This window comes from Anas platyrhynchos, chromosome 2, assembly GCF_047663525.1.
Source record: "Anas platyrhynchos isolate ZD024472 breed Pekin duck chromosome 2, IASCAAS_PekinDuck_T2T, whole genome shotgun sequence".
NCBI classification, from domain to species: Eukaryota; Metazoa; Chordata; class Aves; order Anseriformes; family Anatidae; genus Anas; species Anas platyrhynchos.
Genome location: NC_092588.1, coordinates 4,301,645 through 4,811,042, shown reverse-complemented (window position 1 = coordinate 4,811,042; position 509,398 = coordinate 4,301,645). Strand labels below are relative to the sequence as shown.

The 509,398-nt window shown below is 40.6% G+C and overlaps 1 protein-coding gene across 4 annotated transcripts; it reads right to left on the bottom strand.

Annotated features, from left to right (window-relative positions):
- Positions 1 to 47,847: 47,847 nt before the first annotated feature.
- On the bottom strand, positions 47,848 to 508,192 carry TRAPPC9 (trafficking protein particle complex subunit 9). 4 transcript variants are annotated; one of them, XM_038173943.2, is made up of 23 exons: positions 508,061 to 508,192; positions 506,644 to 507,244; positions 498,277 to 498,422; positions 496,901 to 497,029; positions 494,346 to 494,372; positions 492,817 to 492,938; positions 490,498 to 490,623; positions 485,008 to 485,224; positions 482,347 to 482,490; positions 468,751 to 468,877; positions 463,794 to 463,939; positions 459,360 to 459,445; positions 451,632 to 451,758; positions 449,830 to 449,962; positions 446,135 to 446,298; positions 426,439 to 426,591; positions 415,911 to 416,035; positions 354,414 to 354,556; positions 343,445 to 343,555; positions 296,996 to 297,149; positions 286,430 to 286,520; positions 58,096 to 58,319; positions 47,848 to 51,096 (listed from the first exon to the last, which is right to left on the bottom strand). In XM_038173943.2, the coding sequence occupies exons 2-23, from the start codon at positions 507,225 to 507,227 to the stop codon at positions 50,917 to 50,919; spliced, it is 3,459 nt and encodes a 1,152-aa protein (XP_038029871.2). In that variant the 5' UTR covers positions 507,228 to 507,244; positions 508,061 to 508,192; the 3' UTR covers positions 47,848 to 50,916. The 4 variants fall into 4 exon arrangements, with proteins under 4 accessions (XP_038029871.2, XP_038029872.2, XP_038029875.2 ...); XM_038173944.2 differs by lacking the exon at positions 508,061 to 508,192 and adding an exon at positions 507,846 to 508,002; XM_038173947.2 differs by lacking the exon at positions 508,061 to 508,192 and adding an exon at positions 507,870 to 507,888.
- Positions 508,193 to 509,398: the final 1,206 nt, after the last annotated feature.

Here is a 509,398-nt window from a genome sequence, read left to right as displayed (position 1 = left end):
GAATTTATATATAGGCACAAAGCTTTCATTAAACATGAGCAGCTAAGGGGACAGCATCACTCACTGACAGTAATGTATGCCAGTCTTGTAGGCACACTGCAAGAGAAACAGGCTGCCTCGGAGAAATTAATACGGCAAAGGTGTTGATTATTGATCATTTGTTGCAGAATTGACTCCGTTTCCTGAGCCAATGTGACTTCCCGAGCTATTTGTAGCTTCCTGAATGCTCGCAGTGTGACTGGCACTTTTGCATTTGCTGCAGCTGACGCCTCAATATAGTATTTGATGCATACTTTAGATGACTGCCTTGCATACTGAAACTGCCGCGGAACAAGAACGACTCTTTGAGGACAGCCCTGGAAAATAGGAAAAAAAAAAAAAAAAAAAAGATCCCTGTACTGGTATGGGCTTGTCCATCACCACCAGTGACACCTGACCTGCAAAGAGCTGGAGTGCTAGGAGAGACAGCAGCCTTCCCGTGGCAATGGCTACTATAATTTGATGCAGCAACTTCTGAATGAACTTGTGGAAGTGAGCACTGCATTAAAGTCACAGCTGAAGGAGATGTAAATTGCTTTGGGGGCTTCCTGGCTGGTGAAATAAGCTGCAACTATTACTGTACCACTGCAAAAGGAAAATTGGGACTCATTATCAGAAATAGTTGTTGTGGAATAGTCTTCTCCAGAAGAAAATACCCAATACTGCCTAAAATGTTTAAAATAAGGGTGAATAAAATGCTGATTTACCTTACTGGCTGCTCTGTGTTGACTGCTTGAACTGCAGGATCTAACTCTTATCTCCTTTGAGTAAATAGTAGATGTATATACATCCTTTTTATTTAGAAGAGATTGAGTGGGCTCTTCCACACATCGTTCTATTTTTTTTTTCCTATTTTGAAGACACATGAATGCACTCACACTTCATATACCTCCATACTTCTTAGAGTGTATTTTTTTTTTCTGGTATTTATTTCCAGCCTCTATTCCCATCATTTAGGACCTGACCACCTCCTAGTAAACAAAAAAAATATTTTCCAGCCAACATTTTCCTCCTGCACATCCCATTTTTTTTAGGTAGGGAACAGACAGATTTACTAAAAGAGAAAGCCTGTGGCAGGTAAGGTGTCCAGCTGCAGCTCTAGCCTTACCATTAGCCTAGATCCTTCACAAAAGAAGATGGGCATCCTGCACTATTGCATCTCTTGCAGACCTGTCTCAGTGGTCCAAGGCTTGAATATTCCTATGTGATCCCTGAATACTCTGACTGTGGGTGCAATTTCAGAGTCCACCTAGGACAGACCAGGGCCAAGCAAGCCAATTTTCCACTGAACACATAGAAAAACAGCATCTTTCCTCTTCTCCATTCACATGTTGGAAGTGTCAGCTTTATCTCACCGAACTCAGGCACTAGCTGGACCAACGAGTAATTAAGAATTTGGTGCTAAACATCATTATTATTATATCTGAAAGTGCTGAAATGGAACTAAGAGCATAGCAGTAGCCTCAACCTCTGCTAATTCAATTACATTTAGCTGTGCCAGAGTCTCTTACAGCTATTTTCCTAAATAAATTCCAACCTGTATATACACACAAGGCTAAACGGCTTCTTTGAAAGGAAGATTATAGTTTTACTTGTAGAGATCAAGCGGGATATACAGTATAGTGAAAACCTTCCCCGAGAAACTCAGAGAGTCAGGGCAAAGGCAGCACCGTCTCATGGAGAGAATTTCCCACCACCTCATATTAGCGCTTATTTAGAAACTGGAGGAGGGAGGGAAAATGAACCTTTAATAACTGCCCAGCTCTAAAATCAATTTCAGTGCTCAAGACAGCTTGTAAATACACGATATGCTTTAAAAAAGGATTGATGCTGGGGAAAAGTGAGGGGCACATTTTCCTGCTGTTGAAGTCAAATGCAGCTTTTAAATAGCTTTCTTTTTACAGGGTGTGTAAGTAGCTACAGTATTAAGAGCCTTCCTCTGGCTGAAGACAAGGGGTTGGATTCTCATCTCTGTTACACACATTCAAATCAGGAGTAACCCACTGAGAATTGACCCAGAGTACATTTGTTTTAAGAAAAAAAAAAAAAAAAAAAAAAAAAAAAAAAAAAGGATAAAGGCTTGTATAAAAAAATCCTAACAAGGACATAAATTATGAAGATTTACACTTTTGGGCCAGGAGCTGAGATTCCTTTTAAAACCACAGTTGATTGATGAAGCCTCACAACATCCCTGTGATTCAGTATTACAGCCAGGGTGCAGACGGTTGCTCTGAAGCAGGGCATGGTTATAGGGTTACAAGCCTAACAAAGGCAGACGGTGAACCAAATTTTGGTTGCCATATCCTAACTATCATACAGCAGTGCTTTGGGGACAGCATTTCTTCCTCATGGTTGCTCAACACAGGCCAGTCTGACTGCATGAATAAGGCTGCAATAATAACTAAAGACTTCTGCAGTTTCTCCTCGTTTGGCTACCAAAAATAACGACTTAGCATTCTCATGGTGCCGGGTGGTGTGACATCTCCTCACTCTGAGACCAATGGATCTGCTTAGCAATCCACGCCCCAGCCAGCTCGCTGAGCTGGGATTTATAAAAGGATGCATAGAGCAGGCTTGGAGATGCTGGCATCAGGCTCAGTAAGTCCGTTTTGAGGGACCAGCCAAGACTGATGGCTCATGATCTGCATGTGCAAGGCACAAAACTAGTGGTAGGGACAGGCTGTGCAGCGTGAGTGAAGAGTGTGATAGTGTTGGTGATCTGTAGGGTTTATCAAGCAGGGAATCTAACCTAGATGGGGAAAAAAACAGAAGGGAAAGAAGGTGTGGGAGAGTGAGGAAGGCAGAGGATGGAGAAATGGTGCAGCTGCATACTGAAGCTGAGGGAAAGGGGCCTGGAGGGAGGTGGTTGGTGCAATGAGCTATTTGGCACTGGACAGGCAAAAAATTGCCGTCAGAACTGCAGAAAATGTTTGTCAATGTCCACTTCAGCTGTGTCTGCAGCTTTTCCAGCTGTCTGGAGACTCTGGCTGAATACTCTTGGCATTTTTTCTCGAAGGCAACGAAGAAAAGGAGGAAACAGCTAGCACCCGAATTTCAGTTCTCCCGGAGGGCCAGATAGTCAAGCGGTGTTCAAAATCTAGGGGATTCTTGGGAAAGGCACATTATGTTCAGTGAAGTTAGCACTGTACTGGCAGGGTAGAGTGGGCTCTCAGACACGAATTGTGTTTCCAAGAGGCATCAAGCCTTGAAGATTTCTGAGCACATATCTTGCTAAGGCTTTTTTCTTGCATGGATGTCACACCGCAGAGACTTCTGCTTGTGCTTCTGTGTCAAGCTGATTGTTAGAGGGGAGGAAAAAATAAAAAGAGCCAGGATTCTTGCAACTCCTTGTATTTCTGATCCCAGCCTCCCTAAGCACAGCTGGAGAATCCTTGTGTGCGCTGAGATAGCTGGGGGCCATTAGCCCTAATGCATCTCCTAAACAACCCTACCCTCCTTTCTCCTGAGCAGGCAGCTCAGGACACATTGTTCAGGAGGGAAATTTGCAGCCTAAATAGACTTTCTCCATGATTAAATTTATGTCTACAGTAGATGCATTTCCCTCCTGCTAAACTACAGTGGCAAAGCATCTTTGCATACATACGCAGACTCCTGCCTACAAAGCAGAGCTTTGCACAAGCTTGGTAGCTTTTCCCCGTTAGCAAAGCAAGCTGTAGCTCTCAGCTTTATAATCGTGCCGTTTTTAGGACTGTGTGCCAGCATGGCTAGGCAGTGAGGGTTCACACCTCCTCACACCCCCAGGCAATGTCACCAGGCCAGCAAAAGTTCGTGGTTAGCTCCGGCTGGGCAGCGAGGCTGGAGCTGGCGTGTGCTCCGGGGGCTGCTGAGCTCTTGCTCGCTGAACCTGGACTAAAGCCACATGAAATAACAGCCACAAGTTACATGACAAAAGCCTATGAGGAAACGGCAAACTGTGTCCCTGGCCTGCTGAATCAGCGACAGAGATGGGGAAGGAGGAGACTGGGTCTTTTTTGATTTTCCCTGAAGATCATGTCTGGGCAAGGATAATATTTTTTGGCAGATCGAAAAGCCCTGTTGGGAAAATTAGAAAGTCCTGAAAAGGCCGGTTTGGGGCAGATTGAACAGTCAGGAAGATGAGCCCTGAATATGAAACTGCTTGATAGCTTCATAAGACCACTTACTATCAATCTCATCCTCTTAGTAACTGTACAAACAGCGGGGCACATGATTGAATGTTTTCCATATAAATATAGTGAAATAAACTGCACTCCATTTCCTGCTGCAGGCTTCCTTCAACTGTAAATGTCAGGTGTACAAGATAAAACAGGGGCTGAGATCTGCTCCAGACCGTGGCATCTCCTGCATTTCAAATGCACACAGAACTGCATTTCCACAAGCTACACGAGATTGAATCCATGGCACTTTCCAGCACACTGCTAAGTAAAACAGAAGACTGATATACTACTAATAGTCGAGGCTTCTTATAGCAGCCTCATCTGTTATCACATCCTCCGCCACCGTCCAACTTCTACTCCCACCTCGCAGTTACTCTGGCCCTCGTGCTCTGTTTGTCTTGTTCTTCCTCTTCTGACTCTGTACCTGTTTCCATGCCTCTCACGTTCACTTCAGTTCACCTGCTGACCCCCGTGTGCCACCAGCTCATGCCAGTCCTGCCCTAAAAATCACTTCTGCCATGACACATGCCCAAATCTCCTGGCACCCTCCGTAGGATGCCGCCCTAGGTCTGTGTTCCTGGCTCTGCACAGGGTAGAAAAGAAGGACCTATAAGCTGATGCCATACCCAAATCTCACATAAGGGAGATGTTTGCTTCTCGGAGTGTTTTGAGATCTAGTAAATCAAAAGCCTGGGTTTGGTGGAAATGGCTGGTTTCACTGGGAGTTTGCATGAGTGGAGGCTGAGGCTGAATGAAAAGACATTTAGAATTTAGTGCAAAGCATTTATTATGACAGTATCATTAAATCAGCCCTAGAAAAACTTGTGTCCTTAAGGATTGGGATGGGAACTCCAGGCTGACCTGGAGCTGAGTCTGAGGAGCCTGAGGAGAGCGGGACGATTTAATCCTACACGAGATCACTATTAACTGCCACGCTGTCATGATGCTTTAGAGCAAAGGAGAAGGGATGATTACAGAGGGAGAGCAGCAGCCACAAAACAGCACTTTTATTTTTCAAAATCTTCCCATATCCTAGCAGAGCAAATGACAAGCGAAGTTAAAACAGCACTTTTCAATTTTCTATCCTTTATTTTCACACGATTCTTCTCTGGAACTGCAATTAGAATATTTATTTCACCGCCTTGTGCTTTTTCAACACAGAACATCAAATGGTTTGGTAGCAGTTAGAAAAACATGGCTCTTATCTCCATATAAATATGAGTGCATCCCTCTGCAGGACTAGACCTAGGTATTTGCGATGCTCATAGCCACCATTACTCTATTACCTAAATGACTTGCATTAATGGATTTCTCCTTGCGTGACTCGAGTGAGGAGAAATTCAATGCTGTATTACTACCCACATCTTACAGACAGAGAACTGCATCTTAGAGAAATTACAGCATTGACCGGGAGCACGGAGGAAATCAGTGCAGATCAGAAATGTCAGTCAGAAGCGATGCAGACATGAAGGCTACAAATAGGACCCAAATCTGCCTCCCTGTCTACCTATGGGGACCAGATTTTCCCAGGACACACAAACGAGATTTCAAACCACGGCGTGCTAACCTCAGAGCCACATGGGCTGAAATCTGTAGCTGACAGAAACTGGAGGAAATGCACAGTTGCAAAGCTGCCAACAATGTCAATTTACACCTGCTGAGAATTTGGCCTAATCCATTTGCTGCATCCAATTACACAGACGATAAACCACTGAAATTGTCAGATATTGTATATCTTTAATGTAAGATCAAAGAAGGCTTCTAGCCTATAAGATCTTAGGGAAATTCTCTCTACTGAATTGGTAAGAAAAAAAATTATGTGAGACAAGGATTCTCTTTTTACAGTATTGCTGCTAAAGTTACTAGAAATGGGGAATTTCCTGTGTGAAGAAACTTGTTCTCAGGAGAAACTACTTACGAAGCAACTTCCCCTGTGGCTCTGTATTCCCATCAGTTATCATTCAGGTTCTCCTGGTGTATTTAACAGCAGCTTACCCAGACCCATGTAAAGTCTGGCTGGGGAAAGACGGTAGGGAAAATCACCAGACCCAAAGGTGATTTTGATCTCCCAGCTTTTGAGCAAAGGTGTTGACATAGCAAACAGCAATTATTCAGGTCATAGATTTTCTCCTTGATAAAGACAAAACGGATTTCCAAACCTTGGAAAACCTAGCTCCAGCATAATGTTCATGAAGCAGGAGTCGATCAACCTTCAAAGGTAGCCAGCCTTCCCATAGCACCATGCCCACCCAAGTGCAAAACGAGCACCAATTGGTGACTCAAGTCCCTGCCAAGTCAGTAAATATTCTCACATTCCCTTCTCAAAACTATACACCAGGATTTTGGCCCCCAGTGATAAAATCCTCATCGATTCCAGCAGGGGCACAAGTTCACGTAGGGACGTTACATGATTCATAGTCCACACACCCAGTCAATGGCTAAAGCAAAAGCAGAAGACAGCCTCTGCAGCAGGAGGTGCTTTGGTGCTGGAATGGTTTGCAAATTGCAGCGCTTCAGTAATTCTGCTCTGCTTCTGGTATTGAAGTAATTGTGTAATCCCATTTTTCTTTCTGTCTTAGAAACCTGTTTTCTGTTAACATCGCTGTTAGCCTGTTGTAGCTGTTAGTCTCTTGCAATAAAAGTATGGTTTTATTTTCAGGGGGATGGGGGAGTGGGGAAGAGTCTGTGTGCCTGTTTTTCTTCCTATGGGAATCTGATCAAATTTGGCTTTACAAATGCAGAAATAATTCCCCTCAGAAGAGAATCCAGAGACATTATTGTGTGTGTGATATCCAAAGCTTTGATTCAGAGCTGCAGGAAACAGAGGCTCCATTTTCCAGCACTGAGCCTCTTCCTCCCTAACTAAAGAAACACATGAAACCTTTTCACAAAACTTCTCATCTTGTCCCTGCCTGAAGGCTTTTCCAGCCTTCTCTGGCTCCAGGTCATGTCCTTCTAGTGTCTTGTCAGCTTTCAGATTGTCTCACCTTTTCATTCCTATTTTCCTTTTCACTTGCTCATTATCTCTCTCCTTCATTCTCAGCAATCTAGTCCTTGGTTTAAGTAAATGTCAAATTTTCTCTCTAATGGCACAAAATGATATTTTAACATTTATGCTCTTGTTTTGCCTCAGCTTATAATTAAAATGATCAAATTAGCTATTTCATTAAAGTCAATGGACATACTGCTAACAGAACCCCCTTTTAGAATAATTTAACATCAGCATACAATACAATGAAGGTGTCCAGCACTTAACCAACATCGTTTGGGAAAGAAACTGGTTAGCTCTCAACCTAACTGAAATGAGTTGATACAATTGAGCTCTGAAATTAAGTTTTGCACCAATTGCTGTAATTTAAGTACCTTGGAGCAAGTATTCCAGTGCCTCCACTCAACAATATCACACAACTTGTTGTTGTTTCTGTTCCAGACACCTGCATTCAGCACAACAGCCATCTGCTATGAATTGAGATTGCTTTAACCTACCTTCGTACCCTCATGGACCTAGTGATGGCCCTTCGTCCTGCTGCTCATGGTGTTAGTTGGAAGAGTCTTGAGATTATCAATAGCCATCCTGCTGGCCACGAATAGCCAGCAAGCAGCAATGACCTTCTTCTTGTCCATGAGACCTATCGCTGGCCTCTAATAGGACAGCTGGATAGCCCAGTTCGTATAAAATTACTGTATTGACTCAATGCCTCGGAGAGATACATGAGGGTTATGGACAGGCACTAAAAACAGCTGTGCTGTAATGAGAATGGGTCTGGCTAGCGACACACATGCTGAAAATTTCCTTGAATGGCTGGGTTAGCACACACAGGAGAATAAGGGTTTTGGTATTTAACTGTTGTGTTTTTCTTTGCCTTCTCAAAAACGAACCACCTGATACCGATATATTCTTTGCCTTTTCAGAAATGAACCACTCAGTTCTGATATCAGTAACTGAACCAAGCTTGTTTTCTGAGGGATTTGATATCCTTTTATATCTAAATGTGCCCCATAACAAGTAAAGCTAGGTTTACACAGACAAATCTGAATATCGGTGACCATACTGGGGTCTTGATGTTCCACTGTTGTAAAGGGTTGTTGGGACAGAGAGCTGAGAAACCCCCTAGAAATCCAAACATGGTGTTGACACGGCCTTCAGGGGATGGAAAACCATCACCCACATGCCCTAACCCCATCTTTAAGCCACAGTAGCAAACCTTGTACCTCGGGGCTCCAGCATCAGAAGCACGGAGTGTGCAATGCTCTGTGCCACTGGTAATATTAAAGGCCATGATACTGAAGCTGTATATCCCAAGTGTCTATGCTGATCTGATCTGAAAAGTCCTCCTTGGCAATTACAGCCATTTCAGTGACTAGTGCAAACCACTGTGAATCCATCCTTCCGTGACACTGCATGTACCTGCGGAGCAGATTTACCTCCCACAGAACAAACACACTACAGCTCCAATGGGTTGTGGTAGGATTTCTTCCTTTCCTGCCATGTTCTGTGTGGGACTTTTTTAATGCCATGAAAGTACTGGAAAATTGCAGAGACACACACCAATTTGTGACAGGTTATATGAGCACTGCACACAAACACACAAAAGAGGCAGTCAGGGCGAGGTCTGGGTGTTTTGGAAGAGACAAGCAGAGCCCTGCTGTAATGAGAAACAAATTCATTAAATATGTTTCTATTTAATTTCTTTACTTTTATGTTTTCCTGTGTTGTATCTCAGTGACATCTGTGCTCATGAATCTTGCCATTAGAAGCAAGGGTAATATCACAATTATTTGCTTTATGAGAAGCTCACATTTGGACACAACCTTCTGCAGGCAGGTATTGACTCCAGCGATCCAGATTTGCCCTTACTAAAGCTGAAGACTGCATTAAGTGCCTAAAAAGTACTTATAGATGTGATGGTGCCAGGTTCTTTTTGGAGAAGCACAGTGAAAGGACAGGAATCGATGGACTCAAGTTGCAGTGAAGCAAATTTCAGTTATTTGCAGGAAAACATTTTTCACCTTGGGGATGACTAAGCAGTGGGACAGGTTACCCAGAGGGGCTGTGGAATCTCCACCCTTAGAGATATTGAAATCATCTGGACAAGACCTCAAGCAACCTGACACAACTTTGAACTGAGCCCTTTGAGCAGAAGGTGGAACTAGAGACCCCCAGAGGGCCTTTCCAATCTATAGTAATCTTTGATTCTCAAATATATTTGTAAGACAATTTTATTGTCCAGGGTCCTGAGGCAAAGAGCAATGCTCTTCATTTTACACAGACTGAAAGTTGGACCTGGAGGCTTCTAGACTTAAGCTCACAAGTTTCTTCAGCTTTTGAGTTGAAGAGCTATCAGTTTCTTGGTGAATGACAGCCTTTGGAAGGGAAAATGTAATGCACTTCAAAAAGCTTAAAAGAACAGCAAAATATAACTGAATCAATCAGCAAGCAGACTCAGGATTTGTTTTTACAGCTGTTTTTCCAGAAGGCTTTACTCTGAGATTTGCTGCCATCCAATAAAGGAAAAGAAACAGTCCATGTAACATATGTGTAGCCAAAGCCTCTTGACCTTTGTCAATCACACATTCAGAGAAAAAAGTTCACGATAGATGGAGACACAGTGGCAGAAATTGTTCAGCACATAATTCCAAGCATAGCCTACTCATGAACAGTTTGTGAACAGAAGTAAAAATAAATAAATAAATAAAAGCAACATTTATCAGAGGAATTATTGATGGCAAATTACTCTCCCAGCTCCTACTGCCTGTTCCCTATACTCCATTAATGTTACCTTACCTCACAGCTTGAAGGAAGGAAGGCTAATACATCAGCCAGGCAACTATATTAACTGTCACTCAACAAATGAGCAAATCACTGTATTTGCAAACTCTGCAAGCTGATCATTGTAAGCAAGCTTCAGGAACATGCACATTGACTTTACTTTCATGTAATCCTTGGCATATCTGCACTATTGAACTTAGAAGCTTGATTTTGCATCACATTTGTTACAGTGGGCACATGTTCCTTTTTTTTTTAAAAAAAAAAAAAAAAGTTAAATTCTTTTAATTTAGCTGAAATCTGCGCAAGTATCTTTAATGGTGTTGTTACACCATTAAGACCCACAGAATAAGTAAGTTCAGACCAAAGCCATAAACAAGTTTTGTTTTTATTTCAGATGTGTCGTGATTACATGAGGACTTTCAGAGCTAAAAATACTCTTACTCAGTCCTCCCCAAAACTTATTTTAGAGTGCCAAAGAGCATGAAGTTGTACTTTGGGACACACAGGGTGCACTGTGATATAAGAGCTGAAAACAAAAAAAGAAGCTCGAGATTTTTTTTCATTGAATAAACTGTCCAGACAAACATCTACTTGTGAAACTGTTTAAATTGGATTTACTCACAGGATCCCGTTTGTTTATGGGCTTGAGTACAGTATTGAACAGTGGTAGGACTAGCCACCATCTAAACATTGGTCTACTTGAAGATGTCTCAAACTGAGCTCCAAAAATTGTAGTAAAGCATGATCTATTGACCTGAGTATTCACAACATTAAAAAGAATCCAGAAGGGCTCCCAGTGCAGTTGGGGTTATGATTTTGAACTCAAACAGAAATAAATAATACTCTGAGACCCTACCTGGTCCTCCTGAACTGCATTTCTTACCAGTTGACCATCACCACCCTCTATTAGTTTCTTCTGTTCCACGTTCAGATTCTCTTTCTCACAGCCCAATCCCTGCACAAGTCCACTTCTTTTCACATGGCAACAGCTTTTCCAGGTGGGGAAAGTTTCCTATAGCTCATTTTGCCATCCCTGGCATTGGCTCGAGGTGGATTCCTAGAAAAGAGAAAGAATGGGGTCAGCATGTGCTGGCATTTCCCCAGTGTCTGCAAACTATCATCTAGGAATTTCTGACCCAGGTGTTGCGTCTTTGTATTTAACAGTTCTTAGCAGATATTTTCTTCTCTGAATCTGCTTAGTCACCTCCTGAACCCACGTAAACTTTTAGCGTCTACAGCATCCCACGGGAGTAAATTTAATAGCTTAATTATACCCTATACAAGGGACTGTACTTTCCAATTTGCTCAGGACCTGTGACCTGCCACCTGCTAGTTTTACTGTCATCCCCTTGACCTTGCATTGAAAGAGGACAAGAAGAAAACTCTCCTCCTTCCCTTTCTCCACACCACTCAGGTTTTAAAGGCCTCTTTAAAATTCCTCCTCTGCTGTTCCCTTTTGCGGGAGAAGAGTCTCAGTCTTTTAATCATCTCTCACACAGTTATCCCCCATTGTGTCACCCTGTTTATGCCTTTTTCAGTTCTGCTGTGCCTTTCAGACACCGACAGGACACAACTCCTTACATTCACCAGGATGAGGGCACAGTGTGGAATTACACAAGTATGATGAAGTTCTCTCTTGCGCTGTCAACATCTTTTCCAACATCTGATTTGTATTTTTGACCCCTAATGTAGTTATATTTTAACATGAAGCATTTATTCTAGCCTCAAAACCTTGCTTCTAAGTGATAATAAACAACTGTTCTGCCTATGCTCAAACATCTCAATCTCCACAGGCTAAGCATCTCCTGTCTAAGCCCCAGAAAGGTTCAGGAATGAAAAGTTCCTTAATTTAGCTCAACTAATCTTGACCCAGTGGTTATTCTTGCATGTTGATCCTACAAAATCTGGTACTTTATTTGATACTTCTGTATCTAATGGAACATTTTGTTTGCATAGAAAAGATCTGAGAGTCTCTGGAGGGGCTTAATCCTACTGGCATGCTGTACTGGAAAGGATGAAGCACCACCTGCAAAACCCACACCGAAGAGTTCACCTGTGTAAAGCAAAAACTTTCACAATTGCTTTCTATTGAACATGTATATAAATAAGGTTATTACACACCTTCCCACACACAGACATGCACTTCTGAGAAGTGCAATTGCAAGATCTGAAATGAAATGAAATGTGGATTAGTGATTCAGGCTCTGGAAAAAATATGCATGGTTCATAATAGACAGAGCACAGGCCAGCACCATCAGCGAATTTGTCAGGAAAGCAGCAGATGTGCAAGTTAAGCACCCAGCCAGAAGCACGTCTGGGTCAAGTTTGCTTCTCGGATGATGTTCTTGCCCACTGGTGGCAGTGAGAATAAGAATATAGATGAAAATTCAAAAGTGGATGCTTTTTGGGAGAAGAATGTGACCTCGACCCAGCCATAAGACCATGCAGACTGAGTGAGCAGGATGGAGCCCTGGGTATGCTTGCACTGAGCTACATCTCCTGTCATTTTCTTCAGCTGCTCTGTTCAGTTCACAGTGATGTTTTTGTGAAATGTTGTTAAAAAGAGTGTGTGGTATAAGCAGTGAAGGATTCACTGAACCACAAGGCAGGGTGACCACCTGAGAGCCTCTCCAGCTGCATGATGATTGTTAATGTGGTATTATTCTAGTAGTCTTCTTTAGATGGGTGCCACCACCTTCTTCACAGCTTCTCTGAGCCCTGAAGTCTATGGAAAACAATATTTATATCATATTATAAGGACAGAACCCCTGAAAGCTTTCAGCTTAGGCTTATATCCAGGCAGACTTCTCAATGTTTTGCAAAGCTGTGGTACATATAAGACTCATCTACCCTGAGTCCTATACATAAAACAGAGTGAAGCTTGACCCAAGATTAATCTCAAATGGACAGACCAGAAGTGAAGCAAGAAATCTTTCTGATCTCCTGGAATACCTTTATGTCCCATTCTTCAAATCCAGTTTATGGTGGAGCATGCAGAGCTCATGACATAGCAGCCATTCTGGATACAATTTAGCCTAAAAAGGCTGGCCACAGACCATGATAAGTGTGGCCATTCTGCAGATGGCTACAGCCTAGGCTGTGATGATTTATGCTGGCACTGATCAGAAAACAGCCAAAGCCAAATCTCCAAATGTACATTTGCTAAATTAAGGGATGATTTTACTCCAGACATTTTTGCAATACTTTCTTTAGATCGTGATTATCGATATCAATGGGAGGACTGTCAAGTGGTGTCAGAGAGGTTGCAGAGCAACCTTCTAGTCCTTTCAACAGGGAGGCTCATCTTCTTTCAGAACGCCTCAGATCCATACATTTTTTTTCAAAATGCTAGGCATTTCTGTCTACATCTGCTGAATGGATAAATAAACTTGGTGAGTTCAGAGGATACTGGGGGAAAGTAGGTGTCTGACAAACAACTGAGCTGTCAAAGATTTTGCTGAGGACTTCAGCAACTTGCAGCTGCCAAAGGCCTGTTATTTATCTAATTTACTGACAACAGTGTTGTGCTATTTTCTTTCTTCAGGCATCAGGCTGAAAGATATCATAATGTACTTGGACTGTGGACCCATAAAAGAGAGTAAAAACTTGATTTGCTCCTCATGTCTTCCCCAAAAATCTTGACAAGAGCCTTCCACTTGCCTTAAAATCAAATAGTTCTGCTGGATATAAATACAAACTTAGCTGGTTTATTTTGCACCTCTAAGGCTCCTTCACAGGTCATACTGGACAGCGTGTCTTTGGGATTCCCAATGTGATCTTCCAAGTAAAAGTATTTTAGAAATTCTGGATTCTGTGAACTAAGTTTAGCTGGATACTATCCAATGAGTCAGAAGAAATTGAAGTCCTGGAAAGTCCAAGCAAATATCTCATTCAGCTGTTCAGAGTGTTTACTGAAGGCTGGAAGTCTGCATTAATTTCTCTTTGAGTCTGAGAAGAAGGGCACTAGAGCCCACATCTGCTATCCGTAAAAGCACATTTTTGGCTTCCAAGCTTTGGGCAAGGTGAGGGAGCAGCTCCATCCATCGCCTCTGTTGAAGCTGTTCCACTTTGCAGTGCAAAAAAAAGGGGGGAGAAAAAAAAAAAAAAAAAAAAAGGAACAAGATTCACTCACCAAAGAGACAAGAATGAAAATGAACTACCAATTGAGTGATGAGTGATGATTGTATTCTGTTGGGAGGAAAGAGTTCAAGACTCTATCTCCTCTTAGAAGACTGTTTTATATATTTGTGTGATGAGCACTTTATCTCACATCCCAAGACTTTCACCGCTCTAACACCAAACCAGTTACCTGCCAGTCAGACTATCAGATTAGTAAACCCACTTTTTTTGGATACTACCTCTGGTTTCCATAGAAACTGTTTCAAGCCTCATCCTCTCTCAATTAGAACTTTTTATAATTTCTCCACCCTTATGAGATCATTTGTGGTTCCCATGGTAATCACTAAAAATTTTTTATCTCTCAAGTACTGCTTCTTAATCAGAGGCTTCACCAATAACAATGTCCTGCTGGAGCAGTAAGAGGCACGAGAAGGATCTACTACTCTTTGAGAGCATAGTGTGTCCTTGATTCATCATGCCATGTGCCACAAATCCATACTGAGCATTCTAATGCTGTACTCAAGGTTTTGGTCACTGTGGCTTTCATTATATTCACAGAGCACTCCACAATGTCTCCATTTTATTGACTGCAAAATTAAGGCACACAGATTTGCACTGATTTTGCCAAAGATGTTTCCATAGGTCAACTTATGTCAACAAAGCTTGTAGAGAAATTCAGATCTCTTACTGATTCTTCTTGTCCAGGTTCTTTTTCACTGTATCACAGTTATCATAGTACTATACACCTTCATACTGGTATCAATGGCCCAAAGGCCCCTTGTACTATATATTGTATGTTCAGGTGTTTAAAATACCAAGTACCGTGGAAACAAATTTTATACACGCACACACACACATACTACACTGACATAATATTTTATACACTTTCCTTCAAGCCTAGATTGTCATCTACTGTCTTGTGCATCCCTGTGTGTGCAAGTCTCTTCTGCTCTCTCTACACTATAAAGCATCCCACTGAGATTTAGAACATTTTTAGGATGAATCTTACTGTGTCTTTCAAATATGGATTTTTTTTTTCTCAAAGTGACCTTAATCCAAGGTCTGGGCTGGTGGGATATGGTCCTGAACATGACTAAATGAATATCATTATGCACTGAAATTTATGTGTGTGTTGGGACCTCTCCTCTAAAAAAGGGGAATGTCATGTGCAGCACTGCAAAAGAGGTTCACTGATGGAGAAAATAATAGATAGTTAACAGAAACTACATGCATAATTGCTCCATTTGTTCACCAGGAAAGGTTATCTCCCATGCCCATAGCAACCCAAAGTCCATAATCTGTTCATATCCCAGTCTAGGACCTGCCTCTTAAACTTCACAAGAGGGTAAATTTTCAAGTGGGGCTTCTAGCTGTGTACCAGAAAGCTTCTACAGCAGTTTTTTCTCTCCATGGTTGGCTACAGTCAGAAATTTCTGACTATATTAATCAAAGGCTGTTGAGGTGATCTCATTTTATACAGCTTGTACACTTTAGGACCTGCTTAATATCATTAGTAATAAGTAGGGTGTCGTTTTATTTCATAGTCATATATATCATTTAAAACAACAGCATCCTAGAGTTGTAAAGACATTTCAGAATTTAAGGCAAGTTTCATAGATTTTATTGAAAATAAGAAAGCATCTTGGAAACATTGACATTTTTGTGTGTCAAAAAGGTTAAATGAGTACTTGATAATTATGTAACTGAACACTGACATCCATTTGATATCCAAGTAAAGGTATTTAGAACCTATAGCAGATCAAAGCGCAGCAAAAACATTTCCTTCGTATGTTGAAATGCCAATGTGATGCCACACTCTTCAAGGGCTTTGCGAACAAGGCATCAGAAGGAAACAAATTGCCACAGATGCTTGTTAGCAGCTTTATTAGACACAGACAGTAACCCCAGCTTTGAGAGAAAATAAGAATAATAAATGAAGCAGCATTAGTTCAGTACTGCTCCAGAAACTCGGTAACTCATCACAAAGAAAAATTATTTTTTCACAAAACATTGAATCTGCAAGTCATTTTCAGCTGAGTCCAATGTCTCCCCACAAACAAAATGGAAAAGAGCACACCTCTTAAAAAGAGGAATTAAATGTCAGATCTCTCAAGCATTTTAAAGGCTTCCAAGGTCACACTATCAGAAAGAAAAGAGTTTTAATGCATCTATTGGTATTCTGCCCCTTGGAGATGGGCAAGTGCTCTTACATGCTGTATGTTTGTGCATGTGTATTGTTCACAGAAAATGATATGAAACCAGAAGTACCTTGGCCAGGGCTCTACGGAAAGCTTGGCGTGGATCAAGCCTTTGCACCCAATTTTCACATCTCAGGTACAGCTCTTGGAAAATTCCTGTTAAGATGGACTGTTTACGCAAAGGGAGCCATTGGATGCACACCTTTGTGCAATGTGCCTAGCTTACTTCCAACAGCACAGCGGTCCTGCTTCCATCTCCCTCTGCACTACTTTTTTTCCACTTCACCCAACCTCAGCTTTACCCCCCTGAAATTACTGCCCACCCTGATGCAAACAGGAGAAGAAAAAAAAAAAAAAAAAAAAAAAAAGAGGCAGCTGGAGATCATGAAAAGAACCTTTTAATTAACATCTCAAATTCCAATTGTGTGTTAGTTTCTTAAATTGCCTGTGTTTAACAGAGTAAGCACTTTCTGGTCCCCCAGCAAGGTTTGGAAATAAGAGCTGACAGAGGTGAATAGGTAGTAGAATATACACCTCATTGACATGGAAAAGGATATTGCAGCTATTGTTTACCTAGAGGTAAGCTTCTCCAAGGCTGAATTAACAAAACAACAGCACTCTGATTAGATTACCCTGTTTGTTTTGCACTGAGCTCACCTGTGGATCCTGAGCTTTTTCTATGGGAAGAGGTAGGTACCATAATAGCTGTCTGATACGCAGGATGCCAGGCACCCAGGTCCAGGACCCAGCACTTGGTGCTTACTCCCTGTAGCAATGCTTAGGGAGACTGCATCCTTTTCTCATCCTTCCTTCACCCATTCCTTCCTTCACCCTTCTTTCTCAGAGTTGAAAATATGGAAGCCCCTCCACCTTCCCTGAAGAGATATCATGGGTCCATCCTCCAAAAGACATGAGCAGAGGTGGTCTCCTTGTGTCAAAAGAAGAAAGGAGCAAAACCTTCACTGACCCACAGGGCAGAAGCACAAGACGGCCGCAGTCTGCTCTTGGCAGCACTTCCTAGGGAAAGGGGAGGCCTGCATTCCTCTCACTGCTTCTGTGGTTGTTAAATGTACGGTGTGTGACCAGTCCTTGGAGGAAAATCAGAAAGCAGGTCTTCTTTTTCCTACATGAGTCAAGAAAAGTGGACCTTTATCTGGATCCCAGAGGGCTTCAGTGCAGATTCCAGCAGCAGAGACCATGAGCACAGTAGAACTTCAAGAACGTGGAAAACATTGATATCAAATCACAAGGATGCTCAGAGGGCTGGAGCACCTCTCCTATGAAGACAGGCTGAGGTTAGCTGGGGTTGTTCAGCCTGGAGAAGAGAAGGCTTCAGGGAAACCTTACAGTGGCCTTCCCGTACCTACAGGAAAGCTGGGGAGGGACTCTTTGTCAGGGAGTGGAGTGATAGGGCAAGGGGGGATGGCTTTAAACTAAAACAAGTTAGGTTTGGATTAGATATAAGGAGGAAATTCTTCACTCAGAGGGCAGTGAGGCCCTGGCACAGGCTGCCCAGAGAAGCTGTGGATGCCCCATCCCTGGAGGTGCTCAGGGCCAGGCTGGATGGGGCTTTGGGCAACCTGGGCTGGTGGGAGGTGTCCCTGCCCATGGCAGGGGGGTTGGAATTAGGTGATCTTTAAGGTCTCTTCCAACCTAACCCATTCTGTGATCCTCTGATTTTATGAAATAAGCAGACACTGACAGATGAATGTTTCTAGTGTATGACAAGCACAGGGTTTTAAGCTTGTGGTTTTGGGCTTGTGCGTTTTGATTCTTGCTTTTCATCTTTATATTCTTACTGAAAGAGCTAACTCCTGCTCTTTTCACTCTCCAGTAATATCTTCTGAAGTCAGTGGGTCTGCTGAAAAAGCAGGTAACCTTTCATCCAGATCAACATCTGACCTGGGTCACTATGCAGCACCCGTGTAAAAGAAAAGGTTCCAACCACCAGTCTGAAATCGGCTGGGGCTTCACAAGTCCTGTGAATTTCCCTGGTAGAAAACCCCTCTTCACCAGCTGCACTGTCTCAGCTGCAGTCGTAGCTAAAATCCCCATATCACAAAGTCTGGGTTTAATTCTACTTCCAAAAATAAATAAAGTACGTACATACTTCTGTATAGCATGAGTCTGCTCAGCATTGCACAGGTGACTTTATTTACATCTGTGTCAGTGAGGTCAGAATCTCATACAAAATGTTCAGCTTTTTGTGTTTGGCTTGCAAAAATGTTCACACTCTAACTAAATCTGTCTTATAAATCACCTTGACAGTTCTCATAATTCAACATAATAGGGTTCTTTGCAGAAAGAATTGTCTCTCAACTGCTGCAAGGGGATGGACAAGATAACCTAAGAGGGTTTTATGTCTGTGAAAAATTCAGTTCTTGACCCTTTTCTTATTCCTCTGCAACTCCACCCATTCAGGAGCTGTTATATCCTGAGCATTAAGGAGATTTCTCTCTATTAGGTCCCCAGATCTCTTTGCTAGTCAGTATGCTGCAGCATCTTCCTAGTTAGCATATTCTCTCTTTTTATTCTTTGCTCCAAGACTCATTATTCTACAGTTATCTGCACCAAACTGAATTTGTCATCTTTTTGCCCAATTACTTAAATGATCTAAGACCTTTTGTGTCTAACTGCATTGTTCTTCATTATTTACCTTACCTCACCATTTGCTGTCACACAGAAATCTTGCTTTCAATACTACCCCAGTCATGTCTATAAATAATAAAGCATTTAAAGAACCATGGTATAACACTCATAGAAAAATGCCTTCTCAGCTGAGACACGGAAAATGAACACTGTTTCTGTGTGTTTTACACATCTCACTCTGATGCCTTCCTGTCACTCTCTGCTACCTGCAGCCCCCAGATGCAAGAGGCCCATATGGACGCTGCCGACACAAACATTAATTTATGAACTGACTATCTCAGAGACATAAATGAAGAGAGGGAATATTTTGTACCTAACAGGACTCCCTAGGTTGGAAAATAATCTGATGAGTACATTGATGGCTGTGAGACTCAGCAATTATGCAGATACTTTCTGCCTACACCATTGGCAGGGAACAGAGATGTGGTGACTTTCTTCAGAACTACAATTTCCCACGTAGCTGGAGAGAACCTCCTTCTCCTCACTCCTATGGTATATTTTGGGATAAAGCCATGCTGGTCAGGTCAAGCTCTTCCTCTTTCTTAGGTAACGTCTCTGTGTAAAGCTTCTAAGAGATGCTTTTGATTGCACCAAGAGCCAGAAAGAAATATAAACTTTTCCAAAAACCTGATCAATATTACTGGTCTGGACTGCACTAATTGGACTATATTTAGCTACTTACCACCACCAGATCAGTGCAGAATCACTGCCCTGATCTTTAAGGGTATAAAGAAACTAGCACAAACTTGGACAAACTCAGTAAGCCACAAGAAAAGCTGATCAAATAAAAACATCTGCTGTTATATCCTGGCTTCTTAGGTTCCCCTCTTACCCTGCTCTATAGACATTCAATATGGAAAAATCCTTAACATGTTCATTCCTAATTTCATGCTCCAAAAATATCTTTTCACATGTGGGTCAGTGGGTAGACAAGTCAGTGTGTACAGCTACATCTGAAGGACTGAGTGCCCAGTTCTGGATCCTGGTCCTTAAGTTGTTCTCATGGCAAAAACAGTTCACTCCAAGTGACAGAGGAGGAGTGCTAGATCATGTCTTCTCTTGCTTTATTCCTTTCCTCCTTTCAGAAAAGCAGAAGGTAGCTATGGAAAAGCTGAGAGCTCAGCTCCTTTCCTTGGTAGCTCTGTTTGGCTGCTTCTGCCCTAGTAAGCAAGTGGGATGTAAACTCCACCTGCTCCAGGTTATAGTTCACAACAAGGCTGGATCTCCTCCTTGACCTGAAGACTCTAGTCTCATAAAGACCTAATGAATCACAGAATATTCATCTTAACTGGAAAACATTGTTTCTGGATGGGAACAAAATCCATCAGGCCACAAGGCACCTGAATTTGAACACAGAAGACATACCTTGCTGATGTCTTTTCAAGAGAACATGATTTACAGTCTTGAAACATACAGCAGCTAGTTCCAGCTCCCTACAACATCAAGACTGACCTATGATAAATTTTCCGGTGCCTTTTGTGGTACAGTTTTTAGTGGTTCCCAGAGCCAAGTGGAAACTATCACCTTCCTACTAGAGTAGTTGAGATGGACATGCTGGATTTGTCTACATTACAGTTTTAGTTTAGATCAGAGTTTGTTTTGGAAGCGAATTTCTCAGTTATACTTGCTGCACTTTCCTTCATAGCATGGAATGGCACATGAAATTGATTTCATTTTGGATTAAACTGAGCCAAAATATGTTCTCTGGGAATGCATCTAAGGCACTTGAGCCACTAATGAGCACTCGAGCCATAAGATCAGGATAAGCTCCACACTTAGACTGTGTGGATGTTAGGTCCTTAGGTCAGGTGCTCATTATTTTATTGCTATGCTAGCAATTTAGAGGTGATTTCTTATTGCATATCCCACAAAAGCACAACTTCTTACAACTCTGAGGTGGTTGTCACCTTTAGCAGGTTTGCATATTGACATGTAAGAAAAGATCAGAGAGGACACATCGATGCAAGGTCTGTGAAGAGTCTTGTGAACTTTGTGAAAGGCATACAAGAAGAATTGGGGAAAAGGGTTCCTACCGGTCAAAATAATAATAATAATAATAATAATAATAATAATAATAATAATAATAATAATAATAATAATAATAACAACAACAACAACAACAACAACAACAACAACAACAATAACAATAACAATAACAATAATAACAAATTATAGGGAAATCAGAGAGACACTGAAGGAATTAAGAAAATTTTGGATGCATGAAGGAGTCTGAAAGAGAGGAAAATAGTAGCAAGAGCTACAGAAAAGATCAGATGGCAGGCAGGGGAGCAAAAGCAAAGTCTTCTTTTAGCAGCCAGAGAAGAGGTTGCATTTCAAGGCAATTTACATTTGTTTCAACGGACAAAAGTTCTTTTTACTTTCAAGTGCACTGCCTTTTACTTTCAAATGCACACCTCTCCCGTTTTGAAAGACAAGAAGCGTATAGCTGTCTTAGTTAGGCAGACTAATTATTTTTGAATGCCTGTTACAAGGATGGAAAAGAGCCACAACACACACACATGCACGTACCAGAGTAACTCACCACAAACTCTGGCCACTGTGGCCCTCGGCCTTAGTTCTCCTGTTCTTTGCTCTACTCAAACTGAGCATCATATTTAAATCAGGTTGTAAGGCCTTCCAGTATAGTAGCCATATCACGACTACTTCTTCTCCTGAAACACGTCGGCACATTTTTTTTGCAAATTTATAAATAAAATAGTCTTCATCTGTACCTGTGAAAGCCGAGAGCAGGCAACAACTGCAGTAGGGAAGTGCAGATGTTGGAGGCAAATCCTTCTCTTGTGGTGACCAGTGAGATCTTTCACTGTGCTCAGCGATCCGCTTCAGTCTTGATTCCTCTGCAAGCTTCCAGGTATATGGTGCCACCAGTGAAGGGTGCCTTCAAGCAATGTGCATCAGCAGATGCTTTCCATTCCTTGCTTGACACGCTGCACAAACTCATCAAAGCCATGACAATCACGTCATTATTAGTAGCGATATTAGAATGCCGAACATTATTTTAAGTTACTGATTAATCTGTTTAAGTTGCTGGAACAGCAGTGCCTAGAAATGGACGGCACTGAGTCATCAAGCTTGTTACAGGCATTTTATAACTTCTTCCATGGGTATTTTTAGGGCGAGGTGTGGAGACACTGAAGAGACTGGCAGACCCCAGCATCCCCACGCAGCATCACATTCACTGTTTCCCTCCCAGTGTCCCTAATGGAAAAGGGAAGCAGGAGCAAAGCCTTACCCCTTTCTCTCCCCCCTCCCCTTCACCGTTAGGGCTGGAAGAACACACAGCGGAGACATGCTGTATCCCATTAAGGGTTGTAGCGGTAAACAGGCTCTTCAGCAACACCAGGAACTGTCATGATCTCAAGTGCAGGAGCTAACAAACAGCCGAGAAGTTTCTGGATGAGCAGTTCAGAGAGGCTGCAACAGAGGCTACTGATCTGGTCAGGCTTCCCACCGTCTGTCACCATGGATTGCTCCTCCGAGGCGCTTGCTACATTGCCGACACTGCTAGTTGAGAGTCCAGCTCCTAAAAACGCAGACAGATCACCATGAAGAGAACAGAAGAGCACAAAGCACCTATCAGGAGACCACGGAATTTGCTGGTTGTGCGTCTACATCCTCAATCTCAACAAATTACAGGACTGCCCATTCTTTGCTGTCATCCTTAGCTGGTCTTTAGGAAGTATCTCTGTGGAGGGATTGTCCTTTCCTCTTTGTCTGCCTCTTAGAGATGAGTGTCCAACACCAGCTATTTCTTCTGCTGGGGGCATAGATGGCCACTTCTGTTGGGACAGCTACAAACACATCTCAGTTGTGCTTTTGCACTGAAGACAATTTCCTCAGCCACTTCTTCAGTTTTTGCTTTTCCTGACAGTTGAAGAAGAGAGGAGTGACTACATGCTTTTCTCCTTCTGCAACTCATACAGGGGTCAGAAGTTAAATTAATTTATCAGGTTTGGGAGGATAGAGGATGTAGGGCCTTGAGGCACGGTGCTTCACCAGTTTCTTACGGTGTGCCACCCTAGCTTCTTGAATTCTAGGCAATGCCCATCCTGAAAGCAAGTGGGCGAGGGATGCCTAGTACTTATGCAGAGAGTGACACAAGCAGGCTTTGCCTCTGCTGATCAGACATATGCAGGCTATTTTAGCCAGCCTGAGAGACCAGAGCATCAGCAGAATTTGAGCCTAGGAAGTCCAGAGTCACAATATAAACTGATACTTGAATTAGGTTGTCATACTAGTACCCTGACACCTGTTAGACAGATATTTTAATGGTAGGCAATCCTGTTTGAGGTTATGTCAGTGCAGGTCTCCCATTACTTTCTAGAATTAATTTCTAGAATTATCTTCCAAATATTTAAACTCGTCCTTTTTTTTTTTTTTTCCTTGTTTTTTTTTTTTTCTTTTTTCTTTTTATTACATGCGTTTGTGTGGGGGTGATTCTTCTATTTGAGAAATATTAGTCCTTGTGAAAAATATCAGTTTAGATAGCATTGATCATTTTGCTCTTTATCCTTGCACAGCAAAAATTTCCACTGGTATCTCTGCTCCTGGTTAACTTGTCCTTGCACAGCAAAAATTTCCACTGGTATCTCTGCTCCTGGTTAACTTGATACTTTCACAGGTTTGCATTTTTTTCTTCTTCTCCTTCTCATTCTATTAGAGGAGTTGGAATGGGCCTGAAATCCCTAGTAGCTCGAGTTAATTTGGGAAGAAATAGTGTCAAAATTTCCACCCAGAAATGATGCTAAACAAATGTTGAAGGCAACTGTAATTTCTCCCTCTAAATATTTCATTATGGCAGATTCCCAGGACATGTTACCACTCAATCCCTACAGTACAGGACTAATCAGCTACTTCAGGCAAAATTAATCTCAACTGACTTTACCTGTCTGTAGCACAAAAGTCTGGACCTGAGCCTTAACCTCTCATGCAGAGCTAGTGGTGTTCCCATGGAAAGCTCGGGGTTCGGGATAGATCTGACCAAAGGTGGGGTGAAATGAAGCATGTCTGGAGCTCCACTGACCAGACTGTCTGGCTCTGCACTATCTATAAAGGAAGTGCAGCTTTCTTAGGTGGACGTGGAAATGAGTGCATTGTAGATAAACACATTTAAGCATATGTATTTTAGAGAGCTGTACGCCCAGTCCTGCCCACAGGGAGGTATAGTAAGGGAGTAGAGCACACGGGGTGGGTGGCATCTTAGCAAACTGTAGCATGCAGACTCCAGTATATCCCTACCGAGTATGTGCAAACAGATATTTCAGCAGCTCATAACCAAGATTAATGGGCATGAATTTTAATAGGAGAGGCAGAAGGCAATCCCTGGCACAAGGGAGATGTCATGTCTGCTCTGGACCATGTGAACACTTGACTTCCCACAAGTCTTGGGACTTGGGTAAAAGATGCAGTTTTTCCATTTCCTTGTTGCATCTTTCAGCCAAATATATTTTTTTTTCTGAAATTAAAGCATACTATTTTTTGAAATAAAATATTAAAAATACAAGCTGAACAAAAACTGTTCATAGCAGAACAATACAAAACAAAACAAAACAAAACAAAGCAAAAGAAGAAAAAAAAGCAAAGAGAAAAGGAAAAGAAAGAAAAAAAGAAAAGAAAGAAATAAGTAGCTCAGAAGTAGGCAGCCAGAATACTTTAACCAAAATAGTTGAACTTATTCCATGATTGCATGAAAGTCTGGTAGAACTTTTGAAAAGAGAGGTCAGATAGAAGTGAAAGTGTTATGCAACTTTAGAGGCTGCACGGTCAGCTCTGACTGTGCTTGTTCCCAAATAAAGACCCAGCTAAGATTTAAAGCCTAGCATTAAAACTACTTTCATTTACTCCTTCATTTTGAGAGCGGCTTTTCCATAGACAAGAGGTTAATAATAAGATACTGAAAAGCGTGCAGAAGGTGATTGCATAGCTTAGATTAAAGTGAGATTCACTGGTACACAATCATTTGCTCCTGTAATTGCATTCAAGTATATCTATATGTGATTGCCCGGGTCTTCCTTTGAAGCACCTTCAAAATGTTCTTTCACTACCTGTGGTGAAGGTATCTATGAAAAGAATGGGACTTCATATTTTAAAACGCAGTTTACTGAGCAAGCTGCTAACAAGCCAGATGTAATACTGTTTTATGATGTGCTCAATGGGATGAGGATCATCACGGGCTATCATAATTAGGGTGTTTTCTTAGGCTGAAAGAACAGTTTTGTAAAAAATAGGGTTTACTATGGTAAAGCCAGCTTTTAGAAAATGTGTGGGAGACCTTACTTACAATTGAACCCACTTAGGGAACACTTTAGTTTTATTTAGCCCTGAAACAGCTTTTAATTTCAGGATAGGTAGGCAGCTGCTTTTTTCCAGATGCAGGGATTTGATCACTTCCATGGAATTTGCTTTTTTAGCCCCTGAAGAAACATCTTTCAAGGTTTAGCTGTTCCCTGAAATGCCTTCATTCAGGACTTTCTGAGTTCTTGCTCCTACTGTTACCAGGGGATGTGTCCACACACATTATGTACACATCAGCTGGTGTCAGTAGACCTTGCATACAGGTCTTTGATGTGAGTGTACAGGAACAGTGGGGGCATGTATAGAAAATGCATCCAAATATGTGGGTGATCATAGTAAACTTTCACTGCCAGAGGAACAGAAGGGGTCAGCTCCTTTTCTTTGAATCAATGCTTCATTGACCATGAATTTCATCACCTCCATGTCTTCAATTTAGCCCCATTCACCGCCTCACTGACCTTGATGCTGAAAATGTTGGTAAGCATTTATGAGCCACAAGACCCGAAGTCCTAACTAGTGTCCTGGACACATTCCTTTGCTGAGGGCATCGCTGGGATCAAAATGCATAGGACTGCAGGGATCCTGATTCCTCCCTGATGCTCTGTGTGGCATTTAGTTGCACAGATTCATCCTTCATTGCATGTGAAGACAGATATGCCAGATTCAGTTGGCATTAAACTCAGAAATTGCATGTTTTGTGTCTTTCATTTACGGGGATGTTGTTCTTTTACTGGAATCAGTCAGGAGTTTGCTGTCAGAAGTGGTCAAGGACCCCTCGCAAGATCTGGGTGAGGTCCTGCCTTTTCAGATGGCTCTGTGATCTGGAAAGCTACAGAGGGAGCAAAAAACTGCAGATGACATGAAATTATTTATTCAATAGCAGAGGGTTAAATGAATGGGCAACAGCAAGCAAAATACTGCCTGAATAGATAAAAGGTAACAGATGATGGAGGTGAACCTTCACTTTAAAAAGTTTAGCCTGAAGTCTGTCTTTGACTCTGTCAAAGACATTTTCAGAGCTTCACAGAGCCAGAAGTATTTTTTACCTTTAACATTTTTCTTTTAGCTAAAATTTTACTGCTACTGTGTTATTATTTTATCACAATTGCATTTTTCTCTTTCCCTCTCTCTCCCATTCTCTCTCTCCTAGACAAATACACAAAATCAATAGAAGGAAATATTGAAAATGCCCTATTTTCCCTTTTCTATTATAAAAAGACTTTTGAGGCAGCCAGAGGTTGTGGGTTTTATGAACAAGTGACACTGCTAATTGGACCTAAACAGATAGGAACGTGAAGCACAACAAAAGGTTGAAAATTATAACAACATTTAGGGCTGTCTGAGCCCTAATTTTTCAATTCTGAACCCTTTTTTGAGCCTCTCATGGCCAGTGAAACTAGTTAATGGGGCTAGAAAATGAAAAGCCATTTTTCTGTTTTGTATTTTAATAATTTAAGGCCACCTCCAACAACCAAAACAAATATATTTATCATCGCACACAAAGCCTTTAGGCATGAACTCTAAAGAGGCACATTAGTGTGAATGCATCTGGCGCACTGTCACTTCCCAGTTTAGCTTAACGCTTGCTTCTCCATTTCATCCTAACGTTGTATCACAGAAGATGCTTTCTGTTGCTGCCTCTTTTCAGAAAAAAAGAAAAGAAAAGAAAAAAAAAGTAAAAAGTAAGATAAAATATACATTGATGCAGAAGTCTCTTGGTAGAATTCAATAGTCTGGCTATGCAGAAGATCAGGCTCAACAATTATAATGGATCCACTTGATCTAAGACCTATGAAATAACCATGCCCTCTCACTACTCAGAAGTCTATTTGTATGTGGGCAGGATGTTTTCATTCACTGTAAAGCAAAAAATGATACAGATGCATAACACAATTCCCCTTGAAGGAATTTTCTCAGATTAAGTGAATGTAATACATGAAGGATTAGACCAGCAGCCGTGCTATAGACAACGGGACTGCAAGCTTTAAGCCGGAAGGAGTGAGAAGATGCAGCAATGCACAAGTCTCCCTGTGTTTGATATCTCTTCAGAAGTCATATTTCATGGTGGAATTATATTATGGGGATCAGCTTGGGGCAATGTTTCCTTAGTGTCATTACATCCAACAGCCCACTGCAGCTCATGAAGCAAGACAAGTAAGCAGTAAACTGGAAAAATGACCACCCTGCATGTTAGTAAACAGTTTTGGAAAGGTGGATTGCTGAGGATTCATAAACCCATTTTTACAGATGGGAAAATAAAGGCAGAGCATCCGGGACAAGGTCATGCGGTAAGTCTGTGCCCAAGGCAGGGAGAGATGTCAGCGCTTTTGGGTCCCAGAGCTGTGCTTTGGCTGGTGAACCAAGCCCTCCCATTCAGCAAGAAGCGAAATGTTCCCGTCTCAAGAATGAGGGGAGTTTGCCTTGGTACATCAGAAACACAGGAGGTTAATCAGGGTAAAATCAGCCATAAGCCAAGAGAGGTTTGGTTGTAACTGCAGTCTTACCACCGTCCAAAATACAAGCTGATCTGCAGGGCAAAGCGATCATGCCAAGCACATGCCTTTTTTTAATCCAATAGATGTTTGTGAGCAAAGTCAGCACAGTGCAGTCGGGGAGCCAGAACGTGCCTAGGAGGACTGATTTTGCTGTCTTTAACCATAATTTCGATAGTCAGTTCCCTTGGCTTCAGTGGCATCAGCCATTATTTACCTTACTGTGAAAGCAGAAGCTACACAGAGGTTTTCTGTTTCCCACTGGGGCTCTTTCCTGGACACCATCTTGCAGCCAGGCAGAACAATAAATCTCTTCTCCCAAAAGCTCTCTTCTCAGGGCTGGAAATCCTGAGATGCTGAAGGTCAGGAGGTGTAAGGTACATTGGCACAACTCTATATCTCCAGCTTGCATTATTCTGGGTGTGGGCCAATGCTATCAGTCTCTTGCCAAAAAGGAATAGCTATTATGGCATTGATTTTCTGCCACAAGGAAAAAAAAAATACAGGGAGAGTGACTTCTAGTTAAATACAACAGTAGAAAGTGCTCCAGCCTTTTACTGCAAAAAAGGCTGTGTCTTGCTCTGTGATGGCTGAGACCTGCACTAAAGCTCTTCCAATACCAGTTTTCCACAAAAGAATTGGAAAGAACCTGTAGAAATAACTAGTATGCAAAGAACAGATTTTAGAAATAGTTACAGGCTCATCTCAATTACCAGGGGCTTCCGGGGATAACAAAAATAGCTAGAAAGCCTGTAAATTGTGTTGGAATCCTAAAACTGAACAGTGGGTTCAGATCTGTAGTTAACATCATCATAGATAGCTAGAGTCATACCACAGCAGGTTTTTTTTGTTTGTTTTGTTTTGTTTTGTTTTGTTTTGTTTTTTAAATATATCTCTCTGCTGGGAGAGAGAGACATTTATTACAAAAATATGTCCAGTACAGGCTGTCCCAAATTCTACACCTTTAGAATAAACTAACAAACAAAATAAAACAAAGCAAATAGGGAGAGTAAACATCAGACACCAAGTAATTCCTAGGTTTTGTTAAATTTCCAGATCACTTGGTTTCTGAGGACATATTTTCTTATTAGATTTCCATTACTCCCACTTTGTTTTGGGTAAGAATGGATACAATCCAAGATTTAGTTTTTCTTTTGGCATTTATTTTTCTTCCCAGGCCTCACCAGAGCACAAGTGAAGGAAAAAATAAGGAGATGGAAAGGCAGAGACTTGTGAGTTGTCAGTACGATGGAGGAGCTATCTAACCAGTTCCAAACCTTAAATAATCAGCTATTTCAATTCAGTCTGAGCCACTGGAGAAGTGAAGGGTCGCATTTTATTCTTATTTCCACAGATTCAAAGTCAAAGATAGCTTAAGCTCACATTCTTCAAGCTGAAATTAGTTATATATTTGTTGCTGATCCAGCTGCTGGAGCAGAGGGTTTCCAGCATCACTGAGCTGGGCCAGCTGGGGACCAGTAGCCACATCTCCACACATTAAAACCCATCTACAGGGAACAAGGTGTAGGTGCTGAGCTCTTCCTAACAGAGCAGTAAGAGCGTGCTGCCAAATGCCAGCTTAACCCCAGCCTTCCCCAGGTCATACCCTTCTCCCTAGGGCCACCACAGTGGATCCAGATGGTTTGTAGAGGTAACATCAGCAGAAGGCTTGGCAAAGTTTTCCAACAGCACTGCTGTCTACTACTGAATCTCTGTAGGGTGTTTTTGACCAGGTTAAACACAGTAACACTCTCAGTCGCTGTATTTTCATACAGGTTCCTTCAGCATCCCTGGTGGTACTGGCTGTATTAGCACTGGAAGTTGCATTTGAGTGCCAAGGCAGAGGCTAACCCTTGTGAACAAGTGTCTGAAACTGAAGATACACCTTTAAACCTTCTCACACACCTTATTTCAACCATACTCATCTTTCCCAGAGAGCCTGATAGAGGATGGGTGGAAACAGTGCCCCAGCCCTTGAGCCCCCACTCTCATGTATTGGCAGGTCTCAGTGGGTGGAAGATAGCCAAAACTCTCCTTTGGGAGACAGAAGCAGGATGAGGATGAGACCACCATCCAGCTCCACACGTGTCCTTCATCCACAGAAGATGTGCTCAGCCCCAGCCACAAAGGTTGAGTCCCGAGCTCAGCCCATGGGAGTGACTCATGGTCTTAGCTCTAGAGGCTTTTAATTCAATCTCAGGTGTGCTAACCACTGGACATCATCACCCATAGATGCGAAACTGGGCCGTATTAATCTAGTTACAGCATACAAAGGTAGAACAGAGTCACTTCTCAGTAATGAATCACAGTCATGGAGGTTTAAACATGGGGGTTGGAAAGGAAATGAAAGTAAGGTTCCCTGTATGGCTCATTCTCCAGCCTAGCGTAGAGTCATCCAGGGGAGAGGTTTAATTTCATTCATTAATAGCCAGGGCAGACAAAGCATCCCTTCCCATTGTATCCCTGCTCAGATGGCAACAACTGCACTAGGTGGTTCAGGATTGGTGTTGGAAGCTCCCTGGTTGCTGATCTGCAGAGCCTACAGCAGCGGGGTGTCTTGTGGTACACACATGAAGCATCTCTGACTGTCCCCAGAAGTAATTAGGCACGAAACCTAAGGGCTCTGGTGAACTAAAGGCTTTCATTACAAAAAAAAAAAAAAAAAAAAAAAAAAAAAAGCAACTCTGAGAAGGAAGTTTGCAAACTAAACATCATGGGTCCAGTCTGGTCATCATAAAGAAGGGTCTTCAGGAGTCCCGATGCAGGAGGAGGCAGAATACACCCAAGCAACTAGTTACACTTATAAGAACATTACAATTTAATACATTTCCTAGACCTCTGAATAATGAGCAACACAGTAATCTTATTAAAAAGGACTTTAAGGGCATGACCAGCTGCCTTCAGTGTCAAGCATGACAGCCCTTGGAAGTGCTTAGTCACACTTTAACTCCCGTTATTATTTTCCAAGCCTGTATTTGAGTCAGACAGAAATGTGGCTTTTCATCACCTTGCACTACAAGCCAGCACGTTTAACCATAACCATCCCACAAAAGCAGAAGGGCAGCCAGTACCTCTCCTTTTCAAGACACAGCACTGACTTAGTTTTCTCAAGGTTTAAGAGTCGTTTTTTTTTTTTTTTTTTCTTTTAAACATGTATTCCCAGGGCCAGCTTTTGCACTGATGTCCCTCTGGTGCGTTAGGTGGAGAACTATCTTTTAAAGGTTGCTTTTATTAACTACCAGGGGACTCTGGAACTGGGGGAAAAATAAAGCAGAAAGATATCCAGGGAGTAAATGCAGGGTGAAGGCACAGGAGACAGAAACTCTTGAACATGCCACTGAAGGGTGACAATTTCTTGGGTAGATAGTGTCACTCAGTCTCAGCCAAGGACTATTCTTTTTAATCTTATGTGGTTGAAGAGGCTATCAGACATGGGAAATTTTAGTCTGAGAAAGGGAGAAGAAGATAGAGGATTAAGACACCCCAAGTGGAGTGTACAAATTGAAAGGGCTTGTGTTGTATGCATAAGAAACAGGCAAAACTTTGGTGTTTCCATATGTTTGGGGTAAATCCCCTCTGCTCTGAAGGTTTTAGTTGCTTTAGCATGTAAAGGGATGGAAGGGTGGGGGGAAGAGATGGTAGGGGAACAGAAAGAAGGGGGAGGTGGGTGAGATAGAAATAGATGATATGAAAGGCTTCCCAGAAAACTAGACAAGGGGAAATGGAAACTGAATGAACTACTGGAGTTTTGAAAAAAGATATATATATATATAAATATATATATATATATAAATAAATATGGCAGCAAGTTCTCAAAAATATCAGAAATAATAGCTTTCAAATTAGAGTTTTCACAGCTGCAGGCTACAGAGTTTATTGCTTGCAGTATGAAATCTAATGATGTGATGAAAAGAAATCTGAGATCTCTTCCACCCAGCCCTAGACAGACTGACAGCCCTAGAGATCAATGTCCATTATTAACTTGCTGACTTCATGCACAGCAAGGCAGAGCATGAACTTCTCTGGTTCTCTTCAAATTTGGTTTAATTGGATCACCTACAGGATGAGAGGATAATTTAGCATGCAGTTCCAGCCACATCTTCATTGCACCCTTGAGTCTAGAACAAAGGCTCTGATTAGGAGGAAGTGGACATCTAAGCAGTGAGATGCTACGAGACTATCTGTCCATGTCTTAAACCCCTCTGATCACACAGCAGAGGGCAAGTGATCCAGTCACTGCTGATCCAAACTGTCTCCAAGACTGTGGCTTAAAAGTGACAAGCCCATGTCAGACTCTTTTTGAAGGAACCCTAGCAAGACATCAAAGAGAAGGGGCCACGTGGGCTACATTGCTGCCTCCAAACCATTCTCCTTGGGGATTTAATCTAACCCTACTGAAAGCGATGGGAATTTTCCATGATTTCACTTGCTGCAGTATCAAATGTGCACGCGCTGAGATGGGGTGGGCTTAGAGACCACAGCGGATGCATTTCTCCCCCTGGTCATCACTCAGAAACCTCGTCCTTACACAGGCACATCCTCCACCAAAGTTTCCCTCTAGAAATATTAACAAAAAGGCCTCGGTTGTTCTTAAACAAATTGATCTTTAAAAAGAATTTGAGCTCTCATCTGAAATTTCACAGAATGCATTTCAATGAAGTAACTAGAAGAGCTAAGAAGCTTTTCAACCACCGTTTACGGGAGATAGGGCTATTTCATGGCTTAGAAGCTGGTTTCTCAAAGGAGGAAAGATGCAGCTTTATAACCGCAGCAGTGAGAGACCCAGGGGCACATTTATCTCTTGGCTGAACCCAGTCTCTGGTTTTGGTCCCCAGCTGCCCCACAAATCTACAACAGAAGGCTCCAGGTGGCATCAGTCAGCAGTCCTGCATCAGTCGGTCCCTGCAGACCCCTGGTCCCATCTCTGCCGACTGCTTGTTTGAACCTATTGAGCGTCGTGTCAGAGTAATGAGGCAGGAGTTGTCCGAACTGCCGCTGACTCCCTTATCTCGCACAGCATCAGGAGTGAAAAAATGGCTGCTGGCTTCTTTATAGTCTGGCAGAAGCCTTGTCGATAACAATTCTTTACTTGGGTTTGCTGGAAATTACAGCTATCTCTGTTCAACTCCATTTCTCAGCCTCTTGCAATTCTACGGGAAATAGTTTTGAAACAGCTTCTCCGGCTTTAGGAGAAAAGAATAATGAAAAAAAAAAAGCAAACTTGTCAGTGTTGAACATGCCTTTCTCTCTCAAGAAGCAATAAATGAGACTCTCTGGTTTCTTATCTCTCACTCTCCTGCGTTAATATTTAGGAGTCGGCACTAGCGAGATGGTCTCTGGTTCTCAGTTATGGCTTTGGATTTATTTTACTGATCCCAGCACACTTCTGGATCCCTGACAGCCACTACCTTACCCATGTCTCATCAGCGCCCTGTGAGACGGGGTAATCTCAAAGAAACGAGCAGCTGAAGTCCTGCTTCTGACACGTCTCCACCGAGACGAAGGCGGTGTGGAGTCAGCACGTCCTGTTCCCTGCGGTACCTTCCCCAGGTCCCACGCTGGGCCACGCGATGCTCCAGCCGCCTCTTGATCTCGAGCAAGATGCAATAATTGCCTGAAATCCCCTGCTGTAGGTGAGTCTGTGCTGGGCTCCTTCTCTGCTGCAAGCCAGTGTTACTGAAGAGTTTTCTATGTCAGCGTTAGCAGATTTTTTTCCAATTTTATGCTGTTCTTAAAAAAATAAATAAAATAACAGAGACCCTGCCTGTGAACCTCTGGTTTGTTTAGTGCAACACCAGTCTCAGCTGAAGCTCATACAAGCTCTTTTGGGTGCCAGAGACTCAGATGATGTGAATCTGAATTCCTTTGACTTCAGTGGACCCATGCCTTACTGCACCAAGTGCAGCTCATCTCTTGATATTTAACACATTTCTTGGATGTTGGGCTGACCATCCCCTGAGAGGAGACTCTTCTTGCAAAATGTTATTTTCTTTGTGCTACAGGGAGAAATAACCTCTGCTCTCTGTTATTTTGATGGCATTCAAAACTATTCTGGGTACCTCCCAATGCAGAGGAAAAGAGATGGACTCTCTCACACCTTAAAAGCTTTGGGTAGGCAGTAAAGAATATGTTTGCTGGCCACAAACATCACATGAGTGTGGTGGCCTGGTTATTTCATAGAAGGAAGCTAAGGGTGAGGGAATATAGTACACATGTTCTGGGGTTAAGTGGTGTGAAGTACAGTGCTGCTTTTGTCCTGAGAAAAGACAAGAAGTCCTGCATCATCCCTCTCAGCCATCGGAGCAGCATGAGATGTTCTAGAGAAGATCAAGAAGGAGCAAAGAAGCAGGAGGAACAGTCTGAGAGTGGAGTGCCTATGAGATGTCCACCTAGAAATGTTAATGCCATCCATAGGATCCAGTGGAGTCACTGACTGGGCTTACTTCAAGATGAATTTCTGTGAAGAAAGACAGTGGGACAATGAGTTGTGGTGGGATGGCCAGGAAAGGCAGGAGAGAAATGGGAGAGCAGTTTCTTGGGGAAGAGCTGTGGATGAGGAGTATGGAACACATTAAAAAAGCTACTTGGAGAGGCATTGCATTGCAAAGGTTCTTCAACTGGGGAGAAGCACTGACGTGGTGACAACAAGAGCAGAAGGCCTCTGGAAGAGGGCAAGGAAACAGTGATGGGGAAGAAAGCACAAGATATTTGTTCAGTGAAAAAAAATTCAGCCAATACTTAAAAAAAATGAGGAAACACCTCCAGGAGAACATACGGTCTAGAAAACAACAGCTCCCCCAAATCAAATAGCTTCCCTAAAGACCGTGAGTGACACGACTCAACAAAAGGTTGAGCCTTGTATGAATAAGTTCACTGCGTGCTGAGCTCCCACCAGGAACACCAGGTACTTCCAAGGCTGTCAGCCCCGCTCATGTCCTCCGGCTAGCAGGCTGAACACAAAGCACTTGAATGTCATCTTAGCCCACACAAAGCCAAAAAGTGCCAAGGACCATTTACTGTCTGGGGACCTCTGAACATTAACCGCTTTTTAAGCCTGACACCGTCATTCTCTATAATTTTAAAACTAGTTGCTTCGTAGCTGAGAAAAGTTAAGAATTCTTTTATCCTCTCTTTCATCCCGAGCTTCTTCCTTAGACAGGAACAAGCACCTTGCAGATGAAGGGTCCCATCAGCTTCCAGGCATTATCTTCCGGATTCCAGTTCTTTTCTTAACAGGGTTAAACTCAAACCATTATTAGCCAAACAGAATGCAACATGCACATGTTGCCAGACAAATTGAATTTGCTTTCATTGAGTTAATTAGGATAAGCTTCCATTCTCACATCAACTGTTTTGAATTCATATGCAGGCATGGTCTCTTCTTCTGCTTCCTGCAATTGCCAGCATGAGGCCAGCAGATTTTCAGACATAAGCCTTGTGGCTTTTCCATGGCTGACTCTAACCCACCTCCTGATTTATACAAGGCTCTCTTTCTAGACTTTGATATTTAACACCTGCCAGAGAGGTCAGCTCATTTATCATTGTCACATTCAGCCCTTCCAAGAAAAAAAAAAAAAAAGGAAAAAAAAAAAAAAAAAAGAGGAAGGAAGACAGCAGAAAGTCACTGAAGGAGAAAACATCTTGCTTTTATCACCTTGTCCCAACCAAACGGATAGCTTTGACCCTCTTGTAGGGCAGCAGAGGTGAGGTCGGGAAATCAGAATCTAATGGGGTAGGGAGCATCCATCCCAGGACTTGGTGGTGCTGTGGTTGCATGCAAATCAGAAGACAAAGCTCTTCTGTGCTCTTGTCCCCCCATCTCAGTAGCAGGGTTAGTCACACATACTTGTCCTTTAATGTGCTTCATTAGATGCTGATGCAAAGAGCCATATAATCTTTATTATTTTGCTATTATTATTATCCAAGAGTTTCTGTTTGCCAGGTGTGATGAGATCCCAAGGCCAGAGGCAAGGAGTTGTTGTTCAAAGAGGGCAGCTGAGCTGAATACAAACACCTTTCTTTTTCAAATTTTAAACATCATATCACATCTTCACTTTTTTTTTTCTTCCTCCCCATTCTCCCCTACAGTGTCTGTAGACTTGAAGCTCGATATTTTTTCAGCAGCACAAAAGGCTGCAGAATAAGGCCATATTCCCTCATCTACCTTCATCAACTTAGCCCACTTCATTTAAGATAGATGCAAACACACAGGAGCCTAAAGCACTGCAAAAGCTGGATCTCAATCAGAGATATTTGGTTATACCAAGGCCCCAAGAACATCCTTACCTAGCGGCAACCATTGTCTTTCAACTCCTCTTCCATGCGTTTTCCTTTGAATCCGTTAAGTCCATGCAGCTTCTTAATCAAATCACCAAAAATGTGTTGAGCAAAATAATCAGCTTGTGATTACATTTTAAGGGATAAATAGCACACGACCAGCATTAATCACTCACAACACCCTGGGTGGGTGGCTGATTCCCAAGGACTTTTGATAAAATCTAGAAAGTGCTATATTTTTCCTTGAATGCAATAGCCTTCAACTGAATCAAACTGATTATTTTTTTCTTACATCTAATTTGTTTACACTGCAGATCTCAGAATAGAGTTGACAATGCTACTAATAACAACATTTTAAAGTTATTACCCTCACTGAAGTCCTATAGGATTTTATTACAGCTAATGCAATTCCCCCGGACTCTAATGATAAAAATGCACTTTTCAAATCATCTTACAGGCATATCATTACCATTTCTGTACTTATTGGTTTCCCTAAATACCAAAATACATCAAGGAGGAAAGAGAGAGAGAGATTGTTTTAGCAGTTACATTTCCCATGAAATATTGTATTAACCATGCTCTAACATACCTGTGGCATTGATGGGCTTAAATCTGGGGAGACAAAAAAGGGAAGGGTTGAGGATGGGGAAGGGGATATTTCAAACTATTTACTGATCAATAATGGCCAAACACACCGCTTTTTAGTTCATATACTGCAAAAAATCCCAGCCCCCATTGCATTTTGTTGTGTTATGCTCACCGCTCGTCCCATTATGCAATGTAGTTTTAAGTGCACCCTACAGATTGTGACTGCTTTACTAATATTCTCATGCGAGCCAAAGTGTTCAGTTGTTGCAGCACAGTGGGTGGAGGGGGGGGATATAATCTTTAAAAATAGATCCTCAATTCTTTTCTTAGATCTCAAAAAAAAAAAAACCCTTAAAAATAAAATAAAATAAAATCCAAGCTACCACACACTCCCCCGTTAGTCTGAAAGTGATTTGTTGGCAAGAATAGAAGTTTGGTTTCCAAGGTACAGCGAAAGAGCATAGAGACGGCCTGAGGTATGGGATAAATATGCCATATTTCTCAGTTACACAAGGTGCTGTAGCTAAGGGGAGATGTGTGGGGGGGAGGACCAGGATGAAATCGCTTGCCAAAAACGCCCGAGAGCATTTGTATGTAGTGCCTTGTGTTCCAGAGCAGCGTGCAGGTGTGACTCACCCTGCCGGGAGAGGTGCACACAGCTGAGATGCTGCAAGGATAAGAGGTCTTTAGTGGCTTCCTCGGACAAAAATCCCCATGCCAGCTGCCCCTCACAGAGGGATGAGCCTCCTCTGGCTTTTGTGCAGGAACCCAGTGGTGCTTGCGTGCTTGTGGACCTTCAGTTGGCACAAAGGCTGCAGGAGTTTCAGGTAGCTCTGGTGCTCTTGCTGCAAAAAAATAAAAATAGAAAAAAATCAGTGTTCAGGGACCTTCAGTGCTGCAAGGTCCTTTCACGGGAAATCTTTCCTCACTGCCTGCAGAAATGCAGCCAAGTATGCCAAGGGACAGCCCTTGGCAGGGAGAGCTGCCTTGTGAACCTGGGGCTGGCGGGGACGGGGAAAATTTTCGTATGGGTGATTGAAACTCAGAGCCCTGGGGTGGCTGTACCCTACAGAGCCCCTTGCAGGAGAAAGTGGATTTAATCTCACTTTGTGGAGGCCAAATATGATGAACTTGAGGTTTCTACTAAGCCTGGGGCAAAGCATTAGAGATTGTAAGAGAAGAGTTTGGATCTGCAGCTGTTCTCCATACTGAGATGCTTTACAGTGTCACCTCCTCCTTGTGTCAATGCTCCAGCTGTCCCATGGCACCCAACTGCAAAGGGGATATTGTCACTCCGGATGGCAGGTGGAGGTAAAAAAGGCTGTGAACAAGCCAGAAAGGATGAGTGAAGAAACAGTGCAAGGGTTGGAGAAGAGATCGCAGTGTCCTCCAGGCTGCTGTGCCCAAAGTAGCCCTGGGAGGGCTCCAGCAGGTGGCCATCAGCTTTTGCCTTGGGGGTGAACTGAAGTCCAACCTGGTTGTGTGGATCTTTATTTCATGTTGCATGGAGGTGTTCAGCTTGTGACCCTTTATTTTTTTGCCAAGTCCTTTCTCCTGACACTGCTTTTAGCATGAAATAATTGCATCATCTATCAATCAGCTTTAGGGATGTTGAACCCTCACCCTTACTGGGATATTACCAGCAAACCAATATACAATCGCGTTTCACCTGAACTTTTCAGCTTCACAAAGAAGAGATCTCAACTCTCCCTTGTCTGAAGAATCCCTATCCCACATCTCCCATGACAGGTGAGCTTTTTCTTGAGCTGGGATGATGTAAAGGCCAGCCAAGGGCAAGAAGAAGCTCCGGATACGCCATAGAGAAAGCATCCAGAAGACACTTGCATATACATATTTCCTTCCCTTGTGATAGCCAAAAGTACCTTTGCATTCCTATTTCACCTCATAAAAACTTCCAGCCTTGGGCCCTTTGCTTTTTTCCAGGTGGGCCCAACTGGAAACATCCACAACCTTCTGTGGACTGGGACTTCTGTCCTGCAACTCTGGGGCTGCTTCTAACCCAGCATTTAAACCCTGGTTGAAGCACCTGGAGCTTTGGGCCTGGGCTACCTGCTATGCCTTAGGTCTCTCGTGAGACACTTAAGCTCGCCACATCCCACTAAGGCCCACATCTCTCCACATCCCATGCAGATGATGTTTTATTAGAACCTCTTTCCCGACCTCTCTTTCTGGCTCCTTATTTCAAAGTATGTTAATATATTTCACCCATTCATCCCCCTCCTGTCAGCAGTGCCGTAGGGCTTGCCATCTGATGCTTACCCATGCTAAGGCCACGAAGGGCACAAGAAGCCTCAGCCACAAGGTGAGGGGACACATTAAGCAATGCATCTATGGTACATTTAGCCCTAAAAGCCCCCAGTTGTCCCCAGAGGTCACCGTGCCATTACGTGATACTCCCTACAGAGCAGAGTGCAACAGAGACCAGCACTATGGGTCCTCCATTGAAGCTGAGCTGGAAATGCACATGATTCACAACCCCGATAACATCTAACAGTTCGGTTATTTTCCTTTAATAAACTTTTCCTGAACTGAACTATTTTTCCTTTCTGTGTCCCCACCCCTCATCCTGCTTCCACAAACACAGGCATTTCCTACTGCAGCCACGGGAACACTCCAGCACCGCACCGAAATTTCCTACAGCCTTCCTGGCGTGTGTCCTCCGAAACTGCCTGCACGCGTATGAATGCTTTCATAAAGCTGAATCACTCACAGAAAAACTAGGAGCAGACCTCAGCAAGCTGTTGTAAAGTCAACCAGCGCGTAGCTGGGCCGGCTTCTCTCCTCATTCACTAGTTACACGTGGTGTAACCTCGGCACAGCACAGCCTGGGGGGCATAGGGGGGAAGGGGAGCATGGTCATTTTAAATGAGGGGTCTGTCTCCCACTTCTCAGCAATCACAAGTCTCATCAGTTATTGCATCTTGTGTGAAAGCCCTGCTTTCTCTTACATGCTTATTGATTTGTGCTGCGAATGTGCTGGGTAGGTCAACTACCAGTTTATTAATTTTCAGGAGATTTACATTGCATCCTGATAATGGAATTTATTTATGTATGTATGTATTTATGTATGTATTTATTTATATATTTTTGTCACAGAATTATATTAGGGCTAGGTATTAAGCTCTGTTCATTCTTTCTTTCTTTCTTTTCTTTCTTTCTTTCTTTCTTTCTTTCTTTCTTTCTTTCTTTCTTTCTTTCTTTCTTTCTTTCTTTCTTTCTTTCTTTCTTTCTTTCTTTCTTTCTTTCTTTCTTTCTCTTTTTCTATCTCTCTCTTTCTCTATCTCTCTCTTCCTCTTTCTCTCTTTCTTTCTCCCTTTCTCTCTCAATAGGTAGGAACGTGGGGTATTCCTGGGTGGAAGGACACTATTACTGCCAGCCTGGGCTGTGCCTGCCATCTCATGAGGAGCACAGGACAAAAATGCAGCCCTGGTGACATGATAGGCACTGTCACTTGTGCTTCACTGCTGGGAAGATCACATCCAAGCCCCATCTGCAGTCAGCAAGCTGGAAAGAGGTATGGGGGCAAAGGATGATGCAGGGTGTTCTAGCACCCCTCAACCATTAACCAAGCTGGGCCATTTTGAGTGCAGAAAAGGCTGTTCAACATCCATTTTGCACAGCAGGAGGTACCACTGATGGCCAAAGTGACAGCTGGTGGCTCATCTAATGGGCTACCCAGGCTCTGCCTGGCTAATCCATCCCTGTTCCTCCCAGGTCCGAGCCCAGTCCTCATCCCCAGGCCACTTCCCCACTGGGTCTGGATGGAGGGATGCTCACAGCAGGCTTACAGGCTCGGGGGGAGGCAGCAGCACTGCACTTCAGCAAGGTTTATTTTTTATTATTTGATTTGACTTCTTCCTCCCTATAAAAGATTGCTGCAAACACTGAGCTTTTAAATTAAAGGGAGTTAATGAAAGTATACCTGTGATAACTATTACTGGATCCCTTGTACATTCAACAGTCGCATTAAGATGATTTCTTATTATCTCTAAATCCATTCCAAAGGCATGTTCTCACTGTTACAGCCCTCCTGTGCACCATTGCAGGTGTGGGTTTGCTGCCCAGTGTGGCAGAAAAAAAAAAAAATAAAAAATAAAGCCGACTGTGTTGCAACAGCCCTGACTTTTTTTTTTTTTTTTTTTTTCCAAGACAGATGAGCTGAGGCTTACAAGGAACCCTGCTCAACGCTTCCCTCGGATAAAGCATGGTCATGCCTCCATATCCCGTGGGCATTCTTAATGCAAATGGAGGCTTCACCTAAAACAAGAGGAGCTATTCTTTTGTTACAAGAATAGCAATGCAGCTTTCAGTTGAGAGTGTGCTGCCTTGTACAGAACTCTATCAAACACAACAAAAATGGAATAGTGTGTGTTGGTGTAGCCAAGGCTGCTGCAGCCACCTTCATCTCCAAAGTCAATTAGACAGAGTCTACTACCAAAGCAGACCGTCCAAAATGTATTTGGTGCATTGTCAGTAATCCATGAAATGCGCATTTTCATACAGCAGCCACTGCATTTTGATTGAACCACGCATTCATTCTTGAACACTTCTCCCTGATACAGCCAGGGGGTTTGCTGCTGTTTTGGTGTATTTATCTCACACATCCAGTTCCTGGCATCAAGGTGGGTCACAAGGCAGAGGCCAGATCCATGTCTCCCAGCTTTGCTTTGTTGTACTGGCAAACGAGCAGCCACTAATTGCTCCTACCAGAGATGAGATGCTGGGGAAGCAAGGAAAACCCTCTTGCCTTCTCACTGCCACCATCCACAGCGGAGCATCAGCCTGATTTCTATTCATCAGTGGCTGACAATTCATATTGCCTGGTTTTGGGGTGGGGGGGTGGGGGGGGGTGGGATTTGTTTTTGTTGTATTCACTCCAGAGAAGAAGGAGGAGGTGGACAAAGCCAGGGTGGGTGCCTAGCTGGTTGGGATTGGTGCAGGCTGCACTTGGTGCCATAGGATTGGGACATCTGTAGCCCCAGGGCCTTCTTTCTTGCTGTTACTGTGTCACCAAGGCAGAGGCTTGAAAACAGGTAGGAGTCAGCTATATATCTTCAGGTGGAAAAGAGAGTTACAGCTGCTGAAGAGTTTTCCTCGGAAAAAAACTGTGGTTTGTAACTATAGATTGAGCCACTGGAGGTCATTGTGCCCACCTGGGCCAGGCTCTGCAGGCCGCATGGGGGACGTTGTCCTCCCACACTGTCAGAGCCTGCCCCAAGGCCTCACCCACTTTACACCACCAATATGGGGGCACTTGGGATGTCTCAAACACAGCAGAGGCCCTAAGCCCACCTCCACTGGTTCGGCAAAATGTCATGGAGCTGTGGGCAGGCCCGTGTCCCCCGTGGTGCAGGGCCTGCCATGCTTGGACGAGGAGCAGGGAGATGGGGCATGTAGGAGCACTCAACTTTTGCCATATTTGTGCTTCACATTTGGTGTTTCACACACAGCACTGGGATGGCTTACCAAGATGTTGTCACTAAGCAACAAAACGAGGGTTTTGTAGGAGATGGTAAGGTGATACCAAACATCTTTTCTTCCTCCTTTCCTCCCCAATGCACCTTGGAGTGCACAAACCTTGGAAAGGGAGGAGGAAAGGGGATGTAAAAACCACCGGGGATTTAGGGGGTATTTAGAGACTGGGAGCACCCATAAATCAGGAAAGAAAGGACAATCATATTGTGGGATAATTCAGACCAGATGTGTCAGATCTGAATGGGGAGGCCAGCCAGGCAGGGCTCGTGTTGTCCTCTCCATGCCTGCACCTTGAATAAGGTAGGCAGCATGCAGGACACACGTGGACAAGCCTTGAGCAGGTGAAGGATGCACTTGAAGATGAGGACTTCCTGCACTCTTCATCACGAAGAAGAGGACTTCATGGACTCTGGGACTCTCTCTGACTGCTCCAAGCCCAGAACCAAGGGTTAGGTCAAATGGGCAAAATGATGTGGTCCAGCTGCAGAAAAGCCACACAAAGAAGCATGAAGGATTACAACACAAATAGACCCGACATCAGGGAAAAAAATAAATAAAAAATCCCTAAAGGCTGTGTACCGGTGTCACTGCAAGCAGCTGCTCTCCGTGTTGCCACCAACAGACCCAGCTGATATCACCAGCACGAGCTAAACCCCAGCGAGGATGGTGGGTGGCACATTTCCATTAGCATCCTATATGTGCAAACAGATAGCACGTTGCCTCCCAGCTGCCAAAACACTGCCGCCTTATCTACGGCACAGCAAGAGGCGTGGGGAAAAGGGAGAGGGAAAAATATGACTGTGGTCATTCGGTCACAGCCCGGCTCCTCCCAGCCAAGGGGCTCGTTGGAGCAGATTTGCACAAAGCCAATGTAAAGCTGCGGCAGGTTTCCCCCTTCCCCTGGACATTTCACACCGATGGGCCCCAGGGGAGCTGTATTTCCCCGTCATGTGGCTCCTCGCTGACATGCCGCGTGATGCCTGGAAGGTCACTGAGCACCTGGCCGATGGTGCACATAGCGAGAAGGAAAAGTACTGGGCACGAGCCGCTGTCCTGTTATTCATAGCACAGCAGTGCTGGAGGGCAGGGGCATCTATCGCACCTCAATGCAGCACTCTGGTAAGCTCCATCCCATCCCAGCTTCTCATCTTGACCTCTCTTTATAGCCACTGGCAAAGAATTGGCCCTTTGGGGTGCAAGCATGACTCGTTCGATGAAGGGTAGGTGTTTGCGTAAGGATGGCTGGATTTCTTCCTCGTAGAGTCCCTTCCTCTCAGTGGATGAATGCTCTGTAAATCACAACAGCCCATCACGTGGCTCTTGTTCCTATCCAGTGGTTTTAAATAAAGAGGGTTGTGTTGATAACATCATTGATCCCTTCTGCTCTTTCTTCCAAATGAGCTCGTGTGACCCCCAAGCCCCCACTATGGATGGACCACAAGCTCTAGAGAAGATGATTTTATACTGAAACTAAAAGCAGGAATGTTTGGAGTGATATACAAAAGGGAAAATCTGGTCGATCTACTCAGTATTTATACACAAAAATATCCCAAAGCATTTGGTTGTATTTTTTCATATTTTTCATGCTGCAGCCCTGGGCCAGGTTCCCACAATGCCCTCCTGAAGAGACTTGTAAAGGGTTTTAGCCAGGTGTAGAAAGGCAGAAGCAGCTTTTTTCTCCTCCATTAATATGAGGAGGCCTGTGGGACTCAGCAGCCAAAGTGAACAAGAGCTGGGATGGGCCTTACCATTTCCTCCAGGTTTCTACATAGCAGACACCACGGTAGGGAAGGAAACCTCTTGCTGAATCTGCCTTGTCCCCAGTCTGTGGTATTGGCATCTTCCATCTATGGGCCAGTAAATGCCCACAGATCTGGCTGCAGGTTTATTGTCATGAATTAAATTATCCTGTCCAAGTCTCATTTCATGTCTCTCCTGCTCTGCTCTTTACTTATTTTACACTCACATTACTTTTGCACTGTGCTTCCCCCAGGGATCTGCAGACATGCAACTGAGCAAGGCCAAAGGCTGGCAAGGTGACATCCTTCCCAGGTGACATCCCTCTGCATCCCTGGAGCCCAAACCCCCAGCCTACAGAAGACATTTGCTGGCAGAGGGGAGCACATCCACATGCTGCACTCATTCCCCTGAACCATTTCTAATATTCAGGAGGCAATAACCTGGATCAAGGCAGAGGTGGAGGAAAACATAATCATTATTAAAAGGGCGATTTGAGAGATTTCAAAATTTTTGAGGAAAAAAAAATATATGTATATATAAAGGAAAAAGGCAAAGTTCCCTGTTCCATACTTCTTAAGGTCACACTTCGTATTAAGACTCCATTTATAAAGAACACATAAATGCTTAATACATGTTTAAGTGATTGATGAATCATTTATTGTATATTGCTATTGAACCGTTGGTCTCTAGAGCAGTGACTTAACCATCTATAACACCTGCTGCTGCCGTATGTACAGCCATCGATAATGTTGGAACATGAAGTATTTGTGTGCATAACGTGCTTACCACATCTAACATTTATGAACACTTTATAAACAATTTATAAATGAAATCTTAATATACAGCATAACCTATTTTTAATGTTGTGGCAGTTGCATAATCCATTTGGCCTTGATTCATCTCGGCTAACTTCGGGCACCTCGTGGAGGTGTCTGTGGCTGAAGCCCTCTTCCATTTCTCTCTGAAATTTCTCCTCTCCCAGCCTCCCACTCCTTCTTTACCCCACTGCTGCCCAAAGAGCACTGCATACATGTCTGTAAGGGATGCTGTGCCCTCAAAAGTTTCCACAGTCTGTGCAACGATCAAGTTGCACACCAGTAACCCTTGCACACATACACACACTACAATGAGAATGGTCTTCTGCCTTTTCTTTCCCCTTTCCAAACAAAATCATTTCAGGGGTTTGGTCTGGTGCAGCCACACAGAGAGGAAAATCTGGCAAAGGGATTGAGGGGAGCGGAAAACCTTTATAGGGTCTAGAGATAGAAGGAGTGGCCTCAAGTTGTGGCAGGGGAGGTTCAGGTTGGAAATGAGGAGACATTTCTTCTCAGAAAGAGCAGTCAGACATTGGGATGGGTTGCCCAAGGAGGTGGTGGAGTCACCGTCCCTGGGGGTGTTCAAGAAAAGGTTGGACGTGGTGGTTAGGGGCATGGTTTAGTGGGTGATGGTGGTGGTAGGGGACGGTTGGCCCAGATGGTCTTGGAGGTCTTTTCCAACCTTAATGATTCTGTAAGTCTATGACCACACACCTGATAGAAAAGCAACATGAGTGGCATCCTGAATTAGGAATGTGTCCAAAATACGCTCCTGTAGAGGGTGATGCAGATCTTGGCTCGGTCCCAGAGATGTTTAACTCCCCACAGCCTCAAGCAGCTACAGCCCCAACTCAGGTCCTCACTGGAAATGCCTCACTTAGAGGGGCTACAACATGGCATCCATGCTCTGGATGTGATCTTTTGGGAAAGGAGCTGTGAGGCAGACACCTACACCAACGCATCATTAGTATGGCATGACTTCAGCCACAGGCCTGGACCGCTCTGTAAGAACGTGGGCAGACGCTGGGTGGCCCAGGGGCCCTGCCTCTGACACAGATGAGTGATGGCATCCTCACAGCCATTGCAAGATCCTCATTGTTAAACCATTTCAATAGCTGCCCTAGTTTCTTTCTGGCATTGTTGTTTTGTTCAAATCAACCACGTGCTGAAAAGGGGCTGAAATTGCCCTAATTCTCTCCTGAGATCAGAGAACATGGGGCTGTAAGGAATCTTTCTCTTCAGAGGACCCAGCACTCCCTCTTAGCTGTGTGTCCTCACTGTTAGCATATACCTGCCCCTCTGCAAAGTGGCTTCTGAACAGGGAAAGATTTCCTGTGGATGCAGAGATGGAGAGGCAGAGAGGATGTGGACTCAGCCTGGGTTGGTATCAGCCCCTGGGAGAGGAGCCCTTGGACGCACAACTGTAAGCAGGAGGTTGAGGAGCACTCTTCCCTACTACAACTATGCAGCTCCTGGGCACAGGATTTGGGTATAATACGATTCCCCAAAGCAAAAGGTTCATATGATGAATGCTTTAAAGGCTCCTTACTGTCTTTGGTGTAGGTATGCATTGAACACGTACAATCTCAGAAGTTTCTTCCGCATTCCCAGACTCATTGTATATACCTAGCATTAACGTGATGGTGCCCTATTTTGATATCTTCTCTACGGACCACAGTTTCTGGGAGCCAGTGGTGCCACAAGAATATGATGGTCTGTACAACATAATGAAACAGAGGCCTTAATCTCAAATGTACAGGTTCAGATACAGATTGTGCATCTGGGCACAGGTTTAGCAAGTTCTCCAGGCAGATGTGTGACTCTGAATTAGCTGCAATCAGTGGGTCTATTCATGTACTTCAAATTAAGCACATGTTTAAATGTCTTGCTGACTCAGGAACATAGAGACAAAATGAGTGTATGTTAAATGACGTCTCACCTACATACAGCACGGGTTCCATTGGTGTTACGGAACTGATGCATCATGAGAGTAGTAACCTAAGTATAACTCCAACAAGCAACCAGATGGTTATAAAATAGATAAGGTCCCATTCAAATGAAGGATCTCAAGATGCTTTAACACAGAATGTGAGAGCCAAACTCCAGTTTAACAACTAAAATATGGTTTGAAGGGAAAAAGAAAAAAAAAAAACAGCCTGAAAATGATCCAAGTGTTAGGTGGGGTCTGATGGGAATGTAGCAGAAGGAGAGAGAAAAAGAAAAGGATATGTGAATCTCTTCTGTTGGGACCAAATGAAAGAAAGCAGAAAAGCAGTGACTAGAGGATTTGGTGGGAAGGATGAGGTGAGAGAGACGAGAAACCAAGAACTAAAATACAAAGATGTTGGACAACCCAAGGACCTTGAGCTAAGCCCCAGAATGGTCTAAACCAAAGAGGTAAATGTGTCAGTGAACACTGAACATAAAAACTGTCCACATCTGTGTTTTTTTCTGCACCAAGTAAAGAGCACTAGTGCTATCCATAGGTTCATGCAGCAAAGCATGTTTCTCTAGGAAAGACCTCAAATCCCAGCCCAGCCCAAAGAGCTGAACTGCAAGCCCAGAGCACTACAGGGCACGCTTAACATCCTGGGGCCTGGCAGATAGCACTGCTCTGCTGTGTTGTGCAAGTAGGATAGGTGCACAGTCTCTTTTTTGTAAGTAAGAGACAGAAAGGGAACCAGAGGAAGAGTGCACCTCACTTTTGCTAAGGAAAGCTTAAGAGCTTCTAGGTCAGGAACCCAGAAAATTGAAGCCTCAGGACCAGTGGCAGAATGAACTCAAATAGGGCTGGATATCTAACTGTGTGCACAAAACAAGTGCTTCCAAACAGTCTTCCTAAACATACTACCTCCATAGCTGGTCCTCTGTCCTGCCTTTGTGCTGTTTCTGTGGAGGATGGAAGGATGTTGAGGCATAAGGAATTTTTCATGTGAGTGCACCCCTTTCCCCTCAGTTGACAGTCAGTGGAGACTGACCCAGGACAGGACACAGGAGCCACACTATACAGCATTTATCTTTCATCAGCTCTGAGCTCATTTAGGAAGAGAAAATTTGAACAAAGCTGAAGCTTCAGTGCCACAAATACATTCTCCTTTCAGAGACAGAATGCAGCGTCGAGGGACACATTATTATTACCAGTAAAAACACACAGCACTGTCACAAATCGTAGGCAGAAGAGACAGGCAGAGGTGTAAATAACAGAGGATAAGTATTTATTCAGATAGTTAAATTTACACAACTTATGTTTCTCCAATGCATACATATATTGGACCAACTTCTGCTCTCAGCAACGGTGATTTAAATTAGGAATGATTTAATTCAACCAAGTGGGATCATATCAGATTTACAGCTGTGTTACAATGCACAGTTTGGCTCTTCATGTTCAAAATAATAGCTGGGTGGTTTGGAAAGAGAAAAACAAGTTTTCAGTTCCAGAAAAGGAGAGCAGATCAGAAAAGTATCATCCTTTATTCAAGCCATTGCAAGGACCAAAGCTGACAGCAATTCCAGTGAAAGCTTCCATTAAAAAGAAAACCAAAAGTGATGCAGTGTTCTCATTTCAAGTGCCATCCCCTCCCCCTTTGCCAAATTACACTGACACTTAAACATTCTCCTTCTGGACATGTCACAAATGATCCCCAGAAGGAAGAATTTCTTGTGTTCCATCTCTCTCTCCAAGACAAGTAGAAGTGTAAGAAAATTGGGAAAGGTACCATAAATGCCAAAAGCAACTAAGCATCAAAGTTGACAAGGGACAGAGTGGTATACTGTATAATGAACAGATAGACCATTAAGGGTCAGATCACACATAAAACTTATATTTATGAGCACATATGGCAGATTTATAATGGCATATTGGAAACCTAGGAAATATGCAGCTATCTTTTGCTCTAATAAAACCTGTTCCCATTCCAGCAGCTTCAGCAGGCTAGGAATCGCCCCCTTTGTAAGTGAAGGGCAGAGCTGCACCTCAGCATAGGCTTCACAGGAACCATTCCCTCTGTTCTCAGAGAATACTCTCAAACCCATCCTAGGAAACGATCCCGTAGCCAGGTAAGCTGAAGGATCCTCACTACAACAGCATCTGCTTCACAATATTTTTGTTTCGGATGCAGTGTGGTCCCTACAAAGCCTTAGCTGCATGCCTCGCATCTGCAGATTACCTGCTGGGAATACTGAATGAAACCCAATTTGGATTTTGCTGCAACAGTGTTGTGTAACACAGTACAGAGACACATGTCAAAAGCAAGCTTTTATGGAGAAGATTAACTGGTTTAATTCCTGCTCTCCTGGGATCTTATTTTTCTGTGTATATGTCTATCTAGTGACGGAGAATTCAGCCTTATAGCACAGAACCGGCCTCCAGTGACACAAAAAACATGCCCAGCTCGGCTGCTTTCACCCCTCTTTCCAAGGGTGCCTCTGGCCTAGAGCCACTGTGCAATCAAAGGAGCACTTTTGTTAGTGGACATTGTGTGCTGGCAGCTGGCAGAGCAGTACATCACTGCAAGTAAATCTTCAGTCAGTCTCAGATTTCCACCACGTTACGTCTGAAGACTTCCACTCTGTGTGGAAGCTGGCGTACAGAGACACAGCCCCAGAACAAACACTGATAGCATTACCACAATAGGGTTTTAGAGATAATACCCTGGATATGCTGGAAATACAGTTATCATGCTATAGCTATAGGTCTCCTAAATTTAAAGATAACATATTTAGGATGAATACATCACAGTAATTTCCGAGCATGCAATGGATTCAGTTTCGAGCAGTGTCACATTCCTAAGGAAAACACCAGTCACATCTAAAAGTATAAATGAGCACAGTGCAGAGAGCCAGAATGAGTGGGTATCCAGCCTAATGCTCCACAGCATGAGCAGGATGGACCAGGGCAAGTGCATCCACTTTTGGATGAACCCTAAACAACAAAAAATCTGCAAAGAGGTTGTGCATGTAGGTTTAGCACATATAGAGCTAACTTGAGCACCCCTACTGCATCTTGGTGTATGCATCCCTGCAATTATTCTACCATAAACTTGAAGAGCTGCAGGCTGTAAATTTCAGAAAAGATTCAGACAGGTTTGAAACCTGTATTAATCATGCATGTCAGACATCTCCCTGCTTTACATGGGGTAGATTTGTGTTTCTTTATGCAAAAAACATTTTTTCTGAAAGACAAGAGGTTAAATTTCCAATATGTTCATCAGGTATTTTATGGTTGGGAATTCCATGCTCTTAATTGCCTAATAATTAAGCTTACTCATTCCAACAAAACAAACCAAAAAATATAAAGAAACAAAAAAAGAGAGGAAAGAACAAAACAACCACATAATCAAACCCAGTCTATTAGCATGAAAAACCTGATGAGAAGAGCTTGCAAAAACTGATGCAAAGTGATAATAATGGCCAGCTGATTAATTCTGGTGGCTCTTTAAGTGTCTGCAAACATTTCAATCGGTTGTGATTGTATTAAAGAGAACTACGAAAGCCCAAATTCACGGGCAAGCCCCAGGCAACCCAAAAGTTGACTTATTTCCCTTCTCAAGGACAAAACTCTTTAAGCTTTTCATTGCCTTTTTTCATTTGTTCGCAGATCTACCAAAGTAAAGGCAGTGTGACTCCACCAGGAGCATGTGGCACTGGACTGAGGGGAAGAACAGAATAACTGGAGAGGCACATTTGCTATTCTTACCTTCAGTAACACTAGGAAAAGCATCTCTACTGCTATTTACCACCAAAGACACCAAATACTCAGCAAACAAGTGAAAAAGACCAAGCCTGGGAACAATTCTAACAGAGAACCTACACCTCGAGGCTACATGCCACAGGTCCAGCCTAAGCCAGGAGGAATTTCATTCAGAAATTTCAACTTGCATTGAAATGCTAAAAAGAAACTGTTTGAGTTGGAACTGAGACCTTCAAACATGTGGTTAAGTTCAGCCCCCTTAAATTCAGCCCTCGAGTCCCTTTCAAATCCACTGGTATCAATGGGGTGTATGAAAGTATGATGCATATATTAGCGGTTTCAAAGGTTTTTTGGAAACAGAGGAAAACTCGAGCATAGTTATAATCTGTCTCTCTCTCTGAAATTAGCTAAAGCAGCTGCCCAAATGACTATCAGCCAATTCAGAGAGCGTTCAGCTGTTCCTCCAAAGTAGGGACTGTGGCCTGGGGTTGGACAGAAACAAGCTGGGGTCAAGCAGAGGATGTGCCAAGCATTTTTGTGCACTGTTGTTAATCAAATAGCGCACTGTGCATTTACAGCTTAGTTCCAGCCACAGGCTCCATAGCACGGATGTGGACACTGGGAAGGCAGAACCAGGAGAGAGGCAGCTCCCTGCTGCAGTTGTCTTCATGGAATTTGATATTCAGATAGAAATCGCCCGTGTAGAGGAAAAGAAGTGCTCCAAAGTACACAGAGTCTTTGGTCGGCTTCACCTGCAAAAGAGAACGTGAAAATCAGTAAAATTAAACAAGCAACAAAACAAAATAATTGCACTTTGCAATTCAGTAGCTCCTTGAAATGATCTCAAAGTACTCTAGAAATATTCAGAAATTAAACATCTCAATATTACCTTCCCATAAGAAGAAGTAAATTTCTTGTCCCTATTCTAGCAGTGGTAAAATGGGAGCACTGAAAATGAAATTCTGTGTTATTCTGTCATGCAGCAAAGCCATGGCAAAGCTCAAACCAGAAGACAAATCTGCAGCCATCACTGATTTCAGAACAGATTTGGTTTAAGGCAAAAGTCCCCCACGATGTCCTGAATAACCAGGAACATCTTCCCTTAGACTGCATTTATCAACATCTTTATTAAAGGTCTAAATCATGGCTGTGAACTCTTGTTAAACGCATGGTTGAACACCATTTAACAACTTCGCAATAACTAAATTCATCCCCACTTATTATTCAGACACAGTCTGACTGCAAATTCTAATCAGGAATCTTTAATATTCACTCTCATTGAAATAATTAAATTTAGCAAGAAACTACTCATGAAAAGTGGGATTTAACCTGTCCAAATTAAACACAGAATTTGCATTGTTTCTACATTTATATATCTCCCTTCATCACTGAACCATTTATGATCTATATCTTTACAACAAATATCTTGCTCCGCCATTTCAGCGAGACACTTGAGTAATTTTTAACTTCAACAGTCTTATCACTATTCAACATGTGCTAATGTTTGAATAAATGTCTGCTTCCACAAGATGATAAATCCATTTCTACAGTGACTACATCTGGGTTAAACTCACTGCAGATGCAAAATACTGAATCAGCACAAAGCCATTGGATGGAATTTATTTGAAAAATCAAGAAGAGGCAACTTCAGTCCCAGAACAGACCCAACAAAGGGCACCTGATGCTCTTCAGTACGTCTTCCTTCCAGCAAGACCATCTTACCAGTTCCTTTCTGCTCCCTGGAGACCCTGAAATCATCTTCTCAAGGTATTTTCATGGGGCCATCCCTACTCTCACAGGTAGGCTTGTGTTTTATTTTTTACTTAACATTCATTGTAATGGGCCTTTTCTTGGTCATCCCCAAACACCTCAGTGTCCATCACGGTACAGAGCCCAGAGCTGATGCCAAACGACAGCAAGACACAGCACTGGTCACCAGGCTGAGACCGAAACATAACCACAAAGGAAACTCTGGTGTTACAACCAGAGGCACCAAGATGCCCGAATGTACAGGACTTGATTGGATTTGGGGGAAGAAAAATGTTTGCAAGGGGCATCCCTGGGAAATGATGGGACATTACCAACGGGACAGTGAAGGGATGAGGTTAAGGCTCTGATATGGGTTACAAACACGGTCAAGGACCAGGAGGATTCTTGCCTGCTACGAGGAATTTGGTCATATGGCAAACCAGGACATCAACAACTGTGGGTTAACTGGGGAAGTGCTCTGGACACCCCTTGCTGAAAGGGCACCGTGCTTTTACTTTTAGGAAGATAGGAACAAGCATGATGACTAGCCCATGGCAGGGGCGAGTGGGGAGGTGAAACACTGGAAAAGGTTTGCAGGAGTGTACAGCACCTCAGGAATATGCCAAAAAGCTGAAAATTGCCTGAGCTGCCACCACCTCTGGTGAGGAAAGCTGTCTGTACCTGTCAGATGTGAGGGGAATGAGCTGTTTGTTTCTGTTTTCTCCTATTCCAGGTGGTGTTTTTTTGGACTTTCACTGCTGGGTCCTGTAGCCAGCAGGCACACACCTCTTAGAGCCCTTGGAGGTACCAGGTTTCTTTGCTGAACCTGCCTGAATTGCTGCTCCTGCACAGGAGCCTGGCTTTTCACAAGCAGCAACATCACCAGGGCTGGCAGAGCCCAGGCTCCCTTTGGCTTTGGTGCTGATCACTTCTGCTGACCTCCAGCAAACTTGTGGCAGCATCGTGTCATCCACGTGAGCGCTCAGAGCGGTCACAGCTGTTCTCCTGACCCGTGTCCTTGGCATCTCCCCTCCTCGCTGGGTACAAGTTCCTGCCCTCCGGCTCTGCGTCTGGACATGCAGAACAACATCAAGCAGCCTCCCCGCTCGCTTCCTTCCCCCCCTCCCTGGGCTGCTTGCCTTATTTTTGCCTAACTCCAACCAAGGCACACTTGCATCCACAGAAAGACAGAGGCAAGCACTAATGCAAGTGAGGGGTGGAGGTGAGCAGCAAATGTAGCCCCCAGTCCATTTCATTGCAAGTGGCCCTGCAAAAGTTAGAAGTTGTTTCTTCCAAAGCAATGACTGACTGCAGAGCATGGCATTTCCAGAAGACCACGACATCAGCAGAAGTCAGATCAGTAGAGAGCCAGATCCAAACCAATTGGTATACCAGGCACAGGACTCATTTTGAGGTTAAACAACCTACTTTTAGGTCTTTCTACACACTCGGTACCCAAGCTCCTCTTACAGTAAGCAGACCTAGTCAATGCAGTGGAGCTAACAAAATGATCTACATGGCCGGCCTCCTGAGGCAGGACACAGCTGTCTAACCACAGGCATCTCGTGAGATTTGGGATGACCTGAGGCACTGAGACATCTACACAGGGCTGACAGATGCGGCACAGGATTTACAGGAGGATTTCTGAAGCAATAGCTGGAGGGATACATTTAGGCAACTGGATCTCATCTCTGGTGTCTATGTTAGGGTGAGTCAGGCCCCAAGGGCAGCAGGCTACATCTCCGTTGTCTCACAAGAGCTTAGCTGGCCAGCATCAATGGAGACACCTACTCGTTCACATGTCTCAATCTGGAACTGTATCAACCCAAATCTCTGTAAAGAGGGTGTCCACACCTGAGCCAGCTGTTCAACAAAAGCATTTATCTGATCAAATGGAGGTGTCGAATGGAGAATGAAGCAAAATATTCCTTAAACTCTATCAGCCCTGATGACTCACTCTTCACTGGCTGTGAAGGGAACGCAGGATGACTTGTTCAGATGTGGATACAAGTCAGATGTACCCCACCGTACCTGGCTTATGCCATCCCAGTGACTGCAATACATGATCCAGCTAATCTGAAAAAGAACATGAAGATAAACATGAAATCCAACTCTTTAGGAGTTGGATTCGATGATCCTTGTGGGTCCCTTCCAGCTGGGGATATTCTATGGTTCTGTGACCTACTCATGCCTGATCCAGACCAAATTTGTACTGTCCTTTGATCTACCACCAAACAGGTCTGGTAGTCTGACTGCCCAGATGCATGCTTGTTGGTTGTCCCAATCTGAAATGGTGTTGCACACATGTAGCTCAGTCTAGCTACAGAGTTGGAAGAGATTTTACTAAAATCACACCAGGTCCTTTGCATGGAGACCAAAGGCAGGAAGCTTCCACCCCAGGAAAACAAGACTGAAGAATCAAGGAAAAAAAATGCCCACATTACTCCTCCATTCCTCCGAGAGAGAAGAAAAATTAAGTTTCTAGCTTCATCCTAATCCTTCCCTGATTCAAGCTACCACGTGGGACTGCGAATTCCTGAGAACTAATTACTACTTATTTATACTGCTGTAGTACTTAGGGAGCTCAGTCAGAGATTAGGGCTAGTGCCAGCTACTGTACGCTGCCCCAAAGAGTTTACAGTGCGAGTACAAGTGCCAAGAAAACTAATTTGTTCCAGATGGGCCACAGAGGACCTGCCAGAAGTGAGCAAATGTTCATCATCGCTTCTGGGCTGATTCAAAATGACCATCTCCTAATGAATTTCACCTCATCTTCCGCTACCAATCATTTGAGCTAGTGAGTGATAACACACCCAGGAAAAAGAAAAACCTGCTTGAGAATAGTAATGGCAAAAGCAAGAACAACAAGGAACGATGAATTGTTGATAGTTACAGGAATCTCCATAGCAGATAATTTTTTGTTTTTAATGTGGCTAGAAGCAGCGCTGTCTGATCAACTAATTAGTCAAAACACTGGTAAGAACTAGGAATCTTTAATAATATGATTAAAGCTAAACTTCAGGTTGTGAAGTGAGATAAGAAATAAATGCAAAGGTATTTTAATTGGTAGGGGTCCACCAGGTTATCTCATGTTTCAAAACCCCACACTTTTATCTTCTATCTAAATGATAACCGAGGAAGTCGCTTTTTCTGTTAACTATTGGCATAGAAAGGTAAGGTTAATCAAATTAAAAGTTAATCTTAAAAATAAAGGCCTTACATAATTTAAAGTGTATGGAAATATCTCATTATCCTCTAAAATGTTCAGTAAAAAATGTTGCTTTTAAAGGTAGTACATCCCAGCAGAGATCTTTGGACACAAATCCAGAAAGGTGCACTGAATTGAAAGGGGAGCACAGAAAGGTGAATAAGATCTTGTTCTGTTACCTCCAAGACAAATCATCTAACTTTGATTTCAAGCCATAAGAAAGAGAAAAACAAAAGCCTACAACTTTTACCCTTTAAACATTTTTGCTCATTCTGTGAAGCTGTGTGTGCGTGCTGAAAACTCCTGTATATATTCCATGTCTTCCAGATAGATGCAGAAACTGATTTGAAACTTTGTTGTCTGAAATGAAATAATTGTGATTTGCTAAGCATTTACTCATCAGGTTTAATAAGAAGTTAATGATTAAGAAAGCCAAGGGTTGTTTTGGTTTGGTTTTCCAGAGAGATCATATTCAACTGAGCACAAGTAATGTAGCATCATCGCGACAACAGACCAGATTTCCAGGGCATGAGAAGCATCTTTTCGTGCTGTAGCACCTGATGCTCCCACTTGTTCTTGACCATCCACTACTGCTACGCCAAACCATGCACTAGTTCTCCGTCCTCCCTCCCACCCAGCTCAGTGGTGCAATAAATCATGTCACCACCTCCTTGCTAGTGTCAGTGTAATGTCAGCCCAATTAGCTCAAAGTGCTGACGAACGTGGTTTGAGCGAAACTGGCCAACTTTGCACAGAAACAAATACTCACGCCATCTCTCCTGCATGGTCTGCTGCTATAGAGGGGAGCATCTTTCTGCAGAGGGGCAGAAACAAGCAACTGCAAAACGGCAGCATCTCAAGGCACCTCCATTAAACAAGAGAAATAATTGTGTGCCCGTGACCTCAGTTTATAAAAATAATGAACACATGTTTAATAGCTTCGAGAGAGCAGCACGGAGCTACACCAGCTGGGAATCCCGTCCAGTGTCTCAGCTTTAATTTATAAAAAATAGACACTATGAATCTCTTTCATCACACCCAACCGTGAGCTTCTTCAGTTTCTTAACCAGCGTCTGTTGTTTCTGCCAAACTCGGAGCATGAACACAATTCTGAGTATGTTCGTTCCTCCCCGAAGCATCAACTGCACAAACCAGGACTTTATTCTTGTCCCCAAAACAGGTGCTGCTTTCTGAAATCATTTTCCATTACTGAATTAGTTATTACGTGGGATGAAAGGGCCTCTGACAGCATTAGACACACTGTTTGAAGAATTTTCTTCCATGATCAGGGCTCTATGCCTCAAAGAAAAATGACTAAGCATTTTCTCCGGGAGCTTGTGTAGGACATGTATCAATGCTACATATTGTGAAAAACAGCACTTCTTGTCTAGGAGCAAACTTGTTTTGTTTTTTTTTTTCATTTCACCCTTTTGGATAAAAAGGAGGACAAAATATCAGAAAACAACTCTATTTTTAACTTCTGGAGGACTGCGTTTTCAGGAAAAATGGCTAAATACTGAATAACGGGGCAAAAGCAGAGACTGTCATGTATGAGAAGGCTGCCCAGGCAGGCACAAGAGATGTGACCTCCTGACTTCTTGCCCCATAGGAGACTCAATCAGAAGGTACGAATACATCACGCTGTCATCTCCCTTTTCCCTCATTAGCCTGAAGGGTCAGCCCTTTGGCAGTTGGGTATCTGAACACCGCCACTCACATTAAAAAATCCACATTGTCAGGAAGGGATTCAAAGAAAGCCGTCTCCCGATTATTTCTGTTGACATATCTAAATTATTCAGCTCAGAATATAGTTAGTACCCATTAAAATTCAAGCCGATGGTTTATTGCGTGCTCATTATCTTTTGGAAATATTTTCTTCCTATGATGCGCAATTGAAAAATATGCATGGTGACTGTCCCTGTGGTTAACCTTTAATTTCTTTCTTACTGAAGTTCACTTAAATATTCAGTTTTGACAGGTACATTTTATTATCTGTCTGAAGAGCTGACCTAAGCAAAGGTCCTAGGCGCTATCCCAAACATTCATCCTCTTCTTCATGTTTATTTTATAAGTTACCAGAAATACTGTCTATTCCACTCGGCAACATTGTCCATATGTTTTTCATTCCTCTGATTTTTCGTTGTTGCTCTTTTTCACGGAAGGATGTGGGAGAGAGTAGTTATATTCAGGAAGTCTTTCCAGTGCCTGCTTTAGAAGTAAAAAGCTCTTGGACTTGAAACTTCTAAAAAATGATTTGAGGCAAAATTTGAAAATTCAGTTATTCTAAAAGGGACTTCTTTGTCCTATTTTAAGCAGGGTTTTTATCTTTCTATTTTTCTTTATTTTTATAACAGCATGCTAAGCAACTAGGAAATGAACCAGATCATCATATTGGTCATTAATGTTTAGCATTTCCTTTTGTCTTTCCTCAGGATCTAACTAAAACTGATTTGCTGAGTTCCTTGGCTCAGCCTGGGGAATATTTCTCATGCACTAAAGAGAAGAAGTTACTTAAAATCCATTCCTGCAGACTGAACCGGATGGCTCAAGGGATTGGCAATATGGTGTTCAACATTATATCTAGGTTACTCATTCACGTGTCATCAGATCTGGAGTGACCAAAAGTTACTGGCTGCAAGAATTTGCTAGTGGCTTACATTACAGGAAATTATAGTTGTCATAATCATAGCATTTTCCAAAAACTAATCTGCCTTAAAACGCACAATTGAAAAATGAACCCCTTCTCTGGAAACACACATCATCCAGCTGTGACGCATTAGATAGAAAAGCTTACGGAATCGATGTAGAAGGTGTTGGATCCCACAAAAGTGATAGCGTCTTGCAGCTCATAGTTGTGCACCCCGTTTTGGTAATCCTGGTAGGGCGTCACGGTGAGGGCAAAGGGCCCCACGCTGTGCTTGCTCCAGTTGGTCAGCTTCACCTCCAGCGGGACGGGGTCACCCACTTGGCAGTCCACCACGACATCACAGTCGCAAAGCTTGCCGTCGACGAGGATATCTGCAAAGCAAGAAAATCATTCCACATTATGTTGGGCTTCTACTTAAAAAACTCTATTAATCCCGGTTTAAAAAAAATAAAATAAAAAATGTATTAATCCTGATTATTAGGAAACAGTTCATGAAGGTCCGATATCTGTCCACGGCTGTTGAGAGAGCTATGAAAAAAATGTCTGTGCTCTACACACAGGCACCAGAACATATCTTTTTAACCAGATAGCTCCTTTTAATCTCTTCCTTGGCAGGCCAAAGCCACAGACGCCTTCTCTTGCTTCTCCTGCACATCAGCAGCATCAGGTGAAGGGAACTCCAAAGTTGTGGCTGGAGAGATTTGGGACTGGATGTCCATATTCACACAGGAGAGATTTGGGACTGGATGCCCATATTCACACGGGAGAGATTTGGGGCTGGATGCCCACATTCACGTGTTACAGCCAGAAATAAATCCTCCCATATAAAGGTGACCTTTCAAAGCAGGACAGACACTGCCAGACTATGCAATGTAATACACATAGAATGGCCCAGCTAATAAGGAAAAAAGGGATTTTAAAACTATACAGCAGTGCTACAAGCATGTTCACTCTTTGTGCTTTAATTCATTCTGAGATTTCTATTTTTAACTTTCTACTTTTCTTTCTCTTACTGGGATAGCAGAAACATGTAAAGCTCTAAATTGGTTACTGCTGGGACAATGACAGCCGGAGTAATGCGTCCACTAACCTTGCCCATTTGCTCATACAGAACCAAAATGTTTCATTACTAACACACTATGAAATTGCTAGTCCAATTCCCTGCTCTGAAAGGGCTCCCAGTTGTGCAGTATTACTGTATTTTTCAGATGAGGGTTATCTCCAACGCACTATTAATACAGGAACATTTCTATTTCGCTGTGGGTTCATGTTCAGAGATAAGAGAAAGCCCTGGGCACGTGTAAGAAAGAGTCCTCTGTGTGAATACCTATCCCTGCAATCTCACGTGCCCATGAGACATTTCGATCACTCCAGCCCCTCCTCGGTCACTTGCCTTACGATGCACAGCACATTATTCCTCTGCCAAGAGCACCACATTTACATTAGGAATATCCCCCTTTCAGGAAAAGATGCTCTTTTTACACTTCAGGAACTTTCAGAGGCAAAAATACACCAAGGTGATTATTATTATTTTTTAACTTGTTTTTAGTTTGTTGCTTCAGAAGAAAAGCTACAAAATGATGCATGTTAGCCTGATGCCCTTTAGCCTGGCGAACAGAACAAGCCTCGGTGCAGCATCTAAAAAAAAGTAAAAATAAATAGCTAGAGCCAAAGAAGAAAACTAGTTCAGAAAGGGATATTAATTCCAGAGGTGGGGAGCTGCAAAGCTGAGCTCCCCAGCTGAAAATCCCTCCTCGATCAAAGCCACCCCAATGCAGCAGCATGTCCTGGATTCAAGGGGTTCGGCAGAGGGAGCACAAGGAAACCCTACAAAGCTCAAGCTGCAGTCATCCAAAACTCATGCTGGCATCCCAGTTGGAACAGTATCCATGCCAAAACTTTCCCTTTTCCAAAGGAGATGCCCAGTTTATGATGACAAGAAGGAAGGGAAGTTTGGGTTTGTTTTGCAACAGCACACCCTAATGCTGTGGGCTGTCCTGCCCAACATGAGCAAACTGCTTCTTGCAGGATTGCCCTAGGTTCAAGTAGATGAGATAGTGCCTATGATGGTATCCCATTAACTGGGGAATGCATGAAACTTGACAAAATCGAATGTTTTTAAACACAAAAATGTATATATGTGTTTATATGATCTATGCTTCCCAGCATCCTGCCCCAGCAGCAAAGTCCAGTTGCTTCTTTCAAAAATAATTCATTTATATCAGTTTCCAAGCTTAGATTAGTTTATATTTTCAAGCTTCTCCCTGCAAAGTAAGTGCTTTCATTCAAGAATACGTCTCTTTTTTTCTGGTTCCTCCAGCCAGCAGGTCTTACAGCTGCGAGAACGGTTAGCTCCCAGGACCAGCATGAGCCTTCAGAAATACTCAGTGAGCTAAGTGGATGAATCTGTGTTCTCAAGCTGCTCATCAACTCGCCTTTTAGCTTTAAAATTCAATGCTCTGCTGTAGGAATTATAAATGAACCCTTTGCCCTCTGTCTGCACCTTTGTGTCTAATAATAGCTCAGAGCATCGCTTCCCAACATGTTCGTGCAAAAATAGGAAATCCAAACAAAAGGGAAGCAATTAAGCCTGACTCAACCAGATTAATTTTCTATCATATTCCTTAAAAAAAAATCAATTCATTTAGGATTGATTTAAGGGTATGTGCGCACAGGCGCTTGTGTACATATTGCGAGGTTGCTTCCCTCCCTCCCAGCGCACCCTTCCCTCTTGCAGTACCGCAGCCAAGGATCTCAATGAGATGTCAGATGAGAAAACACACATGGCTGGCGTGCAAAATACTATGGAAAGGAGTGTTTAAAAACAGTCTCCTTTCATCAGAGCGAACAGCTTGGTTTGACAGGCAGCTTTACTCCCTTCCTGACACAGAAAACATCTCATGGACCATACGGATTTGCTTTAATATTTTCATCCATGAACAGAGGAAAAGCCATGTGCACAGGGTCCCATTTCTGCAGATTCAGCTCAGTAACACAGATGGCATGTAAAAGCTGAGACTGCTCACACCACTGCTGTGAGAGTGAATCATTATTGGCTTCACTATACAGTAGCTCTGAAGCAGAAGATACAGTCGCTAGCACAGGAGACAGTGGTGGCCGTATCCCTGCCTTTCCCGGATTCAGACACAAAGATAAACACTAGTTCAGAAAATTAGGAGGCTCAATTGTACTGCAAACAGCATAAATAAACTGCATAAAAAAGGTGGAAGCTGAAACTCTGGTAATCCCAGAAAAAAAAAAGAAAGAAAAGGAAAAAAAAGAAAAAAAAAGACCGAGCAATCTCCTTCAACCTCCTTCTAATTAAAAGCTAAGTCCTTTTAAGTATTTTAATAAGCCAACACAATGCTGCTGCTTTCTTCCTCTTCCTCTCTTTTCTCTCTCCTGCCTATTTACCTACATATGTCCCCTATGGGAAGCATCCTTGGGTGCCAACATCACCCTGCGATGCCTGAAAGCCACTGAAGAAAGGAAAGCCTTCACCAAGACTTTTAAGATCTCTGTGAACTCACCTTTCTGTTGGAAAAACTATTTCATGGCCCACCTGATAGACAATGCTTATTGGCCTCACAGGAAGGCTGGAAGACAGCTGTGTGAAAATAATGCATCAGAATTTATATTACATCTTTCCTTCAGGACCTCAAAACTCTCAGGAAAAGGGCATGAATGCTCCTAAAGGGAAGACAGCCACTATTCCACAAGAAAAACATCATTTAGCATCACCTGTCAGGCGCGTTTCTGTCTGCATCACCCAAAGGAGCAGCTTGGAAATAAATAACAACCATTATTAACATTTTGCTTTATTTGCTCCGCTCATTTTAACACACAGTAAGTTGTTCTCGCAACTCGGTTCAGTTTCCATGTGAGCACCCGCACACATTGGCCCACCTGTACGTGAAGAGTCCTGAGTCAGAGCTAATTGCATTTCCACACCCAATTCCCCATCTGACACTCTGAAAGTTTAATTTTGGAAAGCCGCATATAAATACGTGCCTAATCTCAGCGGAAACACATATTCCAGCAGTGCTTATGCTCCTCACTCAAGTTTGAGTTGATTCTAAGAAAACAGGCTGCAGAGGTGTCTGCGCTCACCTTTAGAGAAAGAAATTCCTGTTCAATGCTTGCTTTTCAACAGGATGCTGAATCCCCAGCTGGTGCAGAGGCACCGGCCTCTCCCCTTCACTGCAGCTGGGAACCTGGCTCACGGCTTCCTGCAAACACCTTGCAGAGGCACGGCTTCACCCAAACAACTCAGTGAGCAAAACTCAAGGCAAGAGATGCCAAAACGAGTAAATAAATCTCATACGAGTGGTAAAAGAGATCTTCGAGCCCAGCAAAGCAAGCATTGCTCAGCCATACTGCAAGAGTTTGGGGAATTTCAGTCAATTGGGCATTTTTTATGCTGTTAGAAGTGCTCCAAACTACCAATTTTACTCAGCCTGGTCAGTGTACTGGGAGAGAGAGACGTGGTTTAAGGAGGGGAGATGAACAGCAGCAACGCTGATGTCTCTAGAAATTGTCCATCAGACACTTTGATGGAGGAAAGCCAAAGTCCACAAGCCCAAGCCAGAGCTGCTGCAGGGAAAGTCTCGCAGAGTGATTCACTTATTCTGTGTTCACCAAACCTAAAGTGCTGATTAAAATGTCTGCCCAGGCCAGCTTTGCTTCCAATTGTCCTGAAAGAGCAATGAAAGGGCCTGCGATGATGTCTGGAGCTTCTTCTTTCTTTATTCTGTCCTCTTCTGCAAGCACGTTTGCTCAGGAGTTTGCAAGGAATGTAAAAATGCAAAGAGGAATTAAAATAAATATAAAATCATTTATTTAAAAAATAGCTTGAACAACTTCGTGCATTTCTGTTTTTTTATATTATATAGATGGAAGAAAAATCAGAATGGGGTAAAAAACCTGTACGACAGGCCAAATCTGCGTACAGAGCAAGCTGATCCTGCCCTTTTCCAAACCATTTGTACCTCCTCTCATGTGCTTATCAGGGCAGCAGCACTTTTGGCAGCCTTTTATTTGGGGTTCAGTCAGCTGCTCACAGGAGCTGGCAGACAACATGTGGCATTCTTTTAAGACAACAGGCTCCTTGATTATTTTGTTAACGTATCTCCTCCAATAAATGAGCCTAAATTCTGTTTCTGTTTCCCCTGTTCCCATTTGTTCTCTGTCACGTAGACCAGTTCCCTTTCATTTTCCAAACCATTCATGCAAATTATTTACACACAGAGATATAGCATTGGTTACATTTGCTTGTCCGTTACGAGGTCCTGCTGTATTTTCAGGGCTGAATACATCCATATAAACGATATTTCTATGAATATAAAAACCGTGTTCCCTGTGACTCTCATCATGAAAAAGCTGAATGGTTACTCAATAACACGAGAGCCTTTTAGCTATTTGCATAAAATCTTCTGGATGTGGTTTGGATCTGCTCCTCGCACCAGACCTCAGCATCTTTGCTTGGAATAGCAGCCTCATGTTCATTCATTGTTATTCTGACACGATGCGGAGCCAAATCCATCCCCTCCGTAATTTCATAGCAGTCAAAAGCAAGAGAGCACGGAGGTATACAGATGTTTGTGTTGTAACAGGTTCAAATAACACAAATATTTCACCCTGTCTACCACTGCTAGTCCCGTCCTGGAAAGTGCCCAGTGAACTCAGAGCCTGCTGATTCAAACCCCCCACAGACCTGAAGAGTTCAGCTCCAATTTGGGTCAAGATCCTTGGACGGGGATGAATAAAAATAAAGGAAAGCATATGCATAAACTAGGGCAACTCCCTGCAAGTCCCAACAAGGCAGAGACTCACACCTAACACAGGGGCACGGACCTGAAAACAGGAAAGTTGGCAGAGGATGGGACGGCTGAACATGAATACAGGCTACTGAAAGAGGCAATTGCTTTCGCAAGACCTCTGAGCTGCTCAATTCCTGGCAGGCTTCCCATTCCCAAACATTTCACAATTGAATTAAGGACACTTTATTCGCTCCAAAAGCAATTAAAAAGAAAAACACATTTAAAATATAGTTCTAGCAACAATAAGCAATTAGTCTTAGATAATTGTCTGTGTCTTCCTATTTAATCACTCTTTTGCAGTGGCCAGTATGCTGATGACAGATCCCGACTGGTCCGAGGACCGTTCTTGCCAAATCGTTTCGAGTTTGTGTCTGCTCTTAACTCTGTGATGACAACGGAGTGAGGATGCTGCAGCATCCCCTAGGAATGGAGGGCAAAAGGATTTTTTCAACCTTGTTCATCTGGAGTGAGTAAGCTTTCTTCCTCCAAATCAGTGCAGTGTTTATGTCCAATTTTAATCCCCAAATCTGTCCTCGGCAGGTATGTGATCAGCATTCAGTTTTGGTGCTACTCGATCTCAGCTGTAAACATTCAGATGTAGTACAATCTTCTTCAATTAACTCTAAATAGCAGGGTCGCACTCACTGAAATGAGACGCACTAACACGACTGGTGCTCTGGGGTTTGGCTGCCTCCAACTTTTGCTTGGGATCTTAAAACAGTAAATCTGGATGCCCATTAAACACAGATTTAGTTAAGAAATGAGTTGTTCAGTTTAACCTCCCTGGTGGTGGTGGGAGTTATTTTACTCTGCACTTGCCTTTTACAATAGACTTTTCTCCTGCCCTGTGAAATTGCTGGCACGTGGACTGCACCTGCTTGTCTCACTTCTCCTCTGGCAGCCAAGATAATTCATCATTTGGTCATCTGCCCAAATTGCTATCAAAGTGAAATTCACTTCAGCATTTGTATTGCTCATGTCCGGTCCTCATCTAAATACTCAAAGGCAGGCCCCTGAAATTTTGAAATTCTCAGAGCTTTGTGCTTTCCAGTGGCGCCTGAGCTCCTTTTGACTTATTTGAAAATGCTCCATGACGTAGCCCCAGTTCACTTAAATAGTCTCATTTCTGAATGTGGGCCAACCCCTTTTTATCTATTCATCACAAGCCGGCTTGCAGAAGACTTCTTTTGATTATCTGCTACACCGCCAGAAGGTCAGGCTGGCATACGCTGTATGCCTGTATTTTGAAAATTCACTACCCCAGGATTTGCATGTTATTTTTGGTTATTAAAAACTTTATTTCTACAGCTTGTTTGTGGCAGGACTCAGAGCATTCTTGCCCTGCTTTGCCAAAAAAACAAAGAACAGAACAAAGGGAAGAAAACTCCTATACTATCTTTAAAGAAAACCAATCCCTATCAGGATATATCACATTACACTATTTTTGTATATTAGCAGCTTTGTGCAAAACTGCTGCAGGTAATGAATAACATGTGGCTTAACCTACAGCTTACTGAAAGAAAATCACCTTATTCCTCACTGGTTGCATAATGAGACTTAAAATTTCCTCTTCTTTCTGGCACCCTGCAATGATGGATGGGAGACAAACCTCTCTGCAGAGGGGATTTTTAAAGGTCTCCAGCCATCTTTGTGAGAGTTTCTGACTTGCTGCTGAAAAGCTAATGGTAAAAAAAAAAAAAAAAAAAAAGTCCTGAGGCCTCGTCTGCTGGTATGGGAGCCTGTCTGATCTCATAGTAAGTTTGGTGTTTGACTCAAAGTCAGATATGTAGATTCCACCATCTACTTGCCCAAACTCTCACTGAATATGGCAATATCAAGTAGAAGAAGCATTTTCTGCATTATCTGGTCAACAGGCATGTAACGGTGTTCTAGACTCATCTGTAGGGAGATCATACCTATATATATCCCATGTAAGGGATCATACCTAACTATTTTTTCATATATCTTGCTATTTTTTCAATTCTTAGTTAAATTATTCCTACGTGAAATATAACTGTCATATTTGAGTATTTGGGGCTCCTGTAGGATGAAATATGCTGTGTGCTGTCTGAAGCAAGAAGGAATTCAAAGAAAGAGGAGAAGAGAGGCAAGACAGCAGGTATCTCCATGCCCACATGTATAGAGACCTAGGGGCAAAATGCTTTAAGAAAGAAAAGTTAAAAAAAAAAAAAAAAGATACTCATTATTTAAAGAAAAATGATGGGTACATGACCCATTTTCCATGCTTGTCTTAAAAAGGAACCATGAAATATTCGAGGAGATGTCCAGGCCATAAGAGTTGTATATCCTTGTAGAGCAGCCAAAGCCTGGTACAAGATAATATATAACCCCCTATTAACAGGCAGGTAGATGATTTACCACGTTTCAGTCACTGTGTAAATACAAGCACTAGGACACTGAGCCTCATGGGCCTCCTTCAGCCCAACCACGATTGAAACGCAATGAGCTGAGCTAAATATGAGATATTAAACAACTGCAGGTACAAACGCTGTCTCGCAGCACTTTATGTACAGGGAAGATGTGACGTGTGGTTACTAGACTACATGTGGCTAATGTCTACAGACCACAGTTGCTCAAAAGCAGAGGAGGAGCACGTTAAAATGGACGTAGTCTTAATGAAGTTTCTTTGAATTTCAGTCACAGCATATTTCGGTCTAATGAGTCTAAGTTGTTTTAATTGCCAGTGGATTGAGTTAAACTTTTACTAATTCCTCTGGGTATGGTTACTTCATTCTGTCACTTGTGCACTAAGACATGAAACCGTAATTTAGGTAGATATGACTTGGAAACTATCAAGCCCTACCGTGGTGTTGCAACATCTTAACTCTGATCACATCCTTCTTCTGCATCACGGCCTGTCTCAAAATCCAGTTTAAGTCCTTTAATAAGAAACACACTAATAGATATATGTATTTGGAGGTTTTGAGACACCCTCTGTGACACAAATCCATATTCTTTCTGGTTAGGCAGAACACACAAGGACAATCAAATGTGCAGGAAACAAGAAATTTTTAAGCCTAGTCATCAACCTCCCAAAATTTTGGCCTCTCTCAGACCTTTCTCTTAGTAATCTACCATCTGCTAAAACTTACCATGCTCAAAGCCAAGCTCCTGAATTTTTCCAGAAGCCCTTTCCTTTCCTTACCTATCTTAACTTCAGAAATAAATCGAGAACCTTTCCTGCCAGTCTCAGCTTCCTCTTTGACTTGCTTTCCTCTCATGACTCACACCTCTGGTCTGTGATTAAATCCTGATGCCACTTCCTACAAAACTTCTTCAAATTTGACCTTTTTGTGCTGCCCACATTGCCAAAGCCCTGCCTCAGATCTAATTAAACTGTGAGCATTAACAATTAAAATCTCTTCCCTGCTTTTGACACACCTCCGAACTACTGCCTTCTCATCTACTGAGCTCCTTGCTTAAAAAAAACGTATCTACAGCCTGGTTATGTCCATAGGGCACCTTGAATGGCTCGCCTTCTCTGTAGCTACAGCAGCAGAGCTCTGCCCAGGCTAAATCCCCATGTCCTGGGCAACTTGAACCTAACCAGAGCTCTGCTCCTGAGGTCAGGCCTTGCTTAAGTTCCGCTGCTGTACAAAAGGCCTGCTGTAGACATCTTTTCTCTCTCCAAGTTCTCCACATTCTAATTTCTTGTTCTGATCTTGAATCCCTTCTACGGCTTAGCCCTCTCATGACTAAATCCCATATATCCTATGCCAGCCAACAAAGGCAGTCTTCAAGTCTTTTCTTCTCAGCAAGAGCAGTCAGGCACTGGAACAGGCTGCCCAGGGAGGTGGTGGTGTCAGCATCCCTGGGGCTGTTCAAGGAAAGGTTGGATGTGGTGCTTGGGGACATGATTTAGTGTGTGACATTGGTAGTAGGGTGATGGTTACAACAGATGATCTTGAAGGTCTCTTCCAACCTCAATGATTCTGTGATTCTATGAAAGGCCACCAGGCCAACATCGTCCACATCCAGATCACAGTTTTCCCGCACTGGGCTCCTCCTGTGGTAGGACCTATAGAGCTTCACCTTGCCCTTCCTCAGCTCCTTCACCACAACATGACAGCACTAGTGCTAATTAGCACAGTCCTAATTTGCTAATTGCTACATGGGTGGCAAGTTACGCCCACCGCTTCTTACAGGCTACAACTTGCAGGCAGAACTACTGCTCTCCTGTTATACAGTCACACTATTTTCCCCATTCTTCTTCCCTGCTAACCTTTTTTAATATAATTTTATGTATGTATGTATGTGAGCAGAGCAACAGTTTTCCAGACAGGACACTGGGACATTTTAGGAATAAGTTAACCTGTGAGGAGTAGTCGGGAGTTTTTACGTAGCAGATAAAAGCATGAGCTACCCAGCAAGAGCAAGAGGGGAAGGTGATTTCCAGAGGACAGAGGAAAAAAATCTGAATTGTAAGCTTTCAAAACCCCTGTGCTGGCTCATCGGGATGTGTTTTGGTCCAACAACTCCTTACAGGAACGAGTCTTAACACTAAACTGAAGGTAAAACCTGAGGATTTGTAGGACACGGAGGAAGGAAGAGGCTAAAAGACAGACATAAGAAAAAAAATAAAGAGAAGTAGTGCTACTTAAAGAAGAACTCTTTGATAAGAGAGTTAAAGTAAGAGCCTAGAAACCCTTTCTTCCCCATCACTGTATTTTGAAGGAATGGAGACATCCGATATCACCACAGTGAAATGCAAAGATGAAAATCTGGGTTTAAATAAAACTAAAAATGAAATATATCAGAATGGAAAAAAAAAAAAAAAGAAGAAAAGGAACATTGAGCTCAGCTAGAGAGACTGAAAAATTAAATCTTCCCCACACCCGAGGCTGCAAGCTATGCCTTGAGCTTCACCTGTCAAGTGGTGCAAAGCATTCCTGCAAACCCCCCTCCTTTTAATTGGCTATTTGGGTGGCAAAACCATTCCTTGCTCAAAACTTGCAACCCTGTTCCAGCCTGCAGAGCTGCTGGAAAAATGAGCAATGAGCAGGTGTCAAATTCTGTCCTTTTATCTTCAGCTTTTAAAAGACAGATACAATTATGTGCAAATCAGTGTAGTGTGGCAGCTGATTAGGTCTCTTTTCTAAGAATTATTTGCACAAGGCTCTGCGAGCAGACGGGCCAGAGCTATCAGCTCATCTACAGAAACAGTATTGTGCCTGCTCTACCTTCTAGAGACCTGCAGACGCATAAGCAGAGAAGAGCTATTATTAACTCCTCATCCACCACAGCAGCCAAAGCAACAAGGTCTGACAAGGTCGGACTGGTGCAACCTTTCACTGGTTTATGTAGTTTGAGATTTTGTGTTTGACATACGGCAGTGGAACTGCTGGGAAATTAAGAGAGGTTGTAAAGCATAGGAAGTTGACAAACTTGAAGAAAATAGAAGCTAAAAATCTTCAAAACCCAATGGAACAACTGCATGTCTTCCTTAGTCATGACAGTTAAGTAGTTAATGACATTAATAATGTCATTTTGTGGATTTACATGTGAAGTGATGCTGACTGCATCTTGTTCCCTCTTACAATACACAGAGAAATCCTCCCTGTCCCCACCACCTTTGTATCTGCAGGAACCAGATATTTAACTTTGTAAAAATCTGTGGATTTACATTATCTAAAGATCTGGCAAAAGGTTTATCATGGAGGTTTTTATTTGGTGGACCATGGACATGAGGTGGGTTTTTTTGTTTTTTTGTTTTTTTTTAAAAAAAAAGATTCAAAGAAGAAAAACAGCTTTTGCTGTCTTGAACTTGTCCCCTGCTGCCATCTAAATTGTTCCTGCTGTCTAGATGAGTACAGCCTCCAAACTGTGGATGCAGGGTATGTCCCTTAACGCTAATTTATCATCCTTACATCCAGACTCAGAGAGGTTTTGTATGTTGCCTCATCACGTAAAACAGGAAGAGAGAGGATCATTTTGTCTTGATCCTTTCTAAGCTCCTGAAAAAGTAAAAGAAGCTTTCAGTGCAAGGGATTTTTTTTTTCCAGAAATGTTTAGGTCCTTAGCAAGAGTTTGGGCTATGCTTTTCCATAAATATTTCTGAAGAAAGAGAATGAAGCTGGTTGGGAAATATATAAAGCAAACAGTGACATATAATGGAAAGTATCCCCAAGAGCATTTGCAATCTCAGCAAGCGCAAGACATTGAGAGTTAACCGCTGTATTATGTGGTTTGTCTTTTCCAACATTAATTTGTGAAAAAGTCTATCTTTTAAGCATTTGCAATCCAAACAAAAGAACAAATTAAAAGAACTAAGCACACAAACCATGCTGGGCAATGGAGCATCACAGCCAAACACTGCCAGTAATCTATATTCACGTTGTATTACATGAACTGACCCAGAAGTAACTATGGCTGCCCTCTCCTGGAAAACTCTCTAAAACAAATGAAGTTCTCTTTCATCCATTTCCATTAATGACATTAGTGGCAAGACCGCGGGAGGACATGACAACTGGATAAACAGCTATGAGGAAGCAGTTACGAGTGACAATAGAATTGAACTATTTTTCCATAAAGGTCCTGAACAGATTTTATAGTCCCCCTTGTAAAGCAGGGCATACAATTCAGCTCACTTGGAGAACAGAGATGACGTTGTTCTGGCTTACATTGTTGGAATGAATGGCAAATGTCAGGATGGGAGGAAGAAGAAAAGAACTTGCAGTCATTTCCTAGATCTTCATGTTCAAGTAGAGCAGAGATGAGCTTTAAGGAACTTCAGTCACATATCTTATTTCCCCTGAGGTTCACTGGCCAAGCACTTGTGACACAAGCCCATGTGAGAGGGGACCCAACGCTGGCACCAGGCTCAGCAGGTCATGGTGCAAGAGCCTGCCGGTGTGTGTTTGCATCCAGAGCACTCTTACTTTAGTCCCCAAAGAAAGATGCTATTCCCAGATGGTCTGAGAAGAAAAGACATCCATCCTGCCTAAATAAGGATGGGACAAGAAGGAGACATCCCCTCTAACTGTTGGAGTCAAGGGGGGGTTGGAACTCGATGATCTTCAAGGTCCCTTCCAACATGAGCCATTTTACCATTCTATGACTCTAACTACGTTCGTGGGTAAAAACAGGACATCCAGCCTTATCCCGCACAGGAAAGTCAGAGAAGAAATGCTTTTAAAGAAGGGAAGAAGTGTATCCAACCTTCATAGATGTTAGTAGGAGTCTACAAAATGTCCTGATCCGTAGTGTCAGATGTTATCAACATAATACAGTATCAGTGCAGGTGTACTCAGCCTATTGTCCATAGCTACATCATGACCTGCATCAGTATTCATACACATTTTTTTTTAACAGATTTCTGGCTTGAGCCTACTCAATAAGAATCTCTCAAAATCCTTTCTTCAGCAATGATGGGCAGCATAAGATTGTAATATGGAAAGATCACTGGCCAAATCCAAGTTATTACTTCTTCCATAAAGGTATCACTGAGTTCCTGAGTCACATCTAGAGATAAGAGCACATAGGAACAGTCTAATATTGCAGAAACATGATGAGATTTAATGAGATTTAGATACCAAATTGGTCAATAGAGTACCCATGATCAAAACAAACAGAACAAAACAAAAATCAGGGGTAAAACATTACCCAGCTTCATGGAAGGACTGACATTGGAAGTTTTCTAAAAATAGCATCAGTCTTGGACCTCTATCACAGTAGGATCTGTTAATGTGAAGCACCTCATTCAAAACTATAAAAATATTCGCAATCTATAAAGTTAAGTTTTAACCATTTTTAGAAAGTCATTAGTATCTTCAGATGCAGCAGAACGCTCTTTTCTTCACTGCTGTCCTCTCTACCCATGGTTTTCCTGACCATTTTTTCTCACATTTGCATTTACTCCTGACAGTGATACACCAGGCACTGTATGAACACAAAACCAGGCAAAATCTCTGTCCTTAAGCAATCACTTTGTCATGTAATGACCAGTGAAATCTACACATATCCAAAGAGCCTTTTCAGCTGCCAGGCTCAATTTGCCTCAATTAAAAGTATCTGTAATACAAAACAGATGTTCCAGGAGTTTACCAGCTGTTGAAGTGATATGCAGATGTTGGGCACACCAAACTCCATACAGTTGACCTTTCAGTAAAAACGGAATTTGCAGCTCCCTGTCTTAAAAATGCTGAGCCAAGATCTTTGTTACTGTAAATTGCAGCAGAATTAATAGTGTTCTCCAGTTTCTTATACAAGTACAGAAGCAACAAACCCACAGAGCATCAAAAAAATCCTAGAAAAAATAGTGGAGAATTGTCTGACAGGCAAGATTAATTCCAGCTGTCCTTAATAACCTGAATCATACAAAACCCAACAGTAGCATCCATCCCGTTGTTTTCCAAATTTTATTTATAACTTTTTTTTTTTCCATTTTGGCGCATGGCAGCCTCATGGAAAACTCCTTTGTAAGATCAAGGTCCATTTGCTCTGACACTTTTCTTTGAGATCTGGTTTAAATAAATACCTCTTAAGTGTGTTCTCTAAAAATTACAATAAAAAAAAAAAATGTTAATTACTTGAAAACTACACGATCTTGACATACTCTTACTTAAAATGTTTATCTAAGTAAAGAAGTCAGTATTAGCTAAGTATGCCAAACTTGTTATTAAAATCAATCTGAAAATTGACTTGCTGACAGGGGATACTAGCTCTCTGACATCAAAGAACTACTAGGCTAACTGGAGATCTATTGGCGTAGTTTTATTTATTTTTTAACTTCTCAAAGTCGTTCTGCAGAATGGACTGCTGTCTTTACCATCCCAAAGCACCTCATTAAACTAGTGAGTTAATCAAGTATATTCTGCTAATGAGAAAACATGATTAAAAAGTTCAGAGAAGGGAGAATGAGGAAAAATTTAACGGAGCAGTCAACCTCTTTCCAACCTAGGAACTTGCCAGTGGTTCGTAAAATGTAAGCTGTAGTTTGGTTAATAAAATATAAGCTGTAGTTATGTCTTCTGTGAGCAAACAGTAATTAACTTGGTCAAAAATTCATGGAGATACTTTCTGATGGGGATCCACAGGGATAATTTCTAATGTATTTCTGTCCTGCCTACAGTCCAATGGTCTAGAATGTAAGCCTGTTCCAGCTTTATGAGACACAACATACTGCAATTAATATATATGACCTGTATACTCTTTCTGTATTGTTTTGGCATTCAGGCCTCCTGCACTTAAATAAATTTGGTATTAAGCGCTTGCTAAACTCATGATATGTATCTTTATCCATGCATACATCTCTGGGTTTATAGACAAATATATGTAAGTGCTTACTCCAGGTACCATAGAACAGGTTGGTAAAACTATTACTTGTTAGCATCTATCTATACATACAGCTACATGATACATTTTTTATCATGTCAGCTTCCTTTGCCCAACTGAGAGTCATTACAACATCTCAAATCCTGTGCACTTTCATATATCCCTTGTCCATCCCTGTCCACAACTCACTAAGTATAGAATTTTCTCCCAAATCATGCCTGTCCAAAAAGACACCATCCTCTGCCAGCAACAGCTTTTCTATGCCCAAAAGTATGAAGGCTAGTTATATCTGGAACATTTCTATTTGACATTGAGATGGAAAAAAGCCTATATTTGCTCAGTCAGCCTTTCCCCAGCAAACACAGGAATATTTCATGCACGTATTTTCTTGTGCATTGCGAATCCATGGAGTCACAATAACCCCAACAATAAATCTAAGTATTTGAAAGACATCGTGGCAGAATCACTTTGTAAAATCCATCTGAGATTAGTGGGAGGTTCACTTCCTTGCAATCCACTGAAATATTTACAAGGATCTTTGTTCCGTGATCTGTGCTGCCTGCTAATGTTAATAATATTGAGAAACAATTTACCTTACCTAGACTTTTCATCCTATCAAAACAATCCAAAGTATTTGAATTCTGTATGAGAATATGTATTGTCTGGGACTGGGATCTTCTCTTGGATCATCTGCAGGCGAGGCTCTTTATTACTTGGCCATAGTGTGAATTGCCATCGAAGCCAGCAAACACCATTTCCCTGACTACCCACTCGCCGAGCCCTGGGAAGAATAAAAGTATGACACAGACTTTATTGAGAGCCCTGATAAACCACCTGCCATCTTTGGCTCCGACAGCTGAGCAATTTCTGCTGGGCAGCCCCATGAATGGCCTTTCTGTTGGGAGTTTCAAGGGAGAACAATGCAGCTGTTAATTAATAAAATAGCTCAAGTTTGTCTGCAGGTTGTTTATACTAATGAGCAGAGCTGGTATTACGGTTGTCACTTTTCAAGTTACCGCAGCGCCGAGCAGAAAGAGACCTGTAGCAAAGGAGATAACAGTGATTATAGGAAATGAGTCCTAATAGTTCCGAAATTGGTATTATTCACAAAGATCTCTTGAGCTGGGGGGGACTCAAACAACTCCCTTCCAAAAACTCAAAAAATTGAAAATTTGTTTACTTGTCTGTCTGGTTTCTCTTATATTTCCCTCCTTTATCTTCAGTAGCTCGCTGCCACGCTTCTGTTAAATTGGCAGATGCCTCAGAAATGGTTTTCCTACTTTAAGCTGACACCCTTTATCTAACGTACCAAAAATCAGTGATCACTGCACAGGCTAGACAGTTAATAGGCTCAAAGAGAAAGATTCTGAAGTGCTTATCCAAAGTGACAAAATAGCCTGGCTTTATTTCCTGGGCCATCGTTTGGTCGTATTACACTTTCTTTGGATCCCACTCCTGGCTGCATAATCTCCACTGCAAAAGAAGTTCCAGCTGCTACTTCTGGTGGCCCTTTGAGCTGTGTCTCCATCTCCACTCATGATCACAGCCTTGATCTTTCATCTCCAGCCTTTTCCTAAAATGCCAATCGACGACGTGATGGTGTCTCCAAATGAGACCTCTGGGTAGCAGCATGACCTTACTTCCCATGGGGTTTCCAGCACAGAACTTTTGGGGATGCTAGTAGGAGATAGTGGCTTGAGAGATGACCAGAAGAAATGACTACTATTTGGCCTTTGCAGGCACTTTCATACTAGAGTGGCTCAGATGCCACCACAGCCACATGCCACTGCATCACACTTTCATCTTGCTAATCCAAGTTTGCAGTGAGAATTCAACCCAGCACTTCAGAAACGCACATCTCTGCAATAAACTATCAAAATTCACTTTCACCGTATTATTGATGCCATCATAGGCATTCAAGGAAGAGATCTTTTGTTCTGCATTCTGAATTTTTCACTTCAAAAAATATTAAGAATGCAAACTAGTCTTAACAGGTCCTTGCAAAGAACAGCCACAGCAGTCCTCTCACCAGTAGGTAGAAACAGAAAAAAAATCAGTTTTGCCGGCTCCTTGGTTGCACTGGAAAAGGCTCCTTCCACTACAGCTGTCTCATACTGTATAGCTTTCTCAGGTAATCTTATACTCAAATACAGAATACTTTCTTATGCTAAAGCTCTTTCCTCAAGGAGCAAGAAAAAACAAAGGAGGAGAAATAACCCAAAATTTAGACTGAAAAGAGGGTTAATCTATAAGTCTAAGATTGCTCCATGCATAGTAAATCTCCTAATTTATCCAGTCCGGTTGCAACTGTTCAAAATGATGAGGCTTTAACCGTATCCTTTAGGAAATAACTCCACAGTTCAATAGATCTTACTGTCAAGGCTCCTTAAGTCTCAGTCTAAATGTTCCCATCTTGATTTTATCCCATTACTCTTAGCTATAGCCTTTATTCTAGCCTTGAAATAATTCCACTCCCACTTGGGGTTGGTATCCTTCTAAAACTTCTAGCTTCCACTACCCTTGGAAGACATTAGAAAAATATACTAGAATAAATTAAAATTGTCAGGAAAAAAAAATGAATGCCAGATCATTTAAAAATAAATACAATTAGAGTAGTTAAAAATGGAGAAGGCCTATTAGATTACTGAATGAGTCCCTGAATGCAGGATGTCTTAAATTAATCTGATATTAAATGTGATCTAAGCCAAAAGGTCACGAAGAATCTTGCATATCTTCTTTAATTTATAATTTCTTGGCCTTTATACAATGTGTCTCAAAGTGCTAATGCAGCAGCACCTTGAGGTGTGCTAATTTTTATTTTTCAAAAAATCCAACTCATTTCTTTCTCTGAAGAAAATGATGGCCTTCATCTTACAGCACACTTATCCCCAGTGTGAAAACCTTGGACAGGACATAACTCAAGTTGCCTGTCAAGACTGTGCCTTCTTCAAACTGAGTGCAAAGGGAAAAATTGCTGTGCCTGTCTGCAGTCAGGTAGAGCTGCTGCATCCAACCTCATTTGAGCTGCAGTTTCAACAAACACACATGGGAATGCAGTACTGGAAGAATATTTGATTGTGTTTGTTTACCAACAGTGTTGATGCCAAGCAGCTTTGCCTGGAAAAAAAAATAAAAAAAAAAAAAAAGATGAAATTTGATTTTTAATAATACCACGACTCTGATAGGAACTGTGTTACACAAAATACCATTTCAGGGTATCAGAAGACAGATGGTCTAAATGAAACAGCAATACATCAAAATCTCAAACCTGGAAGTCTTGGGAAAGTTATTTTAAAGGGAATATAAACTTAAATATATGCTGCAGAAGTCAGAACATGCGGTGTTACCATGATCACCAGGCCCTACTTCAGTTATGTTTTCTTTCTGTTTTCTTTGTGAGTAGGCCTGAACTAGCTCAAGACACAAGTCATTTAACTGCTCAAAGAGAAGACCCTCAAGGAAGGAGCAAAATAAAGTTGTTCCAAAACTTTTCTAAACAATAAACTCTGGTTAATCCCCAAAATATCTTCACTTTGTTACAATCTGCACATACACATTTGGCCTAAGGACTGATGAGTGGTTCTGCAAATATCAGGCATCTTGGTCTAGAATAAACTTTATTTCTTTGAATCCCCTTGATTCAAGTATCTAAATTGAAGAAAGCATTTCCTTGCAACAAAACTCCTCCTTGTTGGGTCAATTAAAAATAGATTCACGGGGAAATAAAGTTCCTTAGCAACTCATGTAAAGTAGGAAAAACTACAGCCATTGCTAACCACTAGGGGAAAACCAATGTACCTTGTCTCTTTGCTATATTACTTTGCTTTATTTTATTACCAGCCTCTTCAGACCTGTTATATCAGAGACGTTTGCTGACATATGTAAATGGTTCCAGTAAGGATGCTTTCATTTTGTTCACAAGGCACAAAGGAAACCAGGCTGAGTTCAGGTCTTCCCGTTTGCCTTGTCTCTGGAAAACGTGAGGCACAACGGGCTTTGAGCTCCAAGTTGGACCTTATATCCTTCCCGTGTCCAACTCAGACATTCCAGTTTCATTTTCTAAATGCTCAAAATGTGTAATATAATGGCTTTACCTGTTCTTAAAGACTAGAGAACGACCCACATCTGAACCACAATATCTACAGCCTAGGGAAAAGATCAGAGAATCAAAGACAAAATCAGGTTGGAGGGGACCACAGAGGGCATCTGGTCCAACCTCTCATGGTAAAATCAGGGCCTAGACAAGGTTGTTTAGACATTACATTTTGCTTTGTGCTTCCTCAGCACCTGCTTTAAGGTGGTCGTTTCTTTGGCATTTGGTTTTAGGATGCCATGAGCAGCAAGCACTTGAATAACAATGTTCTGCTTTTTATGAAGAACTAGTGTCTACTGCAGCAATTACGACAGCCTCTGCTCGGAGATGGCAATGAAAGAGATATAATGGATTCTGAATAAAGAAAAATCCTTTTATTCATGATGATAGAAGCCTAGAGTGTCCAGAATATCTATTTTTTTTAAAACAAGTTCTTTATTTCAAGGTAGATCTGACAGACCATGGCTGGAAGCATATGTCCCAAACATGGGTTCAGATGCTCACCGATCTTTGGAAACACAAAGGGATCGGTTCTGCTTTCTGAATTTTAATGTGGGACAATTATTTTTTCGCAACAAACCCTTAAAACAGGTCCGACTGGCATAATTTCGAAGGCAATTTCAACTCTTTTGATTCCGATTTTGCAAACAGCATCCTGAGTCATGGGCTGTGTTTATAAAGCTGTATTCAGTGTTGCCACACACTGCAGGGACACATCCTAAAGCTGAGTTTTTTTTTTGTCACTCCTAGTTAAGTGATTGCTATCTTCATATCAAGGTGAGAACTTAAAAGCCTCGAACATGCGCATGATATTACAGCCACTGGGGAGAATCTAATTGGCAAAAACAGTTGGGAATGGCAAAGAGGCCACAAAACATTGGGAAGAATCCAGCCCCGAGTCTGTTTTATAACAATACATTTTAAAACCTGGCAAATATTTATCTTCTCTTCTGCTGGACGGCCAGGTTGAACCAGGTTTTGTATTGTTGAATTATTTATGTGAATTCTATCTGGGGAAAATAATAATAATAATAATAAAAGCCCTGCTAATACGCAGAAATTCTGCCATCCTATATATCACCGGGGCTTCTGCCTGTGAGATGTAGCATGTTTCTTGAATTCCTTCCTAATCTTTCTTGGGATGACTGAATCGCATTGCCAACAGACCAAAGCAGAATGGTGCTGCTGATACATGTCTCTTCCTTGCATAGCGTGCAACAGCTTTCCTCCTTTATTGTATTGTATCCGCAGCATCAGGCTGAAATTTTGGTAAACATAATGAATCCACTAAGCCCTGGAAATGACAGCAACATTTTCTGTTACCTGCTGGATAAAGCAAAGGTTCCTTTGCTTCTGTCTCCTTCAGCAGCATTTTCTATCATTAAACATTAGACCACGGGTACTGATAGGAGAGAAGCAGATGGTCCGTGCCTTTTTACTACCTTTTTGCCTCTATTTCTAGGAGATGGTTACATTTTCTTCCTCTTTCGCAGAATAACTGGCCCTGCTCTGGCTGCCTGACAGTCATTTTCTGATGTTACATGCAAGCATTTCCACTAAGTAGCTAATCAGAAGAGGGGTTTAATATCCATGATGAGCAAGGTATCTAGCCATCACTCCAGACTTGGCCATTCTTTGTCATTGCTTTTTGCTGTTTGATGTTTTTTGCTTTGTTTTTGTCTTTTTATCATTAAAGCAGAAAAGTATAATCTTGCATAACTATTATTAAACACAGCTATTAACATAAAACTTCCTGCCTAACCTTTCCTCCAGCATTTTACCTGCCAGCAAACAAACCCCACAACGCACTTCATACTCCTGGTTTAAGTGAGTGACTCTGTTGGTTTTTAACCCTCTCTTCTATGCAGTAAATTAATTTTTAGCCTGGGGGAGTTGAAAGCTCTGTCAGAGTCACAAGACAGCCCTCTCTGGCCAGCATTCAATGGGAAAAGCTTGGAGAAGCATCATGCTACAGGCACAGAGGTGCCTTTTTTCCCCAAAAATGCCTGGGCACAGTGTCCCTGCAGGTTTTACGTGCGAGACATGAATCCAGGATGCTGATTGCAATTGTTTTCCAGAACCTAATATTAAAAGCACAATTTTCAAGGGAAATATAGAGCTGAGGGGTGGTGGGAGATCTGTCTACCTCTACCTGGAGCCTCCCACTTGGCTTTGTGGTGATGCTCGTCCAGTGAATGATTCAATCCAGCAGCCCATGGGCCGAAATGGCAGGGGAAATGCACAGCAGTGGTCACAGGAAGGACCAAATCCCAGCCCCTCAATGCCCCATGGGTTTATTTCTGTATAAATCACCCCATTCCCAGCGTGGGATAAATGCCCTGTTCCTCTCTGTTAAACAAAATTGGGAAGGGAGGTGCTCTTAACGCAAAGGGGAGGGCAAAGGGAATGGTCCTCCCCACTGGGGAGGGCATTTCCCCATCGCTCCCACTGCTTCTGGCATTTACCTTGAACTTAAATCCTGCCAGTGGCATATCCTCTCTGCAGGTCCTCCCAAATGCTGACCACCTTTTTGTTCATTTTGACTAATGAATAAGAAAGAAAGCAGCACAGTGAACATATCCTGCATTTCTGGACCACTCAGGAAGTCCTCCAAATTAACATCTCATCTACAGCACAATGATCTACTACCTTCCAGCCCTCTAACAGCAAAATAAGGCACTATTCGGAACATTTTGCAAAATTATTTAGCATCAAAAGGACTGTGCATTTGAAAAATAGCTTTTCAAGTTTTATCTATCAGGCTCAACAACGCAAAATCTACTTTTTTAGCAGATCCCCTCCTATACCAAAGTATTTTAGCCCCAGTTTGCTATATGTAACATGTAAATGCGATGAGACATAATCCTCTACTTTTCCATGCTAAGGAGTATTTAAAGAAAGGGGGAAAAAAATCCCAGCATTTTACTTCCCTGAGGAAGCTCTTTTTTTTGCTCTTTCTCTTTAAATAACGCTATTCCCAGCCCTCTGGTGTGCTTGGGCTGCACCAGCACGGGCTGTACAACTCAATTACCCAGATCTGAAGGAAACTCACGTCCTCGGACAGCATCTCTGAGGTTTTCACCGTGAGCGCTGCCTGATCTAATTAGGAACCACTCAGCATCTTTGTGGCAATTACTAAAGAAAATAATTATGACGTGACCACTGTCTTCCTTCAGATGGAAAAGCAGCAGAAAATGACAGGAAACAGAAGTCAGCCGGGAGTTAATAAAACAGCCTTTGGCAAGAGGGGAGAGAAAGGCTGCTTCCAGGAGAGGAAGGTACAATTCTCTTGACTGGAAAATGAGGCAAAAGTAGCACATCGCAAGCAAAGGACCAAGCGAAGGGATTTAGTCATCCTGTCATAAATGAGCCATAGCCCCACCACAACAAAGCACAGCTTCTGCTCATCTGTTAGAGTTTATTATGGGAAAAGAGCTCCTAATGGGTGCCACGGGATGCCTTGTGGCTGCCCCACTGTCAGACGTTTGCCCTCCAGAGATGCCAAGCGACAAGGCGTTAACAACCCTACACCTATTCCTGCCACGAATTAAAGCCCTTCCAACACGGCAAGCGATTTAAATCGCCGCAAATCCTCCCGAATCCCTGTAGGAGTAAGCCTGGTGGTGACACCAGGGAAGTGCAAAACGAACCTCCTCCCTTAATTGCAGCCCCCACCTCACCCACCGATGTGCTGCCAGAACTTCATCGTTTAATTTTAAGGATTTCACCTCTCTGCCTCAATTTAACCATGGGTAAGCTGAAGCCATCAGAAGGTGGCTGCGGAGCGATGGAGACACGGCATTGCCTTCACCAAACCACGACGGAGACGGGCACAGAGGTGCGAGTCCTAATTCCCGCTCCCAAAGTCCCTGAAGAACCTGGGAGATGTGGTGCCGAGGGAATACAACACATCGCTGCATTTATTTTGCAAAGAGGTGTGAATACGCGATCCCGTTTTCATTACCCACGCAGATTTGCAGGGAGGGTTGGAGGACAAAAGAAATTAAACTTTTTGACGCTTTCTCCGCGGTGCAGCTTCGTTATCTGAGCGGTGTATCACATGTACGGGATTTAATAACTCGCTCTTAAGATCAACAATGAAATCATACCCGAGCCTTTGCTATCTTCAAGCAGTGCATAAGCAAAAGGCTGTGTGTGACAAAAGTGTTTTAGAAGTTGGGATCGGGATGTGGATATTATAGCACCACACAATCTGAGTGCTTTCAGAGCATTCATTTACAATTGCAGCTGTAATTTCCCCTGTATTTTGATTATCTTGACATTTTCTAATCATGAGAGTTATAAATTTTAAAATGATATGGCAGGCTTGATAGGCTGTGGGTTCACCCCCCCTGAGTCAAGTTACTTTTTTTATTAAATGCTAAATTGCTTTTCTCCAAAAGGAGAATGATATTTTGGTTAATTTTTGCTTTCTGAATGCTGCCACAGATTTCTTCTGATAATACAGTGGTCTGAGTGACAGCCGAGAGCTTTCTTTTCAATATTCCTGGATAAATATTGACCAAAGATGCCAGTTCTGTCTTTCACCATTGAGATGAATTAGTTCGGGCACAATTACAGCAGGTTTTTTTTTAGCGTAGCTTCTAGTATGACTCAAAAGTTTCTAATATCAGCTTAGAATTTGCACAGCTTCTTTTTTTTTTTTTTTTTTTCCTGAGCAGCTCCAGCATTTTCAGGCATTATATATAGCTAGGGTCTGTAATTTGGCTGGGGAGGTGCAGTTGCCTGCATGTTAAGCATGATACTTTTGCTGCTCAACCCAAATTCATGCAAATTATAAGCTTTGCAAAATAACGCCTGTGCATTTGTAGTCAAGACTTTTATTCAGGCTCCCCCTGTGTTCCCTTCACTGAGCAGTCCCATTTCCAGCCTTGCAAGGTACGGAGGGTTTCTCCCCTAAATACTGTGTCTCAGGACTCAGGACTCCACCAGCTACCCCCAAAGACACATGATAATCCTTCAATTAAAAGAGCCATAAGGCAAGGGATGCATTTTTCAATCCCACTTTTCCTAATTTTGAAACCTCAATATGCCAGTTGTGATCGGCTTTTGACAATTGTACCTGCTTAAGCTGCAAAAATTACATTTTCCGGAAGAAATCCAGCAACAAGATCACGAGGGCTGTCCAGCCCACGACAAGAAGAGACACTGACACTTCCCTGCTTGACAAAGGACACGTGTACACTTTCCAGCTACTTTATCTCATCTCTGACGGATGCAACCCAATGTAAGAAGCAGCTCTGCAACTTCTTTGCTTCCAGACAGATTTATAATATGACCAAAAGCAATTAGCATGACTAGACTACAAATCTCCTAACCTTCTCTCTCTTTCCCAAACTGCCCCCTATTTGACCAATAATAGTGATCCATCACACACTTCATGGTAAGAATTTTAACTTTTATTTTACCTGTTGAAGAGAGGGGGCCACTGGGAAAGCATCAACCCTCACTTCTTCAGAAGTGCCATTTGAAATACCTTTTTTTTTATATGTATTTCATTGATTACTGTGTAAACATAAAGGATTAAAACAACAAACAAACAACCAAAAAACATTATTGCATGCCCTAGCAAAGAATCATCCCAATGGGAGATTGCAGAGACCTTCAATTCATGCCTTGAACAATCGTGTAAAGGACTTCTCTGTTTTGGCAGATAAAATTTGAAGATGAAAACACATCCCAAGGTGCTTTTTCAAATTACAGATGAGTTTTTGATATGAATCCCTTAATGACTATTGTCTGCATCAGAAGGAGGAAGGTGATCACTATTAGCCCTACTTAGATTTGAAGCTCACATTAGCTCTCAGAAGGGTGCATTTGTGTATACTGAAGTCTTACTCTCGCTGCTAAAATGACAACCAAAGAGGGTGTAGACGTCAGGTGGATAACCAGGAGAGAAATTTTCAACCATTATTCAGAAGACAACACATAGCATATCTGCACTGAATATGAATTAATAGCTTAAGCAACGATTGACAGCTGATGTCAGTACACAGGCCTTTTTTTTCAGTAAAATCACCTGAAATATTCTTCCTTGCCACTAGATCCTTCCTTTTTCAAGACCCCAGGCTTAGTCAGGCTGACCTACAGCCCCTCCAGAAAGTCAACGTATTGAGAAGCATTTACGTCTTCCCACCATTTATCTCCCCGAGGACTGTCTCAAAAGAAAGAAGTCATGTTGAGAAGTCTTCCTTCCTTGCAGATCTGATTCTTCCTGCATACATTCACCGTGACCAGGCCTTTTGTTTAGAAACATACAGAATCTCTCCCAAAATACAGTTAGCTCAGAAAGCAAACAGTAAGGCAAAAAAGGGAAATAGTCAATGCTGTCGCTGCAGCAGAGCTGCTCTGAATGAATTCCCTAAAATAGTTAACCCAGGGATAAAAGCTCTGATGGCAACATCTTTACAAGACCTGCAGAGAGACCAACGTGTGATGACCAAATGGTTATGAACACAAGGAGCTCGCAGCTAGACTGCCTTTGAAGTAATCGGATCGCATCACTCTGTACTGTAATACAAATACAATGCCTTGGAGAAATAAAGAGAGCATGTTTCATTATTTTTGGCTGATGCTGTAGTGTCCCAGTAACAGAACCATATTCCTTAAACTAACTGAAAAGCTCACGGCGGTGAAGCCTCTCAAAGCCACTGCAACTCCACGTTTTACGGCATAGCAGAAATATCCTCCTCATTTCAGATTCTGTACAAAGGGGAAGGTGGTTTAGAAATACATCCATTTATGTACTCATTTCTATTCTTGGCAATTCAAAAAGCTCTAAGCAGAGAAAGAAGGATGTTAGGTAATAGAAGAAATATCCTCTTATGCATACGAACAACCAGCAATGTAAAACACAAACATACATTGGGCACCGAACTCTAGTTTGTTTGGATTCCTAGTCCTAATACTACAAGCGTAATGCTTCACACTGATCTTGGATTTACAGACATCTCCCCTAAATTTTGAAAGAAGCCTTCAAGATATTTTCCTGTGTAATACAGCAACGCTACATACCTTTCATAGGTTGGCTCTCCCCTGTCAGCCAGAAATCACTTTACAAAGACAGTGAGCATCATTAGCCCTATTTAATAGTGAGAAACGGGCACAGAGAGGTGAAACACCTTGCTCACAATTATACTATATGCCAGAGACAGAGGTGGGAACAGGACCTTGAACTCCTCAGCCCTGCTCACAGCGATGAAGTCTCTAGAAATGAATTCATTTCCATGACATGTAAGAAAAAACTGTTTCCAAATTTCACAAAAGCAAAGGAATCATTTCACTTGCAGCTGGGCACAGCAATTTTATTTGGTTTTCTGCAGGCAAATGTCACCTTTCCAGGTTTGTTTTCATTTTGTTCACTGCAACCAACAGACTCATCACTCCTTTGAAGTTGCTTGCTTTCTCCCGCGCTGGCAGTAGGTACACAGAAAATTCTCCTCTCCCCTTCAATAGGGAAGGGTGAATTGTAATAGAGGTGTTTGGCATAGGTTTAGGATATTATTTGCTATGCGCCTGCAAAGAGCTGCAGTTTCGTAGTGTATCTATTTTTACGACTAACTTTCAAAGCAACACAATAATAAATATGAATGGATTTTCTAGGAATCGACAAAGTGGAGGGAAGGAAATGCATCCCTGCGCAAAGCAGACTTCATGAAATGAGGCTGACAAAAAGAAAAAGAGAAGGAGATGAAATCTTGACATCAAGGTGAAGAGAAGGAGCAGAGAAGGTGCAAGACCCTGAAATTACCTTGCAAATGTGGGCCAAAGAGGCAGGTATGGAGAGCAGAGGGAAAAAGTAAGTGATGCACCTCTGCCAGTGACACAGCAGTGGAGGAATGAAAAATAAGCAAGGAAGGAGACCTTGCCCATCTTTACCTCAACACCAGCTAGATCTTGCATGCTGGAGAAACAAGAGGTAGGATAGAGGCTATAGAGACGAGTCACGATTTACACAGCAGCAATTTGCACTATGTGCACCGCAGGAGGAGGGCACAGACTGGCGTGCTGGACAGTGCTAGCTAGAGCTTTGTTGCAGGCTGGACAAATGCTAACAGCACCCGCCAGGGCTGCAATACACAATTTCATATCACTTCTCCGCTGCTGGTGATCCAGAGCCCCAAGGCAGAACATGGGAACGGACCTCCTCCTTTGGCACAGCAGCAGGGAACTGACCTTATTTATCTGTAGGGCAGCTTTGAAGCACTTGGCAAACACTTTTTCTATTACAGCTGCTCTGGCCAAGTCTTTGGCCACCTAATCTACCAGGCAGCATGCTTCTGACTGACTGCAGGTAGGTTGGCTGAATTTCTGGATCTAAAGAGGCTCTGCTTCCAGGACACCTTCAGTCCAAAACATGCCTCCCCTCAGTTGACCAAGTTTACTCTGCAACACGCTGACTTTCCCTTTGTTACCATTTCTGCTCTACCCAGACAACTTCTTTTCCTACTTTACTTGAGTGGTCTCTGTGCTAAATCTACCTGTCGTTAGCGATATTTAATCACTCACAATGTATGAATTACTGGAATCGAGCACTTAGCAAATGACGTATATTGAATATCATTTGCTATTGAAAGACACGAATTTGTTATTCATTTTATGCTGCTCTTTTCAGAAGAGATGTTCAAGATCTCTTCACAGTGTTGTGCTATGAGTAACACCAGCTATTCTCCGACTGTGAGCCTGTGAAATCTTTTCCCTTGTCCAGCTTGAGCAGAAATCCTGACGTTTACCATTCAGCATCTGCCTGGTCATTCTCTTCTGGCTTTCATTCCTCCAACCTACAAGGACATCACGTCACTTCATCTCTACCAACTCTACCAAAATCCCGTATGGCCTATTTCTTCTCTGGAAAATTTCCAGTTCTTTCAGAAAGCAGATTGTAGTGTACCACTAATTGCAGTTAAAGAGAGTAGATGGCTCAAGTAGCTGTTATTTATTCATTTGACATTCTTAAACATACACTCGGAATACCTACAGAGTTCCAACAAAGCTTCGCTGAAGTCTAAACCTGCACTTAGTTTTTTAGCCCTGTAATTTGCAGGTCAGCCTTGTGGTTTCTTTTATTGCCGATAATTAAGCAATTCAAGGTGAATTATTTCACTCATGAAAATTTGCATTGCTCTAAGCAAATACACCCCGAGGAAGCTGTGCTGCCAACCATTCCCACTTGTTGTCTTTTTCAGCAAACTCCAAGCACATACCCAGAAATCAGGCCCCTTATTCTCACTGCTACAGGCTGCTCTGACGTAAAGGAGAAGAATGAAGGTGGTTCCTTAGGGCTGCAGAATCACTGAGGCTGGCAAGAGCCTCTGAGGATCACCTGCTCCAACCCCTGCTCAAAGCAGGGGTCTTGGGGCCACATCTAGCTTGGTGTGAATACCTTCAGGGGTGGAGATGCTGTTCCAGCCTTCAGACACTCTCAGAGGAGAAGAAGAAAAAAAAAAAAAAAAAAAAGCTTTCTTATGTTTAAATGACATTTCCCATATTTCAATTTGTGTCCATTGCCTCTTGGCCTTTTGCTGGATACTACTGAGAAGTGAGTTCTATCATCACAACTTCCCCTTGGATATTTGCACCCATGGATAAAGTCCTCCTGAGATCACAGAATCACAGAATTGAAGGGGTTGGGAGGGACCTCAAGAGATCATCGGGTCCAACCCCCCTGCCAAAGCAGGTTCCTCAGAGCAGGCTGCCCAGGTAGGCATCCAGACGGGCCTTGAATATCTCCAGAGAAGGAGACTCCACAACCTCCCTGGGCAGCCTGGCCCAGTGCTCCGTCACCCTCACCGTGAAGAAGTTCTTTCACATGTTGGTGCAGAACAGCCTGGGCTCCATTTTGTGGCCACTGCCCCTTGTCCTGTCCTCACAAACCACTGAAAAGAGGTTGGCCAAATCCCTCTGTCTCCCACACTGAAAATATTTGTAAACATTCATAATATCCCCTCTCAGTCTTCTCTTCTCAAGGCTTAACAGACCCGGGTCTCTCAGCCTTTCCTCAGGGGAGATGTCTCTTCTCCATGCTGGTTTCTTCTAGCTGCCTGAAGGAGGCCTCACTTACTTCTTCATCACCTGGCCATCTACACCAGACACCCACCACCACGTTGCTCCCAATGGTGGCCTGCTAGAGCTTGCTGGGGCCTCCTGAAGCTGTCTTCAGGAGGCACCCTGGCCTTCTTCAAGGAGTTGCCAGGAGTCCTCCACCAGCCCCAGAAATGCCAAGATCTCAAAGCAAAGCACAGAAACGGCCAGCCTGCTGGCTGCCTCTGTTAGCTGCTCTCACTTTGACAATTTACTACGGGCCTGATGAATGCTGTGAACCATGTCAGCTCGTGTTCACAGCTTCTTTTTTTGTGGAAGTACACAGAAGAGCACAACTTCATGGATAAAAAATACACGAGCTATCAAGTGGAACTTCTTAGGTTGCAATGAGATACTAAATCCTCAATACAATGAGATGCTAAATCCTAGCCTCTCACTGGCTGAAATGATGTACATTGACATTTACTGGTAAATACTGCAAATCTCTGAATTCCTTTTACATGATTCTGTTTTCTTGATGCCTTGGTTTTCTTGTGTTACTGACAGCCATTACAGTTCCTTATGGAAAAATGAAATGGAAATGTTTTAGTGATTTTTTTTGAAAGGCAAAGGGGGGAAATAGCAAAACAATGTTTGTAATTTTGAACTTATTTAAAACCCAGGTATTAAGTGCAAACTAGAAAACATTAAGGGAGCACTAGGGTAGACCAATGAGGCATTACATTAATTCTGTAAATGAGGTACTGATTTGAAACCACACGAGAGAGGAGTGTCTGAACTTTTCATGAAATACATAATGCTGGCAGACAGACAATTGATTGCAGTTCTTTAATGTTGACATAACATAAGATACTTTATCATTTGTTTAGAGAGAAAACACTCATAAGTGTTCTTGCAGCAATAGCTGTTATTCTTCAAAGACTATAGGAAGAAGCAGAGATCAATACATTGCAGGGCTGCATTTATACATTTCTGTAGGAAGTGCAGAAACATCTAATTCCCATCAGTTCATCTTATTTATAAAATGAAAAGTAATTCTACATCAGCTTGTTTGATTTTGTAAAGAGCAGACTAGGGGGGAACCTAGTCTCAGTCTACCTCTATCTGAACGGGAGTTGTAAAGATGATGGAGCCAAACACTTCTCAATCTTGAAAAGGGTAGGTGGCCCCAAGTTCAGACAGGACATTAGGAAAAGATTCTTCACTTGCAGAGTAGTAACACAGTGGATATGGTCGTCCAGGGTGGTTGTTAAGGTATTTCAGGTTGTTGAAATACATCTTCCATCCTTAGAGGCATTTGAGACTCAGCAAAGTCTCAATTTTTTATTTATTCTTTTAAAAATTTAAGACCAAAGCAAAGCTGCCCTGATGTAGTTTGGTCCCTTCAGCAGGAGGCATCCAGCAGCTCCTGCCCAGGGCCATTTCCAGCTTCTGTGATATGGATTTGATGGTGCCTGAAAAAGCCTGTGCCCAGACTGCAGTCTGCTTTTTAGTGCCTTTCCCTTATTTAAAGTATCTTTAAAAAGTTCAAGAAGTGTTTGTATAATGCTCTCAGACACACGGTCTGATTTTTGGGGACCCAGGAGTTGGAATCAATGATCCTTCTGGATCCCTTCCAACTCAGGATGATTCTGTGATCTTTCCTTTCTGCTGTATTTTAACGAATTCACAGGAATTCACAAAGCTCTTTATCAAATTGCATAAAATATTGGTGAGTAAATTCAAAAGAATTGAGGGAAATGCAGGGAGAAAAGACAGACACAAAGTCAGAGATGCAAACACACTCTCTCTTTTTCTCTTTCCACGGAGGAGTGATCACACACTTTTTTAAAAATGGGAAAGCAGAGTAAAAAGAGTAAGAAGTATTTCTGGTTTCGCTCTCACAAAGTTATGCCCCAGGGAAGATCATCATAGCCCTGTGCACGCAGGAATTCCTGTCCTTTTCAGGATGTCCTTAACCCAGAGATAGGAAGGCATAAAACCACCATCCATCTTCCCAACAACTCACGTAGGGGCTGATTTTTCCAGCACGCTCCTTTTCCCGAGGCACACGGTGCCAACTCTGCCAGCGTTAATCCCAGACGAGGCAGACAAGTGCTCTGCCCTGGTACTGTAATTCCTGCGCTCTGGCTCCCACGTAACGTTTCTGTCCATGACCTGATTTGCAAATCCAGCTGAGGATATAGGCCAGGACAGAGCAGATGGAACAGTGCGTTATGACCTCTGAGTGGTATTTCTCCTAATGCATTGACTGAGCTGAGAAAGCCAGTTACGATGTCAGGCTCTCCAAGACGCCAACACTGAAATCCAAGTTAGCAGAGTAGCGAGGGGCAGACGTTACCGAGCATCCCAAATACCAGCATCTTCAGCCAGTGAGTTCAGCTGCCCATGTTGGGAAGTTAACGAGAGAATCTGAAAGTCTTTCTTATCACCTCACATATTTAAGTGTTCATTTCCAACTCACACAACGCGCACCTACACCCTGAAGTAACAGCTGTTACACCCAGTGCCTACAACAAGATGGTTTTGGCTTGCCTGGAGGAGATCAGCTGTCCATTTTACACTCCCAGACAGGGATGCTGGCTCAGAGGGCAAGGAAAAGAAGGCAAACAGGACCCTGGTGAGTCTTCTGAGCTCTTGCTCCATCTATCATAAAATGCATTTTATTTTATTTACTACCACCCTTTACCAAAAACTTCCCAAACCTTTCATGTAAAACAAATACCTGAAGTCCTTAGGGTTTCTTGACAGCAATCTCTTTCAACTCAAAATGAAAAAAAAAAAAAGAAAAAAAAAGAAAAAAAAAACTTTTAATTTGAGCTTTTGTCCATTTACTCTTTTGATCTTTTGATCTTCTTTGGTTTTGCTACTTGACACAATTGTTTTTTTCTTTCTACCTGGAAAGGGAGAGCAGCAGCACTGTGAGTGCTGTTCATATATTTCCTTGTTTCAAAAGAAGTTCAGCACAATTTCCTAGCAATGATCAAGGCTCGGATACACACCATGCGCCTGGGGGCTTGTTCCAGAGGTTCTCGACTGTCTCAAATCCCTCACCCAGAGCCAAGTGTGGCCGGGGCTTTTTGATCCACCCCACTCCTTCCACTTACAGCACAGAGAACCAGAAGGAGTCTCATTAGGTTACATCATTAAAAATCAGGCAGATCTTTTGCATCTATCTGAAGCAACATGAGATCAAGAGATGGGCAGCATTCATTTTCTTGACCTCAGGTGCCCCACTCAAGAAAAAAAAGTAATAAAATGAGATGGTTTTCTCTGCATTTAAGACAAGCCTGGGGCTCAGACGTAGCCCCCCAACATCAAGCTAAGCAAATGCCATCCTAACCATGGCTAATTCCCAGGCACATGTCAGGTCCTCTCTGACAGACAGCACCAGTGCTTTGCTCACATTTTTGAAGACTGAGAGTATTAGTCAGCCAAAACCCACTGAGCCATTAGAAAAGCCACCCACTGACTTCCATTTTTTTCTTATTATTTTTAAACGAGGAGGCTAATACTATCTTTGTCAGAGGTAGGTAAGAGGATTGTGTAATATAAGCTTTCTTCTACAATTTTCTTGTATTTTCCTACACTTCTGAGTTGAAGTATCCTCATTTTCCCCCTTTTCTCTATTCCGTGTCTCCTCCTCTCATTTGCATGAGTTGCTTTTTGTTGTGTTTTTTTTTTTTTTTTAAACCATGAAATTCATTAGGCATTATTGTACACAACTCTAAGCACACCATACCAAATAAATCAGGAAGAAAAAAAAAAAAAAAACAACAACAACAAGGAAAAGTAAGCATAATGGACCCACATGGGACAACTAAAATCTGTCTGTAATTATTATTAGTGCTAAAACTTTACAACATGCCAATGAGTTAAATCCAAATTGGGGCTCCAAAAAGCAAAACAATGCCAAAGCACCTTGAAAATGAGCAACCATATTAAAAAGATAAAGAGCAACATTGAATATGTGGCTCCTGATAAATATATTTGCTGGAACCTCCAAATCAGCTACGCACAAACCTACTTGCAATTACACGTGTTTGTGTTTTTTTATGCTAAAGGCTGCTGTGCTGCCCTGTTCATTCATTGCACTTCTTCCATTTTAAGGTTCCTCACTGAATACCTAAAATTTTCCCATTCTGCACTACTTTCAAAACCTAAAGGGGCACTGAAGAAACCAATGTTATTTTCTCCTCCCACTCCCCTAAGTTTTACCTTAAAATAAACTGGAATTTCAGTATTCCTCCACAGTTATAAAATCAGGAAATCAGAGCCAAGTGATACAGACACTTTTGTCCTATTGGGTCCCCAGTTGCTTCAACAGCTATCTTTAGCTAAACATTACAAAAACTTACTTCCACTCCTAAATTCAGGGGTGTATTCAGAATAATCTGCTCCCAGCAGCTAATTTAGGTATCACGGCTGCTTTCCTCCACTGACGGTGCAGACAGCCGGGTCTGGCAGCACTGGATTGTAGGTGGCCTGAATCACTGATCACTTTCTCAAATTCAGATGCTAAAGATAGGTTTCGGTAGAAAAACAGTCTGAATGTGGCCCTGCAGCTCTGCCAATTTTTCTCCTATGATTTGTGTTTGCCCAGCTCTGAACCTCTCAAAATCTCATCAAGGATGCTGCAAGAGAAGCTCAGCACTTCAGCCTCGCTGCAAAGACTCTTTCCTGTAATCCGTACCATCACCACGCCTCTGCCTCACAATTTCTTTCCCTCGTTATTAGTACTTCTCTTAATTTGCATTACATAATCCTTTTTAGGAAATCATTTGTAGATCTTGTTTATATTCTGCTTAATAAAATTTACGGACTACTGCGTAGAACAGGGCTGGTGTTGCTGAATTCCTGACCGTGTAATCCAAGTGCCCTCCAACACGACAGCTACAGCCTCTCATTCAAATCATGTTCTCTACTTGCCTGAGACTTTTTTTTTTTTCCTTTTTAAACATCCCTTTAACCTTTCCTGTTTTAGTTGAGTTCACTATTAATTCATTTGTCTGCTTTCTATTTACCAGGCTTCGCTGAAGTCAAAGCAAACGCAGTCAGCTGACTGACACGAAATTTGGTCTGAAATACAAATGGCTGGGAGAATTTTAGGGCTTGATCCTGCCAGCCTCTATTCTTAGAAGTAATCCTTATTCATAAAAGGGTCACCTTTGAATGAGTAGCAACAGCGTTGATAAGCATCTGCAGGGCTGAACTTAATAAATGTAATTTTTTCCAGGTTATTTAGAGAGAACAAAACAAGCAGACCATCAGATTTAGACATCTGCTTTAAAGGCAACGCTGCAAATTGTCTGGAGACCAAAATAGATCATTAGCAGGAAATGGAGTTTTCTTAATATTGAATCTGATCCTGCCCTACTGAAAATCAATGGAATTTTGTCCGGGACTTTCATGGGAGAGGGACATAGCACACCTACACACCCAAAGACCTGGCAGTGCATACAAGAGCCAAGCTATGACAACTGTAAAGAAGAAAGCTCAATCTGGACGAACCTTGAATTTCAATACAAAAATGTCCATGCTGGAGAAAGGAAGAGAAACGGAGAGAGACCTGAACATTAGATTCACGTGCCACTGAACGTCACTGCTAAATGCACTGGTGGAAACACTCAGCTTTTTGCACAATTCGTGAAGCATAAAAAATAAGGGAAAGCAAGAAAATCCGAAAGATTTAAGTCCACAGGAATATGGTTCTGTGCAGAAATGTTCACATGAGAAGATTTGGTGTCGCTGCTAGCAATACTATTTTCATTTTAGCATCCTCAAACAAATATATCAGAATATTTTACCAACGTCAATTAAGACTCAGAATGCTTCTGGGACACACATCCTTATTACACCCATTTTTACAGGCTGGAATGACACAGAGTTTGACTCATTAAAGGCCAGAAAATGAGTCAGCAAAGCAAAAGAACCCCAAAGCCCCAATCATCCATCGGCTGTGATAACCACTGAATAACCTCTCTTTCCTCCGTCATTAGTCAGCCTTGGGAATAAAGTCACTTATCTGAAACATAAAACTATTCCATACTTGATGTTTGCCTTTTTTGTATGTTTGTTTTTCACTGTGATTGCCTCCTAACATTTCCCAGCCTCGCACACAGACTGATGCACTTAATTTTGACAGACACAAAATCCCTCTTAAATCTGCTGCAGTGTTTATGCTGGGATGTATAAAAATGACTTCGTGAAACAGAGTCTTGAAATAGAAAACGAGATTAAAAATATTTTGCACACGAAGACTTCTCTAGGCTATGAGAGAAAGAGAGGAATATTACAAACCTTATTCTATTTCTCCTGATTGCCTAAAGGGGCCCCTACAGCAAAACTATTATCTTTAATCTTATGTTCTCTTTTCAGCGTGTATTTTATTTTCTCCTCTCTGCTAACAATACCCTGGCCTCCTAATAGCTCCTGAGTTCACCTGCTAAAAAGATATTCCAGGATAAGACTTCTCTGTATTAGATTTGCAAAGGTTGAGAAACAGCTCGGGCTCTCTCTGTGCTAACAAACACTTAGCGGTAAATGCCTCCTCAAAGCGAGGAGTGCAGCAGTGATTTGGTCAGTGTATGAGCCAGTTTGCTTAACAAGCATGAACTTCCCCGGCCTGCCAGTATTACCACAAAATAGAATCATTTTCCTAAATGGTTTCATTAAAGGGACATTGTGAGGCTGAATAGCAGATATTGAATGAAAATGGACAGAGTGGGTTTTCAGTCATGCCAAACCAGTCTGTGGCATCAGTCACAAAGGTTTCCCTGAAAAAAAAAAAAAAAAGCCTCTGTCGCTTTATTCAGAGCTGAACACATTTGCAATGATTCTGAAAGATTCGCTGCCACAGCCACTGTGGCTATACAGTGCTCATCAGCCATGATCGAGCCAATTTATCAGAAGAACCCAGGATGAGTTATTGTCTGACAATGCCAAGACTTACATTCGCTGTGGAAAATCATAATCATCCGTTGCTTCAAACAACTCCAGTTGAATTGCCTCCCCGACTTATTCATCCCATACAAGGCATGCTAGGAATACCAAGAAGGACGCGGGAGACACAGAACAACCGCAGATTCTCCTCGAAGGGGCGTCGCAGAGAGCAGCTTGGAAGGCAACAACAAGCTCTGCATTTGAACAGCAAACACGAGGCAGAGGGGCAGGAGGGCACCGCGTGAGACAGCTATTGCTATTTTTAAAATACAGCGATGCTGGAGCAGAGACTGAATGAGCCATCCATTGGGATTTTTTGGCTTTCTCTGCAAGGCAGGGCATGGAGCACCTACAGGGTCTTCTGATGGAACCACATGTACGCAGTGATTCAACGTGGGCCAAGGGCAGTAGGATTTTTCTCGCTTCTTTTCCTGCCTGAAACCCACAACTGAATTTTTAGAAGACTGAAACGTACGTCCCTAATGTCTCTGGGCTGGTAATGGTGTAGTTGAATGGCAGTTAATGGCCTGTGACAAAAAGAGTCAATGATCTGTCCTTAATTTCTATTGAACCTGTATCTGCATTTCTACACGGAAGAGTTCTTTAATCGGGTACAATATACTTCTTCCTCATACCTGCCCCACAGAACAAGTACTGTTACAGTGTCCCCTACACGAGGCATCACACGGCATTAACACAGCGATTCCCATCAACAAGGATTCACCTCCTCAAACCAGAGATATGAAAGCAAGATCCTCTCTAAGCTCATGGAGAAAAATAAACCTCCAAAGGTGAACAAGATCCTCCTGTCTTGGACAGGTCGTGTAGGGCAGGGAGAATTGTACTGGGACTACTCATCCCTGCTGATGGCGGACACAGCCAGGACTTTGAGGCAACTCAAGTTAAGGGAGACAAATATCACCTATAGTACACAAGAGAGATAATTATGCACTAACTCCTACAGTCACAACTTTGCAGCGATTCAGTGGGATGCCTTTCTATTGTTATCAATATTTTGAAGGCACATTTGTAATGCCAAATCCACTTTCAGATAGCACGGGCATAAAAACAGTTGGGAAACATGTAGGTGTTGCAAGCGTAGGTGGCGTTTCTGTAATTCATCTTGTTTCACATCCACTGTAAAGATAAATACCAATTCATGGAGATACTACTGGAAGTTGTTTATCTTGCTGCTGATTTATGGTCCATTGGTCATTAAAATAAATCAATGACATAAAGTTAAACTTCTGTATAAGTAGTCAGCAACGCAGGAAAAATAATGAGGACAAGCAGATCTAACCTTTGTCACTCAAAGGACCTATGGAAAGTGAGTAGTTTAGCAAGTACCTGATGTTATACATTCACGCCTTAAAAAAATAATAATAAAAGAAGAAGAAGAAAAAGAGAAAGAGAGTGAAAAGGCTGTCCTATTTCCCTAAACTCTCAGCCACCTCTCCTTTCAGCTTTCTCCATATTACAGGTCCAACATGCATCTCTGTCAAGCCAGCCCACTTGGTTGTTCTGTAAGCTGCTGTCTCTGAGCTGGGGCCTGAAACAAAACTGAGAGACCCATAAATCACGCCACAAAAGACAATCTCAAAGACCACATAGTGGGCTCTTTTTTTTTTTTTCTTCTTTTGATTTCTTCGAGCCTTTTTTTTCGTGTGTGTGTGTGTGTGCTTCTTGTGATGTTTCTTGCAAAGGCATTTTGCAGATCAAAAAAGCTCATGGACAAAGACAATTAATGCTCAACGTCCTCAGTGTGACTTGTACGAACCAATTAAATTTTCTTTAAGAAAGAGGCTAGGATCAAACCCTGAGATGAGAAAGGGACTGAACTTTCAAGAAGTTCATATGTAGTGAATTTTCCTGGTACTAAATGACCTCAGATACCTATTGATGGAATCGACTAATTGCATACAGTGGCTGAATCCTCCAATTACTGAGGGAGGGATGGCTTTCATAGAGGCTTGGGTCCTGATGTACTTGTGCAACTTCTTCACACCCGTGTAGTCAATGAATTAACAGGGCTGAATCAGGCCTCTCATTCACCGTGCCTGCCCATCCAGGGACCAAACTGGGTGACAGGCTGGGCTCTCAGCAAAAGGATGAGCATTTTGAGGAGGATGTGGAGCTGGGGGTGGGTATATTATGGGGGAAAAATCAGAGAGAAGCTGACAAGTGACTACAACATAGTCGGTGGTGTAAGGACTGGTCCTCGGAGAGGATTTTAGCTGAGCAGTGCAAGAACCTTTAGCTACATACACAATGTATTCATAAGGTATAGAAATCCCAGCTGGCTTTCTGCTCCGTGCAGCTTCTCTCCAAGAAATAAAAAGGAAGAAGTTAATACCTTGTGAAAATAAAAAACATGTTGGTATATCCTACCGATGTTTCACTTCTGTTCTTAACAGATAACGATCAATGCTAAAAATATATCAGAGAAAAGGCACTCTTGGTACTCAAAGGTTTCTCACTCATTTCTATAGAAAATCTTGGAGTCTCATTGCTGTGACGACGATCACATCTATAGAGGAATTTAATCTCCAGGGTTTTCAAGGAGACCAAATTTCTTACCGCCATGGCAATGGCAAACCCACAAATTTATCTCTGGGCAAATATTCAAAGCTTTTAGCTGTGACTTTTTATATATATTTATATGTCAAATGAGCTTTTTTGAGTGGTTGCTCAGTGCAGACAGCACTGCACTCCTTATTCCCAGTCCTGCGCTGCCAAATTTTAGATGCAATCACTCCAGTCTGCATACTGGAAGTGAGAGAAAACTCGGACAGAAAATCTCAGTGAAAACAAACTCAAAAGTGGGTGGTATTTGTAGGAAAAAAAATAATAATTTGACAAACACATGCGGTTCCGAGGCAATTTCACACACTGCTGTTCAGGATCCCAGGGTCTCTGTACCATGTATTATGAAACTGCAGCTGAATGTCTTTTGTTCAGTTTGAACTACCCAATTTAGTTCAAATGAGTTAGTTTGCCTCCTATATCAGTACCTGCCAATGTTGTCACACAAAAAGAAATGAAGATATTAGTACTTGTTCTTCCAATGGTGTCTGGTTGGCTATTGTGAAAATACTAGGGCAGTTGTTCACATCCATTTTGCATTTAGTCTAAATTAGCCTTTTAGATTTAAAAATACCTTAGATTTCCCTCGTCTATCATTTTCTCCTTTGATACTATTTCTGAGCTGATGGAAGTTTCAATCAGAATGCTGTTAACCTCCAACAAATTAAATATTGGGAGAGTATATTAAGCAGAGCACAAAAACTAAATAGATTTTAGGAGTGATATAAAAGGCAAGAAGCAAACTGGAATGAAAGATAGTTGGAAGAAGGAACAAGATTGATATGTAAGATTCAAATCTGATTTAAGTCCAGCACTTACTGGAAAAGCATGCAGAAACTAGATCTTGCAGTGCAACAAAAAAGGTACTGCTTGACATTAAAATGATAGTTTCCATTTCAACTTGCATAGGCACAATGAAATTCAAAAAATGCTGTGCCTTCCCAGTGGTGAATTAGTGCATTTGGCCCACACAACCCCCTTTTTTTTTAAAAAAAAAAAAAAATTAAAAAATAAATAAATATATATATATATATATATTGATCCAGAACACAATTTCCCCTTTGCAATGCCGAGCCACTGAGCCGGCTCTGATGCTCTCAAGCTCTTGATTTGGCTGTGTTTATACCCCAGAATGAAATCACATCATCTGTTTTCACTTTCTTACACCCAGCTTTAAAATATATACTACCCCAGGGTTTTGATATTGTCACAGACACACAATTTTTGTGGGTCAGCTTCTCTTAAATTATTGCTCTGAGCCCAAAGGCTGGCTACAAAATAGGGTTGAACCAGAAGATACTTACTGATAATCCCAGAGTTTCCTGGTTCCAGCTGGGATAGAAGAACAGCAGTGACAGCCTTTTCCATACCAACTCATTCTCTACCTTTCCATTTGAGGCCTAAAACTGTCTGTGGCGGATGTGATTCAAAGATCATTGGAAATCTGTATTCAGAGAGGTTGATCATTGATAACCTGGTATCTTTTGCCAAAAATCACAGAGTCACACAGTTGTAGGGGTTGGAAGGGACCTCCAGAGATCATCAGGTCCAACCCCCAAAGAGTATTTCAAAGACATCTCCCATGAGGGTCAGTCTGAACGTCCAGCCCCTATTTTCACTGACAATAAAATTTCATGAAAAAAAAAATATTAGAAAGTAAAGGAAAATAATTCAAGCTAGAAGAAACTACTGATGATTTGGATCTTGCAACATAAAATTGCTCCATTGCATTGAGCAACATTCAGCACCAACAGCAGGTGTGGTTTGGGCCCGAACTTCAAGACTCAGCACAGGCCAACTGGTCCAAAAAAAAAAAGAAGGTCAGACGATGGTAGGAAGAAAGATACAGGGGCTTCCACCTTACCAATGAAAAACCTGCAGGGAGTGGGTTTATTTATGTCAGAAAATATAAAAAGGCTGTGAGCGAGAAGTGTGGTAACCGACTACTACATAGGAACATTTTTAGGCAGGATGGGATTGGAAAACTCAACAGGGCACGTACATTCAACGTGAATCTCGTGTTTATTACATTCTGAATGTCTGTTTCAGGTAGACTGTATTTAAATTTAAGTTCCCAGAGAGACATAAATTCCTGTTTCTCGTATAAATTTTTAATGCATTTCCATTATTAATCCAAATTTTATTCCAAGGAGCTTTGCCTCTGAAATTAATCAAAAGACTTTTGTCGTACTCCAGATGAAGCGAGCACAGAATTCCGGGATCCTAACAGAGAAATCAGACTAAAAATAGCCTGAGGAGTGTGCCTGAGGACCCTGAAAACTCTGGGAACCTGGTTTGTGAAGTGGGTAGGTCACACACCGCAGTTCTCCTCGCTGATCAGCATCGCCCAGGTGTGGTTTGAGCAGCCCAAGAGGGAAAGCAAAAGGTTTCAACACCGAGCTCAGGGACATGCACCGACAGGACAAGAGAGGGCAGAAACTCCAAGAAATATTGTGGTATCTCTATACATTTGAAAGTGGAGCTTGAGGTTGTTATTTTTTTTCTTGCCTGTTCATCACTCCGCATCCAAATGCTAAAAATAAAACTTGCTGGTTAGATGTGGGAGTCGGATCTCCATCCAAAACAAAAATACACCCTGCAACATCTGTCTCGGTCGTCCTGATTTTGGCAAATTCATTCCTGCCAACAGCACGGATATTTTGCATGAGCTGCAGGCACTACTGCCGGGACCATAAAACCTAACAGCCCATGCCTGAGGTCTCCTCTCTGTGCAATGCTCAACAGAAGACCATGGAAGGGGCTCTCCAGTTTTGGAGATCCAGCTTCCGGGCACAGATGTACAGCGTGGTGGCACACGGATGCTTTGGCATGAGTTGCTGTAGAGATACATCATTTTGGGGAGGTAACAGCAGGGCACAAAGTGTTTGCAGATACAGATTGGCCATGTACCCATTCCTCCTTAGCATTTGTGGGGTTACATAGACCCACTGCTCATGTTTGTGAGTCTCACACTACCAATTTCACTGATGACACGTTTAAAAATGCCATCCCAAACCTCTTTAGCGATGCCTCTTTTGGTATGTGACAAATAGTGCTGAAATACCTAAATAAAGAGCAAGATACCTTTAGTGAGATCATCTCTCTCCCTGAGAGGGAAAAAGGAATTCAGTCCAAAAATCAATCTTCTTGTTAATAATTTGTACTAACAGAAATGCTGACACATCAAACACTTCCAGTGGCTTCTTATATATTACCCTCAGGTGACAGCCTACAGCACAGCGCCCAGCAGAGTGCTTCAAGCTTTCAAAAGAGGGGATCAAAGGCATCTTTTGGGAACCTGTCCCCAAGTCTACAGGGATGTAGCAGCTCCAGACACCTGGCATTCAACCACTGGGCTTCATCTACTTCTCTTGTGTTCATTTCCTTCAACCACGCACTCGAAAAGGGCAGAGTCATCCTTCAACATGCTACTTCAGAAATGGAAAGAGAGAAAGAAAAAGCCATACACAACCTTCGCATTGAAGGTTTGTTCCACAAATGCTTTTCTGTGAGATGTTTGCTGAACAGGAGTAGAAGGGAGGGTAAAAACATCCAGAGCAGCTACTTTAGTTTTATACCAGGAATATATAACACCCTCTGTCTGACTCCATTTTGGCTAGACGAGGCAAGCTTTCCTCAATGTACGAGACAGTATGGGAGTTAGATCACGTGCCTGGTTCGGTGCCAGCTTTAATCCAAAGTTGCTCTTGACACAAAACCGGAGAAAACTTGGCAGCGTTGTCTCCCGAACTTGGGTTCGGTCCCGAGCAAAATTCCAAATGAAACACAAGGTCCCAAATCTGCATGGAGCAAACCAAAGAAAACGCTGGCACCAACGCCAGCAAAGCAAGCGGCCAAGTTTTACTGATATACACACGGCTTTCAGCTGCCCACAAAGAGCTAATGCTGCCTTGTGCAGGCTCTTTGCCCTATACTTGGTGCCTAAAACCAGCGAGAGGGGATATGAAGGAAGGGAAAACTGCTAGCAGTGCTGGTGGCAGAGGTGTCCGTGGGCCATCGCCCCCAAGCCACATGTGGAAGACTCTGGAGCAAAACTGTGCGGGGCACTGCTGAGAATCCCAATAATGAGAACAAAAGCAACACTTCAAGCCTGAGTAAATAGTTTATCACTCCAAAGGAAACAGCTGAATTTCAGCTCGTGAGGAGGGGAGAGATCACTTCTGCTGTTGTCTCTCTTTATGACACAGGCTCGGGGGCTACTCTTTGCCGAAGATTTCCTGTGTGATTACGCTACGATCGCTAAACCCGTGACATCTTTGCTCACATCAACTAATACGTTTATGCACAGTGGGACTGTGCAGAGATTGAAGCAATGCTCTGAATGAGTAAGGATGCCAGAATTGCCTCTTGACGCTTTCTGTGATTCAGCCCTCGCTCCTCCCCGAGACGTACAGCAGGACCGGTACCCAACGAAGTCGAGACAGAGCCTTGCATGCCTTCAAAGTGCCACGAAACCTTTGCACGGGTAACGCTGTACAACTGCAAAATAAGCATATGGCAAGTTTTCTCCTCAAATGCACATGCATTTTCATTAGCCTAAACTAAATGGTGACCAGAGGACGGAGACAGACCTCGGCGGACAAGCACTTAGGAGGGGGATGCTGTCAGCGCATTGCCTCACAGACTGGGAGGAAATTTTTCATTCCCTCGAAGTGGGCAGAGAATCAATAGCTCATTTTTCATGTTATGGTTATTATGCCCAGTGCTCCCCGGGTATTGTGTTATATACAGCCTCTATAGCAACGGCTCAGATTCCTTGCTCCTGTTTGCTCTGTCAGTAGCAATAATTGCAAAAATCCCCAGGGCTCAGGAGTGTTTAGCTCCAATTGGGAAATACAATAGTGGACCCAGTAAAAGTAAAATAATAGCCAAAGAGAGCAGCCCATAAATATGAAAATAACTGCAGCACAACACCTTTCCGGTTCCGCTACAGTGATTATCCCAGTGGCAACCCTAAAAAAAGCACGTGGAAAAAAAAATATTTTTTTATTAAAAGTGCCTTTCACCATCCACAAGAAATGCTGGTGAGCATTGTGGTAACATCATAATAGTGCATGTATTGCTAGGCTCTGCTTGGAAATGGACCCCCACACATTGAGCAGCAGGTCTGGAAGAGGTGACGAGGACTTGGAGCATGATTTCCCCCTCCCAAAGTCACCTGCAAGATAGGGCAGGGAAAACTCACCTCTGTCACACAGTTTTGAACACATTAAAGCTTAAACATATTGCTGTCTACCTGAAGTAAAGCACTGGGCATTAAAATCTGGCACAATTAAAATCAGGCTCCAAATGTGTGGTGATGACGTGGAAATTGTAAGGTACAGGAAAGTATTGGGAAAAACGTCTTGCGCAGAGACCACCTGACAAACACAGCATCAGCACCAATATTAAAAATAATAATAGTATTGGTAATGGGAAACCTAATATAGAGCTATAGTGAAAAGCAATATCGGAAGGCTTGCGGCTGTGAGAACAAATATAATCCAATGATACACCAACCTATGGATCACGCAGACCACAGTATGTAACAGAAAATTCATTCATTTTTAGTTTGTGTAAAGCCAGAATCGCAGAAATGACAGCTAAGAGAAGCATAGAGCAACATCAGAGCAGAAAGTAGGCAGACAAATGCCCCGTGCACTGGGTTTGTCTTTCAGACGTGTGAATGGGGCACTGAGTGTAAAATGGCTCTTTGGTGGCAAAGTCTTCAAGCCAGCTTGAGAATAAACAAGGTGATTGAGGAAATACAGCTCAGCTTTCCTTGTCTACAACTACTGACTGCCAGCCTCTGCTCAGGACTGATTTTCCTAGGGGAATAGAGGGGGATATAAAGAGGAGCATCCTTTCATAAGGGATGCCCTCCACAGACAATAACAGGACGTACTAAGAAAGGATAACTCCTTATCTTCCATTTCTAGCCTACATACAAGTTCCTTTGACAGCTTGTGTAGCAAATACTAGTTGTTACACCCTAAATTAGCAACTGTAAAATTCCAACATTTCACGGAATCACAAAATGGTTTAAAAAAACACCAGAGAGCAAACTGACTGTCACCTTTGGTCAAACAGCTGGACCAGTGGTCTACCACCATTAAACTCTAGTTGCATTATTCGTCCTTCCTCTGCTACAAACATTTTGCTTTGGCCATCACTGGACCAATACCAATTTGGTCTTAAAAAGATGTTGTCATGTTTGCACTACACACCGTGACTTCAAAAGGGGTGTGCGTATAAATGAAGTATATTAGAGAAAAGTTTTGCAGGCTCAGGAGCTGAGTGGCCAGATTTACCACCAGCCTGTGCTGAAGAGGTTACACATATGCTCGACCAGGTTGTGCTGCTGCACTGTGTGTGGCAGGCAGTGAAGGGGGCTGAAATGCCAAATATCATTAAGATGCTCTAGCAGCTGCTGTAAAAGGAATTAGCATGAGAAGCAGAGCACAAAGCTATCAGAAGAAGGCTGCACAAGTGAATAGAAATTGAAGAAAAATGAGCTCCTTGTGAAATATTGCAATCACTTCTTTAAGCAATAAAGAGATGGTTTGTTAAATAATAGACTAGAACAACTTCAATAAAATAAAAACTGTCAAAGTACGCTTTTTAAAGTTGCTACACAATCTTCCAATTTTGCCTTCATTACTAAACAGTAACAGATGATCAGATTTTATCATCATCTTGTCTGGACAATATCTTACCAGCATTTGAATACATTAGAAAATGAAAGAATACCGGAAGAAGAAAATTTAATATAATTACCACTTTCTGAAAATAGCTTGTGCATAGCATTCACTTAATATAGCTCAAATAAAGTGAGAAAGAAATCAAGGATGGAGAAACTGTTTCCTATTTAAAGCCAGATACAAACAGCTTGTCCTAACCGTCTCTTTGGCGCTCGCTTCCATTCCCTGCGTGTGGAACCAAACGAGCAAAAATAATTGTGCCAAAAGAAACCACACATCACTGCCTGACCAGGGGCCTCAGCCTTCGTTAGCCCTAGGATGATCTGGCTTCATCAGCTACAAATCTTGCATTAAACAAATCCTTTGCTGCAAACACTTTTTTCCTTCAGAAAATGAAAGGAATCAACAGCAAAACAAAAATTTGAACCGAATTTTACATTGTGTCCTATTGCCACGTAGGCTGAAGGGCTTAAATCTTTCTGCCCCACCACGCCCCAGCCAACAAGCCTGCCACAACCTCTTCAAAACCACAGGATGTGGTCGGGAAATTCACCCTTCTCGCTCCCTGTGCAGTGACCCCAACACAATGTGCAGCTGCAGCCTTTCCTTGCACGATGCCCGCCCATGTGTACACAAAAAGTAGCTTTTCCCGTAAGCAGCAGAAGAAAAAAAAGGCCAATTTCCTGCAAAAGCTGTGCTCACCGTCCCATGTCCCACACCATCGCCCCAGATCCTGCTCTGTCTCTTGAGATCCCTGAAGGGACAAAAAGCCATCTCTGTCCGATCCTTTGAGATCTTCACCTGAGCTGACGTGTAGGATTGAATTTTGCAGCTTTCTGTCCTATTTCAAATTCTGTTGAAATTGGCCACCATCTCGTACAATTACAGGGGGTGGGAAGATGTGCAGAAGTATAGCAGAAACCCAATTTTCTTGAAGCTAGGAAGTAGCTTCCTGCCCAAATTGCCAGACAGAAGTCCCCTTTCCTAACTCCCCACACCTCATGAGCAGAACACAGGTATTTAACCTCAGCTCTCTAGCTCTATCTACAGCAATCCTAATTTGTGCCTGAGCTATAGAAACTAGTCAAAGCCTCAATCACATCAATCCTTACCATAACAGCGGCTGATAGCATCAGTGCAAAACATCCGCTTTTTCTACGTGTCGTTAGGACTGCAAATATCCTTCAGCCTTTTTTTAATCCTCAAATCAGCACAGAAAGAAGTCACATTTTTGAGGAAAGGTTCAGTACACGGGGGCAGAGAAGACACTTTCTCAAAGTCTTCTAACACTGAAAACGTAAAAGGGTTGTGTCCTTATCTCCACTGTTCTTGGGCACTGAGCACGAACTGAAAAGCAGAAAAAAATGAAGCACCACCTGGGTCACCAGATCCGCTCAGAGAACCAATATTGGAGGCTACTTTAATTTATTTGATACTGGAAGGTGTTCCACTCCAGCAAAGGCAGAATGACATCCAGTGGTGGAGGTTAAACCTACAGAAATTAGAATGGGAAATAAAAAAAAAATGGATCATAGGGCTGGTTGATTTTTAAAGAATGTGGAAAATTCAAAGATTAATCTTATAACTTTCTGAAAATCCCGTAATTCTTCAACTGGGATTTACAGGGATCAGTGCAGAAATTAAGAAGTGAAGTCCTAGCATCTGTGATAATTCATGATAGGATGACCACAGCAATTCTCCTTCAGACCTTTCAGTCACAAGCTCTGTGAAAAGAAGGGAGGGAAGAGAAATGGGATGCCGTAAAGGTGAGAGTTATTCTGGTGAAAGACTCTGGCACCAGGTTGTCCAAAGAGATTTCCAGTATTTCCTTGATGCTTGTTCAAAACAGTAGATGACCAATTGCAGATTTCCCTTGTCCCCCTGCATGCAAAGCAGGGATGCTGTTGAGCAGACAGCATTGGAGCAGGATTAGGACACCTGCGTTTGGATCAGTGCCATGCCACTGGCATGCTCAGAAAACCAGTGGCTCACTCGGTGCCTTGGTTTCCCCATCCATAGAGTGCAAATAAGGACCCTGATGTCTTTGGTTTCATTCTCTACTTCAAGATCTGCTGCTGAAGAATGTTCTACTAAAGTGATGCTATTATTAACCCAGGAAACTTTTTCATCGGTTAATTGTAAATCTTCCATATAAAAGATAACACTGTCATTTTTCTAAAATAATAGGCTCACATTATAACAAGTATCTGCTTTAAAAATGAAATACCTTACTCAAGTGAAGGCAAAACCCTTTGAAATGAGAACAAAAAGCTCACTTTTCTGACTGCCAAATTTGTTCAATGCTTTTCTTTTACTCCTCTAATGAAATCCAGAATTTAAAAAAAAAAATCTAAATTGTCTATCTCCAGTTTTATCAATGGGAGCTTTGGATTTTTCTTTGAAAGGTTGGTTACTTGCCACCCTCTGCTCCAAAGAGAATATAAAATACTTTTGTTGCATTGATGTCAATTGTTAGGAATAAATTTAAGGGACGGTTAGATGGCACATAACTTAAGGGGAACCATTCTGCAGGATTGCAGGCAAGGTCACAGCGATGCCCTTTCAACAGGACAAATAATACATCCATTCACTATGAGCCAATCCTGTCATGTTACCTTGTTTTAATCAGCCCTTTTATAATATAATATTCATGTGGAAATCAGGCTAAAAATACCCCCTGCCAAGGTGACTGAAGACATAAAATTGAAAACTTTATTTTGCATATTTTAAGTTCAGGTATTATCCTGAAATAATGTAGCGTATTAATTGAGCTTCATATTGGGAAGAGCGAATGAAAGCAAGGGAAGGAAGGAGAAGACAGGTGAGGAACTATTGCCTTTCCATCAATGATTAACCAGCCTGGGCTAAAGCTAACATGATCTCCGGGCACTCCTCAGAGGCGAAGCACTGTTATTTAGCACCTTCATTTGCATTATAAAAAAATATAAAAAAGCCACATGTTGGGCTTAGACGCTGGAACCCAACTGCGCAGCAGCATCCACAGAAATCCAGGCAGCCAATTCCCTCCTTGAATCAAGTCCCAGGAGGGGAGCTGGACAGACAGACGTGCTTACCCCAGAGAAGATGGTATCGCTTGTGGGGATGGACATGGGGAGGAGGATTTTCTCTGGATATAACCCTCACCAAACAGTGCTGCTCCTGGGAAAAGTCCACCATTTGGGGAGGTGGCATTAGGGAGGAGAAAAAGTCAACTTGGGTCTACTTGGAAAAGCTTTTTATAAAGGAAAGGGAGAAGCACTCTCATTGCATATCAAAGCCATGAATAGCCATGGCATTACGTGGCTTCAGAGACCCAACGGGTCTCATCCTCGGCTTGCTCAGTTTACAGATCAAAACAAGGTATTTCAGGTAGCTCAGCCTGCACCAAAAAATCAGCCAGAGACCTCTTCCCTGCCAGCATCCAGCCTCATCCCGCACCGAGGAGCCCAGGAACACAACTGCCACAGGAAGCAGAGCAGGCACACAGCTCGATGCTTCGCTCTCATATTGGCTATGCTGTGCTGACAGCAACAGAAATTTGTACCTGTCAGTTTATTACACTGATGTAAGTGAAAAAAAAAAATCACAGGGAACCGAGACCGTGATGGTGTGAGGGCTGTTTTCCAGACTGCAAGCGCATGCTGAAGAAGCCCCCCTTATTTTTCCCCAAAAAAGCTTCAACTCAGTGCACGTAACCTTTCGGCAGCCAAACTCATCGGAGGTTCAGCACACTCATCTTCCACAGGCATAGGGATACATCAATATTATGCAGAGCAGGAGGGGAATTGGCAGTTCCGTACCACTGGTTATGGGGAGTTATAGGCTGGTTTTCAAAAGGGCACATTGTCTAGAATATCTGCAGCAGGGGCTTTGACTTTTTGCAGCTGAACTGAAATAGATGAGGGGCAACAGTAAGCCTATTAGGACAAAATTGAATGTTACATCGCATACAAAAATAATACAAGAATGATCCTTTTCTGATATTTTAATGTACTAATTCCGTCCTACTACATTGCCATAAAAAGCAGCGAAAAATGTTCTAATTCAAAGAGAAAACTGACATTAAGAATCCGTCTTCCTTATTTCAAAGGAAAAAGAGCTCCTGCTTGCTATAGCCATTTTCTTTTGCTGTGCATAAAATATATATATATATTTGACTGTAGCCAAAAAGTACTAGTACTGAGCTCGAACGTTTCAGAAGAGGTTACCAGGGATGTTTCTCAGGGGCCAGGACTGGAGCTGGTATTATTTCCCATCTTGACCTGGCCGATGGGATGCAATGTGCTCTCGACAGATTTGTAGATGACCTCAAATCAGGGAGGGAGAGCTGTCAAGATGCTTTTCTGCATGTCAGGATGCTGAGTTTGGCTGGTCAGAGCCACATCCAGGAACTGGAGGCTGCCAGAAAATGCACAAAGTCCTGTACTCGGTACAGAGCAACCTCAGCAGAGGCACCTGGAAGTGACTCTTCCCCTCTGCACTCGGGGCACTGTGTCCAGTTTTGGGAAGCTCCCAGTACAGGGAGATGTTGACAAACAAGAATGAATTCGCATGGTTTGGGGCTGGAGCACATAATACACGTGGAAAGACTAAAAGTGGGAGAGGAGGCTCGGGCCTTCTCATTTCCAGCATCCCTTCATGAAGAGAGCTTACAGAGAAGACAGGGCCAGATGTTTTTTGGAGGTGCATAGCAAAAGGACAAGAGGCAATGGTTACAAACTGTAGTGAGGGAGATCCTGTTCAGAGACAAGGGAAAAATATCCACAGTAGGAGAAACTGTGGACTCTCCATCCATCCCCTCATGACTTGCTGGAGGCAGCTCTGAGTGATCCAACCTAACCTGGTGGTCAGCCTTCATGTGAGAAGGACGTGGGACTAGATGGCTTCCAGAAGCCCCTTCCAACCAGAAATGTTGTGTGTACTGCAGCACTTACTTATTTATTTATTTATTTACCTATTTATTTATTTGTGATAGCTGTTATAGGAAACAGCAGAGAAAGGAGTCAGCCGTCCATCATTACGTTTCAAGGAGAGTGAAGACAGGGGTACATCTTACATTTGGCACCAGTTATCCACACCTTGAACCACGCCAGAGCTGGAAGCTGGGAGGAAACCCAAAATTGACTGTGCATTAGAGAAGAGATAAGGCAGCTTCCCTGTTTCTGCTGGACTTAAAGAAGAAAGTTTGTCCTCAGCTTCCATGCAGCCAGAGGATCTCAGGGTGACCAAAATCAGCTCATCTGTAGTGGCTCGGTTGCCAGCTTCTGCTTTGGGGGAAATTAAGAAAATACAGAGGGCAATATTCTCAAGCAAGCACAGGGAGAATGGTAAGCCTCCTGTTCTTCATAACAGCAACCATGTCTCTATTTCACCCTCATGCTTAGATCATTTTGGAAACTAGCACCCCTGCTATGCATCCTGCTGCACTCTGTAAGCTCAGCATACAGCAATCTCAGTTTAACAGCCAAACAGATCTAGAAAATCACTCCTGCTTTTCAAGTTGAAGAAATACAGAACTTTTTTTTTTTTCTAGGTAATGGTGACAGATTCCAGGACTTACGACTAATGACAGAAGGTGTTATGAAGTACAGGGACCTAAACCTGATCACAAATACAAAGCAGTACAGTTAAGTTATTCCAGATGAACAATTTCACTACAGGCTAGGCTGGGGAAAAACAGCTCTAAACTGTACTACAGGTGAGACAAGATTTCCTATATTGTACTTTTAAATTTAATTAATTCAGCATCTGCAGAAGTACAAGCTTTGCTGAGTCAACAACCTTTTGACAAAGAAGAAGATTTACTCTAATAGCAGTAGAACATGAAAAGGAAAAATGTTTTCATGAGTATTTTCAATATTCTGTCTCAGTAATATTCATATCTTAATGACCTCAACAAAGTCTTAGCAGAGAACTTATACATAGCAAAATGATAAAGTTGTCCTGAATTTAGACTATCTGGAGCTAGATTAATCCCTTTAAAAACAAAACAAAACACAAGAACAGCAAAGCTGCTGTGGAAATTGCCACCGAGCAGTGGGAAGTAGTATATGTTGATCAAGAAAATGGAGTAACAAAGGAAACATAGCTCTGTAAGTATTTGTGCACCTTGTCCTAACACTACTTATTGGACAATAATTTTGGGTAGCAAAAATATAATTTCCTTTTCTTTGTTTCATCAGACCGCGACTATGTACCATAGGAACAGCACATCTCATTTTATTCTGGGCTTTGAAGAAGTTCCTGAGGCATTAATGTGATCTATGAATGCCAATTCAGAAAAGGAAAATAAAATAAAAACACCAGTTTTAGTACCTTGCAGCATCCATCCTTAAAACTTGAAGTGAAGTAAGAAGCAGCTGAATTAAGAGTTGGTCATTTCTTTGTAATATCTTTCATGCTGGGATCATGAAACATGTCCCATTTTTATGAAAGATAGACCTTTAGCAGAGATGTGGACCTGAAAGTGTTTATTTTTGGATACAAATTTAGCAGCTGGAACCTTTACTGAATTTTGGCCATAAAGCATCACATATACAGGTCTTCCACGCACAAATGTCTAGTAAAAAACTCCTGAAGAGGCAAGCTGAAAACAGCAATAAGGACACAAGCACAACTTCTTCATAATAACAGAGCACTTCAATAGCACCCCAAGGAATGCTATTTCTATACAGGTAACAGAAAACAGAAAGAAAAATCAAAGTGTAAAAATGAAATGAAAAGCTTCCTTTTTTTTATTACTGTATATACACAATCTACGATAACTCCTTTACTAATTTTAAGTGGTGAGTCAGAGAAGTGTCATTGTTTGATTGACTAATCTGCTTGGACCATCAAAAAAGCTTAATTTCCGTTTCTCACTTTTTTTTGGTAAATGATGTATTAACTCCTCTATTGAATATCTCCCCTGCACTCTTCCCCTCATTTTCTGAGGAACCCAAGGACCCAAAACCTTCATTCAGACCAAAAAAAATCTGCAATTTTTCACCCGTGGAAAGACATTTCCAGTAACTCACCTCCCTAATAGGACTCAGTAATATCAAAGAGAGATGGAAATTTAGGAAGAAAGATAACATGAACATTTTCAGTGACCTCTAAAACTTTTAGACTAAAATTAGACATGCAGTTCTGAACCAACATAGCACCAATAATATCTTTAAAATGCTTTGTTGAACCAAAGCAATTAAAAAAGCCCGAAGGCACAGATGTGATTCTTTCTCCTGTGCACTGTTTTCTTTCCTCTACCAATATACAAAGAAGTCTGATGGATTTCCTTTAAATTGAAGGATTAACACCACCATGGAACAAGTATTCGTTCCTAAGAAGAAAGGATTTGTGAGGGCAAACAAGCCACCATTAATCTTAATACTCCAGCCGATGCCAGTTACACATGCAGTCCTTGTTGACACTCCTTTATTTGTGAGTTAGAAAGACTCATCCTCTTCCTGACACAATCAGACAGGACAGTTTATTTCAAAGCTATAAAAAGTAATGACATTTCAAGAAAACAGAGCCCTATTAATTTTTCCACAAGCTAAAACAGGCCTTTCAAGTACAACACAACAGCAGATGCACTGGGCAAAACTTTAATCCATAATGCTCTGGGCCCTTACAAAGTATCCACAACATTAAGAAAAGTATCCTAAAATATTAAGACCAGAGCAACTGCTAAGCTATGCGAGGGGAAAAACTGACAGTGCTAGGTTGAAAAAAAAAAAAAAAAAATCAGCAAAAAGTAAAAGCTCTTATTCCTGAAATGAAATTTTAGAAAGCGATTTTTTCTCTTCTGTATTTCTTGCAGATTTAGCTCTTCTATGGCCATCTTCTTGCTCTTTGGGTGACCTTTCAGCTGTTACATTTCACTGCCTTCCCTCAAGGATATCTTTTTAATATCTTGCTAAATGGGAAGGGAAACGTGCGATGAGCAAAACTGTCCAAAATGGAGGCACTTCTGCTTCTGTACATACTTTGAGGATATATAAGCTGCAGAAAAGGGTCTCTTATTTCCAAAGGCCACAGATATTTATAGAGTCCTTTCTACCAGTGCTTCAGGAAACTGGCTCTTACATGGTAAAAGAAAACAAAACAAGCGTGGATTTCTTTGAGTACTGCACACTTTGTCAAAGAGAAAGTCATTATTAATATAAGCTAGAATTTAAATAGGGATTCCTGAATGAAATGGGAGAAGCTCCATGACTGAGCATTAAATTTGACAATAGGTTGGGAACATCTTTTAATATCACTGTGAAGGAATATGCTGATCCTATCCACCTCTAATGAAAAAAGATCTTTTTCAAAAAATAAAAAAATAGAAGAGATGGTACTATTTTCTTTCTTGTCCTCATTTTTCCTCAAGTGAGAATTTGGATATGCTCTTTCTCACCTAACAATGGTTCCGTCCTTCCTGCAGGACACAGCAGATTTGAAAGTCCTGTTCATCTACAAATTTTGTGCTGCCATTTGCAAAAGACACCAAATTAATTATATTCAATCAGGCTGCATTTCTGGTGTATCTTTACTTCTGACGAAGACCCTTACAAAGATTAAGAGACAAGCAGAACACTGCTTACTATTTTTAAAGCATGTTAAAGGGGAAAAAATAAGACTTTGACATTGGAACACTGCTTTAGTCAGAGACTTTATATAAAAAATAAATCATGTGGAAAAACAACAATGCAAAACCCCAAGGTCTTTAACATACAAGATTTCTAACTCCCTCCTTTCATCTTTTCTGATCTGTTGGGTAGTAGCAAGTGCCTTGTGTGGTCCCTTCTGCTCAAGTGTGCTTGACAGGAAGACTGTCAAGTTAAAAATGACTTTTTTAAAAGATAACTTAAAAAATAATTAATTCCCACAAATCACTGGGACAGCCAGGGGAAGAGAAGCAAGAAAGGAAATGGGGAGAATTTACCACCCTGCGTGCTCATAAAATGGATCCGTGGAAACAGCAGGATGGTAAATTTCTCCAATTTCTTTGCTCGTGTTTTTCCGTAGTGCAGGAGCACCGGGCTCGGGAAGAAAACAAGAGTTATGAACCCCGAGGCTGCTGCGGTTCCCTGCAGCACAGCTTGCCTGGCAACACGGCTCCTCTCATCCGAGTGCGTTGGAAGGGTAAAGCATCGCGTGGTGCAATGGGTACTGCCCAGCCAGCCTGATGATACAGTCCCTACAAACCCAGATTCCTCATCAGATTGCCAAAGGGATGGCTGAGGAGAGGCAATAGGCATAGGAAAAGGTCATCTTCCTCTTCCTCATGCTCTTACACACTCAGTGAACATTTGGTAGAGTGTTAGTTCTCAACTCATTAGAATTTTTACAATTTTTTTGTTTCAAACAACTTTTTTTCTCCTTATTTTAGATATGTCTTTCCAATACAGCTTTATATTCTACCTAACAAATGGTGGGATATAATGAGTGAATTTTCATTCTCATTATCGGTATAAGCTTTAGATCTCAACCTTTTGACCAGACTGTAAAATAAACTTGAAGAAGATTATGTCAGGCCCCTTTAAATCAGCACTGGAATAAAAACTGTGTGAATGCACCTTCTGACAGGATGTGCCCATAACAGCTCTCTCTCTATGTAATTGAACACAGATATAGTGGCAATTTCAGCAAAAATCACTTACTAAATTCTTCAATTAGCATTATTTTCACAGACTGGTTGAGGTGGGAAGGGAACTCTGGATCCATCTGGTCCAGCCCCTGCTCAAGCAGGGCCACCTCCAGCAGGGTGCGCAGGCCCATGCCCTGGTGGCTTTTGAAGGTCTGCAAGGAAGAGACTCCACAACCCTCTCTGGGCAACCCGTGCCAGTGCTCAGCCACCCACACAGCACAGAAGTGATGCCTGATGTTCAGAGGGAACCTCCTGAACTCCAGTTTGTGCCCAATGCCTCTTGTCCTGGCACTGGGCACCGCTGCTAAGAGCCTGGCTCTATCCTCTCTGCTGCCTCCCTTCAGGTGTTTGTGCACATTGATGGGATCTTCCTGAGCCTCCTCTTCTCCAGGCTGAACAATCCCAGCTCTCTCAGCCTTTTCTTACTGGAGAGCTGCTCCAGCCCCTTGATCATCTCGGTAGCCCTACGCTGGACTCTCTCCAGTAGGTCCAGGCCTCTTATACTGGGGAGCCCAGAATTGGACCCAGCACTCCAGGTGCAGCCTCACCAATGCTGAGTAGAGGGGAAAGAGCACCTCTCTCAACCAGAGGGTGACGCTTTACCTAATGCAGCCAAGAATACCATTGGCCTTTGTGGCAAGTGCACCTTGCTGGCTCACATCCAGCTTGGTGCCCAACACTCCTGCAGCACTGCTTCCCAGCTGGGTGGCCCCCAGCACGTCCTGGTGCCTAGGGTTGTTCCCCACCACGTGCAGGACTTCACTCTTCTCCTTGTTGAACGTGAGATTCTCATCAGCCCACCTCTCCGGCCTGTTGAGGTCCCTCTGGATGGCAGCACGGCCCTCTGGTGTGTCAGCCACTCCACCCAGTTTGTGTTAACTGAGAATTTACTGAGGGTGCACTCTACCCCTCATCCATGTCATTAACGATGTCATAAAAATATTACACAGGACTGGAGCCAGTACTGACCCCTAGGGTACTCTGACCCCAGCTGATCAGCCAGTTTTTGATCTACGTCACTGTTCATCCAGCCCATGCTTCAACAGCTTCCCCATGAAAATCTTATGTGGGACAGTGTCAAAGATCTTACTGGAAGGCCTTTGAAGAAGCCCAAGAAGACAACATCCACTGCTCTCCCCTCATCCATTAGGCTGGGAATTTCATTTATTATTTATTATTCAACTTTATATCAGTGTAGCTGAGAATAGTTTACTGACAGACATTAAAAGCCATGAGATAAATGATCCTGTGAGCAACGCGCCCATCCTATACAAGAGTTATGCAAGGATTTGTACCGCTCAACAAATGAGTGACCTGGATCACTCTGCTGTGAGGTCCACACGTCATATGCTTAATTGACAGGTCAAGCATACTGGAGCAAAATAAGGCAATATATTGTTATTCTTATCAAAATTCTACAACGTTAGCCATGATGCAATTCTGATATGAATGCATAAATGTGGGTTTGAAATACAGAACAGCCCGAAAGAGCTCAAATTTGCAGGAAATAAAACTAAATGATATATGACAAATGCTAGCACTTAAAAGTGCTCTTATACTCACAAAATGAAGTCATCTCCCAGACAGATGAAAAGTAGAGTTCTTAATGCTCTCTCTGTTTATAGGGGGACATGCTAGTCCCATGCAGAAGATTAATTTCTTCCATAAAAAAAGCAATCCCAGGTAGGAAATTTTGAATCCCTTTAAATGTCAGACTGATGATTTGGGGCAAGAGACTCAAAAGAAGGGCCCTTCAGCCATTTTATGAAAGAGAGCTCTGAGTTAAGGCGGTGCATAAGAGTATGTTTGCAGTATAACTCCTGTTATTAGATTACATTATGATAATGAAAGAGCAATAAAGGTAGTGAGAACAAAAGTGTAATTGCTCGAGTCATGATGCTAAGTAGTATTTAACTATTTACTTATTCTTTAAGATCTTTGTAAGAAGTCTCCAACAATAAAGATTACAATAGTGCCTCTACTGACCTATGCAATCTTCCCAATGACAAAAATGATAATGCCAATGTGAGGTTGTTTCTTGAATATCCCATCTGATTCAGTAAAACCAAGATTCAGTCAAAATACCTGCTGAATGCCTGTACATTATTTGTACTGTACCTTTATGTTAACATTGTCACAGAACCTATATCCCTTTTGATAATAAAACCAACTTCAGATTCTGTTATAGCTCTCTGCATCTATGTGATTTTGTAAACAACAGTCAAAAGTTTGAACTTAGGCAACACATTTTAAGGTTTTCAATCTATGACCTAATGTGATTAATAAAATCTACACTTTTTCTGTTACCCTTGTTTCAAACACATACTGTACTTAAAACCCTTGATGCACTTACCGCAAAGCAAAAGCAAGATTTTTAGCACTTAGGAGAATACACTCTTAATACAAAGATATTTCCTTGCATTAAGAAATGTTCTAGTGTAAATTAAACAGCTTTTGAAGAATTACACAGTTTAGGTTTCTAGCAAAACATAAGGCTCAGCTTTGCTCTCTGTGACATAAGTGCTGTTCCACTAGATTTTGCTTCTGTATTATATTTTGAAAGGAATGTCACCCTGCACCTACAATATGAATTATATGGCCTTGTTTTTCGATGTGCATCTTGAAATCAGAAATCAGAAAGAACTGCGCATCTTTCTCGATGTGCAGTTCTGGCTGATGGACTGGCTGGTGCTCTGCTCCAGAGTCCTGGTCCCCAAAAACCCCAACCAGAGTCCTGTGAGCACACCATAGCTCCCTCTCTTTTTGCAAGTTAATTGTATTCCTGAGAAACTTAGATTACAGCTTTATGACAGTCATGATATTTTAACTCTTGATTAGTCGGGAAGCATTTTAAAAGGTGAAATTTTAAGGCATAAATGTACATACAGATTGCCAGAGAAGAGCTGGGTATCTGGAAGCTTATGATAATAAGCAGACTTCGGTCTTTAAATGACCAACTTTAAAACACTGTCAGGCAACTCCAGGACCCAGTGTGAAAATACTGAGGATGTTTTCATGCTGTTCCACATGAACCACTATAGAAACTCTCCTTACATAAAACCCCTTCAGTATTACCTCAGCAGATGTGAAGATTCAACAACCCAGGACAGGGATCATGGTGATTTCTTGGCTGTCTGGGTCAGGAGGTCCTATCTGTGGCCTAAACCTGTGCTGTTAAATTTCTTTTACCTTCACTCTTTCCATAATCCTGGATTCGGACCGAATGAAAACAACAATGATGATGTTATAACAGAAGAAGAACACAAAGAACATGCACTTCCCCTACAACGCTGCAGGACTACCAGAAACTATTCACCGCATGTTTAGGTTGTACATCTCCACAGTTCAGATCTTTAAAGCCCCATCTGGACAGTTTATTTTATCTCCATTTTTACTGCAGGATAAAACACAGTAAAAAGCAATCCCCAGAACGGGGACCCCAAGGAAGCAACACAAACCGCCCGTGGATAACAAGACTTATTGTTTAGACTACGGAAAAAGGACATAAATGGAAAACCATAAAAGTGATCCATGAGATTAAGGCTCCAAAAAACAATGCATTCCTACAGAAAACCAGACTTTCTTCTCATGCAATATACTTCAATACGTGTAATACCATTCTGAAAAAAAAAAAGGGCTATGCTCTCGAGCAACTCTAAGATGATTTTTGGGGTGTAAAGTTGCATGTAATGCCTGTTCATCATCTAGACGTTGAAAACACAACTGGAGCCTACACAATGTGTTAAAATGTCAGTTTTACTCTGGAATTGATCCCCATCAGACAAAGACAACTGCCACACAAATACACCTCACCAGTGAGGAGGCCTGGAAAGAGACGCCAGATTTTTTAAAGAGCTCTTGACAACATACTAACTTCTCCTCTCCCAAAAGGACCACTGCTCTACTAGACACAGGAAACCTGACAATTACAGTATACCTAAAGGAACAAAAAATCTTGGTTTTATTATTTGAGACCACCAGCCTAACTTAAAGCACATTAAGGGAAATGCAACATGCCATAGGAATAACTGAATGTGCAAAATACGCTCCCATGATTTACTGGAGAAACTTTTGCCTTCCCTTCCCCAAAACAGTACCCACTATTAAAAATAAATAAATGAGTAAATAAATAGACATTTTAATGAAGAAAAAGAATGTACCATTCTTTCTACCTGGGGATATTTCAACATTAAGTTAAATGAATTGAGTTATGTGCAGAAAGCTGGAATGCAAAGGAGTCTGCAGAACCCAGTTCAGAAATGAATGAGGAACATTACTTCAATTTTCATTGATGTGCTGGGGTTTAGTTAGAGTCTGTCTCTTTGGGTAGTCATAGACATCACGTTTTCGTTCTTCTGACTTAAGTAAATTTTGCCGCTATCAGTTTTCCATTGCTTTCCTTTCAGACATGTTCTTAAAGCCCATCAATACAGTCACATTCTGGCAAAATCAGACCAAGATTAAAGAAGAAGACTATATGTTTAACCCATATAGTCCACACAATCCAAATTTATCCTCCCAGTGACAGTATCAAATCATCACAAAGAGAGGCAGGAGTTTGGTGAGAGAACAGGATGTCACAGGGGGATTTTAATTAGTCCACTGGGAAATTCATTCCCAAATGGTTACAGAAAAGTGGAAAGATAATAGATATAAGACACCGGAGACAGACTATATCATCTTTTTAAGAAATTCATTCATATTTCAGTTCCTCTTTGAATTAAAAGTAAGCAGTCTTGCAAACCTGTACTGTGACAGCTGTCCCCATTGACAGCAGTAGTCGCAGAGATTTCTCACCCAAATGCCCGTGCCAGGCCATGAGCACACAGCAAAAGAGCAGATTATGCTCATCTTTGTCATCTCCCCTCTCTGCTTTATTTTAACCAACTGGAGTCTCTTTTTGGTATTTAGATGATAGGCTCACTGTGTCTGCTCTGTTACACACGTACGCTGTGTCTACTGCAATGTGGCTGGGAGCTCTACAGTAATAACACCAGAAAACTTGTTTGAACGTGACAATTGGATTAAAACTGACACTAAACAATGCACAATAGCCCATAATTACTGCTAGCATAGGAGTTTGGGTATACAAAACCAGCTGGCACCGGGTTACCAAAGTCATTCAGAAGTGGTAGATGTATATCAGTTAGATATTCTTCCACTACGTAAATTACCTCCCATAGATTATAGAGTATTGAGAAGGAGAAATAAGTATTTACATAACGGATTCCATTTAGGAGGGAAATAGATTCACTGAGCACGGGGCACAAGTTAGTTCATCACCTGCACGAATGGACAGATGACTTCAGCTTCCTGACCTGTACGTGCAACTGCCCTTATTTGCTGCTATGAAAGTTTTATTCGGATACAATTCAGACTTCCACTAAAATTCAACCAATCTTGGCACTGAACACAACTGTCTGAATTTACACAGATGCCTAAAGGAACAGATAAAGGCTAAAAAAGGCTTATCTCCTCCAGTATTAGAAAACAATGGTCTGTCAGAGTCAATTCACAAGTCTATCTCATAAAAAGTTCATCCCTTTGAAAAGGGCAGCTTGGCATGTGGAGGGAGCAGAGGAAAAGAAACAACTCAATGTAAGAGGCCAACATAATTGACTCAGAAAATCTAAAGAGGAAAGAAAGTAGGATTCTTCTTGTCCCCTCCAATGCATAAGCAATGGTTTACAGGAATACTGTCACAGACCAGGGGTGCAGCAGGGATTTACAGTAAGAGGAATCTTTCCACATTAGACGTTATCCCTGTGGAAGTGCAGAATAAACAGCAAAGTCTGTCACGGTTCACCACATCACTCATATTGACATATCTCTTCCTCCAAAACTTCTTACCTCTTACAGGACGAGGAAGAAAGTAAGCTGTAGGCCTCCTGGGAAGTCAAGAAGTTCATTACTCTAAGGAGAATTGATATAGACCCCTTAATCTATTATATATATAGTTCCCATTCACATGCCACCACCCCAAAATCTGGCTGCTCTTTATAAGATATGCTTGTGGTTACCATTTCTTGAAGGTTTTAATGAAGACAGAAGTTTAACAGAAGGCACTGCGGAGCAAATGTGATATTAGGGGAAAAAATAAGACTGCCTCTGTTCTCAGCCTCTCAGAATATTTTTATATTAAAGACTTAAATGCAACAAGGGCAATTGCTTTGGCTGTGCAGAGAAATTATTACACTTTTGCAAAACGAAACAAAATTCTGATTGGTAGGAAAAGGAAGACAAGGCTACAAATGCCGCCCTAATGCCAAGTACTCAGGGATGGTAATGAAGAAGAAGTGGTCTCTAAGCATGTTGAGACACAGATTGCCTTGCCCAAAGTTCACCATTTGGAAATGTGCACCCAGCAGCCCTCCAGCACTGTGGAGAGCACCTTTTTTCTCACAGCTGCCTCTGAAATGCATCTTCCCATAAGCAGAGAAATATGATCAGCTCTCCGTGACTTACAGACTTTCAGTATAAAATGATTGTTCTGGGATTTTTAACTACACCTCAGCACCTTTCATTATAGAAGCTTGCAGCCAGTTGCTCAAATAACATCCACAGATGGCAACCAGTAGCCCCCTGGAGAAAGACAGGTTGGAGAACTTCAGAAGACAAAACTATTCTTCAAACTGGATCATATATCTGCAACTTGGACCCAAACATGGAATAAAAGGATCAGAAGAAACCTGCTACAGGAAGGGCCCACCACGACAGACAAAGGTATCAAACTATGAATTCACATCTAAACTGAAAGAAGTTTCTGAAGTTGATGTATCCCAGGGAGAACAGGAAGAACCGAAGTGTTGAAGCTTCCTGAAAAACATAGCAACTAAGATAAGATTGACAACATCTTACCCCTTTGGAGGTATGAAAGCATGCAGTCAAGCACAGCTCTCCAAGTGCCCTTTATCATCCTTGTGCATCTTTCAAGGTACACGCTACCTGGCAGTGATGGAAGGAGAGAGGGATGCCAAGTGAGCTCCTGGACGGGGAGCCTTGTTATGCAAAACCAAATCCTGCTATTCCCTTGTTCTGTCAGGAGCCTTGGAGCGAGAGGAGAAGGCGTCTTTGAGCTTGGACAGCTTCCAGTCAGCCAGGAGAGATTACAGAGGCAGATCTGTGCATCTGCCCAGCCCAATTGTATCACCACGCAGCCAGATCTGGGGCTTTCTATCCATCCATCCAGTTGAGGGTGATGCGAGAAGCCCAAGCTGCCTGCCTAGAGCTGAAAGCAAACACCAGACTGGCTGAGATGCAGAAGCCATTTGCCCATGGAGAGCGAGCAGCCTGGCAGAAAGCAAACCCAGGGAACCAACGACTTGCCCTGCTGCCTTGGAAGCGACAGCACAGGGAAGCCCTTTGGCTGAGACTATAAAAGTAAATAAGAACTGAAAGGTCATCGCCTACCTGTTGTTTCCTCAGCTGGACACCTTTCCACCACAGGAACAGGGTATCTGAAGATTTTTTTGTCTTGCTACTAAAAAAGCCTCTACCTCTTCAACAGCCTGTACCCAAACTGGCAAGCAGACCACGACCGAGCTGCAGGTGCAGGCTCCTGACGTGACAGATTATTAGGTTTCCTCCTGTTTGTTTTCCATCTCAGCACTTTGTAATGCTACCAATTAAGGGCTAAATTTATAACGGATGCGTTTTTTCTGAAATGAATTTACTCAACACTTCTCACTTGTAATGCGATTATTTTTTTCTTACGGTGTCCTAAAGTGTTTTACGAAATTAAAAATTACAGCTAGCTCTAAGACAGCCACAAAATATTGAAACCTATTCTAAGCAGCATGGTATGAACCACCAAATACCATAAAAAAATATTTATTTAATATGTCAAAGCTAATTGTGGTAGCCCACCCAGCACTTCCAAATAATTAACGGCTGAATTTAGGAGCATGAGGTAATCAATTTCCCTGCTGCTTATGAAATGCCTATGAAATGTTTAAAAACTATATTGGTATTATTTCAAAAGAAGGGAGCCTTTGCATAAGGAGCATGCTATTTCTGAGAGTATGAATGTGTATGGATGTGACAGGAAAGGAAAAGATGGAAAAATAATATTTCATCACTTATTTTCAGCCCTAATTTATAGAAATTGAAACAGAGAGCTTGCACAATGAGTATTCTGCTGCTTTTCCCTTCCCCTGGTAAAAGAGAAGTACAGGACCTAAGAGAAAAGTGGAAGAACAGTCTGAGTCCCTCGTACTACACTGATATGCATCTAGTTGCACAAAGGAACTTGAAAATACTCCCTGCGTGGTTCTATGCAGAAAACATTTTATGCTGTGAATAGTTAACCATGAATTCAATTCTCACATCATATATTTTTGCCGTGGAGTATCACTCACACAAGTCTTTTCTCATTCTCAAATTGGCATATGATTTTGGATCAACAGACTAATTTTGGATCAACAGACCAATTGTTTTTCCCAACAACTCAAATCATTCTAAAAAGGTGTTATTTCGTTGTGCAGAGAAGTGAAATCATCTTCTCAATACCACAACAAAAGTCACTACGTGAGATAGTAATGGTATTGAGTCCCGTGATCCATCCGGACCTCCCATCTTCCTTATAGATTCATAAAATTATGCTGATGTAGCCCATGGTTAAGTGATGTTTTATAGAGTACGCAGTCCTTAGATATACGGTTCTGCAAATCCTGAGAGGTTTGTAAGTAAATACAGATCCGATGTGACTGCTGAAATACCAAGATTTGTGGCTTCACTCACGTCACCATCCCTGATAGTACTGCTAAACCTTTTTCTCCCCCACATATCTGCCACAAGTATCTGAGAGAGTCATCTTTTCTCTGGCAGGGAGCTATGGTCAGGGCCTAGACACATTTTAAGCATATTGCAGGGATTGCTCCAAGCTTTTACATATGTTTCTTCCCATTTTTTGTACAGGTTCTCATTAGAGGCATCTAGTCCTATCTGCATCCGTAGCATAGCAAGAGGCAAACAGCATGGAGCCTACATTATACTTTGGTAAAATCCCTGTTCCACTTCTCACAGGTATTTAAGCTAAAAGTCCATTTAAGTATGCCTTCATTGCTTCTGGATAGCTTCTGGATAATGTAAATCCTGAAACTGTCCCAAGAGCACTGAATTACCAGCCGTCCTCTGAATGGACGAGCTGGTTGAGAAGTGATATGGTTCTAATATGGTTCCTAAATGCACTATTTTTAAAGATAAAATCCCCAGAACCACGAATAACATCATAATTTGTGAGAATAAAGTCCATTAGAAACAGCTGGGAAAAGGCGGCTACCATTAGGCATGACTAACTCCTGTGAGTATCTGAAAAGACACCTGAAGTATTTTTAATGCTTTTTATTATTTTTACACAGAAATTGTTGTCATTAGCGGGTCAGGATGTTGCCTCTTCAAGACTGCAAAAACCTGCTTCTCTCCAAATCTTTCCTCTAATGTCCCCATCTAATTTCTTGGGAAGCTGAATTAAACGTTACCATCTGAGCACTTTTTAAAAGACCACTGTGAAGCAGTTACCCATTATTTCCTAATGCTCCTAGCTTCATCAGATTTTTGTTGTTGTTGTTGTTGTAGTAGAGTATCGGACTGAAGTAACCTGATTTTCACTGCAAGACTCTTTTAGGGCTATGAAAAAGCAGGTTGGTTTCTTTCAAATTAGCATCAGCATAATTTAAAAAAGAAGAAAAAAACTTTTATGCAATGCTGTTGGCTTGGAAGACTAAGCATATGGAACAGGCTACTCATTCGGGAGGTTGTCTTTGTGCCAGTGTATGACGCAGGCAAGAACAGACAAGATTTGCTTTTCTTTTTTTTTTTTTTGACAGTAAATTCATATCTGATCCTCTCCATACAAGTCAGCATTTGCAAAGATTCATGCTACTGACTAGCTGCTCTTACCATGTAAAAGTGAATCCTCGATATTTTATATGAATAAGAATGCATTTTAAGAATGCAAAAGAAAAAAAAAATGCAGCAATAGCACATCAGGGAGTTAAGTTTACCCAAAGCCTTACAGAGTTACATTAACAGTTTCCTAATCAGCTTCCCCAGAACAGAATTAATAGTTTTAAAGTATTAGGTATAGTAAACCTTCACAGTAAAAACCTGAAAGTAAACTCATCTCAAAAAAATCACAAATAGATCAATGTTCTTTGGCAATTCCTGTGTAAGTATCTAAGATTGCAAGCTGGAATTAATTAGGTGCCATTACTTTTACTGAGCTACGGTTACTGTCAACCTGTCTTGGAAAAATAATATAAAAAAGACCAAATGTCAGAGATTTAAAAGGAGGTTCACAAAGGAAATATTAAACAGAAATAACAGTATACCCCTTCTACTTCTTAGCAAACTGACGTAACAATAAATTACGAAGGCCAGGGAACTGCTAAGGACATTGCAGACCACAGAGATGAGCTCTTCCCAACAGCACATATTTTCATTAGAATACATACAAATGAATGCATCTTTATTTATTCAAGTAACAAAGGTTATTCTTAGAGAGTGGAAGACCTGTCAAGAAAATCAGTAGTTTAGAAACTGATGTAGGAGGGTTATGATAGAGATCTATAAAATCATGAGTGACATGGAGTAGGTGAACAGGGAACGACTGTTCACCAGCTCTTCTATCAGAAGCCATGGAGAAAGTCAAACAAAAGTAGCAGATGGCACACTGAAAACAAAGAAAGGATATGCCTCGCCACACAAGCGCAGTTAAGCCAAGATAAGTTATCAATGCAAAAGGTTTCCTTGAGTTCAAAAAAAGTGATTGGGCAAAAGGATTGGAAGAGAGGTTCAGCGAGGTCTATTAAATACGGCACTGCTCATCCTTGGGTGAGCTATCAACTGCTATGACAATTGCTAAGAAGTGCTGTGCTCACTTGATTCGTGTACCATTCCCCAGGGTCTACTGCTGAGCACTGTCAGAGACAAAATCCTGGACCAGAGGGATCGTTAATCTAACCCTGAAATGGCCTTTGTATGTCCTTCGTGATAAATGACACAAAAGACAATAAACTCTTGCTTCTACTGACATGTTGCATTAAAAAATTTGCAACCACAAAAGCTGGCACAAAGAAATAAAAAAAAAATCCTTTTGTATTTGCCATTGGTAAATCTAACCTTGTAACCAGTATGCAGTTCTGGTGTCCCTTTCTGAGAGGTAATGCAGAACGATGGGGTTGTAGAAAAGGTGGAAAAATAACGGAAGGCTCAACTAAATGTTTTTCAGTGACAAACTTAAAAAGCTTGATCTGTTTGGCTTATAAAAAGATTGAAAAATTACTTGATTAGTGTGTAAGTATCTCTATGGAGTGAAAATGAAGAGCAATAAAGGACTCTTTAATTTAGTGGAGAAACACATTAGTTAAAGTAACAAAGACTGGAAGCTGGAGCAGGAGAAGTTCAGATTAGGAACAAAGATGGGAGAGTGGGTCAAGCACTGCCACAGACCAGGCAGAGAAGAGGGGGATTACTCTTATCTGAGCTCTTCATGTAAAGACTGGTGCCTTGCTGTAATCAAAATCAAGTTGCTGAGCACAATGTTTGAGCAAGGAGTGACATGGGAGTTTCCAGAGATCAGGCTAAGTGGTATCTTTTCACTAAAGATGTTCATAAATCCTGTGGACTCACAGATATCTGCTTGCAGTGGTTAGTGGAAGAGAAGCTGGGAAGGACGAGAGCGACTTTCACTGGTGTGGCTCAGGTAAACCACGGAATACGAGGAATCAGCCCCTGGCTTGAGGTATGGCTTCAATCCCTCGTGGCATTCGGTGCTTTCCTACTCCTCAGTCACCTTCTGCAGATAAACGGCAGGGGAGGACAGGAGCCTGGGATAACACACACTCATAAAGATGTCCACGGAAGACAGGGAAGACAAAGACAAAACATTAAGCATAAAACAAGAACAGAAATTATAGCTTTTCTAGATATCATAGATATAAAATAGATGACAACTGAGTTGTTTTGGAAAAGCAGGAAGTCTCTGGCAGGGATCTAATTTTATTCGGTCAAAATAGCCATTAACAAAGAGTTGTCTACAGAAAAGGAGATCATTTCCCAAAGATTTTGCTTCAATGTATGGCTTTATAAGGAGACACCACATATATATATTTGCTTGTATTTAATATAAAAGGGAGGAGAGATCGAATCAGATGTCTGCAAGAACTAGGAATTTTTCCATTTTCTCAGACTCGGAGGTTTTCATAAAACTGATTCACTGCTCACTATCTCACATATTTACTCATTTGGCAGACTAGTTTCCCCAAAAGGCTATTTCAATTCAACAATGCCTGTATAGCAGAGACAAAAGCTGGTAAACAGGGAACGATGGATGTTCGCTCGTATAAGACAGTGAGAGAATGGAATGGCAAACACCTCATCTAGACTTCTTCAAAACAAATAGAAGAATACAAAAATATTCATTACCAAGAAAGAAGGCAGCATAGAAAAACAAATGGGAGTTGTAGAAAGGAGGGGGGACAGGATGAAGACAGAGCTGATGTGGAAGCCGGGATGGATATGACTACTCTGAACTTGTGCTACAGAACAGAGGTGCTTTCTCTCGGAAGGAAAAAGCAGTACGCTCATCTCTAGTTCATGCAGGAGGCAAAAGTCGAAAACAGTTTGTGCCTCTTGCAAGCAGAGCATGGGTCTGAAGGCAGTGCTGCTGCCACTGCTAAGTGAAACTTAAATTACATCCTCTTATTCCATTACCATGCTATGTTTCCAATATTGCTTTTTGTCATCTTAAATAACTACATCCAGTGCATCTCCCGGCAGGCTGGTCTGTGGACCAGGAGATTTCACTATCAGCTATTTCCTTCATTTTCCTTTTCCCAGTGCAGTTATATTGTGTGGAGTTACAGCTGCCCATGTACCTTTGATGAATTTCTGAACAGCTTCTGAACAGCTCAGCAGTGAGCTGGGGTAACTGGATAACACACAAGCTTCTCTGGGCAACCTGTCCCAGTGGTCAACCATCCTGAGTGAAAAAGCGCTGGTTTCCGTCCAGATGGAACTTCACGTTTCACTCTGTGCTCACTGCTGCTTGTCCTGTCAGCGGGCCCCACCAAGCAGTCTAGCTCCATCTTCTTTAGTCCCACTTCTCCAGGTATCTACAAGCATGGACAAGATCCCCTGAACCTCCTCCCTGGGGTGAACAGTCCCAGCTCACTCCCTAAGTCCACATCTCTCTCATCCCAGGGAGGCCAGAACTAGGCCCAGCGCCCCAGATGGGTCTCCCCAGTGGGGAGCAGAGGGGAAGGAGCACCTCCTTCTGCTGGGAATGCTCTGCCCAAAGCAGCCCAGGACACCGCTGGTCATCTTTGCCACAAGGGCATGTTGCCAGCAGGATCCTAAGGTCCCTCTCTGCAAAGATGCTTTCCAGCCAGCTGGCTGCAGGCCTGTGCTGGTCTATGGGATTACTACTCCCCAGAGGCAGGACTTCACGCTTCCCTTTGTTGAAATTCAGGAAGCTTTTGTCACCCTGTCAAGATAAACTTTGATGCCAGACACTCCTCCCAGTTTCACATAAACTGCGAAGTTATGGAGGGTGCATCCATCCCATCACCCAGGTCACTACTGCAGAGGTAAAGCAGTGTTGGCCACGGGATCAATCCCTGAAGTAAACTACCAGTGCCTGGCTTCCACCTGGATTTTGTGCCACTGATCACAATCACTCAAGCTTGGTATTTCTGACAGTTTCCAGCCCACCTCACTTTCCATTTCTCCAACCAGACTTCATCAGGTTGTCTATGGGAATGTTACGGAAATGGTGCCAAAAATGTTCTCATGAAATTCAGGGTAGTGATCCTATTGCTTCTCTCACCTCCTCAGGATCTGAACTCCATCATCCCATGGTCACTGCAGCCAAGGCTGACCCCGATCTTAACATCCCTGTCCAGCTCTTCCTTGTTTCAGGTGTTGGGTCCGAGCAGATTACATCCTCCTCAATCACCTATGTCTGAAAGCTGTTCTGAATGCACTCCAGAAGCTTCCTGAATTTCTTGTGTCTAATTGTTCTTCCAGTAGTTATTGAGGTGGTTAAAGTCCCCCATGAGGACCAACACCTACAAATGTGAGGCTTCTTACAGCTTTCTGAAGACGGTCTTATCTATTTCTTCCTAAACTGTAATCTAGTAGGGGGAATTCCACCACATCATTGACTGCATTGGTCTGCCCTCTGACCCTGACCCATCAGCTCCCAGCTGCCTCATTGTTATTTCATATCCTTCTGTCTGAAGCTTTTGCACTGCTTATGTGTTTGTTCTATGTTTTATATTAAAATAAGTGACAAAGTGTTCTGGTTTATCTTCCCTATTCACTCTCCTCCTCCCAACTACCTTTCCAGGCACCATGCTCAACTTACATAAGCTTCAAATTGAAAACAAAAATTAGAGCAGAAAAGACTTCATTAATAAAATATTAAGGAAATATTTAGTTAGGAGTCACAGCTGGAAAGGTTTGCTGGCCATTGATATTTTGGAGTTTCCCTGATCCTATTATAATTCCTCCCCTTCTCCCACTGTGAAATCAGCACATTTTAGATTTGCACTACTTAAGCTAAAAGCATGTTCAAGAACTTCTTTATTTTCCATTGGTTTGGGAAAATCTGCAAATAAAGTGTTGTTTTAACAGTTTGCATGAAAACATAACAGTGACTAAGATCTATTACACTCCATTTCCAGCCCAGACACCTAGAGAATTAGCTAAATGTGCACAATTTACCTCCTACGTAAATGAAGATTATGGTTAACTCTGTTGAAGTCAATGTAGTTAAGGCAGTGGAACATAAAATAAACTGGAATAAAGTCTAAAGCACTCATTTAAAACATAGGTGATACATAAAATGGAAGTAAACAGACCACAGGCTTTATGCTGGAGGGCATTATCAATTACTTAGATGAAGAAAAGTGGAGTAGATGTGTGCTGATTATTATTAAGAATAGTTAGAATCTGGTCTAAAACAAATACTTTTATATATGAAAATTTAAGTATTGAAATATATATCATAAATTTATGTCATTTTTATTACATCATTGAAAATAAAGGTCACACACCTGCCGTTATTCCTGTAGGTAAATCTTCTGCTTGCAGGAAATAGAAGTTCAAAATTAAACAATGGTGAGGTTGCCTTTAAGGCTCTAATTTCAACACTTGGTATCCTAAAAGCCGCAAAAAGATCAAAGGTTTATCTGAAATAAGAGACTGCTGGACCTTGCTCATCTTTTCTAAGGTATCTTCTCTTAAACAAAGGAAATTGAACAAAATAAGCCATTTCTTTCTCAGATATCAGTGTGCGTGAAAAAGGCTAGGAGGAGCTCTGAAAGTCTCACATCGCCAAACGAAGGCAGGGCAGGTAGGAAGTGGTGGGAAGGGCTGAAGGACAGAAGGAAGAACTGAGGTGAACGGATGAGCTGAGGGAGCAGCAGCCGGACAGAGCTGGAGTGGAGGCGGCACGATGTGACAAGGGTGGCCTGCGAGCAGTGCCAATTAAAAGAGATGAACTCCCGGAAAAAGAATCAGTCGTTCATTTAGAAAGCCTGCCCGTGAAGTGAGCACACCCTGAGCTAGGAATGAAACTATGTCTGTGGTTAATAGAATACACCATAAATCTTATTAAGCAGGAAGTCTAAAGAGGCTTTTCTCTCGTTTTGTACCTAAGAGTCTGAAAATCATTGTGTTATTAGATTAGCTTACAGAAAGGTAGTCATTCAATATCCCAACCTTATCCATGGGGAAAAAATTGTTGAAGGAGATGATTTATAAAAACCACCAAAGCCAAGGCCTATAATTGGAGAAAAGGGATAGTTTAGCCTAGTGTTGGGCTAACAGATGTTAGCCCAGGGAACTCAGACACTGAGTTCAATGGGGATTATAAAGCTTAAGAAAAAGCAGTACCAGCCAGCCATAGCTCAATTCCTTCCAGCGTGGAGACAAGAGTGGTTTCAAGTGCTGGCTGCAATTGTTCATACTCGCCATAGACTTCCAGCTTGCCCTTAATCACTCAGAGTAGAGGAGTAAAAGCTCATACCTAAAATCAGTTCTCATTCCTTGGTCCAAGTGGGACTGAGCGGCTGCGTGAAAAGAAATGAATCAAGAAGGCAGTTCGCAGTTTCAAGATTTAATGACTTTGCTGTAGTCAAGGACCTGGGAGAGCCAGGCTTCATTCCCTGCTCTGCCACAGTACTCTTGCACACCTTGAGACACGCCATGAATTGTCTCCCCTTGCTCCTCAGCTGCACAGCAGAGATAAAAGTCCCTCGCTAATTTAGGAGAGCACTGCCAGCCAAAAAATCAGGGCTGTTCAGACATAACCACGCTCTAAAAAGTCAAATCTTAAAAGTGTAAATTCAGTTTGTAATTAAAACAATGCTTAAATATGTGCTAAAAGTAGAGATTAGTTAAATCACTATGAAATCATAAAAATCTAGGGGCACTTAGATTTCAGCACATTCTCATGAACTGTCCTAAATACAGATAAACTTCTTGAATACAGCCAAACATGCTCATTAATTCCTGAAGATGCTCAATTACCAAAGGAAAAACTGGCAGAGAGGAGTCCAGGAAAGACAAGCTGAACTTCCAAACTAATCTGATTTATTTAGCACAAAAGAAACAAGAACTTAAGAGAGGGTAAAAATAACCGCAATGATTTCATACAGTTTTGGTACCAAAATTCACATTGTTCTCTAAACTATAAATCATTTTCCCACCTAAGTGTAACGCAAGCTATCTCAGTATTTCATACCTAAAGCAAACCAAGTGTAATCTCAACTCTTCTGTGACTCACTTGGATGAAACAGGGAAAAAAAAAGATCACAAATTACATTTTCTAAACCATCAATATATCATAACCAATCTGCTTTTTTTTTTTTTTTTTTTTTCAATTGCTGAAGGATAGCCCCAGCAACCGGAGATCAAAACGGAGGGACAGGTAAATATTTTTATATCTGCTCTTCACCGTTGAAATTTAATCTCATACGCTACATGCCAGCCGTGAAGGTATTGGAGTGTTTTTGTGTCCTTCACTTTTTAATCACATGCCTGTTGGACTTTTAACCTTCTGTAGTCAAAAACAAACATGGAATTTGTCTTAGCAATGATGTTTGGGGGCTTTTTTTTTTTATTTCTTTTTGGCTATTTTATATATATCTGTAAACAATCTCTGCCGGAGTGTTTGTCTGATAGCCCTGATATCTTAACAGTTGTTACATTCTTTTCAATGTAGGATTTGCTTTTGGTTAGCAGTAGCTAGAGTAGGTTAGCTCTGTAGAATCACACATACACAAGATGGGAAAAAAACACATTTCATCAATGATAAGCTAGCAAAGAAACCTTAGGCACACTGTCAGGCTGCTTGAGGCTGGGAGAAGGGTTCACAGATTTTTAACTCACTCTCACAACATAAACACTGCCCCATATCCTACATGCAGGCAGTGCCTGCTAGCAGAGCCATATAACCATTTATGATACAACATTTTTAATTAACTACAAAAGACGCCAGTTCAAATGCAGGATGTAATATTTTGGATCAGTCCCAGTGGGGTTTTCTCTTGAAGGCATGGATACAGCCACTGTTAAATCAGAGGAGACCATCACCTTGTGATGCTATCTGGGTGGCATTTGCTCAGCAAGCTCCTGTAGTGTCAGAATATGGAGCAGTGCCATGGTTTGGGTATTTGAATATAAAACATCTTTCTCTAAATATGTAAAGAACAGAAAAAAAGGCCAATCTATAATTCCCCTCTGGTAGTACCACCCCTTCTAAACAAAAAATCATACATGCTAAGTTGAGAAGTAGTAATGAGTTTTTGTTGTCTCCAATTTCTCTTCAAGTTCCTCTTCTTTTTCATTACCCAGCCTTTGATGATATTATACTTACCGTGATTGATACAGCATAATAGGTTTCCTGCCAGCTCTGGTGAATTATCGGCACGCATGAAAAATTTCTCTGTACCATTAATGTCACAGACACTTGATTACAATTATTATGTTTTAAAGGAGGAATGATAAGCTGTTGGACAAAGAGTCCCTACATTGCATAACTTCATGTTGTGGAAAACACTGGGGGGGTGGGGGGGATTGATTGCTTTCTATATGTTCCAAGAGGCTGATTTTCCTCTACTGTGTCATTTTCAACGTTTAAGACCGGAGATTCTCCCATTATTAACAAAACTTCTGAATCATCTGACTGACTGAATAGTCCTGAAACCTCGCAAGAGATTTTGTGACGATCCATCCGGTTTCTATTTGTAAATCACAAATGCTGTTTTTCTAGGAACTTATCCCTGAAATAAAAATGACAATTATGAAACAAGTTTTAATATACTACCTTGGGATACGTGGGAAGCCTTCCGGTACACCCTGAAGAGAAATTCCCTGAATCAAGAAGGGGAATGCCTTGGTAATGGCAGCTAGAGAGCATTTTCCCACATGAATCTATGAAATTACTAGTCTTCCTTCAGCCATCATTAATGTCTTTGTAGTGCCTATGCTGCATTTCTTTATTTTGTTTATCCTCCTTGTAGAGAGAGACGCAGACTGAAACTATTCAAGGTACCAGGCGAGAAGTTATTTTCTAAGATCAGTCTCAAAGGGAAGGAAAACTTGGAGGGGAAAAAAAAAAAGCCCTGTTGTACAATTCACTGAGTGAAACCAAAATAAGAAAAACAACAAAATGTTATGACCTGCTCATTCGTAATACACATGGCTTTTTTCTAGAGCACAGCTTTTCCCAATAAACTTTTGCACCTTCACAATGTGAAGAAGAAAAATGCTGCCTTGTGCAGATGCGATGGTCACTTCCAACCTCCGTTCCCCTTCCGTCCCAAATAGTTCTTGTTTTTGCATGCTTTCCTTCAAATGCATTGCCTAACATCCAACCCCAAGCTGCTCAGAGATGTATGTCAACATATTCTCCTGGAATTCACTTAAAGGCATAAAATTCTTCAAAGTTGGAGAAAAATATCCTAGCACCGATGGTGAGCAGCTCTGTAGCATGGCCAATTGGCCCATTAGTGCATCCCACACAGAACCGTGTGGCATGTCAACAAGACTTCTCTCCCACAATTTTATTTCTATGACTACCAAACCTGCAGTTAACCCTTTCAGTCGTTTGCTCAAAGTGATTATTTAGCACTCATTTTCACTTCCTTAATATTAAGTCAACTCTGTGTTGGCTGTGTGAAATCAATTTTGCAGACAAATTGATTCACTCAGCTACACAATTGATTACTTCCAACTGGAAGGAGATCGCTGTTGCCATGCAAGTCAGCAGGAACCTCGAATTCTCTTGCTCCTCTCTTTTTCACAAGCTCAAGCAGAAGGGAAGTACGCCGATTTTTGTTTGTTAAGATGACTTTGGGAGGGATAAAAGCAATTAGGAGACCTACACAGCATCTCCACAGCACAAATACACAAATAAATAGGTCAATCCCATGCACTGCTTTGGGAAGTGAAAATATTTCACATCCAAACCCTCCCTTCAGGACCAAATCTGTGGTGTGTGCATTACAAAAGGGAAAAGGACGCTTGTAGACAAGGTCTCAGCAATGTCAGAAGAGTGGAAAGAAAGCAGGATGACTGTCAGGCATGTCCATTCCTCTTTTATGTGCTTTCCCACACTTACACACACAATTAGTCACAGGTAAGGATGCCCAGGAGCCCTTGTCAGTCTCACACCGAGTGGTTTTCAACATAAAGTCAACATCTGAAGGAATGAAAGAGAACCAAGGACATCACAAGCAAAACATGTCATGCTATGTAAAGTTTATTAGGGAGTTGAAAAAAAAAAAAAAAAAAGCACCATGCCAGGTAATGGTTTTGCTGAGCTTTTTTACAGATGACCTCCACAGTTCCTGCCTGTAAAGGAGTTTGAAAGTGTGAAATAATAAGAATTATTATGAAGCAATGGCACGCTGCATGTTCATACTTTAAGCCCTTGAATAATTGGGGCCTGTGAAAGGTTTGAATGTCCATCACGATTCAAAGTCACAGAAGAAGCCTTAATTTTTACGTTTCCTATCTCCTTGAGGATTTGACTCTGCAATTCAGTCTTAACTTTCCTGACGTAAGATTCTTTCGGCGTCTTGTCAGAAATTATAGGACTACACACTGAATCCAGCAACAAACTGGCTTCTGGGTGTCATCACCAACACGTTTTAACAATGCTCCAAAGATAATCTGACCATGAAACTCTCACAGATCTGGCCTCACCTTGAATGTGTCTGAAATATAAGAAACTGAAACACTTTCCATCTGCAGAAAGGGATGAGGTCCCATTATAGCTGAGGATCCACTGAAGAGAATTAAGACTTCTCAGCTATGCTTAAGTGAAACACAGTTTTAGGCTGCTTTGGTACATTTAATGACTAAGAAAAACTACTAAAGAGAGTTCCTGAGTACTAATGCAATTTAGTAGACTAATATTCACTTTTACTTGAAAAGAAAGCCATTGAATTATGTCAGAATAAAAGATGTTGAAGAGATATTTATGATTTATGTACACAAGCAACTGCACAAACATGTTAAAGCAAGACTGCAATCGGAGGAGGTAGTGTTTGGGTTTCTTTTCAGACAAAATATATCGTATGTGCTCAACATACAAATAGAGAGACTTTTGGTGGTAGTGGGAACAGAAGACAAGGATGTCTATTGACTACAGTCATTAGTATTTTGTGACAGCCTCTCTCAAAGCTCTGACATGTCTAAGATGGGAGCCCATACTTTCTAATACTTCCTTCACCTCTCAGATTTGCAGTGATATAAATCTTTCTTAACTGCTTTCTAATTAAACCAGGATGCTATTTTTCCTACTTTTGCTCTGATTTAAATATTTGGTTAAATACTTTTCAATTAAGCCAGGATATAATTCATACGAGAAGCTTGATACTTCATTAATCAAGTAAAGGAGAAAGCTGCTTTTCTTTCCTACGAAGTAGTCTCAGATCATAAGATTTTAAAAATCCTAACTTAAAATCTGAAAATCTGAGGTTTCTCCCCTCCATTGACCTTAATGAATAAAAACTGAGTATGAATTTTAAAATTTGGCGTCTGGAGTGAAGTCATCTTTTTTTCTTTGGAATACTCGCTTTTTTTTTTTTTTTCATGGATTAGCTCTAAGTATTTCTAAAACATCAATGTATTAATTTTCCAGCAATCAAGACACACTGAAAATAGCAATTAAAATTGACATTTGACAACAGTATCAACATCACATTATTTAGTGCTGACATTAAGCAAGTAATATCTTTTGCTGCCACTGCACAGCCTTGTATTGTACCTATCAAGAACTTTTCAGGTTCCCTACGCAGTCGAAATGCTGATCAAGCCAAACATCCTGATTTAATGTTTGCTTTGATTTCAGTATCTAGAAGCTCCACGTTTGGATACTAGAACTGAGCTTCAAAGTACTACATGTTCTCCTCTCAAATGAGAGGAGGACAGAGGCCGTGAGAGCCCAGTATCATAAAAATGAAGGATCAGCTAGCAAGGTTCTAAAATTGAGCTCATTTGCACCTGAGCTGAAGATAAAACCCAGAGATGAGAGATGAATGCTAGCCCACACAGACATGTTTGGACTTAGCACTTGCAAGATCAAATAAAAAGGTAATGAAATAACTTTTTTTTTTCCCCTGCACAGACTAAGTCAGCCTCTACTCTCTGACTACCACTATTATGCTACATTAATATGCAATGCAATACTTTTTCACCATTTTGAAGACTGCAGGAGTCTGCTGGTAAATTTTTCATTTTCTAGAAGGCAACACCGAGAAAGGGATGGCAAGGAACGCGCTCTAGACCATACAATAAGACAGAAGCATCTATTAAAGTAATTGCTTCATCCTCAGGATGTTACAGCATGTTAATGCTTTCCAACGAAAATTCAAAGTCTCAGCCCAAATGAAACACAAAAATACGGTGCACAGCCCTTGCTGCTCAGCAAACAGCACAAAGAATATTCTGCTTCGGTACGGCAGAAACTGCTGAAAATCCAGAGTGGCCAGCAATACCTTTCCAGTTAAACATCACATTTCTGTAGACTTGCTCTGGAGACAACAGCAAGAATCTGCAGTACAGTGAGCAATTAGCACCTCTGCTATAGCCACTCACTGATAAAACCTGGCCCAGAACAGCTCTTTGAGGTTGTAAAAGAAATTCCTTCAGCTGGAGAGGTCTGTCTGCTCCTGCAGCCAAATATTTGGCCACCCGGACTGTCAAACTCTATACCTCACGCTGGGGAAAGCCAGGGCTATCCAGCAGCTCCTATAAGGATCTCCATTTATTTTATGACTAATTTCCGTGTTCCCCATTAAGAAGGAACACCTTGCTTTCAGTTGTAACTGTTTGCCTGCTGATCTTAAAATGGTTTCGAAGTGTGGGTGTAAGAGGAGTCCTGTAAAGAACCAGAGTAAAACTCATCCTGTATCAGAGGAATTATCCGGGAGGAAGATCTTGCACTTGGTCTAAGCATCTCTTTTCCTTTAATCGGTGTTCACGTAGAGAAAACAGTCATACATTGAAGACAAGCGTGTCTAAATATTTCAGGTAATCTGACATATAAAGTATTACCAGTGTTTCTTCAGTAGGCTTCAAATAAAAAAGGCAGCTTGAAGCCAGAGACATGTTAATTAAGGTACTTAATGAAGACTGAAGAAGGGAAAATGCTACCACGTGCCTCCTACTGCCACAGAGTAGACCACTGCTCTGCCACTAGAAAGGAGGAAATAAAATCTCTGTATTGCCCAGTGGACGAAGCTAAGGCTCTGACTGAGGGTGGGATAAAGGATGAGCCGTACTTTGTTGAAATGTGTAGATGGCAGGGAAAATCCATCCTGAACAGAGAAAATGAGGTGACACCTTATAACCTAAGAGAAATAGGGAAAAGCTTTGAAAAGCTCTCAGACCTTTGGCAGGGAAGAGGAGAGCCCTGGGACCTCCTGTAGCAGTGGATAGACACAAATGCCCACATTTATTAAGATGAGAAATTCAAGTCCAACTCATTAAACTGATTCGCCTCAGGCCATTCAGAAGTTTCACAACGTTTGGAAATCCATGCAGAGACCTCTGCCAAAAGCCAACCTCTGCATGGAGAACTGCTTTTTTGGGTCTCAGCCTTGGACCCCAAATGGAAGATCAGTGTAGGAACAAGGAGGTTTTCTGCTCCTCGCCCAGCTCCCCACGTACCCACCAGGACAACTCTACATGTGAAACGATCGATGTCTATGATGTCTTGGTTTATGGTTTTTGTAGCTACTCTGCACCTCTGCACTCCACTAATCATCTCAATTCCTTTTCTTTAGGAAAGAAAAATGCAATGAGTTTAAAATTGTGATGCCACCACTGTATCACTTTCAGTTAGATTAAGACTTTATCCGGGATGTATTCCCCAAATATTATAGTCAGAAGAACCTTCCACTGGAATATGGGAGGTCACACATGGTCTTGTTAATAACTATGGAATAAACATATTAAATAATAATAAAATTAAAAAAAAAAAAAAAGTACAGAAAAAGTTCTCTTCTTACCAGATCCATTGTCACCTTCCAGAGATATAAATACAGAGGGGAAGGGCATTTTCTCCAAAAGCAAAGAATAAGGGACTTTTTTTTATTATTTTGCATAGAACTCAAAATTACAAATCAGTGGCTCATTTTTGAACCGTGCAGTCATGACATCCTTTCCTTTCCTGATATTTTCAGAATACATTAGCTCAGCAGTATCTGTAGTTTACAGTAGCAATTAGCATCCTGGGGAGTCAGCCGCAAATAACAAATTCATAAACAAAATAGAATTAATCAAGTGTAAAATTAAAAATAAGGTGGAGCTTGCATAATCTTAGAATGTCAGAACAGCTAAGAGAAGCCCTTGCTCCAGGCAAGGATTAGTCTGTCAAAATAATGGTCAAATATTTAAGCACGCTTTTTTTTTTTTCTTTAATGGTTTAAAAAATTAATGAAATTTAATTATATAATTAAATAATAGCAACATTATGGCCTGTCTAGCAATTAAATTGGAACCATAATCACCTCACTGAACTTCAAGACGTCCTTGCAAGGTCTCCATTTCAGTAAGACAAAGTACAGGAGAGACACATTTAGCCAGAAATGTGCAGGCAGACCAAATAGTGGACAACAGCATATGTTTTCTGTGAACAAAATCCCAAAGTCAAAATGTGGTAGGAAAGTCTTCTGACATTACACTATGTTATAGTGGTTGCTTGTGTTTTTGAGAAGCATCCCCATACCTTATGTAACTAAGTACTTTAATGACCATATATATATATATATATATATATGTATGTATGGAAAAAAACATTCAGAAGTCTACTGGGTCCAGGAAGTGTACTGGAAGACTTGCTGTGGTAAGTCTAATTTACCCAGGAAGTCCTGAAATATTGATAAAAAAAAGAGAGAAACTTAAATTAAAAATGAAACCAAAACACACCAATAACAGATCAGACAGAATCATCAAAGTTTGTCAGAAAGGCAGGTGACATTGTCCTGGAAACAACTCTACTCAAGCATCCCTTGCAAACTTATAGGAAAACTCACAAGTGCCAAGTTATTCATGTCCTTAATCAGTTATTGAAGTCCTATGACTTGCTTTGCATTTCTATTTAAAATAGTTTCTCTTTAGAATATACTACTGAAAGGAAGCAAAGAGCTCTGAACCATTATTTTCCATACATTAGTGAGAAAAACCCTTTGTACCTCAAGCTGGTCAAGAACCACGGTATTACAGAATGGCAAAGCCCTGTTGGATTACCAGTCTCATACCTGAAAGCACTCATAACAATTCCACAATAGCAGATTTAATAGATACAGCCTTAAAAGAGAAAAATCAAAGCGGAGTTTGTACGTTTTTTTTTCCCCATTGAACACTAAAACACTCCCTAATTAGAGTCGTAACACTCCTCCTGGCTAGGTAACAATTATCACTGCCATTTTACAGGTGGCAATTCCCAACTGCTAATTGGGAAGATTCTCCCACTTATTCGAAGTGAAAGGATCTCTATCACGTCGCACCACGACTCAAAAGGACAGACGCCACTGGAAAGTGAAGTGCCTCATTGCATCGGGTGGCAAGAGACGGTGCAATTAGTTATGCATTTACTCTGATCAAAGACAGAATTTTCTAACAGACTGCCCTGCTATGGCTTGATGTGCTGCTATTTTCCCTCTTTGTACCATAGCAAAATTGCAGTGAAAAGAAAAGAAACAATTTTTCACAAAGCAAGCCCTAAACACAGCAGCGCAGAAGCTTTTTTTTTTTTTGCAGCTATCGCTCAACGCCTCGCACCACCTCTTTATTCTTAAGGCAAAGGGTACGGATTTCATCAACTGCAAGCTGGGAAGTGGATCCGTGTACGAAATGAAGAGAGCTCACGCCTTAACATACAGCGACGCAGATGAGTCATTTTAAAGTCTAATCAATGGTAACAACAACCTGATAGCCGAGTCCTGAAAACTGACGAGGTATTTCCAAAGGGCTTTCATAAATTTTCATAAGGGGCCTTTCTGCCGCTTACACTAATACATACCAAGGGATCAATATTACAAGAGTTTCTATATTTGATGAGGAAGATATAAAAATTTGCTTCTGGATTTCTCTTCAACCTATTTATATTCTCTTGGTTGCCACTGTCCTTCAGCAATGCAGAGCAATTGAACGAAGAAGCTCTAATTTATCTACATATTTGACATATTTCATTATTTGCCCAATTTTATTCAAAGTAGGTGTCTTCGTAAGTGTTTTTATAGAATATATTTATAAGCTAAAACAGAACTGATGGAAAGCTATAAATCCACGTCAGTCACAAAGAGGTGTTTTAATTTCCCAGAGATTTGGACTGACCAGGCCTGGCTTGCCAGGAAAACTCAGTGCTGAGCAGGTGCTTCATTTCTTGGCTACAAAAAAACCTCATCTTTCTTCTCCTCACATTTCTTTTAGCCTTCATTCTCAATCTGCAAAATCTTCAGAAAGCAAACTCGTGATGATGGTCAAATTGCAAGCCGCAAAGATTCAGGAATATGCTGTCACTGGATACAGCATAAAATCTCGTGTTAAAACAACAACTTTTTGCCACAGACTGCTCCATTCAGCTTGTGGTTTGCACATCGTTTGGGACGGGACCCAAAAAGCCAGCTGGAGCATCTCAGCGGCAGCAGGGAGCTCGCCAGTGCGAGGCACAGATTCGGCCTTTCAGTTCGAGTGCCCCTGCTTCAGTTTGTCATCTTCTGGCCAAGACTCCGATGCTCTGATAAACAAGGAGACAGATTATAAGCTAATTTGATATATTGTAGTGATGGGAATGGCATACATGACAACACATTTGTTCTCCTTTGCCTATGTCTTCTAATTTTTCTACCTTCCCCCTATCACATGTTGTTTTTTTTTTCTATTTATTCTCCTCCGTATGTTTCTATATAATAGAGAAAGTACAAATAAAATAAGAAGTACAAAAGAGAAAAGAGACACCTCTAATTCTAAATTTTGTTGTGCGATGCTTTCATTCTGGTAAGCATTTGGGGAAACAGATTTTACGAACAGGTTCCATTAACAATAATGGGACAAGTTTCAAAAGTAATACAAGCTGGTGTACTTCAGAAGTGCAAAGGCTTCAATTACAGGCTTCAGGCGTTTTTTCTTTGCTCTGCAATAACTAAAACCACTGATCTAAAGAATAAAATCCACAGCCTTCCAGCTTGCTTCCTTGTGTAATATAGTGGCCTTTGCCTACTTCCAAAGTGATGAGTGCCTACGCCGTAAATCTCTGCCCAGGCACATTGATGACAGTGTCTCAGGGAACAAATATACCATACTGCTTCCTAGGCACTCTCAGTTCTTTTGTCTCTTACGCTGCTGGTTCATTACCTCTGTACTGTGCTCACTGAAGTCTCCAGAGTAGGCAAAACTACCTAGGAGAAGTTAACCTACGTCAAAAAGCACTTTTCATTTGGTATACGGAACACAAGAGGGGGCATGCCAACTCTGAGCACACCCCAGCTCAGTTAGTCATTTCCATAGTATGAAACAATAGATTGCCAGTCATAGGTTTTAGCTTGATTCTCATTAGGGAATTATTTCAGATCCCATGAATGCCTCATGAAGGAGTAGGTAGGCATCTGTGAGCACTGGGGTTCCTCAAGCCAACAGAAAAGGCACCCCAGAGGTGATCACACATCTGGGATCCCCTGGGGATGCTGCAAGCTCCTCAGTGTACTACTTACAAAAAATATACAATAGCAACCCAAAATTATTACAATATTTCTTTTATAATATTATTAATAATAATTTATTTTAAACATGAGGTCTGAAGAAGTTCTCTCCAATACATGATCCAAGAGTAGAAAGGTACTGATAGTTTTTAGCTAATAGAATTAAAGACGTCATTCTAATCCCAGTTTGAAGTTATGGGGTATTAAGACATCATGTTTTGATCTGGGACCAAGCATCTGACTTCAACTGAATTGACCCCATTAGGGAGCTGAGCAAGAGGAGCTGAAGGATGCCCCCTGAAAACTGCCTGATGAACTCTCACCAACCCTGGGACTATGAAAACACCCTTCTACAAAATACTCATCAAAATGCCATCAATGGTGTGAATTTTCCCATAATTAGGGGTAGGGGTGAAAGGTTCTCATTATTTAACATCTATTTGCACAAGGAAGCAGACGACTTCTGCTGGGTCAAAACAAGCCAACCTATTGCAAATGAAGTGCACTCTTCAAACCTTCTCTGTGTCAGACAGCCAGGACAACTTTGGCATTTTACTTTTTTACTTTTCCTTCAGAATTGCTCAGAAATTTGATCCTGCCCTCAAAATCCTGCCCTCGAAACCCATCACACCTCGCCCATTTGTCTCCACAGTGCACAGATTTATAGCGTGGCATTCACCTACCTCCGCTTCAACTCACCATGACCAGCATTTTGTTTTCCTGTCCAATTAGACTGATGATCTTTTTCATTTAAGAACTAGCAACCAGACTCTACTACATGTACAGAAGGGACTACCAAACACGTATTTTTCACAACTTAGCTAGAAATTTTTTTTTCAACTATTTGGAGCACGCAAATTTACTGAATTTTGCATTAGCTGGTAGACCATGCCTCTGCTTTACAAACACACATCTCTAATTCTCTTTTTTTCCCCTAGTACTTCAAAGAATTTCATATATGAGATTAGAAGGTGCTGATTTGCTTTAATTGTTAGAACCTATTTAAGAACCCCCAACACATTCTGATTATATCGAATGAGACCAGTAGAAGCATCTCAGCAACAGGCATCACTGCTGTATCTCTCTCTTAGCAGGCAGAGAGAAGTTTTTGACCATATACTAAGGATGAAGTAGATACTACTTTTGAAAAAAAAAAAAAAGGCTATGCATAGGTCTGCTCAGTAAATTTCAGAAAGATAATCGCTAAAAATAAAAATTAAATTTCAGTTGCTTGGGCTGTAGACTCTGCTTCAAGAGTTTTTAAATGCACGGGTCTGATTTACATAAAATTTCTACATTTTTGCTTAAGGATGTTCCTGTATGATTGCCAAGTTTTTCTTTAAACTATTCTCTCCTCCTTTCTCTTCCACCCTTGTATTTGTCATTACTGCACTTATTTATTTTTAAAGGTTGTTTTTCTTCACAAGAGCTAAATAGGAAAAAATCTGAAAGGTTGAACCACGGCAGATAATATAAATTTGGCAAACAATTTCCTTCCCCGTCCGTATCTGCCAAAACTCAAAATACATCCTCTCTTTAAGATTTCATGTGCTATTGCTGATTTAGAAGAAGTGAAGTAATAATTTGTTCACTTGCATTTTAACAAACATGAGGAATGGGACATTGGCGTGCGTGCCTCCTTTTAGCAGCAATCACCAGTCATCTCGCCTGGCCAAACGTGCTTTTTCCTCCTTATGTGGAAACAAAGAGAAATCTCCTTGCTGGCCCCTTTTCTGCAGAGCAAAGCACTACAAATTCAGATGAATCCTGTAACTTGCAAGCATTTTGTCAATTTTGAGCACCCTGCCAGTGATCAAACCCAAATGGTTTCCTATTAGAAATCCCAGCTGCTGCTGCTCTAAGTACCTACCCCCGTTCTGTGCTGCAATGATGCGGTGTATTTATTATGACACATAACAGAACAAAATCCTAAAACAAGCCCCTCTCTGTGTTCCCCTAAGGTGGCACTTTAATGCAGGTAAAACAGGCTGACTAATCTCAGCTCACTAGTTCAAACCGAAAAGCTTTCCTTGCCTGACTTTGCAAAGATTTCAGCATGATTAGAAAGCATTTTGGTCAAAGAAAGCTTAAGTTTGAACAACAAAGGAGAAAAACACACGAGCGTTAGCCACGGGGAAGCTTTCCCACTTGTTGTCCCCTAATGCACTGATAGCCATCATGAAAGAAAATTATACAGATTAATAATTTCCCAACGGTAAGTGTTTTCACAGAAGCAATTTTATATCATGAATCATTTTCTTTTAGAGCACTTTCACTCTATAACACTTCAAGGATGTCTGAGACAGAGCAGGGATGGGTTGGGAGAGCGGGAGAGCTGGAATGCTTTTGCTGCAACAGGACTAAAAGGTTGCCTTCTAGTTATTATGTTGTGGGCTACAGGACTATCAATGACATTATTTTTTACTAAGTTGCAGCTAAACTACTGCAAGTTTTACCCCAAAGCCTTTTTCTTTCACATGCAGTCAAAGTTTAGATAATACATAGTTAAAAATGTGTATGCTTTCTCTTTTGCCATCAGCAAACTTTCTTTAGGGGAACTGCAAAAGCTGCAATGAGGAGCAGCTACCATAACACCATGGGTAAATTGTTCAGACCTGAATTACACCATTAAAGACTCCGAAAGTATTCAAGCTCTTGGTGTTGGATATGAACTGAGCTGCAAGATTCATTTGCTTTTGCTTAATAAGAACATTTCTGTCTACCTTTCTGTTCAAGAGCAGATGAACAACTTTTGCTTAAAGTTCAGAAAACATATACTAGTCTTCAGGCAGAAATCAGGAAGGAAAAAAAAACTCTCCTCGGAGGAAAAAATCGGAAAGGTTTATACTGCAGACAAGGAATTTGGATGAGAACATTCACGCAAGCTTAAATGTGAAGATTTTTGTACCGCTTTTTGTAATCAGTGTGGATGTATTTAGGTAAAATCTAATTTTCCAGGGAAATCATAAATGCCTCATTTTCATAAGAAGCCTGAGGGAAGCTATATGTACTAGAGATAACAGAGATTACATTGGGCAGAGAAGGCAGTATCAGTGGATATAAATAACACGAGGAAGTACAGATGCAATTCCATCAAATACCAAATACCACCTCCCTAGACTACAGAAAGACTCACCTCACGCTCGAGATACGTTGAGCATCTCTCTGGTACGTACAGAAGGCTCTCATTACAGCAGGATTCAAAACTGTCCCAACTGACATGCTTTAAGACGTGGTTCTCACCTGGAAGGAGGCGATGTGCTTTCCCTGGCCGGGCTCGGGCAGTCCCATAAACTGCTTTGCAAAATAGGACATATTGCCGGTAGGATATAAAGTGCTTTACAGCACAACTTGGGAACTACGCTTTATAGCTTGGTCCATCTCCGGAGCTAGCTACGAGGCTGAATGCTTTAGTGCTTGGCTAGGAGGAACATGAGTACCCGCAGCTTTTCCTAATGTGGTTTTATTTCTCTCAAGGGAGGACCAAAAAAAAACATTCACGGTAACTGAAGGGCCATTGCCAAATGCTGTTCAGTCCAAAGTTTACACAAATTACAAGAGAAATCTAAATATTTTCCTGTTTTATGAATTCTAAAATGAACAGTCATCAACGGAGTGCAAATATGGATATTTTACCATCATTAATGGGGACATTCTCCATTATTTCAAATAAAATATTGATCATTTCCTCACTCTTTCCTTTCGTGGGTATTTTCTAGCCCAGCTGCTTTAAAAATTCATTCTTTCTTTTTTTTCAGAACCTCTGTGATTAACATTGAAACTTTAGCTATAACTTGAATTAAATACATGGAAGAATGGGAAGGTTACAAGTACTGTTCCAGGTCCTGGCAAACATATCTTGAAAATAAGAGAGCATCCCCAAAAGTATCAGCTGAGGAAGTGGTAGAAATCCAGTTGCTGGACCACAGGAGCACATTAAAAATAAATACTGAGAAAGAAGTCAGCTCTCCACAGAGGGCCTGGAAAATGGCCTATTTTTGCTTCAGAGTCTCAAAATTTCAGTTGTCAAAAATTAATAGATCACCAAATATAATTACGTTCCTTAATATCCACTCCCTATCCACACAAATTTGGGATTTCCATGACTCTTCCAGTTTCCACAAGGCTGTCAGAGGCAAGTATTAATAAAAATCATCTTCAGTTACAATTCATATAGAATTTTTCTACTTGAAACATTAGTTTTTCACACGAAGCCTCCCCAGCCTTACTGTCTGGTATGTCTGGCTTTTCCCACCTTTCTGCCTCCTCCAGCAAATGTTCAACAGGCTTGGTGAAAACACAAATGGAATAATGTCACCTCCTGGTTCCTCAGGAGAGGGTTTCTGTTGAGATGATCAAGGTGGACTCTCCAAGGAGCCGGAGACAAGCCTGCAGGTCTGGGTGCACACCACCTGCCCTCTCTCCAGCCTTCTCAGGAGACCTGTGGAGGTGCCCAGCCTCCAGCACTGCTGACACGAGGCTTTGCTCATTCCCAAGGTTACGGTCTGAAACATCAACCTACCAAGTGGCAACGTATCGTGGTATTGCTCCAGAGCATTTAGAAAGGAAGATGAGATGGAAGGCTAGGACCAACGTTTGGGGTTGAGGAGAGCCTGTCATTACGCTGCCATCAGCAGACACAGCAACCAAAATGCATAAGGGTGATAAAAGAGCTGGTTTATCTTTTAATTCTGGCCCTTGCAAGTATCTTGCAAGGATAGGGATGTGGTTTAGTGGTGATATTGGTTGGACTAGATGATCTTGAAGGTCTTTCCCAACCTTAATGATTCTATGATTCTAACTGGAGACAAAGGTGCACAGCCATGACAGTTTGTAGAAGTGATCCCTAAACGTTTCCAACCACAAATTCACTTCTCTGAGCAATAAACCCACTTTCATTTACACTGCCAGGCTCTTTCCTCAATTCTGAGAAACACCAGCCTGTAGTGACAATACAACCCATCACACTCAGCTCACCTCCGTGGTGCTGTGCCACCGATGGGTTCCCACCAGGAACAGGACAATTCCCCTGGGCTTGACCTCACCGGTTCTCCAGAGGTTAAGGAGCAGAAACATAACCTAAATCAAATTCCCCAAACTGATGGATGTGCCCTGCCTCAGGACAGAAATTATCAGCAGAAAGTGTGCGGGTGTGTGGGAGAGCAGCACAAATAGTCATTTGTGTGCCTTTCTTTCTCCTTCTCTCTCAAATCCTTTTAGTGGGCTTTGCCCTCCCCTCAACCTCCCACTTGCCATTTAAGTTAGTCTGCTATGAGGGCTGGATAGCACACTTGAAAGTTAAAAGCTGATCATTAAAGTAATTAAAATAAGTTCAAGCGTACAGTGGCCTCTGCCTTTTCTGCAGCCATTCAGCAACCATGCTGGATTTCAAAAGAAATCTCAAAATTCCAAATGCAAATTTTACGCAGACGAAAACAGCCGATGTTGATACCAATTATCTGACTGGTATTTTAGATGGTGTAAAATCAAAAGGCAAATTCATCTAAATATTTAAACTCGTTTCTCCAAAGCACAAATAAGGCCAATAGCTCAGCGAGATGTTATAAAAGATTCCCTTCCCCACCAAAGCAATACATTTTATGGAAATCAATAAAGACGTGGCAGAGATGTACATTTTCATCTTATGGGGAACAGGTGAGGCTGTGGGAGGGTTACAAAGACTTCTTGTCTCTTGGCGAGCACTTGCTGAAACGCCTGCTCTCAGAGGTCCAGTCATCTTTGCCCAAAGTACCTGGGACAGCCTGGTCCTGGAGAAGAACAGTGGGTGGCAAGGACCACGAGTCTGAGCTGGTGAGACAGATTTTTTTGTTGTTCCTGTTTTATTAGGCAGCCATCTACTGTCAAGCAGATCTGCTAATGAGAAGACAGAACAAACCAGAGGAGACAACAACCAAATTTTATGCAAGTTTATTGCCTAAATATTACTTTTGAGTTTTGTGCTAACAGGCACTACAATAATGGGGTGTGCTTATTTATGGAGGGGAGACCGTGCTCAGTTCAGCTCTACAATAAACCGAGAGACATTGAAGTGATAAATCAGGAAGGCTTGGTAGACACAAAAATTAAAAGTAAGCCTCACTAAATCTTAAAAATGGGATGGCTACATAAACAACTTGATGTATAGTTTCTATTGTTGTTTACAGATAATAGAGTTATCTATTTTCTCTGGCTATGAAGTGCTTTCTGTATTAAAGTACTACTGCCATCATAAAACACTTGTGAAAATTAACAGCCAACTTCTCTTCGGTGCTGAATATTAATTTCTATACGGACACTTCTTGCCACACAGCCTTCAAAACATCCTCTCCCCCAGGGTATTTCATTTCATGCAGAAAGCAATTTTGATGAACCTACCCGAGTTAGTGAATGGAGAGCATTCACCACCGCACTTCGCATGCGCTGCATCCGACTGAGTGAACTCCAGGAAAGCACTCACCGCTGCCACTTGCTAGACCCAAAATGAAACATTTATTCCATTTTTTATTTATCAACAGAAATCGTCCAAGGGCAGATAAGAAATGGTGATGGTAGGTGGCAGTGGGCTGTTGAATGAAAACGACGGCTGTCAGGCAAATGCTGGACCTGGATTTAGTTAAAATGAGACAGCCTTATATATGTCATTAGTGCACGCTGGCAATACTGTCAAAATGAAAGAGGTTAAAATGCGGGTATGAATATAGTGGGGTTGGAATTAGAAATACAGCAAGTATTACATATTGGGGGGGAATAACAGCAAACAGATATTTGAGGGGAGAGGAGAGAAAAGCCTTGAAAGCAGCAACACCAGAGAGCCCCCAGAGAAGCAACAGACGGTAACTGAGACACGGGCTTACGGCTGGCCAAGACAGCAAGGTCAGCTGGTTGCTTACAGGATATAAATATATATATTAGCCTACTCCAGACACGAGTTAGTTATTCCTGTGCAGCGCAGTGCAGTTCACATCAAACCCAGCCCGTACACTTCAACCCAGCTCAGCGCTGGAAAGGTTCGGTGAGATTTCTGAGCACAGGCTACATTAATCATTCAAAAGCTGGAGTGCCTAAATTAGTATGAAAGATACTGCAGTGAGCGCAGCTTGGCCAAATAATAACTAAATGACTACTGGAAAAAAAAAAAGACAAGACAAAACAGACTGCTTTGTTTGGGGGGGCCTCCAGGAACCAGCAGAAGTGCCTCTAGCTGCTGGCTCCCCTCTTCTGCTGCACATTTCTGTGCTGGCAACGGGGTGAACTAAAAGCTCCGCTAATTCTTTTCTCCTTCTAGGCCCTAGCCCTGGAAACATTTATAAACCACACCAGCTCTCTGCTTATACACATCCTAGTTAAGGTTTCTGAGAAAAATGCTTCCAGGATCCTGACTCTGATCTCTTCATCTCTGCTGAAAAAATGTAAGGGATTTCTAAAGGTGCTCATAAAACACAAACTAGGGACACATACCTTATTTCCCTAGCAAAAGTAACTGAAATGATGTTTTATGCCTTAAAATAATTTAGTTGTTGGTTTCCTTTCACTTGAGTCAAATATTCAAACCTCTGTTATATTATTCTCATTTCCTTTCCACTTTGAACTGACATCAGATAGCCCAGAAAAGAGAAAAAAAAGCACTTCTTGCACAAAATTATATTGGTCCAAATCTTTAAGAAAGAAAAAAGAACAAGATACCTGCTTTCTAATGCTTCTGCCTATAAAACCTCTCTCGTTCTTGATATTATGCTCATAAATGATTAAAATATATGAACGGCAATAATATCAAAATAATTTCCTTATTAGGCTTGAACTCCACTTTCTAAATACATTACAACTGTGATGAGCCTCTATTTATCTTGCCTGTGGTAGTACTTTACAATGATTACATAAAGAGGTCTATTTTGGGAAGGTTATATCTTTGATCTCTTTTTATATACATAGAAATCATTTGCAACTGACAGATCTATTACACTTGCACATGATATTCTTCATCTGCAAATAAAATACTCTATATAAACAACTTAAAGAATCATTTTGTTTCCTTTAGAAAAGTGCATTCCTGCTTCCCTCAGCACATATAAATTGAATCCATACTGTGAGAATCAAGGAGGGTATCGATTCCTTAGGCAAGCACGGAGAATTCATCACACAGTAACTCTGTTACTGGGATTTTTTTATTTTTTTTTAATCAACCGCCACATAAACGCATCTATTTATAAACCCTGCCCGCAAACAACGAGGCGTTTCTAAGACAGGTACTCGGCGTGAAGTTTCCAGAAAGCAGAGAGAGTTAAGAAGATGAAGGAGGCTATTTTGGCTGCCCTGATGGAGTGAGCACACGGCCAAGTGCTTTGAAGCACGGTAGCGCTGAACCTGCCTGGCTTCCTCCCGCCGTGCCCTCCAGCCCCTCTCTGCAGCCTTCCCTTGCAGTCACTTTATTTTCTTGGTGTTGTCAGTCCTGCAAAAGCTCAGCCAACACCCTGAGAGTGTAAATTTCCACGTGCTCTTTCTTTACTGTCTTTGGTAACCGCCTTAAATAGCTCGTGTTTCTCCAGCTTCGTTATGTGCTTCACCTGATCATACTCAGAGAAGCAGTTACTAGACCACTGAGAAGACTGATGGGGACAAAGCCAGGACCATCTCCTCCATCAAAAATAACCAACATATCTCCAAAGGAGGACAAAGGACAAGAGCACTGGGGAAAGGAGAGTTTCACTGAGCATCCAGGAGCAATTTACCAAAGCAGCAGCAGCATCTCGGTGCCTCATCAACCAAACTTCCATCGCTCTTCATGTGCCAAACAGGAAAAATAAGCAGAGGAAGAACAAGGGGGAGGAAGAAAAAGTATTTCAAAGGAAGAAAAAGAAGTGTATTTTTGTAAGGGAATTACCCGGAGCATCAACCAGCTAACATTAGCTGAGAATGCTAATTTCTGCTTCATGATTGCCAAAGATGAACTCTATTGAGGCTCTTGAAACTTCGTAAGAAAGCCTGTGTTTTCCTTTGGCAATGGATTGCCATGAGCTTTGGCTCATGACTGTCAGTTTCTCAGTTTCAAATGGAAGTTGTGGAAGTGCTATACTGTTTTCTTTTTATTCATACCATACAAAAGACATCCCTCGATGTAAGTCAGATTTCATCACTATGTAAAATGTGGAGAATTACTGTGTTAGGATAGCACAGATCCATGTACATCAGCCCCAGTTTGATCCCAACCCTCAGCAAGCAGTTTGCTGTGATCTGAAGGACCATACCGATGAGAAAGAATGAATACTGTGAAGGACTCATTCATCTACAAATAAATAGGTATCTGCCTCCATGAGCATGTGATTTTGGCCAATATAGGCTCTAAACTCAGGAGATGGGGAAAATACGGTTCTGCTCCCCACTGGGGTACACCCTCTCTGCTGGCGTGTGACTAAATCTACTCTACTGGCAGACTAGATTTAATCATGTTCTTCTTCCCAAGAACGTTATAAAGCTGCATTAACATCCTCAGGCTAAAGTCTCCACACAAATGAAAAGGAATATTGTTTCTATTTCAGAGACGCGATAAAACCCCGTAGCCAGCCACCTACGTAAGTATTTCCACTCCTCCTGGTTGCTGAATAACCAACATTCAAATCACCTCTAAGTTTAGAATAAAGTAGTATGGAAAGCTACACACTTGAGCAAATTCAGGACTGCAATTACCTCCGTTAAAGTACAGTCCTGATTTATCTCCCGGTTCTTACTAGAAGTCTTTGTCATCTTTCCAGAACAAGCACACATGAGCGCACAAAAGGTCCAAGGAGTACAGCAAAAAATATGGATCTTAAGGATTTTGGAGAAGACATACACCTTCCAGAGTGCCCAGGACCACGTCCTGGTGGCTTTTGAAGGTCTCCAAGGAGGAGACTCCACGACCCCTCTGGAAACCAGTTCCAGCGCTCCACCAACCCTACAGTAAAGTGCTCCCTGATGTTGAGGAAGTTTTATTAATAGGTTCAAGTCCTTACCTATCTCACCTCTCTTCTTCAAAACATACCTGGAAACCACTGTACAAACCCAGTAGCTCCTGGTTACCTCATTAAAACACTGGCAGGGTTGAAGTGAAATTTACTGGAGAGGCTGCTCTGCAACATTACCTATTATCACCTGATGGAAGGCCACCTCATCTGGAAAGGGAAAGTTCACTGAGACGACCTCTTCGTATGATTTCTGATTACCTGCCTGACAAAAAATATATTTGTATTTCAAATAAATATGGAAATTGCAGATTCCTTCATTATTTCTTCATCCAAACCAACAAAAGCTTTTCTGAAAAAGGCGGACACAGCACTGGGCAGAGCTTCACCAAAAATTTTTCCAGATGTTTTGATGGCATAGTGGCAGCTATGTCATAATGTCAACTGGCCATAAAACTGCTGAAGTTGCCAGTACCCACATATAATCCATAGGAAAATTACAGGAACTACACTGGTACTTAAAAGCATGAATACATATTCTAATTCCCAACAACATTACAATGCTTCATCACTGTCAGCAAATAGGAAGCTCCACATGCAGGGCCAGTGCTTAGCTGACATTTTCCAAGCAAGAACTTGAGTGAAACCTTCATAAATGGCTCTTAATATGCTGGGGAAGAGATGAAGTTCTGAGATTTGTCACAACGGCGATACAATGCGGTGAATCCATTAAAATGATGTGTCCGAAGTTCCTGTAAGCTCATTTTTGGAGCTACGATCCTGGATGCTCCCCTGTAGACTACATGCTTGGCAAATACACGTGTATAGACAGGGGCATGGCACTGCCAGGGTGCTGAGCGATGTGCTTTGCAGGAAAGAGAGGTGATGAAAGAGGGAAAAAGCAATCAAAAAAAAAAAAAATACAAAAGAACTGATTTCAAGCCGAAGCTGTGCAGCAGCTACATCTGCATCCAGTCTCCTGCCTCCTCCATCCAAGAGCCCCAGACCCACTGGCAACACCTTGGACCTCCCTGGGTGATCCCTGGGCTGTGTGTAGCACTGAGTAGTGTCTCCAGACCCCATCCCGACTTGCCACCCCACTGGCTCAGCGTCACAAGGTGCCTCACCATCACCCATCGCCAGGCGGAGGAGCCACTGCTGCCCCCTGACCTCCAGAGCATCTCTGCTCTTGTTCCTCATCAAGAGGTGCTTGAAATGCTCACAAGTCTTCCTGGAAAGCTGCTGCTGAAAACAAAACAAAGCCAAGGAACGCGTATCATCAGGCTTGGGATGTGACACAGCAGCTGGAGCCTGGTTACGTGATTAAGGGCTGACAGACTCAGTCTTTTCCTTCAAAGTGATCTCCTTTAATGAGATGACAGACCTCGGGAGGTAACATAAAACACTGCCCGTGCTTGGAACAAGCATTTTTTTGCTTGAATTGGTGTTCTTAAGAGCAGCACGATTGCTAAGATAAGAAAGAAAAGGTGCATATTGCTGGTGGTCCTCTGATGTCTGTGAGAGGTACACACATGTCCCATGTACACCATGCCCCAAATCAGAGACACTTGCAGCCACAAAACTCCAAGATGGCATAACCAATTGCAACAGACTATCATTTTGCTGTTTGAATTCTTCAGACAAATTTGGAAGTAAAGCACTGATCTATCAAGCCTTTTTTGAGGAGTCAGGCTACTGGCACTGCTACCTACCCAGGCCAAACTAGCTTACCAGGAAGGAAAGCAACGTGCAATGGGGACATCTTTCGTCTAAGAATACAACAGGTCAGAACACAAAACCACATTTTAAAGACCACCACCAACATACGATCAACCCATCAATGTGCCAGAAATGAGAAAAATCCGCAGAGCACAAGAGCTTTTTCTCTAACATGAGGTACCTGGCAACAAGGATGCGGATCCTGCTGTAAACTTACAAATGTTTTTTTGAGTTGCAAAGTTCATCAGGACAGTGGGACACATTGGGGATGACAATGATTCCAGATGCTCTGACCTATTTTTCTTTCTAGCACAAAAGTTAAATCTTTTCTTGCGACCCCAGAAGCACCAGATAGCCCTTGCCCAGAAAAACCTTAGTCCGGATACAGAACATGGAAAATTCAGGCGTATCACTGAGATCAGATAACTGTAAATCCATAAATGTCTTTGAGACCTAGATTCCCTATTCAAAGGATAATTTACAAATGCTTTAAAGAATAATGTGGTGCCACGCACATGGAATTAACAACACAGATCTGTTCTTGCTCGCTTGTGGCAATTTCATGGTGGAGGGAGCTGAAATGTCTTACTAAACTGAAGGAACAATTTTTCTAAGATTAAAAGTAATACGTAGCTTTAAGTGGGTTAATATTTATGTTAGACCAATGTAACCACTCTAAGTGCACTGAGAAATGTAACTCAAGCTTTGGAGAAAACTGCAATTAAAAAACGAATTAAAATCAAATTAATCTTTGCCCTGTCCTAGTGTAATGCTTAAATTGCAATTATGAAATCTGTAGGAAAAAAAAAAAAACTTATATAAAGAAAAAATTATACCTATAGCTGAGCAAAGGGAGTGAAAGCTAAAGGAGAAATGCAGCAACTCAACAACAAAAGTGCTTTGCTTGAGGTCAAAGCTTATTATTTGCAGAAGAGTTATTTGGATTTATCTGGATAGGTGAAGATGACGATTTTACAGCAAACTCACAAAGTTTTGAATGGAGCAGACTGAGATTTGGGAAAGGATATTTCCATAAACAAATGTTGACATGTGACAGATGGATATGAGCGCTATTTGAGGACGACTGGATGTGTTCAGGATATTCATACTACATATTTCTTCACAGGCTTCCTAGCAACAGAATTTCTATCTAAATCCCTAAGAAGCCACATGCTTTCTGTGGGACACTGCCCTCCCCCTCAAGAAGTGTTTTTGGAGGAATTCAAGAAAATCATTCAAGAAAAGTACTAACCAAATGCTCCTCCTGACTAACAGAGTACAAGACTGATCTGGTCAGTTGGCAAAAAAAAATATATGTAATAAAGATGTATGCATATCCTATATATTTATATATATATGGGAGATACACATGGAAATTTTTTTATATATATATATATATATATCCAATGCATATCCCAAATATATATAGGGGATAGGTTTGTTCCAATTGGGTAGCATTTAGTTTCATTAAAGCTGAGCCCTGAAATCATTGTCGTGGCACTGAGAGGACAAAATAACACATGCTGAAGGTGTGATTCCTCAAAGGTATGACAAAAAAAATTCAGGATCTTCAGGTATAGGGCAGGTAACTACCCCTCATCGGCCACAGGCAGTAATACTGCAAGGTGTAGGTGACATTAAACACAATGCTCTTTGCTGGCCTCAATTTCAGCGTATAAATTTCCTGGGTCTGCCAGCAGTGCTGGAGATGTTGTCTGTGACCAGCAGCTCAGACATGACGAGGTTCAAGACCTCAGATTTATCTGAAGCAGATGTGGAGGAGAGGGTAAGGAGCAGTGGCCGTGGGGTTGACTTTGGAGCAGTGACACTAAATTACAGCAATCAAATCACGCGAGGTCTCCAGGGCATTAAACAACCTGTTCCCCCACACGACAAATATATACACGCCTTTGTGACAGAAACAGAAAAGAGATGTAGAAAAATCACTGGGGGGTGATGGTAACTACCTTCATTTGCCAAAGAAACAGTACAAAAGAAAAGGCCAAACCATTCTGCTACATGGTTTGGTATTTCTGGGATTATTTTTTTTTTTTCTAGATTTCAGAATGAAAGATGTTGGAATTGCACTGTAATTGCACTTACAGGTACCAGTAAGCTTTTACCCTGTTTCCTTCTCACATCCTTAACAGACTGCAGCAGATACTCCCCTTGAAGCCAGGCATTCAACACAGAAGGAAGATCTGAGGGTATCCGGGATAATGAAAACAAGAGAGGAAAAAAGAGGATTATTGCTAAACACACTTACTTTTGCAGCAATGAACACGCAGGGTTGTTGCCTTGGGGCTTATTAATTTATCCTTTTTTTCTTTTTTCCTCAGTGTCAATTAGGTTTCTGTGACTCCTTGACATACACAACTTGACATACACAAGTAAGTAGATTCTGCACGTGTAACACCTGAGTTAAAACCATGGTTTGCCACCAACTCAACAACAGAGAGATGGGCATTTTCTCAAAAACAAACGCATTTATGCCATGGAGTACGAATTTCTCAGCAATTATTCTTCATTCACAGACAGGTCACGAGGATCCCTTAATTGCTTACCAATGCCTTGGACATGTAAAACCCTGTAAGGGCCAAACACCACTGTGTATATACGTCTTTAAAAATCACACATTGGCTAGACGGAGGCGTTCCTCATCATCTTCCCACATGTGTTTCAGTCACCAAACCTCGTAAAACTCATACGTGCAGTCCTCTACCACCACAACTCAGACCGTGCGTAATTCTTAACCAGCACCTCTTGACCCCCCATTATAACAACGACATTATTTTTACAAGGCTCAAATGCTTTAATCCTGACAATCAGGTGTGCATTTGAAATGTATTATTTGTTGAATAGCAATTTGTCAGGAGCCCAAAGCACCCAAATAACTAATCCATGCCGCACTTGCTCTCTTTTCCACTCCAGACACCCCTTCTACGGAGTCGGGACATCCCAACTTCATCACATATGAAAAAAAAAAAAAGGTAAAATCCATATTGCGGTCATATGGGCTAAGAAAACCAGAAATAAGTCTCTCCACTTGTTTCCAAGCAAAGGAATATTGAAAGATGTAACTATGGTCAAGACCCTCTCACCGCACGAGGGGTTTGTGGTAATACCGGTGGCAACTGACAGCAGTCCCCATGTCTCCCGGACACTCCGAGTTTGAACTTTTGAAGAATATTCAACATTTCTTTCTGCTGGGAAGCTTTTACAAGCGTCCCAGCAAGAAGTCAAAATACAAATCACTGGTGGCAGTGCAGGCACGGACGGATGTGGCACAGCAGCACGGCTTTATCTCGAAGCATTCATTTACCCAAGTCCTTGCTATTATTTCAAGCAACCAATTTACTTTCATTAGTGCCAGGTCAGTTTTTATGCTCTAGTTCCGATAATTCACGTACTGTTTTGGATATATTAATGGGCACGTTTTCAGTTTTTTTGCCGTGGATTTGGCCATCTTCCTGTACTGCTCTGGGTTGTGGTTTTTTTTGGCCATATATTCATTATGATATGGATCATAATTTTTAAGTAGAGAATCTATTACTCCGTAGTTCGCTGAGATATTTCTTAACCCCTGTCACCATAAGCTTTCATATTTAAAAGATGCAAAAATCCTCACAAACTTCTGGAATAATTTATTGGATTTATGCCACTTTATGCTTTTTAATCACAATGCCAGTGACAGATGCATTTATCTGCTGAATACTGACCGAGCTCATGACACAGCAGTATGCCATCTTAGGCTTCTAACGTCATAACATACACAAAGGGGAAGAAATCTATCCATCTCCAGTCACTCCAGTAATGTTTAACTTTCCCTGGATTCTTACTGTTTAAAAACAACTTTTAGTGAAGATGTATTTTTCTGCTTCACCACCGGGAAAGGAAAGCAATGAGGAATGGTGCATTCTTGACTGCTGCATACCTTCAGGGATCAGGTTAATAAGAACAACGAATTAAATGGAACAAAGAAATGAAAATCCATCTGCTGTTGGGAAAATCGAGCCTCAGAGCCCTGAATCCCCCAAAGAACCTCTAAAAATTTGTTTTCAGAATTAACATCAAAGGTTGTGGGGAAAAGGTACATAGGAAACCAAAATATGTGTGTACTGCTGACTTCGCCACGGTGTTTACTGCATAAACTTTCTGGGAATCAAGAGCTTTGACTCCTTTTGCAGAATAGGAGGGCACTTTGCGGGCTCAAAACACTATTGTGTCCCCAACGAGGATTTCAAGGGCATTAAATCAAACAGTACATTGTTTTAGTTTTGATTGCTTAAAGGGGAATATATGAAATAAAATTGATTTAACATACTACTCATATCAGCCGCAATTATCTGGTTGGTTAAATTCAGCTCGCTAGCAAATATGTTTAGAAAACTATTCAAATTTATTCACCTATGCTCATCACAATATTCTGAACCAAAATGTCAATCCCTAATTTCATTTTGCTGATGAAGAAATCAAGGCACAGCTCAATGGCTTGCTAAAGGCCAGAGAATACATCAGTGACAAGCTCTCATTTGCATCTCCGATCACCGGACAGCATGGCTCCAAAGCGTAGGGCTCAGTAAAGGGCTTCCATCTTAGAGGTTTTTTTAAATCTTTTTCTCATTTGAAGTATCAGAAATGGATTTCCTCCCCCCCCCTGGACTGGCATTTTTTATTTTTCTTCCCTCTGAGACAAAAACCCTTATTACACTATTTATATTTCCTGACGTCATGCATAAAACCGCATCCTCTTACTGCATTCCCTTATTAGCTGCCTTTAATCTGAACTCACAGCTTACAGCCTGGCTGTGCAAAATGTAACCAGAATAATTTCCTCCTAAGGTAACAATTAGAAGAGAAAAAAGAAATTTGAGGGGAACCACACGGACTTCTAATTGACTATCATGACAATTATATTATCTCTGGGATAGTTATTTGAAGTAAGGGTCCTTGCAATGAGATGTTTAAACAAGTATGCTATCCACATCTCGAGTCTCTTTTATCAGATGTTCTCAGTGCATCTACAGTTATTAATTAATCTGTAAGAACCCCCAGTGTCATCAAGCAATTACCGCTTATCTCCCCTTAGTAAATCCCAAATTGAGGACGGGGACAGATAATTTTTATGTTCAGAAGGAAGATTTTAAATCTGTCCTTCCCGACTGACGTTGCTTTTAGAAACAAATTCAGTTTCCTGAGCAGGCATGTGAGGTACTTGTGAGCCTCATGCAAAGCAGACAGATACGAAGCAAGAGCTGGCTCACAAAGGAGGTGAGCACATGAGGTATGCAGCCAAAGGCACGGTGGAAAAGTGAACCAAAGGAGTCCTGAGACAAAATGTAATCCTGCCGATAGCATAAAATGTACAACAGCCCTGTGGTCCAGATTTCTTTCACAAGGAAAGTTGCAATAACGGCTGAAATTCATAATTACAATCATTTCTGTAATGGGTAACATTTTTAACACGCGTTTTTCTGGCCAGCATGAATAATGCTTGCTTTAATCAGTCCTTCATGGTTATCATCGTTTTCAACCTTGGGCAGATGCAAACCTGTCATAATATCTTTTAGTAGCTCTAATATCATGCCCACCTCTCTGGTAGGATTGGAACAGACCTGGGACACCAATGACCCAAGTTCTGCCTCCCTCAAAAAAAATCAAGAACACGAATTTGCCTTCAATCTGCTACTCTTCAAATTCATGAAGTATTTTAGGTGCAATTTGTATGCAGGGCTCCACACAGAATAAGTACTGCTACTAGAATGAAGGATGCAGAATTTCCTCCTCATTGTATGCTAAATGTCCTATGGCTTAAATAAAGGCCTACTTACTATTTTGGTTTAACCTCAGTCAGAAGTTTGCCACAAATCAGACGTACAAAGAGGCAGAGAAGACTGCATTCTGCTGCAAAGTTGGTGTTTTAAACTCATCCTGAATGAGCAGAACTACTTCTTTGGGGCAGATAAGTACTATAAATGCAGCACAGAGAAGTTCCCGCTGTATATAATATAATGGCCTTTTCAATTCAGGAAGCTGAGATTCATATCTACATAAGACAGACGCAAAATTAATTTGATGGCCTCAGCATAGACCTAATGGACCTAATTAACATTCCAAACCTCTTTTAGAAACAGTACTTGAATAATTTCTTAAATGAGAACCTCAACGAAATCACACTGTAAAGCCTGGGGTGACAAAGCTCAAAGGGAACAATCATTTTGGTGCATGATTATGTTTGCCATAGCAGAGGGATCAGGAATGCATATTAATGAGAGTGAAGGGTGTGGAGAGAGAAGCAGTAGAAGAGATGACCTCTTCCTACAAACTTCAGCTCATTTATGTCCTTAGACTATCAGGGTACAACAAAGTTATGATGAACTTTTTTTTTTTTCACGTTAGTACAAGCAGCCAAATAGGAAGGTGTTTTGTTTTTTGTTTTTTTCCTTTTTAATCAAAGCTGGATGTGGAGTTTGGGAGTCAACACTAAGTGTTGCCTTTGAAAACTTATAAAATGCTGTCCCCTTTTGCAAGCCATCTTATGCAGTTGATCATTCTTCATGCAGCTGCTATGAACAGAAAATCATCTAAGTTGAAAGGAGTTGGGCTACTCATTATGTACTGTTGTACTGTTTGCTCGAAATTTTCACTTTCTACTTCCAGAAAATAATGCAGCTAGACAAACTCAAGCTTTATCTTGGTGTTTTGAGTAACACTATGAGTGAATACATTTTCCCAGCATTAAGTAGTGCAGGACTGGAAATCAAATAGAAACACTGAGCACCATCCAGCAGCAAGCTCCAGACCAGACCAAAAGCCATGGGTACAACTACGATACCTCAGTTTCCACCGTTATGATGAGACAGCGGAGAGGTGGCTACAGAAACCTGTGGTGCTGCCAAGGGTACTGCTGGATGCCCACGTCCCCAGGTGTCATTTCTGGGTGTGTTTCTCCAGATGACAGATATTCCTCTCAAGATTTGCTCCCCTTGTGTCTTCATCTGTAATGCCCCAGCACTGAAGCTGAACTTGGAGACGCTTTAGCAGCTCTGTGTAGCATGATTTTTCTACAAAGATGCAGTTTTCTGTTACAATTACAGGTGAATAAAACAGCTCAAAATTAAGTACCGAGGTATTTCTCTTACCAGACCCAGCAGTAGGACTGCCAGCGTGTCACAGCCCACACTGTCTGCAAAGCAAGACTACGCCAGCAAACTGCTAAACCACCAAAGACAGAGCTGAAGCACGAAACAATCTGATTCAACAGTACTCAGCTGACTTATTTACAGACAAAAGGCTGTAAAAAGACAAAAGACAAGTTGTCACCGAGGACACCGGTCTGCTCGATTGAAATCTCAGCAAAGGCATTTCCCTCTCTCTGCTTCAATTTCTTATCTGCAAAATGGTGTTAATACCACCTGCCTCGTTACGGAGCCCTTTGAGTGGTGCTGATAAAGAAAATGACTGTAAAAGCAACGTGATACTACTCTCAGCATGAGTTAAACAACTTTAATCAAAGGAAAATATTAAATTGGGGAGATTGTTTCCCTTTGTTTTAGGCTAAGGGAAATCATGGCCAGAGTAAAAAGAGAAAGACTTAATGAAAATGAAGTTCCATAGGGAAAAAAAAAATCCAAACATATCCCTTGGTAATTTTCATTCTTCTCAGCTTTTTAAGAAGGGCCATCTGAGAAATTTCACTTGTAACTGATGCCAAGCAACTAGCTGTGCAATGAACAGATCAAGAGCAGTAACTTTTCAGAGCCCAAGTGAAGCAGCTCTGTGTTTCTAGGATTCACTTGGCATGTGCACAGGACTGGACCTCTGCTCCCTTTTTCACACAGAACACGGTTGTTTTGTAGGAACAGGAGCAGAGATTTCTCCATCCTTTAAACACACTTCACTTTGTGCCCCTCTGTTCTGTACAAGGGTAGAGCCCATTCCAACAGAAAGACAACAACCACCTTTGTTGTTGCAAAATAAACAGCAGGGAGCTTCCTGGTTGTTCACATTCAACAGCACCAAAGTTATTTCAGCCCGTCAGACCAAAGGCAGGCTCCTGAGAAAGGGCCATTCACTCAATGCAAGACCCGAACCATTTCCAACACTGTTGACTCCTATTTTAAGTTTGATTGCATTGAACTGCATTATTTGGGGAAACGGTCTAAAAAAAGCGTGATAACAAGCTAGTCTCCAAGGTATCAACAAGTGCCTTTTCATGGACCTCTCTGCTGAATAGTGCAGGAGCACATGTGAAGGCAGCAGGAGAATTCATTGTGCTACAGAGGCTTGCTGTGATACAGACATCTGAGCTAGTTGAAAGTCCCAGCAAGTCTTTGTCTGAGAAAACAAGTAAATAGCTCTTTTTATTTGGCCTTTATTGGAATAATTGATGTTGCTATAGAGAACACAGTCATAAACTCGATCATCATTCTCTCTCTCAAAAAAAACCACAAAATAATATCTCTAAAGAACAGTCTGAAAGCAAGTAAAATCATTTAGCAGATAGATTTAAAGCAGTCATAACTGCAGAGCAAATTTACCTTGTAAATTAAGAAACTGCATATCTAAATCTATACATTTAAATGGGAACACAAATATTACCTTTGCTCAAAGACAGTTCCAAATATCAAGTGAAAGCAGTTTTCAGATGTCAAAGACTTCAAACCCTGACTTTTGCCAGTTTGTACTTGCAGAGGAGAAAATCATCCCAAAGAACTGAGGTTCCAATTACACCTCAAACTTCTTGATCTGAGAACTTGGTGGCCAAACAACTCTTCTTCCAACTATGGACACAGGAACAGAAGGGCATTCAGGGACAGGGGTTTTTTCTACCCAAAATAACCTTTGTCAGAGTTTCACAAAACTGCTGTTATTCATCCCTTTTGGCATATATATCAGTGAATCCATGGAGTGGAGTAGGGTGAGCACCCTGACTCATACTTCCAGCCCTTGTTTGTTTGGGTTCTGTCTTGGGAACTGCTTGCTGCTCTTCCAGAGGAGGACTCGGTCACAGCTTAGATGAAGACAGATTGCTCGAGGCAGTCTCCACTGGGGACACTAGTCACAAGGCTACTTATGCTCTTTTTTATCTCCTGATAGCAATTCAGGCCAACAAAAAAAAAAAAATAAAAGGAGCTCTAGGTTGCAGGATAGGGTTGAACCTATCATTACCCAAGCAAAAAACACCTCAACGAGCTTTCAGCTGGTTCTTTATAATCTCTTCTGCCAAGTCAAGACAGGAAAAACTAACAACCTGCCTCCAGTATGACTCTGAAACCCCCAATTCAACTTATCTCCACATGCCACGTCTGAAGAAATCTGTTATCTTAGTATGTGAGTAGAGGCTGCTGTTGTCAAAACTCACTATTACCACCAAAACGGCATTTCCATTAGTTACCAGGGGAACCTAGAAGGCTCTAAACACCGGACAGGTTTGGTAAGCGATGCTGATGCTGTGATGGGTATTTTCATCCTTTCGTGAAGTCCTTACCAAGGCCTGTGTATCAGCTGCTAACAGCTCAGACCCAGCCCTGCTACATGTCCGTGCAGTGAAATGGAGACGTTGCGACCGCCGCCTCCTCCCATCCGCTGCATTAGGAGCAACCAATGGTCCTAACTTTAAACGACACCTGCTAAGGGTTTGTATCTTTCTTAAACATCATAAAAATGGGATGCTTTTTGATCTATTTGGATAGATCAGTGATGTAATTACACGGTAGTTTGGTTTTGAGGAAATCACTGTGCTGAAGCGCACACAAGACGTGGCCTGGTCCAATGATGCCTCGGCACGAGAGGCTTTGGAAGGAAGGCAAAGAGCTTCACCTTCTGGTACTGTGGAATAGAATGGGGACAAAAACCAAGCAATAATTTTTTTAATTCTTCTGTCTTGACCTCAAGAAACATGACACTTAACGAAACTTGAAATTTCCAATAGACGGCTGGAAAATGGTTCTGCAACTTTTGGAAGCCCCTTCAAAAAAAGCCCAAGAAACATAAGGCAAGTAGCCATTTTCCATATCCTTCCCCTTTTTCTTACAATTTCTCATGGTTTCTTAGACTACCACTCAGCTTTCCATGAAATGTAATAAATGTTCCCGTGCACCAAAGCACTCCTTCCCAACCAGCAGCAAGAAGCCAGCAATCACCCCCCAGCGGCACGGAGCTGGCGTTTCAAAGGTCTGTGGACATTACATTTGCAAGAGCAGACAGGAAGAATTCATTTATCCCTGGGTGAGCAGTTCATGAGGAGTCAAATTCCCTTCATTGACTACAAATCACTTTCTATCCTAAGGATTCCCATATGAAATAGTCAGTCGTTCCTCCAGCTCGCTTAATACTTTTGCTTGAGGTAGGCTTTGAGTCCGATCTTCAGTGGGCTCCTGGCAGCTTAGGGACACACAGGCAGAAGGAGATGCTCCTCCCAACCCCAATGCTACTCACTGATGATGGGCAGATCCCCTTAACTTCATCAAGAACAGGACTCGACTTCTGCCCACGACTTCTGCCCTTTATAAGAAAAATTACATAGATAAGTATTGGAGGGAGTTTTTTAATTGGCAACTTTCTTTGAAGTGAAGCCCAATCAATGTGTAATCTGTGAGTAAAGTATTCTTGGTAAAAACTCTCCAAATGTCTTTACCCTTATAGGGTATAAAACCAAGTTTGCAGTTCTAGGCTGGCCTGCTTCCAAAAGTGGAACATCTGCAAACTTTAAATCCCTTTTTATTATAAACTCAAAATATGCTTTCCCAGGAAAAAGTTCGCACTTACTCTGGAAGCCACATAGTACCAAAAAAAAAAAAAACCCAACAAAAAAAACAAGCAAAAAAAACCAACCCTGAAGTATTAATAATCCCCTTCGCAGAGCCCAGAGTGCTTTGTTAAAATGTGAACAAAAATAAGAGTAACATCCAAGAAATTGCAATTCTCTTTCACATACGGGATCTTGATTTGTAAACAAGGACCTGTGACTTTAACAGATGATTCAAAACCCAAGAAAAAAAAAAAAACAATAACTGCATTTCCTGAGGAACTCCCCCAAAGCTAAGACATTTATAACTTGTGCACACTAATGAAACAAACAACACACATCTCATCTGTTTTTCAAGATGTTAGAAAGAACAAATGAAAAAAAAACCACGACGTCAGCTGCATTTAGCCTTCCCAATTCTATCCTCTGAGCATGTTATATACCTGTGCATTTTCTGGTTAACCCCTGGAAGGGAACACTATGCATATTCATGGGTCTCAAAGCATCTTTAAGCAGGACAATCAGGTTAATTACCTTATCACCTCAATTGATAAGTCACTTCCAGCACTGCTCTGCAAAGCTCCAGGCCAGGAGCACGTAACACCAGGAACAGCCTCTTCTTGCCCTTTCTTCTGCTGCTGTAGTCGATGCTGAAATGGACGTTTTGCCCCCAGACATGAAGAGTTATTCCAGTAGGGGAAACACTGTTCTTGATTTTAATACCCAGATGAGCACCTTGACACTATGCTGAAGGGCATTTAATGCACACTAATTATGGCCATCCCTACTTAAAATCCGTCAGTAATTTCATCAGGAAATACGTGCCACAGAGCCGTGCAGGATGACCTCCCTTGGTCTACAAGCATAAACCAATAGACGTACCATTAAGTGGCTCTTCCAACTGAAATTAAATGAATGGCAGAGAACAAAATCAACTTAAGAGTATATTTAAGAAGATGGTAGGTGCATTACTTTGCAGAAAAGTTCAAATTAAAATAGTAATTTAAAAACTCAAAGCACCTCTGGGGGAAGATGTCCCCTTCTTTTACAGATAGAAAAGAGTTCATCCAATAAATCAGAGAGATGTTGGAAACCAAGGTCTCCTGACCCTTAGTCACCCTATCCACCGGACTCTCCCCCAGTACTAAGGATTGTAAACACAATGAATTGGGTCAAAACTAAAACATAAAAACATATGCTGAGGGTTATCAATGAACTTAATCACTGAAGTCTGTAGAATCAAAGGGCATATATCTTGAGCTAAAGAGCTTTATAGCATGCTCTGATATTTGTACCCTTTAAAGGCCAGACTGAAGAGCAAAGGAGGGTTAAGACCCTAAGGGAAAATGGGCATCTACTCTTTTTCACACATCTATCAATGGTCAAATGCTTGGGAATGTGTGTAACGAATGTGCAAGGCCTGAGAGAAAGAAGTATCTGGCACAGAAACACACTTCTGATATTAGCAACTAGGAGCTTATTTTAACATTTCACTAGGAGAAAATTAGGAGAAAATTAAATATTATTGGTGGAAGGTATTCACAGTTTCTGAACAATTATTTCCCAATGGCTTCCAGCACAGAAAGGAAGGCATGGTAACTGAAAACAAAGCATGCATGCCTGCCTTTGGTCTGGTCCTGCGGCATAAAGATAGACATTACACTCAAACTCAGCCTCAGTTATGTTCTGTAAGTTACAATTACCGCCAGTGCATTAATTACTGCGTTTTGCAGATGACCCATACTATAACCATTGAAAAAAAGCCATTAAAACTAATGAAAAATTCAGTTCCAAAGGCTCCACTGGATCGGCTTCTAAATTCAGCTTTTAGAATCTTGGAATAAAACACTTTGACAGCTTACATCGTTAAATAATTGAATGTCATATAAACGTCCTCTTTTAGTCATCATTCATTTAATTATCTCCACTGGTGAAATAATGCAATAAGCCCTTGCTGATCAGTATGACTTAGCACTTCGAAGCAGAAATCTAAGAATACACAAACTGTTAGAGTACTTCTCCTCCAAAAAGATCAATTCCAACTTCAGTGCATCTTCTAATTGACACAGCTATCAGCTCCTACTCTTGGCTTCACCATTCCACCTAGACTGTAAGACAAATGTATACATGCATAACAGACCAAAGAGACAGGCAGGAGGATAATAACCGCTAACATTAACTAGGGTTTGAGAAAGAGAAGAAGCTGTTAAAAATCAGATCAAACTTTCCTCCCTGTATCTCTGCAAAAAGATGATTTTCCCCTCTCCAGAGAGCCTGCAAGCCAGTCACCACTTGCCAACCTCTTGTCTCCGGAGTGTAGTTGGGATTTCTTGTTTAACGCTCCATGATAGCAAGCTGATCACGGGTAGCCCAGGTGTGGGATTTGAAGGTAGAAATACTGCTATAATTTTTTTGAAGTGTTCGTTTTATTAAAGTCAATATTGGACTTTGTAACACGGCAGTACCTGAGATATTCTTAGAACAGAGAACACAATGTACAGACAAAACAGTATCTCACATACCTCCGACTAGCAAAGATTAGTAAATACGTATTTTACTATGATTCATTGGTCAGTAATGATTTTCATATTGAATATGATTTTATATTGCAGTATTACATGCATACACCAGAACACTTTCAAGTTCATTCACAGACACAAATACGGATTTATTTACATGTGTGTGTCACTGCCACAGGTTCTTGTTTGCAGAGCCGAGATCCCATATGTGAAACAGAAATGCGGTTTCTCAAAGTAGTAACATCATTTTTATTCACATAAAAAACTATCATGTACACAGCCATCTACTTAGAAGAATCTCTAAGCTTTTTGTGTCCAAAAACATTTCTCTTTCTGACCAGTTCTGCACTAGTAATAAAGAAAAGCATGATTTAAATTCCTATGATGTCCTTTTAAATGCTTAATAGTCCAACTTACTCATCCTGAGCTCTGGATTCTTCCCAGCAATTAACGAAAATTAAACGCACAGTAACAACAAAGTTTTAAGAAAAACAGGTTAGCATGGAAACAATCAATAACCAACGGAGAGTCTGAATTTTTATAATGTTCTTCCAATATTCTACTAGCTCCACTGAGGTGCGAATAACAAAGTTTTAAAGAAATCCTACATACTCCTCTTTGATCACTGCAGACTTGCATAGAAGAAGATCTCAGTTTAGAAAGAAAATAAAATAGAAGGACTAAATCAAATCTGTATTTACAAAGGGCCTTGACACAGTAGGCACAATTTGATAAGCCCTGACTTTTTTAACCTCCTCTGGAAAACTCAGCTTACGGCATTAAGCTTGTATTGAAAAAAAAAAAAAAAGCAAACTGTAGCATGCTTATTTTCAGTCTAAGTCATGCAAAGGGATGAATCATGTGCCTGAGAGGGAAGTATAAAAGCTTGTCACTTGGAAAATGATTACCCGTGTATGCTGGCTATAATCATGTCAAACCAAGATCATTACTTAGTAATGAAAAGGAGAACAAGAACACACACACTTCATCCCTCTAACTGAACTTCACCGTCTTCTCATGATATAGGCAGTCCTGTTCCTGTCAGTCTCTCTAGAAAGGAATTATAGGCATTAGTAAAGTTAGGAAAACACTGAAGTTCACAGACAGCAACCACAGTGCTGAGAATACTGCAACCAAATACTCCCATCCACAGATCATCACCTCTACAGGTTGCACCACCTCAACATCTTCACCCATGTTAGCTCTAGCTAAAAAAAGAGGTCGTCTCAGACCCTGCAGTGTGACCCATACAACACATGCCACCAGACTGGCCCAATTCATCCGTGTTCACACAGGAATGGCTTTCAGAAGAACACCAGGTGATGAAAAAAGGTGAATCCAGCACCCTTCACGTGACTGTTTTTGTGGTTGGTGAGTTATGCTCCCTGTTCAGGAAAGCTACCCGGTTCCAGTCTGACGGCATCTAGCTACAAATTCCAGCTACCAGGTTTTTCTTTCCATCACCAGCTTTCTGTTCCTCAAATAGATATGCATAGATTGTGATCGATATCTCATAACCCTGTCTTAAAACTAAAATACACTAAACTCTCAGCCCTTTCAACATGTTTTTCCAGTCCTCTGAGCATTCCAAATTCTCGTCCAATTTTTCAAAACCATAGCTATCTTCCTTTATAACAACAGAGATGGTGTAACCACGATGGTCTGAAGATACAAGTACATCGAAGTCTGCTCGTATGTTTGGAACCAGTATATATTTAACACAACATTTTTAAATGTTTAAAATAAAAGTATTACTTTACAAAAAAAGGGAAAACAAAAATAACTTACAAATGAAAATGTGTAAAGAGTGTGTATATATATATGTGTATATATATATATATATATATGTATATTTACATCGCCAAATTCAGATTTTATCAAGATTTCCATATTGCTGTTATATAAGAACTGGAAAATGACTGAATTGAATGCACTGTAGTTGATGTGTGCTGCCTTTAAACAGGGAAATTTTGCTGGTTAGTATCTTCCCAAAGGCTTCTTTGCAATGAACCTGGGCCAACTCAGAGAAGAGGAGATATGAAAGACCATGACAATTTTATTGTTGCTGCCATCTACACAATTAGGCAGGAGAACTAAAATAAAATCTAGCTAATTGTAAAATGTAATTATCTTTGAGAGGAGTAAACCAGCATTAATTCTTCTAAATGCTGAAATAAACACACAGGGGTTTCTCAGACATTCTCCAAGTAGAGAAGTAAGAGAGAAACCTGCAATATTAAAATGACAGAGAAGAGCATCACAAATCAGGCAAACAAAAAATTGAAAATTTCTTCAGGGAAACATTAACAATTTTCAACTCACAAACTGTATTAGTGCTGTTCTTAATTTTGTGATTAATGCCACCTTGGATATTACCAGTGCTCAACTTTGCTTCACATGAAATATATCAAGCTTAATTGATGCTTTTTATCTTGCAGGATGCTACTGAAAATGAAGTCAGCAACTCATAGGTTCAAAAAAATACAAATTCTTGATGTCCATGCTCAAAGCAATGACGCGTGCACCTTCCACATCGTGCGGTATGGGCATAGACCACCTCAGCCCATCTTACTGAACATGTAAATGGGGGTAAACCACTGGACCACATCACAAAGTCTTCCTTAGCATGCAAACATTTAAGAAAGAAATAAAAATGATCACAGTCTACCATAATTAATTTGCCAATTATTCTTATTTGAGGCTGGCAAGGGTTAGCTGAATACAATGTGTGTATCAGTGATAGACAGTGGACATACATGTGCCATGCCATTTGGGCTTAGACATCCTACAAAATCTACAACTTTCCTTGCAATTTTCTTTAAAATCTGAAACATTCCTGATATCAAAACATTTGTCCTGCCTCAGTGACAGGGGTAAGCGATGAACTTATCCATGACACGGATACAACAGAAGAGTAGGAATCAACTTGATCCTTGCTAAGTTTATGTTTCATGGAAGTAAGATAAGTCAAGTAACTCTAGTTATCAGCATCATAAGTAGCTTGAAATTCACTGATACCAGAAAAATGCTTAAGATAATCAACAAGCCAAGCAAAAATATTTTCATTTTATGGAGTTAGTAATACAGTTGCTTCCAGATTTGAAAATGAGCATTTGGGTGCAGTGAAATGAAAGAGGCAATTGGAAACCAATTAGCTAAACTGAAAATGGAAATGGTTTCAGCCCCAGATCTGCAATCTGCACCGAGATTTGCATCAGCATGCTTATTTTATCTTACACTCCGAAACAAGCTTCACATGATCAAGAACTGCAAACACTCTTTAGTTTGGTAGAATTTGAGTATTTCAATATTTATTAACAATGGCAGTAATAAACCCACACTGACATGTTTGTTTATTTGCATTCCTTTGTTTATTGATGTTTAGGCAGATAGGTCTTTTGTCTATTTAGAGAGATGAAATTGAGAACAGGAGTTTTAGCCTCCTCCACGCTCTTAAATCCTGTTTAGACTGAAGAGGTTAATTCACCAATGGGATCCAACAGACCTGACACCGGCAGTGCAACCACTATATATAGGATACAGAATATAATATAGAACGGCTTCCCTGTCGCTTCTCGCCTCCCTGGAGTGGGTATTTGGTAAGGGAATATTTTGGGAAGGGAACATCACATGCAATATGTATTTTTTTGGAAGTTGCATAGATCTGTTAATAAGACAGCGGCAACGTGGCCTGCTTGTTCTCACTTCAAAAACAAACTTTACCGAAGGAGCTTGCTATCATATACCAAAAATAAATATTTAGGACAAATAGAAAGGAAACCCATTCTGTAGCTTAACAGTATGCTGTTCAGCAGCCTCTTCTTGAATTAAAGCAATTAGAAAGTCCCACATTCATCCCTCCATGGATAAAATACATACAAGGTGACACTGGCAATGCCCTGCTGTGCAATTCTCCAAGTTCTCACAGGTAAGTGCAAACTTGGAGGTAGAAATTCCTGTAATTTGTGCTGTCTTTATTTAGCAACATAGCAGTAGCACCCAATTATGAAATATAGTTAAAACTCTGCGTTTAAATGGAACCTTTTACTTGTCCCCTTGTATTGAGTGCCCATAACCAGATGCTGGCGGAGCTGCCTGGTGCCAGACACAGCCCCATGGCAGGGCCCAGCTGAGCCCAGCACCAAGATTTGGGGAAACCAAATTTCCAAAAGGGCAGAGCGGGCATAGGCTGAGGAGGAGGCCCAGGGCGAGGGAGAAGCAGCAGAGGGCCCAGGCTCCAGGAGGAGGAGGGCAGGAGGGGCTCCAGGCCCACAGGCAGCAGGGATTCCCCGGCAGCACTGCAGAGCCCCCTCTGGAGCAGCTTTTAACTGTCAATAAAGTGAATTAATTTCCCCCAGGCAGGCCTTTGTTGCCCATGAGGGTAATTGGTAGATCATCTCCCTGTCTTCACCTCAACCCAGAGACTCTTGCATCCCATTTTCTGCCCCCATCCTGTTAACAGGGGCAATGAAACAGCAACTGGGTGGGCCTCTGGCAGCCAGCTAAGGTCAACCCCCTCAACCCTCTCGGGAAATAAATTACCTGTGGAATTCTTTAAATAGTAAGAACAGAATTTATATATTAGTTAACTACCAGATAAATTGATTTCTGTGCATGTATTCCTTCCACACACATCCACTGTGTCACAGACTATATACTGAGTACACATGGCATTCTTAAGAGACTATCATGTGGCCATGGCCAACACAGAAATATTCCATATGGTGTTGCTACTGTGCCTATAAAAAGGCTTTAATGAATTCTGACTTCATACCATCACATAAGAAGTGTAGTCATAGTATAGAAATGCAATGCCTGCCACATTTTGTTGCTCCCAGCCTTTCCTGCAGCCTATTCTCCCCTGTATTTTCCTCTCTCTTTCTTCTCTGGGTGGCTGAGCTCACCTCTACCAGGCACGGGGAAACATCCATCATCCACCTGTTTGATTTTAAAGAAGGCTTTTTTTCAAGCCGTTGCTTATGCTGCCCATTGGCTCTTGGAAGAGTTATGTTGCATTCCTTCTTCCTTAAAACATTTCCTTGGTGTGACGCCTACAAATGCTTCACAAGGGTGATGCTTTTGACTTGTTAGAGATCACTGCCTATCACTGAACCGCAGCACCTCCTCTCTTCCTCAGCTCATTCAGTTATTTATTTCATCTTTTACATGGATGGGTATTCCTGGACAAGGTCTCTTGTTTTGTCCTGTTGCTTGCAATGCACCAGTTAGTCAGCAGCATTAGCAGGATTTATAGGTTCTACACTAACATAAATAATAGATAATAATTAACATATTAGGATTTTGGGGAAAATAAATAAGTCATTTGGCCATTTTTCATGGATCATGTTTCCTAATTTACTTTCCCATACTTGCACTCATTAATTCTACTCTTTCAAAACTCAGATATTTTAACTTTCTTGTCATTTATCTACTCTCTTTTAAATTGAAAATATGAAATCTTTATATCTGAAATTGTTCTATATGTTAGAAATAAGTCATTATTGACAATGAACACATTCTTTACAATTGGTATACATTGCAAGGACTGTTCACTGAATTAACTTTTAAAAGAGAGTAACTTAAGTTCAGTAAAACACAGACACACACTAACTCCCGACCAAAAAAAAAAAAAAAATCTTAGGAATTAAGGAGAAAAACACTTTATTAAATCACGCTCCATCTGACATTCTTCATCAAAGAATGCCATGCTGAGAAACTGGAAGCAAGAATAGGATTTTGTGGGAAAGGGACACTTTTAGCTGAATATTTCATTTTGGGAACTAGGCTGAAATATTCAGGTATATGAAACAAAAGAGCTGGTCCATATTTTTCTGGTTTTGTTTGTTTGTTTGTTTGTTTTTTAAAGTAACCACAAAGGCCCTGCAGTGATAGGACAACTATCACTCCTGTTGGGAGAAGAGCTGCCACACAGCCTTACCCAAAAAGGTTTCCCAAAAGGAGGAATTTTCCTTTTCCATTTGCTCTGATTTATATTCCTTGGCATCACATAACAATGTATGGTACAAAATGCAGAAAAGCAATGTAGCAAGAACGAGAAGTAGGTATTACAGACAAACTGAAAGCAGAAATTTTTACTTACTGTATTTACCGAAATTCAGTATCATACATTACTGCTACTTTTTGCAGTGCTCCAGCAAGAGCCCTACAGGGCTGTCAACAGAGGCTTCAACTGAGGAGACCTCATCTGTTTCGGAAAGTATCTCTCTTTCTCTGAGTAGCATCTAATTTCTGTGTTTAAAACGAATTATCACAAAGATTACTCAACTTCAAACCTGGAATAACACCAGCACCTTGAAAAATCAAACCTCAAGTGGACAAAGAAAAGCAAAGAAAAATCAATAGTTTATCTGCCATTCTCATTTAATCTACATTTTAATCAAAGAAATTAACTTTTTAATATTCCCTGGACAAACTACAGTAGTTGTGCTGTCAGATTTCAAGACACACTAGAAATCTTTTCCTTCTCTCAATCTTGAGCATTAAGCAACCCATCTGGCTTGGGTCTCATCCAAGAAAACTAACCTGCGTCCTTCAAATATCCTTTAAATGCAGCACGCCAGAGTTTTAAAGATAACTTTGCAAAACGAATGTGTGTCCTGCCCTTCCCACTCACAAAATTGTGAATCAAGAGCAAGTTCGCATTTCACAGTGTTTAGTAGTCTGCGTGTCCCTCGTATCCTGCCTCCAGAAGTACTGAGGAATATTATACGACGTTCAAGGTTTCCTAGATGCAGATTCCATTGTGAAATTCTGCCTGTGACAATAAACATTCCCCAAATGAGTTTAATTTACAAAGCAACTATTTAAATAGATTTCTTTAAATGATATTGCCTTCAGGTGTTATCGATCCTATCTTATTTATAGCTTATACGCACAATGCCTCCGTATTTCCTTTAACATTTAAATATTTATATACTGGTGTTGCTCAGGCATGGCATACGTGTCAATGACTATTAGCAGGATGTAAAGCAATATTTGGATTAGTAGTTAGTGCAAACATTAACTGACTTCTTAATAACTCTAAAGATTTGATCCACACATCATACTAAAGCATGCTGTGTGGTTGGTGCTGTTCCAAGGTTGTATTCTATAACCCACAGAGCTAGAAAAAAAAAAGATTTCTTTTTCTAAATTACTGAACAAGTGTAACTGTTTTTCACCTGTTTTGCATCTCTTTTTGTTCCCTCGTTGTTCAACAGAGAGAAATAGGCATTCTCTGAGCCTGACCTAGACAACTATATAGACCAAACAACCCCAAACATTCAAGCACGTATTACTGTATTTTTATCCCTTCAAGCCTAACACAACAGGATCACAGACACCTACACTAAGTAACATGAATCTAGTCCTAATCATTTCTGTTTGAATACATCTTCGTTTTCAGGGAATACTACCTGAGATAATTTGGAAAAAAAAATAAAAATAAATCATTTTCCTTGGATGCTTACCCACACAAATGAGAAGTCTCTCAAATGAATGCATTATTATTTACTGTCTTCTTAACTGCTCAAATCACAAACTATATTTTGAATGGAAAAAAAAAATGTTGATTTGTGCATTCTGCCTCGAGCCTGTAGCAGTGATATGCCTTTCATCCAGTAACTCTCTTTTAGGACTCTGATGACAAATAGTGGTTCAGTTTTAAGGGAGTTTTGGAGTTTTCTTGTTGTTGGGAAGGAGAGGACAGGGGAATAGCAGTAAGTAATAGCAGTAAGAAAGGAATTATATGAGTGGTCTCTCTTCTTTGATGGCTTTTTACGTAGCCATGCAGATCAGTAGGAAAATATCAGGCAGAAACACGCATCATTTTTGATAAGATAACTGATATTTCACGTTCCTACGCATCAAGTGGAGAGAAGGGACTTTGCTGCCGTTCGTGATGCAAAGAGGCACCACCAACCTGTCAGTTTGGCTTAAAATAAATTGATCAGAGGGACTAGTTCAGATTTATTAATGTGTCCTTTGGGAGTTTGTCCCTGATTCATAGACATTACAACCAAGAGGGAACATTATATCTTCTTCTCTGACCTCCCGTATTTCCCAGGATGTACAATTTCATTCATTTCTCCCACTGACACTCCAGTCATCTGTGCTCATCCATGAGTTTCCCTCCAAGGGAGTCTGGAGTTGGGGTTTATGGTCTTCCCTTCTCAAGAGGCCATGTATGAGTCTCTCCTGGAAGATTTTTACAGATACAGGTATTATCTTTCAGATAGCCCTTCTCATTTTCTGTTGAATAAAATGTAAGGGAAGGACAGAAAGGGGAAATTCCTCAGCAGAAGCCAGCTGCTCCAGTTCTCTTATTTGCCTCTTTCATCAACCAAGAAGCTAAAATTGTAACCCAGTGTAACACTGGGGTAATGGACTCATAATGGACACAGAGACTGATGCCTTTGATTTTCTGGCTTTCTTTCCTGAAACATCTGCTGGTAAAAACACTTTTCTGAGAAAGCTCAGCAAAAGGACTCTCTTCCCCCCAAAACAAGCGCAATTGCAGATGTCATTCAGAGCTGGACAAACACACTACGGAGCCAAATGGTTAAATAATGGTTAAATGGTTAAATAATTATTCAGTAGATTCAAATATAGTTAGGAATTTCCCTTCAAAAGAGAAAACCTAGAAGCCAGGAGAACTGTGAGAACTAACGGAGGCTGCAAAGACCCAAATTTGAACTCCACTATGGTCCCCCCAAAAGGTGAATTACCTTTCTATGGATCTGTGGACCTGAACACAATGTAGGAGGCTAAGAATGAACCTTTTTGCTGTAGTCAATAGCATTAATAAGATGTAATCCAGATAAATCCAGACAAGACAAACATCCAGGAAGGTGGCAAACCGCTCGACAGACAGCATAAACTCCCTACTTGGTTCAGAGCAGTGTGAAAGATTGTGTTGTGGCCGTCACATCCACAGGGAAATTTCTTACATGGCAAAAAAATGAAGCAGAGTCTGCAGTGGGAATGTCTATTTTGGGACCCCGTGGGAGCAAGAGGAGGAGAGAAACCACGATCTTTACCTCTATATCCATTATTTCTTACTTTTCTCCCCCCTCAGTCCTAATGTTGTTTTTATGCAGCTATTTACGTTTATTGAATTGTAATTTACTTCAGAGAACTCAAAAGGAAAACAAAAATTGGAACGCCTAGTACTAATGAAAGTGAAAAGCAGTATGACAACAAAATCACTAATATGATAAAACATGTACATCTAACCAAGGCAGCATATCAATCCTGCTGCTTCTGGCTCACATTCAATCTGATGAAGAGACAGAATGAAGATTTTTAAAAACTTATTCATGAGTAACACACTAGCACAGCTCAATTACAACATTTTTTTTTCTTTCCAGGACCAAAAAATGTCATCAGGGACTCACATGAGGAGCATCCCAGTGTTTCCAGACATTTTACTCCCTTTGGGAACGAAGTGGAAGATTCTCCCCATTGCATATCTGTCTTTTAATGACAGATAAAAGAGGTGGGCAGGAGCCTTGCTGTGAAAGCATTTCTGCCACCACATCACTGCCCAAGACAGTTCTACAAATGCCTTCCTACGTGCTCCCGTTTGCCAACCCAGCCCCAATAAAAGGAGGCAAAAATTCATTTTCAAGGCAAAAATGCTCTGAAAAATGTGTAGACAGAGAATGGAAAAGTGGAGCAAATGGAATTTTCCCATCTATTTTCAGAAATAAAAGTAGTGATGGACAAAAAAGGGTCAAGAATAAAACGTGCTTAAGCATGTATCTACTATATGTGCAGCTTGTGACAACTTGGTGCCTTAGCTTGGTCTCATCATCTAAGTCAAAGGGCCCCAACCAGTTGACAAAAAAGCAGAGAGAAGGCCAAAAATAATCTCTGACCTCCCCAAGCAGAAGAGGTCCTACAATCCTTTCCATAATTCAACATCACTTCTTGACTTGTTGATGTTCACAGCCACCTACCAGCGCAACAGCACAGTTGCAGGCAAGAAATGAGCACGGTTCTTCGTTCTCCGAGGCAGCTTCAGCAGTATGTACAGTACTTCCAGGGCGATTATGCTACATGATGCTCTAAAATAAATTCAATTATTAAACAACACCATATGTCACTTCCCTCCAGCTGAAAACACAGCATACGGTTGCTTTGTGACAAAATCAAAACCCGCTGGAGAAAAAAAAAAATAAATTATTAGATGTCACTACAAAGCCTCTTTCTTTGCTCCAGCGTGGGGTAATAGTGTAATTATAAGTTTTGGTAAACGTTACCCTCCTTTCTGAGCGCTTGTTTGACATCTCTCTCATTGCACTCAACCACCCACAACGTGCCTGTGTGCAGGAGTTCTCCAATCCACGTTTCGCCCCTTGCTCACTCATTCATGGGCTTGCAACAACGGCGGTGCAGCTCACCTGCAAATTCAACCTCAGCATCGCTGCCTCGTCTCCCAGCTCAGCCTCCAGACCTCACAACCAGGAGGGGACATTGCATGCAAGCGGCGGGTGAATTATTTTCCCTCCTACATCTCCTCCTTCCTCGCCTGAGAACGCCGCTCCCGACCTCGTGCCCGAGCAGCCCTGCAGCTCGCCATCCGCTCGGCTGCCTGCTTTGCCCTCGGCGCAGCATCTGGGTGCTCAGCAGGTCACATCGCTTCCCGGCCCTGCAATTTACTGAGGATCAAATGCTCCTCCTATCAGCCCAGCTGAATCGTTCATCCTCACCCTGATCAGCTCCTGCCTCAATTACTGCAATCCTTCCTACCTGCTGTCCTGTTCCCACCTGCTTCCCTCCTTCCCAGCCTGTTCAAGTGGCAGCTGCTAAAATTATCTTCCTAGTCTGATAGTCTGGAAACATCCTTCCCTTCCTCTCAAGATACACATAAGCTTTAATTGTCCTCCCCTCCCACCCAACACCCCATGTCTAACAGCATGTGCACACCCAACTCTGCAGAAACCCTTCCCTTGCACCTTGGATTTCATTTCTTATGGTGAGGAGAAGAAAACAAGAAAATTCTTACTCTTCCCTTGCTCATTCTTTAATCAACCAAGCCTACACCCATTATTTTCTCCCCATTTTTTGCTCCCATCACTGTTGTGCCTTACCCCAAGGTTTTCACTAAAGGACTTTTCATTATAGCAAGCTCAAGAATTTCCAAGCAAAGGACTTTAAATAAAAAAGTGGGAACACTTATCACGTTATTACCTTAAAACTCATGTTTATAACAAGAACCAATATTGGCTTCCAAAAACTCTTCCCATTTTTCTTCCTTGCTGACTTCATTAACTGCTCAACTTCTAATGCTTCTTTGTTGTTGTTATTGTTCTTGGCATCTAGGATTGATGCTTAGGAACACTGGCAACATGGCCAACAACTTAAAAGCAAGTTCAGGTACTGTAAAATCTGCAACACACACATACACACTCCCTTCTCTTCATCTTTTACACCTTCGTAATAACAGTAACTGTTGGTAGCATCCAAACCCACAGTTTTAAAATCTGTGAAATCACCTTGTTGCTAAACTTGCAAAAATTAGAAAAAGGAAAAGAAACACTAAGAGGCCTGGAGTTTGCAGTGTCGTCGCTTAATGCTGGCGTTTGAAGGGGGAAATATCAAAATCTTCCAAAAATACCACTCCTAACTTGGCCTGTTAACTCCCTGCCTGGTTATGAAACTGATACTCTATGGAGGGGGGCGATTAAAAACGTTATTTCCCAGAAGAAATTCTGAGGGAGTATCACAGCTCTGGATACCACGTGGAATTTGGCAAATAAAATGTGGTTGCTCAAGTGGGAAAGTGAATATTCAGGACAGAAGAGGAGATATCAAAGAGCCCCTGCGAGGAGAGAGGTCCCCAGCAAGCTGAGCTCAGAGTCACATCTCCCAAACCAAACACAGGAGACAGGAGGAACTGGAAGTACAATCTGAGCTAGCGATAAATACATTTTAAAAGGTACAACTAAGACAAGACAGTAAAATAAAGATCATTGTTTTTAAAAAAGTGTCCTGCAGAGAACGAGGAGGATAAGAAAATCATGAAAGAGCAACACAGAGCTATACAGCTTCCAGAGGAGAGATCCTGACAAACATTAAAGCAAGCCTTTATTCATTTCTGGCTGGTAAGAAACACACTGAACACTGTAGATACAAGATCGCCCACCAACTGCAGGTGAAAAGGCTGGAAAAAAAAAAAAATATATATATATAATAAAATAATAATATTCTATGAGTTTCAGAACACCTTTACTTGGTTCCATTTAAAAAATATTATCAGGTTTTTCAGAACTAAGCGGAAAAGATAAAGAAGCACATAAAAACACAACCGGCTGCTAGCATAGCTGTGATGAAAAGCACCTTTAATTAATAAAGTTTCCAGTCCTGAAAACCAAGGCTTGAAAACTATCTGACAAAATCTCATTAGCACTGGAATTAAAGCCCAAGTAGATCTAAAACTTTTTAAAGAAAACAGTGAAGTGAGAGAGAAACCACGTCTCTTGAACAGCGGGAAACAATGTAGAAAAAATAATAGTATCCTAAGCTTAAGGAAAAAATGGACAATAAGGTCAGTCAAGTCATTAGGAATAGCGAGAAAAATCTGATAACTAGTTCAGAATAAACAGTAAAAGTTTTTGGACATGTTTCATAAAAGACATACATCCTTCACACAAAAGACAACCAACTGTCTTGTAGACTGACACCGGCTTCAGTAAGAAGAAGGGAGGATAAGGCTGGATAATCCCATTGTATACGAGTTTATATCTGAATTTTACATGCTTTAAATTAGTTTAAAATCATTATTAGTTGATTTATTTAACAAAATTTGGCAAAGTAAAAATATTTCTTTCTCCTACAACTAAGAAAGCATATTTGTAATACTTAGAGACTGGAATAATGGCTTATTATATAAACCTGTTGATAAAAATGTTGATGCAGAGATGTTTACCTAAATGTCAACAGATAGAATAAAAGGCACACTAATTGGATTTATGCACCCAGGAAAGGATTTATGGTAGACAAACAAACTGTAGGTAATTGTAGGAGTTCCTTTAAGCTGCTATAAAACACGCATAAAAAATGACTCCCTGTGATATAGGCACTGAAAAGTACAAACACTTTCAAAGATTAATTAGATAAATCCATCAAAGAAAGTTCAGCGTGACCTAATAGGCACAAAGCTGTGGATACAAGCTCTGGCTCAAAAAATGCCTGGGATGCTCTTTTCCAAAACTAGAAGGGCACACTAGGGAAAGTGTTTTTTTTTTCCAGACCTGATGTCTCATTCCCTAAAAAAGACTCTGCCAGTGGCTACTGTCAGGAGGATGCTGGGTTAGAACAGGACCTCTGGTCCCTTCTAAAATAGTTCTTGGTATGGTTTAGTCTTTCTTGACCCTTTCCAGCAAAAGCCAGTAATGGAAGAGAAAGGAAGTATCAAAGTGTCCTACGAGCAAATTTACTTTTCAGTGTGACTTATGGGCACCTGTTTCTGAGTTCTTTGAGGGCTTCAGACCTGCTGGATGGGAAAACAGAGGGCTACAGGTGAGATTTTTGAGATGTGATGTCTTGCCAGCTCGGACACAGTGGGATGCTACTGAGAATTCCAACGGGAAAAGAGAAAATTGCTTCTTATTTATAGGGAGGCACCAGACAGAGCACAAGAATGGTAGAAGGGCATCTCAGTTCTGAAAAATTCAGATCACTCTGACTAGAAAATAAATTAAAACCCACTTACTTTCCAAGGTGCCTTCGGATCTCTACTCAAACATGAGAAGTTGTGATCTTCTCATAGCTCCCTACTAACCAACAGCTTTAAGGGAGATGTGACTCAACTCTTTCTGTGCCAAACTTTCCTGGAAAAGTATATTAAAAAAAAAAAAAAGTACATAAAAATCTTACTAAGAAACCTACAATAACCCAAATGGGATAAAAACTCTTCTTTTGCAGTGCCTTCCGAGGAAAAGGGAAAAATAAACATGGAAGAGTTCTCTCTCTCTAGACCCTCTTTGGAGGGACTGAAATGCACAGACGAGTTTTGTTTTGTTTTTTTTCCTTGCTGGTAGACTATGAACTTCTCAAATGTGAAAGGGATCAGCTCCTTCCATCTCTGAAAACTTTCTTTGTGCCACGTTCTGAGAAATCCTCAGAGCTAAAAGCGTATTTTAACACCATCTGTCATAGTAGCCAACTTTCTGGACCATGCATTGCAGCGACTGAAATGCAGCCTAGCTCTGTGTTTTAAGGCACTCAAAAAAAAAAAAAAATCCAGACGTGCTTGGGGTTTAAATGTGTTTGTTACCTAACACCAAAAGATATCTACAGAAGAATGGTGTGTAAAAGCAATTATTTGTCATCCTTCTTCAAAACATCTGTCTAATCATGTAACCTTGCAATCTCCTGTGTTCAGCCCAGAATTGTCTACACTGGAAAAAAAAACATACGAGTTTTCTGTTTCTTCCTCAAAACACTGCAAATTGCAGCACACATACCTGCAAAGGAAGATTTTTCCTTTTTATTTTTTCTCTAACTGAACTTCCAGCATAGGGCGACAGCTTCCCACAGCAGCTGGGCCTCTCTCAATCTTGGAAATAATTTTTTGATTAGGGCAGGTTTTCTAGAAGAGGTAATCACTTCTGCTAGACCACCTACTGTAACTGTCTGACACAGACGTCTGAAGCTCTTATTCAGATCCTAAAGAAAAAGCAGACAAAGAGCAATAATGATCCCGTGAGCAACAGGACTGGCCTCATTGAGAGGGGCTGAGGATGCAGCATTTATCGAGGTTCCAGAAAGTGCAGAAGGTTCTCACCACCTGCATTGGGAAGGTCTCCACGAGGCTATGGTGATCATTTATAGATTGGCAATCTACATTTTCTTAAACTGGTGTCTTACCTCAGCACGAGGCTAGGACTTATGTTTTTCAAGAAAACAAAGGAAGCTTTTTTTTTGGCAAAAAAATAAGAGACTACAACCACTGTTTTCATTTTGGAAACCTCTACGTTCATGATGGCCTGAACGAACACAAGACACCAAGGGATCATTTAGCCTGTTGTGTGTGATGTACATCAGACAGAAGTGGGCACAACACCACACAAGGTGTCTCAACAACCTGCAGCACGGCTGTATCCAACCAGTGGGTTTCCATTTCGGTTTGATTTTTGCTGCAGATAATTTCGTTTCATTTGAATCTACCCCATCTAAAGATTTTCCTGGGCTTTTCCAGCCTGATCTCACAGCCAGGCGTTGAAAAGCAATCGAATTCACCCTACACCGGTACCTCTGCTGTGACAGTCAAGATCTGGAAGTTTATTGCACTGCCTATGGCAAAGCACAGCTCTCTGCTGACGCGCCCAAGCGGTAATTTTGTCCACATAAAAAACCCACATCCCCTCGACAGAAGCATTTTGATCGGCGCCATTTACACAGCCCAAATATGTATGATTTTAAGGGCTACCTCTAGGCGTTGGATGAGTCAGCTAACAGAGGCGATTCTTTTTCTGCAGGAACTTCATTATGTTCGATGGCCTCGATAGCAGATATCACAGCCAATCTTCACGACCATGTGCCTTGGACTCTCGGTGCTGGGAGCGGGGCTGGACATAACGAGCGCATCCAGCCCTAAATATAAAAGGTTGCCTGCAAAACTACTGGGCATAAAAACATGAAATGGCCGTCCACCAAGAAGACACAAAGAAGGTTAATTTTGCAGATAAATTCACTGTTGGAAAGAGAATAACGGGAAAGAGAATAATTTTCTAAGTTTTCTACTTAGAATCATATAAAGATTCAGGTTGGAAAAGACCTCTACTGCCAAGCCCACCAATAAACCGTGCCACTAAGCACCACATCTCCACATCTCTTGGATACCTCCAGGGGTGGTGACTCAACTCCTGCCCTGGGCAGCCTGTTCCAATACTTCAAAACCTTTCAGTGAAGAATTTTTTCCTAATATCCAACCTAAACCTCCCCTGGCACAACTTAAGGCCATTCCCTCTTGTCTAATCACTTGGTGCTTGGGAGAAGAGACGTCTTCTAATCGATACTGCTTATTTGGAGTGACACAAAAAGTTTGACTTCTAGCATCTGGATACTTGTACAGCAGCTCGAGGAGTCACCTGCAGGCACAACCTTCCTAATTTGAATGAGAATTTCTGAAGCTGTAAAAAAAAAGCCTATTTCAGGTCTGCACCATGCCTTGTCCCTGTCTAGTACCTCCACATTGCCAGACATCAACTTTTTCTGTCCAAGGATGAAGCAAGGTCGAAGTGAATCCTTAATCTGGCTGTCCTTACGAATTTGTATGTAAACAGGAGCATGTGGGATGCACAAGTGGGAACACTGGGATAAAAGGAATAGCAATGATGAGACTTCATTAAACAAGCTGCGACATCAAGGCCCAACACTGACACAAACGTTACTCCTAAAAATTGATTTTTGTGATTTATGAGCAAAAAATAGGACTCCATTTTTCAGAAAGGCAGTCAATAGTATTTTACATTTAAAATAGCTCAGCTGCAGCACACGCTAGCAGACTGGACACACCAAGCACCTAAGGTGGCACTGAAGCAAAGGCAGCTTTGGAAAGCTGAAGCTGCTTGTTGGGTATGATAGTGAGGAGTTGAATCTTGATCAAAAGGTGCTCTTCTCTCACAAGACAAGGTCCGAGAGCTTCTACAGTAATACCCTGTTTGTACGTCAAATCCATAAAATGGCACGAGGGCTGCAGTGCTTGTAGCTTACTTTGAGCTAATTCAAAGGACCCAGTAAAAAAAGGTCATGGAGATGAAACAACCCTACTGGTGGTTTTAAATCGATGGTGAGATTTCACAATTGGTTCAATGTCTAAGCTGAAGTACAGATGATTGACACAGGAAACACCAGAAGCAGGAATCTTTCAAAAACTGGAAATCCAGAACATACTCAAATTAAAATCTTTTTTTCTCCTCCTTGTAAAAAAAGACCTAGAGGTGACCCTTCAGAACAACACGGTGTACTTACAAAGAAATAACATTTTGTAATTTGATACGAGCAAAAACATATCTAAGATTGAAAGTCTATAAAGTTGAAAGGAAACATATGGCTTTTTTAAACTGTTATTAGCCTAATTCAACTTTATCATTAGCTTAACTCAGAGGTTAACACATTTCATATTTCAAATTACCAGTCGTATCTGCTACAGGCATGCTGAACAAATATCATATAAATCACAGAGCCTGACAAGATTTAATAGAAAAAGCTGCTAAATTGACCTATAAATATACCGCATTACAATGCATCAGCTGGTGTTGCCACTTTCTTGGAACCCGTGGAAGAAATTAGGATAGTTGTCTAATACCCTCTTTTCAAGTGTTTTACATGGCCATGGGATTGAAAACTTAAGCCCAAGAAAGCAATCCCACACCCAGTGCTTTACATCCGAGTTATACCTCAACAGAGCGCTGAAATTCAGAGCTAGCCTCCAACACCTTCCCCTGTTCTCATCATCTCTGATCTGTCTGAAGCAACGGTTTACCTCCTTGACAAGTGCACTTACAGTGATTTTTAAATCCATTTTTCGAAACCCAGCAGTTCTGCAAACCCAATTTGCTTTGAATCTCATTCCCTCTTTGCTGGGGGAGGCAGAATTTAATATTTATGATCCCTGCTCCTGTAAGGGAGTATTTGCAATCCTTCTGATACATGTTACTGGGTTAATCATCTTTTCTTTCTTGAAATGTAAGTATCTTTTGTTCCTACAAGGTAATGAAGGAGAGTTACTCATCTTCATAATTAATCCTGAATTTTAATTAAACCTATTAACTGAACACGTCAAATGTTTGTCACTTTCAAAGCAGTGTTAAGAATTACACTTAATAATAAATGTTACTTATTCGCGTGTTGCCCTGGGTTATACTGCTGCCACAGTATCTATAACAAGATCCCTATGCTATTTTATTTGGTATTAATATGATTTATTATGTTATAACAAACGTATTTTATTCACTCCTCTGTACCACCAGCAGCACAAGGATAAATTTCATCGCAGACCATGCTGGCGTGTTCTGTACAGTACACTGAAATAAATGAGCTTGCAATGACATATATACTCTTTCCCCTATCTTCCTGAACTTTGTGTAATAAACTCAAAATGCACTATTTATGCATCTCTTCTCCTGCAAGCAGACTAGTCAAATGAGCAGCTCACATGAATAAACATAAGGATGTAAGGAAATGTTTGAAAGATCGGAGACCAAATTAGCAGGGTAGGGATCTTGTAATTTGAATATCTAGCAAAACTGCACAATATGAAGGACACTGGAGATGAGAAATAGATTCTGCTCTGAAAAAAAGATCATAGAAAAACAGGATTATAGCTTTCCATGCTAAGTATCTGGAATGCCACACTTAATGCATTTGCTTTTCAAGCACCGGTTCTGCTTTCCCCTAAAAGAGAGTACTCCTCGACCCAAAAGCCAGCCCGTGTTACAATCTTCTCACACACCATCACCAAGAATAAAGACCTCAGAAACCCAACTCTCTACGAGTCGCATCACACAGTCCTACAGTTCCCAATGCGTCTACGTGATTTTCAGTCAAGATGCCCAAAACATCAGCAAAGACCACCAGTTTGGGGGAAGAAATACACTCCTCAGATACAACAGAGCCTGGAGAAAATTGCCATGGGACAGGGTTGGTCCAAGGCTAAAAGAAATACCAGATGCCACATGCCATATCCTCCCCTTCCAAATACAGGTCAACTTCTTCAGCTTTGCCTTTGCTAATGACAATATAGTGTGTTAATAAATTATTCAATTAATTCCTCTATTCCCCTACTCCAATTTTCTCTTGAGAACACAACACATTTTGCAACAACCCCGACACAATTCCATTAGTGTGGATGTAGAAATCCCATGATGGTGATGCACAGGCAGTGGTTGGCTGTCTCTGGGGATCTGATTTCCAGGGTCCTGAGCAATAAGCAGCACCAGAAGATGTAACTAGGAGAAAAGCAAAGCCATGAGTAAGCTTTTAAGGGCAGAATTAAGTTCCTTTCTAGGTAACTGGGTGAAATCAGGTGTCTGATTCTTCTTATATCCAATATGGTAACTCCAGCTACCTTAAATAGTAGCTAACACTCTCCACACTACTACTTAAGCATGCCAAGGTCATTTTAATTTTCATCACCATTAATCTATAGGGCAGGAAACAAAGCACGTTACCATTGTGACATTTAGCTATTAGAAATTAGTGCTTTCAATTGTGTTTTGATGAGTTTAACGGACATGCAAATATGGATGCTTTTTAATTAGTAGGAGGGGAAAATGGAGTATTCTTCTGTGATAAATGAAAAATAAACTACTTACACAGGGAGCTTTAGATATGAGAGTGTAAAGTACCCTGCTAACAGGTGACATGAACAGCAATAGGTCTCTTTATCTGGGTGTCCAGGTTAAGAAGTTTGTCAGCATTTTGTGAACCACCTTTTCTACATCTTTTATATTTTTGCTAGTCTGCATCATCCCAGCCTTTGAGGACATCTGGAAGGCCAGAGTCCAGAAACACTAAGCCATATCTGAGACACCACCATAATTCACAAGCTTAATGGATATATTCTTGTTCCATTACACAGATATTGATTTACGCTGTGTTGTAATAAATATTATGGAAGCTTTTTGACACTGACCAGCTTGCAAGCTGGTAATCAAAGAGAAACAACTGTAGCAACCAAATCTATAAGGAAGCATTTTTTACAATCAGATACCTGCCAGGGTAAAGACCGAGAATGCCAAACCATGGAGATGAAGGCAATCATACAACAGATGGATGTTCATGCACCGATAAATAAAAAAATAATCCAGCTAGACCCCTTCCTCTACTGATTAACAAAGCACTAAAGCCAAGGTGGCTGTATGAAAGCACTTAAGTTTGCATGCTTTGGATTCTCAGCGACACAAATGATTTACAGAATTACAATTATATGCAGAAGCAGCCCTTGGAAAGCCACTTTAGTAGCAGAATTTGGAGGGAGGGGAAAAAAGGCATGCATTGCCTTATACATAAATGAGACTACAACGAACCAAAAGAGAACAAATGAAGTGGGAAGTTATTAACACTCAAACCACACAACCGTGTCTGTGGACAGAAACAAGCTCTGCCCAAAAAGAGAATTAACAACCGGCTGGCAGAAGTGAGACTTCCCCTGTGATATCAAACGCAGTGTGGACTCCTCATTCAGTAGCAGGACTGAGAGTGAGGAGATTTGTCCTCATTGTGGCAAGGAACCCAAGCAGATGACACTGCAGAAGACCGATGAGTTGTGAGGAAGGGGAGGAAACCTGACTCTCTTCTGCTAGATGCTTTTGGGTAGACTTTCTCACTTTTACCAAGTGGTAATCACACATTTTTGGTTGACTACAGAGGCACAGTATACATCTCTTTGCACTGATCTCAATGATCAAAGTCAAACCTACATCCTTACATAAATACTTTGCCTCCTTTTTCTGCAGTTTTCCTTGTGCAAGATAGTCAGAGACTCCTCCAACCACTGTCTTGCTTAGCGATCTAATCCAGCTGACCACGGTCCTATGCGATGACCCCAGCACATGCATGATTTATCCCTATTGATATACCTTGACTAGGTACGAAACATCTCTTCAATATCTTAATGACATTTCAAAAGCCTGTTCTGCATAACCATTTCTGCTGGAAAGTTTCTATTGACTGTTAGAAATGTCTGGATAGGTTTCATTGGCATTCCGTAACACAGAACCGGAGCTATTTCAGTCATCTGCCTTAATTATCTAAAAAATCAAAAGGAGCGCCCAGCAAAGAAAACACACGGTACATTCTCAAAGAGGCTGCAAATGCCCTCACCTTTTCCAGGAAGAATGCCTTTTGTAAGCAGAGGATAAGAGTTTGAACACTTGAATAGTTCAGAGGGACTTCACGGAACTCGCTCTCTGTGTCCAAATATAGACTTACTCGAAATTTGTCATGACATTTTATAGCCACAGAACAGATTTCAGAAATGCAGACCACAGCTATGTTTGGAGAAAAGCTGATAAAAAGATAAAATCTACACATGCAGGAAAAAAAAAAAAAAAGGAATGATTTGCTGCTCACCGTGCACAGAAAGCCACTAACTGATATATATGTAACTACATGAAATTAACTCACATTCGAGAGAAAAAAAATTGAAGTATATGAACTAGAAAGATGGGATGCCAGGAGTCTCTCCCTCAGATACAAATTAAGAGTACCTTCAAGACACCTTCAAGGGACGGACGCTTCCCCACACGCCCAGGCAAGCCGCGGTGCAGAGATGCACATTTGTTTCTGGTGGACTGATAGAAATGATGTAGAGAAAACGTTACAGATCAGCCAGCCTTATAAAAATACATACATGTATCACTTCAATTCTTTTTCCACTCCTCTTAGACATTTACTTGGAATAAGCAAACACTTTTTATGTTCAAAGAAGTTTGTTTCGTTTTTCTGCTACAGAAGATATTGAGGAAGGATGCTAGAATGGTGATTCATTTCAAGAGAAGCAGATGGATATTTTTGGTCTGGTTATCCGATGTCGTACCACAAAGCAATGCTGATTAACTATTACTGCCCAGCACATGAAAAGACAAAGTCCAGAGGCACAGCCCCTACATTACTTCATAGTCCACATGTACTTTAAACAACTGTTTTTAAAAAATTGGCATTCTAGTGGTGATGGATATGAAAGAGCAATCAATTTATGGGCCTAATTACGCCTACCCAGAATATATGCTAATTTCCAGAAGCTGTGAGATGAAAGGAAGAATTATGGAAACATTTCCCTCCTTGCACAAAACGGTACAGGACTCATAGAATCCTAGGATCATTAAGGTTGGAAAAGACCTCCACGATCATCTGGTCCAACCATCCCCTACCACCAATGTCACCACTAAACCATGTCCCTAAGCACCAGGCCCAACCTTTCCTTGAACACCCCCAGGGACGGTGACTCCACCACCTCCCTGGGCAACCCGTCCCACTGCCTGACTGCTCTTGCTGAGCAGAAATGTCTCCTCATTTCCAACCTGAACCTCCCCTGGCGCAACTTGAGGCCATTCCCTCTGGTCCTATCACTGGTTACCTGTGAGCAGAGGCCGACCCCCAGCTCCCCACACCTTCCTTTCAGACAGTTGCAGAGAGCAATGCGGTCTCCCCTGAGCCTCCTCTTCTCCAGACCAAACACCCCCAGCTCCCTCAGCTGCTCCTCACAGGCCTTGTGCTCCAGGCCCTTCATAGCCCTTCTCTGGACACACTCCAGCACCTTGATGCAACACCCAAGGCAAGTTTCCCCTTACCGATCCACCTTCATAGACCAGAGGTGACAAAGGCATATGCACACACCCCAAATAATCCTAAAATGTTTTTCTCCTCTCCCAACTCTGTCTTTCACGATTACACTGTCCCATAAAAACACCTACCTGCCATGCTAACATCTCCCAAAACCACACAGAATCCCACACACGCGGTTGATGCCACAGATACCACAGTGTGCACACCAGAGGTTTGCCATTTTTCAGCGGTGGTCATGTAAAGCCGTGTTTATGTAGATTATAGATGGGCAGGATGCTTGTCAATAGGGATCAGCATAAACACGGCGTGTACCTGTACCTGCGTGGGCATCGCCTTCTGGCAATGAAGGCCTAGATGAAGGAGACACATGAATTTAATGCAGCACAATAATAATATTAAAAAGCCTCTAGGTGAGAATATAATCAACTGAGCTGTATTCCTCTAGAAGGTCTTAACCTGAAGGATTAAACTCTGTAACATATGCATTTATTTCTTTGAGAGGGAGAAAGGAGAAGGAAAGTGGTAGAGTTGGAGGAATCAATACAGGCTTTATTGGAGCTGTAAATTAATTTACTGACTCACTTTCAATTCAACCTGTTGTACCCAGACAAGCCTATGTTCATTTGAGTTTCACTGGGTATAGGTGACAGAAACAGCCATACAATATTATTTAAAGGTGAGAAGGGAAAATCCATATGCAGGAAATGTAATCCATGTAAACAGAGCACCGTGATCCAGCATCACAGTTTTGTCTTCAAATTGGGGGATTTTTATGGCATCATCAACCCACTAACATATAAATCTGTGCCTCGTGGCTTGGGAGCCTGAAAGGACACAGCTTCCACAGACCTCAAAAAGATTGGTTCAACCACTGATGGCCAAGTGACCCCTACGCCTTTTGTGCTCCTTATATCAACAATATTTTGAACATTTAATTTCTTGTATACCAAGCTGATGTGGGGAGGACAAGCACTTTCTGAAGATGACTCAGCACTGACTTGCCGGGGAAAGGTGTTCTGATATTCTAGCAATGACAGGTATATAAAGGGTACGCACAGAGGCATTCACATCATATATCTAAGGAAATAAAGTGAAGCATCTAGAACAAGATTAAACGACTAGATTAGACAGACAGCAGAGTCTATTTTTAAAGTTCCAATAATAACCACCTATGAGAAAACAAAATAATAGTGCTTCGGGAGATGAAAACTCAAACCAGCTGTCCAGCGTGTTCCTGAGCTTTAGGGACACCGACAAAACAGAACAAAAATTTTAAAGCCATTTAGGTCATAGTTTCACATACTTGGAAGTCTACCTTTTTTGATACAATACAAGCTCTCCATTGATAGCTTAATTCTGTTGCCAAGCTTTCCCCACCAGACATTTGCTTCATATTTTTTAATTCAGAATCCTGAGAAAGCTCCAGGACTGCATCTGCCTTATTTGGGCTGGGTTTGCAATGAACAGAGATGTAGCAGTTTGGGTACAGGGAGACCATATCAAAATAAGAGATGAAATCGCTTAGCGCACAGCAGTTATTTCTTCACGTGGAACAGCATCCTGGATGCTACCCCTGTTGCGAGTATGATTTAATGCATTTATTTTACTACATGTAGAGCCTGCAGAGTCTAAAGAAGGGGCAAAATAAACGAGAAAAAAAAAAATCTTTCCACCCTAACTGCCAAATTCTGAACTTCTGTTTCTGCTCCTTGGAGACAAGCAGTAGTATTTCTGGTTTTGCAGAAGCAGCTCAGAAATGTGTGAAATATAAGACATGACTGGACAACATCCATGCAGCTCCATGCTGTATTTTAGTCTGTCTCATTTTCCGTGCAGAACAGAAGGGCTCTTGCAGAGCTTAAGGGCAGGTGATCAATGCCAGGCGAAGTGCAAACCGGCCCAGTCCCGTGCCATAAACTACACAAATAATTAGCAAACCCGCAGTCCAAGCACTGAGTGGCGAGTGCCTCGTGAAGCTTTCTCCTCCTTTTCCAGATGGATTAATTTTTAAAGATAACTTGCTTTTCTTTTCCAGCGGGGAAAGAGTGGGGACAGACTTCCAAAAATAGGCTAGCCTGTCACAACTGCTAACTGTCACGCGGTGCCGAGATTGGAGCTGATCTCTTGGGGAGGCGGCTGAGAACAGAGGGGAGTAAGGAAGGAAAGAGAAAGAGTAATTCCTCTTTCCATAGCACAGCCAGAAAGAAAATGAATAGACAACCTGCAATCAATCACAAATAATACATAAGCCAAAAATCAGTCATTCCAAGTAAAAATACATAAATGTATCAGTTTACCATCAATTATTAGCAAAAGTGCTATATTCTAGAGCAACAAAACTGACGCCCAAATGTACTCTCTGTCCAAGGTCTCGTGGGGACAAATACGACATTATTGCCTATTTAAACAAATTGACCCAGCAAATTAAAGCAAAATGCTCTCTTTAAATTCAATTTTCAAATGCTGTTCTAAAAAGGCTCCTGTCCATGTGGCCTCTGCAGTAAACAGACACACTGAAGCCACAAGATGATTAGAAAAAAATATGTTTAGTCTTTTTATGAGATCAGGGACTATTCAGATTACATAAACCAAAAGGTTATTTAGAAAAAAAATATATTTTTATATTTTTTATATTATATATAAATAATCCTAATAATCCAATCCAATAAACTCAAATCTAAGCAAAATTTGCTCAGTGCTAAATACTAGATGTTACAAGAAAAGGTAGGAGGAAAAGCTACAACTGCATCATGATTAAATGGACAAGAGCATAATCTCATTCAGCAGTGATCTTAGCCCTGTGCATCTAACGCATTCATTTTATTAAGAGGTCTGAAGCGGAATATTTGAAAACAGAAATCTTATTAAGAAAGCCTTCATCATCCTTGCTGGCGTTTTTCCTTCCCGCTGCATGAAGGAAATGCTTTTTGTCTGCATAATCTTTGCCAATAACGGGCTAATCTTCTTTCATGGCCTGCCTTAGTCACATGTTGTTGGGGAACATTAAGGACGCACTTCGTTAAGCTGCTGCACCAGGTGCTTTCTGATGCACCTGCATACGACGTAGCATCAGGTCAAAACAACAACAAAAAGAAAGACAACATAAAATTGTGTATCATGAACTTAATTTCCCTTTTTAGGTCTAAAATGTATCCTGCTTGTCAGCAGACAACAGTAGGTTTTGTAGTATACGGTCATGAAATGCTGAATTAGTAAGACTGACATACTGACCAACGAAGATTATTTAATTTTTTAATTAGAGACCCTACCGATGACAGCTGTGCAGTTGTGATTTGAGGTGCTGGCTACCAACAGTACCAGTGTGGCCTCTGCTAAAGGCCATCTCCTTCCCTTTCTTCAGTGTGCCTCCTTCATTTATACTTCTGTGTAGCCCTATCTTGAAATATAAAAGTCATGGTAGATAAATTTTATAATTACAGTATTACTCAAAGCCAATATAAAGAGTTGCATTGCTGAAGACAGGAAAGTATAGTACAAACCCTATTTATTATTATTTTGTGGGGGCAAATGCTCCTGCGTGGCTCCAACGTTGTGCACCAAGTGGAGGTTCCCGTGCCCAAGTCTGGGAAGGGCCAGGGGCAGCTGTGGTTCCTCCTCCTCAACAGCTGAGTCATGGCAAGTTCTTTGACTCAATGTCTAATATAACCCATTAAAATGAGGCTGATTTTATAGGGAACAGCGATGAGCAAGGACTGTGCCAGCAGACATTAGCATTCAAGTTATCATAGATAACTGGGGGCTCTAACACAGGCTCCATCATGGCTTTTTTCCTCCCCTCCATATTTAAAGTATGAAAATAAATGCCCACTTAAAGAAATAAAATAATAGCCGGTGACAATTTTTTATTGTTGTTCATGCCAGAGATACAGTAAAATTAATTCCTGAACTCAGAGGCTGAAAACCAGCTCATGAGCTATGCAACGTGGGCATTTAACCGAGCCCTAGCCTGGAGCCCTGTACTCTCACACGGTGAGGGTTTATGAGAGCTCTTATGAGAGCTTTTGTAGGGCTCATCCATATCATGAACAGGTACAGAGATTACTGTCGGAAAGAATTTACTAATAACACACATGGCAACTTGCTGCAAGCCGAAGGGCCACAGAGAAAAATCACCCAGACCACAAAACAGCTGAGTTATGAACAAAATAAAAGTTTCCTCCAGGTATAGCAGAAGAACATCATCTGAGAAGAGAACGAGATGCCTAAGGCAATTATTTTGTTATCTAGAAGTGGCTTTAAAAGCCAGATGGGCTCAAAACCTGAGCAAATGCAGTGTTTAGACGGCGGCACGTAGGGATGTTGGAATAGATTTTGGACAGCAATTCTTTTCTAACACAAATAGGTCAGGGAGAACCAACACCTTTTGTGTCATCACTGGCTCCCACGGCAGTGACTTCTGGTCAGCATCCAACAAATTAAATCAGAGAGTAATCAACTGTGTAGCTCTAGTCAAAATTAGACCTACCTTTAAATAATCTTCTGCTCTTACGTTAGAGACCCATGCAATGCTGTTGGGGTAGGAAAAAGGAGAACAGATGAAGCCAAAGATCTCTAATAGAGAAGCTGTAAAGGACTGTATCTGTAAGCCAAACAAATTGCACAAAATGGGGCATTTGGAAACAATGACTGCAATTTCTTCCCTGAATCAAATCTACTTAAAGATACTTCTTTCAGGCAGATAGCAAAGGAAAATACTGAATGTGCAACATGGCCACTTTCTAACATACCTCCCAAAACACCCTGGCAGCTCCAAAAATTGGCACATCTCGTGCCTTCAGCTCAGGGACTGATCCTCCCAGAGAATGCCCACATTATTTGGGCACCCTAATGAGAGAGCCAAAGCCAACAAAATCCTCCTTTACAGTGGAACAAGCTCTCAATTCCACATTTCTGGGTGGAAGAGCAGGATGAGAGCAATGTTTCTGGGATACTGACACTGGACAAAAAAGAATCCAGTTATTCTAGTTATTTTCTCAGGTCAAATCTAAAGGGTTGCCAAATTGCTTGGATACCAACGTGCATTCACCAAGCTAAGCACTGATTCATTGCACTCACTGGAACAAACTGCTGGTTATTGCTATTTGCCAATTATCTGCTCCCACCTTTCCATTACTGAGATAGTAATGTGTGTATCACAAAGGGTTTTGAGTGAGTGACAAAGATTTTTGGCTACTGATAAACAGCGCTGCACAATTTACAAAACCAGAAGGTTATTTCAAGACAAAATTGCCATGAAACACCGTCATTTAAATAATGAATGGCTATGCTTGCTTGCTTGATTTCTTTCTCCTAAAATAATTTTTCTTCCTTTCTGTCAGTTGGCAACAAATACATCTTAACATTTGCATTTCAAGCAAGAAGACAAATCCAGACAGTTGCTCCAAAAGGACTGGAAAATGTGGTGTAAACTCTGGTATGAACAAACCTATCAAAGATGTCCAAACTCAGGCAGACAGGGAAGGCATTAGCAGTTTATCAGAAGCTCAGGAGGAACCCCAGCTTTGCCTGGAGAATTTGGAAATTGCTCTTCTCCCCCATTTGAAAACATTGTTCAGCCACGTCCCAGCTTGCAACATCCATCCACTCAGGTCAACATGAAGCACCTTCTGCTGCTCACTGCCACAATGCACAGCAAGAAACACTAAAAATTGCATAATTTATGACCAAAATGGCCCAAACAGGACCTAACATTACTTTGTTCACGTGATTTTTGTGTTTCTTTTTCTTTTTTTTTTTTTTTTTTTTTTTTTTTTAATCACCAGCAGTCACTACGGAAATCACAGGCACTGTATTCGAGCCAAAAATGCCCATTCAGGCATCATAAAATAGCTCCAACTTTTCATTACTATTCAGTGTAATTACGAGAACGAAAAACTAGCTCAATTGCTATCAGTTTATGTTTGCACAGAATTAATAAGTCTGGGACTTAAACAAAAGGCAGTAAGCAAACTAGTGCACACGTGGGACAGAAGGAAAAAAAAAACAAACCCACAGTTTTTGCACAGGTCTTTGGCTATGAGATGTCTACAAAGCCACTGCTCGAGTATTTGCCTGTAAGAATCATAGAATTGTTAGGGTTGGAAAAGCCCTACAAGATCATCTGGTCCAACCATCCCCTACCACCAATATCACCACTGAACCATGTCCCTAAGCACCAGGCCCAACCTTTCCTCAAACACCCCCAGGGACGGTGACTCCCCCACCTCCCTGGGCAACCCGTCCCAGTGCCTGACTGCTCTTGCTGAGCAGAAATGTCTCCTCATTTCCAACTTGAACCTCCCCTGGCACAACTTGAGGCCATTCCCTCGGGTCCTGTCACTGGTTACTTATGAGAAGAGGCCGACCCCCAGCTCCCCACACCTTCCTTTCAGGCAGTTGCAGAGAGCAATAAGGTCTCCCCTGAGCCTCCTCTTCTCCAGACCAAACACCCCCAGTTCCCTCAGCCTCTCCTCACAGGACTTGTGCTCCAGGCCCTTCACCAGTTTTGTTAGCCCTGCTCTGGATAATTTCACTCAAGTTTGCTGTGTCATGGTCTCAAAACGTAACTAATTTAGAAACTGTCTCAATCAATGTTGTTGTGTTTGTGTTTGTGGTTTTTTTTGGCAGAAGAAGGACATTTGCCAGAGAATGCCCAAGTTTGAAGGCCGTAGCTGTTGCATGCTCGGCTTCCTTCCCAAATGGAAATGACTACAGAACAAGGCTCCCTCATCATAAAATCTACCCCAAAGGCAGCTTCACCTCCTTGCCTTGTCGAACTAACAATAAAAGAAAACATGGTAAACAACACTGCTCAGGGATGCTCTTGGATTTTTATAATAAAAGATGATAGATGATGCTGAACACGGTTGCTCCACTGACTTCCCACCACATCAGAGATCACATAATCTATAGTGTGTGCTGGCACTTATAAATAATGGTATGCTATAAATAATAAATACAAGGGATAGAATAAGAAATGAGACCGGGAAAGCAGATAGGCGAATTACACAATTTCAAATAAACACGCATATATGTGTATGTATGTACAGAGAGAGAGCACGGCTGGCTTTCAGCTCTAGATGCTGCAGGGGTTGGGGGTGCTTTTAGAGGCTGTTTGCATCATTTTATCTCTGTCTTTAGAACGGTATTCTTGTGAAAAGAAATAAAATATTCAAAAGGTTTAATTATTTTTTTTTCTCTGAGCATCCAGCAATCCCTCCGTGAATTATTGTTCATTGCATTCAAACAGACAAAATAAATCCACCACAGCTAACTACCAAGATCCTCCCACCCACAAATAAATCCTAACTGTTGCCTACTTCCAAGCAGAAAAGAATACTAAAAAGCAAAGCCACAGCCACAGTTCAGGTTACACTGAAACGACCAGAGAATTAACCTTCGAAACTGTTTTACATGAGGGGAATGTCAGAAGCACGGAAGAAAGCCACAAAAATATTTCATCGAGAAGTTCTGCAGATTAGCAAAAATAAAATTGATGAAATTGAAGTGTAAGAAAACAGATTTCTCATCCGTATCTTTTAAACCGAAATGATACTTTTATTATGCATTAATATATTTGAGGACTGGTTAGCTTGTATGGTCAGAGGGTGGGCGATACGACCTCCGGAGATCCTCTCCCTTCAAGCTGAAATTATTCTGTGGAAAAGAACTGAGTACATTATAGGATGAAGGGAGGGTGGTAAATCCCTACCAAGAACACATCTTCCAATAGCCTTGAATAATTTATAGCAGCATGATGCACTGGTCACTGTAAGAAAATTTCTGCAACGCTCAAAGATTCTACACATGCAGTTTTCCTCATTTTATACATTAAGCTCATCTATTTGCACTAAGGCAACCTTTCAGAGTTAAGGGGCCTTTCACAAGATTGTATCAAATGGGTGATTTGATCTTCAAACACAGCTCCAGACGGAGACTCAACTTACATAGCTTCAAGCAAGAAACAGAATTTGGAGGCAGCAATTTCTCCCTTGTGTTCCATTTTATTCCAGAATACAACACTAATTCTAAGGGGTTATAAATGTAAAAATGTAATAGTAATGTCTATTTCTTGCATCTCTAATAACAGTGTCAGAAAAAGGTGAAGAAATTAAACCACCACACCATATGCAGCCTCATCCAACTGCTCCATGGTACCTAAGAGATTAAAGGTGTATGGAAAAGTTCCCCCAACTGGGGGTGTACCCAACACCTCAACCTTCCCCAAACCAATCAGCACATAAACCCAAACCACATAATAAATCCTGCATTGGGGTAAAAAAGAGGGGTATCTTTGTGGATGTGTGTTTTTATACATGCATGCCATAACTGATAGGCAAAAAATCCTACCGAATTCGGTCGCATGGTCTGAAATCACCACTGGTGATTTTGCAACCTGGCTGTGAGACTTCAGTCATCAGGCCCCCGTTTTAAAATACTCATCTCGGATAAGTTTTAACTTTGTATGAGGACACTGAAGTAGACTGCTTGGTAAAGCAAACCCAATCCACTCAACTGACCTCAAGCAGGAGTTTATCAAGGTCTTTATCAAGGAGTTTATCAATGGTCTTTAACCACGAGATACAACTTTATTCTTTGGATTAATCTCTCCCCTGTGTAAAAGGATGGCTTCAAATTCAGCAACAGGAAGGCCCATCTCTCCTGCACCATGCTCCTTCAAAGAGTTGCTTCTCTTTTTCTCTTCAAGGTTCATAAAAGCTCTGATCCCAATGGCTTTAGGACAACTTAAGCACGGGCATTGAACATACCCTGAGCACCCTGCAAGAGTACAGCAAGATTAGGACCGTGCAGAACTGTAACTCTTCTGAGAGTTATATGCATTTTTCCTATTTTGTTACCTAAAAGAGTCAATCAGTGAACGGAGTGATTTTCCTCTCAGGATCTGGGCTTATTTTTAAAACATGATTAATGGGACATAATGGAGTACTGGCTCTTACATTTGACAGAAAATAAAAATTCAACTGAACATGCTCTACTTTAAAAAATGCATAAGGATAACTAGAGCAAAAACAAAGCAGTTATGTTCTGCGATGTCATCTCAGGTCTGCTCTGAGAAAGCATTAGCAAATTGAAATATATTTATAAGAAATTAAGGTAGTGGTATATGTCTGATCTGTTCAAACCGCATAAGAAAGGAATTAGGAACTGGGAAAGACAGACTTTTACATTGATCCCTGGTTTTCTGCTTCCTGAAATGTTTCCAACCATGGCTACCAGATGTCAGTAGGTTCTCATTTTCATCACTGAGAAATACCAAAAGGTATTAATCTCCCATCAAACTTCTTCTTTATATTTCAAAAAGAGAAGCTTCTCCAACTTTGGCATCAGCTGCAACCACAGAAAGGTGCTGTCACCCACCTGGCCTATTTGGGAAGTTCCTTTGCCTACGAACCAGTGAAATCACCACTTCTTAACCTTCACACCTTTAAATTAGGAGTTGCCGTGGTAAGGACTGGGTGGCAGCAGTCTCAAAAACAACCTCACAAGAGCTGTCTGAAGCAACATCTGGGTCAACACTGGCTATAAAAAAGAACTATAAAGCTGCTCTTCCTCAGTGCCCGCTTAGTTTGGAGACAGCAAAATGAACAAACAAACAAGAGTAGCCCCAGTGAAATTTAAACAGTGGTTGTGAAGGCAGAGACGTGGACTTTGATCACCTTGGAGCACGTGGCAGTTGTTTTCCATCTCAGGCCAGCGCGGTGTCTGCGGGATAACAGGCTGCCTGTCTGCTTTCTTCCCTTCTCCCAGAATAAGTGTCTGCAGCAGCTTAATTATCAAGTTACAAATAAACATATTCAGCTTGGTGCATACATTCAATTACAGATAATGAGCTCTAGACAAAAGCTATTGAACTATAACTGATACTCTAACAGCCAGCACACAACAAGCAGTGATTAAATGATACGGACTAGGGATAAGAAAAGAAATTCTCATTCTTCCCTTCAGAAACATGCAAAGCAAGGAGATTTTCTGGGGAAAATCTGACAGAGGTAATTCTTAATACCTATTATTTTCCCCAGTCTCATCCATTTTTTGCAAAATTACAGTGAAAGTTCAAGTGGTACTCAAAATTTGCACTCTTCGTGTAGTCATTTCAGCGAGATGTTTACAAATAAAAGCTTACAGTGTTTGCTAGAAGTTGAGTTTTATAGTACCATGAGGACGCAGCGTAATATGCTACATGCTTGCATATAAAACCTAAGAGGAAGCGAAGCCTGAAGGCACACTTTGGTAACTTCAGTAATTTTAATAGTCTGTAATGATAAACCAAATAAAAACCAAATATTAGGAAGCCAGGAAATTCAGACTTGCAGCGCACCTTAAAGGAAATGAAACCATCAAAAGTGCAGACAGGGAGAAATGAAGTCAGTGGAAAACTCTGACGTCTGTCCAATGAGTCGGGCACGGTCAAGAGCTGCACAGATTAATCTTTCCCAGCTTCAAGACAACTTACAAATACCACATGTAGTGCTTTGAATGCTGTGAATGGCTATGAAAATGTTTTGCTCTCAAAGGTTCATGACATAGGGAGTGTTTTTCACATTACCTTTTTCTCTTTCCCTATAAGCTGAGTTTTCATTTGCAACAGTATTAGGATTCAAGGGCTCCTCATGCAGACCTTATCAGAAATAAGATGTCTTTATCTCTTCAAAAATGACGGTCGCAATGTTCCATCTGAAAGGTCTGCTGTAATCCTTCATCTTGGATTTAGCTTATGCAGATTCTAAATATAAACTGATCTAAAAATATTAACAATTGCTTCTTCTCAGTATCAGTCCAGCCGTTGCAGGTTCATCATAATGTTTCACTTTGGCCATGCCAGTTCAGACTGCACTCTCCTGATAGCACAAAATTAAAATCTCAAGCGCTGCCTCCTGCGTGTACCATGGCAAAACCAGCAGCGTGGACTAGCAGGATGCTTACAGATCACAGAGGGCTTTTGCAAGGGGTGTTTCACTTTGTTGCCTATTGTTAGAAGAAAAATGTTTTTTCTAACCACGACCTGCGGCTGCCTTGCAGAAGGCTGCAGCTATGACCTGCAAGCATCTCAGTCATGGCTCTGGGTTAACCATGGCACAGGGCGGCAGGCAGCACCGAAGGATTCAGCTTGCTCAGTCTACCTCTTCCAAGTCAATGGGATGCTTCCAGCTTGCTGCAGCTAAAAGTGATGTTTTCTTAGCTGTCAGGGTAAACACAGAATGGCTTGGGTTGGAAGGGACCTTAAAGATCATCTAACTCCGACCCCCAAAGAGCTTCATAACCATGTTCCACCAGCAGCCAAGGAATGTTCACCTAATACCAAATAGGTTTTTCAGTAATCCTGCAGCACGTTACTTTGACAAAACCCAGCTGCTTTGTCCTAAGTATAGCCCAGCTGTCAGCCACAGAGTGCTGAAGCTACTGCTCCTTGAGAATAACCCCTTCAGTAACACATCCTCATCCCTACACAGCTTTGCTGTCCTCTTGGAGCCAGCACGTTCTGCTCTCAAGGTCAAGACAAGTTGAGTGTCCCTGGGCTTCCCATTCCAGCCGATAACCCTGAGCTGTACATGGATCTACATAACCCTTGCTATGTTAAAAACCGAAGCCTGACTGCCACTGTCCTGGTCTGCCAGTAGGGATGTGCAAGATGCTGGATTGGAAGATGCTCTTGGAAGATGCTGGACAGTTGCAGTCTGAAGGGTTATATGTAAAGAGCAAAACTGGGATACTGCAAAGAGGGAAAAACCAACTCAACAGCTGATTTTATTTTATTTTTTAATAAAAATATTTAATTTGCTGCATGGGAGCATTCTAGCCATTGGCTACAGTGTACACAGGATCACGTATCAGATTTTCTAATGAGGCAAGAACCAAGGAACTTTTTGCAAGGAAGAGCTTTAGTGTTTGGATTCCTTTTATCACTTTTTTTTTCTTTTTTTTTTTTGTTTAGCATAGGATTTAATTTGTCTCTTCGAATGATCTGGTTCTTTCTCAGCTGTATCAATTCCTTGCTAGTGTGCCAATCTTGGCAGTAGTGACACTTGATGTTTATTACTTTTGCCTGCTACACACTGCCTGGCCTTCCAAGAGCTGAAATGCTCAAAATTCAGATGACAGAGCTGGCCTCATGCAGGCTGCCATTAACACTTCAATCAGTGGTTAGCAATTAGAGAACAGATAATCCAACATTGTTTTTAAAAGGGTCAGAGGTTGGTCACTGACAAGGTTTGGAGGTGAAGGTTTAAGACTGAGTGTTAGGGTAACCTTGGTCTGGAACAGCTCACCCACAGGGTCGGTGGAATCTCCGTCCTCGGAGCCTTTTTACATCCTGATAGACCACTGACACCTGACAGGACCTACTGCTGGCAACAGCCCCTCTCCAAAGGGGAGCTGGGAACACAGAATTACAGAATCATTAGGGTTGGAAAAGACCTCCAAGACCATCTGGTCCGACCATCACCCTACTACCAATGTCACCCGCTAAACTATGTTCAGATGACCACCAGAGGCCAAACAAAATTTCTGTGACTCTATGGAAGCTTGAACTACGTTATATTATACAATCATTGCTGGTTTCAGATTTATTCATGCTATAAAAGGACGATACAAACAGAAAGTACTTCTTCCAGCCCTACATGAAAGGTTGCTCCAAACACACCAACACATAACGTGGAAGGTCAGGAGGACAACGTAAGTGGTAAAACCCAGAGGAGATTGATCAGGCAGGTCTTTTGGCTCTGTTGTTACTGTTCACCAAAGTACTCTTTTTTTTTTTTTCCCCTCTACGTTCATGCCTAAATCACCTGAAGGCATAATTTCAGTTCATTCTTCTGGCCAGCCCCAGTTAGACCCGTTAAAGGCTGAGCTAATGGTGATGTCTCTATCTCTCTACAGTATATTTCTGAACAACTCACAAACTTGTTACTCTAAATGATGTGCCAGCACATAAAAAAAATCAGCATGCAATATTATCATGGCTCCATTATAATTGACACATTATTTTAAATAAGCTATTATTATAATATAATTCTAAGAACATTCGTGCCTTTAACAATTGCTGTTACCAACAAACTTGCCCAGCTTTTTTTCTTACTCAATTCTTTCATGTAACCTAAATACGACAGAAAAGCAATATATCCGCTCAATGAAATTACAGGGTAAATTCCATTAAGTCCCCCAAAAGCGAGACACAGATGAGCACATGAAAGCTCTGGAGTAAAAATGTATTTCCTGGGGCAAGCAGCAATGGGCAGAGACTGCAAAGATGCTCGTTAGAATTATTTTTCTTGAGCTAAAATCTAGTAGTCACCAACGAACCAAGTCACAGGAATACTGAAAACTCTTCCCCTGGTCCCACTAATTATCTCCACTTCATTCTAGTTATAAAGTGCTTTTACTTGCACAATACTTTTTGCATATATGGAAGAAAAAATAAAAATCAAATAAACCAGTGGTGGTAGGAGCATGGCAAACCAAGGTGGCATTTATTTCACTAACAATGATATGTGATGGCAAATAAAGAGCACCAAAGAACCATATCTCTGCAGAGTACTGCATTTCCAGCTCCTGGACACTGTCACAGTGCAATTGTAGAAAGAATTGGGTCATTATTGTGAAGAGTGTGAGAAAAATCACATGCAATGTATTTTAGACTTAATTCTTAGCAATAAGATCACTGTTTACCGGAATATGTCATCAGCTACTGGAACAAGTTGATGTCTAATGCAAACACTGTGCATGAAACACATTTATAAATGAGCTTCAAGTTCTTAAATAAGAGGCCCTAAGTGCATTTTTTCTCCTTTCCATAAGAGATACATGAGTCAAAAAGAGACACAGCAAGTAAGACAGCATATAACTCCAGCCACAGCATATTAAAATATTTGATTTGAACTGATTATTCCTTTCAGTATGCACATTTCATTTTAAAAGAAGCCCAAATAAATTCAGAAAACAAGACACAGGGCAGATGTCAGCCCCGTTGTTTGCTGTAGTGCTAGAAGGCAGCTCCAGCTGCATTCAGAAAGAGAACTAGATGTTACAACATTCCCTCTCATCACCTAATTTCAGTGTAGCTGAAGCCACATACCCAGCTTCCAAAGTGTGAAGGGCACTGGGGCAGATAAGTTGCTGTCAGATGGACTCCGCAGATCCGGGCAAGCTTTGGAGGAGACTTCAAGCTCAGCCGGGAGGAAACGCGGAGGTGACAGGTGCATCTTCACGTCTTGCCTCTCGCTGAGAGCAAAATCCTTTCAAACAGCAGGGAAGCAGTTTCGTTTCCCTGAAAGCCACAATCCCGATTTGTCTCCGAGTGAAGTGCAAGTGTCAACCTTCCTAAAGAAATAGTCACAAGATGAAGCGCTGCTTCCACCTTCCTTCAGCAAATCGCTTGGATGCTCCCAAAATGTGGGAATCTGTCTCCAACACTGCCTCTAGCACAAAAACTCCGTGTCGGGAGCCCCACACTTCTGCTATTCCACATTTTTGCATCAGAACACCATCAGTTAACTCAAGGGAGAAGTGAAATTGTCAGTGAAATTGGCTGTGAGGGCTGAGGACACCATGAGGTGAAGACGACAGAAGCGCTTGACTTGCAGCCTTGCTCCAAAGATGTTTAAAACCTTCCTCCTACGTGAGCTGCCTGGATCTGTATTTCACCGACTTACGAAACCTGCTGGATATGGGCTAGGAAGCAACACGGCCATAAGCCACATCCTGGGCTCAGGAGAACATTGGTGATACCTTCCAGATGAGTTCTTCAAAGCCAGGGAGGTGTGGACAAATTGACGTTGTGGGGTCAGGCTCCCAACTTTGCTAGCAAATACACGTGGCCCATCTTCCAAAGACCATGCAACCGGTGTGGTTAACCACTTCCTATAAACACTCACACCACTTCAAATCCTTCAGCAGCTTTGTCCAATCTCCATCATCTCTCTTCTGCTAACAATAAGAAATTCGCTGCATATTTTACAAGTAGTTTGGCCACAAAAGAAATCCACTTAAATAATCAGCAGTGAGATCTCTCCACTGGTACACATGTATTATTCATTACTACATAATCTCAACAGCTTGCTTAACATGCCAGGGGCTTCTCTAACTTCCCACAAAAAGGCTGACGGAGAACTTTTTCCCCATTTTTAAGAATGCACAAGTTAAGTTTAGTCCTTCCTGTTTCCTCTTCCCTTAGCCCTTAAGCATAACAAATCACGGGCAAATCCATCAGATGAAAGTTTGACTGAACGATTTCTCAGTTCATCACGGGACCACAGTTTCTATTGTTAGATACGGATAAACCTGCCTGCATTTGCACTCTCCCCGTTCCACGTGAATGGAAGACAAAGCAGCTCAAGCAAAACGCTGACCTGCTCTCTGCACATGAAATAACAATCTATCATTATCTGCTTCGAGAGGCAGAAATTAAAAATGGAAAAATCCTTATACAAGTATTTCTAATACGAGTGGGCACTGCAGAGGAAGGGGAAGGAGAGAGAAACAGATATTTCTCTCCTCAGTCTGGTGTTTGAGGCAATCAGCTGGGCACAGGCATCTCTTTCAAGGAGAGGTCTCTGGGTGAAAACAAATCACCAAAAGCCACACACCAGGTGCTACATCCCACTCACCTGGTAGCCACAGATACCATCTCTTTTCTGAATTTTGGAGGTCTCAAATGTAGGTTCAACCCCAGTGATGAGAGCTACCAAGCCAAGAACAACTTAATTCTATTTCCTGCCCATTGATGTGATTGTTTCTTCTTAAAATGAACCCATCCTGTCAGCTACACTCAATCAACCAACCAGTCCACCAGAGTATCTTCCCTGAAGCACTGTACTAACTCATTTCTGCTACTGCAAGTTAAATAAAAACAGAAGATGTATTTATATTTTCATCGTTTTCATTGTGCCTTTGTCCTCCTCATGTAGGCACCCATGAGTGTTTGTCTTTGGCTCAATGACCTTTTAATTCAGGTATGCCGTATATCCCCCCGTTTTCAGGGATAATAAAGCTTTCTCTTCAGCTCCAGATGTCTTGATATGCTTGCAGCAGGTTGCAGAGGAACAGCTGTGGATACAAAAACTCAAGGAGCAGCACACGATGCTTAAAGTTGACTTTAAAGAAGCAGGGTGGATAGATGGGTACCCTTCATATAAAAATGTCAGCATACTCTCTGGAGCTGAAATATGTGCCTATCTACCAGCTGTACAGATTAAGCCCCTGATGTATGTGTGAGCATCTAAAAGTGGGGAAAGTTGGTGATCAAACCATGCCAACACTGGAACAGGAACCCTGTCACTCCTCTAGTGGAGGCTGCACACACACAGCAGCAAGACCCACAGCTACAACCATCATCATAAAGGAATCGCGGATTCTGGACTACCCAAGAAAAAATGTTTTTCCTCCCCTTCCCTTTTCACCACTGCCCAGTCACACAACTGAAGGCCAAAACAGTATTTCCAGATAACTTTGCACATGCTGACAATCTGGCATATGACAGATATCCTGCTCCTCCTGATTGCATTTACTGTTACACCAGTCTTTAAGCAAATACAATCATCTATGGTATTGGCAAAATGTGATTTCTGTTCAACAGGAGCTGGTATTAGTCGTGTGCAGCCCGAAGGAAGAGAAGGAAGAGGAAACCTCTTCTCAAAAGATTAAATCTGCATTCTACAGGCAGATGGCTTTACAGGTTGTTTTTTTTTTCATATAAATTTCTTTTTAAATTTGAAATAGCTTTTTGTGATTAGCCATCAATAATGCAAAATGTCTTTGAAATAACAGCAATTCTTTTCACTCCGCTTTGAAACGTGACAAGAACAATTCTTTACATTTCGATGCTAAATGGAGTTACACGTATTGCACTCCTTCTCACTACGTCACTGGTTCCAGCAAAGAAGCCCTTCAATGACAGCTGAAAGTCATCTGGTCAATCAGGCAAGAAAAATAAAGCACCCTTACAAATCAGAGTGGGGCTTACTGGTCCTTCAGTTAACTGTTGACCAAGTTTTTAAATTGGTATTTAAAAAAATACTCTACTTTGCTGTTGAAAGTCTTTGTCATTTATAAAGAGCTCTTGCAGATTATGTGAACGTCCTTCCAGTGTTAGACATATGGGTTGGAACATCTTTTTATTACATACGACAGTGCAGGTCAGACCCCAAAGAAACATGTTGTGAAGAACACATCAGTAACAAGAATAATTGGCTACACAACACACCTTGAGAGCTGTCAAAAATGTACGGTTTTTATGGAAAAAACAACCTTTTTAAGTACGACTTTTGATGTTGTTCAGCACTGCCCCATATGTCCACCCAAATGCCATTTTTAAACCCCGAGGATATATTTAGTACAGCATACATCATCCCGCTGTCGTCATTTCATTGAACAAAGCAAAGCAGGATCATGCTAAATGATGCATCCTCAGCGTGTTTCAAGAGCACAGCAGTGAAAGGACTGCAATACCAATGAAGTTTAAAATGTAGTCGAATAAGCTAAAGAAATAAGCAGAAGGCGGCACAATAGATATCAATGGAGTTGAATTATGAAGTCAAGAATAGATGGAAACATAAAATACGCTGACATACGAACTGTATCTGCTCCTGCCTAGTCGCTGTTCCCCCGCCATTCACATACGGCACCATCTGAGCTTTCAAGTTTCTGCATGCATGATGAGCTCTTGGCTCCAGCCTGGGCTGGTGCAGCCAAATCTTTGTGATTCCACCTGGGCAGGACAGAATGCAAGTTATCACTTCCGACTGGCACGATTTCCTACGCCCAGAGTGACCCCGCGTGAGAACTCTATGCCTCATTACACCAGCCAAGAAATTAATGTAAATCACCAGCCCAGCAATGCTTACGGCAATCTCAGTAGAAGCTTGAATTTGATTACCAAAATTCAAAATACCTGCTAAGGGTTTGGGATTTTTTTTTAAAGGCAGCACTTAGCAAACAATAAGATTTAAGTGTTTTGGCTAAGTGCAGATACCTTTTGTTACCGTGCACTGGATGTCCACCACAACAAACCCTTTGCTCACCTCATCTTCCTGCTAAAATTATCTTTCGGATGCTGCACTCTTTGAAGCGTGGTTGATCGTCTCCTACTGGTTTAAAGGGGAGAAGTCCCCTTTCCAATGGACTGGAGGGCAGGGAGCAATCACACTCCTTCTCCTAGCACAAAGGAGCACAAGGAAGCAAAGCCAGCTCAGTCTGCACTGAAGGGTGGCACTGAAAAAGACATTTCTTGGCATGAACCCACACATCATGGAAATTACACTGTTTTACCCAATTTTTAAGGAGGGTATAGAAGGTTCTTAAAGACAGTTCACAGAGAGACTTCAGTTTGCTACTATTGCTCAAGCTTAAGAGAGTTTGTTTTTTTTTTCAATAATGATCTACAACAATAACTCATCCTTATGTTGAACAACAGAAGCAAAAATATCATCAAGTAAAACAACAATAACATGGTGAAATGGTTTAAAAATGAGACTTTGAGGAGGAAATACGGCATAGCCATGGGTTTGCTCACTCTGCACTCAGACAGGGTGCTGCTGCCCTCAATTCACATCAGGTGTCCCCTCCGGACCACCTCCATGTCCTGTGCTGGTTTGGCCAAGGCATGCCTGAAGCTACCAAGTCATTTGCCAAAGCAGTGCCAAAAGCCACCGGAGCAAAGAGCATCGGTGCTAAAGCCTGGTTCCCCAAGGACACTGAGCTCTGCTGCTGTCTCCTCTCCATCACAAGGTCACCACCACCGAGCAAAAGGAGCAAGTGCTGGGGTTAATTTGGGTTTTTAAGTTAGCTGCTGCCAAACACAACAATAGGCAAATCCTTCAGCCTCTTCCTAAGCTCGCTAACCTTTGGGCTCTCACTCTCTCCCTCTTCTTGTAGATCTGGTAGAAATTTAAATGACATTTAAGTGCCCTCCCAGTCTTTTAAATTTGGTTTAGGTTGTCCAAAAGGTTAAAAAGTTAGTAGGGGTGATAGAGATAAGCATGAGCACAGAAGCCAGTCTAAAAATACAAATAAATGCAGTGAATCGCATCTCAATTCATTGTACTGACTTGCAAAACTTGGATTTTGCTCTCAGCCAAGATAACTGCCTAAATTTGACATTACCTGAAACCCCTTCCCCCATAAATCATCTTAGTCAGAAAAATATTCCTTTCAAAATGTTCAGAAAGGAAATGGTTAATTTCATTTTCTATCCCGAATGTCCCAGTTGAGACATTTCTGCTATCTAAGCAAAGCATTTTCTGTATTGATTTGGGGGATTAACACTACCATTAGCTTGATACACAGTTCATCCAGCTGTTCAAATCTGAAATTATCAAGGGTAGATTAAAAAAAAAAAAATCATCAATAGATAGGCTTTTTTCAATTTTTACTGTATCAACTAAGAAGAAAATGATTCTCTTGTTTCTTTCCATGACAGGCATTTTATTTCCCTTGTGCGTTTTCAGAATACATATGCTGGGGCCTTTGTTTTCTGCTAAAGCTAATTAAAGCTTTAGTTTCATTAAGAAAAAAAAAAAAAAAAAAAAAAAAAAAAAGCTATTTTCATACAATCACTTATTTAAAACCCACCACATCCAGATTGAGCATTTTTCCAACACAGCCAGGGACACATCGTGCATGCAGGCTCATTTCCAGGGACCAGTCGGAGAAGGTGCAGGTTCATCATGATGTCTCTAGGATTAATTCACTAATAAGACCTTTTCTTTCCAAAATCTGTGCTTATGTTTTGCTATTATTGCCAGGCCACGTAGCAGAGGTTACTCTATACAGATTACACTGTGCAAGCCTGGGAGTTTTTAGTTAGCAAGCCTCAGTTTTTAGTTAGCAGCTTCCCTTTATCAGCCTTAGCATACCATGGTGCTTCAAATAACGCAAGGAACTTGGTAATTTTGAGTTTTAATATTTTGGGACAGCAACATTTCTGAAGTGAACTATCCCCCTCTTGGCTTTCCAATCTGGCAGTGTTCATGAGACAAACGCTAAACCTGCACTTGCTTTTTATGGAGACCCATAGTTTGCAAAGTTCAGTAATTGGGAAACTTTGGAGATGCCTGGGAAATCATCGCTAAGGGCCACGTTGCCCACTCGCATGCTGCTGTGCTCCCTGCTGCTGTACTTTAAGAAAACCTCAATTTCTTCTCAGCCGTGCTTGTTTTGCAGTGTCTGCTGGGCAGCAGTGCTACTGCGGTCCCCAGAGCTCACAAGCCTGATTATTTTCTGCCGATTGGAAACCCTGCAGATATACCCAAGGGGACTTTGAACTCCGCTCTTCTCGTTAAACGAGAGAAGGAAAACCCAAACTACCAAAACAACTGTAGGCATGATCCCCATAAAAATGTAGCAAGGGAAGAAGGAGGGAAGATTTCAGGAGTGAAACATCTGAACTTCATTTGGAAGAAGACCAAGAGAAGAGAAGATGGGATGGCATCATGGTAGGATCATACCTGCTCCTACTAGAAGGGAGGTGGGAATCAGAGGATGGTCTGTTTAGAGAGAGGAAATATTTTGCTGCAGGTTTACTGCTGGAAAAACAAGCAGTGATCACTGCATTTGTGCTATCAACTAATTGTTTCTGCTGCCACACAGCACAGAATACGTAAGACTGAAAACTAAACTAAACAATCTAGGCACAGCAATCATCCTCTGCTCTTGAATGCCAGCTCCTCCCAGCAGCAAGGACTCAAGATTTCAGGACACGAGAACAATTTCTGGGGATTAGATGGATGCCTGGGGCTTCAAATACAGAGTACATTCATGGCAGGAAGGGTTGAAGGGCATAGCTTGCTTGACAGCCTTAGGTGTAAGTTTTTTTCTTTTTTTTTTTTTTTGTAGCCCCACTGCTTATTTTTGCTACCTAGAACCCCCAGATTTCCTACCCAGATTTTTTTTTTGCATCTCAGATTTACTACACAGAAAAACTTTTTTTTTTTTTTATTACTCTGAATGTAAACATGTTTTCTACTGTTCCACTGTAAGAATGCAACACTGCAAGATACCAGTGTGAGTACTGCACTTAGTATTTACCTTCTACGCATGCATCACCTACGTGTGTCACATCATCAAGATGCCATACAGTTTCCCACCTCATGCAGGGAAGCCGTAAATATTTAAGACACGATTGGCCCTTCTGTCCCAGCTCCTGCAAAGTGAGATCCTTCGTGAAACCAATTTTCTCCTGGGAAACTCCTCTTATCAGTTCTTTTGTGATCCCTTCACCGACGAAGCCTCTGTGTCGTTAATGCTACCCTTTGTAAGGCACTCACTGCTTGGAGAAACGCCGGGATGCACGTAGCATCTGACAATCAGATGACAGCAATGCTCTGAGGGTAATGTGCTCAGATGCACACTTCACCTGTGCTTAGACAATAAATACCCTCCTTATCTCAGCGCAGTAATTCAGAGCTATGCATGCCACAGTAGCACAAAACGTATCAGACCATTTATCCCGGATTTTAACTATGACAATCCACGTTGGCTTTTTGTTTCCCATCTTGCACAACCCCCCATTCTACTAGAAGTTACCATAAAGGCAGATTTTCTGGGTTAGCATCTCCGTGGTACAAATATGAGCTTCACAAAGATGTCCAGCCAGGTTGCAGGGACACAACGTTGTGTCTACACGTGCCTTCTTCCTACTTCTTCATGCTTTGTACAGCTATGAATTTTCCCTGAAATCAGGTTTTGCTGAATTCCAGGTCTTCAGGTCTTGAAAACAGAAAATAATCAGTTTGGCCTCTTGGCTCCTCAGGTGTAAATGCCGTCAGATAAGTACTCATTCTCTTCTTTACCATTTTCTCAGGCTATTGACAAAACAATTAATGACAGCATTCTTACAATTTATGGGGACTTTTCCTGGAACAGGTTCTGAAGCTCTTCAAGCACTGCAAACTGCACGAACTACAAAGCAAACTTTGGCCTTCCCTTCATACTTGCAAAGCACCACCTCTATAAGGACAGCCAGGGCTATTCTGCTGCATAAGCCATGCGATCAAGAAGTGATGTGCCGAATTTCAAGGCTTGCATTCAGCGTGTAGATGACAGCTACCTGCCTGTGCAGAAGAGACACGATCATATTCTCTTGGGAGCTTCCCTGTGTCCACAAGGGAGTTAAAACAAAGCCTGCTTCCTTCCTTCAGTCGCTGGTATAAAATGGTGGTTGTGGAAGAGAGAAGGAAATTCCTAAGTGGGTTTAGAAGAGAATGTCCCGCTCCTCTGGATATTTGAGCAGCTTTTAACTGTCTCACTCTCGATTCCTGCGCAGAAAATTTCCAATTTTTCTAGTAAAATTCAAAGGGAAGAAAAAAGGCTTTGGTGTTATATTCAAGCATCCATATAAATGGCCTGATATTCTGAAGACTCGAGCATCCAGCAAGTCCCAAAACATTGGTTGGCACTGTATCAGTCATCATTTCAACATGAATTCAGGAAGAGATTTTCAGGGAGGTTGGGGTTTTGGTTTTGATTTTTTAAATCCTTGGGCAACTCATCATACATAGAATTTTTACTACTTAGCATTTAGCACTGCCATATTGGTAACATTTTTTACACAATTCTATAATAAATCTAAAAAAAAAAAAAAAAAACAAACAATGAAAACAATGTCATGAGTGAAATCTTTGTGATCAACACATTATTTTTTCTCTTTCTGAAATTTAAGGTTTGGGGCTGCATTCCAAATTTGAAAACTGGGGGGGGTGAGGGGGGACACAAAAAGATCAACATTCAAACTTTTTAAAAAATAGAAAAAAGCTCGGCAATAAAATCACAGAATCATTCAGGTTAGAAAAGACCTCTAAGATCATCTGGTCCAATCTTTAGACCTCCACATCTCTTGAAGACCTCCAGGGACGGTGACTCAACCACTTCCCTGGGCAGCCTATTCCAATGCCGCACAACTCTTTCAGTAACAAAATTTTTCCTCATATCTAACCTAAACTTCCCCTGGAGCAACTAGAGGCCATTTCCCCTCATCCAACCTAAAATGTACTCAACTGTCAAAAAACATTAAGCAGTCAATGTACAAATGGAGGTTCTAGGGGTTATTGCCATCTGCAAATTTCTTTATTTAAGACAAGGCAATAGGCAGTATCAATCCTAAACTTGACCCCTAAAAGTATACCTTAAATGGATTTTGCTTGAAACTATTCAAGAAAACATTGCCTTTGTAAAAACACCAGCTCATGGAGATATATATATATATATATGTGAGCAGTACTGTGCAACTATGCTGCTCATCCTCAGCTGCCAAGGACACCGGCCCAGAACAGTCCTCCAGCATCACGGCTTATGGGAATGATGCCCAAACTTGGAATGACAGAACTACAACTTTTACACCAAGTCTACGTTATTTTCATATTAGCAAAAATAATAAACCCAGACAGAGAGAAGAAGGAAGCTGTTACTTATGGGCACAAGTTCTGGAAGGATATAAAACTTCTTTGGGTCCTTACCTGGCACCCTGGCTCACTAGGCTGGTTCCTCTTACCTTGATAAAATAAAAGCAAGACAATAAAATGCCAAAAAAATCTTGAAAGGGAAGAAATGGTCCTTTAGTTTATGGTTTCTACAGCCTTAAAGACCATGGATTGCTACATCTGTCCATTTGACTACCCCGAGCAGATGAATCATCTAAAACAAGTTACAGCATCATGGTCATATTTTGAGGTTAAGTGAAAAGACCTACTTGAATAGTTCGGTGAATCACAAAAAGATATCACACCTCTATGCCACCAGAAACCCTAATATGCAACAACTTGATTTACTTAAAAACTCTTACGCCATTCAAAGTACGGGTGACCTGCTCATATGCCTATGGTCCATGCTAGTTTAGTCAAATCCCTTCCAAAGTTGCTTGGCTAAGGGAATAACTTCCACATGTTATAAATGCATAGGGGACAGCATCAGTTCAATGGGAAGAGCAATTTATTGCTGTCTGTAAGGCAGCCTGAAGAAATGACCTGAAAGATGGGGATGTTCAGCCTGGAGAAGAGGAGGCTCTGGGGAGACCTCATTGAGGCCTTCCAGTGCCTAAAGGGGGCTTATAGAAAGGATGGAGTGGGACTCTTTACTTGGGTAACTAATGATAGGACAACGTATAATGGTCTTAAACTAAAAGAAAGTGGATTTAGATTAGACATTAGGAAATTCTTCACTTATAGGGTACTGAGGCACTGGCACAGGTTGCACAGAGAAGCTGTGGATGCCCCATCCCTGGAGGTGCTCAAGGCCAGGCTGGATGGGGCTTTGGGCAACCTGGGCTGGTGGGAAGTGTCCCTGCCCATGGCAGGGGGTTGGAGTTAGATGGTCTTTAAGGTCCCTTCCAAACCAAACCATTCTATGATTCTGGGATTTGTCATTGCTTTTGCAGGCAAAAAGTGCCCTTTACTCAAACTGGAATGGGCCATAAAACCAGTATGTCAGAGAAACCTTTCCTTTCATCAGATCTTAAGAATTTTAGCACCCAGGTTCAGGTATTTTACGGAACCCTCTTGGGAATCAAGAGTAAGGGAACAGCGGTGTGAAAGTTATTGTCCCAGTAACGAGAGGGCTCTGGCCTGACTGATGGTCTGTGACCACATCCTGCTGTGCAAGCTTCATCTTCCCTCCAACCCCAACCTCCCCAAGGCACTTCATCCACTGCAAGAAATGCACAGCAAGGGATGCAGCTGAGGTCTCCGGATGACCACTGTTGGCAGATAGAAGTCATGTTCAGGTAGGCAGGGTTTTGCAAAGCATTTATTTTATGTCATCCACAGCATCTCCAGAATTGTTATCTGTCTGGCGTACCTACAGACATGTCTTTCTAACGTGTAATTATGCTATATCATCTTAATAGGCTAACTACTAGTAAACAGCATAGCAATTATATACTAGAAAAAGATAACTTTTAAAAATATTTAGGCATGATCTGCCTTTGCTTCAGTTTGTTTCTAATAAAAAGTAAAATAAAAGTTCTCTTTTTTCCTGGAAATACTGGTAGAATCTTCAGTCTCTTTCTTCTTGTACTAAATCCTGTAGATAAATAGCCGGAGAACAAAGAAAAAAGAAAAGAAATAATTCATCCTGTGATCCTGGCTTCTGCTGACACAAAAATTCTTCTAAGAATATGCATTTCCTATTCAGTTCCGTTAATTCCTACAGCACTCTTATTTTATGTTCATTAACTTCCTTTTAACACTACTGTAGATTATTTCCATGCAGTCTGAAAAAAATAAAATAAAAAAGGTGCAAGTGGAGCAGAAAACAGAGCAGGGACTACAGAACTTTGTCGGTTTAACAACGACGCTCCAGGAGCAATAACATTTTCAAACAAATGCAGCACTAAATCCTCCTACACTGCAGTGTAACAATCAATTTGTTTGCCTAGGAAACTTCTAAAGCTCTTTCAAGGGAAGAGAAAAGTATGATAGACAACTCAACAATATGAGGGGATGGAAATTCTTAGCAAAATCTCCCTATAGCAAATTGCGGGGAGGGAAAAAAAAAAAAAAAAAAAAAAACAATTAAAATGGTAATTAAACAATAATTAGCTTCCCCATCCTTACTTCAGCAACATTGACCACTTTTGCATGAGTTTTCATCAAGGAAATTATCATCAAAGTATTCAAACACTAGCATTTAAACATGATTTAAATGAATGCCTATATATTAACCTAAATGATCATATTCCAAGAAGCCAGGTTTTGTTGTACCACCTTTTTTTTTTTTCAGATCAACAGAGAAACACCATTTCTTATCAGCCAAAGACTTAGAACAGAGATGCAACTGATTTGCAAAAGTACTGAAAATTTTGTTTGTTTTGCAAGAGCTGTGTTTAAAGTGAAGACTTTCTGGTAAAGAAATGGAAAGCCATAGGAACTTGGATGGCTCTGACGGTAGCCTACTTCAGGAGCAATCAATTTAATCTCATCCTGAATGCATTAACGAGGCAGTAACAGTATGAGTAAGACAACACTTCTATGCTTATACCTACAAATTCAGACATTTTTGCAGCAAGAATAAAGTTAACATCTACATATTTGAGAGGAAGGAGAGCACAGTGAATGTCACCTTCTGATACTATAACCTATGTCCTTGTCTCACTAAAACAAGGTTCACTGCGAAGATGTATTTCATTATCAACACTAAGAGTTCAAAATAAATAGCTTCACCAAAAAAGAAATCTTTAATAAAGACAGATGCTCTGCAGATGCATCAGTGCCTGTTCATTTTTCTCCCTTCTAATTAAAAGACCATTCAAACTTCTGGCTGACCATTTCCCCGGCCAAGCGCAGTATGTTCCGGGGGGTTGCAATGACATGACTTTGCACACCCGTCTCAACGGGACATCACATCTGCAGAGCGGTAATTTTGCCTCAGATTCCAATTTAGGGTATAATGTATTACATGGCAGGGATTCATTCAGGCGATTTCCATAATGACAACAGTAGCTGAAAAAAAAAAAAAAAAAAAAAAGTACTTGTCTAGTAAATTGAAACGTGACATCTCTATCAAGGTAAACACGCGAGTCCTCTGAATACCTTATTGGCAGCCACACTATTTTAGCTTCAAAATAAATTTTCCCCAATAGCAGCTTTTATTTCATTTCAAATCCATCAGCTCTTTTAGTTTCTAATTCCCAGAGCTGCCCCTTCCAGTTTTTAATCTTATCTTCCTGGTGTGAAAGTGCTGTAGACCAGCACTTTTAAACACAATAATGCAACAGTTTTTGAAAGCTGTATAAATCATGTGAGAGACTATCCTATTAATTCCCCTTCTCATTACCAATTTTTCCCTTTTATTTACAGGGCTCGGGGACTTTACAATTCAGTTACTCCGAGGGAAGGAAGAACTTCAATTTCATCGGGACCTCCCCTCTGGCTCTTGACATTTTCAGAAACCTGTTGGACAATAACATTCGGGTCAGCCCAGACATGGAAATTATGCTAAGCCTGAAACAGATCAATTCTAGTTTGTAGCTCTCGGATAATGACTTTGTGCTCAAGGCTCTTTACAGACACACTAGGAAAAAAAAAAAATCCATCTTCAGAGTATCAGACTGGTAGTACTAAGAAAATCGTGGCTGGAAAACAGGACGGTAAACTGATTAAAGGGCACCAGAGGGGAGAGGAGCAACTGGTTCTTTTATTCCACTTTAAAAGACTCATATTTTTTTGCAAGGTAGGAAACAAATTATCCTGCGAGCTGTAAGAGGCCCAGTTTCCCGTTTTAGATGTAAATATCCACAAGTAACAGACACAGAGGAACTGAAAGCAAATATTTATTAGCACACCATTGTTAAAGTCAGCTAATTAACCGAGCGCAAGCCGAATGTTTTATGGGACCTGGGTATTTAAAAAATGAAACTGCAGAAGAGGAAAAGGCTTCAGTAGAAGCCACAAGCCATTAATGGGCCACTGCGGAAAGATTTTATTTGTCTCAGCTTTGAGTTAGGAGCACTGACCTAAGCTATCTGGAAGTTATGAGTATTAAAATATTAAAAATAAACTAAAGAATTTGTCTCCATAGGAAGCAAGTTCTTGCTGATTTGACAACCCTCTGAGAAACTCTCATAGAAAGCAAAAATCTGGGTTGTGTCTCTCCAAGCCCCCTTAAAAGAGATGTGACAGAAAACCCCTGCATTTGCTTGCTTAAGATAAAAAGCTGATTTTGCGAGAATTTATGACCTTATAAACAACATCTGCAGTGGTGGTCACCTTCCAACACCCTACAACACCCACCAGCACCAGGTGTGACGCCAACCCAGCCTCTCACATTCCCCTTCTGGGCACCGTCCCCATTTCAGCCATCGGTGGCATTCGGCACCTGCACGACTCCGTAGACACTTCTGCCATTTCACGGGCTCAAAAGTTTCTTATCTGCAACCCAAGCAGAAATAAACCTTCAAAGATACGTGTACCCTTGGGCTGTGCTCAGCTCCTCCTTGTCACACGTTCTGGTTTGCTGAGAGAATTAATTGGCTTCGTGGAGCACGAAGCAATAGGAACGGCGATCTGTACCTCAATTAGACTCTATTTTTAAAATCATTTTTAAACGTATGAGACTTTACGGACTTTTAACAAATTTGCTTGGTTCCCTTCTATCAAACAAGGTTAGGGACTCATTATATGGTGCACGCAGCACTTTAGCAATATTAGTATACAGCACGAAGCCAAGCTTTCTGTAGGGGACTTCGAAGCGCACAGTAAGCAGATCTAAAAAGCCCTGTAATTTGCAACTGGCAATCATTGTTCTGGTAACACTCTACAAGGCTTTCACAATTTCACTGGTGTTTAAATTCATGAGGCAAATCAACCCATAAGTTCTCTTTTATTGCTGTCGAGACCAGCGATACAGATTCTCATCTTCAGCCTTTTGGGACTTACTGGGACACTCGGGGGAGCGTTTGCTTCATCGCACTCTTTTTCCTGGTAGACACATAGCACATAAAGCAACAACCTGAAAGCCTGCAGTCAGAGCACATGGGCTCTTTATAACCAAAATGGCATTAGTTCTTAATTATTAGACATTTTTAGTGCAGCAATAGCAGAGGGGGACTGCTCCGATGCAGAAGGAGAAGGCCACTTTCTGCCAGAAAGCTGAGCCAGTGGCTGAAGGGCCTATAAATGAATTAAGGAGGAAACACATGATGTATCACTGATAAAATAACCTGGCATCACAGAAGGATCGGTAACTACGGCTGCACCAAAAGATCAATGAATGTGCAAATAGCAGCCTCTTTAGAAATCATTGCTCTCCCTCCAATCTGTGGCGACTAACTCGGTGACAGTATTTACTTCCTGCCACCGGCTTCATTAAATAAAGCAGCTGATCCTCACCCACCCACAAAGCCATCTCCAGAAGTCTATGGAAAATATTGATTTTTTTCTGGACTCCTTTCAGGTCAAAGATGCAACGCAATAGAATAGCTTAAGACAACTATTCCCTTTCCAGCCTTGAAGCCATGTTTCTGGGGCCTGGTTTGGGATCTGCTGTTGATTCACTTTGACCTTAGGCAAGGAACTATCAAGCCTCAGGAACCTGCTTCCTTCTGTAAAACAAGCATACTGAACATTTCCACTGGCTGGCTGCTTGGCTTTGAGACTTTTTGCTCTTTCAGGTTTTAATGACTAAATAAAATCTATTTCAGCACAAGATCATTAGATAAAATGCACCAGCAAGTAAAAACATTATACGTGAAGGATGATGTAGCTGAGGAGCTAAGCTAGTGTCCCTCTATACCAAGGGAGAGGGGATCAGCACCTCCAGAGCTTGACTTGCAGGCACCACCCTGAAACATCAGCAGGAGGAATTATTCCTGCATCACTTCCACTGGGAGGACCCATGGATCTTCCTGAGAGTGGATAAAGCTTTGAAAGAGACTTTGAAAGCTTTGAAAGAGGATTTAGGTTATTAGTTTTAAGGCACAGAACTAACTCCCTGCTATCACAGGGGCCAAAATCAGCAAGGATACATAATAGCAGTGAGCTCTGAGCCCACAGAGAGGTGCTGTCTCCATCACAAGAACAATGATGGTGGCCACTCCATCCCACTGTAACAGTGGCTTGGTATAAACATGGTTTGGTGTATAACATGGTTTGCTATAAATGGATGTGACGGGTTAGAAATAGAGTTTATAATGAGATTTAGTACTCTCAGACCTACCTAGTATGTTCACTATTTAATACACAGCAGAGATACCAAAGCTCATATGGCTTAGAACAGCCACCGTTGCCATCACCAGCAAGCACAGCACCAACACCACTCTTCTCTTCATTCTTCAGGTTCTGAAAAATACTAATGTTAAAAGAGTTCACTGTTTTCTCAGTGAAATAGATGAAGAGAAAACTTGCTGGCCTCTTCAACAGTCTTACTTGGCCTTTCACTGTTGTGCAAGGTCAGATGGGGAATCCCTATGTGATTCCAGAATTGGAAGGATCCTTATCGCTGAAGTCCTGCTCAGACCAGACTTGAAGACTGTTCCTGTACCTCCAGGCAGGAGGAAAGCATCCTCTACAGTGCTGTAGCGAGTCTCTGATATTCAAAGTGGCAGCCTGCATGAGGAACAAGCGAACATTACCAACCCACATTATTAATTCAGCCTGTTCCACCTTCTTTCCTCATGTTGTCCACTTTAATTTTTTGGACAAGAACCTGAGTTTTGTGGCATTTCTATTATAGCTTCCTTCTAGCTTAGGGGCTGAATATTTCAGGCACTGCAGCGTGCCTTTATGAAGTGTCAAGCATCCCTAACTACCTTCCACATAAAAGATTCACAAATTCATATGAAGTCCTTGAAACATTCAGAGTTTGAGCCTCAGCTTTGAACCAAGGCGAGTTCTCATCTTGTTTCCCATTTCTGAGAGTACAGTCCGTGACAGCAGTGTGCTGACTGTGCTTGCCTAACTCTGTGATTTCAAGGTGATTTACTTTTTGGGGGCACTCAACATCCACCTGCTGGGAGTTAAACAAAACTTCCATCTTTCATTACCGTTCTGGTAATCACACAGCTCTGGAAGGAACCACATTTCACATAGCCCAAAAATATCCAGCCTATCACACAAAAGCAAATGTTTTTCTCCCTCTCCACCTTATGGAGAACAGAGGGAGAAAGGGACAGTTCTTGAATCCTAAAGTTGGTGCCAACTCTCTGTATTTTGCAGTTTGGGGCTAATGTGCCTGTTTTCCCAGCAGTCCTCTATGGAGCAGCTGCATCCCAGATATCAAGAGCACCAGCTCTACGATGTCTCAGCATTATTTTGAAGACCGAGATGCTATTCAAGAGTAAAACATCAAAAATAAGGGATTTTTAATATTCAGATCTCCTTTAGGCTAGGTAGGATACGAGATGCACGTTCGGGTCATTAAACTGCCTCTTCAGAAGATATTTATAGGAGTTGTACAAGCAAAGATAGTTCCTGTAGAGGCAGAGAGCTCCATTCCCATGGAAAAACACCTGCTCCTCCAGCCCGCAGAGCAAGCCATGTACCCAACCTCTTGTGAAACCATGCTTAACACTAGGCTGCCATGGCTTTATTTCATACTGAAAGGCGATGCCACCGGCCCAGAAGCACAACATATAGAAATATAAACACATCAAAGCTAGATTCTAGCTTACCAGGGCCCAAGTTGGCCCCACGGGCTGGTTTACCTGCATCCCCCCGGTGGGATCAGAGCACGGCTTCAGCAAGAGCGGAGAGCCAAGAGCTCCTCTTCTACATCCAAAGCAGAAGTGCTGTCTGAGTGTGGCCTTCTGTACCATTAAAAAGAAACGAGTGACCATCCAGAGAGAGATTTTTCCAGCAGCAACAAGACACAGTTCAATATCAAACCATTTTATTGCAAGAGAAGTGCTTTTTGGCTTCTCACCCGACAGATACTTGACGCCCACACGCTGCACGAACTTGCTGTCCTGGTGCAAGTATGGCCATTTCAATACACCAAGGGGGCAAGACTTAAAATCGAGGACTGATGAAGAGATGCTTTTGTTACATGCTGTACCAGGCAGCTCTGGGAACTGTTCACAACAGCCAATGGGTACAAGAAACAAAAAGCATGAAGGATAAAATAATACCGTGCCACCTGATGGAAGAACAGCTCCGACGTCTGGTCCCTCTGGGGTCCTTCACCCTGAGAACCCCAAGCCCAGAATATTATTTTCACACCTACCTGGAAAACACCTGCCCAAGCACTCCTAATGTACCAGCAATGTATTCAACTTATTAAAACTGTTCTTGTATTTAGCTTTATGAGGTGGCAGGAAAATGAAGGAATCTTAAATACAAACGGAAGTTTGATTTACTACTCTACAAGTCTGCAAAGTGTAGATGGAAAGACTAAAACATTCAAAAAACCTACATTGCCTTTCAAACCATCACGACTTGAAAGTGATTTTTTTTAAAAAGTTACTTTTTGGAATTTGAAATCAACAGGAGAAGCTGTTGTAAAAAGGGCTGGTGCAGAGCATCTCCTGTGCAACTACGTGGTGCAGAAGGAATTTGTGAATGCACCCCCGCACGTGGCACTAGAGGGATTTTTGTCTCTGGACGAAGAGCAGAAAGGGAACCTTGACTCCATTTCTGACACCTGACCTGTGTTTTCATAAGTAGTGATGTTAACAAAATGCAAGACATATGAATTTTCTGGAATACCCAGTGTAAGAGCACACGTAGTAAGCAAGGCAAATAAGATTGTATGATGATTGGAGTTGGGTTCTTCCACAAATGCTAAAGTATCAGTTAGAAAATAATAATATTAATAGTAGCCTTAATTTTAACAGTCATTTTAAAATTGCATAGCTTGACAAAGGCAACCAAAGGACAACAGGGGGTCAGCATCACAGCTGGAACCAACCCTCCCAGGAGGCTGGCAGCTGGTCTGCCTCCAGCAGCTTTTACCTTCTGCAGGAGAGCTGGGACTCCAACACCTCCAAAGCAGCTGGAGCCAGCCCCCTGAGAAAAATCCAAATCAAAATTCTTTCATGACATCTTTTTGGGGATTTTAAATCTGGTCCTGGTTGGGGGAAATGAGAATAACAGCTCTCAGGACTTTAGGAAAACTCAGCTTTCAAACAAGGAATAGATTTTTCACCAAATACGTCGCCTGAGCTCTTTGCAAGCAGACAAGTTTACAAGCTCCTCTTTCTTCTTTTTTTAAAAAAAATTACAAAGAAATGTGAGATTCATCTAGTTGCTCTCTGCTTTTGAAACAGCAAGGATGGCAAAGCTTCAGATCAACAAGAAGAGAAAGGGAAAGCAATACTGAATGAAGCTGGTTTGTTTGCTGTACAAACACACCCACACACACATATTAACACAGTGCAATAAGTCAATCTTGGTATAAAATAACCAGCCCTTCTTTAGCTTAGAAGGGCTGAGGAACCTCTTAGAGGCCTTAACCTTACAAATAATGTAAAGAGTGAATAAAACACACTCAAGTAACCACCCCTAACCTTTTCACAGAGTCTCTGAACTCCACTTAGTGACTTCAGAAGCCAGTTTGTATGCAGACAGGGAATTAAAAAACAAGGAATTAAACTGATGTGACTTTTGCAAGATGCTCCAAACCAACTAGGGCTCCAAGTCAAGACTGCCAGCTTTGAAAGAAATATTTCCAAAAGTTAGAGAATAATCTCCATCATCTGAAAAGCAAACCACAGTTTTTCTTATCCATCAGGGCTGTTCCCTTTCCCAAGGCTCACATGTGCAGCACCAATCCAGAAGACCTTGAGCCCTGCAGGGAGCCACAGGCTCCTGTTCATGGCCATCCACGTCGGTACTGGGAGTGTCCTCTCAATTCCCCATTCTCCCTGGAATCCTCTCACCACCTTATCTTGGTTTTATAGGTTAGATAACAGCAGTTAGCTTACTTTAACCAAAAATATAAACAAGTGTGAACATGGAAAACCATTAAATGCTTAGCAACCTTCTAAAACCTCATCTGTTACTCAAACACAAGCTTCCAGAGATGTAGGGTTTTGCTCCCAGCACGTCTTAAACTGTTACTGGAAAGAGCTTCTAAAACCCAAAGCCTTCTGAAAAGCCCTCGGGTTGCCAGATTCCAACACCAGGCTTAGCAGTTTTGTTTTCCTGTTCCCTCTCATTGATCCTCAGATGTTTTCCTGTAACCTTAGCATGTGGTTTCTGAACAAAAGATAAAGACTTTCTATGTTAAATCCATGCAATTTAGCACACATCCTGCTCCTACTGATAATGAACAGCTGAAAACAAAGACATGCATGTTCTGCAACTCTGCAGGCACTTAGAGTGCAGTAGGAAAGCCAACGGTACTGAGCTCCTTGCCCTGACACATAGCCTGTGTGTTAATAAAATGCAAACCCAGAAATAAGCATACGGGAAAGGAACCAGGGTTCCCATTACTCAGGTCAACTTGCCTATGAAGAAAATATCTACTGGGTAACAGAACCCTAGGAGATATTTTGGCAAAGAACCCATGTGAGGACACCTACTGGAAGGAGAGCAAAAAAGGATCAGAAATTGCTGCTACAATGAGTCAAAGCAAAGGAGCAGCTCCTACCAGCATTAAACCCTCGTGCTTCAGTTTATTCCAATTGCAGAGAGCAGCTACGAAAGGCAGATTTTGAATATTTATCAGTGAGCTGGAACAGCAGCAGCTTTGCTGTGCCGCTTCCATTTAAAATCATCATGGTTCAAGAAGTCACTCAAGGACGGAAAAGGTATTTTGAGAAAAAACCTACAATCTTTTAAAAAACTCAATTTGATCATCCTAATGGCCAACGTCAAAACCAACATCTTTCTGGATGATATTCCTGCCAAACACTATTTATCTGAATAAGAGTAGAAACCCCATCTCCTTCTGTATGCAGCAGACACACTGTTAATACCTACCTGTTTTTCAAACTCCTTGAAGAGGTTGAAAAAGCCAACTATGTCCTAATAAAATGGTGTTCGCTCAGGAGGGCTGTAATGAGAATTTTCATAATCATGTGACAAAATTCAGAACAGCTTTTTGTTTGTTAAATGAGAAGGTATCTTACGTGCTCTGCTTTGTATCTTCATATTTCACTAATTTAACAAAATAAAGGCCTTTTGACCTCTTTTTCTTTTTCTTTTCTTTTTTTTTCATCATATAAGGAATCAATAAAGAATAAAGGCATGGAAAGTTAAACAAATCCCGTTTTGATTCCATCAGCTTCCAGAAAGTCATTAAATAAATTCATCATCGCTGAGTTTATTTAGCAGTGATTATTTCTAATCCCAAGAGAGCAAGAACTGACATTCAGATCACATGGGGAACTGAAAGCCAAACAGCAGCTGAGCTTTCTTGAGCTGCAGCTCACCAAGATGCAGACGTGAGGAACTAGGATGGCATTTCCAGCATTGTCATGTTGTATGATTTGTACCGTAACATACAATATGCAGGTTTAAGGAACATCCTAATTAAGATATATTTCAGAAAGGTTATTTGAGTCAAAAGTAAAGGAAACCACTTGGTTTATATGCGAGGAAGGAAGCCAAGGAAGTCCTATCCTAAACCTGTGGCATCACCAATTCTCTGTTTTTAACTGCATGATATCTTCCCCATGAAGACATTTTCCATTTTCCCTATATTTTTATAGCTTCAATTTTCATTTTCCAGCAATACTAAGGACAGGGTTGCCTCATGTGCTGCTTTCAGACCTTTCTGCATCTTTGCTTTTCAGGGCTTAGAAATAAATCTCTACTTTCTCTACTTATAAAATCTGTACTTAATAAATCCCTACTTTCTCAATACCCTTTCGGACAATGCTGCCCTTCAGGAGAGGCGCTGAGCATGCAGGTGGTCACTGCCTCCCAGCTGCTGCTTTCCTCTCCTCCACTCCCCAAATCAGGCTGTCCTAGCAAAAGAAATTTGTGGAATGAAACATCTGTCTAAACAGGAAATATTTAAAAAGAAAATCTTCCTAGATTCTTAACAGTGCATTAAATTGAACTTAATGCTTTTAGAAATAGATGTAGAGTGGTTTTATCTTATTGTAAGCGATCTTTATAAAATGAAATAATCTATAAGCAATACGCTTACCGTCACTTCCTATATTTTGATTTATGAACTTTTCTATACTATCACAACCTGGAAACTATAGACATACAGAAGAGGAACAGAAGCAAGGAAAACAAAAGAAAAAAAAGAAAAAAAGAAAAAAAGAAAAAAGAAAGAAAAAGAAAAGAAAGGTTTGGCAGTGTTTACGGAGATCATCTTGATATCTGCTTGCAACATGTAAATGGGGCCAGATTAAAGGTCCACTCTTGGATTACTTCAAGGAAGCTGCTCCCAAAATACTGTTTTCATCTAAAAGACCAAAATTAATTAGAACCAATTTATTTCTGACACACGAGAAGGACAAGATTATGTTTCTGATCCTCCTAAATTCAATTTAGTCACTCAATACATGCCTCGCAAGCAAGCTGGCACTCGCTGGCTTGGGGGCACGGTGCTACACTCAAGGATTTGTTAAGGGCAAAGTCAACGATTCCGATCGAAGACAACATCTGGCAGCCCAGGACTCTGCCGAAGCACGAAGGCTGCCTCGGACAAGGAACAAGCTGTTGCTACCAAACCTTGGCTGCATCCCTGTGCTCCGGGCTCAAATTCCAATTTGTGAAAAACGGCAATGATCAGAGGGCTGGATGTTACCATCAAAGGGAATTTGAGCTTTTGCAACGTGCTTTGGGTAGCAGAACTATTTAAGAAGAAAATCTGTTTCTGAAAGGTAACGTAAAGCACATTCAGGTTGTGAAAACAACTCTTAAATCCTCATGTCCTTCACCTTTCCCAAAAGATGTTCTTTCCTTTCCCCTTCAAAAGCATCCTCAATCCACACTTCTGTCCTAAATTGTTTCCCACACCTTTTCCCAGTGCAGCTGCTGCCAACGTGAGGAAGGAGCAGGGTGCAACTGCTGAGCATCGTGGTAGGGAGTTTTGCTCCATGTTATGTTTCTTTTTTTGTCTGCAGCAACAGAACCAAAATTGTCTTAACACGACTTACACGTAGCCAAGGTGTGTAATGTTGTCATTCTGGAGCCTCTGAAAATCTCTAATTAATAAGCCCAGGAAAATTAGGGAGCTGGGAGTTAGGGTTAATGCTGCCTTTGGATACCAACCTGGTTCCAGTTTCTGTGGCTCCCAGGTGACAATGGGAAAGAGGAATACAAGGGAAATGGATTTCTCCATTTCTTTAATTTCAAAGGTGCTAATAAATGTTACTCCAGAACCTTCTTAGTCAAATACAATATTACATCTCATAGAGAAGTAACCTACAGGTCTACCCTGACAGCCGGTATTATAGACGAGCAAGCTTAAACCACAAGTCTAGCAAAACATTAAGATTACAAGGTAAACCCAATATTTTTGTATTATTTCACAGATTTGAAACCCACCTACCTCCTGTGTGTCCAAACTAGACAACCAATGAATTACTGGGAGTTGTTAAGCTGTAAAGGTAATGAAAAGATTTCCACAGCGTGCAGGACAAGGGGCAATGGCTTTAAACTAAAAAAGGGTAGGCTTAGATTAGACATCAGGAAGAGATTCTAGACAATTTGAGCCTCTAGACAGCAGGCTTAATGTGTAAATGTTTGAACCTATTTGTTAGGTTTACCTAATTCAAACAGTCAAGTGCAGCAGAGCAGAGGATGCTGGATTGCCTTTACAGGCAACTCTCTGAAAAGCTGTAAGACACCACCATACAAATTCAAGTCAAATTCAAGGAAAGACTTGTTACTTATTTATTTTTTTAAGTATTGAGACAGGTACACAGACATAAAAATAATTTGCTGTTCAGCTTCTTAAATAAGTTAAATAATAGTTGAAGTAAATGCATGTTAAAATGAGTTTTAATTAATCCATTCAAATACTCCATTGTCTTGTAGAAAAAAATGAGTTTTGTAAAATGACTGAGCAGTGCAAAATGGCTCAGCACCTAATTTTCCTGGGGATTTTTAGATTTCAAAAGGAAGCTGCTGGTAATGTTTTGCTGATCTGTCAAAAAGTTCTATATGCCCTTTTCTAATTAAGCAAAACTTAATAGTGGGTAATTAAAGCATTACATTCTTGAAAATTAAACTTCTCTCAAAATCATATTTTCAAACAATGCACACAGCTTTCCTAAACTGAAGAGAAAGCAGCAAAAGAAGCCAGCTTTCCTTACATAGCACTTACAGTTATTTTTCCAGTTTTGCTAAAACAATGACAATTTTAGGCTGATAAATACTGCTTCCTCTCTTACAGCTCTCAAAGGTTAGCAAGTAAATATAATCATTAAAACACAGAAATACTGACGTGGAGATACAACACAAGCCCATGACAGATCAGTGGTTTCTGGTATTCTGCCTCCATCCTTTTGGTCAACCACAACTCCTCAATCGCCAAGTATTAAGCCTAATCCTGCAAAAAACAGTTAGATTACCTTCCATATTTTGCCTAGTTTTATAACCTTTTGTTTCCAGTAAAAAGACAGGTAAACACCCCCAAAAATAGAGATCATTCAGGATTCAGCGTTTGTAGATATATGTGAAGCCAGTGTGTTGCTTGAAACCTTGCCTCCCAAGTCTACTGATGAAACCAGCAGCGTCATGCATGATTGGGACAGACTTTTAAACAAAAAAGCATCCTGCTTTAGTACGCAATTCTTCTAAGTTTAAGAAACAAAGCTAGAGAAAAGGAATACTAACATTTCATTCGAATAAATTATTGTGAGAGTTTACTGAAAATTTGGCAGCGAGCTACCAAACATATGGACAGGCAGGGATGCTGTTTCACTTCTAGAAAAATAAAAAAATAAAAAAAAAAATCAAATACTAAAAAGATAAGCATGTTTTCTCGTGTACCACGCTGGCACAATGCTGTCCCAGCAGTAAATAAAACAACAACTCTAAAATGTAGGAGCTGCTGTTTGCACAGTTTCGGTTAGACACAGAAATCACAAGGTGTGGGTTGAATTTCACTGAGTCAGTGGATTTATGCTGATAAAAAATGCAACGAGACAGAGCTGAATGGGAACTATATTCCTGCAGGTTCAGCTATTTCACCACCACTAATAATTCCTATAGGCCGTTGGATTGTTGACATATATTTTCCCCATTATTAAGAAATACTGACAATAAATATATATTTCCTGGAGATAAAAATTTGTGTTTCTCCCCACCTATATGTCCTCCTTACATATTTCTTCTGCATCACCTTACAAGACATCTCCTGCTATCTTTTAATTTTTTGAACAGCTCATTCTTCATTCAGATTGGACCTCTTTTTAAAATAAATTTCTGCAATGGCACATCTCCAATGTGAATATTATTAGGGCTTTGGTTCACTGAGTTATCTAACTTTAATGCTTAATTTTAATCATATGAATACTCTCCCTGAAATGTAATACTTACATGCTTAATGCTAGTCATACTTATTAATAGCTTTTGTATCAAGCAGTGCCTGGAAACCTTAGGAGCAAAGCCTCGTTGTTCAGAGATACATATAGACTAAGAGATGATCTATACCTTGCAGCACCCTTACTGCATCTCAGATTAATTAAAGTAGCATCAGAGGAAACAACAATAACAACAACTTCATTTTTGTGTGTGTCATTAGTATTCACGACATGTTCAGTGAATCTAATTCTTCCAGATTCCTTATTTAGACTCAGTATTGTAAAACAGCCCCAAAAAGCCTCTAGTTAATTCCCCTAAGGTAAACAAAGAAAAGCAAACTATTTTAAATTCTTCACCACTGCACTCCCAGCAAAAAGACAAGCAAGTAGGTTGTGCATGCCGCCTAGCACTTCTTCACGGCAATTGTTCATGATAATCGGTTTCACAGAAATCAAAGACCAAAAAGATTAGCAGACTCTTCCATCCACTCTCTTGAAATATTAACAACTTTTGCATATTTTCTAGCGTCCTTCTCTGGAAAAGTGAGTCCCAAAGATATGGGCATTAGCCCACTGCTACAGGTGACTTTTCATGGACCAGCTGGAGTCTTCCTACCACATGGGTTCACCAAAAATACTTGGGGGGGAGGATTCAGCTCACGATCAAGACACCTAAATTGAGCCAGTTGCATGTGTTTATGTCTGTGTGCACTTGGTGTTTACAGACCTGTGTCAGGGAATGAGGATTGAACTGCCATAGCTGATGGTTCCAACTCAGTGAATACTCTACCAGTTCCTGTATTTTACTGTCAAATATGGTCCAGCACTCATGCCAAGAGGTCCTTTTAAGATAAATTAAAACATGCATATTATCCATACTGTAATTTTTAATACATATTTTAATAGTATAACCTATCGCACCATGTCTTTGAAACCTGTCACTGGTGATACAGTTTTTATACATTTGGTATGATCCAAGAAACATCTGGCAACGACCATCACTGTGAAATCTGGAGACTGATCAGCATCACACAGCAAATCAGCAGAGTACCCATCAAAAATAAGAGCCGGTCCAGCCAATTTTGGTTCTGACCTGGTTATTCTCTTGCTATTAAATGCAACATTTGGCTTAGCACCTCCCTCTAGAGAAGGAAATGAACCCTCCCGTGTTTCATGCTGCGTGCTTGACAAAGTCTCTTCACTTCTCAAACTTCCCCTTGCATAAGAAGCCGCAGTTTAATACCTTCGAAGAGCAGCTGACACCTTGTGGAAAACTTTAAAAAAACATTCCATTTCCAATGAAGTTTTCATCACGGCGGTCATGGTTTCTGTTGGGTTATTTGCGGTATACAACAGCAAACTAGTTTTTAAGGCAACACCTCTTTCAAAGGCCTCCTCCCCAAGGAGAACACAAGAACACAGTTTCTACAGCAACCAGTTGTGAAAACTTAAGTACGGGATTAGCACATAAATAAAGCAAAGTGTGAAAAAAAGGTTCTTTCCTACTAAAATTCTTCTGTAGTGAAGAACCAGAGAAAAACAGCCTCAACAAGTCTAGTGGAAGAGCTATACATAATTACAAAGCTTTCTGAAAAGTTTCCGAAATTTTATCAGCTACATCAAATTACCACAAACATCTGCAGTAGTTAAATTGCATCTGAAACACCCTCTCCCTGTACGCCATAAAAATGCATAATTTTCCAAATCTGTTCTCATATCCCATTTACCTGCTGGATTTCTACTCGCAAGTATTTTGGTGCCCTTCTTCCCGACTCTGCCCTTTTCATTTTGGCAGAATTAAACGGAGTTAAAGCCCTGTTGAGGTTCAAGTGCATGAGGAGTGTGACATGTGGATAAAAAAAAAACATATTTAGAGGGAGAAAAACGTATAAGGAGCATCACTGGGGTTACAGAGATGGCTTACAGGAGGGATATATGTAAGCCCAAGAGGTCCACGTGTGCCTGGACAGTGAGTTGGGCATCCAGATGTTGATGAGATGACGATAGTGCTGAGCACAAGAAGCAAGGTGCTAGAACATGTACAAGGCAGTCACGGGGTTATGCTTTTAAGCAGAGATTAAGCAGCTAATTAATTGATTAATCAAAACAATTAACTAGATGTCAAATCAGCACAGCAGCAAATTTAAACAGTCAATTAATTCATATATTCAAAAGAACAGTAAATAATTAATAAGGAATTAAAGAGTTTGTTAATTATGTGGCAGTAGATTAGTTATGCAGAAAACTAAATGAGAAGCAATTAATTAATTATGCAAAGAATCAAATGAGCCACAAAATATTTATGCAAAGAATCCATACAAATGGGCAGTTTAAAAACAGATGGGTGGCAAAAATGCTGAGATACGTTAAAAAAAATAGTTAATAAGGATCAATTACTGGTAACTGTAGTTAGCTAAGCTATTAAGAAAACCATTTGAATCAAGAATGAAAGTCAGGTCAGAAATCAATTGAGTGTGGAGAATTAGGTTATCAAATAGATTCTACAATAAAGACTTTTCCAGATGTTGGGAGTCGCTGACATTTGGAGTTGGCTGCCCCCAAACCAGGGGCAGACCTGGTTTGGAAACACAGGTCACTAAAATCGAAGCTCACACCAGAAATAAGGCTTTTTCACAGTATTTTACCACTGCAACCTCATCGTCGCTTTGCCATCGCCCTTTACTTATGGCCCCAGTGCCGTACCCTGCCTTGCCTTCAGCTTAGGTTAGAAATGAATCAGGATTCACCTCTTATTTTATCTGCAAACTGTCACGCATACACTTGCAGTGTTAGACAGATAAATAATACATTGCACGAACGTTATCTCCAAATATTAACTCCCCCAACGTGCCTTCAACTAACACTGCAAATGAGCTATGTCAGGGATCTGAGAAGAAAGCTCCCTTTATGTTAGTAAAAAGGAGAGAGATGTCGGGTATCAACATAACTAGAAGGTAATTTACACAAATGAGATGCTACAAACTTGTCCAAGCAGTGTCTTGGCATCAGTCAAGTGAAGATAGCACCAGGGCTCAGTAAGATATAGTACAGTGTCCAGCAGAAAGAGATATTTGGCAGGAAATGTCTGTTTTATTGCTCAGATGATTGAGATCAATTTGTAGCACACCGACTAATGCTAACCTATGCAAAAAAAATACAGCCTATTTCTGTGTCGTGAAGTAATGCAGATTTTACAAGACAAGGAGGTGAAGATTGGATGCAGGAGGTGTAGTTATAAATCAGCTGGCATTCACTTACATTTAACACAGTGGTGCCACTGGCTATCCCAGAGGGAAGCACAAATGTTTCCTTGATTTCCAAATGCGTAAAGCAGCCCAGAGACCTGACAGGGTCCCTATGTACAGAAATGCAGAGGAACTGCATGTGCTTCAAAGAAAAATAAAGAAAAAATACAAAAAAAAAGGGATAAAAGCTGCCAACAGATTCAGGTGGCACTGCTTCAAGGCTTCCCAACAAGTGTAAGCCTCAGGGTATGGCCACTATAACGCTGACGGGACAAGGATTATCTTATTCCAGGACAGGAAAGTCTATCAAAGGACTGTGACACAAACCATTGGGTTTGGAGAGACCCCAAGTCTCCTCGTTCACAGCAGGGCACGTGCTCCATATCACCTGGGATGGTCATGGTTGGGTTTTTGGTGCCTGGCTTTGCTTCCCTCAACAACTGGCCATATCCCTGTGTCTACATTCGATGATGCACAGGGCCACCAGAGGAGAAGTGGCCTTACTCTTTTCTCACTTCAGTTTTCCACAGGCTTTATTATATGAACAATAATTGGAAGTTTTAGGTACAAACACTCATGGAAATACAGCCCAAAGTGCTCCAAACTGAAAAACATCAAGAGCTGCTGCTGCCACTGATGACATCCAGCCATTAATATTGATTCCCAGCCAAACTGGCCTGGGAAATCTCTTTTTGTAGAGAAATTTTCTATGTAAAGGTAAATTCTTGTCACTGTTCAGACTCTACCAAGACCATTGGTTCATCACAGCGCTGCAGCCCAAGGCAAGGCAAGGCAGCCTCAACTCCTCTTGGGCTGCACGAAGCTTCGTTTGAGCTTCTTTATTTTAGCAGCAAATTTACTAATGAGCAGGTGGCTGTGCTTAATTGGTTTAACTTATCTTTGTACGTTATAACCATAATTTCTATATAATAGCAGTAACAAGTAATTATTTGGACAACAATGAAGTATTTATGACTCTTGGATAATGACACAGCATGGAGGAATACGAGCCTGGTATGACAGCAGAGACTCTGGAAGCTGGGACACGGGGCACAGGAGGACAGGCATGGAAGGAAAAGGCTGATGCCCAGGGACTGATGCCGGACGACTGTAAGGAACTCATAAAAATAATAATAAATACAAAATAAATCATTTAATGTAATAACATTATGAACTATGATACTGTTTTGAGGCCAGAAGAAATGTTTTGAGGCCAAAGAATTCTTTAAATTCTTTAAATATTCTTTATTCTTGACCTCACAGACATGGGGTGTTTCAATTTTTCCCATAGGGAAGATGCAAATTGGACCCGTGGAAATCCACATGCTCACCTAACTACGATGTCAAATTATGGAGAACTGGGTTCAATGTCAGGCTTCGTGAGTCCTCACAAAGAAAAAAAAAAAAAAAGTGAAAAATGTGAATGTTCATTCCCATAGAGGGGTTTCCAAGCATTCTCTAATTTACCCTTTTCAACACTTTCTTAGAAAGAAAATGAATTCACTGGAAGCTGATGAATTGCTTCTCTTTTTACTCCTTTTCATACAGCACGATACCAACTTTTCTAAAGGAAAAAAGAACTGCTAATAGTTTTCCACAACTCTGGAATTTCTCCTGAAAAAAAAAAAAGTTCAGAATTTTTAAATATTTAAGAAAAATAAATAAAAAGTTAACCTCTTCCCCATAAGCACATACAAGGCTTTAGAGAAGATGTTATAACAGCCTGACCTGCGGTCTACAGAAATTTTTCCTCCCAAATGAAATATTTCAGAAGTTGTGCAAAATATGGATGGAAGCACTATTTTTTATAGCAACAATATCAATTTTCAACACCAGAAACAAGTCAGAGCTTTGCGAATCTCTACAGAGCAGAAGTGAAATAACTAAATAGTGACGATAAGCCACCGCAACACCTCTTTTGCTTTAAAGGCTCGCCTCCCGTTATTATTTCAAGAGAGGTCTCAACAGAAGCAGACAATTACCATATCTGAAAAGGCCACCGTGCTCCTTTAATAGCTGCAATGAAAACCACTGCTGGAAACCGCAACTTTATCACCCAGCTGTTTTCTGTACCTCTCCTCCTCTGCGTGCCTTATGGCTCAGCAGAGGTTTCCAGCTCCAGGTGAAACCACAAGAAAGTTATGGAGCTCTCTAAGACGCAGTACCAACTCCTCTAACTGCGGGCATTTCAGAGAAAATCCTTATTTTCCTCTAGTAAAGGAGAGATATTTTCCTGAAAACACTTCCCCAGTAGCTTTATCTAACAAATAAAGAGAACTCAGTGTTGATAGATTGGACCCCACGTTTTATCCCGGAGTTAAAACCATCTAAATGCATGTATTTATCATGAAAGATGCCAGACACGGACAGTAGACTTCTTATATCACCTTGCTGGCTCTTGGAGGTCCAGGGAGCATGTTTTCTGGAAGTTGATTCACCAAAAAACTCCATTTAGGGTGATTACCTGAGAGCTTACATATACTGCAACAAAAATCAATTGTTGTTTTTTTTTTTATTTTTCTGAATCAAAAATGAAAAATTACTATTTAACTATATCATCAGAATGTAATATACCAGCTCTTCCCATTATTTAAAAGTAGAGAATTGGGAAGTATATTCTCATGAGCATCCTCTGTTTCGGGACTTTTCTCCAGGCACCGCTATGGCTCTTGCTCTACGACATGCCAAGGCATAAATAAAAGAAAATAAAACCAATACATGTTACTTAAAATAGTATTAGAGACGGAGAAAAATAAAATGCTTGCCAAGTGGGGGAAAAATTAGATCAATATTATTTAACACATTTCTAGATTGCCAACCAGCACAGCACACAGGAGCTTAAAACAATAAAAATACAACTTCAACACAGTACCAACAGCGAAGAGCAACAAAATTGATCAGAAGCTAAGTGAAATGCATGAAGCTTTGGTTCTCGCTGAGAAAGCTCTCTCATCCTCCCCGAGCAGACCGCAGAAAAAATGAGAGTGGGCTCAGGCTTAATGCTTAGAGCAAAACTAAGAAAACCAAGGTTACAGGCAAGGCTTTGTATCCATTATTAATGCCGAGGACACAAAATATTATTAAGACCCCAAACAAAAATTAATTAAATGTACAGTATTTCCAAACAGTTCAAACATAGGAGATCTACCACATGCAAATACTCTGTCATATTCTTTATCAAAGGCATCTCTGAATTTGTCACAACCCAATTAAGAGACAGAAACATCTACAAGAGTCAGGGAGAGTCACGAGAGATTTTCTTCCAGGAAGGCGAACCTGAAAAATACAACTGAAAAACCTATTGCTGGAGATCTCACTGTATTCACCTCCCTAAGGACTTTCTTGGAGAAAAACGTATTTTCTGTATTTATTACTGAAAGAAGTTACCTAACTGAATTTTAAGGGAAGACTTACTTTCTTCCAAGTGCTCATTCATTAGTAAGCAAGAACAAAATCACTGTTGTATATTTCAGTTTAAGATGGATGCCCTTCTATACAAGACACTTTACATGACTGGGAAATCATTTGTGTTCTCAGAATAAATACAGCTTTTACACACATACATATATTATGACTGACATAAAATAGATGACCACTTTGTCACAACTCTTAGCAGCTCAGAGCACATGAGAGGAAGAGGGAGGCTAGGTTTCCCCAGGTATTTCTGTTAGGAAGCAATGTTCTGACAAGTTCTGAGGACTTCTGAGATGTTTCCAGGTTTTTGACAGGTCGACAGAAAAGTCTGAGCTCCTGACTCCATTGGGCTGTCCAAAAACTCAACCCACGGTGCATGTGTGCACAAACATGGGCAGCAATTCCAACTAATATCACCCAAATGTCTGCGTTGATGCTCTGATGAGTCAAGAAGCAAGAGCTACACAATGTAGGACAGGTTTTCTCCAAAAAAATCCTGTGCAGGAAGATGCAGGCATGTGCTATGCATCTAACCTTAAATGTATTTCAGCTCTCTCCTACCTGCCACGTTGTCAGAAGCTCTGCTGCTCTCTGTCTCTGGCAGTTGGAGGAACAAGAGAAAATGCAGGGCAAACCTCAGAGGTTCTGTTTTACCTGGCCATGGCGCTGCTTTAATCAAATTCAAGCTCCTCAGCTCAGTATCTGGTGGACTGGATGAAATGTAATACTGTACAAATCTGCTAAAATCATGGATTTGAAGATTGGGCCTGGCAGTGCGACATCGCTCATGGCAGAGCCTTCTTCTCACAAACCAAGACTTTGTAACGTGTGGAAGCAGAGCATCTAAAACGCTCCAGATCTCCAAACGGCCTCCAAACCTTTCCCGTTTTTTTTTCCTCTTTATTAGTATGAAGGAACACGCATGCCAAATGCTTTTATTGCTTTGCTAATCACCTTTATTGATATTTGCATGAAACCTATTTTCTCAGTCCATCTGGTCCTGCTGCTCATTTATAAAGTGAACTCTTAATTCTGCCTTGTTAGAACTGGCTCATATGGAGATAATTATGTCAGCAACAACAAAGGATCGTGATTTCTAATGGAGAATGGGAAGCAGAAGCTACCAGATTTGCTATTAATGTCATTCCCAATAATCCTTAAATAGAACTGCTTGCACATACAGCCCTTCTCAGGATGTATTGACTGCATTAAAAAGTCAGAGAAATGTTATGTTGAACCAAAAAGCAAATCTTTTGAAGAAAGAATAAAAATATTCTCTCTTCTAACCGTTCTTGGACACAAGCAGAGCGATAAGGAATGATGTGAGGTGTTCAGAAGACACCAAGTTGGTTTTGCTACCCATGAATGCACTTCGCAAAAGCCACAGGGCCATCAGACAACGCCTCACACATGTTTTAGATATAAAAAAAGTAACCAGAGCTCTTCACAAATACCATCTGTGCAAAGGCATACAACAGATCTACAACAGAGTTCCTCGCAGTTGTTATTTATAAACTGACTGGGTGTAACCAGAAGGTCCCATTCCTGTGTGGCCAGGTTACATCTCTTTATTTAAAGTCAAAATGTGCGAGTTTACAGAACTTTTGCTAGCCTATCTTTACAAAATATTAATCAGTAACTTGGCTAACCCAGTGTACAGTCTGCCCTGGGTCTCTTCTGGCACAAACCCCTGCCTCACCTGGTGACCCTCTGGTGATTAAAAAAAAAAACTCCAGAAAACCTTTTAAATAGGGAAATAGTAGAGATGTTGCTTTTGTCTGTCTGAATTTCAAGCTGGTCGTTGAGCAATGATTTTTTTCTTGAGTTCCTGTACAGTTCAGGTGTACTCACATACCGGACAAACTTCAGTACAGGTAAAGTGAGGCAATGGGGATCCCAGTATACATCCACAAGAAAAAGAGAGCAAAATTCAGATTTACTTGAACGCTAACAATGACTGGCAAATGAGAAGGGCACTCTGAAAGCTTCGACGACCTAGAACCCGACTATCTCACCTTGAGACAGTCAAAGTGCCAACAACTGGAGAAATCAGAATACTGATTGCCTAATTATTTAATAATTTTTAATATCCTAAACTCTGTCTCCTCTATAACGTGATGGGAGCAGCTGAAACCTTTGTAGTCTGCCTTTGGTCTCATTGTACCATGATGAAACTAAGATTCAGGCTTGCTTCTCTCATCCTAATCCATACGCCCAACCCCATTTTTAAAATAAAGAAATATATTCAAAAAGGGTCTGAAAATTCCCTCAGCTATCATCAGGCCTATTCATGAATCCATTAAATAAGTTGCAGTACATTTTTCATTGAGAAAATAAAGTGACATACGTGAGACATTCACTACTTCATGGGTAACTTTCATATATTTCTAGTGTGAAACTTGTTTCGATTTGCAAAGATGAATGCTTTGATTTCTCCTCTTTGCTTAGTAACAACATGCAGGGTAATACAAGCTGGGAAAGTTGGCATTTTTCTTTGAGCAAATTCTACTCAGCAGGAGCGAAATCCTTAACTGGAGAAAATCAGCATAATTTCTTGAACATTAGATGCTCAAGAAACACTGGGAGTCTCACCTTTCTGAGAAATTGTGAAAAATTAGACCTTTTTTTTTTATTATTATTATTATGTTCGCCTGCAGAAAGTTAAATTTGATTAGGGTAATCAATATTGCTTGGAAATTGTGATACATAATACCAAAGTAGTTTCTTTCCTAGAAAACTGAGAATGGAATGAATGAATGAATGAATGAGGCACAGCCGCAATGCAGTGCTTCTTCCGACAGCTCGACCTGCAAACTTCCCCACCAGTTCTCTAAATAGCAGCTGTGATTTCTTTTTCTAATTACAATTCACTCCCTCTCCCCTCTTCCAACCCCAAACTAATTTTAACATAGCTTCTTGTTAATTAACTACGTTAATTGGTAATGCTTCTTGGCAAATTTAGCAGGTTTCTGCAAGCACTGACTCTAATATCTACGTCTAAATGCATATTCATTCTGATAAAATTCATGAAAACTCCCTCTGCTCTTTGCAGACTTCTCATAATTCAAAAACCTATCTCTAGTACCTACAGCCTGGCTGCGAAGGCCTAGAAAGTTCTGAGAAAACCACCACTGAATACACTACAAGCGAGAAATTAAATAAGAACATCCCCTGTTGTAGAGCTCTATTCCTCAGGATACTTTCTCCTGAGGGTCTTTGGATATGTCATACTTGCTAATTTCTGAATTATTAGGGAAAAAAAAAATAAAACACAAGTGCCAACTAATTTCATCCAGCCCTGCAAATATATTATTAAATGCTGAATCTTCTCTGAGGTTTGGTATTTAATGAATTAAGGGGTCTGAGTCATCTGCAATGCCATGGAGCTCTCTACAGGCCGCTTAATTTAGCCCAAACCATTATTGAATCAATGGAAACCACTGGAATTTAGCATCCCTGCAAACTGTTTGTTTATTTAGGTACCTAAATATTGGTTTCTTCAGGCCCTAAGCTAACCACAGATCTCAAAAGGCTGGTCTTAATTGTTGTATGTGAGTTTTTTAAACACTGCTTTGTACATTACAGCTGTGGAGCGGCGCTTTGTCACAACAGCGATGTTTTTTACCAGGATTTCAGAGAAGGAAATTTAGTATCACCTCCCATTTAATTAGCCAGCATCTCGTACCCCAGAAGCCCAACACCTTGCATACAGAAAGTGCCATGGACCTGCTCTGCAAACAAACGCAAATGAGACACAGTGCATGGGAAATATTTGTGGTGTGTTGCTGCACAGCTCAATACTCATTTTTTGCAATTTGCAGGATGGGAAAAGAACTACAGCAGGATTCCCTCTACTCCTCTCCTCTTCCCCTTCCATGTTGTGTGCAATCTGGAGCATGCCAAAGGGTTTTTAAAAAGCCATTTTCTGGAAAATTGCATGCTTCCCTGCCACGCTGTTCACTGCAGGAGTAATTCTGCAGTACCTGGAAATGAGTAACCTCCCCCAGAAGTGTGGAAATCACTCCAAGCAGTCTTCCACCTGAGGAAAAAAATATATTAATAGGTATAACCAGCAAGGACCATCCTCCCTTCCCTCGCTGCTGCTGTTCTCAGTACACGACAACTTGCCAGGCATATCTGCAGTGAGGTTTGTTAACCATGGCTCTGCAAGACAACTGGTGAGAAGAAAAGAAAAAAAAAAAAAAAAAAAAAAGACTTGAAAGCATCTGAAAGTCAGTCTGAAATAAATCCTGCAGTCACGTAATGCTGCACTGGGTCCTGGGAAATGAGAGCTGCCAACTCTGCTACCAGTAACTGAGTAAACAGAAGAGTGAAACTGCTGGAAAATAACTGCTAATAGGACCGGGAAGAAAGTGCCAACCGCATTTGTAACAGGAATCACAGCCACAGCAACACGTCTGCCTGACCTGCAGCACAACGAGTAGTTCACAAGTCTAGTCCATACAGCAATGAAGAGCTCTAAAAGCTGTAAATCTTACAATCATTCATTACAAAGCGACAACCATTACCGAGCCAGAAAGGCGCCACCTCTAATTTGCCTCTGCACCTCTCTAATAAGACATTTATGTCTTAATTTTAATGCGTGTTTTAAAAAATACAACGTTTGTACTGTCTTTCTATTTAACATTTAAAGGGAATCTTCATGTCTTTGTGTGCAGGTTTACTTTGTTCTTGGTGTACTGCTGAAGCTCTTCCTCCTCAAATCCAGCATGGGCCCTTCTTTCAGAAGCTCTATGGAGCTGGGAGCTCAGAGCTTCTAGAAGAGAGAGGACCGAATTAGCATCCGTACCAGGGGAAGATGCAATAGTGGAATAAAGCCCACCTGGATTTAAAATTGTTCTGCAAAATCTTCTTTACAGCTCATCAGCCCAAAACCCATACCAAGCTTACTCAATATGCTACAGTTCTAACCTACAGTGCTGGTAAGAGCATCCAAGTATATTAGCAAACCAAAATTAAGTGCTAGTAAAGGTAATAAGTACTTACTAGAAGCTAACAGTAACACAACCTTGCTGGAAACATGAATACCAGTTAGGATTTTCCAGAAGTGTGTCACAGCTGCATATGACTAAGATCAGACTTCCCCAAAAAATTTCAACATGCAGCCACTAAGTACTCTATGTCATTGTGCATTACAGAAAAGCTCTCCAAATTTAGGTACGATGTATTACCTTCGTAAATGTTAAAACACCTGTTTCCACACTGAAGTTCCTCTGTGCCAGAATCCTAAGAAATGTACCAGCTTTCAAAATTAATGTGGATTTTTCTCTAATGAATAGCCATATGACACAATCTTTTGCATAAGCAATATTTCAAGCCCTCAACTTTTGTTATTTTTGCTTTTAACTACTTCCAAGATGACATAAATTCAAGTCCTAAAACTAATAAGTGGAGCCTCCAGGGGTTCCACCTAAATCTTCCTAGCACAAAAAGGAAACGATGAAAGGAAAGCCAGCACATGCAGCCAAACTTCACATATTCAGTGAGATACCTTAAATTTAAATACATATTTTTAAATAGCTGCCATATATTTCTGTTTCTTAGCTAGCAAAGAACTTGCTGAGTAACTGCTACGCTGCACCTGATCTATCAGGAACACCGAAACATCTTGAATTCAGTAAATCTGTAGTTTGGCAAGGAAGGGTAAGAGCAGCAAGCAAAGGCAGGGCCAGCAAAGATTCAGATTCCAACTCTGTAGCAAGCCTGGGTAAATTCATTTGATAGCCTGTACTGAAATGAAGGCTACCTGGACCTTCCCCCTGTTGTTGTCACCTATCAAAGCTTCACGGAAATTAACAAAAATAAGCCTAAAGTACTACAAACACCTCTGTCTAGCTCTAAGCAGCATATTCCTTATGGTCATTTACAGAGTCATACTCAGCTCTGCCAAGTAATAGAAAAACATTCATAATTTTTTTTTTAGAGTTTGTAGGAATGCTAAGAAAAATTATGAGGTATTTACTTAAAATGTATGTGGGTAGATTAATCAAAGAATCATGGGGAAGGTTGGAAGGGACCCAACAAGGGCCATTAAGTCCAACCCCTGGCTCCACACAGACCACCTAAAAATCAGACCCTGTGGCTGAGAGCATCGTCCAAACACTTCTTGAACTCCTTGAGGCTCAGTGCTGTGCCCACTGCCCTGGGCAGCCTGTCCCAGTGCCCGACCACCTCTGGGTGCAGAACCTTTCCCTAACCCCCAGCCTGACCCTCCCCTGTCCCAGCTCCATGCCGTTCCCTCGGGTCCTGTCGCTGTCCCCAGAGAGCAGAGCTCAGCACCTGCCCCTCCGCTCCCCTCGTGAGGGAGCTGCAGGCCGCCATGAGGCCTCCCCTCGGCCTGCTCTGCTCTGGGCTCAACAAACCAAGGCACCTCAGCCACTCCTTATGTCTTCCCCTCCAGACCCTTCATCATCTTTGTTGCCCTCCATTGGACACTCTCTAATAGATTTTTGTCCTTTTGAAAAACAAGTATCACACAGGAGGCACACTTACAAAGCAGCAGTGTTTCAGAGGACAGGACACCCTACGCTGTCTACCAGCACTGCTACACAAATCTTCCTCAGATTGACAGATTTTGGTGTTCTGTTATATAAAAAAAAAAAAAATAGCAATCTATGTTGATGTATCTGGTAAACAGCTTGCACCATAGCCATTAAAATCTGATGCTGCAATACTACTAAAAATTATTTCAATATGAACTTTTGATAAATTGTCTATGGTTTTATTCTGCCACAGTAGCATGGACTATTGTCCTACTTAAGGAAATACAGCAAAGGACATTAAATACAGCAGCATTGATCAGGCAAAGTTTTAGCTTTGAAAAAAAGGATCATAAAACTGAAACATGTCACCATTACTTCATTCTGATAGCCAGACTAGGGCCATAGAGCAAATCGACAAAGGGAAATTGCTCTTATGTGCATCTAAATATGGGGAATATCAGATGATCAATAGTTACTTGTTTGCTATTTTTCTGTCTAATGATTCATAACACAGTAATGTCTGCAGCAAAAAAAAATCATTGCACAGCTTCATAAACTTTCCTTAAAAATGTCAATTTGCATTTATGAGCGATATCTCACGGCTAATGGCCATTCATCATTAAATCCTCATTAAATCCACAAAAAAGGGACCGTACAGGCCATGGCCACACAAATCTCTCTCAACCCACGGCCTCATAGAGCCTAACCAAGATGAAGCCTACAGCAAGGGAAGGGAGGTCTTCATCTTCAGCCCCTGATCAAGGCTCTTTTCACGGGTGTGACAGAAAATGACCAAATTCTTTACCTACAGATCACTAAAATGCTTCTAAAATAGAATGAATTTGGGATATTGTAGGGGGAAAAAAAGATTGCTCAAAGTACAGCTCAACAGTTTCCTCAGCAGAAAAACACACGTGGGACCTGTGCAGTTGAAAAGAGCAACACAATATTTGGGAAGGGCCTGAGTAGAGTAGGGATGAGCCTGGCTGACATCGAAATTTTTTTTTTCAGAATAATGAGAATCAAAAGCTTATTGTGAAAAATTGTAGTGTTGCATAATTTAGTGATGATCGGGTGATAAAATGGCAGCTGAAAGTCAAAGGAAAGAAAATAGGTATTAAATATAATGTAAGAAATGACAGGTTCTTAGTCATTACCACCCAAGAAGGAGATCTCAGATATACACTAGACAGCTCTATGAGGAGTGCGAGAAATACCAAAAGAAAACAGCACGTAAAACATTAATAACGAATGGGATTGAGAGCAAGAGAGAAAATACTGGTGTGTCACTGCACAGAACTCCATGGTGTGCCCGTATCTCAGGCTCTGCAGACAATACCACCTCAAATAGAGCTGAACAAGAAAAAAACAGATGACAAAAAACTATGAAATATGGCACATCTAACAGGAGAAGAAAAAAAACAGTATTTTGATATTGCAGCTGGTAAAATAAGACAACAAAAGCACCTGACACAGAAGTATAATATCATGAATTATAAGGTAAATATGAGGAGGGAACAATTCCTTCACAGTTCCACACAACACAACCGGGCCACGAATAAAGTTATCGAGAAATGTAAAGCAAACCACAGAAAGCCCAGCTGAAGGACTTTCACCACAGGATACTGCAGGGGCCAAGAGCTGAAAAGGAGTTTACCTTGATTTGTGTAGGATTACACCATTAGCAGCTATTAATAGTTCATTGTAGCTGCAGCTGAGAAAGTCCTGCTTGTTCCCAGAAGCTAGGAATGTAAATCCAAGACATGTATATGGGAAAGATGACTTTAATGGCCCTGCTCCTTGCACTCCCTCCCCAGCCACCAGCCATTTTATAAGACAACTTGTGGGCCAGACAAGTCCATGTCCCGCACAGCTGCTCCTATCACTTCTCTGTGCAAGTAAGCAAATGCCTGATGTAGGTCACAGGTAGATGAGAGCATCCCAAGGGGAATACAATTTACTGGAAAATGGAAAGGACACAATATACAAACTGCCGTCCTCCTTCCCACTCCATCCTCCTGCAAAGGAGAACCTGACTTGATATACTTTGCAGTTAGCACAGAGTTCCTTCTAGTTTAATACTCAAGTGCAGCGCAATCCCTTTACTTTCCTATTCAATTTACTGAACTTCAGATACCACAGATATATCTTCTCCCTCCTGGAGAGCTCCAGACGGTCACTTCTTCTTTCCCAACAGTATATTTAAGGGTAGAAATATACTTTATGATACCAAATTGTCTAATACTTACAATCTGTTTCTGTGTAGAAGGATCATTTTTCCATGCAATATTAAAGGATAAATATAACAAATAGTGAAGGCTGGATAAATAGTCTCCTCTCCCAATTTAAAATCTACAGCATTTTACACCAAAGTAATTTTAACTGAAAGGAAAATCTAAGTGGTCATTCATCATGGGGAAGAAATGCTGTTATTAGTCTCCAACTCTAACAGCTGAAACCTATAAGAGACCATCACTGTTCCCAACAAGTCAAAAATACTTTTTTAAAGTATTGCTATAAAATTCTGGTGCTTTGCACTTTCATTGTGACACCTTCAGGAACCACAATTTCCAAGGAAATGTAAAAACTGTGAGATGCATTCAGTAACGTGGACATCTCACACGTAATTAACTTCTGTTGACAGTATTTTGTTCCCCTCTCTTTCTTTAATAGTATTTTAATTATGGAGGCCAATTTCAAAGTATCAGTTTTCAAAGCTTAAAGTATTGCTAATGCCTAATAGGTCTGCAGACAATATTCTATAGATGATTTCAGGATTTGTTTCTGATGTAGCAGTTAAGAACAGATGCTGAAACAATCTGTAGGTAATTTGTAGGTAACTACGTCAGAAAGATGACTGTTAAAGGACACTTACCTGGAGACTGCTCAAATCCACCATTTTTTTTTTCTTTGTAATTAATGTGCAAATTTAGAGGCTAAGTAACAAAAAAGAAGTAGGGATGATGGTACCATATCTGTGCGTCAGTGTGGTTATGCTTCTGTTTTTAATAAATGCCTTTAAAATGCATCATTAGAATTTATTTACAATTTTGTTGGCATCCTAATGGAAATATATTGCCCAAAAAAATAAGAACAAAGGGATTCAAAAAATCAGAGGATATGCAGAACAGTCTGTTCCTAGATGCAAGAGGAAAAAATAATATAGCCGGAAAATATAAACTATAAGGCGGTAAAACAAAAAGGAGGAAAATCATAGGCACATGTAAACCTAAAACCAATCATCTGAAGATAACCGTGATTCAAGCTGAGACAGTCTTTCAAAGTTCTACTTCACTAAAAATGAGTGCTTAAACGTGTGAAATTTCAAATATTTAAGTTTAGTAACACAGAAAATCTAGTTCTATTCATAAAAATCCCACTATCATTCAAAATATTCTGTACCAGCATATTTATATGGTAATAAGGTCAACCAACTTAGAACGTGGTTAAGAAAAATGACTTTTTGAAGTATCTGTTTTCCAATACTACGACAGTTCTACGTATAGCTTCCAATTTGGCTTATCTGGGTCGCAATTGTTCATCACGCAATTTCAGAGTTCATTTTTTCAGTAGTCTTTAATAAGATCAATCACAATGTAAATTTCATTGCAACCACTAATAACTACGTACTAAAGGACTAGATGAAGAGGTACTTAGGAATGCCAGACAAGGAGAAGGTAATGTCTCTCAGAAGAGTTAACAGGTACCTAGAAGTCTATAATAAAATTGATGACTTCAAAAGGTTTTATACTAGTGAAAGATTTTTAAAACACAAGTCTTAAAGTTTTATGCATACATCTGATGGCAGAAGGTTAAAAACAGTTGCAAACTTTCATGGTTTTATACTCCCTCAAAAGCAAGCTAGCCAGATATATAGAGACTGCTCTGAAGGATTACTGCCTGATACCTACACCCCGACAAAAGAGGAGAAAGTCTCTTACATATGACTATCATAAGTAATGAAGTTAAAAAGATATTAAAATAAATAGACTGTCAAATCACCTCCAGCTGCTTTTTTATCATACTGCATCTGCTGAGTTAGCATCAGGATCAAGGCAGTTCTTAGGAGGATGAGGAAAAGCCCTGAGGTAGAAGCAAATATTAATTGATTGATTTTGTGTTTATGCTATACAAAAAAAAGAGGAGTTTTCATATGCAAATGTCCATGCCACTTTGAAAATGTGAATGTGTGAATTCTCCATTTCAATACAGCATAAAGAGGCACAATCCACCAGGCAAATCTTATCTTGAGAGGCTGCGTACAGAGCGATTTAAAACATTCACGTGGAGAGTAGAGGTTTCCTACAGGCCAGAGACACCAAATTGTGCCTGTTAATGACAAAATTCTCTAAGTCCCTAAGTTTTATTTGAAAGGCACTTTAGTTTTCTGAACAATTAGGCTGTAGCTTGTAGTCATTTTACAGTCAATATTTATATGTCAGTACTGAACTTCACCAACCGCAGTTTCAGAGATGTGATGTTGTCGATATAGTTCAGAGCAACTCCCACATCATCAGAATAAGCACGTTTTACACATTCTCTGCACAGAACTTTTCAACAGCATAACATTAATAATTTTAGGTGGCAATTAAGAAAAGACAGCTTATTCCCTAAATCCAGGAAACACCATTTCATCAACCTCACCACAGCGTGATGCCAAGGCCATCTTAACATGGCCAACCCAACCAAACCCAGCACTTACCAGCTAAAATAAAATCAGAACTTCATCCCTGGGAAGATCAAACCTTCCCACATGATGGGAGACATTCCAATGCACAGAAACATCCAAACATCCAGCAGCTGTAGAAGTACTTAGAAATACACTGGCCAACATTTGAAAGGAGATCAGAATGGTTTCATTTTAAGAAAATAATTCTTGTATTTTAGTGATATGAAGGACAGTGAGGAGCAACTGATATGAAGGAGCAGCAGGGTGAAGTTCCCCTTCACCACAGCTGCCTCTGGTGTCTCCCAGGAGTACAAATATTCAGTAATTAAAAGGGCTGAACCAGCTCCCAGGGCCAAACTCACCATCTCATCATCTTACGACTGCCAATAAAGATGACAATTACAACTACATGCAACAGAACAAGATCTGCTCTTGTGCAGCACAAAATAAGATCGTAGTTGATTTCAAAGTGGTCATCAGATAGCTAATACATTGTAAAGGGCTTTCATCGCTTTGATTTGGAATACAAAAGAATAAACAGCACGCACAAGCTTTCCGAGCAGTTCTACCACCACTCAACCCAACTGCAAGATTTGGAAATGTAGTGAGCACGGTATTTATTCAAAGAAGCAAATAATACTGTAAAAGATACGTATGCTAAAGGTATTAATGGCATCCAAAAGCCTCAACAGTGCAATTGCTAACTCATAGCACGCTAAATGGAATAACGACAGCATTTCCCTTTGCCTTCTCCAACCAACCTGGTCCACTCTGCAAAGTGAAAAAGCACGTATTACCTGCTTAACTCACTGTCAAATATAAGCTGTTTTTAAATACGGGGCAATTAACTATTGAAAATAAAAGGTACTGACACTATTAGAGCTTTATCCCCCTGGCTGAGTCGCTGTGCAGGTAATGTGCGGTGGCTGCAATTTCTGTTTTACAGAAGAAAGCCACGTACCCCTCAAGGCTGCCACAGCACAGCTGCTAATTCTGAATACCTCTCTTACAACTGGATCAGTAAACTCCAAGCGGGGATGAACAAATAAGGTAGGTGGGGGATTTAAAAAGGCAAGTGAAACAGAAATAGAAGTCTTTTTTTAGTAAGAAAAGCCTGGGGGAGATCTCACCACCGCTTTTCCCTGCTGAAAAATGCTATTTGCTTTTTAATTAAAGCTTTTGCGGTTTCTTTTTGCAGCCCAATTTTCACTGAGCAGCAGCACGTCTGTGGAGATGAAAAATGCACAGAGTAATGAATTTTAGATTTGGAAGAAGTCAGCTCTAGAAATAAAAAAGGCTTCCACACGTAGCCAAGATTTGAAGGTGAAGTGATTTAATGGCTGACTCGACTCATTATAATTATCATTATTCATGTCGTGGTGCCACCCAGAGGCTCTGTGTTCGGCACCATACTAATAATATACTCTCAACAATAAATCTGTTTGCAAAACTATGCAAGGATGTAAGGGACCAGGCAGACTTGAAGCAAGGGGAAGAGTGGATGCATGGGAAGTAGATGGGAAAAGAAACTTCAGCAGGCAACTACCAACACATTTGTCAATGCTGCTTTGCTTCTTCAAACAGGAAAGTAAACTCTGTAGGGTGAACAACTTGGCATAGTCTATATTGAGTCAAAAATAAAGAGCTGTATGACAATGCTGGTGTAATAGAATAGCAAAAACCAATTCGGTGCTTCCAGTCAAAATCTTCAGGCTTTTAACCTACATTAGTTTATTCCTTTCCAAGTGAAAAAGAAGGCTTTCTTGGTAGCATATTTAGCAAAACTCTTTGCTGACAGTTGCCAATAACCTTTCTCGTTCAGGAAAACCAGCTCTTTACGTAACTCTCTAAATTAATAATTAAAAATAATTACAAATTCTGATTAGACATACCCAAATATGGTACGTGCATCAGAGCAGTGGGATGGGGCACAGCTCTGAACGTACAGAGGAGGTGGAGGTGTCAAGCTATTGCCTTTTATGATCTACCAAATTCCCCAGGTCAGACCCTTCACTACGTCAATCACGGAGCTCGTGTAGTCTTCTCACCAAAATGTAGCTGTGATTCAACTGACATGCAATGACAGTTTCTTACACTGACAGAATTGACCCTAATTGCAATAAAAAAAAACCACCAGCAACTAGCTGTGATGCCGTGGATGTGGACTCCGGAGCTCTGCGATGCTTACTTATTTTCATTAGCTCTCCTAAAACTCGTTTCAAAAGGATATTTACATCTATGATGTGAAAAACAAGAATCAATTTGTTTTAACTTTCGTGGTAATCAGATCCAGCTGCAGGAAGAAATAATTACATTAAAATAATTCTAATTATTGAACCAAATAGCATGCTACTTCCCAGGTACCTTGGGGCTCATTGTAGGTGAGTACAGCAGAATATTCTACATTTGCCACGAGAAAACTCAGCAGTAGTGATATTAATGTATATTTTCTGCTTCATTGCCTTTGAGTGTATCACTGCTCATCATCCACAAGGCTTTTTCAGCCCGTATTTGTGCAGTCAGAAGTCTATGAAGTACCAACAATCTCTAGGAGAACGCTGAACCAGACCTCCCTTGATGTTTACCAAAGACACACGTCTCTTTATTCTCAATGGCACAGCGCTTCTGGTTAAATAAAACATAACTGCGGTCGGTAATTCCCAGTCAGCCCTGTAAGGATACAAGGTCAATTATTTCATCCTTGTAAATTAAAGACTGGAAACAGCACACCAAATAACTAAAAGCCTAACAACAGGCAGGCTGTTTTCATTACACTTCATATCAATAACAGTTGTCAAAATGAAAAGAACTGAATTCAAGCTTCATTTGCTTCCTACAAGCCATTAGTAAATGTGTAAGTTTCTGTTTTGATAGGCAAGGGAAGCCTTTATAGTCTCATAAATGTAAAAATAAAAGATCTAATTTATTCACTCATCAGCAATGGAGGATATAGTTTGACAAGTTTATGTGCCTCAGCACACACACACCAATTAAAATGGTGAGGATGGGTGATCACGTAAATTTCTGGTGTACCACATATGGCAACCTTGTGAGACTGTCATGAAAATTAGAAGATCTTGATCCTGAAGAAGACATCTGCTCCATCTCCTTTTCCCACAAGAAGCTCTTGCTACACCTAATCATTCCTGAGGCATTTCTGCCTGGTTTGGTCTCCCAGGCTTCCATGGCAGAACTATCAGGTCCTCACTTTACAATCTCCTCCGTAATTTTGCAATAAGTCACTATTATCCCAAATACCCTGCCTACAGCTCTTTTCCTGCAACTTTATTTCAACACTTGTTTTAGCCAGAAACATAAAAGGTCTTATTTTTGTTCTTGTCTTTTACAGCAGACATAACAGAGATCTGTTGTATTCCTCCTGGTCCACTCTCAGGTTAAGTAACCCCAAATCTCTCATTATTCCCTCAGATCGTGCTGTGTAGATGTCATAACCATGACATCTTGAACGTACGTCGAATTCTCTATTACGAGTCTGTACCCTGCTGGAAAGGCGTTACCAGAGCATTAACAAAGTCCTCCTGCCTGTTCTTCATAGAAAAAATCTTACTTTTTTAGTTCAGTTCTTGAAGTAATTTGGAATTTTCATTCCGCATCCTGACACAGTCACAACCTCTCCCACCTTCTTCACATCTGCAAATTTAATGAGAATCCCTTCTAGTCTACCATCTGGGCTGGTAATAACAACTAATCAGCAAAAGTCTTTGTTGAGCTCCATTCAATATCCTCCCGGTCTCACAACAAGCCACTCATAACTGCTTTCTGAAAATGGTTTTCCAACAAGCTATGCATTCACTATGACCTAAACCACCTTTATTCAGCTTCAAGCGTCACGGGAAGGAAAGTCCAAGACCTTACTAAACACCCCGAAACGTGTCACCCACCAATTATTCTCTCTCATTAAGTCTTGCCACGTTTTCATAGAAAAATCAGATTGGTTTGACACCGTTTGACTGCTTACTGTTGATTGATCTTTATCTGTTCATTTGAGGATGTTAGTGCCTTTGATATTTTTTTCCTTTAATTCTAAAGGATAATAAATAAGAAGGATAATACTCTATAATAGTTCCAAGTGATGAAGTGGATATAGCAATATATCAGCACGATCAGTCTGATGAGCAGCATGCATTCAAAACTCACTAGAAGTGCCAAACAACAACTCCACCAGGAAAATTTGCTGCTGTAAAGAGCAGAGAAATGGCACACATCATGTTCTTTCCAACTCAATCACAGAAAACAAGTCATTGACCACCTCAAAGTTTGAGCACAGCATTCCTTCTTGGACTTCAGGTTTACGTCTGCCTCTGCATCATGGCTTTGAGGTAAGAGTCTCTTTTTAAGAGATGGTAATAAACGGCTTTGTAGGAACACCGGTATTTCTGTGAGTCAATGTTTCTTGTCTGCCAATGACTGTAGATCAAACGCACTGAGTGTACAATTAACAGCCTACTTTTCCAATTATGCACCCTCACAAAAGCCGAAGTTGATATAGCTGTCGTAAAGAAAGAACACGATACACCGTATCTGAACAAACTGCTATAAAAAAGGATACAGATTTATGTTTTCTAAACAAACAATAACAACAAAATACAGCTACCTTATCTGAAGGCAAATATGCACCAGGACAGCAGCTAAGCATTCTTGAAATGCTACTTTTTTTTTTCTTATCTTCACCAGCTTTTTAGTCGCAAGTACCCAACGCCTTTTAGCTGCTTGGTTTGAAACAGAATATCAAAGAGATGAGAACCAGGAGGAGAGCAAACAGGTAACAACGCTCCAGCTCAAAAACTGGGATCCTTTTTGCCCCATTGTCAGAAAAAAATCTTGAGTGTAGCCCTACATTTGCTGTAGAGCAAAATTTGCATGAGAAAAAGAGAAATTGGGAATGTTACAGCAGAATTATTCAGAATTTCTTCTTACTGCCCATATACAGGTCGTCTCCAAAAGCAGAGATTTTAGAAAGTGCAGTCTCCTTCCTGAGATAGAAAAACACAACAAAATGAGAAGTAAAAGATTTTTCCCTGCTTTTTCCAAACATTTAAGAGGTGAGAGAACAGGAATACTCAGAGTTTTACATCAAAACCACAGGTCTCCTCTAACACAGCTCACTCAACAGGATTTGCAAACCCAAGATGAAAAGAAACTTTAGCATAAGTGAATACTGAGCAGGCTGCTAAGAAAGTCTGTCTTCAAGGCAAGTGTTTCTGATGGAAGCAACACACTTCCCTAGTCTACAAGACTTGCGAATTAGTCCTCAGTTTTGTTTTTCCTTACTTAGCCCAAAGTGCTCCAAAGCAGTAATCTTCTTAACGCCTTCTCTTTGCAACTGTAAAAATTGACAAGAATTCAGGTACAACAAAAGGAAGATCAGAACATTTCACTGTAGTCATAAGAAAATGCCAAATATGTTGGCTGGAATCTCAGAGGTTAAAACTCCATCAGGAAAGGATTAGCAAGAATACAGAGAATTTTATCCCTCGAGACTTGCTCAGGATGACCCGTGACAGGGATGCGCTTCTCATACCTGATGGTGAGATCTCATCAGGGTGGGTGGGAAGAAAACCTTTACTGATAAACAGTCATATTTCTCATGAAATGTTTGTGATGAAAGAAAGCAGGTCCAAAGAAAATAAATCATACCCCATCTGTTTAAAAGCATACGGTTATTATCCTCCTGTAACAAATCGTGTTCGGCTCCAAAAAATTCTACTTTAGTACTTCTCCCTGCGCTACAAAAATTAGTTCCAGGGGAAAAACAACTGACACAAGGTAATTTTATAACAGTGTGGCATTTATAAAAAATTAATGTTTCTGTTAATTGATTGGCTGAGGGAAAATATGGAGACAATCCAGCTAAGTTTGAGTTTGATGACAATGCTTGCAGGGAAAGAAGGCAAAAATCCCAGTGCATCTGGCTCAGGCTTGCTCACAGGTACCAGGTTCCTTAATAAACAAAGTTTATTCAACACACTCTCCATATTTACTTGTCCCCTTTCCCCCTTTCTAGTTTTTTGTTTGTTTGGTTGGTTTGGTTTGTTTTTTTAGTATTTTTTTATTATTTCAACCAAATTTGACAAATTTGACTGGTCGACATTTCAAAAAACACATTCACAATGTTAATACAAAGAGGTAAAAAGTTAAAAACAGCTCAGCTGGGCCATTCACTTTTTTTTTTTTTTTTTTTGTCCCCCCCTTTTCTCCTTTTTTAATTTAAGCTCCTCAAACTCAACAGCAGACCACATTTCTTTTCTTGTCATGGCTGTGGTGATGGTGAAGGAATGACATAAATGTAGGTAATGAAACAGCAGGGGTAGAGTCTGGAGAGGGAAAACACACAGGGCAGAGATGCAGCAAGGTTGCAGGAGGCCACAGGCAGGGAAATTGTCTTTATTCTGTTCTTCTCCCCTTGCCTTCATGCCCAAGTAAGCAGAATGAGTGCAATATCTCTCAGATCCATACCAGAATAGTCAATTTATGTGACAGTGAGGGATGAACCCGAGAAAACTGACTGAAGAAGTTGGTTTATGCACATCTACACAATGTCAACAAAATACATACTGTATTTTTGGCAAGTAGATTTCATTAATTACTTTCAGCACCATACTTGAACCATAACCTGGGCTCCCAACGTTCAGAGAGGTTTGTTCCTTACAGTATCGGGGTTTCCAGACCTCTTCCACTCTGCCTCACCCTGCCAAATACCTGCCAAAAACTCGTATTTTGCCCCCGTATGATGTTAAGACATTGGCCGGAGGATACATCTCAGTACTGTTTGTGCAGAGCACTCCGGATTAATGCTAAAAGATAAAGCAAATGTAACTTCATATGACTGCAAATGAAAGTTGTTGTGGGCTTTTGGTTTTGTTTTCTAACATGCAAACTGAAAAAAATAGTGGGAGATAGCAGAGGCTGTTCAGGTCTGAAACACTGCAAGTCCTGCTTATAGGGGCTGGCAACTTTTGTTCAGTTTTCCTCTTCTCATACAGGACTAAATTGAAACAGAAAAGGAATATTTTGAAAAAAAGCAAATGAAAAAAAAAAAACCTTCCTTATGTTATTCTAAACTTCAACATCTCAATATCACAGTACCTCCTTTCTAAATCTAAGTTGAAGCTTCCACGGTACAACCAACAGAAAAACAAGACACGAAATATGGGACTTGAAAGTTTTCCTCCGCTGGCCTCCTGCCAGCTGTCTCCTCCTGTGCAGAAATGAGCACTAACTAGCTACCTTCTGGTAGTTATCAACAATACGTCTTGCATACTCATCTGGGGACTCTTTTTAAGTATTTATTATAAACGGATTTAACTACAATTATCTCTTCTGCCTTTAAAAAAAATAAATAAATTTAATTTGCATTTCATTTGTCGTTTCAGCATGATAAAGCCCCATTTATTTAGACCCATATCGCTATGAACTATGATAAACAGATCAAAATAAATTCACTTAGCTAAGCTATTTTGCTAAACGAATGCAATCTGGACATTTTTAAAGCAGTCTTAAAGAAAATGCAATACTGCTCATTACAATGGCAGCCTACAACAAGCAGACACATTTTTCTCAAAGCAGAGCCTCAGAGCGAGCTCTCATTTGCCACTATGCTTGAATTTGGGAAAGAAACCTTACAGAACTTTCCATTGATAATTTCCCTTCTGCTGTGATTGATGGTGACCTTTCCGCCGATGTATTAGATAGACACCCTTTGCAGATTGGAGATTTCTTCCTTCAACATCTTCTAGCAGGTTAATAATAATATTTTCATGGGCACTAAACACAAAGTGCTCATATTTCTAACTCCAACCTGTTTTTCCACCTTAGGAAATTCTCAATTCAACATTTTCTTTTTTTTTCTTTTTTTCTTTTTTTTTTTTTTTCCAATAGGAATTTGTGATACTAACGAGTGTTTGTAAAATAAAAATTGCAGATGAAACTCAGTCTCATCGTCCCTCTAAACGGCAACTTCAAGTCACTGGTTCGGGATCCTGCAAATTGCTGAGGGATTATTGCAACTGAGGCCATGTGGGTATGTTACGAGCGATTAGGCTTCACCCACACACATAATAGACCATCATATTTAACCTTGCCTTTGTCTGCACACCCAGTTGACCCAGGCTAACTAATGACTTCCAGGAGGTGAGACTACCAAATGACCTGAAAAATGTGCAGAACCACTTCTTTTCCCAGAAGAATTCTTATCGCCAGGGGAAACAGCCAGCAGCACTGTCAGGCTGTACCAGACTGTCAGTAAAAATTCCCCATAATTAAAAATACCAATACAAATTCATAGCTAGGAAAACAAGCTGAAATTATAGGCTGTTCTTCCAGGTCTTCTGAAAATTGATTTTTTAAATGAGAAAGCAAGCACAGGTTCACTGTGACACCCCATACTGATAAATGGGTATTTTTTTTTTTCTGCAATTGCTGTTTTTACAATAGTGATTGTACCTGATATTTACTTCAAAGCCAGGAGCACTGCCAGCAACCCTGGTCCATCTCATCTAGTCACGAAGCCCCTGAGCTGAAGAGTTGCTGCGTAGCCTGTGAAAGACTGAATTAATGCACACCAGAACCACCCGCTTTGTGACTCCAGATCTCTCTACTTACACCAGAGCCTCCAGCAACGTTGTGCAGCTCCAAAACTACCCACTCCTGTTGCTACCAAAATCCTCGGTAAATTCATTGGTGGTCTGAAGCATGGTCTGAAACAGCTGAATAAAAACTATTTCCATTCCTAAGGGGCATCTCGTCCATTTCTATTTGCCATCAGCATTTGAACTTTGGAAAATTTTTTCTTTTTCCTCTTTCAAGAGCATCCATTTCCTGGGAGCAAACACACTGACAAATTTAAGATATAACTAATAAAAAATGGATGAACTCCTATAATGTAATGGAACATTCATGGGGATGAGTACAAAACAATATTTATAACTCATTTATATTTAATGTACAGGAATATTTTGGTTTTTGCTTTGGTAACCCTTTGTTTGATACCCCTTTCAACGAGCTTAATGCATGCATTAAACAGAGAACAAACCAAGCCCCACCTTGACTTTGTAGGACCATCGTTTTTTACTACTACTGACACTTACTCCAAGTAATGTTTGTAGTTTCTGAAATAAAATATCACACACTTATCGTTAAGAAACTGTTCACTTTCAAATCCAATTTTGAAAACTAAAATTGCCTTTAATACTGATGATTTCTAGCATGTAGAACTAGGAATGAGGGAAGCTAGCCAGTGCAGCACAGTATCCTAAAGCTGACCCCACAGATATTGGGGGAATTTCTGAATTTTAAAGAAAATTCTCTAACTATTTTTGCAGACATTGCCAAAGAGCATTGTGCACGTTGTATCAGCATGTCCCCAGCATGACAATGGATCAGGGAATGGTGTCATGCTCTCTGATGGTCAGGCTTGTTTAAGCCAAATAAATAAATACAGAAATGAATTTTAATGAAAATCCCTGTATTTTTCACATTGTCTGAGGATGGCCAAGCACCACGAGCAAGGACCACAAGTAAATCACAGGTGTATGGCAGTAATCACAGCTCAATCTCACAGCTGAGGGATGCTCCAACAAGGAGCCAGCATTGAGTTTCGAAGCACACATCCAGGCCACAGCTTCACACACATACACTGCTTGAAATTAAGTTTTTAACCATATCCAGTATTTTTGCACCTTTTTCTGGGTACAGAATCGCCCCTAACAAACCAGAATGGGACGATTACTTGACGCCAAAATAAAATCATCTCTGCAGCCCTCCACACGTTGCACTGCGAGTTGCTGCAAGCAGCAGGACATGATGACCGCCTGGAAAATTCAGCACCCAATATTTTGACAAAAATACAACAAATTCATCTACTAACAGAGGTATTTTTTAAAGAGGGAAAGAAATAACTGGAGAATAACAGATGGATGCTTTTGTAGATTTGCCATGGTAATTACACTGAGATAAGAGGTATCACTTAAACCCGTTGCTAATGTAAAGTTTTGTACGTGGACTGAACACAGACCCACAGGGGTATAGGAGAGAGGAGAAAACTTTTTTTGCTTTGTTTTTCCTAAAAGCCTCTTCAGGTTAAATCTCTTGTCATGGATGAAGTATGACTACAGAAAATTGTAAGCTTGTAAGAACATGGTGTAGGAACCCAAGCAGAATTTGCCATAAGAGCTGGCAGGGAAAGCAAGCAGGAACACAACTGCAAACGCATCCCTGCAGCGAGACAGGACACAACCCTGAGCCCCCAGAATTTGTGCTGCAATTGCCACCAACACGTTTTCCTACAATAGAAGTAGAAATTAATTTAAATAGAGCTCACTTGGAATGACCAGATGGAAACAGAGGTTAAAATAAGCCTTGCTGCCTTCTCCGATTGCTCTTCTTTCCCAAGTTCTCTCTATTTATCACTGTTATGAAATTATGAAATTATTATGAAATTATGAAATGTGAAGTTTGGGCAGCCCTGCTTTCCCTCGGAGAAGTGAACATCCCAGCTGAAGATCATTTCGCCAGTGCCTGAACATTGGACATGGGTGCATCGAGCACCGTCAGGAGGCAGCAGAGGTTCCCAGCAGAAGTAAGAGGGCTTCCAAACTGCTTTGTTCCGGAGCAAGGTCTGGGAGGCTGTTGGTTTAACTCGAAAATTGTGAAAAGAACAGAATGTGAAACTGAAGAAGGAGTAACTTTGTACCCATGAAACATTTAGGTAATAAATAGGGTTTTTTGTTCCCAGTTTCCCATGTTAGGCAGGTGCCTACATCTAAGCTGTGCACTAAACCACTAGACTGAAGTTCATCTGAGAAGCAGCTGATAAAGGCTAAAGCAGAAAAAAAAAAATGCCAAAGGAAGCGAGGTTGGGCTAAAAACTAAGGTTTGGAGGTGGTTATCCACTCCCAGAAGCAGTGGGGAATGGCACAGACCACTGCTTCCTGCCCTTTGCACGCCTACGAGCCCTACACCCTACACCCAAGCAGCCAGCTGACTTTCCATAGGAGGGAGAAGAGGCAAAAATTAAAACCCAGAAATTATTTTACTGACCCAGAAAGCGACAAGTAAATAGAAAATGAGCAGCTTAAAGTAATACCTTCTGTGATAGTTTTGCTGCAGAGTGACAGACTACAGGCAGCCTACAAAGACGTCCAAGCCAACACCAGCCACAGAACAGCTCCGCATGCACCAGGGTAGGATCCCTGAATGAGCATCCCTAAGAAAGCAGGATCAGGTTCCCTTTGGGGTCTGTCTCCACTTCCTTCCCATTTCTGCAGGCAGCAGAAAGAACTATGCTGTCAGACAGCGATATATAAATTGGGCAAGCAGTGGGAGACTTCATAAAGGTCAATTGTCCTGCAAGAAATATAAGGGCAAAAGCATTTTTTCCAATAAAACGAAAGAAGGGCTGGCCTTGCAGGAAGAGGCACAGACGGAGGAGCTGGCAGATAAGGACTTTATTACTGTGCTCCTGATTTCTTGGCAAGTTTCTGCCACACAAACTTGGGATTCTCCATTACAAACACCAGCAGAACCCCAGCAGGACTGGGGTCTGAATTTATTTATTTTATTGAAGAGCCTGTTTTATTTAAGAGCCCCACCAAGACCCTGTGCAACCTGAAGACTCTCTGATGGCACGGGACTGATGCTGTGCGATTATTAAATAGTCCTTACCATGAAAACTGCTGCATCATGAAGGGCGCCCTGTCAAAGTGCGTTCACCTCTGCTGAAGAGAACTTCACTGCATTTCTTCCAGAGCAGAGAGAAAAGATGGTTTTATTGCTTACTAGGCAGCCAGGAGTCAAAAGGCCTTCTCCAGGTCGTGCTAAGAGCCCTGAGCGACCAGGCAGCAAGGCACGTGCACGGATGTTCAATGGAGCAGAAGTTTATGGAGGCAGAAACAAAAAGACAAAAGTTTGGCAACTTCTTCACAGACTGGTTGAGGTGGGAAGGGACCTCTGGGTCCCTCTGGTTCAGCCCCTGCTCAAGCAGAACCACCTAGAGCAGGGTGCCCAGGGCCATGTCTAGCATGGGGAGTTATTTTGAGGGAAAACAGCTTTATGTGGCCATCCCTCATAGATAGGACAGTAACCACAGGAAGGAACAAGCCATTGGAGGAGGAAGGCTGCAGCTAAAGACAAGGAGGAACAGTTTGTCTCAGCACACGAATCACTTTACACCTTGTTTTTAATGCACTTTTCCAAAATTGTATTCCTAGAGAATTACTTCGCTGGATTTAGTTTTACATTTCTTACTCTCCTGTACCCACACGAGGAACTGTAACAAACAGCAGTGCCCACTCACTCCACCAGAATTAGTTGAAAGTTAAATATAAGGTACATAGTGAGCAAGGAAAATTGCGGTTAACCTCCTCTTCTAAAACAAGGCTCGATGAGACTAAATTGGAATAGATAACCAAAAGCAGTGACAAATCGAATTGGTTAGAAACACTGAATAGCCAAAACACTAGGTCCTAACTATAAACTGCATTAAACCTTCAAAGCATGTGCTTAGAGAAGCCTTGCCTTGAAAATTTCTGGAGAAAGCACATTAGGAAGAAAATATATATATTTATTTTAAAATAATTTTGGAAATGGGTGACGATCTACTCAAACTCCCTTTTCCAATGTCATACTTTAAATAATATTTTCACTTTCCATGCTTACGTGCAGCCCTGTATATTTTGATTTTGTAAAAATAGCACTGAAAAATTATTTTTTGGAAATTCACTGAAAGCAAGAACGTACATATTTCACCCAAAGAGAACAGCTGTTAAAATACTGACAGCTATCACCTAAATAAAAAAGTGTTCAGAAAACTCTCTCCCTTGAATTAAATGCTTGTTAATCAATTTGATTTTATTTTCAAAAACACTCGGGCCATCATTACAGATGCATCGCCAATTTGGAATAAAAAAATCAGTTAAATTCAGATGGATTTTTAAAATTAACACACAGAAAGTGAATTATTCCAATATATATTATCATCGATGCTGCTCAAAAATGGGCACATATTCCTAAAAGTTTTCCACAGTCTTCTACTGCTAACAGTTTTGAACTCACGAAGCTGCAACGTGCAGCTGAAATAGGAAAATAAGGAGAAAACTACGAACACATGAAAACAACTTTTCCGTAATATCAATGGGCAAATACCATGGTTTCTAAAATTAAGAATAACCTGCCATTTCTCAATGAAAATCAGATGGATCCTTGTTTAGCAGATTATCTGCCTGCCCAAATCACTCTTGACTAGCATAAAACTCTTTCCAAGCTTCTGTGCATCACCATAATACTGAGAAAAAAAAAAAAAAAAAAAAGTTTGGGGTTAAAACCTCTCTTTGCTTACCTTAAAATAAAACATACCCTATTGTTTGAAACTGGTAATTGGAAGGATTTTATTTATGTTGATGGCCATAGATTAAAAAAATAAATCAAATGTAAGCCTAAAAGGTCTTGAATGTTCTAGCTGTACCCTGTGATCACGTGGATGGGCAAACATCAGCTTCTGCAGATTTTTAAGTGTAACTTGAAATGAACTGCTATAGTGTGCCTCTTGGGGTGGAAGAAATATCTCATAAATCTGCATCATAACTTTCCTGAATTTGCAAGTCCTCATGGCGCTGTTGTTCGTCATACTTTGGCTCAAAGGGAGAACCACACATTAAATTATATTAAGAAGTTCAGGTTTGGAGCTTCCAAATGTAATTTGCTCTGATTCACCAAAGTGAAAACCAGAAGCAGCTGCCCTAAGTGCTGCGCTCGGCAGTGTGCGAGGAGGGCCGTGATTCATTTTGAACAGGGAAAGAGAAAAAAAATAATAATACTTTTTTTTCTCTTTTTCTCCTTGACACTTTGGAGTACCTTCAGGCCAGCAGTACAGCATCACTTGGGAATCAAAACCTCATTGCTGTATTCCTATCACATTATTTTATCAAATATGATGATTGTATTATAATCAAAGTATAGAATTAGTATGCTAAATGATCAAAATTAACTACAAAGATTTTCAAAAACTTCTAAAAGTTGGTTCAAGTCCATCTCTTTTGCTCTTTTTAATTTAATTTCAAATGCAAGCAGATTGATTTTTATTTGATTTGCTGCTTTGTCAGGGACGTTGTGACTACGGAAGTCATCCTTCTTTCTTCCTATGATTTACAAGAGCAACTACTTCTCAAAGTAGAACTTGTGATTTTCTTCTGCACCACCTCAGATTCCAGGTATCGCAACACACGAAAACCTCCAACTGATTTTTCTTTCTCTTGCACTGAAACATAGATTGTTTTCCATACAACCTTCCCTTTTTTTCTGTTCAGTGTTTCTTCTTCTTGAAGGTTTCTGAACTGAATTTTGAGAGAAAGGCTACACGGAGACTAGCTGGTGCTTCTATCAGCCTCTGCCATTGAAGGGAACTGCAAAAAGTCTCACCTCAGGGCACTCTGGAATATTGAATTAAAGACCTAGAAAATAATTTTAAGGAGCAGAGGTCAGCATAAATGTCAAGATTATGAATGCCCAGGTAAATAAGTCGGGGAGAGGGAGAAGAGGAAAGAGCAGATACATAATTATGGATCGCAATGGAACAGAAATCCTTTCTTTCTGACATGAAGAGCGATCCTTCTTGCTGATGCGAAGAATGGTCCTGGCTGTTCCCTGTGTGCTGATGAATGCCACCAATTTTGGTTCGGTTTCACTTTGCTCAAGGGCTTTGAGAAAATTTCAGCAACAAAAGCCACAGCAATAATGTCATTATGGCCCTTTTCTATTTCGGAGTTGGAAACTTGCTGGGGAATACGATAAAATTCAGCACGGAAAGAGGCAAGAAGAGTGCTTCAGGTGTATATGGATGATAATTGAAGAAACAGATACTTATTGAAAACCAGTAGATAAAGAGCATTTGCAGCACCTGTACTATTTAGATAAATTCAGTTAAAATGTGATTTAAAACTCTAATTATTATGCAATTCATGTCCTCAGCAGAAAAATGTATAAGCTAATTTGCTGGCTTTATTTGTGTTTGTACTGAGAGGATCACGTTGGTTTTTTCACCCACAGATTCACAACTAGGAAAAAAATCTTTATTTTATGGTGAGCCTATTAAAGGCTCCCAGGAAAGGAAAACCTAATTGCTCTAAATCTGCTATTTTAAAAATATTAAAATGAAACAAGTAGAAGTCCTTTCAACAGTCTCTTGCCAAGTTAGAACCGATGCTCCATAATTCTGCTCTATTTTCCGCATTGCTTTCCCATTCATCATTTGTTAGACATCTCTAGAATTCTTAAGAATATGTGAAACATCAAATTTACAAACGAATTCTAAGCAAAAATATAAAGTCCTGGCATTGCCCATAGTCTGAGTAATACAGAAAATGCAATTCTTTCCTTGCTGTATTTCTAAATTCCGATTAAGTTTTGAACACTCTTTTTCTTCTTTTTTTTTTTTTTTTTTTAATTCTTAACAGTGCTTACATCAGATTTTGACAGCCTGTAAGCATGCCTTATAAGATTTATGAACTACTCTTCATGAAATGTTGGTAAAATTCAATGAAAAGCTTAAGTAAGCAATACAGAAGTTGGAATCAACCACGCTATGAATTTTAGACATTTGCAAAGCAGCCAGTTAGAGCACATTTTCATCCCTAAAGGATTCGCTTATTGCAGAGTAACCAAAAACTTCATGATTCATAATTATTAAAAAAAAAAAAAAAAAAGTTTCTTCCTTTGAAATCTTTGTTCATTTCAATATTTCCTTAGGGCTTTCCAGGGCTTTCTTGCATCTTCCTTGATAGCCTGGACTGTTCTGTTTAGTGAGAAGCCCAAATCCAACACCGTCGTGCTTTCTTTGCAGTGAGTAGTGAGTACATAATGCTATTTTCAGCTCGGAAAGGAACAGAGGTGGGAGTCAGGTCATATGAATACGGGAAGACAGTTACAGGCTGTAACCAATTTAAGGTGTAGCCTTTATTAGGCTAAACTCTGTACTCCATCTGTACTCTCACATCTACTCTACACAGGGGCATTTACACCCAGAAACAGAAGAGCTGAGCCATGAGTACCTGAGAACTACTGAGAATCTTCATTGTCCCCCGAGGTGTCCAAAAATATTGAGCTGTGGTCTCACCAAGGAGCTGGGGCTGCTGCACAAAGCTCAAAATTTAGCAAGTTTGAACTACAGTGAATCCATCTCGTTCTTTTTCTTCCTTTTTTTATAATATATGGGTTTAATATGATTACATTAAAACTTCAATTTTGAATGCAGGGCACGGTAAATAACAATGCAACATAATCAGTAGTTATTATGAAGGACGAGGCCCCTAATCTGTATAATAGAGCCTCTCTCTTGGTAATCCATCAAGCACTTCGCCAAGGACACTGCAGGGACAATAAAAGCACCAGTTTCACCACGGTAGTATTTCTGCTCAGCATGCATGCACTTGTTGGTAAAAGGCAAGAATATTATTTGTTGTGACTAACAGCTTTCATCTTCAGAAAAAGAAAGCGTCACTGCACAGCGAGGTGCTTTTCTATCGATCATTTTTTTCTACCACCACTAGCATGGGGAAGCTCATGGGTTTGCAGCCCTCCAGCACAGGTTTCCCTCTGAACATCAGTTCTTGATGGGCAAAGCAAGAAAGGAGGACAGTGTGACACTGTATGCAGGTCAAAGCAGAAACAGGGGCACATGGTCCACTTGCCAATGAGGCTGGGAGATTATTTTGAAAACCTTCTTTTTTGCTAGCCGGCATCAAATTCTTTCCAAAATTTACTGAGATTGTTTGTTTCCTCTTTGAACTCCGTAGGAATCAACTTCAAGCAATAAAATCTTATCGTCTGCCAGAAAAAAAAAAAAAAAAAAAAAAAAGCTTTTCTACTGTTCTGAGCATTGCAACATTTATGAACCAGAGTGCTTTGGTTAAAACTGCGGCATTCAGCTTTTTCATGAAGCATGATGAGGTTTCCATAAACTGCAGCCACGTCTGTCCTAGAGGGATATGAATAAAGTCTATTTGTGGAACATTCAAGCAAGTGGATCCAGGGTGAAAATATCACTTGTGCCTTCAAAGACCGAATTAGCACGTTGCTGTAGCCTGAATTTCATCATCTTGTCCGTTTGTCTTTGCTCCTGCAAATGTTGTATTTTGGCAGAATTGCTCATCGTGGAAACTGGAGTGACCCGCACGCAGCCTCGGCACCCTCGCTGCACATGCACATAAACACACGTGTGCCGAAACGCTCGCTGCATCAACACATCGAGCCGGGTCTAGAAATAGCAGCAGCAACAAACACGCTTTGGAGAAAAAATGTGAAGGCTGAGACTAAAAATAAGAACATCTTTGAACGGAGACCAAGATGATTTGTATGAAGGAGCAAACACCACTAAATCCTGCAAATAGCCAATTTAACTCCCTTTCCCTTGGTCACTCTGATTTAGCTGGCAGAAATTGAAATCTGTGCTGCAAACTGACAATTTCAGGCAATGCTAGTATCAATAAATTGTTCATTTTGTAGTAAAATCCTGTTTTCCCAAGGAAGTCAAACACCCATTGGGCTCATGCTTTGTCTTCACCTTCTCCGGACAGGCACAAAAGAAGTATGCTCCTGGACAAGGTGGGCAGAAACGATTCCAAAAATTATTTTTGCAGGAAAATATGGAAGAACGTACGTAATTGGGAGGCAAAAGCCCTCTTCAGATGACTTCATGCACTCAACTCTAGCTAACAACTAAGTGGTTGAGTATCTGTTGGTTCAGAATAAGAACTGACTGCAAACGACTTGAACCGTCAGCTGAATGCGCAAGTCAGTGACCCAAATATTGCTATTTCTGAAGCAAATGAACCATCTTCGACAGAAAATTAAAGTTTTCAAAATCACCTTTTTTGACAAGGCCCGAGGCTGTTAAAATCCACGTCTGTTATCTCTTGAAATGATATCTAAAATGTTCAGTTGATGGGATGTTATATCATAGGTTCTATTATTAAGCCATGTGAAGAGGCATTGGTAATTATTACCAATTTTATTTTAGGCAGCAGTACAGAAAAGTAGCTGAAATAAGTTCTCTTCAAGCAGTCTCTTTCCAGACTGATGTCCTACTGATAAAATATAACCATCTTCCCAAAGCAAATGTGTGGGTTTTCAAGACCACTAAAGGTCAACCACTCTCCCAAAATTAAGTTCTTAGAAGTTCTGCTGTTCTTTAGAGGAAAAAAAGCACTAAATAATAATAGCATAATGAAATTAGCTTGGCAACAAGCTTCCAGAAAAGAACCTTCTCTCTAAAGAAAGATATTAGAGAAAAGCATTAAAATTTCCAAGATGGAGATAGGAAATATTCTCGGGGTGCCCAGGAAAAAAAAATATGAATTAAAATGAATGAAAAATTATCGTATTTTATCATAGATGAGATAAAACTGAGGAATAAAACTGAGGAATCATAAGTGTCAGTGCTATCAAACCTGAGCGTATCATACTAGCATATGGAAGTTTAGTAGTGACACTTTAATAACAATTCTAGATGTTTTAACCCCAACAGGATCTGATCTTTGGCTGAACACAATGAATACAACTGAACGGAGAGCAACTTTTTTGCACTTTTACTTGTATTTTCCAGCATTTTCACTTGCATCAGTGATTTATGTATACATATTAATAAACTCTACTTGTGATGGAGCTCATCCTAAATTCGGAGATGAGAAGAAAAACACAGGCATCTTAACTGGTAGATACCACAACTCTTTCCAACGTGCTCAAGCAGATCTGGGTTACTTTCACACCATACTGATCAGTACAATAAGCACTAAATATACGTACATACTGGTTTGGTGGTTGGTTTTCTGTTTTGTTTTATAGGAAAAAGATCACGTTAAAACATTTCAAACGAAGATGATATCATATGCTTTATCTAGATGAACAGAAATGCTAAGAAGCTCAACCAGTCACAACTTTAAACACGTTCTTTTAGAAGAAAAGATGACATGAACAGAAAACAGTTACCTGCCAACAAGATTTTCTGTGTTAATCCTGAACGTTATTGACATCTTAACTGAGGCAACAGATTCAAGGCTCTCCTTCTCTCAAGGCTACTCAGCCTTCCCAATCTGTTTTCCCTTTCCTCATCACATCCGCATGTCCTTCATCTCACCTTAAATTCTACATCGAATTAACATAATTACTGAAGGAAAATTACAGTGCACATAAGAGGCTTGTGCAGCAATTTATAAGCAAGTTGACCAGAAGACGGAGTTGGGGTGGAAGTGCACAGGCAAATCCCAGTATCACCCAGTATCACCTGCCCTGCCTTTGCAGTTCATTCAATGTTAAGGTTGGCCCTGCTCTGAGTGGGGTCTGGAGCAGATGATGGCAGGGGTCTGGTCCAGCTAAATCAACTTGATTCCACACTGTCCTGTTTGGTGCTTTTTGACAGCTTTGAACCTTTCATGGCTCTCTCACTGTGAGCGTTGCAACCCCTTTTATCAGAAATTAATTTCTTCCTTCTAACTCCATTTTTAGTGCCTCTATCTTTTATCCAAACACTGAGGAAGGAGAAGGAAAGCCCTGAGTGCAGGAGCGGGACACTACAAATTTGAAATCCCACCTGAAGTCCCTTTGAGCCTTGATACCAAACCTGGAACACGCTGAGCGTAGATTTGTGGATGCCGTACCTGTAATTACAAGGAAGGCCTTTGGACAGAAATATTGCCGGGATGCTGGGGAGGATATCTGGAAGTCTTTGTGCTCAGAAGAACATAAGCCACCTCATTGCCAAGCCAGTGGCAGCTAAAGGGAATAATAAAAAAGTTTGGCAAAACAGCCAAATTACAAGTGAAATGACTATTCTGACACACTGATGTGTAAATAAAGATACTGGAAGTAATTCCGTGTAGAAAAACATTTGCTTTGCTTATTAATCAGGGATATTGCCAGAAGCAAAACAGAGTCTCATATTTTTAGCTTAATTTCCAAACTGGTGTGGAAGCCACGAGTTATTAAACCCCAAAAGGGGACATGGTTCAGACCAACCATTTTTCCAAGCTTTATTCACCCTCATCCATTCCTAGCGTGTTTTGGGGCAGTCTCATAAATGAGTCATTCCCTGGTTAAACCAAGAGGCTGCAACACCGAGCTTCCCACTACGTTACTGTCTTATTCTGGAGCCTGAGGCAGAGTAATGATCTTTTCTCAGCCTGTCTATATGTAATATGCACATTATGCTTCTCACAGGGATACGATCCGCTCACTGATGATGGGAAGCATTTCAGAGTTCTCAGAAAAATAGCATCATAAACTCACGAGAGGTAAGCAACAGTGAAAACAACCACCTTCCCAAACCAGTGCACTTGAGCAACTTAAAAGCTACAACAAACTTTTTACCTACAGATACACCATCCTCAGGTACTGAACCCTCCAAGGGTTTTCTTTCAAAAAAAAAAAAAAAATATTTTAGCTTCCTAAGTCAGCCTCCAGCCTTATAAACAGAGAAGTCAGAAGTTCATTCTGCCCGCAGAGGAAGAGGGCCCCTTGATTTCTTCCTGCCTTCTGATCTAGAGCCCGAAGGGATGAGATCTTCCACGTCATCCCGTGAACCCTCAGGAACAGGATCAGCATGAGTGGAGCTCCGCCAGCTCTGGAGGACAACAGAAGCCAAGAAAAGTGAAGGAGCCGCCGCAGAGCGTATCGGCACATGCTGAGTTGGAAAGCTGACGTGAGGAAGAGGTCAGGGAAAGAACCAGACAAACCAACGAAGGCAGGATTTGCTCCTTTGGTTAAACAGACCTGCTCTTTTATTTATTAAAAGGCTGCCGGAGTCGTGGTGGGTGATGCAGTTTCAGCGACTGACAACACAATGTTTCCTCAGTTTGAAAGAAGTGCTCTAGAAGCTCTGCATGATAATTTTGCAGCATTTTCTTCTGGGAACTAGTTAGAAATGAGCTATTAAAGAGGCTATCTGCTTACGTAGTCATGTTTCTAGCTCTTATTTCACTTTGTTCTTAGCCACACTGCACGATGGCCAAATTAGACATCTTCACAGGCTTTGGCCACCCCACACCATTCTCCTTTGAAATGTTTAAATCCAGTTTTCAGATTATTTATATTCCATGACCTAGACTAGAGATTGCTGGGTGAAAAGGCAAAATTACCCTTTCACTTTCAGCATTTCCTCCGTAAGAACAGACGGATGATTTTAGAAGTCACATGCAGTGTCTGACGTATTCCCTTCACAAATATCCAGGAATGTTTAAGGAAAGATTTTTTTTGGCCTAATATAAAGCAATTTGGTAGAAATGTGTTTTTCCCTGATGAAGTCTTGACTTACTTATCTATATTTATGTTGAACATATCATAGAAAAATCCAGTGAACTAAGACAGCAAATACATGTTTCTGTGTGGTTACTTAGACTTCTGTATGGAAAAAACCCACAAGAGTATTTGTGTGGCAAACACACTACGCGTGGGCAGGCAATAATAACAGTACCTTTTATCACGTCGGTGTTTCCAGCATGTCAGCAGCAAAGTCAGAATCGTGAACAGAATCGGGAAAGGGCGATTTTACACTCAGACCTAGTCATTGAACTGACAGCAAGAACTACAAAGTGCATTTCCACAAACACTCTGCCCATGAGTTCACCAGGTTAGGATTTTGTTAACATAAAATTGCACAGGATCCAAGCGCTGACGTGGTTTATAGGAAGAGATGTAGATGACAGGGTTACCTACAACTGTTAACTCCTTACAGATCTTGCAAGGAACCCAACCACAAGGAGCAAACCAGAGCAAAAATGTGTCTTAGGACTCTTGGTGAGCTTTAAATAGACAAGGAAACGAGTCAGTAGTTACACATCCTCAGACACTACAACAAGTAGTAAACTTACACAGAAAATACATCCACTTCCCAAATAGGTCTGGAATCACAAGTCATCCTAACTTTGTATTACAGAGGCAGCACCAGCATTGACAAGAGTCCTGAGCTGAGCAAACGGAAAGGACAGGGCCATTACGATGCTCGCCACCGCCTGCAGCTTTATTTGCAGAAGTGCTACCACCAGACAACTGCTGCTTCAGGTGAGCCGCTAAGACCCAGTGCTTTGTTTTAATTTGGACTGGATCTGCAGCGGAGGCTCTGTCTGTACAATAAACTGAAGGCAGGGATTAGCTCGAGTAGATCAACTGAACTCTCCAGACATCGCTCTGCAGCAGCTGGGGAAGCTGCAGTTAGAGCGATGAGATGCTCTCATGTCCGTACGAGCCTCCACACATCTCTCAAAGCAACTCAATCTTCCTCAAACAACAACCCTCGATATTTCAGTTGTTGCGAGGAGATTTACGCCGAGATTCCTAAACTGAAACTTCAGCCGTGTCAGGGATTGTTAATCCTTTTATACAGCAACCAGGAGCCAAATACGTTTTACGATGACAGATTGCAAATAAAAGGACTTGCAGGGCCATCGAATGTGCCAGGGGCATCACTACAAAACGCAGCAGAGGTAGATGAGGTCAGATCTGGGTCGCATTTCCATACTTTATAAAACTTGCCAGGTTTCAAATTAGAGGCAATCACACAATAAATCTCAAACCACCGGAGAATAAGAAAATTCCCCTTGCTTGATAAGCAAATCAAGAAAAGGGGAGCCGAGTCTCAGATGCAGCAGAAAGGAGAACAAATAAAACCCCTCGCGAAGTACATTTTCAGAGAACAGTAATTACAGGCAAGTATTTTTGTCTTCACTACAGATACAGCTTTGACATTTCCACTCTCTCACAGAAACTATGTATTTAAAGTGGAAATATGAAACTAGTAAATGGCAACTGTCAGTTGCTGTGTGTTCACTGAATGTATGTCAATAAGGCTATGCAAGACTACTCGGCAATTATTTTTAACCTCTCTCTGCCCACAGAGGAGATCTATGGGAGGATTTAATGGAAACAAAGAGTTCTAGGAACTGATTAGCTCTGAATTTTACAAATGAGCAGCAAAGCTGAATGTCAATCAATAGCAAAATGTACCGGTCTTCAACTTCCAGCCAACGCACGATTGACCTTCAGCTTCCTTCTTCACTTCATTAGATATACACCTTCGTAATGAAAGAGAAGCTTTACAAACATCAGTGACAGATGATAACAAAAGCCACCAGAGAAACACAAAACAGGGAAATAACCAAACAACAACAAAAACACCAAAAAACCCCTCTGTTTCTCCCAAGAATGCTTAGCTAATAAAGCAAATTAGGTCGTATGTGAACAGCTAACTGTAAAGAAAAAGCAGCTGCAAATAAAATAGACGTCGCAGTGATGGCAAAATTTCAACAAAGATACCACCATTAAAGTAATTGCAGCTGGTCTGAGCCCAAATAAGAATTAAATCGCCTAAAAAAATAGCAAGACAGAATACAGATAGCAAACCTACACAGGATTTCACATGCCTAGTGAGTAAAAAAAGCATCAAGATTAACTAGGGAAATTGAGGAAAACTGGGGTGTACATCAGGATTTCAATTCATTTTTATCAGTTTGTGATCTAGACCTTTTTTTTTTTTCCATCAACACCCTGACCACCTCTGTAGGCTATGAAAGCTATGAATAACTAACTTCTTGATCTGCAGTTAAGATCCCTGATTATGATTTTACATCATTTTTAATCATACTCTCTGATGATCCCTTCTGCAGTGAAGCTGTTATAGAAAGAAAAAATGTCCCGAATTCTTTCCTCTACCATCAAAATCCCAGGCATTTCCAATTCTCCCACTATCTCAAACCTGTCACTGATGTTTATAATGATCCTCTTTCATTATGAAAGTGTGTATACATCCATAACGAAGTGAAGAATAAAGGATAAATTCCTTCATCCCATATAGACTCTATTCTAATGGCTTCTGACAGCCCTTTTAGGGTGTTCTCTTCCACACGGGGACCGGCTGCTCACACAACTCCTCCTGCATAACTCAACTTCTCTCCTCTGCTCCTCGCAGCATCGTTCGGACTTGCTCCTGGACTTCATGAGAGAGAAATGCAATCAGAAGCCCAGCACCCCATGCAAGGGAGGGGGACCCAGACTCGCCCACCTGCCCTGCCTTTCTGCCCACCTCTGGCTCCTCATCCCAGGTAGAAGGCACGCTGATTCAGCTCGCTAATCTGGCAAAAAATCAAAGCAAACCAAACCAAAACACTTCCCTCTACCCTAAGATTTATTTTCTGCTATTTTAGTGAATTGAACTGAGTCACTGTGCCTTGAAGTGGGTGACAGAGCCAGAAGCACATGAATTTCTTTCACACAGGAGTGAGAGATAAGGAGATAAGAGAACTAAGGACCAGTGCTCAGTTGTAGTAGGAACAAGCCACCAATGCCCTATGAGTTTTTTCCTACATCCATAGCCTCCCTTTGTCTGTCCTTCCCTTCAGACAATGTCCATTTACCTAAATCTCATTCAATTACACAGAAAAAAATATAGAATTTAGATGTTTTCAGTTTCTTCTTCCTCTTCTTTTCGATAATCTTTCAATTTTTGGCTTATGTTACAAGATCCTGGAGACAGAAGCTGCCTACTAATGTGGGCTATACCCACATGGACTAACTCAACTGCTGCCCAGAGAAAAAGCTCCAAAAAACAGTATTAAAAACTGTTTGGGGTATGCAAAAAGAGCAGAATTAAAATAATTTCCTGATACGAAAGAACCTGTTTTAAATGGTGTGGGATAATGGCCTCTATGTGTCAGTAGATAAGAACAACCTCCAGCTGCAAGACCTAGAAGAAATTCCTAGAGAAAAAGCACAATTAATTTTATTATACCCTGAGAAGAAAGTGTACCCATCAGCATATTATTGTACTCATGCTTTTCTAAGGCTACATAATGTTTTCTGAACAAAAAGGGTTACACAGCAGCTTATTATTATTAAAATATGACACCGCTTGTGTCTTCCCGAGCAGCAAAAACCTCCACTCAGATGCTCTGAAAAATCTTTTCATTTGCCTAAGCCATCTGTCAACAGGCCATTTCTTCTCTGCCTCTCCTTTGATCACACAGCCCTAATTTTCTCAGTGCGGCAATTAATCTTTCCCCCGATTTTTATATAAAGCTATTAGAGAGCCTTCTGAAGGCTCCACGTTGTACACCCGGCTGATACGTGCCAGCCTTGGATTCCTATAATTACCCCTTTTTTCCCCTCCTCTTTTCTCCCTTCTCCCTTTTCCACCTGCTTCAATAGGACCACGGGAGCTTTTTGTGCTCGCCGCGCTGTCCTGTAGCAGATACCATCCCCGCCACCCACAATTCTGCTCCTCGAATTACCAATAGAAATCTCCAGACTCCTTTTTTTTTTTTTTTTTTTCCCCCTTTGGCAAACTACACGTTGGTATTATGTCTTCTGCTCCTGCAGTACGCTGCTCAGAAAATGAATGGTGGAGACGTCAGGCCGAATAGCGTGTGCTTAAAATTCTTCCCGATTTCAGCAGATTGCCTTTTGCTTGCATTAGGTCTCATCCCCTTTAATAAAAAACTTTCCTAGAATGAATCTTTTGATGAATAGGCATTGAGATAGTCTTCGGGAAAATAAAATCATTCACTTAAGGAGAAGTAGAACATTTAATGTGATTGGATACATCATCCTTCCCCGAGTATTCATTTCATGCACAAAATCCTTTTGATGCTTTATACCTTTAGTGTCACAATAAAGAAATCTTCTTATTACTGAAGAACGATAAGACAGTAAACAGCAGCTGTGTGATAGCACTGATGTAGCAGAACATATCCCCGCGAGGATTCTTGACCTTTCAGCCTTGGTTTTGAATGCTGCAGCTAAAAATATCTTTTCTCCGCTGACAAACATTACAGCTACATGCTGCAGAATAGCAATGAGGAGCTTTATGCTCTAATGGCTTTACTATAAATAGAATCTCTTCAATGCTAAAAGCTCTTCATTAAAAGGATTAGTGACTACAACACACAACAGGAACAACCGATACCAAACCTCAGGCTTTGTAGCACAAACTGATTTTAAATGTGCAAGATTGAAGAATTCCAAAGTCACTGTAATTTGGTCAGTAAAGCAGAAAGCAGAAGAGCTCTCTCTTCCCCATGCAACGTTTTGGAGAGCTGTCTGCGATACAAAATTAATATTTTGAGGAATCTGCTTCCTAGTGTTCTCATCTTCTCCAGTTCAATGCCAAATCGACTGTATAATGCGATGTCAAAATGAAGCACAAAGTCGCAACAAAGCCGATGTCTGTACTTGAGCATAACAAACGATCAGTTATCTGCTAGAGCAGAAAAAATTTTTCTTTCCTGCCCAGTTCGAGTTAGGGACACGAATTCTCCCAAGGCTGGGCTGCAGCACTCAGCTACGTTTTGGTAGGAGTCCTTCTCGGTGACTGAAGGAGGAGAGTGACAAAGGCAAGGGCAAGGAGATGAGCAGAATGGGGATCCTACTCACCATTTTGGGATCAACACTTAATAAAGCCGGTGTTAGGGGGTTACTTGGAGATGTGCTGGCACTTACACCATCAGACTGATGTCTCACAAATACTATGCCATGGGAAAGAGACCAGAGACAAGATGTAAATTAACGCAGAAAGAAGGCACGTTTGTTAAATGATGAGTTATCCTAACGTAGCAACAGAGAAAGACTGACGAGGAAGCCAGAAATTTTGAGGAAGAAGGTAAATATTACTTGCTAATCGTGACACAAATTTAGCACTTCCAATTCTTGGAGATAACAAGCTTGTCAAGTACCCTGTTAACAAACACTTCTGAAGGATCCAAAGATCTCTTCAACTCCCCCGACACGCACTAAAATTGGGGTGTATAAGCAGTCAATCAGTGAAATGCAATCCCCTTTGAGATTAACGGCACCTGAAAACACGCAGTAACCCCACACAAGCACAGGGAAAGGAAACCGTTCTGTTCTTGGATGCGGTTTACTTGCTCCCATCCTAACCTGCACTCCCAAGCCATCTGTCAATTAACCATGCCTACAACTAGCATCATTTACGATTAATCTTATAAATGGGCTAGCATTTTCTAAGTGCTAATTCTGGAACCATACGAGGACTTTGACCACAAGCAGAAGGTTCGCTTGGGACAACTTGTTCACTATATTATCCCAAAAGGCCCCAAAACACAACACCAAGGAAGACTGATAAGAGAATATATATCGAAAGCCTAGAACACGTATCAAGCCTTCAGACCACTGAGGTTTATCTGTGATTCTGTGGCTATCTATGGCCCTCTTGTATGACTTCAATGGACAAAGCATTGCACCACTGGATCGCCCATCGATGCATCCCAATAAACTCTACCTCCAGTCCTCTGAATTTTAGTTCTGTGGCCATGCAAAGATGTTTTTGCCTCAGCGTTTCTAATCTGTTTGCGTTAAAGCACACATTGTAAGGTAATTCGGTGTTTATTTATTTAACAAAAGGCACAGTTTGATTTAGTTGGAACTAATGGCACACTTAAATACTTTGCGGGTTTCCCACTTTGATATTTGTTTATTGTTAGAGAACAGAAATTTAATACAACAAACCAAATATAGATGGCAAAAATAACTACGGATGCATGTTTCCCCTCTGATATTTAGACAAATGGCAATTTTTGATCCCCAGCAAAATTTTCTAATATGCAGAACTACATAGTTTTTTCATTTCAAATTAGAGGATTTGCTACTAACATGCCATATGCTGTGTGATATGTTTAACAGAATGTTACACTTCTAATTGCCTACCAATCAAGGGTTCATATTTTCCAACAATTAGCGGGGTAAAATATAAATTTCCTAGTGCGGTTGTTACTTTCAGGCACCCAACAGAGCCTTTAATATTTGAATGTACACATCTTGGAAATATTTTAATCCACATAAATTCACAAACGTGATTTGTCTTCATGAAGAGACCTCCGCACGCGGAACACTGACTTAGAGAGGACGGGGAGAAAGGAGAATGAAAGATGCATTTCTTCTTACAGCACCATCTTTTTAAATCCCCATTATCTCCCATAAATGTTCTCAGATATCCGACCCCATAAATGGGGGTAGAGAACACAGGGGATGTGTGTGAGGGGTGTTACGGGGTGGGATGGGGTTTGGGATTTGGGGAGATGGTGGTGGTAACAAGGGATATCTACTTATAATGCCTTCCATAATGAAGATCCACTCCTAACAGCAGTTGAAAGGAAGAACTACGAAGCTATTCCTGACATCATGGGATCTTACAGAATCAGCTTCTCCAAACATTTGAAAATCACCCGGTTTCATGGGCAAGCACATAAAATTAAATATTCTTTATTCGTGCCAATTATGGCTGGTTTGAATGGGGAACAGAAAAAAGAAAAAAAAAAACAAAAAAAAACAGGAAACAGCTCTAGATAATCTTGATTAATTTCCACTTTCTTAGGCAGAAGATGGTATCCAAGCCTGACATTCATGCTACAGCTTTAGAAACGTTTTAAGATATTTTGTGATGACTTTAGCTTGCTTTTTATTTGTATCTATTAACTTACTTGCTGATATTCAAATTTCACTAACAAGTGATGAGTCTTCCCATCATAGCATTTATTATTTATGATGGAGCAGGAGAGCACTGCTTAATGAATAGCAAGATGACTCGGATTCATTTTCAAAATACAAAGAATCCCAAGTGACTTTTCACCTAGACATTATTATACACCAGTAAAATTTTTACTGAACAAAATATTTACTTTTATTTATTTCAGTGTTTACAAACTTGAATAAACTCAGTTTGCCATCAGAACACGAAGTAATGACAATTAAAGACTGACTAATCACCGCATATAAAACAGTTTTGATTTGCTATTAATTGCCAGATCCTATGTACTGAGATTTAATTTCTAGAGAAATGCTCAGGGCAATTCCACTTCAGGAGTGAAGATATTTGAACCTGCACTTACATCTCCTGTTTCTTTAGCATTATCTATAGAAGAGCCCTTCGTTGCAGCCTCCTCTCTAGATTTTAGCATGTCACGAAAAGTATAGGAGTCATCGCTACAGTATTTGAGTTTAAAGCTTCTTTCCCGAGGTAGTTCAAAGACTTCATCACTGCAAGGTTCGGTATAAACAGTGCTACCCAACGATATCTGGAAGACTCGCCTACTGGGAATATGCATGCTGCTAGCTTGAACTTTCATGAAAATAAGTAAATAAATAAATAAATAAATGAGTAACAGAGAGCGGGATGCAAATAAAATGTCGGCCAAAATGAAATGTCTGGGTTTCTGCACAGCACTGGTCCCTTCATCTTTAAATTTACCCATGCAGCAACTCCATGGTGAGTTCATATCATAGGACTAGCCAACTAAATTCGTTTAAAGGTTCGTTGATGGCACGGTGTATGGCATCCACAGTTCTGTGGACTAAAACTCCAGGTATAGGATAAGGGTAAATGCCTTCTGTGGCCTTTTCCATAAATTAGGTAATGCTTCTGGATTATTACCAAACTGCCAGCACCAATGCAAAAGATACCTTAGAAGGAACAAGGATGGTTAATAGAGATGCTATACAGTGCTTTAGAGTTGTTCTTAATCTCACACAGTACATTGTTTTCCAAACAATTTATTACAGTAACAGAAGAAAACTTGGGAAGGTTTGGCCTGAAAATCAAGTAGCTGATTTTTTTTTCAAACACTCAAAATAACAGAGTTTCATTGTGTGCCACTTTGCCTTTTGAAGAACGGTTTCCACATTATCATCTCTAACCTCTGTTACAGCTGCCTTCCCTAGCAGGCATGCATCGCCCCATGGCACAGGGCTCGTCCGCCTCCTCCCATTTTTACTTGGCTGAGTTGTGTGCAGCTTTCTGAATGGACGTCCTGCTCCAAAACTATGCGCTATAGCCAGAAGGCCAAAACATTTCTCACAAGTAAACAGTCCTGAACTTCTCATTTTCATTCCTTGTCTTGCATCAAGCTAGCATTTTTTATATATATATTTTTTTAGTCTTTGTCTGGTGTTTACTCCTTCTGCAGAGATTTCTGAGTATTATTGGCTCCAAAGAACTGCATGGACTGCGTTAGTGAATCTCAGAAAGGCAAAAATTGAAGAATATCCAGAAATTGAAGCAACATGCTTTGGTAGGCTGTTGTCAGATGTCACCCAAGCACTGTCTCCCTGCCCCTCCTCAACAGGACTGGGGAGGAAAAAAGGATGAAAAACCTTGTGGGTTGAGATAAAGGTAGAGACATCAATCACTGTCATGAGTAATACGAACCACTTGGGGAAGAGTGATTTTGTTTTATACCAATTGAAGTAGATTTGGGCAGTAAGAAACAAGACAGAATACTACTTTCCACCTGCCACCTTTCCCAGTCCCAATGTCCCCCTTCACCTCACCCCTTGCTCCTAGCAAGGGGATGGGAGGGGATGGGGGCTGTACGCAGCCCCCCCAGCCCCTCTCAGCAGCCCCTTCCTCCTCACCCGTGGCCCTGCCCCAGCTGGGGCCCTCCCCGGGCTGCAGGGTGGAGATCTGCTCCAGAGGGGGCTCTGCAGGGCTGCCAGGGAATCCCTGCTGCCTGTGGGCCTGGAGCCCCTCCTGCCCTCCTCCTCCTGGGGCCTGGGCCCTCTGCTGCTTCTCCCTCGCCCTGGGCCTCCTCCTTGGCCTGTGCCCGCTCTGCCCTTTCAGAAATCTGGTTTCCCTGAGGTCTCACCAGCTTGGGGCTGGGCTCAGCTGGGCCCTGCCATGGGGCCGTGTCCAGCACCGGGCAGCCCCAGCCTCTGCCCACGGAGGCCCTGCAGCTCCCCTGCCAACGACATCCTATACATTTTGATTTCTAAGATTTTGCACGTGAATATGAAGAAAAGCTTAGTTACAACAAAAACTAACCTATTACTTGAAACTCCTACATATATTTGAGTTTCCTAACAATTGCTGAACGTCCAGCTAGCAAAACCAAGTGCTTGGGAAGCAACACTGCACGAAACACGTGTTTGATTCCATGCTTTGAAGGACAACACAAGTCACCTGGATAGACAAATGCCATTTTGTCACTCAGAACGCTAGCCAAGATAATAGGAAAGAAGTTGTTATATATCTGACTCTTTAGCAGTGGAGCTGCAGGCATCAATCCAGCTCTCACTCATCAGCCATGGAGCATCTGCCTGGGTTTGCTAAGGAAGACTAAGGGATGAAAAATGCTGGTGACAAAGGAATTTGAAATCAATTCATAAACCTTACAACGTCTGAAATATAGGCACTTTTTCGTAGCATTGCATTCATCTCTGACAGAAATAAGTCCAGATACTGCTTTACTATAGCATTGATTAGGAAGTTAAGTAGCCAAAGTGCGAAATGGAATTAAAATGTTCATCTGAAAGTTTTGGCGGTTTAATTATTTTGTATTTACTCAGAGGAATTACATTATTATCCATCTTAAACATTGAAGATCTCATTAGGCTAGAGGAGACTGCAGCCACTTGCTGATCACTGCGTTGTAGCTGGATATCAACAAAATTCACATTGATCTTAGTACATAAACTTTGAAAAGTGCCAGAAGGTTTAACAGGCTGGATTTGCTCCATCTTCACCAATTTCAAACTAAGATTTGTGAGGGAGGCGATGCTGGTCTGAATAGCCTACATCATGTTCTGTGAAATACTAAATATTCATTACAATTAGGGCAACTAATAGGAGATAACGATAGATAATCTTGAAAAGGAAAGCATGTTTACTTTGTTAAGGTAGAGATCATTAAGGATCCATGTCAGGAATGATCCTTCCGAAGAGCTAGTCTTGTCATGCAGATCTCAGGAAAAAAAATATATATATTTTGCAACAGACACAGATAAAGGCTACTGAAATGACCGTGAGACAGGCGATAAAATAGCACTGTGCTATCAAGGAGACTAGGAGAGGTAGTCCTGACTGCTGTCTTGAAATGCACCAAATAAAAAGCTAGAGTAAAAAAGGGCAAACTTCAGAGACTGAGAAAAGCTATTTAAACTAAAGAACATTATTGACATGAGAACAAAAGGGCTGGAAATGAGTCACAAATAAATTTAATCTTGAAATTCCTACTCACAGTATGGTTCTGAGATGCAGCTCGATAAGTTTATAAAAGGCTCTCCAAACAACATTACTCTGAGACACTTTCTGCAATCTACTTCTGAATTAAATAACATCGAGATGTATATTTCATGTTATGATATTAATTCAAAAAACATGCAGGCAATACAAATCCCGATCTGTTAAGTACCCATAAACAGAAATAATTTATTTCAAATACATCCTAACAGTTAACAAGAATAAATAGCAAATAAATAGCAAATAGTGAGAGCACTGCTGATTAATACCTTAATTAGCAACAGAAGTTCACAAATTCGCTGGTTGCTCCAACAAGTTATAAGAAATTATAGTCACTGGGAAACCAGAAGTGGTCATTTTGCCTCTTTAAGCAGGCAAAGTTCAGGATGTTCACTCCAACTGACTGCTGTTTACTGGTCTTATTTTCATCTAATCTCAAACCTTTGACTACATTTATCACTCATTTTTCCTTTTCTTTGTTTCACAACCACTAGTTCGCAATTCTTTGCAAAAAAAATGTGTTTTCTTTCCGCAGGTGAAGGATATATGGGGAAAAGTGTGATAGAAATGCAAGCAGGGATGCAGTAATTGGGAGGGCCAACGAATCCAAATTACATGATATATAGGTGTAACATCGTATTTTACCCCACCTACCCATCTGAGTGTGAGGAAGGCAAAGACCCCACTGAGAAGCCCTGCTGCCAATGTCCCCAGCACAGCAGTACTTGGCTGGAGCTCGGTTGCAGCTCTGAGCCCTCAAGTCCCACTATAATAAATTCACTAATGCTCCCACAGCTTGGGAGTGCTGTTCAAAGGCTTCCAGGCAGAAACATTTGGGGCTGGTGGCCTCTGTTTCTGCTCTGAAGTTTTTCACTGAAGGTTTCCAATGCTTTTAATACCTGCACTTTTCCTTTAGCTTGAATAACCCAACCCCACCGTTGATTCAGATAACTGACACTTGACTGTTTATCAAAGCACAGAAATGTAATTATCCCTTGACACTTCTTTTAATTATTGAGGATTGCTGCTGCTGCTGCCTTTTTTTTTCCCTGAAGTTTTCACATGAGGCAACCAATTATTTCTCTCTGTGTAATTCCAGATACTGCTGAGCCATTTCACCCTTTCTATATACTACTAACATTTTTAATTAAGACTCTTCCTTATTTCATCTCTTGTCTCTGGCCTTGATATGAAAGTTCTGTAACAGCTCTGTACATGTCTGACACCATTGAGCCACAATTTTCTATGACACCACTCGAAATATAATGAATAACAGAAAACAAATACAGTGTCTTTTGTTGAAAACCCTTACTGCAGCCATACTGCAGAAGACATTTGCTCAGCTCTTTTATACAGTAAAATTAAAAACAGCAACAACAACAAAAATAAGCCCATCTCTTTCTGTAACTTTTTCTAATGTATCCAAAGGCAATCAAAAATGCTACTGCAGTGAGTCTGACTTTTTGCTTGATAGGGAAATGCAGAGTAAAATAAGATCACCACCGAGTATACGGTCAGGCTTGGGATGGTTTTACTTTTTGCTTGGCTTCCTTTGTAAGAATCAAGTTAATTATTCAAATCAATCAAATCAAATTAACCAATTAACCTCTTCCTTGCCTAAAACTGTAATATCTAAGTGTATATATATATATATATATATATATATATATATGTATGCATACACACACACACATTATGATCACTTAATACAAAGGTAAGGTATATAAAATAAACAAAAGTAAAATCACAAAGTTTCAACATCATTTTAGCAAAGAGACGATGGGGAGAAGGAACAGGCTAAGAAAGAAATGGAGAAAAAAGAGACAGAAAAATAAATCTCTTAAGCTAGAAAAGAGACAATTAGCAGCCGATTTTGAGAGAAAAAAAAAAAAAAAACACTATAAATGAGAAGAAGAGAGAAAATGAAAAAGAGAGGACTTCAGTCAAAGCTTGTATTTCCTCATACAAATCTGTCTCTTCTAGTCTTATGCTCGTACTGTTGAGGTTTTGACAGTTGGAAGCTATTAATTTCAGCATTACAAGGCTTATTGAGGTGGATTTATGTTCTTTAAAGTCATTAATTCACTTCTGCTTCCTTGATGAAATGAGGGACTACTTCAGAACGAGCACTGCAAATTAAACCACCTTGCCTCCCCCCAGATCGTCTGTTCCCCAGAAAATTTCTACTGATCATAGAACAAGCTGCCCTTAAGTAAAGGGTCAAAACACATTAAGGGTGGGGGGGGGGTGTGCCCAAATGTAAATACTTTTAGCCAAATACAGAAATAAAAGAAAAGGCTTCCATTGAATTTGTTCAACTACGAACTTCTAAACTACAGCTTCTCCTCAGAAGATGTCATAATCCAGTCAAAGGACGCCCTTTTTCTGTAAAAGAGTCTCATCTAAGTCCAGGGTAGTCAGTGAAAAGACTTCTTTCATTTTACAGCACTCATGCCATTCGGTTCCAAGCGAATGACTTATTTTTTAAAGAGAAATAAAAGCTGAATAAAACCAGAAGCTAGATAAGGAAAGCTGAGCGTATGCCTTCTGGAACAAGGCTTCCTTTCCTGCTTACTGCCCGAAACCAATTACGTGTTGAACCTGTCCTACATAGGCTATTCAGAATATTCCTGATTGTACAATCAGCTTATTTTTCATTTCTCATTCTCTGCACACTTAACTGTACAATTCATTTAATTGCTGGGTAATTAAAATCCTGCCCGATCAAAGCATCTTTCTTGCCTCTCTTGTTCATACATACATCTTCTGATCTTTTTTTCCTTTATTCTTTGTTAATTGTCCACAAGCTGAACTATATTTTTCTGAATTTTATTCAAATGGTATCTTCTGTGTCCATCAAAGTAATAGAAATCTATTTCTCTGCAGATTCGGTGATACTTTTCACTGACTGCTTTACAAGCCAGCTTCTTTGTCCTTTCAATCTTCTTCCTTACAATTGTCTTTGAACCTCCTTTTGGAAATGTAACCCGTTTTCTTGATTATTTCAATAGCTTTCCATTTTTTTTTAATTTGGATGTTCAATTAATCTATTATTCAATTTGCTTCTAATAGTATCTAGAAAATTAAGCACCTTGCTCTGACTGTGCAACAATTTATCATCCTTACGGTATTCCTCAATCACCTGTTATGGCTTAACTGCAATATCATAAGCAATATTCCTACAAAGAAGTAACTTATGTATGCTTTTTTTCTTTAAAAAGACAATAAATTTTTGTAAAATGAAATACTGAAAACAAAGTAAGTCACTTAACTCACTGGAACAAAAGGTATTAGGTGCACGTGCCTGATTCAAACCTGAATGAGTTAATTGTCCTGCTACCACAAAGTTTTGGGTTTCTCCTTCCTTTTCGTATCTGATCAATCTGGTAGTTTCCTCTCTGCCAGTATTCCTGCTCTAAGATTGTATTAAAATCCTTAAGCATCTTAAAAAAAAAAATAAATAAACTGCATTTATTAACAGACGGGTACTATTCAGTTTGTTCTTATGCCAAAAGTTGCCTGATTTCAGCAATTTCTTCCCCTCCTTGCAACCTGGTCCTCTGACAGATTTCCAGCGATTCCACTTATTTCCTATGCCCTGATTTTGATAAATTAAAGAATCAGTATCAGAGAAAGTGGAGTTCAAAGCAAGAGAGACTGTCTCAGATGTTTGAGTAGGGAACACAGAATCCACCTGCCAGATTTACTCAACTCGGTATCCGAGCAGATTTTATTCAGTGTGGTAACATAACCCCATAATCGTAAACCCAACAATAAGTCTTCATTACTTGATCGCCTCCAAAACTTTACTTTTTCCTGCTCTGGTTTGATTAGAGCTCTTCTGTAAGAGTTTCCCATGGGAGGTTTCATTAGAGACTTGTGCAGACATCCCATGCACCTTTCCTCACAGCTGAATCACGCTGGTAGCTCAGAGCAACACTCAATCAATCCCTCTCCAGTCACTTCAGACAGCTGAACTTCGAGCAGATTTCTTTGTTATTGGGCTCAGAACAGATAATCTTCCTTTCTGGACTTACATTTCATCCATTTCGGTTATGGTACTTTGATTTTTGAGATTATCTATTGATTCCTGCATGGTAGCCTGATCTTTTTGAAGAGACTGTGGTGCTTGTCTTTGAGCCAGCAGCATACTTCATCAGTATGTTCTTCTTCCTCCTCGTCTTTTTTTTCCTTTTTCTTTTTTTTAAAGCAAAAATCACTATCAGTTCACACTGGCAAAGCTGTAAAAGAATGGTCCTAGACCAATGCTTAGACAACTCCATTAGTATTTATTACTCCTTTTCCCTTCCAGCCTCTTCTCCCTGCTTTGATAGAAATTCTGGGCCTGCAGCTCCAGCTACCAGTTCCTTCAGAAACCCAAGAAGGATGTAACCACTGGCTCTCTACCCAATCTAGGAGGTTTTGTTCATTTATTTTCACCTTTTGGTGCTCTCTTTATTGTTAGTACCTTTTCTTTGAAATCGCTACTAGGCAAGTTATGTCTGAAACCCTTTCTCTGCAAGTTTTTCCCCTCAGTTTAGAGTAACCAAGGCTCTGGTAAGAATTAGAAGCAACAGCTGATTCCTAGCATTTCACACAATAGCATGTTTTGACATGTGAGAATGTTACTTTTGTGCCAGATGCCCTAGTTTTATCAAGTTAGTCCTTTTTTTTTCAATGTACTACCCCAGTCCCTTAACACCTCCCAGTAACTAAAGCATGTTGCTTATTTGACATTGCCAAAATATCCTCCAAAGCAGCCTGCACACAAGCTGTTAAGATACGAAAGTGTTCCCACCTCTCTTAATTCTTAAAAATAAAAATGAAAAACCTGAAGGTTTTTCTAAATGGATGAGAAAGGTTGGTTACCTAGTGAAATTCATTTACCACCCAACTGTTTCTCGGTTTCTGCCTTGCTATGAATCACACTGCGATTCTCTCTCTCATAGACAACTTTCTCTTCAAATTTTCTGGCTACCGTTTTCTTGGTTTCAACTTAACTTCTGATGGTAATAGCCAGCCTACTGTAATTCTGAAGTACAAAACATTTAAGAGTATTTTAGTTTGATAAATGACTAGAATAATAACCGTAATATTTCTGAAGGACAGATCCTGATATACCCACCCGATCTCTCCATATTCCCAAGCTTATCCCTACATAATCCACGTGATCCCGTGATAATGAGTGATTTGCGTATTAAAAGAGAAAGGAAAACTGCTTCCTTGCAGTTCCCTCTTAAAACTATTCTTTTAACAAATACCAAGATGTGATTCAAAGATGGAGGATGAGCAATGTTGTAGGACTGCCCCAACTAAACCCAAACTGTTAGCAGTAATCACGTCTGCAGAGATCTGGCTCTTTTTAAGTGAGGCCTTGGAGGAGGGACAAACTGCCAGGGTGTCAAGATAGCAGCCAGGACACAGGCTTAGAGATGTATGACTTCCTCATCTACTCACTGACAAATACCTTAAAATATTTTCCTCTGTATTCAGGACATGGCGATTTGACACTGCTGCAATCTCAGAGTTAATCACATAAACTGTGGAAAGGAAGATTTAATTATGGTCTAAGGTCAGACTGGAAAATACAAAATAAAATGGGCGAGTAGCTTCAGTAATTAATTTTAAGATCCATTAAATACATAAGCTGTGAAAAAATATTCTAATTGGATGCTCTTTAAAACAAACAATATGTTTTTGAGATAATTTTGTTAAAAAGTAATACTTTGTAGGATGTTTTGTGAAACATCACCAGACAGAGCTTCCAAACAAGCTGTTGTGGATTGCATCCTCATAAAACACATCAAAATACTTTTAAATCTACCTTTCCTCTTGATGCTAACTACCTGCAAGGGACAATTTAACACCATCCTTCAGTTCTGACTTTTTGAGTTTTCTGTAAGCACAACATGCCCGCATGATGCAAGTAAACCAACAATTTATGGTGGGTCCACAACGAAATGTAGTACACTCTACCTATATGTAAATAACTAAGATGTTGGCTATCAACCACCACTTTCCTTAATTCTGATCTGGAAACAACATTTAACAGCGATATTGTTAGTTTGCCCTTCAATAACATGAAAATGAAATATATTGCACTGTGAAAAGGTGTATAAAATTAAAGGAATTGTTACCAGCTGTCTTGAAATTCCTATTTATTAGAAAGTAAAATGTGAAGAATGAACGAAATGAGTAAATGAAATAAAAGAATGAATGAAAGCAAAAGGTATTTCTGGATTTTGCCTGGGGTGATGCTCTATCATCGCATGGTTCCTAGAATATTATTGCAAATACAGCCTTTATAGCTTATTTATAATCATTGGTTTTCAGTTATTCAGTCAGTTTCTACAGGGAAGGAAAAGCTAAATGTTTGCCCTATATATTATGATGTGCAGCACTTCAAGATTTGTCTACAATTCTATATTCCTAAATCAAACTTCTCCAATAAATCTTCACTCTATCATGTATGAGGACCATCAGAAAAAAACATCCTCACCCTGTGGTTGCAGCCAGCAACAGAAGTTCGGTTTCTTTTACTTTACAAAGGAGGAGAATTGCAAAAAACTTTCTGTTGTGAAATTTATGTACAGCATGCAAAAAGCTGGGAACGTCTCCCTTTAGATGTGGTTGTCAAATTTGAATGCAGGAATATCCTGGGTCCAACCTATTCCAGGTTCAATCAAAAGCCCATTTCAAATTCAGTCTATTTCAACTTCAGTAACAACATTTTGTGTATGGCATTCGTACCTATGATTATTTCCATATACGTACGCAGAAGAGTACCATCAAACTGATAAGTGTTTGGTCTCCAAATTTTGCTTGCTTGCAAAACGTAGCAACATAAATCAAATACAAATCGAAAAAATATCTCACTGCAAGCAATTACAATTGCCTGCATCTGATCGTTTGCAAATCAAACCCCAGGACTTGCATGACATATGTACGCCTTGGAAGAGTCTTGGTTCTTCTCATTAAACTTCGCAGGCTATGTTTCCTTGATTTGATCATATTAATATATGCACCTTAAAACCACATCTATTCCTACACTTGGTTTGTTGCCCAGCAATAAAAAGAAAATATGTCATAAATTTTAGAGAACATTGAACTTGCTGGTGTTGAGCAAGATCATGTTTTTCAATTACGCGTGATTTACTAACCTTGCTAATAGACAACTTCATTTTACGGAGATGTCCTAAATCTTAAAATCAATTTTAACAACACATTAAGAACTCTCCCTCTCTAGCCTTTGACATATTTTCTTTTTTACGATTCCTTATGTTTTAAATACTGTTCCCTTCCCCGGTCATTTAATCATATGAAATCACAACCCACACTGTCCACTAAGAGCCACTTTTTTCCTCCATTTGACAACTCTCAGAGCTGACTTCTGACCCTTAGACCAAAACTTCACTGCCACTAACTTTTAATTCTACTCTTTGCCTTGCCTTCGGTGAAACAAAGACAGGACTGTCAAGTTTCCATGAAAAATTATTTCAATATGCTTTTATAATTTTAGAAATGTAGTATTAACTCTAATATAAATTACATCAAATTTAAAATAAATTTTGAAGTCCAGCTTTTATAATTTTGAACAAGAGCCAGCCATTTTTTTAAATCAAAGCCATGTTAAATATTCATTCGTGTTTCAATGTGAGCCCTTATAATAAAGTAAACCCTTCAGTGTAACCATCAATATAGGAAAAGCTTTGAATAATCATAGGATCAATTTCTTGATACAACACGAAGGCAACATTTCTTAGCCAATACATTCAAAGGTTGTATTACAATGATGGCTAATATAAAGAGTGTTCATATTAAAACACAAGTTCATCTTTCTTACAGAAAAGCAAAGCTCAGAGCAAAGCAAGGCTCTGACTCCAAACAGGATGATGATTAAGAGGAAAGAAATTCAAGTGCTATACTTGAATTTCTTTCTGAATTTCGACACTGCTATATTACATTATTCTTAAAAGTAACTTATCAATAACATCAAAAAAAAATCAGAGAGGTGGGATGATAAAAGAACATTTGTAAAATACTGCTGCTTTAATTATACGTATTAAGATGACAGGTCTTTAAGTAGCAATGGTAACGGTCAAAGAACGTTTAAGACAGCTTGCATAAGATTATCTCAATATTGGTATTCAGCACAGACCACCACCACTAAAAAAAGCGGATTTGTACAAGATAGTTAAGGTCTATAATAAACCACACGAAAGCACAAACACTGTTTCTATCACTTCAAAGCAAAAGGAAAAAAACAAACAAACAAAAAAAAAACAGGAAAACAAAATGTGCATTGCGTCTTTGGCGATGATTTAAAACATGTAATACTTTACTATGCCTCTAACAGCTGAGTAGGAAACGTAATCTGGCTAAAATTGAGTCTGAAGGATGATGTGTCACACTGGAAGACAATCTTTTAATTCCTCCTCCATCCCATACACTAATAAAATCAAAATTACCCTGCCAATGCCATGGTCTTTCTGAAGGACCCCAGTAGCTTTCCTCAGGATGACTGCAGGTAGGTTTACCTGGCCACAAGGTGGTGAAACCAGGTAGCAAAGATTCAGCTACTGAATATGGGAAGTTAGAGTTGAAACTGAAATTTCTCCATTGTTTTTTATTTTCTTTTTTTGTTTTGTTTTCAAGTAAAATCAGATTTTACAGGTATGAGACAGAGAACATCACGGAGTGTTGGTTGGTGTTCATATGTTCTCACAACTACAGCAACTGCAACTCTAACTGAATTAAGCAACCACATGAGAAATTACCAACTGCACAGGCAATTGGATTTTATTGTAAATCGGTGCTACATTCATGATTCCTGAATAATTCATTAAAATATCAATGAAAATCACCATTTAGGCAGGATTAGCAAACACAGCCCTATGCTTCTAGAAGTCTCTTTGACTTAGACGCTAGTAGACTTTGGCAGTTAACTGAAAACTAAAAGAAAACCAAGAAAAAAAAATTGAAGAAGAAGAAGAAGAGGAATTCATCCTTAAAATAATCTCCTATGCAAAAATGCCAAGGAAAGATTTCCAAGCCCAGAGCCCAGACTACAAACCTGTTGAAGGTCAACGGCACTCGGTAGAACTAAGATGACTCCCAAGTGACCTGAGATGACAACATCCGACACAAGCTGCCTGTTTTACTGATGAGGACCAAATCACCAAAGACAGACATTCAAGCAAGTGTTACCAAATCTTTGAATCCTGTGAAGAACAGCTGCCAGGTAAGGATGGTTTCAGAGACAGATGCTTAAAGTTCAACATGTTTGCAACACAACAGATTCGAAATACTACCAGTTTTAGACTTCTTATTGATATATCAGGTGCATACACATTTTGACATATGAGTTGACGATGGTCTGTATGCTTGAAAAAAAATTTTTGAAAGAATAAATGTATGCAAATAATAGCATTTGGGGTCTTTTAAGTTTAAATAATTAGCTCAGACAGTGCTGATGGACCATTGCTCCTTAAAAGTGGTCCCCTCTGAGTCATCAAATTAATTAGAACAAGGAGCATAGAGTTAAATTTGCTTTTAAAACAGACTTTGAACAGTTTTCTTAAAAACACAGCACTTCTTCTGTAACCGATCACTGCAATAGAAGAGTTGGGGATAAAACACCCCACGTTCCAAAATCTCTACACAAGCCTTGTTGAGAACCTCAGACACAAGTCAAATTATCACACCTCTTCAAAATTAAATCAATTAAATATTTAGCTGTTGGAACATCGCTGTAAATACAAAGTTAAGATTTACTAAGATTACTAAAAAAGATACTAATGCAGATGTCTAGATTATGGTGAGAAATATACCATAAATAATATTGCAATTCCATATGAAAACGTTTCAGAGAAATTACTTTAAAAACACGCACTGTCAGGCAAAGAGAAAATTTAAGCAGCAGCCACCTCTCCTGCAAAACAACTCCAACCACAAATTACAGGAAAAAGTGCATGCTCAGGTTTCATATACACCATCACTGAACAGCAATACTTAAAATAAAATTGATATAAATTTTACGGTTATATTCAGCTAAGCAAAACATCTAAAGGGAAAAAAAAATCCTAGCAGATTCTTCTGTATCACAGAGTACCAGTAAATGAAAACATTACCATTCTCATGCAGCCAGAAATTACAAACCAGTACGTCCTCAGAAGAGATCATCAGTAGATTTTGACATTACTCACCCCACTGGAGAGGAGCCAGCTGTAGATGCTCCAGGACCAGTTGATTGAGAACGCCTTCCACACTTGCTTCTCCTTCACGCTTCAAGGAAGGGTAAATTAGAATTAAGGAAAACTTTGATTCAGAGAGAAAAAGAGCATGTAGCACGCACAAATTTTATTACTGGAAATCAAAACTGCAACTTCAAGATTCATTAAAGGTTCAAGTTTTATATTTGGTCTTATTAGTCAGTAAATTGGCTAACAATAATAATTAGAGCAATTTGTATCTTCGGAATATAAAAATTTAATTCCACTGAGGAGCATTAAATATAAATATGCAAAGGTAAAATGTGTCTGAACAATAGTACAGCACAAGGGGAAAAAATCTGGAAAAAATGCAGAATCTTTAAGTATATGGTGCAGGTTCATAACTCAAAATGACAAGTTAAGAACCATTTGGAAACAAAAAGAGATAAAATACAAACCAGAACAAATGTGGGGCAGGTTAGTTTTGAATATTGGCTTGGTGCAAGTTCTGTGGCCATATGAGGAAGGGTAGAGAATTTAGTGACAATGTCATTATTTGATCTTTAAGGTCCCTTCCAACCCAAGCCAGTCAATGATTCTACGAAGGGCAAATCACACGGGCATGTAACCTGCAAGCTTCCCTTCTACCCAGTCCTATGTGAACTCAGTGACAACTTCAGACTGAAACGAGAAAATATATTCTTACTCTAAGGACAGCAGAGAACTGAAATCACCTGTTGGGAAAAAGAGAATCTCTGCGTTTAAAGGGCTTCAAAAACAATGGAACACGAAGATATCATTTTCCATTTGAACAAATTCATAATAAAAATTATAAATAATATATTAAAATGATATCTATATAAAGGGGTGCACGAGGAAACTTATTTCAAACAACACTGGATTTTTTTTTCTAATTCTCTGATTTCAGAAGAGTACTGAATTCAGAGGGCCTTGAAGGACATACAAACATTAGAACCACTTTGTATTTAGCCAGAGTTGCACTGACTGGCTTTGGCACAATTTTGTGCCGCAAGAAGCTCCTGTCTCAGGTAGGCTGAGAGGCATCAACTTCTTTGTGCCCTCCCTTCAGGTATTTCACCTTCAGGAAGTACGGATGTGGAGCAAGCAGGGCTCAGCACATGAGCTTCTCAAAAATTCTCCTTATCCAAACATAATAACCAGATGTGAAGTGCTGTCCCAACATCCTTACAGGCTGAACTCCCAGGAAGATGCCTCGAGGCTTTATCCAACTACTCCAAAAAGAACTGGAGCCATTTTTCCCACAAACGGATAAAGAAAGAGAAAAAAAAAAATCTATGAGTTTTTATAAACAACTCCTTAAAGCCATCAGTTCTTTTCCTGCAAAACTCTGAAAAGGGTGGCTCATCATCAGACTGATGAAGTATGTTCTCATCTGAGTCATTTAAAAGAAAATTAACAGGTACTGAAAACAACTAATTTCTACCACAGGACATAAAATTATGTATTCTTCAGAAGGTTCAAAAAAAAATCTAGAAACCTAAGACTAAAAAAAGAAATCACAAACCTTACCAGAACAATCTGAAAGCCATAAACAACATTGCAGAGACCCACCTATTTGGAAAGTTCAGGACAGCCGACTGCCACCTCAGAAAAACATCGCTGCTGAAAAATAAAAGCCAGGCCACCAGCACAACAGAATAATTGGCATAAACCAAACTGTGAGATAGAGAATACATATTTGGAGGGCTTTATAGACGCAGCAGATAAATAATTCTGTTATCACATCTTTAATCTAAGGAATATAAGCGAGGGAAAGCACTAATAAAAAGGCAGTATTTTAAAGAAGTTTTAAAACAGAGCGGTTGCCATTACCCGTAATGTTAAGCTAACTTAACTGTAATTTACTTACAACTGGCTCACTGTGGTGCCTGGAATATTACAAATTTTTACTGCTTAAAGCTCCATGGAAAGCTTAATGCCTCAGATACCATTATGAAATGACTATAAAAAAGGTGATTCTCCAAAGTTTATTGTTGGTAAATGCTATCAAAACAGATCCATGTATTCATAAGGAAAACACATTTTTGCAATTTCAAATTCAACACATCCACAGATTATTTCTACAGCCAACGACCTGTTCAACTCGATGCAGAATATTTTGCAATGCACGTGATACTTCTGCAACAGACCAATAAAACTATGGGAAGTTCCTCCAGGTGAGTACAATATTCAGAAGAAAGTCTATGTTTAGGTCATTATTCCCACCCTCTGGCAAATATGCACAATGACTTAAAAATATATGTGCATATCAACTAATAAAAATTACCTTTACGCACTTTTTAAGCCCCATGTCCAGTTTTTGTTTCGTGGTACAAGACATCAAAATACTGGATCAAGTTCCCTGGAGCGCTGCCCAGATGATTATAGAGTGCTGGAGCACACGACAAAGAAAGCTGAGAGAACAGGGTTTGTGTGGTCTCAAGAAGAGAAGAAAGCCCAAGAAGAAATTTTACTGCTCTCTACCATAGTGGGAGAGTATAGAGAAGATGGAGACAGACTCTTCTTGGAGGAACACAGTAGTATGAAGAGGGGCAACAGACACACGTTGCAGGGCATGGTGTTCTACCAGACCTGGAGAAGTTCCTTCCAACCTCAATTATTCCCTAATCCATTTTGTCTTCAGGACAAAATAGACTCAAATACAATACTGATGTCCAAGTTGCACAAACTGATTCAGAAAACATGCTTTCCCTTGGCAGCAAATCCCCAAAGTGCTTAGTTTTTAACCGGCACCTAAGATCTTGCCCACAAAGTTCCCTAAGCATCCAGACCAGGTAAAACCCCACTGCCAGGCAGCCTCAGAGGCAAAAATCACCGAAGAATCACAGAGAAACTCAGTGTGGTGGGATGGTCTGAGCATGCCTAGCAGGCACGTAGAGCACTGAATTTCAAGCCTTTGGTTGCCAATTAAAGCAAATCAGCTGGTTCCACTCTTTGCTCAAAGTGCAACCTGATGAATGACAAGGTCATGATCTAGAATGTAAAAGTCATTGAAAAAAAAAATGCTCAGATAAACAGAAGTCTGTTGAAGTCTGACTTTGTAGATTAAATCTCCCTAAATAAGCCTCCACACATTTTCGTGACCTGCCACAGTGATCAGAAACCTGCTGTTCCGTAGCAGTCCCATTTTGAAATGCCTCTGTTGACCCAGGCCTCAATTCTAAGAGCAAATTTTTTGTTTTTAACAGCACATGCATCAGCCTGGAATGAAACAGATGCCTTCCAGTTTCCACTACTCATGTTTGGCAATTCAAGACTTTTGTCTCTTGGCCAAGAAAATGAGTTTCAATGCGGGCCTCGGATGCAATGAACACACAACGACCAGATACTATTGAGGAAAAAAAAAATAATAATTTTACAGAGTAGACACCTTCATTTCATGTGTTTTTTTTTAGCAACAACAGATTGTGTATGATGTAAATTGTTTCATACTAAAAACTTGAATGACAACAAATGAATTGGTTATTTCCCCTAGGAAAACTTTAGTTTTTTATACCAACTTAGTTGCCTAATGTGTGGTTGGGTGCCTCCATTTATAACTCTGCATTGTTACCCAAAACCTGCAGCTTAAAAATACAAGAGAGTTTTAAAAAACATTTCTGTATTAAAATTACTGACTTTTCTCTGTGCTATGCAGCACTCCACACCTTGCATCCTTCTACAAAGATTTATTTTCACTAACATATTTCTGAGTTCTTTTGCAAATAAATACAGGTGGGAGCATGCTCACAATCATAAACAAATTAGCAAATGCTCATAAATAAGATTATACTAATGAAAAACAGATTTAAATGATTAATGAACACAGTTTACTTATAGCAGTAGCCTTAGTCATATTTTAAGCTTTCTGCTTTACTATTATTGTGGTATTTTATTACTAAAACTAATTACATGCAGTTATTAAGGTTCCTAAATTTAAAAGTTACCATTGCAAACAATTGCTGATGCTAAGAAGCTGTATGGGAATGTAAAGCTCCATTCAAATAAAGTATTTCTTAGGAAATCTATCTATAATGAATTAAAAATGCCACAACATGCAATATTCCCATAACTGGCAATTCATAATTATGATCAAGATGAAGTCAGAACAGACAAATAGAAAAGTAAATTTCAGTCACAGTTACCAGGGGTTTGCTGTCAAACCCAGGCAGCATATCAAATGAGATGACTCAAGTTTCTGTCCAATACATAATCATTTCAAAATTTTGATTGGCTACTTGGATGATGAAATACAAACACATTCATAAAATTGATGTATTTGGAAAAGATGTCAGTGTTCAGAAACCTAATGAATGAGTGGGACGTTTAAAAATCAGTTAGGTGAAATTAAAGGAAGAAAAGTTCCAAGTATCAACTGGAAGGAGTCAACATATTCATAAAGGGAAGTTGGGAATAATTATTCAGGTGGAACTATATGCTCAAAATCAATCAGGTACAGGACACTTGGAAAAGAATACACGTTATTCTCAGAGCAAGCATCGTATCTGAAACATGGAAGATGTAGCTTTTATTTCACGAGAAGCCTCACCTGAAGTATTGCTTCCAGCTTTGGATTCCACATATTGAGAAAAACATAGCAATGCAACGGAAAGAAAATGTGGTTTGAAGAAAAAGAAAAAAAAAAAAAAGCGCTAGCAATTAGGTTTAAATATAGAAAAGAAAAATCAGAGGAGACATAGGCTGCAATTTCAAAACCTGTAAGAAAACATTTAAAATAGGACAGGCTTCATATAAATCACGGAAATTAATGCTGGAAAAAAAAAAAAAAAAAAAAGAAGTCTAACTATTAGAAAAGTTAAAAATGGAGCTTGATACTTAAGGTAGCACTGGAAGTTTCATTTGTAAAGGCTGCTAGTGTGAGGTCCCAGCTGTTTTTATCAATGTGAATCCAAAACTTTACCGTCTCATTTCACTGAAATAGCTTTTTTTTTTCACAGGAAAGATCAGAAATTTTCTCAGTCTGAAAACAAACCTGGGAGAAGCAGGAGACAGGGATAGGAAGAGGAATTTTCCACCGCGTGGCTGTGCAAATCGCAAAATGGAAGCCAGATTTAGAGGTTACTGTCTGAGTCTATGCTCAAAGGGTGGAAAACATCAAAATTTTATCAGGTTGTTCAAGGCCTTGTCCTGAATTTTTCAGTATCATCAAGAATAGCAATTCTACAGCACTTGCGGGCAACCTGTTCTACTGCTGGACTGTCATCACCGTGACAAGGTTTCTTCCCAGTACCTAACTGGAATTTCTCTTGCTGCACCTTGCTACAGTCATCTCATCCTCGCACTGGGCATCTTGCAGGGTCTGCTTCGGTCTTTTCCACAGCCATCCCCTAGGAACCTGAAGAGAACAATCAGATCCCAACACAGTCTTAGCTTCTCTGGAAACCGTAGGCCCAAGAGGCCATTTTTCTCAGCTTCTTCTTGCACCTTGTGTACTACAGCTCCCTCATCATGCTGGTGGCCTCCTACATCGTATTTTCAGTATCTCCATCACACTTAAACATCAAAACAGTACAAAGTATTCCAGGTGCAGACACAGAAGTGCCAAGGGGTTGGTAACAGTCATTTATCTTGACTTGCTGGCTATACTCTCACCTGTGCAGGACAGAACAGAGTGAGCCTTCATCAATACATGAGTGCAACACTGACCCATACATGATGATGTCCAGCAGAACACAACGTTCTTTTTTTCTAGCCATCTCATTTCTAGCCTATATTGATGCACAGAATAGCTCCACTCCAGCTGCAAGAATTTCCTTTGTTGTTGTTGAAATCAGTAGAGTTGTTCCAATCAACTTCTCCACCTTGTCAAGAATGCTCTGAGTGACATCCGTGCCCTCCAAGGTATTTCCACATCTCGGCAATTCAGGAATCCACACTCTCCCTCACATGCTTGTCTCTTCTCTGTTGTTCTCCCAATACTTTAGAGGCTTTGGTGTCCATCCTGTGAAGTACCAAGCTTAAAGCCAAGCTCAGTAGACTAGCCAGGCTGCTGGCAAAGGTGTTCTTACCTCACTTGATCAGGAGAGGGTTGAGAAGAGGCACCCAGAGCTACAGGGTGGAGATAGACCACTCAAAACACAGCAGCAAATTATGCCAAAAAACACTAGATATAAAACTAAAGCATAAACAACCTCTTGAATAACCTCTTAGCCAAGTTGCCCCTAGCCAAACCTTTCTGTGATCCCTACAAAAAATCCCTTCAGCCAGGTGAACATTGATAAATCCTCGCGTATTTTTCTGAAAACGAGGATCACTTGAAAATGACCAAATTCTCTGAAATGAGTCTGAACATATCCAAATTTCTTCTGTCAAAATGTAGCTGGTAGAGATTAATCCAATATCCTGACGAGCAATAGTCAATGGTGGGTCTAACAAGGACTGTGGTAAAGAGCACAAAGAGAAATTTAACCTACCCTTCACCTTCCACGTGGCAGAAGTGACATTTCTTAGCTCAGGGGTTTGAAGAAACCAGGTACAGAGTAGCGGTATGAACATAAAAAGACACAGCACTCAGCAACAGATACAGCACTCTAAAACCTTTAAAGAACTCTTAGTACAGATGCCTAGATCCTTAAGACAGAATGCATAGAAGTTCCTTGCAGAAAACATAAATTTTGTTTAAAAATATTTAGAAAACATGAAGAGAAGCATAAGTTGAAAATATTAGCCACCTTAATACTACATGTGCTCCATCTGTTCGAATCCTGTGTTAAAACAACAAACCTTGGTTGTTAAGCTGATACCAGATGCCATCTACCAGATGCTAAAAAACAAGACAGCGTGTTCTTAATTTAAATTATCTCAATACACCTATAATCTCAATGACACTCTAAATTAAATTACTTCAGAATTTTTCTTAATTGAAACGGCATGGCAGTAAGCTTTCACAGAAGAAGGTCTATTTTCCTACTAATTTTCATTCTATCAAAAATGTACAGAGGTTACACTGAATAATATACCGTGTTGTCTTTACCTCCTGCCTTCAGCCCTCCAAAAGTATATGAAAATTGATCAAGCGTTACAATACTTTCACAAATGAAGCACTGAAAAAAAAAACCTCACTCGAAAACCTGAATATTTCAATGAATAAAATGTATTTTATATTTCAATGAATAAAATATTTCAATGAATATTTCAATGAATAAAATGTGCTTTTCATACTGGAAGATATTCCTGATGCTCCTCAAGACATTCAGACGCAACTTGAAGTCCTCATTATTTGGGAACTATTTTTGGCCCTACAGGGGTTCTGTATAATTTTTCGCTACATCCTGAACAAAAGGTCCTTGAAAGCAAGGAGAGGAGGGCAACAAAGTTGGACACGTGAGAATGGCAGGAAGCTGCACCAGGGCAGCTGGACTTGATGATCTTTGTAGGTCCCTTCCAACTGAGCTAATTCCACTCTATTCAAAGGCATCCACACATTTAAATCTGAAACCTTTGTTTGTGGGATGCTTTCATATAACTCCAAAATGCTGTAATAATTTAAGGAATTGTAATCTTCTTACCAAGACGTTAGTTTCCTTAAAAAGTGTAAGAAATTGAGTTACTCTCCTTCTATATCATTTCTACCACATATCTAATTATATTTAGAATATAAAAACACTTGATGCAGGAGACGCTTACCAACTTTTCTGTGGTTACTTACGAACACTGAATCTCTCAAATTCTAACTACGGCAACTCACTTTTCCACTTTGCTGTATTCACAGAAGCACACATCAGTTTTTATTCATTTCTAATAAATTAAATAATATACCCCCTCCCTCGTAAACAATACAAGACTGCTTCTAAAAAAACTGTCTGAACTGTGTTCCCTAAAGCATACTTTTCTCGTGTATATGTTTAGCACAGAAAGATTAGCCGGAGAGTTCAACGTAGTTCAATAATGGCAGATACCAAAGAGATTGCTTTTTCTTACCTTTCTAAAGGCTTTTGCAAGAACTCCTTCTCTAGTAAGGAATAAAAATAACTATATCCCTTTGCATTTCTGCAAATACTTTTTATCTCTTCGCTGCAGGCCTCTGAAGGAAAACAAAGCTTACACAGTTAAGCTATCCGTTCATTTCTTAGCGTATCTTTCCGCAAGTGTGTCTGAAATAAGATCTGCTGGCCAGCATCAAATTAGTCTGGTGGAAGGACAGCTGCCTCAAAAATGTGAGAAATTAAGTTTCTCAAATTTAGCAGAAGCGTGAGGAGAATTGTTTGTTGGTTTATTTTTTTACATTTTTTTCACCTGTTTACACCTAAATGTTTTGGGGCAATCCCAGACAGGAGTACAGGCTGGGAGAAGAACTCATTGAGAGCAGCCCTGCAGAGAAGGACTTGGGGGTTCTGGTGGACAAAAGGCTTGACACAAGCCAGCAGTGTGTGCTTGCAGCCCAGAAGGCCAACTGCATCCTGGGCTTCATCACCAGAGGGGTAGGCAGCAGGGGAGAGAGGGGATTGTCCCCCTGTACTCTGCCCTTGTGAGGCCCCACCTGGAGTGCTGCGTCCAACCAGCCTGGCCCCCAGCACAAGAAGGACGTGGATGTGCTGAGAGAGGGTCCAGAGGAGGGCCACAAGGTTGATCAGAAGGCTGGAGCACCTCTCCTGTAGAAAAAGGCTGAGAGAGACAAGGATGTTCAGCCTAAAGAAGGCTGAGAAGGCTCCGGGGTGATCTTACTGCAGCTTTTCAATACTTAAAGGGGGCTTATAATAAAAATGGAGAGCAACTTTTTGCTCAGAAAGATAATGACAGGACAAAGGGGATGGTTTTAAACCAAAAGGGAGGAGATTTACATTAGAGATTAGGAGGAAATTCTTCACTCAGAGGGTGGTGAGGCCCTGGCACAGGCTGCCCAGAGCAGCTGTGGATGCCCCATCCCTGAAGGTGCTCGAGGCCAGGCTGGATGGGGCTTTGGGCAACCTGGGCTGGTGGGAGGTGTCCCTGCCCATGGCATGGGGTTGGGACTAGATGGGCTTTAAGGTCCCTTCCGATCCAAACCATTCTGTGATTCTATGAAAACGATACACATATTTCTTCAAGATTTTTTAAGCATACACATGTGTGGAATTCAGTACCTTAGGTCAGAATAGCTTTGGTTCTAGGAACAACCTAAACATTCATAATAAATCTTAAGAGCACAGAAACGAAATCTTGCACTGAATTTAACACAGAAAATTCAATCATTGTTCTCTTAGTTTTCTAAGGGCAGATTTACATGCCAGCCATGACGGTTTGGGTATCGAGAGCTGGGTTCAAATACTGAACACGGCATGGATGTAAACAGTGTTGCTCAGCAACAGAAATGAATGAGAATGTAGTTTTACACCCTGACAAAATTATTAAAACTATGCAGTCAATTCCGACATAAGAATTCAACTATGCTATCAAAGGATATTTATATCTTTCCATAACAGAGAAATTTTCTAAGTGAGTTCTGATTAAATATTGACATTTTTGCATAAATGGAATTCTTTCTGAAATGTTGCCTAGGGAGTCTGGATGGAACTAGGCACTAGGAATCTCATTTATATCTCAAGTTTTGCCTTTGACTAATCCTGTACGGCTTTGTGCTGCCTTAATAATGAGGAATAGAAAAAAATCATTTCAGATCACTAGATAAAAGCACAATTAAAAGCACAAAAAGACATCCCTAAAGATAAACCATGATTTGACTGCCACTCTTCTCTCATTTCCTGCCAGCCATTATCACACTAATGTGAGGATGATCTGAGTGAAAAACATAAATCTCCTGAAGGATGCCGAGTATCAACACATGGCTGGGGGGGCTGCTGGCTGCAGAGAATGTTTCCCTGATGACAATCATGAAAAAGCGTATTTCTGACAAGCAAAGCATTAAGAGTTAGGGAAGTAATGTAAGTTACAGAAACACCATTGGTTTGTTTTCACTCTAAACTGAACGTATATGAAAGCTTCTTAATGTAAATTCTTATTATTAATAATGAGGGAATATTCTACTGCATTTAGAATGATTAGAAGGATTTGATGTTTAAGATGACTAAGTCATCGCTGAAGTCCTTTCTAAGCCTTAAAACAGCTACCCAAGATAAGATATACAATGGCATCTATTAAAGGACTTGGAAATAAATTATTCTAATGTGTTCTGATTTGCTCAAATTTAATTAAATATATGAAAACTTGTTAAACCAGCTTCACATCTCTCTTTATGATTCACTTACATGGTGTGGGGAAGAGCATAGAAAAATTTGACCCTATGAAACTACTACTCATCAACCCTAACCATGCTTCCTCAGTTCCCTAAATGTTAGGAGAAACACACAGGGTTTGTGGCAGGCTCAATGATTCAGGCAAAGCCATTAGAGTAAGACCCAAACATCATCTAAATAATATACAGCACAATTAACCTTAAACAGTCTATAATTATTACAAGCTTCATCGTTCTAATTACTTTTCTTTTCAGTAACACTGCTATAAAGTGAGTTGAATTATAAAATAAGATGTCATAGGGCATCTATTTATGTATTTTTAAAGCAAGTATTTATGAAAGGATATAATTTTCCAGCAAATATCCAGCTTGCTGTTAATCTCCAGACCTTTTGCCTGTTGTCTTTCTTCTTCCAGCTGCTTTTCGTTCGCAAACTGTGTCCCATCAGTAGGGGATTCGGGGTAGCTCTCAAAATTGAACTTGTCAACTTGGATAGCCATACTGTAACAAAAGGAAAAGAAAGAGGGTAAAAAGGAGTCTCACTATGACAATTTTACAAATATTACTTCTGCAGAAAAGGCAGAGCATTGTAAAACCAAGCACTACAATATTATACTGTATTTGTTTCGCGGGCGTGTGGCCTATGGACTGATAACCCCCATGATTTATGCTAATGAAAACAGAAGTCTGTCCATTCAAGATCATAAGATTTAAAAAAAAAAAAAAATCATCAATTAGCATCTTAATGCCTTTGTGAGTAGTGCAGAAGTTAGCTGTTTTGTTGTTGCAACTCACTGTGGCTGTGCAGGCGTCCATCTGCCTTTACTCTTGGTGTGTAAATGCTCCTGGTGTGCTTAAAAGGTGCTAAAAAAGCAACAAAATTGGGCCAAATGCTGATGAACGTACTATTAAAAGTTATTTATTAATCGGTTTTGGGCCCCTCACTACAAGAAGGACATCGAGGCCCTGGAGCGTGTCCAGAGAAGGGCTACGAAGCTGGAGAAGGGCCTGTGAGGAGCGGCTGAGGGAACTGGGGGTGTTTGGTCTGGAGAAGAGGAGGCTCAGGGGAGACCTCATTGCTCTCTGCAATTGCCTGAAAGGAAGGTGTGGGGAGCTGGGGGTCGGCCTCTTCTCACGGGTAACCAGTGATAGGACCAGAGGGAATGGCCTCAAGTTGTGCCAGGGGAGGTTCAGATTGGAAATGAGGAGACATTTCTGCTCAGCAAGAGCAGTCAGGGACTGGGATGGGTTGCCCGTGGTGGAGTCACCGTCCCTGGGGTGTTCAACCAGTTGGGCCTGGTGCTCAGGGACATGGTTTAGTGGGTTATATTGGTGGTAGGAGATGGTTGGACCAGATGATTTTGGAGGTCTTTTCCAACCTCATTGATCCTCTGATTCTATATAGAAGTGTGTCCTGACACAAAAACTAACACACTTAGAAAGTCATGTGTACTTCACTGGTTTTACAAGCCCATTTCCTCCATTTTTCCTTGGAATTTTTCCTTACAAAAGTCAGGAAGGAATGACCAAACGATGCCAGCACTAGGGCTCAAATATGACCATTCCCTTTTCCTTTGAGAAGGTACTTGAATCCTGCCTAATGTATGTTAATGAATTACAGGCAATATTGATTTCGGTATCATAGTCTAATTCATCAGTAGCAAATGGTTAAATAATTGCTTTATTAAATGTATGGTGAGGCATAAAAGCAAATTAAATTAAATATATTATGCTATAATGCATACTAAATACTTATATGTTAAACTAGAATCACTAATCTAATATAAAAGGGAATTTAGAGCAGCTCACATCACATGAAATGTGGTTATAGCGGATCTAATATAGTGTGCTGCCAAAACAGCTTTAATTTCCTGAATCGTCTGAAATAGAAAAATAATTAGGGAAGAATTAAAAGATATTGCTCTTGAGATGACTTTGCTCTTAAAGAAAACACAAGACCAAGCAACTATTTTTTTAAAACCATTCATGAGGAAATTCAACTGCTACCAAAGGAGGGGTATGAGAAGGGCATTTCACAAAACACCCAGGGTTGCTATTACTCCTTTTCTCTATTTTTGCAGATATCAAAGATGGAAACCAATTCCAAACGTCGCCAAAAGGAAAATACTAGTATCAGAACTCAACATGAAAGGACTTTGAAATCCCACCAGACCAGAAGAGATTTTCAATAATTAGCATTAATTTAACAGAATGCTGACCTTAAAAAAAAAAGTGAGAAAAGATACAGTAATTACAAAAAAAAAAAAAAAAAAAAAAGGAATAATCTAAAGCTTATCAGGTTTACTTCGGAAAGATGAAATGAAATAGGCCCATCATGCTTCACCCTGAGCAAAAACTGGCATCTCAGAAGAAGACATTAACGTTCCTCTACCTTCATCATGAAAAAGTACAAATACAGCACTGAGACGAAGGTGGCACAATTACTTTCTATAAGCTACCTCCTCTGCAGACTGTGTCTTTGCTCATCTTTGCATTTAAAAATCAAAGTAGTAAGAGAAACTAATCTATTCCTTTCTAAGGGGTGTTTTTGTCTTGGCTATTTTTTCTCCAGCAAGAGATCATTGCGAATTCTTCATTTGCATGCAAAGATCATCAGGTGCTGGGCATATAAAAAAAAAAAAGCTAAAATGAGCTGCCAAAAGTATATCACAGAAACTGCAGGAATCAAGCCAGAAATAAAGAATGTAATGAAAAACACCTAGACACAATCTGTGCATTTAAAAAAAAAAAAATCAGACCTGAAAACAACAATTCATATTGTTTTTAAGCATGATACGAATCTGTAAATGCAGGTGGAGTTTCCTCTGTTTTGCATGGGCAATGCATGCAGAAAACAGAGATGCAACTGGAACTTTGTTTCTGAGGTTACTTCGTCACTTGGTGGTAAATGACCAGATGCAAACCTGGCACTTAATTTCTATTACACATGCAGCACTGCATAAATTCTTCCATAAATACTCATAGGTAGTTACCTATATTCACATTTCAACAACAAATTTTCATGGTTTCTGAACAGTCAACCATATTTAGAATGCATCAGCACAATGGACCTGGCGAACACCTCATTTATTTACCATGCCACACTTTTCCAAGTAAATACTACACTAGAAAAACATTTCTGCCCAATAATATTTAATTGAAGGCACTGAGATTGCATTCCTCTGTTAATGAATCATGACTGGCACTATGGTATTTTTTGTGTGTGGAAATGAAATATGCATGTAAGCACTTTTCCCCCGATAGTCTACAACAAATTCACATCAGCTTCAGGAATACAGGCTAGATTTTTCTTAATAACACTTCATTGTACAGCTCTGAAATGACTTGTATTAGCTCAAAGGTATGGTAAATTAAGTAAATAGGGCCCCTAGTACTTAGAATTAATTTCTCAATGTTTTTGTTAAAAAACATGTTTTTATTTATACTGTGTATAGTGTTTTAACACACCTCACGTCACTTAAAAAAACAGAACACCCCCAACATACCCATCTGCTGGAAAGTGAGAGCTCTGAGTAAAAGAGAGAGAACTACACGCAGAAAATATCACACAAAAAAATATTACAAATACAGCTGTAGGCAGAATATATGAAAACAAGCATAATAACATTTTGCAAGAGTATGGTTACACTCAAGGTGCAGCATGACAAAATGATATCCTAAGTATTTCTTAAGCATATACACCTTTCACCATTGGTATTCTCCTCCTGCTTCCCTAAAAAATATTCATATGGAGCTTTGTGTCTGAATTTTGTGTCAAGTATTTATTCCTCAGCCTATGGAATGTGTAATAAATTGAAAGGCTTTACCTAAATGTCAAAACGGAAAATAAATACCTTAACCTAAATCAGTCACTCATCCCTAAAACTTTACCCCTACACAAAGCCAGCTTCTTCCCTTTTATATGATGATTCCTCCTATGAGGAGATGCAGGTGAGGTATGAACAAAGGGACGAACAATGCCTGGAGACAGCTGACTGAAGGAGAAAACAGATAAGCTGGACATTGGGTTACAATGACCAAATAAGAAAAGATTTCTTTCATTTTTAATTGATTTGTAGAGATCACATGGGTTTTATCCCAAATGCAGCAGAAGGCAGTGAAAGGCAACGTCTTGAACATCACCCAACTTTGCCACTGTGCTGTGTGCATCTAAATAATGAAACTAAAACATATTTTAGCTGTAAAGGTCTTTTCTCACTTCTATCTCCAGTTCTTTACAATCTATGTTTCTTGTCAAGAATTCAAGAGATTCTACGGAGAAAAGTAAAAAAAAAAAAAAAAAAAAAAGACAATTGAGACTGAAACAGGCATTCAATTTATTGTCAACAGCTATGACAACGATGGCTCACACTGTGCAAGGGTAATTGCGTACCTGGTACCTTGCCCTTCACAGTAATTAGGTGTGAGGGAAAACTTACAAGATCTTAAAACCCAAAAGCTTAAACATATACTTGCTTCGGGAGAAGGGACTGGAGTTTCATTTTAACCTGCTCTGCCTCATGGGTAGCTATCCCCATTTTCTACAAGGAGAGTTTTAAATAAATCATGAGCTATTTGTATAAAAACACTGCATTATATCAAAATATTTAATAGGCAATCCTGCGATGCAAATCAGGTTCTGTTTCTCTCCGGCTAACCTTGCTGGTGCAGGAGGAGGGATAAAATAACCCAAGTTTTCATGAATAATGAAACAATCGTGGTTTGAAACTACTGGGTTTTGTCATGAAACGAGCCCAAGCCGCTGTGACAGCTACTCAGACAAGGAAGCATCCTTACAGGGATGCAAATTATTCAAATACAAATTAAGTATACGAAGAGGAAAAGGTCAGCTCATTGGCAATGCTGATGATACGGCTGCTCCGTATCATCTCACGTCACCTGTCAGGATGACTTACAGGGGAAAAATGACAAACCTTCCACACACAGCAGCCATTTCAATGACAGTTATCCCAAGTCTTGGTAAAGCACCAGCACAGAGCTGCGAAAGGCACTGGATGCTGCATTTCACCGCTTCTCATAACGTGAGTTACAACTTTACTGGAAGTACTACCCCATCCTGGTGACAAAATGCACATCAAAAAGGACTTTATTTACAGAAAAAAACTTCCTGCAAATGCTACCTAGCCTAATCCTGAGGCAGTGCTCTACACATCCATCCCCACAAGTTTCAGAGAAGCAGCAGATAAAATGGTGGCGAAGTCATCAAGGGAGCATTGCCCACACTGCTGGAGACCCCTGTAGGTCCATGCAGGTCCCAGCCATCCCCTACCCACAGTGATTCTGCCTGGCACCGCTGATGTCCTCATCTCTTCTAAGAGGACGAGCATCTGAAATGACATCTGTCATGCTCACCAAATAAAATGGGGGTAAAAGCAGATAGGGAATTAAAAGAAACGCAGCAATCTGCTAACGGAACTAGATTTCAGCTTTCTTTAAATAAATAAAATATCGCTGCTGAGGTTGGAAGAATCAAAATCTAGATAGCCCTTATTCAATTATCTTTAGGAAGACAGGATGTAACAGGAACTCAAAAACTCTTCCTCGTGGCTAACTACTATTTAAATAGTAGCGCCCACAGATGAGTTTGCAAGCTGCTTCAGTAATAAAGCTGAAAGGAGGCAGTCAGAGATGTTATTCAGTATTATGCTTCCTGCTCATTCTCCTTACTTATAGAGGAGACATCAGGGACACAGAGACAGGCCAGATTACTATTACTTACTCAAAATGCTTATATACATACATATATATACATATACATATACATATATATATATATATATGTATGTGAATAGTCCCTCTATTGTCAGTAACCTCAAATTTCAGGAGAAGCTACAAGTGAGGATGATACCACTGCTTCTCGCTTTCAAGAGGAAATTATATATATATATATATATATAAACAAAAACAAACAACCAAAAAGGATTCTTCCATTGTACAATCTCAGTAAAACAGTTTTTATAACATCATGTTTCAGGCATACCTAATTCCACCCTAAATATAAGTACTGTAGCAGATATTGGGAATTTATTATTATTATTTATTATTAGCTGACATTAGTTCATTTTTTTTTTCACTTTTACCCTATGCACAATGTAGAAAAATCCCTGGTTTTAGGCAGTCAAATGTAGTGTATATCCTATCAAAGGTACAGCCAAATGCTTGACAGTTTTTGACTGGATCAGGTATACAGGTAATGGCACCCTAGAAATTAACGTGTCAGAGGGACATTCAGTTGTTCTCCTTAACTTGATGTTTGCCAGTAACCTCTTTTAATAAAAAACATCACTTTTTTATAGTAAAGAGGGAATATTCATTCTCTGCTCATTACATCACATGCTGATGGTACCGTTACGTTCTCAAGGAGGTTAAAGCATGTTAGGGTTCTTGTGTTATTCTGGAAGTGACCAAGGCCAGGCTGGATGGGGCTTTGGGCAACCTGGGCTGGTGGGAGGTGTCCCTGCCCATGGCAGAGGGTTGGACCTGGATGATCCTTAAGGATCCCTTCCAACACAACCCATTCCATGCTCTGTTCTATATAAAGTAAGGCAGAGTAGTGACACCCCAGTATATAATAAATTACGGGCAAAGAGGGACCTCAAGCACCAAATCTCCTGTGAAATTAATACATATGTATCACCAGATGAACATGAGAAAGTAACCCAAATTAACATGTTTCTTGTATTTACTTCTGAATATCTCAATGCTTTACAAGTGCCATCTATATTTCATACGTTACGATAAAATACAACTGTAAAACTAAGTAGCTCAAGCGACCCATAAGTAATGATCTCTCCTCTTGGCCTAAAACTGACTTCATAAAGAAAAAGGATTGCTTTAATATCTGAACTATGCAGAGCAAAAGATAAATTTTTCCATTAATCTTTGAAAGGTCAATTAAATTAAAAAATTTGCATTTAGAACTTAAATATTTATTTAAAATAATTGAAGAGGAGATGAAAGTCAAACTGTAGTGCTGAAGTCTGTAAAATTCAACAGCTTATACTTATCTGATCCACAACATTTCAGATGATAAAAAGTTAAACTGGCAAAGAATAGTTCCTCTGTATATAATTTAATATTTGAAAATAGAACAGTGTTAAGAGAGAGTTAGCTACATAAATCTTCTGTCTTAATGAGATTATTCTGTGCATGCTGCAAATCTCACTTTTCAATTCCTAGCTCTGAATTTGAAAACCATAACCTGGAAATGAAGAGGCATAACAATTAACTTCAACTTGAATCTTTTTTTTTTTTTTTTTTCCCACTTCCTCATTTAAATGATTTGGACTTCTATGGCAATCGCCATGCAGCAAAACTGTTAGGTATGTAATGAAATAAGAAATTTAGAATAATAATAATGATAATAGCATGCTCTATAAATACACTGACTTCCATACGTGGCATTAGAGACTGATAATCGATAGCCATTTACTCAGTTAAGAAATCTAGAAAACTGTAGCCATGATAATGCTTAAAGACTGGGTTGAATATTCTCCTTTTTTTTTTTTTTTTTTTTAATCAAATCTGAACTAAGCATGGATTGTCATCCTATCATTACCCAAAACAATGTCATACTGTACCTCCTACATCTCTCACAGTGCAATATTAATAATCAGAGAAATACATTTCAAAAGGTATATTTTCATATTCAGTTACTCATTTGTATAATTCAGCACTGCTGTTTTGGGGCAGAAGGCTCACAAGAGAACGTGTAAATTTAAAAACGTGTCATTTTGTGCCAGATGGAATGCTTGAGACCAAAAAATTCTACAGTTGTGCCCACTTCTCATTCCTGGGAGCACAGCAGGAGCTGGAGATTGAGAAGATTGGCCACCCCAAAAAGTAAAGTGAGAGATATTCTGGAATAAGGTACGTATCTGTCATGTTTAGAGCAGCTTTTCCCTGTAGGCTGAAGCAGAGGAGAGATGTGCAGAAGTGCTGCAGACAGAGGACAGGCACTCACCTGCTCTGAGCTTTGTCTTCCTACCAACACCGCACACACCGAGCAATAAGGAACATGGGACACACCTGAAAGGTCATCTTCCAAGAAGATACTGAGATGCCAGTCAAAACCAAACTCCGAGAGAAACCGAGTGCTCAGAACAGCAGAAAACTGATAGAGAAATCACTCACACATGAAGCAGCCCGTCTCAGGGACACTCAAGAGGAAATGAAATGATGCATGGCTTTACATACCAGATTTTCATAAAGGAACTGATTCAAACATTTGTGGGGTAAAGTGATAGCATGCATGAATGCTCAGTGTGCGAGTGTACATATTTTGAGGTGGATTATCACTTCAAGATACAACTAGACTCCACATTTGTAGTAAATTACTCATTTATATTCTACTATTTATTTTTTTTAATATAAAAAGATAACATTTGCCCATTCACCTGGATCATTGCAGTAGAAGTTCACCTTGAGATGATTTGCTCTGATACCCAAATTCTTTTCCAAGTCTGTTTTTCCCAAACAATTTCCCTTTACAGATCTATAACCTGCATACTTCGATCACAGGCGTGGCCTGCACATTTTCAGGATTTCTTACAAACCAACAACAGCTCTTCAGAGCCCTCCTCTGTTAGCTCCTTTGAAGGCTCTTCTAAGCAAGGCAGCCCAGACTATGGACTTCAAAATGTTCCTTTATCCACAGCCTTGTTGATTCTTTTGGTACATAAAGGAGTTGTACCAATTTTATTAGAGACTCTCAGGTCCCAGAAACAAGTTTTTTGAGCGACACCATCCTTACACTAGCCTGCCAAAAAGAAAAGTTGGGGGACAAATCAGCACATACCCAGTTTAGGAATACAAAGCACCAGTACTATAGAGAACATTTGACATTGTAGGTCTGTGAGTTTTGACCTACAGAGCTACTGCCAGGTTCTGTGCTTACAAAATCCCTAAAATTCACTTCCCCACGAACAAGCTTCACCTGGGTAGATCTACAAGCCGTGCAGCCTATTGCTCAGCACTATTACAAGCGTGCCCATGTCCCTCTCCATGAACAATATTTTTCCACCAGAAAACAATGCATACATCAGACTTTCCTTCCACGTTTCCTCCCCCAGAAACACCTACGTGTGCATTTAGAAGCAGGCTTCGAAGGAAGGCTATTTTCAAAAAATAACACCAACCCCTGAGCACTGCAGCAGCCTGGAAGACCACACTGGCCTTACCGAGTCTTGTCAACACTTAAATCCTTAATGAATGCTCATGTCAGAGCCTCAAAGCGCTTCCCCTCTGCCCAGCAGTTAATGTTTTATAAGGCAAGGCGCTGTTTCTATTGCTAATATCGCTCAGCCTCAAGCAGGCCTGGATCCAGAGCTGGGATTGCCTTCCCTTGCATCTCACCACAATGGCATCGAGCTGCCTTTGTGCGTTTCACCCCATACGTTGCTGTGTGGCACAAATAAACAGATTTGCCTTATTAGCACTTCAAAAAACAAGGACAGATCTGAAGAACTTTGTTATTTTAGCCCAAACTCAACCAGTGTGAGTTCCCATTGGGAAATCGCTGCATCCCATCAAACCGCCTGGCCGGGTGCCCTCTGATCCAGGGAGCCGTGAGCTGCAGCCCCCAAGGGAAAAGGCAGTGACACCAAGGTTTTGGATCGACACCATTGCAGATGCACACGTTTCTTAAATAACTATGGTTTCTTCACTAAGGAAGTGGAAGGAAGGGAACGCACAACTACGAAGTTGAGAACAGCCAAGTCATGGTGTTGGAGGTGACAGCTTTCAGGTTCAATGGACATCACAGAACCACAAAGTCATCTAGGTTGGAAGAGCCCTCCAAGATCACCGAGTCCAACCTCTGACCTAACACTAACAGTCCCCACTAAACCATATCCCTAAGCTCTGCATCTAAACGTCTTTTAAAGGCCTCCAGGGATGGTGACCACCACTTCCCTGGGCAGCCCATCCCAATGCCTCACGACCCTCTCGGTAAAGAAGTTCTTCCTAACATCCAACCTAAAGAAGAACTTCTTTAGGAAGAACTTCAGGAAGAACTTCTTTACGTCCAGCGTGTCCATGCTACCATGGCCAGTGCAGTGCCCTTCAATGAAGAACAATTCAAAATTTGAAGACCAAAAAAATTTCAACTAAACGTTCATTAGAAGGCATCATTTTATGTACACTATTAAGCTTTTTCAAAAATTTAATTAGTTTTTAAGAGAAAGTATTCTTCCTAAACTGAGGAATACAGTATCGGGATTAAGAAAAAATTGAGTTTTCCATCTAAGTGTTTCCAAACTGACTAGCTTTAAATATATACATTTTTAGATTAATCTTTTCAACGTTTCATAAACTGCAAGACAATTATTTCAAGTAAAAATAATCTTGGTGTTATTTAGAAGTTTTGGTAACATTTAAAAAAAAAAAATATGTAAATGTTGAAGCAACTTTTTTTTCAGCATTACTTTTCACCTAGAAGTATACAAAGTCTTTTCATTCCTTTAATCTTAATTTTATGAACTAAGAACACATTTTAACCAAAATTATACGAATCTCTGTTTCTTTGTAATATTCCTTTACAGACAATGAAAGCTGAGGAGCAGATGTTATTTAAATTTCTTCAAGAGAATTTTCTTTTTTTTAAAAAAAAAAGGCAAACTACAAGGTAAAATTCAAAGGTTCTGAAACAGAAAACAATGACTGAAGATCTCTTTTATGAGAAGTGCATATACGTTCCCCTTGCTGACCAGATTTTGCTGAGTATAATAAAAACATATGGAGGCATACCTAGATTCAGGCATCAATCTGAAATTGAATCCCAGTTTAGGAATCACAGTCTTATCTTCCATGTTCAGAAAAAAAGAAATTATTATTGCTTTCAATTCTTTCAATTCTTTTCAATTGGAAGGCTGAAATTCAGTTGTGTATACATATAACCAACGCTTTTATTTCTTAAACCATCATGTCTCACCTTGTTCCCCATCTTGTAAAGAAGCCAAAAAGCCCAGATACATAGAAGGCCACAGACACTCACACACACAATGGTAGGACAAATAAATAGATGAAAAAATAAATTCCTCCCCAACCATTTAACACAGCAAATCCCAAAACACCAGGCCAGTACTACCAAACCAACTGTATCCCAGAACTGTGTAGTTTTTTGAACCTTCCCATTCACAGCTGAGAAGTCCTCACCCTTCTGATGTACTAAAGTACTCTCAGTTATTCAATTATACAGTTTATATGTATATATAATTAAAATTGGGTTTATATATTGTACTAAGTATGTAATACTGTAAACAAACACACAAAAAGAAAAAAAAATCAGATGTAGAGGTAGCCACAATCAGCAGCATTTAGATTTAGCATTTGCTTTTCACTGGGAGAATTCACATAAGAACTGCCCCATTATTGTAAGTAAAATCATGCCCAAGCCTGCCATTCAGATGCAGCATTTAAAAATTGCTTGGAAATTTGCCCTCTATCCTCTTGGAAAATAGTAAATATGGATAACACTGATACATAAAAAATGTGTAAAATATTACATAATCTCTTTTGTTCTGAAAGCAAGCTCTTTATACAAAGCTTTCTATACAGAGGATTTCCTTTTTTATTGCTTACTGTTCTCCATTTCGCTTCTCCCATACAACTAGAAAGGAGATGCCATCAAGCAGTAAATTGAGGAAGAAAGCTGCAGAGATTTTTTTATTCCCATTTATTCCCATTGAGCCTCCCTCAGGGATATACAAATTGGAAATTGCTAAATTATCATCTAATAGGCAGAAACAACGTAGGCGAGACCAATTAAGTAAAAGGCAGAAAGTTGTATTACACATGTAATTAAATGAAATTCTTTGACTAGACTGCATTAGAATAATTTCCCAAAAAGGACAAAAATTCACTTTAATCAGCACATGACACATTGTACGACATGTCACTAAAATAGCACGTTAAGAGTTTTGGCTTTGCTAAAAAAAAAAAAAAAAAAAAAAAAAAGCAGTTTTCTTAATTGTAAATCAAGTTACTTCCAGGTGTTAGGAAATGTGCTAAATGACGGCCTTCGTTCCTATATATCCCAGACTCTAATGATGAATAATTGAGTATAAAGGCATAAAAAATTAGGTTTGTTCTTGTTTTGTGTTGTTTTTTGTTTTATTTTCCTAGTTATTTTATCGTTCAACTAGCTATCTACACACATTTTGTCGGCCGGACCGCTCTTTTGCAGACGCCCATGAATCAACACAGAAAATCACTAAATCAAATCACCGCCCTGACTGCAGGCTGCAATGTGAGTGACAATAAAAAGGGATGATAGTTTTGGCTCGTAATCACAAACGCCATCAAAACGAGTAACACGGTGGGGGGGAAAAACCAACAGTGCAATCAATTCTCATTTGCAAGGCTTCGGGCTCTTCCTCTCGAGCCATTCTCAGTGCTGAGCAAACTGTTGCTCACTGCCCTGCCCTCGTGCTACTGCACCGGTACTTTTTCCAGCCCTTGGCACCTATTTCAGAGTTGGAATCCAGCTTGGGATCAAAACATACTCCAGAGGGCCAGACGAGTGAATCTCCAGGGTTAGGGAAGCCAGAGGAAGAGGAGAAGCAACACTTACTTTTTGCCATGGTGCTTTTCCAAACTCTCTCTTTCTGGAAATTGTCTCAACCAGTCAAAAATGATAGCATCATCACTCCTTTTTGAGAGCTATTCAATACAACTTAGTTAACTCAGACCAGTAAAGACCAGTCATCGCTTATAAAATTGATAATCACGATATCAGATGTGGATTAACACCTCTAAGCCTAAATTGCTTTTTTGGAACTAAATTAATTCTGTAGCCCCTCTGCAAATGAGTGGGCAAATGCTTTCAGAAACCCAGGTCTGCCTCTATACCATAAAATTAGTATTTCCCTTCAAGGAATTCCCAATAACTCACTCTCTTTCTTTTTATATTTCTTCAGACAATACCATTTTAATAGCAAATCTGTGACTTCTGTCTTGAGAAAGTTCCTGTCCCACTGGAACTCATTTGCCTAGCTTAGAAACCCTGGTTAAGTAATTACCATTGCTTCATTATTGGAAATGCCACACCGTTTATTGTTCATTTTTTCAGTGTACACAAACTAACCTGGAAGAGTTGGAAAGGAAATAATGCAATTTGCTTTCTCGATTGAAATGTAAATGCAGAAACAACATAGCCACATGGTTTACAAATAATAATAATAACAAAATATATATATATTACATTTTTAAAAATCTAATATTTTTTAAATGTTACTTATTTGTATAAATCAGTGCTTGTGTACAAAAGCTCAGGAGTAAATGAGTTTGTGTAGTTGACGGCAGTCCTGAACCAGCAAGCAGTGATACAAAAGACAAAAACCAGGGCTTGTTTTGGTGAGCATGTATTCAGGACAAGCCGTACAGACGTAACCAACTGTCTAATGTCACTGTGTGCTTGAAAATATCATTGTACAGGAGTCCAGCCTGCACACTCTCCCAGATAAAAGACAAGAAACTCTTCTTCAAAATTACAGAAGACCAGCTCTTTCCAGAAAAGGAGACCTAACATAAAAATACAAGAGTGAATAGAAGAAAGAAGTAGACTTGAACACACCGAATAGCCTGGAAAACAAACAGTGAGGAGCACTGACGTAAGCATGCTCCTCATCTAGATATAAATTCCATGATTAAGCCTGTGTTTATGCAGTTATTGCCTGTTAACTGCCCTTTTGTTGTCATCATTTTATCAGGGCTTGTAAATCACTCCCCAAGTTTCTTTCGTGCACTTCTGCATTTCATACTGAAGAGGTCACAACTCTGAATACTCCTCACTAAGTCCCATCCTCCTCGAGTCACTGTGTGTTCAGAACAAATATAAGCAGCAGCTGAAGTAAGCTGCTAGTGATGGTCACCTTAAAATAAGCTTTCCATCAGTAGACTGACGGAGAAAAAAGGAAATACTGGAAAAGAACAATACAATATTGTGCGTGATGCTGTTGGGCATAGCACAGTTGCTGTAGGGTGAGATGGGGTAAAGGCTGCTCATGATTAATATAAACCACGTTATTAATAAGTATTTTAGAGCATTATTTGTACACCACAGCACAGACCATTATTTAAGCCTATGGATACTTGCAAAAACATCCCAAGGACTTAAGACAAACTTCACTTTCTAAGTTTACTTTCATACTTACAGGCAGAAATTCAAATGAAAAACTAGAGGACTTCAGCTCCCAACTTCAAGCATGGTGCACGTGCTTTCCTATCATTAAATGAATGTTTCTGAAATTCTTAACTTTCAGCTTTAGAAGCTCATTAGTCTTCATTTTAGGTACTTTGCTTTTTCCTTGAGTAGCGTACAATGTATCATGCAATGCCCAGAAGGAGTGAAAAGTGAGTTCAGGAGGGGAAATGCAACTAAACAGTTGCATTCGTGTTCTGGTCCAAAACAACAAGATCTAAACAAGAAGCTAAAAGGTCAATGTTTATGACAATAATGGTAAAACAAACAAAGAAACTAAAAAAAAAACATTTGCAAATGCATGTAAGTTTTTAATTATATGTTCTTTGCTGCAAAAAAGAAGCAGTATTTATAAAATATTCACTAAATCTGCATATGCTGCTGCATTCTTTTACTCCCATGTCTTCCAAAGTTCAGAAGATTGAATAACACGCTTTCTTTTCTAAGGCTGAAAATATTTATCGTTGCATGATTTTTATTGTCATAAACCTTTCTTTAAAAAAAAAAAAAGAGAGATTATTCTGTTGTGTCATGCAACAACATTCTGTGTTTTGCTGTATCCTCCTTATTTCAGTGAAGAAGCCATCTATTCTCCATCTCCGTTCTATTAATAGCTGATTTTTTGTACCAGGTAAATTTTCTCAGCAATACAGACAAATCTTCAGACAGAACCTTAGCCCTTAGCCCTGTCTGTAAATCCTCATTACCTAAACCAACTTAACCTGGGGATAATAATCCCTTGTTTAATGTGCACTTATATTCTAAAAAAAAATATCCTGTTTTTTGGGGGGTCAGTAACAGTCCAAATCATATTTTAGTTTATTGTTTAATTCCCCCCTTCCACTCTTCTAATCCTCAACACGCAGATTATTAATGTTCATCATCTTTGTCCCATTCATCACTCTCACTAACAAGCTTTTTCAAAGTCTCTGCTACGCTTGGAAGAGACTGAAGTGCAAAGGAAGGTCAGAATTTGGCCAAGTCATTAGAATTCAGTTAACATTTCTGTAGATAATACACGGTCCAGACAATAATGAAACCCTTTATCATGCTCTTCCACTCCAGTGGCTAAATAGTGTTAAATATTAATAGATATGGAAAAGGAAGATTATTCACCAAAAATTGGAAGCTCTTTTATGATGTCTTGCTCCGCTTGAGTATTTATGTAGTGGCTGAGCTCACCTTCATGACGTGGGATACTTTTTTTAGCCTTGGCCTTCCCAGCTCGCTGCTGCCCTGAACCATCCACACGCTCCTTGAAAATGGCCCAAAAAGGACGGCGTAACTTCCCTCACCTCCTTGCGTTTCCCTCAATGTCCAGACTCAATTCAACATCAAAAATGAGAGTGATAAAAGGAAAATGTTACCTGACTTATAACCTGCGGGTCTTAAAGAGTTTGCAATCAACTACGTGTAAAATGTGTCTCTGGCCTTTCCACCACCCTTGAGAAGGGACGAATTTTGTCTTTTCATGCTGTCAATGAACTTATGTCTAGCTGGTTTAGGGTAACCCCACTGTAGTGCAGTGAGGCACTCAGTTAAGTGCAGTGATGCTCCCCAGATCATAAATGTTTGATTTGAGCTTTGGGACAATTTTATAACTCCAAAAAACAAGCAGCTCTTGGAAACATAGCGATGATAAATATGAATACAATTACTATAGCAGCTTCAATGCCTTCTTCCTAAGATATTTTCAGTAAGAGATGGAATCGGGGAAAAGTATCCACTGTTAGTTACCAGCAGTGAATGAAACACAAATGAAATTCCTGACATGTTCGGTGCTGAAAATTAACTGAAGGAGATTATCTTTGCTGTTGCTCTTTATTCGGAAGTCAGACATGATCGACTACTCAAATCAAAACCCTTTGTGCATCGTTTTACGCTAATTTCCCGACTACATATCGCACAGCCCCATTAGTAAGCATCAGCACCACCAGCACTGCTGATAGACCCGGAGCTGTGGAGCACTTACACGCATCCCAAACTTCGTGCCCCAGCCAGGACCAGACACAGCAGGGCAGGGGCTGAAGATGAAAGGCTGCTCGGTGTGGATGCTGGCCACGTCTCATCAGACAAAAAGCATGGCTCAAATTAACTCTAGGGAGCGAAATAGCTGCACAATCATCTCTAGGCATCTTTGTACCTCTACGGAAATGACAAAAAATAGCTCCACTTTACTGGAAGCGTACACGTCTACGGGTACACAGAACCCCAGGAATGGCCTCAAAGCTCCTGAGAATCCAGGCCGGGCATCCTTCCACTGACAGCACTCTTGACCAGTAACAAAGTGATTTTTACCTAAACATATGTAAAATATGAAAAGCACACCCCTGGAAGATGGAGAGAACCAAGCTGGTTTTCCTCATGAAGTGACAGGACTCTATTTCAGCTGCAGTTACCACGTTTAATTTGAACCACAAAAGCTGTTCTCCATTTTCCAAATTTCCAAGTAAGTTTGTCCTCTGTTTCTCTGTATTGTCAGAAAACAGCTGCCGTAAAGCCCCACTCTCCTAAAATGAGAGGGAAAGTAGTGGGGAAGGCATTTAGTATTGCTTCTAAGTAGGTTTGCGTGAGGAATGATCCTAAAAAATATGGAGGAAGGTGGGTGGGCAGAGAAGTCGTTCTTACTGGCAAGGGAACTACAGGTGGGAATAAGGAAATACTTCGGAATAAGGAAACCCCTACTGCTCTCTGCACAGATATTTGGACTCCCATCACACTCCACATAGGAGACAAAGAGTGTGGGCCCTTCATGAAGATCTGGGATGCCATGAGGATGATAATTATCGGCATCTATCAATAACTGCAGGCAAAGCAGGCAAGGGAGATTCAACTCCCTTCCCTTGTCATGATAAAGCTCCTCTCTGGAGCTTGGTTAAGGCATCCAGAACAAACAAGAGCTCTGTAAAGCCAGTTCAAGCCTCAGAGGCACCCTCTGAGCACAGGGGACTGCGTCCCCCTGTTCTCCAGCTCTCCCACAGCAGGGTTCCTTGCCAACACAGCACTTCATCTCTTAAGCCTCTGAGAAAATAGTGCCTGAGCTGCAATACACCTCAGCCTGTGACAAGTAATGACAAAGGTTGCCTTAATTCAGCACACCGACTGTAACAGTGGGTACATCCAACAGCTTGTCAGGGATGGGAGTCATGCCAGGCACCTCAGGGGGGCAGACGGATCACATACCTCTATTAAGGTAGCTGCAGTACCAACAAGAAGTTGCCAAGATGTTCCTGGGATGGCCTGGATGCTTCAATGCTGTGGAGGCTGCCAGAAAAGACAAATTTCCCTGGGACTGTGCAACGTGTGGCTCATTGATGAACACCGGGGCCCGACAGAGGCTTGCAGTAAGGGATCAAGGGCTGAAACGCTCTTGGGAACAACCAGAGCAGATGCTGTGGCTATTAAAGGCTGCTCTACCGAGGTCTGCTCCAAACCACACCATACATACGTACCTACAGGGCCACAAGGTAACAGAGGACGTAATTCTGCTATTGACGACAGCGCACAAGCCAGTGATCCTCCTCTAGATGGAACAGTCAGTATTCTGAAGCTGTTTTTTCTATTTTTATTATAAAAGATGAAATCAATAAAATAAAATCTACGTGCTCCAGGATCAGACATCAAAAATCAAGATTTACTCAAGCGGAAGAAGCAGGCTGAAAGAAGCGAGACCCTCAAAGCCCAATCGCTTCAAAGTCCCCATCCAAAACTGAAAATTGCCTATTAGTGTTTTGTGCAAAGAACTATGCTGAAAGAGATGGCAAGGAAACCTACAAAACGCTGAGAAATGTTACACTAAAGGTGGATGAAGCCTCCTTCAGAAGGTGCACATGAATTTTAAGTGCTTTAGTTCATTCGTGATGCACAGAACTTGAAGTATTTGCTGCCAAGCTATTGGAAACGCACAGATCCTTGTTGGAAAGTGGACGTGGGGCAACCACTCAAAGACAAAAAAAAAGTATTTTAACAAAAAAGTACATCAAAAGCAAACAGTATACAAAGAGAACAGACACAGTTGCTATATAGCGCTATTTCCACGGCCAGTATTCATTAGCAGAAAAATACCAGAGGATCTTAGACTGTGATCAAATAACACATGCAGATGAAGCAAGCCATCTGATGAGATTCCAAGACAAGCTTCTCTCATTCCATCAAGGAAAACAAAATATATATATAATATATATAAATAAATAAAAATATATAATAAGACAAAATGCAAGTTATTTTATGGTGAAGCTTCTATTGAGTTCCACTACCCAACACATCAATCTTTCCCTGGGCTAAGTTTTAACTGTGAATTTATTTAATATTGTAGTGTTCAATGTGGGGATAATAAAGATAACTTTTTTTTTTCCTGGTTTAAATTGCTGATCTATTCATTCCAATTTTAGGCTATTTAAAGAATAGCTATGGGTTTAGCTTTATCTTGAAATTGGAGATATTTTTGAAAAACAGTGCAATGTCAGCAATGAATATCCATGTAAAGAGGAAAAGCTGGTATGAAGAAGACACACAGTACAAGCTGTAGCTGTTCTTTTCACAGGACAAATCCACACAGCCAGAGCAAAGCAGTCAGAAACCACTTCCAGCAAAGCCAGGCATACAGTTGTATTGAATCATTAAGCCAGTGTAGGGCTTAAAAGGATAAATCTCAGCTTTTAAGTGCAAAACAGAATTCAACTTTAACTACTGAGCCATGACCACTGCCTCTTTCACAATGTTCTAAAAAGCTACCTGGCTTTTCAAATTTTAAAAAGTCACTGTCACATAAATATGCTCACAAATGGTCTAAAAATAACTTTGAGCTGCCTAGCCACAAGGTCAAAGTAGAAAACGATGCTCCAAACCACAAAGAACTGAGTCTCCACAAAGAGCTTTCAGTAAAGAAAATACTATTGACAAGAGTGAAGGTGTTGCCAGCAGCTCACAGCGATTTCTATGCAGTTCTTCAGCGTCAATTTATGTTGAGTTATACTCAGGCTAAAATGGTTTGAGATGTAGGAAGCAATCCCAATATACAGCTCTCACCAGTGAGCCACTTAGCGGGTGTTCAGAGCACGCTTACTTGAACTTTAATTGAAATTAAACTCTGGAGCGTGTCCTTTCTGTTCTTCATTAATTATGTGCTAAAGGAGAATAAAGACAGACATATTTTAGCTGCATGAAGGAGTCATTTTCAACAATTCAGGGTATTCCAGCGTGTCCCATCGCTATGAATGCAGATAACACGAACAATGTTGACCACACTACATCAGAAACCTTGTCCACGTGCATTTTCCAGTGTTTCTTTCCCAAATCCTAGTTAATTTGCAATGCACGTCTGCTACACCTCAACCCACACTGCTGCTTACTAGGAAACCAAACAAAATTTCACTTTTCCATGGAAAAAAGACCATGGTGAAAGCCAAATCAGCCTTAGCACACAACAGCCTGTACCCTCACATACTTCACGTTTCTCAGAGTTAAAAAGTGTAATGGAAATAGCAACAATGACTGGGGTTCAGATTTCCTTGAGATTTTTTCTTGGTTTTGGCTTTGGCAGGTCTACACCTGGTAGAGTATCACATCACAAGACAGAAAGCTCCTATTTGTAGCCCTTAAGGAACAGTCTTAGACTATCAATATCACTCTGAGCACCGGCAAAGCGATTCACTGATATGACAATTTAGGGACTTCAATGATTCCACATCGAGTTGACTTTATCTAGCTTGCAAAAGATGAAAGATGAGAAGAGATGAAAAGACGAAGCCAACCCTCCTGGGATCTGAACCTCTGGTTTAAGGAGCGTAAATATTTCAAATCTGATGTTTCAGGCGTTCGCCCAAGACGTCCAGTTATACTTCTTTTTCTCACTGTGCTTTTCTTAAATATTAATGTTTTCCCTAGAAATTGGTACAGAAGGTATTTGATTACCGAAGTAGGAAGGCATAGGTTGCAACAAAGCCACAAGAAATACTGCAGCCTGTCAAAGGTGATGAGTGCCTCTGATTATTCTTTGCTGCATTCCCTGGGGTCAGCATTTCATTAAATAGCAATGCTCTCTTTTAAAAATAGATTTACCACCATGGCATCCTGAGGTTCTTTCGTGTTTTTAGCTAAAACTATGAGCAGAAAGCTTACCTTCCTCAGCGGTTCTATTTGATTTTCAGTTTCATTGTTACTGATAAGATTTATTAAGTTTGGGTAATACAACCCAAAACAAGTCATGAACACTAAAACAGCTTCTTTCTCTCTGTTTGAAGAATCTCTTTTCAAGTGGACAGATGAATAGCTTCCTGGGAGAAATTATGAAACGCTTTAAGAATTATGTATTAAATTAAATGAGAGCAACTTGGCTGGTAAATCCTTGAAGAAAGACAATGCAGTCAAACACCGATACATGTCAAAATAAATTAGATTTTTTGCTGCACAATAACAAAATTCTTCCAGCACATTTCAGGACTGAAAGCATCTGCAGCACCCACCTAATAACACCTGATACAAACATAACTTTCTCGTTACTGATTAGGATGATGTTTCAAGGAAAATGCCCGACTCTTTATTAAAAATATGAAAATTCATATATTTATGTGGGTGGAAATCTTAACAAAATATTGAAAAGAGCAAATACACTTTCAAATAAATCTATTTTCTTGATGCAATAGAGATAAATGGCTCCTGCTCTGTAGAATACTTATCTAATTAGGGACAAGAGCAAGAAAGCTGAATTGATTTACCACTAACCGAAACTCAGAAAGAAACTCTTCCCACAAGATGTCAAATTTCCATTTGTTTTCTTCACTGGGAGAAGACTCGTCAAACATCAGGTGAGATCAAAGCGATGCTACCAGGAGTCAGGACAGAAGAAAAAATTAAACAATGTTGTCTCTGAAAAGAAAATCTAAGTTGCAGCACCCCGCAGACACGCTTTAAAGCACTTCCCAACTGCAGCTGAATTACCTGTACAGAAAACCTTGTTCGAATTCCCCGGTGCTTCCTGCAAGTCAAGATGTCCTTCTAAGTTGAAAACTTTAACTGAAATGTGAATAACTCCTGCAAATAGTTTTGAGATTGACTATCATTACATTCACGATAAGGAGATACTCGGTCATGTTCTAATGAGAGGCTCTTAAAACCATGATATCTATAGCTAGAGCCATAATAGACCTATAAAAATAAGATCTGTATCAAGGACTAAGATAAAAAAAAAGGGGGGGAAATGAGGTTTGAGCTGGTATCTCACATCAACAACTGATTTTTCATTTTTTCTTTGAAAATAACACTAAGGCACCAAATAAAGGAAGCTACATTGCAAAAAAAAGTGCATTATTTTGTATTCTTTCTTTAACATAAATACAGTGGGATTTTAAAATTAAGACCTACTGCATTATTATTTCCCAAGACGTAAAAATGTGTGCTTCTGTGGCTCCACTGCATCCTATGTGTTTGGACAAAATCCTTAAGCAACAGGTTCAGTTTAAACTCCTAGAGGAAAAAAAATAAGATAATAACAAGCAGATATGAGCATTATTCTTTTCCTCAGTCTAATTAAAACCTCTAGCTGGAAAAATTCTCCAGGGGCATGGAGTCCAGCTTCCAGCTGCAAAAAGCACTCCATCAGGTAAGGGAAAGTCGTGCCCCAGAAGAGGAATAAGCAGGGGCTGGGGCTGGCAGGCTGGTAGCTTTGCAGAAAAGGTGCTGGAGGTCCTGGTGGAGAAGTTGCACGTGAGCCAGAAGCATGTTCTTGCAGAGAAGTAGGCCAAGAGAAGCTCTGAAGTTGGTAAAATTGGGTCAATTTGGTGCAGTAGGACCAGCAGGTGGAGAGGGGTGATCCTTCCCCTCTGCTCAGCACCAGTGAGGCACATCGAGAGTGCTGGGACCAGTTGCAGGCTCTCCAGTGCTATAGAGACCTGGGGAGAGCCCAGCCCAAGGCCACGAGGATGATTAAGGGATGGGACGTGTGAGGAGAGGCTGAGAGAGCTGGGACTGCTCAGCGTGGCAAAGAGAAAGCTCAGGGGGATCTTTTCCATGTGCCTAAATACCTGAGTGTAAGGAGCGAAGGTGGAGCCAGGCTCTTCTTGGTGGCATCCTGTGACAAGTCAAGAGGCAATGGGCACAGAACAACACACAAGAAAACCCAGCTAAAAAAGCAGAAGCCTTTTTTTACTCTGAGGGTGGTCAAACAGCAGAACAAACTGTTATAGAGACTGTGCAGTCTCTGTGCAGCGTGTGATCATGTGCATGGTTCTGCAAACTTATTAATAAAATTATCTAATTCTGTCTTCAGGCTATTTAGGAAGACTGAAAGGGCAAAAAGCCTGTCTGAAGGCTATTCCAGAATGTCAGTCCTCTAATAGTTCCTGCTTCCACGTTAGGCTTACTAACAAATAATTAGAAAGCAAGGGGGGAAAAAAAATCTTCAATTGATAATAAATAAATAATTCTCAAACATCAATGGCTAAAAAACACAGGCCATAACATCGCTCTGCAGAAATAAATATTTATGTCATATGCAGAAGAAGAGCGTTTCTCCTTATCAGGTGAAGTTATGCAGAGCTGGCGTGGTTTGGTTTTGTTTTTTTTATATTCAAGTACGTGAAAGATTGCTTGCATAAGGCATAGTTAGCTCAGAAAACATGTTCACGCACCAGAGGAGAACTGCACACAAGGAGCTGTGGGATCATCTGCTCATTATCTCTGCCCGCACAAACATTGGAAGTTTCCTCGTACAGACGTTTCGTGTCGTTGTTTCAACTCGTTCCACAAAACTGGATTCGCTGTAAGGAAATCTCCAACCTTTGGTTAGCCTCAACTTCTACAGAAAACACTGCCTGAAGGAAGGGAGGGAAAAAAAGGCAAAACCTTGGTTTGCTTCAGAAATTTGTTCATTTGAGGTAGGAGGGGTTTAAGCAGAGGAGGGAGAAGGAAAGGAGATGGGAATATGTGAGACAGCGATGGGGAGCAAGGCACAAAAGAGAACCTGGAAGGAATTTTATAATGCTGGCTTTTATACATGGCTGTACACGCATCCAGGAGTGATATGGGGCAGACGTGATACACATGCAAGGTGAACACCTGAAGATGTACCCTAGGTCCAGCTGATGGACACAGGCTGCAGAACTCAGAGGTAACATGAAGACAAGCTTTGTTTAAGGTTGCCCATTTACTCAATGACTTTCTGTAGCAACACTAGGTGTTATTTACAGAGCACATAATGGCTAAGAAACGTGTGGGAATCTCCTAAGTGCTGGTTTCACACGAGGAGGAGGAGAAGGGAATGGTTCAGAGGCATGGCTAAAACTAACCGGAATACAGCAAGGGAGCTCAGCTGAAACACGCATCGTTAAACCTCAGACAGATGAAGAATTTGCTGTAACTAAAAGTCCTGTGACCTCCTCAAATAAAAAAAAGAATCGGAGTTAGCGCATCCAAGCTCGGTCTCATTTATCTTCTGGGAGCATCACTAAGACTCAGCACAGTCCTGAACTAGGGCTCAGGGATGACTTTTCACTTGTTTCACAGATTCTCAGTGAAATTCAAAGTCTCCAGCTGTAGAGCTTGTCCTGATAACGCTTCATGACGTAAGAGCAACTATCCGAGATTCTATTATTATGGAAATGATGCAAATTTCAGGATGACGTCAAATGGTTGTAAATCTTTTTTTAAAAAATAGCCCATTTCTCAGTTTTTACACTTGTTTCCATTAACTTCATTTTCCTCCATACCACTTTCCTCAGTTTGAAACAGTTCAAAGATTAGTCATAAAAGCAGATTTTTTAGTGTGCCCATCTGTTCGTTGGTACTCTCAGCTCTTAAATCAGGTGAAGATGTGCTTGTTGGTACCTGATGCTCCTTGTCCGTCTCCTTCTACACCCACAGGTACCAGAGAAGCCCTGGGGCTCCTTCCACAGCTGCAGTCCTTGCTGGCTTACCAGGCCACAAGACCTTCATTAACACACTCCCGACAAACCAACAGCATCTTGAAGAGACTCCACAATAACCCGAAAGAGTCTATCTTGGTTTGAAGAGGCTTGAAGAGTCTAAATAATGTCACAGTAATTAATTAGCGTCCTGCCATTGCCACGGCTACCACGTCCCTGACCTGTCACGTTATTGCTTTTATCTCCAAGGTGCTACGTTATGTATTAATAAGTGTGCTCCACTGTAAATGCCTAAAATCGTACAAATAAGGAGCAAATTAGCAAAACAATTGAAACAATCTTCTAAGGTTACGCCGATATTCTCAAAACAAGTTATTTTAAAATTAATTGCTGCTAGTGAATGCAAGCAGAAAATACAGAACTAATGACAGGCCTCGCACCCCAAACATTAAATAACTATAATTTAGCTCATTTGGGAATTTATTATTATTTATATTCAGTAACTTTTACTTCTAATTCTTGCTCTTTATTATCTAGGGGGAAAAAAAAAAGTTAGAAACCTGTACTACAGCTCTCCATCATAATCAGCCTCTGCCTGACTTATGACTATTTAATTCCTTATTGATTCTTTCTTTTTTTAATCATACCCGAAGTGAAACTGATTCTTCGCCCTCTGAAGACAAAGCCGAAGACAAATACCCAAATTTGCTGAGCAGCATAATAAGACTATCATGCCTTATAGACAACAGCCCCTGTAAGAGCAAACCTTTCCTTTACCTTGACAGATGCAATTCAAAATGGGGCACGGTGTGAAATCAAAATATTGAAACTGTCAAATATAATCTCTCTTCTGGCACACCATGCAAAATTGGACCTTTATTTTATAGACAAGAGAGCTGGTTTATTGCTTTAGCAGACCAAGGTCTCGAAGATGACTCAGACTTACCCCGAGGAACTCAGCGTCTAAGGAAGCAGACAAACACAACCCGCACAGACAAAGGCTGGGTGTCAGAGGGGCATCTGCAGCCAGCAGAGACCGGGTTTACTACTGAGAACTGGAGAGGCGATGAGCGTAATTCTCCTCTTGGTTCTCTTCCTTACCAACACACCATATGAAATAAGAGTCTGGGCTTTTTATATGCAAAGATTAACTCTTCTTTCCTGAATCCTCCACTCCTCTGATACCTTCTAGCTGTTCCACCAGCACTAACTTTCCTATTCCATATCCTTTTCCCACCTTCTCAACTTCTTTTCCTTCTTTCTCTCGTTTTCCTCTCTAGTTTATTACATTCTTTCCTTACAATGCATTTTTTGCAGCCTGAGAAATCCTTTCTTTTTATATTCTCTGCCCCCAAACACAACCTCTATGCCTAGGTCTGAAATCACTGAATGTTATCTAAATTTACTATTTCAAATTCATTTCCTTCGATCAGTTTTTGATGCTCTCCATCCTAAATCCTGCTTCCTCCATTTCAGTCTTAACAAGGATTACAAACACCTCATCAAGATCAAATCTGTATGGCCACATCATTAGCGTCTATCGTACTTGTGCTGTGTTTGACCCAGCTGACCCTTGTTCCTTTTTATTTACATTGCATTCAAGAGAACTGGGCTCAATTCCTATTAGAAAATGCTCGATTTGTGGCATCTTTGTGGTTTTTTTTTGTCATGCTTTTGCCTGGTTTGTTTGCCCCAGTTCCAGTTTCTACTTGTGACCCAACCTAGCCAAACTCTGCCCTTGCTCTTGTCACAAACCTCCAGCGTGAAATCCCAGGCTCCTGCCTTCAGCTCCCCTTCTGGCCATGCACACCCCCAATTCCTACACCTGCAGACGATGTTGGATCTCTGATTTTCTACACATCAGGCCCAGCAGCCCTGAACACCCTTCTGGATCTGGATCGCTTGCTCAATCCCAACTTTTTACTGGGCTGAAAAATTGGTTTTAATTTATCACCCAGATACAATACCCCAGAGGTGACACCATCTGCTTAGGATTTCTTAAAATAGGTCGTTACTCACCTGCTAGCCAAAGGCAGTTCTCTACAGCTTCTCCTACCTGGCTGGTACAAAAGCAGTTGGGTGACAGCCGAGGCTCCAGAGAACTTGGGCTGAACACATCACCGCTTTTGTAGCTTGTGCATGTTGCTGCTCTTCTCTAAAACTGCTTCTGAAAGTATCGTTTCTCCTAGTTTCTACCATTTGCTTCATCAGCATGTTCTGCACATCATTCAAACCTTTATAAGTTTGTTATCAACAGTAACATAACAAATATGGGTTCGGAAATTTTTTAGGCGTTTCTGAATTAAAGCAAGCAAAAAAAAAGTGCACTGAAATATGCATAATGGTGCTTTAAACAATCTGAAAACAGCAGCAGAATACTGTCATAACATATATTATTTACTTCAAATGATTTTAAAACCATGTAATGATTATTTTTGTGTTAAATCATTGCATCCGTGTAAATATATTAGACACTACATGTGAATGTAGTGTCTAATGTGTCTAAATGTGAATAGGTTTGCTTCGTATGACCTGAACCAGGTGTGGAAAATGATGAATTTGCAAGTGAGCAGCTCTCAGCATGTTTTGCAGTATAGATTCAGAAAAACGTATCTGATTCACTGTTAGTTTTAATGCAGTGAATTTGCAACCACAGAACTGTAACTCTGTGCTTTTTCACTGCATTAGTGTTGTTGATAGTACATAAAAAGAGGAACAACGACATGCCACAGGCAGCCCACATGGGGTCTGTAAGGCATCGTTGAACCCTTGGTAGGTTTGCCATTTACTGAAAAGTTTTTGGGAGCCTAAATCAAAGCTAAACATGCTTCCGTCTAACTGTTAACTAGCTCAGTAGGGTAACATCTGGTAATAGAAAGCTTCAACTTTTTTCGCAGATTCAGTGAATGCACTGTGTTCCTATAAATGCTATTGAGGCATTTTCCTACTGGCTTCGGTTAGACACAGGATATTGGCTAAACCAGCATTTAATTGGGCCTGACCTGGTCATTTCTGTAAGAAGAGGTGCCAAGGCTGGATTTTTCACCAAAAGACAGCACGGAGATCCGGACTGCAGAACCTCGTCCTCTTCTGAACACGAAGGGAGATGTCAGCACACATGACATTCCTAAAGCTCCCCAAGCACACTGGCACTCGAGGGATCTTACACAGCTAAGAGTTGACAAAAATTACATTTTATCTTCTTCCCTTTTACTTTTCACTATACGTGCCATCATTTTAACTTAAATACAACAGAGAATACCTGGTTGGGCTCAATTTTCTAATGTTACGAAGAGAATCCCATGTCCCTGGAATAATTCCTACAGTCTCTACCGTTTTGCTTATGAACCTTTCCACACGACTCCACATCCAAGTAAGGATAAAGTGCAAGGAAGTTTTATTTCTACTATGTCTTAATGTCTGAAATTCATTTAATTAATTCATCAGATGTCATGCAGTTTCCACCTCTCCATCTGAATGGTCTTAAAATAACCACGGGGTTCCAAATCAAGCAAAAACTATTTTTAAACTCACAAAGAAAATTAAATATTAAGATTTTAAAATATTAAAACCTGCTTCTTGTTCCCTCAAGTCAAATGTATCTTAGTAAAGGCTGTATAAGGAAAACCTGTGTTATATGGTAGAGATTGGGCAAGGCATAGGGGTCTCACCTCTAATGCTGTAACCTGAAATAAATTGAATGGGTTTAAGCATTTTTAATGGGTTTAAACATATTTAATGAGTTTAAGTCAGCAGGTTTAATAACATGCTAGTGCCACTGCTGTAACTACTCAGGTATTTGTAACAAACAGCTGTAAAACCTTTACTCACATACTCCTATGATGAACTTATGATGTGTAGAGTTCAATCTTCCAAGAAAATCAAATGTGACCTACTCAGAGACCCTCACACAATACCACACCTGACTGAAACGTGCTGAGGTTGTCAGGAAGTCACATCTGGAAAACATTAATTATCAGGATCCTTATCTTGATAGATGTGGAAGAAAACCAGGGTTGCCTCCTGTTGGAAAAGCAGCCAACCAACCCCTTTACATACTGATACACACGTTTCAGCTACATACAACTGTGAAACTCTTGCCATTGCCTAAGATCTAGAACATGGATGGACTCATTTTCAGACTGTAGAGCTGAAATAAAGCAAATTAGTTGCACAGGTGCCTCTGCTTCAGAATGGGTATGCAGAACTGATCACTCTGATACTCTGTAATGTTTAAATATTATTTTATCACCACTAAAGGGAAATGTACCTCCACTGCTCGCATTTCCTCTAGTATCCAGACCTTCGGGCTTAGCTGTAATTTGGAAGCAACACAAATACCTTCTAGGAAACAAGGCATTTTTGAAACCCTATTAATTTCTTTTAGATCCGTGTATTCTACTCTTGATCATCATCTATTCAGCCTTCATGCATGAGCAGATGGACACAAGCTATTTGTAATTTTTCTTCAGCAAAACCAAGCAAAATATTTTTCCTGCGAAGAGGGTACAAAAACAATTTAAATCCAAACCAAATTTTAACAGTACTGAGGGAGGGAATTCTCTTAGACTTTAAAGAGTTTAAACCCTAATAACTTTTAATCTCACAGATCATACATCAATCGCAAACGCAGCCACTATCTGAAAATTACAAATGTATGCACACTTAATAAATTAAGCTCTCGGTTACGAACCTCTAATTAGTTTCTGATTACCGTATAGCATTAAAAAAAAAAATCTGAGCTGAACAACTCACTTCTGGTTTTTTTCTCCTTTGAAGACAGGCTGGGGGGGTTGGGGTTGGAGAGCTGGGGAGGGACTCTCTGTCAGGGGGTGCAGGGATAGGACAAGGGGGAATGGCTTTAAACTAAAAAGGGGTAGGTTTAGATTAGATATAAGGAAGAGATTCTTTACTCAGAGGGTGGTGAGGCCCTGACACAGGCTGCCCAGAGAAGCTGTGGATGCCCCATCCCTGGAGGTGCTCATGGCCAGGCTGGATAGGGCTTTGGGCAACCTGGGCTGGTGGGAGGTGTCCCTGCCCATGGCAAGGGGTTGGAAATAGATGATTTTTAAGGTCCCTTCCTATCCAAACCATTCTGTGATTCTGTGATTTTCCAGCATACTTCCCATGATACACACATTATCTGCAAATCAGTGAGGTACAAATCTCTGACAGGTCAGATCTGAACAGAATGGATTAAGGTGAATTGCACGAGCTGCCAATACAAATTTTGAGAGAACCTGACCACAATGAAAATTTCCCATTAGATGATCCAAAACAGTATGGTGTCTTTGCTAGCGTGAAGAAGACCCATGACTAAGATGAATGCCATGATAAAAGCAAAGGAAATCCTGATTTTCTGGATCTGGGCAGGAAGAGTGGCTGGATTTCATATCCCATCAGCACAGCCAGCAAAGCCATCTTTAAAAGTGATGAAAGAGAACAGCTGAAAGAAACTGAATATGAAACTGGAAATATTCTTCTACTTTCTGAAGGAAAAAAAAAATCTACCAATATTTCCCAGACCATGGCCAGTTAAGGGAGGATTTCAGAATCTCACACATCTCACTCATCAGCTGCTTGCCTGGTGTGCGAGGAACTGTCCCACTCCAGCATCCAGGACTTTGACAGGACTTCTAAGAATTAAATCTGTTTTTGAGACTTCTGTTTCACAACTTACTGGTGAATTCAAAACTTAGTACTGACAAAACAGGAAAAAAAAATGCATCAACCACATTTCAATGTAAAAGCAAATTGCAAATTTAAAAAGAGAGCTTGACAAAGTCAGGCAGAGCACTAATCCTCACTATAACCCCTAGGTGCCAGATTCTGATGATAAAAAGAAAATCGCAGTGTTTAAATCACATATGCTGCTTCACAGCACATGAAGTTACTTATCTTTTACAGGATTTAGGTAATTCTTACCTAAATCTCACAAGGCAGTGAGCACATTAAAAAAACATTAAATTCCATCTGAACATGAGAAAACACCCCCTTTTTTTGTTTCCTCTCCCAGTTTGAGGATGGCCAAGCACTGGAACAGGTTAACCAGGGAGGTCATACAATCTCCATCCTCAAAGATATTCAAAAGCCAACTCGACACGATCCTGGGCACCTGTTTCAGGTGGCCTTCCTTGAGTGGGGTTGGACTCCAGGAGGGTTGGAGATCCCTTCAAGAGATCCCTCACAACCTAAAGGATCCTGTGATTCCATGGACACGTATTTCATTACATTTTTTGATGGAGCAATTGTATCCCAACCAAAATGGTCTGAAATGAATTTCCTGGTTATTGGAGCCATTTCTATTGTCATTAATAATACAAAGAAAAAAAAATGAAGGGCTCAAGCTGCCAAGAGATTGTGATTTATATTTTAATGCATGAAGATAAAATTTAACGTCACTTCAAACAAATTATTTTTGGTGGCAGATTTTATTGGACCATTACCCTCCATGAGCTGTCACAAACCTCTTACGGTGAATCACTCATAAATTGGATTCAGATGGCAAGAAGGCAGAGAAATGTGTTAACTGCATGAGTAATCCACTCAGCTTCTAAGTCCACTTAGTTATCTGGAACTTAGACTTAATACACTCTGCAAGGCAGATGCTGAAAAAAAAATGTACACTTAATTAAATTCTTTAAAACTTAAATTCCTTTAAAAATCAGGTAAATGAGTAACCCCCACTGAAACTCGCTGTTACCTTAGACTTTTCTTCACCACCTTCAGCACCTCAGCTTGTCAAAAGTTTGGTCCATGTTCTAGTGAAAAGTAGGCTCATGAGGTTTCCACTCTAGCCCAGATCTTCTGTTGTGGTATCACAAAGAAATTTTGCTAAACATCTCTCCCCCTATGCCCAACTCCAATATTGTTTTGTATGTACACCTCTCCAGCACCCACTTGGTCAAGAAAAGAGCAGTCCAGATTCTGCATTATTACTACAGATAACTTTTTGTTTCTCTCATTTCCTTCTTTTCTGTAGAATTCCACGAGTCACTGACTGTGATTTTAGGATGAAAGAGTATTTTTTGAAGAAGAAAAAGAGAAGCTGGGGATGCCCCATCCCTGGAGGTGCTCAAGGCCAGGCTGGATGGGGCTTTGGGCAACCTGGGCTGGTGGGAGGTGTCCCTGCCCATGGCAGGGGGTTGGAACTGGATGGTCTTTAAGTCCCTTCCAACCCAAACCATTCTCTCATTCTGTGATTCAAAATTCAATAAAATATTCTACCACAGTATTAGAAATATATTCTATAGTCCCCCCTGGAATAACGAAGAATCTGTGCTGTATTAGATATATTTGGTATACCGAAGTGAAAGATCTGAGAACACATGCACTGCTGCAACTTAAATTAGTATTTTTCTTCTTATTGCATAATTCCGTATTATTCCTTAATCTTTTGTAATTCCTGCAGCAGCAAGTATAAATCTTAATTACTGATGAGAATCACTTTGTGTCGGGGAGAACACACGCTTAGGAAAAAGACAGCCCATTGTCAATGGATTTATAAACAACACAAAGATATAAAATTGCTGGGTAGAACCGAGAAGAGATGGAACAACAATTATGGTTAATGGTCAACACAATAGAGAAGTCAACACGGGAAGAAAAACTCTTCAGTAGGTGTTCAGCTAGAAATTCAATTACGCAGCAAATGAGTGTAATTTGCTATATAAAATTTAGGTTTAAATGCCTCAAAATCTTGAGACATTATAACAGCATTTGAACGCTGTTTTCTTCCCTCCGTATTTAATTTTAGATTTCTAGCAGGGCTCTGGCATTTTCAGGGCTGACCACGGGAGAGGGGGAAAAAAAAAATGTCTTTACCACTGCTGTAATTTTCTACGTGACTGTAAATTATAATTCACATTTCAGCCCACCATTGCTGATGTATTTCATATAAAAAGTTACGTATCTGATATAAAGGGACGTATCAGATGCTCAGCTGCTGCCAGGGCACTTCAGCACTGAAAAGCGACGGCTCCGGCAAACCCTGAGAGGCAGATTGTGTTTCTGCTCTTGGCACTTTCCTGCAGAGTGACAGCCAGAGAAACGCTTACTACTCTGTCTCTCGGGCCCCAAATCACAACACACACCTCTTTTGTAACGTACTTTAGCATATGGATTAAAAAAAAAAACATGCGAGACAGACTTCGTTACTCCAGTTCACTACCTGTTACATTGAGCTACTGAAGTTTCCGAAAGCGAGCAAATATCAGTTCTGAGGTCTGTTCCCTCATACCTAGCAAAGAACAAAGGAAAATTTAGAAAATTCAACAGTGTTAGGAATTGTAGCACCAAATATGGAGGAGAATGAGGTTTGCTTTCCACCTTCTCCTTCAAGCTGAAGGAGGAAAACTAAAAAAAAAGAAAGTCAATGCCAGTCTTCTAGAGCTTTCCATTTTGCTTTTATATGGAACAAGAAGCTTCTGGTCAGTTATACATCACAAAAAGCAATAGTGAATGAAACATACCCCTGCATAGCCCTTGATGAGGTATATAATTCCCAAATGTCCTTTCATTGCCTTCAGATTTCCATGGGGACTTTACTAGCTCTTGTAGCAAATTCCCATTCCCAGACATGAATTTACAGTCCTTGTAAATTCATTCTGACAAAGCATGGAAAGAAAACTTTCTAAAAAGTTCTAAAGTTTCTAAAAACCAGACATATTTCTGGGCTTCAAGGCAATTAAATGCACTACTCTTCATGTTTCAGCAGGAATCAACTATAAACAAACATTTCTGACTTCCACATCTCTCTTTTTAAGTTTGCTGTGCCCTAACCCTAAATTCTGGTCTACAATCAGTACTGAAACACCAGGAAGTTCAGTGTTTAAAGGCTGGGCAGCTTTAAGCACGTTTCTCTTTCTCATACGGCCAGAAAGAAAGCAGGCAGTGAAATGACTGCTGCCTGCACCTCTGGGTGAACTCTGCCCCAGAAACTGGTCGAGTGTAGAAGTGGGCTGAATGGGCATTCATCTCCTTCACCTTACTGCAGGGTTTGGATTCCTCTGCCCCTCCCTTCCCTTCCTCTAATGGCACGGTGTGTTCGACTCCTGTCATGTTGTCTTCTTTATGGCCACGTTTTTGTGTCTTATCACAGCTGTAATCACATTTCTTGCTGAGCAGCAGAATCGGACTATTCTTTCCACACTGTAAAAAGTCACGGTGCTTGACAGCCCCCCTATTTTACCTACAACTTCTCTTCTCTGATGCTCTGTACCCGTTAAATGCATACTGTGGGACTGCTCATCAAGTCACTGCTCTGCTGCCTCAATGCCGAGCCTGGAAAATGTAACTGAAGTCAATCACACAATTAAATTTGAGAGTGCTTATCCACTGGAAATGTTGTAGCAGCAGTCTCCTAAAACACATACAGGAAATTAAACAATGATATCATCAGTCTATGTATAACTTTTAATTCAACCTGCTGTACCAGCATACGCCAGGTAACCTGTCCCAGGTGCCAAAATAGCACAAGGCTCATTCCTCTCATTGGGCTATCTTCTGTTTATTGGAGTCTGACTTTAAATTAGCTTTTCAGCTCTTCAGGATATGGCTTACTTCCTGGTATTTCTGCTGGTAGTAATAGCTGGTAATAAACAACATGACTAATATTTGGTGATAAACAGTATTAGCAGCCTGCGTGAACCAAAACTACGTTTCAAGAGCACCTAAATTATTTTACATCAAAACGTTTGAAGGACGAAACAGATAACATTTGATTTCCCACTGCAAGTTGTGATTTAGAGTTTTCTGACCAAGCACTGAAGACCAAAACCCAGAGTTTGGCTGCTAATTAGCCCTGCCCTGCCCAGCGTTTCCTCACCTGCAGCCCCTCTGCCCATTCATTCCGTTTAGGATGTGTAACTGAAACACACGGGGAGGCGACAAGTTAAAAATAGCAGGAAAAAAAAAAAAGCCAATTAGTAAGAAGTGCCACAATAACCTTTGTCAGGATAAATTTAATGTATAGGGCTCAGAGATAGTTCCTATGGCAACCAGAGGCACTTGCAAGGTACCATTAATGAGAAATGCAGTATCTGTCACACAAGGAACGAGATGCAGCAGCAGCCTGGCAGGCTATTTAAAGATCCTGTTTTCCTCCCTGCCCCCTTTTCTTCAAAGAGCAGCAGGAAAATAAACTACTACTCAAGTAGCTTTATTATGTGTAATTTTCTAATTTCGTATTCTCTTGCCACTCCTCCAGTCACTGAACTGTTCAGACCTCAATGTAAGCTTTATTCAAACTGAACAGATCGCATTTGCGGCCGTAACCCACATTTTGCCTACTTTTGGCAAAATGAACTTCGCTCCCAACGTGCACAAAGCAGCAAGATGCAAAACACTTTGCCCAGGTACTCCAAAGATACAGTCACAGGCCTTACAATTAAAAAATATGGTTTCATTGTCCACAGGAGACAGACATTGTGAAATTAAGATATACGTTCATTAAAAACTGCCTGTTTTGATAACAGTGTTCATCTGTTATTTTTACAGAATATAGTTGGAAATTATTTCAGATGTAGCTTTGATGTTTTCTCCAAATGCACACAAACAAGGATTCGGTGTGAACAGCTTTAAAACCAGAGGTTTCTCTATTTTATACACAAAGTCCACTTCCACTTTTGGTATGTATGAAAAACCATCACAAACGTGGACTGTCACTGCCACCACATACTCCCTTTTTAATGACAAGCCTCCATTAACATGGCACTATAACACCCACAGAGTAATACAGTTCATATCAGGGCCTTAAAACACAGCAAATCATCATAATAGTGCATTTTTCAGGATCGTGAGAAATAACGAAGTGTGTGCAGCCACAGCTCCTTGATTTAGCATCACTAACTACAGGATGGGATGGAAAGGCTTCTTCTAATATACTGCCATTCTCAAAACCTGGGCCAGGTGAAAGAGGTGTTTCAACCATGCCAGGATCACAGGGATACAGCTGGTTTATATGAACTGTCCTTCGCTGCTCTTACCCCCACTCTCAATGCAGGTAAGTTCCCAGAAACCTTGTTCTCTACACCATTTGAAGTTTCTCCTTGATCAGTCTTGGTTTCGTTCACCCCAACCTGAAGAATCCTATAACAAAGACTTTAAGAGCTCGGAAAGTGCTGTGAATTATCATTATCATCATAATTATCATTATCAAACCGTACTTGATCATTTATCAATCCCAAACAGGCAGCTTTCATTTTAAACATTTTGAGTTTAATACTAAAACTTTAAAGTAATAAATCTCCTAAAATTAAGCACTCAAGAACACAGATCAAAGGCAGTTTGGGATTCAAGTAGGTTAAATGTGGCCCTGCCAAGCTTTTACACTGGCATTAGCAGGTGTTAGACCTCCTTGAAGCTGCTAAAGCTCTGCCAGCTCACTGGGAGATGTACAACTCATTAACACCTTTTTGATATAAAAGATAAGGCTGACAACAGAGGTAAACCTGGAAGGAAACTTTGGCGATCAGCTGAGATGCTGGGGCCTCATTAATCAAAGGGAAAGATTTTAGCTGAGATGCATCCATGGCCAGGATTTTATAACACGTGCTTCACAGCAACTGTTAGCATAATTATTATTCTGCCATGTGCTCTGTGGAGTTACACTGCAATTGGAAATGAAAAAACAACAGACAAAGAATAAACATTTTGGAAAAAAATACAGATGACCTGGTAAGCTGTAAGTTGAAACAATTTAGAGAGAAAAAAAAATTCTTGTTACAAATGATGACTTGGTAGATTCTTTCCAAAACCAAATTAGTTCCTGAAGACTTACACAGAGGAAAAATGATTTTAATTGTATTTTAATTGTGGCATGCAGCCAAACTAAACCACTGGTCAAACTCTGCTGTTATACCAGGTGTAGCTAGTTTCAAGACATACCCGAATTTATCCAAACTGCAATTTTTAGCTTTGCCATGTGACTTGTAATACTTTCAACTGATTCAAAAACTGTTAAAGGTTGCTGTTCCTGCCTGTCCACTGCTTTTCCTCTTACATTTCTGATGTGTGCCAGCTTGCTTTATTTTTTTTTCTCAAGTCTAATAGCAGCGACACTTCTCTGTGCTCTTTCTACCATGCTGTCTGGCAAAGAACTTGTTACGTTAACTTCAGTGAGCTTTCTCAGATGTGCTGCTCTGCTGTGTGGATGATGAAGGTCCCAACCCAAGAAACGACCAGGTTAATCCACATGGATATACTCAGCAACCTCAGATAAGCATGGGACTGTGTAATTTCACAGAATCACAGAATTTCTAGGTTGGAAGAGACCTCAAGATCATCAAGTCCAACCTCTAACCTAACACTAACAGTCCCCACTAAACCATATCCCTAAGCTCTACATCTAAACGTCTTTTGAAGACTTCCAGGGATGGTGACTCCACCACCTCCCTGGGCAGCCCGTTCCAGTGCCTCACAACCCTTTCAGTAAAGAAATTCTTCCTAACATCTAACCTAAAACTCCCCTGGCGTAACTTTAGCCCATTCCCCCTCGTCCTGTCACCAGGCACATGGGAGAACAGGCCAACCCCCACCTCTCTACAGCCTCCTTTAATGTACTTATACAGAGCAATACTTATACAGAGCAATTTCCACCCATTTTAATTCACTAATTATTAACAGCGTTAAACAGCAAGTATTAAGAGGTATCAGTAGAACAGAAAGAAAGAGGTATTAAATGTTAGAATAGAGGTATTAAATGTTAGAATAAAGAAAAGACTATAGAAAGAGGTATTGATAAACAAAAGCATGAATAGTTAGTTGAAACTCTTTAACTGGACGTGCCTATTTTATAAACCCAACATTTAGGTATATTAAAGGTTTGTATTTCTAAATCTCAGAAGCATGTTAGAGGATTAACGTAACAAGGAAAACAAATTCAAGACAATCATCACCACATAGTCTCAGAATACGGTACAATATTGCAGGATGTGTAGAAAACAAGGTCAAATTACAGATGCAATGAATGCTTTCACCCATGTTTATTTTCAAATTAAGAACAACTGGCCTAGAGTAAAATTCAATTTTCGGAAAGAATTATGAATTTTAGAAAGTTTAATCTTTCCAAAGTATGAAACGAAGCTGCTTCTATACTTTAATATGATGATGTGATAATGCTTCTTAAAACTGGCAGGATTATAAACTAAAAGAAAGGAACCCCCAAGAAAAATTTCTATTCCAAATGGTGACAGAATATTAATGTGCAACACGAAGGCATTCTGGATTTAAAAAGCATAATTTCAGGGGGAAATAATTTCCCAGAGAAGTGAAAACATCCTACCACGTGCTGATTTTTAAAATGTCTATTTAAAAGGATGGTTGGCTTGTATTCGACTCCTATTGAATGCTGAGCAGAGGTTTTTGTAGATGTACATACATGTATGAAAATCCACATCCAGCTCCTGAGAGGTAAAAGACAGCCCAGAGCTCATCTGGGCTATTTGAAGCTATTCACTATTTAAAGGTTGGATTCTTCTTCCACCCTGTTCATTGCTTTGGATTTATTACCTCTGAGTTTTGTCTGCTATTTGATCACCTCGTCCTTCTGTAATTCCTTGCAGCTGGCTTCCCACTCTACAGCCCCTGATTTACTCACAGGGCACTTCCCAGCCCCCTGCTCGCTCCTTTTCCCACTCAGTTTCCAGGAAGGCCGAGCAGCACAGGGCCCAGCACGGATCCCAAAAGGACTCCATCGATGGCTTTACTCCTACAATTAACAAAATGATTATTCACTCCTCTGTCACCTTTTTCTTAACCAAGTAATAACTCTCATTTCTTACCCCACAGCAGCTCTGATTCTCTATCAGCCTTTGGTGAGGAACATTGTCACATGCCAACAGGTACATTAATTAGGTCAGCCTTACCCACAAGCTTGTTAATGCCTTAACAGAACTGAAATGGATTTATGAGCTAAAACTTCCTTGCTTAAAAACATGTTTACTCTTTTCTAATTCAGCACTTATCCACTGCAGATGTACACAGAAAAAAAAAATGGGAAGAAACCTGTAATTAACCTTCTTTACAAGTTCCCTGAGGGTACGTACTCACGACTCAACATGTCAAACCTGGAGTGTTTCCAAAATGTTGGCATCTTTCATAGCCCAAAAGCACTGTATAAGACAAGGAGTAATTTTCAACGTGCAGATATGAAGGCTTCAAACACACCTACAGCACTGGACAGAGATGACAGCACCACGGGATTCTGATTTAGGGTTACTCTACCTTCAGTAACGCTCCTTCTGAGGGACAGACAATTAAACCACTCCAGTGATTTCATTTGAGGACTGACTATTTTTCTTTAAAAATCAAAGCTAGAGTGGAATTCTTCATTTTTACTGCTCTTTCCAACTGTAAGGAAACAAATTAGAAGCAGTAGGCATTTTCCAAAACTGAGCAAATGCGCTTTGAGGGCCACGTTGTTGACTTAAGAGTGTACCGAGCCACCAAGAGGGACATCTCCCTTGGGAAGACCCAGCCACCGAAAGGGTGGCTGGAGGGGAGAGACTAAATGAACAAAAATAAGGGAAGATATTGGGCTTCACACCATGCCGCTGCCTGCCGAGGTTTCACGTTGCTTCTCCAGTGACTGCCAGGGACAGCAATCGTGCAGACAGATTAATACTGAAGCTGACGGTACCTAAAATGAATGCATTTGAAACTCTCAGCCAAGAAATCAGGTTTTGTTACTGTTATTTAATCAAATTCACTTACGGAGGTATCAGCATAAGCGAATATCGTGATACAACATGACAGCTACTTTGTCTTGCGTGTTCTTATTTTGGCCATCATTCCTAAAGCACTGGGTATTTTTCAGTGGGGTGAGGAAGGATTGGTCTAACTTTCTGAAGGGTAAAAATTGCATTAAAAGGATTTTCAAAAGAAAATAAAGACTCAGTTTCAAAGTTCTGAAAACACCTCTACGACAACAAAATGGAAACATCGTAAAAAAAAAAATAGGCTTTATACACCAGAGCATTTACACAGCATCTTTCAGACTTCTTCAGATTGTTGTTGTTTTAGCTTGTGGCTCCAGATAATGAAAGAAGAAGGAAATGGATGTCAAGACTGAAGAATAAATTCAAACTTCCGAGGCACTAATTCTGATTGACTTTTCTCTTTGAAGGAAAGACTCATAAAACAGCTATTTTAATTACGCTTTTGATCATCTAAAATAAATTAATAGGAATCGGGTATTTTCATTTCCAACTTCAGGAAGCCGATGCCGCGCCATCGTGATCTTTTGCAGAAGATCAGAGAGCAGGCAGAAAGCCAAATCAGTGCAACACTGAAGTGCAACTTTAATAAATCCTTTGGCTGTTAAACCAGCCTAACTGGCAGTCATTCAAGACAATCTTCTTTCATCCCATTAACGCAGTCACCATGTCACCACCACCGCAAAACATAGCAAGTGCTCCTAAATACAGGCAGTGCTATAGGCTGAATTCATCTATTTAACTAGAGATATCGGTGTGACCTAGAGCTAGGTGTGACCTAGAGCTGTACCTGCACCCAAATGTTCACTCTTCTACTGGCAGAAAGAAGAAAAATGTCCTGAAATGTGTTGGTAGTTTTTTTCCCCTAAAAACAGAGGTGATGGTTAATTAGGAAATGGACAAAATCTATTAAGTTCCCTTCACAGTTTGAACCTACAGCCTAAAAACGTTCTACTTCAAGATACCCTTCCCTCCGTATTTCCAAGTCTCCAAATAAAATAAGAAGTAATCAAACATACAAAGAAGGACCAGGTAAATGCACGCTACTTTCAATAACAGACTACTTAAAGTAATATGGGTCTGGAGGCCAAGAGCTTTAAACGTAAACTGGCACTATGCCTTCTGTTCCAGATGAAAAATAAAGGAAGAAAGGGTAAGGAAAGGGATTAATCGTCTGGAAGCAATAATAATAATGACAGAATAGGCCAAATGTTGGTAAGACAAAGTCTTAGAGGACAAGAGAAAGTGATAGAGGAACCAAGTCATATGGGCACCTGCCTGGCGGGAACAACAAAACTCTGTTGGCTTTGGGAAGAATGAGCAAGTTTCCAATGAGCAGCTAGATTTGCAAATCAAAGAATATTTTAGGTTGGAAGGGACCAATGGAGGCCGTAAGGTTCAAACCTTCATTCAAAGCACAGCTAGCCTGGAAGTCGGCCCCAAAGATCCACATCTGCAGCCCAACAGCATACAAGAAATATTTTTTTTTTTTTTACAAACCCGCTCTGATCCAGGCAGTTTCCTTTGGCCATCATAGGTTAGGTAGCATTGCGTTCAACTAGGTTGGAAGGAATCAAGAAATAATCTCTTCAACAGCAACGTTTGCAGCCTACCTTGAGCGTGCTCCATAAGGGAAGTCTGACAGGATTTGGGGTTGTGGCAACTACATGAGTAGAGCTGCAGATATGTACCTCCCTACCCAGTAGGGCTCGTCCAGATGGCATCTCTTTTTACTTAATGGTTGTCTATCATCATTTCTTTCACACCTTGGTTTCTAACTTGGAGTTCGCTGTAATAGTGCATTAAAATTTGACATGTGACAACACGGAACTATAGGGTGAGAGACAGCAAGGACCTATCTCAGTTGTGCTCACTACGAAGCAGGTTCAGGACAAAACAGAAATTTTGATTAACTTTCTGTCTCACAGAATTAGCGACAAGCTTTGGTAGAAAAAACATGTTTGTTAACACTATTGACCCTTCTCCTTCAAGTAGGAAATCCACTAAAAAACAAGAATAGACAACCCAATTTTTTTTTCTGTGGATTCATTTCTTCCCGTGGATATTGCTGTTTTTCATTTAATGAGATTAATTTCACTAATTTCTAGTGAAAGGCTCATAATGGTCAGGCTTCAATGCCACGTTTTTCCATCATCCCTCAGTGCTGAAACACGGTCTTTCTAAAACCACAGTACAAACCTATAGGCACCAATATGTGTGAATTAAGAGCAAGCACAATTTGATTTACAGGAAGCAGTATTTTTTTTCCTGTTTAGCTTTTTGATCCATTCTTATCTACCAAAAAAAAGTATTTATGAATTTTCTTACATTCTTCCCTCTTCTCCCCACGTATCTTGCGCAAAAAATGAAAAATAAATGAAGAAGTACTAGCACTTCACTCTTTTTCTTAATATACATGTACTTTGTTGGATGCCTCCACTTAGACTGCTAGTTACTAAGGACCAAATTCTGTTTCCCTCTGTAAGTGTCCAGCATCCACAAACTTCAGTAAATGAATGTTTTTTCCCAAGTATTGATGAAACGAAGACAGGAAGAACCCTGGCTTCTCCTACAAAAAAGCTCCTTTACCAATAAATAAATAAAAATCCAAATCTGAATTCTGAAATCAATTGTTTTTTTCAAGAGAGATTTTTTTGAACCCTCGTTTCCTACTGCCAGTGCTCTAGTTAAGATTTAAGGCAGAAATAAAGATAACTATCAGATTTGGAGTAATTTACAGATCATCTAAAACTAGGATAAAAAACTCATACAATACCTAAGTGTTATTTTGTATAGAGGCCAACCTATCTAACCATGTTTATGTTATATCTTATTAAACTTAATAAATCCTGTCAGAGACAAACTTGGCCTACACTCACAAACCTCCTGTTCCCCTAGCTGAGTACACAAAATATTAGGAACGGTGCAAATTTGGTCTGTTAAGGTCAAGTCAATGTTCAAAGATGTCAGAAAAACTGCCATGCAGGCTAGATCCAGCTGGTTTGCCGCTGACTTAGAAAAGCAGTCAAATCGCTTACACCTACTTTTGAGAAAGTGGGAATAGCAAAAAGACCTTACGAGGAGTCACACACCACCGAAACAGCTGCCTACCCAGCACAGCACCCTCCAGGTGCTGAAGTCAATACACCAAGGTTTTCAGATGAGGCTGAAGGAAGAAAACAGCCTTGGAGTAGACAAATACAGGAAAGACTACCTAAAGGTTGCTCTCTCCGTAACAACTAGGCAAGAGGGGTTTATCTGTGCTCCAAGTTATCGCAGTTTTGACAGACACAGAAATGCTAAATTCAAATGTTGATCCTAAGAAAGAGATGTCGATGTTTTCTCATCGACAATTGCAGGGACACAGCACTTAAAAAGGTCTTCCTGTTGGAAGGTGCAGCAATTGCAGGCAGGTCTTTAGCCATTCAGCTGAGGACACCTTCGACAAAGCCAGGTCCTTTGCCTCTTGCTTCTCAGCAAGGAAAACTGCTTGATGATCTGATGTCTGAGGCTTGGAAGTCTCTTCGTTTCTAGCTTTATTCATAGATAGCTCAAAGCCAAGTTTTTCCTGGTGTTCTCACCTCCCTTGACATTTAAAAGAGAGCCCAGCCCGTCTTTGTCTCCAGCTTGACAGAACACATTAATAAACCCTTTTAACTTTTACTGCTCTTATCAAACCGAATTCTAGGTCTACATCACTTTGACCAGTTGTCTGTATCTTCTACCATGTGATCTCGTCTTTCTTATATTCATGTGGCCAGAAATGTTGTAATTCTCAACTACTGTTCCATGTTTCCATTTGCTGGTCATATTCCCTGATCACATTTGTTGTTTTTTTTGCAGCACACTCCCATGGAGGACCCACAATCATCGTGTGATATCACCCACCATCCCCTCACACCTTACCAGAGAAGCAGGTTCCTTTCACAGAAGGGATTTCTTCAGTGCTTTAACCACAAAGCAATCCAAATTTAAGTTTCTCTTGATCATTCCCTTTATTTCTTTTTATTTCTTTATTATTATGACTTGCCAGCCTATCATTTTTGCATATCTTTTAAGTAAAGTCTCCAGTTTTTGATAAGTGCTATGAAATAAACATTAAAAGTGGACCATGATATTGATCTGAGCAGTGCTAGACACATCATCCTTCCCTACCCAAAGTAATATTTCTTTGCTATTAGTAAAAATAAATAAATAAAATAAAATAAAATAAATAAATAAATAAAATAAAAATGGCAAACTTTAAGCATCTGAGCTATGTACTTAACAACTGTCAAGGAAACAAACACTATTACCCTGAAAACAGGAGGTGATTTTTTTATGTTTGGGTTATTACAACCTTTGGTATTTTTTAAAATCAGCTTGAAGCATCCTCAAAAACTTCCAGCTTGTCATGTTTTTAATGCGAAGAGCTGGGGAAACTGCTGTGAAGTTGATGACAGCAAGGCCTTAATCATAGTGGCTTTGTCCTTAAAAAAAACAAACTATAACAGCGACATAAGGAAGACATAATTAATCTCTCATACAGACAACATGCCCTGTCACGATCAAAAGCACAAATTAAACATTGACTTAGCAGCTGTGAGCAATAACAAGCAGGATTTACTTACACATAGACAATACATTTATTAAGGGAACTTACTGATGGGTTAGAAAAGGTAAGAATTTTTAACTTCTCCTACCCTTTGGAAGAGGACTTATTTCCAAATGTTTCCAATGCACCTGTGCATTCCTAAGTAACTCTACCAAAAAAGCAATATACAACACTTCCATTCAACTGAAAGCTTCACTGAAACATTGATAACTCAGTACATGTTTATTACAAACAGTTCTAAAAAAAACAGCAAGTATTTAACACCAGTCTGATAACCAGCTTCCAGAGTAATGCCTCTTCTGCAAACTCCACATTTAGCGAACTAGCTCTAATCAGATATTCCCAGACTTCACAGCTCGATTAACCGATGTATTTAACTAAGCAGTAGTCAATGGCCAATGCTCAGTAAGTATGCACACAAAGAATTTTGTACATAGCCGTATTTTTCACAGACGAAAACCTGTATGATGATGGGAATCAAAATAAAAATCTTTTGTTTTCTGATTGTCAATAGAATTTAACAACAAAAAAAAATGAAAATAGCTGAGTCAATACATACAGAAGTTCACTTATCAAAACTGAGAAAAGTCCTGCTCAACTTTAGTGAATATTTACCCAAAAGCTCACTCATTTAGCCCTCCAGCCCTGCTAAAGGGCGTGAATTGGCTACCCAGAAAGGAGCCTGGCTTGTGATTCTTAATTTCTGATTATTAGCTTTGTTGCTGTAGTATTTCTCTGCTACTTGAATGACCAATACAAGGATGCCCGCATTTATGATGGCCTGTAGCAGCGATACATCTATCCAGCTTCAAGAGGTACTTCTATTCAGAAGGAAACACAGCTCTCAAAAACTTTTGGATTTCATTCCTGATCCTTTACAGCTCCTCCGTGACTGGCAGTCTTTGTCCCTTTTTTCCCAGCCTGTTCTTACCCAGGTGCTGTTTGTTCTTCACTTCTCACCTCCTCACCCAGCCCTATTCCCCTGCAGTTCAAGCCTTAATACTCACGGTCCTCACACCAAGGCCAAAGCCATCCAAAACCTCCAACACCTAAATGTGTTGTACCTCTGGCCTCCAGCTGTGGAGTCGCATCTACATAAAAGTCTCTCAAACCTCCGTTGTGTCCCACCACAAAGATATGTGAGAGTATTCATCTAACTCAGAGCATCACCTTGATGAATCTCGCGCTGCTGATGATATTTGCCATTCCGGACTGCCAGACATACTGTGCACAGAATGGAAATGCAAAGGTAATGCAGGGGATGCTGCACAAAATGAGATATCCTGGGGCACATAACGAGATAACATCTATTACCATAAATTATGAAGTGATTTACGCATAAATGAGGGTTGTCGTGAAATTTCATTTTAATGGTTTGATAATCAAGTAAGAAACACAATAATTACCATACCTAAGGTTTTCAATAAATTAAAATCACTGCTACCAGCAACACTTTTTTTGTGAACGTACCTGATACAATTCCCTCCCAGAGCTGCCTGCTAGATTCTTTTGGTTTCATTTCTGGATGCCGCATCACCGTGATAAACAAGTTCAGTTTGACTGCTGATTACACTGAAAACATTTCTAATTTACAGCAAATCTCCATCAATGATGTACAGTCGACTACTTGAAGAAACAGCTTTGCAGCTGGGAGGCTCCACTGGTCGAGAAAGCTGAACTTTCCAATAGCAAATGTAAGAGAATTCCCTGCAAATTCCTTCCCACTAGGCACAGGAGTGCACATCTTACATCCTACAGTGACTGCTCCATAATACAGAAAGCAGAAACAACACAACAAAGGCTTCCGAGTTATTTTACTTTCTAAACATACAAAGGGGGAAGCAAAGAGGTGAGCAGTGAGCAGGATGCAGCATTATCCTTCTTTGTATGTTTGTTGGCAGCAAATATGAAAGGCTCGAGCAATGAGAACAGGAACGAAGAAAACAATTTCCTGCTATCTACACTTTGTCAGGACAGGAGATTTCAAAATGATGGTGATGAATGGAGGGATGGTAAATTACAAAAGGAACCGTGAGTGACCAAAGTAAGAGCTGGAGAAAAAACTACAATTTAAATAAAAGTGGAATGGGGAAAGCATTAGGAATGAGGAAGATATCAAGAAGGTACAAGCAAGGGGAAAAACAACTGGACTTGTCTGAATGGCCTCACTTCAAATACTACTCAAATATTAACAAAAAATCGATGTCAGCTGGGAAAAACTGATAAAAAGAGAATTTAAGAGTAGGGCTTGTTGAAAAACATTGTGCATCTGGACTGAAAGCACTTGGTTCAAAAGCAAACACCTGTGAAACACAGAATCATTAAGGTTGGAAAAAACCTCCAAGATTATCTGGTCCAACCATCACCCTACTACCAACGTCACCAACTAATCCATGTCCCTAAGCACCATGTCCAATCTTGAATCATTGCTCTAAAAAAAGGGGAAAATTACTTTTTTTTTCCCTATTTTTTTTTTTCACGATTAATAAAAGTCGTTTGCTAGAAAGAGTTTGCTAATTTTAAGGCTCGGTGTATGTTCCACCTAAGTTACCGTAGCAGATCCATCCCCAAAAAATTAACCCTCTAAGACAGGAGTTATATACACAGCTACAAACACATAGTAACAATTGTGCTTATCATTCAAGAAATAGATAACAAATGAGTTTAGAAGTGACAGAAAACTTGGTGCAACTTCTAAGCAAGAATAAAATGGTAAAATATCTTGCATTAAGATTAAACTCACCATCCTTGCAAGAAAGAGCTGCAAAAACCACATTGATAAATGGCTGTTTCAAAAGACTTATGGAACAGGTTTATGTGCATTACAATATACAAATTTAAGGGTATTTAAACTTCAATTATTAAGCCTATAGGAAAAAAAAAATAAAGTAATTCATTCAATGAGATGCAAAGTAATTTTATAACCTTATTTGTAGCACTATGTATGTTTGTTATATATCATCCCAAAAATTGGGAGCAACAAATTCCAAGCAGTTTACCAACCACAGAAATGATGGGAAACAGGATACAAAATAAATATTCACATTTTGGTGAGTATTTAACTTCTATTTTGACAAAGAAAGGAATGAATTCTTTCTGAACAAGATAAAGTAACAAGAACTGCATGCTACTGATATTTTTGCCCATTCCTTGATAAATAAAAACTGACAAAATTCAGCCATATTTTGAGTTGTCATACTTTGCCCTTTGTCAGGATATTGCTGGTACTGTTATATATTCTGTATTTGATTTTCATGGTTGCATACCTTTCAGTTGATTTGTTAATTGTTTTATTTTTTGCCAGCTCTACAATGTTCAAAGGAAAAACAGGCCCCAAATACCATCATTAGGGTAGAAATACATGGTATTTTTACAAATAGGGCCCTTTTAATACTGAAAGGACTTACCGCTGGCATTCCCCGGCATGCAGAATTAAATCTTCATTGTTCCGAGCACTAATGGTCAACTCGTGCTCTGTAGAATTGAAGACGTCTAGAAGGAGATGGCACTGCCGGGTGCTGTTCAGACAGGGAAAAAAAAAAAAGGAATATTGCAACTTATATATCAGAATATATCAGAATAAGCATGTATACATAAAAATTTAGATGCATATAAATATACATATATTCACATATATATATATATTTTATACCCTACTCCAACTATATGAGTATCTAGCTCTTTTACTAGAAATAACTCTTTTTTGGCATCTGAAGCACTCTCTCCCATACACCAAGTACTTCAAGAGAGACAACTTTGTCCCTTTTGTAGGAAAGGCAAACACAGGCAGGCTTAACAGAAATTCTTACATTCACCAGCTACCATCCTTCAAATCCAAATTTTCCTAGAAACATTCACTATGAATATACCAACCGTTTTTCTGGTAAACCTAGGAAATAATACCAACAAAGATACAGAAAAGAAACTCTTACTGTAAATTTTTATTCTCATTTATAAACTTTTCTTCCTTGTGAAACTAAACACAATCAGCAGCACTGGATGAAGATTATAATATAATTCACATGAAACAAAAAAAAAATCAGGAACAGAACCAGACAGTAAAATGCCAGATACAACCAGACAGCCCCAATAATGCTTTATCAGACCACTCAAATTCAAAACTTCCTCAGAAGCTATTTAACAACAGGGAAATATCATAGCCTTAAGCATCACTACAATTTAGCTTTAGCTATAAATGGCTTTGAAGTTTAAATGCATGTATAACAGAATTAGGTGACTCGCCATTGGGAATTACAGAATAAAGTAGTAAAGCCATTGTACAAAGGTTACAGATCATCACAACCCATGCAACTGCTACCAGAATCAATAAGTGGGGGAAAGGAACTCGTATTGAATGTCAGAAATAAAAGCCATCAGCAGCTTTAATTTGCGATTTGCATGAATCACAGAGTGGTTTGGGTTGGAAGGGACCTTAAAGCCCATCCAATTCCAACCCCTTGCCATGGTCAGGGACACCTCCCACCAGCCCAGCGTGCCCAAAGCCCCATCCAGCCTGGCCTTGAGCACCTCCAGGGATGGGGCATCCACAGCTTCTCTGGGCAGCCTGTGCCAGGGCCTCACCACCCTCTGAGTGAAAAATTTCCTGCTTATATCTATCATCTTTTAGGTTAAAGCCATTCCCCCTTGTCCTATCCCTACACCCCCTGACAGAGTCCCTCCCCAGCTCTCCTGTAGGCCCCATTTAGGCACTGGCAGGCCACTGGAAGGTCTCCCCGGGGCCTTCTCTTCTCCACGCTGAACAACCCCAACCCCCTCACCCTGAATTCAGTCAGGCACTGAATTGCAAGCAAATGCTGCCAGCAGACAGTACCGTGCCGTGCTTTTTTAGTATTTTAAGGGTTTTCACTCTTTTGGGGTAAAGCCCCAGTGAATACTGCATATAGAGAGGAATGCACAAAGGTGGCTGAGTGCCTGAAGCAAACACATCAAAACTCAAGAATTTGGACCAGATAAGGAGCCACAGCTTGCAGCAGCAACTCCCCGACTTAATTAACAACTCGCAAGAAAGAAATGACTGGAAGGGCAGGATTCGAGTCAGTAGCTAACCTGTTACCAGCCGGGCATGAAAAAGAGAGAAAAGGAAGCCTGGCTTACACCTCATAGCTGGGGGAGAGGGACGAGACCTGTAAAGACGCAGGAAACTTCTGCCTCTCGAGGAGATGCTAAGATAAAACCTGCAAAGGAGACTGCCAGGGTTGAGTCGGTTTCCAAAGTTCAATGCAGAAGGAATTCTTTATTTACCCCACAGCAAAAATCAAACAATTGTCTGAAGTTGCACTCAGACAAGCCCTGTGCGGTATTTTTGGCAGGAGAACTGAAGTTTTGGAAATAAAACAATTGCTGTAAGCGTAAAAGATCTATAAAACCATCAGTCCTTCTGAACAGGACATTGTCCCTTAACACTAACATTTCTGAATGGGAACTCTGAGATTATGTAGGGAAAATTATTCATCATCGTGAGGCTTTTTTCATCTTTTTCAAACACAAAACAAAATGGGTGTGTAGGGGAATGTCCTTGTTGGCTTTGAGTTAACTCTCCAGGGAAATCTTAAAAAAAATAAAATAAAAATCAGAGTTACAGAATAATTATGGTAATTTGAAAAATAAGAATGAGATACAGGTATAAAGAGTTTATAGGCTACGTTAAGACCATAGGAAAACAGTATTAAAAGTTCAGAGTAAATACGTATCAGTGCCAAACCACCTATTATTTAAGGTTACAAAAATATAATAATTGAAAGAGCAAGCTTCAAATACTGGAAATAAGACAAAGCATAAACTCTGGAAAATAAGATGTGATAGCATAATGAAGTGAAAAGAAAAAAAAAAAAAACACAAGATGTTAAAAGCAATTTGTTAAAAAAATGAAAAATGTATTTTTTTTAACCATGTCACAATCAGTAGGACTGTGTAGAACTGATGATGTTGAGCTACAATCTGGGTGAAAGTTTCAAAAAAACAATTAGCAAGAAAGCCAAATTAATTCGTTATATCAATTTTCACTACAGGTGAACTTACAGAAAACGGTCCTCTGCAAGACAGGAATTAAAGGACCTGTATCAGTGTCAGTAAATGAGATTTTAGAAGTAAATTGTATTCATGCAAGTTTGATAAAGGAAATTCAGCATGAATTTGTTGAACTACTACATAAAAATCAAGTCAGTAATCTGTTGCTTTAACTAAGCTCTGTACAGGAGACATTTCAAATGTCATATTGTTTTAAGGATTTCAAGGCAATTGAGAAAATTAGCCATGGCCTCCATTTTTTATTTTTTTAAAGAAAAGTCTGAAAGCTTATAAAAAAATTAAACACTCAAAAGAAAAAAAAGTGGGTATAAGATGATGTAATTACAGGCAATAGCAGCCTAGTGAAATTTTTGGCTGAGAAAAGAGTCATATGCCATGTTTCCTGGACCTGGGAAAGATTATTCTACACTTACCCAATTTCTTCTTCATTTTCCAAGCTATCCACCATCATGGACCACCATATAACAGTTTATGCTAAAAGGTTAGTGGATTGGGAAGGGAGGTACTGGCTGAGTCACTGGGAGAAAATCCACTACATTGAGACCTCTAAATGTAGGTAAGAATGGTGAGTTACCTTTCTTTCCTCCCCGAGAAGGGAGAGAACCGTCTTTGCAAGATGTCACACAACTTGAAGGGTCACTGGTAGCTCCCCGGTCTTTCTAGACGTTCTGGATCATTTTGCTGAGACTAATTACTTCTTAAATTTCGGGTCAAACACATCTACAACAAGTCATTTGGTGGGTTTGGGTGCTTTTGGTGGGTTTTGCTTGTTTTTTTCCTCCAAAACATCTATACAGGTAGCACAGTATCATCCCATATTAACACACCCAATTAAACCTTCATCAAGTTCTGGTTTATTCCATATACTTATGGGCACAATATACCAAATGTAGGAAAACAGCATAGAAGAGCACAGAGCTTCCCTTTCCTGCAAAACCAGACACTGCAAATACAACATGTGTCTTTTCTGAACGGAATGATATACAAATTATTGCATTATGTTAAAAGCCCAAATTAAACAAAGCTGAATTAAAGCTGGACGGGACTGTCTATAGACTCCAGGATAAAGAATACCAGTGCTTGAAAGGATTTTACTTTTGTTTCCATCTATCATTCGGACTGCTAATGGAAAGGAAATAAGCCTGGGTCAAACAAATGGTTTCAGAGCCTAAGTGGAAAAATACTAAAAATCACATCATGAAAACATTTTCCATTTCAATTACCTTCCTTGTTTGTCTATTGTGTTTCCTTCAGAAAAATCTATCACGAATTTCAGGTTCAAGATTCTCTTTCACATTTCACATGAAAGTCTGCAGCTCAGGAGGCTGTGCATGCCAAAACTAGAATTACAAAGGCTGGTTTGTTTTCACTTGGGTGATTTATTATCTGAAGGTCTCAGAGTAACATGCCAAATTAAGTCAATACTTATTTCAAAGACTAAAAAAGAAGATTTTTTTTTTTTAATTGACAAAAAGAGTTATTTCTACATTGTCTTGGAGGTTTACTGCATAAATTAATTTCTGTTATCCTCCATTACAGAATCCAGGATATAAGGCAAACAAAAGTTAGTGACAAACTGTATTTTAAAAACCTTCCAATGTCTGTTCTGATGACAGAAATCATCACAAAACTGGGGCTGTGGGAACTTAAGAGAAGAGGAAATTATACTGTAATCTGGAAATTTCTTTCAGGGGTATTGCAGTCTACTCTGAAATGACATCAGAGGATGCACTTCAGTAACATTTAACTCAAAATTAAAAACCAGATGCAGCTATCACGCACTAATGACAGCTCACTACAGTGAATAATCATATGGCAGCTCTGTTTCGAGCTTTGTTCTGAAGTCAGTTGCAACAAGAAACACTCGGAGAGGGTTTGGCAAGTTATCCACATCCTGACTCAGCTCAGTTTCCCCGTCAAGGAGCGTTTTCACACCTAGACTTTGGTTTGCTTCTTTTATGCTTTCTGTAAAACATATAAAAAAAAAAATTCTGTAACCAGGCACGCCCAACATCCCTGCTCAAAACGAGACACCAGAAAGTGAATAGAAGCTCTTGGAAATGATGACAGGCTGTAGCACGCTAGAAGTCAACCCCGTTCTCCAAAATCCACTGATGAATGTGACCACTTCATATAGTACAGCATAACAACTATCTACAGCATCTCTGCTGTTACTATTGTGTTTTGAATAGGGTTTCTTTAATTCCATTTGGTTTTTACTACCTCCCTTGAACATGAAGCATTCCACGCTAGCTCCAGATGATTAATTCAGAACTTTACACATCTCACTGTTAAAAGGCCTTTTCCACATTTTCCAAAAATTGTCCTCATCTGACTTCTCCTGGTTGTAAACCTTTGCGATTATGCTAAATATTCCCAGCACATCTATAAATACTTGCAGATTTATGTTCGCACGTCTTCATGTGCCAAACCGTGCATATTTAACATTTTGATCTCAAAAAAAATCAATTCTCTCCAAGTGTAAGCTCCTCCTTGCCCCCTTCCCCTGAACCCACTACAACATCACACGATGAGCAGGGTTTGGGGTTAGCAAGCTGATTTACCTACTGGATCTGACCTCCCGTGTGCCTTGGGTTCTCACTCAGGGACATCTATGCCGAGCTCAATGGTATATGTATAAAGAAAGGATGTACTCTACAAAGACATCCAGTCTTGAGAACATTAAAAAAAAAAGTTACTAAACCCATCCCTTGGCAGGTTTTACAAATGGTTATTCAGCCTAATTGATCAAAAGGAGACCTTCAGCTGTAATCGAGTTTGTCTGGTTTCTCTTTCATCCACTTTTTATTGTTATTATTTTTCATTAACAAAAGAGTGAGTTTAACACTGTGGAGACATCTATTCCTTGTAACCAGGTCTTATCCTGCCCCAATGAACCAAAACGACTGCCCTTCAAGCAGCCACCCAAAAGTTTTTCTCCACCCTTCAAGAATCGATGGTATCTGAGCAATGAAATATTGGAAAACACGAGACCAGAAGCAGCTGCCTGTCAGCAGGTAGCTGATTCTCATTCGAAATGTGCCAAGTGTGAACATTTACTTTAAAAATTCAGCTACAGAAAAACCCAGAAGTGTTTCAGAAGATGCTACAGAACTTTTCTGTTGCGCGACCAAAATGTTTGTTGGAACATGGCCAAGGAACCACGCTGTTTGCCATTCCCCCTCTGTCTTTTGTGAATAAGGATCGGGATTTCCACTCCCAGCCTGGCTGCTGAAGGGGCTGCGTTGCCATTTATTGCACTGAAAACGTGGGCAGCCATGGAAACGAATTCTGAAAACCACATCTGATTTTATCAAGACCCAAATGCTGAACTGTACTGGCACTTCTGGACAGCAGCAGTGTCAGACCTGCTGAAGTTCCTTTTTTTTTTTTTTGTTTCCTTCTCTGACTCAATTACAAGAAGAGAGTCTAAGCCTCTGCTCTTGCCAAAAAAGATCTGCAGCTGATGCTGTAAGGTGGTTTTGAGATGAGAAGAAAACTTGGCTGCCTCAAGAAAATTAAAAAAAAAATCACTTTGCTCATCATTGTGAATTTGTAGAACTGAAAGGTAAGGATATTCTTACATACCAGATTTCCTAACTTGTCCCAAAAGGAATTGCAGCAACCCTGTCGCACTATGGACTGACTTCATCTACAGATTCAAAGTGCAATAAGCAAGGCAAAGAGTTTCCAGTTTTTGTAGATGGCTCCTCTTTAAACACCTCTGTATAGGTGGCACAATGGCAAGGGATGCAAAGAGAATAAAAAGCACCCTACAAAGCACACAGAGCATACCTTATTTCAGTTCTTACCAAACACGTGGAGTAAATCAGCAGTGTTTTCTAGCATTTTTTTTCAAGCTCTGTGTTTTTTTGACAGAGGCAGTAGGGGAGGACATTCAGTGCCCACCAAAACTGCGAGATAACATTTTTGAGGGAGTGTTCAAGACAATCTAGTTAGAAGAAGCTTCAGTGGCAGGCTTTCTTGGAGCTATCAAGATGGGAAAATGAAGAGGTGTTTCACATGAACCAGCCAACAGAACGTTTCCCTTACTCTGACCCATCAGCATCACAGCTCCGATGGAGATCTAGGAGACAACCTGCTGGTAGCTGAGCTCTTCAAAGGCCTGGAATCACCCTCGTAGTTTTGAGGCTAAGACCTGATAAGGAGTCAATTCACAAGGCCATGAAAACAATATTATTATATAAATTTACCAGCATTTTATGGTACATAGTGTCAAGCAAGTTGATCCCTGAAGCCCTTCAAGGCTTCAGTGAGCTGTGGGAAACACTGGGAAAACTTTCAGTATTAACTCATTCTCCTACCCTATTTCAGGGCTAGTTCCAACACCTCATTTCTTCATTATGCATGACAAGACCAGGGTTTTCTGGCAAGGACAAACACGCAGAATCAGGGATTACAAGTGACACAACCAGAGGTATATAATTTCCAAACACACGTCCATCCCACCAGTCTTTTTGGATGCAGGCAGCTCGGTCAGGGAAAATCCTTGGAGCAAAAGAGGGCCACTTACAGACAGAACATCACCTTCTGAGAGCTGGAGTCTGCAGGAGAAGCAAGCAACAAACAGCACACTGCAGCACATCGAGGGCTGCACCAAGCTAAGCCGGGGTGCCCCTACGGACTAGCCCAGGTCGAGGTTAAAAGGAGCTGTGTCAGAGCTAAATGCATCTCAAGATATAGTGAAGGTGCAGTTAATGAAACCTCTCCCTCTAAAGCACAAATCCGTGCATGAGCAGAAGACATAATTATGGCTACAGACAGTAAAAAAGGCAAAAATAAACAAAAGAAGAAGTCTGTTCCAGTGATATCTCCTATGCATATCTGCTCAAGCAACTAAATAAAAGGAATACCAACCGAGTTTGGAAGACTTTTACATAAACCATAATCTTTATGTTACATTGGGGGAAAAAAAAGTGATTTCATTAACATTTTTCCTGTTGATTTTTTTTTTCCAATGAAGGCCTAAGGGAAGAATCGATGTTTAAAGTTTTATATTTGACTTTGATTTTAAGCCCAGCAGCTATTAAGCTATTGTTTCTTACTTTTATTGAGGTAAAATGTAACGTAACAACAAAAAATACAAATAAAAGAAAAAAAAAATCGAATCCAGAAAATGAAAACAATGCTAACTCATTCTGAAATGACAGCTGAGAAGGTAAGTTATAAAGCACAGCTTCTCATATAATGACTAAACAAAAATAGTTCAGTGCCTCAAAAAGAATTTAAGCCATGATTCCTCAGCTGCAACTCAAGAGGAAACTTGGTTCAAGTTTTTAAAAGCAAGGAAAAGTACAAAATTTGACTTATAATTTGCTGTCGCCGAGTCTCAGATATTGGCAGAGATGCTCAACAATCAAATAACAAACTTTGTTTTATCTAGTAATAAACGTTCATCCCCAGCAGTTTGGAAGATGACACTTCTACTCTTTGTCACTTTACAGCATAATGCTGAACGGTGGCTGACTTCTGACGGAGAATCACCGCTGGGAAGGATTGACAAGAGCCTCCTTGGAAGAGTAAAGGAAAAGCATTACTGCTCACTAAAACCAGTAGCATAAATTCGAGAACACAAGTACCTAAAAACAAAATGCATTCATAACTGATAAGGCAGTGTGTGCCTGTGCAACAACAAAAAGTTTTGAATGGCAATTTGACAGCTCCTGCAATAAAACATTTCTGAAAGAAATTTAAACATGAAGGCATTTTGCCCCCAAACAGTAATAACTCTTTGAGGATTCTGAATTAAAATCAATAACGTCTTTAACCACATCTCTAATCAGCAAATCACTTAAAGTTGCCTTAAATGCTGGTCTGTGTGACGGACAGGCAAAGAATGAAGCGAATGCAGACAGCAGGGGCTGCAGCATTTGGCTGGAGCAGGGCTGCTATATATAGCACTGCTGCTACATGACTAGGGAAATCGTGCACAGCTGAGCAACACGGCGACTCTCCCTTTGAATTAAGACCTCGATCTATTTTTATAGATTTTGGGGATTAAGCATTTTCCAAGCAGAGTAAATTCCTGTGAAGAGACTGACAAGGCAGGGGGGAGGAGAAGTGTGTCTTACACAAACCACAGCTGGGGACACCTCGCACAAACAGCGGTGTTTCAAATAAAAGCATCGTGTTGTATTTCAGGCTTTTTTGGAAGGTTCACAGCTTCACATCCAAGCACTACAGTAAAGTAAGAGCAGTGAACCAAAGAGCCTTCATGTTGTCCATGTGAAAGTGTATATAGGATACTCAAAGGAGATTTTGACAATGAATGAAAGAGACTATTCATGTAAATAATAAATGTAAACTAAGCATTTCAGCCTATACACCGAATCTTCTTGAAAACTACTTAACGTAGATGCTGTGGTACTTCCAGGATGGTACAGAGATCATTTGTTAAAGCTTGAAAGCCTTGCACACTGAACGATGTGCCATTGCAGGTATGAAACTCCAACCATCACTAATAAAGCTCCTGGAATTCTCCAGATATCATGCTCTGACTTGGCAGGTAGCTTTAGATTTACTTCTTCTAGAGCAGCTCCTAAAGGAATAAACTCAGGCCCATTGTGCTGTATTTTCAAGTAGCAAAATGCTTGGCAGACCTGCTTGCCGATAAGGGTATGAAGTTTTAGGTCTCTTTGACAAAAGCCGAACACAATACTCAAATACTCAAAAAGAAATCAGTTTTGAGACAATCTCATTTGTCTAATTTTTAATGATACTTTGCACAATCTATTTCAGTGCTCCCTTAGCCTCGTCTAACCTAAAATTTCCTTGCTGCATGCGAAGACCATTATTTGCTTTATTACCTGCTGTGAAAAACAGATACCTATCCCGCTGGCAATGCCATTTATGTAATTACAAATTTCAGTCTACACTCAGCCTTCTCCTTACCCCCACTAATACCAACAGTTTTGATGGTTTAGCATTCACATTCTATTACTCTTTTTGCTTTCAACTTTCTCCAACTTGTCCACTTTTACTTCAAGTTTCTCTGAGTTAAAAGCCCACCCAGACTCAGTACTTTTCTTGAGACATCATTTCTTTTGTTCCTGTGAAGAACAAAACAGGAGTGAAAGAAACACTTCATGTTTTGCAAGCTATGTTGCAGTCCATCCATCTTTTGACATTTTTGCATTAGTATGATACTGGTGACTCATTTCTCTGCTTGGAAAAATGAAATATGGCGCCAATATCTCCAAGACTTGTAGTTCTTTCTTGCCTACCTTTGGGGTTTCTCTCTGAAGGCTGTCATGAAGAAGGTCCTGGGACCAATATGAATCTCTTTGATCAATTAAGTTCACTCTCAGCTATCAAAGCAGTAATACAGAAATGCACTGAAATAATTTCAAACTTGAAAACAAGAAGTTCTACAATGCATGCTGGCAAGCTTTTCAATAATACTGCTACTTTGGTATATTGGAAGAGGTTTTCTCAAACAAACTTAGAATCACAGAATTTCCAGGTTGGAAGAGACCTCAAGATCATCGAGTCCAACCTCTAACCTAACACTAACAGTCCCCACTAAACCATATCCCTAAGCTCTACATCTAAACGTTCATGCCATTCCTATCCACCATGAAACACATTTTTCATGTACTAACTCCATACCAGTATTTGTACCGCAGAAGTACTTATGTACTGAAACAAAGTCCCCTCTCAGTCTTCTTTCTTCCCCAAGAAAACAAGCCTAGTTATTCATCTTTTGAACAAGAGCTATTCGAAAGTCATCTCTGGAACTTCCAGAGTATTAATACATTACAAATATTTAACAATTTTAGAGTATTTAACGACTAGCATGTGTGAACTTCCATGCAAACACATACATTGACCCTTAATTTTTTAAAACTCACTAAGATGTGTGAAACTACTCTGTGGTTTACAAAACTAAGCACTGAAGGAGAGAATGATTTCAATTTATTCCTCACATTAAAAGGAACTTTATTCCTTTTTAAGACCCAGGCAAACACAAACCTATGTAATGCAGACCACACCGTACTAGTGGAGAGATACAGAAAGGAGTCATCAGGTATTATAATAAAGAGGAAATATGCTGTCGTTGGTAAAATGAACATTACTGAAAAACCATTTGAACATCAGAAACTTTCAAATGCACACGGAGTGCTTTGATCACAGTCTGCAGTTAAACAAAGGTAAATTCCCAAAGCGAAGGAATTTTGAAAACTAGTTGACAAAACTCTTTGCCTACATGTTGATGATGACACTGAAAGTTTCCAGCATGGCCTTTAAGTTATAGAAAATATAAAAGAGATGATAAGTCACATATTCAAGAGTCAAAGCAAGGCTTACCTTGTTGCTGGAAGGGTACTGACACGTGTGAAGAAAACAGACGGCTCTACTTCTACGTGAAGACCCAGTGAAAGGTTCCTGTAATAGCCTTCAACGTGTCCTGGTCCACCAGAGTATTTAAAATTCAGAATGGCTTCCAGTGTCTAGAGAAATAGAAGTAAATTACTGATTAGCTATGTTTCACTGCCGAGCATTTCAAAAGTACAATTAAATTACACCGCAGAAGTGATAGAGCAACAAAGTTTCTATGCCATCAAGAATTTGAATTTGCCTTCCTAATCCATCCACTCCATTGTATCCAAAAAAAAAAGGCAATCAAACAAATGACTGCATCCCTCAGTTGATTTTTTGCCTTAATCCTTTCACAAGCTTACAAGCACAGAACAAAATCAGCTGGACATAATTCCTCCTGGAGTTTATGAAATGATCCACTCTTTCACACTCTTAAAAATATTCATCACTTCATTACCTTCTTAATCAAATGGGTAACTTGTAAAGTTTTTGCCTGTAGACAGATGGGGAGAAGTTATAGAAAACTAAAAGCATCTGCTCTAGATACACGTAAGCATTCACTCATCTCCACTAACAGCCTGCAATGAAACTATTGCCCTGACACAGCGTACGGACCTCATCTTTCCCTGGTGTTCATTTTAGAGAATTACCACCGTATGCTGAATTTTATGTCAGCTAGGACAGCAGTTTCTAAAAAAGATTTGGAAACAATGCCCACCTCCTCCCTGGTTAGCTTTTAGATTGTTTGTTTTTTTTTTTTTTTACAAAAATACAGCACACAGACACAAACACACCCCAGAAAAACAACCACCACCACCAAACCCTCCAAGACAACACCCTCTGCTGGAAACTAGCCATATTTACCAGATGCCATCAACCCTCAGATGGTTATAAACCCTTTCCCTTTCAATTGAAGATTTACCAGACATTTATGAAACCTGTTAATTGGATTTCTAAACCCGGCTGAAGGCACAGAAGCACTAACACGATCACCATCTTAAAACAACCATAATCCAGCGCTTTGAGGAACACCAAAATCAAGAGTTTAATGTTTTGTGGCACACGAGGGCTGAAATGGTTTGCACATTTCCAGCTTGCTTTTAAGTAACTTGAAGTAACTCTACTTCCTAATTAAGTCTGATTAAAATTCACAAGAGTCACCTTACAACGCAAACAAAAATATCCACCGGGCACTCTTTTCATACCCGTCTACTCTGTTTATGTCAATTCCTAATTTGCAGTTAATGAACTCAGGTTGACGTTATGTCAGGAGAGTTAATCAATATTAAATACAAAAATTATTTATAAAAAAAAAAAAAAAAGCAGAAACCCATTGAAAACAGGCTTCATTCCAATTAACCTGCTGGAGTATTTCCTACAGACCAGAGCTACGCAAATACGGGGATCTGACACTACTGATGTAAGTAGTGGGATGTAAGAATGGATTTCATGTTTAATTAGGAAATTTTCAGTGAAAACTCTGTGGAAAAGCCCCGTTTTATTGCTGTAACACTCTGAGTATCCTGCTTTGGGAAGCTACTGTGGTTTGGGTCCATGGCTCATTCTGCGTTGGACTGGGTAAAGAGACAGGGTTGGTTTGAAAGGTGCTGGAGGATTACCACTGCCCATGCAAAACCCTTCCCAACATCCCATACCAAATGAAAACGCTCAAGAAAAGGCTGCAAATTACAACCATTACGTGCCATCAATTACTACTAGGTTTCAAAGACATCATCGTCATCATCATCGTGGTCCCTCATCAGCATCTCGCACCCCATGCTAGAGAACAGGGCAAGGATGCCCAAAAGGTCTTCTACCAACCTCAAGAGCAGGAGGAATCTCTTCCCACCCAAAATATAAGATGCAAGCGGGGCATTTGAGAGATCTGGAGTCCCTCGGAGAAATTCAGAGCACTGGACCCCCTGCTCTCTCCAGCCAGGGTGTATACGGATATGTAGATTGGGAGCATGATTGAGGAAAACATTTTTTTCTGGTGCCTTCAGGCGATCCGAGAAAGTTTTATTACTTAGAATTCATCTAATATCAACAGGATGTAAAAGAAAAAAAAATTAAATCTCCTTTAAACTCCTCTGCGTACACATGCCTTGGAAAGGACTCCACGCACAATATGAAGGATCGATTTTCTATCTCCAGGATAGAAAAAAAAAAAAATCCTACACTTTCATAAGATTACAAAGCTCCAATTTAAAACAATTTCCCATTCCCTCCCACAGCACCTCCAGAGAAAGAGGCACTGAATGCTACAGCCATGGATTTAACTACCGTTGTATGCTTACTCCAGCGGCCTTGTCAAACCTGCACTGATAGCCCGAGCTGCACATCCTATTAAAAGTTTATGAATATAAAAGAATTTATTTGATTTCTCGGGAAGGGAAGGGAAGGGAAGGGAAGGGAAGGGAAGGGAAGGGAAGGGAAGGGAAGGGAAGGGAAGGGAAGGGAAGGGAAGGGAAGGGAAGGGAAGGGAAGGGAAGGGAAGGGAAGGGAAGGGAAGGGAAGGGAAGGGAAGGGAAGGGAAGGGAAGGGAAGGGAAGGGAAGGGAAGGGAAGTCCCAAGTCTGGTTTAAAGACAAATCCTGAAGGTATGAGAAATGTTAAAAAAGTCATTTTCTTTAAAAAAAAGAACCATTATTGAACAGAAGCAGCTGATACAATCACCAAGGAAGTTACCAATGATGAAATGATACATGCAGGAGGTGAATGAGTACTCAGGAAACCTGAATCCATAGTGATATATTTTTAATGAGCAAACAATCAATAAACGATTCACATCCTTTCCTCCTCACTGCTGCAAATCACTTCTTTGATTCTTTATTTTTGCTTTCATGAAACTTAGAAAGTGTGAAACAGGTCGGGAGCTGTTTCGGGTCGGGTTTCTATCTCCCGTCACCTCTTTTGCTTCGTGATTTTGTCTTTCCCTATTTCTGTAAGCAAAAGTTTATCTTCATTCCTAAGCCCTTGTACTAGCAACGGCAGTAACTCAGATTTTATCCCTGTATCTTGTTACCAGAAGAACCAGAGGATTCTGTTTTATAACTCCTTACCCACAGCACTGCATCACCACACATGCTGCATTTTGTGTTTCAGACAGCACAGATCTATTTTGTCGATTTAATTTTTTTTTCCCCAAACCGGAACCTTAATGTTTTTATAAATATTTATTAGCAATGTTTTACATAATTAAATCAAAACCTCAGCCTTTATAACAGAGGCTCACACACACTGCATTTTCAGGTCTTTTCTGAATTCTGTTAGGATAGCAAAAATGACACAACGCGGATCTTAACATTTTATACAAGATGAAATGCCAGCACTTAGCTACAGGCAGTTTGCTCCCGAGGCTCTGCAGATACTGCCTGCAATAACCGTGAAGAAAGACCAGAATGTAACATCGCAGGCTCCCCATTAAGACTTTTAAAAAAGCAGCATGAGGAGACTAAAAATATTTAAATTCCGAATAGAATCTTCTTTCCATTTCGGTTTCTGAACTCATTACAGAAAACAACTCCTACTAATGAGTATAATTTCTCCTGGGATTAGGGCTTGACATTTGAAAAGTAACATATTCTAGGTGTGTAATCTTCACATCTACCTTCTTCTCTTTTAAATCAAATTACACGCACGACAGTAAACATGTTTTCCTCCCGGATCCCATCATGCTCCTGATCTCCTGCATCTCAGCCAAATCAGCGAATGCAATAGCAGGACACGCTCCAGAAGGAGAGGATGAATTCTCGACTGCTTGGCCAATCTGCCCGACTTCCAGCCCCTTTTCTCGGCTGCCTGGATGCCTTTTGTTTTCTGTCCTGTTTGGTTTTACTTACACAGAGTTGTATCGGGAATTTCAGCCGCCTAAGAAGGTTGTGTAACTAATTAAACGATCTGGCAGTGACAAAGAGAGAACAAGTTTCTCAAATTAACTACGCTCTTTCCACTAGCAGCAGAGGACCCTGGCAATGAATGAAGTGGGAAGAGCAAAGAGCCGGCCAGCTGAAAGCTCGGGGGGGCAGCGCTGCTGAGTCGGTTCCCATGTCCTCACCTGCATGGGGGCAGCAGTTCTTCTGCACCGTTCCCATCTTTGCCATCAAAATTACCTAGCCTAAGCATTGCTGGACAAAAACAGAGTCAGAGACTGCAAGCTTCTGAATCCAAGCACCTGGAACATGCTGCTCCACCAACATGATTCATACAGAAAGGCAGACGCTGAACACAGCTGGATCTTTTTCAGGAAAAGTCAAGAATGTGAGCATTAGGAGGGGATGGGGCATAGATGCCTACGCAGCTGAACCCAGAGGAAGACAGGACCCCAAAACATCAAAAGCTTCCAGTCCTTGGACCTGGTGGTGAATGCAAACACCATGTCCAGGTTTAGGCCTGCTCTGATGAAAAGATTCAGTCCTGCAAACCTCGAGTTAGATGACAACCAGAAAGCATACCAGTTCCATCCCCGCATTGATTTGGTTACCAGAATTTACTTAAATTAGCACTTTCTGAGTTTTAATTAACAGTAGTCTAACAAAAGACAAATGCTCATCATTTTTTGCTTCTCTCTCCCATCACTGAGTCCCTGATTTCACATGGTAACCTGGCAAAGGACAAAGGATGTATAAAAGTTAGACTTAACAGCAGTGTTGGGAGAAATGCCAGGTGCCTTTATGTACATAAGCTGAATATTCTCCTGCCCACCTGTACTCAGGGAGGAAAAAAAAACACTCACCTGCACACCACTAAACAGGAAAAGCAGAATGCTGACGAGCTGAGAGATTCTGCAATTCTCATCGGTAGGACAACAATCTCAAATCAAATCAAAAAAGAAGTCCTCCAACTAAACATCTGTAGCATCGTGTTTCTGTTAATTTCTGTAGATGGGAGCTAAGCAAAGAACGGCATTACTGAAATCTAAATGCTCTTGTGACACACCTTATGATTTCTCAGCTACACACACTTCTTAACACTCACAGTTTTGACCAGTCTCTTACTGCAAGATGCAGACCGTAAGGGGTCAGGTGCTGGTATCTTCAAAGCCTCTTCCATACAGGAATCCACATTATTCCCTCCACTGAGATCTTCCTTTACGTGAAATACTGGTATTGAAAGGAAATTTGAGGGGAGAAGTGCAGTGTGCTATTTGTGATATGGAGAGCACCAAGCCTTTACCTCACAAGGTTTCTTTCAAGCTGAGTAATATTCCAAAACTGGGAATGAGTTAGTCCTCCCTGATGTCTTTAGGAAGCAAGGCCAGCAACACAATTCTGAGGCTACCTGAGAAAGGTCAAGGACAAGAACTGAAGATCCTTAATGGAACACGTTAACAACCACATATGAAATCTTTCTACCTGAAGAAAACATCATATCATACTTCACAGATACTGCATTCTATCATAAATTGAAATTTTAAATTGAAATAACCAATGGGAAAATTGTGCAGTGATATCATGCAACTTTGCAGCAAGAGTTCTGTTCATTGCTCCCTCTCTCTCCGGAGAATATCAGTCTTTTCACTTATGGCTACCCTGTCTGATTTTCTGATACACAAACTACAGCTGCTGTATGTTTTTCTGGATTTTCTAGATGATACAAAAACTCTTCTTTTTCAGCTAAAAATAAACAAACTCCGTATCTTTAAGGAGAAAGTAAAAAGCCATGAAAGGGAAGAAACTACCTCTCCATTTTTCTGACTGTAAATGATCAAGCAAATCTGAACCTACTGGAATATTTGACCGCATCAGAATTCCTAATCTTCCCCAAACGGGAAAAGGAGATGATGTTCCTTAAAGCACCAAAGAGTAGAACTGATAGCCAGATCCCCGCTACATGCATTCTGAGCAGGATGTGCATATGTAATCATCTTGTAGTGCATATGTAATCAGCCTGTAGGACCGAGCTGCAGCAAGCAGTCTCCATACTAATTTTTTTTTCCATGCACTCCATTAAGCACACGCGTGGCAATTACAGAAGCAATGATAAAATTCTTAAGAACTGATAAGCAACAAAAGAAATGATGCCACTGCAGTAAATCAGACCGTTACGTGTATAAATACGAACCCAGCCCAAATTGCTAGTGCTCTTACACTACTTTTTTCAGTCTGAAGGAATATTAAGTACAATTATTTTTTTTTGCACGTTTTAATCAGGTGAATTTACACAGCTCGCCCATGAAACAAGGTGCCTGTTGTGCCCGTGCTCTGGTGCAGTTTTACTCCAGCACACCTACTGCATACACAGTGACTTTTAGGAGCAATTTTTGCGGCACACCGATGTTTATCTAGCTCATCCATCTACATTTATGTCTAGTTAAGCCCCTGAACAATGAAACTGCTGCATCCCTTTGTAAAAATAGCACAATGGCAACAGCAAGGAGCTGAAGCTAAATATAGCTCCTGCAGGCACATGCCGGGAATTAAAGAGTACATTTTCCCCTTCCCCAATCCTAAATCAGTAAGCTGCAGCAAGGAATCTCTGGTGAATACACACAGGAGCTCAATAAATCCCCCTTAAGCTTACAAGGCATATTCTGAATCTGTGCTAGCTAAAAATAGCCGTGTTTATAATGAGAATGGAGATGTGAGCAGAATAAGATGAAGTTTAAAGGCAGGCACACTATAGCCTTCCTGCATTAACTAATAGGGTGAATCAAAGGTCACCCCAACAAACAGATAGGGAGAGGGACAGACCAACGATAATACTCGACCACCTTTTATTGAAGAGCCTTCATCTCACGTTAAATCGTGCACTTCCTAATCGCCTGTTCCAGCTACACATCCCCAAGTTATTTTCTCTGCATTTTTAGCTAGAACACAAGTTGTTGCTTCCAAAAGATGGGAAAAAGATAGGAGCACAGAGCATTATTTCTCTGGACAGTCTTCCCTCCTAGGGTTCAGTTGCCCTCTGGAAACACTGAAGCAATACAATGCTTACTTTTTCTTGTAATATTAATCACAGAATTCTGCTCCCTTTAATTAAAGAGGCCTGCGGCCAGGCCTGCAGGGCAATAATATGGCAGCCAAATGCTGATGCATCTTCACAACTGCCTCAAAAGTTTGACCTCTGTCAACTTAGGTGCAAGACTACTGACCACGGCCGTCACAGCATCTCCTTCTCAGTCCAGACGTGGATGAGAAACCAGAAGGAATTTAGATGCAAATAATTTTGATTTGGAACATTCCCACCCAGAGTTTTGTTTCTGCACAAAGCAGAAAGGTTCATAAGGAGAGTTAAGTGCAGGGATGGATGCTGACGAACAGCTTCCCACACGTACACCCTTTGAAAGGGAAATGCTTTTTATTTGAAGACCCACAACTCAGCCTGATTCTCCCTGGGATGGCCATATAAGATGCTAGTTGCTGTAAAGAAGCTACAGTACATCTCTGAATGCATTTCCTCACTGAAACCTGTCCTTTACGCCCTGTAGCCGGGTCCCCAAATGGAAAGGTACAAGAAGCTGACAGATAACTTCACGCTGAAAGAACGCACCCATGGGAGGTGGATAAAATGGTACAAAAATGACAGGGGTATGCTGGAAAGAGTCCAGTGGAGGGCCACAAAGATGATACGGGGCCTGGAGCAGCTTCCCTGTGAGGAAAGGCTGAGAGACCTGGGCCTGTTCAGCCTGGAGAAGAGAAGACTGAGAGGGGATCTTATGAATGTTTACAAATATTTTCAGTGGGGGAGACAGAGGGATTTGGCCAACCTCTTTTCAGTGGATTGTGGGGACAGGACAAGGGGCAATGGCCACAAAATGGAGCCCAGGCTGTTCTGCACCAACACACAGAAGAACTTCTTCACGGTGAGGGTGACGGAGCACTGGGCCAGGCTGCCCAGGGAGGTTGTGGAGTCTCCTTCTCTGGAGATATTCAAGGCCCGTCTGGACGCCTATCTGGGCAGCCTGCTCTGAGGAACCTGCTTTGGCAGGGGGGTTGGACCCGGTGATCTCCTGAGGTCCCTCCCAACCCCTACAATTCTGTGATTCTGTGAAATAACGAGATGCGATAAAAACACAGCCCCAGAAAGAACATCAGCACAAGGAGGAAAACAAGCCCTGCACAACTGACACCCTAGTTAAGAGTGACACATCTGATCTGAGCTGCTACTCACCCACCAGCAAGTTCCCTCTCACTTTGCAGAGACCGAGCACACTGCTTTTTTTTTTAATCATCATCCACCACATCTTGCTTCTGCAGACCCAGCCATCAAGTATTAACTTTCAGTGTGGATTTTGGGCTGAGCAAATGAGAATTTTGGAAAGTTGTACGACTCTATTCACAAGTGTGGGCTGCTGCTCCAGCCTCCCACCAGCCAGGGGATGGATACACCACCACCCAGCCCGCCTGGGCTCCAAAACCCGCGAGCCTCAGGGTAACTCTACCAAGTTACACAGTTTTCAGTTTTTCAAGCTGCACACTTCTGCTGCTTCACACTTCCTCAACGCTAGCCCATCTCTTCTCCGTTCCTTCTACTTCTACCTACTTTGTGAGAAACAGGAATTAGACAAGCAGTGGGGTAAATCCAGAAGCCATGTTTTGTTCCACTCTCTATTCCTTTATTTCTGATATTCCTAATATTCCATCTGCCTTTTCCCATTGCTATTCCAAATTAAATTCACATTTTCACACTGTCTCATCCCTCCAAGATCTCTTTCCTGAATGGTGATCGTTAACTCAAAGTCCATCATTATGTATTTGGAATTAAGACTGCATTTTCTCCAGGCACATGTGGATCAGTACCGACCCTCACCTCAAGTTGTAACAACCCACCTCTATCACAGGATACTCCCATCAACTTTAAAAGCTGGTTTTCATATATGCTACTCTTAATAGCCTGTGATAAAATCCTCATCCCCAAATTACCCAGATTATATGAAGGACAAAGGCACAATAATGATCCCTAGAAACATGCTGGAGGCGACTTTCTTAGTGAGCCAATGGCCCATTTATCCTACCTTTACCAAGCTCTTGACTCCTGGTGGGACCTTCACTTTCACCTCACAGAATATCTGTTTCTCTCCAACAGCCTTTCGTGAGGCTTTAGGTACTTTAAGAATCAAACTAAGCAGTAATCAACAACTTTCCCTTTGTTCTTGGTCTCAGTCGATGCTTTGAAGAATTCAGATAGATTTGATAACCAATACTGCTTTTCACAAAGGAAATACCTTAACAATATCCCAACACACATACCTTATTATAAAATCAGCTGCTACACAATGAAGCTTAACTTCTCCAAGTCAACCAACTGTCAAAGACACCTTAGATATGAATACAATATGTCAGACAAAGAAGGAATAGCTCCATGCATCCCCCTATGGGCATACGGCCTGACACAGGTCCAAGCGAAATTTAGAATTTCTATTTTATAGCACACAAATCCATCCCATAAACGAGCACACAAGAAGTATAAATGGTTTCCTGAAGATGCCAAATCCATCCGCTGCTCATGATGGTCTGAAGAACCCAGCTCCATCCACTATCCGTACACTCACTTTTTATTCTATTGCTGTATTGTACTCTAAATAAAAGCGATACCTACACCCTCAAAAGACAAAAATTGCTGCTGCAATGGCTGAAGTACCTTAAAAAGAATGCATACATCTACAACATCAGAAAAATTCTACTCTACGACAAAAGATCCTTGAAATTGAGCGATCAGATTTCCACATGAGAGCTCTTCTGTATGCTTGTGATAAACAATCCTCATTTTTTTCAGGAATTCCTGTGATTAAGAGGGATAAGCCAAATTAATTGATTATTCAAAAGTAGGAACAAGTGAAAAAGGGATTTTAAAACAGGGATGCTTGAACAACTTAATCAATAGATCTGTTTATTCAGCACAGCCATTAACATAAAAATATGGAAGACTGAGTACTTCAGATTTTTCAGCTGCTCCTCGGGTTGGAAATAGAGGCTCTAGCAGCACAATCATTTTCAAAATCTGTAAACTTATTGAGCTAAATTTATCACTGATTTAATGAGTTTTATCTGGAATGAATATTGCAAATTCCTACTCTTAATACGATGGCAAAAACTAATGAAATGAAAACATAATGAAACTTGTTTTCAGAGATTAAAGCTTCAGAAATCAAACACGCCAGATTCTAGCTAGAAATCAGGTCCCAGAGTTGCAGAACGGCAATGCCTTCCATTCTAATCCATCTGCTTTCTTTTGCTGGGCATGTTATCCTGCAGCTAATATGCCAAGCAACCAAGCATTCACTCACATTATTAAAACATACAGTTCTCTCAAGAAACACAGTGTTACATGACTTCCTCACTTTTTTTTTTTTTTTTTTCAATATAGGGAATTTGGACTTAGCTCTTTAGTAAACACTAGAAGATAATTGCAGACATGAATCAGAGGTAGGGATGACACTAAAACTCATTTCCTCTCTTCGCCGATCCATTTTGCCATAATTCAGCCACGTAAACGTGGTCGAGGCCAATGAGCTCCAGCACCACTTCCCGCTCCATGTCCCATCTTCACTAAAGCTTCCTGAAGGCTGAGCACAAACTTTAAATTCTGCGAATGGCACAACAACAGAAATAAAGTTCTACAAAGAAATAAAGTTCTACAAAGGCAAAGGTCTTAAAGCAGATGAAAGGCATCGCAAAATGTTTTCTCAGAAACACAGATTTATAAAGGGCTAGTCACTGGCAATTCGAGCACTGTGTCAGACTGGTCTGCAGTATGTGTTTATTATTGATTTCTGAGAACAATCTTGCAATTCAAACAATACCTGGACCATCACTGTTTCAATCTGCCACTATTTACGTATTTGTATTCACACAGACCAGTTCTGCTTGAAAGGTAATAGAATATCCTATTAAAATTACATAAAAAACAGGTTTTAATGTATGTTGATGCTTTTGGTTTTTTTCCCTCTTTGAGAAATACTTTCTCAACATCAACTGGAGGTCTTTATAATTAGGTTCAATAACACTGTGAACAAAAGAATTAATCAGCTGAATCAGATATCTTTTCCTGAAGAAAACATGACAAATCTAATACTAGAATCTAAGCTGCAAAACCAAGTAATGCCATCATACGCCAACAAATCTGGAGAAGTCTCCACTTTGCAAGAGAAGAAGAAACACAAAATCTCCTTTCTGTCAGAGGTCAGTCTGTCACTCCTTTTTTTTTTTTCTTTGAGAGACTCAGAGAAACACGCTCCTCCACCTTCCAAGCACTACCCACACTACATAAAAATTCAGCAGAAAACTGCCATGATAGCACTTCCTTCTCTTGTGTCAGTGGTGAACTGACCTAGACAAATTCTTAAATTTAAAAGTTTTCCTGGGAAAAAAAAAAATATATATATATATATATATATATATATATTCACATTCTGTACAAGTAAAGATGTATAAATGTAATACATATATATTTAAGCAACTGGTGCCTGATCTTTAAATCACTATTTTGATTCTCTTAGGGACGCTAACTTGATTCCCAAACTAAGTGGTTAGCACACACTTAAAAGGATTACAAATGCTTATTTAAAAAACACACTGACTCAGCTCACTCAGAGAACTTCATAAATATGCAGCAGGAAACTCCCCAACAGTGACTCATAACTTCAGAGGCTTAAAACAGACAAATAATCATGAAATTTCCAACTGTTAGTCATACTTGATTAAATCCTAAGCCAAAACCATCCTGCTTCTGTGAATCCCGCTTGACCATCCATTAAGTTCTACAGAAGCGAGAGTCCTATGGGAAAAGCAACAAACATCATGTAACAGGGAAATGAGTGCTAATTCTTAACAGCTTACATAGAAAGATTGTTTCATATAAATATATGTTGGAAAATAATTCCTTCCCTTACAACTGACGCGTGGGTGGATTTTGTCTTCAACTTACTTTCAATGACTGGTCTGAAAAAATTATTTTACCAACTTTTCTCTAGAGAAGAGAAAAATGAAACTTGATCAGAGGACATGCAACAATCCTGAAGTTTCTTCTCCACAGAAATCTATTCATATCTATTTATTGTGCAGCTCGACAAGCCTGTGTAGATCCTAGTTAGAAAACGCACTGACATCTTCCAGCTAGCAACATATTCTCATAGACGTATGATATTTAGAATCACAGAGCATCCCAGTTGTAAGGGACCAACAAGTCCAACTCCTTGGTCCACATAGGACCACCTAAAAATCAGAGTGTGTGCCTGAGAGCATTGTCCAAACACTTCTTGAACTCCCTCAGGCTCGGTGCCATGACCACTGCCCTGGGCAGCCTGTCCCAGTGCCCGATCACCTCTGGGTGCAGAACCTTTCCCTAACCCCCAGCCTGACCCTCCCCTGTCCCAGCTCCATGCCGTTCCCTCGGGTCCTGTCACTGTCCCCAGAGAGCAGAGCTCAGTGCCTGCCCCTCCACTCCCCTCGTGAGGGAGCTGCAGGCCACCAAGAGGCCTCCCCTCAGCCTGCTCTGCCGCTCCTCAAACATCTTCCCCTCCAGACCCTTCACCGTCTTTGTAGCCCTCCTTTGGGCACTCTCTAATAGTTTTATGTCCTCCTTAGACTGTGGCACCCCAAACTGCACACAGTACTTGAGGTGAGGCCACACCAGAGCAGATCAGGACAATCCCTTCCCTTGACAGCCTAGCCCCAGGACATGGTTTGCTCTCCTAGCTGCCAAGTCACGCTGCTGGCTCATTTAGAATAAATGTTTAACGGCTTCTTGCTAAATATCATCATAGTGTTCCTATTTGGTCTTGAAATGAAAAAAGAAACATCCTTTTAAAGTTTAACCGTATTAAAAATATACGTAACTACTATGAAGACAGTGAGTTCTGCGAAATGAACAAGAACGCCTCAACCTCTTCCTTCCAAATCTTAGTAAAATACTGTTTGTTTGTTTATAGAAACATTAGTTATCATTTCACCAAAAGGCAACTTCATGTTTGCACAATGTAAAACCATACAAATATAAATTAATATTACCACACGATCACAGAAGTCTAAACATCTATCCATCCCGTTGTCACTGCAATGACAAAACTACTGCACATGAGGCAAGGAAATTCATAGGGATTAATTTCAGACAAAAAGATCAGATATTACCCCGTACTTCTAAAAATGTATAAAACATACCCAATAACCAACAATTCCAATTTGGAGACAAATAAAAAGTGGCAAGTAACAGAATTATGACTGGGAATGGTGATGAATGGGATTTACTTTTTTTATCATTCACATTCACTCAACCTGTATGATGGTGCTTCATTTCATTCAAAACCAAATGAGAAAAAAAATACATATATACACACACACACATTTAAAGACAGGAATAATTACAGGAAAATTGGGTTTGGTTAAAGTATCAAAATACATACTTTAAGCTAGTCAGAAGCCCTCTTATGCCCTCACCCCTCTTTTTTAGGCTAAATGATTAAAATCAGATGATAGTTCGATTTCATATTTGTTAAAATATATGTTCCTGCTCCCTTCTGATTCAGAGACTCATTTCTTAAAATTGCCTACTGAGAGGAATTATGAGCATGGAATATGACACATCCATGCTCTATTAAGCATAACTTTTTACCGAATGCAGTTAGAACCGCTAACATTTAAAGTCAAGAACTATTTATCAAAAAATCTGTATTATTCTCTCTTTAATAGAAGATAAATTATGGTCAAAACCGGATTTCAAAGTCAATCAAACATGAAGCGTAATTACTGGACTACATGTTCTTGCATCCAGACAAGTGTCACACCCTGCTTTGAGAAATAATAAAATCATAAAGAATCGAGGCCTTCTTGTCCATCTCTACCATTTTAATTTTATCACACCAAATGGTAAACAATCTGTTTGGCAATTTATAATCTATTTTTACCAGGTAACACGAGGGTAAGTTTTCCCTATTGAAATAAAGACACATAAGAACTCTGTTTAAATATAAAAAGCCTCACAGCTTTAATATGGGAAAAGTGTAAATTACTCTACGGACTGTGCTGGAGGGTTGATTTGTAGTTGTTTGCCTAAGGCAACCTATCTGCATTCAACACTTATCAGAGAAAAATCGAGCTACGTGGATTTAAAAAAAGAAAATTGAAATTAACTTTTCCAAAGAAGATAAGAAGTCCAAATGAGTTGCTCTGAAAAATATGGTTTGCTATAGATATATGTAATATTTAAAATATTTGGTACTAAAATTGTGCAAATGCAACCACGGTAGGTACAAAATGATAAAAGCAAAATACCGAGGTTTAAAGTCCCAATGGATAAAGTTACCCATGACATTATGATGGGACCAGTCACCCAGAACTTCAAGACGGAGTTACTGAAATCGGAAGACATATTCCATCTCCTAGTAGCCATTCAAGTCTTTAGTACCAGATTCAAGACAGTCTGAAATAAAATCCCCCATTTCACCTCAGCAGCACTGCCAGGACAGACATCCCATCCTTAGCACAACCGACTCACTTTACATAGCAGCATTTTTTTGGGCCAATTTAGTTTCTGATGTAGATACGGTCTACCCAGTCAGTAGACAGTTGGCGATCTGATCCTTGCTATTCCCCAAAGTCTCCCTGGCTGCTGAGGTCTTGGCTTCCTGACAGCAGAGTTCCCATCCTTTCAGCCATCCCATTTTCTACTCTCTCACCTCTCACTTGCAGTTTTTTCCTCCTCAAGCCTTCTGTCCCGCTTCCCCAGACGGCCAAACCTCTCCATCTCCAGAAGGTTTGGGACAATGCAGACCGCAGCAGGCAGGACACAGCAAGCAGGGCCCTTCTAACCTTCTTCACTCCGATCCAGCCAGACCCTTGTAGAGCAATAAAATCTCCAACTACTCGTACCTGAATATACTTGTGCTGGGTTTTGTAACACAGGCCAATGACTATGCATTTTTAAGTATTATAAATGACATGTGCTACGACCTCACCACTTTACACCAAGAAAATGGCACGGAAAACAGTCAGCACCATTCTAAATATATCCTCAATTAATAAAAATAAATCGTTCATGTCCTCAGGCATGGAAATACAGCATTTGTGCTTGATTTATGAATTCCTCATCCATCGCTGCCTTTTGCTTCTCTGCTCTTTTTTAGTTAGCTTCATTAGGGCACCCACTCGAATTGGAGAACTCGCAAGCCTTTGGAAGTATACAGCAGTCCTGCAGGTCAGGCTTGAGCCATCTGTTTCACTGACCAGAAGCCTCTCATATTTTGAGGAAAAGTTACCAGAAAACTTTCTTTATGCCTTAATTCTGCTCTCTTCTAGTTTATTTCTTTCTGACAAAAGATATATTCTCCACATCTAAGGATGAGATAAAGGAAGAGATCTAAGGATGAGAGAAGGAAGCGTTCAAGTAAGATTATATAAAAGCAGGGTACAGCCAGGCAGTATTTTAGTGTTTGTCATTTTAATATTTCAGATCCTATAGACAGGAAAATGAGAAGGAAAAATGATGACTCTCAGAAATTTAAATAAAAATGGGGTTGCTTTTGACATACAAGAATTCCACCTTCTCCATTTACAGGATTGCCACTTGTCTTGAATCTTGTCACGGGAGACTCCCAGTTTTGATAGACTTGTCATGTGCCCTGTCAAACAAGCTTGCAAGATATTGTAAAATTTGTAGAGGGAACTATCTTTCTATTGTGGTGTTGGTATGACAGCTTTATGAATGACGTCAAGGAGAAAATGTTGTTCTATGCAGCAAATATATGGTGAGTTATTACACGCTACTCACCCTCCATCCATATTACTCAGATGCTTCAAGCCTTGCTCTCTCATCTCCCATGTCACACAAATCAAGTTTTTTACTCTCTAATATACTAACTTCAAAATATAAAGAAAAGCAAGTCCAACATAGAACTTAAGCTTGGTAATTGGAAAGAGAATAAGTAGCTTTTTAGCCATTTTCCATACAATGGGGATAATAATATAAACTTAAACTACCGAATGTGCTAGAAGCAGCTATATGTTTTCACTGGTTCTCTCAAAATTCTAACAGTGTTATATGTGCTCTCCCATTTTGAAGTGTTTAAGAGATGTTTGATGCAAGAATCAATGCATGAAAATGCAAATATAAAACACAAATAAAACTTGGTTTGCACCAACAGTTCAGATAGAAAACCACATTTTAAAAAGTTAATGATCAGTACAATAATGTAAAATATAGATACTTTTCCATTGCAGATCTTTTGCATTAGAAAAAACAGCTCCTGGTTGTTGTTCAGTACTTGCTAGGCTACATCTTTTTCAAAAAATATTTCAGACAGTGTGTTTTTAATGTTTATTTACTTTTCTTTCAGTTAAACAAGACTGTTATATAGCAAACCCAATGCTTTCCCTAGGTGGACACCTGCTCACCTGAAGTTACTGAGATTCACTGAGTTGATATAAAGGCAAGTTGTACCATAACCAAGACACAACGTTATCGATGGAACACGCCGCAAAGAAAAGTTAAGACTTCATACTAGTTAAGAGTGGCCTCATGCAGTAAACAAAACAGGATGCCTACCAAACAGAACAAGCACACAAAGTATTTCCCAAACTACTCTCCCAGTCACAAATAGCATGAGATTCCTTGAAACAAAGGTGGATTTTATGTATTTAGTAACCCCCACTGAACCTCTCTTCTCTGATCTTGCTCAGTGTTTCTCTGAATCCAGAAAAACTTTTACTGTCTCTCTCATTCAAGTGTTTCTTCACATCTTCAAAGAACTCCAATATGTGAAGCATATGGACTGTGAAGCACTGACTTGAAAAGAAAAATAAACAGCCTTGTCCCCAGTATATAAGACACGCTCATGCGTCCACTAATTCTGTATTACAATTTCTATTCAAGTGGCCAAGAGAGCCATCAGGCTTAGCAGTACACAGTGTCTCCGATCTGGAGCTCAGATATTGGCATTACATCTGCCATCTATCAATCCTCGAACACGAGGATGGCTTGAAACAGGAGGTGACAAACTACAGTTGACAACTTAACCATTACACCCTTCAGTTCACAAAGGCGCTCTTGTTGACAGTACTATTAACTTTGTTTATTCCTACCACATTATTTTCTCAAAAAAAAATGGACCTGAGAAAATCCTAACAAAAAATGTTTCCAGGACACTTTTTGCAAGATGTCATCTTGCTTTTCATGTGCTCCCTTGCTCCCTGTTTAGACATGCCTGTTTCTTTTGTCCCTCTTCTTAAGTCTTTTCTGATCGGTAAAAGGTTCTTCTTACTGAAATGCTTTTATAGGGTGGTATTAAAGCTTTCCAGGCTACCTACCAATAACTCTCAGTTGCCATTTAGTTTCTTTTTAACAACTTTTTTCGGTTTTTGAATATTCTCTTTGAATAGCTTTAAGAGGCTGTGCGCCATTTCATCTGCTGCTGTTGCTGTATCCAAGCATACAACAGTCCTTACTACTAGGCAGCACTTCAACTTAACATTTTGAACCAGGTCCTACATGTTCCCCAGAAAAATGTCAAGACCAACTTTCTCTCACTGCCTTTCTAATCCGCTGATCCATAAACCCAATAGGTCTGTGAATTTAGTCCGTGTCATGTCCCAGTGTAACTCTTACAGTTCTTACTGCTGTATCCAAACTTCGCAGCCTCACTAATTTCGCTGAAGATCCTGCAATCAGCATCACGCTGGCCAGTCTGCAGTACCGATTCACTACAACTTCTTCCTACTTAGGATGGAAAATTCAGCCCTGGAATTCCATACTATTCATTGCAGCTGTCGCCAAAAAAGTTCTGTGTTACTCAGCAGCACTGTTGATTCACTAATCTCATTTGCTTAAAGCATCTCCTAATTCATAGCACCACAGCACTATCAATAAAAACTACTGTGCATTCACTCAAGTGCCCACCATTGTAATGCAGAGGAAATATTTAGAAATTTTTAATTATGCTACCAAAATATGTAATGTTCAGCAGTTCTGCTAAAGAGAATGATCTGGTGCAGGGCAGTAGCAGACTTCAAACCTCAAATATCTGCGGTCCTGGCTAAAAGAACTCCTCACACCACCGCACAGTGATTGTTCCTCCTCACTTCTGGAATATCTGACCTGTGTTCATCAATAAGCCTGTAATGACACGATAGCTCACAAATACATCATTAACTTATTTTAACTTTTTACTAATGGAACCCACAAATATACCTGCACTTTTATGAGCTATTATACCAGTCAAAACATAAAGAGATGTGACAGACAATTCAGGTACGCAAAGTTCCAGGTCGCTGATTTCTCTACAGAATATTTTCTTCTATTTCAAATGATCTGAGAAGTCTGTGTCAAATGTTTTAATGCATTAGAAAAGCTACTCAAAAAACTCCAGCTTGCTACTGCTGCAGACAAACAGCACCACACGGAGGAGAGCACCAGAAACGAGAGACAGGACAGCAGTTTGGTTTTGTGTGTACTACTTAAAAATCTTTTCGTTTAAAGATAAAGCCTCTTTCTCACAAAAAGCCCAATATTCAACATATGACCTGCAAATGTCCTCCTTTCAAATTTTCCTAATATTTCACCAGCAAATTGCTTGTTAATTTCATGGTTACAGAAAGTAAAATTTTGTTCTGCTGGTAAAATAGCAGTTCATTTGAATGATCATGATGGATACTGTAATAAGTGTTTTGCATAGCAATATTTTCATGTTTTAATTACACACATATTTAGTAGAGCTCCTCTGATGTTTGTCCCTGTCAGCTACCAAAGGATCCATTTTTCCAGTGGTACTCGCAGCTCAGTCTGACAGGAACATTACCAGACTGCTCTGACAAGAAAAATAGCAAACAGTGAGGGGGGAGAGGGAAGGAAAACCTAATCCTGGGGGGAAAGTTCTGACTGAAGGTTCTTTTATGTTACTTTTTCTGGTTTTGGATGCTTGCTGTGTCCACGTACAGGTTCTGGAGGGCTGACCCATGCTGGACATGGCCCCATGGCAGGGCCCAGCTGAGCCCAGCATCAAGCTGGCGGCGCCTCAGGGAAACCAGATTTCTGAAAGGGCAGAGCGGGCACAGGCCGAGGAGGAGGCCCAGGGCGAGGGAGAAGCAGCAGAGGGCCCAGGCCCCAGGAGGAGGAGGGCAGGAGGGGCTCCAGGCCCCACTGTGCTATAGACTATCTCCCCTAATTTGTTCATATTATGAACTAAATTCATTCAGTGTCACAACTCTTGACAGAGTCTCGAGTACTTCTTCACTGATAATGTATATCCTGGAGAAACCAGAAAAACAAGCAGAGAAGTTCTGACTGAAAATCGCAATGGGAACTCAGATGTCAAACTGAGTTTCACAGATTTCAAACTGACAGATCAAAATTAATATTGCTTCCAATATTTAATTCACACTGCCTTTCCTAATATTCTGTCATTGGATCCTCTATTTTCTGTCCTTCTCAGGTCATTTGTTCTCCTGTCCCAGACCCTGTCCTCATGGAGACCTGCTGACTCAGTCTAAAGACAACCAGCTTGTCCAAAACATCATCAAATCGCAGTTAAATAGAAGTGGTGAGCCAGAAGAAATGTGCCTTTAGATTGCACTCACCTTTTCTTGTTCCAAATTTTAAAGGAACTATTGATGTTGTGTATTTTTGCTAGGAATTGAGGCTTTACACGCTGGAAGTAGCAGAAGTTTGCAGGAGGCAGAAAACAGAAGTATAAAGGGGTCAAAGCCACTGAAAGGTTTTAGAATTGCGTTTGAGATGTGGAAAAATCAGTATATAGTTAAAAAGGGAAAATACAGCCTAAAGAAAGGAAACTCTCCATCTTTCAGAGGGTAGCACGCTTTCTTTGAGATGAGGCACTTATTTCATATCCTCATGCAGTAGGTGAATACATTGCTGAATTGCTGAGCATTTTATTGCTGATGAAATGCAAAACTGGAACTCAGGTCCCTGCTCTTCAAACCTGGTAGTTTTCACAAACAGTGAAGTGTTAGCTTTAATGTTTTTGCCAAATTTCATTCGGATAATTATATTCCAACTATCCATTCCTGTAATTTCAAATGGCCAGGAGTCACCAAAACAGATCATGCTACACCTTAGCTCTGAGACCAGAACACAAGGAACTAGGTCACTGAGATAACAGCCACAGGTTGGCAGACAACATTACATGTCAGCAAAGCAATTCTGTGTAGGATAATAAAAAATAATAAAGAGCTAAGACAATGTTTTTACAGTGCTTAAAAGTATATGAGATGTCCGCAAATAGACAGGTGCAGTCTGTAGATTGCACTCATTAACCCAGAAAATCTAAGTTTTAGTTTAGACAGTGGCTCCTTTTACAGGATTTATTTACTAACAGTAGTGCATGATACAAAAGCTGTCTTTCCAATGTAATTGCCCCCTGCAGTTTGGCCAAAGGAAATGCTCTTACATGTGCATAATCTCTGTTTTAGAAGAAGAAGAGATAGGAATAAGGATTTCTCTTCCATCTCCCTTGCACTGCACAAAAAAAAAAAAAAAAAAAAAAAAAACACAAGCAGAGTACTACACTTCTTTCATGAAAAGAAGACAAATCATGTTAAAAGAAATTATACAGAATATATTTTAATGACTGACCATGGACAAGAACTAAAAATGTTACATAGAACATCCCTGAAAATGGTTGAATTAAAAGCAACACAGCTGCTTAACACCTATTGGGGAAAAAAAAAAATCTGTTTAGCTTCAAAGAAGAGTTGAAATTATGGTATCAAAGGTAAAACGGCATATTAGAAAAATTTGTCAAAGGACAAAATAGGAAATGGTATTTTCACATCACAGGTATTTTTTGTATCAGGAATTCAGTAAGTTTAAATCAACACTGCAGCAGAACAGGGATGTTTTTGTTGTTTAAAATAAATAGGGCAAAACTAGCATTTGTATTAAGGACAGAAAAAGGCAAGAACAAAAGTAACAGCAAATTTCTCTTTTTGAAATACAACAGGAAATTTTAGAATTTACAACACAATTATTAACATTATCAGTGATATTCTGTATCTGAAAAGAACACGTAGGGAGTAAACCAGGGAAATAAGAAAAAAAATCTTAATAAATTTATTTACTTGAGATTACTTTTAAGCTACATTTTGCATTGCCATTGTTCATATAAAATATCTTACTAAAATAACCCATCACTCATCTGAAAAACGCATGTAACCCACTGAACCAGTGCTGCAGTACTTGTCATCCCACTATGCTCATTATTCAAGCTATAATCATTTTGCTGAAGCAGCTTCTAAAGCCCTCTCTGAGAAGTTAATACATTTATCCCAGGGTGTATTGGAGGTATGTTGTTCGCTTTGAAGTAGTAAGATGGTATCCAGCTTATCTTTGGGAATAAATTAAAACCTAATGTAATATTCTAAAAGGCTGGTTTCCTTTAGTAGAGAAGAGATCATCTCTCTGTTTTGTGACTACTCTATTCTCGATGCACCTCAAATTTACACTTCCATTTGATATCACATACATAAAGCCATCCTTTCAAGACTTCACTAAAATTGATCTCTCTTTGCTGGCTAAGGTCTCTCCCCATCAAAAACAAGATTCACCTTTTTCCTTAGACATCTTACCTGTATTTTCGGTAAGTAACACTTTATTCTGTCAAACATTTCAATAATAAATGAATAACACATTTTATTCCTGGCACACTAGATTGACTTGTAAAGAAGGAGTTAACGAGAAAGACTATAAACAAAATTTGAATATATTTCTTAGCTCCCTCTTAACACTTCTAACAAGTTATATTAAACATTTGCAGCATGACAGCGAAACTGATTGCTCTGCAATATGATATCTCTTATTATAAGCATTTTACATTTTTATTATATCCATTTTTAAAAAGCATGCTAATGCTGTATTTGCTGTAAATGCAATTCATTCATCTGAGACTCATAAGAAGTACCTACGCACCACTTAGAAAAGAAATGAATTTTATAGTGCTTTGTTCAAGTCCTGAAAGGAACTCATGCATTCTGATAGGATATTTATGTGAACACAAAATGATTTGGGGATGCTCACCTTGATAAAAAAGAGTACGACTCCAAAAATCAGATACAAGCTCACAAAACACTGGACTTTCTAAAACAATTTTGTGTTTGTCACTGAGCTTTGATGAAGACAGAAGCAAATTCATCTTCTGCCTGTGGGCACTTTCATAGCATCATTCTGATGGATTTCCTAGTCCGATACGGCTAGGAAATTTGAAATTCAGACAAGGAAAAAAATATCTGGAGTATTACTGATGTAACAGCTCATCATTAAACAGGCTACTGAAAAATTCTAATTACATCACTCAACAAAATTATATTGCCATGCTGTCACGCTTACTTTAAAGGTACTCATCTTCAAAGCAAGTTTGGTTTGAGTTTTTCCACTGCCAGTCCTGCTCTTCACATCTGGAGTTTGCTTGACCTCTCACGTCTACAAAAAACTGGAATCTGGGAGTAAACTGAGTCCCAAACCTGTTTAAGTTTGCGGATTTGTGACACATCATGGTACCTTGCAGAAGTCACAGCCTAAAGCAGGATTTTACAGAACGAACCCCAGCAGCACTGTACAATGTTGCACTGCAAATAAATCGTACATTACTGTGCAGTCTCAGAAAAACAAACAAACAAAAATAACCTCGGTGAAAGAAGGCCTGAATATTTGTTTCGAGGGGTACAAAGTCCCAAGGAATAAAAACACTCACACACATACCAAACATGCAAGGAGGAAGAACATGGGGTCTCACTGTCTCCATACGTTGCTTTGTCTATAGAAGGCTCCAGCCTTGAGCTTGGCACTTAGAAGCCCATGTTATGAAGGTGCATTTACACTTTTTTGTTCAAAGTCTGATTCATTGTTTTTTGTTGTTCTTGTTTTTTCTATAGAATAGCAAGAATCTCAAGAGTGTTTCCATTTGTTTCATGTGCAAAATAAGTGAAAAAAACCCTTTTTGCTTCTTCATGGTAATAACTGTTTACCTGATCATTCAGCAACCAGAAGGAAAATTTCATTACTCAATTATGAGCACAGTATTATAGCTGAGTCCACTAAACCTAGCTAAATAGTTCTTAGGAACCACCAAGCTATCACCATTTTACATCTGAACATCAAATGAAGGCTGCATTAATATTACAGCGCATGTAATGCAAACACCTAGCTATACAGGAAAACGCTCTCCATTTTTCTTGGTTATCTTGTGTAAGTATACATGAGAACATCAGGAACTGATAAGCAAATCAGGTGGCAGCTGAAGTTTGGGATGGCAACTTCAAACAACCCTAGAGACTATAGGACAGTAAGTGCCTTCATATAATCCCAAACCAAGTTTAAAATGTTTAACAACATGTAAATGGCTTAGCACCTACACCAAAATATGTAGCTGAGCCTCAAAACTCTGCAGAAACACTCATCTCATCAGTTATACTTGGAGGAGTTCGACATCACTAAAAGATGTAGTTCATAAATTCTTTCTTCTCTGCAAGAAAACATGCAGAAGACAAAGCCATCACAAACAGCAACTGACTTTTCTTCCTCTGTTTTCAAATTCACCAACAGGTTTCAAGCTGAGGAATGTATTATCCCCATTTTCTGTCCTCAGTCCCCCCCCAAAATCCTCTATGATGCACAATGTTTGCAAGTTAAAAACAACCGACTTACAACAGCACTTTTAGTTCAGAGTACAAGGGTCCACAGAGAAAACAAACATATAGTGTCTTCTAAAATATTTATAACTGTAACAGTAATTATGAAAGAATGTTTTCATTTGCAACAAATCACTTAATATATTCCATCCAAGGTGACAGCTTAATAAGATAACTGCTCAGGCAAACTGAATAACCAGCTCCGTGTGTGTCACGCTTCTTTCAAATTTTAAAAAAATCAGTCTTCTTTGAATTAAAATGTCTCCATCAATATGCCAATTTTTATCAAAAATAACTGAACCAACGCTCAGTGTATATTAAATCTTTCACAAGTAGCAAAAAAAAAAAAAAATACAATTTCGGAAACTTATATACCATGTATAAATAAAACAAACCCTGCTCCTTCACGTATCTTCAGTACATGTAACACTTCTAACTTGGCCTTGCTCAAACTGTTGGTAGTTGAATATATACAGGAATCACCTATATTCCTATTAGCCAGCTGCATCTCTGCAAGAAACAGCCCCGTGTACAGTCAGTGCATTCAGCATTTCATTTAAACAGTACCTAGGACCTTCAGGAAGAAAGGAAATGGAGAGAAAAAGGGAAAGAAAAGTGGGAGGAAGTATTGTTCAGCTTCACATCCCTGTTTAGCTCTGGAGCTTTACAAGTTGCAAACACTTCATGCAGTCGAAACTGATCATGCAAGTTAGAAAAAGTACTGAATGAAAAGGAATTCTGAATAAATAATTCATCTATTCAAGACCAAACTGTTTAAGAGACACTATGTTGAGTTAAGATTCCCTAATCGATCCTGTTATCAGTCTTCTTAGTTCAAACATGCACAGTGCAATCCTTGTCAAGGACTGCACATCAGCATTTTAAGCTGTTACACCAGGTAATTAACACAGTCTATCACGGTTTTTGTTTTGTTGTTTTGTCTTTTTGCAGAGCAGTCCACATTTCCTACCTCTCACAGTTTGGTGAAACAATTTTTAAAAAGTAAGGAGAGAAGAAAATGATGTATTTTTACATAAGCTCCACTCAGTTCAACATGTATTTACTCTCTCAGTTCTTCTATTGATCGGTGACCCTTCTGGCATAGGATACTTCAGTCTATAAAAACCTAAAGAAAACAAATACATGCCCTTTTGAATACAGCCTTAAAATAAACTGCAACTACATAGCATCCAAGAACATAAACCCATTCTAAACTCTGAATCACAAACGCACAGTTTGCCCACACTCTCAAGCTGGATGCTCATAGAGCACATTGACTAATTTCTCTTACGGCCACTGCTTCTGAAATACCAGAATTATAAACATTTTACAAATAATTTTACCATTGCCATAATCCCTTTGTCACCGTTTCCTCAACAAGTTCATTGAAGCTGACAGGGCACAGCACAGAAGCACACAATTATTTATGTTTCAACTTAAAATCATTCTGACATGAAAAACTTGCCGAATCAGCCGTCCACCTCCAGAACGCCAGAAGCTGGTTTAAGGCTTTTTAGTCCACAGATGTACTCTGAACCTGCTCCTTCCATGGACCACAGGTTTTATTTATAGTGTTGTTTCTTAAAAATTTAGTTGTTTTTTTTTTCCATCTGATACAGCTTGGTGACTATAACTGAAGCAGGATGAATCTAGCTGTGCTCAGCCGGACAGAGCAGGCATCTTCATCTAGGATCTGATTTTCCCCAAAATGACAGTGAGACATCTCTCCAAAAATCATCAGATGAAGCAGTTATTCAGCTTGGAATTAAATTCTAGCTATTCCCTGGTTACTGGCTTTTTCTCCTAACTAGCAAGACTCTAAGAAACTCAATAGGAAAGACCAAGCAACAGGTTTTAAGTAATTAAAAGTTTGATGCACAAAGATACAGGAATACTTTGCACAGAGGACAGGAAAACTATCAAAAGACTTAGCACCAAAATAAAGAATTAAGTGGTTTTTTTTTTCTACAGCTTTCCACGACAGCAAAGTGCTAGAGATGATTAAATATAGATTGTGGAATTTCCATCAGTAGATCAGCTTCCAGCATGGTCGAGACATCGCTGCTCCGCAACCTGACCTTTGAGGCAGCAAGTAGAGCCTGGATGTTCTCTGAACGCCCCTTCCAGATCTCCTTTCTGCGATTTGGTTAGCATTTCTTGTACAAACATGGACAGGAAAATTTATCGTCTGCAACTGGAATGTTTATTTAAGACGTCAGTAATAAAATTGAGCGCAAGCTAACTAAAATCCCACTTTCTCCTAAAAATGTACTTTCTGTTCAGGCAGAATAGAAAGGGTTTTTTTTAAAAGGTTCTGATTATAAAAGCCCTTATCACAAAGCAGCATTAATAACCAAAGCTATTTTATTTTAATGGCACACAGATAAAAGAACGGCATATTCATTTTCTGTTAACCAGGAATTTTAAAATAATTTGGGTTTTACTGCCTTTCAGATGCCAGCCACGGGAAGAACATCAATGCGTTCAGCAGCTCCAGAGCAGATAACCTTGCCTCTTCGGAAGAAAGGAGACAGTCAGAGTAAAGTATAATGAGAAGCATTTTGTAGTAACGCTGTCTCCACATCAATAATCCACTGTTTGTGAGGAAAGCTGCAATTTTTCAAGTTCTAACCTTTGAATGCATTACTACGCTTTAACGTTCGTAAGATCAAAGTAACATCAAGTACTGGGAAACATCTCACGAATCTGAAATTTAAACAGCAAAACTGAGTGTTACTGATAGCGTTACGTACCTGCCCTATACCTCTCGCTCAGAGAACAACTAATATAACTGCCCTAATACAACCAGCACACACGTTTTTCTCATCAAATACACAAAATGGGTATTATTTTAATCCCTAATGCGGTAGCCTATTATTGCTCTGAGCAGTATAAAGATAAACACATGTATACACAGCACTGGAGCACTGTCTTATTATTTTCATTATCAAAACCTATCCAGTGCAAAAGTCAACTGGAGAATTTTCAAGATGAAGCAGTGTGAAAATGCTGTTCGTAAATACAGAGACGTAGCTGCTAGTTGGCCGACACAAAAGGTTCCCAAATAGGAGACAAAAAAATATTACTTTGAATACCAAAGATTGGGAAGCTTTTCAAACAACGGCATGTTACCCCAGCACTGTTACCTTAGTTCTTAGCCTAGAAAAACTGCATTTTCACCATTTCTTCCAGCATTTAAGGCCAGCACTGATCCCACTTTAAGGCTTGTCTCCATGGTGCATTCATCTGTGCTTTCAGCTGGTCTGTGAATCGCAGAGTAATTAACCTTTATTCAATACATTTATCATTCACTGACAAGTGTGGCATTTCTCCCTCCAGCCTTTCCTGGAAGAAGTGCTGCTATTAGAGCTGTTACTAACAAAGTATGCAAACAAATACTCTTAAAAGGCAGAGCGATACACACAAAGGTAAGAAGAAGCGAGCAAAAAAAGTAATTTTCACTAGCTCCTGTGATTTCCCTTCATTTTAATTAGGTCAGAAAATAACCTTCTTCGCAAATAGTTCTGAGCACAAAGCATCTATGAGGATGTTTAAAAGTTTTAAAAACACCCTTTTTCTCCTCACTTTTTGCCACTGCCTAACCAGAACACAATAACATTTGCAATTTCTAAGCTCATTTGAGCAAGGTGTAAATCAAAAAGGCTTTATCATTTCCAGTACAGAGCACTTTAAACATTACTCAGTAGCATTCTTGCAGTCACTCATATTCCACCGAGGTAAATAGGAAGAAAGACTGCCAACATAAATGTATCATCCCACCCAGTGGATGGGCAGCGTTTTTATTTATTTATTCGGATAAATACAGCTTCCTTTACATAGGATGGATCTTTAGAATTACCTTCAAACCAAACTGGAAATTTTAGAAGAAGTAAGGAGACCAGTAACAAATTGCCACCGTGGTTATTCCCATTTGAATATCCTCCATGATATTCAAATCCACGTTCGCGTCCTACATGAACTCCCATTCCAAACTGGTGACCTACCAGTACAAACCGTCTGCAACACAGGATGCCCAGCTGCCTTTTTGTTTTCTTTGTAAATGAAGGAGATTCAGGGCAAACGATGAAGGAAATTACAAATCCGTAAAGAACTTCTAACTGGACAAATGGGCAGGAACCCTAACAGAAAACACAATCAGTGGACAACTGTCGGCTAGAACAGGATGGAATAGACCAGTTGGAAAGGGACCTCCAAAAGTCATGGGCTCCAAAAGCAGGCTGAATGGACTGCAGCAATACACTGGAGATGTGATACACTGGAAATGCTCAAACCTATCTTTGTGGGCACAACTGACGCCTGCCCAATTGGTTCTCCAAAGTCCCTGTCGACATGAATAAGGATGAGTCTGTGCAAGTTTTCCAATAGCTTCCTAAAAAGCACTTCAGGAACCAAAGTACGTGGGGTACAAGAAAAGAATTTCCTCCCAGAAACCAGACAGCGAACACCATGGAGGTGCAAAAAGGCCCTTTTCAACCAGTGTGGGTCAAGACAGCACTATGCCATCAAATGCTCTGCGACACAGTCATGTGGACACAAAACGGGGCTGCAAAAAGTGTAGGTTTTACCAATACTATGTTGGTGTTGCTTAGTATTCCCACCAGATGAACCGAAAACCAGCCATTTAGAAGAGAAACTAACACCACTGACGGCATCAGGAACAAATCAAATGAGGAAATTCTGTGATGATGAATGCAAAGCAACTTATCGTAGAAAAGAGTAACATATATTAAGTATTTAAAAGCAATTACTGGTTATAAATTACAGCTTGATCATTGCGGGCAGCTCTCCAAAAACACCTGCGAGGTAGCAAACAAGTTCCAAAAGGAGTGATTAAATAGACCGGGACTCTTCAGGTAGACAGAGACAATCGGGCCGTGGTATGAAAGCAGTCTGTCAAATAAGAAACCCTGTGCAGAAAATGAATACAGAATGACTAAGCTACCGTTTGGGAAGCAGAGCGAGAGGGGAAGGAGGCTAACTGATGTAATTATTTGGCAGATAACAGATCCTGCAACACAAAACAATTTCGGGAGAATACTTCAGAGGCTGTAAAACAAAAAGGGATCTGAAGTTTTCACGGCAATGTAGCCGAAATGGTAGGGTTTAAACAAGATTGATCGGCTACACCCTATGCTTAATGAGGCCAGCAGCCCACTGAACACTGAAAGCCGAAAAAGTGAAGCAGAAAATAATCTTTTTTTTTTTTCCATCTTTTCATAAGCTTTCTGTGAATAACTTACATTACTAGCGGCCAGTATTAAGGATGCAATGCCAAGCTAGGTGGAGCTTCCTTAATTCCCGCTGTTCTTATACATTCTTCAGAACCATCCCGACAGCAACCTTCGTTTCAAGGATGCTTGGCACAGAAAAGCCAAGCCGTTAATAAAAAAGGTGATATAATGGCAGTCAAGAATTCCTGTTTTTGTAATCTTGCGACACGGCGCAATTCACAGCACAGAACCAGTAGGTAACAACCAAACAGACTGATACATGAAATTATTAAAAAATTAGAGTTGAATCTCCCTGCTTCGGTCTGAATGTCTGCTTTTTGTGAAAAGCTGATCTTTAGATATTCACGGCCACGTTTCCTGGGAGAAAATGACCTCTCAAAGCTTGCCAACTTCAGTTTAACTTTATATATGATTTAAGAATTAAGTAATTCTACTGATCCCAAAACTTAGCATGAAAAAAAAAAAGAGCCCTGGAAGGAACCAGCCTGAAAATGCTGCACAGGCAGTAGCACTTTCCTGTGGCTTTGCCTTCATTAATTGGGAAATCAGACTGTTATTTTCTTCTAGTTTCCCATTTTCTGCTTTATCAATAGCATATGTAAACTTCCTTATAAAACATGAACTAGTAAATAACATTTGAATGGGGTATGCCTAACATGCTTACCAATGACATAAACTAAGTCCTAAAGAAGACTGTATGAAGTGTGTGTGTTTGTACACTACTTGCCAACTTAGAAAACCAAGGAGCAGGAAAAGGCAGTGGAAATGTTACTGCTTACCACAAATTTTCCGTACTAACGAGATTATAATCTCGAAATTGGAAATCTGGTTGCTGTGTGCAGCCCCCACAGCTTCTCCTGTCGTTCCACATGAACTTCCACACTGAGTGATCACACATCCAGTCATCTGTTCCTGCACCCAACAAATACCCACCCGAAGTGCGGAGAGATTACTTAAGGGCATGCTTGGCAAATTCACGAGATGGCAACTCCCACATCTCTCTGTGGGACTGCTTTAGATACCCTAGTAAATGAAACAAAACAGTTTTATTGAGTTTTAAGTGTGCACATGGTGGCAGAACTTGTCGTGAAGGACAGAAGCAGCCGTCTGCCTGGAAACCTAGTGTTTGCTTAGGGTCCTGAGTGGGAATGCCAAAAGGATTGCTAAGGCTCATGCACTGCTAAATCTGTGCCTCCTGTTTGCCTCTCCATGGGCACAAATTGAGCTGCAAAGGAAGAGTCAGAGCAGAGATCACTGGCAGCTATGGGATGTGGGCTCCCATAGGAGGGGATCCAGCAGATCACTGCCCAATTGGCTTTGGCAGCTGGACTTCTGCAGCTATAGGATGTGTCTGAGGAATGAGAACCCCTTCCCAGAGACAGATGGGATGAGACAAAACGGATGACCAGCCCGCAAAGGGCAGAGCAGCAAAAGGAAGTTGCAAGTTGGAGTTATCTGAAGGTTTTGATACAGCCTGCTGGACCAAGGAGTAGACAAAGCCTTCTCTGACAAAGCCGAGCTGTCTCCCAGCTGCAGTCTCTCTTCTGATGGAGGACTAAACACCTTCAGCATCTGCTGGGAAGGAAACAATTACACAAGGAGATTTCTGGAGTGCAAAAAGGATCATTTTTTGACACAGGTGGTGGACAGGCCTGCTTTCTCTAACCTTGTAAGAATTTGTCTGCTGAAAAAATACTACTGTGTTCTGTCAAATAAATTACTTTTACCTTGGTAAAACAAATACTTCTTGCACTGATCTGCTTACACAGCACTTCTGAATAGATAGAGTATTCTTGGCAGCTCTTTTATCAAGAAAAAAAAAAAAGATGGATGTCCTTATGTTAAGGCTGTAAAAATTAGTTCTTTGTACTTATGACTCACAGCTTTCCAAAGAAGCTTACTCCTCTTTCTCATAAGGGAACATTCAGCTTTCATCAGCAGTGCTACCACTAATGATCCTAAAACTGACAGTCGACAAACCATGATGAGTCCTTCCAAGGAGCCCAGCAGCAATTATCTTCTCTTAACTATCGATGGAGCAGATAGATGCTGAACTGTCCACAAGTTTTCAGACAGACAAGAACTCGCTAATGATGGATTCTTGAAACCATCGAGCATGGGACAGGGGGATAATCCTGCTTTTGCTGGGATTTCTCTTGCTAGATAATATTGTCAAGTTCTATGAGATAAAAATGTAGCCAGGAACTCAGGGTTTCTGGGAGTGAGGATATGGACGTCAAAATGTAAATGTCCATATCAAAGGATGTACAGTCAAAAGTTTTACAAAATACATTAAATAACCAGTGAACTTAAAGAAATCGGACTTGGCGATCCATCAGTCTGTTTTAGCAGACTGGGAAAAATTGAAAGGCTTTTGGGGCAATGGGCAGCATACCCAAGAGGATACTTACAGTCCCAATTTAAAGGAAAGGCCATGATAAATAAACACTAGTGTAGGATTCATCACATTATGGAATAACTATAAGCTTTAAAAATTATGTGAAAGTCTCTTTAAAGAAACTCTGAAAACAAGAGACAAAAAGAATGGTCTTCTCTTGCACCACTGATATTTTCTTACAAATCCAATCACAAATAAAAAATCAGACTACCAGAAAAAAATCAGCAATTCAGATTACCAGAACCGCATTTTTCACAGAGGAAAGCTTTCCAAATTTTGTATATGCCATATAATTGCTAACAGATATCAAGACAAGTTATGGTTAGAATAAAAATTCCAACTGCTGTTAAAATAATATAAAATGGAAAAAAGGACAGCAGAGGCCACTTCACAGTACACATCTTTCTCTCATCTGAAGGACATGTAACCTGGTTTTTTCCTGTTGCATTTACTGGAACAGGCTGCCCAGGGAGGTGGTGGAGTCACCATCCCTGGAAGTCTTCAAAAGACGTTTAGATGTAGAGCTTAGGGATATGGTTTAGTGGGGACTGTTAGTGTTAGGTTAGAGGTTTGACTCGATGATCTTGAGGTCTCTTCCAACCTAGAAATTCTGTGATTCTGTGATTCTGTGATTTTGTGGGATGGGCCATCTCTAAATAAGCAAGACCAGAAAACCAGCATTAGGAAGTAAAAAGAATTTTCTTAAAAGTTAGAATTGTGTTCATAATCGTGCACATTGTATATCAATTTTAAAACAGATCCCCAGCAAATCAGCACAGGAACTAGGTGGCACCTGCCAAGGAGTATTTTGCAAATCCAATTTCTACTTTGTCTCATCACATATAAAACACATCTCAGTGCAAGTTGCGTGGAAATGTATGATTGCTGTGCACGCCCAGGTGGCATTTTTGATGTGCAGCTCCAGTAATGGGACTGGACACCCCTTTATGAAGTGAGTCCTATTTTAAAGAGTAAACAAGATTTTAGCCTTATACAGTGTTGTTGTTTTTTTTTTTATATAAGTTCATTTCTCTTTTAAATTTTAATTCAAATCCAGGGGTTCTCCCAGGTATTTGCTAGAGACTTGTAGGCATTTAATTAAGTGCTACAAAAAAAAAAACTATGTCTACCAGAAGCTCTCAGCACAATGATTAAGAATTCTATCTGAGGGACACAAACAAAGGGTTTTTTAGGATTCCAAACAGAAAAAAAAAATCTCAAAGATGGTGTTCTTTCTGAAAGGCTATATATGTGTTCTACGCCGAACACTAAATAGAGGAAGATCCATTTCATATCACAGACACACTCTTAGTCATTGGAATTCAATACGTCTGAAGACAAAGCCACAAATATGACATTTGTCGTAATCAAAGTCAGCATCTAGTCCATAAAATTAAAGCAGAAAATTGCATTTTAAGTGAACATCAGGAAATATGATTGGATGCCTCTTCTTTCTTGATATCCAAAAAGCAAAAGCAATCTAAGCCAAACATCATATGCCTTCACAACCAAAGGCAGCTACACCTTCCTGAAGAAACAAATCCCTACCTTCTCATCTTTTCCCTAAGTCAACTAGCTTCATCTGCTTCAGCTAGGATGAGCTCTAGCCAACAAACTCTTAGCCAAAACCCAATTTCAGTCACACGCTGATCATCTAAAAAACCTGACCATCTGTGTTTCATGAAAAGGAGATGTAAAAATGAGTATTAGCAACATATTGATGAAACTGCAAACCAATCTGTCACAATCTCTCCTTTGCAGTCTCGCATGAAAGGCAAGGTTGACAGGAGTCTCCAAAATTCCATGGGAAAACTTCTGGAAGAGAACAACTGCTTCAAACAACTCTGTTTTCCAGGAGAGAATAAAAAGGGAATAACTAAAGCATGGCTCTATCAAACACCAGCTCTTATAGCCATCAAAACTACACACAGCACTCATGCTTGTCATCTTCCATTATCAACGCAGTGTTATTAAACAGTAAAACCAGTGTGATTTCTACATGGTTTGAGGAAGAAATTGGAATTTTCCCAAGATACTTCTGAACTCTATCTCCACCTTAAAATGTCCACCCAACATTCCCAAATGTGCTGAGGATGGATTCTGTTTCAGCTCCTGGACTGCTGATTAGATAATGGGCACTATCAGCCTCATTAGCATCAGAGAACCAGCCACTTCATCCCAGAAGGCAACCAAGTTGGTCAGCCTTGGTTTACACTTGGTAAGTCCACGCTGACCATGCTCAGTTAGCTTCTGGTCATTCTTGTGCTTGGAACAGTCTCCGTTATCTTCACAGGAACTGAAATGAGGCCAAACAGCCTACAAAACCCCAAATCTGCTTCTTGTCTGTCCTTTAGGTCAGCACATTAACTTTCTTACATCAGGAACCTTCTTGAAATCCCAGTCTGGTTTTCTCTCTGTGTCCCTTTAACAGGAAAAACACCGTGTCCTCCAACAGCCTGCCACTTGAAAACCACACCTGGATGCCACCTACAGAATGGCATTCAACAATAAAATAATTCTTTCCTTCCAAGTTCTCCTGGCTACCAACACATTTTTCATGCTTTTCAGCCTTGTCTTTACAGCTTTTTGGTCTTCACCATAACTTCAGATATTTTTCGTCTCGTTTTCTGTACGTGCCAAGACTGAACACCAAGTTCTCCCACTTGTTTACAGGTGCATGCAACCCAAATCCCTACATCAACACACAGGTATATATGGTCAGTCATGTATATAGGTATATGTTCAGAATTGTGGGCATGACAAGCCAAGAATTAACAATGTTCTTCACTGTCCAATCAAGTTCACTTTGACCATCCCTTCACACATGCTTTCCTGCTGTCCTACTAATTGATGCTAACACATTATTATATTCCCATCTCATTTAAAAAGCCAGCAGGTCTGAAATACAGGTCAGACATCACAGCCCCGCAGACCCCTCACTTTGCAGCACGTCCTCGTATGCTTTCATTCCAAGCGCTTTTGGCACACAGGTGGCTTTAATCAGTGACCTTCACCCTAATATATAACATAGGTTTGATGGCATTATATGAGTAGGAGTAGTAAATCTCACAGACGTAAGGTGTTTCGAGGCATACATCATGCAAAAATTCTTCTCCTGCCAATCAATTACTTTTTCTTTTCATGGAAGCAGAATCGCCATTAATCACCGGCGGGACATTTTTCTTTCTCCTTCTTCCTCCATCTGAAGGCAAGTGCAAAAAAACAGGATATAAGGATCTTATGTGCTCAGTTTGCTTATTTGGTTTTCACACACCTCACCCAGGGCCTTGCACGTTCTAGAAACCACATCAAAATTGTGAGGAGCAAGCGTTCTGAGCATACCAAGCCATATGCAGTCTATCTCAGACTGGATTTCAGTCTTTTCTTTTAAACATCATTTTCCCTGAACTAATTTACATCCCAAATATAAGCTGGATAACTGCTTCATTTGTGTGCACAACGAGGCACATCGCAATTCCAATATAAAACTAGAAAGACAATTTTCAGGATGATTGACATTTCTGGTGCAAAATTTGAGCAGCGAAAAGGATCTGGATTTGTATTTGTTCGTTCCTCATCAACTTCACAATTAGAAGACACCGACTACTTGCCTGCACCGATTACCACAAAAGTTATCCTCAGCAACGCTGGCAAAACAGTTCCTCCACCAGCCGTAAAAGCATCCACATTACTTCAAAACTTTCTGAACGTTAGCTGAAAAACTGTGCTAGAAAGTAAAAATGTTAAGTAACATAGCACATGACTTCTTTTTTTAACTTGTTCAATAACTTCATTGGCTTTGACAAAAAACACTTAACGGAGTAGCAAATAAAAACTATGAAAAACCTGGAAAATGGAAAGTTTTCTCTAAGCAGCCAAACTAAACAACCTTGGCTTTTGCGTTTAAGATAGATCATAAGCTGCTTTATGATTTACTGGCTATCTTGTGAACTTTTCCTTATTTTGTAATAACATCTATTCGTTACGACAGAGCCCTGTTGCTCTTTTTCTTAACACGAGGCTTATCGTACTGGAACAAACCCAATATTCAAGTAGCTCTGCATCCTGCAATGGACAGCAGTGCCTATTTAAGCAGGACTGTGACAAGAAAGGCAACAGAGTGATCATTACTCATTTTTTCCTCAATATTCAGCCAAGTTTTTAACACAGACATGGCATTAGGGTCATCTTAAGGGCTGGAACTAGACGATGTTTAAGGTCCCTTCCAACCCAAGCCCTTCCCTGATCCTTACAATAGCTGCCTACCAAATCCAGCTTTCCATTTCACTCCTTCCACGTTGAACCTGTCTGTTCTCCTTCCCTTCCTACCACTTGGTAGCAGTGAATTTTACAATTTAAATTCCGCACATGATGAAAACAAAGTTCGTTTAGAACTTCACCTGGTAATTCCCCCCGCTGCAGAGATCGATAATGCTGATATTATCTTCTTCAAAAGCCCCAAATGTTAATCTTTCCACACATTTCCCTACCAAGTTCACTTTACATTCAATTTTTCAGCCAGGAATGATCCGTAATTTAAGCCAACGCCGAGCAGAAAACTGATGCACTCGATGACAATGAAGACGCACTAAAAAACATATTGATCTGGTTATGATTAGAGTACTTGTATAAAAGTCAAGATAGCTTTTTTTTCGATCTGTGCTTAATGAATTTAAAGGCAAAGAAAAATTCACAGCTGCTCTCCATGAATTACAGAAGCTCTTTCCCCTAGAACTAAGAGAGTAAAAGTAGCCCTAACCACCTCTTTCCCAGCAGGGTGGATGATACCACATCATCCCAAACCCATAATGTATTTACTTAACACCCCTTCAGTATTTAGAGAGACCGAATAACACAGTCGAGTCCCAGACTGTGTCACTGCTCGGCAAATATTTCCCTAAGCACGCTGCAGGAGCTTGGATTGCTTGGGTTTAAGGTCCTAAAGGTACACCCAAGGGTTCTGTAGGATTTCTGGGCTCACTCAGTCTCTGGGCCACCAGCCATCAGGTGTGGCCACTGTGGGATGTGTCCAGACAGAAGAGCGCCTCCCAAACCCATGCTCGGGGCACAGCACCCAAAGGTGAAGCCAAATGAACCTCTTTGTATCGAATTCCACCTCTCGGCACACCGACCTCAAATTTAGGAAGATTCTGTGTTTCTTAGAAAGCAAAATGCCACCCTCAGCAGCAGCACTTGCAGCAGAACCGAGAGCGCGTGGCTGCACATTCATACTTCTGTTAAGTGCCTATACGTTGGCAATCCGACACGAAACAAGGATCAGGAAAGCCAAACCGCCGGCATTAAAAATAAAAGCAGGCAAAACATCACCCCATAGAGCATCTCCCACACCCAGGCTTCACAACATGTCACACGAAAGAAGCTATTGTATTTGCCTAAATAAGTAAACACACTGATTTTCATATTTTTTTTTGGTGCCTTTTTCTGCATGTGTGATTTCTTTTAGTCTCACGTCTAGCTTTCTTCTTCCTCGCCGTGTAAAAACGTGGTGGTGTATTGAAATGTTACGGAGAGTATACAGATGTATAGCTTCTATTTGAGCGGCTCGGGGAATGGTAACCATGGTGCTGCTTCCAAGAATAGAATTATCATCTGTAACAGCACTCATGCTGTGGCAGTTGACAGAATGGTTATAAATATATCTATTAGCAGCCTGAGCTGAATCTTTAAACAGCACTATAGGGACAGCAGTTGGCTAAAAATAGCTCGACAATATTGCATTTGAGCACTTGTCCTCAGAAACACTTCGTCACACGCACACACAGAGTGAATTTCAATGTGTTTTTTTTTCCTGCACGAAGCTGAAAATGAACATCTGTGGCACACAAGAGACAGACAGCGTGACATTTCGTGACCTCCCCCCTCCCCGCACCGCTACAAATAAAAGCGGCGCGGCGAAATCTTGAGAAGGCTGCTCCGAAACACGAAGTAATGCCTGGAATTCAAAGCACACGAAAGCAAGGGCAGAATCGAAAAACATTTTACAAGGAAAAACACAAACGTGGCAATCAACTGCAGACGAATCACGTGTCGGAGCTGCTGGAGCTCGGCTCCGTTCTCGTACACTTCCAGATAACTGCAACAAGGAAATGATGCTTACGCAGTGGTTGCTAACAACTGGATGAGCCAGCATTCAATATTAAGCAGGGAAAACTGTCTGAAAACAGATTTCTGTATTCAGTAGTCATGAAGTCAGACACACAGTGTCCAAAAAAAAAAAAAAAAAAGGTATTTTTAGGTATTTTTCATTTGCTTCTCTCAGCATTTTAATCATCTTACCGTAAAATATTGGTACCCACGGTTGATAGCAGTGCAGTAATACCAATGGGGCCATGTAGAGAGCTGATAAAAACAAAAATCATGATGGGGCTGATAAAAAATAAACAAACAAGTTTCCTTTAGTATTCAGGAAAATGTTTACATGTCTTTATATTATCAAATGAAATCAGAAGCTGCTAATTTCCTCACGAGCAACTGTACATTGTAAAGTGTGGAAGTTCCAAAAAAAAAAAAGATAAATGATGATTTCCACAAATAAAAGTGTGCCTGCAGAGTAAATAATGTCACATATCATAGAATTTTTTAGCTGAGGAGTCATCTCTGGAGGTCTTCTGGTGCAAGCCTCTGCTCAAAGCAGGGCAATGTTAGATGAAAGCTGTTTAGGGGCTCAGCCCAGTGAAAGTCTGAACACGTCTCTGAAGATGGAGGTTGTGCAGCATCTCTGAGCAACCATTTTGTGTTCAAGTGCCCTCAGTGTGAACAGGAACCTTCCCAATATTCAACTGCAATTTATGTTCCAGCTTGATTCTATCCTTTCTCTCTCTCTCTTTTTTTTTTTTTTTTTTACTGTGCACTTTTGAGAGGAGCCTGGCTCCCTCACCTCTGCACTCACCTACCACATAACTCCCTTTACCACTGAAGATGGAAGAAATCCTTCTTTCTCCTCATGTCTCATGGATTGCAGTGCTCTCCGCTGAACTCACTCCAGCCATGTCCATGTCTCTCTCGCACCAGGGAACCCAAAAGTGGGCTCAATCCTCCAGCTGTGGTCCCACAAGCGCTGAACTCTATTGCCTGGAGTACTATGGTGTAAGTATTTATTTTAATTTTAGTGTCTACCTGAGAATTAAGTTTCAGTTATAGGGTTTTAGCAGGTATTACCTAAATTCAAAGTAAGAAATTAAATTTAAACAAAGCTGAAAGCCCACCGAATTTTTGTTCTTCATTGGTGAAGGCTACACCTTCAATGTACACTCCAAAAAATGCAACTGAAAACAAGACACTAGGAAAGAAAAAGCATCTCTCGGCCAAATGAAATACTTATTTTAGAGCAGGTGTATATTACCCTTTACACCTTTTTTGAAGATTATTTGAGGATGAATTACAGTTTACACAGAACAGCTTCCATGAGTTGTATGTATCCCTCTGAAAGCCTTATTTTTGGTAAGGCAACCTGTCATGAAACTCAAATACTGAAAATGAAGCTATACTGTAGTAAGAGACTAATATTCAGGCAAGGAAATTGCTCTCTTGGGATAATTAAAATACTGTTTTCGTAAAACATAAAATCAACTTGATCACTGCAGTAAACGTGGGGTGCAAATAACATTATCAATTATACATCGGTCCTCTCTTCAAAGTTAAACCACCTCCAATCTTTTTTCAGCACGTATCACGCAGGAATTACAACACATAGCATACACTACAACTCTGAGCTTCTGAAAATGTATGCAAGTACTGACTCTACCACTCCAGCTCTCTTTAGGACATTTGTGTATCTGCCAAGTGATGTTACTGCCACTGGGATTCTTCCTGGACGAGTCAAAGTGTGATGCTTAGAATAGGAAAGCAATGCCTGATCTGGTTAGGTATTTTTTCAAACAGAAAAAATCATGATAAAATAAGGCATTAGAATAACCAACACCTCCCTAGCCTTCTTTTAAAACATTATTTGGGTAACTGAGTCTTACAAGTACAATAAAAATTAGACAAAACCTGTGTGTAAAAGAAAGCAATTTCTTTTCCACGTAACTTCAATGTCTACTACAATAATAGTTTTGTTCCAATGGAGATTAAGGGTTTGGTACAAGTTCCAGCTAGACTTGTGCAACAAATTTAAACCAACTACTACAATATTACTGTACAACCCTGTTCTGGTATAAATCCTTGATCAGGTAGCATTTGACTCTGAGCAGAAGGACTCTGTTTTCCTCAAGTGGTTTGTTCCATGGATTCTCTTAGAAGTAAAAGAAAAAGATCAAAAGTTTTATGAATTTATTATAACTTAATCAGAGAGCCTCAAATTAATTCTCAGCAAGTATCAGTTGGATGGCTCAGTTTACAAAAATGGTTTTGCTTGGATAAACCAGCAGTTCCTAAGCACTAGTGCTGAAGCTAAAAAAGTACAGTTAAAGTTCAACAAAGGGAAAAAAAAAACACTATTTGATAACACAACTTCAGAGACAACAACTAACATTTATTCCAAGATCTAGCTGACTATATTTACAGTTGCCTGATTTAAATTTCAGTCACAGTGCCATCTGGTGACTATTTATACTCATACATTTTAAATAGATGGTATGTTTTAGGCTCATCCAACTACCTCTTGTCATCCATTACCCTATGTTAGCCCCCACACCCCTCCTGTCTTATGTTTTATCTGAAGGAGAGGACAGAAAACAATTCTCCATGAACCCAAATGGTACAAAGATTCCAATTTGGATGTTATTCTTGCAAACTTAAAAGTGTGCTAGGAACATAGTGCACTACATGGTCAAAGTACACTTTAACCACTAAATCATATGAATATTGCTAATAATAATAAGTTTTCTGTTGATAACGAACAGCATGATTTTAAGAATAAGATAAATGGAAAGGCATCCTTTAGATATGCTGGAATTTGGCCTCTAAAAGCAAAGGACAAACACTGCTGGACTTCAAGTTCTTTTTTTCAAGTTCTATTGCTAAAATTAGCATAGTTTTAACTCAAAAAATAGTGGCAGATAATAACTTTTGTGAAGATAAATGAGAATCTGAAGTATAAAATGTATTGATCAGTTTATGTTCACATAAGCAAAATCAAGTAGACTTCCCAGGCTCGTTATATATTTAATTTCTTTTAGAACAATTTATAGAACTGATGAGTGCAGTTCTGACACTTTGATGTAGACAGTAACATGGGAGAAAGACTTCTCATAATGGTGTTGACCTCTATTTTGTCCCCTTTGCCAAGCTCGCAACAAATATTCCCATTGTTATTCACCCTTCACCCCTTGCACAACAGAATGAGCAACAGGGCTATAAAATATATCGTGTTTGTCCTTTCATACCTGTCTGTGAAAGAGGACCTTGAAGGGAAATTCTTGGTGATACCTGGTAACACTTTTCCTCAAGTGTTTTTCTACAATTTGCATGTGCTGTAAGAAAAATACCTAGCTGGAAAGTAAGGGAGTAGAAACATTTCAGTTGTTAACTGTTACATGAAAAAGACAATAGCTATTGAACAAAAAATACAGGCAGATTTCTCGCTCTCCTTCTTGTATAAAAAGATGCCATGCTACACATTTCAGTTTTTCAATAATAATCAGATCTCAACTTCATATGGAGCAAGCTGTGGGTACTTCATGAGTTAGAAAATGAATTTGCTTCATTGGTGTTTTATTATTACTACTAATTATTAATACTACTTCAATTCTCAGAAGTATTCTCAGTCATGCAGAAATGCTGTTAAAAAAAAAATCCACTACTTCTGAAGGTTTCAGTGCAAGAAGCTGCCAATTTCCAAACACTGACTCAGTAAGTTGAATTATTTTGAGCATGCTATGCAGGTCAGTAAGTCCTGATACAATTTTCTTTCCGTATATCAAATTATTAAAATTTTTGACATTGTTTCATGTTTTCTAGTAAATGGTTCACACCCAAAGATACGAGTTTTGTTTTTCAAGGGGAATGTAACCTAGTCCTGACAACAAGCATGCAAAATTACATGATGAATTGGGGGGAGAACCCATCTTTCTGCAGGAATATTAATTCAACTCACCTGTTCTTTCAAGTTAATTTTCTAGAGTGCCAGAGAATGATTTTCTATTCACTTGATTGAACATTGGTTAGTCCCTGAAACCTATGCCCACCTTTTTCACGTCCTGATCACCTACAATAAACTTCATCTCATCTGAGCTGGAAATGTGGAGTCCTCTGACCACCATACTGACAACGGGCCAGAAATTGTATTGCTGCTGCACTGCACTGAGCTTGCAAGGCCCAGGGGAAGTGATGCTTGACCAACCTGATGAGCTCCTAGGGGGAAAGGACAAGTTTAGTAGACAAGGGGAGAGCAGTGGATATTGTGTATCTGGACTTCAGAGAGGTTTTCAACATTGTCTCCAGTCAGATCCTCATAGAGAAGCTGTAGATGAGCAGACAATAAGATAACAAACAAGACAACAAGAAACGCAAAGTTCCACACCTGAGGAGGAAAAATCGCAGGCACCAGGACGTGCTGGGGCCAACCAGCTGGGAACTGGCTCTGCAGAAAGGGACCTGGTGGACACCAAGCTGGACATGAGCCAGCAAGGTGCCCTTGCTGCTAAGAAGGGCAATGGTATTCTTGGTAGCATTGGGTGAAGTGCTGCCACGGCATGTAGGAGCCCATACTAAGATGGAAAATGTGTGTAAGAGTGTCCTGCCCTGAGTCAGGGTGAGTATGGTCTTGAAAGTGAGACTCTTGATCCTGTTGTTGAGCTGATGGCCAAAGGGTCTTCTGTTGTCACCAGGAGTATTTGTGTAAAGAAAGCACCGTTAACAGAAGATACTGGCCAAGCCAACCCTACAGAAGTGTACTTTTCTAGTAAGGAAAAGCCTGTTTCAAAATCCTGCTTAATTCAAACTTCCCAAAATTCCCAGCAATTGCCATTACGACCAACCTATTCACTGTACCAAGGCATTGGTGTCAACTTATAATAACAATCTCCATCTTGACAAGAAAAATTTACCACAAAGCTATTGCCACATCCCAGCCACTACAACTCACGTAAACTCTCAGAATTTGAACGTTCAACACAACAGCACAGGGTCAAAATTCAGCTCTCAACACTACTCAGTACAAACTGTGTAGAAACCATCCATAACCTGTAAACGATACATACCTGTAAGCTATATATACCTGTAAAACTTCATACTATCTTACTCCGTATTAAAAAAAAAAAACGAGTCCCCAAATTCACATTAAACAAATAATGGTGTTTGTTCGTTTGTTTTTAATCCCATTACCAAGTTAAAACTAGAAAACAGGCACGCTGGCAGGCCTAGTTAGGCACACAATTGAAACAGACTTCTGAAAATAAACATATTAAAATGCTCGACTTCAGCTTTCACCTAAATAAGCATCTACAAAAGTAGCACATTTTCAAGCATGTGTTAAACAGAAACAGCAGCAGCCAACTTTCAATTTTAAATGAACAAATTTGTAAACTCGCTCAGAAAGAAGTAAATTAAGAACTGACAAAAGTGACAGCTGAAAGTAGTAGAGCTCAGTATTTTTTTTCTATATATAAAACAGGACTGGAATATCTTCAGTTTCATTTATAAAAGCTAGCTGTATTTTTCTTATTTTAAATCTACCTACTTTTACACTATTTTAACTGGCATTAATCAGTTTAAAAGTACGTTCCATAATGCTGAATTCATTCACTTTATCTGGCAATTTTCACATTATTTGTAGCTTCGGTGGCTCAAAACCTCAGCCACAGGTTAGAACACCAAAGGCACTGCTATATACATTCAATGAAAGTAGCATAATTTTGCAGGGAATGCACAACCTAAGAATATGACAAAAATAAAAGCACAAAGCAACAGCACCTGAAGACTCCAGCCAACAATAATCTGTGCTTACCAAGCAGGCAGCCTTCATGAATATCCCTCCGAATATCAGCAGGTCCAAATATCACTGCTACACATTTTAATTTTAATTTTAAAAAGCATTTTAATTACCCGTGTATTCCTACTGTATGCTTATAAACATTTGTTTTCCTTGGACTTCCTTCCTGAAAAGTGTAGTTGTAGAATTATAGAATGGGTTGGGTTGGGATCTCAAAGACCGTCTAATTCCTGACCCTGCCTGTCAACCATTAAACTATTACTTGGTGGTAACTTTGGGGAATTTTCATTTTGGGGACATGTTAAAAGGCTTGATTTTCAAAAAGCTTTCTTTAAAAGAGGCTCGGATTCCAGTCAAAAAAAAAAAAACACACCAGAAGTTGCTGGGATGCTGTGATAATTTAAGCTGAATTTTATCCAAATAGCATGCAAGTCTGGGGACGACAGAAGGATTAATGCGTTTAACACTTGCCAGGACTGCCGTAACACTGAAATGTCCTCTTGAATTAATTTCAGAGCAGGTGCATCACTTTTTCAAGGGATTTTCAAGAATGAGCACTGACACGCACATCAATCCTAACTAGATTGCTTGCAAAAGGCCAGTGACATAAATAGACAGTTCTCTAGCATGTATTGACACCGGTGGTATTTTTAACATGACATTGTTATCACAACAATGATACAGAACGATGTACGTTTCAGAGCCACAACCCCTTCAAGTTCCTAAACTAAAAAGTGAAGGAAATATGAAATCCTACCCAAGAAAAAGCAAACAAAATTATGCAGGGGAAAAGGGAGGAGAAATGTTGACAATTCACGGTTATGTTTATCTGTAGTTAAATTAATTTTATTTGTATTAGAGATAAAAGCCTCTAGCTGAACAATAAACTTTATTCCTTCTAGGAGATCAGAGATTTCATTTTTTGCCCTAAATATTTATTAAAGACGCAGGGTGGCAATTTGCTATGGATTAGACGAACATAAACTGAAAGAAAGACCTGAATAAATGCCAGTGGCGGGGAAGTAGGGGAATTGCTGAAAGAGTAATGATCACAGTCATTCTAAGAACTTGGACAATGTTGTGGGATACAAAGGAAAAGGCAAATAATATTGAAATTTCAGTATTTTTCTTTTTTCTTTGCTTTGCAGCGATAGTTTTTCACACTGTAATCGATTGCTACTGGGTTAATGATGGCTAAATCAAGGATAAGCACAGAACAGATTACCCGAACTGAATAAAACAAGTAGGTGAGCAGCACCATCCCCACACTGCCAGTTCAGTGAGAAAGGTGCACCCTTGTCTCACGATACATAAACGTTATTCAAATTAGTAACCATGCACACACTGGAGTCAGATACGGAGCAAAACTTAAGGTATAACCCTATTTAACGTGACAATAACCAGAAAAACCCTCTCTTATACTTCCTGTCTTGTCAATCCTAGCTCCTGTTTCTCTTCCTGGAAAAAAAAGAAAAATATTTTCACAATATAGAGTACAGCATTCATTAAGACATACAAGATAGCTCTCATTCTTTACCTAAACATTCATTTAATGGCAGACTTCACTCAACCTGTACTCCTTTCAGTGCAGATTTCCCCAGATAACCTCAGCTCCCCAAGCCCCACTGCTTCTCATGCCCTACACTACAAATCCACATTTGACATTCGCCACAGCTGCAGCCAACCCCTCCAGATCTGAGCCTACTCCAGAAGTAAAACGAAACCTGCAGAGTAGATAAAAAAAACTGTAATGTCTACCTTCTGTTTCATTGCTTTACCATCAAACATAGCCCTGAGCAAAACCCCCAGAAAAAGTGCACAGAAATGCATTTCCAATTACATGGAGGATGATATGGAAATCTCTTTGCAGAATCTGCTACTGTTCTTCAAGGTTTTCCTAATTCATAAACAAGAAAAACTAAACCCAGCAACCTATTTACACCAAGAAGTAGGTAAAATAAGGTTATCCTGTACAATGAGCTAAATTTAAGCCATATTAGGTCAAAAACTTAAAAGGCCATCTATAACTCCTAAGAAGTAGCCACACAAAAGTGGGAAAAAAGAACTAAATGGTCACAATAAAACATCCCTTCCTTTAACTACAGCAGGAAAAAAAAAAAAAAAAAGGAAAGGAAAGGAAAGGAAAAAAAAAAGAGGTTAGAGAAACTGTGAAACTGTGTTGAGATGTAGCATTGCAAGATACTCGTATGCCAATCCATCACATTTGTTTAGGTTAGTCCAAGACTAACACTTCAGCCTGGCTGACAAAATTGTAATGAAGTGTTTCACTACACTGCAGGCTTCAACCATTCGAGCACAAACCACTACCAGCTCCTCATTCTGCAGCGTTCTGAGTTGTTAATTTCACCCTCTTCGAAGCCCTCTCCTTGTCTCAGAGAGCAAGTTTACAAAGAGCATTTTCCGCAGTCTTCCTCATCCTCTGGCCTGAAGGTTTCTGCTTCCAAAAGAATGTTTCACTCTTACAAATTTCAGATTTCCTGCAGGGAAAGCACACTGTACAGTAACAGTTTCTTCACTGAGATATGAAAAATGGATTTTTAACTCTTGTGAAGTCAATTACATTTTTAATCACTGAGAAAATTCCAGCTACATTTTTATTTTGGGTTCATTTTTGCAGGACCATGAGCCTGATAAGAATGCATTACATTCACCATGCTCACCAGATCAGGTATTTTATACCACTGTTACACCAGCTAGGGAAAAAATATTCAGTATTTAGATGTCCATCTAAAGATTTTTAAGAAGCTGACTCATCTAAATCTTGTTGTTTGTTTGTTTGTTTAAATAAGTACATTTTTGCTTACCCCCTATTCAGGTGAGTATCCTATTTGTATTTGTATGTATTTGTATTTGTATGTATTTGAATATGCTATAATTAAGCATATTCAAATACATGAGGAAATTTTGATTTTGATCCCTGGAGTGAATGGTCTCATTGTGTTGTAGTCTAGGAATGTACACATTGTAAGCATTTTGTGAAAAATAAAATAAAATAGATTTAAAAAAAAAAAAAAAACACAAGCAGGGAGACTTTGTTGAACCTAGAAAGAAAGCCAAAAATTAAGATGCAAAATGAAAACACAGAGCAATCTCCATTACAGACCGACTCCTATTCCCATTTGATATCCTTTCACATATCCTTAAAAAGCCTAATGTTCATACAGCTTGATTTTCTGAGTAAGATGGCAAGCCTGTAAGCTGAACAAACAAGGAGAAGAGAACATGAGTTGAATCTTACTAACTTTCACACATTAGGCTACTACAAGGTACTAAACAGATGGCAAGATTCCTGAAAAAGAAGGCCAGGATTTTGTACGTGGCAAAGCACTTCAGTGAGTAGAAAATACTATAGGAGAGATGAGGAAAAAAAGCCAAAAAGCTACAAACAGTTTAATATCCAGCATAAATAAGCGATTCTAGAAATGGCTACAGTGGAGGGAAATGCCAAATGGAAGCACAAGGCAAGTGGTGTGCAGAAGTGCTGAACAAAAACCTGGAGGTATCGAAGTCAGTGAAGGAGGAATCCACTTCACTGACTCCATCACATCACTGACACAGCCCCTGCTGTGAGCTGGATATCACTGCACCAGCGCTTAGAGGAGCACCTGTAAAGTTTGGCCAAAACGCAGGTGTTTTTGTAAGTGAGATTAGCAAGCTGCTGTCTAGATTTCTTCTTTTTCATCTTCCCCTAGAACTTTATTCCTGGAATATAAATACCTTCCCTTATTCCTTGCTGGTCCAGGGGGGATTCAGCACGCAACTCCGATGCCAGGAGAGTCTAACGTGATGTACATGCGATCCAACAGGACTCAGCCTGGCACTGCATGGTGCAGAGATGCCATGCCTTGTTTTGCAGGCAGTTGTGTCATCACCCCTTAATTTTCAGAAGAAAAAAGGTCCCCTGGGCTAGACATCGTCTATACAGAGACCGTGTTCATGCAATTGTAGTCATGCTTTTAAATTCAAATGTCTTGAAAAATATGCACGGAAAAAAATGCTGCAAGGTAAGTGTGAGAAATAGCCCCCACTGGTTACACTTGGTGAAGTGTGACTCACGTACCCACAGGAGCTGGCTTTCACAGCAGGGACTTCTCAGAGCGAGCGACTTTCCAAACAGAGGGAAGGTAAGCAGAGCTGCCACTACTTCATCTGAGGGCTCTTGGTTTGGGGATGGCTGAGTGTTTTTATTTTATTTTTTTCCTCTGCGTGGAAATCATAGTCAAAGTTATTATTCACTTAAACACAGGGCTATAACTGCTCAGATGTGGGGACAGCTATTTCCTCTCTTCTGGCTTCTCGAGCAATCTGAATAACACCCAATTAAGTGGCACAGGATCTGGTAATCCCAGGATGTATTTATTATTATTTCAGTTCAAATCTAACTAGCAGCTAAAATAGATCTTTTTGGAAAATCATCAATGAGCTGCGCAATAGTGCTGGAAAGGTAATGCTTCCCCTCTTTTTGACTGACATCTGTGTCATATGCAAAATTTTCTAATAGGAATATAAAAATAATTGGTCTGACATGCACTCCCTGACTGAAAGTAGTGGAAAAGGAAAAAGAAAGTAGTGCTGGAAACTGGACGTGGACAAACCAAGACTAGTGGTAAAATAAAGGAAATGAGCATGCCACCACTAAAGTAACTGTTCTAAGGATGTAAAAAGAGGGGGGTGTCTTGAGAAATGCGCTCACATTGTTTATTTCCTACCCTATTCATGGTGAGGAACATGGGGTGGTTATAATGGAAATATTCCTAACTGCACGCCTTGTGCGATCTTGTGCAAGTCCTTTACTCCTTGTTCTGCTCTGTCAGCCACTGTATGAAATGACAGCAATGGTACTCCACGAAATGGTGGAGTTCACTATTCTTGGCGGGGCCAGGAAGGGAACCAGTAAAACCACTGTATTGGACTTCCGGAGGGCTGACTTTGGGCTGCTCAGGACACTGGTTGGTGGAGTCCCATGGGAGGCGGTTCTGAAGGGCAGAGGGGTCCAGAAAGGCTGGGCGCTCTTTAAGAGGCAAATCCTAATGGCGCAGGAGCGGTCTATTCCCATGCGCCCAAAGATGAGCCAGCGGGGAAGAAGACCAGCCTGGCTCAACAGAGAATTGTGGCTTGAGCTTAAGAGAAAAAAGAGGGTTTATAATCTTTGGAAAATTGGGCAGGCCACTAAGGAGGAGGCTGTAGCGAGGCTGTGCAGGGACAAGATTAGGAAGGCCAAAGCTCATCTGGAGCTCAATCTGGCTACTGCTGTTAAAGATAACAAAAAACGCTTTTATAAATACATCAACACCAAAAGGAGGAGTAGGGAGAATCTCCATCCTTTACTGGATGCGGGGGGAAACTTAGTTACAAGAGATGAGGAAAAGGCGGAGGTGCTTAATGCCTTCTTTGCCTCAGTCTTTAGCGGCAAAACCGGTTGCTCTCTGGATACCCAGTACCCAGAACTGGTGGAAGGGGACGGGGAGCAGGATGTGGCCCTCACCATCCACGAAGAACTGGTTGGTGACCTGCTACGGCACTTGGATGTGCACAAATCGATGGGGCCGGATGGGATCCACCCGAGGGTACTGAGAGAACTGGCAGAGGAGCTGGCCAAGCCCCTATCCATCATTTATCAGCAGTCCTGGCTATCGGGGGAGGTCCCAGCTGACTGGCGACTAGCAAATGTGACGCCCATCTACAAGAAGGGCCGGAGGGCAGACCCGGGGAACTACAGGCCGGTCAGTTTGACCTCAGTACCAGGGAAGCTCATGGAGCAGATCCTCTTGAGAGTCATCATGCAGCACTTGCAGGGCAAGCAGGCAATCAGGCCCAGCCAGCATGGGTTTATGGAAGGCAGGTCCTGCTTGACGAACCTGATCTCCTTCTACGACAAAGTGACGCGCTGGGTGGACGAGGGAAAGGCTGTGGATGTGGTCTACCTTGACTTCAGCAAGGCTTTTGACACCGTCTCCCACAGCATTCTCCTCAAGAAACTGGCTGCTCTTGGCTTGGACTGGCGCACGCTTCGTTGGGTTAGAAACTGGCTGGATAGCCGGGCCCAAAGAGTTGTGGTGAATGGAGCCAAGTCCAGTTGGAGGCCAGTCACTAGTGGCGTCCCCCAGGGCTCGGTGCTGGGGCCGGTCCTCTTTAACATCTTCATCAATGATCTGGATGACGGCATTGAGTGCACCCTCAGTAAGTTCGCAGATGACACCAAGCTAGGTGCGTGTGTCGATCTGCTCGAGGGTAGGAAGGCTCTGCAGGAGGATCTGGATAGGCTGCACCGATGGGCTGAGGTCAACTGTATGAAGTTCAACAAGGCCAAGTGCCGGGTCCTGCACCTGGGGCGCAATAACCCCAAGCAGAACTACAGGCTGGGTGTCCTGGTTTCAGTTAGCACAGAATTAATTTTCTTCCTAGTAGCTGGTGGAATGCTGTGTTTTGGCTTAGGATGAGAAGAGTGCTGATAACACCCCGATGCTTTAATTGTTGCAGAGCAGTGCTTATACTAAGCCAAGGACATCTCAGCCTTTTGCTCTGTCCTGCCAACGGGCAGGCTGGGGGTGCAGTAAGAGCTGGGAGGGGACAGACCCAGGACAGGTGACCCAAACTAGCCAAAGGGGTATTCCATACCATCTGACGTCATGCTAAACAATATATAGGGGTGGCTAGCCGGGGGGAAGGGGCCGGACTGCTCGGGGTTACGCTGGGCATCGGTCAGCGAGTGGTGAGCAATTGCATTGTGCATCACTTGTTTGTACATACTATTATTACTTTCCTATTATCACCATTGTATTATTATTGTTATTATTTTTATTATTATTTTGTTATTATTATTTTCCTGTCTTATTAAACTGTCTTTATCTCAACTCACGGGCTTCACTTTCCATTTCTCTCCCCCGTCCCAGAGAGGGAGGGGGGAGGGTGAGCGAACGGCTGCGTGGTGTTTAGCTGCCAGCCGGGTTAAACCACGACACTGGGAGAGGAATGGTTGGAGAGCTGCCAGGCAGAGAAGGACCTGGGAGTGATGGTGGACAGTCGGCTGAATATGAGCCAGCAGTGTGCTCAGGTGGCCAAGAAGGCCAACGGCATCCTGGCTTGTATCAGAAACACTGTGACCAGCAGGGCTAGGGAGGTGATCGTCCCCCTGTACTCGGCTCTGGTGAGGCCGCACCTCGAGTACTGTGTTCAGTTTTGGGCCCCTCGCTACAAGAAGGACATCGAGGTGCTTGAGCGGGTCCAAAGAAGGGCGACGAAGCTGGTGAGGGGCCTGGAGAGCAAGTCCTATGAGGAGCGGCTGAAGGAGCTGGGCTTGTTCAGCCTAGAGAAGAGGAGGCTCAGGGGTGACCTTATTGCTATGTATAAGTACATTAAAGGAGGCTGTAGAGAGGTGGGGGTTGGCCTGTTCTCCCATGTGCCTGGTGACAGGACGAGGGGGAATGGGCTAAAGTTACGCCAGGGGAGTTTTAGGTTAGATGTTAGGAAGAATTTCTTTACTGAAAGGGTTGTGAGGCACTGGAACGGGCTGCCCAGGGAGGTGGTGGAGTCACCATCCCTGGAAGTCTTCAAAAGACGTTTAGATGTAGAGCTTAGGGATATGGTTTAGTGGGGACTGTTAGTGTTAGGTTAGAGGTTGGACTCGATGATCTTGAGGTCTCTTCCAACCTAGAAATTCTGTGATTCTGTGATTCTGTGATTCTGTAATAAAAGTGTCTCGTATTTGCATAGTGCCTAACAAAAACATAAGTGGAGTTGTACAAAATGCCTTAATCCTAATAGAGTTCCTTGTACAGTACTTGAAACGAGCTGCCCAGTTTGCTGGTCATTTTGTAGGAAGATCTAACATACCTGAAGGGAAACTTTAAGGTAAAATTTATATAAACTAGCTACCGCTACAAAGTCATCTAGAAGCCTCCTTGCTCCTGACAATGACTTTATTAAAAAGCATGCATTTTAATTGCGTCTTGCCATTTGTCTTTCCCTGCTGCTCAGTCCTATTTCAGTTAAACCAATATGTTTTAAGAGCCCCAGGTTTAAAATTAGCAGGTCGTTACGAGTTTCCCACTTTCACAAATATAATTGCAGAGAATGATACATTGTGCTCACTGTACTTAATGGCTACAACTGATGCACAGCCAAGTCAGTTACCAGGAATATTTATACCAATACATCACCAAACCACAGATCTCTAAGTCAAGGGGCATAAAAACATTCTAGGCACAAAGCAACACGCACCAGTGCAAAGGAGTAATTTTTCCACACCAGTAGCTGTACTATTCTTCTCTGCTGTGTTCCACCACCAGGGAACAAGATTTTTATTCAATTTAAATCGGGTAACATTAGAAATCCATTACACTATTGGTTTACACCTACGGAAAGTTAGTTCCAAACCAGTAGTGGGGAAAAAAATCAAAGAAATAATGTGATTTGATTCCAGAACAAAACAGCATCGCAAAATCCTTGCACTTTCACCTCTTCATATGAGAATTTTTCTCATTAACTGCGTTTCCTCTCACCTCATCAGTCACTGCAGTACACAGCAGAACCAGCGGTTTAATGACAACACAGAAAAACCAGTTCATACACTGGCTGACAACACAAGTTATAATTCAGATCTATTTTATATAACACATTAAAAATACATTTATTTATTTACTTGGCACTTTTTTCCTCTTGTCCTAGAACTTCTCCCCTACTTCTGGGCATTTTACACCCTTCCCATTTCCCAGAAATTTGAGGCTTTTAAATCCAAAATTGTCCTTTCACACTAACAAAGAGAGCCTTGATGATAAAAGTTAACATGTTATGCTTAGTGCTGTACTGCCATATAATTGTGCTTATACTGCAGTAAGATATAATTGCCTGCATTAAAACTTGGGATGTATTGGTTTGATTCCTGTTTTCACTGATAGCAGTAGAAACTTAAACAAACAGAATTACTTTAAGCAATCCTTCAACAAGAACGTTAATCCAAAGCATCTTACTAAAAGCTTGCGAAGTATGGTATTTAAATCCTGTATTGCTCCGTATGCAGCGAACATGGAGCTCGCTGTGATGATTACCGAGTTGTTTCCCTAGGTGAAACAAAGTTGGTAAAGTAGATTCTGATGTGCCCTTTAAAAATGGCTTAGCATCAGTTACAGCTGTCACATTCTGCGCTTCCAATTTCTTCTGTGGAAAGCTACAGCATTTGACCTACTCTTTTGAAGTCCCTACAGTGATAAATTACTAAACTTCTTTCCCTTTTCTCATACTCCTGGGTAAGACAGCTATTAAGAAAGCCACTTTTAGTGAAACAAACAGTATAACTGAAGGCTCTACTTTTCCCTTAAGATGTACTTCAACTCCTTTGGTTAGCTGGCCACAAAGCAGCACAGACTTCCATGGATAAATATGATCTGCACCTGTGATGGAGATATCAAGAATATTTCAAGAAGAATGTTATGTCAAAGCTTAAGAAACTGAACTTGCTTGCAGATTTATTTATTCACAAACAGAGAGAAAGAAAACTGTTCTATATTTAAAACAAAGAACAGAATAAAACCTTAACAATTTCAAACTAATCAAGGCTTTGCGGCTAAGAAAGGCCTGCATGGATTTTAAATGGCATTTATCTCAGCCTTCAGAAAAAGCTCTTCTTCATTATCTGTCAATGCACAGGGTTGCCATGGTTAATACGCCACAGCAAAAGACTAAATTGATAACATTTATGAAATCTCAAAAAAGATCCAATGAACATTTGGCAAAAAGAGATTATCATCTCCAAGATGTGCTCATATTTAAACAAAAATCTAACATGAGGTTTAAATACCTTCAGCAGCAAATTTCTAGATTATTATATTTTGAACTTGACTCTTTCATAAAGTAAGAAATAAGTTTTACTGATCATAACTGAATGCTCCAAGGAGAGGGCAAAGAACCTAGGATTATCCTTTCTTTTCCACCTGTTCTTCCTTACATTCAAACAGGCTAAAGGCACTTGGCAATAAGCTCCAGAGAAGAACTGTAAATAAGAAGGTGCTAATAGCAGCAGCTACAGAAATGAGCACAATTAGGATGCAGACATTGCTTGCCAACAGTAGTGATTAATGAAATGAGAGCCTAAAAAAGCAGTTTGGGATGTGAAGAAAGACAATCAGGATGCAAATCCTGCACAGTACCAAGTGTTACAGAGTCATCTAGGTTGGAAAAGACCCCTAAGATCATCAAAAGCCCAACCTTCAACCTGACCTACTGAGTCCCATCGCTAAACCATGTCCCTTAATGCCACATCCACACATCTCTTAAATACTTCCAGGGACGGTAACTGTAATACATCACTGGACAACTTGTTCCAGTGCTTGACCCCTCTTACAGTGAAGAAATTCTTCCTGATATCCCATCTAAATCTCCCCTAGTGTAACTAGAGACAGTTTCCTCATGTCCTATATCATGCCACCTGAGAAAAGAGACTGACATCCTTCTCACTGCAACCTTCATTTAAGTAGTTGTAGAGAGCAATAAGGTCTCCCCTCAGCCTCCTTTTCTCCAGACTAAACAACCCTAGTTCCCTCAGTCACTCCTCCTAAGTCTTATTTTCTAGCCCCTTCACTAGCTTTGCTGATCTTCTCTGCAAATGCTTGAGCAACTCAATATCCTTCTTGTAACAAGAGGCCCAAAACCAAACACAATATTCAAGGTGAGGTTCCACCAGTGTACAAAGGGACAATCCCTTCCCCAGTCCTGCTGCCACACTATTGCTGATACTTCACAGTATAAGAAGGACATAAAACTGTTAGAGAGTGTCCAAAGGAGGGCACCAATGATGATGAAGGGTCTGGAGGGGAAGATATATGAGGAGTGGCTGAGGTGCCTTGGTTTGTTGAGCCCCAAGCAGAGCAGGCCAAGGGGAGGCCTCATGGCGGCCTGCAGCTCCCTCACGAGGGGAGCGGAGGGGCAGGTGCTGAGCTCTGCTCTCTGGGGACTGCGACAGGACCCGAGGGAACGGCATGGAGCTGGGACAGGGGAGGGTCAGGCTGGGGGTTAGGGAAAGGTTCTGCACCCAGAGGTGGTCGGGCACTGGGACAGGCTCCCCAGGGCAGTGGTCACAGCACCGAGCCTAATGAAGTTCAAGAAGTGCTTGGACAACGCTCTCAGCCACATGGTCTGATTTTTGGGTGGTGCTGTGTGGAGCCAGGGGTTGGACTCGATGGTCCTTGCTGGATCCCTTCCAACTCAGGATCTTCTTTGATGGTATTCTATGAATCGAGGTCCTTTTCTTTTGGGCAACTTTCCAGCCACTCTTCCCCAAGCCCATCCCACAGCATCAGGTGGTTGTGACCCAAGTGCAGGACCAGCACTTAGCCGTGCTAAACACATTTCATTTACGGAGTAATTTTTCCAGTTGTAATGTGAGAGAGAAGACAAGATCTATAAAAACTACTCTTCCAACACATCATTTTTACCCTAAACAATTGTTTACAAGCTCATTTGGTCACATCTATCACATCAGAATGATTTTTTGAGGTAGGCTGCTTGTTCTGAGGGAAGATTTATAGCAGTAATAGCACATCATTATTAGGATCACAAGTCATAGGTGATATAACATGTTCATGATGCTACATGTAAACTTACCTTTCTGAGTAAATCATTCAGAAGTTAGAAAAATTATTTCCTCTACGTATGAGCTTTTCAGATTTGTAACAAAGAAGTCTGCCTCACTTTAAGGACAAAACAAGAAAAGAGATAAGAAGAAGTAAATAAGATATGGGTAGTATTTATTTGGTATGTAAGTGATTTACCTAGTATGCTATTTACCAGGCTCTGAAGTTATAAACTAGCAGCTATGAGGACAAGGGTGAAGAGATCTGATTACAGAGTTATAAACTAAAAGCTACAAGGTAATAAGAGAGGAAATGGAAGAAGAAAAGATGAATTAAACTGTAGGTGAAGGGCAAGCTAGAGAACTGCAGACAGAAGGTCCTTAGTGCTGTAAAGGCACCTACGGAGCTGCAGAAGTTCAATTATGGTAAAACAAAAATTGTTCAAGTAAGATCTGAGAATATTGATTGCATTACAGCACACTTAGAGGGATTAAGATTTGAATAACTAGCTGAAAATGAAAAAGCTGCCTTGAATTTTAAGTGAAATTACATAGAACAACTGACAAATACAAAGCTACTAAACAGAACACACACGCAAGACAACTTTGTGTCATACTAAGTAGCAATAGGATTTTGAAACACACTACTTTTAATTTCATGCTCACATAGGTTGAATTAAAATCTTGATTCTACTTTTAAAACCATGACAATAACTTCACTGGATATTAGATCAATATATTTAGGTATGGGAGAACCTTCACAGTTCTAGGAGATCAGAGCTGCCCTCTTTCTTGGTCTCCCCAAATCTACGTTTTTGTGCATTTCATCTTTTGCCACCGTATTTTCCCACCAGAGCAGCTGTCTTCCTCCCAGCCAGTTCCACACTTCTGGTGAAATTAAAATGCTAGAAACTGTAATGACAAGTCTAGTGAAAATGAACACCACAAAATGTTCATCAATAACCATAAATTACTGCATGAAAATACTGCATAATTTTTTGTGAGGATAAGGTGTGGAAATACATTTGGCCATAAAGTTAATATAATATTCAGAATCAAAGAAATTATACAAAAAAAAAGGGTTTTTTTATAATTGAAATCTAGATATCAGATGCTTGAAAACATCTCCACTTAGAAGAGAATGCAAGACTCTTCCACATTCTCAGATAAGTCATTCTGGAAGAATTCCTGTGTTGCAGAACAAACTTGTGTGCTTGGGGTGAAAACAGATCTTTTAAATATTGCCTACCTTTTTTTTTTTTTTCTTTAAATATACTTGAGTATGCTCTGTCCAGAGCCTGGTCTGACTTAACATGAGTCCGTTAGGAACTGGAAGACATGCTGCCACCAACAAATAGCACAATGAATAAAATAAGTACTGGTGAAAGGAAGGGTTTATGAGCTAAGCATATAGTCAGGAGAAAATGGTGCTTTCGGCAGGCATGTAGTGAATCTATCCAAAAGTTCTACATACATACAATGCAAAATTTAAATGCTTCCTTCAAACAAAATGGCAAAAAGGAAATAGTCAAAGTTGTAAAACATTCTGAATTGAAATTGCTGCTGCTACTCTGACAATACTGAACGTAAAATAGCAGATGAGATGAATGAACTAAATTTATTCAAATCCAGGGGGGAAGCTTTTTTTTTCCCTCCCATGGCTCTAGAGAATAGCGTTAGTAAAATGCTTTCTTCGTGTTCTGAAGTACAAACCTCTCTAGAGCCCAACAGTGTTCATCTTTTGATGTTACTATTCACAGGATACAGTTGGCGAGCAGAAATAGTGTTGAATATTCAACTATTAATAAAACGAAAAGCACTCAAAGGAATATTGCCAAACTCGGCAGGGAAGGAAAGTTAAGTGTGATGAGACCCAAACTACTCAAAAACTGCAGGCTTTCATCCAAACCTAGATCATAATCACCTTTTGTCAGCCACGTACCAATGACCAAGAACTCAGATCTCACTCTTTTTTGCCGAAAAAATCTACTATCATTTTTCTCTTTATCTCAGGGGAAACAGCAATCTTTGGCCAGAAAGCAAATAAAAACCAAGCTGCTAACCTGGGGAACGTTGATGTGGCTCATGGCTACTTGCTGGGCAGACTTCAGGAAACGTGACTTGTTTTCTGGTATTTAACTCAGAAATTCCTATTAACCAATCAAAAAATACTCTTTGTAATAGAAATTACCTTGGGAAGTGAAAGAGCTTTGACCAGGATTTTATATTATCTACCACAGGCTTGAAAGTTATTAGGGAAATAAGTAGAGAGACTTGCGTCTTCATTCTTTTTTTCTTCGTAAGATCCGATGTGTGTAATACCAAAGGAGAACTCCCAGGCACACAATTTACAAGCACAGCACTGAATGCCAATGTAGGACAATGTTGAAGTAGAACATTAAGTTGCATTATACATTTGTGCCTAAAATCTCACTGCTAAATACACGTTTATGCAAATAGAAAGACGTAAATGAAATACTAAGAGTGCTCTGCAGATTCAGCATCTCCACTAATTTCAGCAGGATCTAGAACTATTCAAAAATGCTGAGAAAAATCAAACTGTTTGTTTACAGGGTTAAACATAGAATAGCTTCAAGGTATCAAACATCAAATGATTTTGAGCTTAAAGCACTAATAATATAAACCTTATCTCAATTAACAGCATACTTTCATTAAAAATGAAGAGCATAGCCTGAGAAAGGCATGAAAAAAATAGTCCAGTATCTTATTTTAATACACTAAATCAGAAAAGAAACACCACGAATGGTATATGAAATTAGATTATCTCTATATATCATATTTTAACACTTTGTGCCATTTACTGATAGTACAGGAGGAACACAGTAGATTACACATCCAGATTAAACCTCAGCAGTTGAATCTCTAGAATTACAGCTCACGTTCAGTTTGCAAAAGCAAATCCTCATGAACACACAAGTTTCAAAACAAGTAAGTAACTGTGAGCTAATGCTCTATGAATTATAAGGTGGTCCTCAGATTGACATACAACTGACCATTAGTCGATGTCTATGATTAACCACTTAAATCAAGATTTAAAAATAAAAATCCACACAATGCATTCAAAGTCGTCTTTTGCCCAACTAAGACTTCTCCATTTCAGCTCCTGTTTTGGTCCTTTGTAACCATAAGGTCTTGCAGCCTTTCTTAATCCCAGATTTCTTCCAGAGAAACCAGGGACAATATGTTGAACCAGTATGTCCTGATGGATAATTCTCATTTTCACCTTATGACAAAAAGGAACTACCAGTGAATTATCTTTACCTGGTGGTAATCACTGGGACTTTAAGGACCAGATTTCCACAGATCAGATAGCTGTATAAGGCTCAGGTCACTAATATGTGGCATTGAGTTAAGAGGGTGCATCTTCCATCACTGAGCTGAACTAGTCTAGGCCAAATAATCTCAGCTTCCAAGCAGGAAAACCAGTACAGAATTCCCTGGTTTAAAAATAACACTTTTTCTACTGAGAGATGACGATATTTCTTTTAATTTTTAAATTGCAGTTTAGATACTCAGCAGCTGAGCATCTAAAAACACTGCAGTGTTATTCAGAAAAGTACCAGCTCCAGCCATGAAACAGACCATTTCACCTACCAGTATAACCACAGCAACGCAGAGCCAAGCATGGGCTAACTCACTCTGCTGTGGAGATGTACCCCAGAAGGACCAAGGGATTTAAGACAACGCTTACCAAATTACTCAGTGGTGAGCAGTAGGAAAGAGTACATCTGGACATAACATTATACTGTGATATGCTTTTCAGCTTGAGGGTGTAAGCAAGCTTTATGATGAGATCATGCAGCAATTTTTGTAGGAAATTTATGAGATCATTATAACAGTCATTTCCAGAAGCCGGTGACTGGTTTATTAGAAGACAGCCCGTAGCAAAATTGAAAACGAAGATTGCAAAGAAGTTCAAACGCAATACTGGCAATATCCAATATTGAAGCGGAAGGAAAAAAAGAAGGAAGGAAGTCAAATACGAAGGGAAGATTTAAGAATCAAGACTTATAAATAAACCAACAATGACATTTCAGAAACAGCGTCAAGAGAAGCATTGATTTCTATTAATTTTCATTTGCAAAAATTCAGCTGTCTTGGCAAGATCGGTTAATGCACACCACAGAGGATTGAAAAATCACTACTGCTCCTGCATATTCACAACAGACATCTATTGCTAAATCATGAATAAATGCTAGCAGAGTATGTCCATAGCATATCCAAATTCTTTAAGAACTTGTTTCTTAACTTAAAAGTTCCCACTTGCTTCTTACCACAGTCCTTGTCAAACCACTTTAATTGCCCAGACTATTACAAGATTAACCTTAAAACATAAGCAAGCACTTCTCCTGAAAGGCACCGTGCAGGGCATGGCCATAGCCCACACGCACTGAACTATCATGCAGCAACTGAGAGAACCTGATGTACCTTCTAAGGAGGTTCTAGGGCATTCAGAAATATTCATAAATATGAAATATTTTAAGATTCAGGTTCAAAGAGAATCTTGGACCATTTCTCTTTGATATATCCCAGCTTGCTAATGCATACAACAATGTTCCTACTGAGAAAAAGCCTTTATATTTGACAATGAACATCTATTTGTGTATTCTGAAAGATATCCTGTGTGAAATAAAGTAAAGACAGAAACAAAAATAACAGCAAATTCCTCAGAACCCAGCCAAGATACAATCTGATTTTTCAATAAAAAATAGTCTGTTGACTCAATTAATTAGAATAACTGCCTGATATTTTAATTTGGAATTTTCCACTGGTCAATATTAATTATTTTTTATTCAGATGAAGAACTCTGTCAAAGTAGAGAGCTGTTGCAAAGAGAAGTAAACAGTAACGTACAGAAGTAGTAGGCAAAAGCTGGATATAACACCTTACCATAGATAACTAGTATAAATCAAATGGTTGATTTATAGTGGCTTAATAGGGACAAGCTGAAATAATATCATAATTATTTATAAAAACACGGTAAATGCAAATGGAAGTTACAGAAATGGTGATCTGTTAATATGGAACTAGCCATGACAGTATACGCTGCAAAGATGGTGTTACCCTACTGTGGTTTTCTCTCTCCTCAACCAAAACATGTCAGTCTTAATAATTTTGGAAAAATAGAAATCACATCTTTCCTCCCATTAATGTCCCCTGCAATTACGTGATCTGAATGGTATAATTTAAGTAATTAGAGATAATTTTGTAGACTTCCTCCAGAATTTTATTCTGTTGGCTACTTTAACTCCCTGATTTTTTGTTTTTCCTGTTGATTCTCTGTAAATCATCTCTTCTAAACTTAAAAAATGCAGTCATTAAAAGAGTTCTAGAAGAGGCGTTAACATGGTAAATTAATAATTTCAAGCATGCTATGGGAGCTGTACTACAGTCATATAAAAACCAGGCTCAATGCACAGATAACTTTAATAAGCAAGGAACCCCGTAATGTTATCAGAATTTGTGTTCTCTCTTCAACATAATTTTGGCTACCTGCAAGGTCCTTCCATACAAAATACCAATTAATAAATTCAAACTGCATTCAGCAAACACCAATAGAATCAAGTTCGTGCATTCCCACCAGACTGTTGAAAGAACACATTCTTGCTTTACAGGTCTCCAAGGTCCTTACAAAACCATCACAAAGGTCACCGTGAACCTGCAACTTTGCAGTTGCCAGGACAACTGGCTAACAACCAGAAAGTGCACCAAAGGGATTCTTCCATGTGTTCGGTACGTGGAAATTCTGCATTTCTGGACTTTTATTCCCATTTCACAATAATATTCTCCTTGCTTGCATAAATCATAAGTGTTCAGTAGAACATAAATTCTTACACAAACTTCTGTGCTTGAAAATTAATGGTGAACATTTTACTAGCTTCAAACTGTTTTCTCAATCATGGTGATTTATCTTTATGAGCAACTTGGAAGTACCTCACTATGTCAAAAAATACAAAGAAAGCCTTTACTAGTGTGGTTTTTTAATCATCTCATATGCTGTCATCAACCTTTTTGTACTGCAGAACCAAATGAGAGAGAATTATTTGTACTAATGATTCAAAAGAAACATATTTATAAATTAATAGTGTCCCCTGTTTATTCATCAAATAGAACTGTAAATAACCTCACTGGGAAAAAAAGTAAATTCAGATCCAAAGTGCGTTATTGAAAAAAAAGCAAAGCCTATGTGTACTTCTCAGTCAAAGGCTTGCCAAGCCAAAACTGCTGTGTACAAAAGTGGAGAGAAATTCAGAGGGAATGAATTAACGCAGAATTCATGCAGGAAACATATCAAACATTACATGGCATGTAAAACACACACCAAAGCTATGAAAGAGACCAATGAAGTCCTAGGCTACGTTTTTTATAATCCTTGCTATCTTAGTCTTAAATTATATCTCCTGCAAATCAGGCCAGTAAAGTACAACTGTTCTCATTTCCCTGCTGAAAACAAGAAGTTTGTATTTTGAACAGGTAAGAACTTTTTGTTCTGTTTTCAAAGAAAAACACACAGTAGCTTTCTCCAGGTAAGACTCTCAGAGTGCAGCTCCTAACCCACCCAGTTGTTCTTTCATCCTGCTACATTTATTTATTTTTCATTTGTCTCTCTCAATTATTCTGTTACTTGAGCACCTCTAAAATGCTAAGCACGGGAAGTGCGAAGGTAAGACTTTGATCCTTTGACCCTTTACTTTTTAATCCCAGAACCGTAACGTAGCATAATGAAAACTAAATTTTTCACTTATTTTTACGACACTTTCTTACCTTCACGTGACTGAAGTCACCAGCTTTGCTGCTTTCTTGTGGATTAACAGGTTTCGCCTCTACTCTTGGTTTGACAACCTGCCGAAAAGGACTGGAAAGTGGAAGTCCGCTGACACTGATTCCATCTAGAAAAACAATAAATGAAATTACTTTCTCTTTAAATGTTATATTTTAGTCCAACAAATCTGTATCTGTGTTATTAAAGGGAGATAAAGAAAGGAAACATTAATATTTTATACAAAAAGGAAAAACAAATTAAGGATTATTTTGCTATATTCTGCTCTAGAAGCCAAAAAATAAAGAGGAATACACATAAAATTGTGTGACTCAGAGGAAAAGAAGGGAACTGCGTTTGAAAAAAAAAAACACAATAGAGATGCCAGAGTTCATAATGTAAAATTAGTTTTAATATTTGCAATATTAAAAAAGAACGAAATGAAAGTTTGTGCTTTGCCATGATAATGGCCCTATTAAAAGCTTAATATCTTTTAAAAACTTCCAATATCGGGTCTGAGGATTCATTTTCCAAATATATATTTTATAAGAAAAAATATAAATAATTGATGTGTCATACCATATACTGACACCAAATATATACAATATTTCTTCTGTATAATAAAGAATGGAAACTAAGCTTTACATTGTAATAGTCAACAAAAAGTTTAACTGAAATAGATAGTCTTTATATTTTTTTCTTTATTGTTGGTAAGTTTGTATACCTTGAAGGTAAATAAAGACACTTCATCGTATTTGGGTGTGTCAACCTCCTGGAGCCACATACTAAATCATTAAAATGCATAATTATGTTTAATCAAAAAAAATCAGGGGAATTAAAAAAATAAAATAATGGAGTTTTAACATATATTAAGAATTAGACTTAAAAATTTATTATTCGGTTTCTTATTATTTAGGTTTATATTCAAAGCCCAGAGTAGTATTTTGTTCCCCTATGCTGTGCATAGCAAATGCAATCCACAAAATCCAATTAAATACAAACAAAATCTCGTATGTCAACAAACACACATAACTAAACATAGGGGAAATGCAAAATTACTGTACAAAAATCAAACATACTTCCTCTTTGGAAGCTGTCCTTATCAAATTTTATCTGCTAGATCCCATTCTGGTTCCACGGATGGCCTCAAATCTGGACCTGCTGCAGGTACATTCCTCAAAGGCTCAAAACCAGAAGAGCAAGACAAAGCATGAATTTTTTTGCCCTATTAAATTTCACGTGTATCCCAGTGAGAAAACATGGGAATCTCCCATGTTCCTTTCCTTCCAAACTCCTTTCAAACAAGAATAATGTCAAACTACTTTATGAATAACATCAGATTTGACGGTGCCAATTTGGGAGACTTACTAGTCAAAGAACAAAGAATTTAATTGACAATTAACTAATAAAAAAAATCAGTGCAAAGAACAATTCATATTTCTCAGGCATTTCCATCACCAGCTGTCATAAACATCATCTGCTCAATGAAATCAGAGCACTCAAGACTTCTTTAAAAGGTCAATAACCTTCACAGATTCTAGCAGAAGATGTATTCGCGTGCAGTGACGTTCTTCATGTGGGCAAAGCCACAAGAGTGCAAGGAAAACACATGGTACTACTTTGAAACTTATGCACCATAAGCCTAGTTTTCCTCATTGTTAGAATTCTTCTGGTAATCTCTATATCTCTATAAATGCTCAAATTAAAAGACATATTTGTTCCACATGGGTCCACTCCAGAAAATCAATCAGCAGCATCTAACTGATGAGAAAACAGAAGGGGTGAGTCAGATTAGCACAGCTACAAATGGAGAAGACAATCATATGGGCTGTTATATGACGATCCTGGAGAACTGCAAACAGAATCAGTTAAACAGTATTTAAATATATAGATACATTCAGCAACAGCAAAAGAAAACCTTTCCTCTAATAACATTGCTACATTATATCATGCAGGAGTCTAGCCCATGGACATCAGGGAAAAGGAAGGGTCATGAAAACAAGAACGAATTTTGCATGTGCTAACGGGTTTTTTATTTCTAACTTGCATAAGAAATAACGAGATATCAAAACAATCCTAAACCAGCTCTTAACATCTCTTTAAAGCCAAGTGATATCAAAGCGAATTTACTTATTAGACTAACGTTTGAGACAATAATACATTAAAACATTCAAGTCAGTTGGCAGAAGAGTTGGCAGTAGATAACTTTAAGGTCCCTTCCAGCCCAAGCCATCCCATGACTCTGTGATTTGAAGTTTGCCAGCAACACTGTTGATAACTACACTTGAGAGCTTTGAAATGCACTCTTTTCAATGATAGTAAGAAATTTTACCTGAAGAAAAATCCTCTTGTCAAATGGATGAATTAATTTCATCAGCTACATATTTAGAAGAAAAGGAGGTGATTGGTGCACACATTTGCACATAAACCATGAAAGCAACCAAATATGAAATATCTCACAGCACTTGTCTTATCTTCCATTTTTAAGACCCAAGGTTTCCTTTCTTTGTTAAAAGACTAGTTAATACCTAAAACATTCAATAGACCTGCAACTAATGCCTTTTGTAAGCTATTTTGTCTCCTAAAGACAATTTTATTTTCATTTTCTCAGAAAAAATGAAAAGACAGAAGTTAGTTTAAACCATTTCTAGGGGGGAAGTGGAATTTTTTTTAATCTCCAAATTGCACCTTCGGGCAAAAGGAGGTAAGACATCAAAGAGAACACTGATCCTGCTTCAGGCTAAAAGGAAAGTCTTAGGGAATCACCACTGTGTTCAAACTTTTGTTTCTAGTTTGGGGCACTGTGGCATTGTGTATAACAGGGTCTGGCACAAGGCACTGCATGTACTTCAAACGGCTCACCCCTCCACGACTTTGACTATATAAGGACTCTTCATTGCCAGAGGACAAAAATAATTAATGTTCTCCTGCTAGCCAGTTGTTTTAGATTATTTCGCATTTTCAGGTGTTTGACCGGGCAGCAAAGTTGGCTAGCTAGTTCACAAACTGCTCCGTTGCACTGCATTCAGCACTCATCACAGAATGGGGAAATTCTGTCAAAAGTATCGGTAGGTTGCTGAACTTGGTGATTACAGACGGAAAAAAAAAGGTAACTGAAAAATTTAAAGCAATTCACCAGAAGTTTTAAATTACTTCGCATTTATATTTTATGAGTTTTCATAGTGGAAATACATTTTATTTTCTCTCATGAGGTTTAGAGATTTGAAGATGCTACATCCTCCACGTTCCTAATGTCAAACAGCTTGAGCAGCCTTTCACTATAAAAAGAACAATTGTCTTGCTACTCGGTCCAGAAATCTTTCTAATTTCTGGAATTCACATTGAACATTTCCATGGTAACAGCACATGACCAACACTTTTTCCATGGTAACTGCGAAAAAGCGGCTTGCTTTTCCAACATCGCAGGCATTTCTGTCATAACAGAGCGAAATCTCTTCCCAGCATTTCCTCTCTCCTCTCAAATGTTAAGTAAATTGTCAATTTAACTTCATTAGCCACTTTCGCAGTAGGCTGCGCAGACGAATCCCACACAATCTTATAATTGAATGAGGGAAAGTTTACTAAGGTGGTTAAACTTCTCAATTTACAAGGCAGGGACTGAACAAGCTGCCGCGGGGCACTTTCCCTCGTGTACAAACCCACAGCCCAGTGGCAATGCAGCAAGGTGGTGTGATCACTGGGCTGATCCAGGTGACAAAAACACAAATACTTTTAAACAGGTACAGCACAACCGTGGGAGCTGCAAACTCTGTTTGTATTTTATCAAACTCTGATGTATTCTAAATATACATGAAAGGTAAAACATGTGGGGTGTCTGCAGGTGTTGGAGGGGCCTCTGTGGGCAGGGCCCAGCTGAGCCCAGCCCCAAGCTGGCGGCAGCTCAGGGAAACCAGATTTCCTAAAGGGCAGAGCGGGCACAGGTCGAGGAGGAGGCCCAGGGTGAGGGAGAAGCAGCAGAGGGCCCAGGCCCCAGGAGGAGGAGGGCAGGAGGGGCTCCAGGCCCACAGGCAGCAGGGATTCCCCGGCAGCCCTGCAGAGCTCCCACTGGAGCAGATCTCCACCCTGCAGCCTGGGGAGGGCCCACGCCGCAGCAGGGGGACATTTCCTGAGGCAGCTGCGGCCGTGGGGAGCCCCCGCGGGAGCAGGGTGTTCCTGAGGTGCTGCAGCCCGGGGCAGGGGGAGAAGGTGGTGTTTTTATTTATGTTAAATTAATTTTCCGGAGGTCAAGTCTGTTTTGCCCATTTTCATAACTAGTAAGTGATCTCCCAATCTTTATCACAACCCAGAAGCTTTTTCATCCTGTTTTTGTCCCCCATCCTGCTGAGGAGAGACAGCAAACAAGTAGCTGGGTGGATATTTGGCTCTTAGCAAAAGTTAACCCGCCAGAGATTAAAAACTATAAAAACATAGAGTAACACCTTTGTAACACAAGTGCTGTGGCAGTATGAAATTATAAGCCAAGAGGATCTGTCAGAATTCTTGAAAAGTATTGAACTTGAAACATAAGACGTGAAAATTAAATGTCCTCTGAGCCCAGGTATTTATTTTGTCCATCAATTGTCTGATAGAAATTTCAGTATGAAAAGCCTCTCCGAAAAATATTGTAACAGCTTCAGAGTACTTTCAGCACAAAGGAAAAAGACTGAAGTAGTTCATGACAGGGGAGAGACAGAATGCTTGCCAAACACCAATGTGTGGTTTTTTCTTCGAAAAATGAACAAATGATCGTGTATTCAGCTGGAAGTGAAAAGTCTGCAGAACTCTAGGAACTTGCCGTCTCTGGATACTGCAACAATGTCCTGATTTCGGCTGGAATAGAGTTAATTTTCTTCAGACTAGCTGCTGTGGTGCTATGTTTTGGATTTGTGATGAACACAGTGTTGACAACACATGGATGGTTTGGTTGTTCCTGAGCAGTGCTCATGCACACAAGGTGTCTTCTGTTTTTCACACTGTCTGGTCAGCGAGGAGGCTGGGGGTGCACAAGAAGATTGGAGGGGACACAACCTTTGCAGGCGACCCCAAATTACCAAAGGGATATTCCATACCACATGGCATCGTGCTCAGCAATAACAGCTCTTTGGGGGCAGAGGGGTAACTGGTTGCCTATGGGGACTAAACCACAACAAATAGGGCAATAACTCAAGAGCAGTCAAGAGTACTTATTCCTTCCCTCTCTCAAAAACATGCTTAAAACTAAGCACAGGAGACAAGAGTTAGCAGTGCACCCGGTGATGCTACCAGGAATGCATCAGCTCTCTGGCTCCCAGGGCCAGAGCAGAGATGACACATATCAGAGTGAGCACTTCTTTGAAGCTGCATTACATATGAAGAGTTTAATATCTGACATATAATATTTGACATAATTTTTGACATAATATTTGACATAATATTTGAAGAGTTTAATAATTGACAATAGGAATGTAGTATAAGTAAGGATACATTATTGAGGTTGATGAACTAGTACTGAGAAGTTAGACAAAGGAAGCAAGTGTAAAAAAATAAATGTAGTCAAAGGCTAGAGATTATTTATGCACACTACATTAGATGCCAAATTAAAGAGCCTCAGCGAGGAAACAGCACAACAGGAAACTTAATAGGATGATGGGTTAAATAGTCTGCAAGTCCCAATAATAAATTTATTACTGTTTGTCTCATGTCTGCCTTACTATTTACTTTGTAAAGATTTGAGGCCTAAAATACTTCTTCCTACATGTTCCTGTAGAAGCTTGTACAACTGATAAAGGCTGAAGTTCCATGGCGCTTATATACTGTTAAAAAATAAAAATATAAAATCCTTATCAGTCTAATTATCACACAGGAAGGGTTAAAAGACATTTGGAAGAGAAAAAGGCACCTTATCTTCTGTAAGCACTGAAGTTGGAATTCAAAAAAGAAATCTGCAAGAAAAGTTCTCAAAAAAATCAAGAACTTTTTTTCAAAGTAACACGGTGATTAATTTATGGAGGACAGAAGAGTTTGTAGGTAAAGAAAAAAAACTTGGTGCAATCAAAATGAGAACTGGTATCTTCAAACTGTAAAGACTAAAAAGTTAGGAATGAAATAAATGAGAAAATATTCTGAATGACATAATGCAATAAAGGTAACCAAAGGTACTAACACAAATGATCTTACTGAAATACCTGAGGACTTCAGAAATACTATCCTAATAGAATTGTCCAGGCTATGTTGTTTTGCAGACTTTTCAAGAACCCACTTAAACTCATAACCAGGTATCTTTCCAACAAAGAAATATCTCGTGTATAAGCTATATAAGCATAGGAACGTTAAATGAATAAAGCCTAGCTTTGTATTTTATTTAAGTAGACTTTAGTATTATATTTAAGCAGAAAAGCAACAAAGTAATTATGAAATAGATTCACAATGGTCTCGTATACCAGTATTAAAACCATTCAAGATCACTGCTGTTAGAAATAAGCTATTATTTGTCTGCAAACCTTCCTCCCCCAGAGAAGGGAAGGAGAGACTTCAGGCATGGTTTGGCTTCTCTTAGCATCTAGTTACTTAGTTCCTTTGATGAGTTTATGAATTTAAATATTCTCGCATCTGTCTTTAGGCTCCCTATAAACAGAACGAACGAACACTAACATTTCCACATAATGAAGCACTCATTGCAGTTTAATTAATTTACCTTGCAAAACAGTATCCCCATCTGATAGAAGCTTTTTTTAAAGCCTCTTTCCCACTAACAAGTTACCAATTATAAAACAATCAAAAAAGAGCAGCTATTGTTCTTTTCCTGTTTAGCATCAGGGAAAAACTGGATTTCAGAAATTACGCTATAATGACTTGGAAGAATTAATTATCCTCATGATGTGAGCATCCTGTTGACCTCTTTCATTTACCAGCAGGGAGAGGCCTTACTGCTGAAGCTCCTTAGGCCAGGCTGTACCAAGCAACGCTGTGCTTCCTCCTGTCTTACTCTGTGATTCTAACAACCTTAAAATTGAATTAAATACACACACTGGATTTCTTGGCCAGAGAACCAAGAATGTACACAGAAGGATCCTTGAAACACCCAGTTCAGGGAAAAAAACTTCATTAGTATTTGCAGCAAAGAGGATTCTTAGAGAGAACCCCTAAATCTTGGGCAAGTACCTTCAAGACGTAAGCCTGGGCTTCTTAATCATCATTAAAAAATACAAGTGTCTCTAGAACACCTGCCCAGCTGTTCAAAGTGTTTGCAAAGTAATTATTTCTAAAAATAGTAAGCCAAGACAATATCATGTTTTAATGGGATGCACATTCTTCTGTGGTATTATCTTGCATGTTATTAGGCTGTATTTGCACAAACCCAACTTCCAGAGTGGAAGCCTATAAAACACAAAGAGAATGGCATGTTCCTGACGTAACAGCTATGATCTTATAAAACTTGGTGACTAGGTGATAAATGTCAAATGAAATTCAGTATAAATATATGGAAAACAAAAACAATAACAATCCTAACCTTAAATATTATTGTACAGAAGCAAGCTCGTGGCGCTGATTCACAGATTCACGAACCCACCAATTCAACACTGAGGAACGGTTAAAAAAAAAGTAACCCAGGTGTGCATTACTGCATTATTGTAAGGCAAGTAATAGAAAAAGTAAGGAGCATCATTAGGTCAGTGCAGAATCACAGAGATCACCTTTCAAAGAGTGTACATAGACTACCTCAAGGATATAGAGCTGACAGTGTTCAAAAGGGACAAGACTGAGAAACAGATGGCACCCTTTCCATGACAAGGACAGCAAAGCCAGATAGAAATCTTCAGACTATGAAAGAGACCACTGTGAAAATAACACTGGGAGAGCACGTAACATCACAAGTGTCAGCACGATGTTTAGGAGATGGATTGTTAGCTGTTCCTTGCAATACAGACACTAGGTAATATCAGAAGGATACCAGTAGGTTGAAAGCTGATAAAAGTAATTTAACTGTGAATCCTCGTGGCACAGCTTGCTGTACCAGCCTGGCAGAGAGTGCAAAGAATGTTATGACAAAGAAACCCACTGAGAATGAGTAAGAGTGCCTAAAAACAGAGAAACCGTACCAGACTCTGGAAGTTCCACAGCTAACAAGTCAGCACGCAAACACCTAAAGGAAAGGAGCATATATATTCAAAATTTTCCCTATATTCTCCCACAGGCATCTGCTCTTAGCCACTATCAGACAGGATATTGGACTAGACGGTCATTGATCTGATCCTGTACAGCCACTCATGTGTTTTTGCTTCCTTTAATCTAGAAGAACATCTAACATTTTTCTTTACCAGGCAGTATACCATCAACACACAAGAATTAGATCAGCAATTCTGATTGATAACTTAGTTTACTTTCCAATTGGATAAGTGTATCATCGCAAACATCTGCAATTTATCCTCTCCGTCCTATCTTCAGATTACAAACAAAAGGAAACAATTTCAGCAGCAAATGAAAACAGATCAAAGTAACAGATGCCCGGCTAAGGACATTACTTTTAAAAGACAGAAGTATTTTGATCATCGTTGTAAATCTGGTCCTCAAAAGAAAAAGGTACCATAGCTACCATATGATTAAAAGCCATGGCAGAGTTGCCACTGACTTTCTTAGCTCTCGATTGTTCTTCATATCAGGATGCTACCTTCTTCTTTAAAAAGTACAGTATTCATTCAGAGTATTAACATATATACATATTCCTTCAAGAAACACAGAAAAAAAAAAACAGTAGCAAGTTAAAATGTCCATGTACTTAGCATTTCTACTAATACTTTCAAATTGCACGTGGTACATATCCCCAAAAGACACCAGACCTCTGAACAAATACTAATGGATCCTGCTCCTTTATCGTTACTGAAGGAGAAAACACTGAATTCCTTCCAGGCTATAGGTGAAGAAGCTGTAGACAGAAATAACAGAGTAATAATGTTCTTCCAGGATTTTTTTCATAGCTGGTCACATAAAAGTAGGATTATTTTTTTTTTATTATTATTTTTTTTTTAAAGAAAAAAAAGAGGCCCAAATCCACTGTTCCACAATTGCTTGATGTCAGTAACAAGACAAAAGCATGTTATCCTCTCCTTCTACAGCATATTTTATTTGTACATTATTTCACCTAAAAAACTGCTGGGAACATGTAGCTTTGCAGCACCTTTAAAGATTTTGGACAGCGGGTCAATGGCAGATTTTGTTTTCTTTTTCTGAGAGTTACAAAAATAAAGAGAAATAAAAATAACAGAACTGGCACTAAAAGGCATAACGTCTACCTTTTAAGATTCTGACTTTCATAATTATTTTGCAAATTGTATTGATTACATTGATCAAGTTCCTCCTCATCTCCATGACTCAGATTCCTTTCCTATTAATGTCAACTAGAAGGACAAATACAAATAAAACCAAAGTTTCTGAAGTTCAATTAAAATTTTGAATCAACTGGCCTATACCATTTTCTTTACCATTTCAAAAGCCTTAGCATAAAAATAATTAAAAATGGAGTCCTGCAAAGTAAATCTTATTGTTACTGAACAAATCCCCTAGCTTTAGTTAAGTCCTAATTTTTTTGACTTTTTTTATACCAGTAAAGTTTAAAAGCAAAGAAGTCTTTTAAACTTTATTAACACAATAAAATGTCTGCCTAAATGCATTTGCGAGGTAAATCGCAGAATTCAGTCCCTTTTGCCCCGAGTAAGCTATACATACCATCTTGTTCTATTTTTTCTATTTTGAAAATATTTGTATTTTAATTACACCAATAATGCACACCTGCAAGTGAATCCTGGGAAAGAGGCCAAATAATAATTAAGATATGGTTTTCTTTAAAATACAGGAATATCTTGTTTTGGCAAGTTAATTCAATTAGTGTAAATATAGCAGGCAATTGAAAAAATACAGAGTATAGCAATTACTCCAGTAAGACTTTGTGTTCATCATAAAGAGGAAATCCTTATTACAAGTATCTGGTACTTGTAATTCTGGATAATTCTAATACAAGCAAACGTGTTGTTGTTTTTTTGATTCAAAAGAAGCTATGAGTTTAAGCACACTTTCTCTAAAATATAAATATTAGGAAGATTACGCCCTACGTTAGAGTACGTCACCTGGCAAAACTGCAGTCAGCCATTATAAACAATTCTATGAGCTCAGATAAAGAAATAATCAACTTCATGTTCAGTTCTCTTTAAGCCCATTGCTGTTTGTAAGCTCCATTTTTCTTCATTTTCTTAAGATAAGGATACAAAGGGACGCATAAATGGAAGAATTAAAAAGAATCATGAAAGATTTAAAAATATAGCAAGATGATGTCTCATAGTGAGAAGTTTTGCTCAAACTATCCCAACCGCACATTGTCACAAAAACTCAGTCTTGAGTCCACACACCTCACTGAAGAGTTGCCTTTGCATTACAAGACAGAACACAGAAACATGTAGCCACATCACACATAATGTATTAAAAAGAACAGCACAAGAGCTGGATAAGTGCTTCTCAGAAGGTCACAGAATCCATTTAAGCAAGAAGAAATTAAGAACTCACCGTCATTGAGATCTTGCAGAAGGTTTTCTTGGCATGAGAAGTCCAGCTTCACTTTGATGTTTACAGTAAAAATTGCAATCTTCCCAGGTCTTAGAGGGAACTGGGAGAGCGTATCTTCTAGCTTCCAACTCAAGAAGTCACCATACAGCTTCTCTGTATTAAAAAAAAACAATATTTCATTAGCATAACCACCATGCCAAGAATGTTTTATTTTATAGCTGTTGTACAGAGCATTAACTGATTTGCCATCTTCTGTTTAAATTCTAAAATATTTAGAATTAAGGCATCGAAAGTGAACGTAATACTAGAATTACATCAGAGAGATTACTGAGATTGGCCTGAAAGCATGTAGATGAGAGAGATGAAAAAAAAAATTAGGTGAAGAACACTAACAAGAAAACATTTATAGATTGCACAATAGGCGATATTAAATATACACTTTGAATACTCAAGAACACATCAAAATATTGCACCAAAATAAACCAGTTACAGTTCTGAAACACCTGTGACATCATTATACAATTCCTTAACAAGCAATAGAGAAGACTAGGAAGATCACTGGCTTTCAGTTATTTATAAAATAAAGTCCCTTCTCAAAACTGAAAAACATAAAGTACAGAAGACCCAAACCTTAAGGAATAGCCTGCCTTAAAACCTATGTATCTGAGAAATGATTTACCAGTGGTCCACATAAGACACAATATCTGTCACTATTAGCTCCTCTGTCCTAGGCCTGAAGTGCCAGAAGGGATAATACAAGGAAAAAATTTATTATTTATTTCTTATCAATAGCTTGAGGTCCATTAACCAGCTCTGCAGCCTCCTTAGTGCTCCAGTAAGATCCAAAGATCCATTTTGAAATAATGAAGAGCAGAAATCAAGTCCACTTCGGAAAGAGGGGTGAGTTAAGCTGTGCTATTTCAAGCTCCAAGGTAACATGGGGACCACAGAAAGTCACAGAGCTCATCTCTGCTTTGTACCAGCCTACTGTATTTAACAGCACATCAGTGTGTTGGCGCTTCACAGCCTCTCCAAAACCATCCTCTAAGACCCATCTTTGAGAAACCAGGCTGGGAAGACTGCCTCCATAAACTACAGCCTAGCATTAAGGATCTAGCAAGAAAAGTAATTAGAATTCCAGTCAGAAGTTTATTAATTTGCCCAGAAACAACTGCATCTAGAAGAAAAATATTTTCCATTAACTGCAACTTAAACAGTTGGTCTGCTTGAGATAATGATCTTCTTTCTTTCCACATCAAATCCATTTTAAAACTTCTCTAGAAGAACAACAACAAGGTAAAAAATAAAAAATCCTGCTAACAATTGTTTCCTTGAAGTCACCTCCACTTCATCTAATGATTTAGTTGTAACCATATCTTCATTCTGATTTTATTTTCAAGAAGTTTAACAAGTAGAGTGATCTCTATCCCCCTTTTTCAAAGAAGTAAAACTGTAATGTGCTACAGGGATGTTTTTCCCCAATGCAAGCAAAGCAGAACGATGTATCCCAAGCACCTGAGCCTATCTCCAGCGTGATGAACAAATTGTTTCCAAAATGTATTTTCATTAAGGAGGAGATTTATCTGAAGATATTGGACTGAAAAGACTTTGAGTGAGAACAGCCCCTGCAGGTATTAAGGTACCCACCAGATTCTCTCTAATTTAACATTTGTAATTACAAGACAAAATCTGAATGCTCAAGCTCAAAGTTTAACTGCAGAGAAAAATCCAGTTAATACTTAGCTGTCACTGGTTTATCCTTTAATATTGTTGTTTTCTTTGCCTTGTTTAGCAGTCATTATCCCAATGAATTATACAATTGCATGGGGATTCAAACCTTTTAGCTGAGTGGTAAAAATTCTTGGTGTAGGGCATGTCTTCAGGCAGTTTCCAGAGTCCAAAATTTGTCTTTAACAAACTGAATTTGCAAGCAACTTCTAGTAAAGAGTGGAAATTAATGACTTGTTTTACCTTTTAACTAGAGACTAAATCACTAAAATCATAAAAATATCATATTGCAATTCACCCACAATCTAACTTCGGGTTCGCTCTAAGTTCTACAGGTTTGAAGATCTGTAGAAGCAATTGCACGTTAGCAATTTATACAAACTCCATGGAATTGTAAGTCTTTCAAGATTCAATTCTTTCCAAACTTAAGCCCCCAGACAATTCTGTTTGTGTTTTTTTGTTTGTTTTTCTTTTGTTTTGCCATGACTTTCTGGACAAACATGTCTATAAAATTCCTTACTGAAAAAATTTAACTTTGGGTGGAGGCATCTAAATTTGCATGACTGTTAAAGCCATTCCGAGGAGTTGTATCTATCTGTTTTTACCTTACAACCACCACAAGTTCCCAAAAACCCTGTAGCAGGATTGCTAACATTTCTCTCAAAATTATTTGCTTATAACCAGTTAAAAAAAAAAAATGCCAATCCACAGAGGCGGGCTGTACAGGAGGCTTCAAAATGTGATTAGATGAATTAATCACAGAATCACAGAATTTCTAGGTTGGAAGAGACCTCAAGATCATCGAGTCCAACCTCTGACCTAACACTAACAGTCCTCCACTAAACCATAGCCCTAAGCTCTGTTAGTGATTCAACTACATTTCTTTGAAGGCAGCATCCAGACATTCTCACTAGGGATTTACTGCATCTTTTCTGCATTTTCAGTCTCTAGGATATTTCCCAAAATTGCACAATGACAGACTGGCTGAGGCTGGAGGCCAACCCCTGCTCAAGCAGGACCACCAGAGCTGGTTGCCCATGACCATGCCCAGCCATCTTTTGAAGACGTCCAAGGACAGAGACTGAGTCGTCTCTCTGGGCAACCCGTGCACACCACCAAAACATTTCCTTAAACATTTTACTTAAAGTAAAATAAAGTAAAATAATTTTATTTAACCGCTTCTTCTGCTCAGTGGGCACTGGTCCTGGCGATGCCATGGCCATGTCACAGGGGACAGAATGTTGGCGGTGGCCGTGTCACAGGGGGAGCGGCTATAAAAGGGCCGCAGCAGGCCAGGCCGGCCAGGCCGGCAGAGGAGCAGCCAGATGAGTTGGGGCTGAGAAGGGAGAGGAGAGGCCCTCCAGGGCAATGAAGGGCAGCCGCTCCCCTCCAGCTGTTGGTTTTTTTTTATTATTTATTATTACAGATAGAATCCTGGAAAACGACAGAGCAGGACCATGGCTACAGCCTTCTTCCAGCACTCCACTGGAGACAGGTCAACATCAGACAGGAGAGATCCCTGGACTCCACGGCCACTTGCTAAGGAAGGTCAACACCCAGTCCCTTCCCATATTGTGCTGATGGCACCAGCCCCACTGGTGTCACGGCCACATCACAGTGGGGCTGGTGATATGGTGGGCCCAGGAGAGGCCTGGTATGACACGTGGGTGGTTCTCTTGTTGCCTAGCCTCAGCGCTGGACACGGACACGAGCCCATGACACGACAACATTCGACAGGACAGATCCCTGGACTTCATGGCAACATGCTGAGAAAGGTCAACACCCAGTCCCTTCCCATATTGTGCCGCTGGCACCAACCCCACTGATGCCACGCTCCCCTCCAGCTGTTGTTTTTTTTTTATTATTTATTATTACAGATAGAATCCTGGAAAACGACAGAGCAGGACCATGGCTACAGCCTTCTTCCAGCACTCCACTGGAGACAGGTCAACATCAGACAGGAGAGATCCCTGGACTCCACGGCCACTTGCTAAGGAAGGTCAACACCCAGTCCCTTCCCATATTGTGCTGATGGCACCAGCCCCACTGCTGTCACGGCCACATCACAGTGGGGCTGGTGATATGGTGGGCCCAGGAGAGGCCTGGTATGACACGTGGGTGGTTCTCTTGTTGCCTAGCCTCAGCGCTGGACACGGACACGAGCCCATGACACGTCAACATTCGACAGGAGAGATCCTTGGACTCCATGGACACTTGCTAAGGAAGGTCAACTCCCAGTCCCTTCCCATATTGTGCTGCTGGCACAGGCCCTGGTGATGTCAGGGCACATCACAGTGGGGCTGGGGACATGGTGGGCCCAGGAGACGCCTGGTATTACACATGGGTGGTTCTCTTGTTGCCTAGCCTCAGCGCTGGACACAGATCTGAGCCCCTGACACCTCAACATTCGACAGGAGAGATCCCTGGACTCCACGGCCACATGCTGAGGAAGGTCAAATCCCAGTCCCTTCCCACATTGTACTGATGGCAACAGCCCCGCTGGTGTCACGGCCACATCGCAGTGGGGCTGGTGACACAGTGGGCCCAGGAGACGCCTGGTATTACACATGGGTGGTTCTCTTGTTGCCTAGCCTCAGCGCTGGACACAGATGCAAGCCCAAGACATGTCAACATTCGACAGGACAGATCCCTGGACTTCATGGCCACATGCTGAGGAAGGTCAACTCCCAGTCCCTTCCCATATTGTGCTGCTGGCACCAGTCCCACTGATACCACGGCCACATCACAGTGGGGCTGGGGACACAGTGGGCCCAGGAGACGCCTGGTATTACACATTGGTGGTTCTCTTCTTGCCTAGCCTCAGCGCTGGACACAGATGCGAGCCCAAGACACCTCAACGTTCGACAGGACAGATTCCTGGACTTCATGGCCACATGCTGAGGAAGGTCAACACCCAGTTCCTACCCACACTGTGCCGATGGCACCAGCCCCACTGATGCCACGGCCACATCACAGTGGGGCTGGTGACACAGTGGGCCCAGGAGGGGGGTGGCACAACACACAGGGCTTTGCTTGTTAGTGCTTTTGCTTCTCTGCTAGCCTCAGCGCTGGACATGGACACGAGCCCATGATACCATGCTCCTGGCCGCCTCTCCATGACGCTCCGCTGGAGACGCAGCAACATCCCACGGGACAGTCCTACAGAGGAGCAGATGGTGCCATCAGCTGCAGACAAGAATTCTGCAACACCCCGCACTTGCTATATGAACTTGTCTATGTGTAACCTTTTCTTAAGAAAAGAACTTTTCTTAATAAAATGTAATTTTGAGAACCACTATGAATTGTCATGAAGTATCTTTTAGCTATTTCCTGTATGCTGTTCTCCCACAAAGACCAATGGAAACTTAATACCCATTGTTCAGCCATGAGGCCATATTTACACTTCAATCCCTTCTATGCATAAAATATTAAACTGCTCCTACACATGTCTAGAATTAATTTCTTTGGGAAGGACTCAAAAAGATAAAACATCCTATTTTGAAAATAAAATGAAACTGGAAAGCTAACACACAAAAGGTATTGTTATCCCTTCACAGAATTTCTAGGTTGGAAGAGACCTCAAGATCATTGAGTCAAACCTCTGACCTAACACTAACAGTCCTCCACTAAACCATATCCCTAAGCTCTATTAGTGATTCAACTACATTTCTTTAAAGGCAGCATCCATACCTTCTCACTAGGGATTTACTGCATCTTTTCTGCATTTTCAGTCTCTAGGATATTTCCCAAAATTGCACAATGACAGACTGGCTGAGGCTGGAGGCCAACCCCTGCTCAAGCAGGACCACCAGAGCTGGTTGCCCATGACCATGCCCAGCCATCTTTTCAAGACGTCCAAGGACAGAGACTGAGCCGTCTCTCAGGGCAGCCCATGCACAGCACCAAAACATTTCCTGGTGTTCAGAGGAAACCCCCCCGGGTTTCACCCCGGGTTTCGCTTTCTGCCCGCTGCCTCTTGCCATTGTCTTGCCATCCTCTACAGAGGATGTAACAGTCTGCAATGAATCAAGCAGATGGAAGATAATTTACGGGTTTTGTTCTTGGGTCCCACTCGAGTGTGCAGCACAGGACAGCTACTGGCAAGATCTCTGGTTCACGTAAGAGAAAGGAAGATGCAAGTCTACAGCTCTGGCTGAGACATCCTCAGCACTGTCAGGTACTTGCGGACACAGGGTTGGGCACTGGACATCTTTCATACCCTAAGTGTGAAGTATCACCTCCTGACAGCAAACATTTTTCTGCTGCAGTTGAGCCTTCAAGCCCACAAATCTCAGCAGCAAGTACCACACAAACCTTTAAAATGTGGCAGTGGGTAGGAAGTACCTGCAGGATTTGATGCTCTTGTAACCTTTGCTGGGCTGCTGATCTTCAAACCGATCTTACAGCTGCTAAATTTCCCTCCCCAGAATTACAAGCGGCTGGTGTTTCTTGTTATACTTTTATTTTACTTAAAGCAAAATAAAGTAAAATAATTTTATTTAACCGCTTCTTCTGCTCAGTGGGCACTGGTCCTGGCGATGCCATGGCCATGTCACAGGGGACAGAATGTTGGCGGTGGCCGTGTCACAGGGGGAGCGGCTATAAAAGGGCCGCAGCAGGCCAGGCCGGCCAGGCCGGCAGAGGAGCAGCCAGAGTTGGGGCTGAGAAGGGAGAGGAGAGGCCCTCCAGGGCAATGAAGGGCAGCCGCTCCCCTCCAGCTGTTGGTTTTGTTTATTATTTATTATTACAGATAGAATCCTGGAAAACGACAGAGCAAGACCATGGCTACAGCCTTCTTCCAGCACTCCACTGGAGACGGGTCAACATTCGACAAGAGAGATCCCTGGACTCCATGGCCACATGCTGAGGAAGGTCAAATCCCAGTCCCTTCCCATATTGTGCCGCTGGCACCAGCCCCACTGGTGTCACGGCCACATCACAGTGGGGCTGGTGACACAGTGGGCCCAGGAGAGGCCTGGTATTACACGTGGGTGGTTCTCTTGTTGCCTAGCCTCAGCGCTGGACACCGATGCGAGCCCCTGACACATCAGAATTCGACAGGACAGATCCTTGGACTTCATGGCCACTTCCTAAAGAAGGTCAACTCCCAGTCCCTTCCCATATTATGCTGCTGGCACCAGCCCCACTGATGCCACGCTCCCCTCCAGCTGTTGTTTTTTTTTTATTATTGATAATTACGGATAGAATCCTGGAAAACAACAGAGCAAGACCATGGCTACAGCCTTCTTCCAGCACTCCACTGGAGAAGGGTCAACATTCGACAGGAGAGATCCCTGGACTCCACGGCCACTTGTTAAGGAAGGTCAACACCCAGTCCCTTCCCATATTGTGCCGCTGGCACCAGCCCCACTGGTGTCACGGCCACATCACAGTGGGGCTGGTGACACAGTGGGCCCAGGAGACGCATGGTATTACACATGGGTGGTTCTCTTGTTGCCTAGCCTCAGCGCTGGACACAGATGTGAGCCCCTGACACCTCAACATTCGACAGGAGAGATCCCTGGACTTCATGGCCACATGCTGAGGAAGGTCAAATCCCAGTCCCTTCCCACATTGTGCTGATGGCAACAGCCCCGCTGGTGTCACGGCCACATCGCAGTGGGGCTGGTGACACAGTGGGCCCAAGAGACGCCTGGTATTACACATGGGTGGTTCTCTTGTTGCCTAGCCTCAGCGCTGGACACAGATGCGAGCCTCTGACACCTCAACGTTCGACAGGACAGATCCTTGGACTCCATGGCCACATGCTAAGGAAGGTCAACACCCAGTCCCTTCCCATATTGTGCCGCTGGCACCAACCCCACTGATGCCACGCTCCCCTCCAGCTGTTGTTTTTTTTTTATTATTTATTATTACAGATAGAATCCTGGAAAACGACAGAGCAGGACCATGGCTACAGCCTTCTTCCAGCACTCCACTGGAGACAGGTCAACATCAGACAGGAGAGATCCCTGGACTCCACGGCCACTTGCTAAGGAAGGTCAACACCCAGTCCCTTCCCATATTGTGCTGATGGCACCAGCCCCACTGGTGTCACGGCCACATCACAGTGGGGCTGGTGATATGGTGGGCCCAGGAGAGGCCTGGTATGACACGTGGGTGGTTCTCTTGTTGCCTAGCCTCAGCGCTGGACACGGACACGAGCCCATGACACGACAACATTCGACAGGACAGATCCCTGGACTTCATGGCAACATGCTGAGAAAGGTCAAATCCCAGTCCCTTCCCATATTGTGCCGCTGGCACCAGCCCCACTGATGCCACGCTCCCCTCCAGCTGTTGTTTTTTTTTTATTATTTATAATTACGGATAGAATCCTGGAAAACGACAGAGCAAGACCATGGCTACAGCCTTCTTCCAGCACTCCACTGGAGAAGGGTCAACATTCGACAGGAGAGATCCCTGGACTCCACGGCCACTTGCTAAGGAAGGTCAACACCCAGTCCCTTCCCATATTGTGCTGATGGCACCAGCCCCACTGGTGTCACGGCCACATCACAGTGGGGCTGGGGACATGGTGGGCCCAGGAGACGCCTGGTATTACACATGGGTGGTTCTCTTCTTGCCTAGCCTCAGCGCTGGACACAGATGCGAGCCCATGACACCTCAACGTTCGACAGGACAGATCCTTGGACTCCATGGCCACATGCTATGGAAGGTCAACTCCCAGTTCCTTCCCACATTGTGCCGCTGGCACCAGCCCCACTGATGCCACGGCCACATCACAGTGGGGCTGGTGACACAGTGGGCCCAGGAGGGGGGTGGCACAACACACAGGGCTTTGCTTGTTAGTGCTTTTGCTTCTCTGCTAGCCTCAGCGCTGGACATGGACACGAGCCCATGATACCATGGCTCCTGGCCGCCTCTCCTTGACGCTCCGCTGGAGACGCAGCAACATCCCACGGGACAGTCCTACAGAGGAGCAGATGGTGCCATCAGCTGCGGACAAGAATTCTGCAACACCCCGCACTTGCTATATGAACTTGTCTATGTGTAACCTTTTCTTAAGAAAAGAACTTTTCTTAATAAAATGTAATTTTGAGAACCACTATGAATTGTCATGAAGTATCTTTTAGCTGTTTCCTGTATGCTGTTCTCCCACAAAGACCAATGGAAACTTAATACCCATTGTTCAGCCATGAGGCCATATTTACACTTCAATCCCTTCTATGCATAAAATATTAAACTGCTCCTACACATGTCTAGAATGAATTTCTTTGGGAAGAACTCAAAAAACTAAAACATTCTATTTTGAAAATAAAATGAAACTGGAAAGCTAACACACAAAAGGTATTGTTATCCCTTCACAGAATCACAGAATTTCTAGGTTGGAAGAGACCTCAAGATCATCGAGTCCAACCTCTGACCTAACACTAACAGTCCTCCACTAAACCATATCCCTAAGCTCTATTAGTGATTCAACTACATTTCTTTGAAGGCAGCATCCATACATTTTCACTAGGGATTCACTGCATCTTTTCTGCATTTTCAGTCTCTAGGATATTTCCCAAAATTGCACAATGACAGACTGGCTGAGGCTGGAGGCCAACCCCTGCTCAAGCAGGACCACCAGAGCTGGTTGCCCATGACCATGCCCAGCCATCTTTTCAAGACGTCCAAGGACAGAGACTGAGCCGTCTCTCAGGGCAGCCCATGCACAGCACCAAAACATTTCCTGGTGTTCAGAGGAAACCCCCCTGGGTTTCACCCCGGGTTTCGCTTTCTGCCCGCTGCCTCTTGCCATTGTCTTGCCATCCTCTACAGAGGATGTAACAGTCTGCAATGAATCAAGCAGATGGAAGATAATTTACGGGTTTTGTTCTTGGGTCCCACTCGAGTGTGCAGCACAGGACAGCTACTGGCAAAATCTCTGGTTCACGTAAGAGAAAGGAAGATGCAAGTCTACAGCTCTGGCTGAGACATCCTCAGCACTGTCAGGTACTTGCGGACACAGGGTTGGGCACTGGACATCTTTCATACCCTAAGTGTGAAGTATCACCTCCTGACAGCAAACATTTTTCTGCTGCAGTTGAGCCTTCAAGCCCACAAATCTCAGCAGCAAGTACCACACAAACCTTTAAAATGTGGCAGTGGGTAGGAAGTACCTGCAGGATTTGATGCTCTTGTAACCTTTGCTGGGCTGCTGATCTTCAAACCGATCTTACAGCTGCTAAATTTCCCTCCCCAGAATTACAAGCGGCTGGTGTTCGTTGTTATACTTTTATTTTACTTAAAGTAAAATAAAGTAAAATAATTTTATTTAACCGCTTCTTCTGCTCAGTGGGCACTGGTCCTGGCGATGCCATGGCCATGTCACAGGGGACAGAATGTTGGCGGTGGCCGTGTCACAGGGGGAGCGGCTATAAAAGGGCCGCAGCAGGCCAGGCCGGCCAGGCCGGCAGAGGAGCAGCCAGATGAGTTGGGGCTGAGAAGGGAGAGGAGAGGCCCTACAGGGGAATGAAGGGCGGCAGCTCCCCTCCAGCTGTTGTTTTTTTTTTATTATTTATTATTACAGATAGAATCCTGGAAAACGACAGAGCAAGACCATGGCTACAGCCTTCTTCCAGCACTCTACTGGAATCGGGTCAACATTCGACAAGAGAGATCCCTGGACTCCACGGCCACTTGCTAAGGAAGGTCAACACCCAGTCCCTTCCCATATTGTGCCACTGGTACCAGCCCCACTGGTGTCACGGCCACATCACAGTGGGGCTGGTGACACAGTGGGCCCAGGAGAGGCCTGGTATTACACGTGGGTGGTTCTCTTGTTGCCTAGCCTCAGCGCTGGACACGGACACGAGCCCGTGACACGTCAACATTCGATAGGACAGATCCCTGGACTTCATGGCCACATGCTGAGGAAGGTCAAAACCCAGTCCCTTCCCATATTGTGCTGCTGGCACAGGCCCTGGTGATGTCAGGCCACATCACAGTGGGGCTGGGGACATGGTGGGCCCAGGAGACGCCTGGTATTACACGTGGGTGGTTCTCTTGTTGACTAGCCTCAGCGCTGGACACGGACACGAGCCCCTGACACGACAACATTCAACAGGACAGATCCCTGGACTTCATGGCCACATGCTGAGGAAGGTCAACTCCCAGTCCCTTCCCATATTGTGCTGATGGCACCAGCCCCACTGGTGTCATGGCCACATCACAGTGGAGCTGGTGACACGGTGGGCACAGGAGACGCCTGGTATTACACATGGGTGGTTCTCTTCTTGCCTAGCCTCAGCGCTGGACACAGATGCGAGCCCCTGACACCTCAGCGTTCGACAGGACAGATCCTTGGACTCCATGGCCACATGCTAAGGAAGGTCAACTCCCAGTTCCTTCCCACATTGTGCCGCTGGCACCAGCCCCACTGATGCCACGGCCACATCACAGTGGGGCTGGTGACATGGTCATAGGAGGGGGGTGGCACAACACACAGGGCTTTGCTCGTTAGTGCTTTTGCTTCTCTGCTAGCCTCAGCGCTGGACATGGACACGAGCCCATGATACCATGCTCCTGGCTGCCTCTCCATGACGCTCCGCTGGAGACGCAGCAACATCCCACGGGACAGTCCTACAGAGGAGCAGATGGTGCCATCAGCTGCGGACAAGAATTCTGCAACACCCCGCACTTGCTATATGAACTTGTCTATGTGTAACCTTTTCTTAAGAAAAGGACTTTTCTTAATAAATTGTAATTTTGAGAACCACTATGAATTGTCATGAAGTATCTTTTAGCTATTTCCTGTATGCTGTTCTCCCACAAAGACCAATGGAAACTTAATACCCATTGTTCAGCCATGAGGCCATATTTACACTTCAATCCCTTCTATGCATAAAATATTAAACTGCTCCTACACAAGTCTAGAATTAATTTCTTTGTGAAGGACTCAAAAAGCTAAAACATCCTATTTTGAAAATAAAATGAAACTGGAAAGCTAACACACAAAAGGTATTGTTATCCCTTCACAGAATTACCGAATTTCTAGGTTGGAAGAGACCTCAAGATCATTGAGTCAAACCTCTGACCTAACACTAACAGTCCTCCACTAAACCATATCCCTAAGCTCTATTAGTGATTCAACTACATTTCTTTGAAGGCAGCATCCATACATTCTCACTAGGGATTCACTGCATCTTTTCTGCATTTTCAGTCTCTAGGATATTTCCCAAAATTGCACAATGACAGACTGGCTGAGGCTGGAGGCCAACCCCTGCTCAAGCAGGACCACCAGAGCTGGTTGCCCATGACCATGCCCAGCCATCTTTTCAAGACGTCCAAGGACAGAGACTGAGCCGTCTCTCAGGGCAGCCCATGCACAGCACCAAAACATTTCCTGATGTTCTGAGGAAACCCCCCCGGGTTTCACCCCGGGTTTCGCTTTCTGCCCGCTGCCTCTTGCCATTGTCTTGCCATCCTCTACAGAGGATGTAACAGTCTGCAATGAATCAAGCAGATGGAAGATAATTTACGGGTTTTGTTCTTGGGTCCCACTCGAGTGTGCAGCACAGGACAGCTACTGGCAAAATCTCTGGTTCACGTAAGAGAAAGGAAGATGCAAGTCTGCAGCTCTGGCTGAGACATCCTCAGCACTGTCAGGTACTTGCGGACAGAGGGTTGGGCACTGGACATCTTTCATACCCTAAGTGTGAAGTATCACCTCCTGACAGCAACCATTTTTCTGCTGCAGTTGAGCCTTCAAGCCCACAAATCTCAGCAGCAAGTACCACACAAACCTTTAAAATGTGGCAGTGGGTAGGAAGTACCTGCAGGATTTGATGCTCTTGTAACCTTTGCTGGGCTGCTGATCTTCAAACCGATCTTACAGCTGCTAAATTTCCCTCCCCAGAATTACAAGCGGCTGGTGTTCGTTGTTATACTTTTATTTTACTTAAAGTAAAATAAAGTAAAATAATTTTATTTAACCGCTTCTTCTGCTCAGTGGGCACTGGTCCTGGCGATGCCATGGCCATGTCACAGGGGACAGAATGTTGGCGGTGGCCGTGTCACAGGGGGAGCGGCTATAAAAGGGCCGCAGCAGGCCAGGCCGGCCAGGCCGGCAGAGGAGCAGCCAGAGTTGGGGCTGAGAAGGGAGAGGAGAGGCCCTCCAGGGGAATGAAGGGCGGCCGCTCCCCTCCAGCTGTTGTTTTTTTTTTATTATTTATTATTACAGACAGAATCCTGGAAAACGACAGAGCAAGACCATGGCTACAGCCTTCTTCCAGCACTCCACTGGAGAAGGGTCAACATCAGACAGGACAGATCCCTGGACTCCACGGCCACTTGCTAAGGAAGGTCAACACCCAGTCCCTTCCCATATTGTGCTGCTGGCACCAGCCCCACTGGTGTCACGGCCACATCACAGTGGGGCTGGTGACACAGTGGGCCCAGGAGACGCCTGGTATTACACATGGGTGGTTCTCTTGTTGCCTAGCCTCAGCGCTGGACACAGACACGAGCCCATGACACGTCAACATTCGACAGGACAGATCCCTGGACTTCATGGCCACTTCCTAAGGAAGGTCAACACCCAGTCGCTTCCCATATTGTGCTGCTGGCACAGGCCCCACTGGTGTCACAGCCACATCACAGTGGGGCTGGGGACAGGGTCATAGGAGGGGGGTGGCACACCACACAGGGGTTTGCTTGTTAGTGCTTTTGCTTCTCTGCTAGCCTCAGCGCTGGACATGGACACAAGCCCGTGACATGTCAACATTCGACAAGACAGATCCCTGGACGTCATGGCCACATGCTGAGGAAGGTCAACTCCCAGTCCCTTCCCATATTGTGCTGCTGGCACAGGCCCTGGTGATGTCAGGGCACATCACAGTGGGGCTGGGGACATGGTGGGCCCAGGAGACGCCTGGTATTACACATGGGTGGTTCTCTTCTTGCCTAGCCTCAGCGCTGGACACAGATCTGAGCCCCTGACACCTCAACGTTTGACAGGAGACATCCTTGGACTTCACGGCCACTTGCTAAGGAAGGTCAACACCCAGTCCCTTCCCATATTGTGCCGCTGGCACCAGCCCCACTGGTGTCACGGCCACATCACAGTGGGGCTGGTGACACGGTGGGCCCAGGAGACGCCTGGTATTACACATGGGTGGTTCTCTTGTTGCCTAGCCTCAGCGCTGGACACAGATGCGAGCCCATGATACGTCAACATTCGACAGGAGAGATCCCTGGACTTCATGGCCACATGCTGAGGAAGGTCAAAACCCAGTCCCTTCCCACATTGTGCTGCTGGCACCAGCCCCACTGGTGTCACGGCCACATCACAGTAGGGCTGGGGACACAGTGGGCCCAGGAGACGCCTGGTATTACACATGGGTGGCTCTCTTCTTGCCTAGCCTCAGCGCTGGACACAGATGCGAGCCCCTGACACCTCAACGTTGGACAGGACAGATCCTTGGACTCCACGGCCACTTGCTAAGGAAGGTCAACTCCCAGTCCCTTCCCATATTGTGCCGCTGGCACCAGCCCCAGTGGTGTCACGGCCACATCACAGTGGGGCTGGTGACACAGTGGGCCCAGGAGACGCCTGGTATTACACATGGGTGGTTCTCTTGTTGACTAGCCTCAGCGCTGGACACGGACACGAGCCCGTGACACGTCAACATTCGACAGGACAGATCCCTGGACTTCATGGCCACATGCTGAGGAAGGTCAACTCCCAGTCCCTTCCCATATTGTGCTGCTGGCACAGGCCCTGGTGATGTCAGGGCACATCACAGTGGGGCTGGGGACATGGTGGGCCCAGGAGACGCCTGGTATTACACATGGGTGGTTCTCTTGTTGCCTAGCCTCAGCGCTGGACACAGATGCGAGCCCATGACACCTCAACATTTGACAGGACAGATCCTTGGACTCCATGGCCACATGCTGAGGAAGGTCAACTCCCAGTTCCTACCCACATTGTGCCGCTGACACCAGCCCCACTGATGCCACGGCCACATCACAGTGGGGCTGCTGACACGGTGGGCCCAGGAGGGGGGTGGCACAACACACAGGGCTTTGCTTGTTTGTACTTTTGCTTCTCTGCTAGCCTCAGCGCTGGACATGGACACGAGCCCATGATACCATGCTCCTGGCCGCCTCTCCATGACGCTCCGCTGGAGACGCAGCAACATCCCACGGGACAGTCCTACAGAGGAGCAGATGGTGCCATCAGCTGCGGACAAGAATTCTGCAACACCCCGCACTTGCTATATGAACTTGTCTATGTGTAACCCTTTCTTAAGAAAAGAACTTTTCTTAATAAAATGTAATTTTGAGAACCACTATGAATTGTCATGAAGTATCTTTTAGCTGTTTCCTGCATGCTGTTCTCCCACAAAGACCAATGGAAACTTAATACCCATTGTTCCCCCATGAGGCTATATTTACACTTCAATCCCCTGTATGCATAAAATATTAAACTGCTCCTACACAAGTCTAGAATTAATTTCTTTGGGAAGAACTCAAAAAGCTAAAACATTCTATTTTGAAAATAAAATGAAACTGGAAAGATAACCCACAAAAGGTATTGTTATCCCTTCACAGAATCACAGAATTTCTAGGTTGGAAGAGACCTCAAGATCATTGAGTCCAACCTCTGACCTAACACTAACAGTCCCCACTAAACCATATCCCTAAGCTCTACATCTAAATGTCTTTTAAAGACCTCCAGAGATGGTGACTCCACAGGCAGCCTGTTCCAGTGCCTAACAACCCTTTCGGTAAAGAAGTTCTTCCTAAGATCCAACCTAAAACTCCCCTGGCACAACTTTAGCCCATTCCCCCTCGTCCTGTCACCAGGCACGTGGGAGAACAGACCAACCCTCACCTCGCTACAGCCTCCTTTAAGGTATCTGTAGAGAGCGATAAGGTCGCCCCTGAGCCTCCTTTTCTCCAGGCTGTACAAGCCCAGCTCCCTCAGCCACTCCTCGTAGGACTTGTTCTCCAGGCCCCTCACCAGCTTCGTCGCCCTTCTCTGGACTCACTCAAGCACCTCCATGTCCTTCTTGTAGCGAGGGTCTCAAAACTGAACACAGTACATGAGGTGCGGCCTCACCAGAGCCGAGTACAGGGGGACGATCACTTCCCTAGTCCTGCTGGCCACACTGCTTCTGATACAAGCCAGGATGCTGTTGGCCTTCTTGGCCACCTGAGCACACTGCTGGCTCATATTAATGGACAAGTCCATAATGGGCTACTAAAAAAGAAGCATCTCTCATGTTCCTTGGGATGTAGGGCAACTAAGGATACTGAGCAAGCACAACAGAAACACAACCATGACTTGCATGCTCTCTCTCTAAGCAGCATCTCCTAAAGTCCTGTGAATTCTTGGCTAGGTGGACCATCAGCCCTAAGTGGGCATTTCTTAAATTCTTACGCCTTTGTTTTCCTTTCTGTGGCAGGAGGAGGTTGCTGGGGGCACTGAACTCTACTAACTGTAACCTTAAGATCTGCAGACAGCCTCGAAGCTGCAAAAACAAAGAAAATAACTAACAGACTAGAGCTGAAAGGTGAAGTCTGGGTAAAGCACAGCCAAAACAACTGCTGCTCCTCAAGCTGAGCTGCTGAGGGGAAATGGAAATGCAAAAGCATTCACCAGCTGGCACAGAAGAGTCAGACAAGTGCTCCACGCCTCTGATACGACTTCAAGATGCACAAAGGTACCCTGAATGCAAGTAGAATCGGACACCTGAAGATAAAAACCTTTGTTTCAAGGCAACAAAACTCTTCAGATTTTTAAGGTAATCTGCACCTCTGCTTCTTGATGCCTTTCACCAGCTGAGGAAGAATACACAGGACTCCAGCACAGCAATCAGTTCTAAATGCATTGACATTGGCATTCATATGCATTGACCTCAAGTGTCTGAAATTCTAGTGAAAATAGAAGTTGTGTATTTACTACTGCAGAGTAACCAGCACCATTTACTGTTTTTTTTCGAAAATGTGGAACTGTGGAGTGTGTAAATTAGAATTACAGGGTTAAAAATACTAATAGTTTGTGCACTCATGGGCAGTGAATCAATATTGTTATTAATTTTCCTTGAAGCCTGCTTTCAAACTGAGGAGACAGTAATAGAATAGTTTGGATTCAGACCTAGCAGACAGAAATAGATTTGCAGGAGTTGCTATATTCTTTGCAGTGCAGATGTATTTTGTAGAGCTTTTTCCGAGCAATTAACAAGTATCCTTAAAAGGTGACAAAATTTGCTGTAAAATCATGAACCATTTGACATTCTTCCTATGAGTGGGGAAAAAAAGAGTTAGTAAGAATCATACAAATTCCTGAATATCTGTGTCAGCTAGTGTGGGCAGAAAGGAAGAGACCTGAGCTGAGAAATCCTGATAGTAAAACCCAGCAGATAAAGATAAGAGTGGGGCTGGGCTACCAACACTCACTGTCCTTCCCTGGCAATGATGTTTACACTAACTGGTGGAACTGGTGTCTACATTCACAGCTCTCCAAGGACCATAGCCCAACTCCAGATCCAAAAAACTTTTCAGTTTTGGTTGGAAAAAAAGGTAAATAGATCTATTCTAGGATACTCACAGTTCTTAAAACCTGATCCTCAGAGCAGATTTCCCATTTGTGGTCTAGCGTGGTTAAACAGCTGAGACCGCAAGCAGATGCATTCAAAGACCATGAAAAGAATAGAGCCAGACAGGTAAATTGATTTCTCTCTGTTTAAATTCCAGAGGTCAATCACTTCTAAGAAAAACCAATGAGGATTTGTTGCTTCATCATCCGAGTTCATTCAGTGTGTGCAGCTGGTGCTCACTACTACAGCCTGTGAGTCTGGTGAGAAGGCCTGGCAGGCTCCTCTCAATGCTTCAAGCTTCAAAAAGACATCAAGGTCACACTTACCCCTGCACGGACTAAATCGTTGAGTTATCAAAGCTTTCAGAGTGAACCCCCCTAACTCTGACATCAGGTAGGCTCTGACAAGAGCTGGCTGGAGATGGAGGATGGAAAGGCAACCCCTCACACGTCATCATCCTAAAAAAGCATCGGGCCATCTGACACAGGGAGGGACAACGGGAGGTGACACGCGGTTGACCTTGATGGGATGCGTGTGATGTCCAACTTAGAGACACCACAGCCTGGTAGATGAGCCTGGTATAATGAGACATTAAGAGAAATGACAGACACGTTCGTTGTGGCGCTATGACAAGTCCCTTTTGCTGATTTGCCCCAGGATCTGTTCCAGAACGCGTGGCTGCTAAAGGACTCGAAAATCCTATGCTGACCTTTCTGAACTGCACAGGGTGAGCTGCGACTTCGCATTTAATCCAAGGGCTAGAGAGGGAAAGTCAAAGAGCTGCAGCTGAAAGAAGCAGAGGAAATCAGAGGGAAGCACGTTTGAAAACACGATCCCCAGAGTTCCTTACTAACAAGACACCATTAGAAACAATGCCAGAGAAGTGGGCTTCCCCAGGAAAAGTGGGGAGCTTTTCCCAGCTGCAGCAAAGAAAAAGGTCTGGTCAGTGCACTGCAACAACTAATTCTGTCCTGGGTACTGCACCACAACATGAGAATGGCTCCTATTTACAGCACCAATGTTTGTTCCAAAAGTTGTGGCCCCAGAACCAGAAGGTAAGGAAACAGGGTAAAAACTCACAGCTGAATGCATCATCGTTTCCCCTTTTTCCCCCAGTTTTTAACAAAAGTTCTAACAGTGATGTGATGAAGGTTTTAATGTTGACAAGTCTATTTTTTTTTTTAATTTTGAACCATTTTAACTATGTAATGTTACATACTAAGAGTCTGCTAAACACCTGTGATCCAGAGGCCCACATATTCCAACATTTCACTGCAACAACTCCATCATTTAATACACGTGCTGCACTTGGTCTTTCCAAAACATACAAAGAGCACCTTGCACAGCAGGAACACCTTGGAATTACTGAAATAAGAACAGAAAGTCCTTTTACTTCGGCTTTTAAAATTATTCTTGGTAACAAGGCTCTGATAGAAAACCTATTCTTAGATGATTGGCAACTCCTCGTCTCTCAGATCACAGAGAAAAGGATATTCTATTGAAAAAAAAAATATGAGCCTGAATACTGAAAAGAGCAAAAATCACATTCCATTTTAATATTCTGGCACTGACAATAAAATCTACCATCAAATAAGGTATTTCTATTTTAAGTAAAGATTATCTTGCTTGTCATCTGCAGTTCTTCAGTTAATATCATTTTCATGGTGATGAAATGTTTTTTCCCCAGAGGAAAAACCAAAACCAATAAAACACATCATGAAAAAGTGAGATTCACCTATCAGACTAGTTATTAAATATTAATAGGTGAAGAGCATTTTAGGAGAAGTAAGAGAAAGCAGGAGATGCACTTTATTTCTTTTGCACCTTCCATTCCACCTTTTAATTCGTAATACCTCATTTCATCTCTTGCTGTGTTGTTGTGTTGTTTTTAGTGTTTTATCCCACTTTTTCTTATTGATTACTGAGTAAGCTAGAAGTAGGCTGATTTACTTCCACTCTTTCATTTACTGCTAATGGCAATTTATTTAATTAACTTATCACTGTACTTATATCTAAGGAGAAAGTAATTCATACTGATGATTCATGCCTTTTTCTTTTTTTTTTTTTTTATTTTTTTTTGCTTCAGAATGTTTTGTCTTTCTTATATATATAATATATATATTTTTTTTTCCTTTCCACTGAACTTAAGGAGGAAACCTAAATGCCCAAAAAAGCAGACAATCCCTTGACACACAGGTAGTACTACAATTTCTTTTACTTCTTTTCTGCATTTTCTTATTTTCTCTTTCATTTTTATGTTTCTACCAAAAAAAAAAATCAAACTGAATGAATCCAGTTCTTTAGCAGGGATTATGATATTTGCTTTAAACTGACCTAAAATAAATATACCACAACTAGACCCCCTTTTAGCTAAGAACAAGCAGCGATTATTTCCAAATATAAACCAGCACACCTACCCTTAGTGTTGACTGTTTTCGATGTGACCTCCAGCGTCTCCAGTGGTTCTGTTCCAATGTTTTCTAACTTAATGATAAGCTGTTGAGTCTCTCCATTGTAGAGCTGGACAGATACGTTAGTGGAGATTTCATCCCCCGAAGAAGGCTGAAGTGTATGAGCAGACCTACAAAAGTGACAAACGTGAAAATGTAATATTAGAATAAACATGGTAAATCTTGTCCAAGTTATTATATTCTACTGAAGATTTTAATAGAAACTTGAAGATTCAATAAATCTTCAACAGAATATAAGATCCTTTGAAGATTCAGAAACCACTCCTCTGAAATCCTAAAGATATTTGACATAATTTTCCGTTCTAAGTTTAGCAAGGATCATTTTTAATAACCACTGAGGACAAACGTTAATGTTATGCATAATACAAGTCAGATTTCAAACAATGTGAGATATATATTCCTGACTGAAAGCTCGTTAAAAAATCGCTGTAAAAATCATACGGAAGGGAACAGGGCAAAAAACTAATAGCAGGTCATCAGAAAGAGCAAACTTGAAAAAAGTGACATGTGATCTACCAAGAGTTTGAACGCTAGGGTTGAATACTAATGAGTGTCAAGAGCTGAATATAAAACTAAAATGTAAAAATAAAATAAATAAATAAGGAGAATAAGTTGAATGCTACATAGGAGATCTCAGGGTAAAAGTCCTCTGCAGGATCCTGAAGTTCATGCCGCTTTCTGATCAGCCCATCAGAATTACAAAACTGAGCATAAAACCACAAACCAGGAAGATTCCTCAGCTGAGATGAAACCTTTACACTTGCAAGGGAGGATACATTATTGTACATTGTTAAGCATTCCCAAACTTCACCGGCTTGTTGTCAACGTGCAATATGAAGACAGAAACACCTTTGATGTAAGCAGCTGATCATCCACTGAAACGGTTTACTTCAGGGACCATAAGCAGTATGAGAAGTATGAGGTAAGATATGCTCAACAGCAAATACATCAAACAAAGAACTTCGAGATGATACAAACAAAAATTATTTTACAGAATTATATGTGCTAGAGAAAATGCACGGATACCTAAAGCTTCAGAAGGATGGGAATTTGTCTCCACGAGTATCAAAAATTTCATTTTAAAATAACAAATGTGGCAAACCAATTACCGAAACAGGAGACATTCACAGTGCTGTGACAACACGTGGGTAAAGCAGAATTGAGCAGTAACCTTGAACTTTGCTAGGAAGAAGTAGTATGGGAGTTTGCAGAGTGCAGTTCTAGTGGACAGCAGGAAGCACAAACCTCATGGGACTGGATCGTGGAAGAACTTTACTCAGCAAAAGGTGAAATAGTGAATATAAATGAACTCTTTAGAACATGAATGAGGGAAGGAGAACTGCAGAATAAGACAGATGGGCAGAGGTTCAGTTTCTGACTGTATTTTTCATGCTAATGCAAAGCGGTCAGAAGGGATCAAGGACACAAGGGCAAAAGCTGTTGAGATTAATGGCTGATAGATTTGTTGGTAAACCCACGGTCAGTAACTTCTCGTGGCAGGTATTTCTGCTATCCTTCCTTCATACCCTATTTTTCCCTTATTCAAGATACACAGCCTCCACAAAAAAAAAACATCACCGCAGATTTCAGTCTTTCAGAATGCAGCTTCGACAACAAAAACCACACTTTTTGATCATTTAAATGCTAAAATATATCGTTATCACTGCAGCACTCTGAAGTGTGGGCATCTGGAGTGGCAATGGAGGAAAATAAAAAGAGAACTTCTTCATTTCTTTTCCTCCTCATATTCTGAAAAAGTAGGAATTGCACACTAACAAAGCAAAATAATGACTACTCTCCATTTCCATACAAGTGTACATATGAAACCAAAATCCAGCTAATTCAGCTTGCACATCTTTTGCTTTAACACAGGTTCTTCCATTAAGGAAGAAACCCGTTTGAGTTGTGCCCCTCGCAAAGCTGCATTACTGCCTGGAATTCCTTTGGGCTGCTCTTCAGATGCTCTCCTGCTGACCCACGACCCTTCTCCAGGCTCTGGACATCTGCCACTGACACTGGCAGCAAACTGGGAGGAGCAGGGTGGATTGAGGTTCCCCTCCTGCAGCAACTCACCAGCTTGGCAAGCCTACGAAGAAGGTTTGTGAACATGAACGTAAAACAAACTGGAAAGATGCAAGAAGAGAAATTACTCAGATTTAATCCTGCTGCCTATAAATTAGGAGTACTCTCTCTGTCATTTCTTTACCACGTCCTTTAAATCACAGAATTTCTAGGTTGGAAGAGACCTCAAGAAAAAAAGAACATCATTCTCCAGAGGATCCAAAGGATAAAACAGAGCTGACAGGAGTTGCATGAGTCAATTTACAGATATCATAGAGGTCAGGAGAAGGAAGAAGTGATGGTAATCAAGGACCTCTCTGGCACACCGCAAGGTAGCCAGAAGCACATCTGAATTCCCAGGATGTCCCAGGAACTGAGTCTGAGTACTGAAACTAAAGCATTTGAAGAAACCAAGAGCAAATTTAACACCAATGAGCAGGGAAACATACGCCAATAGACAAAGACAATCTCGTTACTGCTCCACATTATCAGCTGAACATATATCCAAAAAGAGCAGATATTATGCTCATTTAAGAATATTTGCAATTCCCTCTGTATTTCAAACTCATCATATTCTTTAATATATTCATAACTTTGGCTATCCAATACTAATTTTGATTACAGCTAAAACCACCCAGACTCCATATCTAGCAAAATTTTTACAGACAATTTACCAACATGCAACTCAACTACAGTGTTTTATTAGTTTGCTGTCTTCACCAGGGTATTTCTTTCATATCTTTGCACTACAATGCCATCAAGACAGGCTATTCCACATTAGAAAAGTAGATATTATGGAAATATCAGAACCAGACTTTTTTTTTTTTTTATTGGTATGCTATATTGAATAACATGGTAAAAAAAGAAGTAAGTAAACAAAAGGCTGTTTGCTGATCCATAGCTAAAAGGAATATTAAAAAGAAAACCAAAACTCTGTAACTATTTGCAAAATGGTACATGGATGCTCTTGAACCTGGAAAAGTTCCAGAAGCTGAATTGAATTGGTGTTTTAAGAGCTTTCTCTAAAGACATGGAAGTAGTCAGTCTCATTCTTCACCCAAAAACATGCTCAACAACCCTCCCTAAAAAACATTTAGCCCTCACGTAACAATTTTGACACGTTTGGTGAGTGTATAATGAAGTTATTTTAATTAATTCTTCCTGTACCTCTTAAAAGTGTTTTTTCTGTAGTACGGTATCTAGTTTGGAGCTTCCCTATACAACAGAAATATTGACATGTTTAAGCCAGTCCAGAAGAGGGGTATCAAAATGATTAGGAGTTACACAGGACAGGTTCAAAGGCTGTTTGTTCCATTTTGGAAAAGAGAAGGGGAGAGGGAACCTCTTCTGAGTGTGGTCAGACAACTAGAAAATGCCCTGAGCAACCTGCTCCAACATTAAAGATGTATCACTTGTCAAAGATGGTCCTGCTTCAACCAAGGTCCTAGACCAGATGATCTCCCCCTTCCAGCTTACACTAATCTGTGGGTTACCTCTTTACTTCAACATTTTATAAACATTTATGAACGCTCACACAGCAATATAACCAAATAAAAGCCTGATTTTATTAAATTCCTCACCTTGGAAGGGAGGTACTGATCTGCAGCCTTGGCAAAGCTGGAATGACTTCAACAGTACAGCCATTGGTCTTCACTCCTGGCAGATTGTCCAGAAGGCAGTCACTGAAGACTCCAAAAACCGATGTATGGTAACCTGATTTTTGGAAGAAAACACAAATATTGCACAAGTTTTTTTGTTTTCTGAGATGTCTAATACATTAACTTTACTTGTCAGATCTTGCCAGTGTTTCTGCTATGAAAAGACCACTCTCTCTACAGAAGAATCTTCTCAGGACACAAAATATATATTAAAAAAAGATTTTCAAATCCCATAGCTAATACATTTTTAAAATAAATGATATTATACAAACAACACGCATCTATGCCTTTGGATCTACGACATATAAAATTATTTTAAAAATTAGACTCCATAATTTCTACTATGCATTAAATTCAGTAGGAACCTTTAAAAGATCAACATCACAAGTTGTATTATAAAGACCAGCATTTCACAATACCATATCACCTAATCCACTGCTGCACATAAACCTGCTATCCTTCAACATATGTTGAGAGCCCCTTATTTCTTCCCAAAAAAATGAAATTGTTAGGAAAGAGTATCAACAGTATCCAGAAGCTATTAAAAAAAATCCCAAAGCAAATGATTTAAATTTATTTTTTGAATATCTATGTATGTATACTGCTGCCATAAAAGACTGCAGATATATATAGACATTACTGAATATGTATATATGTATGCACCTGCTATACCAGTCCACAGGTCATCTCCAAAAGTTTGATTTAGTAGGCAAATACCTCAGCAGCAATTCCTTGCCAAGCAATATATACAACTTGTATCTCAAGTCAAATTTAATTCATTGACACCCAAGTAACGGCCAAATACAGAAATCAACTCCTCTACTTGCAATACATTTTTAGTGTGTGAAACTAAAAACAGACAACTATAGCACAACTGTTCCTCAATGCTTTGATGCTATTCTGTATTTACTGAAATAGTTTCTGAGAAAAAAAAAAAAAAAAAAAAACAGAAATGAAGAATCTTTTTATGAGCAGAAAACACAGTGAGAACAGAGTTTCTTCAAGTTCAAATTCATCTTCTTTTGGTGTTTAATTTTATTAAAACAGTTCTTTCCCTGAAATTCTATATTCCAGGAGCATGTACCTAAAATTGCATGTTGTTAATATGATTCAGTACTACTGCTTTCTGAATCTATCATCTCCTCCTTTTCTAGGAGACTGATCTGCTGGTCTTCCAAAAAAAGTTCTTTAATTCCCTCCACTTACTATGAACACAATTCTCTTTTTGCTTATTAATGAAATGACATCTCGAGTGCAACAGACTACACACAGCAGCTAAATTGTTTCTACACAAACAATCAGCAAAAAATTTCTGTAATCTTACATGAACACGATTAAGAAAAATGAGCTGCAAGATTATCTTCTGCATTCTCATGAAAAAGTTCGTCATTTTTCTCAGAAGCTTTCCAATGAAAACATTAATAAGGTGGAGTTTGAGTTCATTAGCCTTTCCCTCTCACACTGGAGATACTGAAAACATGTGTTCACTGCTGCTGTCGCAACCAAGTGAATTTTCAGCATCACAGGCTGTGGTTTTAATGAAGTCTAGTGTATTAAACAGCTCTATTTGTTTGGGACTTTTTCTTTGTTTTACACTCTGAGGAGAATTCGCAGTAGCAAATATATAAAGCACACCAGTTGAAAGTGGGCCAGACAAACGTGTAATTCACAGAGACATAATTTGTTGTCCTGCTAGAAGGAAAGTGACGAAATGCATCCCTTACCATTGACAGTAATCTGTCCAGTGGTTTGAGGAACACCAACGAGAGTTACCGGATAGAGACCAGACTCTGCAGGTAGAGAAAGGGCTGCAGGAAGAGATTCAAATTCTACTCCTGTTGTCAGGAGACCCTGAAAAAAAAAAGTCATATTACACAGATAAATCCATTTATAATATACACTTCCAATCTCTTGCATTATATCATCCAAACATTTAGGGTTTATTCAGATTTGTTCATAGCAGTTGCTTTGGTTTAAGGTTCCAGTGACTTAAGTATGCTTCCAGTATTACTGCAACATTTGTCTTCAATAAAGAAATGAATGTGTTTCAGGATATTTCTGAGGTGGGAAAGACACATGAAGTGATATTATCTGCAAGGTGTTTTGTTTTTTATCTACATTTAATTGCACCTGTACAGCATACATTTTGGACAGTGAAAATCAAACGTCTCTAGCTTCCTTAGCTTTAATTAAAGTTCCTGTCCAGAAAATACTTATCTATATGGAGGAAACAAATGAGTATTTACAGAAAATAAAGTCTAGTTTTATTAGCTAACCTACAAGTCTAAATTAGGAGTTGGAATAAGGCATTCACCTCTCTCAGCTGACCACCTATCAAGCCTAGGTGCCTGCAGCTAGACTGGGTGATGATGGAGAAATCTCTGAGCACCCTGAAGTTAAAACACGGGACAAAATATGAAGTGGAACCAAAAAAATAAATTATTTAATGTCCTAAGAACCACAGCATTACTTTCTTGAGTCAACTGATTGCTTTTTTTAAGCTCGGTTAACAAGTTTGAGATGCTTGAGCATAATATGCACTTAGAAGTAATATAAATATTGCTGTCAAACACAGGAGACTAAGTTAATGGCTGCTTCTATAGATTTATTAATTAAAAGTGATGATACCCAACTATTAATGCAGTAAGTACAACTGGATTAAACTTCAACTCCATTAAGATGCTTCACAGGAAGTCAAGAGTCTCTATAAGAGGTAGGTGCTAGTTTTAGAAAGACAGATGCGAAAACTTACACTTTCAGACAGAAAAACACAGAGACTGCAGACTACACAAGGAGGTGAAGAAGCAGCAATGGTACCTGCACAGTGCCAGAGCACTAGCCCTGCTTTCCTTTGCAAACATCTGATTGCCTGCTTTCTCCTTCAAGAGGTTTCTGAATGGCATACCTCTGCAGTTCGCAGCTGCTGTAAAAGGCAGACCAGCACTCTTCTGTTTCTTCTTCTCAATTAGAAATTATCCTAATTGCTACTCATATAATAAGGAAAGGAAAATGGCACGACCTGGATTATCCAGGCAATGACTGAGTCTCGACCTGTTGCTTTAAGTCTTCGATGACCTGATTTGAACGGGGACTAATCACCACCACTACCTCATCAACAAATTCCTGGGCAATAACTAAATAACTATTCACACATGGCCTGATGTACCCAAAAGCTTAAATCCTTTGTTCCAGCGATTCCTTCTTTGTAGACGACACATTGTTGAGACAAAGCTGATTTCAAACCAAGCTGTCTTTGTGGAAAGGTTCTTCAGAGACCTGTATCCTTCTCTAACACTGCACACAATATAATCATTTCACTTGAAATGCTGTAAGCAAATCCTGCTGAACCCTCATTTCTACTGAATTTTACTTTTCCCCTAGTTTCTCATACAGAATTCTGTTCTAAGAAGCAATCCCCACAACAAAACCTCATAAATCAAATTCTGTCTCACTCTGCTTTCGCCAGCCGGTCTAGCAGAGCATCGATGCTTTGTGACTCCCACCTCATCAGCGTAGGAGTGGGCGCTGCTTTCCAAAAGGGTGCTTTTATGTAGCTAGGAACACAACCAGGCCTTGTTTGCAGTCCTTTCTGCTGCATTCTTTACACTATTTCATAATAAAGCTTATAAAATAGTAGTTGCAATAAGCGGTCAATACAAATTAATTTTAGATAGGATGCAACATAATTGATGGAAGGAATCCTCGCAGAGGGATCTGCACCCCAGAAGAGGGGTGAGCATTTACACTTTACACTAAGGCTCACTCTTCATCGTAATCCTTCTGCTTTTGCTTTGAGTGAGGCAAATCTTACACCATAAAGGTGACCCCCACGCACTCCAGAACTCACCTTTGCAACAGGTACAGAAGGCTTTACAAAATTATTTCAGTCTCCAAAGCACTGAGCTATCACTTGGCCAAATATTCATATACACAGGAATCATTTAGGATTCGCCTCAACCAAATCCTGTCATCCAAGGACTGAAAATCCTAAAAAATCAACTATTAAAAAAACCCTCCAATGTCTTGTTTAGTATAAACCATAGTAAATAAAACAGACGAGGCAGAGCCCCCTCACTATTCCCTAATCCATCTCCGTGCTCTGAGGCAGAGCCAACTCATCGAGGTGTCATTTTTGTCTAGGGTATTTTGGAATTTCCTTCAATGGAAGTTCCTAGGAGGGGATTAGGTAACAACACAGAGCTTCAGCAGCCTTCCCACTTCAGTCTTTCTCCTTAATGACCACACTGAACTTACCTTGTAACGATTAATACATCAGCATTTTTCCATTCCTGGCTATGTCCCCAAATGCACACAAACTCTAAGAAACTACAACACCACTGCAAAACTATGGCCCAGTCCCTTTTCCAAAATACAGGAAGCTTCTCATTAAGACACGGTCCTAATTAGCCCAATTTTCACTGGGCCAAGGGGGAGAGGGAAGCTAATTGCCTTTCTGGCTCAGGCAAGGAGAAATTGAAGCCATGGGGGGAAAAAAAAAAGGGGAAAATTTTGACATTATCCACACTGATCACAGGGTAACCGATAACGCAAAGTGCTCAGCACAATATATTTTTCTTATAATGTATTACAAATGCATTCCCAATTTATTCTTTAGCAAAGGAAAATGAAGAGATCTTCAGAGAACAAATGCAATGGAAATGCCAAAGCATCTGCACTAAGCAAAACTATTCCAGGGCTAAAAAATTAAGAGCCTCAAGTCCATTAACACATGAAGGAAAAAACATCGTTAATCCAATTTTCTCATTCTGAGAGTTTTACTCTCCAGTGAAACTTCAAGCTTTTAAAAATAGACATCAAGAAAGCATAAAAGCTCATCGAATGGAAAAAAAAAACAATACAATATAAAGCTCAACAAGTCTTCGGTGTTCCAGGCATGAATTGAAATCAAGATAATTATTCTGAAAACTTGACCCACACAAATAAATTTTACATGACACTGACGTATCTACAATGTCTGAAAGACACTTCCAGTTCTGCTATGTGCTGGATTCAGCAATATTTGCCCAACATTGCCCTCTGGTGCCTAAAAAAATTAATTTAATGGAGACAATGAAAGCAAGGCTGAAGTGCTGTTATATCCTTTACCTAAAGGTATCTGATGTGGAGAAAGAAGAAAAGGAAAAGAAAAAGGAGGCGAGTGTCAGATTTCTTTTTCCCCAGAGTCTTGTACTTGATCTCAGTAATAATATTTAGTAATCACTGCTGTTTTTGACCAAATTGAAAAACTGTATCTGTATGCAAGGCTTCCTCCAGGGAATATACGAATCAGAAGCAAAAAGATTTTTATTTCCTTGTATTCCTATAAAACTATCTAAATTGTCTTAGAGAGGATATATGCACACTATTACTACAGCCTGCCTTTCAATCACTTCCAAACTAGATTTAGTTTCAAAGAAACAGAACAACTTGTATGCAAATGGTAGCTTTTGGGGATGCTGTTAAAACAACATGAGTATCTAAGTGCCTTTTTGGGCTTTACTTACCAATCCTGATATGCAATCGCTGTTTTTTCCCCCCAAGTACCACTGCCAAAGTTCGTTTTCTCACTGAACATACTTTATACAACGCTGTCAAATACTTCACATGAAAATTACAAATATTTATTTAAAAGGAAGTTTCTCCCAGTATTTCCAGCGAGACTGTTTTAAGCAGACCTCGAAATTTTCAACCACAACCATTTTTACCCTTCTTCCACCAACCTTTTCTGTGTATTTTCTTGTCCAGGACAGCTTCAATAACATACAGCCCATCAGTAAGTAAATATTCTCTCAAGAGTACATAGATATGAACTCACTAAAGAGCAGTTCATGGAAATATTTTGAATGATCATGAGCTAAATTCAGAGACAGGTTGTACAAAAAGATTTATCAAAATTTTAGATGTTATTTTTAAATATCAACATTAAAAGTGCTCTTGGCTAATAGCATAGCTTTGAAGTTTACCAAATAAAAAGCAACAGCTATTCTCAAACTATCATTAATCAAAATACTTCAATTGTCTTCAAATGCTCCAAACAGAATGAGACCTATAGAAAAAAGATTTTCTTTTTGGGTTATGAGCTTTAAATACTCTAAATTACATTAACCCTATGTGTTGTGGCAGTATTTTTCAGTTTGTCAATGCTGCCTTACTGCAATACAGCTTCCACTGCTCTGTATGTATCAATGGTGGTTGTAAGAAGGCTCCATTTTCTACAGAAAGTACGTAAAAAGATGCTTTCACTGAATAAATAACGCTCCCACAACGATTCTCAGCCTGTGAAGACAGCTCATTTGTTTTTGAAATGAAACTTGGGAAACAAAGAGGAAAAAGTAGTTAAAATCTTATAGGACTTAAAACACTTCGCACTGCTTTAAACATTTTTTTTCCAAGATACAAAGTAAATACACCAGAGATTTCCCAGCTTGGTTTTGTGGGTTTTTATTTGAAGGTCTGAAATCCAAAGGTCATTTTTTTCCTGGATAGAAAAAGGGCTTGGTAACTGTACGAGAGATAAGGGCGACCATTCAGGTACCTGAACAAGTCTAAACAGAAATCGATATTCCTGGAAAAAAGTGAAGTGCTGTATGTACTTATGTAGAGCTGAACGTCAAATCTACTCTTGACTTGGGTTAGACCACAAGGACAGCAAAAAATATTCTGCCTGATGTGCTGCAGACAAAGAAAATTAGGCTCATTTTTGCCTCTCCCTCACTATGCTGATTGAATGTACCTGGTAAGTATTACGGAAACAATGCCTCTGATCTCTCCTGCTTTGCTTTACTGACCAAAATATGCAGTTGTTGGACCTAACCACCTCGACAGTCCATGCTTAAACATGTTAATTTGTTATTTTGCAAACACTACTGCACCTTTCATTGGATTGGCCTTCCTGCTATATGGACCAAAAGAAGACTGGGATACAGAAGACAGGAAAGTTTTAAGAAATGGGACACACATGAAAAATATGAAAAAGAGGTATCTAAATAGATTCCCAAATCATGAATATGCATGTCAAGGAATAAACAGCAAGAACAAGGAAGATGGGCAAAGAGTTTTGAAGAAAAACAACAACAAAAATAAACTGTTCCAACTTTATAGGGCTTCTCATCTGAATAATACTGATCAAAGTCATGCCTCCACAGCCTCATAAAACTAAATATATTTTACATTAATGCTTCAAATAATGAAAAAAGCTAGAGAGCCTTTCAATGAGGAATCGTGCTCCTTAACAACTTGTGCTGTATCTCAATACTAAGTTGTTTACCTGATGTCACAAGGAAAAGTATCCTGATAGAAGTTTGGATCAACGCTTCCATGGTTTATTTAACTTGCAGCAAGTAAGCTAAAAGAACAAAATAAACTAAACTGAAAGCTGACAGAAAGGGAAAATTAGAAAAAAGGAGTGAGACGATGGATTTCAAGACCGTTTTGTTTTGATGGTGAGCCATGATAAAGGGAAAGAGTAAAGGAAACCATGTGATGGAGAACTCAAAGGACTGTCAGGCATTGGAAACGAGGTTGAGTGAGCAGTCATACTGCACAGGTAAGGTGGTGAGTCCAAAGGAAAAAAGCTGTGGGACAGACGAGCTAAAACTGACATTAAATGACAGAAGTGCAAATGACACTCACTATGCAAATGATTCTGAGGTTAAATAATGTGAAAGAACGTGACATGAAAAAAAGACAAAAAGGAGGCTTGAGGCATACGTAGACATTAATAATAAAACAAATCACTAATAATAAAATAAAATACTTTAAAATATTGAACACCCTGAATTATTAAAATAAAAACAAAAGATTTCATTCTTGTGATAAAGTAAGAATTATTCCCACACACTAGAGAACCCACAGATGAGATCAGAGAATCAGAGCAAGTTAGGCTGGAAGGAGATGCTGGAGGTCCTCGTGTCCAACCCACTGCTCAAAACAGTGCCAGCTTTCATGTCCGTGCAGTTTTTTCACTCTCCTGTCCACTCAAATTTAGGAGATGGAGATCCCACGGTCCCTCCCCGGTGAGATGACATCAGAGCAAAGCAGAATATCTCAAAGCACTCTATTTATAGATCACTGACTACAGAATTACGTTAGTCGTCTCTATTAAACGTCCAGTCTGCTTGCCTCCTTCCTCTCATCCTTACCAATAAAACCGAAATTCAGTATTAGTTCAAAACACAGCTATCATCCTAACAGGAAAAAAGGAGGAGTCGTGCTACTACAATTAATTTGTAGTATCCTTCCTACAATTAATTTGTAGTAATCCAGTGAATGGATGGAGCGTACACCCTTATAAATAACTAATCCAAGTTCTTAAGGGTATGCAACCACTCACAGGAAATTTCCTCATTAAAAAATTATCCCCCCCAAATTGAAATATATAATTACATCATTACTTCCACGATACAAATTAGACTATAAATCAAAATGCTCTTAAACTGATTTCTACAGAGTCCTTTGTGATGCACAGCTTTACAGTTACTTCATAGACGTTAATATATTAAGTAACCTCTAAGTAGACCTGTTAATAATAATAATAATAATAAAGAGCAAATAAATATACCCTAACTCACTTAGCCCAACAGAACAGTGGGCTCTGTGAGACAGGATTTATTTTTAAAGCAATCGTAAAGATTGGATAAAAGGTGGAAATATTTAACGTAAAGGCTAACACTGCATTAGGACTGGCTGGAGATTAATCTGGTTTAGCAGTTAAAGGAGTCTTAACCTTTCATTGGTTAACAATGAGAAAACTCCTGTTAATTGGCATAAAGGGGGGGGAGGGAATGATCCACTTTGTTTCAGTATCCACTGGAAGCAGTCCACAAAAGCAGTATTACACAGTTGCATGAAGCAGCAGAGAGCTTGGACTTGAACCTTCCAACCTTAAATGCTACTCTGGTATTCTTGCCTTTTTTTGTGTCCTCCCTTCTGATCCCTTTAGCTTCCGGTGCTTTCACATAGCATCTGTCCCTGGGAAGAGCAGATCCATAAGCTGAAGCTTCTATTAACAAATCAAAGCTTCCCAGAACCAGTTATCTTAATTCCTCATTTTTTTAAATTTCGATCAAGGTGGGAATTTGAAAAGCTAGGATAAATGTATTTTTTTTTAAATAACAGGAGGAAGAAGACACTGATTTTAAGGTTTCAGAATATGATTATTACTTGAAAACCAGTACATTCTTCAGCACGAGTTAAAGGCAATGCAGAGACACAGAATTAATTTACAGATCAGTAACAGTAAAGCATTTACACACTCCAAGTGGCAGAGATTTTCATTTCAATACCTCATCATCACAGCAAAACTTGATAAAACTGACACGACTGCACTGTTAAACTGAGATTGGACTGACTTAACCAGGTTTTAAGCTACTTGATTACTAGAAAACCATATTTGAAACTCTGACGTAGGAAAGAGATGAGAAAAAAATAATAAAAAGCAGAAAGATACATACCATGTTTTCTACTCGGAGCTCAAAAGGCATAGGGTTGTACACCATCAACTGAACTTCACATACATCTCCCTGGACCCACTGGAAGTCTATGAGAAAGGATTACAGAATTAAAGCAGGAATTGCCTAATCATAGTGGTACAAAAATTAGCATCAGCTGAGCTGTCAGGTTGTTATATTGGCTTTATGTTCTAAATTAACATCTCTCTGTAAGCTGCACAGCCCCAGTCCCGTTCAAGTGCACCGAGGGACACAAGCCATAAATCAGAGGCAAAGCAACGGGTTAAAGGACCGGAAGCGTTCGTTAATACACTCATTATATTAATAATAGTAGTGCTCCAGAGCCCCTGCGTGCCAACATTGCATCGACAAAATTAACTCAGGCATCAGTTCAAAATAGTACTTAAAGATATCCCAGATGTTGGCCACTTGAAAGCTTTAACACTCCCATGGTTGGAGGCAGGTACAAGGCACACAGCACCGTGCATCATCAAGACTTGCTTAAAAAGCAACCAGATTAGGAACAAACACCATGGGAAAAAGGATATTAACAATAATGGGAGCAAATCTTCATCTACATAGAGCTGAGGATATATAATAAATCAATAATAATAAATAAAAGATCGTTAAGAAGAAATTAGAGAATCATAAAATCACAGAATGGGTTGGGTTGGAAGGGACCTTGAAGATCATCTAATTCCAGCCCCCTGTCATGGGCAGGGACACCTCCCACCAGCCCAGCTTGCCCAAAGCCCGATCCAGCCTGGCCTTGAGCACCTCCAGGGATGGGGAAAGCATCTGCTCACCAGCAAGATGATTTCCTTTAAGGACAGGTTGGACGTGGTGCTTAGGGACATGGTTTAGTGAGTGACATTGGTGGTAGGGGGATGGTTGGACCCGATGATCTTGGAGGGCTTTTCTAACCCAAATGACTCTAGGATCCTAAGATGCCATCTCCACTTCCTCCTCCTAATTCTCTATGGAAGTTTGGGAAATGCTGTAGGAGGAGAAGATATTGTGAGGATCCATTGATACCGATGTTTATGCATTTATTTTTTGAGGTTCACAAAAGGGAGACTCTTAAGCAATAACACCAATTATTAAGCAACTTCTGGAAATATTTAGGAAGGACACGACCAGTAAACAGGCCAAGAAATAAGCTGCACTTTCAGTTTATATCTCACTGCAGACAACAGAGGTTGAGCTTTAAAGACATCTCACCCTGCCAAGCGTAACATTTGGGGAAGTTTTATTTTGTTTAAGGAGGTGAGAAATTTAACAAAGTGAGGACAGCAGCACAGATACAATTTCTGAGGAGCTTCTCAATGAAGAAAGATTATTTTACAGCACCATTTTGTACTTTTTTCAGCCCACATGCTTCCGTCTACCTTCCAAATTTCTCACAGTACCCACATGCAGCCCTCACCAACAAATATTCATTAAACAGATTAAATAAATCATTCCATAACCTAATCTATAACACACACTGATTACCTTTTAACTACTCTACTCAGTGATTTTAACACAATCTCAACACTTTTTTACTAGGATATTAGAGAAAGTTCTGTAAAAAGACGGGATTATTAAGACTGTAATTCACAATTAAAACCATCTGTACCCTAATTGCACATTCACAATCACTATCTGATTACATTTTGCAAGCAGCATTAGATAGCTCGAGGGACACATACTTAATGCAAATGTCTAACTCCAATTAATGCTACTGGAAATTAAAAACATACATCCCGAGATATTAACAGGTTATATTACTACGAAACCTGCAAAGTAAAACAGTCGATTAAAACCAAATGTTCAAAAGCACAATTGTATGGAATGTTTTGTACATTTTTTTTTAATCAGCTTCCTTATGAGCATCCAAAATCTTATGCATTTTGCAGTCCCCAAAGGAACTCTTCCAAAGAGCACAGAGCTGCAGAGATGTTTGAGCACTGACCCCCCCGTTATGGTTAACAGTCACCAGAAGAAGGCACTTCGGTAGTCAAAGTTGGATCAGTTCTGGATTTGAGCTACCATGGGATGAGAATGCCTTTTTTGACATGCATTCCATGAAAACACATTGAAAAAGTGACCCTAAAAAGGTCAGTTAGTGAAAAAAATATACATATATACATTGGAAACTCATTATTTCATCTTCCTAAGTTCTACTCAAAACCAACAAACCTGTTAATTTGTCCGACGTTTTAATCTCTCCCTGCTTTCAAAGAGAAAGGATCCTAGGCTCATTTCTTGGTTTTTGCAGGTTTGACCCCTCAAATATTCTGTGAGCTACCTCCCTACAAAAGCGTTGATGATTATTTTCAGGCAAACAAATGGGACACATTGTGGGATCTCGTTCCTGCAGAAAAAACCCGCTGGTCACCAGCAGCACCAAAAAAGTGCTCCCACCAGCGACCTCAGGTTTGTTTTCCAGAAGACCTTTCTAAAAACACCAGGAAAACACTACAGAATTGCTTCCCTAGGGGAAAAGCTGTTGAAAGGACAGGTAAAACCCAGCAAGATGGTTCAGAGCAGTATTTAACCCACCATTTCTACTGGAGCTGTTACAGTACAAGCAGTGCCGTTTTGACTATCAGCACTTCACAACAAAAATCACTTTATGTCATAAATCTTCAGGTTTATTTCTCGTGACTAGCGTAGTATCAAAGCAACTCAACCAGAACGTAATAATCCAATTTCGTGTTTCCAATCAGAAAAGCTTATCAGGCTGAAAGCTCAGAAGCCAAAAAACATTTCCTTTAAGACTTCTCAAAAGGGCTTTGTTTCCCTTTGGTTTGTCAGCACCACTTGATTTACTTTGCTGTAACAATGAGTTACCCAGAATATGGCTTACATATTTCCATAACAGCAAACAGTTCATTTGCTATTGTCGTTGTTTGTAATTAAAGCAGATTAAAGACACGTCTTTAAATATTTTAATTATTTTCGAAGTTTATTAAATTCCTCTGCTTCTTACAAAGAAGTATCTGCTTTTGTTCTCTGTATTCTTTTGTTTGTAGAACCAAATGTTAGAGGCTTTTACAAGTGAAAGCACTGCATATGTACTTCAAAAGACAAAAGCTTTACAGGCTCACGAGCAGTTCAGACATCTCCTAATGCTAAATAAAAAACTAAAAGGAGAAACTACTTTGTATAATGCAACACTCCTATGGTACCCACTGCACTTGAACAAAGGAACCGCTGCTGCTACCAAAAACTGGAGGCTCTGTTTTGCATCCATCCAGGAATAAGAACACTACATAAAGCACCTGTTTGACAGGATTAGCAATAAGATGTTATTTAAATGAAAAAGAAAAAAAAAAGTGGTATACTTATGAGATCAAATGTTGAAAATTTAAATCCCAATCTATTTTTTATCAAATTAAGAGAAATACAAACTGTTTTCCAAAAAAAATAGCATAAGATACACCTTCTGATCTACATTTTTAAGAATTTCTTATCCTTTATTGGCAATTTTTTGAAATCAAAGTAGTACTGTGATTGCACAGTACTGAAAAGAATATCATAATGAGCCAAAATTAAGAAAGACACCCATCTGCACATTTCTGTATTCAGGTTTTCACAATCAGTTCTATTCCAAAGTCACACGAGTCTCTCCTCTGCTGACACTAATGCCCGTGTTAAAAATTATCATGCATTTGTGATATGCACAAAAGCAACAAAAAGGACTACCAATATTTGTAACTTAATCCAGGATTTGAAACAAGCCTTTTAATCTATTTCCAGTGACACAATTAGTGCGCTGAAGAGTTTGTTTATAATAAATTAAATAATCCTCTGGCAGAAAATGACTAATCAGCTAATCATTCTGTGTTTAAGTTAAATCAAACCAGGATATTAACTAGACGCTCTCTTTTTCTTCTGAAAGAAAAAAGCTGAAAACCAATTTTAAAATCCCAATTATCAATTAGTTATTAAAGTAACAATTTATTAACCAAAAATAAAAATTACAGGGGTGCTGAACTACCACTGTCAAGCTGATTTGCATTTTTTGTCCCCAAAACTGCAGCTTATTCATCTGAATGTCTTTGTGTTCGATGCCCTTATCAGAAAAGAGAAAAACCCAACTCTGCAGCTAGCTCATGGCAGCACACACAACTGGCCAAGCTGCCTACTGCCTCCGGAACATGTTAGAACTAGGTTTTGTATGAATTCTCCTTTGTTTTAGCAGAAAACAACTAGTTCCCTCCTCTGAAAATGAATTTGATCCCCTATGTGACTCGATCCTCACTTTGAATTAGGTTGAAAAGTCCCAAAGGTTCAAAATCACTGGGGAGAACAATGCTTTGCTCCTTCAGCACAACAGGCTAAAAAAACTGATTAAATCAAATAAAAATTCAGGTTTGCTTTCCTTGACCAAGAAAGAATTTCTGATTTACTAAAACAATGAGAAATCCTGGGAAATATTCTTATCCTTACCTATTTTCTTAGTTCGTTCTTCCCCGCGATTGTGAGCGATAATTGGAGAGTATATGAAGGGGCTCTTGGTTGACACGTTCTGACCCAGCAGACTTTTCATTTTGTGAGGTCGGAGACTGGTGGGGAGGTTCAAGAGCTTCACAGATCTGTTGAGTAAAAATAGTTTTTATAGAAGGTTGTATTAAAAGTGAGCTGATAGATATTAAGTGACTTACTCAGTAAATACTGATTAAAGTACCTGAAATGGAAAACATGAAGTAAACAGGTACAATACAAAAGGAAAATGACACCAGTCCCAGAAAACTGAAGGGAAGGCCTCAGAAAGGTATCAGAACACCAAAATCATCTTGATGGCAGATACACCACAACTCCAGTGCAGAAAGCAATCAAATATTTACCTTAAACCCAAGGCAAAAGCCAAACAAAATTTCAGTGGACAATGTAATGCAAATAAAGGACTTCTCAAGGTGAATAAAACAAGTTTTCAAACAGCTGGAGTGAAGAGTTGCATCTGGAAGGAAGGAAATCTGACAGGAATTGGAGTGGCCTTGTTGCAGGCCCATAAAGCAATCACAGATAGACAAGAAGGGGATGATTTATTAGACCATCTCTCTGCTAGACCAAAATCCCTGTGATACTAAGAGAGAAAACCACTGGCCCTCCACTGCTGGTGGGAAATTACAGACTAAATATCAGAAATATGAACAAGTGAGATGTTAGTGGATATTCAGCAAAAGTAACAGCAGGAAGAGAGCCCAGCCAAAACCCTAGGAGACCAGAAATCAGTTGAGGAGTCACACAGAGGAATCCTAGAAAACCCCAACCCGTTCAAAGACAAGCTCCCCTCTTCCCTCCTTTCCCCCATTCACCCGTCACAGTAAAATTTATCTCACTGGACTGCTTTGATAATGCCATAATAAACACAAAAGGCTATGAATGTTGCTGTATGTGATTAAATTCTTGTGTTTTATGAAGTTTTTCAAGTACAATGGCTAGCACTGGAGGATTACGAAAGAGATTTGCCATCCTCAGCTGTACAGGTCACAGAAACAAAATCTAACGTCTTTATTTTGAAAAGCATATTCTTTTTTACATGTTAAAATGATTTTGTAACATTTACACAAGATAACTGAAGTCGCTCACCACAGTCACAGAATTACACTACATTTCAGAACAATAACCTAATACTGAGAACACGAAACTACTTCAAGTCCTTGGCACGTTTGGGAGCTGAGCACAATAAAGGACGGTTCTGTCAACCAACATCCCCACTAATAAAAAGTGCATGCATACAAGGAAGCAATTTGCTTCTAAAATAACCCAAATCATCCCAGATGATGTGCTATAGCTAAAAATGATGAAGGTCTAAGAAGAATATCACAAGATGAGTTATCTCTGATATCAAACAGCTGATAAGAAGTTACTGGAGAACACCCACAGTAGTTTGGGACAAGAAATGTAACACACGTTATCAGCTGGGAACACTTCGGGTCAGCATCATACCAACAGACTTTGGGAATAAAGAGAAACTATCACAGATCGCTCCTCAAAGCAAGCACAATACCTCTTGGATTGGGTTTTAATTCAATTTAGAATGCAATTTAAAGCAAAACGTGTGAATGACACTTTGTTGAGGAAATGAACAATACATTTGGATTTTATTTTCCGTGTAGAAATGCTTTGTCTCACCCACCACTCTTCCATAAATACCATTGGGTAAGCTTTTTTATCTCACTGCAGAGCAGGGGAAGCAATGTGCTTCAGCCACCTGTTGGAGAACTCACGGGTCACACACTGAATACAGCAACTTCTTTAATTCCTTTGGGTGAAAAGCTTGAATAAAATACATTTCCTAGCCTTGGGCCCAGCCCTAATGAATTCAGATGGGTGACAATTGGGAATTACAAAAAATTGCAACACCCACCCAGAAGAACAAAATCTTTTCTTTGGAAAAAAGCCATATTAATTGAAAACAAACTTGCTCAGAGGGGAAATGAAAATACTTTTAAAACACTCTACATAAGTAAACAGTGCATCTATTGGAATAGAAACACATCTATTAGAATAGAAAGACATTAAATTCTCCTATTTTGCGTTTGAAAAAATCCTGGATGATGATTTCATAGTATGCTACAATGGAAATCTTCCCATCCTGCGTGCTCTTAATTTCTGGAGCTTCATCAAAACAATTAAAAATGCAAAAAAAGCTTTCTATATTGCACTACAACATTTGAAATGTTAAAAAAAAAATCCAAAGGTTACAAGACAATATATAACAATATTAACATGTTTAAAGTCCATCTATAGTAGACCGAGTTTCTAGTTAAAAGATGTGGTAGAAAAAATAGAAATGAATCTGCCTGTATGGAATATCAGGAGTAAATACTTAAATAAGGGACAGCTCTAGGCTTTAAATGCTAACTAACATGAATAATGAGCTATGAAGACTTTTCCAAGCCAAATCTCTTCAATTCCTGTTTGGGGGGAAAAAGGTAACAGTGCTACTATGTTCTGACCTCACCGAGGCATTTCAATGCTTGACAGTACTTTGATTAAGAAATCTGCATCCGAAATAAGCACCGCACATTGAATGGATTAGAAACTAATAGGCTACAAAACGCCAACAGTAAATAGACCTCAGCATCAGTAGAAGTTTGTTTCTAGAGGGCTCTAGCATAGATCGAATCATAAGCTTGGGTTATTCAACCATGGCCAAAACCCCATTGCCACACATTTATCATTTGTGTCTCGAAAATTAGCAGGATTGAGCTCAAAGAGTGCAGCAGTCCTGCACTGAGCTGTTTTCCAACAAGCTGGACAGCTGTAAAATACATGAGCTCTGCTGCGTAGATGTAACTGGAGGCTTTTATAGGTAAATGCAACTAAATAGTTTGTCAGCTAATGGATTTTTATCACTACGACTTTTATAGGATTTCCAAAAGAGAAGAAGAAGGGGCAGGGGAAGAGGAGAGCAATCAGCAATTCCCTGTTAAGCAGCCCTGCTGTTTGTCTCCTCAGTTCTGCCCCGTGGCAGGAACTATTTTCAGCAGCTCTCCAACGGCAGCCAGGTCAGCAAAAGCTCACACTGATCGCTGCACCTGGGTGGTGAGCAATTTCTTAAAGCTAGGCATTGGAATAGCAAGGAAATGTAATGTGGTTCTCAAAATAGAAAATGTGCTTCTCTCCGAGCAGAAAACATTTTAAGGGAGAAAGACAGAGCCTTTCCCCGCTCAAGTGTTGTTAATCTGGTGGCAAAAGTTTTGACTGGCCTTCAGAAACTCACCTTCAGGATGTATTTAGGGATCTATTTTATATATTCAGAATGTAGACAGGGAAATTGTCTAAGAGACAGGTACCTGAACTTGCCATCAACCATCTGTAATGTCAACAGAAAACCAGGCAATGGGATTCAGTCATTCAGCTCATTCTGAAGCAGGAACTTAAATTTGGGCAGAAAAACCTAAATGTGCTCACCTTTCTCATGACTGCAAGTACGCAGGATGACTACTTTAGAACTATCCACAGAGTTACAGTGGAATTAAATTCACCCCAAGGTCAGCTGAAAATACATTAATCATACAACTTCCCCACTCCCACGTGTAACTGTGGTTGTGCCAGTGACAGATCTAGGATCCTAAGTGCACACTGTGTGTTATGTGGCAAAGAAGCTGGTGTCAGCTGCCTCTCCAAAACGTGTGCTGTGCCACCGAGCAGGGAACACAAAGCAGCTACCTGCAAAGCCATCCCAAATACATGCTCACTGCTAAGCAAATCCTGCCCAGGCACTGAGAGGACAAAGCTGGAAGACCTTGGAGAAGCTGCATTTTTCCCCCAGGAGCAGACATGACACGTGGCCTAGGTGGCAAACCAACGCACAGCTTTGTGCTTCGTCCCAGCAGGGGACAAAACACTTTTAAGAACCCCACAGGTGCGTTGCCCATGTGCATCCAATCTCAGGTACGTGCTCAGGTTAAATTTGTGCCATCAGAGAGCAACTCCCACACAACAAATTGCTCGCGTGAGCAGACATCACTGCAAATGAGCTACAAAGAGTTAGACAGCATGTATTTCTTCAGTAAAAGTTAGAGAGGATCTGGTAAAAGTAGCTACAGCATGAAAACCAGTCTTGGTGTAAAACCTTGATTTCATTTCAGAGACATTTACTGAAAGTAATCTGCAAATAAATGGACTTTTCACTCTTTGGTTATACATTTTATTATTTTTTGTCATACCAGAACATTGCTTCATGAAACATTGATGACATCCCACAGAGAACTCAGATCTCTCCAAGAACTCTTTTCAGGAACTTCCCCCATACTTTTTCTGCATACCAATTACCCTTCCTTCCAAAAGCCACTTCTTGACAAAGATTTTCTGTTCTCAGTGATGCCAAATGGATAATTCTTCTCTCTCCGTGTCTCTCTCAAATACCAGGCTTTAGTCTAAACCAGGTATTGCTCACTGGAGTGACTGCGTGGTGGGCTTTGGAACACGGGCACGAAATGCAATGTGGGTTTAGAACAGGCCACTGAAAGGCCCAAACTCAAAAATGCAACATCTGGAAAGGAACAGCTACAACAGGCATCAGTCCCAGACAAGTTCCAAGCTCCGTGGATGGAGACAGCAACCAACTAGTGGCCTTTCAGTGTGGTCAGGTATCTAACTTAAATCTCAGCTGCAATTATAAAATATTTTCTCTTAGATTGTATCAGAAACTCTTGACTGACAGTTTAAAAAAATTAATTCTCTCTCCTTCTGAAACTAAAGACCACGGAAAGTATTTTCTACTCAAAGGCTCTATTTTTGCTTAAGAACTTCTCAAAACAATTTGACATTTTGACATTTTTTCATGTTATTGTGAACAGCTTACGTAAACTGAGAAGACTACATCCTTCCAGTATCCTTTAAAATCTGACAGGTCCTGTGGAAAAGTTAAAGATTGCATTTGGAGTCTTACCTCACAATAGGCAATTTGGTGAACGGAACAGGAGGTAGCTTCAAACCATCTGGCAGAGTGATGAATTCCATTGTGCCAGGGCACTTTGCTGTGTAGCTTTCCAAGCTCTGCGTGACATCTTTCTTTTCTAGAAAATAAATTTGTTTCAAAGAGAGTCAGAAACGTTTTCAACTTGCACGCAACAAAAGTTAAAGATGAAGTTAGAACCTGAAGCGTTACTTGCTTTTTTTGCATTTTTACTAAATAACTCTAACAGAATGCCAAGAAATGTCTGCATTACAACGCTTACATTATGCACCAGAAGCCTCAATGGATGGACCAAAGCTACTTAAATGGTCTTTAATGAGCAAGATAGTTCTATGGACTTCCAGAACTTTTAAAGCATCGGCGTATACCTACCTTTTGTTAGTTTTTTTCAGTGTCAAGACAACAGTTTCTATAATTGAGATAAAAAATCTAAATATCCACAGCAAACAGCATCAAGCACGTAAAGGTTATTGATAAGAACAATATTACATGAACAAGCCCTGTCCTCAAACACCAGCTGAAACAATACTAATTGCAAAGGAGAAACAAATTAGTTTCCATGCTATCTTGTGTTACAACTCCCTAATTTTTAAAACAGTTACACTGTGCTGCTAAATTGTAACAGCCAAGAATTTTTTTTCCTTCAGTTTTATGTAAAAGTACAAGAACATTCAAGCAAACATACATATTTATAATAAACAATTCTGAATTTCATCCCTTATTTCCACCTATTCAAACAAGTAAGTCTCCAGGAAAAAAAAAATCTATTGGGATATATATGAGTATAAAATTGTATTTGTCTGATGAGACCAGAGTCTGAAAACAGAAACAAAGCTGGAACTGTGTGCGTAGATGTGAGCATGAGATAGCTGAAGACTGAGACCTACCTTGGTTTAAGGTACAGCGTACATGTTCCTCTGTACGTGTGCTACCAGTACAAATAGCTATTAAATAACTATATTGTTTCTTGAAAATACCCAGAAATCTAAATATACGAAGATAAAACAAAATAGAAAAGGCACCGCGGGGAGCACAGCGTGCCTTCGGAAGCAAACCCAGTGAGAAGTCCCAAAGATCCCCAGGTGCAGAAGCACAAAAATGTTTGAGGTGCAATCAGGCATGGTTGGAACATTACCACCAGCAATCTGAAGCCCGTGGGCCTTGAAGAGAGGTTGAGACACATCCAGGGGAAACTAATCAGCACCTCCACTAAGCTGGTGGATCCAAACCTTTCCCTGTAGAGCCAGCTGGTGTAACAAGGAGCACCAGCCACAGACAGCAGCTTGGGTGGCTCACGTTGGGTATCAGGAACACATTCAGCAGAGCAGAGCAAGCGCAGCTCCCAGAGAAACTGCCCCAGGGGCTGTGGAATCTCATCTCTGAAGGTTTTCAAGATGCTGCAGAATAAAGCCACAGCTGGTGACAGTCCTGGCTTAAATTGGACTAGGTGGCCATCAGAGGTAAAGTCAGAGCAGTGTTTGTACTGATCCATTATTTCAGGCAGTTGCTGCTGCCTCCTGGCCATCCACACTTCACCCTCCTTCCAAGTTATTACCACTTCACTCCTTTTTAGTGCAAAATGCATCAGAGCAACTTCCAGAAGCAGCCAGATACACCACGGAGATCATGCAAAGGATTCTCTTATTCATATCTTTTCCCCTTAAAAGATAAAGGAGGGCTTCATTTAAAGGGAGAGTGAAGTGTGAGATACTGAACCATTCATTTCAACATAAGGACAGCAGTGAGCTGTCAGATTTACGAACAGTTAATGATTCTGCAACATCCTGAAGCCGTTTCTTTGCTCCTTTACAGATGCAGATCCAGCTCCTGCCCAGTGTGAATTGTCAGGAAATACAAAATCAGCAACTTTCACAACGCAAACAGGGGGCTCTCCTTTACCAGGACGTGGCAGGGAAGAAATATTCTTAACTTGCTCGGTTTTGCCTGCCTGATCTTCCTCAAGACCTGTAATAACAGTGAAACACCGTAAGTAGAAACAGCACATTCAATAATAAAGAACAGGAGCTGAAGGATACAGCTGTGACAAGAGGAATGGGAGAATCAGATCATTTTCTCCTTTAAGGTTAAACTGCTCGTGGCTCAGGGAGGCCCTGGACCTGCTTCTGGAAGAGGACATCTCACCAGGTGCTGCTGCGAGACAGCTAATCCCACACGCTCAGCTCAGCAACGTCAAGGTTCAGGATTCATCCACGGATTTTCAATGCAGAGTCATAAAGCCCAGTGAGAACTAAGCAGTAGGATCCCCTTTTATTGTTATAAGGCATTTGATTATTTCCTAGATTGTCTACTGCCTGTCAGACCAAGCAATGAGATGCTGAAGCTTACATGCTATTGATACCATTCCACACCTGTACTTGCTTTTTTTTTTTTCATAAAAATGACAAATTGCCTTGCTTATGTCTCTGTTCCACTGACACGTCTCAGGCTACTCACCACATTGTAATGGGGTGTACGAAATAACTCCAGAAAACATTTTTTAGACATACACAGACACTCAGAACACAATAGCACAGCCAGGAGTTGTAGCAATTCCAGGCTATTTTCATAACAAACTTCAGACTACAGCATTGAGGATGCTATTTGCCATTTTCTCGGAGCGAGGGCACAAAATAAACATTAAATTTGCTGAGATGGGAAGGATCACAGCCACCAAGAATGACAAAAATGACGTTTATGGATTTCAGAGTCCTGTTTCTACTTCACAGTAGAAGCTCAGCGTGCTTGCTGCAAAGGTATTGCTAAAACAAGACGTTTTTCTAGGCGACTGCTGTATGAAGTGCAGTTTGTAACATGCTGAGCCGAGTCAGCAGCTCGACTGCTTTTCATTTAGCACTGCATCTCAGCTGAGCTGCAGAAGGAACCTCCACCAACAGGACACAGCGAGAAGCATCCACCTAAGAGCAGGAGCTTCACAATCTTTCCCGAGAGCCACTTTTGAAAGCAAACTTTGGAGCCTCTCTCCCTTGACCAAGAAAAGCACCTGAAAAAAATCCGTCCTCTTGGTAGTTTTCTTCCTGTTTGGACAGAAGGGATGGAAAACGGCTGCACTTAGAGGTGGTTGCCCATCTAGCATCTTCATGCTTCTGTGTGTCAGCAGGAAAGCAATCGCCACTTGATCCTCTGACCTGTGAATTAGCCTCAACAGCTTTAAAAGCCTGCGCCGCACCCAGAAACCTCCCTGAATGCTCTTGTGCAGGTTTTAGGGCGGTTGATTTATTGAGTGAGAAATGAGGGGTTATTTTCTCACGTGGAATAACTGTTTCCGATCTTCTTCTCCAATTTCTCTGCAGACTCGTTGAAAGCTCGGGATCATAAAAGGGCTGCAACCAAAACAAAGCTGCACAAAGCCACGGTCAGGACTGCCACTCAAGCATCTCAGTGTGCTCATTATACCCTCATAATGCAATTCCCCTATTTCATACTGAATTATTTTCATTACCACGTTCTTGCCGCTTCTGATAACTGAAAATTTTGCAAGTCCACCAATATTATTGGTAATTTTTTTGCTTAACTACTTCACGTCAACACAATCAACTTCGGTTTTGTCCCAAACCTGCTTGGAGCCTTTTTCTAAGAGGAGAACACAAAAATCCGAAAGCTTTGGTTGCAGAGTTAGAAATCATTTGTGACTGAAAGCCACTGAATATGAAAAAAAAAAGTCTTTTTGCCAGTTTTACAATAACGTGAAGCAACATTTCCCAATAATGGAGCCACTGAAAAAAATCTCAAGAGGACAGGGAAGAAGGTCGGTTATATGGGAACATTTTTAAGGACTTTGGTAACCAAATGTTTAACCATATCACACAAACAAATAACAGAGAAAATTAGAAGAAAACAATTGCTTTAACTCAAGAAATGTAGAATATACCCAGCCACAGCCACTACCCCTTAAAAAGGAGTCAAATATTTAACATACAGTGTATTTTGGCAAGCACGTGGTGGGTCTTGTACTGATGAAGATTTTCTGTCCCTCACAGAGCAATCTGCAGCAAGGCAGACTGAGGAAAGGGAACAGTTTATGTCTGACCTGCCAGCTGCACTGAAAGACGAATGACTTTCTGGTTCCTTCCACAACTTGCTAAAATATTGAAAAGGAAAGTAAGGAAACAGCTACAAGCTTCCGACTTCAGTTTTCCCCTGGTGGTAAGCCCAAAATCTGAGGTTTAACACAAAAAAAAGCTGGTACCCAGGGTTGGTTGTGCTGGCTGAGCTTTTCCTTCTCCCTTGAAAACAGCAAATGGCACTGAAGAAGACAGAGGAGACCTCGTGCAGCAGTCAGCTCCGTCAAGTGGCAGCCAGCTGGCCCACCCCGCTCTCTCAGGAACAAAGTGTCAGACTTCTCCTTGACAAATTACAAGGAACAAGACAGAAAACAGTCAGTCTGACAGCAGAAGAAGCACAAGAAACGGTAATTTCGGTACCCAGAAACAGCAACTTTTCCCTTCACATAACAGAAAGTTGCCTGATGAGCCACCTTCCAACTGGAGAAGATAGAAAAGTGCCTGCTGCCACGGAGATCTGCACCACCGTGCCATCGAGATGCTGCTGATCCTTCAAAGAAAAAAAGCAATTCAGAAAGGCCACAAAATGCCTTAAGACCTTCAACAAAAGCTGGAGCAGTGAGTATTCATGAACGATCAGCTACAAATTGTTTTTACCTTGAAGTTAATCAGTAGCTTACAGCACAAGTGCAGAGGTCTTCATGACCTTGCAATGAGTCCCTCAAATTCTAGCTCGGGAGAGATGCCGAGGGATAGTTAAGGATCCTATTTGTACATTCAGTGCATCCCTCTTCGCTACCACAAGAAAGCTAACGTTGTGAGTGAAGCATCTTAGCAAGACTTGCCCGATCAACCCACTTACTCAGTATTTCAGCTGTTTAATTCAGCAGAACAGAGCAGGTCTCCTCTAATTTGCAGGCAAGCATCACCAGTTTTTCCATTACATAAAGTCTGAGAGGAATTAGCTGACAGCATTTTCTACATTTGTAGCAAATCGCACCTCTAATATTTTTTGGAAGAGCAAGACGTGGAGCGAGTTAACCTTGCTTTCAAACTGCTCATGGGTCTCAAGCCAGTTGCTTTGAAAGGAACACTGCAAGTGTCACCTGGAACAAACTTCACATCTCTGATCTCCGCGTTTAACTGAACAAATTGAACATCCCCACGCCACTTTTTGTCTATAAAAAAATCAGAAGATATTCTCACGGGGAAAAGCAGAAAGCGCTGGCAGACAGTATAGTATATGAACCTGAGAAATCAAGCAAAATAAATCTCTAAATAAATACAGCGGAGACTAAAACTAATAAAATTCACAGTTTGAGATGGAAAAGAGAAGGAACGATAGGAAAATAATTTATCTGTGCCATAGAGAGCTGGATAAGACCCACTTTGCTGCTTTTCATAATGACCTATTCATGCAAGTGGCTCCATCCTAACAAGGAGGGACTGAGTACCAGGGGATTCAGTTATTTGCCGTGTAACAGTTTATCTTTGAAAGAGCAATCATTGGCTTTACTCCTAATATTGCAGGGAAGAGGGAAAGGAGAAATACCTGGTGTCAACACAGCCAAAATGCAGAGGAGCTGTCTGTGTCAGGATAATGCTCTCTGCTTCTGAAGACCACCACAGAGGAAGAAAGAATGGGGAGAGGCTGCCTAAACACACCAAGTTTTTTTGGAAATTTGGTCTTTTAATACAAGAGGGTTTAGCAATCACATAAAACGTGTACACGTTACGTCACAGTAAGTCTGAAATTCACGCCCGGCACAGAAATATTTTGGGATGGAATCTCAAAAAATTGACACAGCCCAAGTGAGAGTTCAGAAAAACGCCATTAAAATTTCAGCACCTAGTTCTCCACCGTACCTGAGCTAACTCCAGATGTCTGTGCTCTTTGAAAAACATTTCAGAATTTATTTTGTATGGACAAGATCAGGACGTAAACCACTGAGAAATATTAATATAGTAATATTGTAATATTGAGCAACAGCAATAAAGAGAAGAGGCTCCTCTTGCCTGAGAAAAGGCCAGTTTCATTGTTTAAGGAACGAGACAACTGTCTGAAAGCTGATAACGAAAACATGCCAGCTCTCTCAGCTAACAGATTTGAGTTTTCCAATCCGTTCGAAAAAGCATTTTTTCAGCAGCACTCCTGAATCTTTTTGTTCTTTTCAAAGCACATCCAAATGGACATCATACTGGGAGATCCCCAAAGCAGATGGATGACATTTAAACACCCGTATTTCTACTTACATATAAAGTGCTCCTTTCAGTAGCAGCCTTGATTAGGAGGGCATTGAGTCTGTTACAGCCATGTAAAATGTATTTGGATTTTAGTAAAATAGTTAATAAAAAATACCTTCCTTCAGCACAAAACGTTAGCAAATAACACCACAAATTCTTCACGTCTTCATATTGTCAATTCAAGCATGCCTTCCTCAAAGTAGGTTTTTTTTCTGGAACAGCTTGGCAAGTTGTCTTCATTTGAACATCTCTCAGTTAATCACATCAGGCTTCTTCAAAAACAGAGGGAACTACGTGGAGATGGGAATTCTGACGTACAGCTTGGAAATTTCATTTTATTTGTGAATGACTTCAAAACAAGTTAGTAAGAACTCTGTGTCATAAAGAAATGCACCGTTTTATTTTAGTGATAGATTTGCTGTTTCACATGACAATTTGGATAAAGCAGAGGCTGGAGGTTTTGTCTGCACCTCACCAAGTCCAACCGACGTCTAAACTAAGGTAAATCGTGTGAAAGACATTCAGGTTTGTGTGTAATGCCAGGCAGTTTGAGTCAGTGTTCATTTTATTCACATTACAGCAGGTTTTCCTTCATGTAACACTGACTCAAACTGCTAGCTTCCAGATTTTGTGGTATCCAAATGAATTTAAATCTCGTATTCCTGTTGGTGACTTAGTCAATCTCATTTATTTACTCCACAATTACTAAAATTCACTGAACTGGGGGCTGAACCAGAGTTACTCCAGCCACACGAGGATAAGCAGATTGCTATTTGAAACAGATAAAACTACTACAGGCATTTTGGTTTTCCTCTCAGCAACCTTAAGTTTCAGCATAGTCTACAAGACGTGTATTTTATTAAAAATCAATTAACCTGTTTTTTTAAAATGTGGTTTTAGAGTGAAGTTGTTTAATGTGCCAGCTCCTCTAGAAAATGCCAGTTCCAAAGTGAGGTTTTAAAAGAATAAAATAAACCCAGAGAGTTTTACCTGGCTGCTACTATTCTGTATTAAAAATAATAATAATGGAAAATAAGAATAAGACGAAAGGAAAAAAGATTTTAAAATATTCAGGAGTGCTTTTGAGTGCTGTTGACTCCCAGCAACAGGAGCAGGTAGCAGTGCTGAAGTTTTTTAGCACAGAACTGAACAAAAGAGCACTAGAACCAAGGCAGAAAAACTCAAATCTTAACTCCAAATCTTCAAATCCTAAATACCACCCACGTTACTGATGCCTTTATATGTCAACCTTGTATGGGAAAACTTGAAGGTGAGCATGCAGCGTCATTCTTTGCAGTACTGCAAGAGAGGTGGAAGAGCTGGAGGAAAAAACAAAACTTTGGCCAGTGGGCTTGTGTATGGTGCGTTTCCATAGAGGGAGTCATATCCATAGAGGGAATCAAGCCACAGAGGGAATCAGTTGGTGCCCACACTTTTAGCATCTTTGAACTTTATCTGGTGCCAGGAATTTATTATTATTCATCTTACAGGTCGGATCACTCCCCATCATAAAACCACTCCGAGTTACTCTTTGAAAGAATTCATTTGGTTTATTCTCTGCAGAGGAAAGGCTCTGCCTTGGAATCTTTCCTCCTAAATTTCCTCCTGTGTTCCCCTTTACTTCCCATGTTTGGACACAACATCCACTTTCACAGTGTACATTTTCTCCATTTGTATTTATTTTGCCCTGCTTTTTCACTATTTTCAGATTTATTCTAATGGAGAAGAGGGAGAACACACTCACACAGAATCCACGATGACATCTTTAAGTGGTCTCCCTGCAAGCAGCAAACACACCACTCCTTATTTCTTCCAATTAGCTTCATTACTTCTACGTAGCTCCTCTTTTCAGAGTTCAGAGCTAATGAGAGGGCTGTTTTTGTTAAAAATCAAACATTCTTACTTGTTTATCCTCATTTTTATTTCTAATATTTACTGTCTTGCTGCTTATGACCTGAATATGATGAAGAAGAAAGGAAAAAAGAGGAACACTGGGAAGAGGCAGGGGAAATGGCAAACAACCAGCTCAAACTAGAGCTCTTAAGAACTCCTACTAGAGCTGTCTGAACAGGGAAGAATGAGAACATCATAGCAAGACATAAACAAGAGAGCAGGACGTGGCGAGGTGAACACACACGAACAAGTTGCTCCTAGAGTCCTGCAAATTGAGGTGGCTTTAAATTATCCCGTGCTCAAGAGGAGCAGCAGTTATTTAGAGGGCTGTAGGTTATTCTGCATCCCTTTCTTCAGTGAGATGCCATTAGTCAAATCCACGTGGGGAACTACAACTCACTGAGTGCTGATGCAGTTTGATTTAATCCTCCCCAGCGTTCAGGGGCAAACTGAAGACAATGTTTTTATGTAAGGATCCCCCAGAAACTAACTCTGGCCTTTACTGCTGCCAATATATTGGCAGAAGGGTTACACCTAAGGGCATTTGCACAGTTGGTTTTGGTCTAGCTGTCAATTTTTATGAGCTTGGTTTAATATTCTTCACTCCTTCCTGCATTTCTACACAGCACTTTGAAATTTAAATATCGCCAAGTGAATGCATATGCAAGTTGTGCCATAAATAAAAATGTCTGCAAAATACTACGTAGTTTCCTCCTTCAAGCGATGAGATAGGAAGGCATATTTTAAGGGTTGTCAGATGCCAGGTTTGACATGTTCAAATTACGATCAGCCCAGGTTTAACCACAACTTCCAGAGATAAACACGGTTTGGGGATTTTTTTCCCAGATTTAGCCCATTGTTTCTTTGCAAAAGGGACAGACCTCACCCCTGGCAGTTGATGTGTCATCTGAACATGACAGCGCTGTAAGGAGCACGAGAAGGTTCTGAAAAGAAATTCTGAAAAGAAAAGGGTCTGAAAGTGATCTCAGATTATTGTCACACAGTCTGTGGTCCTCCAGCTACCCCCAGCTGTATCAAAGCTGTCTGCCAGCCAGCACTGACAAGTCCAGCACGACTCATCTAGAGGACAAGGGGAACCGAAAGAGCATTCAGCATAAGGTTGGGCAGAAATTCCCCGTCGAGGAGGATGACCTCAGCACCGGGGGAGAACAAGCAGCTTGTGGACAGCGAGAAATTATCTGCATGAGCAAACAGCCCGGAGCCCAGCTTGCAAACCCTGAAGTTTTGAATGGCACAGATTAACACGCCGCACGATTTTGAAGCAGCAAGCAATAGCCAGCCCTGCAACGGGGACATTATCGTGCCCCCTCGGGGTTCAGAGTCGTGTCCCTGACATTTATACAACTCGGGGTATTTTTGAAAAATCAACACGGGACCTCTGAAAGGAGCAAAGACGTTTTTCTTAGATAGAACCACGTTTCTCTCCTCCCGTTTCTCTCATCCCCAGCCACGCTGGGGTATTTCCTGTGCAAGGCTGTATGAAAATGCACAAAGCTTTCACACAGCAAATGAAAATCCACACACAGAAAACCCTCTTAAAGGACACTGAAGAACTCTGTTAATAAAGTTTGTTTCTGCAGAAAAAAAACACCCAGCTACTGCGAGAGCGACCCCCCTACGTCCTTCATCACATGCAGGACTTCGTCCGTCCTCTGCCTGAAGAGAAATGTCAAAACAATTTTTTCACTGAAGATTTCATGTCCTTCAGAGAATCACTGACAGTGGCCAGAGCGATGACAACGTGCTGTGCAGAGGGCACGCCTGCGTCCAAAGCGTGTCTGTAATGAAGCCCAGGATATCACTTGCAGTTTAGCTAGGGCTAAAACAAATTTTGTCGTGACAAAACGGAATGCTTCTCCTGTTACCTTTGCCTGCTGGTTATCCAAGATCAGAAGATAGAACCAGCATCAAGAAGTCAGTGTGCACTTTCATATTTACTCCCACGATCTCAAACTGCTTTGGAGACCAATCTACCAAATCTGCAGTTTGGTAGCAGAGGCTGCAGCTGTATTTAGTGATGTCAGAAGAATCAGTGCTGCAGAAGGATGACAGAAAGGCATCCTCGCACGTTTCAGGAAGTATTTCCAGATCTTGTTCTCTCTCTCACCTCGTGTCACTCACCTCAAGAATTGGGGCATCCAAAATGCTTGGTCAAAAGATGAAACATAACCTCTGCGTGTTTCGTGCAAGGCACAGTAATTACACTACTGATTAAGGAAGTATTAGACAGGCAGATCAGCAGAGATCTCGGATGTACAGCCCAACATCTCATCAGAACACTGAAAAGCACGAGAGCAGCCAGAGGACAGGAAGATCTTAATGGCTGAGATACACAAAGAAGCACTGGAAGGTGACTATTATTTCCCCAAGTAATAAAAGAGACCAACTTTGAGAATTTTTAATGAACTGAACTGGTCCAAAGAAGGCACAAAGCATCCCTCGTTGCATGCCATACCACGAACAGTGAGAGAAGGTCAGTTTTGTGTACTTCCATCCTTGTCACCAGAGAAGTAGCCAAAGCATCAGGTGTGATGGACTTCAAAACCCACTGAACACCTGGAAGAACCCGAACTTGCAGAAGTACCACACGTGCTTTCTGTAGGTTAATTCTGTGTGGATTGTCATACTCCAGTAACTGCTGTTTTTAAGTAACTCTCTGTTTAGAAAAGCCCTCTCAGAATCATCTGTTCACAATATAAATTGCAGTCCTTTTACGTATTACGGATACTATCAGAATCAATAAAAATCCACCAGAAAATGTTGTTTTTCAGGTATCTGACCTCACCCAAATTAAATTCAGCGTGAGCTGTACACAGCGTTATGTTTCAAAAAGTGTTATGCAAAAGAGATGGATTTAGTTCCAAGAAACTCCGCAACTGCACATTTTAATTCTTATTGAAAGAAGTGATTCTCGAGGGGTTGTTAACATTAAAACATAATGGTTGGAGATCACAGAGCTTTACAGCAGAGTTTGGTACCTCTTTTTGCTAACCAGAAGATTGCATTTTACAGATTTATGTAACTAAATAGCTTAATTTTAAATCAGACTCCGATAACTCCCGTTTATTTGATGATACTGTTACTTGGATTTGCATGCTTGGAAATTGTAGTTCCAGTAAATATACACAGAAATTGCGTTCTTAAAATAATTATCAGTGACATTTAATTAATTCAAATACAAGAAAGCTTTGTTTTAAACACAGACTATTAGACAATGCATTTGTGTTCTGTGAATAGAAGCAAGAGCTCCTAATGAGATTTTTCATTACTAATACAAAATCTCATCCTCTTAAATTCGACTTGAAGCGGAAAGAAATCAAATTCTTCTGTCTGCTGAAATCCCAGTTTCTCAACTTCAGCTGAAGCAGTAAATGAACGGAAGTAGATTAAGAAGATAGAATGAGCCAATATTCCTTTTCTGTGTCTACAAGAAGCAAATCCTCTGACATAAAAGGCTTACATTATGTCCCAGTACCAAAACTTTGCCTGGTAACTTCCTTCCAGTTTAGAGTTCTCACTTCCACTGGTTTTAGTTTTAAAGATGACGACCTGCAAATTCTGAATTTTAAATACAAGCATAGGATTTAACATGTATCCTCAATTAAAAGCTTTAAAAATAGGAAGTGTGTTTTATTTAAGAAAAAATAGTTCTGGGTAAAAAATTTGTTTTAAAAAGAGTGAGTTTTCCTCTACCTCTTAACTTCTAACGTGGCAACTTTCCATAGAGAATAATACTAAAATCTTAGCATTCTCTGGTGCTACTGTGTTATTTCAATTTCATAACGAAACCTTTATTTGGTAAAGAAAACCTTGAAGTTTCAGTCATGATTATCCGAGAAGAATACTAGTTATATCTTAAAAAGTGTGAAGTTCTAAATAGTTCTAACACTTTGTAAGAAGTTCATGATATAATGGAAAATGTTCACAGACTTTAAATAAACAGTAAGTAGCAAAATTTTATGCATCCAAAGCATCTTGCTTTAGTCCTTTACTACAATCCATGGTTCAAGGAGGTTCTTTGGTTTATTTTTCCTGATAATAATGGACAAAAAAAAACACTATAAATACACAATAATTTTCTATGCTAAATGAACCCTTGCACAATAACACACAAGAACAGTCTCAGAAGAATTAACAAAAAAAAATTATAATCCAGAAGTACAGTTCTGGTACTCCCTGGCACTCTAGTTTGGAATGCTCACCATGTCTAAGCACCACACTATCAGCAAAAGATTTCAAACACAATAGCCAGCTCTATTTTGGACCCCTTCAGCAGAAATGGCTAAAAAGATTCAGCTACATTTCAAACGTTTTGGAAAACACTGAGTTTTAATTTTTCAAAGACGGTAAACATCAGAGTTAACAGAGGTCTTCTGAAGCTTTACTCAGACATGCAATGTTTGAAGACCAGAAAGACTTGAATTTCAGCTTTTTTTTTTTCCCATATAGAGAAAACTGAAACAGAACATTCATGAGATTCAAAACCTCATGGCAAATACAAAAAAAAAATGTTGTTTTTAGGAACTTTTTAGGATTTGGGATTTGCAACAACATGTGGACATCTGTGGAACTGCTTAAAGCCTTTTCTTCAGTGAAGCTTCCCATACATAAATCAATGAAGCTTCATGTAAGAGCCCAGGAAAACCCAAAGACCTTTTCAACAGCAAATACGACCTACAGAGAGGCAGATAATTTATTCCACCAGCTCCTCTCTGTTCCTCTCCTTTCTCCATTACTGATTTGAGCCACTATATAAACAAGGGAATTCATGAGTAGGCAAAAAGCTGAAGCCTGCCAACAAAATTCTTGGTTGCAGGAGACACCAAAAAGAGACATTTGCACATTACTAAAGAAGAAAGGAGGAAAAACAATTGCTGAATTCAGTTCCATCTTGCTCAGCTGCTATAAATTCATTGCCATGAACACAGGGACAAGGACTATGCCTACTTCCTTCAAGGGCTTCTTTAGCAGAGAATCTTCTCGGTTGGAAAAGACCTTCAGAGACCATCAAAGTCTAACCAACAAGCTGACCACCCAAGCCCCATCACTAAATTAGGTCCCTAGCACCACATCCACACATCCCAAATTAAGCCCTCCAATCATACACCAAATATTTACAGAGGAAATTGAGCATTAGGCTTGAGGCAGTCAATCAGCAGAAGGAAAACATTTAAGAAAATTTTCTTTTAGCTACTACGTATCAAGGTCAGGACACTGCAATATTTAAAATTAATAACGCTGTATGCTTGATTGATTGCCATCAAACAGAACTCTAACTTCTGTCCTCTCCTCTACTTCTCAAATTAAGTATACTTCAAAACAAAGTCACATTATTTGACTGTAGGACTGAAGAAAATGCAGGTAACTCTCCTCTTTTTTAAAATCATACCTTGGTCAGAAAGAAAATCCAGCATGGTCTGCAGAAGGAAGGACAGATGCCTGACAGACAGCGCAGGATTGCCCATTCTCCTGGAGGCATACACGAGTTCATGAAGCAACCGCATCTGTACTGCAGCCCAGCCTCGGTGAGTTCCTACAAAATAAACAATTTTTAAGCTAGAAGTCATCAAAAAACAATCAGATTTGTTTTTCCGTATATTCTAAGCAGCAATTTAATGATACTTAAATTTAAATCACCCAACAGAACCAATAATTACAGAACCCAAAGCTTGGACTCAAAACGGTAGGAAAAATAGGGGCTTTGGGTTTGTTGTATATTTGAACGTAAAGCAATTTTTATTTCATATGCTTGCCTATTGACTAAATTTATCATTAGAACTGAGAAAACGAAGTTAACACTTCTCATAAAGAAAATATAATGCGATATACAATTTTTAACTTCTCCGAACAAGAAATTCATTCAAGATTTAAGACAGAAACTTCACTTTCATCTAAATTCAGTACTTCCTAAATCTCTCCAAGGATCAAGCAAAAAAAATTCTCCCAATACTTTCCTCACCTTTAAAAGTCAGATAAAAAAAGCCCTAGACTACAGGACACGAGGCACATCTCCTGACTATTATTAATCTTAAAAACTAAGTTTCAGACTACAAATTATTTCAAATTTGCCAGGTTTCTATGAGAACAATAAGCTGTGCATCATAATGTAGGCTTTCTTTTGAAAATGTAATATTCAGTACGCTTTTTTTTTTTTTTATGAAACTTAACCTGCTTTTAGGTCATTCAAGGAGTTATGGTTTTAAACTAAAAAAGGGAGATTTAGATTGGATATTTGGAAGAAATTCATCACTTAGAGGGTGGTGAAGCACTGGCACAGGCTGCCCAGAGAAGCTGTGGATGCCCCATCCCTGGAGGTGCTCAAGGCCAGGCTGGATGGGGCTTTGGGTAACCTGGGCTGGTGGGAGGTGTCCCTGCCCATGGCAGGGGGTTGGAGCTAGGTGAGCTTTAAGATCCCTTCCAACCCAAACCCTTCTGTGGTTCTACAATCAGTAGCAAGCAAAAGCAGTAATCGTTAAGTAACACACATTCTAAGATGTGCAATACTTCATAAACTTCTAAACAGTCTTCTTTCTACGACTACCCTTCAGCAGTTGGCTAACTTTTCTAGAAATAATTCCTTGAACTAAATCTTAAGGAGTTTTTGGTTTTTTTTATATCAACTTGAGGTTATTTCTCACACGTGAAATGCCATTCTTACCAAGCACTGCTTACAATTTACAGTGATCCTTCCATGTCTCTGCAATAGCCAGGATAAGATCTGACAATTTTTAGGGGTAAAACCTGACAAAGCACTTCAGTGCAACATAAAGGTAAGGTAAAAATGAAAGATAAACACCAATCACCTTTTTTTTTTCCTTAATAGACAGTTCTTTCAAAATTTCTGCAAATTCTCCTCCCAAAACAAACCCACACCAGTCTTCAAACTGGAATCCCAACAGAAGATAGTCAACGTATTCTCACAAAAGGGAAAAGAATCTTAGCTGCAGTTTATTCTCATTTAAACCAGTTCAGAATCTTATTACTAGGGAACCTCACTGCCTTTTCCGTTGATGTTCAGCTCTCTGTTTGCTGCTCCACTCCCACAGCGACATCATTTAGTGAATGCTCACGAACACTACACAAAAAGAATTCGAGATTTTGGGCAACCCAGGGAAGTTTACTCAAGACTCCCAAGTTCCCAAGTAGCACATTATCTGTCTCTTCTTTTACAGGGAAAATGCAGCACAGTATGAAGACATTTTTAAAATGAAGACATTTTTAAAAATGATTACTTTATATACAGCTTCAAATGTTCAAATATATATGTTCAAATATAGCTTACCTAAAGAAGGGCAGCAGACATTAAAAAAAAATTGGAGAACAGAGTACTTAACAGCAACAAGAAGAGTTACTTGTTGCAGGCTGTTTTGGGTGGTGTGTTTTTTTTTAAATAAATGCAAAAAAATAGCAACTTTAAAAATATATAGCATCTAAAAATTGCTTAAATGTCTTAACCAAGAGCTAGTCTTACAGATAATGTCACACCAATTTAACTTGTGGAAGAATGTGACATTGATACAGATATATATATATATATAATATATAAACATATATATAAAGTACGTACATGCTTGTAATTATACCTGTATATAATGTATATGTGTCTATATATAAAGACGTAAAAGAATCTTTCATTCTTCAAATAAAAGCCAACAAATACCAAGAGGAATACAATATCTGAGACATGAGTCAGAGGCAGCTAATTGAAAAATACTCAGACATAAAACATGACCTGTTCTGTACTGAGAAATGTATCATCACGAGACATTTTTGAAACAGTGGAAGGGAAGCTCTCACTAATAAAATGCATTTGCTGCAGGCAGATGAATTCAGCAAGACGTTCAGCAGTGGCACTCAGAACTTCAGAACTACTGGAAGGAGCAGCAGCAAAAAGTGAAGGTGCTGCTTTAAAGAACTGCTTTATTTGTCACAATTAGTGACAGATACTTAAAGGATTTGAGTTTTATTTGAAATATCTCAAGGAAATGAGTTACAGAAAGCCAACTGAGTGACCTAGTAAGCAAATGCATGCTTTTCCAGCAACACTCACCTTTGCTGAAATCTTTAGGATCCAAGGATAAGCTATAGCCAGGGAGAGTTTCCAAAAGCAGTTTGTAGCACGCCCTCCAGCCAGGCTCTGGGATGCTGGGAGCAGCGCACTGCATCGCTGCTATACGCTTGAAAAAAGCGGATTTGCGGTGAAAACCAATACGCTCGTACAGCTCGGAAAGAATGCTGTAACGCTGGATTTTTTCTTCTTCTGAAAGCTGAAATTTAAAGGGAAAATAGGAAATAATTGGTTTTAATAATTTTAAAAAAGCATATATCTAAGTAACAGGAAAAAAAAAAAAGAAGTGGCAGGGGGAAATGTATCAGGCAACTCCAACAGCCCAGAAGGCCAGCAAGTTCATACATAGCCAGTCCTGGCAGCTCCTACTGCCAGGAAAACTTACACTTGCTTCAAGTTCAACTGCTACCAAGAACAGTGAAGATGCATTTCTTTATCAACTTGTCATTTGTACTAACAAATAAGTAGTCAAAGTAGTTAAACATACCTAACCAGCTCCATATTTTAGGGATACACCATGACCAAACTCAATTGATTTAGCAAGTGAAGTGTCTTCATCAGTTTAAGAGAAAACCTACCTGATAGCTGATCTTGAAATCTCAGGCTATGAAAGCAAAGAAACTTAATGCCTCGATTTTTATGAGTCTCTAATCTTGTAAACCACAAAATAGGCAGTGCATGATACCATACATATGCAGACTGTCAACTAGCGAGGTAGAATTTAGTGAAAGGTTAAGTGTCATTAAGCTTAAAGTTCGTACAAACTTGGTAAGGAACTACCAACACACTGTGGCTCGTAAATATGCTGGCACAAGTCCCAGGTAATCATTCTTTCCACCCTAGCATGCACTATTTCTTCTATGCAAAAGAAGAAACTTCTGCAAGAGTCTCGAAGTTATCAGCTACTTCATGTCTATGTCCCAGCAACAAGCATTAATGAGTCCTGAAAGTGGATCCATGCTGACATCTAGTGCACAACATCCAACATGCACAACCAAAAGCATTACAAAATATTTCCCATTACTAAGAATTATTCCTGAAAATAGGTTAGCACCTTTACAGGAACGCACAAAGTTAATACAAAAATAGCACTAATGGACAAGAAACACTATTTCTGCCATTCTTACTGCAAAATTCAAAGCATCAATCTGTGAATTCTGTTTAAATTCAGATACTTCAAGACTTACAAAGTCAAAAGATACCAGCCACACTAGTAAATTTTGCAAAAATCATTAAGTGTTATGAAATATCAAAATGTTTTTAGTCCTGTAAATCCTGACAGAATTACAAAAACTTGATCTGTTTTCACAAGTCACTACTAATTTTAGGCACAGGGATAGAACCAAAAAAGGCCCAAAGAGACCTGGAGTTTTCAGGACGCACCATGACCTTATCTGATAGCTCAAAAGATTAAGAGACATAGACAGACTAGCAAATGCTTTGGGGCAGTTTTGCACAGTTTTTGAAGCTGAAATTGATATTTCCATCAGACCTGACAACACAAGCTAATGCACAACGCAGAAACAAAGCCCAGCCACGTAACAGACCTGTAACTGCAGTTGTGAAAAGGCAACTGCACCAAGCTGAAAACCATCAATAAATGCAGCTAGAAGGAAAACAAGGCACAAAAGTATGACACAGATCAATTTTAAAGCCGTTTATCAGAATCCTGAAAAGCTAGCATCTGGAAAGAACGTGAGGTGTTACATTAAGTTCACCTACTCTAGCTGAGAAGAAGCTGCTCCAACTTTTTTCTTCTTCTTTTCCCTATTTGTGTCATTTTTTAAAAGCTAGAAAATCAAAAAATGGCAGCAGAATTGAAAGGGGCATGAGCAGATCAGGTATTGCAGTTAGAAAAGCTTAAATAAATTATCAAAACGATTTCTCAAATATGAAATCTGTGTTCACATACTATGGAAACTGAAGTTTAAGATGGGAAGAGAAAGGGCCACGATAGCTCTTTAGATGAACATGAGCACTCACTAACTGGAACAGCTATCAGAAAAAAATTCTCTGGAAGCTTTATTTTTGTCCTACTTGAGTAAGTTTTTAACACTTCCCTAGCTCGTGGCTCAATGGCTGTCAATACAGCTACTCAAACATTTCTTGCAGTTGCAGGAAATTGTGTTTCCTCCTGGCAACAAAGATAGCAAGGCTGCGTTTTCCCTGGGCATAAATAGTTCAGTGTTACCACCTAGGGGCTTAAAAGAAAGAAGAAAACAATCCCACACAGACACAACAAATAATTAATTTGGGGAAGATTGCAGCAGGGTTCAGCAGACAACATCTTTCCTGGCCTTACAGATTTGTGAAAGATACTGCATGGATGTGAGATAGCCAACATGTGAGGCACAGCTTCTTTTCAACCTGGTTCATTTTCATTTGATTGTTGTAACAAACCGAGTTAGCACCCACAGCTGTGAAGGCTGTAGCTCACTATCCAAGCAGCCAAGCCCACAGTTTTAAGACAAGCTTTCAAGAGGGAAGCTTTTTACATGGGTTTTTAATTATTCCTTGCTACATTCAAAGAAGCGTCTATAACCTCACTTTCTTTGTAATTGGCAGTTACAATTCATTCCTCACAACTGGATGCAACGAGAAGTCTTATTGCCCTGGAGCTCTCCTACCATCAGAAAACACCAGTTACGTTATTTTACCAGAAAGGCCTGAATTTTACAATTCAGGAGGCTGGATATATGTGGAAAGAAATCAGTTTTCCTTCACATCAGAGGCACACGCTTTATATTTTGAGGTGTTTTTTTGCCTACCATTAGTTGTGCTGATGTTCTGCCTACCTGCAAGAGAAAGACACAGCCCCCAGTTTGCTTCTCTAACTTAAGATGACTCCTCCTTCAAGTTAGCCCAAATTAGAAGTACAATTGTTATCTGCTTCCATGCTGTGCACAATAAATCCTGAAAAGGCAGAAATATAATTCCCAGCCACACTGTCCTATATGGAAAACGGATCCCCCAACACTGGCAAGATCCCGTTACTCACATTTCTCTTAATACTGCTTCAGAAACACTTCCAGCTGAGAAAATGACAAAATAGCAGATATGATCGTATGATAAATGATGAGTTATGGCATCCTTGATTGAAATCAAGGCAGTTTAAGGCTAGTTCTCAGCACTGGATAACCCAGTATCATCACAGTGACGTGTTGTTGTTGAAGAACCTGTCATATAAAATGCTTCCAGAGGGGCATCACCATGATTTGACAGCTGACATCAGGAAATGGCCAAGGGATAATCAGGCACACGGTGCAGAAAGGAATATACAGTGGGAAAGAGCCACCCTGAACTAGTAACATGATTCCAAAAGAATCACTGAATACCACTTGAGAAGAAAAAAAAAAATGATCGTGCTCCTTAGTGTCAAAATTTAACCTGTTTCTTTCCCAGAACGTATCCTGCTGAGTACCATCACCATCTGGCTTCATCTCCCACATGATGCAAACACTCCCTGCCTTAGCTCCCTAAATTCAGACTGAGCTACAACAAAAATACACAGTATTCTCCATTTTTATTTCCAGGTTTCCCAGACAGTGGGAGATGGGATGTTTATAGTGTGTACGTGCACAGAGATTTATCAGTGGGGTCAAATAGCTGCCATACATCAAGTTCAAAGTTCCTTTAGGGAAAAAACAAAGCAGAAAGATGGAGAGAGCAGCTAGCTACTAAGATAAGCAGCAGGGCCTCCAGGATGCCCTTCTTTGATTGTTCTCTCCAACACAGCAGGTGACAGAAGCAACGATGCCTTCTCACCGTGCTTTCTCACTACATCCTTCTCATCAGGACCTGCTCAATCCCTGAGTTGTTTCTGGTTGTGACACTACAGAGCTGGCTGGTGCGAGCTTTGATCAGGACAGGGGCTGCATTCTGAGCAGCTGCCGAGCTTTGTGCATGTTTATTACAAGGTAATTATTAGCAGCTATTTAAATGCCTTATAGACTTTGCCAGTTAGTAAAGTTAATCCTATTTTTTTCCTCTAATATAAACTTCAAGTTACAGCATCAGTGGGAAGGGGGAGGAGAACACATGATTCTCATAATAATAATTGCTCCCATAATCAACACAACGTAAGAGCAATACCCAAGCTTGCAAGCCAAGCAAATGACAACACAACAACGAAAAAAGGGAAAATTACTGGCACAGCAGCTTCACAAAAATCCTGCCACAACAGCATGCATGAAAGGCTACTGAGCTGCCAGCGTAAGCCACTGGAGAATTAAGAGGAAGGCAAAGACTGCAGCAGTTAAGACACCCCATGACAAAATTGATGATTTATATGATAGTTCATTAACCAATTAAATTTTCATTCTTCTTTGGTTAGAAAAAAATTGAGACATTGTACAGATTTAATAAGCAAAATAGATTATCTGCACATTGAAGAAATTATTCTACCCCCCTTTTTTTTGCTGTCCCAATCTGGGCTTTAGCTCAGTGGTGTGGATTTCAACTGCTGGTTTTACCAAGACACAATGAGCAAAAGAGGAAAAATGGTAAGAAATATAATAATTTTTTTATGAATTGTTTCCACCACACCAGTTTGGTTTGGTTTCCTTGGGTTTTTTTTGCATAACTGGTGACACCAAGCATGAGACACTGATAATATCTTGTTCTGTTGTAGTACTGAGCATCAGCTTCCCAGTATGAGAGTGAGCTCACCAGAACTCACCATCTTCATTTCAGACTAGAGAGGCTCTGGATAATCTCTGCAGGAATTGTGTTTAGAGCCAGTTTTGCAGCTATATGACTATAGGATTTATTCCCCACTTCGAAAACTTCCTAATTGAGCATCATCAAGTGCTAACAAGCTTCACTATAAGCACACATAACAGAATACTAAAGTACAGAAACAATTAAAAATACTGTAATTACAAATTAACATTTTCAAGTCTTCCCTGAAGTGAAAAGGTCTACGCCTAATTTTCTCCTCCCCGTGCTCCCCACTTTTCTCACAGTTCCAAATACTTTTTTTTTTTCCCTCTGAATTCCTTTCTGACTTGGCATTACCCAGACACAGCACTGCACAACAAAAACTCAACCAAGTAACAATACAGTTATACTCTAAGCTCACTCTGTGAAAGACCATTCCTAGTTTCATTAAACAAGATACAATCAAATAAAGAAATCCAAGGCAGGAGATCTGCCTTAAGCAGCTATTTTTCCCTAGCACAACAACTCAAGAGAATAAGAATGGTACATTTTGTCTTCAGGAGAGAAAATAACTGCTAGAGTCTCTTATCTCAACCTAAGTCCTCCGATTTTTAAATGAGTTGTAAATACCTTCTTAAAGCAGTCTCAGAGATACGAAAACCATCAGAAGTCCTAGTGAGAAGCAAGTAGTAGATGGTTTCCACATCTGTGATACAGAAATGAAACTGGAGTCTCCTAAATCTCTGTAATTTTAACATCTGAGTGTAACCTCTCCAACAGGAACAGGAGAGTCATGGGATGTTGTGCACATACCTGACGAAGATTGATATAAACTGCATTCTGAAGGAACTCAGAGGCTTCCATGCTCCTCTTCTGTATCGCGAGGACTCTCACTGCCTTCACGCAGGCTTCCAGTTCAATCACACCAGCATTCTTGTACTTGGAGAGAGAAAGTTTAAATAATATTAAGTATGGCACCTGTTAGATTTGATAAGTATTTCTCCCCAGCACGTAAATCAGCTGTCACAGCTTCCAAACCCCAGCAATTCCCTAACGCTAGTGACTACACTTAAATTATCAACACGTGCCCAAGTGAAAATTAACGTGACATCTGAAATGTAATTATGCAAAACAACAGTTTTCATCCTTTTCCCTCTGTTTTATTATTTTCAGACACCGCAGAGCTTCAAGTCTTTGGGTTCAGATGAGGAGGAAAGTTGGGAATATGGGCATCAATTTAGGTAACCTCATACACACGGTGTGTGTCTACAAGAAAGTTTTAGATTCGACCTGCACAGGATAATACCTCTATAAGCTCAAGGCTGGTAATAGGCAGGTCAGTTTTACAATTACTCTTCACCACCTAAAACTGTTCTATCAAGGTAAATTGGGGATTTATTTTGTCTATTCTACTGATCACAAAACGTATTATAGAGTGGAGGAAGCTGTACCAACAGAACTGTAGTTTTTACTCCATCGATTTTCTCTTTAGTTAAAGCAGTATCATTGATCACAGGTGAATTACAAACCGTTCCAAGTCTTCTAATATCTAGCTGATACCGTTTTCTGTAAATTAATGTTTTATTTTCATTACGCAGCTTGCCTAAGAAAGGCCAAAAACAACACAGAGGTGCATTGATCCATTTGAGCTCAGGCATCACAGGCAATCTTCCAGACAAACAATCTGATCTCGTTATTTCCCCAAACAGTGCCCATATTGGACGCTTGAATCTCCTGCTTAACTTAAAGTCTTGTATGTTTGGAGCTTAATGGGGGGAAATAAAGCCCTGAATGAAACACAGAAATAGCTCCAGAGAAGCACAGATCCATCTTCCTTCCTTAAGTGCTCGAGACATCAGCAAAAGCGAAGTGTGGGAGATCGAATCCATTTGAGAAGCTGATGTGAAAGTTTTTTATGCTTAGTGATGACATCAAAAAATGTGTAGAAAGTACTGCTTCCTCAGCATTACAGCTGAGAGCTGTTCTGCCTGTAGGGCTTAGACAACAGCTAAATAAACTTGTCTTGAACAGCCACAGCTCAGTCCCAAGGCAAAGTTCTTTGTTATTTGCAAGTGAAGCTTATTATTACTTGCTGAGAGCATACCAGATATGATTATAATCAAAATATAAATAACCTCCCCAAAACGAAGTCCAAAATTTAAAGAAATCATATCCTTGCTAGATGAGCAACTTAAGGTAACATAAAAAGCTGAATACATACTTGAGGATTACTGCTGTATTGGTGAAACTGCCCCCCAAACTACCACATTCTCTTGCTTCTGCTCATCAATTAACTCATGGACATGATTTATCTTGTCTCATTTGGAGTCTCCCTTCAATACAAGTGTGGGAATGACATCTCATCTTTAAACATACTTCTAAAAATCAAAGACTAACTGAAATGAAGAAGTGATTAAAGTGTATATAACTACATCATAACACAATTAAACTCAGCTTTAGTGTTGATGAGGATATTGAGCTACTCTTATCACAGTATGAAATCAAATTTTTTCCTCTATACTATACGACCAATGCAAATATTAAGCTACCTTACTACCTTAAGCTCTGAACATTTGCACAAAAAATCCCCCAATAAAGTTCCTGTAGAGCCGAGAACTATTTAATTTTCTAAATCCTCATAAATGAGTGTTTGCCCTTCTTGTGGCCTTTCCTTTGTCCTTTCCTCATGACCACACGCGTTAAATACAAGCTTCCCTTAACAGTCCTGTAAAATCATATCCATCATCAGCAACCCCTTCATAAACTCCTGAATTCCCCAGAGATCATTCCAGCAGGCACAATAAATAAGCTCACATTCAGCTCCCACAATGCATAAAAGCATCCATAAAGTTGCTGAGGTATGTAATAAAAACTATAAACATACCTAATAGTTAACAAACCTCCCCAACATTCAATACTTCTGCTTGAGAGTGCTTTATATATTTAGGACAATTAATCCAAAACCTCCAGGTACAAGCAGGCACAGTGAATATTTCACTCAGTGCCTTGCTATTGCAGGTGTAATGCAATTTGTAAAAATTGTAATGCTTTAGAAGATACTCTCAAACCAAAAACCACAGCACTCATTAAATACAGGAATTTCAGTGAAATTTTAAAGCTAGGTAGAATTACCTTGCCATAGTAAGAGATGGCTTCTTTGTATTTATCTATGATGTCTTCAGGGCTCAGGCAATTCTTGGCACGTCCAATTTCAGCGCTGGTATCTGCATTTATACCATTTGAAGTCAGCGCGCCTAGAACAGGACAGGGGAAGAAATGAGCAGAAGGACTTCTAGCAAGTAGTAAATATTTAAGAAAAACAGCGACGACAACATTAGGATATGCTGTAGGTTTGACCAAGGCATACACAAAGAATACCTGCCCTACCTAAAAAACGCTAGCTCTGTTTTACTATGTCATGTTAGAGGGAAAACAAAAAAATGGATTCAATCACCAATCAGCACATGGGAAATAATCAAATTATTCAACCTTTTAAGGTTTTAAGTATCTGAGTATTTAGGCTATGAATAAGATATTAGGCTGCTAAAATTCGATTACAGCCACATCTGGATATGCAAATTTAATCTGAGTTTTTCTTTGTTTTACTTACAAATTTTATTTCTAAAGCACGCACACAAAAAATGTGCAAGTTCTTCTATAAACTGATGATTAGAACAGTGATCTCCTCCTCCAATCATTTAAGACAAATGCTTCTCTTCCCTATGTCCAATCCCAGAAAAACAACTGTTACAGCAGCATAACTAAAGGCCACCCAATCTGAGCCTTCCACGTTAAAACAGAAAACTACCTGAGGCTCAAGTAAAATAGTACAAAATTGCTTTTCTCATATAAGAAAGAAGGAAAGAGACAGAGAGAATCTTCACGTCTACAAGGGATAAGAATATAAAATAGAAGCCAAGGATATCTGGGGTATTAATAAGCACCTGGAAATTTTATTTCTAGAATTCAATTTTATTGCAGAGTTAACAATAAAATTGAAAACATCCATCAAAGGTTTAGAAAGGCGCTGTATCTCCTTACGTGTTATTTAATCTGTACGATTACACGCCTAAATTTAGACAGTAATTTATTTCTCCAAGAGGCTTCTTTACTAGGACGGCAAAGGAATCTTCATGGTTCAGAGCTGGACCTAACTTTTAATGGACAGTTAAAAATTGTGAAAGATAATTTCTACTCACTCTGTATATTCAGATATGTTATTTATATCCTCAACTGCTAAAGAACTTTTTTCTATGTCTGTCAACCTTAAAAGAATCAGACCACAAACACCTGCAATTAAAGCTTTACGGTGTTTTATGGAAGCTAACTGCAAAAATCTTCGTGATGATTGAAGGAGTACCACGACAGTGTAAGGCTAAATGTAACCATTCAGGCCATTAAAAATTTTTAAAAACCTCGCTACTCATGGGAAGGAACACTCTTGATCAGACTTTCCAGGGACACAATCACAGAATTACACCATTTATTTTGTACTGGTTACCCTTCACAGTCTCTTTGCTTCCTCAAGATTTTGAGCCAAAACCTGAAGCAGGAGGATCAGGACTGGTTTTGGCAAGTGGCAGCCACTACATATACAGATACAAAACAAATGCAAGTAATAAAAAGAAAATACTTCGGAAACATGCATGAAAATAATGTACCTGGATCAATGAGAACTTCTTGTGCCCCTAAAAGGAGGAACAAAAATTGATTTTTTTTTCAGCCTTCAAGAAAGCCAACAGAATAAGCTCTTACAATGTTTAATAATGATCATCAGGCTTGAACAAAATTATAAAGCGCATCAGAATCATCGTTCCTGTTTTGAAGGACTACCAATTACACTTCAAGTAGTCACAATACGTTAAATATCATTTTGTAAAAAAACAAGGTAAAAAATCTTGTAAATTTGCAATTAATTCTGCAGCATGTAAAGAATTGAAGAATTTTCACTGTACAATTTAAAGGCAAATGCTTTTTCTCCATTCTTGTTTTAGTTGGCAAGTTCCTGTCACAATCCTCTGGTATTTTAATTTCAGGTCCTGCAGTGCTTAAACCTCTCCGTATGAGCTCCTTTAGTTCACAAAATACTCTGTGATAACATTTTCAAAGAACTGTACCCAACATATCCCTTTTTGATTACCATTAATTTCACTCCATCACATTTTCTGAATAACTGAGTAAAGGCAGAAAAGCCACCAAGCCAGGCTGTTCTCATAAAACAGCAGACAAGACGGCTGCACGGAAGGAGGATTATCAGATAGATAACACCTTGCTGATTAAGCTCAGCAGTAAAATTAAGACGGAGGGTTAAGCAGTTCAAAACAACACTTTGTGAGAGGAAGGACCTCCCTTCAATTCGTTTGCTCAGTCTCAGGGTGAAATAGAGATTCAAAATCTGCTTTTACATTCTAGGTGTAAAAATCTACTCCCAGTGTAAAATTGACTTTTACACTCCAGGTGCTCCAGCCAGTATTTGGCATTCTAGGCTAAGAATGGTGGAAATCCCACAAGATTCAAGACAAAGATGCTTCTCTTGACCAGGTCTGAGCACGAAGATGGTACCAAGGAACCCTGCTGTGGCCAGGCTGAACTACGGGCACAAGAAGAGAAGCGATTCCAGGCAGGCACATTGGGAAGTAATCCAGGTACCTCTCGGATCTACATCCCTCAAAACTCAGCACAAGTTGAACACCCAATTCCACGCATGCCATTTCTTGATTTGCCTAGAATTTGGGAAGCCCTTCTGCATCTGGACTGAGGTACACTGGAAGTAGTTCTCCATGTTAAATATTGTCCCCAAAAGTTAATTAAAATATAGTAGATTATAAGCCAAGGGGTGGCTTGCAGAGATTTGAAATGAAAGGCACTGTGGGGTCCAATAAAAGGTAGTGAAAAGAAACTTTCGGAGAACCGTAGAGGAAAAAAAGCATCACAGCAACAGCTGTGTGACTAGACAGAGGTTAGCATTTCAGATCTCAAAAACATTAAAAGATCATAACTGGTGTTAGAGAACAATATCTAGTGGGCCACGAGGTAACACTTCCATCTGCAAGGGATAACCAAAAGTCTGTAATCAGTTTTTCTTGATGCTAACATTTGCTTCATAGTCCTTTGAAAAATCTGTTTATGTGAAGTGACAGAAGGACTATGAGCTATAAAACATCTTACACAAAAGCAGCAGTAATACACCCAAATGTATTTTATTGAATCATTCTCATAGCTGTGACTTATTTGTTACCTACTTCAGTAACAGACTGCATTATATAATGTTAAATATTTGTTAAAAAGTGGAGAAAGATTAATAACTGCAGGAAATTTTACCCTAGCAGGCAATAAAAAATAAACTTAAAAGTCTTGGGACCAAACAGACAGATTTTAACCACTAAATATTTCCTGCAAAGCTCGTGTTTTCTCCTTAAATAAGGTAATTTTATTATCTAGATCATCTGGTGTCAACACACACAGTATGTATTAAAGGTAATACAAAGCAAATGTTTACTATATTGTGATTTACAGATGAATAAAAATGGGTGGAGTTTGGTTTGTTATTATTATTTATTTAAAGAAGGACTTGATTTTGATCTCACTGCACACAGAAATACTTAACCCAGCACGTAAACCTAATTTCTGTTTGTTTCAGCACTGTGGAAGCCTGTAAATACACATGTACAAACTGTACTGTACAGCTGTGTACAGCTTTTTTTTTTTCCAGCCTCTCCTGGAAGGTCCCAGAAGCTTTCAGGAGCCTGAGCACCATTTGTGAAGTGTTCGTTATGCAATTAAAGGCTCAACTCCACAGTCACAAAAGAGCACAGAGGAACTGTGACAGCTGAACCCCAATAACCTGGAGTCAAAAGAGCTGTCCATGGGTGTTATCTCATCTCGCTGCGTTTCCTGAGCTGCTCTCCACACCACCTGAACAAGCAAAGGGATGTTACTGCCTACCAGGGTGTGGATTATAGGACAAAAGGAAAAAAAATACCTTGGGATTGTGCAAGACTTCTTATGGGAGATACAGGGGATGGACTAAAGGCAGAGAGAAGGAGGGACAGAAGCAGTTGAAGGAGGAACAAGCATGGAAAACTAGAGGAATAAGGGGGGAGTGTGTATTTGTGAAGGGGGGAGTGTGTATTTGTGTGTGGATATCTAAACACCAACAACTGGAGCAGAGCCCTGAGGTTCAGAGCTCAGAATAAAAGCCAAATCCCGTGCTTACCTGGTCTGTGCCTGTTGCCTGCCTCAGCAGAAAGAGAACCTCCTTGTGCCCTACGAGATCCAACTTTACCTCCAGTGCCACCAGGGTAATGGTAGATGACTGATGCTGAACATAACCCCTCGAGGGCAGCTAGAGATAAAAGGGAAAGAAAAAAAAGCAAATTAGTAGAGACACTTTCAAGAAGTGAAGTACCATGCAGCTGAGTTAATTGACATGAATACAAAGTATGTTTTAATTGGAAAGGAGTGACAAAGGCCATGGAAAAGGCTGAGATACTCAGCGTCCTTTTTATGTGATGCACCTGAGGAGCTGCCCTCTACCACCTTGAGCAGGGGGAGGTTTCTAATGACAGACAAAAGGAAACATCACACCCATCTTCAAGAAGAAGCTACCAGGGGTCTGCAGGCAGGGCAATCTCAGCTCTCTGACAAGGCTATTAAAAATCCTGGAAGCCATTTCCAAGCACACGAAGAACGGGAAGGTGACTGGGAACAGGAAACATCAATTTACTGAGTAGAAATCACAAAGGAAACAAAAGACAAAGGAAAGCAGTGCATGTGGTATATCTTGGACAAGTCTCCCAGTAGCATCTTTATAGCCAAACTGATGAGATACAAAGTGGAGAGGTGGGCAACAAGAACATAAAAAACCAGGCTGGACTGCCAGGCTGCTTTGAGCAGGTCAGAGCAGGGGACCTCTAGAGGTCACTTCCAACCTCAATTATTGTAATTTCTAGGAGTATAATTTTATAATGCGACAGCTGGGCCTTAAAATATCCTCATGCCCTGCACAAGTAAAAAAGTTTTCTTGTGCTTTAAGAATCCCGAGCCATCTAACCTTCTGCAAGAGAAGAAGGGAAGAAGTAGAAGGTATTAAAGCTTTCATAATATGTAATTCACAAAGCACGCAGAAAGCTAAAAGGATTTCCAAGTAGAATGGGAAAGTTCAAAGCAGAAGGAAGATATGCTACTGGAAGTTAAACACTTGTGGCTTTGGTAGATGTAAAGGCAAAAATCTTTGGCTAATAGTCGACAGTAATACCTGCAGGAAAGATTTCAAAATCATCTGTACTATCCACTGAAAAAAGAAATATTTTCAAAAAAAAAAAAGTATTAAAAAGTAGCACTGTTCTTAAAAACAATTTTAAAAAGCTTTCCTACAAAATTACATTTTGCATTGCAGGTATTCTGAAACACCTTTCTTTCTCATTTCTTATTAATTTTTTGACTTCATTCTTAGTCACGCTTAAAATTCAGATTTTGGCCACCAAAGCTGCTCCTACTTTTCATAACACAGAAGGAAAGTTATAGAAGGTACTTTCATTTTCTGGATTTTAGCAGCTAACCATTCAATTCACTATCATCAATTAATCCTACCTCCGAGCCACAGAAAATCATTTACAGACCGCAGCAGCTCCACCGCCATGTGGTAGTGCACCAAGGAGTCCTGCAACATCCCAGCTTGTAAACACAGGTCCCCAACATGCTTCCGCATCCGGCCTTGGCAACGCTTCTTGTAGTGTCTGCAAAATAAAAAGTGCAATTTGCAGTTATTTCCAAGAAACACCCATTTGAGGTAAAGACAATGTTCTTTCCTCCTTAACAGCAGATCAATGTTTATTTACTCTGTTTCTCTGAGCAAATATTCAGTATGAATTCTAAGCAGCATAGTACGCAGATGTACAAGAACCAACGTTTTGAGAAGACGTTGCAAAAAACAATGCAAACTTGGGCTAGACAGAATTTATGGAGTCAGATAAAGCTAAGAGACTGCCCTTCAGTGTGCCACAAAAGAAATAAAATACAAAACACATTTGTAAAAAGTAAAGAATTGCTTACGCTTGTAAAGAAATATGACCTGTTTAGAAATGTTATGTCACAAGAACAGAATATTTTTCTTTCAAAGCAATGATGAGTGAAAGAATTGATGATGCCTTTGTCTCCTTTATATTTTTACCCTACTCCACACTTACAGACCCAACAAAACCACTGCCACTTCAGGCAAGCACTGACTGGGTTTCTCTTGCTACTCCTTTTTTAGTTATTTGAATAAAAGCTGAGACAGCACGAGCAATACAGTTTCTTTCCTTTCCCAAATGAAACCAACAGCCAAGGTGGAACTAGAAAGGAATTGGGACATCAATCAGTGTAATAAAGACACTAACCTTACTTTTTTCTTTATTTCTGTTTATTTTAAGTTGCATCTAAAGCAAGGTAACAGCTGCAATGTAAGACACAATACTTCCAAAGCACCTTCTTCCTTCTTACGACAGGAGAGATCAGTCGTGGCTCAGGCCAACACTACTCTCAAGTTCGTCAGCAGTGCTTCAGATCTCCCCTTCTGCAGAAGTATTCCCTAGCCAGAAGAGCCTTGCTCAACCTCACCTCATTTTCTTGAAGAACCAAACCTCAGCTTAGGCAATTGATTATTTTATCTACGTTACTGCAATTGTGTATCCTTCTAACAATGCCTTCCAAGTATGTGAAGATATAAATACCTACATACACATGGTATATTTGATGTTCCAAACTTCACACCAAGATTTTTTTTTGTTTAGGCTAAAATAAAATGAAGTTATCTGTGACTTAAGTTTTAATTAAAAGAATTCTTGTAGATGTCACTTCTTCTCTATATACGTGAAGGATTGCCAAAGAATCTGGACAACAAGGGTTTCCAAAACTACAAGACCACATCAGACTGCCTGTAATAATTTGAAGTTTTCAGCTTATAATAGTTGCAATTAGACTTTTTTCATTTAAAAAACACCCAGTAGAATATCTTTTTTTTTTTTTTACAAAATTCCCTAGCATATGTGAACCTATCTAGCAACGTGAAACAAAAACCAAACAGGTAACATCCATTCTCTCTCCTACCCTAAAGCACACTTGAAATACGAGGAAACGTCACGACCAGGCGATGTAATGGGGCTCGAGGTGGTGCTTCCCTGCCACGCAGAGCTTCCCAGAGCTGAATTACCGACTGACTGAGAATCTCTCACTGCAATTTCAACAGACTGCTGTTTTTATGAAGCCTGACGTGTGAAAAAAGTAAAAGGAGGAATATATGAAGCTTAAGGGAAGGTCTAAGAGGCATATTAATTTCTATCCTTCAGATTTTAAGGCATAAAGGCTAGAAGAAATGGGAACAATAAGAAAAATCACACATTACTGGGGTTTTTGTTTTGAGGGTTTGGGTGTGTTTTTTGGTTTAACATCAAAGACAGCCATCAAGTGCTAAGGGTAGATTCTGCGTTCAGCCATCAAGCAATGTCTTACTCCTTGTAGCTGGTTCAAAAAGAAAAGAAGTTCAAGAGGACAGAGAGAGTAACTGATTTGGATGGATGGATGGAGGACACCAATCTAAAAAGAGAAGATATTCGGACACGTGCACTGTCCATATAAAAATTAAACAGAAAAACAGTCAGAACCAGTGTCATTGTTTAGAAGAAAACATGGAAATTTTAAAAGGAGGCAAGAAGTCTGTCTCCTATTGCTCCTCTCCAACTAAAATGTTGCAAATTAACTCAATATAAATGTACGCTCCCACTTTTCTCATCTATCACATCACTTTCACAATTGATGTGGAGGTGACATTAGATGAAACTAAATACAACAGCTGCTCTTTATCTTTCAAATACATCAAGGAATTGAAGTATTTATCTTTTACTTTTTCTAACCTTAGCAAGACGTCAGCCTGAGCTTTAGGTGATAGAGAAATAAGGTGGCCAAAAATGTGCGTTGTAACCTTGTAAACAATTTACACTCTCCTATACAACCCTGAATACTGCCAGGTTTTACTGGTTACATCAAAAAAAGTGAAGTGTTACATCACTTTCAAGTTTTACCCCAAAATAAGTAGTGGAATTAAGGAACAGTTTCCTTCCAGAGCTACATTTCCTTTCCAAGATGCTAACACTTCTGATTTCCTCCCCCTATATTTTCAAGTATTCTGTGTTTTTATGGATTTCCTCCCCCTATATTTTCAAGTATTCTGTGTTTTTATGGACAAACTACACTCCCTGTTCTCTCAAAACTGTAGGTTTTAAGGTGTGGGGTTTTTTTTCCAAATTTTCTAGCTTGTCTACTATTAACTTCATAAATAGGAGTCAGACAGCAAAAGGGATATTGCCAGAATCCTAAATCAGAGCCTAATACCCAAATTATTTCAACAGCACTGCCTCACCAACAGCTCTTCCTAACCAATCCCTAATGTTGCTGAGATTTTATATATATATTATAAATATACACATATCTATATACTGTAATATATTCAAAACGTGAATGCATCTATTCATTACAGTAAAACTTGGGTGTCAGCGAGCATTGCTCATTCAAAATATTCCCCTTTTAGGAAGATTTCCTGTTTATAAACCCCAAAAAAAAGATATTTTATTCCCAATGATGAAGAAATATATTACTATTTATTAAAAATCCAAATTCATTCGACTCCATTTAGCTCTCACAATCAAACACGAGGATTTCTGACAATTTTTTTCAATTTAGGGCGTCCAAAAAAGATAGAAGGCAAAGACTTCATTGAAACTAAACCCACTCTCCACAGAGAATAAAACTCAGCTCCGTTGGTATTTGGGAAGCTTGGTTAGAAATTCCAGGTCTACAACATCGGGTCATTAAAAGCATGAAGAAACCGATTGATAATTTCTTCAAAACGTATAGGATTGCAAATTTAATTAAAAAAAAAATATATATACACGCATATTTATCCCAGCATAACATTCTGATTATTCATTTTAATGTTTAGCTGGCTTTGCTTCACAGCTTCACCTGCAGAATCAGGCCACAAAGCTGAAAGCTTATGGATATTTTCTCTCCAATTTAATTTTGATCAGAGCTTTGGTTAATTATTTTGGCTCTCCACCATTGACCCTACTCGATGGCAGGAAGTTGACACGCAAGAATTGGTACTTTTTCTACAACAGGACAGCAATTTTTGCAAGGTCAGATCCTTGATGCACCCTGCTGCTAAGAGCCGTTTCTCTTTTCTTCCTCTGAAGGAGAATTTAGGACATGAAATCTCACCCCAGACACACCTATGGCTCACCCAAAAACCCCAAAAGCTCTTCTGGAGCGCATCACGCACTCAGAAATACCCTCAGAGAAGGTAACACCACATCGTGTAGGGCTGTATGTGGGATTCTGCAGCATGCAGGCAGCTAACCCATCTCCCGAAGATCCTCTCCTCGACACAAAATCAAATTAATACAAAAAAAAAATACTACAAAATTTAAATTCTTCTTCTCTGAAGTTGGTTGGTTGTGCTAAGCTGGTACCTAACAGGCTCTTTATGTGCTCTTCAGAATAATACTGCCCACCATCAGCACCAGTAACCATGACTGCTGCTTCAAGCTGGAGGCAGTGAACCAGTTCTGGGTCCCAGAAAGCCCTACTCATGTCCCTTTCTACTTCATTTGCTATATAGGATACAACAACCTCAACTCTTTTCTAGGCTACCAGCATCATTTTATGCAAAAGTCAGAGTAATATACTTTAAGACATCATTTATTTTCACTACAAACCATCCAGCAACAAGTTTGAAGGACTTTCTGAATCCTCCACATTTCATAAAGGGCTGAATTTAAGGACAAGAAACATGCAAAATGAATTTGCAAAATTCATGCAGAATGCTTCAACAAAAATTTCCATCTGACCCCGCTTAGCATGCAAAACTAGAGACTTCACCGATCATACCAGTGTCTGGACTTAAAGGACAGCTATAGCATTTCATCATCTGCCAGGACTTTTCAATCTGGAAACAAAACACGGGCAGCAACAGCTTCATGGCTTTGGAGCTTAAAAAAAAAAGCAAGTTCCAGAGGCCAGCAGCCGCCTAAGCAAATCATGTGTGCCCTACAAAAAAACTCAGCATCGCTACCAAAAGATAATTGCCAAGTGTGCCCAAAAGTGTCAAGCACGGTAGTGAGGCTCCAGGCAGCAATTATTTTTGTGTGTACTGAAAAAAAAAAAAAAATAGAAAAAAGCAATGCTAAACTATGCAATGAATGCAGAGTGGAAAGGCGGTTCATGGAGGAAAGCTAACTACTTTTAAACAGACGCAATCACAGCCTACCTTTTTAGACCCAATAACAAACTCACAGGGCAGTATGAGAGAAGGAGGAAAAAAAAAAGAAAGGAACAGAACAAAAATTAGAAAGACAGAGAACAGAAAGAAAATTAACAGCCACATACACATCCTGAGATATCACAGAGGTTGGCATATCAGTGAACAAATCCCATCCGCTACAGTACAGAGAAATGCACATCTGTAAACCCCTCCTTCCTCCCCACTCAGTAGTGTTACGTGGAAGCCTTACCAGTAGGAAATAAAAAAGGTCCTAAGACACAAACCGATATTAAATACATTAAAATGAGCATGTTTCATTTGTTAGCTGATAACAGAAATATAATAGGAAAATTAAAGAGATGTTTTCTGGTGTTTCTGACGAGAGTTTCCCAGCCTGAAGCTTGTAGGACTTTGGTATCCCCACGAGAAATTGCAGTTCCATTCTCTTTGATGGGTCTCCCGACCTCTACAAACAACTACCAGGTACATCCAATTTCAGAAACTTTTACACTTATCCTAGCAGCTCCAAGACCACAAATACTTCACCTAATTTACAGATGAGGAAACACACGCTGGAAAAATCAACAGCTTTGCCAAGATGACCTGCTGGCTGGCTGCTCCAGGAATTAAACCTATTTCAGCCTCCAGCTCCTGCAGCTTTTAGGTAACAGGACAAGCTTTCAAGACTTCTTAGGACTTAATCCCAAACAAAAAACAGATCCTACACAAGCCACACAGAGTTTTTCTGGGTGTTATAGTCACAGTACAAAGCCCGGTCACATTGTCTCGTGCACCTTGCAGAAGACAAAGACCAGCCCCCCTCTTTTGGAGAATTCTCTTATTTGAAGTTCAGCATAATAACACAGGTTCTTAATTGATGAACTCTGCTTCTTAAAACAAGCTGACAATGTTGCATTTATTATGTAAATTAGATACTGATATTAATGCTAGTCACCCAACTGAGCAACAGAGAGCATCAATCCTATCTATCTAGTCCCACTCGTTAGTATTAACCTTAATATTTCAAACTAAATTGCTGGAGGAGAGTCTACTTTAAGAGACTAAAAAGCTTCAGTCGTTTTAATTTCTTTTCAAACCATGCAATCTTAATTAATATGTCCCTTGTAACTTCTCAATGTACTTTCCCTCCATATACCAGCCCCATTTGTTAGCTGGGTGTTACAGCTGTGCTCTAGCTCTAACGAGACCTTCGCTACACACCGGGAAATTTAACTTTAAATTTAGACGTTGCAGGAAACATTATGCTTATTTAGTTTAAGCAGGCATCTTCAGCTACAGCAGCAAAACACGTTCTCTGTGTTATAAGCTAGCTTCCATCAGTTTAATAAAGAATATTTGTGGTGTTATTGTTTCTAACCAGTTACACACCAACTGGTGGGTCAGGATAAGTAGAGTAAAAAGAGGATGAAAACAGAGGGACAATCTTTATCTCTAACCCTCTAACAATTTTCACCTGTTCTCACAAAAGCTGTTTCACTTAAAAGCACTCTATTGCAACCCAAGAAATAAAATGAAATATGCCAGCATTTCACATTTGAGTTACACTTGAAAGTGCAGGTTACTTTAATAAACTGGTCTTAGTTCAAAAACTCTCCTTGGTCCTCAATTTCTGTTAGGAACACAGAAGCTGAGATTTGTCCTGCTACGTGAAAGGTGCCAGTGCAGAGCAGCTCATGCACACCACGCACTGATCTTTACTTGGGATTAGATTTCTTCTTTCTGTTACAAAATTCAAGAGCTTTTTAAAAAGTCCTGGGATTTTGGATCTCCTTACATTCCTCAGTCTCACAAAATACTAAAAAACTGATTCAAAGGATCTCTTTATTCAGCTTGCTTGCCATATTTATATATAAATAAACTCCACAGCAAAAGAAAAGCTGAAAAATGCTCTTGCTGCCGAACCAAAGAGGGAAAAATTAGAATATTGATCACCTTTTCTCTGAACAGCAAAGCACAACAAGCGCTTAGAAGTATAGAATTCAGGTACAACACTAGATCTGCAGCAACTTTTCAGCTCAACAGCATAAAGTAACCTCTTGGGCAGGTAGGGGTAAACACCCTGCCTGTTACTGAGCTTCCCACCTAGTCAGAATCTCACAGGCATAATTTGGACACTGGCTGCAGACACCCCCTGCTCCGAAGAAAGTAATGGGTGTGAACAAGGAGTTGATTTCCAAAGTACCACATGGAAGTGTGCTACTTAAAAGACATGATCAACGTAATTAATTTGGATAGTAAGGCAAAGATTTTGGGGCCAAAACTCATAGTTTTCTTAGTTAACTGGATACAGGAAATCTTGGTGATTACATTCATCCAAAATTCATCCAAACCAAGTAATCAAAGCCAAGATGCTCAAAGGGTTTATCTACTCTATAAAACTTTACTGCCCAGAGAACATACAAAAAAAAAAAAAAAAAACAGTAAAATAAATTCTCCTGCCCACGAAAGCAGAGTGCTGCAGGAGCTAACCAGCACGCTCAGGAAAGAGCAAGTTCAGCTGCACACCAGCAAAGAGCAAGCAGGGATAATTTAATACTTTTAATTCTAACTATTTAGAAACTCAGAACGCTTTCTTCTATCTATCCCATTCTCACACAGAAATTCTAAGGCTGGGATTAATTACCCAGGCAGACCTGATGAGCATGATCAGGAAGCTTTGTGAACGTGCCTTTACAGATCCTGGCAGCCCAGCCTGGATGCCTCTTAGCTTCCACGTGCAAGAACCACTACTGGCATCCCTCGCTGTACGAGATGGACATGAAAGATGTTATTTTCATGCACTCTATGTGTTTTGATAGGACTTCCACACTTCTATCTTCTGCAGGACCAAGGGATGACGGATTGGAGTTCAAGCAGCACAGTCAAGCAGGCTTTGCACCTGTCTAAAAGCTAAAAGGCCACAATTGCCAATTCCTAACACCAGAAATGTTTAACTCTCAAAGCTGAAAGCTCAGTGTGCACATGGTTAGGAAGGGAAGATGCAATGCGAGGAAGAAAAATAAAAAATAAAAATTACAAAAAGCAACTGACAAAACAAAAGGGAACAGCAGCAAAACAAGACGGGTCAAGAACATCAAATAATTAAAAAGACAAGGAAAGGCACTGAACCCAGACACCAAAATAAAAGGTTACTATTTTGTGGGATGAAAAAGACAACAGAGGCTTAGAAAAAAAAATCAGGATTAGTCTACTACTCCTCAGCATAACATCAAATTACTTCAATTGATGTTAATTGAATTTGTTTATTAACACCGTATGTCTATAAACCATTTGAATCTTTCAAGCAAAAAGTCTCATTACAGTGAAATCCACCAAACCTCTCCTGTGAATACTTCCTGCTACTTGACTTGCCTCATAAAGTAGATTTATTTATATATATAAATAAATCAAATCAAATACGGTCAGACTACTAATTACATTCTCTTAAACTACAGCAGACACACACATGAAGATAGGGCACAAATACGGTCAGACTACTAATTACATTCTCTTAAACTACAGCAGACACACACATGAAGATAGGGGCACGACCTTTGTGGTAAAAAAGCAGGCTTTGTTTTTTCTAATGGGCTTATTCTAGAGGCTAGCACTTGCCGCATAGATTTTTCAAGACCTGCAAGCTGCCAAAAATAGCTGCTTACCTACTGTCTGTGTCCAGACCTACAAAATCCTTCTTCTCAAAGGGAACACAGAGCAGCGGGATCTTGTCTCCGGACTTATCAGTGGCTCTGTCAAGCCGCTTAGACTCCAGCACAATGAAGAGGGATTCGATAAAATCTTCTATTCTCTTCTCTACGGTTTCACATTCATCATAACTGGGATAAAACGCCACATCCGTGCGGGGCTGCTCTGCAATCTCTCCTTGCAGGCCAAAGACAAACAAGCGGGAATCGTAGAGCGTGGAACCGTACATCTCTTTTTGGAGATGGAATTTTTCGAAAGTCTGAGGCCAGTCCTTTGCAGAAGAGCAGTCTGTGATGGTTATCAAGCCCACAACTTTCCGGTGGGTCTGAAAATCCCCCCATTCGTTGTTCTCGGGGGGATAATGGTGCCTATATCGGATGTACAACACGCGCTGCGAGTCGCGCACGTTCACTTGACTCACGGCCGAAATTCGCTTGTAGATCCTAAAAAAGTTCTCTTCGGGTACGATGCCGACTGGCTGAACCACAACCAGGAGAGTCTGGTGATCCTCAGCACACTGCATGTAGTCAGGAACGCTCATTTTGCATCAACTGCAGGCTAGAAGAAGAAAATAAAAGTGCATTATTTCTTTTAACATTCAGAAGCACACGCGGCTGCCGAATGAGACCAGGACTTTGCTCCTAAGCACTTCTGCACCCTGTGCATGACTTTAAAAGCATACTTGTGCATTACTTGTGCTTTAAAGAAATACTTGTGGGGTTTTTTCCACCTGGCTGTGTTCCCCTGTCCCGTTCATGGTGCAGCTACATGGTGCACAAGCCATCAGGGCTGCTGATTAAACATTTCCTGACCCACCACCACCTCCACACGGCTTTCTCCTGGCCTCGGTCTCCAGCCTCACACCAAGGAGAAACAACGCAGGAAATAATTGCCTGGAAGGTGGAAGCTGCGTGGGGATGGCCCAGGTGGGGATGAGGCAACCTGGCACTGCCCTCACACAGCCCAGGCTGTGGCCAATCTAAACTCCTAAATTTGGGTGAATGAAGCAAAATCAGCCTTTTCTCAAAGCTCTCACAGGAGGGGGGCACCACACCATCATTTCTGTCTCAACACGGAAACATTCACAGCCCCAAACCCCCCGCTGCGGGGTGGGGGGGCTCCCAAACCCCTTTGTACCCCTGAGCACCCCCACACACACCCCAAAACCAAGCAGCAGGCTGACCCCCCGCAAAGAAAGCGAAGACTTTGGAGGCAAAACAGATGGCGGAAAACAGGATTTGTGGTGGTGTTTTGTTTTTTTTTTTTGGAGGCTGAGAGCGTGACGGAGGGGGAGCCGAGGAGCTGCCGGCTCTGTGAGGGGGGCACCGCGCTGAGGAGATTTAGGGGGGGAAGGAGGGAGGGGGGGGCACTCACAGCCGGGCCGGGAACCGCCCCCGCCGCCTCCTGCTGCCGGCACGGAACTGACGGCAATGGCCGCCCCCGGCCGGGCAGGGCGGCGCAGGCGCCGAGCGCTGGGCGGGAAGGTGGCGGCGCCTCAGCCCCGGTGCTTCAGCCCCGGCTCTCCTGTAGGATGATCCCCCTACCACCAATGTCACCCCAAGCACCACGTCCAATCTTTCCTTGAACACCCCCAGGAATGGGGACTCCACCACCTCCCTGGGCAACCCGTCCCAGTGAACCCAGTGAATCGTCTGTTTTCCACTATGGGCAAGGGTGACGGGAGTTCCCCGCCACTTGGCACCTCTGGCCCCAAATACCGGCCTTCCCTTCCCTAATTGGTCTCCAAACTGATATCTTTCAGGTGGTGCCAAGCCTCTGAATTTACATTGCTTCCCATTTGAGGTCCACTGTGTGTGACTGCACCCTAAGGGATTTTCTGTAATCCAGAACCCTGATAATCAACTTAATTATGATGCTCAATTAAGAGACCTATTACTGAAGTGATCTGATAAAGCATTCACTGTTGATATGGGGAAATTCCTCAGGAGAGCAACCCAAAGAACATTGCCATCGCAGACAATTAATGGAAGTGGTGCACTCTTCCCAAAAAGAAGACTGAAGAAAATGCATTGTGTTACTTCTGTGTTTAGAAAGTCTTCAAATTCCCTAAAATGTACAATTTTAAAACTAGTTCCTACACAAATATTTTGGGGATAATATAGAATATCAGCTTTGAGCTGGCGATTAAGAGCGAGCTCCCTCAAAGCTCACTATTAAGGAGACCTTGTTACAGGTGTATTGCTGGGGAAAGATTAAAGTGTCTGGGAAAGGTCATTCAGATCACAAACCTACCTCCAACACACAATTATTAAATATAAAAGTAGATAAATGAATAGGTCTTAACCCATTGTAGGATAATAATTACTTTAATAACCTGGTAAGCAACGTATTTCTCATTGACAGGTCAGAAGCCTCCACTAAAAAGAAAAGGAGCCGTCAGCTGGATGCCTCTGTTTAAAATGCACGGCATTTATTAGATTTACAGAGCCATGCGAAAACACAAGGCCCATATTACAAACTTGTTTGCACATTGGTAACCTACAGCTACGGGGAGAGAAATAAACACTCGGTAACCATACTCCTCATCTGGAAGTTTTATTTCATATATTTATATAAATATGTATATATCCTTTGACCATTGTCAGTCCAGTTATTTTCTGCTTGCATTTGTGGATTAGCATTTAATTTACCAACTGCTCAGACTTAATCTTGCATTTTGAACAACACAACCTTCTTTTCCTTACCGTGTAA

Bases quoted from the DNA above. Each gene is read 5' to 3' on its own strand.
- TRAPPC9 (XM_038173943.2), bottom strand. From the start codon at position 507,227: ATGAGCGTTCCTGACTACATGCAGTGTGCTGAGGATCACCAGACTCTC. The intron at 498,423-506,643 runs GTAAGCAGCTAT...TTTATTTTGCAG, and splicing joins GGTCTGGACACAGACAGTAG to ACACTACAAGAAGCGTTGCC. The intron at 497,030-498,276 runs GTAGGATTAATT...TTTTATCTCTAG, and splicing joins TGATTTTCTGTGGCTCGGAG to CTGCCCTCGAGGGGTTATGT.